At 35.4% G+C, this 480,916-nt stretch overlaps 12 protein-coding genes and 5 long non-coding RNA genes across 36 annotated transcripts in view; 10 read left to right on the forward strand and 7 right to left on the reverse strand.

The window, feature by feature from the left end:
• The window catches only part of sema6cb (semaphorin 6Cb), a 269,311-nt gene extending 236,707 nt beyond the window's left edge, over positions 1-32,604 (forward strand). For 3 of the 7 annotated variants that reach the window (XM_087285827.1, XM_087285828.1, XM_087285829.1), the window contains 4 exons: positions 1,732-1,790; positions 3,235-3,285; positions 9,223-9,360; positions 29,514-32,604. In XM_087285827.1, coding sequence (XP_087141953.1) covers positions 1,732-1,790; positions 3,235-3,285; positions 9,223-9,360; positions 29,514-30,790 — 1,525 coding nt within the window. In that variant the 3' untranslated portion in view covers positions 30,791-32,604. 7 annotated transcript variants of the gene reach the window in all.
• A 24,822-nt stretch (positions 32,605-57,426) lies between these two features.
• Positions 57,427-63,387, forward strand: LOC147840322 (uncharacterized). 2 transcript variants are annotated; one of them, XR_015511555.1, is made up of 8 exons: positions 57,427-57,473; positions 57,949-58,143; positions 58,755-58,788; positions 60,142-60,197; positions 60,292-60,441; positions 60,554-60,646; positions 62,003-62,549; positions 62,833-63,387. It is a non-coding gene; the product is annotated as an uncharacterized LOC147840322 (long non-coding RNA). The 2 variants fall into 2 exon arrangements; XR_015511556.1 differs by lacking the exon at positions 57,949-58,143.
• Positions 63,388-70,771: 7,384 nt separating this feature from the next.
• On the forward strand, positions 70,772-73,028 carry LOC100536175 (cortexin-2). Its single transcript, XM_087287238.1, has 2 exons — positions 70,772-70,968; positions 71,583-73,028. The coding sequence occupies exon 2, from the start codon at positions 71,658-71,660 to the stop codon at positions 71,889-71,891; it is 234 nt and encodes a 77-aa protein (XP_087143364.1). The 5' UTR covers positions 70,772-70,968; positions 71,583-71,657; the 3' UTR covers positions 71,892-73,028.
• Positions 73,029-79,030: 6,002 nt separating this feature from the next.
• Positions 79,031-88,169, forward strand: tmem79b (transmembrane protein 79b). Of its 2 annotated transcripts, none has more exons than XM_087287226.1 (5): positions 79,031-79,121; positions 81,566-82,198; positions 83,402-83,596; positions 83,730-83,952; positions 87,123-88,169. In XM_087287226.1, exons 2-5 carry the CDS (start codon positions 81,592-81,594, stop codon positions 87,316-87,318), a joined length of 1,221 nt encoding a protein of 406 aa, XP_087143352.1. In that variant the 5' UTR covers positions 79,031-79,121; positions 81,566-81,591; the 3' UTR covers positions 87,319-88,169. The 2 variants fall into 2 exon arrangements, with proteins under 2 accessions (XP_087143352.1, XP_087143351.1); XM_087287225.1 differs by having other exon boundaries at positions 81,581-82,198.
• A 102-nt stretch (positions 88,170-88,271) lies between these two features.
• Positions 88,272-150,760, forward strand: LOC147833373 (uncharacterized). The gene is made up of 4 exons (XM_087287235.1): positions 88,272-88,455; positions 88,855-88,998; positions 93,596-93,706; positions 150,088-150,760. The coding sequence occupies exons 1-4, from the start codon at positions 88,365-88,367 to the stop codon at positions 150,135-150,137; spliced, it is 396 nt and encodes a 131-aa protein (XP_087143361.1). The 5' UTR covers positions 88,272-88,364; the 3' UTR covers positions 150,138-150,760.
• Positions 150,761-153,188: 2,428 nt separating this feature from the next.
• Positions 153,189-165,596, reverse strand: cct3 (chaperonin containing TCP1, subunit 3 (gamma)). Its single transcript, NM_173250.1, is given in 14 exon segments — positions 153,189-153,591; positions 153,684-153,815; positions 159,324-159,569; positions 159,844-160,024; positions 161,797-161,878; positions 161,971-162,103; positions 162,201-162,350; positions 163,502-163,688; positions 163,807-163,924; positions 164,349-164,445; positions 164,539-164,601; positions 164,683-164,733; positions 164,904-164,965; positions 165,529-165,596. Coding segments are annotated over 14 exon segments (1,632 nt in total). The 5' UTR covers positions 165,557-165,596; the 3' UTR covers positions 153,189-153,489.
• Positions 165,597-166,866: 1,270 nt separating this feature from the next.
• Positions 166,867-178,642, reverse strand: pdia7 (protein disulfide isomerase family A, member 7). Of its 2 annotated transcripts, none has more exons than XM_087285528.1 (13): positions 178,400-178,642; positions 176,839-176,917; positions 176,580-176,697; positions 173,753-173,860; positions 172,710-173,605; positions 171,368-172,623; positions 170,820-170,945; positions 170,553-170,735; positions 170,355-170,463; positions 170,155-170,283; positions 168,672-168,751; positions 168,507-168,564; positions 166,867-168,419 (listed from the first exon to the last, which is right to left on the reverse strand). In XM_087285528.1, the coding sequence occupies exons 6-13, from the start codon at positions 171,565-171,567 to the stop codon at positions 168,330-168,332; spliced, it is 975 nt and encodes a 324-aa protein (XP_087141654.1). In that variant the 5' UTR covers positions 171,568-172,623; positions 172,710-173,605; positions 173,753-173,860; positions 176,580-176,697; positions 176,839-176,917; positions 178,400-178,642; the 3' UTR covers positions 166,867-168,329.
• A 3,750-nt stretch (positions 178,643-182,392) lies between these two features.
• On the forward strand, positions 182,393-269,219 carry pear1 (platelet endothelial aggregation receptor 1). Of its 3 annotated transcripts, XM_087287220.1 has the most exons (24): positions 182,393-182,600; positions 230,072-230,179; positions 234,958-235,059; positions 235,570-235,670; positions 235,781-235,873; positions 241,869-241,993; positions 244,751-244,872; positions 246,050-246,158; positions 246,758-246,894; positions 247,996-248,208; positions 249,520-249,694; positions 249,799-249,919; positions 252,618-252,781; positions 253,116-253,218; positions 256,942-257,088; positions 257,175-257,306; positions 259,938-260,066; positions 260,907-261,032; positions 262,386-262,595; positions 262,772-262,881; positions 266,614-266,740; positions 266,851-266,913; positions 266,984-267,187; positions 268,467-269,219. In XM_087287220.1, the coding sequence occupies exons 2-24, from the start codon at positions 230,073-230,075 to the stop codon at positions 268,607-268,609; spliced, it is 3,063 nt and encodes a 1,020-aa protein (XP_087143346.1). In that variant the 5' UTR covers positions 182,393-182,600; position 230,072; the 3' UTR covers positions 268,610-269,219. The 3 variants fall into 3 exon arrangements, 1 of the variants encoding a protein (XP_087143346.1); XR_015511550.1 differs by lacking the exons at positions 256,942-257,088; positions 257,175-257,306; positions 259,938-260,066; ... (5 more) ...; positions 266,984-267,187; positions 268,467-269,219 and adding an exon at positions 254,856-256,031 and having other exon boundaries at positions 253,116-253,937; XR_015511549.1 differs by lacking the exons at positions 256,942-257,088; positions 257,175-257,306; positions 259,938-260,066; ... (5 more) ...; positions 266,984-267,187; positions 268,467-269,219 and adding an exon at positions 255,036-255,399 and having other exon boundaries at positions 253,116-254,127.
• On the reverse strand, positions 211,205-214,645 carry LOC147840325 (uncharacterized). The gene is made up of 6 exons (XR_015512363.2): positions 214,439-214,645; positions 214,050-214,193; positions 213,145-213,261; positions 213,011-213,052; positions 212,578-212,664; positions 211,205-212,193 (listed from the first exon to the last, which is right to left on the reverse strand). It is a non-coding gene; the product is annotated as an uncharacterized LOC147840325 (long non-coding RNA).
• A 2,690-nt stretch (positions 269,220-271,909) lies between the features above and the next one.
• lmna (lamin A) lies at positions 271,910-318,963 on the reverse strand. 3 transcript variants are annotated; one of them, XM_087285062.1, is made up of 13 exons: positions 318,883-318,963; positions 312,132-312,499; positions 288,287-288,443; positions 286,840-286,965; positions 286,547-286,717; positions 284,835-284,960; positions 282,411-282,631; positions 281,427-281,712; positions 280,752-280,859; positions 280,550-280,669; positions 278,814-278,873; positions 276,346-276,567; positions 271,910-274,465 (listed from the first exon to the last, which is right to left on the reverse strand). In XM_087285062.1, exons 2-13 carry the CDS (start codon positions 312,476-312,478, stop codon positions 274,430-274,432), a joined length of 1,980 nt encoding a protein of 659 aa, XP_087141188.1. In that variant the 5' UTR covers positions 312,479-312,499; positions 318,883-318,963; the 3' UTR covers positions 271,910-274,429.
• Positions 318,552-328,360, forward strand: mc2r (melanocortin 2 receptor). 4 transcript variants are annotated; one of them, XM_087285305.1, is made up of 4 exons: positions 318,552-319,050; positions 319,171-319,222; positions 323,174-323,260; positions 325,445-328,360. In XM_087285305.1, exon 4 carries the CDS (start codon positions 325,492-325,494, stop codon positions 326,404-326,406), a length of 915 nt encoding a protein of 304 aa, XP_087141431.1. In that variant the 5' UTR covers positions 318,552-319,050; positions 319,171-319,222; positions 323,174-323,260; positions 325,445-325,491; the 3' UTR covers positions 326,407-328,360.
• A 1,579-nt stretch (positions 328,361-329,939) lies between these two features.
• Positions 329,940-344,698, reverse strand: mc5rb (melanocortin 5b receptor). Of its 2 annotated transcripts, XM_087285074.1 has the most exons (2): positions 344,214-344,698; positions 329,940-333,581 (listed from the first exon to the last, which is right to left on the reverse strand). In XM_087285074.1, the coding sequence occupies exon 2, from the start codon at positions 333,505-333,507 to the stop codon at positions 332,521-332,523; it is 987 nt and encodes a 328-aa protein (XP_087141200.1). In that variant the 5' UTR covers positions 333,508-333,581; positions 344,214-344,698; the 3' UTR covers positions 329,940-332,520. The 2 variants fall into 2 exon arrangements, with proteins under 2 accessions (XP_087141200.1, NP_775387.1); NM_173280.1 differs by lacking the exon at positions 344,214-344,698 and having other exon boundaries at positions 332,521-333,507.
• On the forward strand, positions 344,345-348,025 carry LOC147840326 (uncharacterized). The gene is made up of 4 exons (XR_015511569.1): positions 344,345-344,372; positions 344,654-344,706; positions 345,116-345,209; positions 345,317-348,025. It is a non-coding gene; the product is annotated as an uncharacterized LOC147840326 (long non-coding RNA).
• A 5,962-nt stretch (positions 348,026-353,987) lies between these two features.
• mims1b (mitochondrial inner membrane scaffold 1b) lies at positions 353,988-364,865 on the forward strand. Of its 2 annotated transcripts, none has more exons than XR_015510445.1 (4): positions 353,988-354,105; positions 356,711-357,146; positions 359,524-360,027; positions 361,691-364,865. XR_015510445.1 is itself a non-coding variant. In NM_001013340.1 (4 exon segments), coding segments are annotated over 3 exon segments (843 nt in total). In that variant the 5' UTR covers positions 354,003-354,105; positions 356,711-356,736; the 3' UTR covers positions 363,531-364,075.
• Positions 364,866-371,113: 6,248 nt separating this feature from the next.
• On the reverse strand, positions 371,114-477,058 carry ldlrad4b (low density lipoprotein receptor class A domain containing 4b). 2 transcript variants are annotated; one of them, XM_087285833.1, is made up of 6 exons: positions 476,941-477,058; positions 449,834-450,351; positions 437,376-437,516; positions 386,085-386,239; positions 379,086-379,136; positions 371,116-373,558 (listed from the first exon to the last, which is right to left on the reverse strand). In XM_087285833.1, the coding sequence occupies exons 2-6, from the start codon at positions 449,871-449,873 to the stop codon at positions 373,013-373,015; spliced, it is 933 nt and encodes a 310-aa protein (XP_087141959.1). In that variant the 5' UTR covers positions 449,874-450,351; positions 476,941-477,058; the 3' UTR covers positions 371,116-373,012.
• On the forward strand, positions 420,853-450,430 carry LOC147840327 (uncharacterized). Its single transcript, XR_015511566.1, has 5 exons — positions 420,853-421,475; positions 445,304-446,742; positions 447,357-447,601; positions 447,802-447,973; positions 448,046-450,430. It is a non-coding gene; the product is annotated as an uncharacterized LOC147840327 (long non-coding RNA).
• Positions 426,479-433,680, reverse strand: LOC147840328 (uncharacterized). Its single transcript, XR_015511568.1, has 2 exons — positions 431,229-433,680; positions 426,479-429,858 (listed from the first exon to the last, which is right to left on the reverse strand). It is a non-coding gene; the product is annotated as an uncharacterized LOC147840328 (long non-coding RNA).
• Positions 477,059-480,916: the final 3,858 nt, after the last annotated feature.

Raw genomic sequence — 480,916 nt, forward strand, 5'->3', positions numbered from 1 at the left:
TCTCTCTGCAAATGCAATTGTAGTATTTTGTTATCAAACTAAATAGTGTAGTAGCATGCCATCACCAATAAGTACGCCGACATGCATCGTCGTTATATTTCCGCCATCAATTTCCCATTGCAGAGGACAATGATCTGAACATGTTTTAAAATGTAAAGAAAGCAAACTAAAGATTAAATAAATTAAAGATAAATTAAATACCACTAAACTGCTCAAAGCATGCATGAGAATGTGATATACTATACAAATATTGCCACAATTATAAAAAATAAATCACAATTAAAAAAAAAATGGTTCTTATTATTCAAGTCATACACAGACTTAGGAGGACCTTTCATGGTCACCAATGGAAACAGTATATTATTTGGTGATAATATTCAGTACTGCAATGCGAGCTGTCACTGAAGTGGTATCTTTTCGAAAGGTATCAATTTGTACCTAAATGGTTCATATTAACACCTCAAGGGTACATATATTAATACCCCAAAAATACAAAAGTGTTCCTCCAAAAATTTTAGGTACTAATATATTCTTTTAAGGTACCAATATGGACCCTAAAAATACAAATGTGTACCTTTTGAAATGGTACCACCCCAGTGACAGCTCATGTACCTTTATTTCTGAAAGTGTGCCAGACACGGAGATTGGATAAATGGGTTACTAGTCGAGCATAAAAAAGGAAAATTATCAAAAACACTTCAGTCATTTTTGAACAAGATGCTAATGGTCTAATCTAATTCAATGATCTGTGCTAAGCTAAGCTAAAAGTGTTCCTGCCAGACAAGGAGATCAGCTAAATGGGTTTCTAGTTAAGCTTTAAATAAGAAAATTATCAAAAACACTTTAGTCATTTTTGAACGAAATGCTAATGGTCTAATCTAATTCAATGATCTATGCTAAGCTAAGCTAAAAGCGTTCCTGCTAGACAAGGAGATCAGCTAAATGGGTTTCTAGTTAAGCTTTAAATAGGAAAATTATCAAAAACACTTCAGTCATTTTCGAACAAGATGCTAATGGTCTAATCTAATTCAATGATCTATGCTAAGCTAAGCTAAAAGTGTTCCTGCCAGACAAGGAGATCAGCTAAATGGGTTTCTAGTTAAGCTTTAAATAAGAAAATTATCAAAAACACTTTAGTCATTTTTGAACGAGATGCTAATGGTCTGATCTAATTCAATGATCTATGCTAAGCTAAGCTAAAAGCGTTCCTGCCAGACAAGGAGATCAGCTAAATGGGTTTCTAGTTAAGCTTTAAATAGGAAAATTATCAAAAACACTTTAGTCATTTTTGAACGAGATGGTAATGGTCTAATCCATTTCAATGATCTATGCTTAGCTAAGCTAAAAGTTCTTCCACCAGAGGTCAGCTAAATGAAATTTAAAGTAGTAAAACTTTAGGGGTATGTAAAATGCGCCTGTTTTCAAATAACTGGACTGCTCATTTTATATTTACTACCTATAAGTGTGTACCAACAAAAACATCATTTCTCACCTTATTACCATTAAAACATGTCTGTCAGTCATGTAATAGAGGAAGTGTCCTTGCATGTCAGACACTGGAGCTTCAATCAAACTGTACCATGTTATTTCCCTTTACAGTTGCTCGCAGAGGCAACAACAGACTGCTGACAGCACAACTAATTAGAGGGATCATTCAGGGAGACGCTCACAAAAGAATGATTGTCACTCTCTTGTCCTCTTTCTCTTCTCCTCTCTCCGTCTCTGTCGCAGGTCTGGATTCGAGCAGTATGTAGAGAGTGGATATCCTCAGTATCCAGACAGCTGTCACGGTGAGTTTCAGACGGGCCGAGCTGACTTGCTCCCTGAGATCATAACTCCTTCACACCATCATTACGTTTCTACACATTCCTGCTGCTACTGCACTTCAGCGCTCAAGACTTTCAGACTCCACAAGCTTTCTGAGGAGATCTTGTGGAACATGTCGAGAACATGTCCGAGTCACTTCGACGAGGAGAGAGACTATGCGAAATCACATCTTTTAGTGGCATTGTGACATTATTTTTGTGACAGATTTGGCAGCTCTTGTCTTTCTCACTAATGCTAAACAAAAGATGCTAAGTTTGACAGAAATGCTAAATCAGACTTTAATTCATACTAACGAAATTATATTATATTATATTATATTATATTATATTATATTATATTATATTATATTATATTATACTATATTCATAATGAGTTTATCAAAAGAGATGTAGACATTTGTAACGTTACCCGATATTTTTTATTTGATTAAAATATAAGTTCAATTAATTTTTTTATTCAAATGAAGAAAGCTAGATTAAATGTTTTTAGGGAATTTGTTGTTGAACAGTTTACTACTGAAAAAATCATCTTTGCCATCGCAAAAAAAAAAAGAAAGAGAACTTTACCTTAAAATAAAATAGAAAGCCGTATCAAAGCCGTAATTTCACAATAATATTGTTTATGTCTTGGATTAAAGATATTGCACTGAAACCTTATTTTAAAAATTTTACAAACTTTTGAACAAAATATAAATTAATAATTCAAAAATATTTTTGTGTAATACCCTATAATAATAGAAAATAAAATCTTTTTTTTGTGCTCTGAGGTGGACATTTATTTGTTGCATTTTTATTCATTTATTATTATTTTTTATTAGTAATGTGCAATATAAATATTAATGCATTTGTACTTGAGCTACCATATTAATAAATTCCATCTGTCATCCTGTCTATTTTTAATTATCTATTACATATTAATGCAATACAGCTTATTTATAGTAAGATTTCTGTAATGCTAAATATAGAATATCAGAAAAAGACTAACAATAGTCTTAAAATGACCTATTTTACATTATTCTAAAAAAATTGTTTATATTTTGTTCTCTTTTCGCTTTGAGATGAACATTTATTTGTGGGAATTATATTTTTATTCATAATGGTCCATGTGCAATTTAAATAATAATGCATTTGTACCAGAGCTTCCATACTAATAACTGCCGTCCTGTCTATTATATGTCACATTCTTATGTTTTGTATATTTTGTGCTGTAATTTAAAAAAAAAATGTAACAAGTTAAATTAACTGTCATATTGCAAAACTTAAGTACTTGCATCAAAATTGAAGCAGATGCATATTACTATGGTATTTATGGCAATTATATAGTAAAACTTTAAATCAACAGGTCTCCTGGCACAAACAGTTCATGAACCTGATTGTACTCTCCCATTCCGCTTTATTCTTTCCATAGATGTCTTGGCAACGACTCGAAAGCAGAACCCTGCAGTGGACTCTGCATACGGTCAGTGCACTAATTCAGTCTTATAAGCTTTATATTCACTCACTCAAATTGCTTCAGTAAATGATTATACTTTGTCCAGCCGTTTTCACAGCCATGTTCATACCCATTAACCATTTTAAATCAGAAACTTTATGGCCAGCCATTATATTTCATCAAATTGGGTCTTGCATTCGACAATAGGCACAGATTGCTATTAGTTTTTGTTCGCATTGTGTCCCTGGTGTCTTGGTGTGAATATTGCATCATGTCTGGATTTTTTATATATATCCAACAGTTTGCCTTTCACACACACGCATACATAAATCTTCAATCTGTCCTGTTCTGACCTCCGAACGACTCTTACAACAGCTCTCAAAGAGGCGTTAGTTTCGCAGATCAATAGAGTCCGTTACACAAATGACCTGCAGTGAGTTTGCAGATCTGGACGGCAGACAGAAATGTCCCGCAGAGCCGTTTCAGAGAGCTCTGAGCAAGAGGAACAACGCAGAATCACCATCTGACAAATTAATTTTCGGGCTGATTGGATGCATGACGGAGAAAGAAAGAGAGAGAAACATGTTGTGATAGGCGGTGCATGCGTATGAGAGCATGTGTGTGTGTTTAGGAAGGAGAAGAGGGAGTGTGTGAAAAGGGAGGGTGTGTTGAAGAGAGAAATAGAAATGTGCAGGGCTTTGGGTTTTATTTATTTATTTTTTTGCCGACTGTATTATATTTCAGACAGTCATGAGCTAATACTATCTGACAGCTGGCCTCTGTGTGTGAAAGTGTGTGTTAACATCCCTGGGTGGTGTTGTCTAGTTTGGCTTCTAAAGCGTGCCAGTGGATGCAGTGTGATCCGGGTCAGAGCGTACAGCTATTGTGGCACACACAATACACTCCCTCTCTCTCTTTCACACACACATATCAGAAGTCTCCATCCTCTGTGGATCATGGAGAAATATCCAGTATATTTTCCCATTAAACTTTGTATTACCATCTGGATTAGTCACATGAGGTTATTAGCAGAGATGAGTTTTGGTAAATAATACCATTTGCGAGTCACCTGCTTTGTTCTGTTCTAATCTCCAGCTAATGAATCAGTTCTACTGTTTTCTGAGCCGATTATTGTTCTACAATATATATTTTTTTCTTAAGACAGCATCCAATCTGTCCATCAGCCAATTAGAGAGAGGTGAATCACTCCCTGGGGACTGCATGGCTGAAGTCTGTTTCTGTCTGTTAGTAGAATATGGTGGGAATGGAAGGAGGGATGGAAGGATGAATAAGGGAGGGAAGGAAAGAAGGAAATATAGGAAGAAAAGAAGAATGAACAGATGAAGGAAAGAAGGGCAAACAGATGAAGGACAAGGATAAATAGATGAAGGGAAAAAATAATGGATGAAGGAAAGAAGCTTGAGTTTAATACAGCTTAGGAAGAAAGAAAGAAAGAAAGAAAGAAAGAAAGAAAGAAAGAAAGAAAGAAAGAAAGAAAGAAAGAAAGAAAGAAAGAAAGAAAGAAAGAAAGGAAAAAATTAAACTGAGAAAGAAAAGAAGGGAAGGATAAGGATAAAGGAGAAGGATTAAGAATGAAGGATACATAGATGAAGAAAAAACGAATGAATAGATGAAGGAACGGAGCTTGAGTATAATATGGCATAGAAAGGAAGGAAGGAAGCAAGGAAGGAACAATGTAAGAAAAAAAAGAATAAACTGAGAAAGAAAAGACAGGAAGGATAAATATAAGGATAAAGGAAAAAAGAAAGAATGAATGGATGAAGAAAAGAAGCTTGAATGAAATATGGCATGGAAAAGAAAATGGAAAAAGGAAGGAAGGAAGGAAGGAAGGAAGGAAGGAAGGAAGGAAGGAAGGAAGGAATGGATGAATAAAGAATGGATGCATTAATGGAAGAAGGAAGGAAGGAAGGAAGGAAGGAAGGAAGGAAGGAAAGAATGGATGAGTGAATGGAATAAGAAACAACATATAAGAAGAAAAAAGAATAAAGTGAGAGAGGAAAGAAGGGAAAGACGAGAAGGATAAATATAAGGATAAAGGAAATAGAATTAAGGATATATAGATGAAGAAAAGAATAATTAATGGATGAAGGACAGAAGCTTGAATTAAATATGGTATGGAAAAGAGGATGGGAAGGAAGGAAGGAAGGAATAATGAATGGATGAATTAATGGAAGAAGGAAGGAAGGAATAATAAATGGATGAATTAATGTAGGAAGGATGGAAGGAAGGAATAATAAATGGATGAATTAAGGAAGGAAGAAAGGAAGGAAGGAATAATGAATGGATGAATTAATGGAAGAGGGAAGGAAGGAAAGAAGGAAGGAAGGAAGGATGAGTGAATGGAAAAAGGAACAACATATAAGAAGAAAATAGAATAAAGCGAGAGAGGATACAAGGGAAAATAGATGAAGGATGGAAGGATAAACGATGAAGGGAAGAATAATGAATGGAATTCAGCATGCAAAGGAGGATGGAAGGAAGGAAGGGATGGATGGATAGATGGATGATGAAAGACGAAAAGAAGATTAAACAGAAAGGAAATGAGGGAACTGGATGAAGGAAGGAAGAAATGAATGATAATATGATGTGAAAAAGAATGAATGGATGAAGGAAAGAGGAATTGGTGGAATGCTGCATGGAAATCGGGTTGAAAAGAATGGAAAGGAGAAAGATTAAGGAAGGAAAGGTAGAAGAATGAATATACGATTCAAAGCAGGAAGAATTAATAATTGATGAATACGGCAGGGAAGGGGGATAGGGGGATAAAAAAAATTAATAAAAGAAAGAGTATAAATATAATAAAAGAAGAATGAACAGAGAAAGGAAAGAAGGAAAATGGATGATCTAAGGAAGGGAGGGAGAATGAATTTTTGAATGAAGTAAGAATAAATTGATAAAGGAAAGAAAGACTCAAGACCTTTCACTCAGTCCGACCAACATCATTCACTAAGTAGACTATTAATAATGCTAAAGAGGTTTCATTTGGGTCACGCCAAGTTTGGTGCAGACATCCATATTGGAATCTTGTGTCATGTGTTGTTAGGACACAGTGCAAGGAAGTAAAAAGGAGCAGAGATAGAGGTAGAGGCTGTAAGAGTGTGAAAGGTGAAGGTTGTTGATGGTAGCACTGGTCAGTGTGGGCTGCTGGACGAGTCTCTGAGCTCCTCTGTGTGATGCAGCTAATTCAATGAGCTTCCCCACGGCTTCATTCAGCAGCAGAGCTCCTCTTCCAGCCACTGCAAATGACACAGCAGAGCAGCTTCTCACCTCACGCTGAGACAAAGCCTCCCACGGCACCTTGGCAAGGTAATTAGAGCTCTACCTGCATTCAAGAGGAGTTATTACACCCTCAGAACTCTCGGCGTCTTCCCACTGCGTGATAAAGCCATCCCATTGTGAGAGGCCGAGGAAAATCTTCACAATGCACTGCTGTTTTCCGACAGCTCCTTTCTTCCGGCACCCTTTAAATAGAATGGAAACGGAAAGATAATAAAAGCGTCCCGTGCGCCAGCCCTGAGCTCCCCTGTTGAGCGGGCACTGTGTGGCACAGATGGCAAGATGACAGGCTTTATTTAGAGATGGGCAGGCGGAGGATGGGCTCTGGTCTGGCTGATGATGAGCACTGTGTGCCGCTACATTAAGCATTAGTTCAGTGATGGAGCTCTTCACAGCAGCCCAAACACACAAGGACACAGAGACAACTCCACAAGGTCATCTGTACTTAAATTCACTAAATCTCTGATTCAGCCTTATGAGGATGTCCTCAAAGTATGTGGTCCGCAAGTTGTGCTTAGGATCAGGGGTTTTAAGGACGGCGAAGGAGAAAGGGAGGGGAAACTTTTCAAAAAGAGGCTTCTGTGAGATTAGCTCAGTTCGGATCAAGTGTCTTCAAGTCCAAGTTTCGATTCTGCAATGCTCTGGGGCTCGAAATGCATGCGGTGGCACAACAAAACAAAGAAAATGTACTATTGATTTTGCTGCAAGAAGGTGTTTTGTTTTTTCTAGTTTTACGTGATTTGTACTGTGATTCCTATAGAACCCTTCACATCAACTTTAGAACTTCTCAAATCTTTAACTAAGCTTTTTTAAAGGGATAGTTCAGTCAGAAAAAGATTATTCTTTTATCGTTTACTAATCCTCAAAGCCCCAATATGCTAAAAGCTGAGTTATCTTTCATTGTTAAAGAGGTTATAACAAGTTTAAAGTACAACTAAATGCCACACAGCTAAAATGACTGCATAAATATATGATTTTTTCATCTTTATTTATTTAAAACTTTATAACTTTTATAACTGACTTTAACACCAAGTGGAAATGTTGTACGTTGTAGTTTATTAAGTTTTTTTAACAATCATTTTATTGAGATGTAATAAAAATAACATCACAATCATATTTACATCTTTGTTTTTAATTTAGGGGAAAAGACAAAAATAACGGGAAATAATAATAAATAAAATAATAAAAAATAAAATAAAATAATAATAATTACAAAGGGAAATAAAACAGGTTGTTTAAATTAGTAACAGATTATTTTAGAGAAAACATGAGAAAGAAATTTTTTAAAACTATGGAAGGCATGTACCAAATCATCAATATGACAATGACTTGTTTACACAAATCTTTGTAAATAGGCTAAGTCAATGTCAGTTTATTTAATCTTTTCCTGTTTCATTTAGTAAATTGCTGAAATTTGAATTTGAATTTGAAATAAGATATATAAAGGGTGTCCACATTTTCTCAAAGTTTGCCTTTTAACGTGTATGAAATCTTTTCCATAGCTAAACAAAAGGACATATTATTGATCCACTGTACAATAGATGGCCTTTCCATGTTCCTCCAGTACATAGCTATTAAACGCTTTGATTGGAGTATACTTATATCTGTAGTTTACTAAGTTACGTTATCTTAATGCTTTAGCTGCCCCACTAACAAACAAAAAATTGGATTGAAGTTCTTAACTCCTAATGTCACTATTTAACAAACTTGATGCATTTTTTTTTTTTTCAATTCCCCATCTCATAATTTCTTGATTATCAACTATTTGGTACACTCTCAGAAACAAAGGTACAGGAGCTGTCACTGGGGCAGTACCTCTTCAAATTTGTACCTGAAGGGTCCATAATGGTACCTCTAAGGCACTTTTTTGGTACATTTGGGCACTAATATGCACCTTTGAGGTACCACTGTGGACTCTTTGGATACAAATATGTATCTATAAAAAGGCTACTGACCTGGTGACAGCTCCCATATGTTTATTTCTGAGAGTGTAGAAGCTGATATGTCGTTTTACAGTAAAGGTACTGAAATGAACACATATACTGTACTAGGAAAAATCTGAAAATCTGAAGTGTAAGACCAACTTATTTAAAACATGATCAAAATAAAACATTTTTGATTACTAAATCATCTTTTTTTCTAAGTATGCTATTTAATATTTCAGATTCTTTGTAAACCAACAATGTTGTGTGTGCAAACCATTATTTAACACAGTCATTCTTTCATTATTTAAAACAGTCAAAATATGGTCCACCGTTTGGTAGAGCAGGCAGTTTTAAAAGCTCATGAATGTCTAAGCTAGTACTGAAAACAAGAAATTAGATTTCTAAGGATGAACTTCAGTCACACTCCCTGTACCATTGATCAATGATAGCTTGAATGTGTTTACAAGCCGAAGCCAATTTTTTCAAAACATTTCAACTATTAAAAGTAATTCCAAATAAGCTTTGACTTATAACTTTGAAATGATGTTGACTGAAGTATACTTCAGTATACTTAAGTATAACAAAGTGTTAATTTTTGGCTGAACTATCCCTTAACGATATCCTACAGAAATGGGAATATGGTGAACTAACACTTTTCAATGGATGTTTTCCTGATTTCAAATGCATATTATGGATACTTTTGTTTAGTAACTTTGTTACCCCCCTTCCAATACAACCACAGGAAAGACCTCACCCACAAGCGCCAGCACAACCAATCAGGGGCCAGCTGGTGCCCCTGAGACAGGTACCCACCCCGAGGAGGGGAGGCGGGGAGGGCAGGGGTCTCCTGACTTGGAGCCCGGCAGTGTGGAGATGGAGGGTAAGGGGGTGGGGAGAGGCCCGTGGGCCCGATTTCCGTCTTCCAGCTACCCTTTATCCCGAGTTTAAACTTTTTCTAGCGCTCTATTGGATTCTGCTGCATGAGCCCACAGCTGCACAAAACACAAAACAAACACAGTCTCACAGAATCAAAGTCAAGAGCACACTTAACCACAACAACTTGGAGATCCGAACAAATTCTCTTTCTTGGTATAAAAAAAAACATGCTTTGAGTCTGGCAATCTGCTAGTCGCTTTTCATCGTGTTCGACCTTCCCTGTTGTTTCTTCAAGACAAACAAAATGACCCAATTGTTTGCAGTCGTCTTTGTTGTTTTAATGCATTTAAGTCTAAAGGTACTTTGTGGGGTTTTCATCCATGTGTCCCCTGCTGAAGTTTTTGCAAGAATCCGGCAAAATGATCATAAATCCTGCGCCTGCCGCTATGATCATCCACTCAGCCTGTAATGAGAAGCACCAGCAGTCGATAAATAAGCAGTGACTACAGACCCGCGGGCAGACGCTGCCTGATAGAAATTTCCAGCATGCAATCTGTTCAGCTACTCGGTCAAGAGCCGTCGCACACTCTTGCAATCAAACGACCCCGCAGACAGGAGAGGTGCTGCGCTTTAGTCACTATGTACCTTATATCTCCCTCCCCACACCCCTCAACACATCCCTCTGTTTCAATATCCCTGTTGTTGAGAGGTAATGCGATGATGCAGAGAGGACCGGTTTTTCACATTTGATGGCAGGTTTTATACAAGCGGATTAAATTAAAATTATATAATTTAGTTTTTTTCTGGTCTAGGCAATAATAGCTTCTCATCTTTTTTTTTTTTTTTTTTTTTAAATCAATGAAGACCCGAGTGATTAAAGGTCATGGTTTAGTCTTTCAAAATGATCTTTTAGAGGGTTAGTGCTAATGAAATTTAGCTGCTAATTTACTTACCTTTAGGACATCCAAAGTCTAAGTGGCTTTTTTCAGATTATTATTCTTGTTTATCCATCGTGAGTCATAAAATGCAAGCCAATGGTCACCGGGAGAAAAAAATATATATATCCAGGCAAAACAAAACTAACAAAGAGCTTAAGGAGATGCACTATTTCCTCTCCATATGCACCAGACACTTTCTTAAAAACATTTCTTGTTGTGAAAACATTGTGCAAATCAAGATTCCTGTTAAATAATTTTTTTTTCATTTATTTTTGTTTTGCCTGTATATGTTTTTTTTTTCTTTCAATTTAATAGTAACCATTGTTTTCTAAAACATCAAGGATGAGAATTATCTTATTTATTTTAAGTGATTTATACTTTTAAATTTAGTGAGTATTTTAATGTCTCATGTTACCTAACTGAATAAATTGCTGATTATAGTCATTATTTGATTTTTTTTACCTTAATTGAACAAGCACTTCCAAACATGCATTTGAATCTTTTTCATAAGTAAATTTAACTCTGAGCTCAAAAATATGGTCACTTTATTTACAATTTTAAACATTTTAAAAGTTAATAATTTGTAAGTTGAATTTTTTAAAGTGTATATTCCGTTAAAGTTGCCATGAGTAACTTCCTTGGGCTTTATTTCCTAATATTTTAAAATAAATAGAAAACATTACTTTAAATCACATTAGTAATGCATAATAACTTTTTAAATGATAACTTATTGCAATAAAACCATAAACAATCACTTTAATAACACATTAGGTTTTAGTGCTGATTCCACTAGTCAAGGAGAATCTGCCTTTGCTTTGATTTTCTCGCCAAATCTTTGAATTGTCCTCTATGGTGACATTATGCACATTTTGGTAAAATCAGATTATTGTACACCATTTAATTGAAGCATTTCATTTCAGTTAGCTTTTAACAGTAAAACAAACCAACAAAGTGTTACATTTAAATTTGAATTGACAATCTCAAACCCATCCCCCTCATTCTATATCTTCTCAGATTGGATGGCGGGCCAAATGAAAAGTTAACATGGGCCAACTTTGGCCTGCAGGCCCTAGTTTGGGCAGCATCTCTGATTGAAATGATTACACTCATGTTAAATGTTTTAAAATCTTTGTTTTTAAAGATTGGGCAAGTATAAATGCCAAAATAATGTTTATTTGTATAAAGCGGAAAGCATATTTTTATTTAAAATATATTCGTCATCAATACAATGCATAATTGAGGTCTATTTTTCGTTATCAACAATGGAATATAAACCTTTGTCATTACTTTTGTTGGCTAAATTAAACCTCAAGACTACTTCCCAGTTCTGTTATTTGAGCTCTAATATAATTTAAATGCCATTTGCTAATGATTCCGTCTTCAGTTTTAATCACACCCTGCATCAGTAGGCCTACGGTTTATTATAGCCAGCGAGGTCAGAGTCAAGCAATCCTTTCCGACCATTTCTATGGAATTAGGTAGTGTTGACTTAGGCATGCGTGGATGAATCTCCCTCTCCCTCTGTATGTATAAAAGGAAAGCGATAATGATGTCTGCTGAAGCTAAAGCTCTATTTGTTCAGAGATGGCGGCTGCCGAGTCCGCGCCGCTCGTTAATGTTATTTTAAACACACCTTCTCGCAGGTCATTCACACACTCAAAGAAGTGCTATGATGGCAGGAACTCTGGCCCCCGGATAATTTGCGTGAGTGTTCGAGGACGGACTGCCATGAGGGGGTGGGCGGATTCAGAAACTCATTAAAACACAGTCAAAGATGAACTGACAATGAACCCCGGCTGAACTCCGGGCTGAAGACGCATTCGGTCCTGCAGAGAGGCTATTAATATCGCGGCAGGAAGACCAACAGAGAGCCACCGAGGTTTAGGGAGTCAGCGAGGGACGGAAACATGTTGAAATTGGGTGGAAGACATTGAGCTGTTTGCATCGAAGGAGTGGAAAGATAATGAAAAAAGACGGAGTGAGACATCCACTGATTCTGAGTCCAATCACACACCCAAACGAGACTCCAAGAAAAACGAAATCCACTCCGCAAAAGAAGGTGTGGTGATGGCTTTAATCGACTTTATAGGAGCTCTGCTGGCGAAAAGAGCAAAGTGACGTCCTTCTCATTAAAACGTTTTTCTTGTAAATGTCACAGTCGGCCTGCTGCCCATGTATCCAGAGCCAGGTAATAATGTCCATCATCAAAGGTCACAAAAAATAGATCCCGTTTTTCTCCAAAAATTCATTTTTTATATCAAGCCGGCACACACGCAGGCACACACACATCAACGCTTGATCCTTCAATATTTCAATTTTATGTTCTATTTTAATCTAAATCAAGTAGTTTGTTTTTTGGTTGTTCTGTTTATTTAATATTACTAGTAGTAGTATTGTTAGTACTATTATTATTCATAATATTATTTAATGTATGAGGTGCCATTTACACAAGTGCATTTTCATTTTATAATGGCCTTTTTGATCGTTAACTCTCCTCGTTCAGAGTGGTTCTTTATCGCATTTAGAAAAACAGTCTCAGTATATACTCTACAGCCTAAAATGCATGATATGTGACTATTCACACTCACTGAGCATGCACGTATTACGCCACCTTCTGTTCCTATGCCTCATTCACACTACCAGTGACTTTGTAGCTGCCTGTCACTTTGGGTGACCTGCCGCAGACGCAGATCTGTGTAGATCTACATACAGCAAGAAGAATACAACAGGCCTCTGAGCGAACTGAGAAAGGATCACGTGAGCTCTACTTGTGCTCCTATTGGCCTTTGCTCAAGAAGGTCGCTGTTCATTTGCATAAAGTTGAAGGACTCTCAACTTTGTTGCATTGCTCGACACGCCCTCCTGGTTGCTGTTGATCACGTAGACGAAGATCTCTGGAAGTCACTCTCCGTTGAAATGAATGGTCGCTTTGCCGCTACGAGTCTCCCATAGTGTGGATGAAGCTTTAGAGTCTACCAGTCGTGTAATGGTCAAATGAAAAGGGATTGATGAATCAGAGAATGATACGCAGTAATATAGAAGACAAGTTCCACATGAAAAAACTGCTTAGAGATTTACAATAAATACTATAGTATTTTGAACCAAACTTGAACTAATTTGTTGTGGTAATTGTGGTAATACAAGCATATTACCAACTATAATAATATAAATTATAGTATACAACTATAGTCATTTAAACAGATACTACTGAAAAAAATTGATGTCTGCAAAACTGTTGCAAACTATTTATTTGTGTTGAATTTAAACAAATTAAATTGAATAAATTCTGCTTAATTTGTTTGTTAAAATTCAGCCCAAATAAATTGTTTACAGCCACTTAACATAAAAATTTAGTAAATCCAAGGAATCATTTCTGAATATTTTTTTCAGTGTAACTGTTGTAGACTACGATAAAACAATACACCTATTTACTGGAGTAAAAACTATATATTGCTACAGTATTTATTACAGTTAATCAGTTATACACAGTACGCGCTGACATTTATTAACAATTTTTTGTAAATATTGAACATTATATTATGTACAATGTAATACATTTTACTATAGCATGGTTTGAAAACACTATAATACTATTAGTACTATAATATATTTTTTTTCATGTTGGGTCAGAGAGCGATTGTAAGAGCATTTTCAGAAGTTTGCAAACTTGGTTCTGGATGGCCAGTGTCCAACTTCAGTTTAACTTGCCTAAACACTCCTGTCTAGAAGTTTGTAAGTAAGAGCTTGATTAGTTTAGATGTGTCTAGTTGGGTTTGGAGCTAAACTCTGCAGGACACCAGCCCTCCAGAACCGAGTTTGGGCACCCCAGTCTATACTATAAACAAAAAAGAAAACTTTCCATTTTCATGGGTCGAAGACACTGAAGTAATATTGACTCCAGGCGAAACCACAACAAAATGAATGCATTTTAAAATGAAAACACATTAGTGTAAATGGCACCTGCTTGTAACTTTCTTAAGATAAAAATATCAGCTAAAGGAAAAAATATAAATGTGCTGCAATACACACACACACACACACACACACACACACACACACACTGTTATTCCAAATGAACTGTGGGCTCATGCAGCATTGGGATCCAAATAATGCGCTTCCTAAAACCCTCTGCCCCTCTCCTTTTCCTCCCCCTTCCCTCTCTCTGACTGGAGGGATGCAGTGTTCTGTTAACCTGCCTGTTTTTTCAGACTAATGCTTCACCTTCTTATGTTCCAAAGCCTCTCTTATTTTCCCCCTCTGGGTTTAGTTTAGAGTCTCGTAAAGCCTGAGCTCTGTAGTCCGACTTTAGGATTATTGCCTTCAGCTTTTGTAGCTTTTCCCCACCTCTTTTTGTGTCATGTAGTTCATTAGAGATACTCTAACTTGACATGCAACTCAGGCTTCAGAGTGAGGCTGTAGCGAGTTTGATTGTTTCCCGCATGCTTGTTGTTGGCTTCTCTATAAGGTCGAAAGATCTTGAGCTGGACCGGCCGCTGGCTTCCCTTGAGTTTTCGCATTGTGCTTGTGTGGTTGTGTCAACAAGTATGTGAACCTGCTGCATGAATCTAACGCCATCTCTCGATTGAAAGCGTGTCTTCAGAGTCGCTCTCTTATCAGATACCTGCTTTATTCAGCATTGAATGCATGGTGCATCATATTATGCATGCGATATTCTGTCAAATATTTTGACTTCTGTGGATTCTAAAGGTCTTTTCACATGAATTGCATCAACGCTGTCCAGTGCGTTGAAAACTACAGATTGTGTACAATGCTTAAACGTGTTCACTGCTGACCATTCAAAGCACAGCCAATCACTACTGGACTATTGGTATTGGGTATCATTATGTAGATGCTGTTGTCTCAGAGATAATTTATACAGCAAGCTAAGGGATGTGGATTTTAGAGACAGAAAATTCCACATTTTTATATTTTCTGTTAATTATGTACAGCGGGAAAAATAAGTATTGAACAAGTAACCATTTTTCTCAGAAACCTATTTCTAAACGTGCCTTTAAATGACTTGAAATGTTCACCAGATGTTGGTAACAACCAAAAAATCTAGATAAGAAAAGAAAACAAATCTAATTAGTTTACAAATTAAGTTATGCGTAATAAAATGAAATGACACGGAAAAAGTAATGAACACATGAAGAAAGGGAGGTGTAGAAAGGCAGTGAGAGGTGTAGACAGTAGCTGAAATCTCTCGCCTTTCGTCTTTGTAAATGAATATTAGCTGCTTTAGTTCAACATCTACATTATCAGGATGATGAAGATGAAACCAGGGTGGACATTATAGCAAGACAATGATCCAAAACACAGCCAAGGAAACCATCAAATGCTTTCAGAGATAGAAAAACAAACTGTAGAATGGCCCAGCTATTCACCTGACATAAATCCAAAGTAAAATACAAAATAAAGATCAGATTTGACAGACGAGACCATCATTACAGACATTACAGAACCATCAAGATTTTTACACTCTGTTGAAGTCTGTGGAAAAACCATTACCTGTGCAATTCATGTGACTTCATTCTCTACATGAGAGGCATCTTTAAGCTGCCATCACCAAAAAGCCTTTCATATAAAGTATTAAATACATTTCAGTAGTTCAGTACTTTCTCCTTGTGTCATTTTATTGTTATTATACATAACAAAATTTTCTGATTTTTTTGTTTTATTTTTATGTTTGTATTGTTTGGGTTTTTACCAAAACCTGTTTTAATTCCATGTCAACAGCTCCTTTAGAAATATTATTCCCAGGAATAACTACTTATATATAACTACTTCAATACTTATTTTCCCCGCTGTATTCTATTATTTAAAATAGTCTCTATGGTTACAAAAATCAATACTATCAATAATATTGCTAAATATTATTTACAGTTACAATAAATGTTTTCTATGTGAATATGTCTCAAAATGTCATATTCCCTGTGATTTAATGCTTCAGTATCATTAGCCCTGTCTTTTAGAAATCACTTTGATTCTAATTCTTGGATTTGGTTTTCAAATTACATTTTTGTTTATTATCGATGTTCAAAACAGTTGTACTGCTTAACATATTTGTGTAGCATTGAAAGTGCGGCTCATAAAGAAAGCTTTTTGTCTTTTAAAAAATATGTTTAAACTCATTGAAGAGGGCTACAATTATACTATTGATTAAGGATACATTTAATGTGACTGTCAAAAGTGACTGTAATGGCATTCATAATGAAAATTTCATTATGTTTTTTGTATAAAGTCTGCTGTTTTTAACTTTCTATTCATGTTGAAATGTAAATGTTTCCGAGTTTTTACAAAAATATAGATCATAATAGGACAGCAATCAGCAGACTCAAAGGATTTCTGAAGTACTGGAGTAGTGATACAGAATATTAAGCTTTGGCATTACTGGAATAAATTACATTTTAAAATATATTACCATAGAGAATATTTTCTATATTTCACAATATTGCTGTATTTTAATCAAATAAATGTAGCCTTTGTGAAAAGAGATGTCTTTTTTTGCCTGGTAGTGTAGGATACTAATGCGTTAATATGTTAAAAATTCTATTTCCAGTCAATTCCTGTCAATTCATCTCCTTGCCAGAAGAATGCCTTCATAAAAGCTTTTGCAGACTCTATCAAATTCTGCATTTAGGGGACAAGAGCGCTGAGCTGAAAATGCAAATCCATTTAGGCAGAATATTTTCTCCATTTGCTCATTTCCTGCGTTCACAGACTCAGATGCGCTAAATTATTTACTTTTGTTTGCTGCTCTGTGTGTACCTGCACATATTGTCAATTATATCCCCAACTGGGGTGAGGCAATACTCCCCCGTGTCTCATTTTCCTGTGGATTTTGCAGCTCCGCGTGGAGATCAGAATATGTCACTCACCTTTTGACTGAATTCATTTGCTCTCATTTTCTGCCATTTGCTTGGGTCAAACTAGACAAAAAAGGGCTTGATTTCAACTTCTCGAGGCCAACCAATGGTTCTGCAGACAATGCAAGGTTTTTCAGCTGGGAATTTATAAAAGTCCCTCTGGGACCACACAGACATCCATTTCTATTTCTCAGGCTGATCATTTCCCAGCCACTTGTTGGTATACAAATTCAATTTGAAGCTTTTAAATTTTAGATGTTAAATCCCCTGGTCTACTATTTATACACTGAAAACCCTCCCGGTTTGAGAAAGCAATACTAGTAGCTGGAGGAAAGCCTTGAAAACATGTCTGCATGATTTTAAAAACTGAACTCCTTCCAGCTTTAGCATCTCTGTGTGTCCTGCCTTCCACACACAGCTTTAGAAAGATTATTTATGACAGCATTACTGCTTTCACATTAGCATATAACATAGAGGTAGCATAGAGGTTATTAGTAATCAAGAAGCAAGGCTATTGGATGTGCTTGAAAACATTTTGAGATGTTTTTTTATTATTATTATTGAGATCACCTGAAAGCTCAGTATTTATTATTTATTATATATTGTTGTACGGTTTGTTATTATATGTAGGGTTATATTTGACAACTATTTGAAAATCTGAAATCTAAGGGTTCACAAAAATCTAAATGTGAATAAAATAGATTTTTAAAGTTGTAGAAAGTGTTTACTCATGCATATTGCAAAAAAATATTGGGATTTGATATATTTACAGTCATAAATTTACTAAATATCTTCATAGAGGATGATCTTTGGAATTCTAATGATTTTTGTCATAGAAGAAAAAATGTAAAGTAGTAGATTTTATTTTTAGCTCTTACCAAAATATGCTGTTGCAACATAAGATGGTTTTGTGATTCAGGGTCAATTTACATGAAAATGATCTTTTCATTCTTACAAATTAAACCTTTTTCTTTTAAGAAACTACTATTCTTAGATGAAACATTCTTTTCTTAGTGTGAATAATATTTTAAATGTTTGCAATAAATTCACAAACAACCTTAAAAAAAGGGTTCCATGGATGTTAAAATCTCTTGATGGAACCAACGCTGCCATTATAGGACCTTTATTTATAAAGGTGTTGGTCAATAAGGTGAACCATCATTTTAAGATTTTGATTATACTTTTTAGGACTTTTTACGACTCCACGTGTGCAATGAATCAAGGCGAGATTTTCCGCGGGTAGAATTATCGATGAAGCTCTAATCGAACCATCCATTCGAATTCATCCATTTTAAGCAGCAATTACATGGTTAACCGGCAACACCGAAGGCTAGCAAGTAACACGGTGTCCCTTTTCTTTTGCGCACGCTGAACAGTAGGCCTATTTAAATAACAATCTGTCATTATATTACCATCGTTTCAGTGTGCAGTGATTGCCGTTATCTGAATGTCAGAGCATCCTCGCTCGTGTCCGGTTTGCATCAGAGTAGCGCTCTCTGCAAGACTGACTCAAGCCACGGAGCAGGCTCCCACACAACCGTGCAGTGAATAGACCTGTTTTGAGAGACACTTTATTGAAAATCGTAATATGTCAGGACAGTCCATCAAGGACTATATCACAGTGGCTCAGTACAGCATGACTGGATCTGCGATCAGCAAAGCCGTGTGCAGGGCCACGACGCACGAAGTCAGCGCGCCCAAGAAGCAGCCCCCACAAATTCAAAGACACGCGCTATAAGTGAATTGGGTAAGCTAAATTGTCCGTAGATTACGTCCTGGTCCTCCAAGTTGGTGGTTGATCGTTGGGCTAACAACCACCTCATAAAAATGAGATGTTACGAAACACCAACATAGTGCAGCTAAATGTCAACTTCAATATAAACAGCCCTAGGAGTAAGTAAATAAAGATCATTTACCAGAATCTTCTGTGTAATGAAATTCTTGCATAAATATGAAAGCATTTTACTCAAACCAAAGATGCCAATAAAGAAGGTTTAATTTTAAGAATGTTCTCTCTAGTCCTTTTACTGAAAGCAGACTCAAAACCGAAAACAGAGAACCTTAAAACCTACATGGATACGGTCCCCGAGGATGAGTCTGCTTTATTCTTGCCTTTGTTCTGGGATACAGAGCATAAACTGAACAACAATAGCCCTTGAAGCTCTGTGACTCCCAGTATCACACTATCACCAAATGGGCCTGATCTATTCAGTGATATCAAATTTATGGTGCATAAAAAGTCCCATTCCCGAGCCTTTCACAGGCAATCAGCCACACAAAGAGAGCAGAAGAAAAGGATAGAGACCAAGAATGCATTTAAAAAGACACTAGTGTTTGTCTATGAAAGAATTATAGGCCTCATTTATAGAGACGGTTCAGCCAAAAATGAAAATTCTGTCATTGTTTGTTGCAAATGGCTTTAAATGGAAAACAACAAAAAATCTTTGTGTCTGTTTGTGCATACTGGTTTTGATGGTTTACAAGGACAGAATTTTGACTAATGACATGGGTATGACTCAGTTGTACTCTATTAATGAGGTTAATGAGGACATGCCTTTTGTCCTCGTAATTCACAACACAAATCATACTTACAGTGTCTTATCACATTTCAATTTTAAATTTAAAGATTGGGTTTAGAGGTAGGGGTGGGGTAAAACTATATAGTAAAAGTTTTTTTGTTTTTCTGTATAAAATAGATTATGCTTATTGAGAGTCCTTGTAAACGACCAATACCGTGTGTTTGCACTGTAAAAAATGCCTGTAAATTAACAGTTTCTGTATTTTGTGATTCATCAAGTGCTTTTCATTATTTAAAGTTATAAATTGCATTATAGGACCTTTATCTCTGCTTTGTCGAATTTGATGGTAAAAATTCATCTCTACCGTTTAACAAAGTGACTTTTTTATTGACATTTTAGTAGATTGAGATAATATAATGTTTAAGAAATAATATAAAAAGAAGCAAGTCTGTAAAATAACAAAGATTCTACTGGCAGTTTATTACAAGGTTTTTGTATCGTAATATACAACAACGACCCAATATATCATGCTAAACACTATATAATATAATTATATGACACTTATACAACACTTTTTTTCAAAGTTAAAAGTTGCTGGGAGAAAGATCAAGGTTCCGTAATGCAATTCCAAAGCATATATGGTAAAACTTTACAATAACAGTACATAAATAATGATGTGTAAACTAAACTTTACTTTATTATGGACTAATGATGAGTTAATGCATGTGCAAATCATGAGCTAACTTTAATGAATTCATAAGTCACATGAATTTATCTGTGCATAATGGCTACAGTAATTACATGTTGGTACATGATTGTTTGTTAATTAATGTATTAATTACCACATTAGTTTATGCTTAATTTAACCATCGTGATCTCATGAGCTGTTAATATATAATTATGTCATGACTTTACTTGGAGGGGCATCATTAACCCATTCTTTACTACTTATGCACATCCAACTAGTGCATTTACACTGAACAATAATAGAAAAGTATTCTGTCAACATCAACAGTTAAAGGAGTCCATGAGTAGTTAAGGATGACTTAATGAAGATATGCCCCTTTAAGTAAAGTCATGACACAGTACAACATACATTTACAGCTCATGAGTTCATGTTGGTTACATTTAGCTTAAAATTAAATGCTAGTTACTACATTAATTAACAACATGTACTAACAAGTTATTAAAGTGGCCATAATTTACACAAGAACTCTTGTGACTCATGTTGCAGTTAAAGTATGCATTAACTCATTAATTCATATCAAAGTTATGTTTAGTTTACATATTAATACATGATTATTCATGTACTGTTACTGTAAAGTGTTACTGCATAAATAAATGATGGAAAAATAAAAACATGAATCACAAAATACGAAAAACTGCTAATTTAGAGTGTTTAAATATATATATTCAGTAGAAAACATTTTGTCATATATGTATGAAACAGCATAAAAGGAAATAAACAATTACTGAATTTTCCTATTTGGGTCGGCAATCCCTTTAAAGAGAGAAATAAAAAAATATGTCACTATTTCCCTTCCTGTGGCAGTTTATTTTATTGTGTTATACTCACAACTGATATTTCATACTCATTGACCCTCTCTAATAATGAAATTCAGCCCCTCTAAATCTCATTTCTACATAAATTTGGCATATTTTATAGATAAATTAGCTTGGCTGAGATTATATTTGTACTGAAACTTCTGCTGAGCTTTAAGTTTCAACTATTCTTTTGAACGAGGCCAAAACAGTAGCGCTTCTAATGTCATTATATAAATGGTGATAACCAAATTTTACACTATTTCTTTCATCTTAAATGGACATGTTAACTTTGGCAGCGCTAGCATATACACGCTTATATTTTAGCAGGGGTTTTGAGAGATTGCTCACAAGGCTGCTTTCAATTAAACACACTTTTTTTTGCCCTTCAGCTTTTCATGGCCGTCTCCGGCACTTCTTTCTTCCACTCTCCCACTCTTTGAGAAGGAGTTACTAGGGTTTTGACAGAGGCCTACACAATCCCTCACACAGCCGAAAGGAAGATTGAAAGACTTAAAGTTTTCACCACTGAAAATCTGTCACTCATTTCTCCCCACCACTTCACTTTATCAACCTTTTTTCTTTCTTCTCACCCACTCCCTTACTCTCAGTACCATTCTTTTTTTTTCTTTCTCCCCCCTCCTTTTTTTTCAATAAATCTGTCATTCTCTTTTCTTGCATCTTCCTCAGTTCTCTCTATATCTTTTCTCTCCTCTTTTTTTCTTTCTTTGAGGCAATGAGGAGTTATTGGATTTTTGACATAGGCCTACACAACCCACAGCGAGTAGAGAGTAAAAGCACCTCTCCTACATTTTTCTCCCTTCATTCCTTAAAAAAATGCAGTGAAAAAGGGAGGCAAAGGTAGAAAGTAGATGCAAAACAGAAAACTTCAGAGTTCAGTACTCTGGAATGAAGTTCTCTTTTATGCCTTCTTTTGCTTGTATGGACAAATACACACAAAATGAGGCTACAATGCATGTCTTTTGCAGGTATAATCCCAGGGAAACACAGTAATTACTTTTATGGCACAGTAATTTTGCCCTCGTACACACAGTAATGTTTTTAGTAAATGAAAACAACTGGAAAAGAAAAAGCATGAGTATTAGTATATTGGATCCGTGCATTCGGCCTTAATATGACAGAAGCCTAAAAACCCTTTTGTTGACTCTTACTGTGCGATTCCAGATGATCTAGATATCATCACCTTGGAATTATAAGGTTCTGCCTGCGTTCTGAATGATTTTGAGATATTGAGCTTCAAAGTTTATACATTCAGTATGTGTGTAACATTTGTTTTTTAAATAAAAATTCTTAAAATGTAAAACACTTATAAAAAGCATCCCATAATGTAAATAAGCTGTCATTTAATAGGAATATGTCAATAACTCAATTTTGACAAAAATCTCAGATAGAACCTTATTCTAAGGTGACAATATATAAATTAGTATAGTTTAATTAATATAACAATATTAAATAAAATCTATTCCAAGTAGATATTTGACTGTTATGTCATTGTAAAAATTGCCTTCCAAAAAACTGCACAAAAGCATGCACAGCAATCTAAAAGGGTGCTCAACCACAAAATAAATAAATAAATAAATAAATTCCATCAATATAATCAAAAAGGCAGCATCACCAAAGTTCCAGAAAATACAAATGGCTATCCCAAAGCGTGTAACGTTTCGAGCACACCGGCAGTGTTCATCACAGCATGTTGTTCTTTTTATATGCTTCCGGATCACATGCATTATCTCATGACAAAAAAAAAGGAAAAATACACATTAATCCCAAATACAGAAAAGATAAGAGAATATAACATAAAAAATCAACAACTTATAACCAAAAAACCTTTACCCAAACAACTGATTAAAAATTAAAGGGAACTTATGATGAAAATCATCTTTTGCAAGCTGTTTGGACAAAACTGCATGTAGTATAGTGTCCACGGTCATATTAGTGTGATTTAAAAACAATAAGTCTCTTTTTTTTTTTTTTTTTCCCAACGTTAAAATAGGATCCAGGCCCTCCCATTTTGAGGCCTACTGCAGCGTGACATAGTAGTGCAGTTTCCCCGACCACCGATTTAATTGACAGTCACATATTAACATGTCTTCGTAGTAACACGTATAATCATATCAACAAGACAGGATGTGCACAAAGCAACTGGGATCTAAAGATCTGTTCAGCTCTTTGTGATCATCAATCATCATCAAATGTGATCAAGAATGAGTTGTACAACTTTAAAATGTTTTTAAAATGTTTGTTATCAATTACAGTGATTTTTATTGTTTTTAGTTTTATCGCCACAGCTGCATGTCAGTACAATTCTAAAAGAAGATGCTTCAATCCTGGTTTGTGGACGTTAAATCAGGTTTATTTTGTACATTATGTGAGATCTGCTTCCTTTATATCTGTTTCTGTGCCGTTTATCTGTCACAGCCAAGTCGGAGATTGAGGCACACTCTGATAGGCAAGTGGGAACGGTGGGCGGAGAGAACTCGCATTAAAGGCACAGGCAACAAAAACAGCTACATTGTGTTCAGAGCAGAAAATCCTAAAATTCTGAAAGGTATAATAAATAATCTGGTGGGTGTTTTGAGCTGATACTTTACAGACACATTCTGGAGATACAAAAGACTTATCTTAAATCTTGTAAAAGGGGTAAAATAGGTGCCCTTTAAAGAAAAGGACGAATATCAAACTCCTCATTTAAACCTCTTGGAGACCACGTATCTAGAGTGAAATCCAAAAGGCTTCACATTGTAACAGCAATTTATTAAGATCTCCCCCACCAACGTGGACACTTAACTTCAATCGCTATGTATTGTAGAGTGGAGACAGAGTGTCTAATTAATGAAAAAAACTGCGCAGCCTGACTTCTGGGGTCATGATGTCGAATAGCGCATGAATGTTCAGAAATACAGTTTTTAAAGGCCTCCTCGTCTTGTCAACTTAACACAACCACACAGACATCGCAACATATATAGTGCTCAGCATGATGAAGTACACCCCATTTTGAAAATAAATATTTTTATCCATTTCTCAGTGAATATAGGAAATGTATTTTGATGCATTTAAACAAAACAGATTTATTAAACGTATAGATTTGAAAAAAAATAAAAATATTTTAGTCACCAAACACATTTAAAAATTAAAAGATAATACAAATAAATTCAAGAAAAATATTGCAAAAACAAAATTGCAACCTAAACGTTTTTCTATAGCATATACTGTAAATTTTGGGTGTACTTGTTTTTAAACCGTTATCGTAAGTTATTTTGTTAGATAAACTCCTGATTTGGCTTCAGTACTGACTAATCTAATGTATATGCACAAATATAATATTGTATAGCTTCCTAATAAACATGAATTTCAAAGATAGATTTGTGAGGGTTTTACTTAAATATGCTGGGCACTGTTTATTATGAAAACCGTGCCCCTGGTTTTTGCTGTATAGTGATGTGTAAAATTTGACGTTTTATATGAGAAATTGCATTGTTGACAATTCCCACATTAAAGAAATGAATCTTCCACTCATCATCTGTAAAAAGCTTCATGCGCTGGTCATTGTTTTGAACAAAGAAATACTGTCTATAAATAAAATTTAAATGTTAATTTTTATCCTCATTATTATAAGACAATTGGATGCCAGACTTTATATGACTACTAAGCTCAAATCTGATTAAAAGCTTGTGATATACAAACACAGACATCAACGTTCAGATTAATCAATACAAATGATTCAATGCCAATTTAAACAGTAGTTGTCTACATAAATGGAGCTGCTAGTTTCTCTGTGTTTCTCTATCCCAGTGCTAATTGCTTTTTGGCAAAGGGAGGTCTGCACATTATATGCTCATCCCTGTTTTTCCACAGATCCATGCTATATTTAGTATGCCAACTTTATTTAAAACGGAGATAGAGGATAAGCCGGCAGCCAAAAACTCTCATATAGTTTTTTTTTTTTTCACGATCATCTTGTTTGCATGGTCCTGAAAATAACTGACCCACTTGCAAATTCAACTAGATGTATTAAAAGTAGCATTTAAAATATGTAGTTATTCCTTTATTTTAAGATCGGTGTCAGTGACAGAACTCAACTATTTCTTTGTTAACTTGCATGCATGTAGCCTTATTTTGTTTATTTTTATTTTTAAAGATGTTAATACCAATATTTTTTATTACTAAATAAAAAATGATAGGTGTTTGTCATTGTTTGTGTGCCAGTATTCTATACAGAATGCTATTGAGTCACGAGGGAGAGCTACAAACCTGTTGTGACACTAAAAGTGTGTGCATGTGAGTCACCCATCATGTAGCATATGCCAGACCTCAGTGCTTCCCAGGGGCCAAAGACCTCAGTTTATAGACCAGCAGAAAGCAGACGGATGAGTCAGAGAAAGATAAAGGTCCCTTCTATTATTCACAACGTCTTCTAGTGTATTTGCACACAAGCCTGTTAGAGTCTATAAGAATATGAGGCAAACTCTGGCAGGTCGATTATTAGTTTTATTCAGTGTTTTCTGCAAATATTAAACATGTCAGTTATCATAACTTTTAAAAAAACTCCATCTTATTAAAACAACAATATGGAGGTGTGAGAGTCTACTTAGCTGTGGCCCATTCTGTTTTGCATCTATAAACTGTTAAGGAGACTTTTTTTTATGGCAGAGAATTAAGTCGGCGGGAAGCTTTCCTCCTCCTATAGCTAGCAAAGCACAGTTGCTGCTCTCCTAATGTGTTTGTATTGATGCCTGAAGGAAGATTATCCTTGTTTTTCTCACATAGAGTTATTATGCATTCATAGTTGTATTTTTGCTTGCAGCGTCTAGAAAAAGCACAATAGCAGCGTCTCTCTCTAGCTCTCTTCTTAACTCGATAGCTCGCTAACGGTGGTCCACCCACTCTGTTCTTACACTTTTGTCTTTGCTGTTTGCTGACGCGAGCATCAGCGAGAGTTCGATGGCCCTGCCAAAACTCTTAAGTAGCTAATGCTACACATCTTTTAAGCTATCTTTAGTTCTGACTCTCTGCAATTTACAGTTTTCCTTTAGATATTAAAATAAAGATGTATTAAATGTGTGCTTCTACAAATATCTGAAGATAAAATGCTTTTTAGGATTTAAATTGTATTAGTAATATTGTTTTTTTTTTCTCTCAAGTCTTCCAACAAGATGTCTGTGAAATTTCAGTCTAAAATATGTTACATATAATGGTATCACTTTATTTTGATGGATTTTATTTTGATTTTATTTCCCTTTAACGCATTTTGTTGATTCTAAGTTACATTGCATCTACATGCTAACTAATTCTCATTAGACTCATAAGACTGTTAGGCTGGTGTTAGGGTTAGTGTGGGTTGACATGTACTTGCAAAGTTTCTTAGTCAGTCCTACGTCTGATAAAGGAGCAGTAGGGTTGTGCAATTAATCAAACTTGAATCGCAATCAGGCAGCGATATGGAATATATATATATTATTTAATTTCCCCAGCCCAGAGCAAATGCGTGACTACCACCTGTGTGATAGACTTACTAGTCAATTGAATGAGCATACTTTCATTCTGCCCAATCAGAACTTTCAATCTGCCTCTTATCAGCCATGTTAGTTTGCTGAGTGTTTTTATAATGTTTATGTTTTGTATTTTTATAATTATAATTTTTTCTTTTGTATAATAAGCTACATTATCTGTCTAATTTGAGTTGACCTTGTTTACAAAAAGGTATGGTCATTTTATGTGTTTTTACTGTTTGCTCTAGAGAAGAATTACAAATTTGAATAAAAGTTGGAGTAATTTAATACCTTTTCAGTTTGTTTTTTTTAACTAATACTCAATGCATTTTAGCAGTAAGAAGCTATAATACTGAGCTGAAGCTTGACTACAAAATTAAATCACAAATCAAATCACAATGTCTGTCAAAAAATTCCATATTTTCCGCAAATTGCACAACCCTAATCAGCAGATAATAACCAGACAGTCTAATAATACTTAAATGAGAAGTAATTAGCATGTAGTTGCAATGCAACCTTTAGTCAACAAAATGTGCAATGGGCACCATCAAAATAAAGTATTACCCATATAATTTGTTATACCTTGCCCTTTTTTGGCAGAAGCCAAAATTCTTCACACTTGTACACAGTATGCACTTTGAAAAATTGTAAGCTTTTTCAACCCAATTTTGGTTAAAATACAGACATACCCAACCATTGGGGTAAAATTGGATTAAACGTTTTCAGACAAGTTTTTTTTTATACACTACCGGTCAAAAGTTTGGGTCAGGTTTTTTATTGAATGTTTTTTTTTTGTAAAAAAAAAAAAATTATTCTGTTCATCTAGGCGACATTTATTAAATGTAAAAAATTGTTAAATTGTTACATTTTTATCTATTAAATATTTATTTTTTTACTTAGTGTATGTATTTTGAAATGAAATTATTACTCCAGTCATTATTGCTTTTAATACTATTAACATTAATAGTATTAATAATAATAAAAATAATAATAATAATAATTAATATTAGTGTGATTTCTGAAGGATCATAGGACTCTGAAGACTGGAGTAACGAAGCTGAAAATTCATTATTAAAATCACTGGAATTAATGATTAAATAATTGATAAACTACTTTTGAACAGTTATTATATAGTGCAATAACATTTCACAATTTCTACTGTATTTTTCATGAAATAAATGCAGCTTTGGTGAGCAGGAGTAGCTTATTTTAAAACATTTTAAAAATCCTACTAACCCCAAACTTGACCGTTAATGTACTTGAAAAGTTTCTTTTAGTCAGTTAAATGTTGAAGGTGCACTATCAGCAGATATTAAGCATGCAATCTAATAAGCTTCTAATAATCTAATGAGAATTAGTTGGCATGTAGTTGCAATGCAACTTTAGGTCAACAAAAAGTCTTAACCATATAATTTATTATACCATACTCTTTTGTTGGCAAAAGCCAAAATTCTTCATGCTTATACACAGTATGCACATTCAAAATTATGAGCTTTTCCAACCATTGGGGTAAAATTGGATAAACTTTTAATTTTTTTGACAAGCAGTAGGCATTGTTTATAATTATTTGACTAAATATGTGTTTTCAGACAAGTTTATATATATATCAGTCATTCAGCTTAGTCCCTTTATTAATCCGGGGTTGCCACAGCGGAATGAACCGCTAAGTTATCCAGCATGTTTTTATACACTACGGACAATTTAGCCTACCCAATTCACCTGTACTGCATGTCTTTGGATTGTGGTGAAAACCGGAGCACCCGTTTGTTTTTGTTTTTTTGTTTTTTTTATAAAAATGTTACGGTAGAAATCACATGTCCCCATTTTACACCTGGAAGTAACTCATACCTAACTCTTGGACATGACAACAGACTACTAATGCAGCTCAACTGTCTTATTTATTCATTAAAATATTTTCAATTGTCATTGTCTACCTTTCTATTTTACTTTTCTTAATCTCATTTTCATGGCTGTCATGTTTCTTAAAAAAGTTCAAAATTTCTCGTTCCAACAGGTAATATATCAGCACTGTTGTAAATCCATGCTCATCAGCTGATTTCACGGGGCAATCGATGTTATATTAAAATGATTCAAAACATCAAAGTATCTTAGCAGATACATTTTACCAAAGCAGCCTACAGCTCAGTGTAAAATGCCTCTTAATGAAAAATACCTGTAACTGCTGATTATTTCCATTACTGCATCTCTTAGAAATAAAGAGAAAGCAGATAGAAATACAGAAAAAGAGGAAAGCAAGGAAGGGCTGACTGTGCAGATGGCGGTGGGAGTTACTAATTATCTGAGCGTGCACATGTTTGCGAAATCACCTCTACCCTCAGCTCATTATTACCGTAAGGTGGTCTGTGCATTCATTTTAATTTGAATTCACTGAAAACATCTTCATACCGTTTTCACACCACCTTAATGCCATATGCAGCTTTGTGCAGAAGAGCACAGTCAGCTGTGAGTCAAGCACATAGCGACGTTGCTCTTGAGACTGTGGCTAATGAGAGAACCACTTAGCTCCCAACAAGACCATTAGCAATTGTTCTTGAGGCTCTTGCGTTATTTGATGTTGAACCAATGAGCATTTGCAGATTGATTCAGAAGGGCCTGCTCAGCCAGCGCTTTGCTTAGCTTTGCTTTGTTTGTCAGCAGTTTCTAACATGAATAGAAGTCTACTAAGGACTCTACAGACTCTCACACTGTTAAAAGCTAACCTAACTGGCACCTCGCTGTGTCTTTACAGTGCACTCATCTTGCTCTCTTCCCCTCTCTGCAGGAGTGCGCCGACCCCCTGAGGTTGATAAGTCCAACCACAGTGTTCACTACACCCTGCTCATAGCGTGTGTCCTGGTGGCGTTCGTCCTGGGAGCTTTCCTCTCCGGATTCCTTGTTTCCTGTTACTGCAACCACAACGTTAACAAGACGAAAAGGCTGTCGAAAGATCCAGAAGCGCCGATCCCACATGCTCTCTCCCTGCGCAGCTTGGCCAAGCTCAATGGCTTGCTGGAGAGCCAAAACAAGGACGAGAAACTAGAGGTGTCCTCACCCAAACTCTACAACTCATTCTTTGCCAATGGGAAAGAGCAAGCACATCGCAGGAATGCCCACCATGCTGCCATGACAGAGCTCATTCACCCACATCATCACCACTCTGCTGAGCTCTCCGGCCTTCCCACACCAGATTCGACACCAGAGCTCCCAATCAAGAGCATGAAGGCCTTTAAGAACCAATGGGAGAAGAACCAAAACTGCAATAACGCTAAAGAACCCAAGTCCCACAATATGGGAGCATCACGGCCAACAAGTGCAATGCAGCATCAGATGTTCCCTTTCTCTCATGGGCTGACTAATGGACAGGTACTAGGTGGCTCCGTACACATGGACGAACGGAAAGTCCACAACACGGAGCGTGTGGTAAGCCAACCGTATCACTGCTACCCGCACAAGATTGTGGACGTCACCTCACTTGACGAGCTTTTAAAACATATTCATGAAATCAACGTGGCCACAGGCAAGAGTCCCAGCGTCCTCACCTCGTCCATGTCAGCCAACGCCGGTCAGATGGCGTTCGCCAATCGCGTACAGCCACACATCCCAGAAACAGAGTCCGCACCGTACTACAGTTCCTCTACACTTCCTCGGGACAGTCTCACTCGTCGCATGGACATCCCACCAGAAATTCCTCCCCATCATCAGTCCACCCTAGAGAGAGTGTCCCGTCACCCAGCTCAACGCCACTCTCTGATAACCACCCCCAAGATGCCCAGTGGGGGTGTAGTACCTCGGCAGCACAGCTTCAACCAACGAAGCTCCCATCAGCCACTCTTGCTCTCCCGAATGAACTCTAATGGCAGCAATTCGGGTTGCGACGTACGGCACCCACTCATCCCGAACGGATACTTAACTCGCCAGCATAGCTACAGCGAGCAGCCAGAAGTCCACCGTGGAGCTATTGTTCGTCGGACAGCCTCGCTCAAGCCTGACGTCCCACCCAAACCTCTGTTCATCCCTGCCAGCTCACCTGTCAACCAGGCAGGGAAGTTCAACTACTGAACATCAGAGAAGAAAAGCCTGTTTTTATTTTCGTGAAAGGCTACTCGACCTCTCAGAACTGATTGTGATTGGCTGGACGAAAAAACTTGCCTTTATAGGAGAAAAAAAACAATGGAGAATGGCTGCCAGTGTTGTCGACTTTGCATTTGAACTATGACCTGTTTTTCTCTGTTTCTTGAATATTTGTACCATATTGGTATTGCTCAGCTATTGGCCATTAGGAAGGGAGGAGTTACAAGAGTCCACCTAGATTTAGGCTGCCGCATTGATAAGCGTGTGGCTTTACAGTGTTACTTTGGACTGTTTAAACAGGCGTCACTGATCCTAAATTCTGGACTTGAACTTTTATCGAAACAAGTGTATACACCTTGTTTGATAACCTGATCTTTCTTGCTTTGGCTTAACTATTCTGTTGACGTAGAGTTGATGAACTGTGCTGATCCCAATTAGAAATCCTGTATATATGCATGTGTGTGTGTGTGTGTGTGTGTATATATATATATATATTAAAAATATATATGTATGTGTGTGTATATACATATACATGCCCAGTGTATGTATCTAGATTACCGAAACGGTTTAGGTCCCTCAAGAAGTTTTTTCACTTTATTATAAAAGCAGTTAAAATGCCCACACAAACTCAAGAGATCGCTGTAAAAACCGTAAGCAATAATCATCCACCCATCCTGTCCACTTTAGTGTAATGCAGGTAGAAAAACTCAAACTCAGTTCAAATTCACATGATTAAATGTGGCAAGAGAAACTGGTAAATCCGAATACCCGGCCACCAGTGAGGTGATGCGGACTTCGTGTTATGAAGGAGATGTATGTATAAACCTAAGAGGAATGTATTCGTTGTCCATACGCTGCAGAATCAGTGTGAGGTGCTCTAGTATTTACAATCCAAGTCAGTTAATGGGTGAAAGTGATTTCAAATTTGATCTCTTACATCAGGGGTGCCCAACCTCGGCCCTGGGGGGCCGGTGTTCTGCAAAGTTTAGTTCCAACTCCAATCAGACACACCTGGGTTAGCCAATCAAGCTTTTACTAGGCTTTCTAGAAGCATCCTTCCAGGTGTGTTGAGACAAGTTGAAGCTAAAATCTGCAGTGCACCGGCCCTCCAGGACTGAGTTTGGACACCCTTGTCTTACATCATTGAATGCCATGTCCTAACTAGGTGTGATAAAGCAATTATCTTTTGTGTAAATGAGTTGTTTTTATATTTAACCACCCCTGACCTCTTTCTTTTTTCATTATATATTGCCCCGCCTACAGTGAAATGTGATTGGTCTAAACATCTGATCATATACCTTAACTGTGTATTAAACACCTGTTAATTGGTTCTGGATATATCAGTCCATGAAACACTTTAACAATGAAACTGGTCACACCTGGATAGGACACGGTGCAAGTGTCAAAACGGTTTCTTTCTTTAGTCCTGAGTTATGCCTATATTATGTTAAAATAGAGAATTGTAACGATATTAACACACCACTGTTTTGTGTAAATAGCTGAACGATAACTAGCCAAATTTTAATTGTTTGTGTAAATTTGTGCCTTATTTAATATGATGTGTTAATGGGGGGGTGGCGGCAGAGTGTGAGAGGGGACATAGGAATAGGGCAAAAAGGCCGTCATTGTACTTTCATTTTTAATATTTGTAATTTTTTTTTACTTGGTTGTCTGTATGTGTCATAACTGTTGTAGATATATATTTCTAGATACTTTTGATATCCCCAGGCTGAGTGAGGCTTTTGCATACATGGATCAACATTAAAAATGCAATTAAAGTTTTTTTTATCTATCTATCTATCTATCTATCTATCTATCTATCTATCTATCTGTCTGTCTGTCTGTCTGTCTGTCTGTCTGTCTGTCTGTCTGTCTGTCTGTCTGTCTGTCTGTCTGTCTGTCTGTCTGTCTATCTATCTATCTATCTATCTATCTATCTGTCTATCTGTGTCTATCCGTCTTTTTACCCATCTATCTATCTATCTATCTATCTATCTATCTATCTATCTATCTATCTATCTATCTATCTATCTATCTATCTATCTATCTATCTATCTATCTATCTATCTATCTATCTATCTATCTATCTATCTATCTGTCTGTCTGTCTGTCTGTCTGTCTGTCTGTCTGTCTGTCTGTCTGTCTGTCTGTCTGTCTGTCTGTCTGTCTGTCTGTCTGTCTGTCTGTCTGTCTGTCTGTCTGTCTATCTATCTATCTATCTATCTGTCTATCTGTGTCTATCCATCTTTTTACCTATCTATCTATCTATCTATCTATCTATCTATCTATCTATCTATCTATCTATCTATCTATCTATCTATCTATCTATCTATCTATCTATCTATCTATCTATCTGTGTCTATCCGTCTTTCTACCCATCTATCTATCTATCTATCTATCTATCTATCTATCTATCTATCTATCTATCTATCTATCTATCTATCTATCTATCTATCTATCTATCTATCTATCTATCTATCTATCTATCTATCTATCTATCTATCTATATATCTGTCTGTCCAACTATCTGTCTTTCTATCCATCTATCCATCTATCTATCTATCTATCTATCTATCTATCTATCTATCTATCTATCTATCTATCTATCTATCTATCTATCTATCTATCTATCTATCTATCTATCTATCTATATATCTATCTATCTGTCTGTCCAACTATCTGTCTTTCTATCAATGTATCCATCTATCTATCTATCTATCTATCTATCTATCTATCTATCTATCTATCTATCTATCTATCTATCTATCTATCTATCTGTCTGTCCAACTATCTGTCTTTCTATCCATCTATCCATCTATCCATCTATCCATCTATCTATCTATCTATCTATCTATCTATCTATCTATCTATCTATCTATCTATCTATCTATCTATCTATCTATCTATCTATCTACCTATCTATCTATCTATCTATCTATCTATCTATCTATCTATCTATCTATCTATCTATCTATCTATCTATCTATCATGGTTTCTTTACATTTATATTGCTTTCATGTTAAATTCTATTAATCACTTCTATAACATTTGTTTTCTCTTTCTATTTTCTTGCTTTCTCGTTGAACTCAGCCCTGCTCTCACAGAACTGACAGGTTTGTTCTGAAATGTATGAAGTAAGATGTAAGATACGCGAACTTCTGCAGTGCAGCGTGTCTTCTGATCTTATGTTTAATGGCGGAAGCAAGACTTCTTAGGGCTTGCACTATGTTTGGAGGAGAGACTTCTGCGTGCTTGCTTGAGTGTGTGTGTGTGTATGTGAGTGTGTGTGCGTGTTTCACGAGGAGACCATATCAATTGGCTGTAGTTCAAACACGTACCTCCCTTTGCCTTTTCCCAGTACTTCAGCCTGGCAGAGCAACTCGGAACAGTTCCTCTGCTCAAAGTCATCTTCATCTTTTTCTTCAGTCTGTCTTAAGGCTCTATGATGTGTCGGCTTTTGCATAAATTCTTGGTGCTGGCCTGAAATACAGTTTTCATCATGTACACTTGAATGAACCTTTTAAATTGGCTGCCTGTAACTGTGTGCTCTGTTGCCCCTCACAAAAACCAAATGCAATGTCACATTTGAAAAGACGGCTAGCGCATCATATGCATCCCAGGTGGAAAAACGGACTGAGGGTTGAATCCCTGCACAGTACTCGATGGATATCCTGAACGAGTGCAGAGGCTGGTGTAGTTTCTTTGAATTTCTATAGATATAATGATGGAAAGGGAACTGCGTGTGTCTGTTTTATCTGCTTTAACCATTGAGGTCTCTGTTATTGCACAGTGTAAATACAGTCCTGGAGTTTCCCAGGATTCAGTGCTCTGTTATGATTACTATTGGGCAAAGCCCCATGGATTCTCCACCTCTGCTTTTATGGAATACTGTTGTATTTTCCTTATAACAGAAATAAATGAGAGATCATAACATGCATATTGTTTTGTTGATTGTGTCGTTTGATTGACCTACAAATTATAGGGAACACTTTAGTTTAAGGACCAGTTCTTTTTATTAACTAGTGGCCTGTTACCTGCCTGTTAATAAAATATGGGCTGTTTATTTGAACATGTAAAGTTCATATTCTGCATGGTCTTATAATATGTCTCTAACTACTACCTTAAAGGTGCTTTATGTTTTTGACTCCATATAAATAACATAATATGTTTGCAGATATTAAAGAAACATGCCAAGTGAACATACTTGTTTATATGAAAAACATTGCTGAAGTCAAATATTCTGCTTTGAAAATGTGTTTTCCGTGCCTGAACGTCTGTCTTTGTTTTGGTAATTGTAACCAGCGTTATATTTCAGCACCTCGGGTTGCCTTGGTGGAAAACCGCGTATTTCATTCATTCATTCATTCATTCATTTAGAAAGGCTCTCAGAGAATACATCCGTTACTGAAATGCGACCTCCAGTGGACAGTAGCAGACTTCGAAATGAGACGTGCTGCGTCCTAATTCGCATACTTATACTATGCCCTAAAAGTATGTACGTTTTTAGTGAAGCAAAAGGTTGTACTTTTGAGTATGCAAGCTTTGGGACATACTACTTCCTCTTTAACAGATCGTTGTGTTGCTTAGTTATGCCCCCTGTCGATCATCCACACACCATCCACATTTCTGTCATATTTAATTTCATATCTTATTGGAGAAGCAGCAGTAGGTTAATCTTCCATTCACGGGTCTTTCATGCAGAGAAATCTCCTCAGGGCTTTGGGTAGTTATGCATTCAGACGTTCAAATCCATCCGTCTTTATATAAGTTCAGGATTGTTGTTGCAGATGAAATATAACATAGATAATGCTATTTAAATACTTTCCAGTGGGCTTGATATTGACTAACAGTCATTAAAACATCTTTACCGAAGCCTCTCTACTTGACGGATTTTCTTGCGCATCCATCATGTTTATAATTTATTTAGGCTATCACACACATTTGTAGTTCTAATCGAATTCGCGTCCAATGCGCAATGTATTGTGGGCAGTGTCTGCGGTTAGAGTATGGACTCTTCTAACTTTTAATTTTTTACTAAATAGCAAACCATCCAGGAAACTCTGGCATACTCTTTTCAACATACTATAGTTTGCGACATACTAATTCTATTTTCAAGTACTATTAAGGACGAATAGTATGCAGATTGAGACGCAGCAAAACATTCAGTTATACATGAGGTCATAATTAGTAAATTATATAAATTTTACGAGCGTAAACATTAGATGAGCAGGTTACATTGGAACCTTGTGTCTTAACAACATGCTTCATGACGAGATAGCAGTGATGAGCAATTTGCACCAGACTACTGAAATTGAAATACGGCCATTCAGAAGCACAGAATATGCACTCACTCATGAAATGGTAAGGTTTATAATTTATTTAATGCATATTAACCCTCTTTAACATTATTAAATCTACATGCTGAATCACTCATATGTGTTTAGTTCTAAAGTTCAATTTCAAATGATTTATTTTATTTTCAAGATCTGAGGTGAACTATCTGCTGCTGCTTTCGGTATATGGCAACAAATGTCATGTGAAATGGAATTCAAACTTATTTTACTAACTTATTACTTGTTAGTATTTAACACTGACTAAAGCACATGAGGTTTACCTGAGGTGATCATTGTCAGTTTTCTGTTGTTCACCTGTGAGAAATAGAAGCTGTTTCGAATATATCAATTCGAGATGTTCATTAGGACAAAAACTACTTTTAAAATGGAAAATATTCCTTCTATTGAGTGCTGTTGCTTTTATTTAGAACGCAGTTTAAATCACTCACTCCTTTTATCAATCTGGCAACCTGCGCTTGCGTTTGTTTTGATCCAGGAGAACAATACCTAGTTCAACCACTGGGTGTCAAACTTACACACTGCACATATGATATCTAATCATAAGAGGCAAATTAGGAATTTCTTAGGCTAAAATTGTTGTTAATGGTTTGTTGATAGCAAGAATTGTACTTAAAATATAGTGAGTCCATACTAAATCTTTTTTCCCTTTTTTCAACATTTATACTCCAAGTGATACTTTTCAGGTGGTTTTTTAAATTATTTTCCAAGTTAAAATTATTTTTTGGATGATTCCTGTTAGGAGCTTAATGTTTTTATCTATTGTTTTTATCTACCATTTTTACAGCTCTTCTCAGTGGCTTTGGTTCATTTCTCAGATCAGAATTGATATTCTCAAAACTCCCTGTTCAATTTTGAGATCATGTGTCAGTTGTGCACATTCAAACTGAAGTTTCTTATGCCTTTGAACAAATGTTCTGTATGTTCTTCCAATCAACTCAATTAATTAACGACCATTAATTAATTCTGAGAGGCATTAACAGAACCTACACTGCAGATTTTCACTCACTAGACTGTATGGAATAACTAATCATCCATTGTAATGAAGCCTAATTTGTTGGTCCATTGTTGAGCTTCAAAATTCAGAGAAAAGACTGCTCTATCACCCCGTCCCAAACCAGTTTTTTTTTTTCTTATACAAGCGATGAGCCAGGTTCTGAAACCAACACTACAAACAAGCCAGATGCGAAAGCATCTTAACTTCAAAGTTAGTAGAGTAGTACACTGTTAGTTGCAAAGTTACTTATAGTCATTTAGTAGAATGTCTGAACCATCAAAATCTTAGCAGATATTAGTCTATTAACATTCTAAAGGCTGCTAGTTGACTGCTATGCTTTCCTTATTGTCAAAGCAATGTCTAAAAGGGCCATCAACATAAAATCTGATTTTTAATGATTAAAACAATTGAATGTGCTCAAGGCCTCTCGGCTCAGTAAAGTACAGCTGATTCCAACAGTGATGAAGGCCAACTGCAGCTGTACAGTGATGCAATGGATGTTGTTTACTGTACTGTTCAAGGGCCAAAAATGACTTAATAGCCAATTAGTTCCTCCAGGCCCTTCAGTTGTAGGTGATTAAATATTAAATGTGACATATGTGGCTCTCTAGCCAAATCTCAGGAATCAAAGAATTTTTTGCTTATAGTGTGTTTACAATGTTTTCGAATGTTTTAAAAAATCAGTATGTGTGGACTCTTCTTTTCCACATAAATGACCACAAGACCAAATTTCTAAAAACCTACGCGTTTCGGCAGAAGTCTGCCTTCATCAGGGTAACAGTGATCAGGTGCGTCTAGAGTCTCTTTTGAGTACTACGGTCACATGACACATTTAAATTTCTCAAATGGCACTCAAATAATTTAACAAGCAAAGTCTACTATCATCATAAATTTGGCATAGAAACACAAACACCCACTTGCATATATGGGAAAGGAGAGAGAGAAGAAAAAAATGGAAAATACATATATATACAAACACATGCATCAATGTATAATGATAATCTGTAAAGCATCATTCATTCATTTTCTTGTCGGCCTAGTCCCTTTATTAATCCGGGGTCACCACAACTCATCCAGCAACTTTTTACGCAGCGGATGCCCTTCCAGCCGCAACCCATCTCTGGGAAACTAACTAACTTTGCATATACAAGCACTTCATTTAGACAACTTTAAAGATGATTTTCTCAGTATTTAGGTTGTTTTGAATGATCCGACTCCATATTTCTAACAGTTGTTTCTTAGCCAAATAGCGTCCTATCTTAACAAAAAATCTAAATTAAAAACAATTGACAATATTTTGTGTAAACCGGGCATGCTCTAGTTTGAGTTTGAGTCCAATGGTCTTAAACCTAATTCCTGGAGGGTCACAGCTCTGTATAGTTTACCTCCAACCAGCTCCAACTCACACCAGCTTAATAGTCTCTAGTACTCTTGAACACTTTGATTATTTGGTTCAGCTGTGTTTGATTTGGGTTGGAACAAAACTGTGCAAAGCTGCGGCTCTCCAGGAATCCAGTTTGAGACCTATGCTGTAAACAATTCACTGTTGAACCAGCCTTACATTACACTATATATGTGTATGTATATGAGTCCCTTCACTTTCAAATTCTCATTTCACCACTGCATCATCAGCACTACATTTTCCAAGAACAGATACAAGCTGCACTCGGAGAGAACATAAAGAAGCATGATTTTGATCCATGAGATGGTGCACCTTAAATGACTCCTGATGGTTCTCTGTTCTCGTTCAAAAGATTCATATCTGCTGCCCTCCCTGCTGAAAGGTTCTTTCTGGCCACAGATCTGAGGACGTTCTGAAGATGAACACAACAGGACATGCTTGTTTTTGCTGTAAATCTGTGTTATTTGCTCTTTTGTTGTGGCTTCTTCTCCTCTTATGGATAGTGCCACATCATGAAAAAAATGCTTGTTCTACAGGCTTTCAGAAATATTACAGTGTTTCCTGTACATTTCGCTAAGTCAGATGGTCGATGAATGTTGCTAAAGAGCATGCTCAATTTTCTTATAAACATAGAAACGTGACTGTACCAATGTTATATTAAGCTTCAGACATTTATTGTTTCTTTTTCGGTCAAATAAAATGGCCAATGAGGGGCCTGTTTCTACCACTGAATAAATAGATGAATAAAAACGGTAATTGTGACTTATTACTTCACATTTTGTCACATCAAGTTTATATCTGTAACATGCTTTGTGTGATGACAGGTCTGGATCCAGTTCGTTGAAGGATTCTCAAATCAGACAGGGTCAAAAAAGGGACAAACAACAATGATAAAGGTAAATCCACATAAGTAATCCAATACTCTTGCAAGGGTCAGGGCAAGCACTAAACAATCCTACATCCAGAAGCAGTCCAATGGCAAATAAAAAAACAAAGGAAGGCTGGAAATGCACAGCAAGGCAGCTGCAGCTTGATAAGATTATGTTGTGTATGTATGTGTGTGTGTGCATGTAGAACAGGTGAACCAGTAATCAGTGCAATGGTTCACGGGAAGTGTAAACTGGGTGGATGGCAACAGTAATGGATGGCACTGCAAATGATGATGCTGACAAGCCAATCTTGCCTTTTTTATTTGCTAGTTTCGACAGTTTTGAGATTTATAATCGTAATTTCAAGATAATTTCTTATGAATATTGATAAAAATAGGAACAATGATATAAATGGACCTAATTGGCAGACTCAAACCCACAATTCTGTGTTTTCTTCTTGTGATTCTAACTTTTTCCCTCAAAATTGTGAGTTATAAAATTCAATTCTAAGGCAAAAAAAATAAATCATTTGAAAAAAAGGAAAACACTACTTTAAGGACCAATTCTCACAACTAACTTGTGGCTTTTTACCTGCCTATTTTTTTTTTTTTAACTTTTTTATATTGACTTTTTTTATTAAGACTTTAAAATACATATTCTGCATGATCTTATTCTACATCCCTAATTCTACACATACCTAAACCCAACTAATACCTTAACAACTATTAACCTGTTAGCCAGCACTCGCTTTTTAGCATTTACACCTACCTAACTTTGAATAGACACAGTTCTTGATTCTAATAAGCTACAAACACAAATTACTGTAGGTATCATTGGAAATAAGACACTGGGCTTTTTTTGGTAAAAGGGAAGGTTTCATACTGAAAAATATAAAATGTTATTCATTATGAAGTAAAAAAAAAATTGTATTGTGTTCAACATTTGTTTTTCCATATACATATGCTTTGAAAGCCAAGTGTTTCATTAGTTCATGTTTCAAATTTGAGTAAGAGAGCATGCAAAATGAGATTTCTATAAACAGTTTTCTGAGGCTAATTCGGTGTCCTTCTTTTCCTCACCGCCAGAGGCGTTTTCTCAAAAATGACCAGCAAATTACCACTTTATTGAGGCAAATGTTACAGTTAATGGTTTATTACTAAGAATTGTACTGTAAAATAAAGTGTGACTCTAGGAAATGCTAGGTTATTCAAACAAAAATTGGGTAAAATGTGGACTAACTCAAACATTGGGTTGGATTTAGTCCTATTCGTTTAATTTAAAAGTTAAGAAATTGGGTTGAAATAACAAAGCATTTTTTAGAGTGAATGAAATATATGTAGCAAAAACAATAACGTGACTTCTGGAAAAGTGGCAGAAGGTAGATTTGTCTGATGAATCATCTGTTGAACTGCATCCCAATCATCACAAATACTGCAGAAGACCTATTGAGATCTGCAGAGTTGATGGCAACATCAACAGAGTATCAAGACATTTGTGCTGCCTGTTACATTACAAACCACAGGAGAGAGCACATTCTTCAGCAGGATAGCGCTCCTTCTTCTTTTCCACATCAAAGTTCCTGAAAGCAAAGAAGGTCAATGTGCACCAGGATTGGCCAGTCCAGTCACCAGAAATGAACATTATTGAGCATGTCTGGGGTAAGATGAAGGAGACAGATGAAGATGAATCCAAAGAATCTTGATGAACTCTGGGAGTCTTGCAAGAACACTCTCTTTGCCAATCCACATGACTTTATTAATAAGTCATTTGAGTCATTTCAGAGATGTATGGATGCAGTCCTCCAAGCTCATGGGAGTCATAGACAATATTCATTCTTTTTTCACTATATTCTATACTTTACATTATTTCTGTTAAGTGACAAGACTTTTGTCTAAGCAAAGTCAGATCTTACTGTTCTAATGAAATAACTCATAAAAATAAACTTAATCATAGAGGCCTTTGCCTTTCATATAAGCCACTTCTGATACCAATTAATTAACTACAAGTCAAGTAATTATTTGTTGTTCCTTAAACTTAGATAGGAAGCAAGACTTTTGTCAGGTGGTGTATTTAAATATTTCGCAATTCCGACTTCATATCTCACAATTCCATGTTATAAGTTGTAATTTTAAGGTATAAACTTGTTTTTCTTTCTCAGAATTGTGACAAACTTGCTATCTTGCTTGCATTAAATATATTTTTGTATGAATAAATACATTTCACAGCTTTTTTTTATCTTTGAACAGCCAGTTGAAAGATGACCCCTAATTGAAAGATGGGGTAAAAATATGTCTGTCCCTTCAAACAAAAACATACTGGAATTGCTAGTTTCACCAAGCTTCTTCAGGTTCAAAAGCAGAGCAAAAACCTGTTCCGGTTCCCACAGTTAGTTGAAAATGGAGTCTCACCATCTCACACCAGACTTTATTTATCCACAGATTTATGTGGTATTATGTTATTTTACAGTAAGTTCTGATTTCCTGTCCCACCTGTCCTGTGTGCTGCTCACTTCCCCTTTTTTCTATCCGTAAAGTCTCGGGTACAGATAAGCGCTTCTGGATTGAGAGGACACACTAACTGCAGGTTGTCTGACAGGTGGAGCCCAATAGTCCCAGTTATTACCCACAGTTCTTAGCTCAGTACTCATCAGGTGTCATCAAGAAAGCTACTACCTGATATCACCCTCCTGAGAATCATCAAATTCACACCAGAAAACACCTTCATGTGTTCTGCTGCTGCTGCTGATTCCTCCATCATTTCCTTCAGTCCTCTGTGGCCGAGTTTCTCTGGCTGCCTGTCAGAACTCCAAGAGCAAGAGGACATTAGAAAGATAAAGTATTCTGGGAGATGGGATGAACAGTTTTCATCTCGCAACTGTCAGGAAACAGCTGAATCGTTCTGTAGATGAAATCGCGTTCGTTTTGTTGTTCAATATGTGGAATTTCATCATCGCTGGTGCTCTGCTGTGGTTCAATGGAGGAAAGGGAAGCATGTATGAAAATGTCATCTACTGGCCGTGTGAATTGTGAGTTTAAGAGACGACCCTAAATCTGCTGTTCATTCGGTACTGAAAGGTCTTGGTGAAAATGCTGTCGTGGTTCATAGTGATATATTTAGCTGCAAGGGCTTGTTTGTATGGTCTGTTTTTTTTTTTTTTTTTTTTTTTTTTTTTAAAGCCTGTTTCACAATAGCACAGCTGAAAGGATGTATACAGGAATACATGACAATAGACACTGCTGACATTGCGACATGCAACTGCTGACAATCTCTGTGTGTGTGTGCGTGCGTGCGTGCGTGCGTGCGTGCGTGTGTGCGTGTGCGTGTGTGTGTGTGTGTATGTATGTATGTGTGTGTGTGTGTGTGTGTGTGTGTGTGCGTGCGTGCGTGCGTGTGTGTGTGTGTGTGTGTGTGTGTGTGTGTGTGTGTGTGTGTGTATGGGTGATTGTATGAGTGTTTCCCAGTGTTGGGTTGCATCCGCTGTGTAAAACATATGCAGTCTATAATAAAATGAATGAACATTTTACACATAACTGCAAATAATCAATTCAGAAAAACTGAATGTTCAGATGTCCTTAATCATTATTTATGCTTGAGGTCATTCTCCCTTTTCTTAAACAATCTCTCTTTTGTAAAGAGTTTTCTTTTCCTTTTGCTTTGTTTTGCGGTATTTTACTGGTATCTGTGAGATCATCTTGAAGGATTTAGATGATAGTCATGGTTATGAGATTGCTGCCGTGTTTGGCATAAATATACAGTGCTGTGCTCCTTCATTTGCATTATTTTTATTACAAAGAGATGGATAGTTCTGATATTAAAATCCCTTCCATTTATTGTTTGTTTGTTTTTCCATTGAGAATGTGGGTTATATTATTTACGTTGATACATGGTGTTTACTGTAGCCTAAATGAAAAACTTTAAAAATAGCCTACCCTTAGTGCTTTATGAAACCGAAGGTCCTTTTTTAGGCTTTTCTGACGCCTTCCACTCAGACTTGTGTCAGATATTAAATATTGTGCTTTCTCATACGGAGTTGTAACTGAAAAAAATAGTGTTGACCTTCAGTTATATTATACGAGTGTCAAGAATTTTAGACGTCACATATAGCTTCAACAAATGATGCACGTGAAACGCAGTACAGAACTGATTGATTTAAAACAGGATTGGTTCAATGACTGAATCATTAATAATCCACTGACTTGTTCAACAGCACTGATTCAGATGAGTGAGTCAGTGAATAATTTATTAGAAATGGATTTGTTTATAAAATGTATCCTTTCAGTGTCGAACTACATGAGTGAATTTTTGTTTCATTTACTTATATTTTTCCAATAACAACATCCCTCAGAGACATCAAACTGATGGAGCTTCAAAAACCTGACAACATTGCACAACGATGTAGGCTAAGTAATTTATTTTTACTATAATGTTTGCTTAACTATAGTATGACACGCATGTTCCGTTGTTTTGAATTGCAAAGTTGGCTAGCCTGTTTATATTTTGCTGGTAGGTCATCTGCTTTATTGCCAGTTAGGTGTAAATAATAATAATCACAATACATAATCTGATTACATCGACTCTCGATTTTACAGTGAACCCCAGTACATTAGCTTCTCAAATACTCTTTTGTTTAAACTAGCCTTGTTTTCTTGTGCATTTCAGCGTTTTTCTTTGAATAAAACTGAATGCGATGCAACAGAAATTGGCAGAGGTTTGATATATGCTAAAATGACAAATAAGTTAGTAAAAGACCAAGTTTAATCGCGTTTGAAAATTAGGCACACTATTTAAAAATCTAAACAATATTTATTAGCTTAATTTAATTGGAGCCAGACATTACATTAAAGCACATCAATCTAAAGTTAGATTTGTAGGGATGGCTAATTCGGCTAACTTGTCAATGCAAACTAAAGTTAAATGTTTGCTAAGCTGGAAAAAGAGCAAATCTATAAACAAATTATATTATAAATATTATGATCAAGATCTACTTCAGTAAATTGATAGGAGAAAACTTGTGAGCTTACCTTTTTACTTTTCCTCTTTACTGGTAAAAAAAATGGCTGGTGTGTTTATTTTTATTTATTTATTTTTTTGCAGATTATGCAAGTGGCACTTAATAATGACATGATAACATTTGATTGGCTGATGGAGTTGTCCCTGGGTCATCATATAAATAGATAGATAGATAGATAGATAGATAGATAGATAGATAGATAGATAGATAGATAGATAGATAGATAGATAGATAGATAGATAGATAGATAGATAGATAGATAGATAGATAAGATAGACGGACGGACGGACGGACGGACGGACGGACGGACGGACGGACGGACGGACAGACAGACAGACAGACAGACAGACAGACAGACAGACAGACAGACAGACAGACAGACAGACAGACAGACAGACAGACAGACAGACAGACAGACAGACAGACAGACAGACAGATAGATAGATAGATAGATAGATAGATAGATAGATAGATAGATAGATAGATAGATAGATAGATAAGACGGACGGACGGACGGACGGACGGACGGACGGACGGACGGACGGACGGACGGACGGACGGACAGACAGACAGACAGACAGACAGACAGACAGACAGACAGACAGACAGACAGACAGATAGATAGATAGATAGATAGATAGATAGAGCTTTGGATCAAACAAATGGGTTAATGTAAATGTGTTTCTATATAACTCCTAAATGTTTTAGCAGACTTTCGCTCTGGCTTCTCTCTCTCACTTAGTCTTCAACACGCTGCAGCACTGCAAACCGCAAAGCATTTGGATACATTTATACGAACCATAAACTAAAGAGAACCACATGGCTCCATTAAGAGTACTAGGAGACAGACAGCCAGTGGACTGTGTCCTTGCTGTTTAAATGACCTCTCAGATGTGCATTTACAATATGGAGTTATAAGATTTTCTGTTTACTCCTGGCTGTTTGTCTCATTTATGTTTTAATAGTTTGAGTCAAAAGAGTCATCGACCCTTCTGCTTGCTTCTGAATGAAGATAAATTACATATGCGTGTGACTGAGTAAATAAGCTCATGAGTAAATGTCCCCTAAAGAGGGAGCACGGTAGCATATTCTCTTCCTGTTGTCATGGTAACCTTGTCCCACCATGTCCTCCGTCCATAGACCAAACCTGGCTGAGAAGGAAAGCCTTAAAATCAACAAATGCTTTTCTTTACCCTCTATAACACACCTCTGTGGTCTGTGCGGTGACGCTCAGGGATTCTGAACCTCTCTCTGAAAGCCACATGGATCTTAGACTGAACTACGGGATTCCTGGACTGAATTACTAGAAGAGTTGCACACGATCTTGCCAAAAACATGTTTCTGAAACAACGTTTGTCCTTGAACAACATTTCTATTAAACAATAGGCCATAACCTTAACTGCAGACAGAAATGTTTGCTTGATACAGTTTGGTTTAGAGGGATTTTGTCATTTAAACCATTATGGAGACAAAACTGTTAACTTTATAATATATGTACTTTTTAATTTACCAAATAATGCTATAGTGGGGCCCCATTTACATTGGAATTAACGCTTGACGGAGGCTGTTTGTGAAGCTCACACTGACACGATGACAGCCAACCACATCCAGCTTGGACCGTGACAAAAAAAGCACTGTAGTGTTCATTCATTCATTTATTTTCCTTTGTCCCTTTATTCATCAGAGGTCCCCACAACTGAATGAATCGCCAACTTATCTAGCATATGTTCTACACAGCGGATGCCCTTCCAGCTGCAACCCAGTACTGGAAAATGCCCATGCACTCTCACATTCACCCACATACACTGAGGACAATTTAGTTTATTCAATTAAAATATATGATTTTGGACTGTTGGGGAAACCAGAGCACCCAGAAGAAACCCACGCTAACACGGGGAGAACATGCAAACTTCACACAGAAATGTCAACTGACCCAGCCGGGACTTGAATCAGGGCGTACTTACACTATGTGCAGTTGCCAGTGAACTGCGTTCTGGCAAACCTTTTTTAACCGGGCCAGGGCCGGCCAACTGACCCATGCCTGAGCCAGATTCAGAGCACTCACACTTTTCAAACGAATTGTGAAATGTGCCTGGGCATGGTTGGGTTAGCATAGTGTGAGTGCGCCCATAGACTTTACTTGGGCAGGCCACCCAGGTATATTAACAGCCTCCCAAGTATATAAACATTCTTGATCGATTAACCAGTGAAAAATCCTCTCTCGCTCTACATTTTGTACTTCTCATTGTGTGCAAGAACTGTCAACAGTACAACAGACAATGTCAAGTGGTCTGTAGAGACCCACAGAGATGCTCCTTTTTGGGACTAAAAAAAGGCGTCCGCCTGCGGTTTCTAAATCTCCTAAAACATATGCGATTCAGCTTTTGGTTTCACTTTCTAGAGTCTTCATTAATTGTATGCATTTTTGCATTACACTTTTATTTTAAGCCTGACATACTTTGATTTGCCTTCACAGCAAACAGTGTGTGCACAGCTGCAAGACCAAGAGAAACATGCGGCTAAATAATTAATTTGTAATTCTAAATGATTCAGACAATGAAACTTTTTTACAGAAACTTTTCTATATTCTTAGAGAGGACGAAATTACATTTAATCTGTGGTGTGGATGCTGACAACTGAGTTGCGGATCCAAATGCAGGATTTATTACACGGAGAATGGTCAGGCAGACAATGGTCACAATCAGGGGCAAATAAATAATAAATAAATAGTCTGTGTGATTAGTCCTGAACAGCTTCAGTTCTGTCTGTTTGCAATCATGAGGGATCTAGGCCAGGTGTGTGCATGAATGCATGATGGGATTTGTAGTACAGTTGAATGTGAGTGTGTGCATGAATGCATGATGGGATTTGTAATACAGTTGAATGTGAGTGTAAAAAAGTGTTGCTTTTACAGCCTGCAAAAGCAACACTGCTGGTGATCATAACATAAACTAGCAGCAAAATATTTGTACACTGTTAGAACTAATTAATTCACTCATTTGCCTTATTTCAATAATCTACCATTTGTATTCTTGTATTTATTATACTTTTTAGAGATATTGTCTGTTTTTATTTCTTAATGTCATTTATTTATCATTAGCTGTATTTTTTATGATGTTGATATATTACATATTTTATACATATCTAACATGCTTTGGCAATACTGTACAACATGTCAGCAGCAGATTTTACCTGCCAGTGGGTGTACATGGTTCCTGAATAGAATAAATGTAAAGGAAATTGTGGATTTCTTTTTTAAAACTTTAACCCAGTATATGAGTGTTAAAAATAAAGAAAAAGTATTGTTAAAAATTACTTTTATGTCGCATGTAGTTAACATGTTTTACCCATGTTCTGATCAATTTGGCTACCACTGCAAGTACCACATACTTACACCGTATATCAGCAGTTTAACTTAATGAATCAACGCACTACATGTCATCTTTTGATTTAACATTTTTCATTTGAAAACAAAAGGCCACAAGTGATTTGCAAACATTTGCACACATCCATAACCAGTGGTGTGAAGTAACTCAAATTGCTGTAATTGAGTAGTTTTTCTCAGGAATTGTAATTTATTAAGTAGTTTTAAAATAACTCCACTATTTTCCTTCAATCTGCAGCCACTACTTTACTTTTTTACTTTTATACTTTTATGTAGAAAATTCAGTCCTGCGATTCCTGTCCAATCAAATTGCACATAGATAGTAAATTGCATCATAGTGAACAATTTCAAGACATTGGGGCTTTATAAATGCAGCAAACCATTTGGAAGAATTAAGTGTCCAAGAAAATGTCCAAAATCTTTACACACAATGTGTGATTGGCATCATATTGGTAACGTCCACGTCAAGCTGTAATATCTTTAGACATTGATATTTTGTTGTTTTTAGGTTGTGTTGGAAAGTAACGTTTGTCCATCGTTAAACATTGACGTCAGATTTTCATTACTTAACAAAATGCAACGTCCCACAACGTTGGGGTACAACGGCAATCTAATGTCATGTTGATTTTCTGTGCTTGTTGGGATGAAAATGACAAATAGTCTTAAATAATAACTAAATGCACAACAGAATAATACGTTTACACACGGACAAATTGCATATCAACGCATCAGCATTGCACAGCTCATTTCAATACTCAATACTCACTATTCTTGAGTATTTTTAAGGGCTACTATTTTACACATATTTTGAGTTCGATTTACAACAGATATTTTACTGTACTTGCCCTTCATTTTTGGCCAAGTAATGGTTCTTCTACTTGAGTATGATTTTTCAGCACTCATATAGAAATGGTAATGTGTCTGAGCTGATAACTTGTGGTGAGATCAATGCAATTGCCTGTTTTAATACCAAATGTACATGTCAAAGTGTTTAAAAACTGGACAAGTTCATAAGGTTGTTTACACTTGTATTTATCACCGTGGTCCACTTGATATTTGATTGATTTGTAGTAACAGGTGTGAACAGAGCTTGTAAATGTCCCTACTACCATAGTGAAACAACACTTGTGTGTTGTGCAGGGAAGTCCCGGGCAGTAGTACAGTAACTGTTAGGTCAGTGGAGTATTATGTGCTATGCTTGGCATGTTCAGTATGCCAGACAGCCATGGCACACACCCCCCATTACTGTCAGGACTGGTTTCATCCAGTTTTCTCTGGTGCCCTGGTGCATTTACTCAGCACTTTTACCTTGAGACACAGTAACACACCTGCCTCTGCCCTTCACATCGCACACACACTCAAATATATTAGATTTCTCGACCATCTCACACTACATTGGCAGCTTTCCCTGCCTACTTGCCCCAACCTGCTCACCACATACACCCTGCATCTGTCCTCCAGAAGCTTGAATGATTCCCAGCCTAATTAGCCACATACACTCAGCCCACACACGCAAATATACACATTCTTTATCTCTCGAGCCACTCCTAATTAACCTACAAAGCATGACCCCCATCCCAAACAACACACTCACTCACAGCTTGCCACAGACTGGCATCCGTCAAAGCACCAGACCATCTAAATAACTTGTGCAGGACCCACGTACATCACCAGCTGTCATAGTAGGCTACATCTGTTCTGTTACCTGACTCTTATGGTTTTTAGTTTAAAGGAATACAGGCTCTTGGTTATTCGGGAGAGGTGGGTACAAGTTTGACAATTTTTTTAAATGGGATTCTTAGTTATTTCCTGGGATGGTTGTCAAATGAAACTAGAAAGTATAAATTACAGAGGTATATGGAGGATTTGTAACAGTGGACACATATACTTCACAAAATAAACACGTAATTTTTTAAAAAACAGAAAGTACTGGACAAATTCTGTTAAAACATACAGTCACACACATGTAAGTCACACACAACAATTTACCATTTGTAATACTGTTGAATAATTGCCAATTAATTATTTACATTGTAAATATTGCATTGTAAAATATTGATATAAACAAAGAAAATTACATTTCATTTTTATTTATTTGTTCAGCATTAATCTCTTTTCTGTCAAAAAATCAGGTATTATTCTGAATTTTTGAATGTTCCATTTTCACCCACACAATATGTTTGCAAATATTTTTTTGTTAATTATAATAAAACAATTGGTATTTCTGTGTGGAGTTTGCATGTTTTCCACGTGTTTGCGTGGGTGCTCCAGTTTCCCCCACAAGACCAAGGACATGCCCTATAGGTGAATTGGGTAAGCTAATTTGTTCGAAGTGTATGTGTTTGAATGGAAGTGTATGGGTGTTGCAGCTGGAAGGGCATCCCTGCGTAAAACATGTGCTGAATAAATTGGCGACCCCAGTTTAATAAAGGGACTAAGTCGAAAAGAAAATGAATGAATAAATTATAATATGCAGTTGAAGTCAGAATTATTAGCCCCCTGTTTATTTTTCCCCAATTTCTGTTTAACGGAGAGATTTTTTCAACACATTTCTGAACATAATAGTTTTAATAATTCATTTGTAGTAACTGATTTATTTTATCTTTGCCATGATGACAGTTATAATATTTGACTAGATATTTTTCAAGACACTTCTATACAGCTTAAACTGACATTTAAAGGCTTAACTAAGTTAATTAGGTTGACTAGGCGTGTTAGGGTAATTAGGCATTATTGTATAACGGTGGTTTGTTCTGTAGACTATCGGAAAAATATATAGCTTAAGGGGGCTAAAAATTTTTACCTTAAAAGTTTTTTTTATTATTAAAAACTGGTTTTATTTTAGCCGAAATAAAACAAATAAGACTTTCTCCAGTGGACGAAATATTATCAGACATACTGTGAAAATGTCCTTGCTCTGTTAAACATCATTTGGGAAATATTTAAAAAAGAAAAAACTAAATCAAATTATTTTGATTTTTTAATTCATTAAAAATTTTCATTTAGTTTAACATACAATAAAAAATAAACTGTAAAGATGCAATTTTTAAGATCAACTAAATTGAACAGAATTACTAAAATATTAACATTTAATAAAATTATAGTAAAAACTTGTGGAAAATAATGGAAAATTACTTTGTCTATTTCAATCTATTAAATTGAAGGACACTAATGGGGTTTATTGTAAATTATAATCTAATAAAAATATGTTAAACAATATAATCACAGTGTATGTTTACGTTTTGTATGGCCATATGCAAAATTAAAATCATGTCATAAATTATTTAGTAAATTATTTGTATGTTGTTCTCTTCATTTCTTCCTTTATATTTAAGATCCCACGGACACCCAAATATGATCTTTTTTTTTTTTTTTTTTTTTGCACAAGACCCCATACTAAAATGTAAAACAATATATAGTTTCTTATAAAGAAAATATTTATTATGCACATGTATTTTTAATATGTAAAAATTTACAATTTATTATAAAAACCACTTAGTTTAAAGAATGTTTCCAAAATCCAAGGAAATGTAAATTTACACTAGCTATTTATATATAAAGTCTCAATTATTAGTCGTCCTGTGAATTTTTTTTCTTTTTCAATATTTTCCAAATGATGATTAACAGAGATATTTTTCACAGTATTTGCTATGTTTTTTTTCTTTTGGCGAAAGTCTAATTTGTTTTATTTTGACTACAATAAAAGCAGTTTTTTTTATTTTAAAAAACATTTAACAGTCAATATAATTAGCCACCATAAGCAATTTATTTTTTGATTGTTTATAGAACAAACCACTAGTATATACTATTTTGAAAGATGCAAACAGTAACAATGGTTCTAACAAATTTCCTGTTTAACATTTTTAATTTCAAAAACTTCTGAGAATCTAAAAAGGTCCATATATCGATAAATAGTCCTATGACAGGTGTTTTATCATTGAATTGCCTCTTGTTACATGTCACAAAGTAATTTGACAGCAAGCATGAAATGTTCATGAGCCAATGAAATCACCACATTGAAATGGTCTATACAATAACTTTTCTAATTACCCTAACTTGCCTAGCAAACCTAATAAACCATATAGTCAATATAACTTTCATTCATTCATTTCAACTTCATTGTTAAAATTGTGGAATATAATGTTTTTTGGATGTTGAAGGTACTTCATTGAGCATTATTGAGTTATTGTCAATAACTAACCATTACCTTTAAGAATATATACATACATTTACGTTACACTGACTACTGTATGTTTATTCTGACACCATAAACCAAGCAGAATACACATTCCATCACAAGCAACATTATTTATTCATTATTAAAAATGCCTTTCTGCCCTACTCTATTGATTGGCAGTGAGATTTATGCAATAAGCGCGTAGAAAGACAAATTGAATTGGAAAAAAAGAGAGCAGTATCAGTTCTGTGTCCACACAAGCAGTGAGTAATGGCCTCTGTGCCAAGTTGTTGTTGGTTCACCCTGGTCCTATCTCGTACCCCAGATCCGTTAACTCCTGATACCTGTAATCACTGTTTGCCTCTCTCCTCGTTCCCATTAAATCTCCGGCTAGAGGAGGAGGAGGGGGTGGAAATAAAAGAGTGATCTGATGAAACGAGAGCAGACAGATTGAATGTTCCTATCACAGGCTTTTAGAGGCGGTCTGCAAGTGCGGTGGTCCCTGTTGAGGAGACTTTGAAAAACAACCAGGTGCCTGGACTCCACCGACTCAAGTAGTCCCGAAGCAGCAGGAGACTTTCTAGGGTTTCTTCTCGTTTGCGCCCAATTAACTTGAAATCCGAACAGGTTAAAAATGGAACAAACTGTTTGCGTATTCTTGAATATGAATTGCGACTATCAGTGAAGGATGAGGAGCATCTGGAGAAGAGTTCACTCCTGCTGTGTATGTGTGTTTGTGTGTATGTGTGTGCGTGATGTGCTTGTTTATTTGGTTATGATGGTGCAATATTAAATAATAACATGGGTATGACCTAGTTGTACTCTATTAAGGTGGTTTACAAGGACATGGCTTGTGTTGTCATTTTTCAAAGTGCTTAAAGGGCCATGAAACCCCCTCGTTTCAGCAGGGTGTTTTCACACCTCTTCTTTGGAAAAAGTCAGAAAAGTGGGCGTGTCCAGCTCTGTTTAGGGGGGAGTGTCGGAGGAAGAAAAGAGGCTTGGTGTGGGAGTGTCTATTTGGGCGCGCTGAATTTCAGTCAAAACACACACCCACAGCAAACAATGTGACTGTGTTTACATGGACATCTGTAGTCGAATTATTTGCCAAATTATTAAATGTTGAACTTTAACTGCAGTTTGGCTCTTTCATTCAGGAAATTCATTCATGTCCCTCGCGACAAACGAGATATTTGATTCAAGGATCTGCTCTAAGCATGTATTTTTCATGCAATGTTTGATACCGCACGGCGAATGAGAGAAAAAAAAACTCAGCATTTCCCGGAAACTTAGATGCACACGGCAGGTAGTGTCAGAAAGCCGCGTGTGTTATTCCGGTCACTAAATCCAACACGAGGTTATAGTTTGGTTGTAACTGTTAGTGCTAACTTGTTTACACTGGTTCAATAGTTTGTTTGATACGAATAAAATACGAACTGAATAAACAAAGAGCACTGGTCGCTCACTTACCAAATCTGTAGAGACAGGACAATCACCAGCAACTAGAGCAGCGTCTTTATTAAGAGGAGACTACAAGCGAATCCGGGATCTCAGCATTTGCAGATGAGAACAGCTCTCAGGTAAACAATAATCCTCCTTAGACACGTAAATTATTGTTGTCGCGCGTCGCGTACACTGTTAATCCACACGTGACGCGCTCTCACAGAGAGAAAATGAAAACGAAACTTAACTGCAGCAAACAATAAAAGCAACACTTCACGCTTGTTTTGCCAACACAACGTGGCGTCTCTGCCGTCTACACACTGACAGCAATGAATATTAAGGAAGTTGCACAATAGAGTGCGCTGATTGGTTTGAACCAAGCCCTACTCATGCATTAATGCAACACACTGTAAGACGTAATAAGACTCACTCTGGCACAGACGTCCAGTCTGCATGCTGGAATACAACGCTATTATGTCATGGTCGTGACGCAGCTTCAAAAAATCGTTTCAAACCGGAAGTACGAATTTGCTTGAAATAACGCAAAAACAACCAATTTACACTTTTTAGTGAAATATAGGTGTCCTAATAGTGTTTTTAGCTGTGTGGGACACATATACGGCTGTCAACAGCTCAAAAAATGTGTTTTGGTGTTTCGTGACCCTTTAAAAATCTTACTTACAAGGGACTTTTGACATTCAAAAATACACTGTAAAACATGTCAACATTGTCAACTTAATTGTTTTTACAAATTCAAGTGGACTAAACATAAAAAAAAAAAGTTTTCCTTCAAAAAAACTCAAGAACTGAGTTGATTCAGCTTTTTTTTAAATAAGTAGTCTGAACAGGCAGCAAAAATAATTGTGTGGGTGAGGGTTGGATTTATGGTTATGGGCAGGGTGAGCCTATATAATCATATGATAAGCATTTTACAGTATAAAATACATTATGCCAATGTTCAGTCCTCATAATACAAATACAAATATACTTGTGTGCGTGCATGCGCTTGCATGTGTGCGTGCGTGTGTATGCGCGTGTGTGTGGAGGAGCGACAAAAACAGACATAAAGCAGAGAAGATACTGCTCTGAGACTCCCTTTCCGTATCTGTGGACGGTGTAGGCTGGATTTCCAGTGAATAAGGAAGAAGGTCCAGACAGAGTGAGATAATGTGTGAGGGAGCAATAGTTCACACCTCTTCTTGTAAACATTGTTCTTGCTTGTGAAGCTGAACTTGGGCCAATAAAAAGAAAGTTTCGTGAACTGGCAAAACACATAAACGTAGAAAGATTGGGCGATTTAAAGGGTTTGATCACCCAAAAATAAAAACTCTGTTGTGATTTTCTAACCTTTGTGTCATTACAAAACACAGTTTCGAAATAAATCTTATTGGAACATGAATTAAATAGGAAAGAAAAATTAAATCATAGAGATTGCTTGCTCTTCACTATTCACCCATTCAATCATTGAGAGATTAAATAAATAAGTCATTTTGAATATGCAGCAGTTTAATGCAAATCTGCTGAGGAGATGCAATCGCATGATGAACAGATCAACACATTTATCAGCAAAATAACATGTGGTATTGGTGAATTGGTTAGAACAAATTGTCTTTAGTTGAAGAGGTCACCAATCTCATTTCTGGAGGTTCAGTGCCCAGAAGGGTTTAGCTCCAACTTGCCTCAACACACCTGCCTGGGTGTTTCCAAGTATACCTAGTAAGACCATGATAAGCTTTTTCAGATGTGTTTAGGGTTGGAACTAAAATCTGCAGGACACCGGCCCTCCAGGAACAAGTTGGTGACCCCTGCCATAGTGCACGGTGTGAATGAGTGTGTGTGGATGTTTCTCAGTGTTGGGTTGGGGCTGGAAGGGCATCCACTGCGTAAAAAGCATGCCAGTTTATTCCGCTTTGGTGACCCTAAATTAATAAAGGGACTAAGCTGAAAAGAAAATGAATGAATGAATGAATGAATGAATGAATATAGTCCTGGTAATCAGTCTTCATGAGCTTCAGCCGTGTGTTTGTAATCAGTGGTGATCTGGAACTATGTGTGAAGTGCATGATGGAATATGTAGTCCAGCTCAGTGGCAGATATGTAGAGTGCCCTCTAGTGTGTCTGTTGGGCACTCAACTTGGTGACTGTGAAAGAATTATTTTTATAGTAATTTTAATAGAAACCAATAGTAATGGTTTTCCAAAATTCTTTAATGAAGCTTTTGTTTTGTCCAACAGAAGAAAGAAACTCAAACAGGTCTACAGCAAGTGCAGGATGAGTAAATAAGGACAGAAATATCCTTTTTGGGTGAACTCTCTTTTTAACTTATTCAACAATGCTAAACTTAAAACAATTGAGAACAAATGCAGTTACACACTGTAGGAAATGCTGGGTTCAACACAATCATGTGGATTTTGTGTTGGGACAACATGAAGAAATTTAGTTAACTTATTTGTTTTTACAAATTAGTGTGCAGTAACACACATAGCACCATAGTCATGTTTGACAGTAATAAAAAATTCAAAACTTTCACACAGACTATTTTTATCATCATAATTCTGATGTTATTTTTTTCTAATAGTATCATTTAGGACACTATTTATGTGAATAAAAGGATTGAATGTGTCACTTTGGAAAACTTGGACTAAACATGTAGGTCTGCAGACTGTGACTAATCTGTTGCGGCTTGCAACCTTTTTTCTAGTTGCTATCCGACAAAATTTTGTTGAGAGGTCATGCTGGTGCTACTAGCAATTTGCATAGCTAATAAGCATTGCTTTTCTTTTTCCGTTATGCATATGAGAAATATTAGATGCCAAATGTGCCAAAAGTGGGCAAAAAATAGTGCCGCTGTTTTGAACCCTGTACAAAACAGACCATTTATCAGAAGAAAAGACAGCACAGCGCAAGCTTAGAATGAATGAGTGATCACACGTCTACTAAACAGAGCTTTGAGATCCAGTACAAATCACAAACGTCTCTGTGATTTAAACTAGGTTAAAGCCAGATGAAAGATCTTTGGCATTCACAACAGCATCCACGCAGAAAATTAGTTCTTACAGTTAGAAGGCGTTTTAAATTCACAAACTGAAAAATGTTACCGAGATTTATAGCAAATCGACAGTAAATACAGTCAAATCTATCTACTATTGTTACACTAACAAGACATTTGTAGCAGTAATGTGTGTATTTTTACTATAATATTGATGAATTACATATGTTACAGGGGTAGTGAAATTTAGTTGCATTATTAATATTGCAGTAATTATAGTATTGTGTTTATTTACAGAATATTATAATAATATGTCTTTAAGCTACAGTTTTCATTGCAAATACCACCAAAACCAAAACATATATAAATTAATAAATTATAAATAAATCTGGATACAACTTCAAGCTCCTGCTAACCTCAACTCAAGCTACTGTCAACTCAAGCTAAATGTATAATATTATAAATATTACATTTGCACCACTTACTTAAGAAGATTTGTAAACTCATGGCACCGTTGAATCATTGAAGAAAATAAAAAATATGAATCATAAATATTGCATTCGCAGATTGCAGTGCAAGCAAATCAGTTGGCCACCCTTAAATGTTAGTCTGGAGTACTGAAACAGATTTATCTTTTTCTGTAAACACTTTTTCAGAGTTTCCAGACTTTTAGTGATTGAGCAGAAATGTGTCAGATTTTATTTATTTGAAAACCTTCAACTGTGTTTTAAAGCAGCCAATGCGAATGTTATTACACTGTAAATGCGAATAGTATTCCTTACTATCAAAATTCTAGTGTGTTTACTTAATTTTAAGCTAATTGTTGAGTTTACTAGAAATGCATTAGTGTTGCTGACATAGTAAGGTATAAAGTTCCCATAACTAATGTAATTTGAGTAAAATTGCTTATAAGGGCTAAGCCATGCTGTTACGCATGCGTACTGGGTGGTGATTTCCCATCCCCCATCCCGAGTCACAACCAACCGCCACTCAGCACCGCCATCGAAGGACAGGATTTCATATTGAGAAGATGTACTGCTGTAAATCAAGGTAAACTTTTCATTTTAATTACTACTTTGATTATATTTGTATAGTATCAGTAATCTGTTTATTTCCTGCACTTTGTGAAATTGTTTGCTGTTTTGTGAAAGAATTAGCCCATGATTTTGTGACTAAACGTTTTGACCACTGCACTTATTTGCAATACTGTCTACTTTACTAGATAAGCTATTTTCAGCTGCTTAGTCCTTTTTAATAACTATTATTAATTTGTAAAGTTGGTAGTAATTTGTAAAGTTGGCGTTATGCTCTAAAAGAGCGGGCCGCGCAATTTAAATGATCATGCACTGAGAGAGCAAGAGCGCACGCAATGATCCATTCAAATAGATGTAACGTTAACACACAGCTGTAGGTCTTCATTTTAAAAAAAGAAAACGAAACCTATTTGGCCGCATTACAAATACAGTAGTTATCGCTGAACTTTCGTGGCGCTTGTTGTGACGAAAATATGCGTGTTTTTTTTTAGATTAACTTTTAAGAGGTAACCGGCAAGAAGCAGGTGAGGAGATCAGCTGTGGTTCGGTCCGGCGTCAGCGAGCGGCTCATGACCAGACCAGTCGCTTTTTTTCTCCATGATGGCCGGGGCAGCAGCAGTTTTAACCCGCCGGGACTTTTAGAACATTATAAAGCAGTTTCAGCTCAAAATGGACCCGTGAGTGTCGTAAGTAATTTAGGATTTCGATGGGATTGATTTGTGTCACTGTATGAGGCAGATACATATTTACACATGATGCTAAAGTGTGCTTATGCTAACAATCCCTATGAAACTTAAGGTTAAACTTATGAAAATGCGAGAGAGATTTAATTAACTCATTATTTGTTTTATATGCTATTTGTCTGTACTTTATGCCGTTTTGAAGGATTATTCCAGTGTTGCTGTTATGTTATTGAGTGTTTTGTATTGCTGTAATGACAAACAAATCTGACCAGACGCGACTGAATATGTGTGATGGATAACTAACGTTAACGTTACGTTAGTGATAAAGTGGTATAACTCGTACAACCAAGCACAGATACATCACTTTGTTTGCTCAATATCACACAAAGGCATCAACAAACTTTTGTTATAAGCAAACTTTTTGCAAAGAAACAGGCTTTGCCAAACCTGTTAGTTTGCACTTTTAAAGAAGGTTTCACTTATTTTTGACAATTTAGGGCAAATAAATTTGAACAATTACAGTGTTGTTTGAAATGTAGCACACCCTTAGAGTGTTGTGAGTGGCATATTTGGTTTGTAATATCATTATACCCTTTATTTATTTTTTATTTCAGACTACCAGTTTGTGAGCTGATATGCAGTGGAATTGTAAGTTTTGCACTTACACATCAAAGAAAAACTTTTTAAACACTACCGCACAAGACATAGAACATATTCATGAATTGTTCCAGTAACCTTACCTTGTCTCCATACTGAGTGTCAGGGCACTTTTAAATCGTTTAATGCATTAAAAGTACATTTAACAAAGTTCTCAGCAAAAAACTGCATGATCAAGAATAGTCAGAATATTTTGTTCATTTGAATAATCATCTGAGTACTAGTTAGAAATAGGGTTGTTGTGATACCATTAATTTATGTTACAATACTATACCAGCTGAAGTATGGTGATACCAAGTAGTATTGCAATACTGTAATTCATAACTTAAATCCATGAAATAAAGAAAAATGTCAGAAATACTATATTGTGTATGTTATTATATGCCTACTTGGCCTAATTTAAATAATTCCCTTATTGTTGAAAAAAGTATTTGCACATTTGTTCACCTAAAATGTATTCATCCCAGCAAAAAATACATTAAAATAAAGATACATAAAGAAAAGAGCATTTTTCCAACAAACCTAGGCTATATGAGGTGGTCAAAATTGTTTCCTGTTGCTATTTTGGGTTTTTCATCTTTTTTCACACTTATTATAGGATAAGAATCCAAAGTAATTCAAAATTTCACTTCATGAGTCATTCTTTTTAATAGATTGTCACGGTTGTTGTACGTATTATATCATATTGACAGGAACAAAAATAAATGAATTCCGATTTGAAATGAACCATCAGAAAATATGCAATAGGCTACTATAAAAGGCGCAAATTCTACAGTTTTACAACCTTAGAAGGCTCCATAGACTATTAAAATACAATGATTTATTGTTGCTAAATCGTGTCAGCATTTTAGTAACTTTTTCACATGCAGCATTTTGTATTGTAGGCAGACTGTTAATGACAATATTACCATTTACAAACTACAGTGGGACCGGCAGTATCTTGGAGCCATAGTATCACGATACTACCATAGTACTGGTAAACTGTGCAATCCTTGTCAGAAAGTTCAGTGTCCTTTTAAAGACTTCAATTGAGACAAATATATATTCCACTTTTAATGCGCATAAAAGTAAGGCACACCAGCAACAATGCCATGAGTATATTTAATCGGGGGTTGTGTTTATTACTGTTTGGTGACAAGTATAGCTCATGCTTTTGATGACAGGCGCCAGGAGTATTTGGCAGCTTTTATTATTCAAGTGCATTTAACTATGTCATGTTAAAGTGTAACATCTGTTGCTCAATGGCATTGCATTGTATCATTGCATGTGTTTCTGATTTCTGTTTTTTGTTTTAGAATTTCGCTTAGCCATGTCAATAACACTTTACGTTTTTGTGCACAACAGTGACATCCAGAAGGAAGTCATAGAGGAAACACCAGCTGATACAAGTGCTGCAGAAGGTTTGTTTTCTTTTCAAAACTTTGTGTGATTTTGTGAATTTGTGTTTTTGAATGTTAATAATGACTATTAATGTTTTTGATTGGATCATTGCAGAATTCAATCAAATATCAGGAAGAAATGTGAGATGCAAGTTCTACGCTGCATTGGACACACACTGCTCGTTTAATTGAAATTAAAAAAAAAAAAACAGGAGAAAATTGCAGAAGAAAACTAGAAGAGATTTTGCAACATGTTTATTCAAAGGTATTTTTGTGACATCATCTTTGAATCATAATTTGCATTTGATTGCAATAAATTGCATTTGATGTTTACATTGGGCTATAATGCATGTCTACCTGTCTTTACTTTTTCACAGTCATCTGATGTAATGCTTGTCCGCACAGCAGTTCTCCGGGGTCTTTCAGTCCTTTAGAGGGATGAGTCTAAAGAAATTTTCAGGATGTGTTTTGTAAGTAGTATATTATTGTTTCTGCTTTCTTAGACTGGAAATGAAGCAGTCAATCCAGTTTACTTCACTTATTAATATAAATTTTTAATTTTATAAAAATAAAACAAATGCATTTAATGTAAGTATTTGAAAGTAAGAGGGATGTTATATTATGGCCTTTGGAGCAAGAGCATTGCCATGTTGCAAATACAGCAGCTTGTGCCATCACAGGGTCAGTTAGCTTCATTGGCCAGTGAAGTAATGAATGCATTTCTTTAATTTTTAATCACACTTGTTTTGAAAAGGAGGAAGATTAGCTTGAAAAAAATTCTTAATAAGTGTAATAGCTATGTAATATGTTGAGAGAAATATAATTTCCGTTGAAAGAACCTGCTGGATTAAGATGTAAAAAGATAGTGTTAAAAGCCACAAAGTCAAAAGATGCTCCGTATTATAACCAACCCTGTGAAGTCACCTGCTGTGGGATCGTAGATGGCTGCACCCTTGCTCCAAAAGCCATACTAAAACATCAATTTTGTCTAAAATAAATAGTTATTAATAAATTGGAAATCAGTGTGCTAAATAATGCAAACTTGACTGACTGCTTTAATCTAGCAAAACCAAATGCATTCATGAATTGGTTCCCAATTTATTAAGCTTTCCCCACAAATATTTATATTGATTATGGTCTCTCACACATTTGCATTAAATTTCTTGAAAATGTTTTAAAAGTACTTTTATTGCAGTTTGTTATTACATTACAGTGTTTCTTTAATTTCAAAAATTGATTGTTCCTTTAGAATTGTGTTATGTTTTAAGGTTGGAGCAAACATCATTTGGTATATGTAGGAGCTAGGGTTGTCAAGATACTGGAATTTGGTACCAATCTCTGCTGCAATTTTAAGCAGCAAATTTCCTGCTAACATTTTAAGCACTGTTGAGCACATTTTTAAACAGCACTGTTTTGCCATTCTGTTCACATGCTTAACAGAAATGACACTCAACAATGCTCAAATGTTAGCAGGAAATGGATGTTTTTAAAATTTCTATATGGGTTGGTACCAAATTCCACTATCATGACAAGCCTAGTAGAAGCAGTACAGGCAAATCCATCGTGTTGGTCTACATTTGAGAAGGAGCACCATAGCAAGGCCTTCTTATAAGAAGCATTTGAATGTAAAATGTATGAACACACAAATAGTCATGCTAATAAGCAACTAGTTAATAGGGTAATTGGTCCCTACTGAAGTGTTACCAAATTAAGCACAAGGAATTGTAATTTTTTTCACCTCTGCTTTTGGTCTCCTGGCCACTACAGGCTTTATTAGTGCCATTTAGAATATCAAACTTTACTTATTTTTCTTTCTCTATTCATAGGATGTAATTGTAGAGTCGGACTTCAGTGCAGAAGATGTAGGCCTGCTGCCTGTCATGTGTGAAGATGTCTAAAGAACCGCATTATGGATGCAATGTGGGCCTTTATACTGGAAGGAAAAGTGGTTATGGACTTTGCCACATGCAGTATGTCTCTTTTTTTGCTTTGATTTACACACTGAATTCGGACTACCCAAAGACTTTGAGCAATGCATTTGAATTTGTTCAACGTGTGTTGCTTTTGCTGGGAGGGAAGCTTAATGTGTTTTTATCTGCGAGTGCCTATATACTGCTGTGCTGTATGTTTAAAGGTTCAGGTATAATGGCATGTTTAATTACAAAGTGTTGCTTTTTAACATGTTGCTGTTTGCAGTGTTACATTTAGGACTGCAGCATTTTGGTGTTTAAAACACTTTTTTTTTTTACCAAAAAAGTGTATTGTGATTTATAGGGTTGTCAAAAGTATTGAGTTTGGTACCAATCAGTACTGAAAAAAAAAAAAAAAAGTCCATCCATTTCCCACTAACTTTGCAAGAACTGATCGGCCATTGTGTTCACATGCTCAGCAGACATAACTGATTGGCTATGAAGGTCATTGTTTTTACCACTCTTCACCACTGTTCACCAAGTGCAAAGATACAAAGACACTGGATAATTTTAAAGCACTGTCGATCAGTCGATCCATCAGCAGGTAGCTCATATGTTCGCTTCTAAACAGATCAGCTGATCGACATGGCTTTGAAACGCTTCAGTGTCTGTGTAACTTTGTTTGGACTCAGTGAAAAATGGTAAACCTATGACAGTCACAGCCAATCACAGTCATTTCTGTTGAGCATGTGAACACAGTGGCCAATTAATGGTGTTTAAGAACGAGCTCAGTGGCACTCAAATGCTGGTGAGTAATGGATATTTTTAATATTTCAGTATTGATTGATGCCAAACTCAATACTTTTGACCACACTAATGTGATATTTTCTGTAGGACAATCTAAACTACACAGTCTAACAAATCAGCTTTAAAGCTAAATATCTGTTCCTCTGTGAGTGTCTATATGCTGCCATGTTTAGAGTGCTGGTGCAATGGCATGTTTAATTACACTAATTCACGTTTAAATTCATGTTTAAATACAATAATCTTTTTTCCAAGTGTCAAGTATTTAAAGTTTTTTTGATAGATTTTTAAACATTTTAGAAAACTTGTGTTTTAGGGTTGAACATGTTTATTATATTTTTTGTCTGTATTGCTATTTACAGTATATTACAGCACTTTACAACAGGTTTTTACAAAACTGTATTGTGTACAAGTGTATTGTGATACTAAAATATCACAAGTTTATTGTGAAATTCTGCTATTTTTGTCAAATAAAATGTTTACATTTAAGACCTGTATAATGTCATTACTTGTAAGTTGAACTACATATTTTATATTCAGTTTAATTGAAGAAAATGTGGAAACCGATTGCACGTAGTTTCTTTAGTTGACATTACTTAAAATGGTGGATTAAAGCAATGTTGAGACTACTAGCATTCAAGATGTTAACTGAACATGGTAGAACAGTATTAGTTAAATAGAGTTAATAAAGTAATCTTACTATAAAACCCTAAGTAAGGTTACTAAATAATGACAAGTATGTTAACTAGAATTTTCTATTAAACTTACTTGATTTTTAACAGTTAGTTTACTTTATAAGTTTTAGTTTTCTTACTTCAAGGCAATAATTAAACTTAACTTAAGATTTCCTTGTAAGTTTATATTACAAAAATAAGGCAATCGGTTTCCAAACTTTTTTTAAGTAAACTGAACATGTTAGAATTTACAGTGTACTCGATTGAGTTTGGCCAGTAAGGACATTCTGCACTGGTAAGCCATCATCCATCCACATGGCTAATCAGCTATAGAACACATACGACTGCAGCCGGAAGATATATAGGATAATTTATTAGGGATGCTACGATTGATTGGCCAAAGATCGGTATCGGCCAATAATCATAAACATTTTATGACTCGATCAGTACTCGCTAATCTGGCTGATCCCATGAACTGATCGTAGATGTTAGTTTACAAGCAGAGGAAGATGCATTTTTACTTTTTATGCATCCAAACTTCAAATGCACTCCAAACTTTTTCTTCATTAAGGCATATTTAATTATTCTCCCATTTTTGCAGTTTGCCAATCGCATTGTCTGTTATTTTTCTTACCAAATCTTATAATTTTCTATTAAGCTATTTCTGACCATGACGTGTCCACACTATATGGTTATAAGAGACGTGTTTAAGGGATTATATTCAACATCCTTTCTACATTCTTTTAGAATTCTTTTCTTAAAGTTAAATAAACATCAAAATCGGTACTCGGTATCTGCAGATCACCATTACGTGGAATCGGTACTCAGTATCAGCTTCAAAATTCTTATCGGAGCATCCCTATTATTAGAATTATTCATCAAATTTCCTATTAATTGTATTTTATTTAATTGTTTCTACCCCTACCCCAACCCTAAACCCAATTGTCACAGTAATGTAAAACCAGATATGGATCTGGAGGTTTCTCTATTAGTATAGCTGATTAACCATGTGGATGGATGATAACCGCCTTTTGAGACTACCAGTAGACTCAGAAGCTCCCTACTGGCCCATATCTAATAGCTGATGATAACCAACGATAAAGCCCGTTGAATTAAGTGATAGCATTCGAAGCGTGTGTCTGAAGATGACTAAATTTCTTCTGGGTTTGGATTTGAAAGATGTGAAAGTGGATAAATAATCAAATCTGATCACCCTCATATGCTGTATTAGAACCCAATGAATAAAACCCTTTTTTTGGATTGGAAATGGGGGAAAAAATGAAGTCAAGATTGGAATGACATAAGAGCAAGTACATTTTTTTTGTACAAACTGTCCTATTAATAGGATTAAACCTTCTCGTTTTGATTTTTGTAACTTTTTTACCCTCACCCGCCCACCTGCTTTTGCTGACACTGCACTTGAGCTCTTTCTCAATGGCTCATGCTGACATTCAATTAGTCCCCTTAACCAGCGCACCTCCCCACAGTTAACGACTCGGAACCACGGTCTTCCACAAGTATCCTTTCTTTCCTCTTTTTTTTTCAATTAAATCACTTGTCTCAAAACGGAGGACAGAAAAAAATGGCCTCGGGGTCATGGCAGCCAGCGCAAGAGATGATTTCCCCGTCTCTCCGTCTGCCGCTTTCTCTCTCTCTCTCCTCTTTCAGAAGATTTTACTCTGATGAAATGAAGCTAAAATATTTCAAAGTGGCTCACACACTTTTATTCGGCTGGAGCTGCATTTGAGTTCTCCTCTATAAACACATCATTTATCCAGCGCTTTGATGGCGAGGCAGACGTGTTTAGGACAGTTGATTGCAATGAACACAAGTGTCAGGCATCACAGGGGTTTGCGCTTGAAACATTTGGGAAAAGAAGCAATTATTTTGCCTTTCATCAGCCTCTTGAGCTTCAGTGAGGAAATCTGTCAAAGGTCACTGCAGGCGTGACACACATGGACATTCGGTTGGGGTAAAAAAAGTTATGGAGAACAAGAAAACCCAACTAAAAAACTATAGACGTCAAAACATCACAGAATTTCTAATGCTTTCCCTGCAAATACTGTTTAAAACATCAGATTTTAACCATTAAACCAGAACATTTTAGTGTGTTTTTTAAACATATTTTACTTGGATTGATTGGTTTTGACACAATTTGAAAGCATGCTCATTTTAAAACTCTTCTAGAGTTATACCATTTTTTAATCCATCCGAGACTGGCAGGAGCACTTTAGCTTATCTTAGCATAGATCAATGAATCGGATTAGACTATGATTATTACGTCAGAATGAAAGTATAGTTCCAGCCATGTGGCTTAGAAAAAAGAAACTTTTCATTTTTCTATTGGTCTTATTACATGATGCAACTACAGAAGAGTCCAGACTTTTCTGCTTGAAAATTCTCACACACACAAGTAAGGATGGTGGCTGAAAAATTGAAAATCGTAAGTCACTTAAACTGAAGCTTTATTAGTTAATAAACATTCTTTTAACAATACACTAGCAGGCCTTTTTCCGGCTTATTGAAAGAGGTGGGTATTTGGTTTCTGAAAAACTGAATCTTTTTGCAGTTATTTGCCTCATTTTCTATTTAATTATGACGTGTAAGTACTAATCTTTGCTGCATTAGCTTGTCGGATGGTTATCATAACCACACTTGTTGATGTACCAAAAATATTTCTAACATTTTGTCAAATTATTGTCAAACCTATCATTAATTTATTTAGGTTTTTAAATCTGTTACAACTTGTTTTAAATTAAAAACTGAAGCCTACAAACAACAACAAACTGGCCCGTACATTCAATTTTCCTTAGTCAGAATTTGGCCATTTAAATAAAAAAAAAATATAATTTAAAAATAATAATGCAACTTTCGGTCTTTCAAACCACCCAAACCTCCCATTGGCTGCAGGCCTTACTATTTAATTTAACTTAATACATTTTATGAAGAGAGGATTAATTAATAATAAATTTTAATAAATTAAAATAAGTGTCAAGTGCAAACCTTTGCCCTTGAATTAAAACTTTGTGCAAGATGTTAATGGTCTGTGATTCAATGATTTATGCTAAGCTAAGCTATAGTGCTCATGGACCCTGAGATCGGCTGAATGCACATAAAATGGTAAAACTTAACTACTTAACTCTAGCGGGTTTTTAAAATGAACCTTTTCCTCAACAAAGTTGTGTTCCTTTAATGCCACTAGTAGAAGATAACATATTAACAGTAGAGGCCCAAGGGACCATTATAGTTTTCATTAAAGCAAATGTAGCCTAATCTCCATTACAACCACTAAAACCATTATAAATTTGATGATGCACACGCTCACACACACAAGATAAATGTAGGTCTTCATACGCAGCACATTATTGTGTTAAATGTTCCTTTCTTCTGTTTTTCATTTTAGCATTCCACTTTGAATGCCTCACACCTCATTAATTCAAACAGCATTCTCTGCTGAATAATAACGATCGATAAGATCATTAATCTTTGGAAAATATGATCACATATCTGTGAACCACCCACGCTCTTCTACCATTTGCATTCATATTAGTATAAATGGGAATGAATCAGTCAAATGTTTCATTACTGTAATATTTCTGCTGAGGATGTACAGAAGCAGAGGCTCACTGTGTTCCTATAGGAAACAGATCTTGTGAGAGAAAGTGAAGCTTTGAAGATTGCAGGTTCGTTTGTGTTGTTTTTGTTAAGGTTGAGTGGAGGATGCAGATTAATGATGGTTAGTGGTTACTTGTTAGTACTTGGTAAACTCAGTTGTTATCAATTTAACCATAAATTCATTAAATCTAGTCTAGATAGCACTGGGTAAACGATTAAATGTGATTGTGATTAAATACAGCGTGCTTGTTTAGTATCCAGCTTGCTTGTTTTGTACAGACATAAACTATATTTTTCACATAAAAACTGACTCTGTTTTTACAGGCTTGTATTTTGCATTCCTTTTGTCTTAGGAAGACGATACTGATAGTAAATAATCCAGAGATATAGAGCGCCATCTACAGATACACTTTAATAAACAATGAGGAAACGGCCAAAGGTGGTGCCCTGCTGCCACCCAGCGGTCATAAGTTTAAAACAAAGGTAACGTTTTTATATTTACTTCATTATTAAGCCTTCTTAGTTGGTGATTTTTGACATTAATTAGGATATATCAGACCTCTGGCGAATTAGGTGCCCGTTTCCACACCATCTGTTACCAGAATGAATGAATCAGATCAATGATTAAAATTAATCCATTTGATGATGGTAATTATATTAATATTTCAAAACATTAACATATTATTGAATGTTTCGTGTTATGACGTCCTTGGAGGAAACTATAATGGATTTTAGTTCACCCCAAAAGAAAAAAGTGTCATTTACTCATTCTTCGCCTTTTTAAAGCCTTAACCTCCATTGTCATGTTTTTTCCTATTATGGAAGTCGGTTTACGACTTAAAAACTTATTTTGTGTTCGAAAGAAGAAGAAAAAAGGAACTCACGGTTTAAAACCTCATGGGTGAAAAAACTGAGTCATCTTCATTTTTTGGGTGATCCCTTTAATTTCAGGTGAAGTGATCTGCAGTGGACAGCCGGTAGGTGACGCTGTTTAAACATTTTTAGATGAGAACAACAGGCCGCATTCAGTTTTCTGCCTTGAGTTTAAATTCTGTAGTTCTCTGACAGAAAATTCACTCAACGACATTTACGTCTAACCATCGAATGGAAATGAAACATCCTCTGAGATGAAGACACAAATCTTAAGGTAGGCTACTGAAGTTTATGAAAAGTTTATGTTTTGTGTTATTGTGAATAGCCTACTTTTAAATCGCACATTTGAGAATACATATATAAAGTAGGCTACACAAAAGAGCTTAAATGATTGCGCTTTGGCTACACATAGCTTACGTTTTGACGTTTTTATAGGGACATTTTTGTGTTCCTGAAAATGAAAACGTGCAAAATTGTAGTTTAACAACTTTGTGGAAGTGCATAATTCCGAATAATATACAGAAAATGTCTCATGAAAAATAAAGTAATAATTAGCATATCAATTATTTCCCCTAAAACTATTTGTAGTTCAAATTTATTCACGAAGCTCATCATCTGTATTTTGATCCTCTGATTTATATGCGATTTTATTAATTTATTTATGTATATAATTAATATAATTAATCAGATAAGTTATTTCACCTATTATATTACATAGTACATAGTATCATGTGCATTTACAAATAGTAAACAGTACATATTTAATTTTAATAGTTACTACAATAAATAAATTCTTAATTCTTAGAATATATACTGTATTATTGTATTTTATATAAACTATCATTATTATACATTTAAAATATTATTATATGTCAAATTAAATTGTATTATATCATATCATATTTAATATATGTTTAGTTTACTTAGACTGAAAAACAAAACCTTTATGATAAAAAAAATCTATTGTATATGGATTTATAATAACAAAAATAGTCCTGCCGTATAATTTGTAACTATATTTGCATAGTTTATTCAAATATATATTTAAAATAATAATAAATCATATATTACATTGTTCATTCAACATATCAATTTAGTTCTCTTGAATTAAAATTATATAAATTTAATACTAATCATATTCATTACAATAATATGTCTTGCCCTATTATGCCAATAATTATATTTATATACATTTTATTTACATTTATTTAAAATTATATTATATTATATTATATTATATTATATTATATTATATTATATTATATTATATTATTCATTTTCTTTTTGGCTCATTCCCTTTATTAATCTGGGGTCGCCACAGCAGAATGAACCATCTATTTTTCCAACATATGTTTTACGTAGCGGATGCCCTTCCAGCTGCAACCCATCTCTGGGAAACATCCACACACACTCATACACTACGGACAATTTAGCCTACCCAATTCACCTGTACCGCATGTCTTTGGACTGTGGGGGAAACCGGAGAACCAGGAGGAAACCCACACGAACACAGGGAGAACATGCAAACTCCACACAGAAACGGCAACTATTATTTTATATTATATTATATTATATTACAAAGCAGTTGTTAGCGCTGTCTCCTCACAGCAAAAAGTTCACTGGTTCGAGCCTTGGCTGGGTCAGTTGGCATTACTGTGTTTCGGAGTTTGCATGTTCTCCCCACAGTTTAAAGACATGTGCCATAGGTGAATTGAACAAACTAAATTGACAATATTGTATGTGGGTGAATGAGTGTGTATCTTTTCAAGTGATGGGCTGCAAATGGAAGGACATCTGCTGCATAAACATGTGCTGGATAAGTTGGCGGTTCATTCCACTGTGGCGACCCCAGGTTAATAAAGGAACCAAGCCAAAAAGAAAATTAATGAATGAATTATAAAATATTATATTATATTATATCATATTATATTATATTATATTATATTATATTATATTATATTATATTATATTATATTATATTATATTATATGTAAATGAATTATATGAAACGTGAGGACAAAAAAAACTCCATGAATAACAATAATAGTCCAGCCTTGTATAAAATGTTTGCCAAAATATATATGTGCATCCAGTTAAATCTTGAAAGCATCCAAATACATCAACAATGTATTTTTAAAAACCTACTCTGTTATAGTGCAGAAACCTCCCTGCACCACTCAGTGTTGGATATTTTCCAGACAGAGTTATTTCTCCACAGCCATCAATCACACAGTAAATAAATAAATCAGTCAGTCAGCTGATCTATCAGTAGTGTTTAAATATATCCAGCGTATACACCTACATTTCCAGCCCTGCTCGCTCAGTGACAGCTTCTGAGTCTGAATGCATCCACTGTGCATCTCAGACATATCAAATGACAGCAGCGTGTCTGAAAGCATGACATTCCCCATTTAAGCTGATTGGCTGACATTCGTGAGCAGCTTGTAGTAGAGACCGTATTGAAACGTGTTAATCCTGCAAAGTTAAAAGCGGCCCCTATTTTTAGCCACTGTTGTTATCACACATCAGCGGGTCTGTATTAAATCCTCCGCCTTCACAGAAACACACGTTTACACTGCGCTTTGCCTGGATCACACTTGTCTCTCACCAGCTCGGCTTTGCTGAACACACTTGGAGGGATTGCTATGGCAACTGGTTGCTATGGGTGATGTGACACCACTACATGCTCATCTTGGTGAGGGAAAGAGGGAGTTGGACCACAGAGGAGAGGAATGGAAGCGGAGAGACGGCGATTTTATTTTGATTGCTGAACAAATCGACGAGCTGGGCTGAGGAAAAAAAGTTGTGACAAGCATCTGTCTCTGGGCGGACAGTCGTGATGGAAGCTGTCTCTCTCCCCGCTTATTTCGGGTCTCCATCACCCTCCCACTGATGAATCCTCTTCAGTAACAACAGGTGAGAAACTAATGCTTTCATTGCATCCGCAGCTCTGTGTATGTGCTCTGGCATCACCGGCTTCAGCTGTCAGAGCGGGGAGAACACAATTTTCTCCCATTTTAGAAAGCATCGATCGGGTGTTTACATTGAAATTTTATCAAAACAAATCGCAAATGGGGAGAGGAGATAATGTCAGGAGCTCCTGTAATCCAAACCCCAGGTACGCTCGAATATCATGTGTGCGACTTCACATTGTTCATGAGAAATCTTCAGATTTGTGGAGCGAAATTGAGCCAGGGAGTGCCAGGGCTGATCGCGAGCGCTGGCATCAAAGAACTGAACCATTAAAGGGTCAGCGACCAAACAGAAACCGGCGCTTTCAGAGAATAAATCAGGGAGGCATAAAAGAAATACAGTTGGATATGGATTTGATCGCGTTAGGATGAGAGAGATAACACACTGAAGGCTGTCCTGGTACTGTAATTCTGATGAACATGTACACGGTGATCTTATGTAATGTGTCTTTAAACAAGAGGCCCGCGCTGCTGTGCTGTGCTGTCAAATTGTTGCTGTCGGTCCTCAAAAGTGTGACACGTTTGCTTGTGACATTTCACGCTGTTTCATCTTTCCAGAATGGCTCTAAACAGAAACCTGTTGATCTGGAAAATGGCCGCGTGCCCCTGACCCGCTCCGACACACTGGAGAGGATGGCGGAGCATCTCCACAGCAGCACGCTGTCTGCGTCTGGGGCCACCCAGCCCATCCCTTTCCTCACACTGGAGCAGAAGGCTGCCTTCGTCTTCGTCCTCCTCCTCTTCATCTTTCTGGGGCTGCTGATCGTGCGCTGCTTCCGAATCCTGCTGGATCCGTACAGCAGCATGCCGAGTTCCACATGGACAGACTATATGGAAAAAGACACCTTCGACTACCGCATTGCCTGAGCTGCTAGCCTGATTTTGGGCTAGGAGACATGCGATGATTACCTCACACACACACACACACACACAACCACCACCACCACACCTCCTCCACCTCAGAGCCGACCGTATCCCTCAAGTGTTGTTGTTCGTGACGGTGGTTTTGTGTACTTGTGGATCTGGTTGTTCCATTTGAAAACTGCACTTAGACACACTTTCATGTCTCACGTGTTCTGACAGGGTTTCGCTTCCACCACTGATGTCACGTTCAGCATGGCTGAAAAGTCTTAGCGATGAATCTTTTGTGTTCGAAAACCAGCTTTATTACGGACTAATAATGTGGTTAATTATTTTCTACGTCCACAAATTAACAGTTTGGTAATTGGAAAATTAAAAAAAGTAGGTTAATCCATTTCTCAATGAGTCATTCCACACTTATCATAAAAGCACAGTGCATTTGTTTTGGGATGATTACATCCTGTGAGCTCCTCGGCTTGGGACTCTTGAGCTTTGCGCCTTACAAATCTGTGTGTTTACAGAACGGCCTGAGAAATTGGCCTTGCTGTTATTCAGCTAAATGTCAATCATTGTACTGACCTACCAGCCTTGGTGGGCAAACTGAATGTTTGATTTGCCAGGTCCTTTCCCTGCCTCTCTCTATGGTGTTCTTAATAGGATGAGTCCGGTTTCCTCTCTGTTGTTCTTCAGTATTTGCCGATGTTGAAATGGACTGTTCTATCAAACGTTTGCCGTACTGCCCGGGCTCTCAGCACAGTGCTTTCTTTTCCTTCTCAAAGTCTGGTTCACCTGTGATTTGCTTGACTTACAGTACATGTTTAGTAGAAAAGAAGCCAAAATAAACAGGTGCGGCGTGTGTCTTGCGTGCAGAGGAGGTCGATATTGCCATTTAGGTGCAACTTAGCTATTGCTTTCCGGTCTGTAATGCAGAGGGTGTTATTTGTCCACAACACCGATCTGCTGTTCTCACGATGCACATTGTGTCTTAGCTGAGTGGCGTGTCCAGTAAATTTGAGCCTTTAAAACGGAGAGAGATGCTGACGACTTTATTCAAAGAGAAAACGTGCCATGTAGTTTTCAAGTGGCTTTTGCATTTTAATGTGCTTTTATATTTGTTTCCAAATAAAAAAAAGGATATGTTTACATCTCAACTTATTGAGTGTCTTTATGCATGAAATTGGGCAAGGTTGTGTGATGTCTAGTGCAATGCTTTATAGATACTTTCTAATTCTGGTTCAGAATTTGGATTTGAATTGAGGTGTAGTAAGCAATGCATGTTTATGAATTTTAATTTAAGATGTAAAAAAAAATGTAAGCGCAGAAGAATGATTACAAAAACTGTCAACTTGAAGGTGTATTGACCCTAAAGATGTATAGATTTTTAAAAAGCCACCCATTGACCTTATTTTTTGGGTACGAGCATGCGCAGCCATTTGAATCCTTTTGGCTCGACATTTCCAATCTCATTCACTTTTAGACATTAAAAACAGCTGGTTCTGCTGCTTGATGTTGCAAACTGATATTTTCTTATATTATTCTGCTTTGTCTGTATAGTCATGGGTAGGCCCACACAGAATCTGCACATGCAGAAATTTGCTGATTTCCTCATTTTTAGCCCATCATTGAGTCTATTGAATTTACTTGTGTAAATGTGTGCAAATTTATATTTATTCATTTTAAAAATTAATTTCACTAAAATTATTTTGATAAAATGTTCATATGATTTATTAACAATCAAGATTGTAAAGTAATATTTTATGTACTTTTAGTAGATACATTATATGAGACACTTCCTTTGTTTACCAAAAAAAGTTTAATTGGCATTCTAGACATTCTAAATCTAATTGGCATTGTCTGCAAAAAATGTCTGCAGATTCTGTCTGGTTTTTGTCACAATTGTTTGTAGGGCAAGTAGTTTGACTGTTTTTTTTTTTTTTTTTCCCATTAATTATTGATAGTCATTTCACCCATACGCAACTGAAGTTCTAAAAAAATCGAAAAAACAAGTGCACTTTCACAATGAAGAATAAGATCAATAAAACATTTGCATTTAATTTATCATTTGTAAATACGGTATGTTTAACTATTATTATTTATTACTTTTGTGGACCTGGGGCGAAGCAGTGGCGCAGTAGGTAGTGCTGTCGCCTCACAGCAAGAAGGTCACTGGTTCGAGCTTTGGCTCAGTTGGCGTTTCTGTGTGGAGTTTGCATGTTCTCCCTGAGTTCGCGTGGGTTTCCACCCACAATCCAAAGACATGCGGTACAGGTGAATTGGGTAGGCTAAATTGTCCGTAGTGTATGAGTGAGTATGCATGTGTGTGTGGATGTTTCCCAGAGATGGGTTGCGGCTGGAAGGGCATCTGTTGCGTAAAAACTTGCTGGATAAGTTGGCGGTTCATTCCACTGTGGCGACCCTGGGTTAATAAAGGGACTAAGCCGACAAGAAAATGAATGAATGAACTTTTGTGGACCTGAATGGAAAAACTGATTTTGAGGAAGCATTTCTTTCATCACAAAACAACTTTCCATTTACTTCTCGTATGTTGTGACTAATTCAATTCAAATTCAGACTCATAAATTGAACCGAATCGGAACTGAAATTTGAATGCAATCTCACAGCAATGTGGAACTTTTTGATGTAGTGGCGAATTCGTATGAATTTATATGTGCTCATTCATAGTACATTCATTTACATCAATGATAGTTGGGTTTCGGAGCAAACCTCCTTTTATAAATATTACATTTTAAACAAACGAAATTGTATGAACTTGTACAAATTACTCACTTTTCTGACATAAAAAACATACATAAATAGGCATGGGCCTATTCTGATTCTGACGGTATGATAACCTTGAATAAAAATATCACGGTTTTAGGTTATTTTGATTACTGCTCTAAAATATATTCATTTTAACATCTGGGTAAAAAACTAAAACTTTTTCCCCTTTGTACACAACATATTTTATTTTGAGAAACATTGAAAATATTTTGAAGCAGTAAACATCTCAGGCTAAAGAATTCCAATGATTCTTTGGCCTGCTGTCTTTATTTGTTTCAAAAACACAGATTACTTTGCATTTTAGAACGGCATCTTTGGATATCTTTTCTGCTGGAGATACTGTTATCCTAAAAAAAAAAAAAAAAAGCGTACAAACTTACGCATACCTTAGGAATGGTATAGCAGAAAATTTTAGTGGTTTTAAGACCTTGACTTTTCCAAACCGCGGTATACCTTGAAAATGGTTATCGACCCATGCCTATACATATACATGCCCATATGAGATTGGGCTGATAATCTGCACATTATTGAACATTTGACAATATACAAACCTTACATATTAAAAATACCACTTCAAGAAAGTTATACATACCTTTCAGTTTATTTAATAATCAACTGCAGGATGGAGGAGCATTTCATAATCCAAAAGGCATTTTTAATGTGTATTAAAATTGTCACTTCTGAATTTCGCCCATCATTGGTGCATGAGAAATATTTTTTTTTTTTAATTATCAATTACTTCATGTAATTCTATTCCATTTCCATGAAATGTAGTCACACGATTCCACAAACCACAGGTATAGCATCATTAAGACCCAATTGAAAGTCTTGATCAGATGGCAAGGGACACTCATCACTTCACTCTGACTCTAAAAACATCTCCTCCTGTTGAGCAAAACATCAGATCGGCCCTCCAGAACAGCATGCAAACAGCCTTAACCCCTTCATTAGCATTATGCTAACAGCAGGCACACATGCTGGCAGCAGCTTTCACAGAAGGGAGTGTGCAGCGAGAAAACATCTCAAAGTCATCTGTCTTCATCTTCTCATGCCACCGTGTACAGATGTGCTTTCACTCAACCTCAGGAAAGCAGTGATGGCTCCATTTTACAGTGCCACATCCCACAGGGGCTCTTTGAGCTCAAAAACACGTACTGTGGCACAAAATGAATCAGGCCTATTGTAGAGGGAAAGGTAATGAGACATGTAATGTAGAGACGGGAGAGCTACTTCATCAAACTGCGTGTTGTGCTATTTGTGGTCAGGGATTTCATTGACATTATGTTCTCATTGCAATGTTGTAACAGTGCAGAACTAAATCAATCTTGGGCTATATTGTTCAGCCCCATTTGTTTTTGTAGTATCATAATTTATGTTTACATTTATGTTTCTCAGTAGATGGCAAAAGATTACCAATGTGCCTTATGTCTTAAGTACAAGTATAGCGTTGTTGTGACATTTTCCTCAGCTTGCAGACGACCACACTGGTTGTGGTGTACCAGAATGAACGTAGCATCTATCTGCCTTTAGAGGAGAAACATATAATGTATCCAGAAAGTATTTATAGCGCTGCTTCACTTTTTCCACTTTTTTGTATGTTACAGCCTTATTCCAAAAATGGATTAAATTAATTTATTTCCTCAAAAAAAAAAAAGATATAAAAAAGATTGTTTTAAATTGTTGCAAATTTATTAAAAATAAAAGAACCTGAAAATCACATGTATTTAAGCATTCAAAACCTTTGCAGTGAAGCTCTTAACTGAGCTCAGGTACATTCTGTTTCCACTGATCATTCTTGAGATGTTTCAGCTTAATTGGAGTTCACCTTTGGTAAATTCAGTTGATTGGACATGATTTGAAAAGGCATACACCTGTCTATATAAGGTCCCAGGGATGACAGTGCATGTCAAAGCACAAACCAAGCATGAAGTCAAAGGAATTGTCTTTAGACCTCCGAGACAGGATTGTCTCGAGGCACAAGGCTGGGAAAGGCTACAAAAAAAAAAAATCTGCTGCTCTGAAAGTTCCAATGAACACAGTGGCCTCCATCATCCGTAATTAGAAGCATTTGGAACCACTAAGACTCTGACTGGCCGGCCATCTAAGCTGAGTGATTCGGGGAAAAGGGCCTAGGCATCTGAAGGACTCTTGGACTATAAGAAACTTAATTCTCTGGTCTGATGAGACTAAAATTGGTGTAAACTCTTTGGAGTTAATGCCAGACGTTACGTTTGGAGAAAACCAGGCACCGCTTATCACCAGGCTAATGCCATCCCTAGTGAAGCATGCTCATGGCAGCATCATGCTGTGGAAAGATGAATGCAGCAATGTACAGAGTCATCCTCAATGAAAACCTGCTTCATAGTGCTCTTGACCTCAGACTGTGGCAACGGTTCATCTTCAAGCAGGACCAAAATATCAATAGAGTGGCTTCACAACAACTCAGTAAATGTCCTTGACTGACCAAGCCAGAGCCCAGACCTAAATCATATTGAACATCTCTGGGGAGATCTGAAAATGGCTGTACACCATCGCTTCCCATCAAACCTGATAGAGCTCGAGGAATGGGCAAACATTTGAAAAAACAAGTGTGCCAAACTTGTGGCATCATATTCAAAAAGACTTAAGGCTGTAATCGCTGCCAGAGGTGCATCAACTAAGTATTGAGCAAAGGCTGTAAATACTTACGTGCATGTGATTTTTCAGCTTTTTCATTTTTAATAAATTTGCATGAGTTTCACATTGTCATTATGGGGTATTGTGTGTAGAATTTTGAGGAAATAAATTAATTTAATCCATTTTGGAATAAGGCTGTAACATAAAAAATTTGAAAAAGTGAAGCGCTATGAATACTTTCTGGATGCACTGTATATAAACCTTAATTTTTTGTTATTAAAATCTGTAAATAAATAATTATTAACATTATGCAGTGTATTGTCAAGTGTAATTTTTCTGAATATGCATTGTATAATACAGTTTTCGTATGTACAAAGTACAACCAGAATCAGTGGCCCATAAGGGGCCCAGATACCAGCGTGAAGTGTGGGGCACCCATCCACACTAATCAGAGTGGGTAAGCCCAATGTCAGCCCACACTTTTGGGCTTTTCCAAAGGGGGCTCACAAGTGCCCCACAGTGTGGGTCCCACAGTCAGCCCACACCATTGGCCCCACAGTGTGCTGCCCACAATGGCCCTGTATGAGCCACTAAGTCTGGTACTACTTTGTACATACAGAAAACCATATTATACCATGCACATTCAGAACAATTACACTTGACAATAAACTAGGCCATTTATACATTCATTTTCTTTTCGGCTTAGTCCCTTTATTATTCAGGGGTCACCACAGTGGAATGAATTGCCAACTTATCCAGCATTTTTTAAAACAGCGGATGCCCTAAACTGCGTCATGTTAATCATTTTTATTTACAGATTTTAATAACAAAATATTAACAATTGTGTTAAATTGAAACAGAATCAAATATCAATAAACGCACAAAATAATATATTTGGCAGGTTTGGTTTTATTAGTATAAGCTGTTAAATGAACAGTGTCGTTCATTTAGGTTAGGGTAAACTCTGCTATACAAACCTGCTATAATTCCTGGTGGTGTTCTGACATCTTTACACATTTATGAACTAAACTTTTCACTAACAAGATGAAAAACTGAAGAAAAAAATGCAGTCACAATAATGCATTCATTCCATATAGGATTGTTTGGCAAGTCCTGTAGCCAATTGTTTTTGGTATGGTTTTAAAAATGAGTAAGTGGTTACTAAGTAAATCCTGATAAAAAATAAATAAATTAAAATCTTCTGTGGTATTATCCACCTTAAAAATAATGAATGACACTGAAGGCCAGGCACAGGCTTATTAAATTTGCTAATTGCTTTTATCATTGTGTGACAAGTAAGGTTCTATGACAGACATTTTAAAAGTTTTCACAAACAAAAAACTATTTCAGGTTAGGTTGGTTTGGTAGAATATGTGATAAACTCACCAAATATTCTATTACCAAACCTATCAGCTGGAATAAGGAAGAAATATTTCATGTATTTGTACAGAACATTTCAAACTAGCATATAATTATGCAATTATTGTTATTGTATGAGAAAATATTTTATTAAATACTTTATTACTTTATAAATTATCATTTAGACTAGTGGCACAATTATTTGGATTGGTTTAAATGTTTAATGAAGGGGCTAATAGATAATTCTAAATTACGTAATGTACTGTAATATATTTTATGCGAATATTAACTTTTGTATGTGTGTAGTCTATACTTTTGTCAGCAGGCCTGCATAATGAAAGCGCTTGAAGGAACTTCCCCTTTAAGAGCATGTCCCTTTAAGAAACTTCACCTGGACACACCTGAACTTCCACCACGGGAGTTACACTTCAAAAGAGGAAATAAAACAATCCAGAAATCTCAACCTGCGCTGAAGTCTGGGTAAGGAAAGATTTCGTTTTTCTTCGCATGTTGTTTGTTCCACAACTTGTGTCGCTCCAATGAGTTTTAGCTGTTTGACTGTTTGTCATATCAAATGTCTTGAGTTACATTAGTTTCGGCTTGGTTACGGAATCTCCGTCATCTCATTATTAAACTAAGCCCGCTGGACTTAATAGAGATGAGGTGTCTCCTGTAGATAACAATAGACTGACATGAAATGTTGTCATTGTTGTTTTGGATGATCTGAATTCGCTCTGTTCTGCTCTGTCGAAGGGTCCATGTTGGTTTTTCGGCCTCGCTCGGGAAGTCTCGGATTTCTCTTCGAAACTAGCAAAACAGATAGCTTGCTGCAGTGACACGAGTTATGGCTTAAGTATCGTGGATCATAGTTTCATGTTAAACAAATGTGTTTTAGAGGAAATTACCTTTTAACTACACGCTTGACAGCAGTTAGTATAGTGAGCATTTTGACTGCTAGCCAGCTGTGTGTCATAGCAGCTAACGTTAGTTTGTTTTGTTGAAAATTGTTAGGCTTAATTAAATTGTATTGCTTCTTGATTTGAATTCAGATTGAAACTAGTTTAAAAAGCATTAAACGGATAAATAGCCTGTTACTAGCTAACTCTTGGCAGTTAACGTTATAACCCTGCTGAAAACAACAACAATCAAAACGTCAAGCTGTCAACTTTTTAAGCTGTTTCAATAGAAATCATATTGGTTAAAGCAAACTGGTGGTACTGTGGGTTTCTACTGGTACTAATTCTGGGCATGGTTTCTACTGTGTGATTGTGTTTTTTATTTTAGCAGGGAAGTAACCACATACAAAATAATTTAAGACACTAACTTAATTAGTAAAAGTAATTTTGATTTAATGCAAGATTTGTTTTATGGTTTTGACCCAAAATTACACAATTTAACATTTTAATAATAATTATGATTAATTTTAGGGTGGCGCAAGCATCTTAGTTTTATTCTAGTAGTTTTATTACAGTGAACATGTAGAACAGTAAACATGTAAACGTGTGTTTTGAATACTATACCTTTATAAACCCTTTTCACAAGCCTGTTATGATCCGTTTAACAGACATCAGTATCTTTAATCCTTGAAAGTTTTTAATATTTTGATTTATTATTTTTTAATGTATGAACCTTTATTTGTATTTGTGTATGTATTATATCATCTGTGCTTCAAATGACAAAAAAATGAATTGCGCTTGTGCAAAGCATTTCTAATGCAGCTTCTATGGGACAGGACAGTAAACTTGAAGTTATTTTCTCCTCAAGCTGCCGTCATCAGTCTCGCACTATTTTTTTCCCCTTTTTTCTGAATGTCTTTATAACATCCTTGTGGAGTATTTCTTTTATTATTTGAGTAACTATGATACAGAAGAATACAACAAATATGTTTTTTACATTAACCGCGGTCAATGTTTTCCCAACTTTGACGATTTCTGCTACTGAGACACCCAGAATTTTTAAAAGGGTCTATTACTAGGCTTGTCACAAGATTACATTTTTGTTGTACGATATATTGCACCACAGTTTACTTTGATAAACTATATTATTGTTCTTTTAAAGTCAATTGATGCCACTCATTATATAATGAAAGTAAGAACATAATAGCATCATAATTGTAGTACACTCTTACAAAAAAAAACAGTTAATATTTTATTATTTTATAAGATAATTATAGCAAATTTAAAAATTAGGAAGTGCAATTAGAATGTGAAAACGCATATGCTAAACAAATAAATAAAAATGGTAGCAAAAAGCGCCAAGGTACCAAGAACTAGAAAAAAAATATGTTAAACAAAGTCAATTTAGACTTTTAAACAGAGGCACAGGAAACTGAACAGGCCACATCCTCTACCAGATGTATTTTCACTCGTTAGGCACCCAAATATACTATATTAATTTATAGTAAATAATTATATTGTAAATACTATGTTTTTTATGACCATACTGACAATGACACCTCCAATAGAGACTGGTTGAGATGACAGAGACTGTGCATTCAGCTAAAATGTTGCTGACATTGGTTTTTAAGTATGGGCGATATATATTGCATCACCAAAACTCATTGAAATTATGTCCATTTGTGGTGCAATAAGTTGATATTTTGATTATTGTGACAGGCCTATCTATAACTGAAATAACTGTATAACCACAGTTTTACTACAAAAACAAAGGGTAAACTATGGTTGAGGTAGCAGAACCTTTGTTATGCCTAATATTTTGATTGTTTGTTTTGTTTGAAATCAAAGCATGGTTACTTTTGCAAAAGGATTGATTATGTTATCTTCATAGAGTCTGAACTGGAACTTTTGCTGTAATATTAATGCATTTCACAATATAGTCTCTCTCTCTTTATAAACATATTAGTTCCAGTGTGTTATGGCCTTTCACAAAATGTCACACAGCAGTTTCTCACAAATCATTGTTAGAATTTCTGTCTTTAGGCCCAGGGACAATGGATAAGGGCCCTCCTGGACCAGTAGCGGTTCCCCAAACCCCCCAATGGGTAGCAGAAGTGGACAAGTTAACAAAGGATGTGAACAGCACTGAGGATGAAGAAGAGCCGATGAAGTCTGCAAAAATGGAACCCAGTACCCTACCATGGCCTGAGAACAAACCCGAAACACAGATTCCCCCAGTCCGTGATGGTGAAACTACAAGCGTGAGGTCCGATTGCACTTCTCTCCGTGGTGGTCTCAGCCGGACCGAGAGCGAGCGAGAAGAGTTCATGATGAAAGAGAAGAGGAAGACTGGTGAGGATTGGAGGGAAATGGAGGCTGGGAAAGAAGAGAGAGTTTCTGACATTGGACTGAGAAACGGGGTGAAAAGCAGCCTCACTGAGATCGAGTTGGAAGAGGTCAACACAATGCCAGAGAACGCAGCTCGAGTCTTCAGCCCCAGCATCACCATCCTGCGCTCCACCAGTCAGCAGGAGGCTGCAGAACACTGGAGAGATCAAGAAGAGGAAGCGAGAAGCCCCTTCCTTGGGTCACATGGGACACATGGCACACCGCTAGAAGAGTATTACCAGGACTGGCCGGATACACACAGATCACACTGCTGTAAGCTCATTAAATGTTTTATAGGGCTGCACAAAATTATTATTATTATTTTTATTTTTTTCTGCGATATACATTGCGTTATGAATACACTTTAAGTAGAAGTGTTGAATAACTATTTGGAAAGAATTTATCATTTTATATTGGTTGGGATGATTATGTGGGTGAGTGCATATGCATAAAATAAAAGAAACAACCTACAGGCATAGACAAATTCAATCTGCTTGTTAAGTGCGACGTCACATGAAGCGGCTTCCGAGTAGCTACAGTATATCAAGCTGTATAGGGAGACTCATAAACTGTAATAATAAACTTTTACCAAGCACCGTATTTCAAAAATCACAATTAATGTTGTAGATAATAATGTAGAATTTTAATATTCATTCATTCATTTATTCATGTACACCATGAGTTTATGTAAAAATGTATATAAAATTCACTTTAATGTGCATTTTGCGTTGACTTAGTCTCTATTTCAGAGGTTGCGACAACGAAATGAACTGCCTACTATTTCAGCATATGTTTTACACAGCGGATGCCCTTTCAGCCACAACCCAGTATTGGGAAACACCCATACACACACACACACACACACACACACTCATATACACTCATACACTATTGCTAATTAAGTTTATTAAATCCACCTTTACTGCATGTATTTGGACTGTGGGGGAAACCGGAGCACCAGGAGGAATCCCGTGCAAACACAGAAATGCCAACTGGCACAGCTGGGACTCAAACCAGTAACCTTCTTGCTGTGAGCCACTGTGCCACCCAATTTTTATAATCCTTAACTTATTTACGGGCATAGAACACATAGTTACTTTATTGGCATTATTTAAATATAATTTTTTCAGTAACACTCCAGGGTTTTTCCAATGGGTATTTCATTGAGAGCATTATAAAGGGTTCAAATGCAATGTAAAAGATTGTATGACAAACATAATTCAACTTTTTCATTCTTATTAGTCCTAATTAGGGCATTTCAATTTGGAGCTGCATAACTGAGATTTTGACTTGATGCTTAAAAGATTTTCCTATGCAAATATTTTAATCGATTGAATTTAGGAACGCAAATTCAGTGTCTAGACTAGCTGCAAGTGAATCTTGTTAATGTGACCACCTCTTTATACAAAATGAAAAAGGACCAACACTGTGAACTCACCGCCATGATGAATTGATGAAATCTTTTTTTTCTTTCAGGTAACTGTGGTTGCTGTAACCGTGATGCTCTTAAACTGGGAGCTTCCATGTTCACTTCAGCTTTGATCTTCCCTTTGTTGGTGTGGGGTGGCTATGTTTTCCTGCCCTTTGATGCTCCTCTACTGGACAGTGCCCCCCTAAGGCTGGTCTACACCCTGCGCTGCTCAGTTTTTGCAGTCATACCAATTGTTCTTGGTGAGTAAGAAAGGAAATGAGGCTTGAGTTCTTACATTGAAAAATACAGCATGTCTTTTAGTGTGCAAACAGAGCTGAATCATTAAATCACAGGTAACCATTGTTCTCTTTTTTTTTTCTTTTTAAATCTTAGGTATGTTGGTTCTTGGCGTGTCCCGTCTGTGGTATCGCTGCTTGAAACCGCGGTTTGAAGGGGAGAAGGAAGTTAAGCAGGTTGCTGTTCATCAGCGTTATGTGGAGGACTCCATCTCGCTTTTCCTGCTTTACTTTCTCCAACTGACTGTCATGGCTGCCTACCTGAATCAGGATCTGCTTAAACTTATTCCCCTCCTCACCATTGTTTTTGCCTTTGGCAGGTACTATACTGAATCCACAAGAAAATTATAGAATGGAATGTCTGATTTAGGAACTGTCGTTAACACTCCATAAACGTTCTCAGAACTTCAGCAAATATTCTGGAAAGTTTCTCTCAAAGCAAACATTCTTTAAAATACATTAATAGAATGTTCTGCGTTTTAGAGTAGTTTATCTAAACCAGGGTTAGGCATAAATACATTTAAATGTATTTTAAAATAAAATACCTAATACCTTAAGTTTAAGTGAATCGAAATAAACTACAAAACAAAGCAGTCACAAAATGTATCAAAAGAAAATACAGTATTTGTCTATTATTAAAATACTACAAAATACCTTTAAAAAAGGAGCATGACATCAGTCTCTTTACTATTAAACTGACTCCTCAATACTCTCAATCATTTCTGAAAACTTCCAAAAATTTGTCATCTATTTTTGCAAAAGGCTTCATATACTATATCCTGCCCCTGCTGAATAACCTGTCAGTTTTTAGGAGATTATTAAATATGTGTTTTATATGTTGTCACTTTGAAATCTTAGGTATACATCTTCATTTACTATACAGTGCAACTATACCTGCTGTTCAACTATTGCCATTTAAAACAGCCAATGGAGTATAGGAATCGCCTCTGTAGGACACACATTTCAGAAATCCATCCAAAACTACTATTATTTGTACAGTATACTCTTTTCCAAATATTTTGTCTTTTTTAGTTATTCTTTAAACGGAAGAGCTAAAGGTGCAGTAGGTGATTGTCTTCAGAAACATTTTTTGTTGTGCTGGTTGAAAGTCTCTTCACAGTCTAATAGTAATGTTTAAAGTAAATGATCTAAATGTATTTATATGTATTTTTATTTATTGGGTAAGGCATAAAACTAAAAAATATTCATCCAATTAAATAGTCGGACCGACATCTCTCATAATTCTGATAAGTAGCCCAATCTGTCTGTCAGCAAATGCAGATTTGAACAACAGCGCAGCCTTTTCTATGCATCTCCGCTGACCACGAGAGACTGAGCACGCGCGCGATCAGTAAAAACCTGCTGAATCAAAACTTTTTAAAAACCTGAATCAATATCGGAGTTACCTTTGCACGCTGGAGAAAGGATGACAATGGCTGAAGGATTTCTTTTAGACAGGCAATGTTCTGTTTTAAAACTGTTTTAGCTTCACGCAAAGCTGTTGTAACGTTAGATGTTGTTGTTACAAATGGGTTATATCTTCACAGAAGTGTTGTTCAGCCACTAGAATCTTCTGAAGAAAGATTGATAAACTATTTTCAGTTTCATAAGGGACCTTTTACAGCATCAATAATGTAGTTTTTAATTAGTTTAACAACAAAACACAAGTAAATAGCGCTATTCCGCCTAGTCTCTCCCTATAGTGTTTACCATGCAGCTCTAAATATTCACTTTGAAATGGCATGTCAGTTTGGCTTGCTCGCCGCCAGACAAGCACTAGTCGCTTTTAACACATGAGAAAGGCTTCTTTTGCTGTGCTCGTATTTAAGGAGGCGTGGCTCTAGATGGCAGGGGAGGGACTGTGATTCAGAGATTTATGCTAAGCTGTTAGCATTGTGGAAGATCACCTACAGCACCTTTAATAATGTCTAAAGCACCAATCAGAGGGTGCATTTATATGATGTCACCATGTAGACTTCTTACAAAGTATTTCATAGTATTTTTAAAATACAAGGCACTAAAGTGTTTTGATACAAAATATTAAGCCATTTCCATTAACCCTATCAAATACAAATGACTATTGTATATATAAAATACATATTTGAAATGCATGTATCATAAATACTGCTCATCCCTGACTGAAACTAAAAAATGTCAAACAAAAATCATTTATATTGTATTATTTTTTTCTACACATATTTTTTATTTTTTTAATTCTAATTTTGTTTAAACTAGCTGCCATTCCTAATTTTTGCTTAAAGGGCACCTATTCTACCCCTTTTACAAGATGTAAGGTAGGCCTATTTTAAGGAGGCTGCTCGTAAACTGTACACTAAATTATTGCCCCTTTAAATTTGATATGAAATCAGCAGCAGAATATCGGCTCCTCCCTTTTTTTTTCATTTGATCAGCAAACCACAGTCATGGACAGTGAGAGAGATCAAATTATCGATAAATTGTTATAATATCTGCTTATTTGCAGTTCTTAGAAATAGATAACCTTATCACCTGTATTCCAATGTCATGAAGGAGCAGTCGGGTTTTCTCGGCGTTCACCTCATCAGCACAGCCATTTTCTCTAGTGAAAAATGTAACTCCATACAAACTTTTTTTTTTTTTCCCAAAATGAACTACCAATATTAAACGCTTTACAGTTTGTGTGGCATTAACTATACCATACACTGTCATCACTGACAAAGATGAAAACATCAAGTGTTGTCTAATATTAAAATAAATACTTATTTATTATTATTTAGATCGTGAAATATGTGAATTAGCCCGTGTTTAAAAATATATATTTATATTAATGTCATTAAAATTAGAAAAGTGGCAGTTTATTTATTTATGACATGGAAGCAAAAAATGCACTTGAATATAGAAAGTGGTTTTTACTACAGTAAATAGATGGGTTGAGCCTATTTGGCTTATTCATTAACTAAAATGACTATGCCTGTCTATGTAATACAGCGGAATACTAGTGTACAACCCATATTAAACAAACATTTTATATATATATATATATATATATATGAGGAAACCCACGCGAACGCAGGGAGAACATGCAAACCCAGCGACCTTCTTGCTGTAAGGCGACAGCACTACCTACTGCGCCACAGCATCACGTATGTTACTTCCAAAAATACAATGGTACATAATTTAAGGAAAGTGTTTGGATTATTTTTGGTAGTTTTAGTACTAAATAAAAATGTCTATGTTTTTTTTCTGTTAAACAAAAATCAAAATGGTGTTTAAATGAAAGTTTTCAATAAGTGGATATTCAGATATGTTTATTAACATATTAGGAAACATACAAAAGAAATTCAAACTTATTTTTCCTAACTAGCATGTTGTGAAAAAAAGATTTTTTTTAATGATTGTGTGTGTCTTAATAGAGACCTGTTTATTCACATATTAAAGTGTCGGTAGAATCTCAGGTATTCAATGTTTTGTAATTATGGTTTTCAAGTAGTGCCTTTTTGTCCCCTTACAGATTGCTCTACTGGGTCGCAGCAGCGTGTGGCAGCAGTTTGAGAGGCGTTGGCTTTGGCTTTTCGTTTCTGCCCATGTTGGTTATGCTGGTGGCCAACATCTACTTCATCTTCCTCTCCGAATCTGCAGGCTCAATCTTTGCCCCGAACATCCCAGATCCACCTGTTCCTTCCAACAAACAAAGGTTCTGGGGATAAACAGACCACACATGACTATTTTCTGCTGCTGCCAAATATAGACCAGATCGCTTTCGGCTTAAAGCCAACTTAAATTGGACTACGAGACATTAGTTTCTAAGAATGTGATTTCGTTTTTCTCTCCTGTTCTCTGCATCCCAGAGCATTTTTGTATAAAGAATAGATGGGTTAGATTTGCCAGAACTTTGCTCAAAAGGAGAGAGATATGAGAAGTAGAAAGAAGGGAATGTTTTATTTTTCTCTGAACTAACTTGTGTACTTGGGAACTAGTGTAACTTTAGATGTTAAACTATGAATTAAAAAAAGGAACAACCCTTTATTGCAGCCAAACATGCGCGGAATAAGCTGCTTCATCCATCAAGAGAGCTTCAAATGAACCCGTTTCAATGCATCTATTTTAAGATGAGAATATCAACAGAATGAGCACAATTCTGAATATTTATACCACATGTATTTTTTAAAGTTAGCAATGTTTAAAAAAGTTGGCATCTGTTAGGCATTGTTTGCTTATTCAAGTCTAAACTGTTGTGTTGTGTGTGAAGTTAGTGGCTTGCCCAAACCTGTATTTTTCCACAGCCACTCCTTTATCTCTCTTTGAAAATTTAATGGCAATGTGAAGTTTATTCAGAGTGTAGATGTATATTTTTAACAGATTTGTTAAAAGGTTTAGAAAGATACTGGTGGGGTTTTTTTTTTCCTGAAGCACTTGCGAAATGCTAATCAAAGCTTCAAAGAGGTTTGTCTGTTGTGCAAATGAATCTATCTAGCTTAATTTAAATCATATTTTTTACAGTCAGACTCTTTGAATAAATGTTTTTGGTTATAAATAAACATGCATACATTAACTAAAACGTTGTTAATCGCAAAGCGTCGTGAAAAGTGAACCTGTTCAACAAGTTCGCGTGTTTTTTTGTTTTGTTTGTTTTTTGTCGGAGGTCAAAAAGCCGTTTCCTGAAGTCTCATTTGACAGGTCGAATACAGGTTGAAAGAGGACCACCAGCTCAACTAATAATTGATTATATCATACTGTAAATGTCTGAGTCAGAATGACATCTCAAAGCCGAAGGAGAAACGGCCCTTGTTTGTTGCGGATGAGGGAGAACTGCCCGTTTCGAAAGCTGAGGAGAAATTGCTGTGGTAAGTTTAAGGATTATCTATAAAAAAAAGGGGAAAATATCTAAAAAAAAAAATAAAAATAAGGATTATATATAAAAATAGTAAGTTAACGTCACTGCTGTTACGCAATTAATTCAAACAACAAAAAAGCTCACTTTAAGTAACCTGGTAGATATTTGTCGGCCTACTCTGCTTGAAGTAAAGTGTTCGAGTATGTCATTCAGTATTGTCAATAATGATATACGTTTGTGTTTGCCCTCATAAATTTGACATACATTCAGATTTGATCGTTGCTTGTATTTAGATCGGTGTATTCATGTTCCGTGGTGATTGCTCACTATGCCAGCTGTCTGTCGGAAGTTGCAAATCAAGTTATGTAATGCCACTTGTTTGATCGTCCACATTATTATTATTACACAGATTCGAGGAACGCGCTCGTGCCAGACTGGAGTCAGTGCAGATCATGCCCTCAGTCACAGACCGGACCAAAGTGTTGTATGAACACAATCGAGACCTTCTGCAATCCCTCACAGCCTGATTCCCGGCCCCGAGAAGAGCTCTCAGGTTTGCGTCTAACATTCTTTGCGCTGAATCTGTCGGCTGTTTATTAGATTCATTTTCTTTCATGATTACCCCATTCTGTAACGTTGCAATTAAGTCTAGCTCTCTAGCTTGAGTAAGCTAGTTTACTCGGTTTGGGTAAGGACAATTGGTAAAACGGATAATAAGTCTACAAGAGAGAGAAAAAAAAACTAAAGCGTTAGCCTATCTAGATGCGGCCTTGCATCTCTCAGCGACGAAGAGCTAGTGACGTCAATGAGGGGTGGGTAGGTGAGCCCATTAAAAAGCATTGCATGCAACTCAGATTGCATCTGCACCATGTCTTCATCCAGACGCCCCCAAAAAATGAGAAGCCCCAGTCTGCAGCCTGCAGATTTGGGCGGGGATGAATCTGGGGCGGGACTGCACATTCAGCCACGCCCACCTGTGATTTCATTGGTTAGTGGAAACGTAATAGCGTCAATGCCCATACGTGCTGTCAACAGGAAATGCATTTACATCTTTCTAAATATTGTTTTTATTGCTAATAAACACAAAAATACACAAAAGTGGACATTCTTGCTGAGTGTTTTAAATGTTAACTATGTTAACAGTTATGTGAATTTCATAATGGTATTTCTCTTGCAAAAAATATTACAAAAGACCAAAAAGACTCTCTTCACAATGGTGTCCCTTCATGTCTGCCTTTCAGAAATGCAGTGATTTTAGTTCTGATTTTTTAATGGGTTATTATTTTACTTCAAAATAAAAATGCATATTGCATATTTACAACAATTAAAGGTGGAGTCTGAACAAAAATAAAATAATAAATAAAAATGCAGTGTAGTTAGTTCAGTTAATTCTTTTTCCCTTTGAATGGGAGAGATCTCTGGAAAATTTACAACTGATAATATTATCATTACACTTTGATTTAAGGCTATTAAAATATCGGGCGTGTGTCCAAATGTTTCTCTTTCAATACTGCACTGCTTTGAGTTTGAAAATTACTTATTTATTAAAAGCAGGGATAAGCTATTATTTATCAAGGGAAGTATATGTTTGTAACCTTTTCACTTATTAAATCAGATTATTTCATCATATAATGGATTTGTTTACTTTGATGCTGCTATAAATATAAATGTATATTATCCGTTATATGTAAATGTCCCAGCACGAGAAAAATTCTTTATTACATTTTTTCATATTACCTGGTATGTCATCTATGAATGCAATCGGTTCATTTATTGATCCATTAAAGTTTTGTTCAGTTTCTCCATTTGAATGAAGACAGTGCTTTGCTGCCACCTACAGGGTGGTTTTGATATCTGTTCTACATTTTATTTAATAGATTAATTAATTAGTTAATCCAAAAGTTTATAATTTTATAATCTAATATTGCTAAATTACAATGCAGTCTTCTTGGTTTTATTTTTGTAATATTTGTAAATACAGGGCAAATACTTTAATACCACTTTCTAACAACCCTTTTGGATCCGTTTCTGATCATTTAAAATATTTTTTATAATGATGTTGATTATTAAGAGTCATATACTGCATTGTTAATCTATTTTATTTAATTAGAATATTACATAAACTTAATATTTTATTAATAGGGTGGCACAAACGGCCAGTTTTATTTATTACTTATTTATCAGGACACAAAGTAATGTAAATAAATTTGACATTAATAAGTGGAGCACTCATGTAAACTTCTGAGTTCTTTATTTGACAAATACTGACAAGTACATACCAACTTCATCTTCAGTAAAAACATCAAGCAACAAAGCACACTCAGTTGAAAGTCCCTCTTTCTCTGTTCAAGTAAAAATCTGGCTGATCTGTATGTTTTTTTAGGTGTCAGATGTCTCACCTACAGAACATCTGTGTATGCACATTCACACATGTACAAAAGGAAGACTGACAATCTATAGAAAATAATAATAATAATTTAAGATGCAGCAGTTTGTAATTATTATCACCTTTAATAAACATAAAAACAATTTATTATTATTATATATATATATATATATATATATATATATATATATATATATATATATATATATATATATATATATATATATATATATATATTAGTTTTTACAGGGAAATTCCCCTCCAGCATTGAAGTAACAATCTGCTGAGCAATGTTGCAGGACCCCCCTTTCGCCATACCCAACAGACAAGACACTTTGTCAAAGTATAAGCCACTCTGATTGATGACACCTAAATAAAATCAAGTACATATTTAAGCAAGACACAACAGTAATTCAAAGTTTTAAAACTAATGGAGTACTGTAAAAAGTGCTTTGCATATTCTGTACTCTTTATCATGTACACACACACACACACACGCACACTTTTTCCCAGTTGTCACTATTTAATTTTTTTTTTTTAAATAACTTGCTGTCCAGCCTGATGTAATGAGCCTGCTTCTTGTATTTTGGATCACTGACAAAGGCTCAGCAGGTCCTGGATGTCAGTGAGAGTTGTAGGAATGTCCCATCACCATCCTGTGTGACAACTCTCAAGAGGATACATCGCAGGATCTCAGGTGGCATCTTTTCAAAATAACCAACACCAATCATCAAATTTTCGCATAACATACAGTATATTAAAGTTAAACTCAAAGAGTTAAATATGTTTGTACTAGGAATGCCCCCTCCTCACATTCCCCTTTCCATAACAGTTTTATGCATGGGTTATAAAGTAAACAAAAAAAGAGAAAATGAAGTGTAAATAAATATATAAAAAATAATTAAAAGCAAAAATCAATTAAAACAAAAAGAGAGAGAAAGAACTGACGTAAAATAAAATAAAACGGAGAATATGCTCCATAAGAATCATAATGATGGATATATCTATGTCAATGATCTGCAAACAGAAGGTAGTATATATCAATAGGTTAAGAATCAAGTTTTATTCATTCATTCATTTATTTTCTTGTTGGCTTAGTCCCTTTATTAATCTGGGGTCGCCACAGCCGAATGAACCGCCAACTAATCCAGCAACATTTTATGCAGAAACATACACACACACATTCACACACACACACACTTATACACTAGGGACAATTTAGCCTACCCAATTCATCTGTACCGCATGTCTTTGGACTGTGGGGGAAACCGGAGCATTCGGAAACCCACGCGAACGCAGGGAGAACATGCAAACTCCACACAGAAACGCCAACTGAGCAGAGGCTCGAACCAGCAACCCAACAACCTTCTTGCTGTGAGGCGACAGCACTACCTACTGCGCCACTGCTTCACCCTATCAAGTTTAATATTTCACATATTCAGTAACATTACCAGAATATGTAAATTAGAGAACATGCCTTAATGAAAAATATATTTTGTTATCTTCGATATCAAAAAACCTCATGTGATGGACTGTGTTGCTCAAAACTCTTTAAAGTTTACATTAATCTAAGTGAATGAGACCACCAACTGTACGATCAACCTGGAAAACGAACCGAAAGAATTTTTTTTTAAAGACTTTAAAGCTTCTTATTTCCTTATTGGACTTTAATTAAGTAAATTACACAAAGCTCGTAGGGTGTACTTCACTGTAATATAACTATTTACATGACAGAAGATGTGTACTCACCATGCAGCGATGATAAACAGAATCGAAAGCATACACTACATCAAAGTCAATATGTTTCCGTGAACCAATGAAAGACTTGTAGGTGGAGCAACATGTTCAGTCCCACACACTTATGGGTGGGGCTGCACATTCAGCCACGCCCCAATCTGCGGGCTGCATACGGGTGTACAGTAGTTTGCAAAAAACTGAGCTCATAATTGTGCTTTTATGATGCATTATATATTTTTTTTTCTTATTAACTTTAATCTGTATTTATTTGTTCAATGTATGTTTATTTTAATACATGTAGCATTTTTAAAATACAATTTCAGATTTTTTTCATCATCTTTATACATTATTTTAATTATCCTTCAGGCACGTAGCCAGGGTGGTTCGAAAGACCCACCCCTCACTGACAAAGGTCCAGAATTTTTCCCACACATGAGCTCATTTATCCTATTTTGTCTGTTAAGCCATCATAAATTATGTAAAAGATAAATAAATAAATCGAAAAAGCCTTTAAGATCAAGTGGTTATCTTATGCTACTGTTGTGTTTTTAAATAGAGAAAACATTTTACAAGTGACTTTTATTCTAAATATTTGAACTTATTCTTGACACCAAAACTGATCAATAAAAGCTGTGAAGCATCTAAGCAGCCCATTTTACAATTAATTTGAATACAAATTTTTGGCTATTGTTATTCATGAGTTTTCAAATGCAATTTTTTACAGAAAAAAACATGAAACTCTATGCTCAAACACAAACAGAAAAATAATGTTTAAAAGATAGTTTTGCAGCTCAAATAGGATTTTAAAGTGTGGGGTTTCCTTAATAAAGTTTCATTATTAGTAGAGATCCCAAAAAACTGCCGAATAATGCACTGACTGGATTCACACTTCTTTATTTTTCTGTTATTTTTGCTCCAATGGCTTAAATTTCCATTAATAGTTTTAAAAGGCAGCTCTGAAATTACCAACTAAGGCTTGAGATAAGATGTGCATGCATGTCATTATTTTCTCTTGTCATCTGAACAGCCATGGACACAGACATGAATCCACCAACTGCTACAAGCAACACAATAAAAAGCACACAAAGATCTTCCAACAATCACCGTATTATTCCTCAACGCCAACAGTCCTTCAATGGTACAGTCATGAGTTACAAGTTTAGATCCAGGATCAACATTGATAAATTGATAAAGTTGATGGTCCACGATCAACATTAGTGAATTAACACTTTAATAAAACATATTTGATAGTCCAGGATCAACATTAGTGAATTAACACTTTAATAAAACATATTTGATAGTCCAGGATCAACATTAGTGAATTTATAAAGTTGGTGCAGGCACGTGCACACATAGGGCTCAACCTGTGCAGTGCACATGCCCTTTTTAGTCTTGGATAGAAAGTGCCCTTCCAAAATGATCAAAAGTGCCCCCGCGACGCGACACACCCTCCGTCCCGCCCTTCAGTAGGCGCACGACAACACTGATCTTGAGTATGCGCGCTCAACCCAACCACCCCCCCCCCCCCCACCCCCCCCGCTTTACAGTACGCGCGCGACAACACAGCTGATTAGAACGCGCGCGACAACACCGCTCTTCAGTACGCGCCCCCCTTCAAAAAATGTATCCTGCACATGCCCTTTGGACCGTCTCTGCACGGGCCTGAGTTGGTGGTCCAAGATCAACATTAGACAATTTGTAAAGTTGTTGGTCCATGATCGACATATTTCAATTTATAAAGTTGATAGTCCAGGAACAAGATTAGTCAATTTAGAAAGTTGATGGTCCAGGATCAACATTAGTCAATTTATAAAGTTGATGGTCCAGGATCAACATTAGAAAATTTATAAAGTTGATGGTCCAGGATCAACATTTGTCAATTTATAAAGTTGATGGTCCAGGATCAACATTTGTCAATTTATAAAGTTGATGGTCCAGGATCAACATTATTGAATTTGTAAACTTAATGGTCCAGGATCAACTTTGGTCAATTTAAAAAGTTGATGGTCCAGGATCAACATTAGTAAAATTTTTAAGCAGTTGATCCAGGATCAACATTAGTCAGTTTAGAAAGTTGATGATCCAGGATTAAGATTAGTCAATTTATAAAATGATGGTCCAGGATCAACAGCAGTGAATTTATAAAGTTGATGGTCCAGGATCAACTTTGGTCAATTTAAAAATTTGATGGTCCAGGATCAACATTAGTAAATTTTTAAAGCAGTTGATCCAGGATCAACAATAGTCAGTTTAGAAAGTTGATGGTCCAGGATCAACAGCAGTGAATTAATAAAGTTGATGATCCAGGATCAACTTTGGTCAATTTAAAAATTTGATGGTCCAGGATCAACTTTAGTCAATATATAAAGTTGATGGTCCAGGATAAACAGCAGTGAACTAATAAAGTTGATGGTCCAGGATCAAGATTAGTCAATTTAGAAAGTTGATGGTCCAGGATCAACATTAGTCAATTTATAAAGTTATTAGTCCAGGATCAACAATAGTCAATTTTTAAAGGTGATGGTCCAGGATCAACATTAGTCAATTTCAAATTTGATGGTCCAGGATCAACATTAGTCAATTTATAAAGTTGATGGTCCAGGATCAACATTAGTTATTTTCAAAGTTGATGGTCCAGGATCAACATTAGTCAATTTATAAAGTTGATGGTCCAGGATCACCATTAGTCAATTTATAAAGTTTATGGTCCAGGATCAACATTAGTCAATTTAAAAGTTGATGGTCCAGGATCAACATTAGTCAGTTTAGAAAGTTGATGGTCCAGGATCAACATTAGTCAATTTATAAAGTTGATGGTCCAGGATCAACATTAGTTAATTTCAAACTTTATGGTCCAGGATCAACATTAGTCAATTTATAAAGTTAATGGTCCAGGATCAACATTAGTCAATTTAAAAGTTGATGGTATAGGATCAACATTAGTCAATTTAAAAAAGTTTATGGTCCAGGATCAACATTAGTCAATTTATAACGTTGATGGTCCAGGATCAACAATAGTCAATTTATAAAGTTGATGGTCCAGGATCAACTTTGGCCAATTTATAAAAATGGTGGTCCAGGATCAACATTAGTCAATTTAAAAGTCGATGGTCCAGGATTAACATTAGTCAGTTTAGAAAAGTTGATGGTCCAGGATCAACATTAGTCAATTTATAAAGTTGATGGTCCAGGATCAACATTAGTTAATTTCAAAGTTGATGGTCCAGGATCAACATTAGTCAATTTATAAAGTTGATGGTACAGGATCAACATTAGTCAATTTATAAAGTTGATGGTACAGGATCAACATTAGTCAATTTATAAAGTTGATGGTACAGGATCAACATTAGTCAATTTATAAAGTTTATGGTCCAGGATCAACATTAGTCAATTTAAAAGTTGATGGTCCAGGATCAACATTAGTCAATTTATAAAGTAATGGTCCAGGATCAACATTAGTCAATTTAAATTTTGATGGTCCAGGATCAACATTAGTCATATTAAAAAGTTTATGGTCCAGGATCAACATTAGTCAATTTAAAAGTTGGTGGTATAGGATCAACATTAGTCAATTTAAAAAGTTGATGGTCCTGGATCAACATTAGTGGATTAATAAAGTTGATGGTCCAGGATCAACATTAGTTAATTTCAAAGTTGATGGTCCAGGATCAACATTAGTCAATTTATAAAGTTGATGGTCCAGGATCAACATTAGTCAAGTTCAAAGTTGATGGTCCAGGATCAACATTAGTCAGTTTATAAAGTTGATGGTCCAGGATCAACATTAGTCAATTTAAAAAGTTTATGGTCCAGGATCAACATTAGTCAATTTAAAAAGTTGATGGTCCAGGATCAACATTAGTCAATTTTTTAAAAGTTGATGGTCCAGGATCAACATTAGTCAATTTATAAAGTTGATGGTCCAGGATCAACATTAGTCAATTTTTTAAAAGTTGATGGTCCAGGATCAACATTAGTCAATTTATAAAGTTGATGGTCCAGGATCAACATTAGTCAATTTATAAAGTTGATGGTCCAGGATCAACATAAATCCATTTATAAAGTTGATGGTCCAGGATCAACATTAGTCAATTTATAAAGTTGATGGTCCAGGATCAACATTAGTCAATTTACAAAGTTGATGGTCCAGGATCAACATTAGTCAATTTATAACGTTGATGGTCCAGGATCAACATTAGTCAATTTATAAAGTTGATGGTCCAGGATCAACATAAATCCATTTATAAAGTTGATGGTCCAGGATCAACATTAGTCAATTTATAAAGTTGATGGTCCAGGATCAACATTAGTCAATTTATAAAGTTGATGGTCCAGGATCAACATAAATCCATTTATAAAGTTGATGGTCCAGGATCAACATTAGTCAATTTATAAAGTTGATGGTCCAGGATCAACATTAGTCAATTTATAAAGTTGATGGTCCAGGATCAACATTAGTTAATTTCAAAGTTGATGGTCCAGGATCAACATTAGTCAATTTATAAAGTTTATGGTCCAGGATCAACATTAGTCAATTTAAAAGTTGATGGTCCAGGATCAACATTAGTCAATTTATAATGTTGATGGTCCAGGATCAACAATAGTCAATTTATAAAGGTGATGGTCCAGGATCAACATTAGTCAATTTCAAATTTGATGGTCCAGGATCAACATTAGTCAATTTATAAAGTTGATGGTCCAGGATCAACATTAGTTATTTTCAAAGTTGATGGTCCAGGATCAACATTAGTCAATTTATAAAGTTGATGGTCCAGGATCACCATTAGTCAATTTATAAAGTTTATGGTCCAGGATCAACATTAGTCAATTTAAAAGTTGATGGTCCAGGATCAACATTAGTCAGTTTAGAAAGTTGATGGTCCAGGATCAACATTAGTCAATTTATAAAGTTGATGGTCCAGGATCAACATTAGTTAATTTCAAAGTTTATGGTCCAGGATCAACATTAGTCAATTTAAAAGTTGATGGTATAGGATCAACATTAGTCAATTTAAAAGTTGATGGTATAGGATCAACATTAGTCAATTTAAAAAAGTTTATGGTCCAGGATCAACATTAGTCAATTTAAAAAAGTTTATGGTATAGGATCAACATTAGTCAATTTAAAAAAGTTTATGGTCCAGGATCAACATTAGTCAATTTATAACGTTGATGGTCCAGGATCAACAATAGTCAATTTATAAAGTTGATGGTCCAGGATCAACTTTGGCCAATTTATAAAAATGGTGGTCCAGGATCAACATTAGTCAATTTAAAAGTTGATGGTCCAGGATCAACATTAGTCAGTTTAGAAAAGTTGATGGTCCAGGATCAACATTAGTCAATTTATAAAGTTGATGGTCCAGGATCAACATTAGTCAATTTATAAAGTTGATGGTCCAGGATCAACATTAGTCAATTTATAAAGTTGATGGTCCAGGATCAACATTAGTCAATTTATAAAGTTGATGGTCCAGGATCAACATTAGTCAATTTATAAAGTTGATGGTCCAGGATCAACATTAGTCCATTTATAAAGTTGATTGTCCAGGATCAACATTAGTCAATTTATAAAGTTGATGGTCCAGGATCAACATTAGTCAATTTATAAAGTTGATGGTCCAGGATCAACATTAGTCAATTTATAAAGTTGATGGTCCAGGATCAACATTAGTCAATTTATAAAGTTGATGGTCCAGGATCAACATTAGTCAATTCATAAAGTTTATGGTCCAGGATCAACATTAGCCAATTAATAAAGTTTATGGTCCAGGATCAACATTAGTCAAATTATAAAGTTAATGGTCCAGGATCAACTTTGGCCAATTTATGAAATTGGTGGTCCTGGATCAACATTAGTCAATTTAAAAGTTTATGGTCCAGGTTCAACATTAGTCAATTTAAAAAGTTGATGGTCCAGGATCAACATTAGTCAATTTATAAAGTTGATAGTCCAGGATCAACATTAGTCAATTTATAAAGTTGATGGTCCTGGATCAACATTAGTCAATTTATAAAGTTGATGGTCCTGGATCAACATTAGTCAATTTATAAAGTTGATGGTCCTGGATCAACATTAGTCAATTTATAAAGTTGATGGTCCAGGATCAACATTAGTTAATTTCAAAGTTTATGGTCCAGGATCAACATTAGTCAATTTATAAAGTTGATGGTCGAGGATCAACATTAGTCAATTTATAAAGTTGATGGTCCAGGATCAACATTAGTCAATTTAAAAGTTGATTGTCCAGGATCAACATTAGTCAATTTAAAAAGTTTATGGTCCAGGATCAACATTACTCAATTCATAAAGTTTATGGTCCAGGATCAACATTAGCCAATTAATAAAGTTTATGGTCCAGGATCAACATTAGTCAAATTATAAAGTTGATGGTCCAGGATCAACTTTGGCCAATTCATGAAATTGGTGGTCCTGGATCAACATTAGTCAATTTAAAAGTTTATGGTCCAGGTTCAACATTAGTCAATTTAAAAAGTTGATGGTCCAGGATCAACATTAGTCAATTTATAAAGTTGATAGTCCAGGATCAACATTAGTCAATTTATAAAGTTGATGGTCCAGGATCAACATTACTCACTTTATAAAGTTGATGGTCCAGGATCAAAATTAGTCAATTTAAAAGTTGATGGTCCAGGATCAACATTAGTCAATTTATAAAGTTAATGGTCCAGGATCAACATTGGTCAATTTAAAAGTTGATGGTCCAGGATCAACATTAGTCAATTTAAAAAGTTTATGGTATAGGATCAACATTAGTTATTTTCAAAGTTGGTGGTATAGGATCAACATTAGTCAATTTATAAAGTTGATGGTCCAGGACCAACATTAGTCAATTTAAAAAGTTGATGGTCCAGGATTAACATTAGTCAATTTATACAGTTAGTGATCCAGGATCAACATTAGTCAATTTATAAAGTTGATGGTCCAGGATCAACATTAGTCAATTTAAAAAGTTGATGGTCCAGGATCAACATTAGTCAATTTATAAAGTTGATGGTCCAGGATCAACTTTGGCCAATTTATAAAAATGGTGGTCCAGGATCAACATTAGTCAATTTAAAAGTTGATGGTCCAGGATCAACATTAGTCAATTTATAAAGTTTATGGTCCAGGATCAACATTAGTCAATTTATAAAGTTGGTGGTCCAGGATCAACATTAGTCAATTTATACAGTTAGTGGTCCAGGATCAACATTAGTCAATTTATAAAGTTGATGGTCCAGGATCAACATTAGTCAATTTAAAAAGTTGATGGTCCAGGATCAACATTAGTCAATTTATAAAGTTGATGGTCCAGGATCAACATTAGTCAATTTATAAAGTTGATGGTCCAGGATCAACATTAGTCAATTTATAAAGTTGATGGTCGAGGATCAACAATAGTCAATTTATAAAGTTGATGGTCCAGGATCAACATTAGTCAATTTAAAAGTTGATTGTCCAGGATCAACATTAGTCAATTTAAAAAGTTTATGGTCCAGGATCAACATTAGTCAATTTAAAAGTTGGTGGTATAGGATCAACATTAGTCAATTTAAAAAAGTATATGGTCCAGGATCAACATTAGTCAATTTATAACGTTGATGGTCCAGGATCAACAATAGTCAATTTATAAAGTTGATGGTCCAGGATCAACTTTGGCCAATTTATAAAAATGGTGGTCCAGGATCAACATTAGTCAATTTAAAAGTTGATGGTCCAGGATCAACCTTAGTCAGTTTAGAAAAGTTGATGGTCCAGGATCAACATTAGTCAATTTATAAAGTTGATGGTCCAGGATCAACATTAGTCAATTTATAAAGTTGATGGTCCAGGATCAACATTAGTCAATTTATAAAGTTGATGGTCCAGGATCAACATTAGTCAATTTAAAAAGTTGATGGTCCAGGATCAACATTAGTCAATTTATAAAGTTGATGGTCCAGGATCAACATTAGTCAATTTATAAAGTTGATGGTCCAGGATCAACATTAGTCAATTCATAAAGTTTATGGTCCAGGATCAACATTAGCCAATTAATAAAGTTTATGGTCCAGGATCAACATTAGTCAAATTATAAAGTTGATGGTCCAGGATCAACTTTGGCCAATTTATGAAATTGGTGGTCCTGGATCAACATTAGTCAATTTAAAAGTTTATGGTCCAGGTTCAACATTAGTCAATTTAAAAAGTTGATGGTCCAGGATCAACATTAGTGGATTTATAAAGTTAATGGTCCAGGATCAACATTAGTTAATTTCAAAGTTGATGGTCCAGGATCAACATTAGTCAATTTATAAAGTTGATGGTCCAGGATCAACATTAGTCAAGTTCAAAGTTGATGGTCCAGGATCAACATTAGTCAATTTAAAAAGTTTATGGTCCAGGATCAACATTAGTCAATTTAAAAAGTTGATGGTCCAGGATCAACATTAGTGGATTTATAAAGTTGATGGTCCAGGATCAACATTAGTTAATTTCAAAGTTGATGGTCCAGGATCAACATTAGTTAATTTCAAAGTTGATGGTCCAGGATCAACATTAGTCAATTTATAAAGTTGATGGTCCAGGATCAACATTAGTCAAGTTCAAAGTTGATGGTCCAGGATCAACATTAGTCAATTTAAAAAGTTTATGGTCCAGGATCAACATTAGTCAATTTAAAAAGTTGATGGTCCAGGATCAACATTAGTCAATTTTTTAAAAGTTGATGGTCCAGGATCAACATTAGTCAATTTATAAAGTTGATGTTCCAGGATCAACATTAGTCAATTTAAAAAGTTGATGGTCCAGGATCAACATTAGTCAATTTTTTAAAAGTTGATGGTCCAGGATCAACATTAGTCAATTTATAAAGTTGATGGTCCAGGATCAACATTTGTCAATTTCAAATTTGATGGTCCAGGATCAACATTAGTCAATTTATAAAGTTGATGGTCCAGGATCAACATTAGTTATTTTCAAAGTTGATGGTCCAGGATCACCATTAGTCAATTTATAAAGTTTATGGTCCAGGATCAACATTAGTCAATTTATAAAGTTTATGGTCCAGGATCAACATTAGTCAGTTTATAAAGTTGATGGTCCAGGATCAACATTAGTCAATTTATAAAGTTGATGGTCCAGGATCAACATTAGTCAATTTATAAAGTTGATGGTCCAGGATCAACATTAGTCAATTTATAAAGTTGATGGTCCAGGATCAACTTTGGCCAATTTATAAAAATGGTGGTCCAGGATCAACATTAGTCAATTTAAAAGTTGATGGTCCAGGATCAACTTAGTCAGTTTAGAAAGTTGATGGTCCAGGATCAACATTAGTCAATTTATAAAGTTGATAGTAGAGGATCAACATTAGTCAATTTATAAAGTTGATGGTAGAGGATCAACATTAGTCAATTTATAAAGTTGATGGTCCAGGATCAACATTACTCACTTTATAAAGTTGATGGTCCAGGATCAACATTAGACAATTTATAAAGTTGATGGTCCAGGATCAAAATTAGTCCATTTATAAAGTTGATGGTCCAGGATCAACATTAGTCAAGTTCAAAGTTGATGGTCCAGGATCAACATTAGTCAATTTAAAAGTTGGTGGTCCATGATCAACTTTGGCCAATTTATAAAAATGGTGGTCCAGGATGAACATTAGTCAATTTATAAAGTTGATGGTCCAGGATCAACATTAGTCAATTTAAAAGTTGGTGGTCCATGATCAACTTTGGCCAATTTATAAAAATGGTGGTCCAGGATCAACATTAGTCAATTTATAAAGTTGATGGTCCAGGATCAACAATAGTCAGTTTAGAAAGTTGATGGTCCAGGATCAACATTAGTCAATTTATAAAGTTGATGGTCCAGGATCAACATTAGTCAATTTATAAAGTTGATGGTCCTGGATCAACATTAGTCAATTTATAAAGTTGATGGTCCAGGATCAACATTAGTCAATTCATAAAGTTGATGGTCCAGGATCAACATTAGTCAATTTATAAAGTTGATGGTCCAGGATCAACATTAGTCAATTTATAACGTTGATGGTCCAGGATCAACATTAGTCAATTTATAAAGTTGATGGTCCAGGATCAACATTAGTTAATTTCAAAGTTGATGGTCCAGGATCAACATTAGTCAATTTATAAAGTTTATGGTCCAGGATCAACATTAGTCAATTTATAAAGTTGATGGTCCAGGATCAACTTTAGTCAAATTAAAAATTTGATGGTCCAGGATCAACATTAGTCAATTTATAAAGTTGATGGTCCAGGATCAACTTTGGCCAATTTATAAAAATGGTGGTCCAGGATCAACATTAGTCAATTTAAAAGTTGATGGTCCAGGATCAACATTAGTCAATTTATAAAGTTGATGGTCCAGGATCAACTTTGGCCAATTTATAAAAATGGTGGTCCAGGATCAACATTAGTCAATTTAAAAGTTGATGGTCCAGGATCAACCTTAGTCAGTTTAGAAAAGTTGATGGTCCAGGATCAACATTAGTCAATTTATAAAGTTGATGGTCCAGGATCAACATTAGTCAATTTATAAAGTTGATGGTCCAGGATCAACATTAGTCAATTTATAAAGTTGATGGTCCAGGATCAACATTAGTCAATTTATAAAGTTGATGGTCCAGGATCAACATTAGTCAATTTATAAAGTTGATGGTCCAGGATCAACATTAGTCAATTTATAAAGTTGATGGTCCAGGATCAACATTAGTCAATTCATAAAGTTTATGGTCCAGGATCAACATTAGCCAATTAATAAAGTTTATGGTCCAGGATCAACATTAGTCAAATTATAAAGTTGATGGTCCAGGATCAACTTTGGCCAATTTATGAAATTGGTGGTCCTGGATCAACATTAGTCAATTTAAAAGTTTATGGTCCAGGTTCAACATTAGTCAATTTAAAAAGTTGATGGTCCAGGATCAACATTAGTGGATTTATAAAGTTAATGGTCCAGGATCAACATTAGTTAATTTCAAAGTTGATGGTCCAGGATCAACATTAGTCAATTTATAAAGTTGATGGTCCAGGATCAACATTAGTCAAGTTCAAAGTTGATGGTCCAGGATCAACATTAGTCAATTTAAAAAGTTTATGGTCCAGGATCAACATTAGTCAATTTAAAAAGTTGATGGTCCAGGATCAACATTAGTGGATTTATAAAGTTGATGGTCCAGGATCAACATTAGTTAATTTCAAAGTTGATGGTCCAGGATCAACATTAGTTAATTTCAAAGTTGATGGTCCAGGATCAACATTAGTCAATTTATAAAGTTGATGGTCCAGGATCAACATTAGTCAAGTTCAAAGTTGATGGTCCAGGATCAACATTAGTCAATTTAAAAAGTTTATGGTCCAGGATCAACATTAGTCAATTTAAAAAGTTGATGGTCCAGGATCAACATTAGTCAATTTTTTAAAAGTTGATGGTCCAGGATCAACATTAGTCAATTTATAAAGTTGATGTTCCAGGATCAACATTAGTCAATTTAAAAAGTTGATGGTCCAGGATCAACATTAGTCAATTTTTTAAAAGTTGATGGTCCAGGATCAACATTAGTCAATTTATAAAGTTGATGGTCCAGGATCAACATTTGTCAATTTCAAATTTGATGGTCCAGGATCAACATTAGTCAATTTATAAAGTTGATGGTCCAGGATCAACATTAGTTATTTTCAAAGTTGATGGTCCAGGATCACCATTAGTCAATTTATAAAGTTTATGGTCCAGGATCAACATTAGTCAATTTATAAAGTTTATGGTCCAGGATCAACATTAGTCAGTTTATAAAGTTGATGGTCCAGGATCAACATTAGTCAATTTATAAAGTTGATGGTCCAGGATCAACATTACTCACTTTATAAAGTTGATGGTCCAGGATCAACATTAGTCAATTTCAAAGTTGATGGTCCAGGATCAACATTAGTCAATTTATAAAGTTGATGGTCCAGGATCAACATTAGTCAATTTATAACGTTGATGGTCCAGGATCAACATTAGTCAATTTATAAAGTTTATTGTCCAGGATCAACATTAGTCAATTTATAACGTTGATGGTCCAGGATCAACATTAGTCAATTTATAAAGTTGATGGTCCAGGATCAACATTAGTCAATTTATAAAGTTGATGGTCCAGGATCAACTTTGGCCAATTTATAAAAATGGTGGTCCAGGATCAACATTAGTCAATTTAAAAGTTGATGGTCCAGGATCAACTTAGTCAGTTTAGAAAGTTGATGGTCCAGGATCAACATTAGTCAATTTATAAAGTTGATAGTAGAGGATCAACATTAGTCAATTTATAAAGTTGATGGTAGAGGATCAACATTAGTCAATTTATAAAGTTGATGGTCCAGGATCAACATTACTCACTTTATAAAGTTGATGGTCCAGGATCAACATTAGACAATTTATAAAGTTGATGGTCCAGGATCAAAATTAGTCCATTTATAAAGTTGATGGTCCAGGATCAACATTAGTCAAGTTCAAAGTTGATGGTCCAGGATCAACATTAGTCAATTTAAAAGTTGGTGGTCCATGATCAACTTTGGCCAATTTATAAAAATGGTGGTCCAGGATGAACATTAGTCAATTTATAAAGTTGATGGTCCAGGATCAACATTAGTCAATTTAAAAGTTGGTGGTCCATGATCAACTTTGGCCAATTTATAAAAATGGTGGTCCAGGATCAACATTAGTCAATTTATAAAGTTGATGGTCCAGGATCAACAATAGTCAGTTTAGAAAGTTGATGGTCCAGGATCAACATTAGTCAATTTATAAAGTTGATGGTCCAGGATCAACATTAGTCAATTTATAAAGTTGATGGTCCTGGATCAACATTAGTCAATTTATAAAGTTGATGGTCCAGGATCAACATTAGTCAATTCATAAAGTTGATGGTCCAGGATCAACATTAGTCAATTTATAAAGTTGATGGTCCAGGATCAACATTAGTCAATTTATAACGTTGATGGTCCAGGATCAACATTAGTCAATTTATAAAGTTGATGGTCCAGGATCAACATTAGTTAATTTCAAAGTTGATGGTCCAGGATCAACATTAGTCAATTTATAAAGTTTATGGTCCAGGATCAACATTAGTCAATTTATAAAGTTGATGGTCCAGGATCAACTTTAGTCAAATTAAAAATTTGATGGTCCAGGATCAACATTAGTCAATTTATAAAGTTGATGGTCCAGGATCAACTTTGGCCAATTTATAAAAATGGTGGTCCAGGATCAACATTAGTCAATTTAAAAGTTGATGGTCCAGGATCAACATTAGTCAATTTATAAAGTTGATGGTCCTGGATCAACATTAGCTAATTTCAAAGTTGATGGTCCAGGATCAACATTAGTCAATTTATAAAGTTGATGTTCCAGGATCAACATTAGTCAATTTATAAAGTTGATGGTCCAGGATCAACATTAGTCAATTTATAAAGTTGATGGTCCAGGATCAACATTAGTTAATTTCAAAGTTGATGGTCCAGGATCAACATTAGTCAATTTATAAAGTTGATGGTCCAGAATCAACATTAGTCAAGTTCAAAGTTGATGGTCCAGGATCAACATTAGTCAATTTAAAAGTTGGTGGTCCATGATCAACTTTGGCCAATTTATAAAAATGGTGGTCCAGGATCAACATTAGTCCGTTTATAAAGTTGATGGTCCAGGATCAACATTAGTCAATTTATAAAGTTGATGGTCCAGGATCAACATTAGTCAATTTATAAAGTTGATGGTCCAGGATCAACATTAGTCAATTTATAAAGTTGATGGTCCAGGATCAACTTTGGTCAAATTAAAAATTTGATGGTCCAGGATCAACATTAGTCAATTTAAAAGTTGATGGTCCAGGATCAACATTAGTCAATTTACAAAGTTGATGGTCCAGGATCAACATTAGTCAATTTAAAAAGTTGATGGTCCAGGATCAACATTAGTCAATTTATAAAGTTGATGGTCCAGGATCAACATTAGTCAATTTATAAAGTTGATGGTCAAGGATCAACATTAGTCAATTTATAAAGTTGATGGTCCATGATCAACATTAGTCCATTTATAAAGTTGATGGTCCAGGATCAACATTAGTCAATTTATAAAGTTGATGGTCCAGGATCAACATTAGTCAATTTATAAAGTTGATGGTCCAGGATCAACATTAGTCAATTTATAAAGTTGATGGTCCAGGATCAACATTAGTCAATTTATAAAGTTTATGGTCCAGGATCAACATTAGTCAATTTATAAAGTTTATTGTCCAGGATCAACATTAGTCAATTTATAAAGTTTATTGTCCAGGATCAACATTAGTCAATTTATAAAGTTGATGGTCCAGGATCAACATTAGTCAATTTATAAATTGATGGTCCAGGATCAACATTAGTCAATTTATAAAGTTGATGGTCCAGGATCAACTTTGGCCAATTTATAAAAATGGTGGTCCAGGATCAACATTAGTCAATTTAGAAAGTTGATGGTCCAGGATCAACATTAGTCAATTTTCAAAGTTGATGGTCCAGGATCAACATTAGATAATTTCAAAGTTGATGGTCCTGGATCAACATTAGTCAATTTATAAAGTTGATGGTCCAGGATCAACATTAGTCAATTTATAAAGTTGATGGTCCAGGATCAACATTAGTCCATTTATAAAGTTGATGGTCCAGAATCAACATTAGTCAAGTTCAAAGTTGATGGTCCAGGATCAACATTAGTCAATTTAAAAGTTGGTGGTCCATGATCAACTTTGGCCAATTTATAAAAATGGTGGTCCAGGATCAACATTAGTCCGTTTATAAAGTTGATGGTCCAGGATCAACATTAGTCAATTTATAAAGTTGATGGTCCAGGATCAACATTAGTCAATTTATAAAGTTGATGGTCCAGGATCAACATTAGTCAATTTATAAAGTTGATGGTCCAGGATCAACTTTGGTCAAATTAAAAATTTGATGGTCCAGGATCAACATTAGTCAATTTAAAAGTTGATGGTCCAGGATCAACATTAGTCAATTTACAAAGTTGATGGTCCAGGATCAACATTAGTCAATTTAAAAAGTTGATGGTCCAGGATCAACATTAGTCAATTTATAAAGTTGATGGTCCAGGATCAACATTAGTCAATTTATAAAGTTGATGGTCCAGGATCAACATTAGTCAATTTATAAAGTTGATGGTCCAGGATCAACTTTCGCCAATTTATAAAAATGGTGGTCCAGGATCAACATTAGTCAATTTAAAAGTTGATGATCCAGGATCAACATTAGTCAGTTTAGAAAGTTGATGGTCCAGGATCAACATTAGTCAATTTTCAAAGTTGATGGTCCAGGATCAACATTAGTTAATTTCAAAGTTGATGGTCCAGGATCAACATTAGTCAATTTATAAAGTTGATGGTCCAGGATCAACTTTGGTCAAATTAAAAATTTGATGGTCCAGGATCAACATTAGTCAATTTAAAAGTTGATGGTCCAGGATCAACATTAGTCAATTTACAAAGTTGATGGTCCAGGATCAACATTAGTCAATTTATAAAGTTGATGGTCCAGGATCAACATTAGTCAATTTAAAAAGTTGATGGTCCAGGATCAACATTAGTCAATTCATAAAGTTGATGGTCCAGGATCAACATTAGTCAATTTATAAAGTTGATGGTCCAGGATCAACATTAGTCAATTTATAAAGTTGATGGTCCAGGATCAACATTAGTCAATTTATAAAGTTGATGGTCCAGGATCAACATTAGTCCATTTATAATGTTGATGGTACAGGATCAACATTAGTCAATTTAAAAGTTGATGGTCCAGGATCAACATTACTCAATTTATAAAGTTTATTGTCCAGGATCAACATTAGTCAATTTATAACGTTGATGGTCCTGGATCAACATTAGTCAATTTATAAAGTTGATGGTCCAGGATCAACATTAGTCAATTTATAAAGTTGATGGTCCAGGATCAACATTAGTCAATTTACAAAGTTGATGGTCCAGGATCAACATTAGTCAATTTAAAAAGTTGATGGTCCAGGATCAACATTAGTCAATTCATAAAGTTGATGGTCCAGGATCAACATTAGTCAATTTATAAAGTTTATGGTCCAGGATCAACATTAGTCAATTTATAAAGTTTATTGTCCAGGATCAACATTAGTCAATTTATAATGTTGATGGTCCAGGATCAACATTAGTCAATTTAAAAGTTGATGGTCCAGGATCAACATTAGTCAATTTTTAAAGCAGTTGATCCAGGATCAACATTAGTCAGTTTAGAAAGTTGATGGTGCAGGATCAGTATTTGTCAACTTATAAAGTTGATGGTCCAAGATCAACTTTGGTCAATTTAAAAATTTGATGGTCCAGGATCAACATTAGTCAATTTCAAAGTTGATGGTCCAGGATCAACATTAGTCAATTTATAAAGTTGATGGTCCAGGATCAACATTAGTTAATTTCAAAGTTGATGGTCCAGGATCAACATTAGTCAATTTATAAAGTTTATGGTCCAGGATCAACATTAGTCAATTTATAAAGTTGATGGTCCAGGATCAACTTTAGTCAAATTAAAAATTTGATGGTCCAGGATCAACATTAGTCAATTTATAAAGTTGATGGTCCAGGATCAACTTTGGCCAATTTATAAAAATGGTGGTCCAGGATCAACATTAGTCAATTTAAAAGTTGATGGTCCAGGATCAACATTAGTCAATTTATAAAGTTGATGGTCCTGGATCAACATTAGCTAATTTCAAAGTTGATGGTCCAGGATCAACATTAGTCAATTTATAAAGTTGATGGTCCAGGATCAACATTAGTCAATTTATAAAGTTGATGGTCCAGGATCAACATTAGTCAATTTATAAAGTTGATGGTCCAGGATCAACATTAGTTAATTTCAAAGTTGATGGTCCAGGATCAACATTAGTCAATTTATAAAGTTGATGGTCCAGAATCAACATTAGTCAAGTTCAAAGTTGATGGTCCAGGATCAACATTAGTCAATTTATAAAGTTTATTGTCCAGGATCAACATTAGTCAATTTATAAAGTTTATTGTCCAGGATCAACATTAGTCAATTTATAAAGTTGATGGTCCAGGATCAACATTAGTCAATTTATAAATTGATGGTCCAGGATCAACATTAGTCAATTTATAAAGTTGATGGTCCAGGATCAACATTAGTCAATTTATAAAGTTGATGGTCCAGGATCAACTTTGGCCAATTTATAAAAATGGTGGTCCAGGATCAACATTAGTCAGTTTAGAAAGTTGATGGTCCAGGATCAACATTAGTCAATTTTCAAAGTTGATGGTCCAGGATCAACATTAGATAATTTCAAAGTTGATGGTCCTGGATCAACATTAGTCAATTTATAAAGTTGATGGTCCAGGATCAACATTAGTCAATTTATAAAGTTGATGGTCCAGGATCAACATTAGTCCATTTATAAAGTTGATGGTCCAGAATCAACATTAGTCAAGTTCAAAGTTGATGGTCCAGGATCAACATTAGTCAATTTAAAAGTTGGTGGTCCATGATCAACTTTGGCCAATTTATAAAAATGGTGGTCCAGGATCAACATTAGTCCGTTTATAAAGTTGATGGTCCAGGATCAACATTAGTCAATTTATAAAGTTGATGGTCCAGGATCAACATTAGTCAATTTATAAAGTTGATGGTCCAGGATCAACATTAGTCAATTTATAAAGTTGATGGTCCAGGATCAACTTTGGTCAAATTAAAAATTTGATGGTCCAGGATCAACATTAGTCAATTTATAAAGTTGATGGTCCATGATCAACATTAGTCAATTTACAAAGTTGATGGTCCAGGATCAACATTAGTCAATTTAAAAAGTTGATGGTCCAGGATCAACATTAGTCAATTTATAAAGTTGATGGTCCAGGATCAACATTAGTCAATTTATAAAGTTGATGGTCCAGGATCAACATTAGTCAATTTATAAAGTTGATGGTCCATGATCAACATTAGTCCATTTATAAAGTTGATGGTCCAGGATCAACATTAGTCAATTTATAAAGTTGATGGTCCAGGATCAACATTAGTCAATTTATAAAGTTGATGGTCCAGGATCAACTTTCGCCAATTTATAAAAATGGTGGTCCAGGATCAACATTAGTCAATTTAAAAGTTGATGATCCAGGATCAACATTAGTCAGTTTAGAAAGTTGATGGTCCAGGATCAACATTAGTCAATTTTCAAAGTTGATGGTCCAGGATCAACATTAGTTAATTTCAAAGTTGATGGTCCAGGATCAACATTAGTCAATTTATAAAGTTGATGGTCCAGGATCAACTTTGGTCAAATTAAAAATTTGATGGTCCAGGATCAACATTAGTCAATTTAAAAGTTGATGGTCCAGGATCAACATTAGTCAATTTACAAAGTTGATGGTCCAGGATCAACATTAGTCAATTTATAAAGTTGATGGTCCAGGATCAACATTAGTCAATTTAAAAAGTTGATGGTCCAGGATCAACATTAGTCAATTCATAAAGTTGATGGTCCAGGATCAACATTAGTCAATTTATAAAGTTGATGGTCCAGGATCAACATTAGTCAATTTATAAAGTTGATGGTCCAGGATCAACATTAGTCAATTTATAAAGTTGATGGTCCAGGATCAACATTAGTCCATTTATAATGTTGATGGTACAGGATCAACATTAGTCAATTTAAAAGTTGATGGTCCAGGATCAACATTACTCAATTTATAAAGTTTATTGTCCAGGATCAACATTAGTCAATTTATAACGTTGATGGTCCTGGATCAACATTAGTCAATTTATAAAGTTGATGGTCCAGGATCAACATTAGTCAATTTATAAAGTTGATGGTCCAGGATCAACATTAGTCAATTTACAAAGTTGATGGTCCAGGATCAACATTAGTCAATTTAAAAAGTTGATGGTCCAGGATCAACATTAGTCAATTCATAAAGTTGATGGTCCAGGATCAACATTAGTCAATTTATAAAGTTTATGGTCCAGGATCAACATTAGTCAATTTATAAAAATTATTGTCCAGGATCAACATTAGTCAATTTATAATGTTGATGGTCCAGGATCAACATTAGTCAATTTAAAAGTTGATGGTCCAGGATCAACATTAGTCAATTTTTAAAGCAGTTGATCCAGGATCAACATTAGTCAGTTTAGAAAGTTGATGGTGCAGGATCAGTATTTGTCAACTTATAAAGTTGATGGTCCAAGATCAACTTTGGTCAATTTAAAAATTTGATGGTCCAGGATCAACATTAGTCAATTTCAAAGTTGATGGTCCAGGATCAACATTAGTCAATTTATAAAGTTTATGGTCCAGGATCAACATTAGTCAATTTATAAAGTTTATTGTCCAGGATCAACATTAGTCAATTTATAAAGTTTATTGTCCAGGATCAACATTAGTCAATTTATAAAGTTGATGGTCCAGGATCAACATTAGTCAATTTATAAATTGATGGTCCAGGATCAACATTAGTCAATTTATAAAGTTGATGGTCCAGGATCAACATTAGTCAATTTATAAAGTTGATGGTCCAGGATCAACTTTGGCCAATTTATAAAAATGGTGGTCCAGGATCAACATTAGTCAATTTAAAAGTTGATGATCCAGGATCAACATTAATCAGTTTAGAAAGTTGATGGTCCAGGATCAACATTAGTCAATTTTCAAAGTTGATGGTCCAGGATCAACATTAGTCCATTTATAAAGTTGATGGTCCAGGATCAACATTAGTCAATTTATAAAGTTGATGGTCCAGGATCAACATTAGTCAATTTATAAAGTTGATGGTCCAGGATCAACATTAGTCCATTTATGAAGTTGATGGTCCAGAATTAACATTAGTCAAGTTCAAAGTTGATGGTCCAGGATCAACATTAGTCAATTTAAAAGTTGGTGGTCCATGATCAACTTTGGCCAATTTATAAAAATGGTGGTCCAGGATCAACATTAGTCCGTTTATAAAGTTGATGGTCCAGGATCAACATTAGTCAATTTATAAAGTTGATGGTCCAGGATCAACATTAGTCAATTTATAAAGTTGATGGTCCAGGATCAACATTAGTCAATTTATAAAGTTGATGGTCCAGGATCAACTTTGGTCAAATTAAAAATTTGATGGTCCAGGATCAACATTAGTCAATTTAAAAGTTGATGGTCCAGGATCAACATTAGTCAATTTACAAAGTTGATGGTCCAGGATCAACATTAGTCAATTTAAAAAGTTGATGGTCCAGGATCAACATTAGTCAATTTATAAAGTTGATGGTCCAGGATCAACATTAGTCAATTTATAAAGTTGATGGTCCAGGATCAACATTAGTCAATTTATAAAGTTGATGGTCCATGATCAACATTAGTCCATTTATAAAGTTGATGGTCCAGGATCAACATTAGTCAATTTATAAAGTTGATGGTCCAGGATCAACATTAGTCAATTTATAAAGTTGATGGTCCAGGATCAACATTAGTCAATTTATAAAGTTGATGGTCCAGGATCAACATTAGTCAATTTATAAAGTTTATGGTCCAGGATCAACATTAGTCAATTTATAAAGTTTATTGTCCAGGATCAACATTAGTCAATTTATAAAGTTTATTGTCCAGGATCAACATTAGTCAATTTATAAAGTTGATGGTCCAGGATCAACATTAGTCAATTTATAAATTGATGGTCCAGGATCAACATTAGTCAATTTATAAAGTTGATGGTCCAGGATCAACATTAGTCAATTTATAAAGTTGATGGTCCAGGATCAACTTTGGCCAATTTATAAAAATGGTGGTCCAGGATCAACATTAGTCAATTTAAAAGTTGATGATCCAGGATCAACATTAGTCAGTTTAGAAAGTTGATGGTCCAGGATCAACATTAGTCAATTTTCAAAGTTGATGGTCCAGGATCAACATTAGATAATTTCAAAGTTGATGGTCCTGGATCAACATTAGTCAATTTATAAAGTTGATGGTCCAGGATCAACATTAGTCAATTTATAAAGTTGATGGTCCAGGATCAACATTAGTCCATTTATAAAGTTGATGGTCCAGAATCAACATTAGTCAAGTTCAAAGTTGATGGTCCAGGATCAACATTAGTCAATTTAAAAGTTGGTGGTCCATGATCAACTTTGGCCAATTTATAAAAATGGTGGTCCAGGATCAACATTAGTCCGTTTATAAAGTTGATGGTCCAGGATCAACATTAGTCAATTTATAAAGTTGATGGTCCAGGATCAACATTAGTCAATTTATAAAGTTGATGGTCCAGGATCAACTTTGGTCAAATTAAAAATTTGATGGTCCAGGATCAACATTAGTCAATTTAAAAGTTGATGGTCCAGGATCAACATTAGTCAATTTACAAAGTTGATGGTCCAGGATCAACATTAGTCAATTTAAAAAGTTGATGGTCCAGGATCAACATTAGTCAATTTATAAAGTTGATGGTCCAGGATCAACATTAGTCCATTTATAAAGTTGATGGTCCAGGATCAACATTAGTCAATTTATAAAGTTGATGGTCCAGGATCAACATTAGTCAATTTATAAAGTTGATGGTCCAGGATCAACATTAGTCCATTTATGAAGTTGATGGTCCAGAATTAACATTAGTCAAGTTCAAAGTTGATGGTCCAGGATCAACATTAGTCAATTTAAAAGTTGGTGGTCCATGATCAACTTTGGCCAATTTATAAAAATGGTGGTCCAGGATCAACATTAGTCCGTTTATAAAGTTGATGGTCCAGGATCAACATTAGTCAATTTATAAAGTTGATGGTCCAGGATCAACATTAGTCAATTTATAAAGTTGATGGTCCAGGATCAACATTAGTCAATTTATAAAGTTGATGGTCCAGGATCAACTTTGGTCAAATTAAAAATTTGATGGTCCAGGATCAACATTAGTCAATTTAAAAGTTGATGGTCCAGGATCAACATTAGTCAATTTACAAAGTTGATGGTCCAGGATCAACATTAGTCAATTTAAAAAGTTGATGGTCCAGGATCAACATTAGTCAATTTATAAAGTTGATGGTCCAGGATCAACATTAGTCAATTTATAAAGTTGATGGTCCAGGATCAACATTAGTCAATTTATAAAGTTGATGGTCCATGATCAACATTAGTCCATTTATAAAGTTGATGGTCCAGGATCAACATTAGTCAATTTATAAAGTTGATGGTCCAGGATCAACATTAGTCAATTTATAAAGTTGATGGTCCAGGATCAACATTAGTCAATTTATAAAGTTGATGGTCCAGGATCAACATTAGTCAATTTATAAAGTTTATGGTCCAGGATCAACATTAGTCAATTTATAAAGTTTATTGTCCAGGATCAACATTAGTCAATTTATAAAGTTTATTGTCCAGGATCAACATTAGTCAATTTATAAAGTTGATGGTCCAGGATCAACATTAGTCAATTTATAAATTGATGGTCCAGGATCAACATTAGTCAATTTATAAAGTTGATGGTCCAGGATCAACATTAGTCAATTTATAAAGTTGATGGTCCAGGATCAACTTTGGCCAATTTATAAAAATGGTGGTCCAGGATCAACATTAGTCAATTTAAAAGTTGATGATCCAGGATCAACATTAGTCAGTTTAGAAAGTTGATGGTCCAGGATCAACATTAGTCAATTTTCAAAGTTGATGGTCCAGGATCAACATTAGATAATTTCAAAGTTGATGGTCCTGGATCAACATTAGTCAATTTATAAAGTTGATGGTCCAGGATCAACATTAGTCAATTTATAAAGTTGATGGTCCAGGATCAACATTAGTCCATTTATAAAGTTGATGGTCCAGAATCAACATTAGTCAAGTTCAAAGTTGATGGTCCAGGATCAACATTAGTCAATTTAAAAGTTGGTGGTCCATGATCAACTTTGGCCAATTTATAAAAATGGTGGTCCAGGATCAACATTAGTCCGTTTATAAAGTTGATGGTCCAGGATCAACATTAGTCAATTTATAAAGTTGATGGTCCAGGATCAACATTAGTCAATTTATAAAGGTGATGGTCCAGGATCAACTTTGGTCAAATTAAAAATTTGATGGTCCAGGATCAACATTAGTCAATTTAAAAGTTGATGGTCCAGGATCAACATTAGTCAATTTACAAAGTTGATGGTCCAGGATCAACATTAGTCAATTTAAAAAGTTGATGGTCCAGGATCAACATTAGTCAATTTATAAAGTTGATGGTCCAGGATCAACATTAGTCAATTTATAAAGTTGATGGTCCAGGATCAACATTAGTCAATTTATAAAGTTGATGGTCCATGATCAACATTAGTCCATTTATAAAGTTGATGGTCCAGGATCAACATTAGTCAATTTATAAAGTTGATGGTCCAGGATCAACATTAGTCAATTTATAAAGTTGATGGTCCAGGATCAACTTTCGCCAATTTATAAAAATGGTGGTCCAGGATCAACATTAGTCAATTTAAAAGTTGATGATCCAGGATCAACATTAGTCAGTTTAGAAAGTTGATGGTCCAGGATCAACATTAGTCAATTTTCAAAATTGATGGTCCAGGATCAACATTAGTTAATTTCAAAGTTGATGGTCCAGGATCAACATTAGTCAATTTATAAAGTTGATGGTCCAGGATCAACTTTGGTCAAATTAAAAATTTGATGGTCCAGGATCAACATTAGTCAATTTAAAAGTTGATGGTCCAGGATCAACATTAGTCAATTTACAAAGTTGATGGTCCAGGATCAACATTAGTCAATTTATAAAGTTGATGGTCCAGGATCAACATTAGTCAATTTAAAAAGTTGATGGTCCAGGATCAACATTAGTCAATTCATAAAGTTGATGGTCCAGGATCAACATTAGTCAATTTATAAAGTTGATGGTCCAGGATCAACATTAGTCAATTTATAAAGTTGATGGTCCAGGATCAACATTAGTCAATTTATAAAGTTGATGGTCCAGGATCAACATTAGTCCATTTATAATGTTGATGGTACAGGATCAACATTAGTCAATTTAAAAGTTGATGGTCCAGGATCAACATTACTCAATTTATAAAGTTTATTGTCCAGGATCAACATTAGTCAATTTATAACGTTGATGGTCCTGGATCAACATTAGTCAATTTATAAAGTTGATGGTCCAGGATCAACATTAGTCAATTTATAAAGTTGATGGTCCAGGATCAACATTAGTCAATTTATAAAGTTAATGGTCCAGGATCAACATTAGTCAATTTAAAAGTTGATGGTCCAGGATCAACATTAGTCAATTTAAAAAGTTTATGGTCCAGGATCAACATTAGTCCATTTAAAAGTTGGTGGTATAGGATCAACATTAGTCAATTTAAAAAGTTGATGGTCCAGGATCAACATTAGTCAATTTATAAAGTTGATGGTCCAGGATCAACATTAGTCAATTTATAAAGTTGATGGTCCAGGATCAACATTAGTCAATTTAAAAAGTTGATTGTCCAGGATCAACATTAGTCAATTTATAAAGTTTATTGTCCAGGATCAACATTAGTCAATTTATAAAGTTGATGGTCCAGGATCAACATTAGTCAATTTATAACGTTGATGGTCCAGGATCAACATTAGTCAATTTATAAATTGATGGTCCAGGATCAACATTAGTCAATTTATAAAGTTGATGGTCCAGGATCAACATTAGTCAATTTATAAATTTGATGGTCCAGGATCAACTTTGGCCAATTTATAAAAATGGTTGTCCAGGATCAACATTAGTCAATTTAAAAGTTGATGGTCCAGGATCAACAATAGTCAATTTATAAAGGTGATGGTCCAGGATCAACATTAGTCAATTTATAAAGTTGATGGTCCAGGATCAACATTAGTCAATTTATAAATTTGATGGTCCAGGATCAACTTTGGCCAATTTATAAAAATGGTTGTCCAGGATCAACATTAGTCAATTTAAAAGTTGATGGTCCAGGATCAACAATAGTCAATTTATAAAGGTGATGGTCCAGGATCAACATTAGTCAATTTCAAAGTTGATGGTCCAGGATCAACATTATTCAATTTATAAAGTTGATGGTCCAGGATCAACATTAGTCAATTTATAAAGTTGATGGTCCAGGATCAACATTAGTCAATTTATAAAGTTGATGGTCCAGGATCAACATTAGTCCATTTAAAAATTTGATGGTCCAGGATCAACATTAGTCAATTTCAAACTTGATGATCCAGGATCAACATTAGTCAATTTATAAAGTTGATGGTCCAGGATCAACATTAGTCAATTTAAAAAGTTGATGGTCCAGGATCAACATTAGTCAATTTATAAAGTTGATGGTCCAGGATCAACATTAGTCAATTTATAAAGTTGATGGTCCAGGATCAACATTAGTCAATTTATAAAGTTGATGGTCCAGGATCAACATTAGTCAATTCATAAAGTTGATGGTCCAGGATCAACATTAGTCAATTTATAAAGTTGATGGTCCAGGATCAACATTAGTCAATTTATAAAGTTGATGGTCCAGGATCAACATTAGTCCATTTAAAATTTTGATGGTCCAGCATCAACATTAGTCAATTTCAAACTTGATGGTCCAGGATCAACATTAGTCAATTTATAAAGTTGATGGTCCAGGATCAACATTAGTCAATTTAAAAAGTTGATGGTCCAGGATCAACATTAGTCAATTCATAAAGTTGATGGTCCAGGATCAACATTAGTCAATTTATAAAGTTGATGGTCCAGGATCAACATTAGTCAAATTATAAAGTTGATGGTCCAGGATCAACATTAGTCAATTTATAAAGTTGATGGTCCAGGATCAACATTAGTCCATTTATAAAGTTGATGGTACAGGATCAACATTAGTCAATTTAAAAGTTGATGGTCCAGGATCAACATTACTCAATTTATAAAGTTTATTGTCCAGGATCAACATTAGTCAATTTATAACGTTGATGGTCCTGGATCAACATTAGTCAATTTATAAAGTTGATGGTCCAGGATCAACATTAGTCAATTTAAAAAGTTGATGGTCCAGGATCAACATTAGTCAATTCATAAAGTTGATGGTCCAGGATCAACATTAGTCAATTTATAAAGTTGATGGTCCAGGATCAACATTAGTCAAATTATAAAGTTGATGGTCCAGGATCAACATTAGTCAATTTATAAAGTTGATGGTCCAGGATCAACATTAGTCCATTTATAAAGTTGATGGTACAGGATCAACATTAGTCAATTTAAAAGTTGATGGTCCAGGATCAACATTACTCAATTTATAAAGTTTATTGTCCAGGATCAACATTAGTCAATTTATAACGTTGATGGTCCTGGATCAACATTAGTCAATTTATAAAGTTGATGGTCCAGGATCAACATTAGTCAATTTATAAAGTTGATGGTCCAGGATCAACATTAGTCCATTTAAAAATTTGATGGTCCAGGATCAACATTAGTCAATTTCAAACTTGATGGTCCAGGATCAACATTAGTCAACTTATAAAGTTGATGGTCCAGGATCAACATTAGTCAATTTAAAAAGTTGATGGTCCAGGATCAACATTAGTCAATTCATAAAGTTGATGGTCCAGGATCAACATTAGTCAATTTATAAAGTTGATGGTCCAGGATCAACATTAGTCAATTTATAAAGTTGATGGTCCAGGATCAACATTAGTCAATTTATAAAGTTGATGGTCCAGGATCAACATTAGTCCATTTATAAAGTTGATGGTACAGGATCAACATTAGTCAATTTAAAAGTTGATGGTCCAGGATCAACATTACTCAATTTATAAAGTTTATTGTCCAGGATTAACATTAGTCAATTTATAACGTTGATGGTCCTGGATCAACATTAGTCAATTTATAAAGTTGATGGTCCAGGATCAACATTAGTCAATTCATAAAGTTGATGGTCCAGGATCAACATTAGTCAATTTATAACGTTGATGGTCCAGGATCAACATTAGTCAATTTATAAAGTTGATGGTCCAGGATCAACATTAGTCAATTTATAAAGTTGATGGTCCAGGATCAACTTTGGCCAATTTAAAAGTTGATGGTCCAGGATCAACATTAGTCAATTTAAAAGTTGGTGGTCCAGGATCAACATTAGTCAATTTAAAAGTTGATGGTCCAGGATCAACATTAGTCAATTTAAAAAGTTGATGGTCCAGGATCAACATTAGTCAATTTAAAAAGTTGATGGTACAGGATCAACATTAGTCAATTTAAAAAGTTGATGGTCCAGGATCAACATTAGTCAATTCATAAAGTTGATGGTCCAGGATCAACATTAGTCAATTTATAAAGTTGATGGTCCAGGATCAACATTAGTCCATTTATAAAGTTTATTGTCCAGGATCAACATTAGTCAATTTATAAAGTTGATGGTCCAGGATCAACATTAGTCAATTTAAAAAGTTGATGGTCCAGGATCAACATTAGTCAATTTATAAAGTTGATGGTCCAGGATCGACATTAGTCAATTTATAAAGTTGATAGTCCAGGATCAACTTTGGCCAATTTATAAAAATGGTGGTCCAGGATCAACATTAGTCAATTTATAAAGTTGATGGTCCAGGATCAACAATAGTCAATTTATAAAGGTGATGGTCCAGGATCAACATTAGTCAATTTCAAATTTGATGGTCCAGGATCAACATTAGTCAATTTCAAAGTTGATGGTCCAGGATAAACATTAGTCAATTCATAAAGTTGATGGTCCAGGATCAACATTAGTCAATTTATAAAGTTGATGGTCCAGGATCAACATTAGTCCATTTAAAAAGTTGATGGTCCAGGATCAACATTAGTCAATTCATAAAGTTGATGGTCCAGGATCAACATTAGTCAATTTATAAAGTTGAAGGTCCAGGATCAACATTAGTCAATTTATAAAGTTGATGGTCCAGGATCAACATTAGTCAATTTATAAAGTTGATGGTCCAGGATCAACATTAGTCAATTTATAACGTTGATGGTCCAGGATCAACATTAGTCAATTTAAAAGTTGGTGGTCCAGGATCAACATTAATCCATTTATAAAGTTGATGGTCCAGGATCAACATTAGTCAATTTAAAAGTTGGTGGTCCAGGATCAACATTAGTCAATTTATAAAGTTGATGGTCCAGGATCAACATTAGTCAATTTAAAAGTTGGTGGTCCAGGATCAACATTAGTCAATTTTTAAAGCAGTTGATCCAGGATCAACATTAGTCAGTTTAGAAAGTTGATGGTGCAGGATCAGTATTTGTCAACTTATAAAGTTGATGGTCCAAGATCGACTTTGGTCAATTTAAAAATTTGATGGTCCAGGATCAACATTAGTCAATTTCAAAGTTGATGGTCCAGGATCAACATTAGTCAATTTCAAAGTTGATGGTCCAGGATCAACATTAGTCAATTTATAAAGTTGATGGTCCAGGATCAACATTAGTCAATTTAAAAGTTGATGGTCCAGGATCAACATTAGTCAATTTACAAAGTTGATGGTCCAGGATCAACATTAGTCAATTTATAAAGTTGATGGTCCAGGATCAACATTAGTCACTTTAAAAAGTTGATGGTCCAGGATCAACATTAGTCAATTCATAAAGTTGATGGTCCAGGATCAACATTAGTCAATTTATTAAGTTGAAGGTCCAGGATCAACATTAGTCAATTTATAAAGTTGATGGTCCAGGATCAACATTAGTCAATTTATAAAGTTGATGGTCCAGGATCAACATTAGTCAATTTATAACGTTGATGGTCCAGGATCAACATTAGTCAATTTATAAAGTTGATGGTCCAGGATCAACATTAATCCATTTATAAAGTTGATGGTCCAGGATCAACATTAGTCAATTTAAAAGTTGATGGTCCAGGATCAACATTAGTCAATTTATAAAGTTGATGGTCCAGGATCAACATTAGTCAATTTAAAAGTTGGTGGTCCAGGATCAACATTAGTCAATTTTTAAAGCAGTTGATCCAGGATCAACATTAGTCAGTTTAGAAAGTTGATGGTGCAGGATCAGTATTTGTCAACTTATAAAGTTGATGGTCCAAGATCGACTTTGGTCAATTTAAAAATTTGATGGTCCAGGATCAACATTAGTCAATTTCAAAGTTGATGGTCCAGGATCAACATTAGTCAATTTAAAAAGTTGATGGTCCAGGATCAACATTAGTCAATTCATAAAGTTGATGGTCCAGGATCAACATTAGTCAATTTATAAAGTTGATGGTCCATGATCAACATTAGTCCATTTATAAAGTTGATGGTCCAGGATCAACATTAGTCAATTTATAAAGTTGATGGTCCAGGATCAACATTAGTCAATTTACAAAGTTGATGGTCCAGGATCAACATTAGTCAATTTAAAAAGTTGATGGTCCAGGATCAACATTAGTCAATTTACAAAGTTGATGGTCCAGGATCAACATTAGTCAATTTAAAAAGTTGATGGTCCAGGATCAACATTAGTCAATTTATAAAGTTGATGGTCCAGGATCAACATTAGTCAATTTATAAAGTTGATGGTCCAGGATCAACATTAGTCAATTTATAAAGTTGATGGTCCAGGATCAACATTAGTCCATTTAAAAATTTGATGGTCCAGGATCAACATTAGTCAATTTCAAACTTGATGGTCCAGGATCAACATTAGTCAATTTATAAAGTTGATGGTCCAGGATCAACATTAGTCAATTTAAAAAGTTGATGGTCCAGGATCAACATTAGTCAATTCATAAAGTTGATGGTCCAGGATCAACATTAGTCAATTTATAAAGTTGATGGTCCAGGATCAACATTAGTCAATTTATAAAGTTGATGGTCCAGGATCAACATTAGTCAATTTATAAAGTTGATGGTCCAGGATCAACATTAGTCCATTTATAATGTTGATGGTACAGGATCAACATTAGTCAATTTAAAAGTTGATGGTCCAGGATCAACATTACTCAATTTATAAAGTTTATTGTCCAGGATCAACATTAGTCAATTTATAACGTTGATGGTCCTGGATCAACATTAGTCAATTTATAAAGTTGATGGTCCAGGATCAACATTAGTCAATTTATAAAGTTGATGGTCCAGGATCAACATTAGTCAATTTATAAAGTTAATGGTCCAGGATCAACATTAGTCAATTTAAAAGTTGATGGTCCAGGATCAACATTAGTCAATTTAAAAAGTTTATGGTCCAGGATCAACATTAGTCCATTTAAAAGTTGGTGGTATAGGATCAACATTAGTCAATTTAAAAAGTTGATGGTCCAGGATCAACATTAGTCAATTTATAAAGTTGATGGTCCAGGATCAACATTAGTCAATTTATAAAGTTGATGGTCCAGGATCAACATTAGTCAATTTAAAAAGTTGATTGTCCAGGATCAACATTAGTCAATTTATAAAGTTTATTGTCCAGGATCAACATTAGTCAATTTATAAAGTTGATGGTCCAGGATCAACATTAGTCAATTTATAACGTTGATGGTCCAGGATCAACATTAGTCAATTTATAAATTGATGGTCCAGGATCAACATTAGTCAATTTATAAAGTTGATGGTCCAGGATCAACATTAGTCAATTTATAAATTTGATGGTCCAGGATCAACTTTGGCCAATTTATAAAAATGGTTGTCCAGGATCAACATTAGTCAATTTAAAAGTTGATGGTCCAGGATCAACAATAGTCAATTTATAAAGGTGATGGTCCAGGATCAACATTAGTCAATTTATAAAGTTGATGGTCCAGGATCAACATTAGTCAATTTATAAATTTGATGGTCCAGGATCAACTTTGGCCAATTTATAAAAATGGTTGTCCAGGATCAACATTAGTCAATTTAAAAGTTGATGGTCCAGGATCAACAATAGTCAATTTATAAAGGTGATGGTCCAGGATCAACATTAGTCAATTTCAAAGTTGATGGTCCAGGATCAACATTATTCAATTTATAAAGTTGATGGTCCAGGATCAACATTAGTCAATTTATAAAGTTGATGGTCCAGGATCAACATTAGTCAATTTATAAAGTTGATGGTCCAGGATCAACATTAGTCCATTTAAAAATTTGATGGTCCAGGATCAACATTAGTCAATTTCAAACTTGATGGTCCAGGATCAACATTAGTCAATTTATAAAGTTGATGGTCCAGGATCAACATTAGTCAATTTAAAAAGTTGATGGTCCAGGATCAACATTAGTCAATTTATAAAGTTGATGGTCCAGGATCAACATTAGTCAATTTATAAAGTTGATGGTCCAGGATCAACATTAGTCAATTTATAAAGTTGATGGTCCAGGATCAACATTAGTCAATTCATAAAGTTGATGGTCCAGGATCAACATTAGTCAATTTATAAAGTTGATGGTCCAGGATCAACATTAGTCAATTTATAAAGTTGATGGTCCAGGATCAACATTAGTCCATTTAAAATTTTGATGGTCCAGCATCAACATTAGTCAATTTCAAACTTGATGGTCCAGGATCAACATTAGTCAATTTATAAAGTTGATGGTCCAGGATCAACATTAGTCAATTTAAAAAGTTGATGGTCCAGGATCAACATTAGTCAATTCATAAAGTTGATGGTCCAGGATCAACATTAGTCAAATTATAAAGTTGATGGTCCAGGATCAACATTAGTCAATTTATAAAGTTGATGGTCCAGGATCAACATTAGTCCATTTATAAAGTTGATGGTACAGGATCAACATTAGTCAATTTAAAAGTTGATGGTCCAGGATCAACATTACTCAATTTATAAAGTTTATTGTCCAGGATCAACATTAGTCAATTTATAACGTTGATGGTCCTGGATCAACATTAGTCAATTTATAAAGTTGATGGTCCAGGATCAACATTAGTCAATTTAAAAAGTTGATGGTCCAGGATCAACATTAGTCAATTCATAAAGTTGATGGTCCAGGATCAACATTAGTCAATTTATAAAGTTGATGGTCCAGGATCAACATTAGTCAAATTATAAAGTTGATGGTCCAGGATCAACATTAGTCAATTTATAAAGTTGATGGTCCAGGATCAACATTAGTCCATTTATAAAGTTGATGGTACAGGATCAACATTAGTCAATTTAAAAGTTGATGGTCCAGGATCAACATTACTCAATTTATAAAGTTTATTGTCCAGGATCAACATTAGTCAATTTATAACGTTGATGGTCCTGGATCAACATTAGTCAATTTATAAAGTTGATGGTCCAGGATCAACATTAGTCAATTTATAAAGTTGATGGTCCAGGATCAACATTAGTCCATTTAAAAATTTGATGGTCCAGGATCAACATTAGTCAATTTCAAACTTGATGGTCCAGGATCAACATTAGTCAACTTATAAAGTTGATGGTCCAGGATCAACATTAGTCAATTTAAAAAGTTGATGGTCCAGGATCAACATTAGTCAATTCATAAAGTTGATGGTCCAGGATCAACATTAGTCAATTTATAAAGTTGATGGTCCAGGATCAACATTAGTCAATTTATAAAGTTGATGGTCCAGGATCAACATTAGTCAATTTATAAAGTTGATGGTCCAGGATCAACATTAGTCCATTTATAAAGTTGATGGTACAGGATCAACATTAGTCAATTTAAAAGTTGATGGTCCAGGATCAACATTACTCAATTTATAAAGTTTATTGTCCAGGATTAACATTAGTCAATTTATAACGTTGATGGTCCTGGATCAACATTAGTCAATTTATAAAGTTGATGGTCCAGGATCAACATTAGTCAATTCATAAAGTTGATGGTCCAGGATCAACATTAGTCAATTTATAACGTTGATGGTCCAGGATCAACATTAGTCAATTTATAAAGTTGATGGTCCAGGATCAACATTAGTCAATTTATAAAGTTGATGGTCCAGGATCAACTTTGGCCAATTTAAAAGTTGATGGTCCAGGATCAACATTAGTCAATTTAAAAGTTGGTGGTCCAGGATCAACATTAGTCAATTTAAAAGTTGATGGTCCAGGATCAACATTAGTCAATTTAAAAAGTTGATGGTCCAGGATCAACATTAGTCAATTTAAAAAGTTGATGGTACAGGATCAACATTAGTCAATTTAAAAAGTTGATGGTCCAGGATCAACATTAGTCAATTCATAAAGTTGATGGTCCAGGATCAACATTAGTCAATTTATAAAGTTGATGGTCCAGGATCAACATTAGTCCATTTATAAAGTTTATTGTCCAGGATCAACATTAGTCAATTTATAAAGTTGATGGTCCAGGATCAACATTAGTCAATTTAAAAAGTTGATGGTCCAGGATCAACATTAGTCAATTTATAAAGTTGATGGTCCAGGATCGACATTAGTCAATTTATAAAGTTGATAGTCCAGGATCAACTTTGGCCAATTTATAAAAATGGTGGTCCAGGATCAACATTAGTCAATTTATAAAGTTGATGGTCCAGGATCAACAATAGTCAATTTATAAAGGTGATGGTCCAGGATCAACATTAGTCAATTTCAAATTTGATGGTCCAGGATCAACATTAGTCAATTTCAAAGTTGATGGTCCAGGATAAACATTAGTCAATTCATAAAGTTGATGGTCCAGGATCAACATTAGTCAATTTATAAAGTTGATGGTCCAGGATCAACATTAGTCCATTTAAAAAGTTGATGGTCCAGGATCAACATTAGTCAATTCATAAAGTTGATGGTCCAGGATCAACATTAGTCAATTTATAAAGTTGAAGGTCCAGGATCAACATTAGTCAATTTATAAAGTTGATGGTCCAGGATCAACATTAGTCAATTTATAAAGTTGATGGTCCAGGATCAACATTAGTCAATTTATAACGTTGATGGTCCAGGATCAACATTAGTCAATTTAAAAGTTGGTGGTCCAGGATCAACATTAATCCATTTATAAAGTTGATGGTCCAGGATCAACATTAGTCAATTTAAAAGTTGGTGGTCCAGGATCAACATTAGTCAATTTATAAAGTTGATGGTCCAGGATCAACATTAGTCAATTTAAAAGTTGGTGGTCCAGGATCAACATTAGTCAATTTTTAAAGCAGTTGATCCAGGATCAACATTAGTCAGTTTAGAAAGTTGATGGTGCAGGATCAGTATTTGTCAACTTATAAAGTTGATGGTCCAAGATCGACTTTGGTCAATTTAAAAATTTGATGGTCCAGGATCAACATTAGTCAATTTCAAAGTTGATGGTCCAGGATCAACATTAGTCAATTTCAAAGTTGATGGTCCAGGATCAACATTAGTCAATTTATAAAGTTGATGGTCCAGGATCAACATTAGTCAATTTAAAAGTTGATGGTCCAGGATCAACATTAGTCAATTTACAAAGTTGATGGTCCAGGATCAACATTAGTCAATTTATAAAGTTGATGGTCCAGGATCAACATTAGTCACTTTAAAAAGTTGATGGTCCAGGATCAACATTAGTCAATTCATAAAGTTGATGGTCCAGGATCAACATTAGTCAATTTATTAAGTTGAAGGTCCAGGATCAACATTAGTCAATTTATAAAGTTGATGGTCCAGGATCAACATTAGTCAATTTATAAAGTTGATGGTCCAGGATCAACATTAGTCAATTTATAACGTTGATGGTCCAGGATCAACATTAGTCAATTTATAAAGTTGATGGTCCAGGATCAACATTAATCCATTTATAAAGTTGATGGTCCAGGATCAACATTAGTCAATTTAAAAGTTGATGGTCCAGGATCAACATTAGTCAATTTATAAAGTTGATGGTCCAGGATCAACATTAGTCAATTTAAAAGTTGGTGGTCCAGGATCAACATTAGTCAATTTTTAAAGCAGTTGATCCAGGATCAACATTAGTCAGTTTAGAAAGTTGATGGTGCAGGATCAGTATTTGTCAACTTATAAAGTTGATGGTCCAAGATCGACTTTGGTCAATTTAAAAATTTGATGGTCCAGGATCAACATTAGTCAATTTCAAAGTTGATGGTCCAGGATCAACATTAGTCAATTTAAAAAGTTGATGGTCCAGGATCAACATTAGTCAATTCATAAAGTTGATGGTCCAGGATCAACATTAGTCAATTTATAAAGTTGATGGTCCATGATCAACATTAGTCCATTTATAAAGTTGATGGTCCAGGATCAACATTAGTCAATTTATAAAGTTGATGGTCCAGGATCAACATTAGTCAATTTACAAAGTTGATGGTCCAGGATCAACATTAGTCAATTTAAAAAGTTGATGGTCCAGGATCAACATTAGTCAATTTACAAAGTTGATGGTCCAGGATCAACATTAGTCAATTTAAAAAGTTGATGGTCCAGGATCAACATTAGTCAATTTATAAAGTTGATGGTCCAGGATCAACATTAGTCAATTTATAAAGTTGATGGTCCAGGATCAACATTAGTCAATTTATAAAGTTGATGGTCCAGGATCAACATTAGTCCATTTAAAAATTTGATGGTCCAGGATCAACATTAGTCAATTTCAAACTTGATGGTCCAGGATCAACATTAGTCAATTTATAAAGTTGATGGTCCAGGATCAACATTAGTCAATTTAAAAAGTTGATGGTCCAGGATCAACATTAGTCAATTCATAAAGTTGATGGTCCAGGATCAACATTAGTCAATTTATAAAGTTGATGGTCCAGGATCAACATTAGTCAATTTATAAAGTTGATGGTCCAGGATCAACATTAGTCAATTTATAAAGTTGATGGTCCAGGATCAACATTAGTCCATTTATAAGGTTGATGGTACAGGATCAACATTAGTCAATTTAAAAGTTGATGGTCCAGGATCAACATTACTCAATTTATAAAGTTTATTGTCCAGGATCAACATTAGTCAATTTATAACGTTGATGGTCCTGGATCAAGATTAGTCAATTTATAAAGATGATGGTCCAGGATCAACATTAGTCAATTTATAAAGTTGATGGTCCAGGATCAACATTAGTCAATTTATAACGTTGATGGTCCAGGATCAACATTAGTCAATTTATAAAGTTGATGGTCCAGGATCAACATTAGTCAATTTATAAAGTTGATGGTCCAGGATCAACTTTGGCCAATTTAAAAGTTGATGGTCCAGGATCAACATTAGTCAATTTAAAAGTTGGTGGTCCAGGATCAACATTAGTCAATTTAAAAGTTGATGGTCCAGGATCAACATTAGTCACTTTAAAAAGTTGATGGTCCAGGATCAACATTAGTCAATTTATAAAGTTGATGGTACAGGATCAACATTAGTCAATTTAAAAAGTTGATGGTCCAGGATCAACATTACTCACTTTATAAAGTTGATGGTCCAGGATCAACATTAGACAATTTATAAAGTTGATGGTCCAGGATCAAAATTAGTCCATTTATAAAGTTGATGGTCCAGGATCAACATTAGTCAAGTTCAAAGTTGATGGTCCAGGATCAACATTAGTCAATTTATAAAGTTGATGGTCCAGGATCAACATTAGTCAATTTATAAAGTTGATGGTCCAGGATCAACATTAGTCCATTTAAAAATTTGATGGTCCAGGATCAACATTAGTCAATTTCAAACTTGATGGTCCAGGATCAACATTAGTCAATTTATAAAGTTGATGGTCCAGGATCAACATTAGTCAATTTAAAAAGTTGATGGTCCAGGATCAACATTAGTCTATTCATAAAGTTGATGGTCCAGGATCAACATTAGTCAGTTTAGAAAGTTGATGGTGCAGGATCAGTATTTGTCAACTTATAAAGTTGATGGTCCAAGATCGACTTTGGTCAATTTAAAAATTTGATGGTCTAGGATCAACATTAGTCAATTTCAAAGTTGATGGTCCAGGATCAACATTAGTCAATTTAAAAAGTTGATGGTCCAGGATCAACATTAGTCAATTCATAAAGTTGATGGTCCAGGATCAACATTAGTCAATTTATAAAGTTGATGGTCCATGATCAACATTAGTCCATTTATAAAGTTGATGGTCCAGGATCAACATTAGTCAATTTATAAAGTTGATGGTCCAGGATCAACATTAGTCAATTTATAAAGTTGATGGTCCAGGATCAACATTAGTCAATTTATAACGTTGATGGTCCAGGATCAACATTAGTCAATTTATAAAGTTGATTGTCCAGGATCAACATTAGTCAATTTATAAAGTTGATGGTCCAGGATCAACTTTGGCCAATTTATAAAAATGGTGGTCCAGGATCAACATTAGTCAATTTAAAAGTTGATGATCCAGGATCAACATTAGTCAGTTTAGAAAGTTGATGGTCCAGGATCAACATTAGTCAATTTTCAAAGTTGATGGTCCAGGATCAACATTAGATAATTTCAAAGTTGATGGTCCTGGATCAACATTAGTCAATTTATAAAGTTGATGGTCCAGGATCAACATTAGTCAATTTATAAAGTTGACGGTCCAGGATCAACATTAGTCCATTTATAAAGTTGATGGTCCAGAATCAACATTAGTCAAGTTCAAAGTTGATGGTCCAGGATCAACATTAGTCAATTTAAAAGTTGGTGGTCCATGATCAACTTTGGCCAATTTATAAAAATGGTGGTCCAGGATCAACATTAGTCCGTTTATAAAGTTGATGGTCCAGTATCAACATTAGTCAATTTATAAAGTTGATGGTCCAGGATCAACATTAGTCAATTTATAAAGTTGATGGTCCAGGATCAACATTAGTCAATTTATAAAGTTGATGGTCCAGGATCAACTTTGGTCAAATTAAAAATTTGATGGTCCAGGATCAACATTAGTCAATTTCAAAGTTGATGGTCCAGTATCAACATTAGTCAATTTACAAAGTTGATGGTCCAGGATCAACATTAGTCAATTTAAAAAGTTGATGGTCCAGGATCAACATTAGTCAATTTATAAAGTTGATGGTCCAGGATCAACATTAGTCAATTTATAAAGTTGATGGTCCAGGATCAACATTAGTCAATTTATAAAGTTGATGGTCCATGATCAACATTAGTCCATTTATAAAGTTGATGGTCCAGGATCAACATTAGTCAATTTATAAAGTTGATGGTCCAGGATCAACATTAGTCAATTTATAAAGTTGATGGTCCAGGATCAACATTAGTCAATTTATAACGTTGATGGTCCAGGATCAACATTAGTCAATTTATAACGTTGATGGTCCAGGATCAACATTAGTCAATTTATAAAGTTGATGGTCCAGGATCAACTTTGGCCAATTTATTAAAATGGTGGTCCAGGATCAACATTAGTCAATTTAAAAGTTGATGATCCAGGATCAACATTAGTCAGTTTAGAAAGTTGATGGTCCAGGATCAACATTAGTCAATTTTCAAAGTTGATGGTCCAGGATCAACATCAGTCAATTTTCAAAGTTGATGGTCCAGGATCAACATTAGTTAATTTCAAAGTTGATGGTCCAGGATCAACGTTAGTCAATTTATAAAGTTGATGGTCCAGGATCAACTTTGGTCAAATTAAAAATTTGATGGTCCAGGATCAACATTAGTCCATTTAAAAATTTGATGGTCCAGGATCAACATTAGTCAATTTCAAACTTGATGGTCCAGGATCAACATTAGTCAATTTATAAAGTTGATGGTCCAGGATCAACATTAGTCAATTTAAAAAGTTGATGGTCCAGGATCAACATTAGTCAATTTATAAAGTTGATGGTCCAGGATCAACTTTGGCCAATTTATAAAAATGGTGGTCCAGGATCAACATTAGTCAATTTAAAAGTTGATGGTCCAGGATCAACATTAGTCAATTTTCAAAGTTGATGGTCCAGGATCAACATTAGATAATTTCAAAGTTGATGGTCCTGGATCAACATTAGTCAATTTATAAAGTTGATGGTCCAGGATCAACATTAGTCCGTTTATAAAGTTGATGGTCCAGTATCAACATTAGTCAATTTATAAAGTTGATGGTCCAGGATCAACATTAGTCAATTTATAAAGTTGATGGTCCAGGATCAACATTAGTCAATTTATAAAGTTGATGGTCCAGGATCAACTTTGGTCAAATTAAAAATTTGATGGTCCAGGATCAACATTAGTCAATTTAAAAGTTGATGGTCCAGTATCAACATTAGTCAATTTACAAAGTTGATGGTCCAGGATCAACATTAGTCAATTTAAAAAGTTGATGGTCCAGGATCAACATTAGTCAATTTATAAAGTTGATGGTCCAGGATCAACATTAGTCAATTTATAAAGTTGATGGTCCAGGATCAACATTAGTCAATTTATAAAGTTGATGGTCCATGATCAACATTAGTCCATTTATAAAGTTGATGGTCCAGGATCAACATTAGTCAATTTATAAAGTTGATGGTCCAGGATCAACATTAGTCAATTTATAACGTTGATGGTCCAGGATCAACATTAGTCAATTTATAAAGTTGATGGTCCAGGATCAACATTAGTCAATTTATAAAGTTGATGGTCCAGGATCAACTTTGGCCAATTTATTAAAATGGTGGTCCAGGATCAACATTAGTCAATTTATAAAGTTGATGGTCCAGGATCAACATTAGTCAATTTAAAAAGTTGATGGTCCAGGATCAACATTAGTCAATTCATAAAGTTGATGGTCCAGGATCAACATTAGTCAATTTATAAAGTTGATGGTCCAGGATCAACATTAGTCAATTTATAAAGTTGATGGTCCAGGATCAACATTAGTCAATTTATAAAGTTGATGGTCCAGGATCAACATTAGTCCATTTATAAAGTTGATGGTACAGGATCAACATTAGTCAATTTAAAAGTTGATGGTCCAGGATCAACATTACTCAATTTATAAAGTTGATGGTACAGGATCAACATTAGTCAATTTATAAAGTTGATGGTCCAGGATCAACATTAGTCAATTTATAAAGTTGATGGTCCAGGATCAACATTAGTCAATTTATAAAGTTAATGGTCCAGGATCAACATTAGTCAATTTAAAAGTTGATGGTCCAGGATCAACATTAGTCAATTTAAAAAGTTTATGGTCCAGGATCAACATTAGTCCATTTAAAAGTTGGTGGTATAGGATCAACATTAGTCAATTTAAAAAGTTTATGGTCCAGGATCAACATTAGTCAATTTATACAGTTAGTGGTCCAGGATCAACATTAGTCAATTTATAAAGTTGATGGTCCAGGATCAACATTAGTCAATTTAAAAAGTTGATGGTCCAGGATCAACATTAGTCAATTTATAAAGTTGATGGTCCAGGATCAACATTAGTCAATTTATAAAGTTGATGGTCCAGGATCAACATTAGTCAATTTAAAAAGTTGATTGTCCAGGATCAACATTAGTCAATTTATAAAGTTTATTGTCCAGGATCAACATTAGTCAATTTATAAAGTTGATGGTCCAGGATCAACATTAGTCAATTTATAACGTTGATGGTCCAGGATCAACATTAGTCAATTTATAAATTGATGGTCCAGGATCAACATTAGTCAATTTATAAAGTTGATGGTCCAGGATCAACATTAGTCAATTTATAAATTTGATGGTCCAGGATCAACTTTGGCCAATTTATAAAAATGGTTGTCCAGGATCAACATTAGTCAATTTAAAAGTTGATGGTCCAGGATCAACAATAGTCAATTTATAAAGGTGATGGTCCAGGATCAACATTAGTCAATTTCAAATTTGATGGTCCAGGATCAACATTAGTCAATTTCAAAGTTGATGGTCCAGGATCAACATTATTCAATTTATAAAGTTGATGGTCCAGGATCAATATTAGTCAATTTATAAAGTTTATGGTCCAGGATCAACATTAGTCAATTCATAAAGTTGATGGTCCAGGATCAACATTAGTCATTTTATAAAGTTGATGGTCCAGGATCAACATTAGTCAATTTATAAAGTTGATGGTCCCGGATCAACATTAGTCAATTTATAAAGTTGATGGTCCAGGATCAACATTAGTCAATTTATAAAGTTGATGGTCCAGGATCAATATTAGTCAATTTAAAAAGTTTATGGTCCAGGATCAACATTAGTCAATTCATAAAGTTGATGGTCCAGGATCAACATTAGTCAATTTATAAAGTTGATGGTCCAGGATCAATATTAGTCAATTTATAAAGTTGATGGTCCAGGATCAACATTAGTCAATTCATAAAGTTGATGGTCCAGGATCAACATTAGTCAATTTATAAAGTTGATGGTCCAGGATCAACATTAGTCAATTTATAAAGTTGATGGTCCAGGATCAACATTAGTCAATTTATAAAGTTGATGGTCCAGGATCAACATTAGTCAATTTAAAAAGTTGATGGTCCAGGATCAACATTAGATTTATAAAGTTGATGGTCCAGGATCAATATTAGTCAATTTAAAAAGTTTATGGTCCAGGATCAACATTAGTCAATTCATAAAGTTGATGGTCCAGGATCAACATTAGTCAATTTATAAAGTTGATGGTCCAGGATCAACATTAGTCAATTTATAAAGTTGATGGTCCAGGATCAACATTAGTCCATTTAAAAATTTGATGGTCCAGGATCAACATTAGTCAATTTCAAACTTGATGGTACAGGATCAACATTAGTCAATTTATAAAGTTGATGGTCCAGGATCAACATTAGTCAATTTAAAAAGTTGATGGTCCAGGATCAACATTAGTCAATTTATAAAGTTGATGGTCCAGGATCAACATTAGTCAATTCATAAAGTTGATGGTCCAGGATCAACATTAGTCAATTTATAAAGTTGATGGTCCAGGATCAACATTAGTCAATTTATAAAGTTGATGGTCCAGGATCAACTTTGGCCAATTTATTAAAATGGTGGTCCAGGATCAACATTAGTCAATTTAAAAGTTGATGATCCAGGATCAACATTAGTCAGTTTAGAAAGTTGATGGTCCAGGATCAACATTAGTCAATTTTCAAAGTTGATGGTCCAGGATCAACATTAGTCAATTTTCAAAGTTGATGGTCCAGGATCAACATTAGTTAATTTCAAAGTTGATGGTCCAGGATCAACGTTAGTCAATTTATAAAGTTGATGGTCCAGGATCAACTTTGGTCAAATTAAAAATTTGATGGTCCAGGATCAACATTAGTCCATTTAAAAATTTGATGGTCCAGGATCAACATTAGTCAATTTCAAACTTGATGGTCCAGGATCAACATTAGTCAATTTATAAAGTTGATGGTCCAGGATCAACATTAGTCAATTTAAAAAGTTGATGGTCCAGGATCAACATTAGTCAATTTATAAAGTTGATGGTCCAGGATCAACTTTGGCCAATTTATAAAAATGGTGGTCCAGGATCAACATTAGTCAATTTAAAAGTTGATGATCCAGGATCAACATTAGTCAGTTTAGAAAGTTGATGGTCCAGGATCAACATTAGTCAATTTTCAAAGTTGATGGTCCAGGATCAACATTAGATAATTTCAAAGTTGATGGTCCTGGATCAACATTAGTCAATTTATAAAGTTGATGGTCCAGGATCAACATTAGTCCGTTTATAAAGTTGATGGTCCAGTATCAACATTAGTCAATTTATAAAGTTGATGGTCCAGGATCAACATTAGTCAATTTATAAAGTTGATGGTCCAGGATCAACATTAGTCAATTTATAAAGTTGATGGTCCAGGATCAACTTTGGTCAAATTAAAAATTTGATGGTCCAGGATCAACATTAGTCAATTTAAAAGTTGATGGTCCAGTATCAACATTAGTCAATTTACAAAGTTGATGGTCCAGGATCAACATTAGTCAATTTAAAAAGTTGATGGTCCAGGATCAACATTAGTCAATTTATAAAGTTGATGGTCCAGGATCAACATTAGTCAATTTATAAAGTTGATGGTCCAGGATCAACATTAGTCAATTTATAAAGTTGATGGTCCATGATCAACATTAGTCCATTTATAAAGTTGATGGTCCAGGATCAACATTAGTCAATTTATAAAGTTGATGGTCCAGGATCAACATTAGTCAATTTATAACGTTGATGGTCCAGGATCAACATTAGTCAATTTATAAAGTTGATGGTCCAGGATCAACATTAGTCAATTTATAAAGTTGATGGTCCAGGATCAACTTTGGCCAATTTATTAAAATGGTGGTCCAGGATCAACATTAGTCAATTTATAAAGTTGATGGTCCAGGATCAACATTAGTCAATTTAAAAAGTTGATGGTCCAGGATCAACATTAGTCAATTCATAAAGTTGATGGTCCAGGATCAACATTAGTCAATTTATAAAGTTGATGGTCCAGGATCAACATTAGTCAATTTATAAAGTTGATGGTCCAGGATCAACATTAGTCAATTTATAAAGTTGATGGTCCAGGATCAACATTAGTCCATTTATAAAGTTGATGGTACAGGATCAACATTAGTCAATTTAAAAGTTGATGGTCCAGGATCAACATTACTCAATTTATAAAGTTGATGGTACAGGATCAACATTAGTCAATTTATAAAGTTGATGGTCCAGGATCAACATTAGTCAATTTATAAAGTTGATGGTCCAGGATCAACATTAGTCAATTTAAAAGTTGATGGTACAGGATCAACATTAGTCAATTTATAAAGTTGATGGTCCAGGATCAACATTAGTCAATTTAAAAAGTTGATTGTCCAGGATCAACATTAGTCAATTTATAAAGTTTATTGTCCAGGATCAACATTATTCAATTTATAACGTTGATGGTCCAGGATCAACATTAGTCAATTTATAAATTGATGGTCCAGGATCAACATTAGTCAATTTATAAAGTTGATGGTCCAGGATCAACATTAGTCAATTTATAAATTTGATGGTCCAGGATCAACTTTGGCCAATTTATAAAAATGGTTGTCCAGGATCAACATTAGTCAATTTAAAAGTTGATGGTCCAGGATCAACAATAGTCAATTTATAAAGGTGATGGTCCAGGATCAACATTAGTCAATTTCAAATTTGATGGTCCAGGATCAACATTAGTCAATTTCAAAGTTGATGGTCCAGGATCAACATTATTCAATTTATAAAGTTGATGGTCCAGGATCAATATTAGTCAATTTATAAAGTTTATGGTCCAGGATCAACATTAGTCAATTCATAAAGTTGATGGTCCAGGATCAACATTAGTCATTTTATAAAGTTGATGGTCCAGGATCAACATTAGTCAATTTATAAAGTTGATGGTCCCGGATCAACATTAGTCAATTTATAAAGTTGATGGTCCAGGATCAACATTAGTCAATTTATAAAGTTGATGGTCCAGGATCAATATTAGTCAATTTAAAAAGTTTATGGTCCAGGATCAACATTAGTCAATTCATAAAGTTGATGGTCCAGGATCAACATTAGTCAATTTATAAAGTTGATGGTCCAGGATCAACATTAGTCAATTTATAAAGTTGATGGTCCAGGATCAACATTAGTCCATTTAAAAATTTGATGGTCCAGGATCAACATTAGTCAATTTAAAAAGTTGATGGTCCAGGATCAACATTAGTCAATTCATAAAGTTGATGGTCCAGGATCAACATTAGTCAATTTATAAAGTTGATGGTCCAGGATCAACATTAGTCAATTTATAAAGTTGATGGTCCAGGATCAACATTAGTCCATTTAAAAATTTGATGGTCCAGGATCAACATTAGTCAATTTATAAAGTTGATGGTCCAGGATCAACATTAGTCAATTTCAAACTTGATGGTCCAGGATCAACATTAGTCAATTTAAAAAGTTGATGGTCCAGGATCAACATTAGATTTATAAAGTTGATGGTCCAGGATCAATATTAGTCAATTTAAAAAGTTTATGGTCCAGGATCAACATTAGTCAATTCATAAAGTTGATGGTCCAGGATCAACATTAGTCAATTTATAAAGTTGATGGTCCAGGATCAACATTAGTCAATTTATAAAGTTGATGGTCCAGGATCAACATTAGTCCATTTAAAAATTTGATGGTCCAGGATCAACATTAGTCAATTTCAAACTTGATGGTACAGGATCAACATTAGTCAATTTATAAAGATGATGGTCCAGGATCAACATTAGTCAATTTATAAAGTTGATGGTCCACGATCAACATTAGTCAATTCATAAAGTTGATGGTCCAGGATCAACATTAGTCAATTTATAAAGTTGATGGTCCAGGATCAACATTAGTCAATTTATAAAGTTGACGGTCCAGGATCAACATTAGTCCATTTTAAAATTTGATGGTCCAGGATCAACATTAGTCAATTTCAAACTTGATGGTCCAGGATCAACATTAGTCAATTTATAAAGTTGATGGTCCAGGATCAACATTAGTCAATTTAAAAAGTTGATGGTCCAGGATCAACATTAGTCAATTCATAAAGTTGATGGTCCAGGATCAACATTAGTCAATTTATAAAGTTGATGGTCCAGGATCAACATTAGTCAATTTATAAAGTTGATGGTCCAGGATCAACATTAGTCCATTTATAAAGTTGATGGTACAGGATCAACATTAGTCAATTTAAAAGTTGATGGTCCAGGATCAACATTACTCAATTTATAAAGTTTATTGTCCAGGATCAACATTAGTCAATTTATAACGTTGATGGTCCTGGATCAACATTAGTCAATTTATAAAGTTGATGGTCCAGGATATACATTAGTCAATTTATAAAGCTGATGGTCCAGGATCAACATTAGTCAATTTATAACGTTGATGGTCCAGGATCAACATTAGTCAATTTATAAAGTTGATGGTCCAGGATCAACATTAGTCAATTTATAAAGTTGATGGTCCAGGATCAACTTTGGCCAATTTAAAAGTTGATGGTCCAGGATCAACATTAGTCAATTTAAAAGTTGGTGGTCCAGGATCAACATTAGTCAATTTAAAAGTTGATGGTCCAGGATCAACATTAGTCAATTTAAAAAGTTGATGGTCCAGGATCAATATTAGTCAATTTATAAAGTTGATGGTACAGGATCAACATTAGTCAATTTAAAAAGTTGATGGTCCAGGACCAACATTAGTCAATTCATAAAGTTGATGGTCCAGGATCAACATTAGTCAATTTATAAAGTTGATGGTCCAGGATCAACATTAGTCCATTTATAAAGTTGATGGTCCAGGATCAACATTAGTCAATTTAAAAGTTGATGGTCCAGGATCAACATTAGTCAATTTATAAAGTTTATTGTCCAGGATCAACATTAGTCAATTTATAAAGTTGATGGTCCAGGATCAACATTAGTCAATTTAAAAAGTTGATGGTCCAGGATCAACATTAGTCAATTTATAAAGTTGATGGTCCAGGATCAACATTAGTCAATTTCAAATTTGATGGTCCAGGATCAACATTAGTCAATTTCAAATTTGATGGTCCAGGATAAACATTAGTCAATTCATAAAGTTGATGGTCCAGGATCAACATTAGTCAATTTATAAAGTTGATGGTCCAGGATCAACATTAGTCATTTTATAAAGTTGATGGTCCAGAATCAACATTAGTCAATTTAAAAGTTGATGGTCCAGGATCAACATTAGTCAATTTATTAAGTTGAAGGTCCAGGATCAACATTAGTCAATTTATAAAGTTGATGGTCCAGGATCAACATTAGTCAATTTATAAAGTTGATGGTCCAGGATCAACATTAGTCAATTTATAACGTTGATGGTCCAGGATCAACATTAGTCAATTTATAAAGTTGATGGTCCAGGATCAACATTAGTCAATTTATAAAGTTGATGGTCCAGGATCAACTTTGGCCAATTTATTAAAATGGTGGTCCAGGATCAACATTAGTCAATTTACAAAGTTGATGGTCCAGGATCAACATTAGTCAATTTATAAAGTTGATGGTCCAGGATCAACATTAGTCAATTTAAAAAGTTGATGGTCCAGGATCAACATTAGTCAATTTATAAAGTTGATGGTCCAGGATCAACATTAGTCAATTTATAAAGTTGATGGTCCAGGATCAACATTAGTCCATTTATAAAGTTGATGGTACAGGATCAACATTAGTCAATTTAAAAGTTGATGGTCCAGGATCAACATTACTCAATTTATAAAGTTTATTGTCCAGGATCAACATTAGTCAATTTATAACGTTGGTGGTCCTGGATCAACATTAGTCAATTTATAAAGTTGATGGTCCAGGATCAACATTAGTCAATTTATAAAGTTGATGGTCCAGGATCAACATTAGTCAATTTATAAAGTTAATGGTCCAGGATCAACATTAGTCAATTTAAAAGTTGATGGTCCAGGATCAACATTAGTCAATTTAAAAAGTTTATGGTCCAGGATCAACATTAGTCCATTTAAAAGTTGGTGGTATAGGATCAACATTAGTCAATTTAAAAAGTTTATGGTCCAGGATCAACATTAGTCAATTTATACAGTTGATGGTCCAGGATCAACATTAGTCAATTTATAAAGTTGATGGTCCAGGATCAACATTAGTCAATTTAAAAAGTTGATGGTCCAGGATCAACATTAGTCAATTTATAAAGTTGATGGTCCAGGATCAACATTAGTCAATTTATAAAGTTGATGGTCCAGGATCAACATTAGTCAATTTAAAAAGTTGATTGTCCAGGATCAACATTAGTCAATTTATAAAGTTTATTGTCCAGGATCAACATTAGTCAATTTATAAAGTTGATGGTCCAGGATCAACATTAGTCAATTTATAACGTTGATGGTCCAGGATCAACATTAGTCAATTTAAAAGTTGATGGTCCAGGATCAACATTAGTCAATTTATAAAGTTTATTGTCCAGGATCAACATTAGTCAATTTATAAAGTTGATGGTCCAGGATCAACATTAGTCAATTTAAAAAGTTGATGGTCCAGGATCAACATTAGTCAATTTATAAAGTTGATGGTCCAGGATCAACATTAGTCAATTTCAAATTTGATGGTCCAGGATCAACATTAGTCAATTTCAAATTTGATGGTCCAGGATAAACATTAGTCAATTCATAAAGTTGATGGTCCAGGATCAACATTAGTCAATTTATAAAGTTGATGGTCCAGGATCAACATTAGTCATTTTATAAAGTTGATGGTCCAGAATCAACATTAGTCAATTTAAAAGTTGATGGTCCAGGATCAACATTAGTCAATTTATTAAGTTGAAGGTCCAGGATCAACATTAGTCAATTTATAAAGTTGATGGTCCAGGATCAACATTAGTCAATTTATAAAGTTGATGGTCCAGGATCAACATTAGTCAATTTATAACGTTGATGGTCCAGGATCAACATTAGTCAATTTATAAAGTTGATGGTCCAGGATCAACATTAGTCAATTTATAAAGTTGATGGTCCAGGATCAACTTTGGCCAATTTATTAAAATGGTGGTCCAGGATCAACATTAGTCAATTTACAAAGTTGATGGTCCAGGATCAACATTAGTCAATTTATAAAGTTGATGGTCCAGGATCAACATTAGTCAATTTAAAAAGTTGATGGTCCAGGATCAACATTAGTCAATTCATCAAGTTGATGGTCCAGGATCAACATTAGTCAATTTATAAAGTTGATGGTCCAGGATCAACATTAGTCAATTTATAAAGTTGATGGTCCAGGATCAACATTAGTCAATTTATAAAGTTGATGGTCCAGGATCAACATTAGTCCATTTATAAAGTTGATGGTACAGGATCAACATTAGTCAATTTAAAAGTTGATGGTCCAGGATCAACATTACTCAATTTATAAAGTTTATTGTCCAGGATCAACATTAGTCAATTTATAACGTTGGTGGTCCTGGATCAACATTAGTCAATTTATAAAGTTGATGGTCCAGGATCAACATTAGTCAATTTATAAAGTTGATGGTCCAGGATCAACATTAGTCAATTTATAAAGTTAATGGTCCAGGATCAACATTAGTCAATTTAAAAGTTGATGGTCCAGGATCAACATTAGTCAATTTAAAAAGTTTATGGTCCAGGATCAACATTAGTCCATTTAAAAGTTGGTGGTATAGGATCAACATTAGTCAATTTAAAAAGTTTATGGTCCAGGATCAACATTAGTCAATTTATACAGTTGATGGTCCAGAATCAACATTAGTCAATTTATAAAGTTGATGGTCCAGGATCAACATTAGTCAATTTAAAAAGTTGATGGTCCAGGATCAACATTAGTCAATTTATAAAGTTGATGGTCCAGGATCAACATTAGTCAATTTATAAAGTTGATGGTCCAGGATCAACATTAGTCAATTTAAAAAGTTGATTGTCCAGGATCAACATTAGTCAATTTATAAAGTTTATTGTCCAGGATCAACATTAGTCAATTTATAAAGTTGATGGTCCAGGATCAACATTAGTCAATTTATAACGTTGATGGTCCAGGATCAACATTAGTCAATTTATAAATTGATGGTCCAGGATCAACATTAGTCAATTTAAAAGTTGATGGTCCAGGATCAACATTAGTCAATTTAAAAAGTTTATGGTCCAGGATCAACATTAGTCCATTTAAAAGTTGGTGGTATAGGATCAACATTAGTCAATTTAAAAAGTTTATGGTCCAGGATCAACATTAGTCAATTTATACAGTTAGTGGTCCAGGATCAACATTAGTCAATTTATAAAGTTAATGGTCCAGGATCAACATTAGTCAATTTAAAAAGTTGATGGTCCAGGATCAACATTAGTCAATTTATAAAGTTGATGGTCCAGGATCAACATTAGTCAATTTATAAAGTTGATGGTCCAGGATCAACATTAGTCAATTTAAAAAGTTGATTGTCCAGGATCAACATTAGTCAATTTATAAATTTGATGGTCCAGGATCAACTTTGGCCAATTTATAAAAATGGTTGTCCAGGATCAACATTAGTCAATTTAAAAGTTGATGGTCCAGGATCAACAATAGTCAATTTATAAAGGTGATGGTCCAGGATCAACATTAGTCAATTTCAAATTTGATGGTCCAGGATCAACATTAGTCAATTTCAAAGTTGATGGTCCAGGATCAACATTATTCAATTTATAAAGTTGATGGTCCAGGATCAATATTAGTCAATTTATAAAGTTTATGGTCCAGGATCAACATTAGTCAATTCATAAAGTTGATGGTCCAGGATCAACATTAGTCATTTTATAAAGTTGATGGTCCAGGATCAACATTAGTCAATTTATAAAGTTGATGGTCCCGGATCAACATTAGTCAATTTATAAAGTTGATGGTCCAGGATCAACATTAGTCAATTTATAAAGTTGATGGTCCAGGATCAACATTAGTCAATTTAAAAAGTTTATGGTCCAGGATCAACATTAGTCAATTCATAAAGTTGATGGTCCAGGATCAACATTAGTCAATTCATAAAGTTGATGGTCCAGGATCAACATTAGTCAATTTATAAAGTTGATGGTCCAGGATCAACATTAGTCCATTTAAAAATTTGATGGTCCAGGATCAACATTAGTCAATTTATAAAGTTGATGGTCCAGGATCAACATTAGTCAATTTCAAACTTGATGGTCCAGGATCAACATTAGTCAATTTAAAAAGTTGATGGTCCAGGATCAACATTAGATTTATAAAGTTGATGGTCCAGGATCAATATTAGTCAATTTAAAAAGTTTATGGTCCAGGATCAACATTAGTCAATTCATAAAGTTGATGGTCCAGGATCAACATTAGTCAATTTATAAAGTTGATGGTCCAGGATCAACATTAGTCAATTTAAAAAGTTGATGGTCCAGGATCAATATTAGTCAATTTATAAAGTTGATGGTACAGGATCAACATTAGTCAATTTAAAAAGTTGATGGTCCAGGATCAACATTAGTCAATTCATAAAGTTGATGGTCCAGGATCAACATTAGTCAATTTATAAAGTTGATGGTCCAGGATCAACATTAGTCCATTTATAAAGTTGATGGTCCAGGATCAACATTAGTCAATTTAAAAGTTGATGGTCCAGGATCAACATTAGTCAATTTATAAAGTTTATTGTCCAGGATCAACATTAGTCAATTTATAAAGTTGATGGTCCAGGATCAACATTAGTCAATTTAAAAAGTTGATGGTCCAGGATCAACATTAGTCAATTTATAAAGTTGATGGTCCAGGATCAACATTAGTCAATTTCAAATTTGATGGTCCAGGATCAACATTAGTCAATTTCAAAGTTGATGGTCCAGGATAAACATTAGTCAATTCATAAAGTTGATGGTCCAGGATCAACATTAGTCAATTTATAAAGTTGATGGTCCAGGATCAACATTAGTCATTTTATAAAGTTGATGGTCCAGAATCAACATTAGTCAATTTAAAAGTTGATGGTCCAGGATCAACATTAGTCAATTTATTAAGTTGAAGGTCCAGGATCAACATTAGTCAATTTATAAAGTTGATGGTCCAGGATCAACATTAGTCAATTTATAAAGTTGATGGTCCAGGATCAACATTAGTCAATTTATAACGTTGATGGTCCAGGATCAACATTAGTCAATTTATAAAGTTGATGGTCCAGGATCAACATTAATCCATTTATAAAGTTGATGGTCCAGGATCAACATTAGTCAATTTAAAAGTTGGTGGTCCAGGATAAACATTAGTCAATTTATAAAGTTGATGGTCCAGGATCAACATTAGTCAATTTAAAAGTTGGTGGTCCAGGATCAACATTAGTCAATTTTTAAAGCAGTTGATCCAGGATCAACATTAGTCAGTTTAGAAAGTTGATGGTCCAGGATCAACATTAGTCAATTTATAAAGTTGATGGTCCAGGATCAACATTAGTCAATTCATAAAGTTGATGGTCCAGGATCAACATTAGTCAATTTATAAAGTTGATGGTCCATGATCAACATTAGTCCATTTATAAAGTTGATGGTCCAGGATCAACATTAGTCAATGTATAAAGTTGATGGTCCAGGATCAACATTAGTCAATTTATAAAGTTGATGGTCCAGGATCAACATTAGTCAATTTATAACGTTGATGGTCCAGGATCAACATTAGTCAATTTATAAAGTTGATGGTCCAGGATCAACATTAGTCAATTTATAAAGTTGATGGTCCAGGATCAACATTAGTCCATTTATAAAGTTGATGGTCCAGAATCAACATTAGTCAAGTTCAAAGTTGATGGTCCAGGATCAACATTAGTCAATTTAAAAGTTGGTGGTCCATGATCAACTTTGGCCAATTTATAAAAATGGTGGTCCAGGATCAACTTTAGTCCGTTTATAAAGTTGATGGTCCAGGATCAACATTAGTCAATTTATAAAGTTCATGGTCGAGGATCAACATTAGTCAATTTATAAAGTTGATGGTCCAGGATCAACATTAGTCAATTTATAAAGTTGATGGTCCAGGATCAACATTAGTCAATTTATAAAGTTGATGGTCCACGATCAACTTTGGCCAATTTATAAAAATGGTGGTCCAGGATCAACATTAGTCAATTTAAAAGTTGATGATCCAGGATCAACATTAGTCAGTTTAGAAAGTTGATGGTCCAGGATCAACATTAGTCAATTTATAAAGTTGATGGTCCAGGATCAACTTTGGTCAAATTAAAAATTTGATGGTCCAGGATCAACATTAGTCAATTTAAAAGTTGATGGTCCAGGATCAACATTAGTCAATTTACAAAGTTGATGGTCCAGGATCAACATTAGTCAATTTATAAAGTTGATGGTCCAGGATCAACATTAGTCAATTTAAAAAGTTGATGGTCCAGGATCAACATTAGTCAATTCATAAAGTTGATGGTCCAGGATCAACATTAGTCATTTTATAAAGTTGATGGTCCAGGATCAACATTAGTCAATTTATAAAGTTGATGGTCCAGGATCAACATTAGTCCATTTATAAAGTTGATGGTACAGGATCAACATTAGTCAATTTAAAAGTTGATGGTCCAGGATCAACATTACTCAATTTATAAAGTTTATTGTCCTGGATCAACATTAGTCAATTTATAAAGTTGATGGTCCAGGATCAACATTAGTCAATTTATAAAGTTGATGGTCCAGGATCAACATTAGTCAATTTATAAAGTTAATGGTCCAGGATCAACATTAGTCAATTTAAAATTTGATGGTCCAGGATCAACATTAGTCAATTTAAAAAGTTTATGGTCCAGGATCAACATTAGTCCATTTAAAAGTTGGTGGTATAGGATCAACATTAGTCAATTTAAAAAGTTTATGGTCCAGGATCAACATTAGTCAATTTATACAGTTAGTGGTCCAGGATCAACATTAGTCAATTTATAAAGTTGATGGTCCAGGATCAACATTAGTCAATTTAAAAAGTTGATGGTCCAGGATCAACATTAGTCAATTTATAAAGTTGATGGTCCAGGATCAACATTAGTCAATTTAAAAAGTTGATTGTCCAGGATCAACATTAGTCAATTTATAAAGTTTATTGTCCAGGATCAACATTAGTCCATTTAAAAATTTGATGGTCCAGGATCAACATTAGTCAATTTCAAACTTGATGGTCCAGGATCAACATTAGTCAATTTATAAAGTTGATGGTCCAGGATCAACATTAGTCAATTTATAAAGTTGATGGTCCAGGATCAACATTAGTCAATTCATAAAGTTGATGGTCCAGGATCAACATTAGTCAATTTATAAAGTTGATGGTCCAGGATCAACATTAGTCCATTTAAAAATTTGATGGTCCAGGATCAACATTAGTCAATTTCAAACTTGATGGTCCAGGATCAACATTAGTCAATTTAAAAGTTGATGGTCCAGGATCAACATTAGTCAATTCATAAAGTTGATGGTCCAGGATCAACATTAGTCAATTTATAAAGTTGATGGTCCAGGATCAACATTAGTCAATTTATAAAGTTGATGGTCCAGGATCAACATTAGTCAATTTATAAATTTGATGGTCCAGGATCAACATTAGTCAATTTATAAAGTTGATGGTCCAGGATCAACATTAGTCAATTTATAAAGTTGATGGTCCAGGATCAACATTAGTCAATTTATAAATTTGATGGTCCAGGATCAACAATAGTCAATTTATAAAGGTGATGGTCCAGGATCAACATTAGTCAATTTCAAATTTGATGGTCCAGGATCAACATTAGTCAATTTCAAAGTTGATGGTCCAGGATCAACATTATTCAATTTATAAAGTTGATGGTCCAGGATCAATATTAGTCAATTTAAAAAGTTTATGGTCCAGGATCAACATTAGTCAATTCATAAAGTTGATGGTCCAGGATCAACATTAGTCAATTTATAAAGTTGATGGTCCAGGATCAACATTAGTCAATTTATAAAGTTGATGGTCCAGGATCAACATTAGTCCATTTAAAAATTTTATGGTCCAGGATCAACATTAGTCAATTTCAAACTTGATGGTCCAGGATCAACATTAGTCAATTTATAAAGTTGATGGTCCAGGATCAACATTAGTCAATTTAAAAAGTTGATGGTCCAGGATCAACATTAGTCAATTTATAAAGTTGATGGTCCAGGATCAACATTAGTCAATTCATAAAGTTGATTGTCCAGGATCAACATTAGTCAATTTATAAAGTTGATGGTCCAGGATCAACATTAGTCCATTTAAAAATTTGATGGTCCAGGATCAACATTAGTCAATTTCAAACTTGATGGTCCAGGATCAACATTAGTCAATTTATAAAGTTGATGGTCCAGGATCAACATTAGTCAATTTATAAAGTTGATGGTCCAGGATCAACATTAGTCAATTCATAAAGTTGATGGTCCAGGATCAACATTAGTCAATTTATAAAGTTGATGGTCCAGGATCAACATTAGTCAATTTATAAAGTTGATGGTCCAGGATCAACATTAGTCCATTTATAAAGTTGATGGTCCAGGATCAACATTAGTCCATTTATAAAGTTGATGGTCCAGGATCAACATTAGTCAATTTATAACGTTGATGGTCCTGGATCAACATTAGTCAATTTATAAAGTTTATGGTCCAGGATCGACATTAGTCAATTTATAAAGTTGATGGTACAGGATCAACATTAGTCAATTTAAAAGTTGATGGTCCAGGATCAACATTACTCAATTTATAAAGTTTATTGTTCAGGATCAACATTAGACAATTTATAACGTTGATGGTCCTGGATCAACATTAGTCAATTTATAAAGTTAATGGTCCAGGATCAACATTAGTCAATTTATAACGTTGATGGTCCAGGATCAACATTAGTCAATTTATAAAGTTGATGGTCCAGGATCAACATTAGTCAATTTATAAAGTTGATGGTCCAGGATCAACTTTGGCCAATTTAAAAGTTGGTGGTCCAGGATCAACATTAGTCAATTTATAAAGTTGATGGTACAGGATCAACATTAGTCAATTTAAAAAGTTGATGGTCCAGGATCAACATTAGTCAATTTATAAAGTTGATGGTACAGGATCAACATTAGTCAATTTAAAAAGTTGATGGTCCAGGATCAACATTAGTCAATTTATAAAGTTGATGGTCCAGGATCAACATTAGTCAATTTATAAAGTTGATGGTCCAGGATCAACATTAGTTAATTTCAAAGTTGATGGGCCAGGATTAACATTAGTCAATTTAAAAGTTGATGGTACAGGATCAACATTAGTCAATTTATAAAGTTGATGGTCCAGGATCAACACTAGTCAATTTAAAAGTTAATGGTCCAGGATCAACACTAGTCAATTTAAAAGTTAATGGTCCAGGATCAACAGTAGTCAATTTATAAAGTTGATGGTCCAGGATCAACATTTGTCAATTTATAAAGTTGATGGTCCAGGATCAACATTAGTCAATTTATAAAATTGATGGTCCAGGATCAACATTAGTCCATTCATAAAGTTGATGGTCCAGGATCAACATTCGTCAATTTATAAAGTTGATGGTCCAGGATCAACATTAGTCCATTTATAAAGTTGATGGTTCAGGATCAACATTAGTCCATTTGTAAAGTTGATGGTCCAGGATCAACATTAGTCAATTTATAAAGTTGATGGTCCAGGATCAACATTAGTCAATTCATCAAGTTGATGGTCCAGGATCAACAATAGTCAATTTATAAAGTTGATGGTCCAGGATCAACATTAGTCAATTTATAAAGTTGATGGTCCAGGATCAACATTAGTCAATTTATAAAGTTGATGGTCCAGGATCAACATTAGTCAATTTAAAAGTTGATGGTCCAGGATCAACATTAGTCAATTTAAAAAGTTTATGGTCCAGGATCAACATTAGTCAATTTAAAAAGTTGATAGTCCAGGATCTATATTAGTCAATTTAAAAGTTGATGGTCCAGGATCAACATTAGTCAATTTATAACGTTGATGGTCCAGGATCAACATTAGTCAATTTATAAATTGATGGTCCAGGATCAACATTAGTCAATTTATATAGTTGATGGTCCAGGATCAACATTAGTCAATTTATAAAGTTTATTGTCCAGGATCAACAATAGTCAATTTATAAAGTTTATTGTCCAGGATCAACATTAGTCAATTTATAAAGTTTATGGTCCAGGATCAACATTAGTCAATTTAAAAAGTTGATGGTCCAGCATCAACATTAGTCAATTTATAAAGTTGATGGTCCAGGATCAACATTAGTCAATTTAAAAGTTGATGGTCCAGAATCAACATTAGTCAATTTATAAAGTTGATGGTCCAGGATCAACATTAGTCCATTTATAAAGTTGATGGTCCAGGATCAACATTAGTCAATTTAAAAAGTTGATGGTCCAGGATCAACATTAGTCAGTTTATAAAGTTGATGGTCCAGGATCAACATTAGTCAATTTATAAAGTTGATGGTCCAGGATCAACATTAGTCAATTTATAAAGTTGATGGTCCAGGATCAACATTAGTCAATTTATAAAGTTGATGGTCCACGATCAACTTTGGCCAATTTATAAAGTTGATGGTCCAGGATCAACATTAGTCAATTTAAAAAGTTGATGGTCCAGGATCAACATTAGTCAATTAAAAAAATTGATGGTCCAGGATCAACATTAGTCAGTTTATAAAGTTGATGGTCCAGAATCAACATTAGTCAATTTATAAAGTTTATGGTCCAGGATCAACATTAGTCCATTTATAAAGTTGATGGTCCAGGATCAACATTAGTCCATTTATAAAGTTGATGGTCCAGGATCAACATTAGTCCATTTATAAAGTTGATGGTCCAGGATCAACATTAGTCCATTTATAAAGTTGATGGTCCAGGATCAACATTAATCAATTTATAAAGTTTATGGTCCAGGATCAACATTAGTCAATTTAAAAGTTGATGGTCCAGGATCAACATTACTCAATTTATAAAGTTTATTGTCCAGGATCAACATTAGTCAATTTATAACGTTGATGGTTCAGGATCAACATTTGTCAATTAATAAAGTTGATGGTCCAGGATCAACAATAGTCTATTTATAAAGTTGATTGATGGTCCAGGATCAACATTAACGAAATCATAAAGTTGATGTTTCAGGATCAGGTTCAGGATGTATTAATAGACACACATTGTAATTAATACATTCTCAAGACTTCTGTTGGATTTGTCCTATCAGGTTTGGACAGAGGTGTGGATCCAGAGACGGGAGAGCAAGCGCAGTGGTGACTGAAGAGTTTTCATTCCATCACTGACACTCTAGCTACATTTAAATGTATTCAGTCAGTGCAGACAGGTTCAGTACATGTCGTAGTGATAGATGTTCGTTTATTAGAAGCATATCTGTATAAATCTTTAGGATTCAGGTAAGGTTTGCTTTTTTTTGAGAGCATAATGTCAAGAGAGAGTACAGTATTGTTACAATAATGCAAAATCCAGTCATCTGTGGTTTAAATGTTTTTTTTTTTTGTACAGATTGGTTACATTCTAAATCCATTTTTGTATAGGAAACATCCCTAAAGTTTGTTACAAATAGTATGTTTTTTTTCGTTGTTGTTATAGTGTGATAACTCAGTATATATTTTTATCTGCATTTATGTGAACACAATATTTAATAGAGAAACACTTTACGATGATGATTATACATAATATGAACATAAATGTACTTGCCAATTTTGGTTGTTATTGTTAATTCTGTTTTTTTTTTTTTTTTTTAATGTGCACAAGTTTTGTAAACGTTCAATTATTATTGTTTTTTTTTTTTTAATCTAAAATGACCCTGCATTGTTAATTTCCTTCATCTAAGGGCTGTTGATTAAAAGTAGAATAAAGAAAGCCAGGAAAACAGAAAAGATTGAGCTTGATCTAATTTAATCAATGTATGCTTGTTTGTTGATCCAGGATCAGAATGTGCTACTATACTAAAGTGCACAATAGGCATCCATAAACAGATCATGGCCACACAATCAATAATGCAAATATGGAGAAAAAAAGAAATCTGTAACAAGTTGAAGAATGCTTTACCCCTCAGGTGCTTTTTACTCACCACTGCCATTTTTTAATTGTTATTATTTTGTATTAGCATGGAAAGCTTGTGCAGCACATATTTACACTCTTGTGCAAACATCTCTCAACAAATGAGAACACTAGCGTTTCATACTGATATTCCCAGCTTCTTAGCTAAGAAAAGAAGTAACACATGGCAGGACCATTTTTTAATTTTACTTTACATTTGCTTGAGTGTGAGCACGAGGAATAAATGATTGGCTGCAGTTTTTCAGCCACCGGTGTTTTAATAGCAAGAAGCTTTAAAAAAAAAAAAAAAAGTTTGTTTACAAAAAAGTTACTATTACTACTGATAAAATAATAATAATAAAAATAATAATAATAAAGTACATTAAATTAAACATTAATTCCAATAAAAACATTGGAAATCTATTTATTGTAATTTTGTCAATTAAATAAATGTTTCATATGATTAAACCAAAAACCAACAAATTTTATTGCATTTTACAAAATATCTAAACCTTTCTTACAACATTTACAACATTCGCTGTTGTAAATCTATTTGAATTGCATGCTATGATCTGGGTCTTCTAAGAACAAGATGTGAACATTTTTATAGGATAAACAGGCTTAGTAACAAAAACATTTTCCTAAATTCATATATATATATATATATATATATATATATATATATATATATATATATATACATATACATATGCACACAGTTGAAGTTAAAATTATTAACCCTCCTGAATTATTAGCCGTTTACTTTTCCCCCAATTTCTGTTTAACGAAGAGAAGATTTCAAGATTCAGTAGACTTCTAAATATAAGTTTTAATAACTTATTTCTAATAACTGATTTATTTATTTTATAACTGATTTTATATCTATTTTATGATTTATATTTTTTTCTTTGCCATGATGACATTAAATAATATTTTACTAGATATTTTTCAAGACACTTCTTTACAGCTTAAGTGACATTTAAAGGCTTGACTAGGTTAATTTGGTTAAATATCTAGTAAAATATTGTTTACTGTCATCATGGCAAAGATAAAATAAATCCATTATTAGAAACGAGTTATTACAACTATTGTTTAGAAATGTGCTGAAAAAAATCTTTCCGTTGAGCAGAAATTGGAAAAAAAATATATATATACAAGCAGTCTAATAATTCAGGGGGGCTAATAATTCTGACTTCAAACTGTGTACTATATATATATATATATACATAAACTACAAACTGACTCTACATTTAAGGTAGATTGCTCTTTTAATAACATGGCAGATTGTGTCCTTGATAGGCATACGTTCATCAAATAAAATAATACAAAAACATCTTTTTCCAAACTGTCTTAACGATAAGTGGTGTTCATTACTTTCATCCACTTGTTAACTATTAGAATTTTTTTATCATCAAACAACACAGATGAAATGAAAGAATAATTGGACTGTAGTCCGATCTTTTTTTATGTATTAAGGGATGCTTTGTGCTTTGCATTCTGTAGGCTACAGTTCATTCCATGTGATTTTAGAAGACAATTTGATTTTTTTGATTTTTATTTACTAGTGCATATAAACTACTAATTTAAAAAAAATGCTGCTTCTGTGAAAATGACACATTTAAGCAGCATTACAAAACAAAATACAAAGACAAAATAAAAAAAGCTCTGATGCAGCTCATATTTTAAGACCAGTGGCCATAATCATGTACTTTTATTCATTTATATGTATGAAACGTGTATGGGTCTCTCCATCTCCATGAGTAGGACTTCACTTTCAGACTGAGTTTTTTTGTATGGTATGGTCTTTCTCAATGATAAAATTTTAGTTGTTTGCTTTTTGTATGTAATATTAATTATAGTCTTTTACAAGGCAGAGAACTGACAGCACTCACAAATTCAGCATCATTTGCTATTTATAAGTGTCTCTTCTACAGTAAAGGAATATGCACAAATTGTCGTTTTCTCTGAATTTAACTTGTATACATTTGCAAATGATCCTCAAATTTAGAACAGTTTCTTTCCAACACTTTATAAATGAGTCCCCGGATGAGGGACGCAGTCGGAGTTTGAATGATTTTTTTCTATTGTTGTTTTCCCAAAGCAAAGTGTTCAATCTGAAAATGTTGTATGTGACTTTGAATTTGCATTGTTATTACTATACAAATGATAAACTCCAAAGCTTTAAGGAACAAGAACTCTGATTGATATCCGGTTGTTGGAAACGAGGTTGAGAAAGCAAAACAAAAGAACCACAAGAGGGTTAGATTTTGAAATTTATCACCGGTAGGAAATACAAAGTAACAATACCAGCAAAATGAAGCACAGAGATACTAGCACAAACACATTCTAATCCAATCCCGGGTCGTTCCATTTGCCGGCGGAAAATAAAAATGAGGGGAGAAGAGCTTCTGGCCTAATGACAACACAAAGCACTGGTGCAAATGGATTTCTGATGAGAACGTTGTGTGTTTTGCACAGATAAATGCTCGTGTGTGTTTGCTCTTCATTTGCTGCATTACTGTCCTTCTAGACTGTTGTTCCTTCATCCTCAAGATCTCCAGCTCCTCTACTCTCTGTCCTCCATCGGTGCTCCACCCGTCTGCTCTCCATCTCCCTTCTTCTTGTGGCCAGAAACGATGTCATCAATGCGCAGTAACAGGATAGCCGTCTAATTGAAAAAAGGACAGAGAGAGAAATCCATTAACAGGCGTAAAAAAGGAGCACTTTCCTCCTGCTGTGTTTATGAATGAGTGTCTGTACCTCCACTGCAGTTTTGTAAGTCTGGGCTTTAACTGCCAGCGGTTCCCAGATTCCCAGCTGCTCCATATCAGCAAGAGTTCCTGTCTCTCCATTAACACCCCATGAGGAGTTTCCCTCCTGAGTGTGCTTGGCCTGAACACAAGATGAAACACAAGAGAAACTCTAACACCAACTGAAATACAAGTTACTCGATTTTCCAGATTATAAAATGCAATTATCTGACGTTTATATTCCAATGCAGCTTGAATGGTGTGGTTAGCATCAAGCAAGCAAGAAACATGCAAACCATAGACACATTTGGATAGGTGCAGAAAAAGAGAAGTATTCATGACACCTTTCACAAGTGCCAATAGATTTGGCATCCCTTTAAAATGATACATCTTAAATATTTTGGATTAGGGTAATGACACTATCATTTTACATTGCTTTATAACAATGAGATCAGTTGATTTATATACATAGCTCGTTTTACCTTCATCTAGATTATTTATTTATAATAGGCTATTTATCATACAAATAACCACTTTACATTGTGAAAAAAATTAATTAACATTAAGAAAGAATTAAATGTCTTTTTAATTAAAAAACACTGCATTGTGGCGCAAATTTTACAGCATTTATTCTGCACCATCCAATCATGTTTGGATTTATCATCATCATCATAATGATTAAGATTGATCAACAGCACAAGCTGCTCACATTTATTTTGTAAATAGTGATTGGGGGTTTCAACATCTGGCAACCGCAAAACATGTAGAGACTTGATTTAAATATTTTAATGATAACATGTTTTTTTTTTTTTTTTTAGAAAAATTAATAGACACCATTACATTTTTTTACTTCTATACTTTTCCCCAGCAATGAATTACCATGTTGGCACTTTTTGATGTAAATTAAAATTAACATTGCACATTAGCAATTTGTGACCCAAAAACTAGTCATATCAGTTAATCAGAGACACAACTATTTGAAAATCTGTAGGATCAAAAAAATATATAATAAAAATTATTATTACTAAAAAAATATGTTGATATTTTTACAGTATGAAGGGTACAAAATATCCTCATGGAAGATAATTTTGGCTTAATAGTCTAATGATTTTAGCCATAAAAGAAAAATCAAACCAATTCATATTTCATAATTGTCCATTAACCCAACACTTGTTTTCATTTGGTTAACGAAAATAACACTAGTGATATGCGAATTGACTTAAAGGCTCAGTTTCACTGAGTGGTACGGTAAGGTACACTTTTATGCCCGCTCTACTAGGACTGCTCAATTATTGGAAAAATCATAAGCACTAGGGGTGTAACGATACACCAAACCCACGATTCGGTTCGTATCACGATTTTTGACCCACGATTCGGTTCGTATCACGATTTTTTATTTTATTTTTTTCGTGTGGGGTGGGAAAAAAAAGATTTTTAAAACTATTTTTTATTAAATAACATTTGAAAAATCTTTATAAACTAAACATCAAAGAACAATATTAACTATGCAAATTATTAACAATATAAATATAGCCATATATAAAATAAATAAATAGCCAAAGCTATATCACTTCTGTTTTCTTTGTAACAAAATACTGTTGAAAAACCAAACAGAACTAAACTCCATTGTGTAGATGGTTCAAGCATGTTGAAAATTCTTTTTCAATCAAGTTCTCTTACATAGAAAAAGTAAATTAAATGGCTACTAGGGATGCTCATTTCGTTAATTTTGCTAACCAACAACCGCCGCTCATTAATCGGTTATTACCGGTTAACTGGTCAGATTACTATTAATTTTATATTAAACAAATTGACGTGCCTATTTTGTGTCTGACACATTAAATATTGCATTTTAAAATACTGATTTATTTATAATAGCGGAACAGAACAACAGAGCATCTTCACGCACCTGCAGTGTTTAGCACAGAAGAGCAGAATAATCTAAATAAAATGAATAAAATAAATAGGACTGCCCTTAATTATTTTCACTTAAATAATTAATTTATATTACAAAACGAAAATACTGACTGATTCTTTTTAATAACCAGCATAGGCTTTTTTTTTTTCCAATCATATGTTTTTTTCTTCCGTCAAATAAAAATCGCAGACTTCCTCAAATAGCTCGCTCCACGGAAAATATGCATTTATTTAATGCCCTGTGTTATTATTATAATTACAAAAACATTTACATTTTAATAGAAATCAATATTTTAAAGAATATGTCCAGATATAGCCTATGGTTTCCTCTCTCTCCCTCGCGGTTCAAGTGCGCGCGATGCGTGATGAAAAGACAGCAACAATGCTCAGACTTTTTGTAAACAGTTTTGTTGTTTAAATATGATATTGCATTAATCTGCGTACATGCTTTATAAGCTGTAAAATAAAAAGTAAAGCCTATTTGTTGCGTTTATTACGCAGATCCAGGTCAACATAAGCGCTGGTTTAGCATCAACAGGTCTGTATCAAACAGCAATATTCTTCTTCCATTTTGCTTCTTTGGCAAATGTGTCTGTAGGCACGGGTTACACGTTATGGTCCCGCAAATTAAGTATGCCTTGCAGTTAAACAAGGGGCCGAAAACGAGGCGCACCTTACTGCCTTTATGTTGACAAGGAAAAACGAAGCGCGGTCCTCTTATGAAACGACTGAATCAGCTGGGTATCTATTGTGCAAAAGTGTTGCTGTCTGTGTTGTTACAATTGTAATATTTAATACTATTGTGATATTCAAGATTTGTATATTCATACAGCTCTGGATAACTTAAAACAGCGATTAGACCTTCAGAGCAGCGTTAATGCGTCCTGTAGTAAAGCGAAACGGCTATAAACTCCAGCAAGATAGAGTGATTGTATGCAGAGCCATATACCTTTATCTCTAAATAAAGTATAACTATAGAAACCGTGTTCATCTTAACTGAAAGCACCTGTCAGTCAGCACTCTCAAAGGTTCAAACAGAAAGCGCACAGCACGGTTACAGAATAGTTTGCGCTGTTACCTGACATCTGGTGAACGCCCATCCCTCTCTGCGCAGCCACATTAACAGTGTGAGCAAATCATCGTATATGCGCTGAAAATCCGGCCGCTTTGACAGCATTGGCAATGTTTCTGGCATTGTCGGTTGTCAAGCAGGGTTAAGTTGGTATCCCATTCAGACGGTCCCTTACTAAGAGCTCCGTGCGAGCTCTCCCGGCTAAATATTGTGAGGGCTTAAACGGAGCAGTGCTTGTAATGTCGAACGAAAAAAAGTGTTAATTAGCTCAACTTTTGCAGGCACGCGTGACGTTATTGGAAAGGTATCACGGGGTGTGTCGCGATTCTCCCTTATTACACCGCAACACAGGATCGTAGATCTGAGTGTCGCGATTTCGATTTTATATCGTGTATCGTTACAGCCCTAATAAGCACGATTATTTTGGTCATAATTGTAATCTTGATTATTCAAAATAGGGTCTAAAATATTCACCCTCCTGTGAATCTTTTTCTTTTTCAAATATTTTCCAAATGATGTTTAACAGAGCAATAAATTATTTGCAGTCTTTCCTATAATATTTTTTCTTCTAGAAAAAGTCTTATTTGTTTTATTTTGGCTAGAATAAGAGCAGGTTTAAATATTTTAAAACCTATTTTAATTTTATTAGCCCCCTTAAACTATATATTTTTTGATTGTTGATTTGATTGTTTTAATTTGTCTGCAGAAGAAAATACTGTTATACAATGACTTGCCTAATTACCCTAATTAAGCCTTTAAAATTGCATTTTTGGCTGAATGATTGCATTTTGAAAAATATGTAGTAAACAATTGTGCTGTCATCATGGCTAAGATAAAATAAATCAGTTATTAGAAATAAGTTATTAAAACTATTATGTTTAGAAATGGCTTAAAACAGAAATCCGTTAAACAGAAATTGGGGGAAAAATATAAAGGGCCACTAATAATTCTGACTTCAACTGTATATATAAAGTTAATTTCCTCCCTGTAAATAAGGAAAGAGAAAAAAAATACAATAGAATAAAAAATTCAAACAAACTGTGCTTTAAGCATCTTTACTGTAAGAAAAAAATTTATTATAGCTTCAAGTCCTTCAGTCAAGAGCAGGGACTGATTTTGTCCTTTTGTTGTCGGCAGCAGGAATAATGCGCGCTGTCACTTTAAGAGCAGTACAGTTCTGATTTATGACTTCACTTTAACGTGTCTTTTGATTCTCAACTCGTTTGTTTATTACATAAATGAGGGTTGATAAGAATAAACACTAAACACCACACTGACACAAATTTGCATGTATTTGACGATTAAAGCACTCGCATTAAGATGACTTTGGATGCAAGTGCTCTGCTTGTCTCTTAGGCAAGCACAAAGAACAGCATGCGATCTTTTTTGCGCTTTTAAAAACATGAATGATTCGAATGTACATCAATGAATGATGCGCATCCCGTCCTGCAAAAGTTACATTACAGGATGCGCTTTTAGTAATTTTCACATGAAACTGAGCTTTGCAGAGCAACAAATGTATACAACTGGAAAGAGGATGGTATATGATCCAATAATTGTTTTATCTCGATTAACGTTTTTTTCATAATCGTTTGAAGCCAAAATCGAAACTGGAACTTCAATTTTTAATTAAAAGGCAAAGCCAGCCGAACGCTATTGGTTTACAGAGAAACGTCACTAGCACATGCATAAGCCAGTAAAATGAAAACACAGGAAGTGCCATTTTTAAATACACAACCCAGACATTACACTAATAAAATATAGCCGTGTTCGACCCGAGCTCAAACAAACCTTGTTGTTGTCTTAATAACAGCCACAAAGTCAAGAAAAGAAATGGTCATTTGTGACTCTACATTTGAAATAACGAACTAGAGCTCTATAATAACGTGCACATGATTACTGAAGTGCTTCTCACATCCTTCAAGAAAGAGACAAATCGCAAGAGTGAAGCTGATTAAACAAAGGAGCAAATGATCCTTTCAGCAACCTAAAACATGAACAAACTGTCATGTTTAACTATTATCGCCAACTTTTAGACTATTACGAAGTCAGAACGACGGAAATACTTAACAAAATGTTAACATTACATGTGCTGGTGAAGAATAACATTGAGAGGGTTGTGCCAACTGTAAACGTTTTGTATTAATTATGAACGCAATAAAGCCATAGAGGTTTTTTTTTTTTTGTAATTGGTACCATTTCAGAGACTGTTGGTCTCTGTATGTGTTCATAAATTGTTTATTTTTATAAATATAAATTGCAGATGTTACAGTAGGCTACTTCACTTTATTACTGATGTGCAACTATAATCGATCCTGTTCACAGAAAGATTAGTAATCAACTTTTAATTATTCATAAGTATTGATGTATATAAAGCATTTGTGTTTAGTAAGAAGTGCTTCTTACATGATATGTACACTTCAAGTGAGAAAGACAATTGTATCTGGACGTCGACTGCAACTTTCTGTCCATCACCACGCCTACCAAAAGGGTACCATAGCTACCCTTTAGCAGTTGAAAACACAAAACTGAAAAAAAGTGACCCGAAACTAACCGTACCACTCAACAGAAACAAGGCATAAGTTAAACAGTTGTCGGGAGAGGCAGCAATCCACTAAATAAAAACAACAACGTCAATGTGTGCTTTCTGAATGGACGTACCCTCAGAGAAGTGAGCACACGAATGGCTGAAGCTCCACAGTTCTGGATGAGTGTGCGAGGGACAACCTCTAGAGCCTGAGCTACAGCGCGGTACGGCCACTGCTCCACACCAGTCATAGCTCGAGAGCGCTCCGTCAGCCGATGGGACACCTCCATCTCCACTGCGCCACCACCCGGCAGCAGATATGGGTCCAGCAGGACATTACGACACACTTGCATGGCATCCTGTAGGTTTCGTTCCACTTCCTGAGAGAGCAGAGAAAGAGCATCAGTCAAACTTTGCGACATGTCAATTATCCTGCACAAAATCCCTGGCGGAGCTGATCAAAGATTCAACAAATGGCCTGTTAAACCATCTCAGCATCTACTCCTGAGAGACGACTGCTCTGACTGTGGAGACCTTTGTGAGACTCTTTATAACCATTAAAACACATTCTCATTAATCTTGCCCTGAGAGCTGCAGTCATGAATGTTTAACAATGGCCCCAAACTCCTGATATAGCTGGGGCTCGTTTCTCACCGCCAAGATTTCCTTGCTGGCTCCTCTGAGCAGGATGGTACATGCTTTGGGGTCTTTACACTCTGTCACAAAGGTGAAGTACTCGTCGCCGATCTTCTTGACTTCAAAAAGGCCTGCTCCTGTACCCACATCATCTTCAGTGAGCTCATCGGTTCTGCTGGCAATACGTGCACCACACGCTCTGACAGAGACAAGCAGGAATACAGTTAAAGACTAAACACAACACCAATACAACTTAAAGGTGCAGTATGCAAGTTTGACACCCAGTGGTTGAACTAGGTACTGCAAGCCTGGTTCAAAACAAAGCAAGCGCAGATTGTCAGATTGACGACATCAACAGTTGCAAGCATGACTTAAAAGCTGATTTAAGTTGTGTTCTATATAAAAGCAACGGCACGCAATAAAAGGAATATTTTCCATATTAAAAGGAGTTTTTGATCCTACCAAAACTTGAAATGTATATTTTAGAAACAGCTTCTATTTCATGCAGCTGAATAACAGGAAAAACTGACAATGATCGCATCAGGTAAACCTTATGTGCTTTATTAAGTGTTAAATGCTAATAATGAGAGTTTGAATGACATTTTACATGACATTTATTGCCATATACTGAAAGCAGCAGCAGATTTTGAAAATAAAATAAATCGTTTGAAATTGAACTTGAACCAACAGATATCAGTAATTCAGCATGTACATTAAATACTATTAAAGTGGTTTAATATGTATTAATTAGATAATAAACCTCACCATTTTGCTTGAGTGCAGTAAGTGCACTATTCTGTACATCTGAATGGCTGTATTTAAATTTCTGTCATGTTTCATCTTTATATGGTTACAATGCAAGCTGCTCACCTAATGTTTATCAACGTAATGTTTATATAATTTGCTAATTAATAACCACCTCATGTGGAACTCTGAATCTGCGTCTCATTTTGGAGTCTGCTACTGTCCACTGGAGGTCGCATTTCATAAACGCATGCTTTGAGAACATTCATGACTGAATGAGTGAAATATGCTGTTTTCCACCAAGGCAACCCAGAGTGCTGAAATATAATTGGCTAAACTGGCATTGGGCAGGTTGAATGACTAAAACAAAGACAAAAGTCCCAGCACATAACGCACATTTTCAAAGCAAAATATCTGACTTAAGCATTGTTTTTCAGATAAACAAGAACATTCACTTGGCATGTTTCTTAAATATCTGCAAACACATTATGGTATTTTTATGTTTTGTATGTTTTTTATGTTGAGTCAAAAACTTACATACAGCACCTTTAATATTTTTGATTACTCGAAGACTTTATAAAATGCTCCCAACTTTTTTGGCACATTAATAAAGCTGTAATATCACACATCACTATTAAAAAAAATTAAAAAGTGCACCATTTTCACAAATCAACATCAATAAGATTAAACAATGTCTAAAATCCCCTCAAAAAGGGTGCAGTTTCTTCATTGAGTGAAATATATTTTTCAATGCAAGCCTGTATCTACTGGCATTTAAGGATGCTCATGAGCAAAGACATTATTTTACTTTATCATATTACATTAAATCTTTAAACTTAATTGCAGAAACATTACATTTAACTAATCAAAACACAAATAAAATCAAAACACAAATAGCACAAAATTACTTCAATTTCAAATGTTTCAAAATATGACTAAATAATATAATAGTATATAAACAAATTAATCATTCATGCCAAATTGTGAACCATGTTGACAAATTCATGAACAATATAAATCCAATAATTCAACAAAAAGTGACTCCCAATTCAGACAATCTGACTTTACACAAGCAGTACCTTCAATTAGGTGACTAGAATTTATAGATCCATTAAAAATCCCAGGATTAAAATGAGTAACATTTTATTATTATTATTATTATTATAAGAAAAAATAATTCACAAAAATTAACAAATTACACAATAATAATTTGTTGTTTTAAATCACCTTGCAATGCGGTTGTTGTCCGTCTTCCTGATACGGCGGATAGCAGTGATGTTTGCTTTCATCAGATAGTGCTGAGCCAGATCTAGAGAGATGACAAATAAATTAATATTCAAATGCAATGAGAAAACACCCCCATTATTTCTCAAACCCACGACCACGAGTGCTCATTTGTACCAGAAATGCCCTTCTCTGTGAAGATTAGGTCAGGTTTGAGCCGAATGATGTCTTCACAGATCTGCTGAACGTATTCTTCCTCCATCTGCAGAATGCGGGCGAAGTCTTCCTCACGAGCAATCTCAATATCAGTCTGAAGAGAAAGGCATCAATAGGTTTTACAATTAGAATGGTCAAATATACATTCAATACATTTGTAAATATACATTTCTATTGAAATGGCATCTCACCTGGCTCTCGCCCTTCTTGTACTCCAGAGAACAGTCCAGCAGAACAATTCTGGGGTTCTTGATGAGTCTGCGCATGCGGGGATGAGTTACATCCTTATTCACCATCACACCCCTCAGCACGCATGAGTCTTCGATGATGCCACCAGGAACCTATACAAACACAAACATTGGAAAGAGTGCTATCAGACACACAGACAACGAAAAACATTTAATCAATCAGTTTAAAGGAGTGAACCGCTAAACATTAAGAAACAGAATTTTCTCTGATTTCTTAAGGTCTGCGGACACAGAGATGATTTAAACTAAATTAGGTTGATGCTTGAAACTATACATTGTGCAACCAAAAACCAAAACCATGATTTCTGATTAAATGAGCTTTCCATTAATTGGTTTGTTAGGATAGAACTACAGTGTAATTGGCAGACATACAAATACTTGAATACCTGGAATCTGAGGGTTTAAAAAATATAAATAAAAACACTTTAAAGTTGTCCAAATTAAGTTCTCGTCAAAGCATTTTAATAATCAAAAATTAAGTTTTGATATTGTAATGATTCAATGTATATAGACAATACCTAAATTATTGCTAAAAATACTACCTATGAAATGTTTTTCGACCATCGTGTGGTGCAAGTTCTGTGACGTTAGATCTGTTTTCATAGCTGTGACATGTGGGCGGGGCCAAAAGACACGGAAATGGAAGCAAAGCCAGTGGCCTGGGTATTTAATAAGTGTCAAGTCCCATGGAGGAGCTTCACATTAATACTTTTGTGTTTACGTTATGCTAACACAAAACTAAAATTTGTGTTGGGTTATATTATGCATTATATATATATATATATATATATATATATATATATATATATATATATATATATATATATATATATATATATTGTGCTATGGTTAAAGTTCACCAGTTCCCAGCTCTTTTTTCTGTGAAGGAGTGAGTTTAAGCTACTTCTACAGTAGCATCTGAGGCATTTCTGGTGTATATTTAAAACTTGGGTAAAGAAATTTGACACGGTGGAACACAGAAATTCCACCATCTACTAGCATTTCGAAAGTGTTACTGCAAGAGCAGCAGAGTCAGAACAAAAATAAATAAATGCACAAAATGGCTTTGACTATATGCAAGGTATGCACTGGGGGTACAGCCATCACTCAATGAAGAAGTTTAGATCAAGCTCAAGAAACTGCTCCCTTTTCGGCCACAAGGGTTTTTAAATTCTACAAACAAACCACTTTAAAATATCAAAACTCAACAGTAACAACAGAAAATCCTCTTGGCCATATCCTACCTTTTCAACTTTGGCATACTTCTTAATGTCAATCTCTTTGCGTCCATTTTCCTCCAGCTCAACAGTACGGACAGCATCCAGAGCGATGTTACAGGCCAATGTGGACCAGCGGCTGAGTGCTTTGGTGTTGATTGCAGAGTTTATTATCTTCAACATCATGTCTCGATTACTCACATCTACTGGAGTGCTATTGTCAGGGAGTAAAAGAGAAAATATCAGAGTCTGGAGGACCAAAATCAAGCTACCACCTTTCTATTCCACTGATAAACTCATACAGAACCAATGAAGAGGTTTTGTGTGATTACCTTATGTCTTTGAGTATGTTCAACATGTCATCCAGGGCTTGTCTGTATGCACCGATCACCACAGTAGGATGCATCTGCTGCTCCAAAAACTGCTCAGCCACTGACAGCATCTCACCCGCTGAAAAGATAATTATATGAAAACATGAGCAAATTCTGCTGGACAAACTGAATTAAAATATATTGTTACATTTCATTTAACCTGAATAATTCATGATCCCCCTTTTAAATCATAAATAATAATAATAATAATACTAATAATAAACTAAATGTAAATATCTTGTGAATCTGCGCATAAAATATGCATATAAAAATATTCAGCATTTCTCCAGAAGAGGGTATAGTTTTTCATCCTTGTCGTGAGAATTATTGCAATTTCTGAAATGATTTTAAAAATTCGACAGAAATACTATCTATAAAATTGCATAAAATGCTCATGCAAACGTGATTTAGACGATAGCAAAACTGTCAACACAAGTTGCATTTAAATACATAATAATACCAGATCCAAAGTGCAATGCACAGTAAAAACAGAAGACCCTCACCTAGAATGATGACAGAGGTGGTCCCATCTCCAACTTCTTCATCCTGTGTGCGGCTAATCTCAATCATGGACTTGGCAGCAGGATGCTGGACCTGGATCTAAAATCCACATGAAACAATTTAACATTCATTAAATTCAAGATACAGATTTCATTTAACAATTCACAGATAATGTAGCAGGGTTCAAATCACCTCTCTCAAAATGGCATTGCCATCATTGGTCATGACGATACCACCCATGGGATCCAGCAGCATCTGCAGACAAAACATATTTTTATCTCTTTCTATAACAAAGATTCACTTGGGAAAATGATAACGTGAACATCTCAAGCGCACCTTCATCATAGCCCTTGGTCCTAGGCATGTCCTGATGATGTCTGCTATGGTCTAAAAAAAGGGAACAGAAGACAGCAAGTCAGGTTGGTGATATGATTTATGTGACATGTAGGCAACGTTGAAGTAACAAAAAATACATTATATATATATATATATATATATATATATATATATATATATATATATATATATATATATCAATAAACTAAACATAGACTCACCTTAGCCGCAGAGATGTTTCCAATCTGGACCTTTCGTCCAGATTCTCTCTTGATGTTCTGACCTGTACCAAAAACAGAGCCAATGGGCATTAAATCTGCTTCTTCATATGATGAATTCTAAACTCTTCATTCACTAAAAAAATAAAATAACATTCACTGCCTTAAAACCTAACATCAAGCCAAGACAACTGAAAAACAATACAACAAATCTGTTTCTTAACACGAAAAGGGTGCAGCTTTAGCAAGCCCACCCTCTACGCACTGCTGTTAGCCTGATGCTAACTAATTCATTCCTTTAAAGCGTCCGTTATATAGAAATGACAAAGCCAGCAAATGACTAGAAACTAAAAATCGCTAGATTTATTATTGACTCTGCAACCTGAGATGCAAAGTCTTAAACAGTTATACCAGTAAATGTTAGCTAAGAGGCTAACACAATGACTAATCTGAACACTGACATGAGCTTGTCAGACACGCGAGGCCCCCGTGCCACACTAGTTAGCTTAGCATTCAAGCAAAGCTACATGAATAAAACTCTTATTTTGACTGCTACAGAGACCAGCGGCGGCTCATGCGATAGCTCCAGTAATAGATTTAAAGATAGAGTATTGAAATAACCACTCACTAAGCACGAGAACCGGTCGGCCCATCATATTTGCGGCGTGGTTAGATCACCGGTACCGGACAACGCGCACAACGGCAAGAGGAGAGGATGCACGAGGCGTGGTTGAGAACTGAGCAACAGAGTGGACCAATTAGCAAACGAGATGCCTTTGACAGACATCTATGTCCACCAATCAAAGAGAGCAAGGCAATGCTTGGGGCCAGGTCTAGAGTGAAGCATAACTGAAAAGTTCTCGAAAGAACGGGCTTACATAGGTAAAGAAGTACACTTTATTGATTAAAAAACGTATTTTAAATGTTTAACATAGTTGATACACACAAATAAATAAACATTTTAAGATCTAAACAAATTAAAATCTACATTTCTAAAAACATTTATTATTTTAACATTTCCATTAATTAATTTTCTTCTAATTTAATATATATATCAAAATGTGTAACTGCGTCTTGCTTTTTAACATATAATTTGTTAACGTTTTTTTAAAATACTATCCCGTTAAACAAATAGTTATCAGTTTTATTACCATATTAGGTCATTTTAAAATGACGTGAACTTTATTTACTAATTAAATAATTTTACTTTTATTTTGTGATAAGTTTTGTAGTAATTCATTAGAAGGTGAATGAATTTATGAAATATATCATACAATGTAGGATCTTCATAAATCTAAAACGAAATAATATTTTTAACAATCATTCATGATTAAAAACAAACAAAAAAATCAAATATAAAAATATGTTTACACCAATACAACACTTTAATTTTCCTTTTAAAAATAATTAGTTTTAATTTAATTCACTTTTCTATTGTAATTAATATAAAATTGTGTGTTAATAGCTGCAAATAAGTGAAACTGTTTACCATAGAAGGTGGTAATCTATTTACTAAAAATAAACTTTTTTTTTTACACTTTTTAAATATTAAAGAATCTAATAAAAGTAAACAAAACTAATTTACTTATATATTTATACTGTATTTCAGTTTACATAGTTAAATTATGTCTTGCACAAGAAATGTAAATGTAAATGTAAAACTAAAAATATTTATTTCCCTGTATGCTTTAAAAATTTTACACAGATTTTAAGCAATCAATACCATGAACAAACTAAAAATCAAATTTTTTCAAAAGGCTTTGATATTGGATTTTTTTTTTTATTCCAACATTCACTAAAGCATTTTTAAAAATGTTAATTTCCATCTGTAAACACTAGTGCACTGTGAATCTGAATATTGTGATATATTAAGTGTTACTGCTATACAATTACATTCCTTATCATAAGTCTATTTTAGCTTTATGGATTTACAAATTGTTCACTTTATAGATGACAAAACACAAAATAAGTTGTCTGTCCATTTATTTATTAAGTCTGCAAACAAAAACACTCCCCTCTTTGATAACACAAACACATGAAATAAGTGTCAAACTTCTAAAATGATTAGTAGCCTGCCAGAAGTTATGAACGGCTTATGCCCTCACATGTATGGATGGAGGATGCGAACCAAAGACAAGCCCTTACAGTTAATTGATTTGACATGACAGACATGAGGAGGTAGAACAGTCACCCCGACTCTTCACAGACTGTTAGCGCAGTCTTCAAACAACTCACAGAATCTCTAACAATGTCGATACAGTCAAAGCGTAAAATATCAATAGGCCTAAGAGACGTAAAACAGATGTGACTAACATACGAACACAGCAACATTTTGTGAATTAAACCAGCTGTCGCCAATGAGGTACAATCTTCTTAAAAGAACACTCAATGTTTTTGAAATTACAAGTCCCCTAGAGTTAAATAGTTGAGTTTTAACCTTTTCAAATCCATCCAGCTAATCTTGAGTCATGGAGGAGCAGTTTTAGCTTAGCTTAGCTTAGCATAGACCATTGAATCAGATTAGACCAGTAGCATCTTACTTACTTAAAGTAAACTTAAAAACGTACCTAAATGACCAAACTATCCAATTTAAAGCTTCACTCTTCTGTAGTTTATACTGTAGTAGATCACTTTAATGCAAAAAAGATTAATTGATCTATGCTAAGCTAAGCTAAAAGTGCTTTATCCAGACGCAGAGATCAACTAAACAAATTCAGAAAAGGTAAAAACTCGACTGTTTACTCTATGGGAGTGGTAAAATGCAATTATTTTCAAAATTGTGTTTCTTTTACTTACAGTAAAATAAAGCATTAAGTCTATGATATTTTTAAAGGGATAGTTCATCCTAAACTGAAAAATCTGACATTATTTACTTAACGTTCACTTGTCACAACCCTGTTTGAGTTTTTTTTTTTGTTGAAAACAAAAATTATTTTGATGGCAAAAATGTTGGAAACTGGTAACCATCAACGTATTTGGTTTACCTACTATGGAAGTAAAAAATTACCAGTCTCCAACATTCTTCAAAATATCTCAGTTTAACAAAAATGAGTAAATGAAGATAAAATGTTAATGGTGAACTATGCCTTTAAGAATGCTAGTGATTTGAATGTGATAAGTGACCTTTAAACAGTCTCTTTCAATAAAGAGACAGGAAAATAGCATATTTTGCATACACAGTGCATTTTGTAGTTAAGTACAGAGAATAAAAGAATGCTGTGGCCACTAGGCTGCAGATTGTAAAGTAACAGGCTTGTAAAACTACATTCCTTACGTGTCCAGTAGTGTATTGACTACTAAGTGATGCATGTGATCATGTTTCTGATGATCCCCGATGATGTTTTGAAAAGGTATGAGTGCCGCATTTGACTGAAGATCAGTGGTTTTGTGCATGTCTCCTCCCATCTCCCTCAGCATCTTTACATTTGTTTACAGTTCATCTCTTGAATCGTCTAAAATGAGTGGATTTGTCGCTTCTTTCTTCAGATAGGTGATGAAGTCATTAACCTCGCGACCGCCCTGTGGGACAAGCAGCATTGCGCAAATGTGTAAGTAACACTAGCCATTTCTCATTTAAATTGTGTGCACACGCAGGTTGATATTTACCTCATATCGACGTGGCTGATCCTTTTGTCCAGAAGGCACAAAATAAATTGTTGGAAATCTGTAGGACAAGTAATGTATCAGACAGTTAGTTAGCCGAATGTCACTGAAAAATCTGTTGTAGTAAAGTATTAATAGATCAGAGAAAAAAAAAAAAAACAATGTTACCCTTGGACATCATAATTTGGAGGCACATCATTAGCTGTGGCGTCCATTTTAGCAATGACAATGTTTGGGTTGCCAGAGAGCTAAGACACAGAGGCAAAAATTAAGAAACAATAATGCAGAACATATTTCATCTAAATGATTATTTAACTGGAAATTTAAAATCAAATTGAACCCAAATCTATGATTCAGGAGGAAGATGATAAAAAATGTGTCTAGTGGGAGAATATTTTGCATAAAAATTTCCCTAAATACACACTTGATCATTTTTGCTATTATTCAAAACAGTTTCATTAAATAGTTTTTAATGTTTGAAAAGAATATTAGGTTTATGAAGGGGCTAATAATTTTGACCTTAAAATGGCTGTTAAAAAAACTAAAAACTGCTTTATTCTAGCTGAAATAAAACAAATCAGACTTTCTCCAGAAGAGAAAATATTATCAGACATACTGTGAAAATTTCCTTTCTCTGTAAATATTTCAAAGAAGAAAAAGAAATGTCAAAGGGTGGCTAATAATTCTGACTGTATATCTATATACTGCACATAAAAATAAAGGGAACACTAAAATAACACATCCTAGATCTGAATAAATGAAATATTCTTATTAAATACCTTGTTCTTTACATAGTTTAATGTGCTGGAATGAAAAAAATCAAATGGAAATCAAATGTATTAGGAGGTCAATTTGGAGTCACACTCAAAATTGAAAAGTGAAAATACACAATACAGGCTCATCCAACTTTGATGTAATGTCCTTAAAATAAGTTAAAATGAGGCTCAGTAGTGTGTGTGGCCTCCACATGCCTGTATGATCTCCTTACAAAGCCTGGGCATGTTCCTGATGAGGTGGTAGATGGTTTCCTGTGGCATCACCTCCCAGACATGGACTACAGCATCCAACAACTCCTAGACAGTATGTGGTGCATCGTGGCATTGGTGGACGGAGCGAGACATGAAGTTCCAGATGTGCTCAATTGGATTAGGTTCTAGAGAATGGGCGGGCCACTCCATAGCATCCATCCCTTTGTCTTGCAAGATTCAAAATTGACCAAAACATCAGCCAGAATGCATAAGAACTTAGAAGTGGTCTGTGGTCACCACCAGCAGAACCACTTCTTTATTAGGAGAGTCTTGCTAAGTGCCGATTATTTCCACCTGTTGTCTATTACATTTGAACAACAGCATGTGGAATTGATTGTCAATCAGTACTGCTTGGTAAGTGGGCAGTTTGATTTCACAGTGTTCACATTTTAAGTGTTCCCTTTATTTTTTTTGAGTTGTGTATATAACATTTTAAAAAAGCTTGATAACCAAAAAAAACCTATAATAATGTTGTTTGAAGGAATGTGTGACTAAATTACTGAAAATTCACATTTGTCATCAAAAGATTTAAAAAAATAGGTTCCAAAAACTTTATGGACAACAAAACAATGTATAAAATAGATACTATATAACATTTATATCATATTTAAATATTAACAAACCTTTTCTCCAAGCTCCTTGTATTTGGGCTCCAAATTCTTGCAATGGCCGCACCAGGGAGCGTAAAACTCAACCAAAACATCCTTCTCTGGATCATTCACAATTGCATCAAATGTGTCAGCAACCAAGACCTGCAGAGGCCCATACGTGATTTACACCAGGAAATATTTTCAGCCTAAAACAAATCTGTGAGTCTACGTACCTTGACAGGGCCATCGTTGGACTCCGGAATAGGCTCAGACTTCACATATCGCTTCAATCTTTTAGCAAAGTAATCCTCCAAAAACTTCTCCAAGGACTTGCCATCTCGCCTTCAGAACCGAACACAGAAAAACACCCGATATACTAATGGCTGCAAACAAACAGGCGATATATGGTGAGGCGGAGTTAGAAAACTTACGTGAATTCCTCCTGCATGGAGTATTTCTGTCCCGCTCTGGTCCTGATGGTGACGAGAGGAACGTCTCCACCTTCAGATGAACTCACACCAAACTCCTCCTCAAGCTCATCTTGAAACTCCTGTCGATCTGCCACCGCAAATGTCAGACCCCGATCCTGGAACTGTGTAGCCACTTTCATTATTCTAAGAGAGATGAATGAAGAATTGTTGAAAAATTAAAACAGAGGAAAACATAGAGATTTAACAAGAGCTGGGTGGGTTTCTCACCTATTCCTCCAGTAGTTTGTGCCTTTGGGATTCCGTAAGTAATCTACATTGAAAAATGCTGTAAGCAGGTCACTTTCTCTAACTGTGTCCCGGTTTTCCATGGTCATATGTGGACAGAGACCAAGTCTAAAAGCATATCAAGAAGAGTATAAAATCAAGAATAATAATATATGGGAGAATAAATCACAATAAAAAAAGTTATATAAAGTTATAAAAATATATATTTTCAATTTGTATATGATCATGTTATTGTAGTATAATTAAGAAATGCAATTTTAATAACCATTTGAATCAGTTAAAAAAAAATTCAAGTTTGTCAGAAATGTTTTTTCTTTTACATTTGTTTTTCTATTCAAATTAGCCTATATTCGTATTGATTTCATTTTAATTTGAATAACACTAGTACATCAATTTAAACTAAAAGAAAACAAGCTAAAATAAAACACACATAAACATTAGTTTTTTCAGTTAACGTTTCTTTTGCTTGAATATTTTGTTAACAATCTAATCAATGACCTGCAGAATGAAAAAGCATAGAAGAAACATACATGTTGTCTTTGACGAATTTATGGAGCGATGAAACGGAAAGATGTTCAGTGTATTTCACCACATTGTCCTCAAATTTGCTGCTCAAGCGAGGAGGGCGAAACAGCAGAACACACCTGGAATGCAAAAGACACAATGAGAAACATACAATTATTACAGCAACAAGCAGTATGCAAATAAAAGTTTGGAAAATTTCCATCATAGATCATCTTTGAGTAGTTATTTTAAACATACACAGACTACACTTGTAAAAAGCACACAATCTAAAAACTCTCAAATTCTCTAAGAACGTGAAGACAAATCAAATTTAAAATTATTTTTTTTTTGCTTAAATCAGTGTTCATTTCTTCACATCCCAAATTTTCAATAGACCCTTTTCACATTTCCAGATTTCTTGGTAGCGGAAGTCATCATAGCTGGCGAAACTCAGAGTGCAGTGAATAGGAGAGTATAACAAATATTTTTTTCACAAATTCTACTGGCTAAAATAATAAAAGAAAAACTTCACAATGGTGTTATCAAGACTTTCAGAAAAAAGTAAAATAAAATAAAATAAAATAAATAAACTAAAATATTGTGAGACTGATAACGACAGCCAGAAGAGATATTAACTTCCTGCCTCATAGACGCTGCGTTAGAAACATCTTGCACAAGCAGTAATTAATTTTTTGTAATATGATGTGCAAAGATGATAAAATACATATACTCTTACCAGCCACTTTATTAGGTACACCTTACTAGCGCTGGGTTAGACCCACTTTTGCCTTCAGAACCGCCTTAATCCTTTGTGGCATAGATTCAACAAGGTACTGGAAATATTCCTCAGAGATTTTGGTCCATGTTGACATGAAAGCATCACACATTTGCGGCGCATTTGTCGCTTGCACATCCATGATGTGAATCTCCCATTCCATCACATCCCAAAGCTGCTCTATTGAATTGAGATCTGGTGACTGTGGAGGCCATTTGAGTACAGTGAACTCATTGTCATGTTAAAGAAACCAGTCTGAGATGATTGGTGCTTTAAGACATGGATCGTTATCCTGCTGGAAATAGCCATCAGATGTGTACACTGTGGTAATAAAGGGATGGACATGGTCAGCAACAATACTCAGGTAGGCTGTGGCATTGATACGATAGTATTAATAGGCCCAAAGTGTCCCAAGAAAATATTCCCCACACCATTACACCACCAGCCTGAACCATTGATACAAGGCAGAATGGATCCAAACTTTAATGTTGACACCAAATTCTGACCCTACCATCCAAATGTTGCAAAAGAAATAGAGACTCATCAGACCAGGAAACGTTTTTCCACTCCTTTATTGTCCAATTTTAGTGAGCCTGTGTGAATTGTAGCCTAGGTTTCCTGTTCTTAATTGACAGGATTGGCACCCGGTGTGGTCCTCTGCTACTGTAGCCCATCCGCCTCAAAGTTTGACATGTTGTGCTTTCAAAGATGCTCCTCTGCATACCTCGATTGTAACGAGTGGTTATTTGAGTTACTGTTGCCTTTCTATTAGCTGGAACCAGTCTGGCCATTCTCCTCTGATCTCTGGCATCAACAAGGCATGTGCAGCCACAGAACTGCCACTCACTGGATATTTTCTTTTATTCAGACCGTTCTCTGTAAACACTAGATTTGGTTGTACGTGAAAATCCCAGTAGATCAGCAGTTTCTGAAATACTCAGACCAGCCCGTCTGGCACCAACATCCATGCCACATTCAGTCACTTAAATCACCTTTCTTCCCCATTCTGATGCTTTTTTTGAACTGCAGCAGATTGTCTTGACCATATCTACATGCCTAAATGCATTGAGTTGTAGCCTTGTGATTGGCTGATTAAAATTTTGCGTTAACAAGCAGTTGGACAGATGTAATAATCTAATAGTCTAATAAAGTGGCCGGTTATTGTAATGTTGTATTATGTAAATGTTCATATGTTGTTGTTGTTATTTTTTAAATCAAAGTATCAAAAAACGTCAAGGATATGAGATGCTGATGACCATTAAATGTGTCATAAGTCTTGTGAAAAGGATCCATAGAGCACAACAGGCACAAAATTCTCATCCTCAGTTGCACAAATGGTTGTTTCTATATCGTACATACTCTCCATCCACCCCATATTTCAGGCCTGCTCCCACATCAGTGGAGTGAGCGAATCGATAGCTGTCCCTCAGGGCACTGGAGGCCTTCAGAAACTCTGCAAGTTGTGCACTGTCTTCCCCAGAGAAGAAGCCTGAGATTTACAAAGAGACAAAAGGCCAAGAGAAGAAAGGGGAGATCTTCAGTGTCTTTCAAAACAAAAAGAGACTAAGATGAATGCAGAAGTCAAATTTCATTCCAGCTTGAGACGTTTTCAACAGTTTTAACAAACTCTACTCACCCACCACACTGGCCTCATAGTTGTCAACAAAACCATCCAAATCTGCCTCTTTGAGCAGAGCCACAGAACTTGGACCCGCTTGCTTCTTCATGTAGCTCACAATGCCATCTGTTTCAGATTGAGATACGAATATGTATTGGAATAAATATTTAACAGAAGTCAAAATAAGAAGTTTTTGCACAGGGAAACTTGCCACAAGAACAGTTCTTAAAAACTATATTTCAACCAAATGTACACTGACTGACAAGTCTTGTCGCTTATCCAAGATTTAGGAAGAACATATAATACCTTGACTAGTTGATCACTAGGCTTATGTGAAAGGCAAAGGCCTCTAGATTATTTTACAAAAATAAAATATGATCATGCCTTGATTTTTAATTATTTAATTAGGAAAATAAGGTCTGACTTAGACAAAAGTCTTGTCACTTAACAGAAATTATGTGCAGTATAGTATATAAAGTCATAGTGCAGTGGAAAAATAATGAATATTGTGTATGACCCCCATGAGCTTGGAGGACTGCATCCATACATCTCTGCCATGACTCAAATAATTATTAATAAAGTCATCTTTAGCGCTCTTGCAGGACTCCCAGAGTTTATCAAAATTCATTGGATTTATCTTGAATGCCTCCTCCATTTTACCCCGGACATGCTCAATAATGTTCAGACTGGTGACTGGGCTGGCCAATCCTGGTGCACCTTGACCTTCTTTGCTTTCAGGAACTTTATGTGGAGACTGACATATGAGACGGAGCGCTATCCTGCTGAAGAATTTGCCCTCTCTTGTGGTTTGTAATATAATGGGATATAACAGGGATAAAGGACAAGACTTTTGTTAGGTGGTATATATACTGACAGATAAAGGTCTGGAAACTGGCCACTTTGAATGGTCAAGGATTGCCCACGATGCTATTTGACTGACAGGTTAGCCAAAAAAACATGTTTTTTTTTGTGCTGCATCAAGTGTGTGAAAATGTCCTCAGAATTATAGCCTGGCACGATACAATGCATTCATTCAAGAATCAAGAAATCATTCACTCAAGTCTTTAAAACTTGTCTTTAAAAGTTCATAACAATGACGCATCAATATTTTAAAAGATTTGTCTACAAAAGGTATAGGAAATCAGTAGGACGCGTGAAGACTTTGTTTCCAAGATTTTTGGCATTTCTAAATAAAGATCACGCTGATGGAGATGATGGAAAGTGTTTCTTTGCTCTATAAAAGTCAATGGTTTTGAAGTAATCAAAAAATCAAAAAATAGATAGATAATAAATAAAAGTTAACTGTTATTGTGCAGGCAGTAAAACCACTGATTCATGAGTGTCTTATATGACATGTTTACTAAAACACCGAGAAATGTAGTACAGAATATTAAGATTCCTGCATGAAATATACATTAATTAAAGAGCATTGTCATGAATATCAACGTCACAGCTTTTTTTTATCTGGCTAGACTTGTTTCCAGGCGGGCTGGTTAAGATTGCTGCACACTCGACTCCCAGAAATCCTGTATATTTAAACCAATCAGAGGATGGCTTGACATCTGAGGCAGAGTTGACCCAAGGCTATTTTCCTGGCTGCAATAGCAAGCTGCGTAGAAACTTTGATGTGGCTTAAGCTGTCAGACAGCAACAACAACATTCAAGCATGATATTCAACAATGTGAGCATCATGAGAAATGAGAATGGAAATGTGCCTGGACCTCAAAATTGGTCCATTTATCACTGGTTGGCTAGTTAAATTGTAGAGTACATGTATAAATGTTTGTTTACACTGCATTTTAAAAATGGTGTGTGCCGGTATTATACATAGCATGAATTTACTTAACACTACTGCACTGGGACCCTACTTTAAAGTAGGGGCTATTTTAGTCCCCACAGAAACTATTTCAGTAACTAAACGTAGACTAGTAGTTTCTAGATTATGTGATGCAAATATTCCAAAAATGTGAACTACTATCAATAGATTGAAGATATTTTTAAAAATAAAATAAAATCAAATCAAATGAAAAAGTCCCTATTGTTACAATCAACCTCAAAATAAAAGTCTGGTGATCAGTGTTATTATTTTATTTGACCTATTTTGCAAGGATGCATTAAATGTATTAAAAGTGACAGTAAATACATTTATAATTCTAAATGTATGATGCCCATTTCAAATAAATTATTTTTATTTTTCTAATAATTAAATAGTTACATTTTTAGAGTTACAAATACAAAACAACACGGATAAAAGATTAAGGATAAAAACTGATTATCAAACACCATATCAGTATCAGTAATTACTGAAAGATCATGTGACACTGTAGACTGGAATAACAATTTTTTGAAATGAGTAATGAGTGAATCACAAAAAATGTGCTTTCAAATTGAATTTCCAAAGTGCTGTTTAAAAGAGCAAGTAAATTTTGTAAAGTATAGTACTTCCTGTTATAGATTTTCTTGTGGAGTATTAATAGATGAGTTTGCCTGAAATAAAATGCATGAAATAATGTAAGATCAATATTATTTGCCCCGTTAAGAAATTATCATAATTTTTCCATTTGGCTACAGAACAAACAACTGTTATTAAGGGTATTTCCTAATTAACCTAACTGACTCTTTAAATAGCACATTAGGCTGTATACAATTATCCTACAAAATAACCAGAAAAATGCACTGTCACCAAGGTAAAAACAAAAGAAATTAGTTATTATAAATCAGTTGTCAAATTTACTAGGTTAAAAAAAGTGATTTTTTATAATTTCAAACAGGGGGGCTAATCATTTTGACTTCAACTGTATATTGTAATAAAACAATACTGTATACAAAAATCACAAGTAATAACCTGCTGTTCTTGGACCATCATAAGCTCCAGATTCCTCTCCATTTCGGAAGATTTTAAGGGTGGGATATCCATTCACTCCAAAGCGCTCACAGGTCTCTGAGTTCACGGTGCAGTCAACCTGATCAAACAACATGAAAGTGACGGATTCATTATGCAGACATATGCAAAAACATAATCTGGTGGAATGAGTCAGCCATGCAGTATAAAACAGGCCGAAGATTTGAGTCAGGAAACTGACTGGTTCGTCATCATTTCTCACCTTTGCCAGAGCCAGCGTCCCTTTCAACTTAGTGGCAGCAGCTTCATATTCTGGAGCGAGTCGTTGACAATGACCACACCTGTGGTAACATCAGATGAGGGATGTAAATGATACATTAATGCACTGTACTATTTCATTGCGCAATTCAGTTAAAAAGGTTTCAGGCTCAAACAGATCTTCCAAAAAGCCCTATTGTATCAGTATAATAATTTTTTTTTATTAGAGAATGTGCATGCTAGTTTACAGTGTTCATTCTAGTTTTAAGTAGATTTTAAACTTTGCAGTAATTTTCTAGGACAACGTGAAGAAGACAATTTAAGGAATAAAGTGAAGGAAAAACAACATGTCACTATACTGACATGCATACTTAGATGTATATGTCTAACTCAGGGGTGTCCAAACTCAGTCCTGGAGGGCCGGTGTCCTGCATAGTTTAGCTCCAACTTCCTTCAACAAACCTGCCTGAGAGTTTTTGTATACCAAGAAAGAGATTGATTAGCTGGTTCAGGTGTGTTCAATTGTAGTTGAACTAAAATATGCAGGACACCGGACCTGCAGAACCGAGTTTGGGCACCTCTGGTATTAACAGAAACAAGTATTAGCAGTGTCTCAAAGATTCAAAACTTTGTATCAATCTCAACTACCTTCTAGTTCATTTTGAAAACAAAAAAAAGAGCTTCTCTGAAGCTAAAATATTATTACTTTCATGCTGCACAATAGATGGAAGGTCTTGATGTTCACAGCAATGTTGTCTTCACAATACAAATATTTTAAAGATACTTCCATCAGGACGCAATTACCCAAAATGTTGAATAACATAAACCTTGTGTGTGTGTGTGTGTGTGAATCAAATATCTGCCAATGGATTCAGGAAAAACATAACCTTAAAACTAAGCGAGCCTTATTTGTTTATATCATGTTTTTTTTTCAGTGTAAAATCAGAAGACAAAAATATGCAATTTTAAAAGTGCAAATGCAAGATTTATTTTAGATATAAAATAAAATTTAAGAGTTTGTTCTCTGACACTAAATCTTAATTTGTGTAGACAACTGAGACTATTCAAAACCTTTTCTGATACGCAGAACCATTGATTCTTGATTGAGGTAAAGTTGGTTTTATAATCACACATTCATTCAGTGATAACTTGTGACATGGTCCCTATATTGTTAAAATGCTACTATGAATATTCTGTCAGAAATAGTATGCAAACAACGTTATAGCTTCAACAACATTAGCACTATTTAATTGACTGTTAACAAGGTTGTACAAGTCTAAGGCTGCTATTATGATTTCCCTATTTAGAATTAGCAAAGAATACTTTTCTTGAAATATAATATTAAGGAAAATGTGTGGATGAATAGATAAATAAAACATCTGTACATCTTGTTCACTAAATACATCAACACAACCATAGTCATGCTAGTTATGCTGTACAACAACAACAACAAAAAACAAGTTTAATCTCTGCTAATTTTTCAAATTGTGAATAATAACTAGACTCCAACCTGGCTGCACACGAAATTCTAATTTTATACAATTATGACTAGATCTTGGACAAACCAAGGTGCGAAGAACTCCACTAGCAGAGTGTCATGCATGCCTGCGCTCCGGTCAAAGTCAGAATCTCCGAGCTCCAGCACATCGCTGCCCTCCGCGAGCCACACAGTCAGCACAGCACAGATTATAAAACAAGGTAAACGCATTTTGACTAAAGCAAGCGAATGCTATGAAGAGACAAGTGAACGCCAAAGTTAACACTCCAGCGAGAGGTGCTGCGGCTCACTCAGTCGAGTCATATGGATCCCCTTAAGGTCCACAAAAGCACCGTTCTTCTGGCAGAACGCGTTTGATAAATGGAGGAACAAAGGAGGTTTGCTTGTCACATTATCCATATCAGCACGACGCTTGGTGCTGGAGTACGTTGCATTTATTATTTTTGTCCAGGGTACTTTTTACAAATATGGTTAGTTGATTTAAATTGTCAATAAAATGTTTAAGGAGCATTAGTCGCGAAGGGAAGCAACGTTATGTGTAGTGATTTATTTTAGCACTAGGGGTCAGCATATTGTGTTCTCTAGGCTCAGCAATCATTACATTTGTCTGTTTCTTCTACCGGACAACGGAGGGGTTTCAATGAAGCCTGAGAGCCCTTAGAAAAGCTTTCAATTACTGAATGGGAGAGTTCAGAGTATTTTTTCATTCATTCATTAATTCATTCATTCATTCATTCATTCATTTTCTTTTTGGCTTACAACCTTTATTAATCAGGGGTCGCCACAGCGGAACAAACCCACACTTGTTTTAAGCAGTGGATGCCCTTCCAGCTGCAACCCATCACCGGGAAACACCCATACACTCCAATTTACACACATACACTACAGACAATTTAGCTTACCCAATTCACCTATAGTACATGTCTTTGGAATAGTGGGGGAAACCGGAGCACCCAGAGGAAACCCACGTGAACACGAGGAGAACATGCAAACTCCACACAGAAATGCCAGCTGACCCAGCCGAGGCTCGAGTTGAACCAGTGACGTGAGGCGATAGTGGTATCCAGTGGTATTTTATTGAAGGGAAAAAGTCTACATTATCTGCATCTGCTTGTAAAGTTTGTTTAAAAATAATGTTGATTCATTAATATTCTTTTTGGCTTAGTCCTTTTTTTAATTTAGGGTCACCACAGCAGAATGAACCGCCAACTTATCTAGCCCGTTTTTACGCAGCGGATGCCCTTCCAGCTGCAACCCATCTCTGGGAAACCTCCTCACACACTCATACACTACGGACAATTTAGCCTACCCAATTCTTCTGCTCTGCATGTTTTTGGACTGTGGGGGAAACCGGAGCACCCGGAGGAAACCCATGCAAACACAGGGAGAGCATGCAAACTCCACACAGAAATGCCAACTGACCCAGCCGAGGCTGTAACCAGTCACCTTCTTGCTGTGAGGCAACAGCACTACCTACTGTGCCACTGTGTTGCCCTAATAATGTTAATACAATGCATAAATTATCTAGAGTACAATCATCCAGAGTAATAACGATTGTATGAAATATATTTTTAAAATATATTTTGGATACATAAACTTATTTTATAAAGGCAATCAACATAACAAGCAGAATCATGTCTCTATTTAAAGGTTTTCTTAGAATAAGTTAGAAAAAGATCACCTGGGAATTTTAAGGCCTACCATGTGCAAGTAAAGTTCCTGCTTCAGATGATAAGCTTGTGCCAGAACTGACTCAGCCTATCTTTTGCTGAGTGTCTGAGTGAAACGGATACTCTGTTTTCCTTCATTCTCTATTATTTCCTAAATGATTGAGTTCTTATCTGTTAATACAATGCATGATGGGGAAATACGTCCTGGATCATCACTTATCATTAAAGCCAGCAGTAAACTATTCTCACGGACCCTTCAGTGCAATGGCTTACCAATCATAGTCGTTAGCCCTTTTTTGGCCAGCTATTTTTGAACAGACATTCTGAATGGTAATTTTGAAAGAGGGCTGCTTTGATGTTCCAGATCCTGATTTTTCCATTTTACTCCCCCATATTTAAACCATATTCATTCATTTAACTTTCCAGACTTTATAACATTCATTCATTCATTCATTTTCTTGTCGGCTTAGTCCCTTTATTATTCCGGGGTCACCATAGCGGAGTGAACCGCCAACTTATCCAGCAAGTTTTTACGCAGAGGATGCCCTTCCAGCCGCAACCCATCTCTGGGAAAGACTTTATTACAGTAAATTTACAGTAAATTATTATTTCAGTTTCTTTCAAAACTATTTTATAAATATTAAAGATTCTTATTTGTCCAGTAAAAAAGTCAGCAATGCACATTTTGCACATTAATCATCTAGATGTATATATTTAACTTCTTAATTTTTGCTGGTATTTTTGACATTTAAATATTCTTCTGTCTTTTGCGTTAATAAGATATGTATTGATTTTATGTAAAAAAATTCTCTGTGTTTGAGCACACTAAGTAAATCAAACAGTCATTCATTTTCTTTAATAATCTGAGGTCGCCACAGCGGAATGAACCGCCAACTTATTTAGCACTTGTTTTACGCAGCGGATGCCCTTCCAGCTGCAACCCATCACTATGAAACATCCATACACACTCATTCACACTCATTCACTACGGACAATTTAGCCTACCCAATTCACCTGTACTGCATGTCTTTGGACTGTGGGTGAAACCGGAGCACCTGGAGGAAACCTACGCGAACGCAGGGAGAACATGCAAACTCCACACAGAAACATCAACTGACTCAGCCAAGGCTCAAACCAGTGACCTTGTTGCTGTGAGGCGACAGCACTACCTACTGTGCCACTGCATCACTGTGAATAAAACATTCTGTATATATTTTTGTATTGATTTTAGCATAAGAAAATAAACAATGACATTAATTAGAACAGAAAGAGAACAACGGCCATTTCCAATACACAAATTCAATTAATAAATATTAATAGAAGTGTGCTGGCTTCTCAACTTGTACGCCAAATCAGTCCATCCTATAAAGATTTATAAGTCAGCATCATTAAAATAAACCCTAATTAGATTCCAGATTTTGAAATCTTATGTGAACATATATAGCAGATGCTTATATGAAAAGGGATGAATTACAACTATAACTATAATACACTCATGTTATGGAGTTTCTTCTTGTTACTAATTTAAATTTATTTTATTGCATTGTTTCATAAACTATGATGACCCCAAACAGAAAGAAGTAGAATGAATAGGCCTAGTCTTCACATCTATTAAAAAGTAATAATTGCTTTGTGGTAAAAATGTATGGAAAATCCCTCAATAATATTTGACTAGACCATACTCAGTTTTATTATATTGTTTAATCATTCATTTTCTTTTCCGCTAAGTCCCTTTATTAATCAGGGGTCACCATAGCAGAATGAACTGGCAACTTATCTAGAATATGCTATGGCAGCAGATGCCCTTCCAGCTGCAACCCATTGCTGGGAAACACTCATACACTCACACACCACGGACAATAGCTTAGCCAATTCACCTATAGCACTTTGGACTTGTAGTGCAAACTGGGGCACCCGGAGGAAACTCACGGCAACAGGCGAGAACATGCAAACTCCACACAGAAACGCCCACTGATCCAGCCGAGGCTCGAACCAGCGACCTTCTTGCTGTGAGGCGACAGCCCTACAGACCATATTGTATTTAAACATTTCGACAGAAAAAGATATTAGGTCCATCATATGCCATCGTTATCACTGAGTTCTTTGTAAATAGACAATCAGTGAATAAATTCAACAAACTGGAAACAAATGAACGTATACGAACCCATATCATGTTCAATCAATGTTCATCAAAGACTTTATGACACTAATTTAAAAATCTATGTGGTTTTAAAAATAGGATTCGTGTCAATGTGTTAAATAGAGGCTAAGCTATACATAGATTTGAAAGCAAAACAGTGGGAGGGAGAGAATACGCGTAAGCGCGTGCTCACTGCTCGCACTCGCGCGACTCGATTGTCTTGAAGTTCTGTCACTGTCGCGCGCTCTCCAGCGCATTGGATAGAGATACAGCGATTGGTTACGCGCATAGCGGTCACAGCGATCACTTTGGAAGCAAGTCTTAAGTCTTCGAAAATTATTTACCGGTTTATAGTGTAAAGAAGGAGACACATCTGCTGTAAGAGTATCTTCGTTGTTCTCCAAAGGCAGCACAGCAGACCTTTGCTTAGTTGAGTCCAATGCCACTTCATCAGTAAGGTAAGAGAAGTTTACGTTACTCAAAGAACAGCTTAAGACCTTTCATAGTGCTAAAGGCGAGTTTGTTTGCTTTCTTGAATGCACTCAGTTTAGGATTTTCTTATTTTTCTCTTCATTTTTGTTCTGAAGTTTTATGTGGGCTACTTAAGTTTCCATCTCATGTCCTGACCTAATTCTTAGGGTCTGGTTTTGATGTGTTTGCTTATTCTTTTCACTCTCAATTGCAATACTGTTTTCAATCAAAACACATATCTGATGCTTACTGAAGTCGAATAAACAACATCTTTGATCGTAAATGCAGCTCATTACAACGTTGTTGTAAAAAATGGAAAACAAGAAAAAAAAAATCTGACGAGCCATAATTATGGTGTAATTTGTCTTTTGAACAGTAAATCTCTCAGATGTTTGTGATATGGTGCAGGTGTAGAAAGACTGGTTCTCCATCATGTGTTTTGCCCTAAAAAGTTTGAATTATTATTTTTTTTATAACATATTAATATTATAATAATAATGGTGTATTGTTAAATAATGCTGAAAACTGCTAAAACTTTTATCACACTAGTATTATTACACCGTTTAACACAAATAACTGAGTCATGGCTGTGTTATTTGAAGGACAATGACACACTACCCTTCAAACATTTATCTTTTTGAGTCATATCAAAGACACTTGCACTGCTGATGTTTTTTTTTCTTTTGTGGCTGATCTAATAGATTTTGAACAGCACATTATCTTACTGAGTGATGCCTGTCCTTCTGTAGTCTTAAAGAGACAGTTCACCCAGAAATTAAAAATGTATGTTAAATGCAAAGTTCATTCAAAACTGAAAAAAACGTTTTTTTGTCTTTTTTGTTTTTCAAATGCTGTAAATCTGTAAACATTGACTTCAATAGAATTTGCTTTGGCTAAAGGTTTCTAATCTATTTTAAAATGTCTCCTTTTGTGTTCAACAGAAAAAAGAAACTTATAAAGGTATGGAACAATTTGAGGGAGAGTAAATGGTGATTAATGTACCAAGATGTTACTGACTTTTTTTTTTTTACTTGCGTTGAACATTTAAGAAGATTTATAGCTGGTATTGATACCTAAAATGTATGTCAACAGCTCTTTGAGAATAGAAAAAAAAAAACAATGCAAAAAGACTGAAATGCGTTTATGACTTGAACATCTTCTTGTTGGATAATGACATACACACAGGCAAACTCACATGTGATGGTTTGTTTATATCTTTATATATAGTTTGCTGGCTGCTGCATCATGATACGCAAGCACAAGTGTCGATACATTCTGATAAAAAGACACTGTACATATCCTCCCTCTCACATGTAAACACATAGTGTCAGTTCATCATAGGGCTGCACGGTATTGGAAAAATCTGACATTGCGATATTTTGTATTTCTGTGATATACAATGTGACGTGAAAGCAACTTTATTTGGAAAGAATTCTTAATTTTTGATTGATTTAGGGTGATTTTGTTGGGGAGTTAATCTGGAATAATATACCAAAAAATAACAAATACCTTACAGGCATGGATAAATACAGTAAATCAAAGATAAACCTGAATAATAGTTTTCTGGAGAGTCTAACAGTACTTAGGTTCAGATAGTGAACAGTCAACACCGCATATTCTTTATTGTGTATAATGTAATCTTTATTAAAATTGCAAGCATTATAATATCTGGTGGCTGGATGTTTTACACTCTAAAATGTTGAAATGTTTACAGACAAAAATGAAATTTACTAAGTGGCAACCTACCACTCTCCTTCGTGAATCCAATACGGAAGTAACCGAAACTGCAATTCTTCGACTCGCCTTTGGGGGATGGCTCCCAAAACTTCAGGGGCCTCATGTACCAAGACTTTCGTTGAAATCATACTAAATCATTGTGTACACACAAAGCTGTAAATGTGCGTACGCAATAAAACATTCAGATGTATGAAACACATATTCTCTTTGTACATCCGAATGAACGTGAAACTGAGCGCAACATGCACGAGTGCAAGACCTTTCCCTGCCTCCTCCCTCCTATGAATATGCTAATGATTCTAGTTTGGCAAAACCAAACGAAGAAGCAAGTGCAAAAGCAAGCAAAAAGAGAAACTTTGAACAGAATGTGAATTGGAGGTGGTTATCGGAGGTAGACTGGAGAAAAGCGGTGTTGTTTGCAAGTTTGTCCTCCGGATTTAATAACAAAAGAAAAAAAAAAGAATGGGAGAGTTTAGCTAACGCCGTAATGCCGTATGGTCTCGTTGAGCTAATAGAGTGATGGTTGAACAGACTTCCGCAGTGCGAGTGGCGTAGCTCATAAAGCGCATGGCAACATGTTTTGATACTATAATCCTTGAACCTGGTTCGAATCCAGTATCTGATGAACTTATTTTTATTTTTTCCTCATTACATTTCAGATTTTGTCTACTCTTCCTAACAAGGAAGACAGTTAGAAATCATTAATAAGTTTGTGTAATATTTTGAGCGCATTTGAGCATCATACTTTATTTGACCATTTATTGAATGGAGATGTTTCTTATTCACGTATACAAATTCGTCTTTAGATGGCGCATTTATAGCAATGTGAGTGCAGTCAATCGCTCCAATTACATTGGGAAAACCAGCGATCGCTGCAAATTGAGCTTTAATGTTTGGCTGGTCAACTGTAAGGTATGGAAACCTTATATACCTGCTAGACATGCAGATGATCCTGTTTCATACAGCTGCCATTGCACGGCTCAAAGATACCCTGTAGTGTGGAATTTAACACAAATCTTTCATATTTAATAATAAATGATATTTATGTTTATATACATATAAAAAGGTATATAAATAAAATAATACATGCAATCTGAACACTGAAAATGCGCAAAATGTGGTGGTTCTCGCAAGGGGTTCAAAGAGAACATTTATTAATATTGACTTTTCAGAGACACACGCATACTATTTTAGGGTTACAACCCAGCTTTACAATTTGTGTATGATAATAGACATGGACAATATCCAACTGTTTATTTTGTTTTTTTGTTTTAAAAAAAAAATAATTCTTGCAGTCATGCACATGTTTAGTTCAGCTAATATGATGGTGATTTGATGCTTTGCCGAAGTTGCAGACACCTTTACCGATATCAAAATGCTTTTTTGATGCAAAATTAATTTTAATTAGCAGATTAAGAAGCTTAAATGGCCTAGGGTACTATAATAAAGAAAATCTACTCTAAAATGTAAAACTAAATGGCTAAATACTCAACACATAAAGGTCTAAAGCCTGTTGCTCACAACAAATGTAGAAAGTTATTGCGCATCATATTACACTAAATGTTTATACTATGAATTTTATAACATTTTGCTCTCATGGATAATTGAATATTAATCAAATGATGTCATTACGCTGATGTGCCATTTAAGCAAATTTGAAAAACTAACCCCTGCCTTTGACTTTGTGAAACACCAAAGAACAAACTTTCATATAAAAATAATCTAAATTTCATCATAAACATTCTACTGAAGAAGAAAAGTCACCTACATCTTGGATGGCCTGAGGGTGAAAGCAATATATTTGTATTATTTCAGGATGAACTACCCCTTTAAGAACTTGTGGGTAAAAGCAAATCCTAGCATCACACATGAGAGCAGTAGATATTGACCTTAACAGTTGTTATTCCAAACAATAAAAATGAGTCCGCTACTGGTTTTGCCATCTATTGTTCAGATCAGACAAGTGAATAATAACCACTATTACCTGCCAATGGTTTCACATCTGGAGAGCAGAGAACCTAATTGATTTCCACAGGAGAAACGTTTCACCTTGACAGCAGCACACTGAGGTGCTCATAAAAACAAAACATCTGCTCTGTGGATATGATTTCTCTGCTGGGTCATGAGCACTGGGTTGGCACAGACTCTTTTAGTGAAATTCTTCAGATTACACCAGGGGGTCTTGGTTCAGCAGTTCACAGCTGCTTGTGTTATGAGATAATTTATGTCATGAAATTAATCGTTAATTAGCAGCTTGTAAACTGGAATTGTTTTCTGTTGAGGAATGTAATATTGTAGACATTAAAATGGTATTTGATGGGTCTGTTCACTCCACAATGAAAATTTTGCTATCATCACTTTTTTTAATTTGGGGTCACCACAGCAGAATGAACCGCCAACTTATCCAGCAAGTTTTTACGCAGCGGATGCCCTTCCAGCTCAACCCATCTCTGGGAAACATCCACACACACATTCATACACTACGGACAATTTAGCCTACCCAATTCACCTGTACCGCATGTCTTTGGGGGAAACCGGAGTACCCGGAGGAAACCCACACAAAGGCAGGGAAAACATGCAAACTCCACACAGAAACGCCAACTGAGCCGAGGTTCGAACCAGCGACCCAGCGACCTGCTTGCTGTGAGGCGACAGCACTACCTACTGCGCCACTGCCTCACCTTAATAATCATTATATATACATATTATTATAAACTATTTAAATAAATAAACAAACAAACAAATAAAGAAATAATTCAATCCAATCAAACACCAAATTATATTTCACAACTTCAGACTTCCAAATCTTCTTTATTATCTAAATTTTTCACAAAGTTTAAAAACACCTCCCAGACATCCCAAAATTCTCAGGATTTTTTTCTTATTATATATGTGAGCTTTTCAAGAGCCAACCGTGTTATAAATAAAGATATTTTTAATTAAATAAGAGAGATTTCTGTCCACCTACTTAAAGACTGACAATTAAAAATGTTCATAAAGATCAAAAGATAAAACTATTTGAATCGAGCAGTTAATTTAAGTCTTCTAAAAATACTTGAAAATTTTATAAAAAATGTCTTTTCACATAAACATTGATTGGTGAACAGTGTACTCAGCATTCAAATTTGGCCTCAAAAACTCAAGCATGCTTGCTTGATGCATGAAAACCAATAGGATTCATTTGTGGATGCTACATCCACATTTACATACAAGAACCAATGTTTATTTTCATGCGTCAGGCAGGTATGGCTGTGTCTGTTTGTTTGCGGATCAATGCTCATATGAGAATAAAAGTCAAAAATAACATCGTACACCATTCAAAAGTGAGCATGTCTGTTCCAAAGGCTTCCAAAGGCATTACCGAAGGTTGAGGTTGGCAGCATGTATTAAGACTTAAAATAAATAATGATGATAAAAGAAAAAAGAAAATTTAAAATTAAAAGTGAGAGAAAGGGAAAATATATTAAACTGAACAGGCTGAGGGTGGGAAGTTATTCAAACTTAGTTTTTTTTTTTTGGTCAAGAACGAGTTGTATGCTTGTGATATATTAGCAATAGTGCTCATCTGGAACATTCATTCATTCTACAGTAACTACTTCAAGTTTCAGTGATTTAACATGCTTCAAAAATGGCAACCAAATGTTAGAAATTTTGATCTCTGAACCTCAAAGAATTTATTTAATTATTTCTAATTTAACAAAAATAAGGTGTCTTTAATCCATTGGGTATGGGATGGGGGTTGAGGAGACTTCCACTGCAACAAAATACACCACCTAATGGCAAAAAAAATTGACAATTAATTAATTCGGAAAGTCTTTGTAAATCTTTAAAAGTGTTTAAAATATTAATCTCTACCTTCTAAATATCAAAAAAGTCACTTTACAAGCATTCAGAGCAAAATAAAAAAGCACAGCGAAAAGAACATACAGAGGTCAGTGGTGATGAGATGGGGGTGTTATGTTAACAGATGAAGACGGTGGGTAATATTTCCACCACATGCTTACATAAGCCTCTGGAACTCATGCTTTTTGCAGGCAGTTGCTTGAGGAAGGCTTTGGATCTGTATTGTTTTGACTAAAGCTTTTTCTTTCTCTTTATAAAAATGGTCATTGCTGTTGTTTTTCTAATAAAACAAATTTTTTTTACATTTGTTGTTAAAGGGTTAGTTAACCAAAAAAAAGTAAAAATCGGGTTATTATTTCTTGGATATTTTGGTAGCACTACAACAACAGTACATGAATTATTTGACTACAACATGAGTCACATGAATTCATGTGTGAATAACGGCTACCTTAATTACTTGTTAGAACCTGACTGTTTGTTAATTTTATAATTAAAATATAAATATATAATATAATATAATATAATATAATATAATATAATATAAAATATAAAATATATTGATTATCACATTAGTTTAAGCTTAATCATTATGAATTCATGATATGTTATGTTAATGTAGAATTATATAATGACTTTACTTGAAAGGGCACATCATCATTAACCCATTCTTAACTTCTCATGAACTCTTTATGCACGTCAAGCTAGTGTGTTTACACTGAATAACAATAGAAAAGTATTCTGTCAACATCAACATTAACATTCATGAGTTGTTAAGGATGAGTCAATGGTGATGTGCCCTTTCAAGTAGTTATGACACAATTATACATTAACACCTATTAAGTTTATGTTAGTTACATTTAGCTTTAGCTTAAATATAAATTAATATTGTTATCAACAACATGTATTATCAAGTAATTAGGTAGGTTGTCGTTATTCACACATGAACTGTTGTGACTCATGTTGTAGTTAAAGTTAGTTTATGATTAGCACATGCCTTAACTCATTATTAATTCATAATAATTCTTTAGTTTAGATATTAACACAACATTATTCATTGTCTCTTATTGTAAAGTGTTACCGATATTTAGATCGAGAGCCTTATAGACAACACTAGTCCTGAGACATTTAGAGTCCAGAAAAGAAAGCAACAACATATTATCAAAACATTCCATGTGTCTTTAGTGGTTCATACAAAGCTTCAAAAACACTTTTGTGTGCAAAACAACTTGTAAATAAGCCTATTTTTTTCTCTCCAGTATCAGGTCAAGATGCACATTTACTATGTGCAGTATGACATATTGCCACTAGAGACAGCAGCAAAACAAGCATCATATTGCCCATAGTAAATGAACATAGGGCTGGGCGATATTGCAAAAAAATTAACACGACACATTATACGTTTCATATCATTCAATATCAATGATTATTAAATATTTTTTAACAATACATTTACAGTAGGAATATTAGGATTTTTCAAATTCATTTAGCCACTTTATTTTAATTCACCAACATTACTAAGGCAAAACGTTTTAATAGTCAAAAACTAAATTATTTAAACAAAATGTCTGATCTCTTTATAATAAAATAAACACAAGTGTTGTAGAGACTCTTAAACTTGATTAATAAAATGTTACAAAGTGTGTGCAATAGTAAAGCGTAAAAACACTGAACAATCAAAGCAAACTTTAAGGTGTGAATAATAATGATACAGTAAACCTCAAACTCTGTCAACAACACAAATCATGAAAATCAAATCTGAGCTTTCAAGTACAGGAACCAAGCATCATTATTCAGATACATACTTCAACATTACAAATTGTGAAGCTGAATGACAACATTACCCCTATGCTAAAAAGTCTTTCAGATGATGAGTTAGCGACTTGGATGCACAAGAAAAGAAACCAAAAAGCCATTTTGGGGACATCCTTACATCCTTTTTTATTTACAATCTCGTTACTGCTGCTAGCCACGGCACTCATTTTTGCATGTGTAGTTATTCTGACTTAAAGTGACAAGCACGTATGCATTGTTTCCTTGACCATTTACAACAGACTTTGTGCTCACGCTTCCCTGGCATCTCTCGTAACTATGATCATCAATCATTTTCTCAGAAGATGACAAATGGACAAATTATTGCTGCAGCTCCGATGCAAGTTTATGGAGAAAAGTAATAAGCACTGCAGTATTTGGGTGTGCTATGTTTGTGCGCTTAAGTAAAAAGTCTGCTGTTATTAGTAAAATGTGTATATGCCATACAAAGTGTGAAGCATATTGGTTAGTTCTACTTTTAAAAATGTGCGGTGCACACGCGGAATTTGGAAAAGTTCAGATGTTTTTTAACTAGGTGCAACTGGAAAATGCACTTAATTCACATGTGCACCGCTTGCACAACATGCACTTCCATATGCGTGTTGTGCAGGTCACACGCCTCCATTGGAAATGACAAACTTACACCCCAAGCTTATTAGATCTGCTTCCAATTCGCACGCTCAGCAGCCACATTAGAATAAAACTATTTTGCTTCATACCGAAACTACTTACTGATTCTTTTTTTATTAATATTGACAATGACGTTCGGTCAATAAATATCCATATCGATTTTATCGCCCAGCTTTAGGTGAACAATGTTTTTACAATTTTTATTTGGCTCACATAAGTATTCTAATAGCTTATATAATCATAGTTAAACAACTAAAGTCACGTGGAATGTTTTGACAATATTTTTGGTTCTTTTTGTGGACATCTCAGGACTGTTCCTGTCTATGTAGGATGAGAGCGAGCTCTTGGATTTCATCTTAATTTGTGCTCCAGAAATAAAAGAAGGTCTCATGGTATTGGAACTACATCAGAGGGAGTAATTAATAACATAATTTGTATTTTGGAGTGAACCAACCCTTTTAAAACTAATTTAGCATTTTTGTTTATCTTTGTTTGTACGTTCTCACTGCAGAACTGCCACAGAGTTGTGGAGTGAGTGAGAAGATCTGTGATCTTTGCTTAGATCTGAAAGTTCTTGGAGAGGCTTGAAGCACAACCGCGGAGCTGCTGGTAGTCATTAGCAGAGGGAAAAGTGATTTTGTTTTGCAGGGCCTGTTTGCACGAAAGAGAAGACAAACAACCCATCTTGGTTGAAATATAGAAACATAACAGTGTTTGTAAATCTTATTCAAGTATTTAAGTGGAGAACTCATAAAAAAAAAAAGATAATGACAACCAGCAGTAAAGCTCATCTTGTGATTGTTTTGATTCGCGTTATGATCTTAAATCACTGCATATGAGGAGTCATTCCCTTCAACTGTGGCAAAGTCATTGTAACTTAAACGTCCACTCCTTTATGTTTGGGACTGACATTTGAACTCAGACTTGGAGCCATCGATTCTGCCTCTGTCCTCCCGCCGTCTCGGAGTTGTATTTTAAATCAGGTAGTCAACGGGGGGAAAAATAATAACCCTCCTCATCTTTTCCTTTTGCATTATGGAAAAGACATATTGGCACTGTGCTGAAGTTTGTCCCATGAGATCCAATCGGAAAATTCATTGTGGTGAAATATGAGGTCAGGACACACTGTCTTTTAGTGAGAAACACACAGAAATAGAGCGGTCTGACTATATTCATGTGTGTGTTTGGTGTCTAGCGAAGGGGAAATGGTCACTGGATGACAGACCTGTATTTTCTCTCAAGATGTTTCCTTTTGTTTGTCTCTGGTAAACTCCCTGCTGAATGAGAAAGTGAGAGAGGACTTGTATATTGTGATTTATCTTACAGACAATGAGTTGTAAACACAGTCTACGTTAAATCATGAATCCTCAAGCACCAGTGCATCCAAAGCAAATGGAAGATAGATTTGGATGGAAAAGGCGTTAATTTAATTTTGATGTCGATTTTGCTGGCAGCACAGGAAATTGGCCCTCTGTTTCCTCTTTTATTCTCTCTTTTAGTCTTCTCTCATGCCCAGGACATCCTGCATGAGTCCAGCATCTGGTAAATATCTGCCCTCATTCTCTGGGTCACCTTCTCACTCTCATCCTGTTATTTCTGCCTTGTTGTGGATGTTATACAGTCCAAATGTATAATTAAGTTAATCACCTAACCTAGACAGTTTGTTGATTTATATATTAATCGGTATACAATTTAGATTGAGTCAGACCTACTTTACAAGGATGAACAGGCAAAAAAATCAATAGCTTCAGATAATCAGATGTTTCTATACAAATATGCAAATTAGATTTCTGCAGAAAACTGCATGAAACATTTGCAAATAAAGCACCGTTTCCATCTAATGAGTAAAAGAGTACAAAATCGTCACTTTATAATAGACTGTGACCAAATGTCAAAATGAATAATGGAACTTGCTGCAATAGAAGAAGCCACTGTGACCCTTTTTTTTTCAAATAGCTGCTCAAGACATTTCTGAGAGGTAATAACACTGTACAACTTGACGGACATTGAATATGACATTTTAGAATGACCAAAACAACATTTCAGATGTGCAATGTCATCAGTCCCATTTTGTAATCACATGATCTGCAATTGGATGAATTTAAATCACATCGCAAAGTGACATAGGAGTGCGGATTCCCCGCCCACAGAATTGATTGACAGACACATATTAACATGTCTCTGCTGGAAAAGTTCTTACTGTAGTGAGAGAGATCTGCTTCATTCTTGTCTGTCACTGTGCTGTTCATCTATGTGAAGACTGTGGCTTTGATACGCACATGGGAACAATGGGCAGGGAAAACTAGCTCATTCGCATTAAAGGCACATGCAACAAAAACAGCTACAATGATATAACAGCTCAAATTTCGCGAATTTAAAAAGGTATAACAAATAATCTGATGGGTGTTTTGAGCTGAAACTTTACAGACACTTTCTGGAGACAAAAAAGATTGATAATGGATGATTGGGTTATATGCACGGAAGTGTTGTTCAGCCACTGAAATCTTTCTGTGAAAGATTGATGTCACTATTTTCACTTTCATAAGGGACCTTTTACAGCATCAATAATTTCAATTTTCCACCTAGCCTGCTTTACTTAGCAGAAGTTGGTTTTATATTAACATGGGTTAATTTTTGAACGTTGACAATTTTTGATGCACTCCCTATATTGTTTACCATGCTACTTTCAATATTTGGTCTAAAATATATAAGTATGGCTAAGTAATAAGTGTAATTCCTGCACACCGCCAGACAACCACAAAGCATACAGTAGTTGCTTTAGAACAAAGCGTGTGAGAGAGTGAGACCAGCAATCCTTGCGTGCATGAAATATTGCACATTATGACAAGTTTTGCTCGCTAAACAACTGAAAACATGCTAGAAATAATACAGCTTTTAATTTGAAATTGTAGTAGTATAAAGTACTTTAAAGCTTTCTGATCGGCAAATGACATGATCTAGAGGCAGTCTAATACTGTCATATTTAAGGGGTGCGTTCATGATATCAGGAGGTGTGGCTTTGGACACAGCGAGAAGACTTTGTTTTCAAAGATATTATGCTAAATGGTTAGCATTTTGGCAGATCACCTACTGCACCATTATAAAACTAAGAAAAAGGGCCATAATAGGTCACCTTTGATACCACATTTCATCAATATGGCATGGGACTCTTGCAAAAACTTTAGTTTGGGGTTTAAATATTGTCTTCATTGTAATGTGAGTGAAAGAAGGAAGAGCAGAATCTCAAACCTTTTCCAGGAGTCACTTTCAGGGCAGACAGAAAGCGATGCGTCTCTTTCCCCCTGGTGAAAACCTTTTTACTTTCAAATGCAGAAACATCTGGTTATTTTTTCAGCTGTTTAAAAAAGGCGATAAAAAGATGGTTTTAATAAGGAGCAGGCTTCCTTTTCTCTCTGCAGAAGGGCTCTGCAGCGATGGCAAGTTGCATAAATCAGAAAGCTTCAGGAGGAATGTACTGGCAGCGATTGGACTTCCTCTAGGGAGATAACTGATGGCAAATGGGTGATGCGCTGATATTGTGTGGTACCAAATCCCCGAATTCCCCTATGCAAACATTATTACCACGCATAAAACGAAGAGAAAATCAGCAGATCTTTAAACTGGAAAGCTGATAAATATTTTAGCATTGCTTTGCAGAGATATTTTGTTGGCAAAATATGTTCGCTTTGGTTTCATCACACACCTGGATGGTGTCCTAATGCTTTTTCTGAGTGCTGCACTCCTCTTTGCACTTAGGGGAGGCTCGGCGTTGTATGTCACACTAGACTGAATGGACCCAGGCCAGGTTCAAATCTCTGAAAATGCAATAAATCAAATTTGGCAACAAATATTAATAAACATAAAATGTAAAAATACGGACATGCATTCATTCATCACTGCATTACGTTTATCATCGGGACAACCTGCTGCAGTTTGTCCATCTGTCTGCTCCGAAATAGCGGCCACCTCAATTTCATCCAAGTGTTTGCTATTCTGTCTCATAAATAAATGGGCCTCTTAAGGTAAATTCCTGTGTGGGACAGTTTTACTATACCCAGGACATGCAGTACTGCCTAGACCTGTACAATAAAACAACACGGAGAAGGAGGGGGAAAAAAGTACACGTATGAAAAGTTCCTAAACTGTGCAGAATGAGCTTGAGTCCAGATTAGTGTGTGCAAATAAATTTGCCAGCCAAGAGCATGTTGATTCAGACCAGATGTGGGGGGCTGGAGTGTTATTGCATTTTAGCTTTGTGGCAGTTCATTAACTAAAGCTAAGCCTAATGAAAGGGTGAGTCCCAAAACAGAGTGAGAGGAGTTGGTTATCCTGCTGTTATGTGATGTTGAGGATTGTTTCAGCTGTCAACAGAGCACTGAACATAGCTTTTATTATGTTGTAATAAAATAAGTCAAATCAATTCTATTTAAAAGTGCCACAGAACAGAAAACAGTATGTTAAAGTCAACATAGGCTCATTCTGAAAACGTAGCCCTGTACACATTTTTAGAAATCACGAATTATGTATCCAGAGCTACAGTACGTATGGCAGCATTATGTCTTTAAAAGGAACACTACAGGGTGATATGAGGCGTTCCTTTTCTTGCTTACCAGCTAATCGTATGGACGGCTTTTCTGCAGTTACCAGTTTGTCCAATAGCTCCACAGGTATATCGGTGGACTTGAAACACACAGCGGAGTTAACCGCAACAACAGGGTTCGAGTCCGGTAAAGAATGGCTCCAGAAAGCAGGTAAGACCAAAGCAAACACTAAAAAATAATATAAACTATTAAATAATTGGGTGAGAATGTGGTAAATTCTGAAACTTGGTAAAAATCAGGGGGCTTTTCTTTTTTTGGATTGCTTTTAAAAACATAGCGGTTTGATTTAGGAAAGGGGGTGGGTGGTGTTAAAGGTCCATTGGTCAGTCAGTAAATCAGTCAGCTGACAGCAGCCTCTGGTGGATTAATGAACTGAGATCTCTTAAAGCGTACACAGTGGATTCGCGAAAGCAAAAACTGCAAAAAAACGTAGCTCCTGGGACGTATTTTGCTTTCTCCAGAAATGTATAATGGGCTACGTAATCAGAAATAACCTGGGTTGGTTAAATTGTTCTCTGATACCTACATAAAATGTATGTGGGTTTTGCATGTGCAGAAATTCTCAAGAAACAGTTTTACAAGCATATTTAATAACAGAATTTACAGGAACAAAAATTCTAATTTGACCATATTTGGAACAGTCATGAATATTAATAAGCTCAACTATTATGTTCCCACAGCTTGTGTCAGTGCCTGTTCACACAGTGAGTCTGAAATACACAGGTGCAGAATAATCATACTTAAGTTGTAAAAAATGTTGGAACAAATTGAGTAGATTCCTTGTTAAAAGACTTGAAAACACTTTGCAATCTGGGGTCATGTTTAGCTGCCTGTCTCTTTCACAATGATTTGATAGCTTAAGCCTGTCCTGTTTTGAAAATAAGAGTCCCACGAAGATAGTGATTATAATACAAACTTAAATATATTTAAAAATATACAAAAATATAATGATTGTTGTAATCTTACTAGAAAACATTGTGGCCAATTAAACATTGCATGGCGCAAGCATATAACTGATAACGTGGATTTGTCAGAGTCGGTAGCTATGTATACATCCAAAGATGCTAACTAAATTCATACGGAAAACAGGAATATTCCATAAAAGACGTGCGAATAAAGCAGAGTTTCCATCCAATGAGTCAAAGACAACAAAACCATCACTTCTTGTCAAACTGGCATCAAATATCAAAAGTAAAAACAGAATTTGCTGCGGTAGGAAAAGCCGTGTCAAACTTTTCTTCATTTAATCAAGTACTTGCGCCTCAGAAGACAAATGCCCACATGCAATATGAGACGCGGAGCACAGACACTCTTGATTCTGAAGATAATTAATAATTATCTTTTTAGGTATCAATTTAGGTCATTTTAGGTCATTCTAAAATTATCAATTGGAAACATAGCTAGTGTTGTTTTCTGATTAGCCTCTGATTAGTTTTTTACAAGGATTTTACCTTCAAAGGATTTGAACATAAAGAAACAATGATGTTTGAGGCTTACGGTATGTCATTTCTATGTACCAAACACTTACTATTCAGAGGTATATCCAGATTTTCATTCTATGACACCTTCAAAAAAAATTCACTGAATGCTAAAAATGTTAACTGCTCGTCTAAAAGGATACTTCAGTTAGATTGATCAGTATCATTTAATAAATAATTTGATATTTTTTTAAATAAGCTTTTATTTTATGACAAATAGTTTTTTGTTGTATTCTGGATTGAAATAATGTACAGTATTTAAGTTAAACTCTATATGATTAATTTGATTAAAATTATATATTGTTAAAATCCATATTCTTGATCCTTACCCAATAAATCGCAATGAGTTGGAAAAGGGATGAGACCATTAAATAATATTACATTTTTACTTAAATTACTTAGAGCGTCATTAAATCGTTTTCTCTTGTAAATGTCATGCTTTGACGAGTGACGTCACTTTAAACCTCGAGACTTGAGCTCATATTTCTTTTGCTGTTATTTCATTGCACAATTCCATAGTTGTGATGCTGATGGTGCTGACAGAAGTTGGTTCAGGAAAGCATCCCTCACGAAGAGCATTGCTCAGCTGACTCCACAGCTGTGATTTTGGGGCTCCAGCCTGCATGGAGTGATGTTCCTTTGGGTCCTATTGGGACCGTGGCGCTCTTTTCTCCTCTTTCTCTCTCTCTCTCTCTCGCGCATGTGTTCTGACTGTACGCCCAGAGTCCTGAGGGCCTCACACGCTCAGACACAAGCCAGCTCTGCACTCATGGAAATCTGCTATCAATTTAGGCAGTAAGGGTGAGGGGGCGTCACACTAGAGACCCCCCATTTAAGTAGAGCTCTGTATATAGGCGTGTATATGTGCACATGGGCTTGTGATGATTTGTTTGGCTGTGTCTTTAGACACATACAGTAGACACTTGTTCAGCATTTCCTATGGATGAAATACTGCATGCTTAGTTGTACTGACAGAGGAAACGCAGCTAATTTTTTTGTCCTGTATTCTAAGCAACTGGCCGATCACACATGAATATGTAATTGACAGCTAAAATTAAACTCAGTCTTCATTCTATTAGTCTTTCAGGGTTAACGATCACTGACAGAACTTTCAGGGAGCAATCAACTGAATTGGGTAACTGTACCAAGTGCAATAATCAGAGGATTATGAGAGCAGGCTTTGGAGTATCCAGTTTTCTTTTTGTCTGTGTATAGTGGAAAAGTAGTGTCCATGCTTGTTTATGTGGTGTGTGTTGGAAAAACAGGGAACATAAATCATGTTGACAGATTGGTCATGATGTCATGTTTGGCCGTGCCATTGAAATTAAGAGGGTAACTTCATTGGTCCCTTTGGGAAGAAACAAAAACTGAAAAACATCCTCGTAATTTCTCACAAAGCCTCTTTTTAAACAAAAACGTAAACATTTCAGATCGTCCTTTGGAGTTTCTCATGCCCTGAACTTGTTTGGATTGAGGATTGCTTACATATCTTGAAAGCCCTAACGAATGAGCTGGTGTGATGTAATTTTGACCAAAATCATGCCAAAACAAAGTTCAGTTTGAATTAGTTTCAAGGGTTTGAAGCAACTTGCCAAAGCGAACTTTTAGGAAGAGTTTGATTTGACAGGTAAACATTTTAGATGACTGCAAAACTCTTATGTTCATGTTCAGCAATTAGTCTTATGTTGTATAGGTTTATTTGTGGGAATAGTCAAAAAATACATTGTTTGGTTCCAAATTATAGATTTTTATTATATGCCACAAATTACCAAAAAATGAAATAAAGATCATGAATACATTTGTAAATATCCTACCATAGATATATAAAAACTGTTCCGTTAATAATATGTAATAATATTCTAAGTACTTAATTTGAACTACTTTAAAGGCTGTTATCTCAGTATTTAGATTTTTTGAACCCTCAGATTCAACACTTTCAAATATGTTTATCTGTGCCAATTTCTGTCATATACTTACAAACTACACTCACCGGCCACTTTATTAGGTACACCTTACTAGCCCTGGGTTGGACCACATTTTGCTTTCAGAACTGCTTTAATCCTTCGTTACATAGATTCAACAAGGTACTGGAAATATTCCTCAGAGACTTTGGTCCATATTGACATGATAGCATCACACAGTTGCTGCAGATTTGTTGGCTGCACATCCATGATGCAAATCTCCTGTTCCACCACATCCCAAAGGTGCTGTATTGGATTGAGTTCTGGTGACTGTTGAGGCCATTTGAGTACAGTGAACTCCTTGTCATGTTCAGAAACCAGTGTCAGATGATTCGCGCTTAATGACATGGTGTGTTGATACAAGGCAAGACGAATCCATGCTTTGATGTTGTTGACACCAAATTCTGATTCAGTTTCCTGTTCTTAGCTGTCAGGAGTGACACCCGGTGTGGTCTTCTGCTGATGTAGCCCATCAGCCTCAAGGTTGGAAGTGTTGTGCATTCAGAGATGCTCTTCTGCATACCTCGTTGTAACGAGTTACTGTATTTGAGTTACTGTTGCCTTTCTATCAGCTCAAACCAGTCTGGCCATTCTCCTTGGACCTCTGGCGTCAACAAGACATTACCTTTCTTCCCGATTCTGATGCTCAGTTTGAACTGCAGCAGATCATCTTGACCATGTTCAACATGCCTAAATGAATTGAATTGATGCCATGTAATTGACTGGTTAGGCATTTGCGTTAACGAGCAGTTTGACAGGTGTACCTAATAAAGTGGCCGTTAAGTGTGATACATTGAGTTGCTGCCATGTGATTAGCTGATTTTTTTCCAGCTAATTTCAGTTGAAATTCCAAAAAAAAAAAATTTACCTTTGACTGATTTTGTGATCCAAGGTCACACATACGGGTTTTTAAAAAATAAATTCAGTTAATAGTAAAACAAGATCTTTTTGCTCTAAAGCATAAACATAACAGTCATCTGAGCTCCTGTTTTGATATAATATTTTGATAATATTTTGTTTTGAGAGGAATGCATGCAGCTCAGTTTACATTATTAATCTAATAAACATGTACACTATGAAAGCAGTCAAATCAAATGCATTCGGAAGCAGTTAAAAGTGGACAAGCTCAAAATGTTTTAGACCCACTTTAGTTGAAAACATACTGAGTCTACTCTTCTAGAACTAAACTTCTCCTCTAAAGACTATCCTCTGTAGAAAATGTCAAGTAATGATGAGCTCAGAGTAAAATGATTCTGCGAAATGAATATGTTAAATGACTCATTTAAAAATACTTGATATTTTTGGTTGGACATCTCTGACCACACTGAAGCAGAGAGGAAGAGGAGGAGTAGAGGAAGACGAGAGTATGAGGAAGAAGTGGGCTAGGAAACACTTCCTCCGAGATAAGGATGTGAAGACTCATGCTGCGGTGTTAATCAACATTCCAATGGAATTATTGTCAAATTCCTGTTAGGAGAAAGCATTCATAACAGGAATAAATACTTCAGATGTCATGCATTTGAGTCATGGAGGTGGATGTTTAACGGTCATCATTTATAATATTAGGCAAGGTAAGGTAAGTTTATTTATATAGCATACACAGTGGCAATTCAAAGTGCTTTACATAAACAACTCCAGATGACTTTCAATTATTATTAATAATTATTATTAATCCAGTTGACTTTCAAAACACAAAAAGACTCTGAATGAAATGCAAAGTTTTTTTTTCTTCTTTGGTTTTTGCCTCTACGTGTTTTAGGCCATATAAATTATGGCCTATGTAATTATGGTGGTGCTTGGTCATGTCTTTTTAAAGAGTGCAAACCTCAGAAGTGCCCATCTCTTTAACTTCACTGCCTCTGAGGGTTTGGTTTAGCTCGGCGACTCTCACCAAAGTTTGTGAATGCAAATGTGTGTGCTTTTATATGAATATAATTTGATTTTGTGCGGTCGCATGCACCTATACATGAAAAATAGGCTCGTGAATGCACATATATTTAAAAAACCATGTGTTTTTAGAGAAATGTGTTTTGTTTGTTTGGCCTCCACGTGTCTCAGGCCCAGTGAAGCCACAGTCATGTAGTCTGTGGTTATATGGTCTACAATGTCTAGCAGGATCCAGCTGTCAAATTGTGAGGTCCCCCACAAGGCCTCAGGAGCTCTTAGCTGTATGCCTTTAAATGGCAGAAAACTTAACACCACTTAAAAACACTCGGGGTGAAATAATCACAACAGACAAAGCCAAAAGTAAAGCTTCATCTGTCCATTTTTGGTTGTGCTGACCGGGGCGGTTTAGACAGCTTTTATCATAAAACACACCCTGATGAGAAACTTTGTTCTGTATATGGAAATGTCATCTTTTTTTGGTTTAAGCCTAAAGTAAACTTTGGTTTTACAGTAAAAACATTTTTTAAGATAAAAATGACTTTATGCTTGTTTAAAATTGAGTTGCAGAGATATTTCAGTTTACTCATGCTAGCATGAACATGGACATTTTTTTTCCTTCAGTTCTTCATCATTTTTCATCTCAACACCAGCTAGGTTCAGTTTTGATACCATGTGGACCAGCTAAGTACAAAGTGTGTACTGAATTTAATTTGCAACTGAAAATTACTCTGAAACCGTGACAAAATAATTAGGCATTCAGGAGAGACTAAATAGGAGCTCATGATTAACTGTAATATAATACAATTGGATTACAAAGCTACAATTCCAAAATGTGCTCACACTATATACACTACCTGACAAAAGTCTTGTCATCGATTCCAGTTGCAATAGCAACAAATAGTAACTTTTAAAAAAGTAGATATCATTTAAAAAAATAGATATTTTGGATGAATCATCTGATTAACTGCATCCCAATCATCACAAATACTGCAGAAGACCTATTGGAACCAGCATTGTCTCAAGATTCTCATGGTTTGGGGTTACATTCAGTAGGGGTGTGCGAGAGATCTGCAGAGAGGATGCAACAGCCGGAGGTTTCAAGACATTTGTGCTGCCCATTACATTACAATCCACGGGAGAGGGCAAATTCTTCAGCAGGATAACACTCCACATCAAAATTCCTGAAAGCAAAAAAGGTCAAGGTGCTCTTGGACTGACCAGCCCAGTCACAAGACATGAACATTATCGAGCACGTCTGGGGTAAGATGAAGAAGGAAGCATTGAAGATGAATCCAAAGAATCTTCATAAACTTTATGAGTCCTGCAAGAATGTGTTCTTTGCCATTACAGATGACTAAGAAGTTATTTGAGTCATTGCAGAGATGTATGGATGCAGTCATTCAAGCTTATGGGAGTCATACACAACATTCATTCTTTTCCACTGCTCTTTGACTTTATATTCTATAATGTACATTATTTCTGTTAAGTGACAAGACTTGTCTCAGCAAAGTTAGACCTTACTGTCCTAATTAAATAGTTAAAAATCAAGTGTAATCTAGAGGCCTTTGCTTTTTTTATATAACTCACTTCTCATACCAAATGATCAACTAGAAGTCAAGTTATTATTTATTGTTCTTAAAACTTTGATAATACTTTTGTCAGGTAGTGTATTTCCAGATATACAACACACAATTTTTTTTTAACATAAACATATTTCTGATCTTATATGTAATAGGCGAAATAAAAAAGAGCGAGTTTGGCAGAAGGTACATTTGATCTGAGTTGATAATCAATCAATCACATCAAAACATGTTGCTGTGCACTTTTTGACCTACACTGCAAAGCCTGTTGTCAGAAGTGCGTTTTTAGTAATGTCAAGGTGTCCTTAGCCTATTAGACACCCCTCACATTGGCCTCACATTAGACACCCCTTACATTGGCCTCAAATATGCATGTATAGGCCCCTTTGCTCGTGCCCATAATGCCCATTGGGTAATCCGGCCCAGCAGTCATTTCCTCCAGGCGTGAGCTCATGTAGATTTGGCGGGTATGACATAAGCCAGCTGGGCATGGTCTAAAATCAGTTAGCCTCGACACAAACACACAAGGTCAGGTTTTGCCTCAGAGACACATGAAGCGGACGCAGGGCTGTGGCTTGTGATGTGTATCTGAAATCAGGCCGTTTGATGTGTGCGGCAAGCGGTCAGGTCAGTCCCTGCGGCCTGTGAGAGTGTGGATCAGTGCTGTCTGACCCCAGAGAGATGGCTGACGGGTGTTAAGAGAGAGCGATAAAGGAGGAAGGGCCTCCACGTATCCTGTTTTTCTCTTTTTAGAGGAGTTACAGAACGGCCGCATGACTTCAGCTTCTGTTCCGGAGCCAAACCCACAGAGCACACACTGTCAGTATCTCTGAGCACCACAGCCAGATCTGAAGCAGAGGACGAACTGAACGGATGTCGTTTCTATTTGTGTTCATTTATTCATCCATCGATGCAAAGCAGAAACAGGAAATCTTCACTTTCCGTACAATTATAACTTTCGAAAATATGGCAAAAATGTTTGCATTCATTCTTTTTTTTTGACTTAGTTCCTTTATTAATCAGGGGTCACCACAGTGGAATGAACCACCAACTTATCCAGAATTTTTTTATGCAGTGGCGACCTTTCCAATTGCAACCCAACACTGGGAAACACTCATACACACTTGCATTCACACACATACACTATGGCCAATTTAGCTTATTCAATTCACTTTTAGCGCATGTATTTGGGCTGTGGGGGAAACGTTCGAGGTTACTAAAGTAACCCTTCGTTCCCCGAGGAGGGGAACGGAAGCACTATAAGTGGATTTGATTGTAAAATCCACGCATTGGGAGGTTCGGTTCAGAAGCTACTCGTCTGAAAGAGTATTGAACGGGCCAATTAAGAATGAATTGGCAGCGCAAGCCTGCGCAGGTGAGCGGCATAAGCAATCAACTGAGTATATAAGCTCACCTGGCGCAGCAGACGCTATCCTTTTTAAGCTGAAGAGACTTTCAACAGCTAAGGGACAGTCATTATGGCGACGGAGTATAGTGCTTCCGTTCCCCTCCTCGGGGAACGAAGGGTTACTTTAGTAACCTCGAACGTTCCCCTTCGGGGGGAACTTCAGCACTATAAGTGGATTTGATTGTAAAATCCACGCATTGGGAGCCCATTGAAAGCGCCATAATGACTGCACCTTACCAACACCCCCGATGAGGAGATAGTCAAGCAAGCGTGACGCACCCACATCATGGGGGGCGCGGTCCTCCAACGTGTCCCTGGCCCTAATTTATCCTACTTCAACAGAAGTTTTACGGATTTATATATATTTTTTGGGAAGTCGTGAGCATCTAGATAATTCTAGGAAAATACGACAGTACGTTGGGAAGCGTGCAATCCCGATAGGGAGGACGCTGCGGAGGCCATCCGTTACCCAAGGGGGGATAGATGGCAGAATTTACATATGGACTAGCCCTAAAAAGGGGGAGTACGCATAGCAAAAGAGTGGTTAGCGGGGAGGGAAGACACGGGTCCGCCCAGGGGGGGGGGGACTTAACCGTGGCTGAATAAGCATATGGGATCGCCTAGTGGGGACCACGCATAGCAGGCACCTTTACCCAAAACGCGGGCTGACCAGCGGGCAGACCTACAACGTAGTGGGCCAGCAAGTGACTCCTCCGCTGAGTCAGTGCTGGGGGCCACGGAGGAATCTGCAGGTCTCACCTGACGGGGAACTTTACTGACAGATAAAAAGGCGCACGTATCTCCGTGTTAGGGAAAATGGCGCAGCAAGCGTGTTTCAACACCCTACCGAATTGTTTCCTCAATCACCAAGGGTTACCTAATACCCTTGAGGAAACCGGCTCCACTCGCAGATTGTAAAACCTTGCAAATGTGTTGGGTGTCACCCAGCCCGCAGCTCTACAGATGTCTGTTAGAGGGGCGCCGCGTGCGCGCGCTCGAGAGGATGCGAAGCTCCGAGTGGAGTGCGCACGCGCTCTCGGGGGACACGGCTCATCTCGGCTCTGATAGTGAAAGAAAGGCATCCACAATCTAGTGGGAACTTATTTCGGTACGGCACTTCCCTGCTGCCGACCGCTATAACAGACGAAGAGCTGCTCAGATGATCTAAACTCTGAGTGCGGTCCGGATAATACGCAAAACGCGAACTGGACAATAAATAAGGGCTGGGTCTGCCTCCTCCGAGGGCAGCGCTTGCAGGCTCACTACCTCGTATTAAAACGGAGTGGTAGGAACCTTGGGCACATATCGCGGGCGGGGTCTCAGGACGTGAGAGAAGCCAGCCCAATTACAGGCACGAGTCACTGACCGAAAAATGCCTCCGGGTCCCCGACCCTCTAATCGATATCAACGCGACCAGCAGAGCTGTCTTCAGGGACAGAAATATACTGAGTCGAGGATCGAAGGGATCTGACGCGGCTTGTGTAGCGAGGGCGAGATCCTAAGAGGGCATGAGAGGGGGCGGGGTGGATTAATTCGCTTAACGCCCCTGAGGAACCGGATGATGAGGTTATGCGTTCCCACGGTGCTGCCAGCCACCGCGTTATGAGAGCGGAGATGGCAGCCACGTAACCTTGAGTGTGGAGGGCGACAGCCTGCTCTCCAACTTCTCTCGGCGTAAAGAAAGCACAACGCTGATCTGGCAAATTACGGGGGTCTTCTCAGCGAGAGACACACCATTCAGTGAATAGACTTCACGTCAGGGCATAGGCGCGCTCGGGGAGGGGGCTCTAGCCCGAGTGACGGTATTAGCCACCGCAATCGGAGGTTACCTAAGTCTTCCTCGCGTCTAAAAATCTCTTCAAAGATTGGCGAGGGTGCCAGGTGGTGCCCTGTCCCTGAGAGAGTAGGTGCTCTCTCGAAGGGACTGCCAGGGGAGGGCTATCGCGAGGGAGAGCTCTGACATCCAGGTCCGGTTGAGCCAGAGGGGCGCAACCAGCAACCTGTTCCTCGTCCTCCCTGACCATGCGCAGTAACTGCGCGAGCAGGCTCACTGGGGGAAACGCGTATTGCGCGTGCCCCGAGGCCAGCTGTAAGCCAGTGCATCCGTGCCGAGAGCACTCGGTCAGGGAAAGAACAACTGGCAATGAGCGATCTCGGGGGAAGCAACAGATCGATCTGGGCTTCCCCGAATCGCGCCCATATCAGCTGAACAGACTCGGGGTGGAGTCTCCATTCTCCAGGACGCAAGGCTGCCGTGAGAGCGCATCGGCTGCACGGTTGAGCTTGCCTGAATATGAATGGCGTGCAGCGATTTCAGCCGCGGATGACTCCAGAGGAGCAGACGGCGGGCGAGCTGAGACATGCGGCGAGAGCGCATACCCCCTATACGGCTGATATACGCCACCGCCGCCGTACTGTCCGTCCTGACCAGCACGTGTTGCCGCTCCAACACCGGAAAAAAAAAACGGTGGAGAGCGGGGAACACTGCCAACAGCTCCAGGCGATATGCCAATGCAACTGGGTACCTTTCCACAGGTCCGCAGCCGCATGCCCGCAACGCACAGCCCCCCAGCCCGTGTTGGAAGCGTCTGCTGAAACGACAACAAGACTGGACGCCTGTTCTAGAGACACCCAGGCCTGTAGGAACGAGGGGTCGCTCCAAGGGCTGAGGGCGCGGCGACACAGCGCAGTAACAGAGACTCGGTGTGCGCGCGCGTGCCATGCGCGTCTGGGGACTCGATCGTGAAGCCAGTGCTGAAGTGGTCTCATATAGAATAATCCGAGCGGCATGAAGCGGCTGCGGATGCCATATGCCCCAGGAGCCTCTGAAATAGTTTCAGTGGGACCACTATTTTACTGTCGAGCTCTCTCAGACAGTACAGCATCAGCTGAGCGCGCTCTCCGGAGAGGCGCGCTGCCATGGTGACCGAGTCCAGCTCCAGCCCGAGAGAAGAGATCCTCTGCACGGGGGCGAGTTTGCTCTTTTCTCGGTTGACCTGAAACCCCCACAGGTGGAAGTGCCAGAGCACTTTGTCTCTGTGCATAATCAACTTTGTGCATAATCAAGAGAGGGCAAAATTCAGCCAGTCGTAAAGAAATTGAGTATGCAGATGCCCGCGAGCCGAAGGGGCGCTGAGGCACCCTCCGCGGGCTTGGTGAGGACCCGCGGAGACAGAGAGAGCCCGAAGGGGAGGGCTTTGTATTGCCAAGCTCGACCTTCAAACGCAAACCGCAGAACTGTCGGTGGCGAGGAAGAGTGGAGACATGGAAATACGCGTCCATCAGGTCTAATGCTGCAGACCAACCCAGAGGACGAACGCACCGGAGGATGCGCTTCTGCGTGAGCATTCTGAACGGCAGCTTGTGCAGGCAGCGGTTCAAAACGCGCAGATCTAGGATTGGCCGTGACCCACCGCTCTTTTTGGGCACGATGAAGCTTGGGCTGTAAAACCCGCTCTCCATCTCGGCTGGAGGGAGCGGCTCGATTGCATCCTTCGCCAGGAGGACAGCAATCTCCTCTCGCAAGACAGGGGCGGACAGAGGGCTGACCCTGGTGAATACACACCCGTGACTTGGGGGGCCGTTTCGCGAACTGAATCGCATAGCCGAGTCTGATTGTGCGTATGAGCCACCGCGAAGAGCTGGCCCGCGCTAACCAGGCAGGCAGAGCTCTCGCTAATGGACTCATCGCTACAATCGCTGACGTACCAGCAGTGGGGCAGCGCGGAGTGGGTGTGCTGATCCGGGAAGCTCGCGGGTCCCACGGAAAAGCTGGAGGTGAGATATTTGCTCTCACTCCAAACCCGAGCTCCGGAGGGGAGGCTCGAGGGGTGGGAGAAAGGAGACCGTCCTCCCAGCGCTCGTGAGCCACTGGCGAAACGCACCGAATCTGCAAGCTAGAAAGCATAGCGTCCCAGACTGGCAGATTTCGGGCTGTCACATCTGGGGAAGTGAAAAGTGCCCTTTCATAATGTTTTCATGGCAGTAAAAAGTGCCGTTGGAAATGGGGCCCCGCCCTCCAGCGGGGAAAGAGCAAGTTCCCTCTTCTCCAGATGGCCTGTCCCAGGGGCGCTTCGCGGTCCGTTGCCGGACTTAGCGGCGTTCTGGGCAGGGGGGCTGCCTGCTTCCGAGGTGCCCGACGCGCTCGCTTCGCCAGAGGCGTGTGCGGGGGCGGAGCAGCTCTCGTAGGCGGGCGCCTTCGGCGAGGAGCAGGTATGAATGGCACGGCGGGCGGAGCGGGCTACGGACCGCCGATAAGACATCACCCACCAACTGCTCTCTCACCGCCTTGAATTCCTGGGTGAATTCACAGACAGTGTCGCCGAACCTGGCTTGGGATATGGGGAAGTCAAGAAAGCGGACTTTGTCGACTTTGCGCATATCAGCCAGGGGTGGCGCTCCTGGATCACTAATGTGGACATCGTCCTCCCCAACGCACACGCAGCGGACTCAGTAGTCCGAAGAGCTAAGTCGGCGGCGGTGCGAAGCTCGTAAGCCTGGGTTGGACCCACCCTCGTGCAGCTCGGCCAGCGCCTGCGCTTGGTAGCGCTGGTAGGTGGCTATCGCATGCAAGGCGGAAGCAGCCTGGCCCGCAGCTATGTAAGCTCTAGCTCCGAGGGAGGTAGATAACTTACAGGCTTTGGATGGGAGACGAGGCGGACCCCGCCAAGAAGAGGCGCCGCGCGGATTTACCGCCATCGCGCACTCAACCTGAGGAATCGCCACATACCCCCTGGCTGTTTCACCGTCAAGAGTGGTTAGGGTGGAAGAACACGCAGCACGAGCAGAAAAAAAGTGCTTTATAAGACCGCGTGAGCCTACTGTGCACCTCCGGGAAGAAGGGAACGCCCCTCTAGTCGGTCCGGCCGCGGAGCTGGGGGATAAACCATCTCCAACCCACGGCCGAAGCAGCCCGGGAAAGCACGGCTAACATGTCCGTTTCAGGATCCGTAGTGACAGCGCTCACCAGCCCGAAGGGGGCGAGCGGGTCTGGATCATCATCGGACAATGAAAGCCCACCCTCCGATGCCGCGGTGGACATCTGGTCTCCGGTGTCATCGGGCGTAAGGGCTACCATCTGTTAGACGGATCGCTTCCCCCGCCCGAAGCTTGGATGGAGCGCTTAGAGGAGCGGGAGGTCCGCGGGCCCGTGGGCGACGGATTATCTCTCGCTGAAACCCTCAGATCTGCCCGAGTGCCCGCTGCAGAGCAGGGGACAACTGGGGTGGTTCGCCCTTTTGCAAAGGCTAACCGCGATCTTGCGCAACAGTCATGGCATCGCAATGACGACATGAACTGCCCGCGAGCAGCGCATTAACATGCTGGACCCCCAGACATGCAACGCAGTGCCCGCGCCCATCATCCGAGGACAGGAAACCACCGCATCCAGAAACGCACAGTCGGAGCGCCGTCCTGATAAGGACGTGCTGCACGACTGTGTTGCTCTTTCTGTGAAGTTTGCAACTTTATACGCACCGCTCTGGAGGACCGGACCCAAAGAACGCCAGGCAAGGGAGAAACCCAGCTCGACCGTCTGCCACTGCGTGTACACACTCTGGACCGGGAGAATGCTCTCGTTCGCTCAGAATCGCTGGTCACAGCAGGAGGAACCCTCATCGACTCGATCAGAAAGTCTCTGAAGCGAAAAGGATAGCGTCTGCTGCGCCAGGTGAGCTTATATACTCAGTTGATTGCTTATGCCGCTCACCTGCGCAGGCTTGCGCTGCCAATTCATTCTTAATTGGCCCGTTCAATACTCTTTCAGACGAGTAGCTTCTGAACCGAACCTCCCAATGCGTGGATTTTACAATCAAATCCACTTATAGTGCTGAAGTTCCCCCCGAAGGGGAACTGGAGCAACTAAAGGACAACCACCCCAACACAGGGAGAACATGCAAACTCCACACAGAAATGACAACTGACCCAGCCAGGGCTTGAACCGGTGACCTTCTTGCTGTGAGATGATTGTGCTACCCACTGCGCCACCATGCGGCCTCAATGCAATTATAGCTTTCTAAAGTGTGACAAAAACTTTTTATACACTGTGAAAATTCTTCCTGCTTAAATTTGTTTAGTTGAATCAAATGAACTTTTCTAGTCATCTCAACTTAAATCAGTCAAACTAATAATATTACGTTAAACTTTGTATAGCTATAAAATGAGTTGAAACCTGATTAACTTATTAAACATAAACATTTGTTTTCATGACTTTTTGTCATATTATTTTTACAGTGTAGCTAAAAGAAATTATGATATGGTCAAATTGAAAGAATTTTTTTTTTATGCCAACAATCACTAGAAAATTCAATTTTAAAAATCATCTTCCATGGAGATATTTAGTAAAATTCCTACCGTAAACATATCAAAACTCAAATTTTAATCTGTAATGTGCATTTCTACGCACTTCATTTAGACACTTTAAAAGCCATTTTTCCAAGTATTTAGATTTTTTGAACCCTCAGATTCCAGATTTTTAAATCATTGTGTAACAGCAAGATATTGCCATACTCTAACAAAGTATAGGATAGTGTAAATAAAAATAGATTTGTTCCTCTTTTAAAATAAATAAAATTTGATCCCCTTGGAAAAGTAGACCTTCATAAAATATATTGATAAGTGTGATATTATAAAGAAGATGTGCTATTAATATTGCACTTTATTTAGCCATTAAATTAAGGAATAAATAAATCAATATAAAAATATTTTATTTGCCTGCATATATTAATGCACAATAAAAATAGAGGCAAAATATTGACACAGCACAAATGTAGTGGAATGCACAAAACGATTGTTGTAAATACACGTCAATTGTGTCTTCTGCACAAGTTCTATAAACTGAACTTGCGTAGAAAAAACATCCTGCGACTAAACAAGAGACATGTTTCTATCCAAAAATGCGAATTAACTTTATGCGCAAAATTTATCGCATAGAAGACATGCGAATAAAGCATTGTTTCCATCCAACAAGTCAAAGCGAACAAAGTTGCACTTCCTGATTATCTGGCGCCAAATGTCAACAGTAAAAACAGAATTTACTGCAGTAGGAGAAGCTGCATGAATCTTTTCTTCATTTAAGAAATGACTTGCACCTAAGAAGACAATCCTGACACGCAGTAAACTCGTGATGGTGTTTGAAAGTGTGATATGTGAAACGGAGACGCTCTTGATTCTGGAGGTAATTAATATTATAATAACACTAATACTGAATTGGTTAAGGCATTTTAGAATGATCAAAACAACGTTTCAGATGTTTTACATGGTGCTCAACCAGCTGGTTTGTTTATTGACATACATTTTCTTCATTACATGATCACTTATACCAAAATCACATGCTCTTTTTTATGCGCATTCTGGAATTTGTTCGGTAAAAGTGTTTCAATCACAGTTTATGCACTGTTAGACATTTCAAAGGGTTTTTACAGTAACTTACTGGCAACACTGTTGCCAGTAAGTTACTGTATTTTAGATTTACAGTATACAACTGTAAATCCGTTTACAGCATGTTACTGTAGTGTCTGAAAATGGTTAACTACTGTAAAAACCTAAGTTAACAGTTAGCTACTGTAAACCTTTTAATTTTGTCCTAAATATTTTATAATATAATTTTATTAATATTATTTTAATACTATAGACCTAAAAAAGACACAATTACAGAATATTAACAAAATAAACACTCTTTATTTAAAACATTGGAGATGCTTAAAACAAGCTTAAAAATGTGTAAAAACATTACATTTCAATCATTCAAAATATTTTATTTTAAGAAAAAAAACATTGAAAATGACAAAGCACATTAACATACATGTACAAAACTAATTTAAGTGTCTGACCTGCATATTGTTGAGAAAAAAAAAACCCAATTGTACTACTGACATTAAACCAGACACAATTACAAAATATTCCATTCTTTAAAACATTAATAATGCTTAAAGCATTTAAGGAAAATGTGTGAAAATTACATTAAGCAATAAAATCAACACATTAAAAATAAATAAATCACACAAAGCACTAGAACATACATGTACAATAAAAAATTAAACTTCTGAATTGCATATTGTTGGAAAAATAAATATTTGTAACTATTAGCCGACTCAGAAACAACACAACTTTAAAATATTACTAATTCTGGTGTCAAATGCTCAACAAGGTCTGAATTCACATGTTCAAATGCAATTCATCTTTATTTCTATTGCACTTTTACAATGTAGATCAATGATGTCAAAGCAGCTTAACATAGAAGTTCTTATAAATTGAAGCTGCGTCAGTCCAGTTTTCAGAATTGAAGCAGTAAATGTCACTGCTGAAAGTCCAAACACTGAAGAGCAAATCCACCGATCCACCAATCGTAGCCAAGCGATCCAGTGGCGACAGTGGCATGGAACAAACTTCACCAACTGACGAAAGTGCGAATAAAAGCCCTTGAGTGAAACCAGGCTCAGTTGGGCACGACCAGTTCTCCTCTAGCCAAACTTGTGCAAGGCCGCAGTCTAGGCACCGGAGGCTTGAAAGTTCACCAGCGGCTGGTCAGGCTGGCCCATTGGATCAATGCGGAAACTCATTGATCACGTGTGTCTTTTAGGATTCACTCCTCCATGACCACCACAGCATCTGGTCAGGATTTGGCCCAGTCCAGGATTATGAAGAACTCTGGATAAGGACAAACAGACTAACATAAGCATAGAAGAAGCTTGTTTAAAAAAAATAAATCATATACTGGTTAATTATTTTGAAGCATGGCAGCTAGGTTGGGGTAGTTTTCAGCTGGTACTGAGCAACTGGCTCCTGCTCATAACCTGCTCACTACCATGTTTAAAAGATAACTAACCAGAATGTCCTGTTTATTTTTTTCCCTAACAAGGTTTTACAAAAACATTGTAGCATTTGTGATGGGTTGATTCACAGCAGGACAGATTAGACTATTTGTTTTATGTATTCCTAATAAACTAAAACAGACTGAATACTGATACAATTATTGAGAGTGTCTCACCTAATCCAAGTTCTCAGTTAGCTGGTGAAAGAAGGATAACTCACTGTTGTTCATGGTTGTCATTCTCTTTACTACTTCTCCTGCCTTCTTCTGGCTCACTCTGGTTGTTGCTGTGCATTTTGTTTCATCCTCTGGAATTATTTATACAAATTTTTTTATTATTTTATTTAATATAATAATATTTATTATTTAATATTACAAAATATTTAGGCAACATCAAATGGGGAAAAAGACATTTAATACATAGACAAATGCATGAATCCCAATACTAATTATTGTATTTTGAAATGTCTGACCCATGACAGACCTCAATCTGCTCAAAAATATTATAAACAAAGATGAAAAAAAACCCTACTAAATGGTTTAATAAAAAAGGGAAAAAGATTTTTTTATTTAGCTAGCAACTAAACATGTGACACATTTTGTATTAAAAGTAACGTTACTATATTGAGAAACAAATAGATGTACAGTACTTACTGTTGTATGAGGTCCAGTTTGCACAGGCAGGCTCCCAGTATTCTATATTGAGACCATAAAAAAGCCAAAAATACAGATAAGAATACCATGCTACAATCCACAACCTCCACACAACTTTTTTTTTATTTGTTTACCTTGGTTGCTTACTGGTCTTGCTTATTTTTTAAGCATAAGGCTGTGCTGATCAAGATGTTCCTCCGAAATGCTGTTTGTTTCTTCAGACAAAACCTGGTGCTGTGCTCGTGCCATATCTAAACAGAAAAAAATATAATGGTAACAATTATGTTAAACCAAATGTCAAGAGTTGTGATAAAAAATAATTAGCAAACAATAAATAGCAAAAAGGTGGTTATTAGCATAATGCATAGAGGTAAAGTTGGTTTTATATTAGCAGATTCAGACTTCCCCCTTAATAATTTAATTTCATAAAAGTATTATTTGCAAACTCTAAATAGTGAAATCATTTTAGCAGCTAACGACTATCAAAGTACAACATGCTCACGGTCAAATAAACAGTGTTAATGTTGATTTCAAGTCATACTGGCATGCTAATTCTGATCGAATATTCAAAGTAACATGGTAAACAGTATAACGTTAGAGTCTTCTAAATGAACGAATGTGCGAATATAAAACCAACTTTACCTCTATGCATATTGTAGATTTACGTTAACGTTCTTATAGGTTACGTCGCGATGTTATTTTCTCAAGCTAACGATATAAGTTACTCTAAAGCAGAGAAAAATAAGTTCACAACATCTAATATATATATATATATATATATATATATATATATATATATATATATATATATATATATATATATATATATATATATATATATAGTATAAATCAATATAAGTTAAACGTTGCACGTTAAAATGAGTTGGAGTCCAATTCAGTATAAACTTAGCTCAGTTTAGCTAACAGTTAACATTACCATTTTAAGATCGCTTCAGCTAATGTTGCCGAGCAAACAAATGCTAATAGAGGTGCTCAAATCAATGTCGAGTGTTGTCAGCACAGACAGACGCGCTTTTACCTGGATTATTTGATGGTCTTTCATTCATATTCTTCTGGGGGAAAACACTCTCTGCCGGACCGTTGTCTCGTGCTAAGTGTCCTCCAAAACTGTCTGCATACCTCTGGTTCCCTCCTAAACCAAAACCCGCTGCAACACCGGTTCCTATGTAAATAAATAAAAAGATATGACGAGAACAATGGCTAATAGTCATAAACAGTCTTATTTAAAGTAATAGTAGTGTTAATCTAATAAATTAAATAAAGGTAACATCTTAATAGATGATATATTTCTCAAATGGGCGAAATAACGCCAAGCCAGAGAAAATAATAATAGCCAACTTTATACTTTACTTTGTTCTATTCTCGTCCACAAAACATTCTGTAAAATGAAACACTGCCTCAGCTTACCAGAGTAAAGTTTGTTAAATCCAGTATGTTCTTCAGGCACACTAATAAATTGTCCTCCAGAATTGCTCCAGGGTCCTCAGGCAATATGTGGTGCAGAGTAGTCGAATCGCCGCAAGGTGGCGTTGAAGCAGTTGTGGAAAATACAGTATAATACACGAATTTTTACAAATACAGTACATCGCTGTATATGTTGTTCGACGTCACACTAAATTCCCATAATGCAACGGTAAATACAGTTATTTACCGTAAAAGGAATTTGCAGTATTACACTGGGTGAAATACAGTAAATAACTGTGTAATTTACAGAAATGTCTAACAGTGTGTGCATCTTTTCTTATCAAATAAAAAGTTTATCCTACTTAGATATGCGCATATTAGAAATGTATGCGTATTTTGGCGTTTCCATCAATCGTTTTTTTAGATGCATATCCAAAATGCGCATTAAAAATAGGTGAATGGAAACGTAGCTAGTGACACAGTTCTCGGCTTTTGGTGTGAACTCAGTATAATCCTAACCCAGTCCATAAACTGAAATATCAGGTGGTCTTTTATTTATTTATTTATTTATTTATTTATTTATTTATTTATTTTGTTGGTGCCACTTTATATTATGTGGCCTTAACTACTATGTACTTGCATTAAAAACATAAATACAATGTACTGGTAAGGTTAGTGACAGGTTTAGTGGTACGGGTAGATTTACTGGTGGGTTAAGGTGTAAGGGATTCTCAACAGTGTAATTACAAGAAATGTATTACAGGTGTAATTACATGCATGTATTTAATATATGTAATGTGGTGTGTATTTATATAGCGCATTTATTGTGTATGGCCATACACCCAAAGCGCTTCACAATCATGAGGGAGGGTCTCTTCACACCACCACCAGTGTGCAGCATCCACTTGGATGATGCGACGGCAGCCACAGGACAACGGCACCAGTGCGCTCACCACACACCAGCTATTGGTAGAGTGGAGAGACAGTGATAGAGCTAATTCGGTGGAAGGGGATGATTGGGAGGCCATGATTGTATGGGCCGATAGAGGGACTTTGGCCTGGACACCGGGGTTACTCCCCTGGTCTTTCACGAGAAATCCCATGGGATTTTTAATGACCACAGAGAGTCAGGACCTCGGTTTAACATCTCATCCGAAAGGCGGCACCCACTGACAGTGTAGTGTCCCCTTCACTTTTACTGGGGCATTAGGACTCACATAGACCACAGGTTGAGCGCCCCCTGCTGGCCTCACTAACACCACTTCCAACAGCAACCTAGTGATCCCTAGTGGTCTCCCATCCAGGTACTAACTAGGCTCAGCCCTGCTTAGCTTCAGTGAGTAACCGGTCTTGGGCTGCAGGGTGATATGGCTATAAATCTTAAGTACAGTGTAGAGAACATGTATTTACACAATAAGTAGGTTGTAAGTACATATTAGTTAAGGCCACTTCGTTTAAAGTGGGACCATTTTTCGACATATATAAGATAAACATATACTTTCATAAAAATCTGTAATTATTGGCCTTAATTAATCATTTATTTGTAAATATACAAACAAAAAAAATTATTATTAGTATGTTTAACTATTAAAAAAAACTATAAACTATTAAATATAAAGATGACATAGGAAATTAATAAAAAGCATAAAAACTCCTGACCATTTGCATACCTAAACTTAAAGCAGCACTTGATGATTATAGAGAAAGCTGTGTTCAGTCATTCAGCTGCTCTTTTTCATGCAGTTCTTTACAGAAGTGTTTATATGGTTTCCATCTCAATTATTTGGGCAACAGCATGTGAAAGCTGGTATAGGGATGTTTGAGCTTCAGGCTTGGCAGACGGCAGCCAACATGTCACTTCATCTGCTAAGAGTGTTTGGGTTTGAGACCTTTGTTACTCATACTGTGAAGAACACTATTACAAATCCATCTGTGCTGTGAACACCATTGCCCTCAAACCACTGTGTTTTGTCTTTCTTTTAAAAGTTAAAACAGAAACGTTTAGCTGGTTGGAGAAAGGAACAAATGGTGTCATCTTAACCATAAAAGCAATGCAAAGTCAGAGAAAAGCTTGACATGAAATAGGTGTTAGAAAAAAATGTACATTATCTAACTGTATGCTTTACTACTGTTTATGGCACAAATGAAATAGAAATGAACAAACTGGCATCTCATATAATCACAATGAGTGTTTTAGTTGTGGAGAGACAACAAAACAAGAAATCTTTAAATGAAATAGCTTGTAAACAATATTAAAAGGCAATATATTAAACTAATACAAATTTTTTAAGAGATAAACGGTAGAGACGAGAACTTCTCTAATTATCTGGACTATTTTAGCCTATATGTTATATATATATATATATATATATATATATATATATATATATATATATATATATATATATATATATATATATATATATATATAAAATTGAAGTTGAAACAGAACTTTAATATTAGATTTGGATACAAATGTAAATATTTTTGTTAATGTCAGGAGTATTTTCAAAACAATTTAATTGAATAGTTTTTAATCTGTTGTTAACTGTATTCTTTAATATTATGGTAAAGCGAAAAAGAGTATTGTAGAAAGGTGGAGCAGCAATCACAGCTTTAAATGAGAGGATTAAGCTTAAGAAAACATTACAATCATGACATTGGGTTTTATAACTTATAAAATCACACATAAAATTACTTTAACTTGCCTAAATAACCTAGTTAAGCCTTCAAATGTCACTTTAAGCTGAATACTATCTTGATAAATATCTAATATAATATTATGTATTGTCATCATAGCAAAGATAAAATAAATTAGGTATTAGAAATCAGTTATTGAAACTATTATGGGGCTAATAATTCTGACTTCAGCTGGATTTTTCATGATCTTTCCGTTATATTTATAGTCAAATGTGACTGTATGCTTACTCGTATTTAACATGAGTTATCTTCTTCGTCTGGTTAAATGCTGAGATACATAATGAAGATATTCGAAATGAATGTAAAACAAATGGTCATTTTAAATAAAATATTAAATAATATATCATATATTTATATATATAGTAATTATATATTTAAATTAAATTGAAATATATCTTATATATTAGATTTAAATATTTCAAATAATATATATATATATATATATATATATATATATATATATATATATATATATATATATATATATATATATATATATATATATACTAAATTATATCATTTATAATTTTGGTATAATTTTATAGTAAATGAATTAATCATTATATAAAATTAACCTTAAACTGTTTTATAAAAAAGGATTTAACCTTCCTTGTTTTTATCTGAATAGAGAAATTATATAAAAAAATACTGTTTTCATTTTAACATTGAAAGCATTTTTTTATTAATTTTAAAACTATTATGATTTAATTAACCAATTTGAATAAATTACTGTTTTCATTTCAGCCCAAACTTCTCCATTGTCACTTGAGATGCATCAGAACAGCCTCTAGCTGCCAGTTTATGTGTTTTTCCAGTGCAATTATGGCTTGCATGGCCCGTAAGTGGATATTCTGGCGGTTAAGACCCGGCCCCAATATGACGCCTTCTCACAATCCCACCAAAAACTCTCTTGTTCCTCTGTGGCTGTAATGTGTTTTTTTTTTATGGGGTAGGTAATGTACGTTAACAAAAATTGCACTAGCCAGCTCAAACCGTGAACCATGATTATTTTTTCTAGCATAGAAATAAACAAAGATTTTACAGTATGAATCCAAAAGACAAAATGCTCAGTCAGTGTGTTCACTAAACCCAAGCGTTTAGCGTAGAAATACACATGGCTACAGCCTTTGAGATTACATTAAACATGGAAAAAACTGGTGGGTGTAATATTGCACTGACTCACTACTAACCCCTGTTTTATTGAAGAGGGGTTCACTATCCCAGCTCCCTACACTTGAAGACTCATAGACACAGTACAGTACAAACCAAACCACAACCAGAGCTGAGAGCCTGTTTTCAAACTCAGCTCCAGATGTTTTATATTATGGGGCTTTTATGCCAGTTTACCGTAACTGAGATTTACTGGTTTAACTGGAGTTGGTGTGTCTGAGCCAGGACTGGGGGTTTTGGTCAAATGACAGTCATTTCTGCGTTATTCCTTTACCTCATTTCTGTCTCCTTCTGGCAAGGTAAACAACGGTGTGGGGAATAACATACATCTGTATCGCCAGGACAGGAGCAGGTCAGCAGAGGAGTGTAGTAGACTGGAGTTCACTTAGTCTTTTGAGATGTTTTTATGAGGTTGTTTGTGCTGAGGTTGAATATGGAGTTTGTTCGAGTGGTTATTGTAGTCTGAGCTCTGTCTTCTTCTGGCTTTGAAGATTAATGTATACTAGTTTAAACAGATTTAAATGTATAGTTCACCCAAAAATGAAAATGCAGTCATCATTGTTTGCTCATCTTCAACTTGTTCAAAACCTGTTTGAGTTTCCTTCATCTGTTGACTCAAATAAAGATTAGTTCCATTGTTTCGTACTATAGATATCAACGACTGCTTTTTCTCATCTACATACTATGTCATTACATAAACTGCATGGGTAATAGCTCTACTTTAAAGCTTTAGCTATTGCTTTTTCTAAATCTATCCCTCAACCTAACCTGAACTCGGGTAGTGACCTAATAAAATTTTTTTTTGAAAAGTACACTGTACTGTAAGTACATATAAGTACACATAATGTGAGATAAAATAAATTTTATTTTAGATAGATGGATAATTTCCTACAAACAAAAATATATATAAACATATATAAATATAAAATATAATACAAATATAAATATATTTTTTAATATATTAACATATACAATAACTCAAGTAAATTAAATGAAAGTTAAATAATACAATTTATTAATAAATAAAATTATCTTCCAGTCCAGGTGTGCATTTACTACAGGCAGTATGATATATCGCTACTAGCATCAGCAAGTGTCATATTCCTACTACTAAATGCACACCATGATCTTATGCAGATTACAGTTGAACCACTGAAGTCACATGGAATGTTTTGACAATATTTTTGGTTACTTTGGTTTGGTTTTTGATGGCAAAATTTGAACTTGGCACATAAAAGGGTTCTTGCAGCTTTATGGTTATACTTAAACAACTAAAGTCATGTGGAGTGTTTCGACAATGTGTTTGGTTTCTTTTCTGGACTTTAAACATCTCAGGAATGTTGCTGTCTATGGACGTTTCAGAGATGTCTTTGATTTAATCTACAATATCTTTTATTTTCTAAGATTAATGAAGGACTCAGGGGTTTGGAACAACATTTTATTAATTAATAATTACTAACAAATTTTTCAGTTTTGGTTGAACTAACTCATTAATTATGTGGAATTTGGGCACACAGAAATCTGCCTATTTCCTGAGATTTTTAGCCCATCACTGAGTCTATTTATTTACTTGTGTAAAATCATAAATTTATTTATTCGGTTTTAAATAAATTTCATTAATATAAATGACAAATATGAACATTTTCATAAAATTTATTTGCAATACAATAATGTAATATTTTCTGTTTTAAGTAAATATAATTATATGAGGGACTTACTTTGTTTACCAAATACTGTAAGTGGATCAAATTTGATTTGCATTGTAAGCAATAAATGAAAGTCAAAAAGGTTTTTTTTTAATTTCATGTATTATGTTTTTAGTTTTAATACTCCCAAAATCATTCTGCATAAATCTACAGATTTCTTACAAAATTATCCGCAAAAATAACAAAAAATGTTTGCAGATTCTGTCTGGCTCAACTCATTAATAACCCATCTGGCTGTACTTTTGAAGATCTGGTTACTGTCATGTTACATTTACAGTTAGTCATTTAGCTGACTCTTTTCTCCAAAGTAACTTACAATTGAGGAGGCATTCAGCAATTCAACAGGAAGAGGCAATACGTATAAGAAGTGCTAATTATACAAAGCAAACAAAAAGTGTTGGGCGACGCAGTGCTGTCTCACAGCAAGAAGGTCGCTGGTTCGAGCCTCGGCTGGATCGGTTGGCATTTCTGTGTGGAGTTTGCATGTTCTCCCTGCGTTCGCATGGGTTTCCTCTGGGTGCTCTGGTTTCCCCCACAGTCCAAAGACATGCGGCACAGGTGAATTGGGTAGGCTAAATTGTCCGTAGTGTATGAGTGTGAATGAGTGTGTGTGGATGTTTTCCAGAGATGGGTTGCAGCTGGAAGGGCATCCGCTTTATAAGTTGGCGGTTCATTCCGCTCTGGCGACCCCAGATTAATAAAGGGACTAAGCCGAAAAGAAAATAAATGAATGAATGAACTTTTAATGTTCAAAAAGTTAAGAGCTAAAGTAAGGGGTGGCTGTTTTTTTTTTTTTTTTATCGAGAAAAGAGTGTTTATACAGGTGGTTTGTCAAGCCCACTCACCTGTTTAAAGCACACTTTATAGTATGAATCACACTTATTGTGTGTTCACACCAAACGCCGATTAAGCAGTAAGCACGAACGATTTATATGTTTTCAACGCTAAGACATGACTAGACATCCTGCGGCACTATTTGTGTGAATGACGCGATTCGCGTGAATTGAAAGTTGATGCGTTTGACTCACTTAATGCGCCAGTTGGAAAATCTGAACTTTCCCCAATCAGGAGCTAGCTCTTGTAGGGGCATGATTATGAAGTGGCGCCTGTTGTTGGTGTGCCGAGGGGAAATCCTCCTGCCGACATGGGACAATAGCCTATCAAACTGAACTCGGCTCAGTCAGACGCACCGCTAAAAGCTTCCATCATCCAGGTACAGTTTCTGAAGGAGTTTATGAACTCACAGAGCTGGGTGCACCTCTGAAAGGATTTTCAGGATGTTTTGTGGTTGTTGTGTGGTGTGGTGGAGTGAGAGAAGAGGGGGGCCTGGTTTTGTTTACATGGAGATTGTGGAAGAGATGGAGTTTTAGATGATGCTATCTAATGATCTACTATCTAATGGTATCTAATGATACTACTTTGCCACTATCTTTCTTAAAACAGAAAATCTAAATGAATAGCTATGAATTTGTGTTCAGTGATGCATCTTCCAAATGTTGATGTCAGCTTTGTATACTTTCTAGAGAGACATTTATGATGTTATTTTTATGAATAATACACACATTTCATTCTTTGTTGAAGCAAACGTCTACAACAGTCAATTCAGAGAGACATGTTGGATCCTTAAGAGTGTCTTTTCTTCATTGCTTCAATATCGTTCATTGCTGGTTCGCCAAGTTCAGTATATGTGTTTCTTTGCTTGAATGAGCGTGTGTTAGTCAGATCCTGCCAGAATATCTGCTCTTTGCTACATTTGTCAGCGGTCTGTGGAATTGGAGGAGAACTGGAATGATTATTATGAGATATTATATGAGAGACTATTTATGCATGCGGGTCCATAGGGTCCAAAGCTATTATGCAACCCTTCTCCCTTTACTCTACTTTTTTTTTTGTTTCCCTCTCTTTCTGGCTGTCTTTTTGATGGCTGAATTTTCTTTTCTTCTTATTTTCCTTTCTCTGCACCGCTCCGTTCCAAATAATGACTAATATTTTCTACTTAAATTAGCATGTGGCCCCAAGCAGTTGTGGAAAGAGACAGGAAAGGAACGAGTGAAAACTGATCAATGCCATGTGTCTCCTGAATGCAAAAATCTGAAGAGTTTTTTTATTTTATTTTAATTTATTTCACTCCATTTTGACCTGAAATAAATCTGCATGTTAATTTTTTTCCACAAGTAATCTGCAGCAGGGAAAGTTTCAGGTTTACCTGACCTTGACTGGACGCACTTCACAAGCCTGATTACATAAGATGCTAAACAGAACACAATAAAGGTATCTCGAGAGGTCTTTTTAAAATTTTGGACTATTTTTATCTTGACATAGTGACTTAAAACCACAGTGCGCATGTCAGGAGGTTAAAAAAAAACAGCATGAAATGCAAAACTATGGCCAAAGCAAAACTCCAGAAAAAAATATGTATACATTTATTAGGAAAGAGCCATTAATTCCAAACATAAAACATTCAGGAGGTGTATCACTCTATTATACTTTCAGTTGAGAAATTGCAGAATCCCTCAAAAAAGACGGTTGTTTAAAAGTAGATCAGTTCACTGAGTGCAAAGCTTCTTTAGATTTACATAACAAAGCACAAACACAGCTGAGTGCTCCTGAACATTTTAGCAGACTGGGATATTTTGCGATATATAAATGGTTGTTGATACTGACTGTAAGGTACACTCTGTTCTGTAAAGATATTTCTGTCTGGAAAAAAACAAATGAAGTACACATGGCAGAGATAATAAATGTAGAATATATGTAGTCAAGAAAGTAGTCAAGCAGAAGCAGATTGATACACATCTCACAAAATTCAAGTATAATTCAGTTCGTTACTACCTAAAACGGGGTGACACAGTGGCTCAGTGGTTAGCACTGTCACCTCACAGCAAGAAGGTCGCTGGGTTCGAGCCCCGCCTGGGTCAGTTGGCGTTTCTGTGTGAAGTTTATGTGCATGTGTTTCCTCCACAGTCCAAAGAATTAAATAAACTGAATTGTCCGTAGTGTATCTGTATGAATCGCATATAGACAATATATTATTTCAAACTTCTAAAAATGTCAATAACAGTCAATTTGTTAAACTTGTTAATTGTTAAACAATAAACAATCTTGTCAGAGATCAAGCTCCCATAATCCAACTCAAAAGTGTAAAAAAAAGGTCGGAAAACACCCATGAATCACAAACTATGGTAAACTATTAAGTAATGTATGTATATTTTAGACTGCATCAAGTGCTTTCACTTCATAAGCACCTCACTTTAACTGTTCCAGCCAGAGACAGTCGCTACATGTGCTTTCAATTATTTCCCATTATATCCTTATCTTCACCCAGAAGCAGCATTTTGGGCCTTTTAAAATGACAGCAGATCTTCGGTTTGGGTCATCAGGGCGCTTTAACTCACGCTACTGCTCAGATGTGGAGCGTTTTACATTTGTGAGCTCCATTAGTGAGCGTGTCCTCTAAAAATATCCTGCCGTATGGTACTGGTTTTTAATGTGGCACCAATCCTCAGTGTCAGATGCAAACAAAAACGTTGATGAAAGAAATCCCTCACTCTCGCTCCGTTCTTGTTTGTGCCATGTAATGCGTCCTCCCCATAATTCGTCCACATGAAAGCAGTGGAGTTCGGGCACAGCATCTGTTCAGCTCATTAAAATCAGTTATGGTTTAATACAGCACCTTTTAAAGCTTTGCAGTCCTGCAACAGTTTAGCAAGAGCGACCAATCTTTCTTGGATCACTCAAGGTTTTCTAGTCTTCCAGGTCATCAAGGCTCCAGGCTGTGATTCAGATGCTTCAGTGCTAAAATTTACTTTCTTGCAACAGTGAATTTAAAATCTAGTTGGCTTTGTTGATGAGTTGGTAAAACTTCATTCATTCATTCATTCATTCATTCATTCATTCATTCATTCATTTTCCTTCGGTTTAGTCCCTTATATATCAGGGGTCACCATAGTGGAATGAACTGCACAATTCCAGCATATGTTTTACACAGCGGATGTCCTGCCAGCCCCAACCTTGTACTGAGAAACACCCATACACTCTTGCATTCCCACACATACAGTAGACTAGGGCCAGCGACCTTCTTGCTGTGAGGCAACAGTGCTAACCACTGAGCCACACCATGCCGCCCCTTGGTAAAACTTGATTTTCTTTAAACAGCTGTGAACAAACAGTACAAGTCATAAAATATAGCCAGTTTGTGCATAAATGACTCGTATGTGCCGGTTCTTTATAACGAATCACTTAACTGAGAATAGTCCAAAAACATTACTATGGTAACTTACAATTCACGATTCAGTGGAAAATAAATCAAAATATGAAAATGTTCTTACTTCTCGATCATTTACTCACCCTCATGTGGTTTATGAACTTTTTTTCTGTTGAACACAAAGGAAGAGATTTTGAAGAATGTTTGAAACCAGTAGCCATTGATTAGTTGGGAAAAAAATACTACAGAATTTGACGGCTACTGGTTTCCAGCGTGCTTAAAGATTTTCTTGTAACTTTTGTGTTCAACCAAAAAAGGAAACTTAATGAGGTTTGGAAAAAGTGGATGGAGGGTAAATGATGACATAGGCTCATGTTGAAATCGTAGCCCTATATACATTTTTGAAGATTGTAAACTATGTATCCAGAGGAGTGTATGGCTGCATTTAGTCTTTAAACAAATGCTACTGGGTGGTATGACACCGTTCCTTTTTGTGCTTTACAAGCTGATGGCTTATCTCCATGTGGATGGCTTTCCTGCTGTTACTAGTTTGTCCAGTGGCTCGCTGTGTACGTCAGAGCCTTAGACACAGAGCAGAGTTAACCGTGATGATGACAGGGTTCAAATCCGTTGAAGAACAGTTCCAAAAAGCAGGTAGAACAAAAACAAAAGCCAAAAAATAAAACCAACAAGTAAATAGCAGGGTGAGAATGTGGTAAAATGGAAAAAAATCAGGCTGCTTTGAGGGCTGTTCTTTTTCTGGATTGCTTTTCAAAACACTGTTGGTTGGGTTTAGGGAAGGGGGTGGATGGGTATATGGTCGGTCAGTCAGTCAGTCAGTCAGTCAGTCAGTCAGTCAGTCAGTCAGTCACTTGGCAGCGGCCTCTGGTGGATTTTCGCGAAAAGAGCAGGTGTAAATGGCACCTGCTAGAGAAATTTTAGATCTCAAAAAACGTACACAGCGTGGATTCATGAAAACAAAAACTGCAAAAAGCATAGCTCCTGGGACGTATTTGACACTCCAGAAATGTATATAGGGGCACGTAATCAAAATGAGCCTGGGTTGGTAAATAATGCCAGAACATATTACATAATACTAAAACATGCATTTGGATTGGGTTAATAGTGAATAATTTACAGTTCTTAGCAATTGCATATTTATGAACATGTCTTGCAAATGTTAAATTATGGGTTATACTTCTGTTTTGGGGAACTTCTATACAAATTAAACTTTTTTGATGTTAAGGTACCTTACACATAACCTGTATTGAAAATTGTATAAAGGTATATTTTCCGTTGTCTTTGTTTATTTGTTTACTTGTTTATCAGTTTGATATTTCTGTATCCTAAAAAAAAATATCATATCACATTTGTTTTTTGTAACACAGGAAATACATGTTTGAAAGCAATGGGGCATTATGACGCCAACAACTTTTGTTCCTTTTTACACTGATAATATTTACAAGGACATATTATTGATATATTAAAGATTATTTTAATGCAAGAATTTCCACAACTCCAAATAACTACCTTAAAACAAGTCTATGAGTTAACTGAATCTATGAGTGCAGTGAAGCACAAAAGAAATAAAATGACTGTAAAATCATGGTAAAATTACATAGCCATGATGCTCTACATTTGCTTTTCAAAACACTATTAAGTAAGTATTAAGTAAGAGTTTAGGTTAGTGCTTCGCTGACTCAATGTGTTCTGACAGTACCTGCTTTCTCTTGGACATGCAAAAAGAATGTGTATCTATCTAAAACATACAACAAAAAAACCCTAAGTAACGTATTTCAGATTCTAAAAATGTTCACAGCAACCTCTAGTGAATTTTTCATCTGAAGCATGCAACAAAACAAACTGGGAGCAATACATTTAAGTTTTGCAAAAATGTGAGCTTAAGCACATATTTCCAATGAGCCTGGGTTGGGTATTTTAGTGTGACATCAGTGTTGGGTTTTGTTTGGATGAAGCATTTGGAGAGTCAGCATCCTTAAAAGCCAAATACCCTGCAAGAGACAAGAGCACTATTTCCAAAAAATGCATCTGCTCCGGCATAAAACTGTTGTTTGCTTAGACATAAATGCAACTAACGCAGCCTCAGGTTCAGAGCAGATTTAAACCATTTGTTTGTCACAGACTCTCTGTCGCGGTGCACTGCTCATTAAACACACTCCTATTGCTCAGCTCCCAGGAATCCTAATGTGGTCTCAAACACTTTTACTAATGAAACCCTTAAAGAAAAAAAGGGATATAATAGACTACACCCCAGTAAGGGGTTCTATAAAACCCTATAGTTCTTTAATGAAAACCTGACATTGACTCACAACGTTCTGGTCTCTTTCTTCCATTTGTGTCTATTCTGATGTAGCAGTTGCGAGTTTTCCGTGTTATTATACAAATTTTGATTTATTTGATCTCAAATGAAAATCGAGTGAAGAGTTATGATTCAATATAATTTTAAAGAGTTTCCTCCACTTATGGGGTCTACTAGACCAAAGGGCTTAATATTTTTTTATGCTATGGGCCCCCAAATATGATGGTACCCTTGGGAGAAACCCCCTCTTAAAATATAACGGCAGCTATATATTTTACTGTCATCGTATTATGATTTTTACACTTTTAACTTCCTTTAACGCGTAATGTTGCTGTTTGAGCATGAAAACAATCTGTAAAATAACTAAGCAAAAAAGTCAAGCTCTATGTCACTGAGCTCTGTTTCTGACCGTCCTCATTCATTCATTCATTCATTCATTTTCTTTTCGGCTTAGTCCCTTTATTAATCCGGGGTTGCCACAGCGGAATGAACCACCAACTTATCCAGCACATGTTTTACGCAGCAGATGCCCTTCCTTCTGCAATCTCTGGCAAACATTCATACACACTCATTCCTACACATACACCACGGACAATTTAGCCTACCCAATTCACCAGTACCGCATGTCTTTGGACTGTGGGGTAAACTGGAGCACCCGGAGAAAACCCACACGAACGCAGAGAAAACATGCAAACTCCACACAGAAAAAACAAGGCTCAAACCAGTTACCTTTTTGCTGTGAGGTGACAGCACTACCTACTGCGCCACTGCATCACCCCCTGACCGTCCTCAAATGCCTCAATTGAATTTCTGAGTGTTATTTAAGGAATGGACTGTACATGTCACAATATCACCAATAATTCTCTTCCAAGGCATAAGAAAGCTGGTTAAGGCCTGGTTGAGGTATGTTGTACTGTGCTGTCATTTTGTACAAGAGATGCTTTTTCACAGGTATATATACTGATACACTTGGGAACTACTATTATTCATTCATTCATTCAGTTTCTTTTTGGCCCAGTCCCTTTATTAATCAGGGGTTGGCACAGCAGAATGGACCGCCAACTTATTCAGCATATGTTTTACGTAGCAGATGCCCTTCCAGCTGCAACCCATCACTGTGAAACACCCATACACTCCCATTCACACACATACATTATAGACAATTTAGCTTACCCAATTACTTGTGGTGAACCTAGAGGAAACCCACGCAGACATGGGGAGAACATGCAAACTGCACACAGAAATGCCAACTGACCCAGTTAAGGCTCGAAACAGCAACTTTCTTGCTGTGAGGCGACAGCACTCCCCGCAGCGCTACCGCACCGCCCGAACTGCTAACATTTATAGACAAAACCAACAGTGTGTGAATGTTTTTGTGAACGTGTCTTTGTATTTGACAGCTTACATCTCTTATAGAGTTTTTGGTTTAATATTCATGTAATCAGCCATCTGACAGTTGACATTCTGCGCATGTTTTCAGAATACTGTGTCAGGAATTTAAACTGATATGACTTTAAGACCATCTAATGAACAGTTCTTTTGTTTGAAAAACAAAATCATCCTCCACATGAAAACGTCAAAATGCATTGTCATTCATGTTAAGAGCATGCCAAGTGTAAAATGGGGTACATGCACACAGACTTTTAATTTCAGCCAGCCAGCCAGCCTCAGGGCTTCCAGTGAACTGTCTTTCTATAATAAAACTGGCCAGTTTAAGGTCTGATTTCTTTTAAAATCAGTGATTTTCACTGCTTGATTGATATATGATATAAATTGGGTCTCAGACCTGACAAGAAGCACTGAATTAAATTACATTTCCCCCGCTATGTCTTTAAAATATGACAGATTATTTTACCCCAGTATATTTAATGGAGTTTCTGCCCTCGCCTGCTGATCTTGACTGAGCTAGCAGTTACAACAAGACAAAACAAGTCTTTCATCTTGTGTTACGACAAAATGAATGCTTAAGTCCATTTAACTGAATGTATTGTAACTATTACAAGATTGATGCTGTAAAAGTTACCTTATGAAATTTAAAATATAACATTAAGCTTTCACTGGAAGTTGAAGAAAACAGCACTCACACTGACATCATAAGGTGAAAACTCCAGTGTAGTGTCCACATGATCACACTGTATCTGGAGTTTCAGAAAATCTTCACCCTGGCTAGAGTTTTCAAAAAGTTTTGGTTTCAGTGAAATGATAACACGTTTTTGTAAAACTGTGAAGAAAAAGGTGTGGTTTAAAAAATACCCGTGCTTGTGTGGGCAGGGCCTAAAAAACAGGCAGATGCTTTGTTTGTTTGTTGTTGTTGTTGTTGTTGAAGTAACTGAGGTACAAACTATAAAGGATCCGCCTTTTTCTGGAAAGGGGAGGGGAGAAGCACCTAATTTGCATTTAATGAGACACACATAAAATGGTGCATATTTGCTTCTGCCCAAAGAATATTTACAGCATGAATGATCTGAAATTAGTTTTAACTTTAACGTACGTTCATCTTTGAAAACAACAACAAATGTAACATTTAATTGGCATTCTGGAATATAATTGCTTTCTGTTAAGTTACAACTCTATCTGTAATGATTAAAAATTATTATTACCGAGGCGGCACGGTTGCTCAAAGGTTAGCACTGTCGACTTACAGCAAGAAGGTCACTGGTTCGAGTCTCGGCTGCATGGGCCACTTGGCATTTCTGTGTGAAGTTTGCATGTTCTCCCAGTGTTCGCATGGGTTTCCTCCAGGTGCTAAGGTTTCCCCCACAATACAAAGACATGCGCTATAGGTGAATTGAATAAACTAAATTGGTCGTAGTGTATGAGGTTGCGTGTGAATGAGTGTGTATGGGTGTTTCCCAGTGCTGGGTTGAGTCTAGAAAGGCATCCGCTGGAATGGAACATATGCTGGAACAGTTGGCGGTTTATTCCGCTGTGGCAACCTCTGAAATAGAGACCGAAAAGGAAAATAAAAGCCGAAGGAAAAAAATGAATAATATTACTAAAATGTTATCTGTTAATTACAACATTTTAATTTATTATTTCATTCATATTCAATCCCATTTATACTACATAAATGGAAAAAAAAATGCTATTTCTCTGTGTTTGTTTTGTATATAAGCCTAAAGGTTTTACCACATGCTTCTCACTAACCTTTCTATACACAATAGTAATTCCAGAAGGTATCCGGGCTCTTTTTAACACCATTTGACACTCCAGGGTTTTCCTATACTGGAGGAAAAGACTCCTTACAGAGATGTATGTATCCTGGGATTGTTCTGAAGACTGTGTGTGTGTCCTGTGTATATGCGCATGCTCTCATAAAGCTGGTGTTAGTCTCTGAAAGCCTCACCATGGGAGACTTGTCTGTCCCTTTCCTACAGCGTGCCTAAAGCCTCCTCATAAATAAAACCAGATGGCTTCAATATGTCTTGAAATGAAAGGAGAGCTATGCATTGGCCTTGCAACGTCACATCAACATTTCTGAAGGGCAGAGTTTGAATATTTTATAAAGCAGTTGACTGTTTTTCTCCTTACGGCAGGATGAAGACGGCGGAGATCTGTGTGGTCCTGTTTGTCTTGGGCTGTGTGTGTGAACTGTCATTGTCTTTGGACCCCCGAGATCCAAATGTGTGCAGTTTATGGGAAAGGTAGGACTCATCTCTGATGTAGAGTTCAGAATGACAGGGCCAATACAGTGGATCTGCTCCACTGCACAATGGCAAACAAATTGCTATTGTAGATCATTGCCTGCAAGTCAAACAACACTGCAAAAAGAACGCTCTTTGTCAGTATGTGCTTCTGGTTTCTTTAGAAATCAAAAATGTATAAATATTAAGTTACCAAAGATGCACAATTCTATAATAAATCAAGGTTTGTTTCAGGGGGAAAGTTTATTTTCCTGCTGTTATTTTACTCATCCTTATAGTCCATAGGTGTCAAACTCAGTTCCAAAAGGGCCGCAGCTCTGCACAGTTTAGTTCCAACCCTAATTAAACACACCTGATCAAACTAATTGAGTCCTTCAGGCTTGTTTGAAATCTACAGGTAAGTGTGTTGGAGCAGGTTTGGAACTAAACTGTGCAGGGCTTCGGCCCTCCAGGAATTGAGTTTGACACCCCTGTTATAGGCCATACAAGATGTACACTCAAACACTTTTTGCTGTTTGTTCAAACTACTTATTTAAAATTAGTTGAAACAACAAAATTCTTGAGATTTTTTGTAATAATTTACTGTTCAATCAACTTCAGTTTGTTATGTTAACATAATCGATTTGCATTGGAACAACATGAATGAATTGTGTGGAACACTGCATGTTTTAGTGTAGTAGACTGTTTTCTTCAGTAGAAGATTAAATCATATGTTTAACTGAGGTTGTGGTGATACATAAGACACAAGACAAAAAGCAAAACAAAAATAAAAACAAACAGGCATAAGAAAATTAATACTGTGGCTTCTGGTAATATGTTGAGGTTTAGGAAGAAAAATACGTTACATTAGTCTTTTCCTGGGCTGCTATCTATTTAATAATATGTGATTACAATTGTGTGCATTAAAAAGCTGATTTTTGAGAGTTTTAGTAGCATGAAGCTTGGACTCCACGCAGTCAGGATCATTTGCAGAGGCTTGGATTATTATTATTATTTCCTTTATTTAGCCAGGAGATCACATTGAGACAGAACTGTCTCTTCTTCCAGTGAGATCTGGGGTACGTTTTCCAAACAACGGTGTAACTCACGGCTGAACTATCACTGTACAATGCATCAGTTGGGAAAAGAACGATGTTGTGACGAGTGTTTCCCAAAACCCGTAGTTTCTCTGTCGCTTATCCATTGCGTGAACCACGTTAGTTATAATGTAAAATGCCCATAATGATGCTCTAAACTGGGTGGAGTAACTATTTCTGTAGAGAAGAACACCATTATTTCTTTGTGCAAATTATGTTGTTTTACACAAACACGCATTGAAAAAAATATATGTAAATGGCACACATATGTTTCCTTTACAAATATTATTGAGAATATTACATATTCTACTCTAAAACATAAAATCACTTACAAAAGCCAACACAAACTCTAATATCATATATAAATCTTAGAAATAAAGTAAATAATAAGGCTATTTATTCAAAAAATTTAATTTAAAATCTAATATTTATTAGGAAATGACAAAAATCCTACTTTAATAATAATATTAATGATGATGATGATGATGATGATTATTAAGTAGGATTTTTATTTTTATTTTTTTGATAAGTCAACTTTTACAATTTTGACACATGTAAACCACTGCAGAAATATCTAACCAGCAGGCCCATGTCATATACAGTACAGATACTTAATAAATAACCTACTATAAATTAAAAGCATTAGCATATGCTATATACATGTATATTGGTTTTCACAAGCTTTGGAGACGTAACATAAATTCTGCTTTTAAAAAATAGGTCACCTATGGCTTTCGTCAAGAGGCTGTGTTCAAAATGACGTCAATGTTTTCAAAGTGCACTGCGAAAGGAGCACAATTGTAAACATGAAGATTGCTAAAACTGAACTGTAAAAATACTTTGAACGCAAATTACACCTAAGAGAGATGACTTTAATGATTTTTATCTTTAATCATTCAAAGTTTAAATGTTAGAATGTTCTAAATGAATAGGGCATAGGGGGATAAGTGGGAATAGACCACAGCCAGGAACTATGTTTCTAATTACAGCTCCAGAGGTGTAGTTGCAAGTGCACAAGTTTGCAACGCAGTTTGCGAATGTTTATTGGAACAATAGATTTGGGAAATGGCAAATCAACGAACTATGTTTTTAACGACGGAACTTGCAACCTTAGTTGGCTAACGATGGTTTTGGGAAACACACCCCTGGTCAAGATAACAGGCAAGACATACTGTAACGTTTCACATAAAAATGACAAAAAAACAATACCACAAAAAATGCAAAATCACTACAAAGGTCAGATCATAAAAACAATAGCAAGTGTCCTCTAAGATGTTGTACAGAAGATGTTTAAAAGTACTCAGAGTCGGAAGTGTGTCAAGATTAAGCTGATATTGCAGGTCATTCCAAGCCCTAGAAGCATTAAAGGAAAAAGCACGTTTGTCAAGTTCTGACAATACCCTTGGGACTGTTAAACGAATACAGTTATCAGATCTAGTGTGTTGGTTATTTATGTGAAAAGTTAACAAATTAGAAAGATAGGATGGTAGTTTACCTAAGAGAGCCTTTAAAGTAAATAAGTACAAATGTAATTTTTTTCCTTTGATACAGCGATAACCAATCTAAGAGTTGTACAAAATACTGTGATGCGTCTGAGTCTGCACCTGTGACAATGCGTATTGCTGCATGATAAACGGAATCTAGTTTTCTGAGTAGCGGCTGCATGCATATATAAATGATCACCATAATCATTTATAGACAAAAATGTACTCTCTACTAATTTCTTATAGGCCTTAAAAGGAAAACTATTTTTTGACTGGGATAAGAAACCTATTTTTGGCCTAAGCTTTTTCAATAACTTATCAATGTGTATATCAAAGGTTAATCTCTCGTCAATCCAAATACCTAGATATTTGTAAGAGCTATTTCTATTTGTACACCATTTAAAGATGTAATTGTCTGGTCTGTCACCTTAGTGCGGCTGCGGCTAAAAATCATACATTTAGTCTTTTTTTAGTTTAGAACCAATTTTAAATCCTGCAACGTACACTGTAATACTTGAAAATGTATTTTATACCTTTAATAAGGATTTATAAAAATAAGTTATATTAAATAATAATGTTCAGTTTCTTGCCGAAATTGATCATTTATCTTTAAAATACATACATATAATATTACAATACATATAAACAATACTATATTAATGTATTGTAAGAAGCCAGAGGTATTACTTTTGTGTTTCCTGTATATTTGTTTTGACTCTTGAAGTGCCAGACTTGCAATTAATGATGTTTTTGGTTAAAACACTTACATAAAAATGCCACTTACATATTTGTTTTCCTAAAGGTAAATTACTGAACTGTCTCTTTAAGAGCTGAACATGTCTACAGTAAAATGTACAAATATATACAAATGTTCTATTCCTCTAAATTAAATTTCATTAAAAGCCTTAGTTTCTTTCATTTCAAATACTTACTCCAAATATATTACTTACAATAAAAAAATATGCTTGGGAAAATTTGTTCTTTCTTTTTAACATGGCCAGACAAAAAGTAGTCTCATAGTAGTAGACCAGTATCATAGTTGTCTTGCTTTGATTTCTAATAACATTCTTTCATCCGTTCTCCATTTAGTGTTTTGACTCTGATTTTAAACCCATGGCTACTAGTTTTCAGATTTACGCCAAGCATACTAATATGCATCATAGTAAATAAGAAGCTAAAAATGTTTTTGCTAAATTTTTATAGCAAAAATGTAAAAATTTGAAATTCATATTTGACGTATTTATTTCACTTGAAAAAAATAGCATATAATAATTATTTGATTTTATTTCACTTCTCTTTTGAATACGTGATTCTGACTGGTCAATCATGGCATTCCATGGTATGTTATTCCCAGATAACAACCTCTGAAAATAATCACACAAACTCTTTCGGGTACTTTGAATCAACCTGCCCACTTGTGAATTTGTTCATATCCATATGTATATGCTTTTTATCATGGCAGTTATCTTGCAACTTCTGTCAGCTTTACGCTTGATTCATCAATTTATTAAATAATTAATCATTTACTGCAGCTCAGATCTATGTTTTGTGTCTAAATTGTTTAGTTCTGTGCCAAGTAGCCATGTAATGAAAAAAAAATTCACAGTATAATTCACTTCAGTCTTATACAACAGCCCTCCACTTTGCAGTGGGCCGCTGATTATCCACATTATCCTGTTGTGCTTTATTTTGCGAGAACAATTGCCTATATGTACATTATCCCTTACTTCTTTTTTAAACGAATGCAATGCTAAATAGGACAAATTGTTTGGAGAATGGATAATTGGGAACTTTAAAAATATCAATCATTTTAATAGCATAAAACTGAATCAAATGTAAAATTAAGAATAATTCACAATGTCAAAGAGTTTTTTTTTTTTGTTTTTTTACGTAAGACTCATTTAGGGTTTAGGACAAACAAAGAAAACTCTTCCCAAGTAATCCTAACCACAGGCCGTAATTAACTAATAAATCCTAAACTGTCATTCCAAAAACTCATTATAAATTCCTGAGGGAACCCATGGCTTCTAAAATGCCAGTTCTCTTCTTGAATCTAGCCTTAAAAACTAAACTGCTTCATGATTCCCTCGAGCAACAAAGTATATGGGGACAGATTCAGCAATTACTGTGTAGTACCATACATCATGTGGAATGATATGAATGATACAAATAACAAGTGACTGATCTAAAGCATGACTAAATCCTTGTTCCCTTCCAGTTTCACCACTTCAGTGAAGGAATCATACGCTCAGCCTTTCGACCAAATGTCTGAAGAGCCCTGCTCTGAACCCTGGAGCGCTAACAAATGCACCCGACACAGGTGACATCCACAGACAAACACTCATGCACTCAAGCATTCACTCACAGCTACACCAAGCTGACTTAGACTAAACGCAGCATGAACGCTTTCATCCTAGCATTGTGCGGAGGTTTTCAGTCTCCAGCTTAGGTCACTGGAGGGATTGTTTGGTTTGGCAGTGGAAGCTTAAAATTGCTTCGAATCCAAGTAATTGTGATGCTGGCGTACACACACGCTCCCTTTATTATAACACTGGCATGGAAACTCACTTTCCCCGGTTCCCAAAGGCCTTTTTAAGATTAATCTCAACTAAAGCGAATGGGAAGGGCACTGGCTGTTTAATGCATTTCTAAATATTATACTTTTATGCATAAAAAGGTGCCAAAAGTTGATTCACGGCAACTACTGAATCAGAAGTATCGCAACTGCAGCTGATCTCCAATAATAAAGTAATGACTATTGTGTGGTCTTGCGTTTGGATGGTGCATTTTTCCATGTTTATAATGGTGGTTATTATTATTCTCTCTCCAGGATCACTTATAAAACGCTTTATAGGCAGGTGGTGAAAATGGACTATCGTAGGAGGTATCAGTGCTGTCCTGGCTTTTACGAGAGCAGGAATAAATGCGTCCGTGAGTAATAAATCGATGCTTAACTTCAACCTTAATGGTTTGTTTTTGAATTTTTCATCTTTCAACTGGTTATTTTTCCTTTAATGCCATCTCTGTCTGTGTGTGTGTAGCACGTTGCACTAAGGAGTGTGTCCATGGCCGCTGTGTAGCACCTGATCGCTGCCAGTGTGAGATGGGCTGGCGTGGAGACGACTGTTCCAGCTGTGAGTTATGCGTCAGACTTTTCCCTTTTCATTCCTACATGCAAAAATAAGCAGAAAGTGCAACATCTTAAGGCACTATCATTGCAAAAGCTGCTGTATCAGGCAGTATGCTGCTACTTTAATGCCTTTTAGATACCTTGGTTATGCTAAATTGCTTTGCAACAAGCTATGCTAAAAAAATGAGTCCAAGATGGTGAGAGTCTTTGCACCAGTGAATGTTCTGGCTTGGTTTTTGAGCGTGTTGTCATCTGTTTGTGTTGCTGTGCGTATTTTTATTGGGCCCCATTTTCTCCCTTTTCTTTTTGCTCTTGTTTTCTTTTCCCCTTCTCTCTCTCTCTCTCTCTCTCTCTCTCTCTTTCTCTCTGCATCTGCTCTCTCTTTAACTCTGCTCCTTTTTTAGCATGTGTATATGCATGCTTAAACTGAACAGAAAAATATAAGAGTCTGCACAGCAGTTTCCAGCAGATCTTTGTACTGTATTTTTTATTAAATAAATGCAGCCTTGGTGAGCAGGATTAGCTTATATTAAAATATTTTAAAATCCAACTGAGCCCCAACCTTTTGACCGGTGGTGTATATTATTTAATATTAACCTCACCTAATGAGACTGGTGGGTCTTTTCTTGGTTTAATTTTGAAGACCCCCACTCAGAGATCATCCTCCATGTTCAGCCGTGGCCTGTATTTATTTTAAATGTACATGAGTGCCAAAAAGGTGTTAGAAAGTTTAGGCTGGTGCTGTAAAATCTTTCTTCTGCAACTGACACTATTGCTGTATTGTTTTATTTTTAGTTTGGAGTTTTCATTTTAGTTTTAATAATTTAGTTTTGCCACTTTGTTTTTGCATTTATATTTACCTACACTGTAAAAAAAAATCCTGGTTGCCTTAAACTTTTAAGCTAAATCAAATTAACCTTATGAGCACAATGAACTCATATTATGTTAAACTGTCTTAAAACAGCTTGTGTGTCTTAAATTAAGTTAGAACATGATTAACTTAGTTTAATAAGTTACAACGACCTAAAAACATATGCTGTCATGACTAATGGATCATATAATTTTTTACAGTGTAGTAATTCAGATTCTTATTTTAACTAGTAATTTTAGTACTTTAGTTCTTTTTCTTAGTTGCTGACACAGCATTTTAAAATAAAGATATTTCTCAATTTTGATTTAGCTTACATTTTTATTCATATTTTTATTATTAGAAACAAACAATTTTAGACCTTCTGCAACTTTTACTGTTAACACTGACTGTCAAAAATATGACAGTCCATGTGTACGCCAGTGACGCCATTAGGTGTTTATTGTAGCACATTATCTTGTAGCCTGTAATACTGATATGATTTGAAAAGCTGTGGTTTCAGATGAGTACAACACTTTACAGGCTCCTGAGTGGTTTACGTAAACGCAATGGAAACTCAAGGCTTTGGCTCTGGGCTGAAAACCTTTCTCTCTAATTTTGCTCCTGCTCTTTGTTTGGTTGGACTGTGAAACCCCATTATTAGCTCGCATTGGCAGTAGGAGGTTCAACACTTCCTGAATGCCTGTGTGTTGTGAGGTGTGTGGGAAATTAGAGAGGTTTGAGGTTTTAAATACACATTTCTCTTACACCGTCCTGAGAGACCAAAGGCCAAACTCAATCAAACTTCTATACATCTTGGCTGTTTAAGTAAAAAAAGATGCAGTTTATGTACCTGTCATTTTGGAGATTTTAGTTTTTTTTCAGGCTAACAGAAAGAAAACCTTCAATATATACACTACCGGTAAAAAGTTTGGGGTCAATTTTTTTCATGTTTTTTATATATAAAATTATTCTGTTCATCAAGGCAGCATTTATTAAATGTGAAAAATTGTTAAATTTGATGAATATATGAATATTTATATACAGTTGAAGTCAGAATTATTAGCCCCCCTGTTTATTTTTTCCCCAATTTCTGTTTAACGGAGAGAAGATATTTTTTAACACATTTCTGATCATAATAGTTTTAATAACTCATTTCTAATAATGATTTATTTTATCTTTGCCATGATAACAGTAAATAATATTTTACTAGATATTTTTCAAGACACTTCTATACAGCTCAAAGTGACGTTTAAAGGCTTAACTAGGTTAATTAGGTTAATTAGGCAGGTTAGGGTAATTAGGCAAAATATTGTATAATGATGGTTTGCTCTGTAGACTATTAGCTTAAAAGGGCTAATAATTTTGTCCTTAAAATAGTTGTAATAAAATTAAAAACTGCTTTTATTCTAGTCGAAATAACATAAATAAGACTTTCTCCAGAAGAAAAAATATTATCAGACATACTGTAAAAATGTTCTAGCTCTGTTAAACATTTAAATGTGTATTTAAAACCTCAAAAATATTTTTAAAAGAAAAAAATATAAAGGGCTAATAATTTTGACGTCAACCTTATATATATATATATAGTAAACTCACTGCCTCCAAATTATTAAGTGAATGAACTAGGTGCATAATTATACATTTTAAGTTAGGTGAACTTATTAGCTTAAGTTAAAACAGAAATGCTTACATTTTTTAAGTAAACTCAACTTGTCATTTTTAAGCCTATTGGTTTACTTACTTTTCTTATTAATCGCTTTTTACAGTGTACTTAGAACATTTTAGGCATTGGGTTTACTCACTTTTAGTAAAATCAATGAATAATTTTAAAACGAACAGGTTTACTCACTTTTTAAGTATAGTTAATGAATCGTTTTTAAATTATCAAGTTTACTCACTTTTTTACCAGATTAACGTAAACTATAAAAAATGCCAGGTTCCACACAATCAATTTGTTTTGGGACAACATGAAGAAATTAATTTAACTTATTAATTTTTACAGTTAAACATTTAAATTTAAATTGATTGAAAATAAAACAATTAAATTGTTGCAAAATAAAATGAGGAATTGTGTTGTTTCACCTCATTTTAAACGAGTAGTTTGAACGGGCAGCAAATGTCATTTTTTATGTATTGAACTTAAAGATTTGATATATTGAGTAGATACAGACAATTTATAGAATTAACAGTTAGGGAACTAAATTAGCTCAGCGCATTGTCTAACCCAGCACAATAGAAGTTACAGCACTGTAGAAAACAAATAGTTGACCATTTAAAAAGGTAAGTAACATTAGCAGAATTATTCATTATTAACAGTTCTAAGTTACAATGGGTCTACTTACTTTTTTAAAGTAAAGTCAACTTTTAGAGCGATGGGCTTACTCACTTTAAGTAACTGATCACTTTTTACAGTGTATAGCATCCATGTAAACAATGATTTTTACTTTACTTAAAAAGTAACAAGTAATTAAATCCATTGTAACTCGGAAGTGTTATGTTGATCTAACTTAATTTGTATAGTTATGCACATGCAGTAGTTTGTTTACTTGTAAGGCATGGTTTAAATGTAAGGCAATTGTTTTACTCACTTTTTTAAGTACAGTCAACTAACCATTTTAAAAGCAACAGGTTTACTCAATTATTTTAAGTATTGTCAACTAAATCCTTGTAAGAGTGTAAAGATTAAATGTTGTAATTTAACAAAAATAGCTTTCACATTTTTGCATTAGCAAGGCTAACTATTTAAGTAGGGGCTTCTGGGAAAGTGGCCTTCAAAACCAGACCTTTAACCTAGCAATAGCTTCCCTCTAAGGGACTAGAAAGGAATTTTCCCACATCTCTGTATCATCTTGAAACATGCTGTTTGATAAAGCTGCTTCTTTTTTCGACTTTTCATCTTCATACAATACAAACATGGGACTCAAGGAGAATAAATATGATCATATTCATTGTTTATAATATTCAGTTAAGTTTGTTCTCAGGGCTTGGGAACAGAAAACTGGATTTTTAGATGTAAGAGTGTAGTTCAATTAAGCACTGTGATCAAGGAAATTAATCTCATGGTGAGGCGTCCTCGTGTTTTTTTTAAAGTGCTGTGTGTTTGCTTTGAGAGCTGCTTGTCTGTCAGCTAAGTGTTTGAATAAAAACAGCTGGAGCTTCAGTTCCCCAAGCCTGACACATGTGGACGTGGAGTGGAGGAATCACTCATGTCTCCTGATGTCAGAGGATCACACCTGAGGACTCTAAATCTCTGCCCTGACAATCTCTGCAGAATATAGTAAAAAGAAAAGTATGAAGGAAAGTTTGGGTAAACTGATCACTCAACAAACTAAATATTTCTCTGAAAATCTTAAGGTTGAAAAATAAATTCAGATGAAAAAGTAAATAACAAAAATGTGTGCAACAGTTATACACCAGTCAGTAAAAAGATTTCGCTTGATGAATGGGCTAAATATATTTTACCAAAGTTTCCTGACACGGAAATAAACTCCAATATAATTAAACTAGAATGATTCATAACCAGTGCTTAATTTGAGCCCGATCTTGTTCGTGTTTAATATTTGTAAAATAAAATAACATAAAATAATATTTGTATTTTCAACATGGCAGTCACGCATATTTTCATTATTTACAACCACAGGTAAATCTGATGATAAGCCTAATCAAAAGAAATCATGAGAGCATGAAACATGCGCCCATGGATCAGGATAGTGGGAAACAGAAGCAAAGCAATATCAAATCACCCAGAAAACTTGGCAGAAGAGGTAACTGTGGGCTCTTTTGGAAGATTAGACAGAGTGAGTTAATTATCTATTTTTACATGGCACATAATAGTGAAGTGAACTGAATAGTGATTGATCATACGATTTGTAGCTGCATGTTTTTTATTATCCATAACTGATCTATAAATAATAAAGACTGTTCAGAAATGTGACGCCCTTTTTTTGTGCGGTTTAATGACGTCATGTTCCGGGAAAACTGAAATTGTATGGTACACGTCAGTCACGGTAACTTTTATTTTCTGGTTTTGTTCTGGGAATTATTCATTTATAAATTAAGCACTGTTCATAACTCAATCCAAAATAACTTTTCATTTAAAAAGGAAATGAAATTAACAAACAAACAAATAAGTGAATTTGTTTTTAAGGATTGTTGTTTTACTAGATAAATACTCAACTTTTTTTAGTTCAAACAGTTAAGATTGTATTATTTTTGATCAAATAAATGTTGCCTTGGAAATGTTAATAAATGCAGCCTTGAAAATCTTAAGTGACATCTTTGTTAACAATTTTCAAATATTGTACATATTCATATAGAATATTAAAATACTACATTATAACAACTTAAATTCCGGGATGTATCATAAAAACAAATCTCAGATTTTCACTGAGGAATAATCTAGAGAAGTTTGAGAGAAGATTTTTTAGTAATGAGCTCATTTGGTAATGATTCTCTGCTTGTGTGTGTGTGTGTGTGTGTGTGTGTGTGTGTGTGTGTGTGTGTGTGTGTGTGTGTGTGTGTGTGTGTGTGTGTGTGTGTGTGTGTGTGTGTGTGTGTGTGTGTGTGTGTGTGTTTGTGTGTGTGTGTGTGTGTGTGTTTGTGTGTGTGTGTGTGTGTGTGTGTGTGTGTGTGTGTGTGTGTGTGTGTGTGTGTGTGTTTGTGTGTGTGTGTGTGTGTGTGTGTGTTTGTGTGTGTGTGTGTGTGTGTGTGTGTGTGTGTGTGTGTGTGTGTGTGTGTGTGTGTGTGTGTGTGTGTGTGTGTGTGTCTTTCTATGATGGATTCCTCTTCTTAACCCGTAAAGGGTACGTGTCATCAGTTTAGTTTGTGTCATGACCGAAACTCAATCCCTGTGTGAGCGCTGGCCTGATCTCTCTCTGAGGTCCAGCCAAACTCCATCTGTAAAGTTTCCCATTTGAAACTCATTCCTTCTGCTGAGCTGCGTACAAATTCTTCGGTCAATCACGTTATTGATTTGTTATGCTCTAAATGCCAGGGAAGCTGAAGTATTTAGAAGCCCTTTAGCTCCGATTTCCACAAATGACCAAACTGCAAAAGCAGCTTCCTAATTTAAAAAGGCTCTAGTAGACTCATCTGAACAGAGGTTATAACACATGTGGGATTAAGCTGAAGTTGTGTTTGTTGTTTTTAGCGTGTGATGGTCAGCATTGGGGTCCAGGCTGCCGGCGTCTCTGCGAGTGCCAGAATGGAGGAGAGTGTGACGTTCTCACAGGAAACTGTCAGTGTCCAGCAGGATACACTGGTCAACACTGCCAGGTATGAATGATCACACAAATCTGAATCAAGATCAAGTATACATTCAGAACTTAGTAGCAACGCAGCAATCTGAATAATTTAGTTAATATCCTGGTTTCTATTACATGGTTGAGTAAAACGTTTGTGATATTTTATGAATGCTAATATATTGTAAAATAACAGCATTTCTATTCTCCAATGTTTTGCTACTAAAAAAATTTCACCTCTCTAAATAAGGCATTACAAAAATCAAGATGATGGATGTGAGCAGGATTATGTACTGTATATACAGTTGAAGTCAGAATTATTAGCCCCCCTTTTACTTTTTTTAAGTAAATATTTCCCAAATGATGTTTAACAGAGCAAGGAAAGTTTCACAGTATGTCTGATAATTTGTTCTTCTGGAAAAAATCTTATTTGTTTTATTTTGGTTAGAATTAACATTCTCTGGGAAAATTATTATTTTTTATAAAAATGACATAAGCATGTGATTTAAGCATTTATGGCAAAGCCAGTGCATTATATTTAGAAAAACCATGTACGAGGTGTTTGTGGTAGGTTATATTTAGTCATTTTACACAAACTGAGAATTCAGAATCTTTGGATGAACACATCAAGCTTATGCTTATGCTTATGATATCAAGCTTAATTTTAAATTTAGCTATAGTTTAAAAAAGATTGTTACTTAAAACTTTTTTTAAAAATTGTCTTTATTTTATGATTTTATGATTTGCCCACCTCATGTCAGTGTAAAAACTGTATTGCAATATATGGGAGTTTTTCATTTTGATTAGATGTATTTTAAATGCACAATTGATGATTGAATGATGCATTTATAAAAACTTTCTTTAATGAATCAGGCATCTGCACAAATCAGTTGAATTAATGATTCAGTTAAGTCACACATTTACTGCACTTTTTAAACATTTTAGGTTTGTATATCACTCACATTCCTTCTGCTTATTCCCAGCTTTATCAGAGGTCGCCACAGTGGAATGAACCCCAGTTTTGCACATAAATTATATAATAAATCATAAAAGTTCCTAACATTATTTTTTACAGCTATAATTTTTCAGTGTTAATGCTGACAATCTGCAGATGAAACATTCAGTTGAAACAGTTACAGTGCTCAGCGTATATAAGTACACCCCTCACAAATCTATCTTTTAAATTCATATTTTTAATAGGAAGCTATACAGTATTATATTTGTGCACATACACTAGATTAGTCAGTACTGAAGCCAAATCTGGAGTTTATCTAACAAAATAACCCACAATAACGGTCCAAAAAACTAGTACACCCAAATTTATATGTTATAGAAAAATATTAAATACAAATTTAAAAACGAGGGAAAATCTAGAGTAGCAAAAAATTGTAGCTTTTGAAAGGGTACCGCTCCAGTGACAGATTTTGTAACTTTATTTCAGAGTGTGTTGGGGGATGAGCTAGGGCTGGCCGATTAATCGGAAAGTAATCGAAATCGACATTTAGAACCTATAATCGGTCACATTTTTTTAGGTAGATTTTTTTCAATTACTTACCTTACTGCATGTGAAAAAAAAAATGTTTACAGAAGACTTAAGAAATGCACTGTTTAAAATATTATTTACAGGAGTTACTGTATTTATATACTGCTTATTTTCTACCTTTAATATGAAAAGCATTCAAAACAATTTGTTTCGTTTCCAAAAGTGCAAGTTATTTAGTAGTTGGCTTTAGACAATCTGTGTTTTCAATTCTGTTTTTAATGTTAATGTTCAATACATAATCATAGATAGTAGATAGTGTGTGTTTTCTTCAATTTTTATTTTAAATCAAGTAATGCACCCTTCATTTCAAGAGTTCACACTTAGCTGATGATTGATTATAAGCAAGTTTGGCATGCTGTCCCGGGAGAAAACCCTGAGCTCAAAAGGTCCTTGAGCCCTGGGCTCCCTCCCTTTTGCAGGGCAAGAGGAAGGCCTTGAGCTCTCGACAACTCGACAACTCCCCCCTTGATAAGAGCTGATGACTGAACTGAATGCTATGAAGAGATATGCTGCAGGATGAGAGATTGACTGTAGTGCTAAATTTAGATTGATCAATTCACTTGTGCATGTTTTTGTAATGTGGAAGGAAACCGGAGGACCCGGGGAAAACCCACACGAGCATGGGAAGAACATGCAAATTACGCACAGAAATGACCGCCGGCCTGTTAAAGGACTAGAACCGGTGACGTTCTTGCTGTGAGGCAACAGTGCTAACCACTGGGCCACCATGCCGCCCTATGGAGGGAAAGGTGAAGAGGTAGGGGTGGAAGGGGGGATTCTTCAAATCGAAAATGACTGTAGTGAAAAACCCTGGCTCTTTATAATGGGTTAGAAATGGCCTGATTGGTGGATCATACATGCTAATGCAGAACCAGCCGTGTTCAATCATAATCACGTTATCCTCTCGAAATTAGTTTATGAATAAACTTAAAAATCACTGTAAAATTACTGTACAAAATCTGTCAGTGAACTGTGAGGGCAAAAAAAAAATCGCTCATTAATTGTAATCTAGTTCAAATATTCAATTTATTAAGATTTTGGATTTAGGCCAGATCGCCCAGCCCTAGAATGAGCAAATCACACTCAAATGTACAAATGAGCTTCATTCATAATCATAATCATAATACACTCATAATATTACGAATTAGCCACGAAATCAAAAAGTTAGGAATTGGTGTGAGATTGTGTTGGGTAATATATGTTAAAACACTCTAACCATTTGAACTGCTCTTATTTTTCTGATGTCAGGACCCCTGTCCAGTGAAGTGGTTTGGTCAGGGCTGTCGACAAGAGTGTCAGTGTGGAACTGGAGGAATCTGCAATCAGACCACTGGAGAGTGTGTGTGCAAACAGGGCTTTACTGGAACTCTGTGAGTACAGTAATGCTGTGGTTTGAACAATTTGAAATGCTGAATTCACTCCTGTCACAGAAGCCTGTGTATATATTTAAATGCCTCACATTACCATAATTGTAAACCATTTTGCTGACTCTATAACTTTTAGTACAGGGTGTTGTGTTATTCGTTGGCGTGTATTAGAGCTCCGCATCATGTACAGTTAATCTTTCCCTCTTTTTACCTGCATTGAGTTTCAAAATGCTTTCTTAGTATCTTAGCAGCATTGTCGTGTTATCTTAAGTGTTATTTATAATTCTAATAGCACTTTTTAATATTTCAAAATGTTTTTAATTTTTCAATTTACATTCTATTCATATAAAAAAGGCATTTTATGTTTATTAATTTGGGGGGGTTTACGTAGTTATTTAGGTTTGAATATTGTTTGGAATAAAATCAAGATAATACAACCTCAGTTGTTCATATAGTATTTGTTGTTACCAAGAAAGTGTTCAGAATCTGAAATAGCTATAATACTGTGTATTCAGCTGAATTATTAAAGAAATATATTTTGAACAGGGTTTCTGCGAGGTCTTAAAGTCTTAAATTTCTAAATCAAAATTTTAGGCCTTAAAAAGCCTTAGATTCACTGAAATATTGTGTTGTAGGTCTTAAATCATTTTAAACAGATCTTAATTTTCCTATGTCCATGTAAAGCTACCCAATCTGACCAACACCCATCCAATTACTAACATTCCATCTCGATAAACGTTTTACCAAAAGTTTATTTATTAACTCTATTTACCAACTCTTTTTATATTTCTATTTATAAACATATGGTTTAATTATCTACCTTGCAAAATTAACTTCCAATGTTTTATCTAGGCCATTAGAAAAAATGCTTAGCATTTAGCCTTGTTTAAGTCTAAAATTTCATTCATAATGGTCTTAAAAAGGTCTTAAAAACCCTGTTTTAAGTTAAAAAAGCAAAAATAAATATGAATTATAAATAGGTGTATTGTTAAATAAAACAGAAACCTACATTTATTATTTGCATTTTGCTTTATTATTATATATTTTTTGCTATCTGCAATGTGCTGTCATATTATATACAATGAAAATAGACTTGCCCTTTTTTTGGTTTCCATAATGTTTCCTCCTTATTATTAACTTCCTAAAATTGTAAATGGAGTAATGTCTGTTTGTGTTTCAGCTGTGAGGAGTCATGTCCGAGGCCAAAACGCTGTGCTGCACGCTGCCCGTGTCAGAACGGAGGAATCTGCCAGGGCAATGGGGTGTGTTTGTGTCCACCCGGCTGGATGGTGAGAACGCTTTAGTATGGTTGCAGTTTGTTTACTTTAAAGAGTCAAGACCTCTTTTTTTTAATTTTTTTTTTAGGGTTTTCATATCACTGTTAGTCTTAAAGTTATCAATAAATTATTGTGCTTTAAAATAGTGACAAAAATATTTGAATTTAGAAGATAAAAGCAGCACTGCACAAGTTTCTTACCGCTGTTAGTAAGAATCAACCATTTGTTTTTACATTACCAACCACTTCAACTTCTCATTATCTTCTGGCCAATCAAATGCTTTCTAACATTTTCTGAAGTGCCCAGACCCTTATAAGATATGGCTCACGTTGGTCGCATATTCCCATGTGACTTAAAAAGGCTTAGCCTAAAAACTCCTGCATATCTAAGAAACAAAACAGTAACCAGGACACTTGTTGTATGCATCAGTCAGAAGTGCTTCAGCTTAACAACTCTGACTGGCAAAGCGGTCATTGGCTTTTTTTTTTTTCAGCTACTCGATATGCCCCAACCTGTCTTACTGTTAAAGTTTAAACTAATTTACAAATCAAACCAGGCTGTGTATTTTAAGGCACTTTAGGTGATCTTGAATTCTTCATTGTGTGTTTCAGGGTCCAGTGTGCACTGAACGGTGTCCACCAGGCCGTTTTGGTATAAACTGCTCTAAAGATTGTTTGTGCCATAACGGAGGTCACTGTGATCAAGAAAAGGGCCAGTGTCAGTGTGATGCAGGCTACACCGGAGAAAGGTTTGTAGAGGTTTCACTTTAAAATATGGCTTAAGATAAATATCATTAAGCATAAAATAATATAAGATATTTTATAGATTCATAAAAGATTAGAGTTTAATGTTGAAAGATTTTAGGCCTAATAGTATCAAACAATCAATAAGAAACAGTATTTAAATGTCCTACAGGAGATCTTGAAAATTGCTAATGTTAGCCTGATAGCACTGAAACCACGTCCGGCCATCCCATCTGTCATCCAAAGCCATCATGCCTACTTAACGCATGAATGCACATTATAGACAATAACACCAGACAACAACAGGCATTCACCAGAGAGAAAACATTATAGTACAGTTAGTAGTTACAGTACAATAACAAGCTTAAAAAGAAGGTAGGTTGTTGATGCTTGCCTACCATTCTCTCTCTGAACCATGTCTGCGACACATGTCTGAACCATGTCTGCGACACACTGATGATATAATGTTCTGCATGAGCAAGGTCCACAGGGATATGCAATTACATATTTTAACAGAGAGGTAGGACAGCCAATCGTAATGTTCGGACAGAACATTTTAATTGGACGAACCTTTCTTGGTCCTACATCTTCTGCAGAATATTAAAATACACATAAACACACCTGGAGCACTTAATTTAATGATTGCTGTCAGATGATTGCTACTTTCAACCAGGTTGACAAAAATAGTTTCTGAAGACAAGCACCTAATGCACTTAACAGAGTATTCAGATAAGTTTCTTTTTTGTTTCTTAAATATATAGTTGAAACCTACATGCAATGTTCTAATCATAGGTCTCAAACTCAATTCCTGGAGGGCCGCAGCTCTGCACAGATTTATTTCAACCCTAATCAAACACAGCTTATCCAATTAATCACGGTGTTTGAGACTATTACACAGGTGTAAGTTGGAGCTGGTTAGAGCTAAACTGTGCAGAGCTGTGGCCCTCCAGGAATTGAGTTTGAGACCATTGTTCTAAATGAAAGCATATTGATTGTAGATGACCCTTGGTTGTGACCCTTGGTTTTTGGCTCTAGAAAATCAGGATAAAGTCTTAAATGTACAGTAAACCACAAAATTTGTGTGTTTGTGTGTGTGCACTGTGTAGGTGTAACGAGGAGTGTCCAGTGGGCACATATGGTGAGGACTGTAAGGGAGTATGTGACTGTGCGAACGGAGCCCGTTGTTATAACATCCACGGCGGCTGTCTGTGTGAGCCGGGGTTCAAAGGTCCTCGCTGTGACCACCGCATGTGTCCTGAAGGGGTCTTTGGCATGCACTGTCAACACCGCTGCCTCTGCAACTCACTAAACACCCTCAGGTGAGAGCTGTGTGATCAACACGTTGTACACTACTAGTTCATTACCATACACTTACATCTTTTTTATATTACACTACTGTTTACATACTATACTAATATTATATAATAGTAGTAATAATAATAACTATAAAAAAGTAAAAATTATTTTTCAGATTTTTTTCAGATTATTTTCCTTCATTTGTAGTCTGTGACTTTTTTGTTAATATTACAAGAATAGTTTTGTAATTTAGTACTTTCATTTCAGTGGGCTCTTGACCAAGGCAACATTCATTATTTTTGTTAAGTTTGAGCAATGCAACATTCAGGATAAGAACAAAGACTTAACTTTTTTTTTTAATTATGATAATTTAAATAAACTTGACCCTGTAATAAATGTCATAAATGTGACGGTTTGGAAATTGAGATTTGTGAATTATCTACAAGCTGAACAAATAATCTTTCCATTGATGGACAATATTGGGCTGAGAAAATCTGGAATCTAAGAGTTTAAAAAAATCTAAATGCTAAGAAAATAACCAATAAAATTGTCCAGATTAAGATCTTATCCATGCATAGTGCTAATCAAACGTTGAGATTTGTTATAGTTAGGGCTGCACGATATTGGAAAATGTGACATTGTGATATTTTATTTTTCTGCGATATATATTGCGATATACTGTATCTGTACAATTGATTGATTAGCACTATTTAGAAAGAATTTATAATCACACTTCATGAAGCTTGTGCTTCACCCTGCTCCGTTTCGACCATGTTGAAATTGTTTTATTGAATTTTTTTTGTTTTAAGAATTGTGTGTTATTTTTCTGTTTGAAATAAATAAATCAAATCCATTCAAATCTCGATGTTAGCAATCCATTAACTATGACTTTTGCTTCAATGAGCTCCTAAATTGTTCTTAGGTATTGGGTATGATATAGAATAAGATCATGCAGAATATGTAGTTTATAAGTACTAATAAGCAGCCAATTTTTCAATAACATGCATGCTAATAAGCAACTAGTTAATAGTGAGAAATGGTCTCTAAAGTGTCATCAAATGTATTCATTTTTTATTGATTGAGATGATTCTGGAGGGTAGTTAATCATGCAAAAATGCAGTAAACAAATTACAAGCATAGATAAATACAATAAAGCAAAGATAAAGGTGAAATAAGCAGTGTGTGTTTTGTGGTTTTGTAAATATAAAACCTACACTGCAAAGTCTTTATTGTATGAATAATTCAATACAATTATTCTTAATTAAACAAATATGTGACTACCAGTATAGGTGGTGACACATGAATCAATTCTGTCTCTGTATATGTTGCTCCAGCTGTCACCCTCTGAAGGGCGAGTGCACCTGTCAGCCAGGCTGGGCTGGTCTGTACTGTAATGAAACCTGTGCTCAGGGTTATTATGGTAATGGCTGCCTGGAGCCCTGCCTGTGTGTGAATGGAGGAGTGTGTGACTCAGTGACTGGCCAGTGCCACTGTCCACCCGGATTTACGGTAAGGCTCAAACAAAACAGCTTCTGTAAGAACATACAATAATAGTAACTAATGACACCTCAGATGTTTAATGTTTATATATACATGTGTGTGTGTGTGTGTAGGGACTGCACTGTGAGAAGCTCTGTGAGGATGGTTTCTACGGAAAGGGCTGCTTGTCTGCTTGTAAATGTGTTAACTCTATAGTCTGTTCTCCTGTGGATGGAACGTGTATCTGTAAGGAAGGTGAGTTTTGGTACACTAAGAGCTAAAATAATGTACAAACTACTTGTTCAGTGAATTAAACATTCAGTCAGTCAAGTTATGTTATCAGAGGCATTCACACGGCAGGAAATGTGGCCCAAATACTACATTTAAAAATTGTAATTAAAAAAATCTAGGCAAAACAATTTATTTGACAAGACTTGATCAGTACTTCCACATATCAGACTATATTTTCAAGGGCGCAGGCATCAATTGGCTATTGTAGCCTTATGGCATGATTCTCTGTTTTTCCTTTTGTTTGAATCAACTGGAAATACAACAACATCTTCAGATTGAGACGCAGGGTTGTGATAATATACACGCCTTCTAAAGCAAGGCATGCACATAAAGAATTATTTTGGGAATTTCTTGAATCGATATTGTTTTTTTTAAACTGAAGTTTAATTCAAATTGAGGAGTCGTTTTTCCCTAATTTCACGACACATCGCCTAATAAATAATCATATAAATGATGATTTCAATGGCTTCTGTGTTTTACCTGTATGAAAACATGCTGCCTGACCATATGGTCAACTTTTGGGATGAAAAAATATGGGATACGTAAAAATAAATATTGATTAAAGTTATAGTCATTTATTGAAGAGCAGCGGATCTCTCATTTTGATGTTTTGTTTGATAACAGTGGTATCCCTTTAAGGATCCACAGATCTATAATGAAAGCATTCCATTACTTTTGTAACTGCTCATGATCATTTAGGTCAAAATTATTTGTGTTTAAAATAAAACATGCCAGGAAGGACATGTTTAGGTATTATTAAGTGTATTTGGCTGTTTAAAAACCCACCCAAATCCAAAAGTGTCCACTTCACTCCTCTTCAAATGGCATGTACAGAAGTTGATCTGGGAACAGTGTCTTTATACAGTGCATACTTCAGTCAGCTTTGCAACATGAATTGACTGATTCAGAGGTTGCATAGTGGAATAGGGGAAAGGAAGTGAATGCTGCCATTTTAAAATTCATTTTAACATCCTTTCAAGCCAATTTAAAGGGAAACCACAATTCTCTTGAAAAGTTCTTGCAGTTATATCACATTTGAGATCGGCACTTTGATGCTACTTTCACTTTTCATAGAAATATTACAAATATGGGAGAAATATAGGAAAATACATAAATGGGATCATAGCAGGATAGGATGGTGAAATATTGGAGATAATCTTGTCAAAAATGGGAGGGTTGACAAGTATGTGCCTGACTAATGACTTTAGGTATATTTATATAACTCAATCCAAAATTGCTGCTACATTTCAAGTATTTTCCATAAATTTTCCTTAAACTGGAATGATATACAAGACATCTATCATTTATAATGTTTAAATATGATAGGGAACATTTAATATTAGTGTAAAATAATGCAAAATACTTAAATGTGATATGTAACATTTGATTCTGTCATTAGTAATTGCTGTTTAACCCATTGTTCAAATTTTGAAACCAAGACAGACAGAATTTACATTTTCCTCCATTTTCCGCTTTAGCTTAAGATGCTAACCTTAAACCTGATACCACATGACATGTTTAAAACAGAATTTTATCAATTTTCAACATACTATTGTTTTTAAAATGTGAAAATGACATAATAATTGAGTTTTGTAATTAAACTTGTATTGGTGTGTTTTCAACTTTATTTATTTATTTTTTACAAATTAACAAGAGAATAATAATGACATGCCTCAATGCCTTCTAGAGTTTTCTGCCAAGAAATGACATCACCTGGAGCAAGTCATTCTATCAGTACTTCAAAGATTGTTATGCCTTTTTATAACTGATGTAACAGAGTTGACCATAATCTAGAAACAGACACAAAATGTCATTTTTATTACTAAAATTACAAATAATACATAAAACAGATGCCTTATCAAAATGTTTATTTTTTAACTTAGTAAATACAGAAAAACTATGAAAATTAGACTGAGTTATTTAATAATATTTAAAGCTGAATGTATGATTCAGGCGGTCGAGAAAGTAACTAATAGGTAAAGTGGGAGTCTTTAAGTTAATATTTTCGATTCAAAATGTCCCTAAATATACATACAAACATTATTTTTAGAGATAAATGAATATATTTTTTGTTATTCGAAAAGTTTTTGTTTTTGAAAAAAAAATAGAATGTTTATTTAGGAAATGCAAAATGTAGCTGCAATTCTAGAATAACCCAACTTTATAAATTACAATATTACTACAATATTATATATTATGCTACTACTCTAATGCATACTTTCAGGGCCGTTTATATCGAAGTTGATTTTTAGCCGCACCATGTTGGTGTTTTGTAACCTCTAGTTTTTTTTACGAGGAGGGTCGTTAGCCCAACGCTATACCCCCAACCCCCAACCTGTAAAACCAGGACATACACACATACACAACGGGCATTTTAGCTTATACCTAATTCACCTATAGAGAATGTCTTTGAACTTTTGGGGCCAACCGGAGCACCCGGAGGCAACCCACGAGACTCAGCCGGGGCTTGAACCAGCTACCTTCTTGCTGTGAAGTGCCATCGCTACCCACTTTGCCGCCTCACTACTATAATACTATTATTATATAACATAACTTTTCAAATAGGTTTCCTTTCGGTTTCATTTCCTATGTTATGTTAAAAGTTTGCTGGGGTAGTGGGAACAGTGTCACCCCAACCCTGTTTTCATGTGTGTTTGTTTAGGATGGAGAGGACCTGACTGTTCAATCGCATGTTCAGAGGGCACATGGGGTCCTGGCTGTAACCGAACTTGCAAGTGTACAAATGGAGCGTCTTGCGACCCTGCTGATGGGTCGTGCAAGTGCACAGCAGGGTGGAGAGGAGCATCCTGTGACGAGCCCTGTCTAGTAAATAAATGCCTTATTATTATCCAGCGCACATGTATTTAATTTACAACATTCAGCTCAGAATTTTCACGAGATTCAGCTCAAGTCACACTTTCCCTCCCATGACCTGAATTCGACATCCGAGTTGTTGTTGTTTCAGCATATCTGTCTTCTAAATCAACTGCAATCATTTTAACACCATCAGCAGAAGTTATTAACCCGATGGCAAACGCATTACACTCTTCTGCTTCAAGAATATGCTGCATGGCCATCATTCAGAATAAAGTAGTAATTATATTGGAGCTCAGAGTTACTTGATCATCCTGAATCAGTATTTCCGTTCTGCTTTATACAGATCGGGACTTTTGGACCAGGCTGTCAAAACCAATGTGACTGTGTGCATGATGAAGGATGTGAGAGTGTTACAGGACAGTGTCTGTGTTTACCAGGCTGGACAGGTAAGACTTCATTTATATTTATAAGGCCTACAGCAGTGAGCATTTAAAGTGGATCATCACCTTTCATCAACATTATACTAATACTATTGAATAACACCCATTCTTGTCCTTTATTTACTTCTAATGTTGACTACTGTATAGTATATACTGTAAGGCTTAAAAGACCAGTCATGCTATGCTTTTTTGTTAATTTGACTTCCATTCATATGTCTGTGAATGTAAGAGACTGGAAATATGAGCTCCTGCAAAGATGTTTCACATTTTGTTGTATTCCAAAGTCCAAAGTTTGGTGAACTCTGGGATGGAAATTCTTTTAACACAAAGCTGTTTTGTACAGTTTTTTTTATAATGTACAATTTCAAGACTGATTCATGACAGCTTTACTTCATAGTTGAATTAAAATCACTATGAGTTCTCATTCATGACTTTTTGCATTCAAAGAGAAAACAAATATAAATCATGTACAGTTGAAGTCAGAATTATTAGCCCCCTGAATTATTAGCACCCCTTTTTTTCCCCTGATTCTGTTTAACAAAGAGAAGATTATTTCAACACATTTCTAAACAATAGTTTTAATAACTCATTTCAAATAACTGATTTCTTTTATATTTGTCATGATGACTGTAAATAATATTTTATTAGATATTTTTCAAGACACTTCTATACAGATTAAAATGACATTTAAAGGCTTAACTAGGTTAATTAGGGTAACTATGCAGGTTAGGATAATTAGGCAAGTTATTGTATAATGATGTTTTGTTCTGTAGACTATCAGGACAAAATATAACTTAAAGGGGCTAATAATTTTTTCCTTAAAATGGCTTTTAAAAAATTAATAAGTGCTTTTATGCTAGCCGAAATAAAACAAATAAGATTTTTTCCAGAAGAAAAAATATTATCAGACATACTGTGAAAATTTCCTTGCTCTGTTAAATATAATTTGGGAAATATTTAAACAAGAAAAAAAAATCAAAGGGAGGCTAATAATTCTGACTTCAACTGTAAATACCTATATTGGTGAATATCCTCACAAATACAATCTCTTAAGCGAGTGTACAGTAAACCTTTGAGGACGAAGATGTGCATTAGTAAATCTGGATTTGGATTGGGTCTCAAAGTGACAGGAGCCTTAAAAACTGCCGGATATCCGTTTCGCCTGTAGTAATCAACAACAAGACTAAAAATGTATAAAAAAAAATCACTCACTGTCATTTACTGTACCAGTAAGGGAAGACATCTATATTTCATTTATTTAGTTAAAAATGTGTGTAAAATGTGACTGTGGTGTGGACAATGTGACAACAGTATGTTCAATATATTACCTGCATTTAACTTTGAGATATTTAAAAAGTTCAGATTTTATTACCTTCATGCTACATATTACATTTGGAGTCAGAATTATTACCCCCCCCCCCCCTGAATTATTAGCCCCCTATTTATTTTTCCCCAGTTTCTGTTTAACTGATTTTTTCCAACACATTTCTATTCATAATAGTTTTAATAACTTATTTCTGATAACTGGTTTATTTTATCTTTGCTGTAATGACAGTAAATAATATTTGACTAGAAATTTTTCAAGACACTTCTATACAGTGACATTTAAAGACTTAACTAGGTTAATTAGGTTAACTAGGTAGGTTAGGGTAATTGGACAAGTTAATGTAGACAAGTGTATAATGATGGTTTGTTCTGTAGACTATTGGAAGAAATATTAGCTTAAAGGGGCTAATATTGACCATAAAATATTTTAAATGAGTTTTTTTTCTAGCTAAAATAATACAAATAAGATTTTCTCCAGAAGAAAAAAATATTATCAGACATACTGTGAAAATGTCCTTGCTCTGTTAAACATCATTTGGGAAATAAAAAAGAAAGGAAAACTCAAAGGGGGCTAATATGACTTATATACTGTATATACTTCTGACTTATATACAGTTATATAACAATTCCTTGTGGTGTAAACATTAGGTTTTTTCCAAGATATCTTATTCCAAGAAATTCCAATATTGTGACAGCAATATATTATTTGCTATTAAAAAAAATGTACAGTAGCATAGCATGATATAATAATTTTTAACAACTGCAATCTCTTTATAAATCTTGCTCAAAGCTTGTCTGACTGCAGCTTATTAAATGGCATGCAATGACAGTATATGGTAAAAAGTGATAAATTTTTAAAGCAAAAAAAAAAAAAAAAAAAAGTTAAGCAATGAATAAAAATGACATATTTTTAATATAATTTAATAATAATTTAATATACAACCTACAAGAATAGGTATGAAATATGTACATAAATATTATGGAATAATATAATGGTGTGTTACTGTTTGTATTTAAATATTCCTCTGATTCCTCTGTAGTAATATCATGTAGCGATAGACCTTATCTAAAAAAAATATATTATATTTCCTTGGTACCCCAGTGAACAATTAACGATATTACAATTAACCATGCTTTAACCATTAAAGCATGCTAGCCTTGAACCTTAAGGGATTTTTTTAGTAAAGAAAAAATAGAATGCAGAAAGAAACAAAGTAGATCATATTATAATCAGGAAGTCAACATTTTGAACTGTCAGCAATTGATGTTTTTAAAATACGTATACATTGACTATTATTTTTATGCCTCATGTTAAAAATGCAAAACATTTAACATTAAATTCACGTAAATAAGAAATCTGCACACAAATCACATAAATGATACTATGCAGCAGGGGAAATAAGTTATAAACATGTCATGTTTTTTCCTGTGAATAATATTTCTAAATGAGCTGTTGAAATGAATTGAACCAGATTTTGGTAAAAACCCAAACAATACAAAAAAAAAAAAAACTGATTTTTTTGTGTAATAACAGTGGAATCGCACAAAGGAAAGGTACTGAAATTTCATACTTCAAATAAATGTTTTTTTGGTTTTTTTTTTTGGTGTTGGCCGCTTAAAGGTGCCTCTCATGTGGAAAATGAAGTCACATGAATTGCTCAGGTGTGGATTTTTCACAGACTTCAGCAGTGTAAAAATCTTGACGGTTCTGTGGGTCTCGTCTATCAAATCGGATCTTTATTTTGTATGTTATATTAGATTCATGTCAGGTGATTAGCTGGGCCATTCTACAGCTTGATTTTTTTTCTCTGAAAGCATTTGAGAGTTTGCTTGGATGTGTTTTGGATCCTTATCTTTCTGACATGTCCACCCTGGTTTCATCATCCTGATAATGTAGATGTTGGACTGATGCAGCTGATTTTAATTTACACTGACAAAGGGCATAGGGTTGCTGAATAACTACTGAGAGATTTCTACACCTCCATTTCTTTATGTGTTCAGAACGTTTTCCCTGCGTGATTTTGCATAACTTAATTTGTAATCTAATTAGATTTGTTTTCTTTGATATATGGATTTATTTAGTGTTTACCAAATCTGTGAAAAATTTCAAGTCAACTGCACCTTTAAAATGTTTTCTGAGAAAAATGGTGATGTGTTCAATACTTATTTTTCCTGCTGTGTTTCCCATTCAAAATGGCTATATTTATTAGAGCACATGTTGGACTTATAAAGCACATATTCAAACCCAGCTACTTTTTTTTTCCCCCACCAGTTTCATAAGACATCAAAATCATTTAGAAATTGACTAGTGCTTTTAAAATGCATGAGGCAAACACACTTAAAAATATAACAAATTCGAAGTAGGACTGTGTTTTTCGAGTGAACTTATCTGGTGGTCTGCAGGTGTGCGCTGTACACAGCAGTGTCCAGAAGGAACATGGGGAATTCAGTGCAACCAGACCTGCTCCTGCCTCAACAGCGCCACCTGTCAGGCACATACAGGAACCTGCTTGTGCAAACCGGGATTTTGGGGAGCTCAGTGTCAACACAGTGAGTTTATATGGTTGTCTGCATCTCTGAGAACTCATGTCAGATTAGAGCTGCTTTTACACAGTGCTTTCTCCTCTACTTCATAGTGTGTAGTGCTGGTCTGTTTGGAGAAAAGTGCAGTCGTCATTGTCCACCATGTGTCCACGCCTCCTCCTGCCATCACATTACAGGAGATTGTCAGTGTTTGTCTGGATATACTGGACCATTGTGTGAACAAGGTTAGATTTACACACGAACACAAGAATGATTTATAATTTACATCACAAGTTTATGTCAATTCTAATGGAAGTTCAAACAGACCACATATGTTAACCCTTGTTTGGTAATAGGGATGTTTAAATCCACTCCGGGGTAATTTTGAGTCTTAATTAGGCCACAACTTTCTTTATTACAGCAAATGGACTGATTTTTGGTGACAAATCTTATTTTGACATATATTTGGAAAACATTTAGAAACTCAACAATATACCCCAGACAAATTGACTAACCTTATATTATGTTGGTGGCTGTTTTTGCCCAATTTACTTCTATTATAATGCAATTTTTAATTTTAAAGCCATGTTAAAATGATCAATTTTACATCTTCCCAACAGGAAAAACCAACAACAATTAGAAATGCATGCTTATATGGTGTCATGGCTTTACGGTCAAACAGTGTTCTTATAATAGAAGTCAATGGGGCAAAAACAGCCACCAACATAATGAAAGGTTAGTCAATTTGAACAAAACACAAGTGTTAATCTCTAAAAAGGACCTTTAACATATGTCACATATGTAAAACCTATTCAGGATCAATCATGCAAATGTTTTGGCAATGCAAAAGCTTTTTTTCTGGAAAGCAGTACAGGACTTCAAAGCCAAGCTTTGTAAACTTCATTGGACAACACACCAGCACTATACTGTACCTCTTTTGTACAGAATTTAACAAGACACTTGATCCTACTTCTACAAAGAGACTCGGCATCATCTTCTTTCTAGCGAAAAAAATGTATTTTGCTAAATTGGAACCAGCAATAGCCTCCAACGTTTGAACTGTTCATACAACTTTTGAATTTAACAATGCTACTGAAACAATTTGCATACTACTAAAGAAACAAAGGGGATGTCTTTAAAAAAAAATGGATGTCTCTAAAAAACCTCTGACCACCTCAGATGTATTTTCATAGTAATGCTGAGTTCAGACATTTAAAGTAATCGTGTCACAGGTATTTTCACACTGCATGACTATCTGGGGTATCGTTTTGTTGCTGCTGTGTTTACACTGTAGGATGGATCAGTGACAGAGTTTCACACCGCATGACTTTACAGTAGTAAGAATTGCCGACAACTTTGTCTTGATACGAAAACTACATATTTGACAACTAAACACACGAGAATTTAAATAAAAACAACATGCGGTGACGTAGTATATCTTTTGTTATTAATTGCATAATGAGAAAGAAGTCTTTAGTGGGGTAGAAAATGTACATATTTGCTCATCTGGCCTTTGAAAGGAATTAGCAATTTCTACTCAACTTTTTTTTTTTTTTGCGACCCAGTTGTGGTGTTGCTCAGATGACACATCAATAAGACACGGGTGCTCTTGCCAAATTTACAATAGTTTTTCCTCCATTTCTTGAGTCCAAATAAACCAAAAAGAAGAATTTTTATCTTCTCCCACAACCTACCGCTGGCCTGCAGATACCCATACTAGTGAATGTTGCTCTCTCATTGGCTGTAGGTGATCGCCAATGTTATTTTTTTAGTCAAAACTCATTTCAGTTGGTGCCAATAGCCGAGTGGTTAAGTCCGCCAGCATATAGCACCATGGTGCTCACGGCAACCCGAGTTCGATTCCCATCTTGGGGTCCTATGCTAATCCTTCCCTTTTCTCAGCTCCAAATGCTTTCCTGTCTGTCCTCTACTGTCCTGTCACAATAAAAAGTTGAAAAAAAAAATTCACATGACATGATTTGAATCATGACAGCTTCAGACATTTAGCATGCTAAATATCTCACTGGTGTCGACATCTCATCGGCGATGCTCTCAAATTGAGTCTTTTAAAGTTTACATTGTGTGATTGTTTCTCAAGTGAACAAGCACCAATTTGCCTGTGATTTCAGGCATTTGTCTGCGATTTCTCAAAACATGTCGGTGAGTCAAAAAATCATGCAGTCTGAATTCGTCATAAGTGTGACTTTACTTAAACACAACAGAACTTTATTCGTTTATTCAGATTTTTGTATTATTTATTTATTTATTTATTTTTAGGACTTTTGTCACTATACTTGTGTTTACTGGTTTCCTTTTTGTCCTTTTTGTTTTTGTTTGTATGTTCATCATTTTATTGCTTTATTTGTTTCTATGTTCATTAAAACCAATAAACAAAGAATTTAAAAAAGGACTTTTAACATCTGAAATATGACATTGAGTTTATTTCAGTGAATAAAACCTAAGAATAAAACTGTTAGTTGATTTTTTTTATTAAAAGAAATAAAATTGAATCAGTTAATAGAAACACTGTAATTTCACAAATATTTTTTATCAACAGTTTGTATTTTTTGTGCAAATATGTAATGGAAACCAAGCTTTTTTTTTACATTCTTAAAATGCAATCGGTTCATGAGATCAGCTTAATTTATTAACTATTAATCGAATCATAGAATGGGATTACAATACAATGAACAAACAATCGGATCAGCCCTACCAAAAACCATCATAAAGTAGTAGTCAACTTATGTTATTATTTACTGAAATAAAGAAAATATTAGAATACATGTTTGATATGACATGCTTCTTCAGCAGCTGTACACTATAGTAAGGCTTTATAATAAAAACATCTGTTTCTGTGCTGTTTTGTCTGATTCTAGCTTGTCCCGTTGGTCGATACGGAAGCCATTGTAGCAATGTGTGCAGGTGCACCAATAATGCAACATGTCATCACGAGGTTGGTTTGTGCATCTGTCCTGCTGGATGGACTGGATCAGATTGCTCTTTATGTGAGTTTCTAGAAAAAAACTTCTTCTCTGCAAGATTTCAATTTGATTAGTCTTTGATTTCATTTTGTTCTGCGGCAAAAACACTAACAGTCAGCTGTCTAAGAGTTTATGCAAGTGGAAAATATATTTTAATATGACATAAATACTGTCAGGATTTAATAATACAGTGGAAAATTAGAATGATAAATTGTGTACACAGCTATTTTTACAGCTGGTTTGCTGTAGTCAGTTTTGCACAGTTATTTAATAATAAAAGCATGTTTAAACGTAGTTTGTGTTTGACGTGGCTACCAGAGTAACATATTTTTCTTCTCTCTTGTTCATTTATTACAGAAAAAAAAAACCTTATATAAAAATAAGATTATAGTTTTTTTATTTACGCTTCTTTTCAACACTTTTATGAAACTGACATCTCACAAATTATGGAAATTATAGTAAAAAAAAATCTGTGTATTTTTACCCACTATTATTAACAATACTTTATTTTTGCATCTGTGCATCTTTTTGTGCATCTGTTAACTAGAAAACTTATTAAAATCCTATCAGTTTCTCATTTGTTAAGTTATTTTGCGTCTCAAGTAAATCTATCTTCATTAAATATGCGTTATATTTATACTTGTAATGAAATCAAGACAAAAATTACTGAATAAGAGTAGGAATTGAATAGAAGAGTTGTTTCCCCGTAGGAATGACTGCCAGACCTTGCTGGATGTGGTTTTGGAATAAATAACTCAATCTGTGATCCTCAGCTGAAAATACATTTTTTATTCCTGGATCAGGCTCAATATGTCTCTCACACCCTACAAGTTTGTTAAACATTTGCCAAATGTGTCTTTGTAGTGTGTCAAGCTGGGACGTTCGGCATTAACTGTGCCCAGACTTGCTCGTGTCCCCCAAACCATTCCTGTGACCCACACAATGGAGACTGTGTGTGTGAACCTGGACCAGGAGAGGCCTGTAAACCAGGTATTTAAAGCAGACTAAAAAAATCGGTAACACATACTATAAAGTGGAGATCAGAATTAGATACAACCTACAATTTCCTCAATTTTGAGGTAACTGCTTAGTCTTATTTGAAGTTATCTTCACAGGAGCAAAAAATCTGTTTTTTAAGAATATTTTGAGTAATATTTCATCATTAAAAGTTCAACACTGAACTAACAGAACTGTTTCAGTGGACCAGTGTCATGACCACTAAACAGGGATGTTACCTCTGATGTGAACAACAAAATAAACTAGTTTATGGGGATATTTCACTATTATCTTTTTTTTTTTTTTTTTTTTTTGTACTTGTTCCAAACATGCTTGGGACTTTTTTCTTCTGTTGAACACAAAAGAAGAAATACTGAAGAATGTTGGGGGAACAAAAAAAAACCTATTGACTTCCATGGTGTTTTTTTGTTGTTGTACCTACTATGGATATCAGTGCCTGCTTTTAATCAACATTCTTCTTGTTTTGTGCTCAACAGAGGAAAGAAATATATACAAGTACAAAAAAGAAAGAGTGTGAGCAAAATTGGGGTATACTATTCCTAATCTAAACAAAACAACACTGTTTTTTTCTAAAGTCATGAGGAAAACAGCTGAAACATTTCGCAACAACAGTCTTACAATATGTTTCATTCCACAAATAACCAATTATTTCCATAGTCATCATTTAGTAACGCTTAAGTGAACCACTGGTATAAATAAGGGATATCTGAATTGTATTATGTTATAGATGCACAAAATCTATTAAATAAAATGACAGCATGTTTGTTAAGTCATATAAGTTTTTATTTTAAGTCATATTAGTCATTATTAGTTTTATTTGTACAAAATGCCTTTAGATTTTTGTTTTTCATAGCAGTATAGAGAGCATACATTTAGGATAGTACATTTTTATTATGGTGGTGAGGTTAGGTTATACTTCTTAGTCATGACGATCGACAGACATTCCATTGATGAGGCTACAACCTTTAGAAGCTATACTTAATGAATTAAATTAATGAATTTCTAGATTTAGTTAATGAATGATAAATGAAAAAAAACTCAAGATTAAGAAGCAAAACTTATAAGCAAAAAAATTGTAATATCATTAATATTACATATTCAGCACTACCAAATCAGGTATATGTAGAACTTAGTGGCACCAGTGTTTTAAATATTAGTCTGGAGCCCTGGAACACTTGTCTTTTAATGAGAATGATTACACTATTTCTTCTTCATCAAGTGTTTATAATTTATCCTCTACTTTTGATCTCCATGGTATGTATTTTTTCTATATGTTGTCTCATATTTGTGTCCACTGTGAGTAATGTGAAAGTGCGTGTATTTCAGAGCAGGAGTTGAGTGTGATGGTGCCCGTGTCTCCGGTGGAGAGGGACTCGTGGGGTGCGATCGCAGGCATTGTGGTGCTGGTGATTCTGGTTGTGCTGCTGCTGGCCGTTCTGCTGTTGTATCGGCGCAGACAGCAGGACAAACAGAGCAACACACCCGTCGTCTCTTTCTCTTCTACACGCACCGTCAGTTCCGAGTATGCCGTGCCTGGTATGAGCCGACTTTTCAGTTAAATAGTGGAACTACTGCCAAAAAATATTTGATATATATTAATATACAACTATTATTCTAAATATTGATGTATTAGATCACAATACTACAATATTGTGAAGTATGAGCATACAGCTATTACATTTTATAACTTTACATTTGCATATTACATCTAGATGTTCCGCACAGCTACCATCACTATTACTCAAACCCGAGTTACCACACACTGTCTCAGAACAGACCTCCACTTCCACACCTGCCCAACAACCAGGATCGAGCCATCAAGGTAAGCAATGCTGCAGCTATAGGAGCTTGTTCAGAATTTTCTACTCTTTAATTGTATGACTTTTGTATAAAAACAAAGACTATAGAATGACAAGACATGTCACTTGTATAGTTTTGAATAGGGGAAAGTGTAACTGACTGAAACCTGCCTTCCAGTATAGAAGCCAATCATCGATCACTATAGACTGCGTTTCTCCGGAGGAGGGTCTCGGACTAGGGGCGCTATCATACACCTGGCGCAATGTGGCGCAAGGCGCAGCGCAATACTTGTTTGCTAGTTTCAGCTTGGCGCAAGAGTCATTTTGAGGCGTTGCGCTACGCTGTTTAAATAGCAATTGCTTTAGCGCTCATATGTGCGCCCATAGACGTTCTGGTCTAAAAAGGAAGGTGTTCTTAGGCGCACGGCTGGCGCGTTGCTATTTTGAGAAACTAAAATAGATTTTTCATTTGACCAAAACAAACCCGGTCTAAACTCCAGCGCAGAGTTGCGCCTCGCTTACACACTGCTTAATACGCACAAGAGAGCAATAGGCAAATATCTTTACATATGAAAAAATTTAAATATTAAGGATATATATAGGATATAATAAGGATAGATATAGGATATAAATATAAAGGATTAAAATATTACAAAACATATTATTTTTTGTTAAAAAAAAACTTAACTGTTTGCTAGTGAAATGCTCAGTTTTTCCACTTAGACTTACTTTATGTCCTGTAAATAGCGAATGCACTCTTGGCGCGACACAGCTGGCTCTTAAAGGGAATGGGAGATGAGACTCTAATTGGTTTATTATCAAAACACACCTATAACTCATTAAGAAAATAAACTCAACCATTTTAGACCATGCGCCACGGCGCAAAGCGGATTTTCCCATCCGTAAATTAGCAAAAATGCGCTATGACACGCCCTGAAAGCGTTTGCGCCCTCTGCTCTGCGCATGGACCGTCAAAATAGAGCCCTAGATGTGCGTTTTTACGAGTTTTTGCAGATTTTTTTGTGTGATTTGAATGTTTAGGAAGGAAACTACAGAGACAGCTGTTGTTATATTGTATTGGCGATTACAAATATAAAACGTAAGTTTGGCAAGCAATTTTGGAGAATTTAATGTTTCTCCAATCAAACAGAATGCCTAAAAGGCGTTTTAAAGATGGCCACTCAGTGAAATGACTTGCCTTAAATAGACATTAATACTAGCAAGGACCACACCACACTTAAGCCTGGTTTATATTTCTGCGTCAAGTGATCAGCCTGACGCAGGGCGCATGCAACACTCGTAGCTGTGCATTTATACTTCTGCGTGCTGGTTCTGTTGTTTTGCAATAACACTTTGGAAATGCTAGTTGGCAGTGAGGTGTTTATGTTCCTCTGTGTCGAGTTTCTTCGCTGGTGTTTTGTTTTTTCTGAACGCTTCCTTAATGTACAAGTGGCTCAAACTCACTCATTTTGAGGCAGGAACTGGCGGACGTGCAACTACTTAACAATGAGGTAAACACAAAACAAAACTTTCCATTCGGAGCTCTTTCACGAGACTCCAGACCTGTAAACAGTCGCTTCATCGGGCTCGCGTGGCTCTCGGTCCCACCCAGACTTGTCAGCGATACCAAGGCGACTAATCACAGAGCTTGCACTACGCGTCGTTGCGACGTGTAGTTACATTGTTTGAGAGGTTGAGTCAGGGACGCCGACGGCCACAGAATAGGGTTGCGCCGTAGCATACGCCGGCATTTGACGCAGAAGTGAAAATCAGCCTATAGGATGGATGGAGAGATAAACAGGAATGGAGAAGGACGAATGGGAAAGGGAAAGTGGGATGAATAAATGGGTTGGTAGGTTGATTTGGGCATCCTACAATGATGGGCCAGAGACTCAGAGTGGTGATATGGTCTCTAATATTTTGGTAAAGTGATTAGGACTCACCCCAAAAATAACTCCACGTTAACTGTCATTAGCCACTTATTATAAGACAAAATTATGGGGCATCACGGTGGCACAGTTGGTAGCAAGATTGGCGCACAACAAGAAGGTTGCTGGTTTGAGCCCCAGCTGGGTCAGTTGGCATTTCTGTGTAGAGTTTGCATGTTCTCTCCATGTTTGCGTGGGTTTCCTCCCACAGGAGCTTCCGCCACAGTCCAAAGACATGCAGTATAGTTAAATTGGGTACGCTAAAATTGGTCAAATGTGTGTGAATGCAAGAATGTATGGCTGTTTCTCAGTGTTGGGATGTGACTGGAATGGCATCTGCTGCCTAAAACGTATGCTAGATATGTTGGCGGTTCATTCCACTGTGGCAACCATTGATTGATACAAGGAATAAAATGCTGAAAAGAAAATGAATGACTGAATGAATGAGATACAAATTATGACTTTTGTTTCATAATAATGTTGTGGTACTCCACTAACACTGCCAGTAGCAGGTCACTATAGGCAAAACAGACAATATTAAATCCACAATGTAACTTGCATAATATTAACTTGTTTCTTGAACTGTTGAACAAAATCAATATCACATCTGCTATCAGACTTATACATCGATATTTAGGGAAAGGGCTTATGTGATATTAACCATAGAATATGTTAGAAATTAAAAATACACACAAAAACCAATACATACAAGGATAACATAGGTAATTGGCTTCATGACTGTGTGTTATGTTTAATCTTAAGATACACTTCTGTTTGTTTTTGCCGAATGAGTGACATAATCCATAACATCCGCTTTCTCATAAAAACAACAATTACGTTTTTATAAAAATGTAGGGTAACAATACTGAGTGAAAACCACTAAAATTGACTAAAATGTGTATCAGGGTTTGATTGTGCAGTGGGAATGCATCTCCATAAAATCTAATAAACAATTTTTCGGGTTCCCCCAACACATTTTCGTTGCTGTCTATGCTATGTGTTGTGAGTTTTTTGATGCATAACTATCAATAAATACAATCAAGAAAAAGATACAACAAAAATAAAGTGTTTTCCTGAGTCTAACAGCATTCAAGTACAGTAACTGATGACAAAAAATAATAATTCAATAAAATCAATCGTAGTTGAGGTCATGCATTCATTTTCTTGTCGGCTTAGTCCCTTTATTAATCCGAAGTCGCCACAGCGGAATGAACCGCCAACTTTTCCCGCAAGTTTTTACGCAGCGGATGCTCTTCCAGCCGCAACCCATCTCTGGGAAACATACACACACACTCATACACTACGGGCCTACCCAGTTCACCTGTACCGCATGTCTTTGGACTGTGGGGAAAACCGGAGCACCCGGAGAAAACCAACGCGAACGCAGGGAGAACATGCAAACTCCACACAGAAACGTCAACTGAGCCGAGGTTCAACCAGAGACCTTCTTGCTGTGAGGCGACAGCACTACCAACTGCGCCACTGCTTCGCCCGTAGTTAAGGTCACTATTGTACAATTGCTTATACCTAAATGTTTTTCAAATGATTATACAATCACAGGCATCAACAACACATGCAAATGATCAATTATAATACAAACGCAACATTGCATCTATCCTATGATGTGACTATTGCACATGATCACATTGCAATATCGATACTAAATCTATATATTGTGCATATTTGTACACAGTTTTTTATTATTGTCTGATTTACCGTGGACGAAACTGATTATAATTTATATAAAAGAAAACTCTGCACAAAAAGAGAGCTGAATTTTGTAAATATAACAGGAAGGACTTTTCTTTATGTCTCATGCTTTGACAGAACACCAATAACCAGCTGTTCTGCAGTCTGAAGAACATGGAGCGGGAGAGGAGAGGTCTGTTTACAGCTGATACTAATGCAACACTTCCTCCAGGCTGGAAACACCAGGAGCCGCCGAAAGATCCAGGTAGCGAAGACTAGAAAACAACCCCACCATATGACTGTGCTATATTTTTCATTCGCTCCGTGCTGTTAGGCTGTCTGAGTAAATTGGACGTGTTCTTATTGTGCTCGCAGGGGCTTTTGGGATCGATCGGAGTTACAGCTACAGCGCGACTCTTGGGAAGCACTACAACAAAGGTAGAAGTCTCTCTGATTTGATTCGTCTGCATGTGTTGTTCAGTTGTGTAACAGCATGTTGTGTTCGCAGAGTTGAAGGATTCCTGTGTGGCAGTGAGCAGCAGTTCTCTGAACAGTGAAAACCCCTACGCCACCATTAAAGATCTGCCCGGCCTGCCGGTGTGTCCTCCTGAGAGCAGCTACATGGAGATGAAGTCAGCAGTGCCACGTCAAAGATCCTACACTCAAATTATCAGCCCACCCCTCATGACTGCCCCCGCTCTGCCCTGCACAGGTGGGCTTGTTTCCAAAAAAGCAGATAATATTCTGTTTGTGCTGAGGGATTTCAGACTGTTGACATCATCCATATGGAAAAAAGGAAAACAAACACACACACATATTCTGGCCCCCCAAAAAAAAAAAAAATAAAAAATAAAAAATAAATAAATATATATATATATATATATATATATATATATATATATATATATACAGTTGAAGTCAAAATTATCAGCCCCCCTGTTTACTTTCGCCCAGTTTCTGTTTAGATTTTTTTTTCAACACATTTTTAAACATAATAGTTTTAATAACTCATTTCTAATAAATGATTTGTTGAATCTTTGCCATGATGACAGTAAATAATATTTGACTAGATGTTTTTAAGACACTTCTATACAGCTTAAAGTGACATTTAAAGGCAAAAATAATTCTGACTTCAACTGTATACGTTAAATATATGCTGCAAAGATTTAGGAAATATATTGTTTTTTTCATTGAAAACGTGTTTGAAATTTCAAATACCAACATACATTTTAAAGGAAAACATAATTTTATTAGTCTGAATTTATTTTGCATCTATTGTTTTGGCAGGTATTTAACCCTTATGTGCTGTTGGGGATGTTTTCATCCACTTTGGGGTGATTTTGAAAAAATACATTTATCTGATGCATTTTTATAGCGGTTTAATTCAGTGGATGTTTTCATCACGAACAAAGCAAAAGGGTATTACATTTAAACAGTGCAAAAAGGGTTTAGTGTGTAAAAAAACACTAGTGCCTTCATGCAATTAAACAAATATTGTTTGTAACATTGGGTTTTATTATGCTTTAGCTGATTTGCAGATTGCTATAATTTTATCATAAATTAAACAATAATAATTATGCTAATACACTGATGCCTCTAATAATTTGCATATATATATATATATATATTTATATATATATATATGAATGAAGATAGATAGATGAATGTGTCTACACCGTGACTTTTGTTGCACACTTTGTATGGGTCAAAATTATCGATTTTTCTTTTATGCCATAAATCATTTGAATATTCAGCAAAGATCACTTTCCATGAAATTGTTTTGTAAATGTTTTACTGTGATGTGCTAAGAACTTCAGTATATATTATATTTAAACATATACATCAGCAATTATGTAATGTTTAAAACTCAATTTCAGAACATTGACTGGTTTTGTGGTCCAGAGTCAGAGATAAATCTTAATAATGTCATTTTTAATGTAATAAGTTACTGTACTGTACTGTTTACAATGTGTTTGTTCGCTGTATTTCAGGACACTGTTCCCTTAGCAATGCTGAAGAACAGGAACTTCAGAATCACTATGATCTGCCCATCAACAGCCACATTCCTGGGCATTATGACTTGCCCCCGGTGCGCAGACCACCTTCACCATCGCCACGCAGACTGCCAAACTGATCCTTTTCTCTCCAAACCCAAAGACTCTTCTCTAAAATCACTGCCAAAGACTGAGAGAAAATAAATGGAGAAGGAAATGCTGTCCACAGAAGATTGGATGGAAAACTGCGCAACACTGCCCTCTACTGGACTACAACCGTTGATTGTTCATGAAGAAAAAGTTACTCCTGCACAGAAATTTAACCCGTTTAAGCCCGTGGAAAGCAATTATTGCCAAAAGCTTTATGACTTTTTTCCATCAGACAATATTTTCCAGTGCATGAAGTTCTGGTATTAAAATAGACTTGCTGGATTTAATGTGGTGACCTATGAGCGTTTCCGTACATTCCATCTTAAAAGTGAATGTTTTTTAAATCTTATGTGAGATCCACATGTACGCTCATATAAAAAGATGGGCAAGTTTTTAATAACTATCTGGGCATTAATGGGTTAAATTCCACATATTTTTTTATATTTTTAATGCTAATCATGTAATCCGGTAATCAGGGTGTAAATAACAGTTTCATTTTAAACAGCCACTGTAAATGAGTTCGTAAGATACAACATTTTGCTATGAATGTCAAGCTTAAGAGCTGTAAATAGTGTACATAAAAGTTTTTTTCATGCACAACTTGTCGTAAATTCATTTGTTTACAAAGTGAAAGAAACTAATCGTTTTTTTAAACACCTTGTCGCGAGCTCTGTTTACTAAGCGAAATAATTTCTCTTTTTATTTACTCACCTTTATGTCGTCTCGTGTACTTTTTTGGAAAGAGAAACGCTGTGGTATTTTGTTTGACAAAGTCAAGTGATTTCGGTAAAAGCAACCTTTTCACATAAAAGCTTCGAAAGACGCATTTGGGTTGACTGAGATCGCCCTCCAGCGGCAAAACCTTTGAACTACCTCCTGTTTATAGTTTTATACATTTATTTGTAGAAGTTTTATTGATCTTTATATACATACATAGAAGCTCTGTTATATATATATCTATATATATATATATATATATATATATATATATATATATATATATATATATATATATATATATATATATATATATATATATATATATAGTACAGGGCTTGACAATAACTTTTATGACCACCGGCCATTGTGCCTAGTAGTTTTCCAAAATCCCTAGCCATCAACTTTTTCACACACACAAATATATATATATATATATATATATATATATATATATATATATATATATATATATATATATATATATTTTTTTTTTTTTTTTTCCCCTCATATATATGCAGAAATTTGACTTTGGCATACTAAAATACTTTGCTAAAAGTTTTGTCCACGTGACTCATTCCTTTCACTTTTTGTGTAATGCATGGCCTTCGTCAATGAGCATGAGCAAATGGATTTTGGTTTTTATAGTGTATTGCAATTCGTTTTTATTACTTGACTTTTCTGGGATCAACAAGGATTAACCAATTTTTCTTCTCTAGCCACAACAAAAAATAAAAAATATATTTCTTAGACACGAAATTTAAATAATGTGTTAAAACCAATGGCCAAAACAAATCAAATATAGGCTGTCTGTATACATGCACTTTTTATTCAACAATATTTTTCTTTGAAAATTTGCCAATAATTGTTTTTGTAAATCTCATTTATCTAAAATGTTCAGCTCACCATCTGCATGATTATCCTTTTTTTGTATTTTGTATTCACTGGTTTCTTCTGCTCACATAACACACATAATTTTTGCCATCTCTTATGTCGGCCCCACACCATTGGGACAACTTTTTTGTGTAACTCTCCTTTTTAAGAAAACTACAATTTAAAAATAATTTTTAACCAGCCAAAGTGGCTAGTTGGAGCGGCTCCCTAACCTATATATATATATATATATATATATATATATATATATATATATATATATATATATATATATATATATATATATATATATATATATATATATATATATACATACATATATATATACATACATATATATATACAGTTGAAGTCAGAATTATTAGCCCCCCTGAATTATTAGCGCCCCTGTTTATTTTTTTCACCAATTTCTGTTTAATGGAGGGAAGATTGTTTCAGCACATTTCTAAGCATAATAGTTTTAAAAAACTATTTCTAATAACTGATTTATTTTATCTTTGCCATGATGACAGTAAATAATATTTTACTTGATATTTTTCAAAACACTTCTATACAGCTTAAAGTGACATTTAAAGGATTAACTAGGTTAATTAGGTTAACTAGATAGGTCAGGGTAATTAGGCAAGTTATTGTATAACAATGGTTTGTTCTGTAGATTATCGAGAAAAAAAATTGTTTAAAGGGGCTAATAATTTTGTCCCAAAAATGGTTTGTAAAAAATTAATAACTGCTTTTATTCTAGCCGAAATAAAACAAATAAGGCTTTCTCCAGAAGAAAAAATATTATCAGACATACTGTGAAAATTTCCTTGCTCTGTTAAAAATCATTTGGGAAATATTTAAAAAAATAAAATAAAATCAAAAGGGGGCTAATAATTCTGACTTCAACTGTACATACATATATATATATATATATATATATATATATATATATATATATATACATACATATATATGTATATACATATATATATGTATATACATATATACATACAATTAATTTATATATATATATATATATATATATATGTATATACATATATACATACAATTAATTTATATGTATGTATGTATGTATGTATGTATGTATGTATATATATATATATATATATATATATATATATATATATATATATATATATATATATATATATATTATATTAAAGTAATTAAATTAAAAGCAACAGAAGCGTCTCTTATTTATGCCAGCACTGAAAATGTATCAAGACCTTTCACTTAATACTTAAGTGATATTTACATAATTAAATGTTTAATTTGATTTGATTAATTATACTTTATATTTTTGTAGCTCGTTTGTAAATGCTTTTTATGAATGCTGGTCTGTCTCCTGCCTCTCACTATTAAAACATATATTATAACATATATCAAATGTATCTAAACTCTATAATAATCCAAGGCCTCAGACACGGGTTTATATATTTACGGTGGGAAGAGAAAAAAAAAAGTGAAAGAAATATTGAGAGATTGATTAGGCTGCTCAGAATAGATGGTGAACAATGTTGGTGACTGAAAATTAATTATCACTAAAAAAATGTGAAAAAATATATGAAATTAATTGCATTTCAACAAATAAACACAAAAAATGACATGAGTGAAACATTAAATAAAAACCAAAGATTCACATAAAAAAACAGATTTATTAATTAATGGAGACCAGCTGGAAAAAAGTCAGAATGGCTTTATTTGATTTAACTGAACAAAATCAAGGCACAGTTCATAACAAAGGCTCTCAGATTTGACATTTTTTGTGAAATTCCTCACAAAACAATAAAACATAATCATAAAAAATCAACTAAACATTCCCTGCATTGCCCTGCAGTCAGAACTCTCTTTATTTTATTTTTTTACAAAACCTTCATGACATTAGCCATCTAACTAAAACAAGTCTCAAAATCAAGAAAACAAAGATGTTTTTCTTTGAAGTTTGCTAATAAAATGCACCAACAGCTATCAGTAAGTGTTTCTTTGCATAAGCCAAAGATGCCAAACAGAAATTTGCCATAACAAAACAACTGAAAATACATCATCAGTTCAAAAACGAAAAACAAAATACATGGCTTATTACAATAACATCAAACGCTATGTAAGCAAAAATACCACAATTCATAAGTATATATATATATAGAAAAAATAGATATACTATCCCAATACTTTTCTTTAGAAACCCAAAGCGTTGCGAAGCAATAAAATACATGTTTAATGCCAGCATTATACAGTCCTCGTTCTGGAGAGCTGTAGCTCTGCTTATGTTTTTAATCACCTATGATCAAATCTGCTCTAGATTTCTCATTTATTAAGTCTAGTATTTGATCCTCTAAACTGACTGGAGGTGAGTGAAGAATTACTAGAGGCTTACAGCTGACCAGATGAGGAACTAGATCTACTGCAAGAGAGCAGAAGTGACGGGAGCAAATCAACACTCAAAGACACAGAGATAGAGAAACACAAACGTTTTAGTCTACGTGCACACTTACCAAAAGTACCACCGTACAACAAAAAAAATTTGATGCAAATTTAAACAGGGAATGACGGTGGTCATTTTGCATATTTAAATATTCCGCCTCTAAGGCTGAAAACAAAAATACATCATATTAAATTCAACATGATTTCTCTGGTAACATAATACATCTTTCTCTGCAAGTAAACTTCAGTTTTGCTTTTAAACCAATGAGTCAAGCCATTGAGTAAAATGTCAACAACATCTTGAAAAATGCTAACTGCTAAGGAGAACTTCTTTGGATGCGTTTTATAGTTGCTTCAAGTCTTTCAGAAACATCCCATAACACTAATTACACAAGACATGACATACTGCAGTCTAGTCAGAGCTTGTAAACGCACTGCAAAAACACAAGTACCTTTTTCAACCGTCTCCAAAGCATCTGTACTTATTTAATCCACGAGTCTCTCTAGAACACAAAACATTCTCACTTTTCTTTTCCCTTTTGTAGGTGCACATCCTTTCGACTACCAGACTGCCAGAGGTAGCATAAAACTTCCTATAACAGAAGTTTGAGGCGACATATTGTAAAATGACCCCTCATTCTCCTGTCTTCCATTAAAGGTAGAGTTCACCATGAAATGGAAATGTGATTTTATATTTACTCACCCGCAGGCCATCCGAGATGAAGGTGAATTTCTGTGTTCAGAAGTCATTAAAGAAGATTTTAGCTCAAAAGGTGATTCTTGGTGATTTATAAAACACAGGTCAACCATCTACAAAACTTTGAGCGTCATAAAACAACATATACAGGTAAAACTAAATTAATACACAGTTTCTCTTGACGATACATTGAGGTTTTATGGACATTGTTGGGTAAATATACTTTTAAAAGTAATATATTGTAATCTTAAGTCTCTTTTTTAAGGAACTAAACGTTTCTCAGTGAATGTGTTGTTATTTTGGCATTTTTACAAGTTATGATTGTAATATATTACTTTTAAAGAACATTACCCAACACTGCTTATGGAGCAAACTGAAACTGAATACTTTTTACATGTAATCCTCTCTACAGTTTATTAGGAGTCACAGCATTTAAATTTGTGTTGCCTGTATATATTTTTTACTCTTAAAATGAACAGCATTTTACAAATCACCAAACAATCACAATTTATATCTAAAAATGTCTCTTATTTAAAGTTCTCCTGAAGTAAAAGTCACATCTTGGAAGACCTGGGATGAGTAATTCAACAAATGTCCATTCTTAGGTGTACTGTCTCTTTAAATGACACTCACTATATCTTACTGTCCGTGTTTATGAGTTAAATAACTAGCCTATACTGTACAATTGTAGTCCACTTCACTGGAGCTTCTGATAGGGTTTGTTGACTGTGCGTGTTGCTTTCTGACAGCATTGAGAGCTCATGGTGTGAGTGTGAAGTGCTCAGTTTGCCTCTCTCCCTGAGTGCAGGACCATCATTCTGAAGCTGCTGCTGCCACCATGCATTTATATTTTAGAGTAACACTCTACATAATAATCGCAAACTACTGCCTACAAGCTGCCATACAAAAAGCCAAATCTAGCCGGTAGATTATGAAATACGAAACAAGAAAGACTGAAGTACAAATATGTTATAGTGTGATGATAAGACATAAAAAAACTGAAAAGAAACTAGTTTTGGGATCAGTTCCGCCTGGTTTCTGTGAAAGCACAGATGGTCAGGGTTTGCTTTCAGCTCCTCTACATAATAGAGCAGTTGTCCACTTTGGGTCCAGCCTGAGAGAGACAGAGAGAGAAAGGAAATTAATGTAAATTCAATAAGACTCCTGCAAATCTTTTCTAACAGCATGCTTCTGTTTTATAGCAATACTAAATGAATTACTGAAATAGGTTAACTAGGCAGGTAAGGGTAATTAGGCAAGTTATTGTATAATGATGGTTTGTTCTGTAGACTATTAAATATATATATATAGCTTAAAGGGGGCTAATAATTTTGACATTAAAATGGTTTTATACATTTTTATTCAAGCCGAAATAAAACAAATAAGACTTCCTGCAGAAGAAAAAATATTATCAGACATATTGGGAAATGTCCTTGCTCTGTGAAACATCATTTGGGAAATATTTAAAAAGAATAAAATTCAAAGGGGGCTAATAATCCTGACTTTAAGTACATATATTTATGAAATGTAATTTTTTTTGATAACTTTGATTTGTTTTTACATGTTTATCAGTCAATTTAGAAAATTAAAAAATGTATTAAGTTTTTGCCACAAGTTTTTTTTTTTTTTTACAAATATTTATTTAATTACAGCTTTATATCAATTGATTCCTCACAAAGCATTAAATGATAATTTGATCATTTTAAGATTAAAATCATATACCGAAACCTGGAATAAGTAGTAGTAAGAGATAACAATAAATTACACATAAAAATTGTAATTGCAACTTAATTTCATTAAAATCATTTAAATTGTTCTTCAATACAGGATTTTCCCCCTTTTCTTGGAAATTTTAGTCTTCCACATAAAAAATATTAATTTATACTTTAAAAAATTATAAAATTATAAATGATAAAAAACTAACTTGTTTTTTTTATTATTAAATTTAGTCTTCGACTAAATAATATAAAATCATAATATAAAGTATTTCCCAGAGCAGGTTGCAGCTGGAAGAGCATCTGCTGTGTAAAAGATATGCTGGACAAGTTGGCGGTTCATTCTGCTGTGGCGACCCCAGAATAATAAAGGGAATAAGTTGAAAAGAAAATGAATGAATGAATAATATAAAATATTTTACCACTTTATTTTAAGGTGATTAATACACATGTCCTATGTATTTATAAAAGTAATTACAATTAATTATGCATGATTACATGCAACTGACCCTAGACCCAAACCTCATCCTAACTCTATTCATATAGCAAATACACTGCTCAGCATATAAGAGTATACCCCTTGCAAATCTCTCTTTTACATTAATATTTTCTATAGGATGATTCACAATATGGTATTTATGCATAAACATTAGATTACTCAGTACTGAAAAAGCCAAATTCAGATCTAATCCAACAATATTTAATGGTCTAAAAAATAGTAGCCCAAATGTATATGTTAGGGGGGAAAATATAAAATAAAAAATAGCAAAAATCAAAATGAAACTAATATATATATATATATATATATATATATATATATATATATATATATATATATTAGTTTCATTTTGATTTTTGCTATTTTTTATATATATATGTGTGTGTGTGTGTGTGTGTGTCTGTGTGTGTCTGTGTGTGTGTGTGTGTGTGTGTGTGTGTGTGTGTGTGTGTGTGTGTTAGTAATTTTTTTTTTGCAATACTTCACATGAATTTAAATGTGTTTTTTTTCTATTTCTAAAGATGTACAGTGACTAAAATATTATTTTAATAAATACATGTTTGATAAATCTGTTGTTCAAATGCACTAAAATATATTGCCTATATTCTCTGAGAAAAGAATAAAACTATTCAGTTTTCAAAGTGGGGCGTACTCAAATATGCTGAGCACTGCACATTTTGAGCACAACTTTGAGCCTGAAATCATTCAAAAAAGAGAGAAACCAACCACAATGTAATGCTATTTAACAAACAAACAAAAGTGCCCTCCACACATACACACCTGTCTGGGTTTGTCGTTGCTCACAATAAAGTGAGAGGGCGACACAAAAGCTTCAGTGAGTCCTCCTCCTCCTCCACTGCTGAAGGAGCGAGATGCGCTGGACACTCCTGAGCTGGCAGAAACACAGCTGCTGTTCCTGTCGGACGGCTGACCACACGAGCCGCACAGCACAGTACGGCTGCGCAGGTTATACTCGCTGTCTCCGCATGTGCTGTGAGCCGCCTGTAGGGGGAGACCATGAGCAAAACACATTAGCTTATTATAGATCAAGTTCATTTTAACACCCCTATGATTCACTGTGGGACGGCAACACCCAAACAAGCAGCACAAACAGACATTAGCAGACCACACTGGGTAAAGAAGCAAGATGATTTTCATTATGGGCAGTGGTTATGTAACTCACGTTGTGAGGCTAATGTTTCTATGTGACTTAAAGGGATAGTTCACCTAAAAGTAAAATGTATTTACTCAACTTTGAGCGCTTACATACCTTTGTGAGATTTTATTGTCTGTCAAACAGAAAATAAGATATTTTGAAGAATGTTGGAAATGTCAGTAACCACTGACAACCATAGCAGGGGGAAAATAATATTACTAAATTCTAAAATTCTTCACAATATCTTCCTTTATGTTTAACAGAAAACAAAAGAAAAAAAGGTTTAAAGCAAGAGGAGGGAGAGTAAATGACGATGGAATTTTCATTTTTGGGTAAACTAGGCTTTTAAAGGCAAGACAATAAAGGCAAAAACAGTTTTTATGAGCTCACTGATAGTTTTTTTTTAGTCTAATGTAAATAAAACATCAAAAAAGTGATACTTTTGATGCACTTCATAAATTTGTAAAACAATATTAACATTTTTGAAGATTGTTTTTATTTCCTGGACTGCTAAATAAATCTCCACCTTAGCTGTACTTACTCCAAACTTTATTTATATGTACACTCACCGGCCACTTTATTAGGCACCCCTGTCCAACCGCTCGTTACCGCAAATTTCTAATCAGCCAATTGCATGGCAGAAACTCGATGCATTTAGGCATGTAGAAATGATCAAGACGATCTGCAGCAGTTCAAACCGAGCATCAGAATGGGTCATTTAAATACCCAAAAAGGGAATTTAAGTGACTTTGAACATGGTATGGTTATTGGTGACTGGTAATTGGTATGGTAACTGATGATCTACTGGGAATTTCACACACAGCCATCTCTAGGGATTACAGAAAATGTTGCCTGTTCTGATTAGTCTTGATTTCTACAGCAACATTCGGATGGTATTGTCAGCTTGTTGTTGGCATCAACAACATGAAAGCATGGATCCATCCTCCCTTGTATCAATGGTTCAGGCTGGTGGTGGGGTGTAATGGTGTGGGGGATATTTTTCTTGACACACTTTGGGCCAATTAGTACCAATTGAGCATTGTGTCAACACCACAGCCTACCTGAGTATTGTTGCTGACCATGTCAATCCCTTTATGACCACAGTTTACCCATCTTCTGATGGCTACTTCCAGCTGGATCATGCGCCATGTCATCTTGAATCATCTCAGACTGGTTTCTTGAACATGACAATGAGTTCACTGTACTCCAATGGCCTACACAGTCACCAGATCTCAATCCAATAGAGCACTTTTGGGACGTGGTGGAACGGGAGATTCAAATCATGGATGTGCAGCCACCAAATCGGCAGCAACTGCGTGATGCTATCATGTCAATATGGACCAAAATCTTTGAGGAATATTTCCAGTACCTTGTGGAATCTATGCCACGAAGGATTAGGCAGTTCTGATGACAAACCCGTTAGTAGTTAGGTGTATCTAATAAAGTGGCCGGTGAGTGTATATTCTAAAAGTTTTTACAAAAGAATGAGTTCATGCATAATTTGTGTGATTATTTTACTCTCTCTCTCTCTCTCTCTCTCTCTCTCTCTCTCTCTCTCTCTCTCTCTCTCTCTATATATATATATATATATATATATATATATATATATATATATATATATATATATATATATATATATATATATATATATATATTTTTTTTTTTTTTTATTTAACTTAATTTAGTGTTCAGATATTTGAGCTATACATGTAAGCAAACTAATACACCTTTAATTTAAAAAGCCCAATTTGAACAATTATATGTAGAATTTAAGAAAACTTTTTAGAAACCTGAAAATGTGTGCAATTTTAAATACATTCCATCAATACATTCAATCAACTAAAGAAGTGTTGATACTAATTAAAGTGCTTTTTTCCCCATTTCACCCGCAGTGTCTTGCCTTAAGTTTAATTTCAATCAGGCAAAGCCAATCTTTAGTGTGACTGCGCATTATGAACGAGTTTAAATTTACAAAATACTCTAGAACTCAAGCTTTAAATCAATAATTCATTTTAACCTTGCAACTTCAAAATAAATTTCAAAGGGAATAATGATATTATTGTCTGTTTAAAATGGGCAAGTGATTGCGTACCATCTCATCATCTTCCTCATCCTGGAACAGAGTACGTGTGACTTTTCTCATCGCCATTTCCTGACAAAAAACAATGAAAGAGAAAAGCAAATGAGTCACTTAGTTACCTCAAATCAAACAAACACTTTTTTTTATCAAGTATGCGGCCAGATTTGATGAGTAACCCAAAAAGCAGATGTCATAAATACTGAGATTTTTATATTGAGATTAACTTTTGAGTTATTTTACACTATCAGTTCATAATGATCTGAAGCTGTACATATTTTTTTTAAAAATGGATGGTGTATTTTTTATGTCAAGTTCTCAGACATCTTCAGAGCCTGCCATGCCTGGATTAAGAATTCAGAGGCCCAAGGGCACATTGACTTGTAGGGCTCTCTACCCAGTCGTAACACTATAGTTAAATTAAAAATAAGAATAATATAATATTTTTATCAAGTGAATCTATAATGTATTGTCGGCATTTTTTAAATAAATTATATTTAGTGCATATATTTATAGTCGTCAAATATTTAACTTATTTTTAAAGCACACTTTGATAAAAAAAAAATACTAATAAAACTAGTTAAAATTAATGGGTTTTAGTATACTTGTTCAAGTTCACTATAGCAGTACTAATAGTATATATTTTGAAGGCTATTCATTGTAAATACAAATTAGTTAAATCAAGATGTCGCTAACATTTAACAACAGGTAACATTTAACGCCAGTTATTTTGGTGTTAACACCATTTAACACCAAAATAACTGTTTATAGAATATTTAAAATAACTATTTAGATGCTCTTTATACACTTATGAAAAAAACTGAAACTTATAAAATACCTACGAGCCACTTGTGACTTTATATCACATTTTCATTATTCTAATTTTTAAACAAAAATATTTCCTTTCTATTAAAGATAAATGTATTTCCAATCTGATATGTAATGAGGAAAAAAGAATAATGAGTTCATCAGACGCTGGATTCAAACCAGTTGATGATCAATCAGGTCAAAACAAGTTATCATGCGCTTTACGAGCTACACTACTCATGATGCTGTAAGTCGCCCTCTTCAGTTATGTTGTCTCTGTCAATCAAACAGTTATGCAGAAATTGCTCAAATAAACAGAAATTGCTCAAATAGCTTATTCCAACGAGGTGCGCTTTTTGCACTTAGCCTTAATAGACATTTAAAATCTGCATTTTCCACACCCTCGCAGGGGCCCCAAGTGCGCACGGGCCCCTTGGCCTGTCCATAATGCCCATTGGTATTTATTTATATATTTATATTCATGCATTTGAAGGTGTTACTATGCGCACACACATATACACATGCTTACACACAAATATTTGCATAATTTTTTTTTAACCATTTTTTTTTTTGCATAAAAAATCTAACTGATTAAAATACTTTATAATGTTTTTTTATTTACATTATTCCAATTTCAGGAAATTTTTTTATTAATTATTTTAAGTTTTATACATACTTTCATAAAATTTTATTTACATACTAATATAAAATTGTAAAAAAAAATACAAATCTGTGACAGTACTATTTATAATACTTACATTTCTTTACAAAAACAGATTTTAGAAATCAAAGATTCTTGTACTACTTTTGTAGCCCATACTGTGAATATTTTCTACATTTTACAGAATCCAATTAGGGTTTAATTAGACCCGCAACATAAAGGCTATATTTAAAGAAAACATAGTTTCAAGGAGATGTCTTGCTTTAGTTTGTCATCATCGCACCTCTCCGCTGGAGCTGATGAGGGTGGTCTGGAACAAATCACCGCTGCCCCATGAGTTCTGGGTCTTCCACACCAGGTCACTGGGAGGACTGTGGGTGCCTCCGGCTCCTGCAGCCCAGATCTGACAGCACACAGACACCACAGTAAGTCAGGAACTTAAATGCCAACCAAGGGTGACTGTCATTCCCTCAATCGATACATACCGTGACAGTCTGCCCTGCCTTCAGGTTAAATTTGGGTGGAAACTTGTAGACGATGGGAGTGCCAGAACCAATCTGCCTCTTCACCTGCCAGTGACCCAGAGACTGATCCTGGGTAAGGGAAGAAAATTCATTTTAGAAATAGTTAATAACTAAGCAGTGTAATTGAACACCAGACACGAAGCATTACATCGCTTGCTCTAGATTGATCACATGATGTTTATATCCTCATGCTAATTTTATGCTAATTAATTTCATTTTTAAATTTGCGATTAAGGCAAATTCTATATGTATGCAGCAAACAGGTCATCAATGTCAAGCAAGCAGCAGAAATATGTCTTTATTAGTGCTTTTTCATTGACTCTTCAACACATTTAAAAGTCATAATGATGAGAGGAACTCCAATGAGCCGAGATGTTGATTGACCACAAACCTATTGGAATGCTGTATTTTTGAAAAGGCTGGTTAGATAGACTAATCAAAGTCTGTGGCTGTTATGAGTCAGATGAGAGTTAGCTCAGCATTTTAAGCTGCCATAAGCAAAATCCTGTTGGCTATTTTTAAAGGGGGAGGAGCTTCTCTATATCTCGCCCTCTCTACATGTTTAAGTTTAAATTATGCCAAAGTTATACATTTCATGGCACTTCAATCATTGTATTGGTGGCTTTTTGTTCTCACCTGGTCAGACTTGTTATTAAGCCGCACAAATTTTCCTTCCAGGTCGACTTCGTCAACGGTGACGCGGCCGCTGGCTGAGGCTTGTTGGGAGATCCGTGTGCGGGTCACTGTTCCTCCAACCACACTGGAGGCATCACTGTCGTTATCATTCAAGCGCCGTTTCTTGGCGCTGCCGGAGGATGTGCGACTGGTGCTGCTCTGAACCACACGAGTGTGAGAGCCTGAACCAGAGGAGCGGGTCACCGTCACCCCACGAGCAGGAGGAGGACTCGGAGACAGACGAAGTCTAAATAGAGACAATGGAAGCAAAATGGTGAGTAAATGCGTGAGGCAGTTGAGTTTTCCAAAGCAAATGTGATGTACAGTATGCAGTTACTTTTGTTGACGCAATTCATATATGGTTAAGTTTAAAAAGCATTCAAATAAATACACTTAGAATTGTGTTATTAATATACTTCAATATATATGTATATAATCTTTAATAGTTAAAGCATTAGCAAAAAGAGCAGAAATCATCAAATCTATTTAGGATGTTCACGGAAACATTTGGGGACAAAGCATGGAAATATAAAATAATAATAATAATAATAATAATGTTAAAATAAAAATAATTAATAAAAATATTAATAAAACATTTTTTAAATTTACATTTAAATCATATTAGTATAAAATAAAGAACATTTTAAAAAATCTAATAGATATAAATACCACAGATTTAAGGGAAAAAAATTCTAATTAATCCAAAACTCTTTTAAAATAAACAAAATAATAATATATATACAATATGTAATAAATAAATAAATGCATATCTGCAAATTAATCAATATTGATATCTGAACAGCTTTTAGCGAACACATTAATATACAATTTATTTCATCAATCAGAATATCATGAAATTAATCTGATTAAAAGTGTACGTGACTGACAGCTCTATTGTTTACCAAGGGAAGTCTTTGTGGATGTTATGAACATGCTATCACTGACCTTTCCTCCTCTCCTTCCAGAAGCTTCCTGTAGGCACTGATCTCCATGTCCAGAGCGAGTTTGATGTCCAGCAGCTCCTGGTACTCGTCCAGCTGTTGCTGCATGCGCTGTCTCATCTCAGCCATCTCCTTCTCCTTGTCCTCCAGACGACGGCGCAAAATATCCCTCTCTCTGGACAGGGCCTCTTCCAGCTCGCGGATCTTCGCCTCTCGAGCAGCCAACTGTTCATCAGAGCACAACAACATTCTGTCATATGCAAAATTACATGACATATTATATGCACTTACATATAGTGTAGGAATAGTTATTCTGTTGTTTCGCTCCTCTTTTTGTTTTGCACAATGGTCAGAATAACGCACATAATAAAGGTTTTAAGCATTTGACGTTTAACCAAATAAATAAATAAATAATAAACTAACATGATTTGAAAAGGTTGAATTATTATTTTTAAATGTATCATAATAATGGCCCATTGGAAAGGAATGGGAAACTAATTTTATCTTGCAAATATGTTTGTTATTGTGTCCAAAAAAAGAGAGAAACAAACTTCAAATTTCAATATTACAAATATTAATCCTCAGATATTTATACAATGTGCGTAATTACATTTGCTTTGCAAATGAAAGGTCCTAAGATTTATATTGACAGTCTGTAGAGATACTGACATGCTCAAAAAAAAAATTCTAAATGGGTCTCCTGTTTCAGAAAAAACCCTAGTACTGCCATTTATTGCAAACCTAATTTTTTCCCACATGGATGAAGCTCATTGCACCTCAAAACCAGTTGTCAAAACTCAGGGGGGAATCTTTGTTTCCATAATAAAGGAATACACCATCTTGCTAACAGTGTCAAAAATGCAAAGACATTTGCAGTACAACTCGATAATCCCGCTATATATTTAAAGAAAGTCCATAAAGTGCAATAAAAGGACACGGATAGATGTGCAACCGTCACAAAAGAGAAACAAGGCTTAGATATTTTTATAGTATTTAAATAAAGCATATTTTGGGAAATGGGAAATTTGGGAAATTAAAATTAAAAATAGAATTTTTGTGCATTTTTCATAATAAACGTTAAACTTAAATTATACTTTTTAAATTCAATTATTTAACTTTCTGCCAAATTTACCATTTACAGTTTAAATTGGTCATTTCTTATTTGCTTTAATCTAAAAAGTACTTAGCAGGTCATAATTAGATTATAACCACTGCATAAACAGTTTACTGGCACAAGTTCTAAATCATAAAATAAAAATTACACAATAGAACCAAAACTTAGTGCATTCACTTAAAAATGTCATTTGCTGAAGAAATATAATTGATATTTTACAATGATAACTACATTAGTAGTACATATTTCAATAATTAGAAGGAGAAGAGAGAGATAACTATAGGAGTATGCACTGTAAACAAAATAAATGTAAATAAAAATATGCTTTTATTCTAGTTGAAAAATAAAACAAATAGAACTTTCACCTAAAGAAAAAATCAGATACACTGTGAAAGTTTCTTTGCTCTGTTAAACATCATTTGGGAAATATTTTAAAAAGAAAAAAAATCAAAGGGGGGCTAATAATTCTTTATTTAATTGTACATAAGCAAATAGAAATAAAAAATGTAAATAAATAAATGCTAAATGCTAAACTAAAATCCCATCTATGTCAATATCCAAATACATTCTGTTTATTCAAAGCATGTGCTGCAGTTTTGTCATGCATCTTTCTACCTTTTTAAATGCTTTAAATAAATTAGAGCAGGATTTATTTTGATAGGCTGTCAATTTTTTTTTTTTAAACATTATTTATTATTCTATTCTATTCTAATACCATTACAATTGTGGATTCTTTGTTATTTTTACAACTACTCAGTTTATTGTTATAGTCTTCATTGTCGGTGTGACCGTAGCCAGAACATAAACATTCAGCTCGCCCCTCAGAAAAGGAAGCACTTACAGAGAACTACAAAAACTGAAAATTCTATCACCCTTATTTTCTTTCTTTTGTTGAATGCAAAAGAAGTTAATTTGAAGAATGCTTGAAACCTTTAACCACTGACTTTCATAGTACTTGTTTTTTTCTTCAGTGGAATTCAATGGTTACAGGTTTTCAGGTTTCTTCAAATCTTATCTTCTTTAATGTTCCACAGATTAAAGAAACTCATAACAATTTGGAACCACTTGAGGGTGAGTAAATAGTGAGTACATTATAAATTTTGGGTGAACTATCCGTTAAAATTTAAAGTCATCATTTTATTACATTATTTCTGAGGGTGGATAAATTTCACTTAAAAAAAAGAAAATTTGCATAAAGCTCTTTCACAATAATCTGTTGTAAGACTATCTATTGCTCACATGTACAGGTATGAGGAAGTTTTAAACATCTCTGCTTTGCCAGCACAGGGATTAATTATAAAAATATATGTGTACCTGTTTCTGCAGCTGACTGAGCTGTGAACTCACACCCTCCATCCTAACACGTGTTTGCTGCAGTTCCTCATGGGCGGCTCCAACCAGATGACTGTTCCTTTCAGCGGAAGAGCGAGCATTTTCCAGCTACACACACACAAACACACACAACACAGGATGACATTTAACTGACAGATATGCTATATGTCTTTACACAGAACAATATTCAACAAATATGACTGGCAATGTATCAGTCAGCAAATATGTAAACAGGGCGGGCCAGTTTATCAGTTTAACAGCATGCCCCGGGCAGATCCTGAGAGAGTTTTGTAAATCCACCACATTTGGTGGTTCTCTCTCAGGATGTTTACACCAGCGCATATTGTTGTAAATCGCACACATTTTGATATGGATACTTTTTCACCCTCAAACAAGAAGACATGGAAATTCTGCAGACCCTACTTAAGTTTGCAAAATTGAAGTAAATGGTCCAAAACATAGATTTCTGAAAAAAAACAAAACAAAACAAGGCTGTCGCCCATATTTGCTCCCTGATGGATTCTTCTGGATCATTTTCTTTTGCTGATTCACTGAGTTTTGTTTCATTTGTGTAACTGTGCCATCAAACCAAGGTATGAGAAAATACTTTCTAATACTAATTTTCTTTATCTTAAAATGCCACAATTGGAATGAATTAGCCATTTTGGAATGAAAATACCAAAGTCTGTAAAATAAACTATTAAAAGTGCTGATGATAAGCAATAAAATCCAATGGACAGCCGATCGCTTTCACTAAAAAATGGCGGAATCCGGGGCTGTTGCTGTGCGCTGCTGTTTCAATGGAACGTTCTATTGAGTGTCGCCTCTTGGTCATTTTAAGCTCTTTGGAGCAGTTGATGGTAGTATTGGTAACCTAGCAACCAAAAGTAAAACAAGGCAAGCCAGGGCCAGACAGAATCTGCAGAAATATTTAGTGATTTCTATATTTCTGATTTCCGAATTTTGTAAATGAATGTGCAGATTTTTGCTGAATGATATTGAGAGTATAGTAACTTAAACAACTTAACACATAAAATAAAAAATGAATAACTTTTTAACTTTCATTTAAGGTTTGCAATGTAAATCCAATTAGAAACGTTTGGTAAAGAAAACAAATCTCATGCAGGGGAGCCGCTGGCATCCACGGGCCCTCTAACAAGTGATAGTGGATGAAAGTGAAGAGCGGGGGCGGGGTGATTGTGGATAAAACTGAAGAGAGCGGGGGAGATGTGGTGATGATCGTGGATGAAACTGAAGAGCGTTTTTTCCTAAAAGTCCAAAACCACCATAACAATATTTTTTTGCAAATTAAAAAGATTTTTTTTCAAAATTTTGTTTCTCATATTTCAAAATGTGGAATAACACATGATAGAAACCCATGCAAATGTTTTGATCCAGTTCAAATATTAGTGAAATGCTACTATAAACTTTATAAGGAATTCCATTATAATAAAAGTTTAAAAGTTATTTTTCTTTTTTCTCAATGCAATTACACACAAGTTGAACGCCTATGTAATTTGTTTTTTATTTAATAATTGCACATAGCCTACAATTTTGTACTAGCTCACTACTAAAAAGCATTTTCTGTTATGTAGTGTGCATAAAGATGTTTTCTGAAACTTAGTAGAAATTCTGCTTTGGTAAAGAATCATTTCAAATGCACTAGTGTAAACGTGGCCTCAGTGCTCAGTTACCTTGGAGTTGTAGGTCTTCTCGATTTCTTCCTTGTAGATGCGAAGCTGCTCTTCATGTTGGTTGCGGAGGTCAGTTAAAGCGTCGGCCAGTTTACTCTCATAATCCTGCTGGCGGCCGCTGTCAATCTCCACCACACGTGACTCATATCTGCGCTTAGACTCACGGAGCTCCTGTTGAAAAAAGGTTACAGTAGCGAGATCAGATTTAGCATGTCTTTAAACCAGTAAGTGATGTTAAATATGTTAGCAGTTAGTCTAGTTATTTGCACAGAAGAGCTGTGTGTTTGTGAGACCTCAGAGTAGATGTTCTTCTGGAACTCCAGCTCCTCTTTCAGTGTCTGGATTCGGTTTTCGGCATCCACACGTCGCAGCATTTCATCCTGCAGCTGCTTCTTTGCATCGTTTAGACTGCCCTCCAACTGTAACACACATACCCTCGCATTGTAACTCACATTTTTCTTTGAAAAAAAAAAACTAATTAACAACATCATGTTTGCCTTTTTTTCTCAGTAAATAAATTTATTAGGCCTCCTGTGAAATTTTTATTCCTTATCAAATATTTTCTAAGTCATGTTTAACAGAGCAAGGGCTTTTTCCACAGTATCTCTCATTATATTTTACTGCTGGGGAAAGTCTTTTTTTTTTTTTTTTCAACTAGAATAAAAATAATAATAATAAAAAAGTAAAAACTGCTAATATTATTAAGCTGATATTAATACTATTAATTAAGATTATTAAGTTACTATTATAAGCCCCCTGAAAAATGTATTTATGATAGGTCACAGGACAAACCACTTATCCATTGACTTGCCTAGTTAAGCAAATTAACCTAATTAAGCCTTTACATTGCAATTTAAGCTGGCAAACTAACTAGTAAAATATTATGCACTGTCATGGTGGCAAATACAAAGCTATTGTGTTTAAACTATTGTTTAAATTGTATTGAAAAAAAAATTCTCTATTAAGCACTATTAGGAAAAATATTTTAAATGGAATTTAAATGTTATAGGAGAGCTAATTATTTTGTTTTTAACTGTAAAACCTTAACCATAATCCTTTGACAACCATCTAATCTTGTGGATATTCCTGAGTTCAAGCGCATCCCTGTCCAACGAAATATCTAAAATAACAAGTTATTCTAATCTAATAAAATAAACAGTGTAATGGTGCATGTTTAGTGTCATTTTTTGTTGCCATTTATTTTGATTATGTAAATATAACCAAATTCAAATGGGTTAGATCTGATCGAAATTTGGATTTAGATGTAACTTTGAAAACCGTATAAAGTTTAAAGAACTGATATATATTTATTTAAATAAACACTTTAATTGTGTCCCCAGTAGAATTATAACTAAATCTTAAGTACATCAACTTATTTTACGAACAATAACCCTCCTAAAATCAAATGTTGCAACTTACAGTACGTCTATAGTCAACAGAGTCTCAAAAGGAGGCCCTTTTTTGTCATTTTGATGTTATCTTGTTTATATTAATAATGTACTGGTGGAATTAGGGCTTAGTCATGTTCTCTTAGACAAGCAATTAGTTATTTAGGTGCTTGAATGTGTGCATATTACATAGCTGACCTCACTGAAGCAACACAGTCTAAAAGTGCCTGCTCAAGCTTCTAATAATGGCATGAACTGTTCCTTGTGGTTTAAACCTGTTGCTCACAAACATGTTTAACTACAGCACCAGACCACCCAAACCCTTAATTATCCAGCCTTCAGGAGTCGTCACCTTAGCCAGCTGGGCTTTCAAATCTCTGACTTCCACCTCCAGTGTTCTCTTCTCCCCCAGAGCTGTGGAGAGAGACGCGTCCTTGGAGTTCAGTAGAGACTCCAGATCCTTCAGCCTGGCCAGAGCAGATTCCAGATCTGATTCTTTCTTACCGTTCCTGCAGTTGCGAAAATACAGAAACATCATTAAAGTGTTGTTTCATGTAGACAGAACACAATGATCTCAATTACAGTCTGTAAAGTGGCATTATTATATTTGTTCATTCATGATGTGATGAGTAGAAAGTCTCTTAATATTTTAGACATTTGAAAGCAACTAGCATTTTTTAGCTATAAGAACTGATCTAAGACTTTAAAACATGAATCTGTTTAACATCCAAAATATTGAATCATAACATTTGCCAAGTAGCATGGCTGGAACAATCAGTTCAGTGGAAATGAACACTGCCTGTGATTTTTTTCCGAAAAAAAGCCAAGGACCTTTTAAAATCTGTAAACAATAACTTTAAAAAGCTCTCTTTGAAACGGAGCAGGATTTGGGCCTCCAGCAGTGAATTTAAACCATATGTGAGAGAATGCAGGGTTTTTCTTTTCAAAATTGCATAAAGAAACCACACAAACCTTATGAAAACCCCATATAGTAAACACGTCATTAAATAGAAGGTAATTTTAGGACACAATTAGGCTCACTAGTAGGCTGACTCTAAAATAAGTATAAAATACATCAAGAGTCCTATCTGTTTTCTTTCCAAACGAGTGCTAAATTTGGAGTTCTTCTCTACAGATATCCTAGATCAGGTTTCACAATACCTGCTCAAATGAGTCATGCTGACAAACAGGGCTTGAAAGAATTAAAACTCAGCACCTGAGTTTTCTAAACTCAAACTACAGCTAGAGGGTGTTCAGAAATAAAAAAAGGATCAGGATAATGGGATGTTCAGACTTTTTTAAATCATCCATGTCAACCATCACAAAGTATTCTTCCAACAGAAGGCAATAAGCCTCCATTTAAAATGTTTTTTCTCTAAATAATAATTTCAATCGATTTTTCAAAAATGTTGATTCATCCAGTAATGAAACTAGTGACGTCTTTATGATCGAGTCATGCATTCAAACTTTGTTTTTTTATATATATATTTAAAAGCTTGATGACCTCTAGGACTTCTATGTCTAAGTGAGTTCTTTTCTTCTTTTGAAGCTATTTTGAAAAATGTTGCTAACCATTGTATTAGTATTGACCATAGTTTTTGTGTTTTTATATTATAGAAGACAATGGCTGCCTGCCTCTTTATCAACATTCTTCAAAATATCTTCTTTTGTTTTTAATAGAAGAGAAAAGTTGATAAAGACTTAAAAATCACCTTAGAAATGAGTAAATGGTAAACAATTTATCGTATTTGGATGAACAATCCCTTTAAATTAGTCAGATCTAACTGGTACTCAAACTTTGGTCAAACTCTCTAGCTAGCTACCACCCAACCTACTAAGTTACTAACTAAGTATTCTGTTCTGGTTGATTTTAATGGAGCATTCCGATGGGCCTCCTTCCTGAGAGACTTATTCAAACAACTTCCCATTTAAAACAACAACAGAGGTTTTGTTAGGTCACATTCTTTACTTTACAGTCACATACCTTCAACAGAAGCTTTGTGAGGCTGGTAACATAAATAACCATTAAAAGGATGGAGTGACAAAAGGATGGTAAATGGATGGTGAAAACTCAGTGCATCTCTAATATTAACACACTTTTAGATTCCCATTGTTGCACATTTCTGCTGTGTGTTTGGCTTTTAAATCAATAAAGTGTAAAAAAAAAAAAAAAGTCCAGAGCTTATTGTTATTGACATCAATTATATCGCGATTCGATATAATATCGTTTATCAGCACAGCCCTAATACCAAGTCAATGCAAATGCACAAACAGAAGAAACCTGCAATAATGTGCAAAATGTGAGTTTTCCACGAATGTTTTTTACTCCAGTAGAACATTTACTTGAGATGGAAAACATCCTGTGAGTAAACTAGGGCAGGTAGCGCAATGCTTGTGTTCTCTTTTGCGTTTGGTGTGGACCCAGTGTAAGAAAGCATTGTAGTTTTCAAACTTTACTAGTTAATGGATTGTTCATTGCATCACTGCTTTATGTAAAAATATATATTTTTAAAAATCTGATTTTTTTTTTGCAGAAGTCATAGACGTGTCAGGCAGAAGTCACTATTTTATGTACTATAAGAATAGTCTCACTGAAACTGGCAAAAAAACTGTTTTTCTGAAAATACATTTCAGCTGATTAATCTACACATATAAAAACAATCTTAGTTTCTCAGCAGGATATAGTGTTTATATGGAAAATTTTACCAAAAGCTCATTAAAGCTTTTAATGGACATAGAGATTGAAAAATGTGCTACTGTGGAGTCCAAAGGGGCTAGTGTGAAAAACTGGGACACAATGAAGGTGTGTAAACAGTGGGTGGGCATATTTGTGCTAAGGGTAAACACACATCCAGAAGCATAACCTCTTCTCTTTAGGACATTGGGTAATTAAAAACCAGCCCAATCCTGTCAACACCCTAAATATGGTGCTTTGTTCTACAATTATTCTGGTTACACAATATCAGACAGGTCTGTTTTTAAAAGCTATATTCTCAGCAGAGCAGGCCACATTTATAGGAAACATAAAAAGTTTAAGTGTCTCGTGCGGTCTAATGTTTATTATTCAATCTATTATCTTACATATATTTCTGTCACCGTATTTGTTTTGTTTTAGTTGTCAAGATCTCCAGGATCTGTCCTCAGGAAGATGAATCAACCAAAGGCTTTTTAAAGCACACAATAGAAAAACGTGTTAAAAGTCACCTTGGTGCCAGGGCACAATGTACTTATTGACTGGACCAAACAGGTCAAAGTTTACACTGAAAACGGTCAACTTTGGGAAAATTCAGTATTGTGCAATGGACAAACACTGCAAAACTACAGAACTTGGAAAACTTGAGACCGTATTAAACAAACCAGCTCATTTAAAACATCAGTTCTAGTAAAGTTTCATTAAAAGTGTAGAATTGCGTTTAAGGAAGAGAGGAAAAGGGTTTGGCTTGGCAACTTGGAACCAGTGGAAACATTTTAGGCACAATAAGAGCCAAATGTGAGCAAGAGAGAGAGGAGGAGAGGAATGTACCAATTCGGCCTCCAGCACTTTAATGAATCACAGCTATCTTTGTCCTCCTTTGTGACGAAAAAGAAACCCACGAATGTAACCCTCCAAATGTTTGCTATATTGTTACTATGGCAATGTGGCACAGAGACATGGTTTATGTGGCTATTTCTGAGAAAATACTGACCACGAACAGGGCTTCCCCAACGCACGCACACGCACACGCACACGCACACGCGCACACACACACACACACACACACACACACACACACACACACACACACACACACACACACACACACACACACACACACAAAAATACCCACCGAATTAAAAAAAAACCTGTCTGAAAGCTTAGTCAAAAGCAGATATACACTTTACACAAAATATGCATTAATTAACAGTTATTATTAAATGCATTAATAAAAGTCCCACAAAACAAAACAAAACTGTGGACTTGCGTACACACACACACACACACACACACACACACACACACACACACACACACACACACAACCTCAGGGCAAAGAAGTGAGTAAATCACCTGACTACAAGTTTGGTGTTTGAGTGCATTCACTGGATCACTCTGATAATTGCAGTCTCTTTTTAACCATATATTTACCACAAAACCCGCAGCTTGGCATACTCAAGAGTAGAAGCATGTAATAGACAGCCGTCACCTACAACAGCTGGAGATTTCGAGAAGAAAAATGATTGTAGGCGTTCCATCAAAGCACTTGTAAAACCATAAAAAGCACATAGTAAAACCACACTTTCTGACACACTTCATCAATAAGATAAAAGACTTCTGAACTTATGTTCTAGCTCAAACTAAAATATTTACCCTAATCTGTATTTGACAAGTTTCAATATCGATCTTTTAAGAACATCTAATGTTTATGTATGCAAACACGTAGTAGTTTTAGCTGAGAGTTTTATGACTATTTTATGATTTTTTACCTGGACAAGGTTTAGGTGTTTATGACATCAATAAATATGTTGTGGAATCCATTGAAAGTGCAAATATTTAAACTCTCGCTGTTATGATATTTTTAATATTACAAAATATGTTTTTATACATAAATAAAAACTGAAATGACAGAAATAAATAAACTAAAATGACAGAATCACCTATATTCTCAATGTCTGAAACATTAAATTCAGTGATAGTACAGTGTCTAAAAGTCAAACTAGATGTTGTTAGCAAGCAATAAATGAAAACCATAGATTAATATTAGCAAATACACTTTATTAGGTACACCTGTCCAACAGCTTGTTAGCGCAAATTTCTAATCAGCCAATAACATAGCAGCAACTTAAGCATGTAGACATGGTCATGATGATCAGGGCATCAGAATGGGGAAAAAAAGGTGATTTAAATGACTTTGAACATGGCATGGTTGTTGGTGCCAAATAGGCTGGTCTGTATATTTTAGAAACTGCTGATCTACTGGGATTTTCACGCACAACCATCTTTAGGGTTTGCAGAGAATGAGGGAGATTTGCATCATGGATGTGCAGATGACAAATCTGCAGCAACTGCAGGATGCTATCATGTCAATATGGGCGAAAATCTCTAGGGAATATTTCCAGTACCTTGTTGAATCTATGCCACAAAGGATTAAGGCAGTTCTGAAGGTAAAAGTTGTCCAACCTATTAATAGTAAGGTGTACCTAATGAAGTGGCCAATAAGTGTATGTTGCAAACCTACATTTGTTTGTGTAGGATGTAATGCTAACATTAATACCAACTCATTTAGAATTATTTATTTTATCTTGAGAGAGGATAACTCTATTAATCACAAATTATTCTTTGAAACTGCACACCACTAATCACAAACAGCTACTGTATATTACACACTGCGTGAAAGGTAATATTAAAACTAAAATAGCAGCAGTTTAAATACATTTAATTTACTTTAATTGCAATTCAGATCAGCTCAATAAAGAAAAAGTATTCTGTCTACATCAAAAAAGTCATCAATAAACTTTACTACATCGAAATATGTAGTATAATATAAACAAATCAGTGTAATTCAATTTCTTTTTTCTACCTCTTTATTCTTCCTGCAGCTCAATAATACACCAATTCACTGCTTTTGACGTAAATGTGACTTCTACTTTCCACTTCAGGGGTGGAGCAGACATGCGAGTCAATCTGAAAAAAAAGCAATGCTTCAAACAGGGGTTCCCCCTTTCCCACTGTACTATGAATAAACATTTCCTTTAGAATTGTCGAGGCGATTCTGACTCACTCTCGCCGGCTGCAGGGCTTCTGTGAGTCTCTATGGAGACTAAATCAAACATACAACGTATGGTCAGGAGGAAAAAGATGGTGATTGAGTCGTAAAATATGATTTTCTTTTAAACACAGACTAAAAATAGCTTGAAATAGACCAATGCGGAACAAGAACTGGCCCACTGGAATGGTCTGGAATTTAGGAATAACGTCAAAAGGAAAAATCTTTACGAACAGTCTTAGACCAGATGGGAAAGACTTGAATTAACACACATTATTTTTTTTTTAAACTGAGAGGGCAAAATTATTTTCTGTAGTCACGTTTTGCTCAAACACTACCTGATGTTTGATATTTATACGAGTAACTGTTAAAGGATCTTCTGTATCAAAAGGTTAAGCAATTTCAAAATCTAATCATATTAAAAAATCTAAGAATAAACATGTTGATGCAGATACACCCTCAGACAATGATTATGGCTTGTCTGGGCAATATTTAATGCTTTTGGAAATCCACAAAACTGTGTATCCATATTCCATAAACATTAAAGTAATGAGAAAATATAGACAACATGACCACATTTTAACATTAATTTTAGCAACCATTATTACAAACGAAAATACAATCAGTATTTTGAAACGTTTTTTAAAAAAGATAAATTTTGTGATTTTTTCTGCATTTTTTTGTGATTTGCATTATTTTTTTTACACATCTTTGCTCAATGCTTTATTTTTTATTCGCAAAACTTTTTAATGCTGCAAACATATATGGCCCTGGATTGACTCCATACATGCAAGCAACCCCATGGGGCCCACAAAAGAAACCCCAGGTGAGAATGGAAATTGGGAACCACTGACATAAATAATAAGGTGGCCTCAATATGGGAAACACATATGGCTTCAAAGTTTTAAGTAAAAAATACTAATCTTTCTGATTCTAGTGTCCCCATCATGTAGTGGGGAATTATTTTTGTAGCTACATTTACACGACCTGCATCCAAACTCACATACTAGTCAAGTAGGTGAAGTACTTGAAATTAAATTTGTTACAACTGTTAGAAAAGTATGCTCGACCCAGTATAAATAATTAGTATAAATGGAATTTTGACAGGGTGGCACGGTGGATTAGTGGTTGCCTCACAGCAAGTAGGTCACTGGTTCAAGTCGTAGCTGCACTAGTTGGCATTTCAGTAGGGAGTTTGCATGTTCTTCCAGCGTTCGTGTGGGTTTCTTTGGGGATCACCGGTTTCCCCCACAGTCCAAAAATATGCGCTATAGCTGAATTGGGTAGACAAAATTGTCTGTACTGTACAAGTGTGTGTGTGAATGAGAGAGTGTATGGGTGATTCCCAGTACTGGGCTGCGGCTGGAAGGGCATTCACTGCATAAAAACATGTGCCAGAATAGTTGGTGGTTCATTCTGCTATGTCTACCCCTGATAAATATGGGATTAAGTTAAAAGAGAATGAATGAATGAATGAATAAATGAATGAATGAATGAATGAATGAATGAATGAATGAATAGTGACATACACATACCATTTATCATTATCACATGACCTATACTGGTGTCAGTTGCATTGCTTCCCTCCTATTCACAAGTCCTCCTACGTGGACTCATGGAATATCAAAACGTCCATTGGACGTGCACATCAGAACCTAACTGTTTGTTAGCCAGATACTTTAGGCCTACTGTTTTCTTTCGTTCTCCCTATAATTACACAATCATACATAATTAATGACTTGGCAAAACTTAACCATAATTGTCACTGTAACATAAATTATGCAAATTTTACTTAATTCCAAACATGAAATTCACTCAAACAAAACTGGCAAAACTTCACAAAAAAATAGTGATCTTAGTTTTTCTTTCTACTACAAAACGTCAAGTTTAATGTCAATAAAATATCTTAATTGACATTTCTCTATAATAACTGCAATATTTAACAGTAATATCTGAGTAAAACTTACTACTACTGTACATTCTTTTTGTGCCAGTGTGGTAAGGGCGTGGTCCGACAATCAGGCCAGATCCTGTAACCGTGACTGAAGCTGAGAGCTGAACACAAAGACAACACTATTCCCTCTCTCTGATTCATTAGCACATGAACAGATGCAAAAAAGCAACCCTCTCCGAGTGGAACAGTGTTACATAAATGATCTTTAATGTCCATCCAAACAGAAACCGCCTTGTGTGGGGATTCCTCTGGCAATAAGTGAAGACACAATGACAGAAGGCTAAGATGTAGCACAGGCCTCCTATCTCCTTCATTGTATGGACAAAAATGAGGCATAATCTTCAACAATGAACAGTGTTACTAGTGTAATGTGTATAAAAGTCGTGGTCAATAATTGTTGGAACCTTTAGTAAGTATAATCAATGAAAGCTGTAAAAATAAATCTGCTTTCCATTCTTTTTATCTTTCATTCAAACACACTCACAAAAGCCCAACATTTCATTGAAATAAGACAACAGAAAATGGAGGAAGGGGTGAGGGCAAGATGGGGTTCTCTTTGAAATGGTCGACTCCAATATAGTGGATAAAATTATGTGACACAATGGCTGACATGCATTTTAGCATAAACATAAAAAGGATCCAGCCATGGCTCCTCTCTGTTTGCTGATGTTTTGATGATGAATATAAAAAAACCAAGAACAAATTCACATTATTCCTCCATCACAATGAGTAAAAGCAAAAGATATAGCTCTGATGTGCAGCAATTTCTGAGCTTCACGAAAAAAAAAAATTAAATAATAACTAAATATATAATATAATAATAATAATAATAATAATAATAATAATAATAATAATAATAATAATAATAATAATAAACAAACAAACAAAACATAAACAAACAAAACATAAACAAATAAATAAATAAATTACTCATAAAAATTCCCATTTCCACCTTTGGGCCAATAATAAAGACGTTCCAATGAAAATGTGCCAGAAAGACGGCATGGTTCTGCAGGACCAGATTTATTTTCTAGAATTCTGTATAGATAAACAGTCTCTTTCCAGGTGTTACAGTATATGAGACTTTCAGAGCTAGCAATCTGGTCAATTGAAGGTTTCAAAAGAATTATTTTCAAGTACTGAATAAGAAAGCACCAACAATTTTAACCAATTTTAATTGAATAAAACTTTGGTATTCTGTAGTAGCATTTACTCTCAGTTTTAACCATTTATAAAAGGAAAGCTTAGATGATTGTGAATTTTTCTTACTGAAAGTTAAAAGCATAAACCACATGCATTCATTTTTACTGCTTTCATTGCTCATAATTACAAGGGTGCCATTAGGTTTGACCATGAATGCAAGTTTATTGTTTCGTACTCAGGGTAGACGGATGGACATTCTGCCAGCGTGGCAGCTCTGCGTTTGGGAGTAGATGATGACTCAGTCTCTCCTTTACGCCTGTGGCCCGTCCACGCCATCAGAACAGCACCAATTACAGTAACCCTCTCTCCTCCCGCTCTTTACACAAGCCCAGTCTAATGCAATCTACATCACAGGGTCTCCAGCTTTACAGCATAAACAGTTTTCCACTGAATTTTCCATGGAATAAACATAACAAGATTCCACTGTCATCTCCGCTTCTCCAAATATAATGTTCGCCTTGCAGCTGCCTTTGGTTAAGAATGGGATGGAGATGGTGTGCGTGTATGTGTGTGCAGTTGTACTCTGCCAGTGTTCCCCATTATGAGTGGTTTGGCAAAAGGCAAACATCAGCCCAGGCTATGAGTCACATGGCATTGCTGTGTGACAATTCCTTCTCTTTCACAACCACATCGATTTATTGAACAGTTTTCTGCAGAAAATACTATTGGGAAAGTTAACGTGCAAAAACAGCAAGGCCGTTTTTGTAATACTGCAGTATGCATGTAGTATAATGCATCATTTGTCAAGTTTGGATTTGATAAAACTGCACTTAGTACTGGATGCATTATGATAAACTACTAAACTAAAATAAACTTATTATGGTGGCTTAAGAAAACCAACACTGTTATACTACATAAACATATTCTTCTTCTTAGATTATTGTAAGAACACATCCACATCCAAGAACATTGTAAGAACAACTCCTCCTTGACCGTTTATACTACAACCACCAAAATAACTCTAAACTATACTGAATTAAGCTGCTATATCTTTTCCAAAAACAGTCCCAGAAAATCTGGAAAAGTCCCATTTACTTAACATTGGACCAAATTTTGTGAGCTCATAACTGCGCCAGACTGTCATACAGACCTAAGGTTAGGCTCATTTAACTCAGACTAACAATCAGCCAATCACTGATGACCTTTCAACTTACTAGCCACACCCTAGCAACCACTTATGGCACCCTAGCAACTGTCCCTTATACTTCAATTGTAAAAAATTGCCATCGACTTTACAGTGGACATACTGAAAATATACTTATCCATACTAGAAACATACTAACATACTAGCAACATGCTGATTAATACTAGATTGATATTAAAGCCTAGCAACACCTTAGCAACCACTCAGAAAACCTAAGCAACTGCCTAGCAACATCTAAGCAACCAAATAGAACACCATAGCAAGCGCCTACCAATGCCTTAGCAACCACCAAGGGTAGAACTCCCTAGCAACCACTCAGAACACCTTAGCAATCACCTAGCAATGCCTTAGCAGCAACCTAGAACACTCTAGAATCTGCCTAGCAACCACTCAGAACACCTTAGCAACGCTTTAGCAACCACCTAGCAACCATTCAGAACACCTTAGCAACCACATAGCAACACCTTAGCAACCATTCAAAACTCTAACAACCACTTTGTAACACCTTGGAAACCACTGAGAATACCCTAGTAACTACCTAACAACGCCTTAGGAACCGCCTAGAACACTTTACCAATCACCTAGTAACCACTCAGAACACCTTAACAACTGCCAAGGAACATCTAAGTAACCACTTAAAACACTCTTGCAAGCGCCTAGCAACACCTTAGCAACCACTTAGAACTCCCTAACAAACACCTAGCAACCACTCAGAACACCTTAGCAACTGCCTAGCAACATCTAAGTAACCACCTAAAACACCCTAGCAAGTGCCTAGCAAAGCCTTAGCAACCATCTAGAACTCCCTAGCAACCACCTAGCAACCACTTAGCAACCATTCAACACTCAAACCGCTTTGCAACACCTTAAAAACCACTCAAAACACCCTAGTAACTACCTAGCAACCACTCAGAACACTCTTGCAACACCTTAGCAACAACCTAGAACACTTTAGCAATGCCTTTGCAACTGCCTAGCATCACCTTAGCAACCACCTAGTACACCCTAGCAGCACCTTATCAACTACGCAGACACCTAGAACACCCTAGCAATGTTTTAGCAACCACTCAGAATACCCTAGCAACTGCCTAGCAGTAGCAACACCTTAGCAACCACTCAGAACACCCTAGCAATGCCTTAGCATCCCCTCAGAAAACCATAGCAACCACCTAGCAACACCTTAGCAAGCATACAAAACACTCTAGCAACCCCCTAACAAGAGACATGGCAAACCATAGTAGAACCATGCTAACATAGCATGTACTTATCTGTCTATGCTGACTGTTTTGAATTTCTTAAAAACAAATTCAATGATTTAAACTTTTAAACTTCTTCAAACTTTCAGACGCGGCTTTCTCAAGCCACTTTTAAGTTTGTCTACGAACTTTACGTATCTTGTTTAATATTATTGGACTGTAAATGTTTTGTAAAAAGGAAAAGAATCGAGTTTTTCTCATGTCTGATGCCTAATTCTACAATTAGATGAATGAATAACACATATAAGGCTTTGTTCAGACACTTTCATTAGTCTAAATTTATTTTTAAGTAACACGTCTGTGTCTTGCAGGAACTGCAGAACTACACTTGCTTTAAATGGACACATCACGGCACATGAGAATCCTCAACACTCAACATCATTTGCTAATGAAAACCATGTTTGATCTTTAGTTTAGAGTCTGTATATGGTGATTACATAACTGACCAATGAGTCAGTCTGCCCAAATCCTTTCCAGATCCAACCACAACCAAATAAAGCACCTCTGCATGAGAGTCGATAAAGAAATGCAAGACTGTGTGTGCGTATATTATATCTGACATTTTAAGAACAAAAGGATTGTAATACTGAGCTTAAAAAATGGCATCAGAATTGGGTGTGAGTCTAACCAAATATGTGTGCATGTCAAGGCCAGTATGATTTTTATGAGCCCATTATTTTATGATGTATAATAACTGATTGAAAGCATTTAAAAACACACAAATGCTCACACTGGAGAAAATCTTTAGTTGCTTAAACTAATTAAATCAAATTAAAACGCTTTAATGCTCCTCAAAAAAACAAACAAAAAAAAAACAATCAAGACGCTGTTTTTTTACCAATCATGCATTTGAAAGGATGAGAGGTTTAAATCTGCAGTGACAAGACTGAACACATGCTTGTCAGTTTCTAAGAAAACAATAGCTTAAATAAATAAAACATCTTGAATTACTCATCACAGTTGGGTTATTCATTACTTTTAAAGACAACAAACAAGAGAAAAATTCCACCCAAAATCTGCAAGTGAAGTGTTTCGCTGAAAAAATGCCTGATTTCAATACTAAAGCAAAATAGTAAAAATGCTGGTAAACAGTAAGTTTCCTTCATACATACTGTACAGTTGAAGTCAGAATTATTAGGCCGCCTGTTTTTTTTCCTCCTGATTTCTGTTTAAGGAAGAGAAGATTTTTTTAACACATTTCTAAACATAATAGTTTTAATAACTCATCTCTAATAATTTTTTTTATCTTTCCCATGATGACAGTCAATAATATTTTACTAGATGTTTTTCAAGACGCTTCTATACAGCTTAAAGTCGCATTAAAAGGCTTAACTAGGTTAACAGGCAGGTTAGGGTAACTAATTAGGCAAGTTATTGTATTTTTTCTGTAGACTATCGAAAAAAATATATAGCTTAAAGGGGCTAATAATTTTGTCCTTAAAATAGGCTTTTAAAAAATTTAAAACTGCTTTTATTCCAGCTAAAATAAAACAAATAAGACTTTTTCCAGAAGAAAAAAATATTATCAGCCATACTGTGAAAATTTCCTTGCCCTGTTTAACGTCATTTGGGTAATATTTTTAAAAAAAGAAAAAAAATCAGACGGGGGCTTATAATTTACTGCTTTACTTAAATCATGATTTTTAAGCGTATTAGAGTTTTATGTTTCATCTAATGCTGATAAATAATGTTTCTTGCAGTACTTTAACTTTGTGTGTTACCATGGTGGTGTTTATTTAAAAAAGAGGCAGAGCACCATCTATATATTAGAATGTTTCTCTGCATTGATTCACTTTCTCTGACTTTCTTCTTCACACATGCTAATGGTTGAGTTTGCGTCCAGGAAAGGAACAACAAAATGTTGTAATTTACCGTAAAATATAGAAATTTCTTTTACTTTCCTACTTTATTTTTACAGTAATGCAAAGCTGCCTTTTGTACTTACATTTTCTGGATTTGTGTGTGTGTGTGTGTGTGTGTGTGTGTGTGTGTGTGTGTGTGTGTGTGTGTGTGTGTGTGTGTGTGTGTGTGTGTGTGTGTGTGTGTGTGTGTGTGTGTGTTTGTGTGTATTAAACAAACAAGCAAACAAAAAAAAAAAACAGGACAGAGATCTGGATCTGGACTGAGCATCATTTCTTATAAATAAATGTAATTATAAACAATGGAAAGAAGATGAGCTGTGCTAATTATCACAGCAACAGGACGATGCTTGTTGTGGCACACTGGAAGCAATGCCACAATACTAGACCACTTCAAGCTAACTTAACAAAGCTGCTTACAAAAGCACATGCTTCAAAATACCAGCTGATATTTAAAACATCTTGGCACACAGAGTTATCTTTTACTTACTGCTCATTTGCATGCACTTTTTGGAAAACAAACTTTTTACTGCACTATGCAATTACAAAGACACTGTTTTCTTTAGTGTTTCAATTGGAAATTAACAAACTGATTAAAAACTTTTGTCAAGATCTGCAACTTCCTTTATCAACTCAGATAGCAGAAGTTGTATTATAGAAAAATGCACTAATCTGCATCCAAATAAATTATCAAAATAAACAAAATTTTTTATGAATTATTAATTTTTATGAATACCTATAAATCATTAAGAAAATAAACTCAACCCTTTAAGCCCATGCGCCTTGGCGCAAAGCGGATTTTCCCGTCCGTAAATTAGCAAAAATGAGTTCTGACACACCCTGAAAGCGTTTGCGCCCTGCGTTTTGCGCTCTGCGCATGGACCGTCAAAATAGAGCCCATATTGTTCGAACAAAAGTGTTATAAAATCTTCGACACTGAATTCCTCTAATTGCAGTAACACGAGACCGTCAGGACAGTTGATCTTCAGTGAGGACATGAGGATCGCTGGGAAAGCTGAAATGTCCTGCGGCAGTGACCACAACATTAAAAAGAGAAAAGAACAGAGAAAAAAAAAGAGAGAAAATGAGCCCGCTCCGCTCAGAATAAAACACGTCTTCAGCAGAAAAGTAGAGTCTCCATTAAGAGGCATGCGGTGTGCAGAACATCAAGTTATTTCATCTGCTTCTGAGTCTTTTTCATTCTGTACATACAGGTGGACATACTGGAGAATTTAAATTAATAATTGACTTAAAAATGAAAATTCTATCATCATTTATTCACTCTCTACTTATCCAAAACCTCTTTGAGTTTCTATCTTCAGCTAAACACAAAAGAAGATATTTCGAAGAATGTTGAAAGCTGGTTACCATTTACGTGCATACTAGGGATGACAGTGATGACCATTTTCCAACATTCTTCAGAAAAATATCTTCTCATGTGCTTGACTTGAGGGCGAGTATATGGTGAGCTAATGTTCATTTTGGGGGTGGTGGAGTTTACTATTCCTTTAAAATGAACGCTGTAGTCGTAAAGCCTAGCAGAAAATAAAACCAAGGTCATCTCTGTCTGCAAGATCAAACTATCATCTCAAGAAATATACTTTTTGTTAATTATCCTTAAAAAAAAATCAATACACCTCACGGACAGAGGACTACGCTTGGACATTATCAACATGTGGTGGAAAGAGTACTGAAAAATCATACTCAAGTACAGGTACCATTAAACAAATATGTAGTGCACAGAGAATAAAAGTATCTGTTGCAAATATTACTCAGTGTATGAGTAAAAAAGTAGCCCTTTTAAAAGTAATGAGTGAGTATTACACTGTGAAAGGTTGATTAATTTACATGCAATTTGTGCATGTGTGTAAAAACGTAACATTCTGCAGTGCGTTTAATTATCGTTTAGTTCCATTTCAGTCATCAGTAGGCATTCGTTAACTTCTCATCAGTGACATGAAGTCTAAACACTCTCAGTCATCGTGTGTAACTATTTTGTGTCTTCAGTGTCTTGAGGTTGTTCTGTATGATGCAATTTTGCTATGAGTGGTGTGACTGGACGGTAATGACAGGACTGATTATTGTACTTTAGCCAATCACTACAGAGAGAAAAAAATAATGAAGTGACTGCAGGTTGAAGGAAAACAGTGGAGTAAAACTACACATTTTTAAAACTACAAAGTAAAGTAATTATACTCAATTGCAGTCATTTGAGTATTTGTAATTTGTTACTTGACACCACTGTATAGCTTTGATCTAAAAACTCAAAACAAGCACAATTGAGTTCATTTAAACTTTCTGATACTTTTAAACAGAATAGGAAATGTTATCTTGTTGTTTTGTGCTGTTCTTTTAATGGTCCATTTGAGTATTAGTAGACTCTCTGCCCAGTATTTGTTAATATTGCTCCTTCAACAAACATTTAACTTAATACTTTGAATACTCTAAAGAAACTTTGCAAGTGCACGTCAACTTACACTAACCCTAACCCCAACCTAACAGTCGATTTATAATCTAATGAGAATTGGTTGGCATGTAGATGCAATGTAACTTAAATTCAACAATGGACCATCAAAATAAAGTGACCTTGTTTTGTTGTTGTTGTGGTTACTGTGTTGTTGTGCTGCGTCAACTCTGGACAGCATTATCTGATCATTCATTATCTATAATGGATCAACATGCCATCCATCTCAGCTGATGCATTTAGCTCAAAAATGTAATATATAAACAATACAATTTGATCAATGTGAGGTACATAAAGACAGATGAATTGAGCTACTGTAAATAAACAGACTCATAGGCAATCTTAAGTAAATGTTAGATGTTTTGCATTCACCATATTTTTATTTTTATGCACAATATCACATGCAAAATTACACGCTTTACCAAACACTATTTGCTGATATGCACCACATGAGAGACACGTTATTTTAACACGTTAATGATTAAATGATTCAATTCAATTATCAATCGCTGGTTCTTTTCAGACATCCTTGCCTTTTATTTGCAGTAAAACATTTTCCTTTGGGTGAGAATACTTGGGTTCAGAGTGTCATTTGCACATCCTGTCATGCTGTTAACAATGTGAGCAGGCAAATAGTGGATAATTATGGGAAAAGATTAATTAACTAAAAGATTGTTTATTTAAATTATAATCAATAATGACAGTTTGTTGATGCATCCCTACACGTCTATATAACACACTATAAAATTCATAATGATATAACCACAAAAAGACTGTCTATTAGAATTGTGTGTGTGTGTGTGTGTGTGTGTGTGTGTGTAGGAAATTTGTTGGCAGCTTTCAGTATATGATAACTATTCACACTGCCCTATGTTTACTCTGATAATGGGAAAATATTTCCAATAAGTGTCTGAAAATACTTCTGCCTAAACTTGACAGACTAACAAAAAACAACAACCTAAAATAATGTCCTCTATATTAAAGAACAGTGGTATTCACATGATAACATAATAAATACTGAAGTATTGTTTAGTTAGTGTATTTATTAAATTGTTTAAATGAAACATATTTAACAAAATTATGATCTTTCAGCAGTCAGGTAAAACCCCGTAGTACAAAAACGGGCATGTTTGAGTTGTATTTGTCAGGGTGGAGTGTCTTTGTTGGATTTCCATAAGCAGACTAATAATACATGCAGTGTTGAAGCAGCAGGTAAGCTGAATACATACAGAGGTGTGAGGGAGGAGCAGGAGCTTATTTTACGTTTGAAAGTTGACAAGGTTTTTTTTCTTAGTTTTTTTTTTTTTTGCCCTTAAGCTAGGAACATTATTTAGTGAAATGCATACCACATAACTTGTTTAACTGATAATGTTTAATTACTTCTTTAGTGCTTTAATTAATTCATTGGTTACAATAACACACGTGTTTTCAAAAAGGAACTTTTAATAAGAATTATAATTACATCTTTAAACATAAATTAAATCTATATTTTGATTATTAGAATTTGCACTGTTCAATTTTTTTAAGATGAGTGAATCTTCACTTACTACACATTTAAATTCCAATGAGATTCAGAGTGAAAATTCAATTACAAATACAGTGGACATCAGAATAGAATTATTATTTATTGTGAAAATGTCCTTTGCTCTGTTAAACATCTTTTGGGAAATATTTAAAAAAGGGAACAAAAATCAAAAGGAGGGCTAATAATTATCACTTCAACTGCCTATGGGAGGAGCATGAAATTAATACTTCTTTTTCTCCCAACTTTGTCAGCAGACAATATATTTTCGTTTGCCCTTAAGCTAACAACACAACTAGAAATTATGCAAACCACAAAATGTGTTTAACTGATCAAACTAGAAATGAATTCTTCACTGCTTGAAATGCAAACATTCTCCCCATGGTTGGTTATTTTACACAACAAATACAATTACCTTTTTGTTTGCAATACTTATGTCAAAAGATGCTGTTAGGAGTACAGGAATGAAAAGAACAAATAAATGACAGGGTTCTCCTATGATGCAAGATTAATACAAATGAAATCCCTTTGTGAAAGTGTGAAGAACATGCTTGGAGACTAAGCTGCCAATAAATGACAAAACCAACATCTATATCCATAAAGCTATGGAAGAAAAAGTAAAAAGGAAGATTAAAAATATAATCTCATTCATCTCTGAGATAGAGCACATGGTTTAACGATTGGTAAATTTTTTACAGTTCAGAGATAATGATGCAGGATTAACACTGTTATCTTTACAAGGACAAACTTCCTCTTCCCAAGAAGCCAGAATAATGGACTGGTTAACAATAAGATGACTCATTTTTTTGATGAAACCTCCCATTTACTGCCCACACACAGGTCTAAATGTTTTTTTTTTTTTTTTTTTTTTGAATGAATGGAGTTTAGGACACACCTGGAATTGCAAACAAAGTCAGAAGACGTGCAAGTAGAAAGTTGGAGTTTGCATTTTGAATCAATTAGACTAGCACTGACTCATCTCAGAAATCCCATTTTGGACTGTAACCGAGTACGCTTTCATTGTGCTCCCTAAATGAACACAGAGGGGATTTGCAGCATTTTAAATGAAAGGTAAAAGATGATGTGAACTGAAAGATGCACTTCATCTGTTCATTTTCCAGCTGTAGTCTTTCCATATAGCAGTCAAACACTCCTACACTGCACCTGTCAGCACTGACACACTCACAGAATAATACAGTCTTCTTTCTGATATCAAAGACCACATACGCACAACTGTAGCCACAGCACATGTTGGCTGGTGGCATATGTGAACAAACACACACACAGTTGTACAGCCGTCTTTATGGGGCCATAAACGTAATGATTTTTAAACTGTACAGAGTGTATATTCTATACCCCTACTCCAACCCTATATATTAAATTTTCAAAATACTTCTCTGTGTGATTTAAGTTTTCCTCATAGTGACCAAAAATCGCCCCAACAAAAAAACAGCTCTTAAATAACAAAGTAATTTACTGGTATTGATAAACTTGTGAGGATATTTGGTCCCAACGATGTAAGAAATACACAGACACACAGCTTCTGTCAGCCAAAACTGGTGCATGACCTCGCATGACTCTCCATTCAAGAACTTGAATGACCCATAAAGCTTCCTAAAAAAATAACCGGAGTCAAAACACAAGAGTGATCACTTCTAAACAAGCACCCTACTGTGAATTGAAAACATTTGAAACGTGTAGTTGCTTCTTGGTACATGTGTTTGCAAAATTCTGGGCTGTTTTAACTCAACACACACACACACACGTGTGTGTGTGTGTGTGTGTGTGTTTGTCAAAAAAAAGCCACATTATCTTTATTATAGGAAATATAAAAGGTTCTGATTAAATCCCATTTTGGTTCTCTAGGTCAGATTTTTCAATATCATCACATTTTTTTGTGTGCATGTATTAAAGCACCAATGTATTTTTGCAACTTCTGCTGTCGCAACAGCTATAAAGCCTCATTTTTGTTCTAACTGAAACCACTACGAAGCATTCTACCCGTTTCAGTAAGAAAAAAGATTTTCTTAAATAGGTGAGGGGTTAAAGTGAGAGTAAACAGTGTTTCCCCCAATAGTCACTTAAAGCTCATGAGTCACCGCTCAGTCCAGTCAGATCCTCTCACACTCCCTGGCAAGAGTACACTGTTACCATGGAGACCAAACACTGCCAAACAGCTCAGCTTCAATGAGTGAATAAGTCCATCTGCATTAACTGAGTTACTGATGCTCACCGGAACTCACGAGGGCCACTGTAACCCTGCCACACAGATAACACCATCAACTTATTAATCAATCTGACTCACAGTGACTTCCTCTAAACTTCTGCATCATTACATTCATGTCTGATTATCAGCAGTGAGAACACACCCTTGTGGAGCTGAACACACCTTTTGTCTAAACCACAGAAAATACAGCACTACTGTAAGTCTACTACCATAGAGACAGCAGGATAAACAGTAGATTAGAATAACAATCGCTGCATCTCAATGACAACTACATAATAATTATACTAAATAAACTATAGGGAGGTACATTATCAGTAGTACTAAATAATCTGAGACGGTTTTTCTATGGAGGCCAATAAAGTACCGATCAAGTGCAAAGGACGAATGTAAGGATGCAATATAACTAAGTTACTAGACTTTATGGTTATAGTAGTTGCTTCAAAGTTTAATTTTGAGGATTTTTACTCTCTTAGATGCTGAGGGTCTTTATTGTCAAACTATGCTTGAAAATTAATATGACAGAACAATTATAAAAATATTACATTTAATGTTACAACTGATAAAACTAATGCATTTTCTACTGAACACAATAACTGACCTAATATCAGTCTTTTTATATACATTTTTCCAGCATCATAACTAAGTCAGCTTAATACACATTTGACTAGCATATTTTACAATGATTTACTGAAGACACCAACTTCAACAATCTCTAAACCCAATATAATTAAACAAAACAATATTACTGTATTTATTTAAAAAAAATAATCATTTGGTGACGTTAAAATATACTATTTAAAAGATAATAGGTCAGCCCCAAAATCCTAATTAAGTGAAACATCTTTATATTTTGCCATACATTTCCTTTAAATCCCCATCTTTCCACAAATCTGTCAGCAAGAACTGTTTAATGTTTTTAAATTCAGCATGATCACTTATTCTGTGATTTTCTTCTTTTTTTTCTTGCATCAGAACAATCAAAATCAATATAATAATAATAATAATAATAATCCCTACATTTATAAAGTGCTTTTCTGGACACTCAAAGGGCTTTACACATTTTTGGGGGAATCTCCTCATCCACCACCACTTAGATGACGTGGCGGCAGCCTTATTGCGCCAGACCACACACCAACTGATTGGTGGAGAGGAGACAGAGTGATGAAGCCAGTTTTGATACGGGGATGGTTAGGAGGCCAGTGGGCAAATTTGGCCAGTATGCCGGGGTTAAACGGCAACTATTTTTTGAAGGACATCCTGGGGTTTTTAATGACCACATTGAGTCAGAACATTGGTTTAAGGTTTCATCCGAAAGACGGCGCTCACTAAGCAATAGAGAATCCGCTTCACTATACTGGGGTGTTAAGACCCACACAGACTGCAGGATGTGTACTCCCTGCTGGTCTCACTAACACCACTTCCGGCAGCAATCTAGCTTTCCCAAGTGGTCTCCCAGCCAGGTGCTGACCTGGTGTAGCCTTGCTTGGCTTTAGAGGGTGACCATGTGAGAGTTGAGAGAGCTAGCTGCCGGCCAATACACATTTGATGAATACATAATACACATTTGACGATCTTATTTTACAATGATTTACTAAAGATGCCCATTTCAATGGTGCTAACAGTTTCTAAACAAAATAAACAAACAATATGACTGTTTTTAGAGAATCATTTGATGACATTAAAGAATACTATTTAATGATCACCAGAAAGAAGTTCATAATCCTTTCAACAGTTATCACTTATTCTGCAATGCATTGTCATAAACATCAAAATAAATATAACGATTAATTTTTCATGTAAATATACCCATTACACTGAATGGCGATGAAGTGTTAATTTCACCCATATGCTAAGCTTTTATTTGCACAAAAGTTATTTGAAACATTAAAGTAATTATAATTGGCTTTTGGCGGCATAGTGGCTCAGTGGTTAGCACTGTCACCTCACAGCAAGAAGGTCACTGGTTCAAGTCCCAGCTGGTCCAGCTGGCATTTCTGTGTGGAGTTTGCATTGTCTCCCCACGTTCACGTGGGTTTATTTCAGGTGCTCCGGTTTCCCCCACAGTCTAAAGACATGCGGTATAGGTGAATTGAATGAACTAAATTGGTTGTAGTGTATGAGTGCGTGTGAATATAAGAGTGTTTCCCAGTACTGGGTTGCAGCTGGAAGGGCATCCACTGCATAAAACAAATGCAGAAAAAGTTGGCGGTTCATTCCTCTGTGGTGACCCCAGATAAACAAGGGACTAAGCTGAAGGAAAATGAATGAATTGACTTATTATCCCTTATTCCTATCATTATACTGAGTGACGCTAGTGGAGGCTCAACACACACTGGGAACTAATTTAACTAATTAATCATCAAAACAACTCACTACAGTGCAAATTATAAACATGTATCATCTTGCTTACTGGTGAAAACTTCACATAGTAAAAATGTTACTCTCATTTCTTAATCAGTACAATATGTTACCCTAGCAGCAAAACAATAAAAAAGAAGACTTTATCAAACTATAAAGAGGAATGTAATGACACAAAACAGAAACAGACACACTACACAAGTTGCAGAAGGGTGTGGCAGAGAATCCAACAGACATTTCCCAAGCACACACAACACACCCACATTCACACCTCACATACCTGCTCCACTGAGCAACAGACATGGCATGCGTGTGGTTTTAGTGTTGTTGTTTTTATGAAATCATTTCTACTTTGGTGAGAATATCAAACCCAAATCCCAAGGTTTAGAACTACAGGGATTATTTGTTTAAAGCCATGATAATAATTTAAATTAAATAAATTTCATTTTAATTTAAGAACACATCAAACAGAGTAAAGCTCTGAGCTGTCAGCCTCAGTGACAGGAGCAATAAGCAGATGTGCAGTGTAGAAAACTGCCGTCATGGTTCAGCTAAATTTAGCCAGGGACTAGGCTGAGAGCCCAGGGGCAGGGGATAGACACCGTCCTGCTCTTTAGGGTTAAACTTACAGTATCTCTAGGATGTGTGAAAGAAATCTCAGAGAGCAACAGAGGACAAGCACTTGCATTAGCCACTGTCTGCAGCTTTTGAGTGTTTTATGGATCAGTAAGCCACACACCGTTCTGAAACTAATCCTAGTGGAAATACTGTTGGTTCCAGGGTGGAATGAGTCACAGTAATTGCCACTCATGTAACTGCAACTTTAAACTGCAGACTGGTTTACTGGTTTGACTGGCTTGCTGGTTTTAAGAGACTTTTCATTCAAATTTAATTTATTCAATATTTGAATAATTGTTCATACATGACCAAGAGTAAGCTTGTCCGATATTGATTCTTCCCTGTAAAAAACGATTAGTCACCTTACATAAAAAGTAAGCACAATGACTTAAGTGCCTTGTTGCAACTTAAGGCAACTTATCTTTATATTTTTATAATAATACACATGGTTCATTTACCCAATCATTTTATGAAAACATGTTAACTGATTTTTTAAAGTCAACAAATCCCTTAAAATTATTTGTTTACTTTTGATCACTTTTTAACCAAAGTCAACTAATGGCTGTAAAAGCAACAGGTTTTCTAATGTTTTTAAAGGCAAATAACCACTTTAAACGGAACCAGTTTACTTTATTGTTATAAGCAAAGTCAACTAATTGCTTTAAAAGCATCAGGTTTACTAACACTTTTAAAGTAAAGTCAACTAATCGCTTTTACAGTGTTGTTCAGGCTCAAGCTTGTCCTTTATCTTCTTGAATTCTTTGTTGGCTATGCAACTGTGCTGTTTTCTAGACTTGCATATAACATTATTTCATCTTAAAGTTAGCTGTTGGCTTACTCCACCTATGGGCAACAAGAAAAATATGTGATGTATGCCGTGAAGCAGATCGTACTGTTCTGCTCATAGACGTTTCTATATTCGCTTATGTTTCTGCTGGCAGGGGATGGTTGAGGCAGTGTGTACTGTGTATTGACTCCATTACCTAAACTTGCATGTGTGGTTTTAGAGACAGGTTAGCAGAACATGGTAGATCTACACAGAAATGCCAACTGACCCAGCCAAGGCTCTAACCAGTGACCTTCTTGTTGTGAGGAGAGCATGCGACCCACTGCACCACCGCGTCGCCTATCATATCAATATTTCTGGGAATTTATTTCAATAATAATAAAACATTTTGATAAGTACAACAACAACAAAAACAAAAACAACAGTATTTGGTGCCAATAACCCTCTCATAATTAGTTACTATTCATTGAATCATTCATTCAAATGATTTGTTCAAAACTGCTAGTTTATTTAGAAACAAAGCCAGTGACTTCCTTTATATATGGATCAATTAATCAATTACACACTAGTCAAACAAAAACAGATGGATTGAAAAATTACAAATATTCTGCTTCATGGCTCGCAAAATCTAGTAGCCCAAAGTCCCAAAGCTATTGTTTTTTTTTTCAGTCAGGCTACCAAAATCCATCTACACTGTGCCCAGTGGGTTATCTAGTGGGCATGGTGTAGATCAAATTTGGTAGCCCCACTGAAAAAACAATAGCCCCGAGACTTAGGGCAACTAAATTTTGTGAGCCCTGTGTTCCTGCATAGTTTGAATATATTTTCATCAACAATATAAAAAAGCTTTTAATAATGTGTCTAAAATGTAAGTTTTATGTATTAATCATTACTGAAATTCAGAAAAACAGCATGCTTGTTTTTGTGATATCATTACATTGTATCCTATAAATACAGAAAACAAAACTCCATATAGGGATAACATTCAACTTTTAATAGCCTTCATACTCTTACTAATATCAATGTATAAAACTTTTACATAAAAAAAAATGAACACATACCTGGCCTTCAGCTCCTTGTAGTCCTCACGCACTTTGCTGAGCTCCAGTTGCAGTCGGGCTCGTTCTTTGGCCACCGAGTCCAGTGTTTTCCTGGCATCTGCAAGTTCAGCCTCGTACGCCGCTTTCATGCCACTCAGCTCCCGGCTGATCTCCGTCTCGGATTCAGTGATGCGCATACGCAGACCTGCGTTCTCCACTTCCAGAGAGCGAACCTTATCGATGTAGACCGCCAGACGGTCATTCAGGTTGCTCAAGTCCTCCTTTTCCTGCAATCGAGAGATGCGGGTGGGGGACAGGACATTGGTCACCCCACCGCGGCTGCTTCGTTTCTGACCTGGAGTCTCCATGGTTGTCTGGAACTACTGATACTAGAATAGAATAGAATAGAATAGAATAGAATAGAATAGAATTATTACAACCCTTTCTAAATAAGATCATAAATCAGATGCTGTTTGGAAAAGTTGCCAAAAACCTAACCTCTCATTTAAATGAATAGGGAGAGGGTTTCAATAAATTGAACAATGACTGTGTTTGAATATAGGACATATTTTTTCATAAATAATATGTTCAGGTATCTTTTAAAGTCAAAGTCTGTCTGATTATAAATGATGCTGTGATTTATTGTGCTAATAAAAGAGAAATAAACACAAATGCTGCAAAAATAAGTCTATTTGGTTTATCTCTTTCAAAAAAAAAATCCAGGAGCATCCCGACAAACTTTTCCTGAATAAACATTCAAATAAATCTCCAAAATGTTCCCTCTTGAATACACAAACCCAGATAAGATCTTAACCTCAGATAGGGTTTATACTGTATACATTGCAACTTATCTAAATTAAAGTGTCCTGACCCATTTTACAATCACTGAAGTAAAACAACTAAAATTGGGGCGTCACAGTATTGAAGTCTGAGACTGTAAATTATTATGGTAATAAAAATAAAATAAATGCAAATCCAAACTCCATCCCTCTTCTGTTCCCTCCTTAACTTTGCGTCTTAAAGTTTCTGCCACGCCCAACCACTGATCTCATCCAAGAGCATTCATACAAACATTCCTAGCATAAACATTTATTAAAAACCTTCAAAATGTTCCTTCCTGGCTAGACAAACCCAGATAAGAGAAATGGGGTTTATCCTGCATTCATTGCAACTTATCTCACATAAAGTATCCTGACCCACTTTAAACACGATTTGCACAGATACGCATGTCAAAGTCCCACTGACAAGAGCTCTGAACGCATGTTTGCTTTGGGCTGTGGAAGTAATTCCAAACATTACAATGTGCTTAGACGGCACATGTGACACTCCCCCTAAATGCAATTACAGCAGTAACCTGTCTCTCACAGTGCTATATTAAACAAATAGGTTATGAAAAAACAAAAGCCATTCACAATCTGCACTACTGCTATAGACAAAATGCCTTAATGACTGACCTGGTAAAGCTGAGAGAGAGAGTTTGGGTTAGTGAAGCTCCTACAGCTGCTGTGCCCCGCGTAAACTCTGCTGAAAGAGTGTGTGCTGCGACTCGCGCTTCTGATCTCTGGCAGAAACTCACGCCTCTCAAAGAAGAGAAGGAGGAGGAGGAGAAGAAGGAGGAGTTTGTGAAGTCTGACTCAAAGCACACTCAGGGGAACAGAGTTTTTACTGGAGATCACATTGGTACACTCTTGGTTTATTGTTTTATTTATATAATCTGTAACTTGTGAGATAAGCACTTAAACAGCAGTAGATTAAATCCCTTACTTGGTAATGGCTTATTTTCAGCTAAATATAATTACACAAAAATTACTGAAATATAAGAAAATATTTAAATAAAATACAAATGATACAATTACAACAAAATAATAAAAATAATAAATATAATTACTTTTATTTTAATCATTATAAGGGATAGTTCACACAAAATTGAACATCAGCTCATTATTTACTCACCCTGAGGTGGTTCAAAACCTTTATGAGTTTCCTTTGTCCCGTTGAACACAAATGAAGATATTTCAAACATGTAACCATTGACTTCCAGAGCAGGAAAAACAAATACTATGGAAGTCAATGGTTACAGGCTTAGATCATTCTTTGAAATATCTTCTTCTGTGTTCAACAGAAAAAAAAAGAAACTTGTAAAAGTCTGAAACGTTAAAAGAGTGAGTAAATTATGATAGAATTGGCATTTTTGGGTGAACTATACCTTTAAGTAAAATATAAATAAATAAATCCAGATAAAGTTTGTCCAAAGATTTCTTCAAAGAGTAATTTATCCATGCCTATGAGCCAAAGAAAAACATCCCTCATTCACCCTCATTCCTGAAAAATCCAGAATATATCCATTGGTCATTGCATGAAGCTTTAAAAGAGAAGGTCACAGTGTTGTATTAAAAACTCCGGCTAGTATTTATTTCAGAGGGGTGGACATGCTAAAAATGAAGTATCCAATCAGGTGTCTTAGTAAAAGAGAGGAGAGTGGATGAGACAAATCCTTTTTAGGAAGAAAGGCTGTGCTTAGATACACTTTAACACTACTAACATTACTTTAACACTACTTGTCACCTCCTATCGAATTCCTGCTGCATATTAATGTTCGGGATCAACTGAGTACATCTATTTTAGCTTTTGTTAAAGTTGAATTGTATTGAATTATAGTACTTGTTGCATCCAAGAAGGATTAAATTAAATATAATTATAATTATTAATATTATAGAATACTATACTATTTTAACTTGCAGTAAATAACTTCATTAGATAACTACTGTAAAGTAAAAAAAAAAAGTCCAATAAATTAAGTTTAAGAAGATTTAAGTACTACAATTACACTTAGAAATGTGATTTCTGCAAAATTGTTGCAAACAATTTTTGTGAATTTAACAAATTTAATTTTGTAATGTTTAAATTAATTGAATCAAATTTAATTCAGCCCAAATGAATTGCTTGCAACTACTTAACGTAAAAAAAAAATGGAAAATCAAGGAATCATTTTTGAATATTTTTTTTCAGTGTACTAAAGCTTCAATGTGAAATTTTGGATAAATAGAAATATAACAAAATAAATTGAAAATTAAACTGAAAATTGATCAAATAAAGCTAATCAAAAAAGATTAATACATTTTACAATGCTAACAAAAATAAAGCGAAAATAAAATCTAAACAATTAATGAAATATAAACTTAGAAAAAAATTGAATAAAAAGTAAACCCGTACTAACCCGTAATTAAATTATATTAATACGATAAAATATTATGCTATTTTAACCTAAACAACTACATTAGAAAACTACAGCAAAGTCAATTAAGTCTAATAAATTAAACTTGAGCTGATTTCAGTACAATTATGAACACTTTAATATGAATTGGATATAGAAATATGATAAATAAACCATTTTAATAAAAACTTATTAAATAAAGCTAAAAAAAGATTAATAAACATAGCAATGCTAGCAAAAATAAAGCAAAACTAAAATCTAAACATTCACTAAAACAAACTTTAAAAATAAATAAATAGAAATAACCTGCAATCAAATAAATCCTATTATATTAAATAAATGCAAAAAAGTACTAAAATGACTAAAACATATGAATTACAGTTATTTTGTGATCAATGAAATAAAAGGTAAATCAAAATATGAATAAATACTATAACCTTAATTACTGAATAATATACTAAAAACTGAATTAAAAATGATAGAAAATAGAAATCAATGACAAGCATAAATACAAACAATTAAACAAAGATTAAAATCAAAACTGAAAAATAAAGTACAAGTAAACATTATAATAGTATATATTTAATACTAAACAAAAGACACCATGTTCCACATCTCTCACATCTAAATATATTGTCAGTATGCTCGTATAATTATTAATTATTGAGTCCATTTGGAAAAACTAAACAAAAACTCTTCAGAAAACAAAACGTTTTGTTCTGTGTGGCAGAATGGCATAAGAAACAGTTGTGGGAAAAAAAAGACCCTGGCACAAGCACATGGGCGGCTCAGTGTAAAAGTCCCAGAACATCCAAAGACCTACAGTATAAGAGAGACGTCTGACAGCTAGACGAGTAACACTATCAGTTCTGTACTTTCTCTTCTCATTCTCTCGTCGCATTACCTCACACAACCACTGCATTCCCACATAACAATGTGATTCCCTAGAGCAAATGTCTCTCCACCCGAGTGGCATTTCTGACATCTGTGACAACTAAAAGCAGATTATGTCACAATCAGGAGTCACGATCAGAAGTTCATTGTGTGCAGTGATTTCGGGGAACAACCTGCAGATTTTTTGGGGAGAATTTGGGAAATTTTGCTGAGGCAGATGAGGTGGATTTGTGCTCTAGACTGGTGGTCGAAAGGTGGAGATGTTAGGACATACAGTATGTGTCAAATTACAAGACATGACAGGTTCCAACCAGAAAGGAATTTCGTGACACCTCCGAATTACAGTGTTTAAATCATTTTCACATTACTTCAAATGTAATGGCATTTAACTGTTAATATAACACTTAAAATCATTCCCAGTGATTAATTTAAGACTACAAATGAGTACAGCCTGAAATCACTGTATTTATTTGAGTAAAATGCTATGCTGTTAAAACTGTTGAGTCATGCATTGGGAATGAACATACAAATCGTTCTGTCTTTCTCTATGAACATCCCTAAAATGCCACTGCTATATGTACTACAGTAAACATGGCAGATTAAAACAAAAAAATACAAAGTACAAAAAAAATTATAAAATAATAGTAAATAAAACGGCAATAAAATAAGTAGCTAAAGTACAAAAATTACTAAAACCGATATATATAATAAAAGATGTTATTTTTTAACCCAGACATTTAAAAAGAACTTATTTTACAGAAGTAATTACAATATAAACTACGAATATAAATACTATATATATATATATATATATATATATATATATATATATATATATATATATATATATATATATATATTATTTGCATGGCACATGGGTAAAGAAATCTTTTGGCTTTAGACATCCCCATTCTCACGAGTTTCTAAGTTCTCTTACCCTTCCAACTGAGTTTGTTCTTCCGAGGCAATCTGGAAACACCTCAGTGCTGCTGCGAATAGCCTTGTAAATACCTGTCCTGCTTATTTAAATCACCTGCTTGATTAAACTAATTAAATTAAAATTGACCGGCACAATGGATGGTTTTGTAAATAATACTGAAAACAGTTTAATATAGGTTTCTCTGAAACGGTGAATATTTCACTTTCATTTTATTTAGGCTAGATTATTATTTTATTTAACAAATCAGTTTGCGTTTTGGCGCTGAAGCATATAGTGAACTGGTTTTGTAGCACTCAGATAATATTTATTATTGTTGTTTATCTAGTAGATAACCAACAAATAAAAAATGTATTCAAATTAGGATACAAGGACGTGCTTTCATTTTCTCAATCTCACTCGCGGCAAGTTCAGTTGAGGGAGTGTTTAAGCAAATCATATACATATTTATATATATATATATATATATATTATATATATATATATATATATATATATATATATATATATATATATATATATATATATATATATATATATATATATATATATAAACAGGAAACATAAGTTTGATCCTATCAGTTTCGTAACAAATGCCCTTAAATAATAGGCCTATAGCGTTTGACAGCAAGCACCAGTGCTTTTCAGGTTGAAATATGAATAAGGGATGATGGGGCAGGGTGGTGCTGGATATGTGCGTTCTTTTGAATAAAATCCTGCAGGCCCCTGACTTTAGATATTACTCTAGAGAATCATTCTAATACTAGCTCTAAAGTGACGTTGGTGAAGTAGCAATGGTTTTTGCTGTTTTGACATCAGCTTCAGATGTGAATGAATGGTAAAAGAAAGTAGTTCCTCATTCAAAAGAATTTTTAGACTCTGTTTGATTTTCTTTTTTAAACACAATAATGCCGTCAAACTGTTGTATAAACGCATTATCACACGAGTAACAGTGCGATATGACTGTTTATTGTCACTAGTGGAACACTAAAGCATGCAAACACGTTTACGCACGGCTCCCACCAGTGCTGATATACAGCCATATCACACTGCTACTCGTGTAAAATTGCTATTGCTCATATATAAAATATAATAACTTTCAACTAATAAAAATGAAAATAAAAAAAACTTCAATAAAATATTTTATTAAATAAAATATATGTATTAAATGAACTTTAAATACTAAAACTACTAAAACTTAAAAATAAATTAGTAAAAAAATACAAAAGAACAAATAGGCCCACACTTAAAAAATGAAAACTAAAAAAATATCAAATAAAAGCTACATTTTACTTTTTAATACTATAACCTCAACTGTAATTGTAGCGGTAAAAAAACGAATATTTTTTATAAAAAACTAACAACATTTAATAATTAGCAGCAGCATGGCATGCATGTAATTTTTATAGAATACTTAATGTGATTGAGAATACTGTGAGTATAGCCTTCAAATTTTATTCTTTTTTTTTTTTTTTACAAAATTGTATATAATTTAAGGCATGCCAAAATGACTAATTCAGGACTAGAGACGGGAACTGCCTGGGATCAGCAAGGATATATTTGAGAAATAATTATGCTGTTAAAACTGTTGAGTCATGCATTGAGAATGAACATACAAATCTATCCATTTATAAACACGACATAAATGCTGTTGCTACGGACTACAGTAACCACCGCAGAAGATTAAATGTTTGACCAAAGATTCAGACAGGGAAATAGTGACTCACAGTTGCCGAAGCCCAAAATCAGGAATTGTTTGCAGGCGTCATGGATCCACCATCGCCGCACACTAGCAGAGCAGTGAGTGCAGCAGAATGATGGAATCGTGCGGCGTCCTCTAGTGGCCGATACATAGAAACGCAGAAATTTACCGTGGTCTACAAAAACATACACAGGTAATGAATTTTGACTGAAGTATTAAAAAAATCACACATTTTTATCAGGCTCCCATTTAGTAACTTGACGAATAGCAATGAAAATTTTAGTAGCTTGATGTATATGCCTTATTTTCTTAGCATTATAGTGACTGTGAAAGATCCTCATGATTCTGATCAAAACAAACAAAAGGTAAGATTTGCTAACTTATTCTTATTTTTTTTAGCACATAGACATTTGGCTACATGAAACATTAGGTCAAGACTATTTAACTGAAAGTCTGATTGACAAAACCCTGTAAAACCCTGGTTGCTAACTTTTTAGCAACTTGTCATAATACCCTAGCTTGTTTCCCTAAAAGCACCCAGCAACAAATTTAGCTATTTTTAACATTCATTTGGCTTCATTTAGCAACTTTTTAAAGAGTGTCTCAAATCAAAAGAGCAGTAGCTACTAGTGACTGCAGGCTTCGGCTAACTCTAAATCTAAATAGCTGGGCACAGAAGAGCAGCCAAAATAGTTCCTGGTAAACCAGAGAGACTGAAACGCATTTCTAGGACAGCAATTCAAGCACCCTTAGAATTTTTAGAAATTGTTCTTCCTGATCCGTCCAGTAGGCGGTGGTTGGGTTAAGGCATAGGGGTGGGGTAAGGCCATATTTGATCCTAGAAATGTAATTCTGAAACTGCAGCCTCTGGTTGTGCAGCACCAGCAATATTTGTGGGCTGAATGCAAGAGCAGTAGATAATATTTCACATTTTGTTAACAACCATTAACATGTAGGCTATATTTTTTGTACATTTAGATAGCATTAACTACCAATACATTGATATAATTAAACATATTTCAAATAATGTTATGCTAAGATGGGCAGTCTATTTAAAAAAACTCATGGATTCATTAATTAATTCACTTTTCGCCTAAGTCCCTTTATTAATCAGTGGTCGCCACAGCAGACCTATCCCTGGGAAACATCCATACACACTTATTCACACACATACACTACGGACAATTAAGCTTACCCGATTCATCTATAGCCCATGTCTTTGAACCTGTGGGGAAAACCCAGAGAAAACCTATGCGAACATAGGAGAACATGCAAACTCCACACAGAAATGCCAACTGACCCAGCAGGCACTCGAACCAGCAACCTTTTAGCTGTGAAGCAACAGCTCTAACCGCTGCGTCACTTCGCCACCCCAAAACTCATGGATTATTAGTTTAAAGATACATCTAAGCCCAGCAACCCCCCCCCCCCCCCCCCATCCCATTTTACATCTTACATAAACAGAACAATATGGTTAACATATTTTTTGTCAGTTCTTACAGACTGTGAAGAAGAGATGGTGGAAGAGACTCACCTCTTTTTTCAGAGCTGCCTTGAAATGGCATGCAGAGAGCTGCTCCTGCCAGCAGCAGAGCAATACAAACACCAGAAAAGTGGCATGGGCAATGAGATGCAGTGATGGTTTAAAAATGTTGGGTTTAATTGATCAATCAATATGAATATCTTCAATAACAGCACACACAAAGCAAAAACATTATAAAAAAAAACCTAGGTCAAAGCCGTGAATAAATCTTTATTCCAAACTTTAAAAACCTTACAGTACATTAATGTAAACCTAAAAGTGAAGTGCTTAAAATTAATATATTACATTTGTTTTCAAAAACTATCAAGCCTCGAGTATCTTGCACCTTGGCTTGACTGAGGCAGCAGTATTTTCTTCTTGCTGTAATTCCTCTGAAGGGAATTTGTATGTAGATGCTAAAAATATCAACCTCTACCAAACGATTTTATGTCAAGGCCCCATCTATCCTGTAACAGCCATCTCCACAAATGCCTTGGGCTCTCTGTTTTCATCAGTGTCACTTGCCATTGATCTATTGATTTGCTATAAATAAAACTGTTTTTGTAGTAATATTGTTCTACGAATGGTAATCAATGCACCAAAAAAACACATTGATTTTTTTTTTTTTTTTTTGTCTTTTGTTTTGTTCTTTTTACCTAATGATTTGAGTGTTCAACATTAAGCAACTGGTTTTCTCAAACAACTTGCACTAGAGCACTCATATCTCTCATTTTTATAAAAATGTCATTGGTTTTTAAAATGAGATATGAATTTAATGTTTTAACTACCCATTACAATATGTGACTCTGGACCAAAAACCAGTCAAAAAAGTTTATTTTTTTTAATCGAGAAATACCATCTGAAAGCTTTGTTGGGACATTTGGCCAATTTGAAAACCTAAAAAATAAGGATTTAAAAAAATTAAATATTGATTCAAACATTTTTTTAATTGTTTTGATTACATTCAAAAATCTTGAAACATGATCTTAATCCTTTAACTACCCCACCAAGAAAAAAAATGTTTGGATTGCATTTCTTAACTCCTAATGTTGCTAGTTAACACACTCAATGCATTTTTTTCTACACATCCTGTAATTTCTAAAATATCAACCTCTACCAAATGATTTATATGTTGACTTATGGTAAAAGTATTACAAATAATCCATATACTATGAAGTGTAAAATCTGAAGTGTAAGACCAGTTTATTTAAAAACATAATCAAAATAAAAACTAAATCACCTTTATTTTTTGTAAGTATGCCATAAAATATTTCAGATTCTAATTTATCATGTTTTCATGTTTGTTTGATTGCTGTGTTACTTAACAGTCATTATTTGAAAGTCAAAATATGGTCAACCATGAGCAGGCAGTTCAATATTCTAAGTAGTATTTGGCATGAAATATTTAAAAAAATATAATTTTGACTGATAATATATAATAATTTTGAAAATATATCTTTTATCACTATTCCTACATATAATCCCGAGAAATTTAAGAGTTTTGTGCTGCTGGCACGTCTCAGCAGTCTGAAATGCAAAAAAAAGTCCAACTTTACCAAAAGTCTCCAGCTGGTGACAGCATTACAGAGTTCATAGAGCAGGGGTGCCCAAACGTTTTTGTATAAAGGGTCAAAACCCAACATCAATATTGAGAGCCAGATAAATATACCAAACTATTTTACATTAAAGTTGCCATGAGTCATTTCCTAATTTATTTAAAAAATAAATAGAAAAGATCACTTTAAATCATATTAACTAATGCAGTATTACTTTTTAAATTATAACTTACTGCATTAAAACAAACAGTCACATTTATAACACATTGGAGTTCAATGTTGAATACACTTGTCAAGTAGAATCTGACTTTGCCTGGATTTGCTCATCAAAGTCTCTTCATTGTCCTGTCCTCTATCCATACAATGTCCATCGGGAGAAAGACAGTATGCACATTTAAACTAAATTACAACATTTAAATTGCTAAATTTTATTTAGCTGTTTTCTTTTGTTGTTTAACAATAAAATAAACAAATAAAAGGTTACATTTAATTTGAAATTACAATCTCGAAACCATCCCCATAATTTCCCTCTGTTCTCAGATGGGACTGATTGCTCAATGATTTGAGCATCTCTGTTAGACAATAACATTTAATTGTTTCAAAATTTTAATCACCTTAGAACACATTCACGAAAAAAGAAGAATATCACATAAAATGACAGGACAATTGGAAACACATCCGTCATGTAGGCTATACTAATAAACTTTAACTAAGTATAAATCGTGACTTAACATAATTACACGTGACACTTCATCTGACAGACAGCGCGCCTCCTCAGTTCTTTGCTCCTCATTAATCTTGTTCACTAAATCTGTTACTCTCAGAGTTTCCTCATTTCAGAATAGTTTTTAATTATGGATTTGTGGTTGAATAAATTAGTTTATGAAACAAAAAGCTGTTAATGACAAGTGTTCAAACTATGGTTCACATTAAAGACCTGTAGTCGCGGTGTGTGTTTAACCTCGGCTATTTTAGAAATCTGGCAAAATAGTATCAGAAAATAAAGTAAAGTTCTTTAAAAAGAGCAAGGTCGAACAATCAAGCAGCCACTTCACCCAGTACTGATGAGAGCAGTTGGTCTCCACACAGATGCACCATTTGAGAGTGTTAGGGAGGAAAGGCCTTGTGTTGGGCTTTATTTGTTGTTAAAAGGAACATGAACACAAATGGTTCACACAGCCTTGAGCATTCAAGGATACACAAATATACAGGCATGACCAAACGCTGTCTATTAACAGGGCTTTTCCGCTGCCACCAGACTGATGTTTCTGCCACATGTGAAGCAGAGGAAAGTTTCCTCTACAGGTGTTTGAGGAGAAAAAACGGTGAGTAAGTGTACATATATTGAATTATTCGGTCGGTGATTGTAATCAGTGACAGAAAATTGCACTTTATTCAGAGCATTGTAACTTTTGTGCTGTTTATTTAAGCATTCATGTTTTTATTAATAGTACAGAATTAGTTCTTTAGTTGTGCAGTTGTTGTAGCTAGTTTTAATACTTTTGTTGTGTTTTTAAATTATGTTTTTCATTCAAAGAAAAAAAAATCTATTGTTTTTTACTATAAAAAGATAACATCATGGCCGAAAAAAATCCAAATATTTACAACTTCAAAACAGAAATACAGATTGTTTTGTTGTTGTTTTGTTTGTTGTAGCTTTTTTTAAACTCAGTTCTATATTTCTATGGCACTTTTTAAAATGTAGATTGTGTCAAATAAGCTTAGCGTACAGTAGATGAAGTTCCACTAAATTAAAGTTTAGTTCAGTCTACTGTAATGCAGATGTCACTGAAAGTTTCCACTGTTGCACCGTTCCCCAAGTACAAAAACTCTAAGGCTTTAAACTGAAACTGGACATGCACTTGTCTACTTTATGGATGAATGTGGTATTTTTGTCAACGTAGGAGGCTTTAATCACTTGTTCTGTTCTTGTCTGAAATGTCCTTTTTAAGCTTCAGTAGTTTCCTTTAAGCTGACAGCTGACAACTTGGATAGGAGGTTTAGGGTAGAAATACAACAAATAATGTTTCAGATAAAATTGAAAATTTTTTGTAGGTGTTGAGGCTTAAACTACCTGACAAAAGTCGTGTCGCCTCTCCGAGTTTTAGGAACAACAAATAATAACTTGACTTCTAGTTGATAATTTGGTATCAGAAGTGGCTTATATGAAAGGCAAAGGCTATTAAATTATGCTTATTGTACCAAAATAAAATATGAGCATGTCTTGATTTTTAATTTTTTACATACAATAAGTTATGATTTTAGACAAAAGTCTTGTCACTTAACAGAAATAATGTACAGTATAGAATATAAAGTCATGGTGAAGTGGAAATAGAATGAATATTGTGTATGACTCCATGAGTTTGGAGGACTGCATCCATACATCTCTGCCATGACTCAAATAATTATTAATAAAGTCATCTGGAATGTCAAAGAAAGCATTCTTGCAGGACTCACAGAGTTCATCTAAATTCTTAGCATTCATCTTTAATGCCTCCTCCTTCATCTTACCCCAGACATGCTCAATAATGTTCATGTTTGGTGACTGGGCTGGCCAATCCTGGAGCACCTTGACTTTCTTTGCTTTCAGGAACTTTGATGTGGAGGCTTAAGTATGTGAAGGAGTCCTATCCTGCTGAAGAATGTGCCCTCTCCTTTGGTTTGTAATGTAATGGGCAGCACAAATGTCTTCATACCTCAGGCTGTTGATGTTGTCATCCACTCTGCAGCTCTCTTGCAAAACCTCATACTGAATATAACCCCAAACCATGATTTTTCCTTCACCAAACTTGACTGATTTTTGTGAGAATCTTGGGTCTATGCGGGTTCCAATAGGTCCTCTGCAGTATTTGTGATGATTATAGTTCAACAGATAATTCATCAGAAAAATCTACCTTCTGCCACTTTTCCAAATGATCCACTGGATGTCAAGTTATATTTGTTTATTAGTTGCTCTTACAACTGGGATCGACAAAGCTTTTGTCAGGTAGTGATTATGATGATTTTTTATTATTATTTTTTTATTTCATTTTTCTCAAATTCCATTTTTTTCAGTTTTTTGGGACACTATTTTAATCGTTAAAATAGATTTTTGGTCAGCCAAATAATATTATCCCAAATATTTGAAGAACATCATGACGGAGTCTCTGACACCAGCTGGAATGTTCTGAGAACATTGCATTTTCCAATGAAATTTGTGACAAACATTCAAAGAACGTTTCGAATATTCAGTGAAGGTTGCCTAAATAATGTTCCCCAAAACTTTTTACGAATCTCCACACTATGACCTTCTCAGAATGTTCTGGAAACATTTCTCAGAAACGGTCTTGACACCAGCTGGAACTCTCTGAGAACATTCTAGGAACACATAATTTGTAGTAATTCTATAAATGATTAATTGAATGCATCTTTACTGTGCTAAACTAGCCCATAAAATGTATGCATCGATCTGCACATTGCAAAATTATCCACCTAATAAAAACATTTTTTTCTTAATTTGTTTCCTCTAGGTCAAATTTTCAACTGATCTACAATTAAGAGTGATCATCGATCCATCATGAACCCCAGCGCTGAATCTCCCTCCAGCATCCACACTGACTGCGCTGAGGTCCAGGTCCCTGGGCAGGTGTTTCTGGTCATCGCAGTGGCCAGTTTGAGCGAAAACCTCTTGGTGATTGTGGCTGTGATCAAAAACAAGAATCTGCACTCTCCCATGTACTGCTTTATCTGTAACCTGGCTGTGTTTAACACCATCTCTAGCTTCTCCAAGGCACTAGAAAATATACTACTGTTGTTTAAAGACGCCGGACGCCTGAACTCACGCGGCCCTTTTGAGCTGAAGATAGACGATATCATGGACTCTTTACTCTGCATGTGCTTTCTAGGTTCCATCTTCAGCATCCTCGCCATAGCTGTGGATCGGTACATTAGCATTTTCCATGCGCTACGCTATCACATGCTCATGACCATGCGGCGTGTGCTGATCATTTTGTTCACAATATGGGTTTTGTGTGGCACCAGTGGAGCCCTAATGGTCGGCTTTTTTGAGGCAGCCACTGTAAAAATCTTCTTCATCGTGCTCTTCTTCACAGCTCTGCTCCTGATCCTCCTGCTTTATGTTCATATGTTCCTGTTAGCACGCCATCATGCAAACCGAATCGCGTCTATGCCTGGTGCTCAGGCGCAACACAGGAAAAGCGGCCTGAGGGGGGCGCTGACGCTCACCATATTGATCGGGGTATTCGTGGCCTGCTGGGCTCCGTTCTCCCTTCATCTGCTGATTATGATGATTTGCCCAGAGAACCCGTATTGTGAATGCTACCGTTCACTCTTTCAGCTGCATGTAGTGTTACTGGTGAGTCACGCTGTTATTGATCCGGCAATTTACGCTTTCCGTAGCGTGGAGCTGCGCAACACCTATAAGAAGATGCTTCTGTCCTCAGCTTCAAGGATCTGCAAGCGGTGTGCTTGAATGAGAACCAGGTTTTTCATGTGATAATTATGAAAAATTATAAATATTAAAGCTCCTGTATGTATGTTTTTTGACTCTTCTAAAGCATTAAAAAACATAATATGTTTGCAGATATTTAAGAAACATGCCAAGTGAACATTCTTGTTTATCTGAAAAATAATGCTGCAGTCAGATATCCTGCTTTGAAAATGTGCGTTACGTGTCCAAGAAAAACCGTCTTTGTTTTGATTTATTTAACCCGCCCACTGCCAGTTTAACTAATTATATTTCAGCAACTCAGGTTGCCTTGTTGGAAAACCACATATTTCATTCATTTATTCATTCAGACATAAAGGATCTCAAAGCATGCTTCTGTGACCGAAATGCGACCTTAGGTAGACAGTAGCAGACTCCAATATGAGATTCAAAGATTCAGAGTTCCACATGAGGCAGTTAATCTGGTTATTAATTAGCAAATATAAAAAATTTCACAAATGTAAACATTAGGCGAGCAGGTTACATTGTAACCCCATGTCCTAACAACACACTACATGACGAGATTTGCAGTGATGAGCATTTTGGCTATTTGCACTAAACGAAACACGTCAGAAGTTTAAATACAGCCAGTCAGAAGCACAGAAGCACAGGGTTTATAATTAATGCATATATTAAACCTCTTTAACATTGTTAAATGTACATGCTGAACCACTCATATGTGTTGGTTTGTATTATTTCACAGTTTTAAAGTTCAATTTCAATTTGAGGTGAACTATCATCTGCTGCTTTCAGTATATGGCAATAAATGTTATGTGAAATGGCATTCAAACTTACATTGTTAGTATTTAACGCTGAATAAAGCACATGAGGTGATCATTGTCAGTTTTCTGTTGCTCAGCCGCAAGAAAGCCATTTCTAATATATCAATTTGAGGTGTTGGTTAGAACAAAAACTCTTTTTATTATGAAAAATTCGATCGGTTGTCGTTGCATTGATACAGAACATGATTTAAATCAGCCTTTAGGCTCGATCGTCAGACTTGCTCCAGTTGGTCATCAATCTGGCAACCTGCGCTTGCGTTTGTTTTGATCCAGGAATACAATACCACTGGATGTTGAACCACTGGATGTTAAACTTACATACTGCACTTAATTAAGACAGCTGTCAACCCTTTTTTTGATGAATGACTCTTTAAATTAAAACTAAAAGTCAAGTATCATAATACATTGAGCCAGATTTACTAATAGATTGCACCAGTGAAAAGTATCTTTTGGTGTTTACTGAAGAAATACAGCAGAAATACTGCTGCAGACTGAAGTGGACAGAAGTTGCATTTAGATACAAATAATCAGTTTAATCAAATAAAATGTAACCACATCAGTCGGAATGAACTGACCAAATGTAATTAAATTTAATCTGGATTGTAAAGGTTATATGTATATATGTATAACAGTGTATTAAAGGGGACATATTATGCCCCTTTTTATAATGACAAATAAATTGATATAGTGTCTCGATAATGTGTCTGAAGTTTTAGCTCAAAACTTAACACACGCATTAATAATTAAAGCAAATGTGCTCCTATCTGTGTGTGCCCAAAAACACATCTATTTGAGTGTCTTTAAATGCAAATGAGGTGCTGCTTCATTAACAAGTCCAGCTATTTAGCATGCTAAATATTTCCAGACATCTGATCACATTTTTGATCATTCAAACTGTGTGATTGTTGCTTGCGTGAATGACCATATTTAGCTACAATTTTGGGCTTTTGTAAGCCATTTCACAAAACCTGTCGGCGAGTAAAAATCAGGATAAAACATGGTGTGAATTCGTCATAAGCGGCTGTTTTTTTTTTATAATTGCATGCAATGTCAGCAGATTGTCTTTGTCAATCGGCATTTTGTAGTTTTCAAATGTATAGTAAGTGGAAAATGTTTCTTGAGAGATTAAATTTGTTGGTATTAAATGAACAAAACAACATTTATTATAACAAACTGTCCAGTGAAACGACAATAAGTTCATTCACATTAATAAACAATATAGTAAACATTTTTACAATGTTTCTTCAAACTGTTCACAATTTGTCTTGGTTTATCATACACATCTTACACATTTGTTTAATAATACTTTGAAATATGCAATTATACATTTTCAGCTCATGATGTTTAGAGCATTAGCCAAATTCAAACAATATTGTACAATTCAATTAAAGCAGTTTTACAGGGAAAACTATCATATTCATTCACAAACACAGAAGCTTTTTCTCTTACCAATCATAGAAATCACATAAAAGTACAAATGTAAAGAAATGTAAAAAACTTCATTTCAACATCTAGACAAAATCTGTTGACATGCACATACACCACACATTTGCATAAACACATTTAAACTGAATTGTCATGCTTTCCTAAGCTCATTTTTATTAGTATATAATTTCATTTCATTTACTCAATGAACACTTTTTTCACCTTTGCACACATATTTTGTAAATGCATGATAATGGCATTGTTTTCCTGATGTATCACAGTAATATTCATGATTAAATATGTTTTTTCTTATATTCCTAATTATGATTGGGTATTTTGTTCTCTGTGATTACCATTGAAATAAAAGACAAACAAACGTAATTCTTCTTTAAATTTGAAATTAAAATCCAGTCTGGTTTTGTGCAGAAAATATCACTGCACTGACCTCAGAACAATCCCATATTAAAGGGGACCTATCGGGCCCCTTTTTACATAATGTAAAATAAGTCATTGACATTAGAGTGTGTATGTGAAGTTTATTATGAGGTTAATAGTTATAACTTTTTTTAACATTTTGAAATGGCCTCTGCTAGGCTTTTATCCATATCGTGGATCCATATGGTCTCTTGTGCTTTAAATTCAAACGAGACTGTGCTCTTTTGATCTTTTCAAAAGAGGGTAGAGCTACAAACACCTATGCATCAGCATAGAGGCTGCCAGGACAGTTTCTGCTAATGAAGAAGAGATCATTATTAAAGTGAGGGACTTTCCCTTTCTGATGACATGTACAAAGGCGGAATGTCAATCAAAGTGTTTCTGCACTTGTTTTTATCAAGTGTGATAAATATTTTTTAACTCATGAATTTTTACCATTAGAGGCTTGCTATATTTACACATTGTTGCCACACAACTGTGCTTAATTTTTGAAGATTGGGATTTTTGTATAATAGGTCCCCTTTAAAGAAAGATGTAACTCCTTTTATAAATATTGTACAGAGTCTAACATAATGCCACATTACAAACTATTCAGTTCAATATTTAACACAACATGAACCTTCACTCTACATTAAAACATTCCACATAGAAAGGCATACAGATCTGTATATAATCCATTAAGCCCAAATTGTACTTAAAAAAATAAATAAATATTATTGTCAGCATACACACACAGTGGAATGCACAGCCTTTTAAATTATAATCCATAATACCATGCATAGGCACACACTACAAAGATTCCTAGTTTTCTACACTTTTTTTCTATTATGATCAACATTCATGTCTCAAACTGGTTTAAAAGGAATTTGCAAATACCTTTTAATCCCTGCGCACATTCACTCATCATCAATTTTCTGTTGTTTTTGGCTTCTTCAGTAGTTCACTGTTATTTCTGTTTTGAACAAACAGCTTGGTTCAGTGTTGACACCTTGTGGACAAACTAAGTAGTGCAAAGCAGACAAAGTGCATGCTTGATCAATATTGGATGATTCACATTACGATCAAGGGCTTGCCGATTAAACGAAAGTGATATTTATGCACATTTTTTTCAGTAAACCAGTTCTCGAAAAACCTCTAGCACATGCTTTTAAAGAGACTGATTTTAAAATCTAAATCCATTTAATCAGATGACACAGACATCCTAAGTTAGGAAATGTCATTTCCGGGAGGGACATGGATGATGTGGAGTAATACGGGGGTGCGCGATATGGCTAAATTAATTGTTTCTTCAGTGCACCGTGATGCAGACACGGATAATTCGGTATCAGTTTAGTAATAATCATAACCAGTTATTACGTACTGAAATCATTTATCTCATATGTCACGGTAACTTACTGTACTATTGCGAGAGAGGCGAGTGTGAGTAATTAAAACACTCCAACTACTTTAAAACGCAGAAACCGTGCACAATTTACTGCTTGTGAGTTTGTTGGAGAGTCTTTCACTGAAACTGAACAGCAGAAGCCCCTATATCACTGCAATTGAGAAAATGAAAGTAAACTCTATTTATCTCTCTCTCGCGCTCTCACTCTCTCTCTCTGACTGTAGACCGCCGACCTGTGGGCATGACGTTTTCTCTCCTTTCGGCTGTTACAACGATACTTCTGGATACAGACTCGAGCGTGTCTGCAGAGCGAGTTTTCTCCACCACGTCTATCATGATCATGATCACTGCTGCAATCAATGTTTATCATCTGTGAACAATGCCAGAGCATTAGAGCCAATCACTGTCCTTTCTGTTGAGCGCGTGACTAATCATAAGGAGTGTAAGAACTTGCTTGACAAGGCTCAGTAAGCTAGCAGGATATTTACATTAGTTTATTTGCTATGAATGCTCATGTTATTCTGTGCCTGTACTTGAGTTTTTAAAGGTACAGTTCATACAGTATATCTGACTGATTGTATTACAGGACAAAATTCATTCATTCATTCATTTTCTTGTCGGCTTAGTCCCTTTATTAATCCGGGGTCGCCACAGCCGAATGAACCGCCAATTTATCCAGCAAGTTTTTACACAGCGGATGTCCTTCCAGCCGCAACCCATCTCTGGGAAACATTCACACACACTCTCATACACTATGGACAATTTAGCCTACCTAATTCACCTGTACCGCATGTCTTTAGACTGTGGGGGAAACCAGAGCACCCGGAAGAAACCCACGCGAACGCAGGGAGAACATGCAAACTCCACACAGAAACACCAACTGAGCCGAGGTTCAAACCAGCGATCTTCTTGCTGTGAGGCGACAGCACTACCTACTGTGCCACTGCCTCGCCATAGGACAAAATTGTATTACAAATAATATATAAGTATATTTATAAATTTTTCTTGTACTGTGAAGTAAAATATAAAATGGTGTATGGAAAGCATCATCAATGCACTGTGATGCACTGAGATATCGAATTGAACCGAAACGATGGCATGATAATCGTAACCTAATGGAAACATCACAACAGTGTAGGTTCACACATGTAGTGTTGGACATATCTGAAAAGCGGGATTGGGTGGGTTGTTGGTGGGTGCGCAAAGTATTTGAGGGCCGAGGTAGCACGATTTCCGGGAGATTATCATTAGTTTGTGGGACACTTAGGATGTCTGAGACGATAATGACACTGAGACAATAGTTCTGAGATAATGGCAGCTGTGTTTGTCGCTTCTCATTGAACTACACAAATGCTGCACATGAAAGTACCACATATAACAACCAATATAATTTCACAACAATTCGTAACTTCTTGATTTAATGGCCAATTCGTATGAATTCGTAGGATATCATTCGTACAACTTAGTATTATTTGCTTATGCCACAATGACTGTTGGGGCGTGGTTGGGTGCCACACCTCATTTTTAAAATTGTAAATTTTCGTGCGACTGAACTCATATGAATTCTACGAATTAGCCACTAAACTGACAAAACATAAAATAGTTACATTTCTTTCGTGAGATCAGGCTGATAATTACATGTTTTTACTCTTAACTAACTTCCATCAAAGGTCAACTAATTTGAGTGTTTGAAATAAATTCTTCTCTAAGAGGATTCCATTGTCCTATGATTATTAGTAATGCTGAATCAATGAAAGCAGATCAATTCAATGCTCTGTTTATTCAGCAACTCTATGGGGATTTCCTGGACTTCTTCATCAGCATTTAGAGTTTCAGTGAGAGCGTCTCTTACCTTTGGAGAAGATTTACTAGAGATAACACCATGCTTCCCTGACAACATGTGCATGACAATCATAGCTGTGGTCAATCATATTTTCGATTTCATTTCAATTAACCACCCAGCCCATTACATACAGCATGCAGTTTACTTCTCCCCCACTTTAAATATGCACTGATCCATATATCTATACACACATTCATTCATCAGCTGTCGAGTTCCTCCAGGCACCTTCTTCAATATTTGCTGACCATGTTGCAGAAGCTGCGTAGTCCTTCACAGCACACGATTTCTTTAAAGGTCTTTCTCATCTCTTGGCTCCTGAGTGCGTAGATTAATGGGTCGATCACTGAGTTGCACATGATGAGTATCAGGTACATATTAAAATGCGACATGAAACAGACGCAATAAATGTTTCGCGGACAGGAGATCATGAGGATGAGATGGAGAAAAAAAGGCGCCCAGCACACAATGAAGATGCCCAACAGTATGGTGAGGGTGACGGCGCCTTTCATGCTAGCTCTCTGCCGGATGTTGGCGTTATATCCTGGCAATGCTGCCATGCGTTTGACATGCGAACGGGCCAGAAGGAACATGTGACTGTAGAGTGACGCCATCATAAGCAGCATGGCAAAAAACATGGCCACCAGGCACACAACCACAGGCTTTGTGTCCGAGTAGATGATAAAGATGATCCCACAACTGGTGGAGAAGGTCCAGATGCTGCCTATAAGAATCCCAGCTCGCCGTACGGTCATTATATTATGGTAGCGCAGAGCATAAAAGATCGTCACATAGCGATCTACCGCAATTGCTAACAGGCTCCACATGGACCCCACCACTGAGATGCAGATGAGGGAATCAAAGACGTTATCCATCTGACGGATGAAATGATCCTCGATTACCAAACTCCTGTTTGCCAGCAGATGAATGACGATTGTCTCCCAAGCATTAGAGACGCTCACTAACATGTCGGCCACTGCTAGGCTGCATACAAAGAAGTACATTGGTGAGTGGAGGTTCTTGTTCTTTACAATGGCGAGGATGACCAGGATGTTTTCAAGCAGGCTGATGAGGCCCAGCGTGAGGAATACCTCAGGCGCAATGTGTACCTGCTCACAGGCCGCTGAAGCACTCGTCTTGGGCCTACTTGACTCATCGCTGAGGTTTGCTTGACTCAAAGACAAGTTTGGAGAAAGTGTGGGCCACTCCGAAGAGTTCATGTCCTGGTGTAGTCTGTATGCTCAGGGTCTGGTAAGAGGCGATGAATACATGATGTTCTGTCCATGCACATTTACTGTAAAAAACAAAAAAAGTTGCATTGAAGAAGAATTCTGAATAATTATATTTAGAGAATTATTGACAACATTGATTTAGTTATACGGTGCATGATGCAACACTAATCAACCACTCACAAATGCTAGAGGCCGTGGATTTTAAGCCCCTTGTTAGAGTGTCCACCTCTCATTCTAGAAACACTACATTAAACCCATGCTACTTTGAAACACCAAGAACACTTAAATAATGAGCATGATTTGTAAACAAATACATTTGCATCGCAATATCCCTCTCAATAGGGACTACATTTCTGACTTAGGGCCTATGCTATCCGAACCGTGCCAAGGCCCGTTTCCCGGATCGTTTGAGTAGTGTGAGTGCGCTAAATCAGGCTCAGGCACTGTTCACTTGGCCGGCCCTAGCCCGGTTGGAAGAGGTGGGCCTGAGCGCGGTTCACTTGGGCTTTAGCGCAATACGCTTGTAGTGTGAGTGCAAAACGTGCCAAAGCCCGAAACTGAAAGCTTGACGTGACTTTTAGGGGCTGTTTTATATGGATTTATTAATCAATCTTACTGTTCAATGAACGCAAACTGTCGTAGTTTATTAAAGACGCAAACCCCTCACTGCACGACAGCTGCGCACCTTCAGCAAACCTCATCATTCCTGCAGCACGAGGACTTTATGATTGTTTATGAGCGCCAAAAGTAGCAGATCTGTTCGGCGAAATATCTGACTGCGTGTCACCGCATCCCTAAGGACTGTTTGGCGAAATATTTGACCGCATGCCACTGCATATCAAACCACTGAAACAATATAAATGAAAGCTTTAGCAGTAGTTCTACCAGGAAGACTGAGGTGTTACGTCATTTATAATAATTATCTTGTCAGCCTATAACAACCAAGCAAGGCATGTATATGAGCTCATCTACACAATCTGTTTCGCTGTATTCAGGTGACGTTGCGGAAGTTTCCCTCCATCCTCCCTATCACCACCACCACCAGGTCGGCCTTGTCTCCACTCAGGGGGTTGGCTTCGCCCTGCCTTCATCTTCAGGCGGGATCTGCCAGCTCATCCAGAGTTCTGCACTTACGCCAAAGAACTTTATGAAAGGACCGTAACAAACTCTCATTGACGCAAACAATTCACAATAAAAGTTAAAACGTTTATCTGCCTCCAAAAGTCTTTCTGGTAGAACTAGAGAAATCTCCACTGTGCTGAGCGAGGTAAGCGTGCCCAGGTCCGATTGTAGTGTGAGTGCGGGCCGTTGGGGGAGACGATTGGGGGGATAAGAGTGCTTTGGCCCGGTTCGAGGCAACTGCACATAGTGTGAGTACGGCCTTAGTTTGCTTGATAGCTCACATGAGACCACATTGTATTTGCGATGTAGCACTCAAAAGATTTTAAAGCAGGCCCGTAGCCAGCTTATTGAAAGTGGAGCTTTTGCACTTATTTTCCTCAATTATGAGGTTCAAATGCTTCAATTTAGTGACATTTTAACCACTAATCTTTGCTGCATTAGCTTGTCGGATGGTGATCATAGCCACATTTTTTTAATGCGACAACATTTTTTTCTACAATTCTACAAGTGCTTACCATGGTATTTTACCACAGAGTGTTTATTTAGAAATGAACGTTTAAGCTAAGTTATTATAGTTTTACAAATAATATCATGAGATTGAAATTTTAAATAAAAAAAATTATGAAGAAGAAAGAAAAGTACTTCAGTACACTGATTTTTACAATGCAAATGTATTATCATCATGCATCATTAAAAAAAAAATAGGAATCTGTTAAAATGTATTAAAAAACCATCTAAAACACATTTAAAAAAAACTGTAGCCTGTAGGTAAATAACAAACTGGCCAGCTCATTTCCTCACTCAGAATTTGTACATTTGAATAATTAAAAATTAAAAGCGTCTTGAAGTATTTTTCTAACATTTATTTTTACAATTTATGATAGCATACTTTCAAAGATGGGACAAATGAGTTCATGTAGAGACCAAATTCTGGACTTTGTCAGAGTGGGGTGGGTCTGTCGAACTACCCAAACTTCCTCTGGCTATGGGCCTGTAAAGCTGTATAAAAACAAGATGGCATAGATCCATCCTCTTGTAAATTTTGGAAGACATAAAAAGTGTGATAAATATTGAGTAATTTGACTTAACTGACAAAAATCATTCACATTCAGATATAATTAACAAATCTATTGTTCTGATATTTATATGTAAAGATGGGGCAAAATAAATGTACCAATTTAATAGTTTGACAATTGATGGAAAAGGTTAATGCACCTTTTTCTCATAATCCTGACTTTCTCCCTGCCCCCCTAAAAATCTATCTTGTAAATAAGCTTGTCATAGTTAATAAATGACCATATAGTTGCGGTTATTAGTTTTATATTATATTTATTATGTGTGTGTGTGTGTGTGTGTGTATATATATATATATATATATATATATATATATTTTTTTTTTTTTTTTTTTAATTATTATTTTTTTAATACTATTTATATTATATAATTTTTTCATTTTTTTCATTATTAATTCAGAAGATATTGGTTGTTGCAATTCCTTTATTAGCCACAAGGGAGACAATAACCACAATTCAGAGTGCCTTTCACTTTTAAATTTGTGAGAGTCCGCATGTGCCCCAAAATAAAAAATAAATCATCATTGCACAAAAATAGGCAGTTAATTACAAAAATCACAATTATTTTTAAACAACTAATCATCAGCCAAATTGTACTATCACAACAGCCCTACTTGTAATTTTGTAAAAGTTTCAAATCTTATATTTTGTACTTTCCATCTCTAGATTGCATGGATCATACTATAATGATTTTATTTCTTACATAAAAAACAAATCACAAAGAATACTTTTTCCTCAGAATTGCACCTTAACACAATTTGGACATCTGACCACAGCCAATGTCCATTATTCATTCGGCTGTGTGCAGTATTAAGGCTTTAATCAGATCTTTTTAGCACACATTTTAAAAACAAATCATTTACAAAACCTCATTACATATTGACACCTTATGCTGAAGATACAGGCAGCACCTCTGACAACAATTTCTGCCCTTCACTTTGGAAAAAGGAAACATTAAGACCTTCCTAGGGAACCTAGGAAATCCCTTAAATATAATGAATCATTTCAGTCACTTCTGTTGGTCTCTTCACACTTGCATGACTACAGGCAGTACAATGGAGGTCAACACAGAGTCAAGAACAGTATGTGCCCTGCATCATTGAGGTGGATATGCAAACATCCTTCCTATTAATGCATTTTTTTTTTTTTGCTTTAACTATCTATTGGTGGATGACAGTCCATCATTGTAGGGTTTACAGATTCAAATTAAGCAGATCAAATCCTGCTTGGAGCCTTATTGTAGATCATTCAACTTGGCAGATTGGCCCTGGAATACAGGAAGTTACACAGAGTGGCAACCTACTGGACTTAAATATAAAGGTGGCCAATGTGGCTATTGGTCTACCATTTATACATATCTTACATACAATTATGTTTATTAATCAAATGATCCATTTTCACATTAAATGTTCTTTATAAACCATTGATGTCATCTAAGAAACTATGTACAGTACCACACTAATTCTAAGCGTTATACACATATCATTAATTCACAGTCACTTATTAAAGAAACCATTTAATTCTGATTGAATGAATTGATCTAGGAAAAAATCTGTCCAGATCCCTAAAGCTTTCCAAATATTTGCCTAAAAAATTAACGAATTTGAGTTATGCTTTTTGTAGAAGAAAGAAATTGAATTCTCCCCTAAGCCCATTTTCAGAATAGTTTAAACAATCATTATTATGTGTCTGTAGACCAGACTTGCTTGATCACACTATGTGAAGCACACTCAACAATATTATCAATTTGATAGGGAGAAATGGATAAACACAGAAGAGATCGTGTTTGGTCAAGGACTAGATTAATCATACTGTAGATACATCTGTGAATCATCTCCATCTATTCTGAGATGGAACATGCAGAGTGAGAATAGTACTATTCAATGACCCCACGCTGTCTAGAAGCCACCACAAAGATACACCTGAACATGATGAAATGTTAGAGAAACTCTAATACACACAATGAACTCACCTGATGAGCTGTGCAGCATGCTTTATACAGCGAGATTATGCTTTTTTTGTAAAATTAAACTAAAAATATGAATTGGTTATTTCAACAGTGCAATGAATAAGATAAGTTTTTATCACAAGCACCTGAACTGCGGTTTCTCATTGTTTTGTTCTGAGCATCCTGTCACGTCTTCTCGTTTAAATCCTCTTCATCTTAAAATGAAGCTCTTTTTTAATCTCTTCTGAATACATGCTGTTTTCCATCTTCCTAATCCATTTAATCGCAGCTTATTGGACTCAAAACAGTGGGTGAATCAAAGCAAATCCATACTAGTCAAGAGTTTATAGATTTCATATTGATTTATCGTGCTTTGGCGGTGTTAAAGATGCTAGTTTAAGATGTTCATTGATTACTGCACGCTTTAATGTCAGTTCCTAAATATAGATTTGACTGTAGTTTAGATAAAATGAAGGTTGTAGGTCAGTGGTTGCATCTGAAATGTACAACAAAAATGTATAATTTTTACAAAACTGCACCCTAAGTAACATATTACAGACCCTCTAATGCAGAGATGCTTAAACTAGGGACCGCGACCAATGTTGGCCGTTGGTATGTTGATTTTTGATTTGAATTTGAATTATGGGGAAGGGTTGGGAAAGCCTATAGAGATTCTCATTTGTAATTTTATGCAACCTTTTGTTTGTTTTTTTATTGTTGAGTTACAAAACAGCAAACTGAAATTAAATGTTTTAATTAAATGGTATAAATGAATCTGATTTTTTAATTTACATACTGTCACAAAGCAGCATGACTAGTGTTTTCAGCATTGAACCCTATTGTTTTATAAATTGAATTTGTTATGGTTTTATTGTAATAAGTTCATTAGAATATTATACATTTTCAAAAAAAGTAGAATGAATTACAGTAAGTGTAAATTTTTTTAATATTATAAAATTAGGAATTTACCCATGGCAACTTTACTGAACTACAGTTTGCTATATTTACCTTCGGAAAAACTAGTGGTGTAATGGATCACAAATCTAAGTTCAGATCACATTATGGTTTTTTAGTCATAGATCATACCATTTTTAAGATCAGCCAAAAAGGGGAGGAGACAAATGTAATTTGCTTTCCATTTATTATAAAAACAGTACTAAAAGACACTTTTGTTTTTAACAAACATAACTTAGAACCTTTCATTTTATTGAAAAACAAATAATTAGCTTGATAAAAATAAATTGTAAATCATTCAGTACTGTGAAAAATTCACTGTTCTTACTACTGTTGCCGATAACGCTAAATGTATAAAGTGTATATTTTTTGGTGGCCGAGAGCTTAATGCACTACAATTTAAGAAAGAACATGCAATTACAAAAAACACCAGCAAATAAATAAACTATCTTCACCAATGTGACACCACACGTGTTGCATATTCTCACCACACAAACAACTGAAGAAACACGCAGCAATTAGTCATGACACTTGCAAATATCTGCTTAACACAACGGAAATGTTTCAAGGGGACCCAAAACCATGATGGACCACGCTGAGATCTGGTTGTGTTTTTATGCCATAACTGTTGCTCAGTGAAGTGGTGGTCTTTGAAAGGTGAGTTGTTTTTCTCAGCAGGGTCCATGATGGTTTTGGGTCCCCTTGAAACATTTCCTTTGTGTTACGTGGATATTTGCAAGTGTCGTGACTCATGACTAATTGCTGCGTGTTTCTTCAGTTGTTTGTGTTGTGAGAATTTGGAAAACGTGTGCTGTTGATGAAGATCGTTTCTTTATTTGCTGGTGGTTTTTGTAATTGCATGTGCTTTCTTAAAATGCAACACGTTAAGCTATCTTGGCCACCATAATATTAGTATAAAATGTATATTTAAATGTACATTTAGTCTCAATTTTAATAAATGAGTCAGTTGTTCACTCATAAAAACTCATCTTTTATGAGTTCTAGATGGATCATTTTAAAATAATTATTCAGTGGAATCTTTTTGAAGGCTGGTTGGTCACCTATTGGTTAAATGATGTAATTTCTGCGTACAACTTTCATTTTTGAGCATTGTTAAATGCATATGATGGTGATATCAATTTTTACCATAAACATCGGTGGTTATATTTTAACTATAAACGGATATCCAAGTACTGCTGTGTTATTAGTCTGTTTGGAATTTCATAACTATCTCAAAAGACTAAAGACTGAATCTCTTATGATTGATAAACATATGCAAATCACCATCATTTATAATTTATGTTGTGTGGGTGTTGAGATCCTGATCTTTTAATGATTAATCGTGCAATTTACATGGAATTCATTTATGCAGGCTAAACTAGAAGTGATAAAAAAAGAAACCCACCACATCCCGAATAACCTACAGTACCACAACTTCTTTCTCATCATATTTTACAGGAAAGCCTAGATGATTCCATGTTATTTTAATGACACGAGAGGTGACCTCTCTGCACTTGTTACAAGTTCGGGATTAATCTACAAGTAAATGTACTAATGCACGGGTCACGTGTTCCGAACTGTGGGTTGTGAATCACGAATCAACTGTGATCTGTTCCACCTTTATGGTCCACAGCTCTCAATAGCCGCATTTCCACTATCAGGCCAGTGCGAGCCAGGGCTTAAATCGGGCCATGCCGGGCCAATCGCCCGGGAGGTTGAGCAGTAGGCCGAAATCATGTCACGTTTCCACTGTGGGGCTAGTAGCTCGCAGCGCGTCACGCAAACCCCGCCCCCTGACCATCTCCCGAATCGAACGTCACTCAAACCGCCCACTTCAGCGAGAATCATGCAGATAAAGCACATAATCACGAAACTATTAAAATTAGGACAACCAAAACAAATTAAATTGCACTAATAAAGCTCTTTATGTATTTAAAATTTCCTTTTTTAATTTTACCATGTCATATAAAAACACACACACTTGTTTGAGGACACAGAACACAATTTGAACTTGCAGTTTTCCCCGTCAAAAAAGTGCTGCGCAGCTGCAGACAGAAAAAAGGTCACCTAGTTTCTGCGTTCACTCACCCCGAAAATGCTCTGTTTGCATGATTTGATTAATTTAATCGTATCCAAATACTTTATAAATAATATTTAAAACATTCTCCGGTGTTTATTTATTTATTTATTTATTTATTTATTTAGAAAATATCTAAAATCTTCTTTTCAAGGAGGCTTTTGAAAAATTAAAGTTTAATATAAATTTGAAACAGTTTGATATAGTACCTAATTGTTATAGCTATAGCTTTTGTTAGTTTTATATTGGTTTATTTATTTAATGTGATTTTATTATAGGCCTATCTAATATTTGTAATTCTTTAAATTATTTCAATATAGGGCTATTTTATCTAGATATGACACTATTGTTTTGAGCCTACAAAAGTGGACATGAAATTTGTAAAGTTTAATGTCTTACTGTTGTATTCATATAGTGTATTATCACCAAAATAAAATAATACAATAAAAATAAAAGAAAAAAGCCGCTCGCGGTATGAACAGAGCTATGAATGGAGCGCTCTTTTCCTCGGTCTCACACACATACACAGGCATCTAAACGCGCAAAAACACACTTATTAAACTTGACAAAACCTCTTGAAAACCTTTACTGTCTGCTGTGTCTTTAATATGGTGTAAAGATTATTATGCGTTATTGAAACATCAAAGATGCAGCAAAGAAAGATCATTTTATGCAACAACCTACATTTAAAAGAGAAACATAAGGGCGATCATATGCAAAAAAGACCCCAGACTATAATTTGTTCCAGATGTTTTCTTTCCCTTATTTATTTATTTGTTTGTTTATGTGTTTGGCGCATGTACTCGAGTGCGATCGGAAAACTGTGCCCGCCTCTCCTTTCACTCCGTCCCGAAGCCCCGGCTGGCCCTCTTTGGCCCAAGGTATTCGGCGGGCCGAAAAAGGCCGGCCGCTGGCCCCAAGAAAGCCCCGCTTTGGCCCGATTAGGCCCCGGAAGTGACAGTGGAAACGCCACTGGCCTTGGCTCGCCCTGGCTCGCTCGCTCGCTTTAGGCGCGATAGTGGAAACGCGGCTAATCAAGCTTAGATTTTGGCCCTTGAAAAGAAAAAGTTTGAGCCCCACTGCTCTAGTGGTTTTGTCATCTGAATCGTGCAACAATATGTACCCTGAGTAATGTATTTTAGGTTTCGCAAAAATGTAGGCCAAGGCACGTAATTCCAATGAGGCTGATGTGTGTACATATGCACAGGAAAGTGCCCTGATTGAGACAGAAAACCATCCATCTCTGACCCCAGATGCCTCTATTTCAGGTTGTCAGAAGTGACATTGAACATTAGGTCAGAAGTCACATCCTGTGGGGAGCTTGTTATGAAAAACTGAATCCATGTGAGCAGCCCTCATCCATCCAGATTGTTTCTGACTGTGTTTCTTATCTGTTTTAACAGTCAACGGTTCCTTGGTGCCCTCAAAAAGTGTGCATATATTTAAAGACATGAAAAATGCATTCATGCACGTGTACCCACACAGAAACATGCTGTCAATCAAATTTAATTCAATACTTAAAAATATAACTCAATATCTAAAAATAACTAAATAAATAAATAATTTGTTAGCTTTTCTGAAATTACCGGATATAGGTTTGGATATTTTGGAAAATGCAATATTTGGAAAGTTCACATGTAAAAACCTCTAAATGTCATCTAAAATGTTCTTCTAAGGTGATTAGTTTTTTAAAGCTCTTGTATGTAGCTTCAGTAATTTTATGTTTATGGCAATGAGTATTTTTTTAGTTGCCATTAAAAGAACATAAACAAAGGAGGCTTAAAAAATGCTGATTTTAGACAAATTCAGGCAGTTTTTGCATCTAAACTTTTATTTTATTCTATAAAAGTCAGATAACACTGGCGATTCATTTCGCTGTGGTGACCTCAGATTAATAAAGGGACTAAGCAGAAAAAAAGGAATAAATAAAGAAAGGCATGCTTTTTTTTTCTTTTTTTTTTTACAGAAAATTGCAATTAATTACTCAGACTAACTAACATTTTCTTTTGTTGAGAATTGAAAATCTGTGTTATTCAACCAAATATTATTCTAATACTACATATTGATCCAAAACTGCTCAAAATGACATTATTATCATTTCGTATTTAGATGAAATGTCATCCCTTGTTTATGGCATGAAACAAAGTTAGTCTTACTCAAATACATACAGTATACCAATTGTAGTTTCAGACCATTTTTAAGTTGTCCCAGAGTTTTTTTTCCCATAGTTGTGTATATATATTTCTATAAAAATGTATATATAATGAATTATGTACAGCTTCACTGTAACTCATCAGTGCGAACAGGACAGCGTGACCTTTACTAAGCTCAAAGACATTACTCACAAGCCCTCTGACAGAATGTCAATATTCAGGTGACCGTCTGCCTCTGTATTCAATGAAGCACATTTACATTTAGTGGATTTGTCAGACACAGCTGAACAGTATTCAGACACTCCTAATGCTATATGACAGGGGTTTTGCATTATGAAAGTTACCCCTTTGTGTATTAAAATTTGACAAGGATATAAGTGGTGTTATAAATCACAATCTGTGGCCGCTGCCTGACATAATTCTCACAAGCAGGTGTGAAGCACAAATGCCTCATTCTGATTTTGTGTACAACAAAGTGTGCAAACAGAGCCTATTTTATTCATTTGTTAACACTTTTTAATAAGGTTGTATTAGATAATGTTAATGTATTTACTAACACAAACAAACAAAAAAAACAATACGTTTATTTTTGTTCATGTTAGTTAAAATTAGTTAATAAAAATACAGTTGTTTGCTGTTAGTTCATCAACTCAAAGTGCATTATTGTTAACAAGCATGAATTTGAGCATGAACAATTGTAATAATGTATTAGTAAATGCTGATCTATTATTAATAAATGAACTACAAGTGCTGTTTATAGTTCATGTTAGTAAATGCTAATAAAATGAATTAATGAAACCTTACTGTATTATGAAGTGTGACCATTCATTTAATATGCTACAAAATCATTACTGACACTAAATTTACCAGAATCATAGTTGCATCATAAATAAAATAATTATAATTTCAATAATTCCACAGCCTGGATTACACTATTTAACTGTGCATGTAACAAATATAAATTTTGAAAGTATATTTATAAGTTATTTACTGAAAAATTAAAGCATATAAAACAATCAATTCATGTTGAGAAAATAAAATCCACACAAACCATGATCAAGTTCTAATGGTTTCCATTACAAATACAATTTAACACATTACGTACCATATTTTTAACAAGTAAATTAACAAGTACAACTACATTTGAATAGTTGTAAGTGTGTTTTGTAATTTTCTATTAGGATTTAGTGGTGTTAAACATGCTACCAATAGAAATCAACAAATTACCTATTAAAACAAATCTCCGTTAAACCATTACAAATCCCATTATTACAGCTATTTATTTATTGAAGCTCTAATAAAACGATAACATTTGTATTATGGTACTTCAAAAAAAAAAAAGAAAGAAAGAAAAACTGTTTACTCACGTTGACACGCGTCTCCTGGTGTTTTTATGAGGAGAATGATCTGTAATGCAAGAGCTGTGTCTATATGAAAACTGCTGCGGTCTCTCAGGCGCGCGCACACATATAGCTCTACGCGCGCTCCACCCCCGCGTGTAGTCGTGCGCCCACTGTACTGTCTCGGTAAGCGATGCTTTTTACACCACAGAGCATCTTACATATTTAAGTCCATGGTCAAGTTAATGTTCCACAAAGCAGCACTAAAATTAAACAGCTTATGTTATGTTGGTAGTGTAACATTAGACATGGACACGCAACCAAACGACGCCAGAATAATGTAGTCACTCCGTAATAAATGTACAGTAAGTCACTCCGTAGGCTATATATATGTTGGTGTTTCAGCACAGAATGTTGGGACAAACCCCGGTATAAAAGAGTAATTTGTTTGACTGTATTGTTCACAGAATGGCAGCGCCGGAACACCTGGGCACTTCCGGTCTCCGAAAATTGAGCTGAGGTAACGTACAAAACTTTTTATCCAAGTCCAATCGAATCAAGTCAGCTTACCGAAATTCAAAACAGGAAAAAAAAACTGATTAAAGAGAAAGCAGAAGGAAGCACCTTGAATATTAAAAACAATATGCAAACCGAGAACAGTTAACGTTACAGGAGTTCCAATTTTTAAGCATTAGAGGCTAAAATATCACATTGTAAGAACTAGATAGCTACTGAACTAAAGTCTAAGACGGAATTAAAATTGTAAATCTCTATGGACAGTTTTTATTTAGATTTTTGATTTCAAGTGGATGCCCAGCAGATACATAAGACATTAATATTAGGTTAGATTTAGGATAGCAGTGTCTAAGGACAATGTTATTTTGATGTGCAATAACGACGTGAAATGACTGATATTTTGTTGATTTTAGGTTCTGTTGGAAAGTAAGTGACCAAAATTTAACATCAATCCAACATCTTAAACCAACGTCTTATTGATGTCAAATACTGACATTTGTGTGTCTGGTATGGCAACCAAAATCCAACGTCTGAAAGATGTCATATTGGTAATGTCCACAAAGGGTCAAGCTGTAACATCAATAAACATTGATATTTTGTTGTTTTTTTCCCAGTGATGGTTTGCAGCTGGAAGGGAATCCGCTGCGTAAAAACGTGCCGGATAAGTTGGTGGTTCATACTGCTGTGGCGACCCTGGATTAATAAAGGGACTGAGCCGAAAAGAAAATGAATTAAAAAATTTATTTTGATGTTTTTAGTTTGCGTTAGAAAGCAACCAAAATGCAATGCATGTTCTATGTTGGATATCGACATCGACCTGACCTTGGGTTCTGACATCAACACGATTTTCATTACCAAACAAAATCCAACATCCCACAACGATGGGGTACAACGTCATGTTGACCTCCTGTGCCTGCTGGGTGGTGACAATATCTGGCTGGAAAATTTACTGGACATACAGTAAATGGCACATTTTGTATTGGGCATAAAATGGGGGGAGGGGGATGGGGGTTATTGTTAATAATAAAAACAGGCAGTTCCAAATAAGAAATTAGATTTTTTTTGTATGATCTGCCTAATATTACTATGGCACTGTAAAATATTCTTCACGTAACTTATTTATTCATGCTGCTATGTCAGTTGTTTACATTATACTACACTGACTGAACTGCAAGGTTATTTATTCCTGTTGCTTGTTGAGTTGCTGCTTGTGTTAAAAAGGAGCTTTTATTTCAATTGAAAACTTTTTTTCAAAAATTATGTTTTACATGTTGCATTTTCTGAACATTATACATATCTAAAAAAAAAATCAGCTGTGATGAAAGGGCAACTCACTGTATTCGATCTTATATTCATACACATATGGGTGATGAGCCTTTCACAATTACTCATTCAAATGTAACCTAATACATATGGCATAGCAGAAAGCAAATTACATAAATAATCTATGTAGTTAATGAAGCAAATTATTCTTACAGTCAACTGAATAAAAAAATGTCTAAAAAACTCCTATATTACATAGCCACCCACTTCAAATGCATCCCTCCACCACCCTCATCGTCTGTAGATGAACATTTTGACTCATCTGTCTGAGTGTATTTAAAGCTTTGAGCATTGTTCAACACACTGAAACAAGAGCTTTCGGTGTCTACAGCGTATACAGCCTAATCTGGCAAAAACAGAGCTTCTTGTCTTCCCTGCCTCTTTGAACATTAAGATTACACCAACAATTATCCCTTCTAAATCAGTTAGGATCATCTTGCTATTTTAAATGACCCGTCAGTCAAGGATCATGATGTAAACAACATGATCATGCAGGTTTGCACTATAACATTAGAAAGATCAGACCCTTCCTGGCAGAGCATAATGCACAACTTCGTGTCCAATGATCTACTGTTTTCTGGTGATTCTGGCTCCTTGTCTATATCACTGCTACTCAATCTCAGCTCTGCCTTTAATACAGTCTCTCAGGATTTCCTTATCTCCCGTCTCTCCGATCTGAGTATTTCTGGTACTGGTCTCTCTTGGTTTTCTTCATATCTCTCAGATAGACAATTCTTCATATCTGTTAAGGATTTTCGGTCACCTACTGTCCCCCTGAAGCGAGGTGTTCCCCAGGGATCTGTTCTAGGCCCACTATTATTCTCAATATACCTAATCCCACTTGGTCTGATTTTACAATGTCATGGTCTCAACTATCACTTTTATGCAGACGAAATTCAACTTTATTCTGTCTGTACACCTACTTCATCCGCCCAAATTGATAAAATCTCTGCTTGTGTAAAGGACATTAAAGATTGGTTTACCTCAAATTCTCTAAAACTCAACATGGACAAAACTAAGATGATTTTTAATTGGCATTCCAGCGCTTACCAGCAATATTCAAATTTTTTTTTTCAATATTTCAATATTTTTCAGTTTCAATATTTACCAGTTACTCCTGTGAGATTGCTGGCTCGCACATTAAAACATCTACTCCTGTTAGAAAAAAAATAGGTGTAATCTTCGACTCCACACTCTCTTTTCAGTCTCACATTAAATCTGTTATTAGATCTGCATTCCTTCATTTACGTCGCATTTCCCAATTGCGTCCCTTCATCAGTAGCAAGGAAGCTGGGACTGTCATTCATGCATTTGTCTCTTCACGCATTGACTATTGTAATGCCCTTTTCATTGGTTTGCATTCCAGCCTCATCTCCAGATGACAGTATATTCAAAACTCTGTGACTAGAATACTCACTTATACCAAACGTTCTGCTCATATAACCCCAATCTTGTCCTTGACCTCAATTGGCTCCCAGTTACATACCGCATTAAATTCAAAATTCTCCTTGCATTTAGTTCCCTAAATAGCCCAGCTCCCTCCTATCTCTACAACATCCTTGTCCACCACACTCCAACTCGTTCATTACATTCCGATGACTCTGGCCTTCTCGCTGTCCCTTGTTACAGTCTCTCTTCAATGGGGGGCAGATCATTTAGTGTTATTGCACCCAAACTCTGGATCTCTCAACCACGCTCACTCAGCTCTGCTATTAATATCTCTGAATTCAAATCCTTACTTAAGACTCTCTTGTTTTCCGAATACTATACTTCTGATCTGCCAAACTGACAACTTTATCTGATCCACCTGCACTCTGCTCATTTGTCTCTTAGGTACTGTTTTTGTAATTCCAGTTTGTTATATTCTTATATTGTTATATTCTTATATAACAGTTATAGTCTTCCTGTATGTTTGTGTATCTTTTATCTGCCTGTACCATCTCTTATTATTATTAAAGCAACAGGTTTACTCAGCTTATAAATAGTTAACTTATCACCTTTAACAGTGTATTGTCTCTTTACCCTAGCTTTTACTTTATGTCAGAACCTTTGTAGCACTTTGTGTGAGCATTGCCTCTTCATGATGAATCACTTGATGCCTTCCTCATTTATAAGACGCTTTAGAATAAACTGCTTCTGCATCTGCTAAATGACTAAATATAAATGTGTCTTACACTGGTTTAGATTAAATGCTGGTGTTAAGAAAAAAATCATATTAATTAAAAAGAAGAAGCATGAATTGTTTTGTATATGCAGTGTGTAAATAACATCATTCTTGCAGCATACCATAATAATAACAGCATATTATCATGATTCGATAATATTAATAGCAATTATATTATTAATTGTTCTGTTAAAATAAAAAAAACACAATTTTAATCACATTTAATACTACTAATAATAATATTAATAATAATATAATTAATAATAATAATAGTGTTGGATTTAGTTTTACAATATTAGATAAAATAAATTAATTATTATATTTATTATTATCTAATGACATTGTATTTAATAAAATGAATCATTCTTTTTTTAAGAATTTAATACAGTAATTTAAAGAACATCTTTATACTTTTTATCTCCACTTCTCACATGCTCTCTTTTCTGGTTTTTCTGGTCTTTTCTGGTCTTTTGTGGCATTGTTTCAAAAACAACCTTTAACTGAACCTGCTAAAATGTGTTTTTTAACTGTGCAAAAAAGTCTTTCATATTTTTAAAAGATCCTTTACACCAACTAAAAATATATTATTTTCCTTCACCTTCAAAATATTATTTCCATTGCACAGGAAAGTAACATATCAATTATCATCATTCACTTGTTAATATCTACATCAATGCAATGAAATTAAATTCCGACTATCCAAAACATAAAAAAAAACATTTTGATCTCATTATTTGTATTACATACTCAAAATCCTTAATTAACAATATTACAGATAAAACACAGAAAGGTCCAATTCCTCGTTTATTCTTCTTGGAATGTGTTTTGTATTTCCTAATGTACAATAAAGCTATACAAAGTAATTATTTAATTTAAGTGTGAGTAATGACCTTCTGAATGACTGCTAAAGTACTTAACAAAACATTTATTTTTAAGAGTGTGTGCTTTAATGCCATTGTGACAGCTCCTGGCACCCTGAATTGCCTCTGCTGAAACAGTTCTCATTATTCTGAACTTTGACCTGCCCACGAGTGAGATCGGACTGCGAGGTCAACACACTCATAAGAAAGGTCTGAGTGTCAGTATCCTAGCAAGAGCCTCTCTTTTTGTTTCAACGTTTTCTCTTGGACAGCCAATCAGCATCATCAGATTTACACACAGAGTAATGAGGGCTGATTGGATCTGAATTACATTCTTCAAGCAATCACTGTTGATTCAGTGAGTCTGGTTTGATGTATAATATATGGCGATGATGAGCAGTAGTGATTTATTCTGAAGTGCTTTTTCATCTCACATTGAAATTGAAGAGCTCACTGCATCTTTGAATATAAATGGCCAATTGTACGTATAATCATTTGATCAAGCAAGACTTAAATGGTATGCAATTCACATGACATATTTAACATGGTGGCCTCTTTGAAGAGATCAACCAGATTTGAAGTTTAGTGACCCTATTCATCCACATAAGAATGCTTTAATCAGCTTAAAGGGTTTGTTCACCCAAAAAGGAAAATTAGCACATCATTTATTCTCCCTCGTGTGGTTTTAAACTTTTATGGAGTTTCTTTCTTCTGTTGAACACATAAGATGACGTCTTGAAATATGCTGGTTGCTGGGACTTATATACCCTAACATTCATTCATTCATTTTCTTTTCCCCGTTATTAAACTGGGGTCACCACAGCGGAATGAACCACCAACTTATCAAGCACATTTTTGTTTTATGCAGCAGATGCCCTTCCAGCCGAAACCCAGCTCTGGGAAACATCCACACACACTCATACACTATACAGACAATTTAGCCTACCCAGTTAACCTGTAACGCATGTTTTTGGACTGTGGGGGAAAGAGTTTCAGAGTTTACATTTTTGGTCGAACTATCTTTTTAAACAATCAGTTATGATAAAGAAACCATCTTTATGTTTGGTTTCACCACACTAATTGTCATGAGATGTGATTTTGAGAACCTCAGGCAATAAGAGAAAGCACAAGAATACTAATGAATCTCTAAACATGGATATTCACCCTGATAGTCAAACTAAATGTATGATGGCATTTAATGAAGTTGCCATTATCTTGTTTTTCAGTTTGCGCTGTTTGTCTAATCCTCTTTCATTTTTCTCCTTTGAATTTATCGTGGAGGCTGCCGTCGTTCATACCTTCAGCTGACAAAATGACAAGAAGAATTTTTAATTATCTTAGTTGCACAACGGTGTGGAAATCAAAGGGAGATAAAAGCCTGTGAAAGAAGAGTTGGTGTTGGCAAACCATTTGTAAAAGTCCAGACTGATTAAGGTAATTATTTAAAGAGAGTAAAATGATTCATTGTGAAAGCTGCATTGGGTCAATCGACTACGTCGATGCATTTGCATGACCGCTATTAGGATTTATCAATGTCCACAGATTAGTCATCAACAATTCTGAAATAATAAATCATAATGAAGGATCAGGTTGACCTGATATGTTCATTTACATGACATCTACTGAAGAAGAATGAGGCTTTGATTAGAGGAGGATCTGAGTTATGATTCATTTCATGATTAGTGCTGGAAAGTAATTGATTACGTGTCATTTTGATCACATAATCAGTCAAAATGTTAATAAGTATGTATTGAACTACATTTTTTTTTAAATGCTTAAAATTTCATCACCTTTCCATCCGCTTTTCTGGGGCCGGGTCGCAGGGGCAGCACTCTTAGGAGAGAACTCCTGACTTCCCTCTTCCCAGAATCTTCCGCCTGCTCTCCTGCGGGGATCCCGAGACGTTCCCAGGCCAGTTGAGAGACAATCCTTCCAGCGTGTCCTAGGTCTTCCCCGAGGCCTCCTCCTGATGGAACATGCCTGGAACACCCCTCAATATAGGCATCCAGGAGGCATCCGAAACAGATGCCCGAGCCACCTCAACTGACTTTTCTCGATGTGGAGAAGCAGTGGCTCTACTCCTTTCGGCACAGCTCCTTTACCAAAACGGGCTGGTAAATCGACCACATTACTGCTGCCGCTGCACCAATCTGCCTGTCAATCGCTGTTATTCGCAGACGGTGTTGTTCTGTTGGCTTCATCGAACATGGACCTTCAGCATCACTGGGGCGGTTTGCTTCCAAGTGAGATGCAGCTGGGATGAGAATCAGCACCTCCAAGTCCAAGGCCATGCTGCTCCACTGGAAAAAGGTGGTTTGGCATCTCCAGGTTGGAGGAATGTCCTTATCCCAGTTGGAGGAGTTCATGTGTGAGGGAAAGATGGAACGTGAGAAAATCCTTAAAATGCTTTTAAAAATAAAGATCCATGTTCACAGTTCACTGATGTTGGTTAAAGGCCACATTTTATATTGTCTAAGCTGCTGTCATATATGATTTAAATAATTAATAGCCTTCATCGTCAATTCATGAACCCACTGCTGTACATTGGTCTACGGTTTAATCATTTTTATATAGATATAACTTTTTTTTGCATCTTTATATCAATACCTTTGGTAAGTAAACAAAGTCTGTAGTCAGAATACATCTCCAAAAATTCAAACCACATTACTAACATATACAAAATTAGTAATCATAGACAACAGTTTGTGACTAAACTCTGCATAGTTTCCGTTTTTAGCATCAGCCATTATTCAACATGGTGAAGAGAGAACATAAGTGCACTGATCATTGGTGTCTAAGTACAGAAATGGAGGATCTGACACATGCATATATTCATCTGGTGTATAAAGTACACGTATCAAGTAGCTTTCTTGAGTAAAATTACAGTAACTATAAATTACCAGGTAAAGTATTTTGGATAGGTTGTGGCTGAGTTTTTGCACGTTTCTGTTTATAGTTTGGTTCTTGTCTGGCTGATATCTGTAGATTTTGGCTTTGTCATGGTCATGGGTCAGTTATGGCTGACCTGTGGTGGTTGGTTGAGTTTTTGCCTGCTTCTTGCATTGCTCAGTATTGAGTCACTTATGGGCCGTAATTCCTTGCAGTATGTGGGCTGAAATCACTGCCAGAGCCTATTTGTTATCTTGTTTTTATTAAAACAATTTTAAACAAAATAGGTCATTTTAACAAAATATCTCTGCTTTATATAGTCTTTTTGTCAAAACAATATTGTCCCATCAAGGTACCATTCCGAGGTTAATTAGGTGCTTGTGCCATATTTTCTCAAATAAAATAAATGAAAAATACAATTTTAAACTTGTGCTGTTGAAGAACTTCAGGCAGTGATTTAAATTTTGATAGAAATTGCATCTTAATTGAAATGAATTCAAAACAAACTTGGTTACGTGTCATTTGCAAGTAGTAATTTTAGTAAATTGATAATTTTGGCCATAAAACAAAAATTAAGCAGGAAAAATTAAACTGTATTAAACTTTCTGAAGGCGACGCAGTGGGTAGCACGTTCGCCTCACAGCAAGAAGGTCGCTGGTTCGATCCTCAGCTCAGTTGGCGTTTCTGTGTAGAGTTTGCATGTTCTTCCTGCGTTCATGTGGGTTTCCTCCGGGTGCTCCGGTTTCCCCCACTGTCCAAAGACATGCGGTAAAGGTGAATTGGGTAGGCTAAATTGTCCGTAGTGTATGAGTGTGTGTGTGGATGTTTCCCAGAGATAAGTTGCGGCTGGAAGGGCATCCGCTGCGTAAAAACTTGCTGGATAAGTTGGCGGTTCATTCCGCTGTGGCGACCCCAGATTAATAAAGGGACTAAGCCGACAAGAAAATGAATGAATGAACTTTCTGAATTTCATTGGATAGAGATAACTATGAAATTAAGTCTAACCTAATTTGTTTGTTTAAATTCAACCAAAACTAATTGTTTTAAGTATTACGTTTGCTATCTTGTTTTTATTAAAACAGATTTTTTAAAGTTTATTTTAACAAAATATCTCTGCTTTATATAGTTTTTTTGTCAAAGCAATACTGTGCCATTGAGGTTAAAAAACATACAAAGGTTATGGTGCTATGCCATATTTTCTCAAATAAAATAAATAAATAATAAAATGCTGTAAGAAAGCCTATTCTGTCTAGAAGAATATAATTGAGAATTAATGTCATAAGGATTTAAACTCTTTCTGGCTGAGTTCGGAAAAGAAATGACAGGAAATTAGGCTAGGGCTTGACGCGTTACCGCCATCTTGTGGAGGGAAAATGTAATGCGTTTAACAATTGCCTCACTTATCAAATAGAAAAACAGATACAAAATTACTTCAATATAATAAAAAAAACATATATCTTGCTCCATTCCATTGATCAAATGAATTAAGATGTATTAAAAAATAAAATATAGCAAAATGAAGAATAAAGGATATTAAAGTCTAACCAGAAATTCAGAAACATTCATTAATTTTCTTTTCAGCTTAGTCCCTTTATTTATCTGGGGTCGCCACAGCGGAATGAACCGCCAACTTATCCAGCACGTTTTTACGCAGCGGATCCCCTTCCAGCCACAACCCATCTCTGGGAAACATCCACACGCACTCATTCACACTCATACACTATGGACAATTTAGCTTACCCAATTCATCTGCACTACATGTCTTTGGACTGTAGGGGAAACCGGAGCTTCCGGAGGAAACCCACGCGAACGCAGTGAGAACTTGCAAACTCCACACAGAAACGCCAACTGACCCAGCCGAGGCTTGAACCAGCGACCTTCTTGCTGTGAGGCGACAACACCTACTGTGCCACTGCATCGCCAAATTCAGAAAGAACAGGTAAATCTCTCACATCGATAAAAGTTTTTGAAAATTTTTGCACGTCAACCATAGATTGTAAACACGCACTCATTTGCGTACCAAAAGGACTACACTTCCCATCATGCCGCGCGCAACAGCTCCATGTGGACGACTGTGGAGAACGTGCGTGTACATGACATGTGTCTGGAGGTATGGAGCTCTGCGAGGACTCTCCATAAACACAGAACAGACCTTCCAGACGTGAATGTAAGTTGTCGTTCGCATTTCTAACAAACTCTTTCTAACTAACTTTCTAACTTCCGACTGACTGGTTTAGAGTAGTCTCAGCTGTTGCCTGATCCTGTAGGATTGGCAGCTAATAAGTGTGTTGAAGTTTAGATTAGGGCCCTGTAAACTTGAACTCCTGCGATTTTTACTTCTGTCTGTCCTCTATAAACAACCACAATGTCATTGGCTCTAGTCCAGCATATGCAGCGATAACAATGCGGGCTGTTGTTGTTATCGTGATGTTACTCTACTATAACAACAAACATATATCAGGCGTTTAGTTCCTTAACTTCTGGTAGATTCTATGTGTTGAAATGCTCGTGACTGAGTTAATGATATCATTCATAAGAAGGTTAAAAAAGCAGTAATTTTAAGTTTATCGGTGATGCTTGGACTTTAAACACTCGTGTACTTATTGGACTACTCTTACCATTGCAAAAACATAAACAGGTAATTAATCTGGCCGAAACTAAACTCATTAGCGGCTGCACTACTTCGTTTTTATCCTAAGTACTCTAAAGTGCCTCCAGTGCTGTCTTTAACTTAATCAGTGTGCTGCTTGATAGAGAGAGCCTTGACCCTGACCAGTGGCATGTTTATTATGCCCAACCCATGGTCCAACCTGTGTGACTTTTCAGTCATTATTTCCAATAATTTACAGTTACCTAAAGAGTCAACATCGTACTTTTTGATTTAAAGTAAACTTTTAAAGTAATGTTGTAATTTTAAAAGTATTTGTGTAATATAAAGTATAACAAGTAAACATTTTGTGATGTAGAGCAGTTTCTTTGCATAAAATAACAAAAGTGTCAAGTTTTTAAACGTGTTTTTACTTAAAGCACTACAAATATCTTTAGCAATCAGATAAGTAAATAATAAAAAATAGAAATAATAGAAAAAAATCTAATAAAAATAATAAAAAATCTATATTTTAGTGAAACAAGCCTGATTTTCAGTAACCATAATAATGAAAACATTTGTTATTCTGACCAGTTGTCATTTTATGGGGGAAAAAAAAAATCTACAATAGGCTATATGCACACAGACTTTTAATTTTCAGCCAAATAATTGATTTAAATGAAACTTCTATGTTTAAGGTCTGATTTCTTTAAATATCAGTAATATTCACTGCCTGATAGATATACAATATAAAGTGGGTCTCAGACCCGACAAGCAGCACTGCCTTAAAGTATATTTTTCCACACCATGTCCTTAATATAAGACAGTTTATTTTACGGGAGTATTTTTAATGGAGTTTTTGTGCTCGCCTGATCCTGACAAAGATAGTGCTTACACTGTCTTTCATCTCCTTTATGCTTGAACAACTAAATGAATGCTTAACTCTGTTTAACTGAATGTATTTTAATTATGTTACAACATCAGTGCTGGAAAAGGAACCTTATGAAATTGAAAATAGCTACATTAAGCTTTCACCGGAAATTCATAATTGGCTGAAAAACACTAGTGCATAAGCTCCATTGACATTTTTTATTTGTGATTTGGAAAAAGTGTTACTGGATCTGTATAGAAAGAAACAAATATAAACATATTACAAACCCATATTTATTTAAATCCAGAAAGCTAAATCAAGAGAAACTGATATGTTTTTCTGTGTTTTTATGTTTTTCTGTGGAACACACTGTGTGTGTGTGTGTGTGTGTGTGTGTGTGTGTGTGTGTGTGTGTGTGTGTGTGTGTGTGTGTGTGTGTGTCACAAAGTGCCTGCATATGTAGCAATCCCAGTAAAATTTGACCTCATGGGGACATTTTTTAGATCCCCACGAGGGAAACTCCTCATAAATCACAATATTTATAAAATGTAAAAATGCTGATTATTTCCTGTGAGGGTTGGGGGTAGGGGGACTGAATATACAGTCTGTACAGTATAGACGAGTCGTTGAATAGTGGAAATCCCCATAAAGATAGCTGTACAGGTGTGTGTATAGTATACATATTCTAATTTTTACCCAATCATACTGTTTTTTTTTTTTTTTATAAATAAAAATTTAATAAATTGATATTTTATTTTTAATATTTCAACTTTTTATATCACAACTATTTACAGGACATCTGTAACATTTAATCTGTGTGTCCTAGTGCAGTGGTGCCCAAACGGTCCTGAAGGGCTGGTGTTCCTGCAAAGTTTAGGTCCAACCACAGATAGACACACCTGAACCATCTAAATCAGGGGTGGCCAATCCTGTTCCTGGAGATCTACCTTCCTGTATTTCAGTTGCAACCCTTATCAAACACACTTGTCTGTAATTATCAAGTGGATTTCGGGTCCTAATTAATTGGTTCAGATGGGTTTGATCAGGGTAGGAGCTAAACTGTAAAACATTTCACATCGGTTAAACTTACAAATAAGTTCACCAGTTCCCTTGAAATTGTGAGTCAACTCAATTTAGAGAGATTCTTTGTTTCAACTTGAGACAAAGAATCTCTCAAAATTGTGTTGACTCACATTTTCAAGGGAACTGGTGAACTTGAGTTTGTAAGTTTACTCAGCGTGAAACGTTTTGGGCATCCCTGCTCCAGTGCATCTCATCAGCCAGATATTGCAACTGTTGTTATGTGTCCTGTAGGTGGCGCTGTGTGTGTGTCAGGTGTGATGCAGCGGCTGTGGGCTCCAGTGACGCTTCGGCGTTTGCTCCTGCTGCGTTCGGTGTACCTGCCTCACACCTGGGCAATGCAGGAGCCTCCTTTAGCCGTCCTGAGCCCTCGCTACTTCAGCTGCACTAATGCCATCAGGGCAAAAGAAGCCCACAAAACGTCCACAGAGGAACAAGAGGAAGTGCCATTAAACCCTCCACAGAGTCTAGCAGGAACCGAGGGCCTCTATAAGGCTGATTCAGAGCCTGTCCCACACAATAAGGGAGATATCGACCCTCTGCAGGACAAATCGATTGGGATCTTCCAGAGATTTAAAAAGACTTTTAAACAGTATGGTAAAGTCATGGTGCCCGTGCACATCGTCACATCCACAGTGTGGTTTGGGAGTTTCTATTATGCTGCAATGAAGTAAGTGACTCAAATTAACAGAAAAATTAAGTGCCACAATTAGATTGAGATTTATTTATTTATTTTTTTTGGTCCAGTAAGTATTATTTCACTGTTAACTATTTACATTTTCAAACATAACCTAAAGAGCCACAACTACATTTTGTTTTAAATCTGTTTTCAGTTGTCATTGCTCTTTTTTCATGTTTAATTTTGGTTGTGGAAAAATTGAGGACATAAAATTACATTTATTCTTTATTAGGTTTCTATGCATTGCCTCTAAAGAAAAAAAAAGTAGGACTCCACTTAAAAAAATGCTTATGTACAATATTGGCAAAATCTGATATTGCGATACTTTATTTTTCTTTTTGATAGATTTTGATTTTATTGCGATATGAATACAGTTTCACAAGATAGTTGAATAGTTCTATTTGACAGATTTCTGAAGAGGCTAACAGTATTCAGGTACAGAAATTAAATAATCACAATGCAAAAAATACTTTTCCTACTTTGCTTTGTCTCATTTTTAGTTCAAAGATCTAAGACTTTTTAGATATTTGAACTAAAAACGAGACAAAGTAAACATGATTTTGTTTTAATCTTCTGAAGAAATAAGCCAAATTTAAAAAGAGTTTTCCCTTAAAACAAGTACAATTATCTGCCCGTGAGGTGTGTTTTTGCTTTGAAATGTAGATATTTGGACAAATAACAAGAAAGTTTTATTTAATTTTTTTTGCATAAATCGTATAAATACAGTAATGACAATGTGACTGTTGCAAATTTCCACATTGCAATATCGATGCTGAAACTATATTGTGCAGCCATAGCCAACTGTAAAAAAATTGCCAGTATTAAAATTGTGCTCTACTCTAAAGTTAAAACAGCACAAAGTTGAAGGCAAAATTATTAGCCCTTCTGTGAAATGTATTTTTTTTTCCACAATGCTGTTTTTAAGAGGGTTTTTTAGCAGCACAATTAAAAAAAAAACATATATTTTTAACAACTAATTTCACATGTTGGGTTAATTGGGCAAATCACTGGACAACGGGTTTGTTCTTTAGCCAATCAATTTCTTTTAATTCTGCTACTACTACTGCTACTACTACTACTACTACTACTACTAATAATAATAATAATAATATCTTAAATCTTAAATAAAATTTTATGCATTATAAAGTCTTACATTTACTGAAATATAGTGTTGTAGGTCTTAAATCTTTTTTAAACAGGTCTTAATTTTCCTTTGTTTATGTATAGCTACCCAATCTGACTAACACCCATACAATCACAAACAATTCATCTTAATAAAACTTTATTTAAGAATATAATTTGTAACTATTTACCACAGTGGTTTAATTATTTTCCTTACAATAACAATTGTTTAAAAGTTCTCCATGTGTTTACTGTCGAAGAAGCTTAGTTTATATTAGTTTTTAAAACATTTTTCAATTTGTTTTATTTTTCAGAGAGTTTATTTAGAAAAAGGTGTATGTATACAACTGGAGCTTGCTTGTCTTGACACTATTTAAAAATATATTTTGCTCAGAATTAACTAAAACATAATTTTTTTTAAATTATTAAATTATTATTCATTAATAAGTGTTTGAAATTATTTAAAAAAACAAAGTTTGAAAGGGCAAATAAAAATCTTTTCCAACGAAGCCATTTGAAAAACCTCTTAGCGTTTAACCCTATACCAGTCTAAAATGTAATTCATAATGGTCTTAATGTCTTAAAGTCTCACATTTAACTTGCTGAAACCTGCAGAAACCCTGAATAATAATAATAATAAATAAAATTATTAATTGAAATCTAATAATATTAAGCTTAAAATAAAATTTGAAAACTTTAAAAGCTTTTATTCCATCTAAGACAAGACATGTAGGGATGCACAGCATATTGGTTCCATAAATGTTGGTACAATATACTAAAATGTGTGAATTTGAACCAAAAAAAAAACCAAAAAAACTTTTTTTTTTTTTTTTACAGAAAAAAACGTCCTTGCTCTGTCAAACTTCAATAATAGAAAAATAATTAATATCAGTATATTGTACCTATATTCAGGCAACCGATATGTTGTGCTTCACTACATGTTGCTTTGTTGTCTTGTGCACAGAATTAGCTTTAGGAGTTTTGAATTTATTAAATGATATGAATTAATTAATGCCATGAAAGCTTCTGCTTCAAAGATGGAAACACTGGCTCAGAGCGCGCAGCTTTAAGGTGAGGCTGGCAGGGAGACGAGTTTTACCAGATAAAGTCTGTCTGAGCTTCAGCAGGTCAGACAAGCTTTAGCAATGTCATCTGGACAATCAACGGCTGCTTAACAAACAACACTTGAAGGCTAAAAAAGCAAATCATTTTTTTCTCTTACAATGACATTGTGTGTTCTCTACAGGGGGGTGAATCTGGTGCCCTTTCTGGAGTTCATTGGTTTACCGGATTGGATAGTGGGGATTTTGCGAGATTCCCAGGGTGGCTATGCACTTACAGCTTATGCCATGTATAAGGTATAGAAACTAAATTGAAAGTTGTATGAATGTAAAAGAATTTTATTCACTCACCATCAGCCACTTTATTAGGAACATCATGATAGTCCCACAATTTGCAATAAAGAGATCAATTCATTCAATGTTCATTCTGTCATCATCTACTCATGCTTTACTTGTTCCAAATCTTTATTAGTTTCTTTCTTCTGTTGAACACAAAAGCTGAAAACCTGTGGAGACAAGGGGAAAGCGTGGATAAAAGTAACGTGTTACGAAAGTAAACAAATAAAATTAAAGACTTTTTTTGCCTTCTGAAATTTTCTTTATTAGCATTTTTGTCAGTTTCCTCTTTGTATGTTCAGTAATTTCACTTTTATGGCAATGAATAGGTTCTTTTTACTTTATTTTAAAGAGCCCATATTATACATGAAATAGGGTCATATCCTGGTTGTAAGGGTCTCCAATAACAGTCTAATATGCATGCAAGGTCAAAAAACACTTTCATGGTCTTATAATCTGCATTTATTTTTACCTAATTATCCCAGCGACTCCTGTATGAATCGTCCAGTGATTCATTTGTTCCCAAACCCCTCCTTAGCGCGGAGCTAATCTGCGCTGATTGGACCGATGACAGTCTGTCGCGATTGGTCGACTGCCTTCAATCAGAGAGGGAAATGGCCAATAGCTAATCAGCAATATAAAAAGTAATCACAGTTCATGCACGCTCGATAGTGTAGACGTGGATTTTAGCTGCCACACTATGGCGAGTGGATAGTGCCACGGATAACCGAACGAAGGAGACAGTCGTGTACTCGCCATACCACACACACACAAAAACACACACACACCTCCGGATGACAACGCTCCCGCTTCCGCCCGCACCCGCCAGGTTTTAGCCTGAGAACCCGCTCCGTTTTCTGCCCGCCGCGCCCGGTCCCGCTAGAGCGGAGAACACAACCAAAAATCACCCAGTATACAGTCCAGACAGCCAAGCTGTCTGTATAAACACACACACACAGCACAAAGCACACAAAGCTCGTTCGTTCGTTCGTTCGTTCGCTCTCTCTCTCTCTCTCTCTCTCTCTCTCTCTCTCTCTCTCTCTCTCGCGCGCTCTCTCTCATACGCGCGCGTGCGCACTAACACACACACACACAAGCACCACGCAGACTCTCTCTTTCTAATTCGCATAGCAATATCCGTGATATTGCTAGACAGCCCGCTCCCGTCCCAAATTAAACCCGTTACCGACCGCTCCCGCGATTTATTCGGAAATTTATTCCCGCGGCTGTCACCGCGCCAGATTTCTGCGGCGCGGGAATAAATTTCCGAATAAATCGTGGGAGCAGAACTCTAGCACGGAGCTCCATAAACAAACAGCACGCGTCGCGTTTTTAACGTGACTTTGCACGCGATAAGATAAAATATCCAGTTAACCTGATACAGTACACTCGGTTACAAGTAACAAATCACAACTAAATACATTTGCAAGCTAGAGTAAACGAGGCAACAACTATAACCGCACGTACTTACACTTGAGAAATGGAAGAAACCCATCCTGACGTCCATCAGTTACTCTTTACTGATCCTTCCTTTAACAAACTCAGATGAAGTATTCTTTGTAGCATGTAGCTTCCAGAAGTTTCCAACTGCTTGGTTATAATGCTGATGTTTCATCTTTGGGTAGAGACTCAATATATCCATCTGCAGTGTGACTTCAACCGACCGGCATGTTTGTGTGCGTGTGTTTGTGGGTGTGCGTGTGTTTGTGGATGTGTGTGTGTGTCTGGGTTTCTGCGTCAGAGGGCGGGGCCTCAGGTTTGAAATCTCCCGGGTTTGCGCGTGCACGTGAATAACTTGGTTTCGTTCGTACGTCATGGCGAAACACCTAATGAGTCGGTATCAAGGCGACTCGTTTGAAGCACTATGAGTCGACTCTTTTATAGATGAATCAACCATTTTAAACACTGTATTCTTACAGATTTAAGCCTTAGCTGGATACTTCACTTCACTTAGAGCTGTGTTACACACTACATGGAGGGGAATTTTCAAAAACCCATAATATGGGCTCTTTAAAGTGAAATAACTGATCATAAACCTAAAAGAAAAATGCTCATTTTAGAACTTGGAGGTTTTTGCATCTGAACTCATCATGTGGTTTCATTACTGTCTTGCAGTTAGGTTCAAATTTTAAAGTGCAGAGAGTAAATTGTTGTAGCAGTTATTTTTTCCTTATAAAAAGTTGTATTTCTCTTTCCATCTGTCACAGCAATGATCAATCTACTGGTTATGTGGTGCAACAAAACAACCTCAAGTTTGTACGGTCGGAGTTTTTTCATTTAAAAGTAAATCAGGTTTAAATGGCAAGAGATTCTGTGGGGACAAAAGTAACATTATTTATGTCCCACTGATAATAGACAAACCTTACTTTTTAGTTCGACATTAGAGTTTGAAATGTTTCAATTTGGATGTTACCAAATTAATGCATATTGCCAATAACAACAATAATAAAAGTCCTCTAAATACAGTTTTGTATTTTTGGTTTACTTTAGAATCATTTAATGGAACTGAAATGTAACCTGAAAATGCAGTTTAATATTTTTTGTAAAGATGAAAGGACAGAGTGTTTGCTGTTAAAACTAACAAGGTCATAGTCAGATTGTTTAAAATAAACAAGGTTAAGCCTGTAAAACTAGCACACATTTTGTTCTTACATTTCCTCACCTTAGAATTATAAGGTTCTATCTGACATTTGTCAAAATCAAGTTAGACATTATTATCAAATGACAACTTGTTTACATTATGGGATTTTTTTTTTTTTTACATTTTATAACATTTTATTTAAAACAACAAATGTTACACACATACTGTTTGCTATGGAATGCAAAAACTTTGAAGCTCAATATCTCAAAGTCATTCAGAACACAGACAGAACCTTATAATTCCAAGGTGACGATTTGTCTACTGACAGGGTCAAAAGTAATTTAAAGTGAAATTATTTTGAAGTTGTTCTATATTTGTACAAAAATACCACCTGATATTGATAGACCACACTTATGAGTTGGTAATGAGTTGCTGTCTGAAACATTATCTTTTAAAAATAGGTTTTTATGAAAAATGGTACTTGTCCCTGCTCTGCCGTACCATAGTGTTAGGTTCTCACTAAGGAAGTCAATAGATACAGTTTTTCAGCTTAATTCTAAAACATTTTCAACAGAAGAAACTAATAAAGAACATCTTGAAGGTGCCCAAATTTTCAATTGGGTAAATAATCCTTAAATACTTTTTGTGGCATAAACTTAAAGTGCTTTAAAACAATCCTCAGAGATTCTGGTTAATTTTAACTATCAAACATGCCATGTTTAAAGTCGCATCACTCACCTTTCTTCCTCATTCGCATCCTCATTTTGATCTTCAAACATTTACCTTAACACATCTCCATGCCTAAATGCATTCAGTTGCCGCCATGTGATTGGCTGATTGGATGTTGTCATTAACAAGCAGTTAAACAGGTGTACCTCGTAAAGTGTCCATTAAGTGTATATATGTATAAATAACCATTATTGTTATTGAATCTTTTCGTCTATTCTGTCACAGCTCGCTACTCCTGCCCGCTACACTGTCACTATGGGCGGCACGTCTCTGTCCGTACAATACCTCCGCAAACATGGATACTTGTCCACTCCTCCACCTGTTAAAGAATTTCTGCAGGACAAAATGGAGGAGACCAGAGAACTACTGACCGAAAAGATGGAGGAGACCAAAGAGAGGTTTTCAGAGAAGATGGAGGAAACCAAAGAACTTCTCTCAGAACGGATGGAGGAGACAAAAGAGCGCTTCTCAGAAACAAAAGACAAGTTCTCTGAGAAACTGCAGGAGACGAAAGACAAAATGTCTTTCCGTAAGAAAGCAGACTAGCCCGCTTCGGAAAGAATTATTTGTTATAAACTCATAAGCGTAATATTGAATATGTCTGGTGTTGACTTAGAGCAGGGATTTCTAAACTTGCTCCTGGAGGGTCAGTGTCCTGGAGAGTTTAGCTCCAACCCTAATCAAACACATGAACCAGCTAATCAAGCTCTTACAAGAAATACTAGAAACTTCATGGCAGGTGTGTTGAAGCAAGTTGGAGCTCAAATCAGCAGGACACCGGCCCTCCATGACTGTGTTTGGTCACCCCTGACTTAGAGGAACTGTTTACCCAAAAATGAAAAACTGCCATTTATTTATTCTTCCTCAGGCCATCAGAGATAAGATGTAGGTGTGCCTTTTCTTGATTAAAATATTGATGGGGACATTTTAGTTTAAAAAACAAACAAACTGGTCCAGTTATTGATGAATTGGAAGTCTGTGGCTATCAGCACTTAACGTTATTTCTATTCTCTGTTTGTCTGCACATGCCAGAATTGACAATAACGTTGACTGACTTTATAGGTGATATTATAAACCATGACTCCTGACGATACATTGAGATGTTATGAAGTAAAAACCATTGGTCTTTGCAAAAATCTTAAGTTCACAAACACGTGATGTGAACGATCTTGAGGATGAGCAAATTAACGGCAACTTTTTTTAAAAATGGCCTTTGTTCTGCAAAATGCAAAAGATATTTAACAAAGCTCAATTTAACCATATAATGAACATCAGTTGTCCAAATTAGTTCGGACACCATTGACTTTCAAGTAATTCAAAAAGTCACTGGGGTCCAGACTAATTTGGACTCAACTTTGAGTTTTTTTTTTTTTTTTAAACAATCTTGTTCATTCAGGTTTGAAATGAGGACAGAATTGTAATTCTTTAAATGCGCTGGATGTATCATGTCGAAAGGTTTCCACACTCTTGAATCTGTATTTTGAGTGTTTTGGAAAGAAACAAACTTGAACTAGCAATAACACAAGGAGATATTGTGTTAGTTTATGGAATTAAGCCAAAATCATTGTGTGTTGGTGTGAATGTAAAATAGTTCAGCTGTTTTAAGGTAATTATTGAAAGTATTTCCACTTGATAACCAAGTGTTAAGTATCTACTGTATTTAATAGTTTACGATTATCTTTGTATGTTTGTATTCGAGTTCTTGTGCAAAAGGAGTGTTGATGGAGTAGCTGAACTTTAAAGTCAATGGGTAAGAAAAGCAACTGAAAACCCATTCTAGTAAATAATCTACACTCAAGTCACCTCAGTGTCTCACTGAGTAAATACTAATTGCTAATCTGACAACATTTTAATAAAGATAAACAATTAAACCATGGGAAACTGGTACTTTTAGTTTATTAGTTTAACTGCAGTTGGACAACAGCAGAAGTACAAGCATAAAAGTTGGACTATAACAGTGATTAGAGCAACAGCATTACAATAACAGACCTTATGCTTAAAACCTATTCATTACAACCACAAAGATTTAAATAAAGATTAAATGTGCGCACGCGTGTGTAAAAAGACATCCACGCACGTGAACATGGCGTAACGCGAGCCGTAAAAAGGTCTGATATTGTGCTGCTTTCTAATGCTGAATGTCTGTTTTCAGACACCCGAGAAGCATCAGAGTTAAACGAACCTCCTTTTCAGTCATTGTTAGTTCTCTGTGCTTGTGCAAGAACAAAAGAAAAGCTTCAAAAGCATCTCGGTACATTGCTCAAAATCTCACAACTGCTGTTAGTCAGGTGCTTGTAGTCAAAATGGCATCGCTATGTACATTATCTTCAGGAATATAACTATAGACATGCGAATACAAGCTACTTTACAGTGGAGCACCGGCACATAAATATCTGCAATTTAAAATCTTTTTCGATCGTTTGTTTGTTTTGCTCCTATACACCACATACACGAGAATGTCTGAAATACGGCATATAACAAAAATAAGAATGTTAAAACTACATCTCTCATTTGGTTCATTATTAAACTTGCAAAGACAGGAAGCACAACACAGGGTGGCATGAAAAAAAAAATCATGTACATCATGTCGGGATTCAGACGAACGTTGTTTGAAGCGAGACTGTCAATATCACAATCCCTCAGCGTTCTGGCACTTGAAACTAAATATTTAACGTTTCCATACACTGGTTTTAACTTAAAACTTTTGAACAGCACAAAGTATACTTAAGTTTTTTAATGCATTTCTTTTTCACAACGTATGCGCCGCTCACACAAAGGAATACTTAACAAGCGCGCGTACTTGAAGGGACAGTTTACCGCCAAAATTGAAAATGTAGCTAACGTTGGTCAATTTAGAAGTGGTTCTACATTTTTATGAATATATCTCTTCTGTTGAACACAAAGATATTCTGAACAATGTTCGTGAAAATCAGCCACTCACTTCCATATATAGTAGAAACTTAAAAAATACGATGGAAGACAATGGCTGTTTTTCCCCTCATAGTATTTCTTCATTATATTTTCCTTTCAGTGTTCAACAGAAACAAACAAACAAACAAGTTGAGGACAAGTGGGTGAACTATCGCTTTAAGACCAAAGTGTAATTTGGCTCATTAGCATAAGCATAAGCACAGCCTAACACATTTAAGAAACTTGGTAGAAACATTAGTCGTTGTCCACTTTTTCTTTCCAAAGAGCAACAAAATTTATTTGTAACAGTCAGTTTACTCCTTAATTTCCTGACACAAGTATTCACCCTCGAACAGCTGCACTGACAAAAAGATATATTTTTTTGTAATTTATTTATTTATTTTTTACCATTTTTGGTGCTTTTTACCTTTATAGTGAAAGGACAGCACTTGGACAGGAAGGAAAGTTGGAGAGACTGAATGTAATCTACAAAGGTCCCTAAACCAGGATTAAAACTCAGGATGCCTGAAGAACAATTGCACATGCACTGTCCACGAGGCTATCAGAACAGACCCCTTGAACCTATTTAAAGTAGAATTGCAGACATCTCTCAACGTGCATCTAGCATTTTTGCAGTCCTTAGTAGGCCTATTTTTAAAATAATTTTTTGTTGAGTCTCTTCAGTTCTCACTGCGATTATTTACAGTAAAATAATAAATGGGTTCAGTTTTGACACCTTGTGGACAAAATAAGTTGTCAAAAACAACTAAAAACACATGTGGTTCAAATCTCTGGAGGAAACGTAACTATTTTACATATTGTCTGAAAAGTGGCAAATTGGTACGGATTCATACAATTTCTTTAAATTGAGAATGTAGTCAGAGCTACACTATTAAATATAAAAATCTATAAAAACATCAACATGTACTGCTCCGATCTATCAGCAGAAAACAATTAGATCAGATTTTTTTTTCTTTCTTTCTGAATTGAACGATACATTTAAATTTCTTGCATCAAAAAATGAAGATTTTTTTTTAAAGGAGGATTACACACAAATCCCATCCCTAAACTTAACCTCATTGGTGGATGAGGAAAAAATTTACTCAAATAAACGAAAGAGACTAAACAATGTAATACAAATTAGCCACTAAATCCAAAAGTTACGAATTGCAGAGAGATAACATTGGTCAACACCAAAGTGGGCTGTTATTTTAAGAAGTTAAGTAAAAAAGAAAAGAAAGAAACTACAAAACAACAGATGTCCACAATGATGAGTGCATGTGTGAGGGAATTAAACAATATTCATTTAAAGGAATATAACACATTTTTGTCATTTTTAACTTTTGGAAAGAAAAAGTGCAGGACAAGGGCAAATATTTTTAGTACATGTATTCACATGCTGTAAAATATACTATAATAGGCTGAGCATTCAACCGCACATATACAGTAGCGCACACATAGGCTGAAGTATACACTCAAATCAGTTATAATTTAAAAGGCTGTGCATTTGATTGTGAAGAAACCCAAGTATACTTTACGCTTTTTTTATTATTAAAAACTCCCCTAATGCATGTGTGCCTTAAATATGTGTTTTAAGGTTGGGGCAGTATAGCAACATCTGATTCCAGAACAGCGTTTCATTCTTTCATTTTATGTAAAAAAAAAAAATAAAAAATCTATGAAATGCTCTGTTGTTCAGTATTTACCATAATTATTTCTCTGCTAATGAATTTCCTTGTTCGGCAAAATACAGAATAAAAATCAAAACAAATAAAATGCACATCTGAACTGTAGGCATTTACAAATCCATTGCCACCGTGTTAAAATCTTTATATCAACTATAAATTGTTACATTATTAACAATGTCTTTTTTATGTGGTTTCTACCCATTGGGTAGGATATGTGCATACAGACTAACATTATTTACAGCACCTTACAAAAGAAAAGAAAAAGAAAAGAAACGATTACACAGAAGAAGAAAGCACCATTGGAAGTGAGGCACAGCTAAGGTGGGAAACTTTTAGAGTGCAAGTGGGTTCCTATACGTCGCTCAAAAAACAACACGATCCATAGGCACCAATTCAGCTCGTGAGTTACATGCAAACTCCTTGGACAGTAGAAAACGGCAGAAAGCTCTTCCTTTTAAGATGGAAACAAATGATGGAGGACAAAGGGGAGCATTTACTGGGATGGATGATATACAGATGAGCAAAAAAAAGTGCAAGAGATGAGAAGCAGCAGAGCAGCAGCAGCAACAGCAGGAGCAGCAAACTGACTAATGGAAGGATCAAGACAGTTGAACAGAAAGCAGAGATCAGATGAAGTTCTGAATGCAGTGACATTGTGCTCTCGCTTTGCTCTTTGTAGCCATGGTTCATTTTCGCTATTAGACAATGCTGAATTAGGGAGCTTTCAAAGCCTGTGCTTAAAAGACAAGAGCAACATTAGACACTGTTCAAGCGAAACAACAATTCTACATCTGTCTTAACTGCTGGAATTCTAGAATTAAAAATCTAGCCTGAAGCTGCATGAGGCTCTAGAGTTAACATTTCTATTAAATGACAAAGCGGCTAGAAATTTTTTATCTAAATGTGCTTGTAAAATCTGGCAAAAATGATAAAACCATCACATCTCAATTAAACAAACTTAGTTAATTTTTGAATAACCTTTGGCAACAGTATTTTGCAAGGTATGAATCTCTAGATTATGCTTATTTTACCAAAATAAAATACGATCATACCTTGATTTTTAATTAGGACAGCAAGGTCTGACTCTGCTTAGACAAAAGTCTCGTCACTAACAGAAATAATGTACAGTGTAGAATATAGAGTCATGATGCAGTGGAACAAGAATGAATATTGTGTATGACTTCCATGAGCTTGGAGGACTGCATCCAAACATCTCTAAAATGACTCAAATAACGTATCAATAAAGTCATCTGGAATTTCAAAGAAAGCTTTCTTGCAGGACTCCCAGAGTTTATCAAGATTCTTTGAATTCATCTTCAATATCTCCTCCATCTTACCCCAGACATGCTCAATAATGTTTATTTATGTTCACTGGGCTGGCCAATATATAAATCTCCAGATCTCCAATTACTGTAAATTATAGTGGAATTTGTCACAAGAGGCAAATAGATTTTGTAAAAGCTGTCCATTGTTATTCGAGAAATAGAACCAACTTGATGGTAAATGTTTTTTTTTTTTTTTTTTTTTATTTTAGCAAAATTGATGTTTAATTTTTTTGTATGTTGTATTTTATTTGATTACTTATTTTGAATGTTATTTCAGTTCATAAAATGTAGCGGTTGGGAAGAGAATTCTGAGTTATCATATAAATTGATACTCAGTACTGTTGACTGGGTTTTTGCAATGCAATTTAAGTAAAAACAAGTTCAATTCCTTACCGGAGTGTTAAAAATATTTTCTTTCCTCAACAGATTGGACTCATGATTTTATTTTCCCTTAAATTTGATTTTGTTTTATTATCATCATATAAATATTCAACGCAATCTCACGGCAATTTGTAACTTTTTGATTTAGTGGCTAGTTCGTATAAATGTGTAGGATCTAATTCGTACAATTTAGTACTATTTTGCTCATCACCCAATGACGGTTGGGGTTAGGGTACATTTTTGTACGACTGAACTCGTACAAATTCCTATGAATTAGCCACTAAACTGACAAAACGTAAAAAGTTTCCTAGTGAGATCAGGCTGAAAAATCTAATTAAAATAGATTTATGAGGCAGTTCACAGAAATACATCTGCGAAAAAATAACTGGATGAACATTATCCAAGTGTGATGATTCTATGTATTTTTGCCAGATTTCTAAATATTTTAAAATCTAGCCCAATTGTTTAGATTCTAGAATTCCAAATCTAGCAACGTTATTGTCATTCTAGAGTTCTAAATTCAGTAGAAAACATAATAAAGAGGAGGGTGTTCATCTGTTAGTCTGGTTTGGAGCATATGTTTCCAGACGCCATATCTCTTCTGTCCACACAGAAAAACAAACAACTAAAAAAATCCCACCATGAGCAGAAGAATAAAGCCAACCAACACAAACATTAAAAAAAGCATTCAAACACATTTTGATTGGCCGACTCAAACATTCGGAGTATAAACAGAGTAGCTTATAAAGGTGAGTGTGTTGCTTTTGAAAACTTTTTTTTTTCACCATAACCCCCAGCGAATGGAAATAAAAGTCAAATAAACCCCCCCATGGCCTTTTCACAAGTGCATCTGTTCTAGACTAAGAAAACAGGGGCTCAGTCTTCAGTCTCCTGATTAAAGGGATGCGTGGAAGAGTCTTTGGGCTTTTCTCTTCACCTCTAGACCAGATCGGAGCTCTCGGTCAGAGCTACATCCACTATCTGGGCCTAAATGATTGTGTTGAAAGTGAATGCAGAGAGCCGCTCTAAGGAGGACAGATCTTGACTGTGAATTAGAAGAAGGACTGGTGCGGTTTGGGCATGAGCTGGTTACGGAGTTACAGCGAAGGCAACAGTACAGCTGGGTAAAAACGACTCTTTTCAAAAATGCCCATCACATTAGCCCTTGACTTCACCACTTTGGAAACCTGATTGATTCTTGTTCGGGACTCAAAAATGTGACATGCAAAAACAGGGACGACCACATTGGCATTTTGATTAGGAGATTACACCAATGAATGTGTCGCTCATCTGGGTATTGGCTGGAAGAGGTGGACAATGAGCGCTGGTAAACATGTAAATGTAAATAAATCCACTATAAAACAGAATCAAAATCGTGTATATGTTTGTTCAGTTTTGATTAAAAAAAAGTGCAAAAGGGATGAAATGCTGACCTTGGAATAAAAGACATTTTGTCCAATTAGGAAAATGAATCACAGCTGAACCAAATAACCATATATATGCTATTTTCTTGACTCTACACTATGTGACAGCCCAAGTGCCTATCCAAGTTTTAGGAACAACAAATAACAACTTCTAGTTGATTATTTAGTATTAGAAGTGGCTTATATAAAAAAAAGGCCTCTAGATTACGCTTATTTTACAAAAAAACATGATCATGCTATGATTTTTAATTTTTTTAATTGGGAAGATTTACAAGGCGGTTGATGTTGGCATCGCACGCCACATACTGAAAGTAACCCAAACCATGATTTTTTCTTCACCAAACTTGATTGATTTCTTTAAGAATCTTGGGTCTATGCGGATTCAAATAGGTCTTCTGCAGTATTTGTGATGATTGGGATGCAGTTCATCAGATGATTAGTTGGAAAAATGATCAACTAGAAGTTAATTATTTGCTGCTGGGATAAACTGGGATTTACAACTTTTTTACAGACTTTTGTCAGGTAGTGTAAAGAGAAAATATATTTATTTTAAGAGTATCTTCTCACTAGAGTCTATAAAAAACAACAACATTGATGTATATGGGTCAAAGACGAAAAGGGGTTTTCCAAGCATCAAAACAATATTAACGAAATTGTTTTATTTTATTTTTTTTTTATCCCCTCACACATACGTCCTATTTTATTTTTGTTTGTTTGGAGTAAAAAAGTTACTATCTGTTATTTTTACCATGTTTTGAGAAGACTAAAATGTCATACAATTTTATAAAAAAAAAAACGTGTCACATTCAGATTAAGAATCATTTAAAACCCCCAAAATTTCACCCATTTTTTTAGCAAAATGCTTTTAATAATTAAAATTAATTGCATTTTATATGATCTCATATCTTTTTAGATATTTTAATAAGCACATTAAATATGTTGTTTAATTTCTTTTAAATATATGTATCACTTTAAATGACTATCCTTTACCCACATTTTGACATTATTTTCATAAAAGTTATTTTTGGAGTAAGAAAGAAACAATTGAGTAGACATTTGTTTTTAATGGACCCTTTTCATTTTTATGGATTTTTAGTTCTCTCTTTGTTGTTTATGAAATTTGATGCCGGAAACCTCATCTTTGACCCATACAAGATGCTATTTTTTAAAAATGTATTAATCCATTAAAGGCAAAATTATATATATAAAAAAGTATATTTTATTTAAAGTCTACTTATATATAAATGTATAATAAATATGATTTAAAAAGCGCTGAAAAGAAAAAGCTTGGAGAAACTGTTAAAAAATGAGCAAGAATCTCATAACATGTCAAACTTGTTTGGATCGCTCTCTAAGTGAGTTTTTTTTAGTCAAAATGTCAAGCGTGCCTCCAGCCGACTGACCTGAGATCAGCTGGAGTATGTGAAAGCGGCTGAATGTGTCAGTGGTGAGGATAGATGAGAGCAGAGCAGACTCTCTGTATTCTGTGCCTCTTTTAGACCGAGGTTATTTTAGGCTGGATCCGAGATTTTTCTTGTGCTGAAGACAGACAAGATCACTTCTCTCCGCTAGAAAAGCTCGCACTCAAGCATATGATCGCATCTAGGTGAAAACGACAGTACAAACAGTAAACACGTATACATCACCCCCAAATTTCTATGATTAACCTCAACAATAGTGCAAAAGTTCAGAAAAGGGTTTTTTTGATTTCGATGTATAACAAGTCTTTAAGACAGTCGTCGCCCCCGTGACACCTTCCGCATAAGCCTTGGCACTAAGATTTGGATTTTCACCCTTTTTCGCATTTTAGTTTTTGTTCATGCTGCACAGATCTCGGTCTTTAAATAATAATAATAATAATAATAATAATAATAATAATAAAAATAAAAAAGGACATTTTCTATCCACACAGCTAGTGCGTCACGTGTGGATTGATCGAAAACGGGGCATTTAAGGGGAATAAAACAACAACGACAACAACAAAACGCCTGTCTTGTGCACGGATTACCTTCTCTAAATTCGTTAGCAATACATAATACACAGCAAAAAATAAAATAAAATAAAAAAGGTGGGAGACTCCAGGCAGTGCGTAAACTCCAGTTTAAGCCCAGCTGGTCGGACAGAAAACAAATGAAATGTTTTCTCTAGTAAGCTCAGCTCCATATTTGTTATTTAAAAAAAAAAACAACAACATGGTTGTCGCGAAAACGCATTAAGCGCTGCTGTGCACGGGAATTTCAAACCCGTTCCCTTTATATAGAGTGATGGAGATCAGCCAATCATGTGCTAGCCCCGCCCTCTCACACTAGCTCCTCCCTCAGTGGGTCTTTGCTCAGCACTATTGTGCTTTCTGTGCTGTTGGGATCTGTCCGGCCTGTGAGCGGAGTCTGCACAGTGACGGGCGGGTTATTGCTGTGCTGCTGGAGGTAAAGTACAATGCCCGAGTGCTGCCCGATCACTTGACTGTAAGCAGGCGGAGGGCCCTCCATGCGTCCGTGTGTACTAGAGCTGGCCGCGCTGATCCCAGAGTTGCTACTAGGAGGCCTCGGTCCGCCGCCGCCGGCTGAGCTGTGCATGTCGATGAGGTCGCTGTCAAAGATGGTCCGGTTTGGCGGCGCCCGCACTGACTCTCTGTTGAGCTCCAGCTGCTGCTCGGGGTCTCTCAACTGCAGTGTGCAGGGGCCCTGGTACGGTGGTGGCTCCTCTCCGTCTGACAGAGAGATGGTGGGCGGCAGGTCAATCTCGTGTTGCAGGTATGGGTAGGTAGGCTGGAAACGTCTGAAGCGGTTGTGCTGCATGAAAGTGGGCGCTGTGAAACGGTCCCTCGGCTGAGGAGCGTACACCACCTGGAGAGAAGAGAGAATGCCAGAAATCACATGAGAATTCGAGATTAAAAGTAGACAATGGCAGGACATAACATCAGAAGCTAAGAATTTGATACTTGTAATTGTTGTGTGCATTTGTCATTAAAGCTGGTTCTGTAGTTAACTTCCACTGACAAGCTACTAGCAAAAGATTGAATGCAATTTAAGCATCTGATATTCAATCGCAGGGAATCATTCAGCATTATTAAGAGCTGATTGTAAGCGCAGTGTTTCCATGAACTACAATCCTTTGTAGTAAATTCTGCTAGCGTTACATCTGAAAAAGCACATGAAAATCCCATGTATAATTATGATTTTACTCGTAACTCACTTCATAACTTCAGTTGAGTGTTTGAAATAGCTGCTTCTGTGAGATGATGTGGTTTCTTACACAGAATTGCATAGTATTCCAAGCAGTGACACTGAAAAGGCATTGCATCACTATATACTAAATTTCAGAAAAATAATGATCGTAATAAGAACTAAGATAAACCTTATGTTGTCATGGTCATGTGTTTGCAGTTAAGTAACAATGTAAGCAGTTATATCTTTCGTTAATTCACCAACTGCTATAGGGATTTCTGGGTTTCCTCTGGAGTGTATTTGGTGTTCAGAAAACCTATGAGAGCGCCCTCTGGCCTTTAGTTGGAGATTTACTACTGATCACACAACCGTGCTTCCCTGACAAGATGTTCATGACTATTGCAGCTTTTGCTATATCACAAATGCAATTTCCATGCCAGTATATCGTGCAGCCATAGATATTGGCATTCAACGGTAAAATTCAATGCTTGATCATAATTTATATTAGTTTTGAGGGTTTAAATGCGCAAGCTTCAAGTTCAGACTTAGACTAAACTTTATTATCCCATTTAGGGGAACTAAAATTTGGTGTCATAAAAGGTGTCATAAAAAAGACGAAGTTCCATTAACAAAATATTACCACACAACATACAATACTTCATTTTGTAAGTGAAGCCCAATCCTAATTCTATTTTTGTACCCCTACCCCTTCCCCTTGGCCCCTAAAATCGAGGGTGAAGGAGCTTTAAAATTTACCCCTAAGAAATGGAACAGCATAACAGCACCTACACACATCATCATATGTCATCGCGATCTCTTGCTTCATATGAGATCAGATGTGGCGACTGCTGCAGTTATTCCAGTTGTGTTATTTTTTGGTATTTATTTTCAGGAAATCACTGAAGCCATATATTAATTTATCATAACGATCTAATGTGGCAATAAGATCATAAATGTATTGTGCATTTAACACAGTGGCCATATTCATTTATATAAACACACAAAAAACAACATTAACATTATAGCAGACACTTAAAAAGCTCATTCACAGCCACTAGACTTTTCTGACAGGGTATTCGAATGTCATCAAGCGTCAGAATGTTGTGGAACTGCTGTATAGGAGTTATTACTATGGATTATAGATTATGAAATTTAGTGGTTTTTATTTTATGTTTTCTTTTTAGCATGACGGTAAAACATGAACGCGGTTATGAATATATTAAAACATGCTTGTTTGTTAGAAAATTTGTTAAAAATTCATAATTATACCAAAAAATAACAAATTTGTGGATCTCCTTACTTCTGGGTGTAACTATCCTGCCGTTGTGGCTGGTGTATTCTGGGAAATTTCACCTCTTCCCCTTAGCCTTATGTCTTCAAGCTAAAAAGAATTGGGACACCCATACCCATTCACGGGAGCGTGCAAAATGAGAAGTAGGGGTAAAGGAAAGGGGATGGTGTAGAATTGGGATTGGGCCTATGACCTAATGGCCACCATTATAAAAGCATTTCTAGTTCTATTTGTCCTGCATATAGGAACTCTAAAACGAGGTCCTGATGGCAGTGGCTGAAACACAGAGTACAATGGGTGATCTGGGGTGCATAGGATACCCTGAGCTCTCTTTAAAACATAATTATGGTAAATTACCATTGGACCAGTTTGGCTAAAACCGATGATCTTGCCTACCAGCTTCACCAGGCTACTTAACCTGTTCTTTTTTGACACACTAAGATTACAGTACCAAGCAATGATACAAAAAGATAAAACAGATTTAATAAATTGTTTATAAAACAGTGTCATCATAGAGGTACAAACCTGAAACATCTTTGTTGAATTTTTTATAGACAGCCTGGGTTATGGGTTGAAATGTCAACATATTGTCCCCCTAGATATTTATATGTGTCATCAGACCAAATGAAAAAAAACATTGAGTATCTTTCTTCTGTTGACAAAGAAAAGAAGATATTTTGAAAAATACTGATACATAGTATCAGACTTCAATAATAGGAATATAATTATGGAAGTCAATGGGACCCAGCTACCAGCAGTTTTTCAAAATATCTTCTTTTGTGTTAAACAAAAGAAAGAAACTCACATAGGTTTTAAACAACTTAAGCATGAGTAATTGACAACAGAAGTTTAATTTTTGGGGAACTATCCTTTTGTTTTTTTACACAGTTCTCTGAAATATTTTAATGTGACTGGTCTTCTCTAGTAATACTGACTGAATTTGATCTCAAAAAACAGATCTGCTGCCATTTTGTGTTTTGAAAGTTATTGATTGTATTGAAATGTCCTCAGTTATTTATAATGTGAAGTGCTGTGTAATAGTGGTATGAGTGAACTGTATCCTCAAATCTACTGTGAACCCGTTCACCCGTCTCATTCAAATGCTCCTTGTTTTCAGCTGCTTTCGTTGTGGACTCTTTGTGCTTAGAGAGATAATAAAACACTGACTTAAATCAATAATTCATGTCCAATCATTTTATTTATGAATGAAGCCAGGTAATAAGCAGCATAATGTGCATGCAGGGGTTGTTAGTGCACCCCTTCAGGATGATATAAGACCCCTATTCTGTCACAGCAACTCACTGGAAGTGCTTTATTCTCTTTGTAGTGCTAAATTATTAAATTATTAAAGCACTTACAAAATAAAAGTCTGTATCATATTTTATGAAGTTGATCGCAAAATGATTAGCCCCTCAGTGAAAATTTTATGCTTTTGTTTTTTTTAAATACCAAATTTTAATTATGTAATTATTACTAAATTACTTTAAGCAAATTAACCCACTCAGTAGGATCGAATTAGATCTCATCCATGCTGTAGAGTCCATCATATTTTATTAGTTAATTTGCAAGATACTAGTATTCAGTTAAAGTGCAATTTAAGGGCTTATATGTTAAACAGTTGGCAAGTTAGGTGAAATTGGCAAGTCATTGGGTAACTGGTTTGTTCTGTAGCCAATTAAAAAAAATTATATATATATATATATGTGTGTGTGTGTGTGTGTGTGTGTGTGTGTGTGTGTGTGTGTGTGTGTGTGTGTGTGTGTGTGTGTGTGTGTGTGTGTGTGTGTGTATGTGTATATAGTCAGTTGAAACCAGAATTATTAGCCCCTCTTTGATCTTTCTTTCTTTTTAAATATTTCATAAATTTTGTTTAACAGAGCAAAGAAATTTTCTTATGTATTAATGTTTTTTATTATGTATTAATTTTTTAAAAAACCCTTTAAGGTCAAAATTATTAGCCCCTTAAAGCTTTTTTTTTTTCGATAGTCTACAGAACAAACCATTGTTATGCAATAACTTGCCTAATTACCCTAACCTGCCTAACTAACCTAATTAGTTAGGCCTTTAAATGTCTATAATGCCTGTAAAAGCTATAATGCCTATATATATATATATATATATATATATATATATATATATATATATATATATATATATATATATATATATATATATATATACATATATATATATATATACAGGACACTGTGAAAAAATAATTCAGGTGCTCAAATAGAACTATGTGAATAAAACTTAAAAAATAAACAAACAAATAAAGAAAGAACATTAAAAAAATATTCAAGAGTTCACACTGATGATTTAATATAAGCTTGTTTATAGACTATAACTATTGACTGAAACTGTGGTTATTTATAGTAAATGGGAAATCATATAATTGGGAGATCATGATAAGTAAATGCAAGATCAGCCGTGATAAATCATAAGCACGTGATCCTCTCGAAATTTGTTTATTGTTTGTTACATAATTGTAATCTCTTCAAACTATTTAAAAGTAGGCCCACACAGAATCTGTCAATTTCCACACACTCTTGACCATATCATTCCATCTACTTGCTTACAGTATGTAAATGCGTAAAAATATTTTAAGTCAGAATTATTAGCCTCCTGTTTATTTTTTTCTTAATTTCTGTTTAACGGAGAGATTTTTTGAACACATATCTAAGCATAATAGGTTTATAAACCCATCTCTAATAACTGATTAATTAATTTTTTTGCCATGATGACAATACATAATATTTGACTAGATAATTTTCAAGACACTTCTATACAGCTTAAAGTAACATTTAAAGGCTTAACTAGGTTAATTAGGTTAACTAGGCAGTTTAGGGTTATTAATTAGGCAAATCATTGTGTAACGATGGTTTGTTCTAAAGACTATGGGAAACAATGAAGCTTAAAGGGGCTAATATTACTGACCTTAAAATGTTTTTTTCTTTTTTTAATTAAAACTGCTTTTATTCTAGCCGAAATAAAACAAATAAGACTTTCTACAAAAGAAAAAAAATATTATTAGACATACTGTGAAAATTTCCTTGCTTTGTTGAACATCATTTGTGAAATATTTAAAAAATAAAATAATAAAATGGGGGCTACTAATTCTGACTTCAACTATATATTTGTTTATACAGTATACAAAATACAATTTAAATAAGATTTTTCTATCATTTGGTGGATGTATTACATGAAACCTACTGTAGATTTGTTCACCAAACAAAAAAAAAAATTAAATAAAATATTGAAAATCTAAACAATTGAATTTGCATTTTAAACCTTATTGTATTAAAGTTTTAGTTCCAACACACTCAAAATTATCCAGCCGAAATCCAAAGATGTTTTTCTGCATAAAAACAGCAAATATAAAAAGTCCACAGATTCTGCTTAACAGTCCCCAGTCCAGACATTAGTATGAAAATGCACAGCTGATAAAATGTCCTCCATATGAGTGAAATCCGAAATGGCCAATGAGATCAGCCTCATTACCGCAGGGCCCAGCGTTTACATTAGCCGGTTTGAGGCTGATGATGGGAGGCAATTTGCGCAGACAGACCCTGAGTGTCTGGCCTCTCAGACGGCCGTCTAGACGCTGCCAGAGGAGGCTGAGAGATTAATGAACTGCTGAGAGGGCGAGAGAGAGAGAGAGAGAGAGAGAAAGACAAACCCCCACACCAGCATACAAACAATGAATATATATGCCTGTATTTGCTAGATTTGAAGTGCTATCGCTCACTGACACAGACTCACATACGCCTACATTGAGCAGAAACAGAGACGACACACACTTGAGGAGACGCCACTGCTTGTTACAGACAGACGTGCTATTTAGATGAGGAGAACAGCAAGCGTTCAGTGGTCCTTTTAGAGGACAAGACAGAAAACAGACACACGCAGGCTTACCTCAGATGCTCCTTGTCTCAGCCCATTATCTGATGGCCACAAAGAGCCCTCCTGCAAAACAAGACAGGAAAAGAGATATTACAGACAGGCTTAATCTGGACGACTTGGGGTTTTAAACATCAGTTTATACTGATACTAACAAAAAGATGAATGAATATTTAGTCTTACTGTTAAGTCCTGCAGAAAAATCCTCTGAAATGACTATTTATAATTAATAATGATGTTATTAACACCTGGTTGTAGTATTTAAGAGGGATATTTACAATCAATGTTTAAATACATTCACGACACCCATCCTTTATAAACGAACACTCCAGAATAGTATTTATTATATATGAAAATCTCATTTACACAGGCTAGTTGTCAAATCTCAAATGTTAAGCCTTTAAATGTCACTTTAAACTGAATACTAGTATCTTGAAAAATATCTAGTCAAATATTATTTACTGTCATCATGGCAAAGTTTCCCAAGTGTGTTTAACTACTATTGTGAGAAAATACAGCTTTCGGTACATAATCTCAGTATTATCTTTATATATTAGTATTACATTAACTTTTTTGATCACCAGCCACTGTGGCTAGTAGATTTCCAGCATTACTAGCCACTTGCAATTTGCACTAGCCACAATTTTGTCGCTTGGAAAATATATTTTGTATTAATAAATGTGACTTTGACATGCTAAAATGACTTGATTTAGATGTTGTGTTGTCCACATGCCTCCTCTTTTATTTCACTGTTTGTGTGTGTTGTGTTTGAGTTTGCTCACTGTGCACGAGCAAATGGCTTGTGTCGCATCGCAATTGGCTCAAAATTAAGGATTGACCAAATTTATCTCTGACCACACCAAAAAGAAATAATTATTTCATAGCCACACGTTTTAAATGTGTCAAAACAAGCAAATATATATAGTTGTATACATGCACTTTTTATTCAACAAAACTTTTCTTTTTTTTTAAATTGACATTTAAGAAGATCTATTGTCATGTATCTAAAATATGCACAAGAATCTGTTCTGGCTAAAGGTCCCAGATCAGCGTTTACTACACATAAATGGGGAGTTAATCTCATATTAAAGCAATGTTATTGCAAAGTATGATAATTAAACCATATTAACAAAATAACTGTAAGCAAAAGAAAGCAGGTAAAAACATACCACGAGTGATAATGAAAGGATGATCACGTGCCTGAAAATAATTAAAACGAAAGCAGTGACTGCTACTGCTGCTTACGAAAGGTTTGCTGCTTACATGAGCATTGCTTTTTGTCTAGTCTATTTTAAAGAGAACCGATCGCACCAGTTGCGCTTTATATACACACGGTTGTTATGCGCAAACAAACGGGTGCGCGCGCATCACATCACCTGTGCGCGCGAGTAATTATCCTCTCATAAGGTATTCACCTGCTTTTGCTCGCGGGAACACAGTTATTTTTGTCAGTCGTGCTGCTTCTCGATTCTAAGATCACAATTGCATGCATATTGGGGAATCCTTATGGTCGAACCCTGCTTTAGAAAACTACAATGTAAAAATTTTTCCAACCAGCCAAAGTGGGTGTTAATGTAAAGCCCTGTGTGTGTGTGTGTGTGTGTGTGTGTGTGTGTGTGTATATATATATATACACACACACACACACACACACACACACACACACACACACACACACACACACACACATAATTTTAAACATACATTTTTCATTTAATAAATGTAAAACTATCTTTGAAATAAAAAAGGAATGGTGAAAATATCTCTAAAAAGCTGATGGTGGCCTGAACCTTTTCCCATGGTAATATACTGAATACTAAACTGTTATAACTTTACTGTTATTAGTTGTGAGGTCATTTACTGTATGGTAATGCAAATATATTTTACAGCTAAAATTCAACTTTAAAAATAGTTTTGTACTTTCAATCCAATCAAACTTCAAACTTCCCCGATATCACCTGCAGTCAACAAGCTGCTAATCAAGGCTCACAGCTGTGACAAAGTTTCTTGTTTTGATAGAAATATGGAGAAAAAAAACTATACTTCTACATTGGTTTGCCACCACCAACACCACCAACAAGAAAAAACACATTTTATGATGTCTTGTAAAAGTCTTTGTTTCAAGTAAGTGCATCTCTATGTTAGTTGCGTGTTAATTGTGTTTGTGTCAGCTACATAAATTATAAATAAAACTATACTATCTATCTATCCATCCGTCCATCCACCCTTCTCTCTCTCTCTTCTCTCTCTTTATATGTATATATATATAGCACTTTTGTTAGTCCAGCAATTATCTGTATCTATTTAAATTGGATGTAAAACAGTAAAAAATACACATAAAACTGATTTGTTATACTCACTATAAAATTATTATTATAGCATGATTAAAATATAACAATCAACAAAAATAAAACTATAACAACATAGCATGAAGAAAAAAATTATTTATAGAAAAAACTATAACAAAGAACATGTTTAAATCCATATATTGGATACAGGATCCATATACATATACTCTGAGCCTATACATCTTTAATTAAACCGCACTGATGACATTAATAAATGAATGAAAAAATACAATAAATAAATAACCCAATTGTTAAACCCATTCAAAAGAAAAATCAGACAGAGCCTAGTTGTTGTAGTCTAATGATGCTCTGTGGTCCTATATATCCATTCCAATTAAAAACCCTAAACAAAAGCAGTGAGTGTGATTCTCCCAGACGCCTCTCCCCCTTGCGTTCCCTCATGAATGAGAATGAAAAGTGTCCGTCATTTAGCAGTCGCTCTCTCTCCCGGGTGCTGCGCGTGTCTGACTTTGACTGGCGTCTAGACAGAACTGCTGAATGTAATCAACATGCCCTGCTCTCAGAGGAACACTGCCATTGTGTCTCCTCCAAAACACACTGCTTCTCAAACCACTAAAATACACTGCCATTTAATTACATATTCTGCATATCTGCCCTACAGTAGCTTTCAGTTTTCCTTCAAAATTGTACTAAAATTATCTCTGTTGGGTGTAACTACAGTAGTTATTGACATTTTTTTGCGAATATAAAATGCATAACTTAGGATACGTTTTGTTATATGTCAGTACATATCCACAAAAGGCAGGACTTGTCATACAAATACCTTGCTAATGATGAATAATCTAAACCCTTCCCTAAAGCCAACCCAAGTGTTTTCGAAAGCAAAATGTGAGAGAAAGTCCATCACAGCCACATATTTTACCTTGATTTTGCATAGCACCGAGTTCAAAGCTTTTTTCAAATGAGTAGAATTAACTTTCAGTAAATTTTGAGTTAACTACACTCATTTCATTTGATAAAGTTGACTGTTGGATTTTACAGTGTAGTAACATAAAAAGTGCAGTGCACTGCTCTTTTCTAAAATCAACAAAAAAGGCACCTTGCATTATCAGAAGTGAAAAGTTTGTTTGATGTGATAGGCTCCTAATTCTGTCTGTTAACTAAAGAATGTTGCGTTTGTTTTAAAACTGCTTAAGCATTATTTTTTTAAGTAATCACTGTTAGGGGTATGTTTGCTACATTCTTAAAGAAATAAATGAGTTTAATTTAGATTATTATTGCGTTTTATGGGAAAGCAGTAGAGGTTAAGTAGTCCTGAAAAAATAACTAAAATGACTTTTCATACAAAGTAGTAATAAAAAAATTAAAACAAACACTATTTTAATGATCAGAATCAGAAAGAGCTGTATTGCCAGGTATTATAGTTGGGCTATGTCGACCAATTTGGCATTGTACGATGTCTAATGTGAAACATCGCAATGGATGATGGCATTGTCATCATGGGTTGTGGTTAATTAATTATTTATGAATAATAAATCAATTCATAATTAATAAGTTATTTGTAACTTACTGTTTGAACAACCTGACCCAAATGGTCTTTGTTTTACCCATAACCAAATCATAAATAAATAAAGATGAGGTACACACAAATTACCACCTGTCAATTACTTTTTCTGCAGAACTCTGGCATGAATAGGCAGAGTGATCTGTGTCGTTATAATGGCGTTGACAAACTTGGATTGTAAAAAAAGGTGCACAACCTACAGGAACCAATAGAACCAACAGTATGTGAGGTTTTCGCTAAAATTACTAAGTACCAGTGTGAAAGCGAAAGATTGAAGCAGTGTACTGACGCTGTAACACGTTACCTGACAGATTCAAAAGACAGAAGAGTCGTTAACTAGAGACAAGATTAATTAAAAATCATGTTTAGCAACTATAGTGAGACACGATCCAGTGGTACATCCTTGATAAACTGTATGACGTGCACTGCTCTCTGGGGTTTTGTGCTCAAAGCACCCGCAGACTGCTGAAGCTCAGACGTGCGCATATGCTGCAGTGCATGACAGTGTGTGTTCGTGTGTGTGATCATGTGATGTGTGTTTTCATCAGTAGAGTGTGGACGGAGGGCTTTTCAGAAATGCTAGATGAAACTTCAGTGTGGACGTAGATTGTTTTCAGTCTAAAATGCCATTTTAAAAGGTATTAGTGTAAACGGAGCCGTGTGCATTTTTCGGGAGCGGGTTGCTGCTGTGATGGGGGTGGGGCGGAGGATCGCAATGCTGACTCAGCGTCGTAACGTCTATCAGCCATCGGCAATGCATGATAGCATAATCTATCGACCCAACCCTACCAGGTATGCTCACACATACAAGGAATTTGTTTTTGGGACAGAGCTTCTACTGCCCAACAAAATGACAGAGAAAGGACAAAAAAACAGATCATAAATATAATAAAAAAATGGGAGTAAATAGTGATATACAAATTATCACTATAAATAAAATATAAAATAAATAAAAAAAAAATATTACTATATTCAACGTTATATGTGCAGCTGTTATTTGCAAATTGGCATGTAAAGTATATTGCTATTTTATGTTTTTTTTTGAGCAACCTAACCAACACTCTATGATCAACTCCAAGACCTACATGCTGTAGAGAGTACATACAGTAACCTCTAAACATCCCCTGCTTTGCTGTTGTTGTCTTTTTTAAGTAACAAATGATGTATGTTTAATTTCCTGCTGTCTGTCTGGTTCTAAACTGCGCAAATGTACTGAAAATCATCCCTCGGGTGAGAAGAGACACCCACACATGCCAGCCCTGCCTTCATCAGCTCACTGCACTGCTGCAAGTTATTTTGGATTAGACACAAAGAAGACCTTTCCAGAAGTAAACACACACACATACGCACACACACACGCGCACACACGCACGCACACACACGCACGCACACACACGCGCACACACACACGCACACACACACGCACACACACACGCACACACACACGCGCACACACCACTTGAGACTTTTAGGCCCTGCTGTTTTCTTCTTTTGCAAGATAAAAGCTCACCCGAATAAGATGTAGCAAACAAGGCTTGGAGATGACACAGCAGGTGAAAAATTCATCTACTCACTATTAGATATTGATGTTTTATTTCATGGCTTAGACTAGGAGTGCATGTAAGAAAGACTTCATAATTTAATATATAAGATGATTTCAGGCTTCATTTGCTTGTTTTTTTAAAAAGATCAGATGTTTTTCAGCTCAAGGACATTTAAAACGTTTTCCACAGTTACTTAATCTCGTTCCTCTATTACACACAAAAAAGATTTGTGGTTTTAAAATTTGTCATTTTAACGATTCCTTTTCTGCTGCCGATTTCCAAAAATATAAAGCTTATTTCTGTTTCTTGTTTTCATGCCACATTAAATTTGCTATTTGTTTTTTAATTTTTTTGGTCATGCTGTTTTCAGAAGGATCAACAAAGGACCAACAAAGGACCTCGTTCCGGGAATCAAACTCAGGTCGCTGTGAGCACCTCGTTGCTTCATGTTGGCGCACAGTACCACTAGGCTGCTGGCGCTGACATATCTGACTATTACTGAGGCCTGGGTAACCACGCATGTATATAGCAGCTATAGTTTGTAGCACTTAGCAAAGTTGGCCCATTTAAGTCCAAATATCATTCCACCATGACTGATGATCAATTGGTAGTGTGCTTGATGCTGGCTATCAGCAGCTACTGTCTGGATTTGTAGTCCGCCACTGTTGTTTTGGTTGTCAAGTTGCTTATAGATTAAATATGTAATGCAGGGGTGCCCAACACGTTGATCGCAAAAGGTAGTGTGGGTAGACCGCATGACTTTAAAAAATAGAAAAAGGCAAAAGTTGGCGAAGTTGAAAAATATGTATACAGAGTTGTAGGCTACTGCACAATATGGGTTCATACAGTTATGCAAGGTACATTAATATATATATATATATATATATATATATATATATATATATATATATATATATATATATATATATATATATATATATATATATATATATATTGTACAAATACAGAATTCTCAATACGTTTATAAATAAATATATCTTTTACATTTTTATATTAGGTATATCATTTTGACTTGGTCATTTTATAATTAGCTGACATGCTGATAAAGGTGTGGGCACCCCTGATGAAATACATTTGCAAGTTTTATTGTCGTTTAGGTCTATTTTTGTACTTTTGTAGTTAGTGTAGAAAGAGATCATAATGGTATCATTTCAAAAAACTCCTCTTTGTAGCCAGTTTTCAAAAGGCTTACAATAAAACACGATTATTTTATTATATTAATTTTTTTTAAATACTCTTCATTTGTTCACCCTCAAGTGGTTTCATTTTTTCCCTCATAGAACACAGAAGATATTTTTAAGAACATTGAAAACTGGAAGTCATTGACTTTCATAGTGGAAGAAAAAATATGAAAATCAGCAGCTCCCGCATTCTTCTTTTGTGTAAAAAACAAAAATCCATCAGTTTGTAGTGAGTGAGTAGACGACGATCACTTTATTAAACAAAAAAGAGACTAAGCTTAGTAGCAGCAGCCATGCTTTTAACAAAGTTGTAATACACCATTTTGAAATTTTTGGGGGAAGTTTGTGAAAGTATTGAACGAAGATTGTTCCTTGAGATAGTGTTTGGATCTTACCGGCTGCAGAGAGAGATCCTGACTCTGTGCTTGACTCGGCCGGCTCAGGAATGACCACGTGGTGAGTTTGTAGTGGTTGAGCAGACACACGACCACCACCACCATCACAGTCATCACGACGATTATGATCACGATCTGCACAAACTCCAGTTCAGCTGCAACACAGAACAAACAGAAGAGCTCAGAACAGCAATTATGAACAGTTTCATCTCATTTTGCCCAAAAGATGGCAGCAGAGTCAAATCAACATCCATGACGACTATAGTTTCCCAAACTGGTGATATCATCTGGCCAAAAAAAAAAAAAAAAGAAAAACAGAAAAGAAAAAAAAGAAAAGGTGAGAGCCATTTTGGTTTGACATAGAAAACAGGAAGAAAATAGAAGAGTTCAATGAAGGCTTCTAGTAAAACAGTGTTTATGTAAGATTAACTGTGTTAAGTTCAGAAACTGGATAATGAATATGTTGTCATGTTTGTCATTTGTTTTGCTAGTCTTTTTTTTAATCAATTAATAATCACTATACATTATATTTAGCTGGTAACAAGTTGTTACAGAATAAATATTTAGCATTCAAAATTAACAAAATTACTTATTTTACTGACTGCTTCTCATTTGAATTTTCGTATGGCTTCAGGTGACTTGAAATATTTAAGGCCATATGAAATACATTTTAATTTTTCCCCTCCAAATTCAGTTTATTAATTTATTATTACTACCCCCTCCCCTCCCCTCACAGATTTGTGTACATTCTTCTGGATTTAATCCAGGTAAATATATTGTAGTTATCAACAAACATGGTAGAATTATTGTGCAATTATCTCCTAAACATACATTATTATTATCATTATTATTATTATCATCATCATCATTATTAATAATTATTATTATTAGTAAAAGAAGAAGAGGAAGAGGAAGAAGAAGAAGAAGAAGAACAACAACAACAACAACAATAATAATAATAATAATTAATATTGATAATACTAGCAATAAAATTACCAATAATAATTATAATTATTACTTTTTTAAATGTACATTTTACTGGAAAAAATTACATTTTTGTCACTGCTTTACAACAACCTGTCAAAATAAAAGTTTTCTTTAATTGAATAAAGATACAACATGCCATTTAAAGTTATTTTTCTTTTTCCTCTTTTTAACTTAAATCTCTATGACAAACTAAATATTTTTAAATAATTTAAAAAAGCATGTTCATAAAACTTACCACAAAATTAACAAAACTATCATTTTTATGAGCCAATTATAAAAAAAAGTTCTCTCAAAATTCATTTCCCCTCAAAGTTCCTCAGAGAAGAAATCATACAGGTTTGAAGTCATATGAAAGTATTTAAATGATGGCAATTTCTGGGTTAACTAAAATTCTCCTTTTATGTTCCATGTAAAAACGAACTACATACAGTTTTGGAACTACAGTGCTTCGGATATATAAGTACACCCCTCATAAATTTATCTTTTGAATAAATATCTTTAACAGAATGCGCTACAATTTTATATTTGTGCATATACATTAGATTAGTCAGTACTGAAGCCAAATCTGGAGTTCTGTTTTGTTTAAATGCACCAAAATACATTGCCTATTCACTGAGAAATGGATAAAAATATTCATTTCAAAATAGGCTGTACTCATTTATGCTGAGCACAGTAAATCTTCAGTTAAAAAAAAAAACTAAGTTTCTGTCATTAAATAACCAGAAGAGATTCACAGCAAAAAGTGCAGAGGGTAAACAGCTTGATGGATGAAGAACACCCTGCTGGACTCTCTCAGTCGAGACCAACACTGGAGCTGCTCGGCTCTTCAGAAAACAGCCTTGCTAAAGCTCATCCAGTGGAGTAAAGCGAGCGCGGAATGAAAGAGTGAGCCGTGGCCTGCAGTGCAGTACTGCGGGATACTGGCTCTCACACTTCAAAAGAAACAAACACTTCTCTCCTTATTTAGGCCAGAAGAGGGAGAGTGAGCAGAGACAGAGAAACAGACACAGACAGGCAAGACAGACAAAGGAAGTGACAATCAGACAGGAGGAAGATAAGACGGAGAGAACGAGACTCAGATTGGGGAAACTGGTAAGAGCAAATCAGACTACAAACACAGAGCTGGCGGACTGGAACTGAATCAATACTGTACAAAAAAAAAAATCACAAAAGGTTGAGACGCTTCTCTGACTTTAGATCAAAAATAAGGGCAGGTTTTTTTGTACTGTGGGGATTTGAAAACTTTTGATCCATTTAAATTCTATAAAACCTCATTTAAACTGGGAATAAAGTACTCGGGGATGTTGGGAAAAATGTAAAACAAAGACATGTTGTGATGCTAAATTAATACAGATATTTAGAATTTAGCAGAGGTTCTAGGCCACTAATTGGATATGCATATTTTTGACTGACCTTTCCAACTTGTTTGTTAAAAAAAAGATTTTAATTTGCTTTACAATTATCTTTTAATTAAAAAAATGCACAGTGACAGCAGTTTTTTTTTAAGTAAATGCATGGCTTTTGGTGCTCTGACATGAGCTCAAACATGCTCAGATGAAAAGGTTTTGCAGACTTTTGCAGTTTTGAGAGTAACATACCAATATAAAAAGAAACTCAGAGTCAGAACACCTTAAAAATGACAGAAAGCACACTAGATAGTAAAGTTTAAGATGAGCAAGCACTCAGCACTTCTGGGGAAAAAAAGTGAAATAAAGAAAAAACATTATATGGAAAAAATGAATCTTTACAATGCAAAATCAGCTTTAATGAAACAACTAAACAAAACATAAAATGAGGAAAATGTGCAAGCAGAATCATTTTATCATATGGACTCGAGGCTTCTAGACCTCGTTGTGCTTAATATGCTCAGATTAGCTTTACAGACTTCAACTCATGCACCTTTTAAAAATAACCACCCAGAACACCTTGGCAACAACATGTAGTACATCTTAACAATCACATAGAACACCCAAACAAGACTGCGAAAGAAAAAGAATATATAATGGTTTCTAGCTGGATTAAGCTGTTAGTAGACAATTTCAGATCAGCAACATGTCTGCAATTAGTGATTAAACTGGTTGTTGGAGCATGGTAGCTCGTTAACCAAGTAATGACCTGCTTAGATAAGTTAATGACCAGCTAGAAACCAGCCACCATGTAAATCTTACATTTGTGATTACAGTTGGTTTTTGTGCAACGTTATCTCATGGCAATTCGTAACTTTTTGATTTAGTGGCTAATTCATATGATCTAATTCATATAATTTTCATGACTGAACTTGTATGAATTTATATGAGTTAGCCATTAAACTGAAAAAACGTAAAATAGTTACATGTCCTCGTCACATCAGACTGGCTGCTCCCATTATGAACACATGGTGACCAGAATGAACTTTATCATCATTTGAAGGTCAGAGGGTGCTCTCTTGTGCCAAACTCCAATAGTGTGGAAAAAGCCTATAGAGGCTGCTGAATAAAGATTTGACTGCTTCTGTTGATTCAATGTGACAACTACAACATTATTTCTCAGATGTACTGCTTTCAATACCTCGACTGAAGTTATGAAGTGAGTTTGGAGTAAAAACCATGCAATTTAATGTGGTATTTTCACGTTTTTTTTAGATGTAGGAGACATATTTACATCACAGAGCCACCGTTCACTGAGGAGCTTCACATAATTGTAGAATGATTATCTTCAATTTAATTGTTGCTTGATTAAACCGTGCGCTTTATTGCGAAGCTTGTCAGTGAACTCCGACTCTAAGAAGTAAATGCTGCTCCATCTGCAAACATGTGCTGGAGATTTACTACTAAAACAGAACCTGCTTTACTGAAAAAAAAAGTGTGCATGATAATCATATCATCATCTATTAATTCTGCAGATTATATACTATAAAGTAGTATAAGTTTTAGAACTTGTTAAAATAGTTTGTATTGAAGCCAATCTGCCAAAACACCAGGATGAAAAATGTACAAATTTATTACAAAATAAAGCATATAAAATTCACTTCCACAGAAGATAACGAGCTGCACAATTTAAAGAAAAAAAATCTAATTGTGAAAAAAATCTGATTAAAATTGCAATTTAAAATGCAAATTACTATAAAAAGCTACAGGTTTGACGTGATGGTTTTAATAGTACCAAAGAAAGATCAAGCATAATCACAAAGTACAATACACTGTGCAAGCAAGTCAAAGATTCAGAAAGAGAGTTTACAGCAGTGATGCCCAAAGCAGGGCCTGTAAGCCAAAGTTGGCCAGACTCTGCCTTGGACCAATGAGGGACAGCTGGGAAGAGGGAAAGATGGAGTGCCACCATTACACTAGTTTTCCAATCGCACATGGAGTACATGCATCAAAAAAATTAATAAACAATGGAAAAAAAAAACGTATAGCTGGTTAGTTTAAGATAGGCTATTCCATAAAACACCTTATAGGCTAGGGGTCTTTTTGCATTTGATTGCCCTTTTAAAAGTAAGGCTGTTGCATAAAATAATAAAGTAGTTTTAATTTAGTAAGTGATATTTCTTTGCTGCATCCTCGATGTTTCAATAATGCATAATAATCTTTACACCACAATAAAAACACTGCAGCCAGTAACTTCAGTTGTCTAGAATTTGTCAAGTTTAAAAGGTGTGTTTGTGCGTAGTGTGCTTTTAGATGCATGTATGTGTGTGTGAGAGACAGGATGAAAGATCGCTTGCTTGACAGTTCTGTCGAGCATCTGGGTTTCTTTCTTTCTTTATTTATTTTGAAGATAATACAAAATATGAATACAACAAAAAGACAAAACTTTACAAATTACGTGTTCACTTTTGTGGTGTCATATATCAAGATAAAATAAGCTATAGGCTACTGAAATCATTTAAAGACAAATATCGGATATAATAAAATCACATTAAATAAATACAGCAATATAAAACAAACAAAAGCTATAACAATTTAGGTATATACAATACAAATAAATTAAACCATTTTTAAGCTATTTTAAAATTTAATTTTAGAAAGGGCTTTAAAAAAAAAAAAAAAAAAACTTGCGCTGACCCGACAGTGGAAATGCGGCTATTGTAACCTTTAAATTGGCCTACCATTCCATCTGAGAGAAGCGAGAATAATGGAGAGGGTTGGGGCGAATGTCTGTAATACAGAGACAGTCATTCCTAATTTAGTGTAACCTTTTTTTTTACGTAACCTCAAAAAATAAAGCAAACTGTAATTAAATGCTTCAATTAAATGTTGTAAATGAATCTGACACTCGACGGATAGGGGACTACGCAGAAGACATGGGTAAGCAAATCAAGCCAAAAACTTGTGGAATTCTGTTATAAATGAGATTGTATTGTTTTTACTGAAATAAGTTTATTACAAAATACAAAAAACAATACTGTATTAGTTAATATAAATAAATGATTTCTAGGCATTTTTAAATATTGTTAAATAAATTTGGAAATTTTGGCCCTCCATAAGAAAAAGTTTGGGCAACCCTGGTTTACATTTTTTATTTAAGTTTAACAAGTTTATTAAACTTTTTTTTAATTAAGTTTATTAATAAGTTGCAAGGTTTAAATTAGGCTGCTCGCACTCGCCTCCCACACCATAGTAATATTCCAAATAATAAGCTTTTGAAATAAGCAAAATTAATAAATTAAAAACATTGAAAAAAAAAAATTTAAATTAGCAACTTTTGCGATTTGAAAAAAAAAACAATTAATTAGTAAATTTTAGATTAATTAATCAATTAATCGTGCAGGCCTAATTAACACCTATTTCTACATCCCTGCCTTTTTAGCTCCACTCACCAGTAGGTTACACACATGCAGTAGGTAAATAATGAGAGGCAAATGCAGGTCTACACAGACATCAAACCAATGCCAAACTTTGTAAACTATGATCAACTATGATCTCAACATAATGAAAGAGTACATAAACTGTATTTTTAATAAAGTTCTAGACTGTATCAGTAAAGAACTTGGTCCTTTGTTCACTTTATATTTAACTGTAGATTTACAAACACTGCACAATTTGATGCTGGACTTTCAAAAACATTGACACTAAAATACAATGTTGTGGGAGTTGGGACTCTATTGGATGTAAGACTAATGTTACACCACACAAGTGTGAGAACCTTTGTATATGTATGTGTAATTGTGCATGTTTGCATTCTGAAATAAAGCAACAGCTCAGTCCATCTATGATGGACATATGCTGTCAAACATAAACGCTGAAGTTCACGTCAGTCCAACATTTGAAAATGCTTATGTAAACTGTCAGCCAATCATTCTAGCGAGTGTTTACTTCCGAGTCTACAATCTGCCTGTGCTATTCCAACAATGTTTTCCAGGGGTGTCAAAAACAAACAGAAAATAGCCTACTAGCACATTTAAACGATACTGTTTTTTATGTTGAAATCTTGATAACATTACAAGCGGACTAAATCAACATTAAAGGCAGTTCATGAGCCCTTTAAAATGATCCTCTGCTAAACGTTTGTCCAAATCATGGTGGTAAAAAAGAGCCCTTTTCTTGTTCCCTTGTCCTGTTCAATTCTCCCACTGACACCCTTCTCTGTCCTATTTAACACTGACCTCTTATGCCAATCACAGAGAGACAGAGAGCGAGAGAACAAATGAGAGCGGCTCTGCAGATCAGCCAAACACAGACTGAGTTTCCCTCTGCAGACCAAAGAGACACCATCAAAATCCATCAGGCCGTTCTGTCACCAGGCAGAGCAGACAGAAAGCGCTAGACCAGACCAGTGTGTGTGTACTGAGCAAAAGAGGAGGGGTGAGAGAGAGAGACTCAGTGTGTGTGTGTGTGTGTGTGTGTGTGTGTGTGTGTGTGTGTGTGGAAGTGAATCGAGATTTGAAGATGGAAAGTGGCAAAGTGTGTCATGAAGGTGATGTATTCAGTGGAGTAGATGGAGGTCACATCCGTAGGTGTCATTACCGCCTGCCGTGGACGATTATGTTCTGGACACTTTATGGAATGGCTTGTGTAGGGAATGTGTCTAATACAGAGAAGAGCAGTCTCTGATTGTCAAGCAGAAGGATTTGAAATAGATTTCTGCACGTTAGCATCTATGGCTATGAATCAATGTTTGTGCTTCATTCCATTCAATGGCTGAAAATTGACATTTAGTGAAGAAGAAAAATGTTTTGAAACAATCAAAAATCAGATAATATTATCACTCCTAATATACATTCTCTGACATACAGCTACAACTTAGGCAAATGCAACAACAAAATGATGGTTATATTTCATATTTTATTTTATTTGACATCAAGAAATATTAATTAATAACAACATTCAAAAACTATCATCATCATTAAAAATATTATTCATAGAACATTTGCATACATCGAACATAAATCACGCTATTTGTGCGTAAATAGCCGTGTGAAAATTGAGTTTACTCGCTTTATGAAGGCTGAAAAACAGCGTTGATACGATTAGGGCCATATCGGAGTCCACTAAATTCTTTCAGAGGTGCATCCAGCTCTATAAGCTCATAAACTCCCCCAGAAACTTAACCTGGATGACGGAGGCTTTCAGCGATGCTTCTGACTGAGCCGAGCCTAGTTTGATGAACTTTTTGTCTGTGTCGGCTGGAGGATCACCCTCGGGACACCTACAACAGGCTATACGTCACAATCACGCCCCCACAAGAGCAAGCTCCTGATTGGTTAACGTGGTGCGAATGTCCACTGAAGCTCAGATTTTCGAACTTGACCAATTCGCGTCAAACGCGCAAAACGCTCAATTCGGGCATTTGCATTGATTTAACATGTAAATCAATCGCGCTTGACGCGTGTTTCGCATCTGGTGTGAACGCAGCATAATACCTCAACCCCTACTACTACCACTACCACAACCGCTAATACGACTACAACCACCACCATCCTCTAATGCCACCACCACTACTACCACCACATCTATTACCACCACCACTACTACCACCTCTATTACCCCTACAACCCCTAATACCACTATCACTACTATTACTAGCTCTAATACCACCACTACTACTACTACTAATACTACCACCACCACAACTCCCACTTCTAATAACACCACCACTACTACTTCTTATACCAACACCACCACTACCACCACCACTACCACTATAACTACCACTTTTAATACCACCACCACCACTACCACCATAACTACCACTTTTAATACCACCACCCCACTACCACCATAACTACCACTTCTAATACCACCACCACCACTACCACCATAACTACCACTTCTAATACCATCACCACCACCACTACCTCTAATACCACCACCCCTACTACAACTAATAATAATGATAATAGTAATAATAACTTCAAAGTTTTACTATCAAACTATGTAATATATGCTGCTCACTTCAGATTAGATTGGTGTACAATTAAAAAACTGTGAACAGATTTTTTAAATAAGCTAAAATTTATCAGTAACTCAAATTCACAGACAGAAAACTATAAATATTTGTTAATAAATAATCTCTCTGCTTTGGAAAGTAGATCGCTCAGTTGAAGCAATGCATATGAAGATTAAGAACCAGAAATGATTCAGGTGGTCCACTACTACTCCAACCACTAGCTTTACTAGCAAACTAGACAGCAAGAAATACAGTTTTCAGATAGCGGAGTGCTTCAGCTTCTTTAAGAGTGTGCATTTACTGTTAGTGCAGTGCACAAATGTCATGTGAAACCCTAAAGCCCTCTGCAGCAGGTGTGTGTGTATGTGTGCAGCACTCATGTTCACCTGACCCCCTCTTCTAATCTAACATTGAAATGTGTGTGTGTGTGTGAATGACCTCCTAGTGTAGACAGATCTGTCTAGATGCTTTATACTACAAACACACACTAATCCTAAATAATTAACACCGTCACACCGACAGCCAATGTGCCACACTCTCTCTCTCTCTCTCTCTCTCTCACACACACACACACACACACACACACACACACTCTTCCAGACGGTGTGTGAGAGGGGCACTGTGCACCAGACGCTGTTTCATGCCAAACTCGTGGTGAATAACAGGAACAGGTGTGTTTACCTGAGGTCAAACCCAGCCCACCATGTCCATACAGTACAGTCCAGTAGAGGACACAAACAAACCAATGTCAACACAATAAGCACATCCAACATGATAATTAGAGATTTTATGCAAAACTATACATTTTATGATCAGAACATACGCGCACACACACACATACACAGACAATTATTAAATATTCTTATATATTATATTACATTATGTATTAAAAGTTACATTTTTATAATTAGCCTATTGTTTAATCCTATTTATTGTATCCATGTGGCTAATATTTTGTTTTTCCTTATCATATATAAAACAACTATAGATACATATACATATATTTTCAGTCAACAAATTTTGTATGGATTTTAAATTTAATTGAACTATAATATATTTTACATTTAGTCATTTAGCAGACGCTTTTATCCAAAGCGACTTACAAATAAGGACAAGGAAGGAATTTACACAACTATAAGAGCAACAATGAATAAGTGCTATAGGCAAGTTTAAGGTCTGTAAAGTCTAAGAAGGAAAGTATTAGTAATTTTTTTTTTTTTTTAAGTGAGTACATTTAGTGGTATATCCAGAGAGGCAATTGCAGATTAGGAAGTGAAGTGGAGACTAAATTAGTTAGTAAATTAGTTTTTAGTCGTTTCTTGACAATAACACTATTTTACATTAAAGGACCCCTATTTTACCCCCTTTTCAAGATTTATTTGTGTCTCCAGAATTTTCAAGTCTTTTGTGTCTCCAGAATGTGTCTGGAAAGTTTCAGCTCAAAACACTCATCAGATTATTTATTATAGCTTTCAGAATATTGGAATTTTCTGCTCTGAACACAGTGTAGCTGTTTTTGTTTCCTGTGTGTTTGATGCTAGTTCTCCCCACCCACCAGTCCCATGTGCCTGTCAAAGTGGGCTTTGCAAATGTGACAGGATACCGGTTAATATCCACTGCTGTATTGATATCCGTTATTTCAATGTACAAAATAAACCAGATTTAACATCCACAAATCAAGATTGAATCAAATTTTTTTGTAATTGTACTATAATGTGGTGATAAAGACAGTTAAATTGTTGTAATTCATTTCAAACATGCACTGTTTTAAAAAGTTTTTAGCTTGTAAAACTAATTCTTGATCACATTTGATGATGATTGATGATCACAGAGAGCTGAACAGATCTTTTAATCCCAGTTGCTTTGCGCACGTCCTGTCTTGTTGATATGATTATATGCTCCACTATGAAGACATGTAAATAAACAGCTGTCAATCAATTCTGTGGGTGGGGAAACCGCACTCCTATGTCAAGTTGCAGTGAGCCACAAAACGGGAGGGATTTGGATCCTAATTTAACATCAGGAAATATAAAAAAGAGTGACTGATTTGTCTTTATATTACACCATGATGACTGTGGACACTTTACTACACACAGTTCTATCCAAACAGCCTCCAAAAAATGAATTTCATCCTAGGTGCCCTTTAAGATTTTTAGATACATTTTCAGAAAGATTGATCGAATAAATCAAGTGCAACATTGATAATAATAAGAAACATTTCTCAACAATGAATAAATAAAGCTAAAAAAGCTTTATCATCATTCATACATTCATACATTGTGGTTTAAAAATACATCTGAACAGCAGTGTACGTAACAAACCAGGCATCTGGATAGTTACTCAATCATCAAGACATATTGCTAACGGAGCCAGAACTGACTACCTGCAGGCTAGACGGCTTACTTTACAACAGCAAATACATCATTACACAAGACAAACCGAAACCCAAGGCTACGTCTTGCTGCAGAGGACGTTTGAAGAGACGGATTAAATTGACAAGTCGGCTGATTTTGTTTGTCAGCGTGTCTATCACGGTCAAGACACTCCTACGTTACATCCGAGTGTTTTGACAGGGAATAGAGAGCGTCGATGATCGTTTTGACTGTTTACTACTTGACAGAGGATCCATGCACCTTTCATATATAGCACTCGTCACTCTGGCTCTGATTTAACGTGGCATTTCATTTGCTTTATGAACACGCATGGCTTTTGGCGTAATAAAATTTCCAAAAAAGGTCTGACAAATTTGTCTGAGGGCGTTTGTAAAAAGGAGCGATCACACAGGTTGTCTGTGCTGAAATGAAAGGCCAAAGGCATGCGGGGACAGCGAGAGAACAACACAAAACAAGCTGGCAGACTGGCACCCTGCTGGGCACCAGGAGAGTGGGCATTCAGCCCAGCCACGCAGAGGAACCATCAAACAAACAGCACAGACAATCTGAACCACGTTCGCCAACGCAGAGATGCCACACGGGAGCTTTCACCCTCAATAACCAGATTATTTAAAGCTGCAGTTCAGAACTTTATTTTTATTTGGAGAGTAAAAATGATTCAAAATCAATTTCTGAATAAGGAGATAACAGCAAATGTTCATAACTAACTTCTTACCTTTGCCTGATTCATAATGACCAGCTTGTAATGAAATGTTTTCTAATCTGTGTGGTATTGGTTGATTTTCAATGTAATATGTGTTTGCAGTCAATTGTCTTTAGATTATTATGTCAGGTCTATATTTAGAAGTCACATTTATACAATATGTAGCATGTGTGGAATGTGGATGCTGCAGTTGACTGATTATTTAGCCTTCGAGTGCATTAAATGGAGGAAAATATTATTTACCAATTTTCTCCCATTCTTCATATGGAATTGTAATGGTTACAAAGTGTATGCTGATATTGTTACATTACCAATAATAATAATAATAATAATAATAATAATAATAATAATAATAATAATAATAATAATAATAATAATTAATTAATAATTAATTGTTTAATAGCCTGCCCCTTTCCAGCAGTCCACATTGGTTCCTCCGCAAAGCCCAGTTACATATAGAAATGATCTAAAATTATGTAACACACAGGATGTGCTTGATTTATTGAAGCGTTTCAGATTTATTAATGTTTTTAAAAGTGCAAAAGAGATGTTGTGTTGATCATGAAAGTCTTTTTTTTACATGTAAAAATTTAATTTAAATGTCAAAATGAGCTTGATTATTATTCATACAAACCTTTGCTTGCCATAGAACAAATTAATATAAAGAGTTGAGAATGAAAATGCAACAGTATGTAATGTAATGTGGGTATTTATGTATGGCCATACATCCAAAGTGCCTCAAAATCATAAAGGGGGGTCTCCACACCACCACCAGTGTGCAGCATCTACTTGGATGATACGATGCTACTTGGCAGCCACAGGACAACGACGCCAGTGCGCTTACCACACACCAGCTATTGGGGGAGTGAAGAGACAGTGATGGAGCCAATTTGGTGGATGGGAATGTTTGGGAAGCCGTGATGGGTAAGGGAACTTGGCCAGAACACGCCAGCGTTACACCCTTACCCTTTACAAGAAATGCCATGGCATTTTAATGACCACAGAGAGTCAGGACCTTGGTTTAACGTCTCATACAAAACACAGTGTTCACTGACACTTTACAGTCCCCTTCACTTTACTGGGACATTAGGACTCACACAGACCACAGGTTGAGCGCCCCCTGCTGGCCTCACTAACACCACTTCCAACAACAACCTAGTTTTCCAATTAGGTTTCCCATCCAGGGAACCAAAAAGGCTCAACCCTACTTGGCTTCAGTGAATAAACGGTCTTGGACTGCATAGTGATATGGCTGTGGCTAGTATGTGTAATAGTAAATCGAATCAGTGTGACTGTTAAAGTGGCAGCAGGCTTTATTCCTTTAAATTAATCATATCCAAAAGATTTTGGTCATATGGCCCACTAATGAAGAATTTATTCCTTTATTAATTTTCTTGTCGGCTTAGTCCCTTTATTAATCCGGGGTCACCACAGCGGAATGAACAGCCAACTTATCCAGCACGTTTTTACGCAGCGGATGCCCTTCCAGCCACAACCCATCTCTGGGAAACATCCAGACACACATACACTCATACACTACGGACAATTTAGCCAACCAAATTCACCTGTACCGCATGTCTTTGGACAGTGGGGGAAACCGGAGCACCCGGAGGAAACCCACACGAATGCAGGGAGAACATGCAAACTCCACACAGAAACGCCAACTGAGCCGAGGTTCGAACCAGCTACCGAGCGACCTTCTTGCAGTGAAGCAACAGCACTATCTACTGCGCCACTGCATTGCCTAATGAAGAATTTAAGTTTGATAATATTTTCTATAATCAAGCAGCCATAGTGTTAGTCAAGCGGTTCTTTAATTGAATGATTTTTTAAAGTTCTAATATTATTCTTTTTTTCACATTTCTATAAATGTAGCAAGCTAAGCGATATTTAGATTTAATCAATATTGGTAAGGCAATATATTACGATGTTGAAATAGTTTGTTTTTTCTTCTATGTTCTTCAAAACAGCAGCAATCTTACTGGTTTGTTTAATCTGCATTCTCCGGTGAAAATTCTTGTTTGGGTCAAACCTTTAAGACAGACAATGTGTGGTTGCGAAGTACAGTATCCTCACATACTACAAAAAAAAACAACACATGTTTTATCCACACTACGGGAGCCATACTAGTTCATAACTCCTCAAATAACTGCCATTACGGGTTACAAATGGAGATGACGACAAAGAGGCAAAGCTTTAAAAAGAGCGCAGATATCGAAAGTTTTAGCTTTGGAAACATTTCTTTACGACAATAACGTATAATTACGGATTCCTCATGATCACAGTTCACTTCAGCCAAATATAACCAGTGCTTATTTTGGACGGTTATGGGTGGATGCGACAAAAAGAGATGAGGTGTGGCGACCTAAACACGCACGCCGTGGTCTAAACAACAACCCTCAAAACTCTAACAACCATGACCAGGATTATAAAAACCTTGCCAGACACGTTTTTTTCTTCTTCTTTTTTTTCTTTTTGGTCTTTATTTTGTTTTAAAAGGTGCAAGAAGCGGAACAGTCTGCCTTAGGGCATACTTAACTGTGAAGGGAGTTTCTGAAAGATCTGTTGGAACGAGGGAGGGAAGAAGAAGAAAAAAAAAAGAAAAGAAGCTTGCTTTCTGAAACATTCCTTCATGACCGCCAGATGAACTTGCGGGGAAGAGCTTGCTTTGGTGCTGAGAATTACACTATACAGCATCGGAGAACATTAGAGACTGACTGGGACAAAGTTCACCAAAAAGCGGGTTCAGCGAAAAGAGAAAGTGAGAGATGGAGAAAAGTATGAAGGAAGAATGAAAGCCGTTTCTTTATTTCTCAAAGCAGTGTTGTCGTTGTTGGCCACACCCTTCGACTTATTACGAAAAAGTTCTTCGTCCTTCATGGGTGGTCCTGTTTAGTGCTAAGAAGAACAAAGTATGGATTTCTAACGAAGCACAGATCGTTTTGTGGTATACCCTGGCTGTTGTGGCTAATGAGTCACTCCCTCAGGCTGATCCTGCACCAGCTGCACGTCTGCTTTTAAGAGCTTCAAGCTGAACATGAGCTTGCCGCGCACTGGGTTACAGGTTTGAGTATCGCTTGGAGCCAAGACGTGTGGATTAAAGAGTTTAAGTGTTACTGTGAAGAAGCGCTGTTATGTTACATAAATTTGAAACGGCAGAGCTGCTTTCAAATTTTAGAATAACAAGAAATATTACTGCAATGCCATATTTTGTCACAATTCATTCTATTGAATAACCCTTAACTAAGAGTCATTTATTAGCCCAATAAAATGCTAATTAGCTGCTTATTAAAAGTAAGGGTTTAGGTTTGGGGTTAGGGATACAAGATAATATTTTAAATATGCTTAACATCTTAGGCTCACACGGAATCTGCACGCTGAGAAATCCACAAATTTACGCTGATTTTTAGCCCTTCATCGAGTCTATTTATTTACTTGTGTAAATGTGTGTAAATTTATATTTATTCTGTTTTTAAATTGTGTTGTTTTTAGTATTATTATTGATTAATATGAAATTGTTCATATGATTTACTTACTTAATGACAGACTTGCATTGTTTACCAAATAAGTTGATCTAATTGGATTTGCATTGTAAACATTAAATAAAGGTTAAAAAAATATTATTTTTTTATTTAACATATTAAGTTTTTAGTTATGATACTCGCAAAATCATTCCTTATAAATCCACAGCTTTTTCAATTTTTTTTTTTTTTTACAAAGTTTTGCACAAAAATAGCAAAAGATGTCAGCAGATTCTGTCTGATCCCAGCAACAAGCCAATAGTCAATAGCTTGAATTGTGACTTAGCTAAAGCGTTATCAATACCTCTTGAAGACTCTGCATATAAGAATGGTTTCTAGAGGATCATGTGACATTAAAGATCAGAATAAAGACTCTTCATACAGTTACGTGATGGTGATAAACAGCTTTTTTCAAATCTACTGAAGTATATTTTGCTAAATTATTATTTTTACTGTATTTTTAATACAATAACTAGGTAAAACCTTACAATACAGGTAATACATTTATGGTTATGCATTTACTAATGTTTACAAATAACAAACAATGCTTGCACAGCATTTAAAAATCATAGTACTTCATTTAATAATGCATCTTCAACTCTTTAATTCTGTGCATGTTAACATTATTGTATGCACTTTGAGTTAACATGAACTAACCTATGAAGAGTTCAGATGCAAAAACCTCCGTGTCATCAGCAATTTTCTTCTAAAATGAGCATTTTTTCTAAGCCTCTTATGTTTGTTCAGTTATTTCATGTTGAAAATAACTCATTTACAGTGGTGTAAAGTACCAGATTACAAATACTCAAATTGATCTTTTGAGTTACAAACACTGTAATTGAGTAGTTTTCCTCAAGCATTGTAAATTACTGTGCATAGTTTTACAAATGTGTATACTTTTACTTAAGTAATTTTTTAGTGTTGTATCTGTACTTTTACTCCACTACTTTCCTTCAACCTGCAGCCACTACTTTATTTTTCTTGTCTATGGGGATTATAAAAACCAGTCCTGTGATTCCTGTCCAAATAAATCGCACATAGGAGTAAAGAGGTAAATCGCACCAAACTGTTTGGAAGCATTAAAAGTGTCCAAAAGAAGACCTTGTTTAAAATGGAGATGTTTAAAGCCTACATGTATTGAACCAGAGACTGTTTAGATGCATGTCACTGATGAGAAGATGACGGATGTTTACTGTTTGATGACTGAAATGGCCTTGAACACCAAGCAGGCATAAGATGTCAACATATCGTCAGATTGATGTTGTACCCCAGCATCGTGGGGACATGGAACGGGCATGGGGAAATGGGGACGTTTTGTTTGGAAATTAAAATCGGGTTGATGTCAGAACCCAACGTCAAGCCTATGTCAATATCCAACGTCCAACCTAAAATTAACATCTAATAATGTTACAGCTTGACGTTGTGTGGACGTTACCACTATATGACATCTATCCAACGTTGGATTTTGATTGCCATACCTTACAAATAAATTTCAGTATTTGATGTCAATATAACTTTGCTTTAAATGTTGGATCGACGTTGGATTTTGGTCACTTCCCAACACAACCTACAATCAACCAAATATTAACGTAATTTGACGTTGTTATTGAACATCAAAATAACGTTGTACTTGGACACTAGCTAGACATTGAATTTTGACGTCACAACCTAAATCTAACCTAATTTTAAATATTTTGTGGCGTTGTGTGCCTGCTGGCGAATAACTTAAAGCACAACAGAATGTTACGTTTACACACAAATCCACAAATTACATGCAAATGCATCAGCTTTTCACAGAGCAATACTCACTACTCTTGAGTACTTTTAAATGGTCTACTTTTTACTCGTACTTTGAGTAATATTTACAACAGATACTTTTACTGTACCTACACTACATTTTTAGGCAAGTAATGGTACTTTTACTTAAGTATTCTGTTTTTAGTATTCTTTCCATCACTGATTATTTACAATATAAGTGAAATGTCTGAACAAAGATAAACAATCCTTAGAAAAAATGGTAATATTAGAATAAATTTTCAGATGGCACTTCATATACTGTTTCTTGCTAATAATATTTCCCATAATTATGGTTCATTCAAAAACAAATGCATCCATGGTTAACAAATGATTATTATTTTTATTCATCACTGGGAAAGAAAAGTACAAAAAGCTGTTCTGTAACTGAATAAAACCAATTATTCTTCCTGAAAAAGACACACAAACAAAAAACTAGGCTACGTTATTAACTGCACATTAATACTACAGCATACAATAAACAACAGAACCCAAAAACAATTCGGCTCAAGTGCTTATTACTGTTGAACATAATAAATCAAGACTCAAATTAAAAATTGTAGGCAGACTGCATTAAAGACTTTGACAAATAAAATGCTATAATAATAAGTCATGCAACAACACAAAGCCAACATTAAAGATCCGATTACATGAAAAAAAAAAATCTAAATCATCGGCTACATTTCAGAATCTGAGCTGAACTGAGCTGAGGCCAGTCTTGCTAAAGCAGGGCATTGTGCGTGGGCATCCGGATCATCCTGGGTAATGCCAAAAGCACTCAGACTGGCATGACGACACTAGCCTTTATCAATAATTCATAGTGGCACCTCAGGGCTGCTTAACCCGGCCCAGCTTTCAGTGCGTTGAGCTCAATGTGAAGCCATGACTGGGAGAGAGGCTGCTTTTCTCTTTGGCTCCCTTTCTGAGGATTTTATTCGACTAGGAACTTTCAATATATTATTTTCCGTCAGACCTGCACCTTTTGGGCTGTTTTGAAAGCGCATTTGAAGTATCCAAATACGGCAAACATTTGAAACCATGCTGTACATTCATGTTTTGCAGCACCACATTCTGAAGCATGTGAAGAGTAGGAGAATCTGCTGAAAGGCTGAGCGGGAATTCCCCGGGCCTAAATTTATAATTTATGATCCAGACAGAATATGAACTTTTCACTCCAAGAACAGAGAAAGAGTCTGTGTTTCAGAGAACCATCATGGACAGGCCAGTGCACAAAGCAAACACCAGATCAGATCTAGACAGACAGCAGCGCTTCAGACACAAGTACTAATAGTGTTATACAACGCTTCAGCCAAATTATAATTTAATATCAAATCGTACGTCCAAATGGCAGCCAAGACATTCCAGATGAAGGAATTTCACTGGTAAACAAGTACAACTTACTGTAGCAATCAAATGAAGCAACCAAACTTCTAAGACAAGCATTAAAAAAAGTGCACAAAAAAAACTGAAATTGTGAAATGTTATCACAATTTAAAAGAAAAAAAAGACAAATGTATTTCTATGGTGGTACAACCAATTTTTCTTCAGTCTTTAGTGTCACATTACCTTTCAGAAACCAATCTAATATGCAGATTTAATTCTCATTTCATTTAATTTTTTACCTCAACATTATAAATGCCTTTCACTTTTGATCATCCTTGTTAAATATAAGTATACTTGATAGTAATGTACTAAACCGTATGTTTTATAAAAGTATCACACAACCCATAACAATCAAAAATTATGATCAATCTTGTATCCCCTTGTTAAGTGTGACGTCATGCAAAGCGGTTTTCTGGTCCAAGTGCTCTGTCAGACTGTATGGGAAAACTCAACAAATTAATAATAAATGTTTATAAAGCGATGTAATACTTTCGAAAATCACGATCGCAATATATATAACTATACCTAATATCCGATGGGCAGAAAGTGATTAATTTTTTTTATAAATTGTTAAATATTGGTGTCTGTGATGCAGCAAGTCCAGAGACTGATATGTACACCATGATTTTATACAAAATTCATTTTAATGTAAGATATGACTAAAAAGGGGTCATGAACGAATATTTTCACATTTCAAATGAGTGGGGGCTTTAACACAGAAACGGTATTCCATACGTCACGACTTAACAAGTGGATTGCCAGGGTAAAGATTGGATAGGAACATGGCCGGCAGGAAGTGCACTTTTTAGGACACTGTATATCAATAATTAATATTTTTACAGTACTTGGATGGTTGGGTTTAGGGTAGGGGTAGCAGTAGATGTTAAAAAATACAATTTATTGGGTAATTTAACAGATAACATAAATAATTCTCGGTACAAATACTGTTTTTACGTTACTATGATGGTTAGGTTTAGAGTTGAGGTGGGGGTAGACCAAACAATTCATTTGAAATTTAATAAATAATATAAATAATTTTCGTTAACTTCCGGCCGCAACCATATCTGATCTAGCAACAACTGATTGCCAGGCCAGTAGTTGTAATATATAATTTAGTAGTAATTTGGTTGTAATATATATAATTTAATAGTTTATTAACATGCCATTTTAAACTTGAATTTGCATTCATTTTTTTATAATTGCATCTTTTTAATTACCCCACAACGTCATGCAGACGTTAAATGCAAACCCTAACCCTAACAAAGCACTGTTTTCCATTTTAACTTACATTTTTGAATGGTAGTGTCTAATAACTTAGTATAATTTTATTTAAGAAGACTTAAAACAATGGCTAATACAGTCATATATCTACACAAACTAAGTCTTATCTAAAGTAAATACGAAATTCCATTTTCAACAAACTCAACCTGACCAAGAAATGAATGCTAAACAAATGCTATGAATATAAACATCTCCAAACAACAATCCATAAATGTCTCTTCTTAAACCATCATTCTTGTGTCTTCTTTGTATAAAGTAATAGACATTTGCCCCAGATCAACACCGTCTCCTAAGTTCACATATACCAATCGCATTCAAAAGCAGATTGCAGAGGCGCAAGCGAGCCAAGATCAGACATACACAGAAATGTAATGCGCGTGAAGCAGCTGATCAGTCCTGACAGCCAGACGTGACTGCGGGCGAAATTAAGGCAAATACTCAAGAGTTAAACTACAAGCTACAGCTCCAGTCGCATATGCACACGTCACAAATGCAAGCAAGTCTGACATAATAAGTCAAAAAACACTTACAAATCTCCATTCCCTGGAGTTGGGATCCGCATGTGACGTTAGAGCCATCCGGTGCGGTGAGGTTTCGCATGGAGCACGAGAGAGACTTAAACCGGTGCGCGATCCAGCCGGTGTGTGAACGTCCAACAGCCCGCGCCGAGACTGAAAGCCCTCGGCAGAAGCCTTGACATGCTGTTTTGATTCTCTACATGCTCTCGGGGAAGCGCTTCACTTGCGTCTGACTGACTAAACTCAACTGCTCAGCTCTCGGTCTCTTTCTCTGACCCTTCGGTTGAAGACAGAAAGCAGAGTGTTTGTGAGATGGAGCTGACGGAGCTATTCTCCCCCCTCCCTCTCTCTCTCTCTCTCTCTCTCAGCTGAAGGGGGTGGTCGAGCACAGCGCACGGGTGTCTAGTGTTACACCTCCCCATTAATGCCAGACACAAGCAGTCAAGGCGAGCATTGTAGGGGTCTGACCTTGGCTTGACCCGCTGTCTGGCGACACAGAGCACATGTGTCCAGAACTACAGCACTCACACCCCCCACCTCTCAGTCCCACTACAGTCCGGCTATAAATAACCTGCCGGCTATATAGGTTTTTATTGTGGGGCAATGCTTAAACACACAAATCCAGACTGGGCTAAAGTGGAGGAAGTGGTGGTACATGTTGTGCAATTTGGTGTAAAGTTTGGTGCTTACGCCGTCAATAAAAGTTTTTTTTTTGGAGGTTTTGAAACAGTTTGAAACAGTAATCCATGTTTTTATGACCACTTGATTAGATTACTGTAATGCGCTGTATGTAAGGGACTATCAGGTCAAGGGCGTAGATCTGCTCTTGAAATTGGTCGGAACGTACATCCATAGAGAGCATGTACTGAACAGCACTAATTCTGTTTCGTGCTTTTAAAAACATGAAAAAAGGTTTTAAACAGCTAATAATACAAATAACAATTAATGAAGCTTGTCCTATGCTTCAAAAGTCAATTTACATGATTTTACTGCAATCTGGTATTGAGGAGGTATGAATACAGAAATTTAGAGAGGCACATGACGCAATTTGACCATTTTACTATTATCCCGGTGTGGTAGGTTCTAGACTTTGGAATGATTTTGCTGCTGCCCGTTACACAGGCCTCTTCCATGTTCTCATTTAAATCAGCTCCTAAAACATTTTTTTTTCATTGGCATTTGACACCTGAGCTTAATAACTGGTTATTTTATTTACTATTATGCTTATTTCGTTGTATATTTCTGTACAGCACGTTGGCTCACTTGTTTTTAAAAAGTGGTCTATATAAACAAAGTTTGACTTGACTTAAATTTAAATGTATCAATTTCAGTTTTAATATGTAATTTGTTCCTATGATGGCAAGTATTTTATACATTTTTAATTTGTCAATTCAGTCCTTAAGAAAACATTTATTGTTTTTAAATTAATTTAACATCAGATTCCGCTGTGGCGACCCCAGATTAATAAAGAGACTAAGCCGAAAACATAATGAATGAATAAATGAATGAATGAATGAATGAATGAGTGAATGAATGAATGTTTATAATATTATTAATAAATAATTGTTCAAATGTCACAACTGAAATAAATAAAGGTGAAATAAAAAAATAAAAATAAAATAATATTTCATACAAAATAAATGTCTTGCCACTTTCAATTAAATGCATCTGATTTCTTTAAAGCAGTAAAGTTAAATGTGTTAAATTTGCACATTTTGTTGCATTTAAAAACCCATCATTACAACAGTAAATTTTTAAATTTTTATTAGCCAAAAACAGCCTTTCAATAACAATAAATAAATAAAAATCTCAAAATTATGACCACAACAATACTTATATCCTCTGAATAAAAACATGTCTAGAATTCCTGCGGTCATATAGATGCCGACATGAAATTTCAACTTTTAAAATTTCACCCCTTGTTAGTAATTCATCCCTCGGGGGAATATAATGACATTTATCTGTCTGAGGTCTAGTCTGGAAGTGGAGTGTATCCCGACACACGTATATGCAGACAGACACAACCACCCCCCCTGTTCCAGCAGACATGGAGAGAGAGGGAGTGGGAGCGGGGGTTTAGGGGTCAAGTCTGAATTTGAATGGCTGTCTGAGGAGGAGGAAATCTCTGGGGCAATAAGGTAGATTCTCTCAGCATGCTAATGCTACTGAAGCATGAAGTAAGAGAAACCTGTTGTGATTTATTTCAACAACAGAAAAAATATCAAGAACATTAAAATGTAAAACATTAAAGTGAGAAACTATGCTCTTTTTTAATGATAGAAACCAACAATTTCAGCTTGCATAAAAAAAAGGAAAAAAAAGTTAAACCATATGGGTTTAGTGCCACCTAGTGTCCACCGTTCCTTGCTTAGAAACATTTCTATGGCAGCAGGTATCTTCAACATTATCAGGTCAAGGACTCTTTGTTGGAAAAAGAGAGAACTCAATGATGAATTCTAGACCAGATTTTGATTTGAATGTACAGCTGTAGAAAAAATAAGAATTTTCTGAAATTACTGCATTTATAACGTATGGGTCTTGAGTAAACTGTTAAGATTTGTCTTATCCTATGAAGGTCTGAAGACATTTCATCCAAATGAATAAAGTCAATTACAGCATTTCAGACTAAGAAAATGAGTTAGAATTACAAATGCTTTAATTGGTTGGGTTTAAATATTTTAATTAAAAAGCATGGAAAGGACATTAATGAGCCCCCTATTATTTCTAGATCTTATTTTAAGTAGGACTGTACAATATTAAAAACATCTAACACTGTAGTATTTCTTTTCTGTATTATATATTGCGATATGAATACAACTTCGCCAGATGAGTTGAATAACTATTTGGAGAAAATTAATAATTGTAGATTGATTTGGATGATTCTGCAGGGGAGAGCATTATAATAAACAATCTACGAGCATAGATAAACTCAATAAAGAAAAATACACAAATTAAACAAACAACATTTTGTTGTTTTCCGAGCAGTCAAACTGTATTCAGGTATACAGTAATTGAAGAATCAAATGTAAAATAATACTTTATAGTCTTCATTTTAGAAACAATCAATAAAATGAATTGTTATTAACTTATCAGTTACAAACGATACAATGTCTTGATGCTGAATGCTTTTAACAACACACATAATCACAGGCCTCAAGAACACTTGCAAAATGATAAATTATGATCCAGACTTGTGTATACTCGATGTGCCTATTCTGAATGATCGCACTGCTTAATCGATGCTGAAATGATATATTTCAGCATCGATAATCACCCAAAGATTACAGTACTGAAAAAAAAAATATATATAGAATCTTCCAAAACATCTCACCTCTTTGTGACAATTGTAATTCACTAGATGCTGTTTTATACCATTGTTTTATTTTTTGAGCTCCAAGATACAGAGCTACTGGAATGGAATTTTTGAAGTGCTTTCTGAGCTGTTGAATCTGCAATTACTGTCAGACCCATGCGTTTAATTCTGGCATTTTCTGAACAAACACATTTGTTGTCAAACACACAACACAAACTGCTCTCATACAGCTTAACTACAGGCTAGTTACTGCTACTGTTTTGAAAGAAAAAGTGTCTAACATGTAAACTGGGGCTTGGAGAAATGACTTTGCGTAATATTTGGAGTGAATTAATGATATAGTGTTGTCTTAAAACTAATAGAAACGTCTAAAAATAGCCTTTTGTTATTTTATACAACAAAAAAGCTTTAAATGACAACATTTTTATTTTACATTTCATATGGATATCAATAGTTTACAGCAATACAACAAAACCTGCAATTTACTCAAACACAATCATAAAATGAGAAACCGGTCTTTTTCTAGTAGTCCCTAGTTTCTTTTCATAGCTGTATTCACATTCTCGGCAATGATGCCTATGCTGCTAAAAGGTAAAAATGGTTATTTCTGATAAACATTATAGTCAAAAATTTAAATAAATCATTCTATTGAGTAATTTTTTATTTAGGATGGACAGTGAAACATTTAGCTGAACTTTAGCATCTTAAAAAGTAACATCTCTTTATAAGAAACTTTACTAAAATTAGTTTCATTCATTCATTTATTTTCTTAGCGGCTTAGTCTCTTTATTAATCTGGGGTCGCCACAGCAGAATGAACCGCCAACTTATCCAGCTCATTCTTACGCAGCGGATGCCCTTCCAGCCGCAAGCCATCTCTGGGAAACATCCACAAACCCTCATTCACACACACTCATACACTACGGACAATTTAGCCAACCCAATTTACCTGTACCGCATGTCTTTGGACTGTGGGGGAAACTGGAGCACCCACCCGAATGCAGAGATAACTGATCAATCAGTTGTCATGTGAATCGCGGCATTCTTTCAACTAGGTTCACCGGAAAAATGTGATATGCGCAAGCGCAAAAGACGCAGTTTGACAACGGCCCTTAGTTAATAGCCTCAGCCATAGTTCATTCAGTGTGCATGAGTATTAGTCTCGGGGTACACGCTCGGAACTTCAAGCTAGAACACAGATGGTGTAACTTTGTTTAGTTGCAAAAATTTGTTCTGTGCAGAAACACGGAAGTTAAGAAGTATTTACGATTAATTAACCATGACGAATTAAAGCGTGGTTAATAGTGAAATTGGTTAATCATTACATCCCAATGTAATAGTCACATCACAAGATATACAATTTTGAGCTTTACAGTTGACTAGTAACTACAGAATTGTATTTAATTATTGTATTTATATGGAATTTTTACATTTTACACAAAAAATAAGTTTTTCTCACTTAAAATTTTTTTGTCTTGTTTCTAGTCTAAATATCTACATTTCAAAGCAAAAACAAGATTATTTTACTTACCCACTGGCAGAGAATTTTACTTGTTTTAGGAAAAAACTTTTAATTAATTGATAATTACTTCTAAAGGTGAAAAAAAACTATATTCTTATTGATCTAAGATTTATTTTTAGATATTTATACTAAAGAAAATAATGATTCGCACTCAATTGCTTCGTACTCTGTTTATTTTTACTTTTTCTTACATTTTACGGGTGATAACAGACAAACAGACGTTTCGGCACAAAGCCTTCCTCAGTGTGGATATTTATACTAGAAACGAGAAAAGATAAAGAAAAGTTTTTTTTTGCATTGTGATTATTCAATTTCTGTACCTAAATACTGTTAGACACCCCAGAAAAACGTCAAATAGTGCTATTCAAGCTTAAAATTTAAAAAATAAAATATTTATTGCAAAAAATAAAATATTGCAATATCAGATCTTTTTTAATATTGTGCAGCTCTACTAGGTAGGCATGAAATACTGGTAGCGGCTGATAAACAGTATTTTTAATGATATCGATATCTTTTTTTTTTGTTGTTTTTTTAATTTTACTAGTATTTTGATTTTGGGTAATGTTATGAGGCTATTATAAGAGGACACTGATATAGAAAAGTGGATTAGTAAAGTTAAGAGATTGGTTTAAGTTTAAGTTTTTAAATTAAGGTTTTAAAATAAAGTGTTCACTGTATGCTATTTTTTTTTTTTTTTTGCAATCATGCAGAAAAAAAAATTAGAAAAATTTGTATCTTCATTCATCAACGAATATATCGCCTTCACCTTCTCAAGGTGAATGCGCACCTTGGCTAAAAAATAAGGTCAGGAATCTTGGTGTGATTCTGGAGTCAGATCTGAATTTCAGTAGTCATGTCAAAGCAGTAACTAAATCAGCATACTTTCATCTCAAAAACTTTTAGATGCTTTGTTTCCACTGAGAACTGAGAAACTTGTTCATGCTTTAATCACCAGCAGGCTGGATTACTATAATGGACTTCTCATGGGCCTTCCCAAAAACACAGTCAGACAGTTACAGCACATCCAGAACGCTGCTGCCAGGATTCTGACCAGAACCAGAAAATCAGAACACATCACACCAGTCCTCAGGTCTTTACATTGGCTCCCAGTCACATTCAGAATAAAGTTTAAAGTATTATAACTTGTCAATAAATCACTAAATGACCAAGGACCTCAATACAATACAGATACGCTCACTGAAAACAAACCTAACAGATCACTCAGATCTTTAGTATTAAGTAAATTAAAAATTCCAATAGTTCAGTGAAAGCAGGGTGAATCGGCCTTCAGCTACTACACTTCCAGTTGCTGGAATCAGCTTCCAGAAATGATCAAATGTGCTCCAATATTAGGTACATATAAATCAAAACTGAAAACGCATCTGTTTAGCTGTGCCTATACTGAATAAGCACTGTGCTACTTCTGATAAATCACACTATGCCTTCCTTTTCTTTTTCATTCTTTTATAACCTGTTTTAGCACCTTATCTGTTTTTAACATTTTTTTTACTCGTAATTTTTATTTCTTGTTTATGTAAAGCACTTTAAATTACCAGTGTATGAAATGAGCTATATAAATAAACTTGCCTTGCCTAGCCTATCAACCTCCAAATCCAATGAGTTGTCAGTTTTCAGTCAAAAACTCCATATCGATGCATCCCCCAAAATAGAAGCCCTATGAACAAGTAACTAATAACTAGAAAAGATCCCACAATGGTGCTCTTGTCACCTCTGAACACATTCTACAAGAAGCCTGACAGTTTACCTAAGAGTTCATAACAAACATTACAAGATCCGATATGTGCAACAACCAGCTGATGACCAGATCCTCAGAATGCCAGTGCTGTTTTACAGATTACTGCAAGAACTAAATTACATGGTGAGCTTCACTTGATGACAGGTTTCTTTTCTTTTCGTTTTTCTTCTTCCTCCCCCTCACAAACCATCCCATGTCTATGTGGCAGCTATAAAATTGTGCAACCGGGTCTGTCGACAGAGGGAAAGTCCTGAGAAACAGCGAGACGCAGACATGTGAAAACATTCCAGTTATAACCTGTAATATAACTGCAAGAATAAAAATGGCAGCCGCTTCCCCCATCTGCAACCTGCGTTCTGTGATATTCGCACAAATCCCTGCAGGATGTGGCGTGTGAGACGGAGAGCGAGGGGGAAATTGTCTGCTTGTGCGAGAAGAGTTTATGACTGGGGGGATTGCTATCTTGCAAAGCCAAGATGGGCCGCCTGCAGATGTGATGCACTGCAGTGTGTGCGGGAGTGTGTATATAATCATCAGGTATTGAGGTTTTTTTTTTTTCCTTCACCTCTCTCCTGCAGCCTGCTGAGCATCGTAATGGGTCGTCTGCCCAGGAGTGAGGTAATGTCTAGGTTTAATGCCAGCCTCCTGCACTGGCGCACACACACAGGGGCACAACAGGAAGAACAGCAGGCACCGAAACTCCCAAAATGGCTGCTGTTGTGACTCCTAATGATGCTGACAACATAATTAGCATTTTGCTAACGAGCCACATGGCAACACTTCCTTCCCCGGACGCTGCCATACGGCCTCGCGGACAACACCTGCGTGCTCTCGGACCCCCTTTACGACACATCATCGCCGTGCTAATACAGACATCGCAACTGCAAACGGCCATCAAAGCGACGACAAATAACTGTTGTTTGGAGAAGTGGGCCACAACCCAGCAGGCTGTCGGATTCGACTCCCGGACGGAGCAAAATACTATAAAAACCTCATTAAATAATAACAGCACTCCATATGTCCGCTTGACATCTCGGCGTGCTAACAAATAGAAGAGACTAACCTGGGATTTGACTGTTGGAGAACTTTAAAGGTGGTCATATTCAAAACCCTAAAAGTAAAAGAAAGCAAGGCAAACACTAGAAAGAAATGCGATGAGGGCCTGTGTTTGTTTTCACAAGATGAATTTAGGTTGCTGATGTTTCTTGTGTAGCTTTAAATATTAAAAAAAGAAAAGTTCTCCCGCTAAAAATGAAAAGTAATTATTTACTCAAACCCTGTGATGTTTTTGATGTGATCATGCAAGGGCTGTCCGATTTGGGGAAAATGTCAAATTTCGATTGTTTTGACAGATATTTCGATTTGATTTAAGATTTAATTTTGTAGTCAAGTTTTAGCTCAATATTCTGTATCATAGCTTCTTACTGCTAAAATGCAACGATTGTTGGTTAAAAAAAGGAATTGAAAAGATATCAACTTATATTAGCAAACAACTCTGAAATTGAACTTTGTTTGCTAGATTGAGCGTCACTGGCAATACTTTTAGTTGACTTTTTAGCAAGATGCTCCTCATATAGAGGCTTGTGGTGCTTTTTTAGGTGACGGTTGTTTAATTTTCTCATGCAAGGACAACAATTCTGTGACAGCTCTTACAAATTACCTGGTTTTGTTTGGTGTCTGTGACATTGAAACAAAGATATTCCCATATTACAGATGTGCCGTTTTTCTTTGATATTAATTCGTCTATTAATGCTTCTGAAGTGGCTTCTGATTGTGGGTTTTCTGCATAGTTTGCTTGTGAACTTCTGATTGGACAGAACGAAAGTGTGCGCACTCAATTGACATAATAATGTTGGAGAACTTTGAAGGTGGCATATTCAAAAAAACTAAATGCGAACTCTAGAAACATGATAAATGTCTGTTTGTTTTCACAAGATAAGTTCAGGTAACTGATGTTTCTTGAGTAGTTTTAAATAATTTTAAAAAAGTATGGTTCTCCCACCAAAAATGAAAACTGTAATCATTTAATCAATTCTTGTGTCTTTCGACAACCTGTAACTTTTTTGTGTGTTCAGTGAACATGCAATGACACATTTATAGGCTAATCTATATGCTTTGAAAGTGAATGTTAATCATTCATTCATTTTCCTTTAGCTTAGTTCCTTATTTATCAGGGGTCACCACAGCGGAATGAACCGCCTACTATTCTAGCATACGTTTTATGCCAGTGGTCCTCAAACTTATCAAGCATGGACAAGTCAACACTTGACAATTTTACTGCGGACTGGGGCAGGGGGTGTAGTTTGTGGGTTGCTAGGCAACCATTAATTGTTTTCTCAGATGATGACAAACTGAAAAAAACATTGCTGTCACTCTGATACAAGTTTTATTTACGGATTAAATTACAAAATACAACAGTGTTTGGGTGTTTGTCTGATATAATTAGTCTATAAAAATATGTATATTCCATACCAAGTAAGAAACTGATAGGTCAGTTCTTGTCACGTGACTCATGGTGCGCTCGCGACATTCATTCAACTGGGTGTGTCTGGAAGGCGTGAGCACATCAGGAGCAAAAGCCACACACCTCCATTGAAATAACAAATCTGTGCGAACTTTAGAAAAGCCATATGCGAACATAGGCTGCCGTCAGTTGCAATCTCCAGCAGTTGATTTTCTAGCATAGACGAGGTGGATTCACCAGTTGTTGACAAATGGGTTGCGAGTCGATTCCTTGGCAGTTTGCGAGTCCTTCACTGGGTCATTTCCCCTTTGCAAAGAAACTTTCCAAGAAGTTTGGACCGGACCGGTACTGGTCCACGGCTCGGTGGATAAGGATCACTGTTTTACCCAACAGATGCCCGCCCAGACACAATCCATTACTGGGATTCACCTATACACTCTCATATTCAAACTCCACACACAAATGGCAACTGGCTCAGCTGGGATCTGAACCAAAAACCTTCTTGCAGTGAGGTGACAGTGCTAACCACTGAGCCACCTTGCTGCCGAATGTTGATCATTCTAGCAAAAAAGACTTTATTAATAACAGCACTTCATATGTCCAGTTGACATCTCAGCATGCTAAATGGAAGAGACCGACCTGGGATTTGACTCAATACTGTTAGGGAATGTTATAGGTGGCATATTTAAACAACGAAACACAAATGCTTGTAAAAGAAAGAAAGGTGAACACTAGAAACATGATACATGCCTGTGTTTGTTTTCACACGATAAGTTGAAAAGTATACGTATAAACTATGGTTTCCCTGCCAAAATGAAAACAGTCATTGACTGTAAAAAATACTGGGTTCTATATAATCGATTTGTATTTGGGCAAAATGAAAAATAATTAATTAACATTAGTTTTTACTAATTTAATTTAAATTATACATAACATAACAATTAAGCAGTCATAATAAACAAAGTGTTGTTTCAGCCCTTTTAATAAGTAGTTTAAACAAACCTATTTCTTTTGTGCGTTATTTACTCATTCTTGTGTCTTTCAACATCCTGTAATTTTCTTTTTGGGTTCAGTAAACATGCAATGACACATTTATAGACTACTCTGTATACGTCAAAAGTGAAAGTTGATCATCCCAGCAAGAAAGACTTTCCATGAATAAAAGCTTACATGTTAGTCCTTGTATGACTTCAGACTATTTGAAATTTAGCACACAAGATTAGTTTTACAGTGATTTTATGTTGGCTTTTAGAGAATCATCGTCCTTTATCACTGAGTACACTTAACCCTTGTGAATGTACAATGTGATGCCGCTCAAAACAATAGATCCCTTTGGAGCTATTCACACACTGTCTGCAAATCAATCTTGGCTGTTCAAAGTGAGGTGTTTTTGTGTTCAGTATGCTGATTTTTCCCTCATTGGCCATCAATAAAGAAGACCATCTGATCATACTTGAGCTTAAGATCAGGTGTCTGAAGCAGCTGTTGTTACACAAATGGGTTGAGATTGTTGGGGCTGTTTTAAAAACCATTGTAAATAAAGAAGAAACCAAAATGCAGCAGCAAGATTGCAGACTGGCACTCGAAAACATACTCTTGTTACCCAGATTTTGAATGAAATACTAACTTTTATTGTTTGTTTTTAAATCTTTAAATATTTAGTCACTGAACAGATATTCTTCTCATATAACGATTAAAAGACCTTCCAAATCATCTAAGATTTCTTAAGTAAGGTTCTTAGAAAGGACTCCAGAATATGCAGTATGGTCTGCATGGGTTTTTATGTAGAATTTTAATAATAAAGGACATTCATTGAACAAATGTTAAGCATATAGCACAAGCATATGCTCCAAGAACATGAGCTTAATTAATTTATCGTTTTGAAAGGCAGACCTTCTAAAAGGATTTGGGCCTAAGGGCAGACCATGAGTTGACAAACTTCAGTTTTTTAATAAAGCAATTTTTAGCTCTCCCACTGCAGAATGAGGCACATGTTCTTTCAGTCATTTTGTTTTTCTGCTTTGTAAGAATAGAGAATCAATGCAAAAAATATATATTTTCTTACTTAGATTTTGTCTTGTTTTGATACAATTTTTTAATAATTGTTAAATCAAGAAATAATATGTCAAAATTAAGTGAGATTTAAAAAAAAACAAGCAAAACAATCTGCAAATGGGGTAAGCAAAATATTCTAGTATTCACTTTGAAATCAGATTATTTTGCTTACCCCATTGGCAGATTATGTTGCTAGTTAGATAAAATCACTTATTTTTGACACGTTTTTTTTAAAAACAAGACAATATTTTTGTGTGAAGAACATGCTGCTTGATTTTAGAATATTTTAATATTTGGACTACACCATAAAACTCAACAGTCAATGTTATCAAATGAAATGAGTGTAGTTAGCTTAAAATGTACTGAAAGTTAATTCTACTTATTTGAACTCAGAGTTGAAGGTAATGAGTTAAATAAATAGCTTAATGGATTACGTTCACAGTACTCATTAGGATTAGTTTTTGAACTTAAATGGTTTGTTGGAATCGGTTTCCTTAAAGGGTTTGCATTACCTTAACTTTTTGGGTTTACAGCGTAGAAATGAGACAGCGTAGAAAAGTCTCCTAATTTTTTGCAGTGCAATATTTTAAACTTATTTTTTTGTGTGCTGTTTTACAAGAAAATCCATAGAAACATTATTCAGGGACACACAGCACTTTACAGAGAGGCTATTCCATCCAAAACATTTAAATGGAGTCTTAAGGCAAAAAAATAAAAAATAAAAATAAAAATAGAATATAGCCTATATAAGCTCTTTGATTGTGGAATTTCAAAGTTTTAATTGTAATAACTACAAGGCACTCAAAAATGTAGTAATGTAGAAAAAAAAACCTTTCTTTAAATGGCTTTACATTAAAAATGACTCACAAGTACAGTAATTTTACTTTTTTAATTAAATGAATGCCTTTATTAAATTTTTTAGGCACCTTTGATTTTTTCTTTATTAAAGGGCACTTATAATGCTTAAACCTTTTTACAAGACTGAAAATTATTCTTTGGTGTCCCTAAAATGTGTATGTGAAATTTCATCTAAAAATAGTTTTCAGATTATTTATTATAGTTTGCTGAATATGTCAATTTTTGAGTCAGAGCACTTTTATTCCTGTGACTAAAAATGTAAATGTGCTTAAATGTAAATCCTGCTTTATTGCCTCATTCAAAAATTAAAAGAAGACTAAGAACATGATAATACATGTCTGTCAATCAATATTGGTGGGTGGGGATAACCACACTGCTACGTCATGGTGGCCTCAAGATCCCCTAAATCTTTATCCTGGTTTAATTTTAGGACACTTAAAAAATAGACTTCATGTATTTAAACTACTCTAATATGGCTGTGGACACACTATTTCTACACACATTTGAATCCAAACAGCTTCCAATTTCCTATTTTTAACATTTATTATGGCATTAAATGAATTTGTCACTAAACAGGGCCGTGCTCAGATTTACCTTTTAAGTTTAAAGCCTCACAATACCTAAATATAAAGTACAATTTAAGCAAGTATTGATCATGAACTTTAAAGTCTTCTTCTGACATCTTTCATGTCACAGAGTGTGTATCCAACATAAAGCTGATAACATCACCTCCAAATCATTTCCAATCCCAAGAGTTAAACACCACCCTGTTTAGAGGAAGTGATGTTTACATCAGGGCCCTCATATTTTCACTCGAATCCCATGAGTCACATGTTCAACCTCCAACTAATCACCACCCACAGATCCCCCAAAACGAAACCCCCGAGGCTGAGAGCACAGCAGACAGGCTTAAAGTGTTTTTGCGACATACACCTCAGTCACCAGAGAGAGAAAGTGGCACATCTGACTGGAGCTCAGCTGACCCAAAACTTAAAAGCTCTGACCCAGAAAAACAGAAACTAACACGTACATTCACTGCTTCTCTCAGAACAACTGCAAAATTAAAGCTTTTCCAAAAGTACAGCTCTGTAAATGGTCAACCTGTTATCAGCAGTAAGCGTGAAGTCAAATAGATTTTTGCAAAGTGATGTCCCTGCAAATGCTGCCGGGGTGATATGGATGGCTGCTAGATTTTCTAAGGTTTTCTGAGTGGCGGTTATGCAGTTGCAAGGGTGTTCTAGAGTGCTGCTACGAGGTTGTTTTGTAGGACTGAAAAAAAAATGTCCTAAAAAAACCTTTGCTTGTTTTTAGTTCTTTTAGCCAATATAAAAATTTTGACTGAAACTATGTGAACATTTTTTGTGTGTGGAATGTGACAACTATATATATATATATATATATATATATATATATATATATATATATATATATATATATATATATATATATACTGTAGGCAGCAGTGTTGGGCAGTAGCATGCTATAAGTAGTGAAAAAAAATAGTTTAGTAATTTATAGTATATATAGCATATTATAGTATATATCGTATATTATTGTATATATAGTATATTATTGTATATATAGTATATTATTGTATATATAGTATTATAGTATATATAGCATATTATAGTATATATCGTATATTATTGTATGTATAGTATATTATTGTATATATAGTATATTATTGTATATATAGTATTATAGTATATATAGCATATTATAGTATATATCGTATATTATTGTATATATAGTATTATATTATAGTATATATAGAATATTATAGTATATATCGTATATTATTGTATATAGTATTATATTATAGTATATATAGCATATTATAGTATATATCGTATATTATTGTATATATAGTATTATATTATAGTATATATAGAATATTATAGTATATATCGTATATTATTGTATATAGTATTATATTATAGTATATATAGCATATTATAGTATATATCGTATATTATTGTATATATAGTATTATATTATTGTGTGTGTACCATCCATCTATCCATCCATCCATATATGTATATTTTTCAACACATTCCTAAACATAATAGTCTTAATAACTCATCTCCAATAACTGATTTATTTTATCTTTGCCATGATGACAATAAAAAATATTTGACTAGATATTTTTCAAGACACTTCTGTAAAGCTTAAAGTGACATTTAAAGGCTTAACTAGGTTAATTAGGTTAACTAGGCAGGTTAGGGTAAAACTGCTTTCATTCTAGCCGCAATAAAACAAATAAGGCTTTTTCCAGAAGAAAACACATTATCAGAGGTACTGTGAAAATTTCCTAGCTCTATCATTTGGGAAATATTTTAAAAAGAAAAAAATTCAAAGGGGGATAATAATTCTGACTTCAAATATATATATTAGGATTAGTTTTTGTGTGTTAGCTGTTATATACTATAATTAGTTTCTGCTTATTACAGCAAATAATTGAACTGAACAGTTATCCCTCATATGTTATATTGACAGTTTTATTGATCACTAAGATACGATTGACTTGGATTTAAGTTGCTTTGATTTAAAAATGAAAATTGCAAAAATAGCTTAGATGTATAGCTGAGCTACTTTTACTAAATGGCTTTTCGCTTAGCTTGCTACATTTCCCAGGGGGTAGCTTTTAGTGTAGTTAAGCTAAATTTTAAGTAGAGTAGCTATTAGCTTAGCTCTCTACATTTTTTTCAAGTAGCTTGCCTAACACTGATAGGCACAATATTGTTCAGAGGATGATTAAAAACAAAATGCACAAACAAGAAAAAAAAAAAGGAATCAGTTAGATCACTCTTTTTCCAAAATCTTATCGGTTGATAAATATACACTCTTTTTTTTGTCATGCCAATAATACTGAGGTCTAAAATAACCATTTATTTAAGCTGATATTATAAATTGATGTCTCGCAACTAATGGATCGATTATTAGGTTTTTGGAATGCACCGCGATTCTCACTGGAGTAGATTTGAAGCTGTGTTTTTAACAGCTTAAACTTTTCCTAACTTTTTTGATAATTAATTTAGGCTCAAATTCAGAGACTCCCAAAGCATTTGGAAAATCACGTTATGCAATGGATCAATTTATTGTCCCAGCCATTTATCAAACAATACCAATACGACTGCTAATACATAGTGCATCATTGCCTGATTTATTCAAACACATGACAAGTAATTAATGATCAAATGCCTCTTTTAACCCATGTTATTTAGCCCCAATTCCAATTCTATCCCTTAGACCTTCCACTTACTTCCCTTGTTTTGCGCATTCACTTGAAGTGGTACAGACATTGGGGTGTCCCAAATCTCTTTAGCTTGAAGGCGCAAGGTTAAAGGGAAGGGATAGATAGCCCTTGAAACAAAAGCTAACCAAGGGGTATAAACATTTCATATATATAGGCGAGGCAGTGGCGCAGTAGGTATTGCTGTCGCCTCACAGCAAGAAGGTCACTGGTTCGAACCTCGGCTCAGTTGGCGTTTCTGTGTGGAGTTCTCGCTGCCTTCGTGTGGGTTTCCTCTGGGTGCTCCGGTTTCCCCACAGTAAAAAGACATGTGGTGCGGGTGAATTGGGTAGGCTAAATTGTCCGTAGTGTGTGTGTGTGTGTGTGTGTGTGTGTGTGTGTGTGTGTGTGTGTGTGTGTGTGTGTGTGTGTGTGTGTGAATGTGTGTGTGGATGATTCCCAGAGATGGGTTGCGGCTAGAAGGGCATCTGCTGTGTAAAAACTTGCTGGATAAGTTGGCGGTTCATTCCGCTGTGGCGACCGCGGATTAATAAAGGGACTAAGCTGACAAGAAAATGAATGAATATATATATATATATATATATATATATATATATATATATATATATATATATATATATATATATATATATATATATATATATATAATTTATGTATATTATAATGTCTTTAATATATAGTATTCCCACAACATACTTTCACATCTGTTACTTGATGACACTGGAATACCCTGTCAGAAAAGTCTAGTGTCTGGTATATTTTTAATGTTTTTTTGTGTGTTTACATACATGAATATGGCCGCGGTTTAAATGTACTGTACAGTTACGAGCTTATTGCCACATTATATCATTATGATAACACAATATCATTGCCTTCAGTGATTTCCTGAAGATAAAAAGCAAAAAAACAAACGCAACTGGAATAACCACAACAATCACCGTTGTTGATCTCATAAGACATAAAAGCTTGCAACATCATATGATGACATGCGCTGGTGTAGTGCTGTCCCAATTCTTAGGGCTAAAGTTGGAAGCCTTTGCCCTTCACAATCTGTTTGAAAGGCCAAACAATAAGTTAACAACATATTAAAAAAAGTTTTAAACTATAATTAATTCAGTTTATTAATTTAGTGCTTATTTAATTGACTTTTCGTGACTTTAATTTAGAATTAATTTAATTACTCCAATCTGATCATTAAAGTGTCACATGACTCAGAAATCATACTCATATGCTGCTAGCATCATATGATCGTATGCATTATTAAAGTTTATATTGTGTGCTGAAAACGCGGTTTAATATTTTAGTTTTTTAGGATTTGTTGATGAATACAGACTTAAAAGCCCTTGATTGAACTTTTTTTTTTATAAGATTATAAACTTTTAATCAATTAAATATGTCCTTGCTGAATAAATGTATTATTTAAATCACTTTCAAACATATTACTAAATAACATCTTACCCAACCAAACCTTTGAATGGTAGTTTATTCCTTGTATTTACAGCAATAGCTAAAAAGATAACAAATAAATAAAACGAACACTACCAATGAAATATACTCAAATAAATCAAAATTAATTCGCATTGACTTTGAGCTAAATTAAAACCAAAGTACTGTATGACCTCTTGAATCAATTTTAACAGAGATATCAATACCCAGCCTCAATGTTGGGTGATTTGCAGTTAATACTTGTGCTTTTATGAAGCAGTTAAAATACGAGAGTACAAGTGGTTGGCTGTGATTCACACATAAACCAACATAATGAGATAAAGACAGAAAGCAAGATTGCACCTCACTTTTCTGGCATGATGAGTTTTTTTTAACAAACAAAGAGCCATTAAAAAAAGCAGAAACTAAACTGCACCTCAGCATGAAACATTCTTCTTGTGTTTCATTCTCTCTCCCTCATACACACACATACACGCGCGCACACATTAAGAATTCATTTATTCCATTCATGCATCTTCAAGCAACAATGCAACCTGACATCCTGCAATCACACAGTGAATGAGTTTAGGGTCTGAATTTCATCCATACAGCCATGACTGATATGACATAAAAACACATTATGAGGCATCATGGGTAAACTGGAAATGAGCTAATAGGATGTCTCAGTATGAAAGTCTTTATTCACTGAGGAGAGAGAGTGAGAGAGAGAAGATATTTGTGAGAAATGAACACCTCAGGGGAACAAAAACACAACGGGTTGGAAGAGGGAATGCAGAAAGAATGAGAAAGAATTCTCATTTGCATTCCAGCTCATTTAGGATGGGTTAAAAATGGGCAAACATTTTGGGCGCGGAGGGCACATGATAAAAAAAATGACAATACACCAGAGAGTTTTCATTTCATTTTTTTCTTTTGACTGGAGCCATTTAGACTCCACAACAAACTGCTATAAATGCATTGATAAGTACTTTAGAAGAGCCCTTTAGAAGAAAAACAAAGATGCTACAATGCCGATATTAAAGCATGGGGTAATGGATGCAAACACGTCATGATTTTGCCAAGTACAATGCGATCCTGGATTAACCTCTATGTTGATCCTAGAACATACTTTTTGTTGGAAAATGTAATCCACACCCATTCTATACCCCTAAACCAAACCATACTGTAAATTATTTCCAAAATCAGGGGGGAATAACAGTTGGATAACAATCATGTAGAAGTGCATGAACCCAACCATAAGCTTAATAAACAAACTCCAAACGTATCCCTTAATTCTGGTGGCTGATCGGAATGTTGTTCAAGGATCAACATAGATGTTAGTCCAGAAACATGTCCAACTTGGGGAAATCAGGTTGACGTGGATGCATACGATTTAGGTGTCTTCACAGTATTGAATTACATTTAACCCTTGTGGATTGTTTCTATTTACTATACCCTTTCGTTGTGTCGGTGGTTGTTTGTGCCCCATTGACTTCCATTATAATGACATTTTTAATTGCACGTTGGTGAAAATGCTGTAGGCGACGCAGTGGCGCAGTAGGTAGTGCTGTCGCCTCACAGCAAGAAGGCCGCTGGTTGGAACTTTGGCTGAGTCAGCTGGTGTTTCTGTGTGGAGTTTGCATGTTCTCCCTGCGTTTGCATGGGTTTCATCCACATGCGTCGGTTTCCCCCACAGTCAAAGACTTGCGGTACAGGTGAATTCTGAATTGGGTTGGCTAAATTGTCCGTAGTGTATAAGTGTGATTGAGTGTGTGTGGATGTTTCCCAGAGATAGGTTGCGGCTGGAAGGGCACCCTCTGCGTTAAAACGAGCTGGATAAGTTGGCGGTTCATTCCGCTGTGGCAACCCCGGATTTTTAAAGGGACTAAGCCGAAAAGAAAATGAATAAATGAATAAATGAATGAATGAAAATGCTGTTCAATATTTTTGTTTTTTAGGATTTGTTGATAATTGTAATGTTTAAAGCCATTTACTGAATTTTTTGTAAGATTATAAACCAATTCAACTTCAATCAATTAAAGGTGTTCTTGCTGATTAATTGTATTCATTTAATTTCAGTTTCAAACATTTTGCTTTAATATAAAAACACCTTACCCAACCAAACTATGGTAGTGAATGGTAGTTTATTTCTTATATTTACAGCAGTTACTCTTTTGACTGGAGCCATTTAGACTCAATATTAACAATTTCAAAATGTACCTCCTTCCCAACACAGAAAACCACAATCAAGAATGTATGAGTATAGAGGGTCATGACTTTGCAACACTAACATAACGAAAGAGTAGTAAGTTTGCCCAAAGTATATTAAGTTTTTGATCACTTTTGAAGCATTTCCCAAAATATGTGTCAGTAAAACGTCCCCAACAGCACACAAGAGTCACAAATATAAGGCACAAGGAATTTTGAATTATATTAATATTTTAAAAAGCAGTTTTACAGCATTTTTGATCAGATAAATGCAGCATGAGATTGGCAAAATTGTTTTAATGTCTTACCAACACAAACATTTGCTTTGTAGCAACCCCAAAAATATACATTTTAGTGCATAAATACATGCATCATTGATGGAGACTTTACACACTCTTTTGAATACACCTAAACTATGCAATTTCTCACTGTGTGTATAGAAATGGGGCAAAAAAATATACATATCTGAAGTATATTCTGCAATTTTGTGTCACTGCAGTTGCACAGTGGATGTTAAAATCCAATATTTTAAGGTTAGGGTTTCACTGGGACCTGAAAGTTCCACTTAGGTCCTGTTTCCACTTCTGAATGCCAAACATGCATTCAGTCGAAATGCTTTAATAGTGGAGATGCTCATGCAGTGAAACATGTTTGAACAGCCACAAAAAAACAGCTTCTCTCCATCTTTTGACCTCATTCTTAAATATTGATAGGTGACTTGAAGTGCACCAGACAGCATTTAAATTTTGCTATTGTTTCAAGAGAGTAGCACAGTGTTTTGCACGGTCACCTCACAGCAAGAAGGTTGCTGGTTTGAGTCCCGGTGGGGCCACTTGGCATTTTTGTGTTTAGTTTGCATATTCTCCCCATGTTGAGTGGGTTTCCTCCAGGTCCTCCAGTTTCCCCCACAGTCCAAGGACATGCAGTATGGGTGAATAGGATGAACTAAACTGGCCATGGTGTATGGGAGTGTGTGTGAATGTAAGTGTGTATTTGTCTGCCAGTACTGGGTTGTGGCTGGAAGAGCATCCACCATGTAAAATATGCTGGAATAGTTGGCGGTCCATTCCGCTGTGGTGACCCCTGATATATAGGGGACTAAGCCGAAGGAAAATTAATGAATGTTGTTTCAAGTTTAGTTTCAAGACGATAAAAAAAATAAAATAAATAAAAATAAATAAATAAAAGTTCTTCTCATAGCCATGTGTAGTTTTTTTTTTTTTTTGCTAATATAAGCATAGATCCTTTTCCATGGTCTTATTTCATGTTCATGTGCTCTAAAAGTAATTTAGTGGCTTTCTAAATACCAGAATAATAAATATGCTAGATTCATAAAATCATGGAATATTCCCATTTGCCACACGACCCGACACAGATGAAAATGAATGAATGAATGCATCCCCATTTGATGATCTAACAGTTAATTCTGTTTAAAATTGACAGCTATACAATCTTTTTTTTTTTGTTCACAAAAATATATCAGCATTTGGCTACAAAATTGATTTTGTTGTTTTTTGCATTCTCTTTAAAATCAGCTCTCATACACTGTCAATAAATTCGTAAATTTCACACACAAAACTACAGATTATTTCATGTGTTTAAAAGTTTAATCATTTTATTTTATGCAAAACAAAACTCAGACTTAGAATTGGTTCAGAGATGGACAGATGCTCATCTGCTTGGTCTCTAGCTGGTTTGATCTGCACTTATTAAACAAACTGCACAAACAGAGCAATCCACCAGAGACAGTTTGTTCATTGAACCAAGCCTGCAAAGTGTGAACACACTCTTAGTTAAATGCAGATCTACTGGTTCATAGGAGACTGTGCTGATCAACAGCGAAGTTCCCTAATTTAAATTTTCCATTTCACAGATAACACAGAATGTCCAACTACCACAATCCAAACCTTCAGCAAAATGTTGCTTTTAGTCATTCTACCCAAATATCGATAGTTTACCCTAAAATGTAAACGGCGTCATAATTTACACACCCTTTACTTGTTCCAAACTGTTATTGGTTTTCTTCCTTTAAACAAAAAAGAACATGTTTTGAAGAAAGCTGAAACCCTGTAACCGTTGGATAGTAGGAAAAACAAAGACTATAGAACTCAATGGTTTCAGGTTTGACCATTTTTCGAATGTGTAAACAAGTGAAGGGTGTGTAAAAAGTAAGGAGTGAGTAAATGACGCCGCCATTAAACAATTTGGAGTAACTATCCCATTAAAATTTGAGCATAATGATTAAAAAGCAACAGTTTGCTAAAGGTTTGGATTTTTAGTAAAGTAACAAAAAAAATAAAGGCCTGAAACCAGTTGAGGATGAGTAAATTTGGGAGTAATTTTTCACTTTAGAGTGAACTACTTCTTTATGTCAAATATTAATATAAAACTGAAGCTGGAAGTGCTTCTGCAGGAACCTTGTTTGTAAACACCAATTTATTTCATTATGGATCTTAATTCCAACTCGGGCATTAGGCACAAACAATGCACATAGTAAAAAGCTTCTTTCTTCCTCTGCCTCCCTCATTGTTTTTGCTTTGGTCTTTGAGCCAAACCTGATTGGATTCCCGAGCTTTAACTTTCCGTTTAAGACGTCTCCATTTATCGCTCTGCCTCTTTTTCTCTTTTTTAATTCCCTGTCTATCGCTCTTTGAGGGGCGCGAATGAAAGCGAGGGAGGAGAGCTGTCAGTTTCCCATCTTTAATGGCCCCAGCTGCATCATTACTCTCTCAACACACTCACACACGGGGTCAAATGTACTTAGGTAACAGATGAAGAAACGAAAGAGGAACGAAGGGCCACCGAGAGCGAGCGACGGATTCCATCATACTGGGAGGTTCGGGCACAAAATGACTGAATGAGTAAATGAGCGAACGCAGAAGAATGGCGCCCAGCTCAGCCACGATAAACAATCCCAGAATCCACTGTGAGCCTGCGTGAGGTGACACCGTCTGAAACCCATCAGTACTGATGGTGTTGACAGCCAACGAATACAGAACCGCTTGGCCCTCGCCCTGAAAAACAGCCCCGCTAATGCAGCGACGTGTGTGGGATGCGGATCAAAGGAGCAGGGGGAAAAAGCCAGCAAATGAACGGAGGAAAGAAAAGAATGCAGGAATCAGAGATTTCTCTTTCGGACTGACAGTATTCGTATTCATCGAAAAGCTTTAGAGAGGGGCAAAAAAAAGAGAACTATTTACAACCAAAAACAAATCACTATTGAGTGCGTGACGAATTTAATCGCACAGGTGCTCAGTTCGTTAAAGTGCAAATCCGAGACACATCTTCAGAGTTAAATTGCTTTTCTTTATCCCGAATATTGCGAAAAAGTCAAATAACGTAAATCAAAGTGAGCCCGCACAAAGCGGAGCGCTCCTCAAGCCAACTCCAAGACATCAAATACCAAACAAGTGTCTCATTCACGTCTGTCATTAAAACCCTGATTAAGACCCTCCGAACGTCATTCAAGTCTCCTTTACAGTCGGCCATTCCTGTAAGCCAAACAATTCCATCATCCGCCACTTCCCTCTTCAAGAAGTTCAAACGCTTCATCTGGGACTTGCCCTCCCTCCAAGCGACACAGATTGCATACAGAAGACATGACGTCGGTTTGGTAATGAGCCCGTTAGCATGAAAATGCAGCCCGCTGCGGTCGGCCCAGATTAGCATGAGAGATGATGGAGATTAGCGATGGAAATCCTAAACTCAAACAAACTGATTGTTGAGCTCTTCAAATCAGACAAGGCTCCAAGCGTGACCTCGGCGACCTCTGACCCTCATCAGCCTATTTTAAAAACCGTAGAGGAGAAACGTGAGGGGAAAGTGAGTACGAGAGAGCTCTATAGACGCTCGTCGCCTGACGGACATCAAAGTGGAACGCCTTGGTCCAGTGTGAGCCTAGTTCCTGACAAATTCAGCTCTTGAGAAACTCTTCTCGCACACACACACACACACACTCTGGAGAGCAGAGCTATTAACAAACATGCAAACTGTTCAAGAGGCTGATTTACATACTCTTCAAAGCGTGCCGCTACTGTGCCGCCTTCAAAGAGGACAGAGAGGACCCTGAGCTTTTATGCCCAGTGAATAAACTTTATGTCTGAGAAAGTTTGTTGTTGATTTTACTGCAACATTCTGCCAGCAAAGTGGCGTGGAAGGAAAGATTGTATGCCGGGAAAGGGCAGATATGATGGGTTGTGTGGTAAACTGTGCTCATCGCAGTAAAAGCTGAAGCGTATGCGAGGTAACATGATCCTCACTGCGGTTTCATCTGGGGAGTGAAGGTGTGGAAAGCAGTCATGTTTAATTAGCATCACTTTTACAGTAATTCCTGTAAATACAGGCAGAAAACGACTGGTCTGCGGGCAGCAGAAGATATCCCTTTCATATTACCTGAAAGTCCAAATCACTGTGTTCCAGACCAGGGTACATTGCTGAGTACTTAAAGTCCATGTGAAATCAAAATGTACTATGTCTATTTTGCTATTGTGCACATTGTTATTCTTTAGGTGAAAAATTAACCAGTGCAAGTTAATCCTCTGAAATAAAGATATTTGTTTTGGTAATCTTCAATCAATGTCTGATCATTTACTTCCATGTTTAATGTGGCAGTCTTTCTCTGCTGATGTCTGTTTGCCATAATATTCTTAACCATATGCCTCTTACCTCATAGTTGGCTAAGAGGGAATAATGTGCAAAAATCTACACCCCAATTCCAAAAAAAATCTATGCCTCCTACTCAATTTCCCATTTTCTTTGGAAGTATGTCAACATACGGTACTGATATCCAGTAAGTCTCAACAACTTTTTTCTCTTAAAAAAAAAAAGTTGTCCAAAAATTAGAACAATATCTTTTAATCTGTCTCATCATTAGTATAATTTATTTAATCTTTCCTTTAGTTAATTAATTGCTGGCCCCTTTGTGGAGTTAATAATAGGTAATAACAAATTTAACAACAACCAGTCAAGCTAACCTAGGGCTGGGCTTTGCAAAAAAAATATCAATAATATATTGTGTCATATAATTCACTATCGATAATTACTGAATATTTTTTGATAATTTATTAAGGAATTTTAGGATTTTGTTTGTTTATTAACCACTTTTTTTTTCAATTTACCAACATTACTAAGGCAAATAGTTTTTATAGTCAAAAACAAAATTATTTAAACAAAATATCTGATGTCTTTTTAATAAAATAAAAAGAAGTGTTAAAGAGACTCTTAAACTTGATAAATAAAATGCAAAGTGTGTTACAAAGTGTGTGCAATGGTAAAGGGTAAATACTGAACAATCAAAGTAAACCTCAAACTGTCAACAACACAAATTATGATAATCAAATCTGAGCTTTCAAGTAAAAGAACTAACCATCATTATTAAAATAAAAATTGCATTATTACAAATTGTGAAGTTGAATGACTACATGCTACGCATGCCCCCTATGCAAAAAAAATCTTTCAGATGGGGTGCTAATGGGTGTAATGCACAAGAAAAGAAACCAAAAAGCCTCTCTGGTGACATCCTCTCGTAACTAGGCGACCACCGACCGTTTTCTCTGAGGATCGGAATGACAAATGGACAAATCATTGCTGCAGCTACGATACAAGATTATGGAGAAAAGTAAAAAGCACTGCAGTTTTATGGTGCGCTGTGTTTGTCTCAGATAATTAGTCTGCTGTTAGTGAAATATGTATATCAGTGGTTCTCAAACTGTGGTACGTGTACCACTAGTGGTACGCCGACTTCCTTCCAGTGGTACACAGAGGAATGAAATATGTCATGTACATGCTAAATATATTTCAAAATTTATCAAAAAGGATGTATGTAATATATGTAAGACATATAGCCTATATTTCGGAGGTAATCTGTCACGTTTTTTTTAACTGTTTTTGTTAGCTGTAGCTGCTTTACTAGGCCTACTACGCTAATGTATTTCAATGTTGCTCATTTTGATGGTACTTGGAGAGACAATTTTTTCTGAGGTGGTACTTGATGAAAAAAGTTTAAGAACCACTGATGTATATCATATACAAAGTGTGAAGCAGATTGGTTAGTTCTACTTACATGAATCGTGGTGTGCTCGGGGAACTCGGAAAAGTACAGATGTTTTTCAACTAGGTGTACGTGGAAAATGCATGCGCGTCACGTGCCTCCATTGGAAATGACGAACATACACACTAAGCTTATTGGCATTGCTTCAAAGATGCACAGCAGCCAAATTTTAATAAAACTATAGCACTTTATACCAAAACTACAAACCAAACATTTTTTATCGTTATAATGGTGTTCGGTCAATAAATCCTGATATCAATTTTATCGCCCAGCCCTAGGCTAACCCTATGCTACCCTGGGCCTAGTTCAACAGATTTTGCAAGGTGTTTCTTATTGATTTATAACTTCTTACAGTACACTATTACTTACTATAGTTACTGGATGTAAAATCTTTGAAAGGTCACTTACATTTTTTTTTCACTTTTGATTACTGGTGATTAGGGATGCACGATATATTGATGGTCATATCGTTATGGCCGATAAATGCTATTTTAAAGATTATTGTTATCGATCTGATGTCAAAATTAGGCCATCCTTTTTTCATGTGGTATTGCTGTGCGTTAATAACTCAGTAAGTAACCATATTCCCTATCATTGTAGATATGTTTGATTGAGTGCCATTGTGTATTTTGCTTTAAATCGCCTCTGGGAAAAGTATTACATGTGTGAACATAACAACAGTAATGCACACATGCTAAACAACTTGTTGGGTTGTTTGTAATCTAATATGATTATTTGTTCTTATCAATGCCTTGCTTGCCATGTGTTGTTGATGTAAGATTGTAATCAGTTTCATGGGAATATTCATATTTATTATAACAAGCACGCGTGAGGGCTATCACCACACACACACACACACACACACACACACACGCACGCACGCACACACACACGCACTGATCTGACATCCTTCACAGCAACAATTTTATCAATTATTTTTCTCTGCAACTGACAGCAAGAACGAACACAGAAGCGCTGTCTGATTGACAAGCAGCAGCTACACATGTTCAAAAGAATCTAAAACACCAAATAGGATGAATCTACTGTATACCGCATTTTCTTAAGTAATACAATCTGTATCAACCTTTCGCTTGTATGGTGGCTCAAAACTGTCAAAACAACTTTAAAAAGGCTTTTTCGGACATTACATATTTGTACATATGTACATTACTGTAACACGTTTTATTCAAGAACAGTTCAGTTTGAATATTCAGTTCATAAGAGTAGTTCAATCTTTTATGAAGTTTGCTGTATAAAAATATAACATTTTGAAATATTTAAAATTATCGGCCTATATATGTATCAGCCTTCAAGTCTGAAGAGTTATCGGTTATCGATATCAGCCAAAAATCCATATTGGTGCATCCCTACTGGTGATTATACATAGTCTGTGTTCTAAGGTGGTACTGAACGCACATTTTATGGCCAGTGTACTGCACACAGAGAATATGCAGGGATGTTTTTAGAGATGTATTAAAAAAATTACACTGCCAGGACAGTGAACAGACAGTTACAGTAATCAAACAACTGAAGTATATTTTGGGGTTTACACAAATAATTATGTATCAGTTACGCTATAGGTGTTGCACCTACACCAGTCTTCTCCCTTTACCCTCATCACGTAATAAGTGAAATATACGACTTTGCATTCGCCACTCATTCAGCTCATCACAACAAATATCACAACAACTCATCTCTAAACACAGCAAGCCTGCATTATTATATTCACACACATGACAAGGGGGATACAATTTGAGCGAAGAACAAAATTTGAAAACAAGGACAACTTTAAAAAGTTTGTGTATGTCTGTCTATGGTGTGAAATTATAGAACAGTCTAGAACAGACTCTCAAACAATGTCAGAATATTAATCAATTTAAACAGTTGTATACACATCTATTATTAAAGGAATATAAGGATGAATGTGATTGGAAAAGGATTAAATGAGAAAGGTATGATGAAATTTTAATTAATGGCTTTTTGCAGTATATGGTTTTTTTTGGGTCTATATTACAAAATGTAAAGGTACAAATGGAATCAAACATATAATTTGGCAAAGATGCTAAAGGATAAATATGTCTCATGTAAAAAGAAAAGATAAGTAAAAACAGAAATAGGTGTAAGTTATAGACAAATGATGTACAGTTAAAGTCAGAATTATTAGCCCCCCTGAATTATTAGACTGCTTGTTTATTTTTTCCCCAATTTCTGTTCAACGGAGAAGATTTTTCAGCACATTTCTAAACATAATAGTTTTAGTAACTCATCTCTAATAACTGATTTATTTTATCTTTGCCATGATGACAGTTAATAATATTTGACTAGATATTATTCCAAGACACTTCTATACAGCTTAAAGTGACATTTAAAGGCTTAACTAGGCAAATTAGGTTAACTAGGCAGGTTAGGGTAATTAGGCAAGTTATTGTATAATGATGGTTTGTTCTGTAGACAGTCGAGAAAAAAAATATAGCTTAAAGGGGCTAATAATTTTGTCCCTAAAACGGTGTTTAAAAAATTAAAAACTGCTTTTATTCTGGCCAAAAGAAAACAAAAGAGACTTTCTCCAGAAGAAAAAATATTATCAGACATACTGTGAAAATTTCCTTGCGCTGTTAAACATCATTTGAAAAATATTTTAAAAAGAAGAAAAAAATTTAAAGGGGGCTATTAATTCTGACTTCAACTGTATGTGGTAATGGGGTGAGAAAATTATAAGCTTGTGCTTCATTCCGCTCCATTTTCGACCATGTTGAAATGGATTTTTTGTAAAAGATACTTTATACATGATATTTCTGTTAGTAAATAAATTAAATCAAAACAAATCAAATGATGCAACTTAACCATAAGTTTAGGTAAAACAACAACAACAACAACAACAACAATAACAATAAATAACACTCATTATTATTATTATTATTATTATTATTATTATTATTATTATTATTATTTATTATTATTATCATCATTATTATTATTATTATTATATTACTAAAACTTCTACTACTACCAATAATAATAAACTTACATAAGAACCAAAATGTCCATCACTGAATATTAGAAAATATCCATAGAAAATATCCACAGTACATACAGCCTGATTAATTATTAAGAAAATAACCACAGTGATAAGCAATCATTATGTTTTGACTGAAAAAAGGCTAAGTCTAACTTGAATTTATGGACATTTCGGGTGATGATCATGCCGCCTGACTCTCTCACACACACACCTGATGCCAATGGATGCAGACCCCTAAAAATAAAGACTATCGCCTCTGACTACTACACACCGTTGAACCTCTGCAATGCTTTCCATCATCTTCTGCCACAAACACCCTGTGCGTGTCAATCTGACGCTCCTGACCACAACCAGAGAGCAACAGAGAGAGCAAGAGAGAGATAGAGAAAGAGAGAGAGAGAGAGAGAGAGAGAGAGAGAGAGAGAGAGAGAGAAAGAGAGAATATTTGGTGCAGGGCGTCTAGACTGTATTCATGATCAATCTGTCTGGCCCTGCTGCAGACGGAGAGATGGCAAACTCGATTAGAGTCGAAACATTTCCTCAGCTTGTGTCTCGCTCTCAGCATATTTGCTCTTCAGTAACGTCTATCAGCATCATTGCTTTCTCTCCCTAAAGCAGTGTGTGGCGGCTGCATGTCTGCCGGGGAAGTGAGCAGCACTGACTGAAGACACAGCAAGAACACATGACTGATTTCAACACAGCCCACAGCACAGAGCACAGAGACACACGCAGACACACTGACGTACTTTATATTTTTCTGGGGATTGTGTTTGTGTGTGTGTGTTCATGCTCTGGTTTGCTCAAACTTAAAGAAGAGGAAGAAAAAAAAGTGTGACAGCAGTTCAAAGCTGACTGGCTGATACAAACTTGGGCCAGAGGCTGGATGAAATATTAAATATTCACCATGATTTCAGTAAAAAAATAAACCTTTTCGGTTCATTCAAGAGCAAATATTCAGTGGCCACTAGAAAAGAAAGGAAAGTCTTTGCATTTATGTCACTATCGTGTTTTACAGAAAAATGATGTTAATTCTGTGATCTACTTTTTGTGAAACAATTTAAAATAAAAAAATGCAATTATTATTACACTATTAAAAAACAAGTTAAGTTTTATATTTCATATTAAAAAAACAAAAATGAACCATTTAAAATGAAGTAAACAACTGTTTTTAATGGTATTTTTTAAAGCGTTGTAATTTCCTTAATGCAAGACTTTTTACTGTACTAATTATTTGAAAAACACAAATAATCCTTAAACATCTATACTTTAAAACTACAAACAACATTTTGAATATTTTTAAGAGAGACACATTTCAATGTGGTAATGTCATTGGCCCATTAACATTTCCTGCTATTATCACATTTCATAACTGTAACAAGAGGCAATTCAATCATATCTTCATGTTAAAACAACTTCCAAGAGTCCAAAAAGATCCACATATTTATGAATAATGTTATGGTAGGTATGGAAACTAAAAATGTAAAACGGGAAATACATTAGGACTACTGTTATTGTTTACATATCTCAAAATGGTCAATATACTGTCTATATACACACACATATACATATATATAAATATATAAATATATAAATATATAAATATATATATATATATATATATATATATATATATATATATATATATATATATATATATATATATATATATGCAATTTCACAATAGTAGCAGTGCGATGTGGCTGTATATCGGTACTGATGGGATATATATATAGTCCAAAACCCTTTTGTACAAGGAAAATATTTTCTTAGTTTCTTTTTTGCTTCTTAATTGCTTCACATCTGCAGCTTTACAATACTATACTGAAATACAGCTTTACAGTATTACAATGATTCTCTAGTGTAATGTCTAATGTGATGACAAAACAGGTGACTTTGATCACAATTTAAAAATAAGGCTGAACGCCATAAAATGCCATCAGTCTACAGAGATTTCTAAGTATTTCTTTATTGCTATCGGAATAATTAACCCCGAAAAAACCAAAGCAGCGCAATCACTACCAGATATCTGTTGTGTTTGTAATAAGAAAAACTCTAAACACATGCGGGCATTTCTTCTTTCTTTCTATTTATTGGACTAGTCTGCAGCACCGAAAACAGAAGACTCATTAGAAACAAACAGATGGCCAACAAAAAAAGTAACTCAGAGTTATACAAAGAGTGGCCAACACGAAATACATACATTCCTAATATGTGAGTCCCATCTTACATGCAATACACTACAATTACTATGATACAAATACAGCACTACAACATACAAAAGAGAGAGGTCGTCTTAGAAAGCCACTTAACTGTTTTATAATGGTTTGATAACCTGTAGTTTCAAGGTGTGCTGGGTTTTTCGCCTCTAAGAGTTTATTATCCGGTATCTCCGCTGAATCTTTTCATTCATTCATTTTCTTGTCGGCTTAGTCCCTCCAGGGTCGCCACAGAGGAATGAACCGCCAACCTATCCATTAAGTTTTTACGCAGAAGATGCCCTTCCAGCCGCAACCCATCTCTGGGAAACATCCACACATAAATTCACACCCACTCATACACTACGGACAATTTAGCCTACCCAATTCACCTGTACTGCATGTCTTTGGACTGTGGGGGAAACCGGAGCACCCTGAGGAAACGCACGCGAAGGCAGGTAGAACATGCAAACTCCACAAAGAAACGCCAACTGAGCCGAGGTTCGAACCAGCGACCTTCTTGCAGTGAGGCGACAGCGCTACCTACTGCGCGACAGCCTCGCTCCTTCCGCTGAATCTTTGAAATTATAAATATTTAAAATAGGCACTATCTTTATAAATAAACTGCACAGTTGTTATCTAAAAACTACATTCTCACAAGAAAAGCAAGTATGTTATGATTTCCAACAGCTGCAATATTTGTCAAAATGTAGTGAGTTTATGGATCTCCTGTCACTCTATGTGGGCGGAGTAATACAGAAGGGTGAAGAGGCTCTACGAGTGCTGATATTGCAGAATATCGCACAGCAATACTTGCATACATACATACACACATCCTTTTTTTGTAACAGGGGCAGTTCTATAATTTAGCACTGATTATACTTTCATGCCAATCATGAAAATATAATAAAATAAGTTTAAATATTCAGTAGTTAAATACATGTCTATCAAAGAGATATGAAAGAATAAAATGAAAAAAAAAGTGAGATATTTAAAAAAATTATTAACCCACTATTCACGCACTGTAATTCTATATGATCAGATCCTATTTAACACACACACAAACACTCTGCGTTTGGAGATGCCACTTAACACCCGCCTCACACTCACACCCCTGCAGGTGGCATTGGAGACAAAAGCCTGAGGAATCCAGAAGAGAAACGAGCAAACGTCCTGCTCGCCCTCATGAGAAAGCAGCACAGAGCTAGTTTTGAGAGATGGACTCACAGCTGAAGATGGCAGATGCAGGATGCTGAGTGGAGATGGGGCAGTGCTCCTCATCACTGTTGTCTCCGCAGTGGTTGAGCTGATCACAGACCTGTGAGCCCACATTTAGACATCTGCCGTTTGTGCACAGGAATCTGCACTCTGGACACACACACACGCACACACAAACACAAACAAACACAAGAAAACCGCAATGAGTCACTTAATCAATAACAGTCAAGAGTCCATCTCAGTTTTCACACCTGCCGCATCAGAGTGTGTCAAACTTATAGCCTTGGTCTACGCTGGTATTTTTCGCAAAAGGAGACGTTCTCTAGATGAGACCATATTGAAGTTATTCTAGGTATTTAATGGTTAATGTTGGGGTCTGGATGTTGAGAATATTTTTATTAGAAGAATAATACTTATAATTATAAAAACATTTGTATAAAAAGGGACAGAGACAACCTTTTTAGAAATTAAAAGATTCTTGAAAATGCTCAGCTTGACTAAATTACAATCTTAATTTTATTCCGCAAACTGTAAATATTTTTCATTCAATTGAACAATTTTTAAAAAAATTTTATTTACATAAAATACCCAAGATGTTGCACACTTTTAGATTTGAAATCATTTTTAACACAATAACACAGTACCAATGCTTGAACTTTGAAAGAGTTATGAAATCAATATTTGGTGGAATAACCTTGACTTAATCATGACAAATGAAGACATCTGTTTATTCTGACCAAATGTAGTTTGGTCAAAATAAAATGACCAAAAACACAATTCTTTAAATGCCAAGTTCGGAAATGTCAAACCCATGCCTAAAAATCCAGAGAAACTGAAGCTGCGTCCGAAATTGCATACTTCCATACCATAGAGTATGCTAAATACAGTATGTGAGCCGAGTAGCATGTCCAAATTCATAGAATTCGAAAAACATGCGAGAAGTACCCGGATGACCCACTACTTCGGCTAGATTCTGATCCCGCTATCCCATAATGCACCACAAGTGAAAAAGGCAGATGTAGTACAGTCGAGTATAACGTTTAAATTTTAATGCAGTACTTACCGAGCAGTAGGCAATTTCAGACGTAGCCTAAGGCTTTTTTATATAATACATTTATTGTGTCTCACAAGTCAAAGATGAAATGCAATGAACGCAGTGTAGAGCTGGCCGATTAATCAAAAATGAATCGAAATCGACATTCAGAACCTCTAATCGATAACGTTTTACCAAATCGATTTTTTCAATTACTTTCCTTACCATGCGTGGAGTCACGTGACCTAGCTTTGGTAAAAGCTGATGTGTACTTGTGCATCAAGCGCTCGCATATGATCATATGATTGTGGGCGGACTGGCAGCGAGCCCAATGGGCTGAGTTTTTACAAGTGACAAGTCCAATGGAGGAGGTCAATATGGATACTTTTGTTTTGTGTTTATCTTATGAGTAAAGTTAACGCAATCACTCGACGTAGAAGTATAATTCAGCTAAGTCTGATTTCTACTTCTGTGGTCCCTTTGCAGCCACATCAAATCTCTGGTCAAGTAGGACGATGGAATCATTCTTGAGTACCTTACTTTGAACTACACTGATGATGATTGACAGCTGCGCCTGAGATCCCTTGAGACGGCATATTTTCTATTACATTAAAATTACTGTTAATGCACTGTTTGAAATATTATTTACAGGATATTCAAGGGTGATTTAATTACAAGAGATACTGCTTATTTTCTACACTGAAAATAAAAAACATCAAAAAAGCGCAAGCTATTTGTTTTAACTTTTATAAGTGAAACCGTTTACTGTTTGTTTTAATCAATGTGTTTTAATTTCAGTTGTTTAACATGGATGTTCAATAAATAATCAAGAGATAGTAGATCGTGTGCGTTTCCTTCAATTATTTTAAAATCAGTTAATGCACCCTTCATTCAAAAATGTATCACTTGTAATATGTGAGCATATTTACTGTACAAAACCTGTCATTAAATTAAAAGGGCAAAAGCATAGAAAAATAAAATAAAATTATTGTACATTAGTCGAGATCAAGTTAAAACGTTCAATTAATCGAGATTTTGATTAAGGTTAAATTGTTCTGCACAGTGGCTTTTGGAGGTATGAAATGCGCTTTGGTATTGCACATGATCAAGAAATTTGACTTTCCAATAAGCAGTTTTTATTGCGATATTCCAAAATGCATAATAAAATATGCACAATAACTGACAAAAGTTTTGTTGCCTATCCAAGTTTTAGAAATAACCAATAATAACTTGACTTCTAGTTGATCATTTAGTATCAGAAGTGACTTTTATGAAAGGCAAAGACCTCTAGATTACGCCCCTTTTACCAAAATAAAATATGATCATGCCTTAATTTTTAATTATTTAATTAGCACAGTAAATACTGATTTTGCTTAGACAAAAGTCTATTCACTTAACAGCAAATAATGTAAACTAAAGAATATAAATACATGGTGCAGAGGAACAAGAATTATTATTGTGTATGACTCCCATGAGCTTGGAGGACTTCATCCAAACATCTCTACTATGACTCAAATAACTTATCAATAAAGTCATCTGGAATGGCAAAGAAAAAGTTCTTGCAGGACTCCAGAGTTCATCAAGATTCTTTGGATTTATCTTCAATATCTCCTCCATCTTACCCCAGACATGCTCAATAATGTTTAAGTTTGGTGACCGGGTTGGCCAATCCTGGAGCACCTTGAACTTCTTTGCGTTTTCCTGCTGAACAATTTGTCCTCTCCTGTGGTTTGTAATGTTATGGGCAGCTTTATTATTTAAAAAAAAAAAATAATAAATAAAAAAAAAATAATAAAATAAAATAAAAATAAAATAAAATAAAATAAAACAAAACAAAACAAAACAAAACAAAATTAAATTAAATCAAATGTACTGTTTTTAGGTAAATGAAGAGCCAAAACAAACCAACAAAAAAGTTTTCCCGGTTGAAATCTGTGTTGTGCAAATACGTCTTCAGTTCCTGACCTGTTGAAACTTGTGCCTAGTGCAGGATATGATTACTTCAAAGTTTACATTTTAAAGGACTTTAAAACAAAACTGAAATGCCTAAAATGCTGCAGACGCCCTGAAAATGCTCAGTCTCAGGAGTTTGGGGGGATAGTTTCACTAAGCCAAAAACTTTGCAGAGATCTGAGGATCTAAAGTGGCAACGTTACGATCCTATAAATGTAGGTCACTGGCTCTTATAAATGATCTTAAAATAAGTGTTCCTGCAAGCATGGTTTTAGAGAAAGCCGACATTGACCTGATAACGCTGCATTCTCAGCCGTATGGAAGTTTCTGCCGCAGGACCAAAGTGCAATGCAAACCAGACAGTGATGATAGCAGCACCCAAACAAACTCCTCTGTCTGAGAAGGAGGTGCCAGACAATACCAGAGCGATCTCTCACAGGGTGTGGTCAAGCCCAAAGTGCTTTTGAAAATGGTACGATCTTCAGACAAAACAAATCAGCAGATGAGACACAATCCCAGCATTCAACTGCACAAAACAACAATAAATCAAGGGAAAATAAATGAAACATGACAAAAGAAGAGAAGACAAGATGAAGAGGAACTAATGACAAAACATGCTGACAAGAGGAAATGAGGAGACACAAGGCAATATGACGAGACAAAACAAAATAGAGAAAAAGAGGAGAAAAGAGAAGAAACTGTATGAAATGAGAAAAAAAGTGAGACAAAATAAAGCAAAAAAAATCTTGAGATTACAAATGAGGAGAAAAAGAAACAGGACAGGATAAAAAGAAAAAAAGAACAGAAAATGAGAGGATGGGGAAATTGAGGACACTAGATGAGATGAGAAAAAAAGAGACTATATGAGACAATTTGACATGAGATCACGGGAAAAAAACAGATGAGACATGAAAAAAAGTCTTGACCACTCGTATAGGTATTTTAAAAACTGCATTTTTTGCATTATCCACAATAAATAAGTAAATAAAGTAAATAAAAATAAATAAAAAATAAATAATAAAAAATAAATAAATTAAAATACAAAAAAATTAATATAAATTAAAATAAATACAAATAAATAGGTAAATATAAATTAATTAATATAAAATAAAAATAGTGCGAAGCAGTGGCGCAGTAGGTAGTGCTGTCGCCTTACAGGAAGAAGGTCGACGGGTCGCTGGTTCGAACCTTGGCTCAGTTGGCGTTTCTGTGTGGAGTTTACATGTTCTCCCTGCATTCGCGTGGGAATAAAGGGACTAAGCCGACAAGAAAATGAATGAATGAATGAATAAAATAAAAATGTTAAAATTATATATATATATATATATATATATATATATATATATATATATATATATATATATATATATATATATAATAAATTGTTATATATATATATAACAATAACTAAATTAAAAATAAACAAATAAACAAATAAAATCGAAAATTATAAATAAAATTTAAATGAAAAACAAAAAAATTGTTAAATAAAAATAAAATATAAAAATATAATTAAATTAAATTAAATTAAAATATATTAAAAATAAACAAATAAAAAAAAATAAAAATAAAATGTAAATAAAAATAAGCAGATAAATAAATATAGATAAAAAATTCTAATAAAAACATTAAATTAAAAAAATATAAAAAAATTATTCAAATAAATAAATAAATTAATTAATAAATAAATAAATACATGTGTGCTGATGCAAGAAGTCAAAAGAGGAAAAAAGAAGAAGAAGAGAGATAGAGGCAAAGAAGAAAATAAGTTAAAAGTGAGATGACAGGATGAGCAGAGACAAAATAAAAGACCAGACAAAAGAGAGAAAGAGATGAGACAAGACGAGGAAAAGAGGAGTGATAAAGACAGAAGATGCAAGAAGAGATGTGGATGAAAGAGGGAATCTTACATGAAAAAAAAGAAAAGAGAGGATAAGGAAAAGGATAAAGAAAAAGACAGAACAGAGACAATGAGAAAAGAAGAGACAAAACAACCAGACAGGGAAGAAGAGACTATAGAAAGAGGTGAGAAAAATTTGATCAAATGAGAAAAGATCCAATGAAAGACACGAGAATGTATGAATGTATTTGACTCGAGAATAAAAAGAAAACATGAAAAGCCCATTAGAAAAAGTATACAAAATGGATAGAAGAGACAAAGACAAGATTAAAAGAAAAGAAAAGACAAGGAGAAAAAATGAAAGACCAGGGCAAATGAGATGAGGATAGACGAAATGGTAGAGAAAAGACTAAATAAAAAGAGAAGAGACGAGAAAATACAAGATAAACATTAGATGAGATGACCCGAAAAGAGATTACAAACAAGGAGGAAAATAAAACAAAAGAATGGAGAGAATTGAGACAAACCAAAACAAAAAGAGAGAAAATGAGAAGCCGATGAGAAAATGTAAACTGAAAATGTTTGAAATGTATAAAAACTGATGACAAAAGAGCAGAGAAAAACAAGGTCAAGTCGAAATACTGTAAGAGAGATGAGGAGAGAAAAGAGATTTAAAAAAGGAGAAGAGAGAGATGACATCCAAAAAGATCAAATAAGATGAGACAAAACAAGAAGAGGTGAAGTTAAAAGAGATCAAACAATGACAACGGAGAAAACAAAACAGACGAGAATTAAATTAAATTAAGTGCAGAGATGAGCAGAAAGAAAACAAGAGAAGAGTCAGGGAGTAGATGAGGAAACGTGACCACAGACAAGATGAAAAAAGTTAAAGAGGTTAAAAAAAAAACAAGAATAATAAGAGGAAAGATGAGGACCGAATAGATGACATGAAATAAGAAGAAAGAGACGGAATGAGAAGAGATGGAACATTTCTTCATGATGGAAATTGTATTATTTATTATATTTTTTGTTTTTCTCCAGGTTCTCCTATTCAACGAATGACCAAGGTGTCATGACCTTAAGGTTAACTTCACACCTTTCTCCAAATTTCAGGGGATAAAATATTGACCATCAAGCATGACCAAATGACGAGAAACGGGTATCATGACCTTAAGGTTAACTTTCTCCAAATTTCAGAAGGTAGAATATTGACACTACGATAATTATGCTGACTCTGCAAAGCTCAAATTTTTGCTTAGCAATCAGAAATAATGTGCATGTAGTTGAGAGACAAAGTGGGCCTGTTCAACTCACTCTTCTCTTCTAATAGGCTGACCTTTGGCCAGCACCAAAATTTTAACTATAAAGTAGGGCTGCACGATTATTTGAAAAAAATAATAGATTCGACTCCCCACACAATCTTAATCCAGCATCTCTACGATTCAGCCAATTATATTTTCAAGTTCGGGGAAAGAATAAAGGAGGTCGCACAAATCTTCACATTGTTTTACATACACTGCTCAACAACGTGGCCAGCTCAAAATAGTGTTGAAAGAGTTACATACTGTATTTATAATGTATAATTCACCCAAAAATGTCATTTTGCTTGTCCGTGATTGATGTATGAACAGAACCTGCATAGGTTGTGAATAACAGGTAATAAAGTTGTAAATAACATTCAGTTTGTAGCACAGAGTGATCGTTTGGGAGCCGCGCGGGAAGTTTTGCATGCATGTTTTTTTCCTCAAAGTGACAGCAGCCATGACATGAGCACAAGTGAAAGCACAAGTGAAAGCATAACCAAAAGCGCGCACATCATTTAAAGGATCATTTTGCATTTGAGAATTATGATTACAAGAATTTGATTTGTTTTTTTTTTCTTTCAAAGCAAACACAAAGTGTGCCATAATGTTTAACAGTGTCAGTATAACTACTCTAGCCTATAAAATGTTGAATATAATGCCAGAGGAAATCTGATAATGACAAATGTTTCATTTTACCAGTAAAAAAAATGGTCTAATAATGTTGTCAATGACAAATGACAAGCACATGTCCCAAACATAATAATTCAACTTAAGAACTATTTGAATAGTTGTATTCTGATGTCGTCACTTTACTGTAAATTTACAAACAGGACAAAGTCTATTTAAGTCTGTTCATCTCAAGTCTGTATAAAGTCTGTTCATTTTAACTAACAGTAGACCTGCACATAGGCCCAATATTTTTATTGCAATTTTATCACATGTTTGAGAATACCAATAATAATAGTTTATATGAACCTTTATTTATCCATATTAATGTTTATCTACAGAATTGTAAGATAACTATGATCTTGATTTTAAGCAAAAAAATTTTTTTTTAACCTAACACCACCAGTAGGTCATCTTAAAGGGCCATGAAACTCCCCGTTTCAGCAGGGTGCTTTTACACCTCTAGTTTGGAAGAAGTCAGGAAAGTGGGTGTGTCTAGCTCTGTTTAGGGAGGGAAAAGGGGAAGGATTTGAAGAAAGTGGAAGTTTCCGTTTGGGCATGCGCTGATTTTCACAGAGGAAAAACAAACAGACACAGGGGAGAAAGACAGTGTGTTTAATGACGGTGGAATGTTTGATACCGCACATCATTCATTCATTCATTCATTCATTCATTCATTTTCTTTTCGGCTTAGTCCCTTTATTAATCCAGGGTCGCCACAGCGGAAAGAGTCACCAACTTATCCAGCACGTTTTTACGCAGCGGATGCCCTTCCAGCCGCAACCCATCTCTGGGAAACATCCACACACACACACACACACACACACACACACACACACACACACACACACACACACACACACACACACACACACACACACACACACACACACACACACACACACACTCATACATTACGGACAATTTAGCCTACCCAATTCACCTGTACCACATGTCTTTGGACTGTGGGGGAAACCGTAGCACCCGGAGGAAACCCACCCGAACGCAGGGAGAACACTCCACATAGAAACGCCAACTGAGCCGAGGCTCAAACCAGCGATCTTCTTGTTGTGAGGCGACAGCACTACCTACTGCGCTACTGCGTCGCCACTGCATGTTGTATAAGAGAAAAAAACCTCAGCATTTCTGGGTAACTCAGATGCACTCGGTAGGTCAGAAAGCCGTCTGTGTGTGTAGACAATCCTGTCACAAAGTGCGGTGAAAATTAAACACGACGGTCGGCAATAGTTTGCTTGCAGTGTAAACTAAGTAACTTGGAAACCATTTTGACTAAGGTCTGTCTTTAAACACTGAAATAATACTGCTGACAAAACAAATTATAACTTTGCCATCTGAATAAACAAAGAAAGGGCGCTGATCGCACACACTTACCAAATTTGTAGACAGGACAATCAACGCATACTGGAGCTGCATCTTTTTTTTTAAAGGAGACGAGCAGCAAATCCAGATTTCACCATTTCCAGATGAGAAAAGCTCTCGAGTAAAAAAATGTTCGTACAAACGTATTTCTGCCGCGCATCGCATGCACTGAAATTCACACGTGAGTCCAGCAGCACTCTCATAAAGCAAAAATGAAAACAAAACATTACAGTGTGCATTACAGCACATTATAAAAGCAACACTGATGACCTGTATCTCCAAACAATTCTTATTCTTTTCCCACTTCTTTTGGCAGCACAACATGGCGTCTCTCTGCCGTCGGAACAATGTTTCAGTTACAGTCTTCGAAGCTAGCATGCATATTAATTAAGCTGCAGTGCATACATAATAGAGCGTGCTGATTGGTTTGAACCAAGCCATACTCATGAATCAATGCAACATACTTAGAGACGTAATATGGTACTCCCAGGTACAGACGTCCAGTCTACATGCTGGAGTACATGCCAAGATCTCATTTCAAAAATTTATTTCAAACCGGAAGTACGAATTTGCTCGAAATAACGCAAAAACAACCAATTTTCACTTTTTAGTGAAATATGTGTCCTAATAGTGTTTTTAGCAGTGTGGGACACTTAATCAACTGTCAGAAGCTCAAAAAATATGTTTTAGTGTTTCGGGACCTAATAAAGAATGAGTTGATTTAAACAATATTTTTAAAATGCTTGTGACGCTGAATCAAATCAGTTGTGATTGAATGTTTTGTGAAAACATAAAATATTTTACCTAAGTACAGTGGTCCCTCACTATAACGTGGTTCACTTTTCGCGGCCTCGCAGTTTTGTAGATTTTTTTTGGTCAATTTGACTTCTACAGCGCATAGTGTTCTGCGTCCTGATTAGCACATAGTCACTCTGAAGTGCTGCTTGCAAGTTTTCTCCCCACAATGTCGACGAAACATTCTGTACCATCAAAAGCAACTGCGGTAGCACCCAAAAGACAAAGGAAGACGCTAACCATCGCACAAAAAGTTGAATTTCTGGATGTGCTAAAGGAAGTTACACAGCTGTAGGACGACATTACGGAATAAATATTTCATCTTTTGTTTCATTCTATAAAACTGGACTTATTTTTCTATGAAGGTTTGAAGTTTGAGAGTGTTTAAACAAGAGAGAAAAGAATGTTAGGCCGTACCCACACTAGGTACAGTTGTCTCGAACCGGGCCAAAGCACACTTCTCCCCCCTCCCGTCTCCCTCGGCACACTTACGTCATCACTGCTCCGCTGTTCAGTGAGAAGCGCTCTCTCACTCAGCAGCACAGAGGAGATTTCTCTAGCTATATCGTTTCAGTCGTTTGATATGCGGTGACACGCAGTCAGATATTTCGCCGAACAGATCCGCCACTTTTGGTGCTCAAAAACAATCATAAAGCCCTCGTGCTGCAGGAATGAGGAGGTCTGCTGAAGCCGTGCAGCTGTTGTGCTGTGAGGAGTTCTCGTCTTTAATAAACTACGGCAGTTTGCGTTCACTGAACAGTAAGAATGATTAATAAATCCATATGAAACAGCCCCGTAAAAGTCACGTCTCGCTTTCAGTTTAAGGCTTTGGCGCGTTTTGCACTCACACACAAGCGTACCGTGCCAAAGCCCAAGTGAACCGCGCTCAAGCCCACCTCTTCCAACCGGGCCAGGGCCGGCCAAGTGAACCGTGCTGGAGCCCTATTCAGCGCACTCACACTTCTTAAATGATCCGGGAAACAGGCCTGGGCACGGTACGGATGGCATAGTGTGAGTAGGCCCTTAATATCTGTCTGAGAAAAGCCTATAAAACTGTGTAGTGAGGGGTTTTAAAGCCTTAAAACATCTAGAATAATTAAAAAAATAAAGCAGATTACGTCACAGATTTCGCCTATTGCTGGCTATTCTTAGAACGTAACTCCACGAATAACGAGGGACCACTATAGTAAAAAAGGACGTAAAATTAAGTGACTTTTGCAATGGTTTACTAAACAAAATGTTATTTATCAACAAGCTTTTATTTGTTTCTATTGTTTATACAAGTACTACTTTTTACTAGTATTAGTTGTTGTTTTTGACTATGAAAGTCAATGGTTTCTCTGTTTATAACTTGTGTGTTCAACAGAAAAAGGAAATTCATAAAGGTCTGAACCACTTGAGTGTGAGTAAATTCCATTTTTTTTGGTGAAATATCCCTTTAATTCCAAACCTGTGTCTTTATAGTTCGCCTTCCAGACCCCCTTGCATGTGGCATGTAAAATAATTTTGGGATAATTAATATTAACAAGGTTAGGTTAGGTACATGCTTTCAACCTTTGTTGCAAACATTCAAGTAACCCACGCTGCAGTTATTTAAGTTTGCTTCAGTCACAGCAGGCTGTCGTGCACTATTTGTGTGCGGGTCACCATCTGCTAAATCACGCATGCACAGTATTATTGGTTCACCGCTTCTCAAATTTGATCTCAGTGTACTGTTCTAATAACTAAATAACTCTGTATATATTGGTTTATTTCGAGTCAGAGGGGGTATCAGGCAAGTTAAAAAGCAGTTTCTAAATAAGCGCTTACTGAAGATGCAAATTGACTCAAATGATTCAGTTCGATTTGGTAAACTACTTCAATTGGTTCACTAAAAAGTTAAAAAGTTAAAAAGAATGATTTGCTCAAGATCTCTATCAATATGACAAAAATAAAAACCTATTATTGGGCACAAATGCGTTAAATTATTAATTTTAAGTTTCTGAATTTAATGCTGTCACCATGCTGTTGTCATGTCCACGCGTTGTTTTTGTAGCGAGAATAACAGCGGGAACTGACAGGAGGAGAACCGGCTTGATCAGGCCAATGTCATCAATACTCTGAAGTGCTGTACGGGTTAAACACCTGGCAGCGCAAAGAAAATAGATTTCTGAAAGGCATATGATAGGCTTATGTATTAAATAGAAAAGACGAAAAAGAAGAACATTACTGATGTAATTTTAGTTAGTTTCAGTAAATTTTGTATGTACACAAGACTTTCATTTTTATTTTTATTTCAGTTCAAGAGTTCACACTTAGATATTCTTGGCGTTAATAGCAGGTTTGGCATGTTGTCCCAGGAGAGAACCCTGAGCTTGGAGATAATTGGGCTCAATGATCCCACCTGGACAATAAGCATATAAGCAGGTTTGAGATCAGGCAGGTCTCGAGAGCTTCCCCTGGAAAAGGGAGGAAAAAGAGGAGATGGGATGGAAAGGGGGGATTTTTCTATAGACGAACATAGGCCAGTAGCGTGAAATCAATCTATTTATTATAAGCTTGGATCAGTCTGATTGGATTAATGATTATGGATGAGAAGCCAGCTTTGACCAATCATATTACATGCTTCTATCGAAATTAGTTCATAAAACTTCCCTAAATTTAAATGTTTTTAAATTAAGTTTTTGTTTTCGTTCATTTTCATTAACTGTAATAACATTGGCCACCATTAGTTGATTAGGATACATGTGAGCAGTATGACACATTTACAACCCCACCTACTGCAGTGCGGGGGTGTTGGAGTGTTCAGTACACAGTCACTAAGCTATTACGAACTTCTTTTTTGCCCTTAAAATAAGAACATTATTTGAAGTACTGTACATTTACAAATATTGGAAAACTGATTAGTAACTTCTCAGGATTTCCTGAATTTACAACTATAGTGGCCAAAAAGTGATCAAAAGTGGACAAGCTTAAGATCAGACAAACAAAAACGCATCTTAATCCCAGGTCTACAAGTTGAGACAAATCTAAACAACAAAACAAAGGGAGAAGAAGGATGAGGCAAGCAGAGAATAAAGGGAACTGAGAAGTGGATAGAAAACGTGACCAAAAAGAGAGGGGACAGGAAGGGAAGTTTGTTATATAGCAGCAATAATGGAGCACATTTCTCTATTAAGTCCTAGTTCTTCTATCCATCTGCAGTGCACTAGACTGTCAAACTGAGGTTTAGTACACAGCCCAGCCTCCACCCATCTCTCTCCTTCTCCGCATTCCATTCCAGGCAGGGGAGAAAAAAAAAGAAGAGAAAAAAAATGCAGCCTGTCGGAGAAATGGAGCAGAGGAGTCTGGGATTGGGAGGGGGAGTGAGAGAGCAGTTTTGAATATCAGCACACACACACTCAAAAAAAACATCATGAGTTAGTAAAGCACAACATGACCCTCCTCATGAACATAATCCTCACCGCTGGCATGCATCATTACACACCGGCGGTTATGAAGCAGATCCGGTGCTCACCTGTGAAAGCATTGGTTGCCGGTAGGTCAGCCTCCTGCATACTGCTCCTGCCGCTCGGCCCGTATGAGTGTGTGTGTGGGCACCCACGTTATTGGCTCTGATTGCCTGAGGGCTCCTGGGGGCCGAACAGCCGCCGTGCTGCCATTCTCACCTCATAAGTCCATGGCTCCTGCTCCGGCCGCTGCCCTCTACCTCCTCCAAAGGGGAAATCAACTCAGAAGAAGGGGACTAAAAAGTCTTCAGTGACAGACCAGGGCTCTATTCGGCAGGATTCAGGTCGGGGTTGCCAGGCAACCAGCACACCGATTACCCTCCCAGCCAGAGCCAGCCAGCCATAGCTGTGTGAGTGTGTGCGAGGGAAAGATCCAGACAGGTACTTGATTCAGAGCAGGTGTCTGATAGCCGATTCAGGAAGGGAACGTGTAGTTGCTGCCGCTCGTCCTGGCTGGATAAACTCTTCTCAGCGTAGCAGCATGCTAATCAGCGCGCCCCACCTCATCCTTTAGACCGCAAGCTCACTGAGAGAGACAGAGAGAGAAAATCAGTCAAGGGGATGAAATACACACACAAAACTAAAATTCACTTGCAGAAGGTTACTGGAGTTCACCACAGCTATTTTACCAGTGAAAATGTTCTTTATACAATGGACAAAAACTATGGTTATACAGTTGAACTAAACAGAAAACAAGTCCATGTTACAAACAAGGTTATTATAGTTTGGTCGTTTTAAATTGGGCTTTATTTCGGTGCTACAGTATGTCTATATTTGTTATTAGTTTCAGAATACTTATTTTCGTTAATGGTTTTGATTGTTTTTGTTTACTTAATTTAATGAACAAATTTCTATTAAGCTTGAGTTTGAGTAAATCTAGTTTAGCAGTAAACATGTCATGTCTAGGATTTATCAATGCAAAGTTTAGTGTTTGTACAGCTTACATTAAATGCTGATTTATACTTCTGTGGCTGACGCACAACTCTTAAAAAATGTAACTACAGTCACAACAATGCTTAGTACAAGCTCTGTGATTGGTCGGCTTGGTAGCTATGACCAGTGTGGGCAGGACCGACAGCCATGCGAACCCAATGGAGAGAGTGTTTACAAGTGACGAGTGTTTACAAGTGTCGAGTCCCGTTAAGTAGCTCTAGATGGAAACTTGTTTTGTGTTTATCTTATGATTAAAGTTGTTGCACACCCATCGGCTCTCACGTCTGAATGAGCGAGTTTTAGCTAATTGTACATTAAGTTAGCGTTAAAAAAAGCAACTGCAAAGAAACTCGACACAGAGGAACATAAAAACCTACAGACAGCTAATGTTTTGGGAAGTGTTATTGTATAACAACACAAACAGCATGCAGAAGTAAAAATGCACGACTAGGCGCAAGGCGTGCGCCATGAGTCACAACAAGCAGTCGACGCAGAATTATAATTCAGCTTTTAATCCTAGTTATAAAAGTAAAATCATAGTTTAAAGACAGTGAAAAAAAAAACGCACAAAAGCAACTTAAATTAATTTATTTTAAAATTAATTATAAAATTAATTAATCATTAAATAAAATTTTTAAAATTTGGACGAATCAAGACAAACTTCTTTACATTAATTTATGTAGTTAAACATGCTTGGTTTACATTTTTGGCCAATTTATAAAAATATTGTTGCTGTAAAGGCATCATCTTCTCTAAACAGCAGCAGACTGTCAAATTTTCAGCCACAGAGTTATTTGCCATTTAATTCTAAATTATTATTCTAATAATAATTTAATTAGTTTTTTTATTTTAATTAGTATTAAAATTTTTATTAGTTTTTTAGTGTTGTAAGTTAGGCATGGAATGATAACTGTTTCAAGGTATACCGCAGTTTAGAAAAGTCAAGGTTTTAAAACTGCCAAACTTTTAAAAATGTAATAAATAAATAAAAAACATAAATAAATAAAAAAATAAATAAAAATGTAATACCATTTCTAAGGTATGTGTGAGATATTTTATTACATTTTTTTTAGACAACTGTATCTTCAGCAGAAAAAAAAAATTCAAAGATGCCGTTTTAAATTGTAAAGAAATGTGTTTGAAACTAGCAGAAGTCAATGATTAATTTGAATTATGTAGCCTGACATGTTTACTGTTCCAAAATATTATAAAACTTTTAAAAAAATTTAATATATTGTGTTCAAATGGGAAAAAAGCTTTTGTTTTTAACCACAGATATTTAAAACGGATATATTTTAGAGCAGTAATCTCAATTCTGTAATACCGTGAAAGCATGATATTTTTATCCAAGGTTATCATACCGTCAGAGTCTTATACCGGCCCATGGCTATTGTAAGTTTCAGTTAGTTTCATTTTTATTTCTGTTAAAAAAAAGTTTTATGAATTGAATTTTAGTCTTAGTTTCTGTTTACTAAAATAACTTTGGCTACAATAGAAGCTACATTGTTGGAATCACTTTCAGAATTTTTTTTGCAGTTGATTGAAAGAAAAAAAAAAAGTCATGCAAAACAGCTTTTAGCACCAAGTAGGCATGGGCTGGTATAAGATTCTGATGGTATGATAACCTCGGATAAACAGTTTCACAATATTGTGATTACTGCTCTAAAATATATTCGTTTTAAATGTCTGGGTGAAAAACAGTGCAGTAAACAAGTCAGGCTGAATACTTCAAATGAATCATTGACTTCTGCTGTCTTCATTATAGTTTCAAAACACAAATTTCTTTTCAATTTAAAACGGCAACTTTGGATTTATTTTTTATTGAAGATAAGGCATGGGGCGATAACCGTTTTCAAGGTATACTGGGGTTTGGAAAAATCAAGGTTTTAAAACGTCAAAATTTTCTGCATTACCATTCCTAAGGTATGTGTAGTATTTTTTATTTACTTTATTTTGTTTTTTAGGACAACAGTATCTCCAGCAGAAAAGATATCCAAAGATGCCCTTTTAAATTGTATAGAAATCAGTGTTTTTGAAAGAAATGAAGACAGCGAATGTTAAGTCTAACACGTTTACTTTTCTAAAATATTTCAAATGTTTCTCAAAATAAAAGATATTGTGTTGAAAAAGTTTCAGTTTTTTACCCAGACATTTAAAAAGAATATATATTAGTGCAGTAATCACAAAACCGCGAAACACTGAAACCGAGATATTTTTATCCAAGGTTATCATACTGTCAGAATCTTATACCAGCCCATGCCTATACTGTTGACAAAAACAAAAAATAAAATAAATAAAAAACCATGAATAAAAAAAAATCTTACATATACCATAGGAATGGTATAGCAGAAAATGTTGGCAGTTTTAAAACCTTGACTTGCCAAACCACGATATACCTTGAAAACAGTTATCATCCCATGCCTAGGCCGAGCGCTATATCAAAGTGTATGGGGAGACTAAAAATTTGGCAATAATAAATGTTTACAAAGTGCTGTAATAGTTTCTAAAATCACAATCAAAATTTATATACATCCATGCCTAATACCCGACAGCCAGAAAGTGACATTTTTTATAAACTATTAAAATATTGGTGTCTGTGATGCAGCAAGTCCAGAGACCCTCGTGTACACCATGATTTCAAATAAAATTCACTTTAATGTGAGATATGACTAAAAAGTTGTAAACAAATATTGTCTTAACTGAAATGAGTAACAGCTTGGACCCGGAAACAGTAATCCATATATCACAACTTAACAAGAGGAAAGCTCACACCCTATGTGTTCCAAACCTGTTAAGAGTTTCTTATTTACAATAGATCTTAATGGCTATGATTACTGGATTCCAACATTTTTTAAAAATGTGGTGTTTAAAAGTACAAAAAAAAAATAGACTTAAGCATCCATTTGGTTGTTGAAGCGTAAAAAGATATGAGAGACAGTTTAAACGTGGGCTCCGTCATTACCAACAGGCTAGCGCAGAAACTCCATTCTATTTAAAAGACATGGCGTAAAAAATATATATAATTTAATGCAGTGCTTTTTGTTTGGTCTGATTATCATTTTATATCTCAACCAGGCAGTGAAGATGTTTTTTTCTAAAGAAATCAGATTTTAAACGTGATGATTTTAAATGGGATGACAATTCACCATAAGCCCTGGGGCTGGCTGACTGAAATTAAAAGTCTGTGTGCATATACATCATTATGAAACAAATTCAATTCAGAAGACAGAAGTACTGCATGAAATCTTTTTAGGAACAGACAACAAATCTATGCATTTCTTGGCATCATCAAGTTAAGTAAATGTAGTTAATTTTTAGATTTTTTTCTATTTTATTTTATTTGCACAGGTTTTCTAACTGGGTTGAGTGTTTTTGCCATTCTAGTTATTTAAATCTGTGGTCTAAAAAGTTGTCACTTATTTAAAATTTCTTACATCAATTTTAAATGTATTTATTTAATCTGAATAAGAATTATTTGACAGCATTTTAAAATTGCTTTTAAGAATTTATCAAGCACTTTTACTGTAAAAGAGAAAATGTGTCAGCAAAACAGTAATGCTTTAAAATACTATTTTTAAATGGCATTTTTCAACATGGTCGGCTCACTTCAGTTTAAACAAATGCGTGCCGTGTACTTAAAAAAAGAAAAGAAAAGAAAATATGATTTTAACAGCACTGTTTATGGTAATCAAACAAATACATTTCCATTTCAAAGTACCAACTGATATTATCCATTATGAACCATTGTTGTGCAGTGTGTGTCTGTGTGTGGTTATAAAAACGGTTTACAGTTGTATCATCAGCTAAGACCCTGATCTGCCAGACAACGTCTGAGACAGACAAAGAGACAGACAGACAGAAACTCAACATGGAGGTTTCATTAAAGAAAAATTAGAAACTGTAGGCGGTCAACACATCAACATTTTATGATCTTACAGCAGCTCTTTACCAGCAACAAAACATCAAGTTCCTGTGAAGAGATGCACATTAGTGTCTACAATCCCCAGCAGGAGCGCCGGCCGTTAATGACTGTTACATAACACTTTACTGGACACAGTTATCACAAGCCACAGCTAATGTTTCTGCGGCTTAATATCATTGATTTAACTTTTCAAAAAAACTCAGTTTTCATTAGGAGAAGACTGAAGGACGAGGCAGAATGTGTCCTCAGACAACCTCTGTAGCTCTCCCACATCCCAGCGGACGGCGAGCTGAGCCCAGACTGCAGACTACATATCGCCTGTGTTATTTAGAAACCCGGCAAACCCTCACCTCGTCTGACCCCTGTCGCAAGCCACACAGCAAGAGCACGGATCCATCACACAATAAATAATATTCTACACACGTGAAGCAAGAGAACGCCGGCCAAATCAAACAAAAGACAAAGCCACACACACAGCCTGACGAGGTCATGCCAGGACACCAATACAGGCATCACAGTTCACACACGCAAACAGCTGCCAGATGTTTAGATGCACTTTTCTTCGTTGTTATCTCTTTGTTCTCCAGTGGGTCTCTTTCCTGAGTGCTTCTTCACTCAGAGTCTGGACTTAACAAGCCCTGAAAAACCACACATCTAAAGGTTAGATCACAATATCATAGCATGAAAATGTGATTTTTATTTACCCTACAAGTAAAATTTCGGAACAAGTAAGTTTTTTTAATGTTTTATAAAAAGTTTATTCTGCTCACTAGTCTACATTTACATTTAGCAGACGCTTTTGTCCAATAGAGGCATTCAGCGATTCAACAAGAAGAGCCAATACACACAAAAATGCTAGTTATACAAAGAAACCGTTAGTGCTCAGAAAATTTGTTGCTAGATTAAGGACTGGGGAATTTTTTTTTTTTATAATTTCTTTTTCTACAGGTGGTTTGTCAAGCCCACTCACCTGTGTGAAGCACACTTCATAAATGTTTTTTTTTTTTTGACATATGGAGTAATTGGTGCAAAAAAAATGGTGCAAATGTCGGTTAAAGAGTCAGAGAGATGAGAGAGTGATTTCTACAGGTGGTTTGTCAAGCGCACTCACCTGTGTGATGCACGCTTTTTAAACGGACAAGGTTTTTTTTAGAGATATGGAATAATTGGTGCAAAGAAATTAGTCCATGTGTCGGTTAAAGTGTCAGAGAAATGAAAGTGTTTTCTACAGGTGGTTTGTCAAGTCCACTTACCTGTGTGAGGCACATTTAGAATTGCAATAAGAGATATTGAGTGCTTGACACAATAAAAAGTACTCCATGTGTCGGTTACAGAGATGAAGAAGTGTTTTCTACAGGTGGTTTGTCAAGCCCACTCACCTGTGTGAGGCACACTCAGAATTGCAGTTAGAGATATAGATTAATTGGTGCAAAAACTGCTCCATGTGTTGGTTAAAGTGTCAGAGATTAAATTGTTTTCGACAGGTGGTTTGTCAAGCCCACTCACCTGTGTGAGACACATTTAGAACTGCTATTAGAGATATTGAGTGATTGGCACAATAAACAGTAGTCCATGTGTCGGTTACAGTGTCAGAGATGAAGGAGTAAAATTCTACAGATGGGTTGTCAACCCCACTGACCTGTGTGAGGCACACCCAGAATTGCATGATGTTTTGTGTGGTGTTTGTTCACAGTGATTTAAGCCATCGCTGAAGAGATGGGTTTTTTAGTTGTTGTTTGAATGATATCATTGAATCAGCAGTCTGTGTGGGAATGGAAAAATCCTTCCACCAGCGATGAATGTTGAATGAAAAGGTTTTGGAAAGTTTTTGAATGAAAAATTGTGTGGTGTATAGCATGATAGTCTTCAGTGCCACCTAATCCTTAAAGTATTCTAGCATCAAGATCGGTTCAAGAAGAAACATTTAATGTTGTTGACATCAGTTTGGGAAACTGATACAATGCCATTAAAAAGTACTATTCTTTTTATTTACTTTATTTTAATACATTTATAGTGTAAAAAAACATTGCAAACAAAAGCTACTATTTTAAACATTCTGCTTAACAAAGAACCCTAAAAGAAAAAAAAATCATCAGTTTCCATGATAAACTATATTCAGCACTGATAGTTGTAAGAAATATTATCAGTAATTTTCTACCGACAATAACTGTTCATATATTATAGGGATTTCTAAAGGATCATGTAGAGTAATCATGAAAAATATTCAGCTTTGAATCAGAAATAAATTAAATTTGAAGCTACATTTAATAAGCAAACAGTTAATAATAAACAAACAGTAACAAACAATAATAAACAGTGTAATAATATTTCTCAATTTAGCAGTTTAACTGTATTTGATGTGATGATGTTTTTAGTTTTTGTTTGATGATCAAATAAATGCAGTCTTGGTGAGCAGAATTTGCTTCTTTTAAAGTAAATCAAACTGATTCCAAAGTTTTATCTGGTTGTGTAAGTCACATTTTTGTATCTTTTATAAAGTATATGTAAATATATATGGTGTCATTTTGAAAAACTTGAACTTTGAAACCTGTTTTCATGGGTTTGTGTTTTTACTTAAAAAGCAGTTATGTAAATAAATGACCAAAATGAGTCCTCTATTTTGAGTTGAAATTGGTTCAGATTAAAGATTTATTAGTGTTAAATAACAAGTGTTATTAAAGATTAACGTCAAAACGTGTATTACATAAGAAAGATGATCTAACACATGCTTAAAGATTTACAATATTGACCAATTTGCCAAATTAAATTAAAAAGACATAACCCTTGAGATCCAAATATATATAAAAGCATAAACTGGAAAACTATTTCACCTGAAAGAGGTTTGTTGAAGTCCACATGATCTCAGACAACGAGTTATTGATTGTGTGAAAAAAATCCCCTTTACAGACAGTTTTACATAAGCTGCTGACCCAAAAAAGAGCTCATGTGATGATAAAATATCCTAGGAATTTTTCTGTGCTTCCTTTGGTGAAGACATTTTTTTTACATTTGACATTCAGTTTCAAAAAAATGTTGGACTATCAATGTTTTTATCACTTCTTGGATCGGTGGAATTTATATTAGTAAAATATGAAGTTTCATAAGGTTGTTGATAAATTAAATGCCAAAAAAGACACGATCAGTTTATGTTTGGAGCAACATCTAAAAACTAAACAAAAAAACACATCAACTAAACTGACATATGTCATTCTGTTTAAGAAACAGTTCACTCAAAATGAAAAACTGCAGTTTGGCCCTTAGGCCATCTGAGATATCAGTGACTTTTTTTAGGAGAACAAAGAAGCTTTTTTGCTCAAACTTCTCTCCTTCGTCTGGTCAGGGTGCGCGTTTGCTAAGGGCATTGCAAGATAGTCCCATAAGACTCAGCAGCACTACACAAAATATGATGCAGAAGATGAGTCTGATAAGTCTGATTTATATTTTCGCCTGACTCGCAGAACGATTCTTCACAGATTGTGCATGCACAGCCGCAGATTGCTTTCATACTTGGCATGCTTGCTGTTGTACTATTATTTACAACAACAGGGGCAACTTTTAGTAACTATCACACTGAAACCATGGTGAAGAAGTCAACGAGTGGAGATGCTAAATGATAAATTGGAGGACACTCATGAAACGGTTTGTTTTGGTACAAATTGTGTAAACAAGTCATTTAGGCTATATTTTATATGCTCAAGCTAACTGTCTGCTTAATGCAAACCATTATACATTTGCGATGTGCAGTACAGCGGTCCCTCATTTACGGTCTAAAAAGAACCCACAATAGGCGAAATCTGCAAAGTAGTCCGCTTTATTTTTTACAATTATTAAAGCTCCACACTACACACTTTATACAGTTTTCTCAGACAGGCATTAACATGTTTACACTTTTCTCTCTCATTTAAACACTTTCAAAGTTAAGTTCAAATTTAATAAGTGTAGCATTATGAAACCAAAGAATATAACCATTTGATCTTCATTTATTTATTCCGTAATGGCGTCCTACAGCTGCATAACTTCTACCTTCTATTAGCATGTCTAGAACAGTCCAACTTTTTGTGCGATGGTTAGCATCTTCCTCTGCCTTTTGGGTGCTACCGCAGGTGCCTTTGACGGTGCAGATTGCTTCGTCAACATTGTGGGAAGAAAAGTTGCAAACATACAGAACAGCACTTCAGAGTCACTATGCTAACGATCAAAGATTTATGTCAATTTGGCAGGGAGGAAATTAATTGACAATGGTCTACAGCCAGTCAGGACGCAGAACAAAAAAGCATGTCAAATTGCACGAAAACAATCAGCGAAACTGCAAGGCTGCAAAAAGTGAATCGCATTATAGCGAGGGACCACAGTATACCGGTACTGGACAAATATTTACTGGAAAAATACTTGCTAATATCTAAATTTATACAGTGTTGGGGTAACGCATTATAGGTAACATGAGTTCCATAATAATTACTTTTCTAACAAGTAAGGCATTACTTTAAAAAATAATGAATAAAATTTTTGTAACTTTAAAAAAAAATTAACTAGAATTACTTTTTAGATTAATTAATATGTTTTTAAAAATAGTTTGCTGAATGAAAATTAGTGAACACATTGAATTACACACTTAATGAGAGAGTGAGCTCCCTGAGGGAAAAAACAGAAACCAAGATGGCAAAGCCTTACATTTCTGTGATGGAAGTATTCTCATTCTTTTGAACACATGAAAAAAAGGGGGATTGTCTTAATGAACAGTGATTTTACTGAACTAATGAGATAAAAACACAAAAGTAGCAAACACATTGCTTTTAACTTTCATTAATCTGTACAACATGTGTAGCGTCCGGAAGTTCTCAGAAGACATTATTCAAATTTTTTATTAGTTTTTATTAAAGCAAATGAAGGTGTAGGTTATACAGTCATTAAATGCAGAGCTCATCTATTTAAAAAAAAGAAAAGAAAAGGAATATACCCTACAAGTTCTGAAAAATATCAAGCCTCAGGCAGGTATGAAAAAGTAAATCAAAAGTAACTCAAAAGTAAAGTAATGCATTACTTTCCATAAAAAGTAACTAAGTAATGCTCTAGTTACTCTTTTAGGGAGTAACTCAATATTGTAAGGCATTACTTTCAAAAGTAACTATGCCCAACACTGTGTATATACATTATTATTATTTATTAATGTATTTTATTATAATTACTTTAAAAAAGTTTTAAATTCACTTATTTTCCATCTTATAAAATCCAAAATTATGGAATCGAGCCATCTCTATTATATACACACACATTGAAATAGAATTTATTTACACTCAATTTATGATGAATTTTTAATCAAAGCCTCAAAAGAAACCTAAAAGACTTCTTTAGATGCAGAGCCACGTATGAAGTTAGAAAACACATTATGCACACCACCAATCCAAATGACACTGTACGCAACCAAATCGAATTACTGCCAACAACGCAATGCTGTCTCACATTCACTGCGCACACTCAGTTGAGCTTATAGAGTTGAGTTTAAATCTGCCTGTAGGTGAACAATAAATCTTTAGTGCACAAAAGTGTTCTTGGAGCTTTATGTGATTACAGTGATTACAATCAGCATTGAATCCCATGGATTGTTTTAAGAATGTTTTAGGTTCCTTTTATGAACATCTCTGGACCCTTGCTGTAGATGGAGGATGGGAGAACTCAGATTTCATCTAAAATATCTTAAATTGACCTTTGAAGTTGAATGAAGGTCTTAGGGCTTTGGAACAATGTGGCGTTTAGTAGGGGTGTCACGATTTCGATTTTTAATCGAAATCGATCGAAATTTATGCTCAACTATGATTATCGAATCAAAAAATAGAATCAATGATGTTGCCACGCCCCCATGCCACGTTAGCTTGGCTTGCCAAGTGGGAAAAAACATGCTTGTTGAAGTGCTTGTTAAACTGCAGACGCAGGAGACCCGTCGACAGAGCTTAAATCCTCTCCTCTTTCAATTAAGTCGCCGGTGCGGAAGTATTTTGGATTTCCAGTGAGTTATGTTGACAACGTTCATGTTGTCGACAAAAAAACACAGTTTGCAAGCTCTGCTCTGTACGTATTACGGTTGGGATGATAGACGATGGGCGCATGCGAAAAATACACACTCAGGCCCTGTTTACACTAATATGTCTATGTTTTTAAATGGCATTTTAGAACGACAACTATCCACATCCACACTGCGTGTAGCATTCCTGAGCAGCCCTCCTTCCTCACTACCACTGAAAACGCACATCACGTGACCACACACACTCATTCACACACAGATACAGACGCACACACATTGTCATGCGCTCGAGACAGCGGGTCAAGGCAGTCAGCAGGGTCAGTAGACCGCTTCCATTTTTTACTTTCACACAAGTACTTAGTCATTTTAGCGAACACCTCAGATACTGTTGGCTGGTTTCTGTTGGTTGTGCACCTTTTTTACCGACGCCATTATAACGACACAGATCACTGCATATTCACGAGTCCTGCAGAAAAAAAGTGATTGACAGGTTGTAATTATGTGTGTAACTTACCTTTATTCATTTACTGTATGATTTGTTTATGGGTAAAACAAAGACCATGCAAGTCAGGTAGTTTAAACGATAGGCTACTAATAATTAATTCGTTATTAATTAATTAATTATTCATAATCGAAAATCTAATCGTATCGTGACTTTAGAATCGAAAATGTAATCGAATCGAGGATTTGGAGGATCGTGACACCCTTAGCATTTAGTCATTAACAGCCAAATATAAGTGTTTGGGTGAACTAATGCTTCAATTTGTTTTAGCATGTGCAGATTTTTTTTTTCTCAAATCTCCAGTAGCCTTTGACTTGCATTTTAATGATCACCAAGGACTACAGTTTTGACAAAAAATAATCTTCAATGTTCTACGTAACCAACAAATTCAACTACATTTTGAATGACTTGAAGATGACTAAATGTATTGAGTGAAATATATCATTAGATTATCATTATATCTAATAATTATCATCATCTTGCCAGCGTTGTGCGGAACTGTTATATCAGTGCAATCAAATTATAACTTGCCTAATCTAAAAACAAAGTTAACCAGACACTGAATCACATTAGGGCGCAAAGCCTACAGAACAGTCTTTCCATGAAAAGGCTGAACAGCAGCCATGCTAAACAGTACTAAAAATGACTGCAATAAACGGCTGCTAAAATATTCTCTGTATCTGTCAGGTCTGTGTAATGTGATCTCAGCAGGGGGTCTGTCTCTTTCTCACTCGCGGAGCCTGGTTAAATCATGATGAAGCTCCGAGGAACAACTATTCTCTGAACTGATTCATCCAGCCAGACTAACATCATAACAGCCCATGTCATTAATGACTAATAGCGGCTACCTTGTCTGCCAGTAAAAAAAACAAAACAATGACTGATCAAAACTCTGATGTGGAATAGTAGGGTCTCTAATAGTACGTTAAATATTATGCTAGTTTTTGATAGATTCCACATGTTAGTATTTGGTTAATGATATTTTTTTTTGTCTGTGCTGACAGTAAAATTAATCTTGTTCAGAAAAAGAAAAATACAAATTTTAGAATTTGAAATCCCAAATCTCTGTATTTCTTTAGGTACTGGAAAAATATTTAAATTCAGCAAAACTAGTCATTTAAAGAGTAAATTCTTAAATCGGTTTTGGTTTTCAACAAAGCGCAACTTGAATTTTCAGTTTTGCTCCACAGTTTTTCAATTTTGAGCTCTACTAATACATTAGCACTTGTAAAACAATACGCTTGAGCAAAACGTAACCAAAAAGCACATCAGTTTTTTTTTTCAGTAAAATTAAATCAGACCTTTTCAAAAGTACCTTAATAAAACAGCATAAATCAAATACTCTGAACTAGACACTAGGGCTGGGCAATAAATCAATGTTATCAAGTAGTCTGTTTGAATGAAAATTGTATTTGATTCGACACTCCACTCCGAGTTCCCGTATATCCAGGGGCGGACTTAACTAATAATGGACCGATCACACCCAACTCGCTTTTTGCATTGAGAGGTGCATCTTTTGAAAGGTTTAGTAATAAGCCTTTTGTGCGCTGCTTATGTACCCTGCGCACCTCACATTTTAACTGCCTTCTGCGCCACATTTTTTTTCCATTGCTCACTGTGAAAAAAGTAAACTCTGATCTGAAAAAGTGTGGTGCGCCAGTCTTTTTTATTCTATAATGAAATTAAAGTAGAGGCCAGGTTTCTGTTGAGGTGACAGCTCTGTTTGTGTTGTCAAAAGGACAGAGTGGTTGCTGTTTCAATTTATCTAGAGCTGTATGACTTCACAAATCTTAAATATCATAATATTATTAAATATTACAATTATAACAATATCAACAGCAGCACTTGCGCACAATATGCAGCTGATTCAGTCGTTGCCTAGTGACATAAAGCACACTGCACTTCTTTTTTTCCTCGTCAACAAAAAAGCTTTGTAGTGTGCCTCGAGCTTTTGGAATGGAAAAGCGTGTACAGTGTGATCTAAGCAAGGCAAGCAGCTGTATTAGTGGTCCCCGACCAATGCCAAGAAGACTACATTACTTATATATCATATAAAGACTGTCTGTCTATAACTATTAAGATTTTAACGTTACTTCTTTTCAAAACCGGGGGCTGATATGAATTGTGGACCATTCCTTCTGTACTGCACAATTTGGGGGAAATAAGACAATCAATGACACACAGCTACCTTCACGACCCTGCTTTCTGGCCTAAACACCTGTCAGATGATAAACGCTGACTGATCTACGGAGATAATGTTTTGAGTTTCAATGCTAGGGCCCCATGGTTTACTTAGGGCCCCCAAAATCACTAAAGGTTGATTTACACTCGTACTTCTGATTTAAGCTCTGTGATTGGTCGGCTTGGTATTGGTGACGAGTGTGGGTGGTGCTAAGTGTTTACGATAAAATAAGAGTTTACAAGTGTCGAGTCCCGTGAAGGAGCTCCAAATTGAAACTGTTGATTTGTGTTTACCCTATGATTAAAGCTATTGCTAGTCCGCCGGTTCCCACCTCTGAATGAGCGAGTTTTTGCTACTTGTACAGTTAGTATTCAGAAAAGAAACAAAACACCCTCATAGAAAATTGACACAGAGGAACATTTAAAAACTTAAAAACGTACTGCCAGCTAGAGTTTCGGAAGTGCTATTGCAGAGCAACATAAACAGCATGCAGAAGTATAAATGCACAGCTACAGGCAAGGCAGGATCACTCAATGCAGAAGTATAAATCAGCCTCATATCCGGCCCTGCTCCCCCCTCCCCCCATTTGCCATAGAAACACATAAACAACACAGCAGAACCATTAAACAACAACAACAAAAGCAAAACATGCTTGTATGCAACCAAAAATAGATGTTGTTAATTTTAATCTTTAAACGAAAGCAAGCAAGGTTTTTAAGGGCAAGTTTTTTTTTTCTTTTAGCATGTTTTATATGCTATAATTATATAATTATGATATGCTTAAGCTAATTATATTTTTATTCTAATTCTTTTAAAAGGTCATGTCACCCAGCCCTACTAGACACAGACAGAAAAAGCGAAAATAAGTGCAAGGAGGAAATGCATCGTTCATATACTGTATGCCACGCACGCAGACACTGACCTCAGAACAGACACTAGTCTGGATCAGAGCAGATACAACAGCATGAATTAATGACAGCACATCTGTCTGCACAGTATCATGACGGATGTTGTTTTGGCAATCTATCATTTCCAATACCTGCATTCCTCTTCTCACCGTCTCTTTTACAGTATTGTAATCACTGTACATTTCTTTGCCTTAAGCAGTATTTTGAGCGACGGCACTAAATCTTATGTACAGCATTTCGATCCACCTTTTTTTTTTAAGTAAGTGAACAGTTTATTTAGCTTAACAATCCTGCATTGCCAACAAGGCAAAATGTGGGATGTATTAAAGTCTGTTTTATGCAATATGCTGGAGATTTTTGGTTGCCTTAGCAACAGCGAATGAGATGACTTCCTTTCTGCACCCAAAAAGAAAAGTGATTACCCTTTAATACAAAGCACTAAAGTGATCTGAAAACATTAATGGCTTTATTGATCAGGTCAGGCCTTACACTGAAAGCTGCATAATATGTTATTTAGAGCGCCGTGATGAGATGCAACATAAAGATAAGGCAAATAAAATCAATTAAATTTGGAGCCATGTGGGTGGAAAAGACTAAATCAATCCATCCTCTAAGAACTGTACTGTTCAGAAAGCACACGCACACGCACACACACAAGCACACACACACACACACACACACATGCACGCGCACACACACACGCACGCACACACACACACACACACGCACACATAAGCAAAACTGAAAGACAGACTGCAAACAAACAGGTGCCTTTGAAGTGAGTGTCTAATCAGTTTTAGGATCTCTTCTCTCAGCCAATCAATGGACAGCCCTCTGGGACTCCACCCACAGCGTCTAGACAGCAAGACGTTTGCTGCTCGACTGCATTCTGCAGTGGTGCGAACCGCAGAGGTCAGCCAGGTCACGTCTAGCTGCAGCGCAAAGCAGACACTTGCTCTCCATACCATCCATTCCTGCACTAAGCAAAACTCATGATATACTTGTTAAACGTGACTGAGCGCTGAGTAATGCAACGTGATGATTGTTTTGTATGTCTTGATGCTATCGGCTTTGTAACACAATTGTATGCTTAAGACACATTTAAAAAAAAAGATTTTGAAACAAGGGTCAAAGAGGAGAAATCACATTTTAGTTTCTGCAACAATAGATGTTCATATGCAAATAGTGGGTTTACTTTTGCGGTTTGAAATAATTGAATGATAATAAAATGTCAAAATATGGGTGAAATTGTCACTCCACATCATTTTTAGGAAAAAAAAAAAAACAAGTATACACTCACCGGCCACTTTATTAAGTACACCAGTCCAACTGCTCGTTAACACAAATTTCTAATTAGCCAATATCATGGCAGCAACTCAATGCATTTAGGCATGTGGACATGCTCAAGATGATTTGCTGCAGTTCAAACCGAGCATCAGAATGGAGAAGAAAGGTGATTTAGGTGACTTTTAATGTGGCATGGTTGTTGGTGCCAGCCGGGCTGGTCTGACTATTTCAGAAACTGCTGATTTACTGGGATTTTTACACACAACACACAATCTCTAGGGTTTACAGAGAATGGGCCAAAAAAAAGAGAAAATATCCAGTGAGCGGCAGTTCTGTGGGCACAAATGCCTTGTTGATGCCAGAGGAGAACGGCCAGACTGGTTCTAGCTGAAGGCAACAGTAACTCAAATAACCACTCGTTACAACCAAGGTAGGCAGAAGAGCATCTCTGAATGCACTACACATTGAACCTTGCGACAGACGGGCTACAGCAGCAGAAGACCACACCGGGTGCAACTCTTGTCAGCTAAGAACAGAAAATTCAGGCTACAATTCGCACACGCTCACCAAAATTGAACAATAGAAGATTGGAAAGACGTTGCCCGCTACTTCCAGCATGTCATAAAGAGCGAATCATCTCAGACTGGTTTAATGAACATAACAATGAGTTCACTGTACTTAAATGGCTTCCACAGTCACCAGATCTCAGTCCAATAGAGCACCTTTGGGATGTGGTGGAACAGGAGATTCGTTTCATGGATGTGCAGCCGACAAATCTGCAGCAACTGCATGATGCTATCATGTCAATATGGACCAAAATCTCTTGAGAAATATCTGCAGTACCTTGTTGAATCTATGCCAAAAAGGATAAAAGCAGTTGTGAGGGCAAAAAAGGGGTCCAACCCGTTACTAGTAAGGTGTACCTAATAAAGTGACCAGTGAGTGTAAGTATATAAAAGAACAATTTCTTGCTAGATAATATAATTTTAAATGATTAAAAACGTGTAAATGAAATCCAGTGCTTTAGATTTAAAGATAGTAAAAAGTTTAAAGATTTCAACTAAAATTATAATGTATTTTGCTGCTTGATTCTTCATAAACTGTTGTTTCACTAAATGATATTTCCTCTCAAAATAGTCACTATATTTAACAATTTGCTGTGATGAAAATATAATTTACGGCACTTTTTATGTTTAAAAACATTTCATCTTTGACTCATGTCTTAAAAAAACACAACATAAAGCTGTTCTTTTAAATTATCAATATCCATGCTTAAACCTAACATACTAAGCAGCAGAACTGCTCACAAAATTGATAAGTAAATCAGCATATCAGAATGATTTCTGGAGAATCATGTGACACTGACTGGGGACTGGGAAAAAAATGACTTAATTAAAAATATTTCTGTGCCTCTACTTTCAAATGAACAAACCTTTTAAGAAGTAATCTTACTTTCTTCAAACTTTTAAAGGGCTGCTTATTAGTTTGACATATTGATTGACACAAAGGTTGATTTAAACTAACTAATTCCCTCAAAACGCCCCTGAAAACAGCTCTGTCAGCCTGTGCTTGGTTGAAATGATGCTTCACCTTCCTCCAGACTTGTGAAGGGTGATTTAGCCAGCTAGAGATGCTGTAAATAATTAGAGTCCTAAAAGTTTGTGTTTGCAATGTCCTCTAGAAGAGCTGATGTCAAAGTCAAGTTGCTGCACCAGAGAGAGAGAGAGAGACAGAGAGAGAGAGAGAGAAAGAGAGAGAAAGAAAGAGAGAGAATGAATGAGAGAGAGAGAGAGAGAGAGAGAGAGAAAGAGAGAGCTTGGTGCAGTGCTGCAGTGTCCTGTATCAGAACAGAGATCAGCTTTGAAGCATTAGAGACAGAGACATTACAGGACTCAAAACCCCAAGTACAATGGGTCTGTAACTCACATCTCAATCTTCATTACAGAATAAATGTAGGCACATAGAGTGTGTGTGTGTGTGTTTAATATTTATATAACACACAGTACAAAACAACAGTCCTTATTGATCATAAATAAGGATGACGACATTTTTGAAATGACCTTATAACAGAAACATCAGATGATGACGACAAAATGAAAACTTGCACAGAAATTCTGATGGGAAATGATTAATTAGATTTAAACTTCAGACTAACTTAAAAATCCTTTTTCTTTAACTTCATTCTTGATGAGTCAAAAATAACTATTTACATAAAAAATACCAAGCCATAAAATAGCTCAGGCTTGATCATATTTGGAACTGTCATGAATATTAATGAGTTCAGCTCTGATGCTCTTGAGCTCGGTGCCTGCTCTCTCCCTGGTTTACTTTTGCGTCGAGTGATTGGCGTGACCTACGGCGCAGGCCTTGCGCGCTGCCATGCATTTATACTTCAGCGCGCTGTTTGTGCTGCTCTTCAATAACACTTCCAAAACGCTAGCTAGCAGTAGGTTTTCATGTTGCTCTGTGTCGAGTTTCTTCGTGGGTGTTTTGGTTTTTCTGAATGCTACCTAGAAGTAGAGGTAGCTCAAACTTGCTCACTTACAGGAGGGAACCCGCGGACATGCAACAACTTTAATCATAAGCTGAAATCAAAACAAGAGTTTCCATCTAGAGCTCCTTCACGGGACTCGACACTCGCTCCATCAGGCTTGTGGGGCTCTTACCCTTGCGCACACACTCCTCAGCGCTACCAAGCCAACCAATTACAGAGCTTGCGCTAAGCGTCGTTGTGAATTGTAGTTACATTTTTTTAAAAGCTGTGTGTCAGCATCAGCCACGGTGAGGGCTATGCGACCACATGCAGACTGCGCCGGAGCACATGTGTGCGATTGACACAGAAGTATAAATCAGCCTTCAGACTCAGACTGTGTTACTTGTGAAGGTATTGTTAGATAATAATTATCCTGTCCCACTATTATCAATACAGTAACGCAAAAATCAGGCACAATGTTAACACATATGCAAGGAAAGTGCCCCAGGTAACCTGAGGGCTCTATCTGCTAAATCATTTTAGCACATACTTCAGTGTACTGTATACCAATGGTTGCACACGGGCCGCACGATACAGAAGAGTTTTCTACAACTAGACTTGTCCAGTTTCGTCTTGAATGCCTCTTAAACCACTTTCTAAAGTGGTTTGAGCAATGTTTTTTGTTGGGAATGCATTTCAGAGGGTATTTACAACACAAAGTCATCAGTTGTAAATAGCACCTATATGTTTTTTGGACATTTCTGCTGAAAATCGTCTAAATTAATAAACGTCACCAATATTTCAAATGACCTGCGGGAGATTTACAACATTTTAGGGTGAATTATCCCTAAACCTAATGCAAGGATGATGTTTTAAAGCCAATATTAAGACTTTAGTAATTGTATTTAGGCTTTAAATCATATTTTGAAAGAAAGAATGTCAAAAACTTTGAATTTTGTTAGAATATTTTGTCAAAATCTCCCATAAACCAATGGAAATCCATTGGAGTTTTCAATTATATTTTTGTTGTGGCAATCAGGCAAATGCCAACTTCCAAGTTGTCTTAAAATTATCATCACCACTGAAGCGCTTTATAAGCATACAATGATCAATAACTTCATCCCAACTCCCACTAGGGGTCAAACAGTAGATACTGTTTGCGGCAATAAAGACAAGTTTAGCTCTGCAGTTTCTGGCCAAGCTGAGCGGTAGTTAGTGTCTTTATCTCCGCTCCACCAGGACCACAGTTCCCCTCATGCCCCGGCATGCCTCCATCTGTCTCCACACCACAGGACGTCAACCAGGGACCCCGGCCCTATCAAACCCTCTCTGCCATATGCCTCAGTTCTGAGATCAACCACAGGGATTGCTCTCAGGATTGCCATAAAACCCCAAAACAGCATAGACAAACAAACTAAAACATAGATGTGTCCTACACCAATTTACGCAAAACGACTAGACACTCTCTCATAATAACCACCACGAAGCAGTGAACACATAGGTAGCGTGACCTTTTCCATGTTCCGATCCATAAGTGTCCGGCTGTGAATGCTGCTCTTTTTGGCCGAGGCGCATCCTCTCCAGTCTAAGTATGTTCTGAGGGGGCGCAAGTAATTTTGAGATCCTCCGGGGCGTCCCTTCATACACTGATCCGAGTCCAGTTCTGCAGCGCGTCAGATAATGACAGACAGCAGGGTTTGCGGAACGACAGCTGATCCCGGTTCAGCGTGTGTGCGGCTCCTACCCAAAGCCCTTATGCCACCTGACGTTTTGGTGCCAGAGGCCAGATGATGTGGTTCGCAGCAAGACAGGAAGCTTGGCGTACGATAAGTCCGCGTCAGACAGACGGCTCTCAGCGAGACAGGAAGCTTTATTCCCACAAGCAGTGAGTGTTCCGGTCTGGAGTGGCTGCTGTCCCAGCTCTCAGCCTCCAAATCACTCACACTCCAAAGGGAGAGACATCCATTTACTGGCCTTTACCATTAAAATGTACTCAACCCACCGTGCAACAAATTAAATATTGCAGATTCTGGCCTGTTCCGATAAGCCAATATTCATTTTCTTTAATATGTAACAAACAATGTTTTCAAACTATTTTTAAGTTTGTAAGTACTGGCAAAAACCTCCAAGCTCTGAAAAAGTTACTAAGGACCCAAAAATTCTAAATGAAATATTGAATAACACATAGTTAAGACAACCTTTATTTTTATGTTGCTTTAACTTATTTTAAAAAGCTAATCAGGGTTTCAACTAAAGTTATACAAAGTTTAACTTAAAATTTTTAGTCAGTTTAGTCAGGTTGTATTCAGTTTAATCAGTTTGTGATGACTAGAAAAGTTAATCTGATGCGAATTTATTTAAATAATTATAACAAATAATGTATAATAAAATGTCATTTATTTTTGTTTCCAGTAAATTTTTGAAATTATTATTTTTTTAATTGGTGATTTTATTTTTTTTATATTGTCATTTTATTTAAATACGTCAGTGGTTTTTCCCCAATATTTTGTTCAAGACATTTTATCTAACATTTAATTTATTTAAATTTATTTCAAAGTTGTCTTTTTAAAAAAGCGCATTCGAAGACAGCAGATATTTAAATGGGGAAAACACTACCAATGCAAAACCAAAAATTTTTTAAATGAAATGATCAGGTAATGGTACCAAATATAACAAATTCCTAAAAAAATACTTAAATGAATATTACATGAATATGTACATCTAAACATTAATAGTTACATTTAAAGGGCACATATTTTAACCCTTTTACAAGATGTAAGATAAGCCTTTGTTGTCTCTAGAATGTGTCTGTAAAGTTTCAGCTCAAAATACCCATCAGATTATTTATTATAGCCTCCAGAATCTGCCCATTTTAGATTCTGAGTACATTGTAGCTGTTTTTGTAGCCTGTGGCTTTAAATGCAAATAAGCTGCTTCTCCCTACCCACCATTCCCAAGTGCAAGTGTGCTTCTCATGTGTTACAGATAAACAGCAGTCAGTGATAGAGAAAGACATAGATGGCGCTGAAATACAGCTTTTTAGTCAAAAATAGCAAGTAAGTTTACTTCATGTGGTTCATGCGAGTTTATTCAAGCCTTTCTGAAATGAGGACTGTCACGTAAATGCCTTTTGCAGTATACACACACATATGCTGTGGTGATTATAGCGGTTAAAAAATACATAGCGATTTTACTGTCTTTATTACAACATGCTCTGTTTTAAAAACATTTTAAACTTACAAAACTTATAAGTTCAAACAGAGAGTTGGAATAGATATTTTAATCCCAGTTTATTTGGAAAAAATTATTCTGTGCACATGTGCATACATGTTTATATAGAAACATGGCTCCTGTCAATCAATTCAGTGAGCGGGGAAAACTGCACTCCAATGACATGTTGCAGTGGGCCTCAAAATCACTGGGATTTGGGCCCTATTTTAACATTAGGAAATTTAAAAAAAGAGACTTGTTGGGTTTATATCGCTCCAAAATGACAGTTGACACATTTTACAAAAGATGATTTTCATCACAGCCCTTAAAAAAAAGAAAAAAGAAACAACCATTTAAATTTTTTTTTTTAAATGTATATAAAATGTTTTGTTCACAATAATTAAACAGAAGTTTATACTTTCTTTTCCTTTTTTTGGACTACTTGTGACAATCACTCATCCTCCCTATTTGGTTATCTGGGCATTCCGTGGGCAACAGAGTGTGTTTTGTGCAGGCAGACAGGTGCTGATGCACCGTAAGTCCCGCTAAGCTTCTCTCACGCTTTGGAGCGATTTATCATTCCTCAGTCCCCGGGCTCCACGCGCCTCCACGACTCACTGTTACACTTGGCCTGATGCCACTGTCGATCCATCAGCCGACACTCTGACACACCTCACTGTCTGCCCGCAGCGGATGACATCACAGCTGGGACACGAGCTCGTTTTTCAGCAGCGGACAGTCTCCATGAACGTCATTCAGGGGTAACGCAGAGGAACGGCTCACATTCATTATGAACATGAATGAACATGAGGCAAGCCGGACATGCACTACCTGTCAAAAGTTTGGGATTGAAAATAAAGGTTTTGAATAAACGAAACCTGTTGTTTTAAATAGTAATAATATTTAACAATTTTGAATAACTTTTGTGATTTGTAATTTGAATCGAATATATTATACAGGATTATAGTTGACCAGGTATTGTGGAGTCATTTCAGAGTCATTGCATGTTCTCCCCATGTTCGCGTCGGTTTCCTCTGGGTGCTCTGGTTTCCAAGTCCAAAGACATGGACTATAGGTCATTTGAATAAGCTAAATTGACCGTAGTGTAAGTGTGTGAATGCAAGAGTGTATGGGTGTTTCCCAGTGTTGAGTTGCAGCTGGAAGGGCATCCGCTGTGTAAAAAATATGCTTGATAAGTTGGTGGTTCATTCCACTGTGTTGACCCCTGATTAATAAAGGGACTAAGCTGAAAAGAAAATTAATCAATGAATTCATCTATGCCGGACTCTTTTCCTGCAGATGCACTCTTCAAAATCGGCCATTCAATATGAAAGTACAAATTATTTCAAAATGGAGCTATAAGTTACTTGGTGAAATATCACAATATAAATTGCAAAAAATAAAAATATCTCAATGTCAGTTTTTTATAAATATTGTGCAGCTCTAATATATATATATATATATATATATATATATATATATACACATATACATATATATATATTTAAGTAATATTATTTAAAATATAAAGGGTCACTAACTTTATCAATTCATTCACTGTTTTGTTTTTACATTTTACTGCACTGTAAAAAACCATCCAAATCTTACAAACAAAAAGTTAAATGTGAAAAATTCTAAGACAAACTCTTATCAGTTGCTTTAAGTCCTCCAACTAAATAAAGTTTCTGTGTAATTGCACCAATTAAAATGAGACAAAATAAATCAAGTTTCTATGTTTTTAGAAACATACAGATGAAAAAATTATTGCCAGTTAATATGAAATGCAACGTCGCATCAAAAACTAAAGTTGAAGTCAGAATTATTAGCCCTCCATGAATTTTAAGCCTCCTTGGCCTGGATATTTAATCAATTTCTGTTTTACAGAAAGAAGATTTTTCTAAACACATTTCTAAACATAATAGTTTTAATGACAATGATTTCTAATATTTGATTTCTTTTATCCTTGATGACAGGCAGTACATAATATTTTACTAGATATTTTTCAAGATACCATATCCAGCTTAAAATGCATTTAATAAGCTTAACACCCAAAAAGTTAAGGTAACTCAAACTGTTTGAGGAAACGGATTGCATCTAACCATTTAAGTTCAAAAACGAATCGAGTATTGTGAACTTAATTCATTTGAGTAAACAAAGCAATTGGAGCATAGTTAAACTCAATAAATGAAGTGAAATCAAACCAACTGAGTACTGTAAAACCTAATAAGTTAAATAAACTCAAATCGTTTGAGAAAACCGATTGCTACAAACCATTAAAAAAACTAATGTATATAAATACTGTGAACTTGGTATTTAATTAACTCATTACCTTCAACACTGAGGTTAAAAACTCATTTCAAATGAGTAACTTTTAGTAAATTTTGAGTTAACTTCACATTTCATTTGAAAAAGTTGAATGTTGGGTTTTACAGTGTGTTAATAAAGCAAGTTAATTAGGCAAGTCATTGTATATAGTGGTTTGTGCTGTAGACAATCAAAACAAAATAATATTGACCTAAAAATGGTCACCAAGGAATTAAGGTTCTATCTGCATTCTGAATGATTTTGAAATATTGAGCTTCAAAGTTTTTGCATTCTATAAAGATAACAGTATGTGTGTAACATTTGATTATAAATAAAAAGTCTTAAAATGTGAACAACTAATAATAAAAAATCCTATAATGTAAATAAGATGTCATTTAATAAGAATGTCAATGACTCAATTTTGACAAAAATGTCAGATAGAACCTCATAATTCTACGGTGACAAAATGGTAATGACAATAATGACAAAAGACAAATAAAACTTTCGCCAAATGAAAAAATATTATAGGAAATACTGTTAAAAATTCACAGAAGGGCTAATCGTTTTGACTTCATGTGCATACAACTTTTACTGAAAGCAAACTTTTGACCAGTAGTGTAGAATGAATGTCTGAATGGCACAGATGAGAAGTTAGAAGAGAAAGCAGCATCAGATGCCTTCAAGCAACAATAAGCGCTCTGTGGGACTCTCTCTGGCAGCGCATGACACAATCACGTCTGTGTCTCTGAACTGGGCCAGAACCTGCAGCGCGCAGGAAAGGACACAGAGAGTGAGGCTAAAACTGGGCCGAACACTAGTCACGACAGCCACTGGCAGCACATTCAGTCCAAGTCTGGACAGGGTCAGCTGACAGACACAGACAGACCCACACACACACACACTGAGACACACAGACAGGCCCCTTCTCAGTCTCACATGCATCAAATATTAACAACCAATTAATAAGGCCTGGATAATGGGATGTTAACAACTCTGGACTGTGCTGACATTACTAACAAGTCTGTTCAACATGTTACATACAGTACATTGAGATCTTTCCAGAGCTTAAAAGTGACATGGTGAATAAATATACAAAGGATCAGATGAACAAATGGGAAGAAAATGAGACATGGAGGAAAAAAGAAAAAGATTGTTCATTATGCTCAAGTGTCTCAAGACTAGCAACCCAGATGTCTGAATGTTAAATGAATGCAGGATTAAAACTGACAGAAAAACATACTGAGCAAGAAATGCATTTGTTTTATTACTGAACCTCAGACAGCAAAAATCAACATGCTAAAAAATGTGCAGCATTAAAAAGAACTGCATTTTAAAATAACTGCATTTTAATAACTGTGTTTTAAAATAACTTAAAATAGCTGCATTTTAACAACTGCATTTGAATTATTTTAAATAACTGCATTTTAAAAATTTAAAGTTACTGCATTTTAATCATTTTAAATCACTGCATTTGAAAATAATTTAAATAACTGCACTTGAAAATAATTTAAATTACTGTATTTTAATAATGTAAAGTAACTGCATTTTAATAACTGCATTTTATTCATTTTAAATCACTGCATTTGAAAATAATTTAAATTACTGCATTTTAAAATAACTTAAGTTCAAAAACTGTGTTTTAAAATAACTTAAAATAATTGCATGTTAACAATTTTAAATAACTGCAATTTAAAGTAATTTAAATTACTGCATTTTAATAACTGTATTTTAAAATAACTTAAAATAACTGAATTTCAAAATAATTTAAAGGATTGTTTTTTAAAATAACTCAAAATAACTGCATTTTAAAATAACAGCATTTTAATCATATAAAATAACTACATTTTAAAATAACTTATAATAACTGCATTTAAAATAACTGCATGTCAATAACTATATTTTGATCATTTAAAATAACTGCATTTTAAAATAACTCAAAATAAATGCATTTTAAAATAACAGCATTTCATTCATTTAAAATAACTGCATTTAAAAATAACTGAAAATAACAGCATTTTAAAATAACTGCATGTTAATAATTATATTTTAATCATTTGAAATAACTGCATTTTAAAATAACTGCATTTTAATAACTACATTATAAACTGCATTTTAAATGCTAAACATGGTTTTGTACGATGAAAAAATATTTATTCATTTTATTTTAAAATGCTTTTGGATTTGATGATGATTTAATTTATGTCATTTTTTACTAATTAAAGTACTAATTAAATAATAAATATTATAAAAATTATGACCATCATTATGCAAAAATATTTTCATAAATAATTTATCACTAATGCATTATAAATATATTAATTTTATTATATATATACAACTAAAGTAATATTTAAATACTTCATGAGGCTACATTAACAGAATTGGCTATAGTAAATTGTATTCATTTCACATAATTTATAGTTAACTATTTTTGACTGTCATTTCAATATACTAATAACCATTACATTTTACTTCAGCCAGCAAAAACTACAGTTTTCATTTTAATTTTAATTATTTGTGACTTATTTTTTATTTGTTTTATTAATCTGAATACTTCAATGTCCCGGTGAAATGACTAATATATCAGTTATTAAAGCACATATTCATATATTTTTTTCTATACATAAATTATCTGCAATAAATGATTGATATTTTAATCTACCTGCATCTTTAGTCATTTTAAGATTGACCAAGACAACATTTTTCATTTTTAATAAAATTAGAAGCATGTGTACATTCATATTTTAGCTTTATGCAGCCATATAAGGTAATAATGAGATTATGTAATACTGAGATAACTTAGAAATGCAGTTAGTCATTATAGCCAAATAAATCCCTGCAAAAAACGATATACAATCAGGTCAGAATAACTAAAAGTAGCCATAGAAACTACATTAATCGCTTCTGTGTCAAGTCAAACTAGTGGCTTTCTTACAATGGCATTCCCCATATAAACAGCAGAACTAGCTAATTAGCAGATTATGGCAGAGTACAGAAGCCCTCTCTCGCGCTGTCTGGCCCCAAAATTATCATGATTATGTATAGATGAAGAACTGGATTACAGTCCGGGTCCCGTTAAAGCAACCCACAACCTTTAATGCAACCACTTCTTCTTTTTCACTTCTTCGACCAGAACCAGTCTTAACTCGCGCAACGACCCGACCACTAGCTTATAGTTGTCGGGTATTATATGAAGTCAGAGGGTCCCAACAACTTTTTGTGCCTCAGTCTAAAGCCCCTCTCTCTCCCTCTGTCTGTCTGGTTCTCCCTCTCTCTCTACCCGCGGGGCCACTGGCACAGCTGGCATCATTACGTACCCATCTGATGCCATCTACACACAAGCACACGCAGAAGAGAGGGATATCATCTCCTTACCTTTGCACGGAGGAATGAGGAAATGTCTCCGTGAGTCTGCGGAGAGTCGCGCCGCCGCCGCTGCTGATCCGCCGGGATGACCTGGATTTCACCGCCAGGCTCGCGCACTCGACGGCGTAAAAATAATCAGGCGCACAGCGGTGAGTGAAGCGGGCGGCGGAGACACAAGCGCACGCACTCATGGAGGACACATGAGGACATTTCAAAATAAGAGACTTGATGCGAGTCTTCAAATGAAGAGTTTCAGATACTACAATAATGGTGGTCATTTGAATGTTGATTCAGTTTGTAATTAAGCTTAGGTAAATAGGTGAATTTTAAAAAAAATAGTTATAACTTTTTTTGCCATTTGACACCTAAATATATTAATAACTTTTTTTAAATACTTAAGTTAGCAAAAACCAGGGGCGGACACTCTTTGTAGATATTTTTATATATTTTTTTGTAAATAAACTAAGTGGAGCCTTTATCTTCTCAATGTAAAATAAAATACAATCAATTCACATGTAAAAAAATAAGTTCACAAACAAACTGTTAGGTACTTTTAATTGGCCATATTTAGTTTTTGATATTTGCATGTGCAGTAGAGTAGGAAAGTTCCACTATTCATGGGATCCCCATTTTTGAAAAGAAGTAATAACATTAAATAGTAATGGTTATATAGACAGATTTTACAACATAAGATAGAAAATTTATGAAAGAGCTAAATGATCAATATAGGCTTCTTGGCATTGTTTGGGGCCCTCTTATTCTCTGGTGCCCTAAGCGGTTGTTTACCTTGCTTATTGGTTAAGTCCCATGGCAAAGGCTACAGTTCACGTTTTAATTTTATTTCTTTGTAAATATGAATTGTTTCACTTAATTTTAATACTTTAATACGCCATGCATCTCAGTCATTTTCAAAGCAAGAGTTCATTCAAAATAAAGGTTTTACATCCTAAAATAGTGTTGCTTCAGTTTCAAGTTGAGTTTTGTTAAATTGTTGCATTTTAATTTCTAATTTTTTAGTTAGTCTTTTTAAGCCAACAGTTCGCATTTTTATTCAAATTCTTTGAAAGATTTCATATTTTCATATAAAATTAGAGTTTCACATAATAAAATAATATTTGTTCATTGTGTCATAAACTTAGCTCCTGTTTCAATATACATATGCTTTATATTTTGAAGCAAGTTTTATGATTAAAGATATTAAGAATGCCAAAATATAGCTATTTCCCAGTGATGGGTTGCAGCTGGAAGGGCATTTGCTGGATAAATTGGAGGTTCATTCCGCTGAGACAAAGATTATTAAAGGGACTAAGCCGAAAAGAAAATGAATGAATGCAAATATAGCTACCCTGCAGTAAAAATGTCCTAAATGTTTATATAACTATTAAATCGTGTATCCTGTTGTGTTTTAACACGTCCGGTCTTTCCATATTAATTTCTCTCTTCTTGAAACCTGAATGACGGCAGTGACATTTAAGTCTTTTCTTAGAGCGCCCCCTACTTGAATATGCGCTGTATATGTTTTACCGAGTTTTAGTTTTTAAAAAATATATTTTCTATTGTATTTTTTAAGCACTTTGTTTTCTAAAAAATAAATAAATAAATTAAAAAAATCTTAAATCACACACACACACACACACACACAGACACACAGACACACACACACACACACACACACACACACACACACACACACACACACACACACACACACACACACACACACACACACACACACACACACACACACACACACACACACACACACACACACACACAAAACCTAAGCAAATGAAGCGGTTATTATTAATTGTGGAGATGGCTGTGATATGTGGAATTAGCTTTTAGTTTTGTTTAAATTTAAGTAATTTCGGTTTTTGTTTTATTATTATGAATATAATTGTTAAATTTTTATGACCCCTATAGAAGTGTAGCTAGAGGGTGCATGACACATTTGAAAAAGCAATAAATAATGTAAAACAGAGATGATAGAAGACTACAATAACTCAAATAACACTGAGGTCTGCTGAAAAACTGAGGTCTGCTGAAAACTCAGCTAGTAAAACCTGGAATCCGATGAACTTAAGAGAATGAGAAACAGGGACACTTCTGTCAGCTAAAAACAGCAAACCGAGGCTACAGTTAAAGTCAGAATTATTAGCCCTGCTGTTAAATATTAATTCTTTTATATTTTTATCCCAATTTCTTTTAAGAAAGAGATTTTTTATAAACGTTTATAAACGAAACAGTTTTAATAACTTATTTCTAATAACTGATTTAGTTTATCTTTGCCATGATGACAGTAAATAATATTTTACTAGATATTTTTAAAGAAAATATCTTTTATTTTAAAGTGACATTTAAAGGATAACTAGGTCAATTAGGGTTAACTAAGTTAGCTTAACTAGGCAAGTCATTGTAGAACAACGGTTTGTTCTGAATCTGAAAAATAAAAAACAATGCTTAAGAAAAAAATATTGAAAAGTTAGCTTAATTGTTCTAGCTGAAATAAAACAAATAAGATTCTCTCCGGAAGAAAAACATATTACAGCAAATACTGTGGAAAAATGCCTTGCTGTTAAACATCATTTGGAAAACATTTGAAAAAGAAAATTCACAGGATGTCTAATAATTTTGACTTCAACTGTATATGGGTTTAACAAAACTGGACAGTTGAAGGTTGGAATTGAAACAGAAGAATTGCTGCTGTAGCATTCAGAAGTGGTTGGGAAGGTGTAATGGTGTTTGAAATATTTTTGACACTTTTTTAATGCTCCTCGGTACTAATTGAGCAATGTTCAAACACCGTAGCCCATCTTAGTATGTGACCATATTCTATACTCTATTGACCATCTCCATCCTTTTATAACCACATGTGTCTTTATCCTCCAGTCCCCAGATCTCAATCCAATAGTGGTTCCAAAACCAATTTGATGATCAACGAAATTCCAAATATATAAAATGATAGTTATAATAATCATTACTAGCTTATTTACAGCAATTGAAATAAATAAATAATCTTATGCCAAATTCTGTTTATCCTTAAGCAAAGCTAACAACAATCCAACAGAGGCAAAGCATATGTTTTGTTTTGTGTAAAATATGAATATACTTTTTCATTCATAACATTTACTGTTTTTGTTCAGACCTAGACTAAGCTTTAGGTATTACAGCAAACATTAAACAAAAATATAAGCATATTGTGCATAACTGCATTCAACATAAAAAGTCTGTTAGGGGTTGTTTTTAGGGCATGAGGGGTCATTTAGGATTTTGAGCAAGAGAGTTTTAAGTTTAATGCCACATCAGATTCTCTGGCTATTTCATGGCAAAGAAAAAACAGATCAAATTTAGAAACATTTTATAAATAACACTTCTCTAAAGTAAAAAAAAATGTCCAAAAAAAAAACTACCAACAACAATAAATAATACATAAAATAGGTAAATCTAAAACATTTTTAAGCTTTACTTTTAATAAAAAATAAAATAAAAAACACCCATTTTTCAAGGATTAACATTTAAAAACAACGCCTTTAAATTCTCTCCAGATAAAAATTGCCTGATTTTAGAATTTTTCATAGTTAAAATCCTTAAAAAAGCTTCTGAACCACTGAAACAGAGCACGTAGGAATGTGCGGAAGATTCACAGGCTGTGTGATGTCAATATGGATGAAAATCTTCTGTCGACTCTCAAAACAAATTACAAACATTTTATAAATAACACTTATCTATATAAAAAATGTTCATACAAAAAAAAACAACAACAATCAACAAAAATACATAATATAAGAAATAAAAAGATTTACTTTTGATAAAAACTTCTTTTCATTCACATTTTAAAAAACCCCTTTTGATTCTCTTCAAAGAAAAATTGTCTGATTTTGAGGAATTTTTATAGTTAGAATCTTCTGGAAAAAAGCTTATAAACCACTGAAATGGAAACAGAAGATTCACAACTGTGTGATGTCAATATGAATGAAAATACTCT

The sequence above is a fragment of the Danio rerio genome, chromosome 16, assembly GCF_052040795.2.
Source record: "Danio rerio strain M-AB ecotype USA chromosome 16, GRCz13ab, whole genome shotgun sequence".
In the NCBI taxonomy this organism is placed as follows: domain Eukaryota; kingdom Metazoa; phylum Chordata; class Actinopteri; order Cypriniformes; family Danionidae; genus Danio; species Danio rerio.

Bases quoted from the DNA above. Each gene is read 5' to 3' on its own strand.
- LOC100536175 (XM_087287238.1), top strand. From the start codon at position 71,658: ATGGCGGAGCATCTCCACAGCAGCACGCTGTCTGCGTCTGGGGCCACC.
- tmem79b (XM_087287226.1), top strand. From the start codon at position 81,592: ATGGATAAGGGCCCTCCTGGACCAGTAGCGGTTCCCCAAACCCCCCAA. The intron at 83,597-83,729 runs GTGAGTAAGAAA...TTTAAATCTTAG, and splicing joins AGTCATACCAATTGTTCTTG to GTATGTTGGTTCTTGGCGTG. The intron at 83,953-87,122 runs GTACTATACTGA...GTCCCCTTACAG, and splicing joins ATTGTTTTTGCCTTTGGCAG to ATTGCTCTACTGGGTCGCAG.
- LOC147833373 (XM_087287235.1), top strand. From the start codon at position 88,365: ATGACATCTCAAAGCCGAAGGAGAAACGGCCCTTGTTTGTTGCGGATG. The intron at 88,456-88,854 runs GTAAGTTTAAGG...ATTATTACACAG, and splicing joins GCTGAGGAGAAATTGCTGTG to ATTCGAGGAACGCGCTCGTG. The intron at 88,999-93,595 runs GTTTGCGTCTAA...TCATCTGAACAG, and splicing joins GCCCCGAGAAGAGCTCTCAG to CCATGGACACAGACATGAAT.
- pdia7 (XM_087285528.1), bottom strand. From the start codon at position 171,567: ATGATGGAAATTTTCCAAACTTTTATTTGCATACTGCTTGTTGCTGTA. The intron at 170,736-170,819 runs GTGAGAAACCCA...CATCTCTCTTAG, and splicing joins ACAAACTACTGGAGGAATAG to AATAATGAAAGTGGCTACAC. The intron at 170,464-170,552 runs GTAAGTTTTCTA...TCGGTTCTGAAG, and splicing joins TCCATGCAGGAGGAATTCAC to GCGAGATGGCAAGTCCTTGG.
- pear1 (XM_087287220.1), top strand. From the start codon at position 230,073: ATGAAGACGGCGGAGATCTGTGTGGTCCTGTTTGTCTTGGGCTGTGTG. The intron at 249,695-249,798 runs GTAAGGCTCAAA...GTGTGTGTGTAG, and splicing joins ACTGTCCACCCGGATTTACG to GGACTGCACTGTGAGAAGCT. The intron at 267,188-268,466 runs GTGGGCTTGTTT...GCTGTATTTCAG, and splicing joins CCCCGCTCTGCCCTGCACAG to GACACTGTTCCCTTAGCAAT.
- lmna (XM_087285062.1), bottom strand. From the start codon at position 312,478: ATGGAGACTCCAGGTCAGAAACGAAGCAGCCGCGGTGGGGTGACCAAT. The intron at 288,444-312,131 runs GTATGTGTTCAT...TCGCAACTGCAG, and splicing joins TACAAGGAGCTGAAGGCCAG to GAACGGTAAGAAAGAATCAG. The intron at 282,632-284,834 runs GTACACATATAT...TCTGATGAACAG, and splicing joins TCAGTCAGCTGCAGAAACAG to TTGGCTGCTCGAGAGGCGAA.
- mc2r (XM_087285305.1), top strand. From the start codon at position 325,492: ATGAACCCCAGCGCTGAATCTCCCTCCAGCATCCACACTGACTGCGCT.
- mc5rb (XM_087285074.1), bottom strand. From the start codon at position 333,507: ATGAACTCTTCGGAGTGGCCCACACTTTCTCCAAACTTGTCTTTGAGT.
- ldlrad4b (XM_087285833.1), bottom strand. From the start codon at position 449,873: ATGCAGGAGGCTGACCTACCGGCAACCAATGCTTTCACAG. The intron at 379,137-386,084 runs GTAAGATCCAAA...CTTGTTTTGCAG, and splicing joins AGGATCTCTCTCTGCAGCCG to GAGGGCTCTTTGTGGCCATC. The intron at 373,559-379,085 runs GTAAGCCTGCGT...TCTTCTCTCCAG, and splicing joins TGAGACAAGGAGCATCTGAG to GTGGTGTACGCTCCTCAGCC.